This window comes from Homo sapiens, chromosome 10 (assembly GCF_000001405.40).
Source record: "Homo sapiens chromosome 10, GRCh38.p14 Primary Assembly".
Classification (NCBI taxonomy): Eukaryota; Metazoa; Chordata; class Mammalia; order Primates; family Hominidae; genus Homo; species Homo sapiens.
This window is the reverse complement of record NC_000010.11, coordinates 61,626,137-62,130,249: the sequence shown is the minus strand read 5'-3', so window position 1 is coordinate 62,130,249 and position 504,113 is coordinate 61,626,137. Positions and strand designations below refer to the sequence as shown.

Below are 504,113 nucleotides of genomic sequence, written 5' to 3'. Positions count from 1 at the left end.
ACCTTCTACTAGTTACTTTCCATTTTCTCCTACCACTAGCCTCTGGCAATCAGTTAAGTAGTTTTTTCTGTGTGGATTTGCCTATTCTGCACATTTCATATAAATGAAATCATTTGACAGACGGACTTTTGAGCCAGGTTTCTTTTAATTAGCATATTGTTTTTAAGGTTCTTAAATGTTGTAGCATGTACCCTCTTTATGGCTGAACAATATTCCATTGTATAGATATACATTATATTTACGTATTCATCAGTTAATGCAAATTTTGAGCTATTTCCACCTTTTGGCTATTATAAATAATGCTGCTATGAACATTATAAATAATGCTGCTATGAACATTTGTGTACAAGTTTTTGTTTGAACACCTGTTTTTAATGCTCTTGGATATATATCTAAGAGTGGAATTGCTGGGTTATATGGTAACTCTATGATTAAACTTTAGAGGAATTGGCAGACTGTTTTCCAAAGTGGCTGAACCATTAGACATTCCCACCAGCAATGTAAGAGGATTCTAATTTTTTCACACCTATGTCAACACTTGTTACTTTTTTTTTTTTTTTAGTTATAGCCATCCTGGGGAGGTTGAAGAGGTATCTCATTGTGGTTTTGATTTACATTTACTTAATGACTAATGGTGGTAAGCATTTTTCAAATAATTATTATATATTTGTACATCTTCTTTGAAGAAATGTCTGCTAAAATTCTTTGCCCTTTTAAAAATTGGGTTATTTTTCTGTTTTGTTGAATTGTCAGAGCTTTTTATATATTCTGGATCCTAGACCCTTATCAAATATTTTGGTTTGCCAATGTTTTTCCCCATTCTTGGAGTTGTTGTTTTACTTTATTGGTAGAATCTTATGTTTTCTTCTAAGAGTTTTATAGTTTTAGTTCTACATTTAAGTCTTTGATCTATTTTGTGTTAATTTTTGTATATGGTGTGAGGTAGGGCTTCAACTTTATTCTTTTGCATGTGTATATTCAGTTGTCCTAGCATCATTTGTTGAAAAGACTGTTGTTTTCCCCACTGAATAGTTTTGGTATCCTTGTCAAAAATCAGTTGAGCCTGGCGTGGTGGCTCGTACCTGTAATCCCAGCACTTTGGGAGGCTGAGACCTCAGGTGGGTCACTTGAGGTCAGGAGTTCAAGACTAGACTGATCAATATGGTGAAACTCCATCTCTACTAAAAATGCAAAAATTAGCCAGGCATGGTGGCAAGCGCCTGTAATCCCAGCTACTTGGGAGGCTGAAGCAAGAGAATTGCTTGAACTCAGGGGGTGGAGGTTGCAGTGAGCCAAGATCACACCACTGCACTCCAGCCTGAGCAACAGAGTGAGATTCTGTCTCAAGAAAAAAAAAATCAATTGACTGTAAATGTATGAGTTTATTTCTGGACTCTCAATTCTATTTCATCGATCTATTTGTCTATCCTTATGCCAGTACCATACTCTCTTGACACTGTAGCTTTGTAGTAAGTTTTGAAATTAGGAAGTGTGAGTCCTCCAACTTGGCTCTTTTTTTTTAAGATTGTTTTAGCTAGTCTGAGTCCCTTGCATTTTCGTCACAGCTGCAGTTCCTTAATGTCTCCTGAAGAACTCTCTAGCATGTACTGTTCTAGCTGAGAAAACCTGAGTCCATGTATTTTCTAAGAGTAGCTCTTGTAATTAGGTAGGAATTGTGTGGCTCCAAATATCTGCTTCACTGGCAGAAACTTAATTATTATACCTTTATTTCTTTAACTCAGAGACTTTTGAAGGACCACAGGAGCCAATCAGGCCAAGGCACAAAGGGAATTCAGGCAATAATCCTGCTGAAGGGTTCAGAGGCAGTCTTGTTAGGGTCACAGATTTCAGAGCTCTACCACTGCTTTCTGTGTGCCTTTGGGTTATATACTTATTTAAAGATCAGTGTCTTCATTTTAAAAAAAGAGATAATAATATCTACCTCACAGAATTATTAAGATGATAAATAGGATCATATATTTTAAGTGCTCAACAGAGTAGTAGACGGAAGACCTTGAATTATCTTTTTAAAACTGACTCTCTTGTTCCAAGCCAGATAAGCTCAAGGGTCAGGAAGTGGGACCTGTGTGTGTACCAGGAGCCCTCCTGAGCCAATGTCTAGACAGGCTTGTGTACCCTGAGAGGCTCCTGCAGTAGGGACTAGAGCCAGGGAAACTGGGCAGAAACAGAGGCAGAGGTGAGCAAAGGAAAAGGAAGAGAGCTTCCTTCTAGAAGTTTCAGAGTTAGGAAAGACGCAGGAAGGGAGAAAGCTGATGTGGCCTTACAAACCAGATTGGAAGAAAAAGAATTCAGTAGCACTAGAGAAGGAAGATCCATAAAGAGCCTTCTGCCTTGTGAGTTCTTCTAACCCAAGAAAAATGTTAGCAATGAAGGCTTACACCAACACACATCAGACACTTTGGGGTTTTGCTTGTCTTCCTCAAGTACTATATTATATAATCTTACATAAACTGTAGGAGGAAAATCAGGTTAATGTTGATTTTGGTTTACATCTTCATTTATTCACTGGAACTTGCCTGGGACCTGACACTTACTTAAAGATCTGGCTCATGGCTAAGCCTGGCTTTGGATTCTTGTGAGACCACACATCACCACTTACTTACTGACACAGCAGTCAGCACTCAGCTCTCCTTCTCCAGTAGGCCACATCTCCTGATACGAAATCTAGGTTTGAATGTGATGCCAGCTGCCTGGAAGCCTTGAGAGGTGTCCTAATGATAGAAAACTGCATTTTGGCTCATGCTAACACCCATTTACTTTTATTACAGTTACAGAGATCTATCAAGGAGTCTGAATCTGCATCTGGTCTCAATAGGAAGAATTAGTATTGATTAGCTTTGGGAATGGTAGTATACAGTTATAAGTATAGGGCATGATTGGCCATTCTGGGACCCTGCAAGAAAAATGCTTATTAAATTAATAATTAGGCTGGGTTCAGTGGCTCATGCCTCTAATCTCAGCACTTTGGGAGGCCAAGGTGGGTGGATCACTTGAGGCCAGGAGTTCAAGACCAGCCTGGGCAACATGGCAAAATGCTGTCTCTACAGAAAATACAAAAATTAACGAGACATAGTGGCATGCGCCTGTGGTCCCAGCTACTTGGGAGTTGCAGCGGGGGATGATCCTTTGAGCCCAGGAGGTCAAGGCTGCAGTGAGCCAAGATGGTGCCACTACACTGTAGCCTGGGTGACAAAGGACACCCTGTCTCAAAAAAATAAAAATAAAAATAAATTGATAATTAACATGCTGTTTATTCCATTAAAAATACAAAGAACACAAAGTTTAAAAGACGTACGTACCCTCAGGTTCCAAGGCAACAGCTGCTATGCCCACATTAGACCCAACGAATTCCTGAGGGAAAGAGGGTTTTGGAGATGAGAGTTTCCCTCAGCAAGGAGAGAAGTTACAGGTCTATGCTCTCTCACTTGGAAGCAAATTCCTCTCATCTTGTATTTCATTTCTGAAAAGATTCAGTGAAAAAAGAAGTTGTTTATATGCAATTAATTGAATTTTTAAAAGTTTATCACCTGCTTTTTTTTTTTTTTTTGAGATGGAGTCTTGCTGTGTCACCCAGCCTGGAGTGTAGTGATGCCATCTCTGCTCACTGCAACCTCCACCTCCCGGGCTCAAATGATCCTCCTGCCTCAGGCTCCCAAGTAGCTGGAATTACAGGAGCCCACAACCAGGCCTGGCTAATTTTTGTATTTTTATTTGTATTTTTGTATTTTACTTTTTTTTTTTTTTTTTTTTAGGGGTTTCACGATGTTGCCCAGGCTGGTCTCGAACTCCTGACCTCAGGTGATTCGCCCACTTCAGCCTCCCAAAGTGCTGGGATTACAGGTGTGAGCCAGCACGCCCAACTTCATTTTGTTTTGTTTTGTTGTGGCAAAATATATACTTTAAAAAATTACCATTTTAATCATTTTTACATCTGCACTTCAGTGACATTAACTGAACCATCACCACTGTCCATCTCCAGTACTTTTTCATCTTCCATCACCAACATTCATCTCTAGAAAACTGTCAGCTTCCCAAACTGAAACTCTGTAGCTACTAAACAATAATTCCCCATATCTCGCTTCTTCCATCTCCTGACAACCACCATTCTACTTCCTTTTGAATATCACACACACACACACACACACACAGAGATATGTGTATATATGAGAGTGTATATATATATAATATATATACCTTCATATAAGTGGAGTCATACAATATTTGTTCTTTTGTGTTTAGCTTATTTCACTTAGCATAATGTCCTCAAAATTAATCCATGTTGTAACATGTGTCAGAATTTCCTTAAGTTTTTAAGGTTGTATAATATTCCATTGTGTATATATACAACATTTTGTTTATCCATTCATCCATTGATGGATACTTGAGTTTCTTCCACCTTTGGTCGTTGTGAATAATGTGGTTATGAACAACGACTCAAGTTCTTGCTTTTTTTTTTTTTTTGAGACCGAGTCTCGCTCTGTCGCCCAGGCTGAGTGCGGTGGCGCGATCTTAGCTCACTGCAACTTCCGCCACCCGGGTTCACACCATTCTCCTGCCTCAGCCTCCCGAGTAGCTGGGACTACAGGAGCCCACCAGCACGCCCAGCTAATTCTTTGTATTTTTAGTAGAGACGGGGTTTCACCATGTTAGCCAGGATGGTCTCTATCTCATCTCGTGATCCACCTGCCTCGGCCTCCCAAAGTACTGGGATTACAGGTGTGAGCCACCACGCCCGGCTGCTTATACTTTTTTTTTTGGATTTATACTCAGAAATGAAATTACTGTATTATATGGTAATTCTATGTTTAATTTTTTTGAGAAACCAATATCCTGTTTTCTATAGCAGCAGCACCATTTCCCATTCCCACTAGCAATGCACACGGTTCCAGTTTTTTACAAGCACTTATCTTCTGATGTTGTTGTTTTTAATAATAGCCACTCTAATGGGTTTGTGGGGGATTAAATATCATAGTGCACAAGGGTTCAATTTTTCAGCAACACTCGCTATTTTCATATATGTTGTTGTTGTTAATTACAGCCATTCTAATGAGTTTGCTTGTGGGGTGGTAAAGTTCATAGTTGTTTTAAAAATATTGTGGAAAATCCAATGCAATAAGAGTTTTTGTATATAATTTTTCTTCTCCTTAATTTTTGAAATATCATGTTATCATTCTTTGGGTAAAATACTGGGTGAAGCATACCATATATATATAACTTTTTTGCTTAAATTTTATTTCCACACAGTACCATCTAAGCAGACCTTCTAACAGCTTTCAAGAACAGACACAAAGAATGAGCCTGAGATAATTCCATGTGTCTCCCAAGTTCCTCTGAAAGCCAAGAGAAAATGTATCTTTTCGGGGGGGTTTTCTAAATGCAGAGCTGGGAGTGTTGGCTCAGAGGTAGGTAGGCATTAACCTCCCTGCCAGAACAGGGAGCCCTGGTTTGATAATGAAACCTGTGTTTACGGGGCAACTTCTCATCTGAATTACTGAAGAACTGGCATTTGGACAAAGATGCATAAGACGTGGTCTCTGCCTTCTAGGAGAGCAGCCAGTTGGATTAGATTAAAAGAGGTAGGTGGAAAGTGTAGTCCAGGTTACTGGAGACAAAGTAAATGCTGTGGGGTTTCTGAGGGCTCTTCTCAGGACTATGATCATCTGGGAAGGCTACCTGCAGGTAGTGGGACATATTTGGGACCTTGAGGACTGAGTAGGTCTGAGAGGAGTGTGGTGTAATGAGGAGTGGGGAATATTCCTGAGAGGAAAAAGAGCCCAAGGAAAGGGAGGAGGAAATAAATCTGAGCTATTCACATGTGGTCAGTCCTTATTCACAGTTAAGGACTGACCTAACCAGTGTCCCAGACCCCAGCCAGGCTACACTGCAGCCTCCACAAACAACTGAAGCCCAGGCCACTGAGGGATTTGCAGAACTGTTGATTTTGCTTATAGTTGAAGAAATCGTATGGATACTACACTACTGTGCTCACCCAGAACCAAAGCCAAAGCACTCCACCCAATTGAAACCATAGGATGTATCTACAGGAAGAAGTTTTCCCCTATGAAAGCTACTCCACAGGCCAGGTGTGATGGCTCATGCCTGTAATCCCAGCACTTTGGGAGGCCGAGGCATGTGGAACACCTGAGGTCAAGAGTTTGAGGCCAACATGGCAAAACTCTGTCTGTACTGAAAATACAAATATTAGCCAGGCGTGGTAACACATGCCTGTAATCCCAGCTGCTCGGGAGGCTGAGGCAGGAGAATCGCTTGAACCCACGAGGCAGACGTTGCAGTGAACTGAGAGATCGTGCCACTGCACTCCAGCCTGGGTGGCAGAGCGAGACTCCGTCTCAAAAAAACAAACAAGCAAACAAACAAACAAACAAAAGCTACTCCATAAAATTGGAAGAAGCAACTGTTCCACCAGATCTGCAGTTATAGACATAAGGACACAAGAAACATGAAAAAGCAAAGAAATATTACCCTTCCAAAGAAACATAATAATTTTCCAGTAACAACATCTCTGCAAAGGAAACCCTTGAAATGCCCGAAAAGAAATTCAAAACAATGGTCTTAAGCAAACTCTGCAAGAAAACAGATAAGCAATTCAAGAAATTAGGAAACAAATTTTAATCTGAATGAGAAATTGAACAAAGAGATAGATATAAAAAAGAACCAAACAGAAATCCTGGAAATAAATAATTCAATTACTAAAATAAAAATACAATTGAGAACTTCAACAATAAATATCTACTATTTCTAATTTTAGAAATTAGAAATTAGAAAGACTTTCTAAACCTGAAGACAGGTCTTTTGAAATAATCCAGTCAGACAAAAAAAAATTAAAGAAAGCCAACACAATATGTGACACACCATTAAGCAATCAAATATTCATATTTTGGGAGTTCCAAAAGGAAAAGAGATGAGATAAGGCATAGAAAACCTATTTAATAAAATAATAGCTGAAAACTTTTCAAGTCTTGAGAATGATGTTGAACTTTACATCCAGATACAGAAAGTTCAACAATCCTCAAATATATTCAACCCAGAAAGTTTCTCTCTGAGGCACATTCTGCTTAAGCTGTCAAAAGTCAAAGAGAATTCTAAAAGCAGCAAGAGAAAAGCATCAAGTCTCATATAAGAGAATACCTACTAGACAATCAGTAGGTATCCCAGCAGAAACTTTACAAGCCAAGAGATAATGGGATTATATATTCAAAGAGATGAAAGGAAAAAAAAACAGTGGCCAAGAATACTATATCCACCAAAGTTAGCCTTCAGAAATGAAGGAGAAATAAAGTTTCTCCACAGACAAGCAAAAACTGAAAAAATTTGTCACCACTAGACCATATCTACAAGAAATGCTTAAGGCAGTCCTACATTTGGAAGTGAAAGGAGGATGTCTAGCATCTTGTAAATCCATGAAAATATAAAACTCACTGGTAGAACAGATACACAAATCTAAAAGAGAAAGAATCAATATTACAACTACAAAAAAACACTGAACATCAAAGATAAACAATGATAGAGAAATAAAGGAACAAAAGATATGCAAAACAACCAGAAAACAATTAACCAAATGACAAGAGTAAGTCCTCACCTGTCAGTAACAACTTTGAATGTAAATAGTTTGAATTTCCCAATTTGAAAATATAGACTGGACGAATGGATTTAAAAAAGATCCAACTATATGCTGCCTAGAAGACACTCACATCACTTAAAAAGGCACAAATAGACTGAAAGTAAAAAGGATTCCATGTGAAATGGAACCAAAAGAGAGCAGGAGTAGCTATGCCTATATAATACAAAAGAGACTTTAAGTCAAAAAACATAAAGAAAGACAAAGACAGTCATTATATAATGATAAAAGGATCAATTCATCAGGAAGATCTAACAATTGTAAATATATATGTATCCAGTTCTAGAGTACTCAGATATATAAAGGAAATATCATTCGAACTAAAAGAAGAGCTAGACCACAATACAGTAATGGCTGCGGACTTTAGCATCCCCCTCTTATCGTTAAACAGATCATCTTGACAGAAAATTAAAGAAGAAACATTGGAATTAAACTACACTACAGACCAAATGAACCTAACAGATATTTGTAGAACATTTCATCCAACAGCTGCAGGATACACATTCTTCTCATCAGTACATGGAACGTTCTCCAGGATTGCCCGTATATTAGGGCAAAAAAGAAGTCTCAACAAATATTTAGAAATATAAATTATATCAAGTACTTTCTCAAACTACAATGGAATAAAACTAAAATAAATAACAAGTGTAACTGAAAACTGTACAAATACTTGGAAATTAAACAAAATGTTCTTGAACAATGAATGAATCAATTAAGAAATTAAGCGAGAAATAAAAAAATTATTGAAACAAATGAAAATAGAAACACAACACACCAAAATTGATAGGACACAGCAAAAACAGTACTAAGAGAGAAATGTATAGCAATAAATGCCTACAACAAAAAAGTAGAAAGATTTTAAATAAGCAACCTAATGATACACCTAAAGGAACTAGAAAAGCAAGAACAAACCAAACTCAAAATTAATAGATGGAAATAAATAAACATCAGAGCAGAATTAAATGAAGTAGAGAAAAAAAAATGACAAAAGATCCAAGAAATGAAAAATTGGTTTTTTGAAAAGATAATCAAAATTGACAAATTATTAGTTAGACTAAGAAGAAAAGAGAGCTGATCCAAATAAATAAACTCAGAAATGAAGAAGCAGATATTATATCTGGCATTATCACAGAAATACAAAGGATCATCAGAGATTACTAAGAACAACTATACACCCACAAACCGGAAACCTAGAAGAAATGAGTAAGTTCCTGGACACATATAACCTACCAAGATTGAACCATGAAGAAATAGAAAACCTGAAGAGACTAAAAACAAGTAACAAGATCAAATTAGTAATAAAAAGTCTCACAACAAAGAAAAGCCCAGGATTGGATGGGCTTTTGTGCTGAATTCTATGAAACTTTCAAAGAAGAATTAGCACCAGTACTTTTCAAACTACTCCAAAAATTTGAAGAGGAGAGAATTCTTCCTAACTCATTCTACAAAGCCAGCATTACTATAATATCAAAACCAGACAAGAAGATCTTGTATTTGATAGCACAACAGGGTGACCACAGTCAACAAAAATTTACTGTTCATTTAAAAATTACTAACAGTATAACTGGAATGTTTGTAATACAAAGAAATGATAAATGCTTGAGGTGATGAATACACCACATACCCTCATGTGATTATTACATATTGTATGCCTGTATCAAAATATCTCATGTACCTCATAAATATATACACCTACTATATACCCATAAAAATTACAAATTAAAAAATAAAAATCATGCCGGGTGTGGTGGCTTATGCCTATCCAGCACTTTGGGAAGCTAAGGCAGGAGGATTGCTTGAGCCCAGGACTTTGAGACCAATCTGGATAAGATGGTGAAACCCTATCTCTACAAAAAAATTTTAAAAATTGGTTGGTCGTGGTGGCTTATGCCTGTAATCTCAGCACTTTGGGAGACCTAGGAGGGTGGATCACGAGGTCAGGATATCGAAACCATCGTGGCCAATATGGTGAAACCCCGTCTCTACTAAAAATACAAAAATTAGCTGGGCGTGGTGGCGTGCACCTGTAATCCCAGCTACTCGGGAGGCTGAGGCAGGAGAATTGCTTGAACCCAGGAGGCAGAGATTGCAGTGAGCCGAGATCACACCACTGAACTCCAGCCTGGTGACAGAGTGAGACTGTGTCTCAAAAAAAAAAAACAATCAGTTGTGCATGGCACTGTGGTGCATGCTTGTAGTCCCAGCTACTAGAGAGGTGGAGGTTGGAGGATCTTTTGAGCCCAGGAGTTTGAGGATACTGTGAGCTGTGATTGCACCACTGCATTCCAGCCCGGAAGAGAAAGTAAGACCCCCATCTCTAAAAACAAAACAAAATGAAAACACAGACAAACCAGACAAGAACACAACAATAACAACAACAACTATAGGCCGATATCCCTCAACAAAATACTAGCAAACCAAATCCAACAGAACATCAAAAAGATCATGGGGGATTTATTTCAGGGATGCAAAGATGGTTCAACATATACAAATCAAATCAGTACATGTGATACATCACATCAACAAAATGAAGAACAAAAACCATACAATCATCTCAATAGTCACAGCAAAAGCATTTGATAAAATTCAACATCCCTTCATGATAAGAACTCTCAGCAAATTAACTATACAAGGAACATAATACAATAAAGGTCATGTATGACAAACCCTCAGCTAACATCACACCAAACAGAGAAAAGCTGAAAGCTTTTCCTCCAAGAACTGGAACAACACAAGGATGCCCACTTTCACCACTCATATTACACACAGTATTGGAAGCCTAGCTAGAGCAATTAGGCAAGAGAGAAATGGAGGGCATCTACATTTGCAGACAACATAACCTTATATAGAGAAAATCTTAAAAACTCCACCAAAATATCTGAGAATAGATAAGCAAATTCAGTAAAGTTGCAGGATACAAAATCAACATAGAAAAATCAGTAGAATTGTTATATACCAATAATGAATTAGCTGAAAAAGAAATCAAGAAAGCAATCCCATTTATGATAGCTACAAAAACAAAATAAAATACCTAGGAATAAATTTAACAAAGAAGGTGAAACATCTCTACAATGAAAACTGCAAAACACAATGAAAGAAACTGAAGAGAACAGAAAAAATGAAAAGACATCCCATATTCATGAATTGAAAGAGTTAATATTGCTATAATGGCCATACTACTCAAAGCAATCTACACATTTAATGCAATCTGTATCAAAATACCAATGACATTCTTCAAAAAAATAGAAAAAAAAATCCTAAAATTTATATGGAACCACCAAAGACCTCAAATAGCCAAAAAAAAAAAAAAAAAAAGAGAGAGAGAAATAAAAGAAAAAGCTAGAGACATCACACTACCCTACTTCAAAATATACTACAAGCTATTGTAACCCAAACAGCATGGTATTGATATTAAAACAGACACAAAAACCAACGGGAGAATATAGGAACCCAGAAACAAATTCACATATTTATAGTCAACTGATTTTCAACAAAAAGTACCAAAAACATACATTAGGAAAGAACCACCTCATCAATAAATGGTATTGGGAAAACTGGATATCCACATGCAGAACAATGCAACTAGACCTATATCTCTCACCATATATATATTTTAAAAAACTACTAAAATGGATTAAATACTAAGTGTAGGACCTGAAACTATAAAACTACTTTAAGAAAACATTGGGAAAATGCTACAAAGCAGTGGTCTGGGCCATCATTTTATGGGTAAGACTTCAAAAGCACATGTAATCAAAGCAAAAATAGACAAATTGGGCTATTTCAAACTAAAATGTTTCTGCACAGCAAAAAAAAAAAAAAAAAAAAAGTCAACAGAGTGCAGCAAAACCCTGCAGAATTGGAGAAAATATTTGCAAACTGTTCATCTGACAATATCCTGAGTATATAAGAAATGCAAACAATAGCAAAAACAAGCAAACAAACAAAAACAAAAGCCCCACAAATAATCAGACTGGCAAAGGATCTGAATAGATTTTTCTCAATAGAAGACACACAAATGGCCAACATGTACATGAAAAAATGCTCACCATCACTAATTATCAGGGAAAAGCAAATTAAAACCACAATGAGATATCCTGTCACCCCAGTTAGAACAGCTATTATCGAAAAGACAAAAAATAACAAATGCTGGTGAGGATGCAGAGAAAAGGGAACTATTATACTTTGTTGGTGGGAATGTAAATTAGCATAGCCATTATGGAAAAGAGTATGGACAGTCCTCAAAGACCTAAAATAGAACTACCATATGATTCAACGATCCCACTGTTGGATATTTATCTTAAGGAAGGGAAATCAGTATATTGAAGAGATATCTGCCCCACTATTTATTTATTTATTTATTTATTTGTTTGTTTTTTGAGAGATGGAGTTTCGCTCTTGTTTCCCAAGAGTGCAGTGGTGCGATCTCAGCTCCCTGAAACCTCTGCCTCCCAGGTTCAATTGATTCTCCTGCCTCAGCCTCCTGAGTAGCTGGGATTACAGGCACGTGCCACCGTGCCCAGCTAAATTTTTTTGTATTTTTAGTAGAAACAGGGTTTCACCATGTTAGCCATGCTGGTCTCGAACTCCTGAGCTCAGGTGATCCACACGCCTCGGCCTCCCAAAGTGCTGGGATTACAGGCGTGAGCCACTGTGCCTGGCCATGCACCCCTATTTTTATTGCAGCACTATTCACAATAGCCAAGATATGGAATCTACCGAAGTGTATGTCAATACTGGATATAGACATGGAATGGATAAAGAAATTTATACACACACACACACACACACACACACACACACACAGAGAGAGAGAGAGAGAGAGAGACAATGGATTATTCAGCCATTAAAAATGATGGGATCCTGTCATATGCATCAAAGTCAGGCCCAAAGAAATAAATACCACATGTTCTCTCTCATATGTGGGAGCGACAAAACTTGAGCACATTGAAGTAGAGAGTAGAACTGTGGTTATTAGAGGCTGGGAAAGATAGTGGGGAGGAGAGGATAGGGAAGCGTTTGTTAATGGATACAAAATTATAGCTAGATAGGAGGAATGAATTCTAGTATTATATAGCACTGTAGGGTGACTATAGATAAGAATAATCTATTGTATATTTTTCAATAGCTAGAAGAGAGAATTTCTTTTTTTTTTTTTTTTGCTTTTTGAGACAGAGTCTCACTCACTCTGTCACCCAGCTTGGAGTGCAGTGGCACAATCTTGCCTCATGGCAGCCTCCACCTCCCGGGTTCAAGTGATTCTCCTGCCTCAGCCTTCTGAGTAGCCTGGGATTACAGGCATGCACCACCACACCTGGCTAATTATTTGTGTGTGTTTTTTTGTTTGTATTTTTAGTAGAGACAGGGTTTCACCATGTTGGCCAGGCTTGCTCAAACTCTTGACCTCAAGTGATCCACCTGCCTCAGCCTCCCAAAGTGCTGGGATTACAAGCGTGAGACACCGCCACCCAGACAGGTGTGAGACACCGCGCCTGCCTCTCGCCTGGCCTGGAAGAGAGAATTTTGAATGTTGCCAACACAAACAAATGATAAAAGGTGACACATATGCTAAGTACCCTGATTTAATCGTTACACATTGTATACATGTATTGAGATATCATTCTATCCCATAATGTCTACAATTATTACATGCCAACTAAAAATAATGTTTTTTTAAAATCTGAGCTATTTAGAGACTCTTTATAAGGTTGTTTAAAAATCAATCAATAAGAGGACCATTGACATTACCTTTTTTCAAGAGGGAGATTTTTGAGCAGAGGAGTAATACCATCAATCTATTGTTTAAAAGGAATGTTCTAGTAGCAGGCTATGGATCTGACAGAAAGTAGAGAGAAGAAATAAGAGAGCCTTAGTATTCTGAGGCCGGGCACGGTGGCTCACACTTGTAATCCCAGCACTTTGGGAGGGTAAGGCAGGCAGATCACTTGAGGTCAGGAGTTCGAGACCAGCCTGGCCAACAATGGTGAAACCCTGTCTCTACTAAAAATACAAAAATTAGCCGAGCATGGTGGCAGGCACCTGTAATCTCAGCTACTCAGGAGGCTGAGGCAGGAGATTCACTTGAACCCAGGAGGCAGAGGTTGCAGTGAGCTGAGATTGTGCCACTGCACTCCAGCGTGGGTGACAGAGTGAGACTCTACCTCAAAAAAAAAAAGAGAGAGAGAGAGAGCCTTGGTATTCTGTGATGAGAGGCTCTAAACTTCAGACTAGGCTGTCAGTAACACTAAGCATTTCTGATAAACATGCCCCGACCCCAATTTTCATATATTTATTAGGTTGGTACAAAAGTAATTGCGGTTTTTGCTATTGAAAGTAATGGAAAAAACCGCGATTACTTTTGCACTAACCTAACACTTCGCGTTCCTGACACCTGGCATTTAGGCCGCTAGCCTCACATCCTAGGCCTGGCCTCTGATGAGCCAGGGCTGCCAATGTGCAATTTGCTCTGCCTTCTGGCTCCTCACACTACTTTTCTCCTCATGTCTCCCCAACAAACCACCCACTGTGTCAGGGGACAGGCCCATGGCCAGTCTGGATGAGAAGTCAAACTAGTTCTTCTAGTCTAGACATCCCCTTAACAAGACTTTCAGAATGACCCATAAGTCCTGCCCTACTTTGTGCTTCGCCAGAGGGAAAGAATCAGAAATTGCAATAACTAAAGTAAAAGAAGAAAATAAAAATCAGCCATAATCCCTATCATCAGAAGTACAGATTAGGTTTTGCTGAAATAACAGACAATTCCCAATATCAGTGGCTTAATCCCATTGATATTTTGTTCCTCAAGCTATGATAATCATGTCAGAAGGCTGGCTGGGACCTCTGCTCCAATGTCATCATCTTTCCTACTCTGGGACTCAGGTAGTCAGAGCTACTACCTAGCATTTGGAACACCACTGGTTGCTGTGGCAAAGGGAAAAGAAGAGAGCTATGAAAAGTCACACACCAACAATTAAATTTTGACGCAGAAGTGACATATGTTACCAGCACTCTCATATGGTCCAGCCCAACTACAAAGGGGCTAGGAAGTGTAACTTCTACTCTATGCCTCAAAGGCATAGCCAGAAATACTTAGAAGCACAGATGCCTATCATACCTGGGGCAGTTACAGCTATACAGATGCTTTTTGACTTAGAATGGAGTTATGTCCTGATAAACCCACCAAAAATTAGAAATACTGTAAGTAAATTCCGGGCACAGTGGCTCACGGATGTAATTCCAGCGCTTTGGGAGGCTAAGGTGGGTGGATCACTTGAGTCCAGGAGTTCAAGACCAGCCTGACCAACATGGTGAAACCCCATCTCTACTAAAAATACAAAAATTAGCCAGACATGGTGGTACACGCCTGTAGTCCCAGGTACTCGGGAGGCTGAGGCACGAGAATCACTTGAACCAGGAGGCAGAGGTTGCAGTGAGCTGAGCTCCTACCACTGTACTCCAGCCTGGGCAACAGATTGAGGCTCTGTCTCACAAAAAAAAAAAAAAAAAAAAAGACAGAAATATTGTAAGTAAAGGCCGGGTGCGGTGGCTTAAGCCTGTAATCCCATCACTTTGGAGGCTGAGGTGGGTGAATCATCTGAAGTCAGGAGTTCAAGACCAGCCTGACCAACATGGTGAAACTCTGTCTCTACTAAAAAGACAAAAAATTATCTGGGCGTGGTGGTGCACGCCTGCAATCCCAGCTACTCAGGAGGCTGAGACATGAGAATCGTATGAACCTGGGAAGCAGAAGTTGCAGTGAGCCAACACGCCATTGCACTCCAGCCTAGGCAACAAGAGCAAAACTCCGTCTCAAAAAAAAAAAAAAAAAAAAAAAAAAAAAAGAAATATTGTAAGTATGAGTAAAAATACAGGTGGATCCTGGTGTTTGGTCATGGGGCAGGGTCGGGGACAGATCCCTCATGAATAGATGAATGCCCTCCTATGGGGGTGAGTGAGTTCTCCCTCTGGGGGAATGGATTAGTTCCCATAGAGCAAAAGCAGGTTGTTAAGAGTCTGGCTTCCTTGATTTTTGTCTTTCACTTCCTCGCTTGTTCTGTGATCTCTTTGCACATCCCTGCTCCACTTCTTCTTCCCACCATAAGTTGAAGCAGCCTGAGGCCCTCACCAGATGCAGCTGCCTAGTGTTGAACCTTCCAGCCACCAAAATTATGAACTAAATTGTGAACTAAAATTGTGAACTCTTTTTATTTTTTTATTTTATTTATTTTTCATTTGTGTTGAGACGGAGTTTCACTTTTGTGCCCAGGCTGGGGTGCAATGGTGCAATCTCAGCTCACTGCAACCTCTGCCTCTCAGGTTCAAGCGATTCTCATACCTCAGCCTCTCGAGTAGCTGGGATTATAGGTGCCTGCCACCATGCCCAGCTAATTTTTAAATTTTTAGTAGAGATTGGGTTTCACCATGTTGGCCAGGCTTGTCTTGAACTCCTGGCCTCACGTGATCCAGCCCGCCTTGGCCTCCCAAAGTGCTGAGATTAACAGGCATGAGCCATGGCACCCGGCCATAAACCTCTTTTTAAATAAAATTACCCAGCCTCAGTTATTTTGTTGCAGCAACACAAAATGAGCTGAAACACACGCCTAACCTGCCAAACATCATAGCTTAGCCTGGCCTACCCTAAGGGTGCTCAGAACACTTGCCTTAGCCTATAGTCAGGCAAAATCATCAAACACAAAGCCTATTGTATAATAAAGTGGTGAATATTCCATGTCATGTATTGAATACTGACTGAAAGTGAAAAACAGAATAGTTATATGGGTACTTGAAGTATGATTTCTACTGAATGTATATCACTTTCGCAGCATCGTAAAGTAAAAACAATCCTGTATGAAATCATTGTAAGTGAGGGACTATCTGTGCTGGTAACATTTTGGTGTTTATCTTTATGTTCATATGCCTATACATAAAACACAGACATTTTGTATTAATTACATTTATTGTTTATTCTGTTTTTACAAAATGGGAACATATTACTTGTATTATTAGGCTGATGCAAAAGTAATTGTGGTAATTACTTTTAATGGCAAGAACCACAGTTGCTTTTACTTTTGCACTAACCTAATATTTTGTAACCTTCTTTTTGCACTTAATATATTTTTGTTGTACTGACTTATCATTGAATATATTTTATGAATACCATCATGTATTTAACCAATCTCCTACTGCTGGACATTTAGGTTATCTTCCAAGTTTTTTATATTAAATAATGATGCACTGGAAATCCTCAGACACATGTCTTTGTGCCCTTGTGCTATTATTTCCTCAGATACATTTCCAGAAAGAAATTGTTGAATCCAGAGACTCAGTGCCACGTTTTATGTTTTGATAGATACCACAAAACTGCACGGAAGTAATGCTGTGTCAACTTGTACTCTTACCAGTGGCATTTAAGAGTTTCAAGTGCTCGGTTTCATCAGGAATGACTTGATTCCCTGGCAAGAGCTTTCACATTAACAGTGATATTGGTAATGCTTACTAGATCAGACCATGTGCTAAGTACAGGTTGAGTATCCCATATCTGAAATGTTTGGGACCAGAAATGTTTCAGATTTTGGAATATTTACATTACATATACGTTCTGATTCTGCATCCCAAATCCAAAGAATTCGAAATCTGAAATACTTCAACGAGCATTTCCTTTGAGTATCATGTCAGTGTTCAAAAGGTTTCGGAGTTTGGAGTATTTTGGATTTTAGGTTTTTTGATTAGAGACATTCAACCTGTAGTTATTGAGCATTATTTCATTTAGTCCTTACAATGTGTAGGGGAGATAGTATAATATCTACTTTCAAGATGAGAAATCTGAAGCTCAGAGAGGTTAGTTAACCCACTCAAGTTTACACAGCTAGGAGGCAACAATGTTGGGGATAACCAAGATTCTCTCCTTAACCAAACTTTAATCAGGCTCCTCTGAGTCATCTTTTTGATGAGGCCTCACCCTGAAGGCTTTGTCCTTGGCCTATTTAGTCCAGTTTTAGTAAGAATCCTGTTGGGTCAGTTTAGCAAATATCCCCCACCCTTGATATCTGATGAAATTCCTCATCCCCATCTCTGGATATTTTTTCACCCTGGCCTTCCTTCAGCAAGAAGCTTGTCAAGTAGGTTTAGCCAGAATCTGCCTTACCCCTTGTTTACCCTTATAAAATGTTTACTGTTAGTAATTTTCCATCCACTGACCCTACCCTGCCCCTTGGCTATAAATCTCTACTTTTCATTGTTGTATTCAGAGTTGAGGCCAATCTCTCCCCCCTGGCAAAATTCCATTGTAGTAGTCTCCCTTGAATAGTCTGGCTTACTGTCTTTAACAAATGTCATGAATATATATATATATATATATATTTTTTTGAGATGGAGTCTCGCTCTGTCGCCCAGGCTGGAGTGCAGTGGCGCAATCTCGGCTCACTGCAACCTCCACCTCCCAGGTTCCCGCCATTCTCCTGCCTCAGCCTGCCGAGTAGCTGGGACTACAGGCGACCGCCACCACGCCCGGCTAATTTTTTGTATTTTTAGTAGAGATGGGGTTTCACCGTGTTAGCCAGGATGGTCTCGATCTCCTGACCTCATGATCTGCCCGCCTCGACCTCCCAAAGTGCTGGGATTACAGGTGTGAGCCACTGCGCCTGGCCAATATTTTTTTTTTAATAGGGATTGAAACCTGGGTCTGTCTGACTTTGTGGACACTGTCACACTCACCAGTATTTTTGAAAAAAGAGTTCTAAAAATTTTGGACTTGAATCTCCAGTAAACTACAGATATCCTTTAAAACAAACACATTTCATACATGAAGGTGCACAGCATAATTGGTTAAAAGAAGTTACTGTGGTATCAGACTACCTAGCTCCAAGTCCCAGCTCTGCAACTCACAAGCTGGGCAAATCACTTACTTGGCAGTGCCTCTGTTCCTTCGTCTGTAAAATGGGGAAAATATCAGTATGTACCTCATAAAGTTGTCATGAAAATTAAATGAGTTCATACATGTGAGCACTTTGAACAATGTCTAAGTACCAGCAAGCACTGTTACGTATACACTATTATTGTTATGCACGCAATATATCATATTCATTGTAAAGAAAACCCTATCCCCACTTAAAAAAATCAAAAAGATGAGATAAAAAGTAGATTAAACAGAAATGCATTATATTCTGCCTGTCTTCCTGGACTGGCTTGCACAGCTCCTGGCTTCCTTATTTTCTCCTTTGGCCACTGTGGGGATTGACTGTACCCACTTTGAATATTCCAATGGGCCATGTAGACCCATAGTGTGAGCCCATTAAGATCATAGACTGGGGATATTGTTCAGGAACCAAGAGGCTCAAAGAAACAAGTTTGCACTGAGAATGAGTCTGAGTACCCAAAGATCAGGCCGGAGTCCTGCCAGGAGAGGGGCAAGGCTGGCACTTCATTTCAGCTAAGCACAAAGTTTACATCGCATTGAGGACTTTCCCTGACCCATCTCTTTTCAAGTAGCTCCCTCATTCCCAGTCAGTCTATTCCATCACTTAGTTGTATTTTCTTCTTCACTGCTTCTCTGAAATTGTCCAATTTCTTTGTTTGTGTGTTTATTTTCTGTCTCCTTCATCAAGATATAGGATGCCATCTATTTCTTTCATAGTAGTATTTCCGGTGGTTAAACCAGTTCCTGGTACAGGGTTGGTGCTCCATAGATATTTATAGGATTAATGAGAAATTTAACCTTCTCTTATCGCCCCAGGGACTGCAAGAAGCTAATAAATAGAAGTTAAGGAACTTGAGAGCTTACCTAGGTAGCTCCTCCCCTATTGCCCGCCCCCTTCCTCATACTCCCAATTGATAAATGAGAAAATTGAAATTTGGAGGTTAGGAGACCATCCAAGAACATACACAGAGCAGGACCGAGGGCTCCTGACTCTTTATTTGACATCCAGGGGCTACATTGTGATGCCTTTTCTTTGCGGGAGGGAATAGGAGAATGCAGAAATTTTCTTTGTGTCTAAAATAGATTAGAAGGTGTAAAATCCAGGCCCTATCTTCTATCCACTGTGAGTCAGAACAAACTGTGTCTGCCTTCCATGGTTTTGAAATAATTTTGATCTAGGAAAGAAGGAAAAAGGAAAAAAGGAAGGGAGGGAGGAAAAGCAGAAAAAGGAACAAGGAAGACGAGAAGGGAAATGTTAATGAGGATATTTCTTTCCTTTTTGGTGTTGGGAATTCTCTGGAGGGTTTCCAGCCCTGGGCTAAAGGATACCTTCTTCTCTCATTCTTCTGGGCCACAGTTGCATTCGGCCTGAGGTTTCTATGGGAGACTAGATTTCAGGTCTATTTAAAGAGACAAGATGATTTGCCTACTACACCTTTTTGTTGAAATTTCTCAATCTTTTCCCATACTCTACTTCTTCTGAATTACATTTTGCCTCCTCTTGCTTTATTTGTATTCCAGCTAAGCCTCACTTCCTCAATGTCCTTCCACATTCTCAACAAAGTTGTATCAGATATTTATTGAGCTGGAACTTATTATATACAGTTACTTTCACTTCCCCTTTCTATGGATACTGCAGACATCTGTTTGAGTAGCTTTATTAGCCCTATTTTTTTACTTATGGAGACAAGGACCCAGAAAAGTTAAGTGATAACTTACCCTGGTATATAAGTCACAGTACTAGAATTTGAAGCCAAATCATGCAATTCCAAAGCCCATGCACTTTCTGTTATATCAGAGCCACTTCCTCTTAACACCATGTTAACCATTTAATAGCAGATTTGGCTGCAAATGACAGAACATCCCATTAATAGCACCTTAAACAAATGGGAAGCTTATTTTTCTCACATAATGAAACATGTAGATGAGCATCATCAGGCCTAGTGTAGTGGCCCAGGGATGTCAGGGGAGACTCAGCTTTGCTCTGTTCCACTGTGCCCTCCTTAGCATGTTACTTTCACCCTCAGACATGTTGCCACTGGTTGTAAGATGGCGACTCCACCTGCAGCCTCATGGCCACATTCCCAAAAGAAGAAAAACAGGGAAGGAGCAAAAGGCCAAAAGAACATGCCAGTTGGATTTGTCCTTTTTAAAGGTCTTTTTTAGGAGTCTCACAGATACTTCTGCTTTTATTTCTTTGCCCAAATGGTGTTGTGGGGGAGCCCCTTGCTGTATGGATAAAGAAGAGATGAGTTGGAGATTGGGTCAGCCAACCAACAACACCTGCTTCATCTTACTTGGCTGAAATTCTTTACCTCTTTACTTTCACATGGCTGCCTAATTGTTTTCTGAGACTCTTCAGAAGCATCCAGCAGTTCTGTAAGTGTAGAAACTGGTTTTACCATCTCTTGCACCCTGCCTGAGGCTAAGCTGGCCTCAAGGAATGACCAGTAAAGATTGACTGGAAAGAACTTCCCAAGAAGGCCATGGGAGAGGAAGAGCTTAGGAGATGGGTGACAGATGGGAGAAAACTCAGCCAGGATCATAGGACACATTCCTGGGGTCCTGCAGGTCCTGGAGTCATGCAGCTGAAGGCTGCTGCATGGTTAGGCCCCTGGGACATGCAGGGTTCATAAGAAGGTAGGAGGGATATAAGCCATCTCAGTCTGCCCAACTAAGCAGAGGGGAGGAAAAGCATGAGGTGAGCCTGTATCTGTTTTTGCCATCTCACTCCACTTTATCTATAGAGAGGAAATGCTTGCACAAATCATAATGACATTCTCTTTTAAGCCTGATTTCCTTTCATTCATTTTAACTCTCTTGATGCTGAAGCCAAGCTCTCTGATGGCTACATATGGGGGAACCATTATTATGGGTGGCAAGTGGGGGGATCTGTGAGCTGATGGAAAGTCTCCTGCTCTAGAAATAGCTCTTCCTGGGACCCTAGCAGTGTTGGACAGGCCACCATTTGAACTTAAATCTTTTTGGTCAAAACATTATCTGGTATCTTTTTCTTTATTGCTGCCTCTTCCACACTTTTTTTTTCTCTAGAGGCAGGATCTTGCTATGTTGCCCAGGCTGGAGTGCAGTGGCTATTCACAGGCATGTACTACAGTCTTAAACTCCTGGCCACAAGCCTTAGCCTCCTCTGTAGCTGGAACTACAGGTATGCGCAACCACGCCTGGCTCTCCCACTTTTTATTTTATTTTATTTTTTATTTTTATTTTTTACTTTTATTTTTTATAAACTATAGACATTTAAAGAAGAAAAAGTCTGGGTGCAGTGGCTCACGCCTGTAATCCCAACACTTTGGGATGCTGAGGCAGGTGAATCACTTGAGCTCAGAAATTTGAGACCAGACTGGGCAACATGGTGAAACCCCCGCTCTAAAAAAAAAATACAAAAAATTAGCCAGGCGTGGTGGTATGCACCTGTAGTTCTCAGCTGGAGGCTGAGGTGGGAAGATCCCTTGAGCCTGGGAAGTTGAGGCTGCAGTGAGCCATGATCGTGCCACTGCACTCCAGCCTGGGTGACAGAGTGAGACCCTGTCTCAAAATAAATTAATTAAATAAAAATAAAAAATAATGGCTGGGTATGGTGGCTCACGGCTCTAATCCCAACACTTTGGGAGGCCAAGGCGGGTGGATTACTTGAGGTCAGGAGTTTGAGACCAGACCAGCCTGGCCAACATGGTGAAACCCCCGTCTCTTCTAAAAATATAAAAATTAGCTAGGTGTGGTGGCACACACCTGTAATCCCAGCTACTCGGGAGGCTGAGGCAGGACAATCTCTTGAACCCAGGAGGTGGAGGTTGCAGTGAGCTGAGATTGTGCCACCGCACTCCAGTGGGACCCTGTCTCAAAATAGTAATAATAATAATAATAATAATAATACTATTAATAATAATAATAAGAAGAAAAAAAGTTCATCATCTCACTACTCAGGTAATCCATGTCCATATTTTAACGAATGAAAGTAATTCACCTATGTATTTTTAAAACTTCCAATAGTAAAGTATGAAATGAAACATAAAAGTCTTCATGCATCAGCTCTTTGTCTCTGCCCAAAAGTAGCCACTTGTAAAATATTTTTTATTGCTTTTAGAAAATGTGTTTATTTCTAGACCAGTGTGCATGTCTGTCTGTCCATCTATTCCTATAAAATTGACATAAAAAGAATGATTCAGTACACACAGTCCTCTACCTCTTTTTTCCCTGTCTCTGATATACAGAAAGCTACTTCATTCTTTTTCACAGCTGATAATAATCTATCAGATAGGAGGAGCCCCATAGGCTATGTAACTATCCCTTACTGATGGGTTACTTTTCCTTGTTGCTGTTACAAACAATGCCACAGGGAACACACCTGTACATATCTCTTGACCAACATGTGCAGGGATAATTATATAGGTAAATTCTTAGCAAGCAAATATTACTGAGTAAAATAATATGTACCTTTAAAAGTAGATGGACTTTGTCAAGCTTCCTTCCAGAAATGAACCAGTCCACCACCCCTGCCCCACATCAGTGTCTGACAGTGCTTGCCTGTCAATAGCCTTCTCAGAACAGGACTCATCACTGTAGGTTCTCATAACATGAGTTAAGAAACAATCTGTTGCTGCTGTTTAATTTTCATTATTTTACTTACAAATAATATTGAGCATATTTTCATACTTACTATGTCTTATTTTCACTTTTTGGTAATTAACTACTGATAAGCTTTGTCAATTTTTTTTTCCTATTGGATTGTTCGTTTTCTATTTTATTTACAAAAGCTTTTTGAAAATGAAAGCAATTAGCTCTTTTCCTGTCACATCCATTATAAATATTTTCCCAACTTGTCACTCGTTTCTTCTCTTAGTTGAGGGTATATTTTTACCCACCCCTCCAAAAAAAAATCACAATTTTTATATAGTCAAATTTAACTTTATGGTCTCTGGGTTTTGAATCCTTCCTAGAAAGGCCTTTCCTATTCCAGGAGCTTAAACACAGTCATTTATTTTCCTAGAACCATTATAGCTCATTTTCTATATTTAATTTTTTTTTTTTTTGAGACGGAGTCTCGCTCTGTCACCCAGGCTGGAGGGCAGTGGTGCAATATCGGCTCACTGCAACCTCTGCCTCCGGAGTTCAAGCAATTCTCCTGCCTCAGCCTCCTGAGTAGCTGGGACTAACAGGCACCTGCCACCATGCCCGGCTAATTTTTTTGTATTTTTGGTAGAGACGGGATTTCACCGTGTTAGCAGGATGATCTCGATCTCCTGACCTTGTGATCTGCCCGCCTCGGCCTCCCAAAGTGTTGGGATTACAGGCATGAGCCACTGCTCCCGGCCCTACATTTAAATTTTTGATCCATCTGGAATTGATGTTACTAAAATAACTGAAGTAAGGATCCAGCTTTATTTTTTTTCTCCAGTCAATTGATCTAGCACTGTTTACTGATTAATTGCCTTTTCCTCACTGTTTTAAAGTGTTGCCATTTCATATCTTAGTTCCCGTATGATTTTGGTTTCATTTATGAACTCTTCATTCTTATTCATTGATCTATTTTTCCCTAATGCCAAACCATTTTAATTATTAGAGCTTTAAAATAGTTTTAGTATCAGTCATCTAGTTCTTACTGTTTTTCATTTTCAACACTTTTTCTGACTCATCTTCATAATTAGTTTTACAAACAAACATTAATATTATTTTGTTAAGTTAAAAATTGCTATTTCAGTTGGGATTTCATTAAATGTACAAATTAACTTAGGAGGAAATGATATTTTTCTATCAAAGACCATAGTGTGTCTTTCCATTTGTTAAGTCATTTTTAGGTCTGCCAATAGGTTATCAAAGAGTTTTTAATAAAAGTCCTGCAAATTACTTGTTATATTGATCTTTAGGATTCTTTTCAGTTGCTGTATTTTAAATGAGATCTTTTCTTTTACCATAACCTCTAACAAGTTACGGTTTAGGAAAGCCTACTGGTTTTAAATAGTTACTTAGCAACTCATCTCTTCTCTGAATTCTCTTCTTGTTTTTTATTGTTTTCCAGTTGGTTCTCCCAGGTTTTCTGGGCCTGGTATCCTCTTTCAGAATGTAAATTATCCCATAAGGTGTAATATTTGTCAGATCATTTATTGATTAATATTTGACTAGGCCTGTGTTATGCGAGGTTGTGCTCCAGTTGTAAATGAGCCTGTACATTCCTACTTGGGTACTTCCCCTACAAGTCCTGCTTCCCCACCTCAACCACTGCCTTTCCTCTCTCTCAGTTCCTACAACACCCGGTGCTCCTTCTTGTTTGTGAGATTTCATGTATCTTATTTCTCTATTCATCACTTCTCAGACCTTCACTTAAAGGTTACTTCCTTCAGCCAGGCGCGATGGCTCATGCCTGTAATCCCAGCACTTTGGGAGGCCGAGGCAGGCCACTCACGAGGTTAGGAGTTCAAGACCAGCCTGGCCAAGATGGTGAAACCTGTCTCTACTAAAAATACAAAAATTAGCCTGGCGTGGTGGTGGGTGCCTGTAATCCCGGCAGGGAATTGCTTGAACCTGGGAGGCGGAAGTTGCAGTGAGGCGAGATCACACCACGGCACTCCAGCCTGGGCGACAGAGCGAGACTCTGTCTCAAAAAAAATAGTCACTTCCTTCAAGAGACCTTCCCTGAGCCTTGGTTGATGGTACCATTTCCTTTGCTCTCCTCCCTAAAGGTCTTTGACTGTCGTCTTTTGTAACACCCAACATACTTAGAAGTGCTGCTGTCATACCTGCCTTCCTTGCTAGACTTCCAGCTCCAGGAGAAAGAGAGGCACAGCCTTCCTTGGTGCTGTAACTGGAGCTCCCAGACCGCCTGGCACGTATAGATGACCAAGGGGTATTTGTTGGATTATAGCCTAAAACAGCCTGCTGCAAACCTGACATTTTTTTATGTCTTTGGTTTTACCTTAAAACTCAGAAGAATTTTGCCTTCTATTACATACTATGTTTGTATTATTTTAAATCTAAAATGAATTTTTTTTAATGGTGGAGTAGATTAACAAACACAGCAGGGTTTCCATGCCTTTGTGAATGGCTAGAGATTTAAACTCTTCATCTTTAACTTAAAAGATGAATTAGCTTCTTAATGACCTTATATTATTATTATGGGCTGAATGTCTGTATTCCCCCAAAATTCCTACGTTGAAATCTAATTCCCAATATAATGGTGTTTGGAAGAGGGGCCTTTGGGAGGTGATGGGGTCAGGGATAGAGCCCTCGTGAGTGGGATGAGTGCCTTACAAGGAGAGACTAAAGAGATGAGCTGTCTTATTTGTCATGTGAGGATACAAGGAAAAGATGGGCATCTGCAAACCAGTAAGCAGACACTCACCAAACACTGAATCTGCCGGCACCTGCATCTTGAGCTTTCCAACAAACTGACAAGGCAATTAAGAACGAGGTTTTACTTTTCCCCCAAATATTTGTTGTGGGAATTAGCAGACCCTAGTTTGCGATGGGTGAAAGAATCTCGTCATTCACACTTGTCTGTGGGCTCCTCCACGCCACCTGCATGAGCCAAGGTCCTGATGAACAGTTAGGAATAGCTGGGTAGGCTACGGGCCGGCAGAAGGAACAGCCCAGCACAAACACGCCGCAGACTCTGTGTGGCAATATGACAAGAATGTTTGATGAATAAAAAATGCACTTCACAAAGATGAACTTCCCAAGCTTGGATGACAGACCTAGAGATGCTGAAAAAGAGCAGTCACCAAGAGGGATGGAGAGAGCCCAAGGGGACTGTGTGCAGACCTCCCCTCAACTCACACCAGGAGCGTGGTGGGAAAGGTGCAATTCCAAGGGGGGAATTCTGTCTGCTTCAGTTCAGGGTAGAGGCTGGGCACCTGAATGCCGAAGCCAGATGCCCCGTGTTCATAATCACAGCGCAGACACTTGCTAGTGGAGTAATTATAGGCAAGTTAATTACTTTGCCTAAGCCCCAATTTCCTCATCTGTGAAGGGTTTTAATAGAAACATGAAATAAAGGGTATGAAGAACTCAGTGCCTTGCTTGTATTGCAATAAAAGATGAACAGATATTACTATTACAGATCACTAAATCAGAGCATTCAAAAAAGCCCATTTTTTCAATCCCAGATATTGATTCTCCAGATCTGAGCTAGTCACTGATTTAAGAAGATGCCCAATCTAGTGAAGACGATTGCCCACAAACATAATTTGCCTTTTGGTTTCCTTGCAGAATTTTCCAAATTAAAGCGAGCTTGACTTCATGAATATGACTTAGTTTACACACATGGGTAGAGCACGTTCCAGGAATTTGACATTATGTTAAAGTGGGAGAGCAGCAGAAGGATCCCAGTGCCCAAGGATCAAGGAGTCAACAGGACATTTTTCTTCTACACAGCAAATCATCCTCCCTATTTGGGGCCTCTATGAAATAGAAGAGATGATGTATTAAAACCTGTTCTTAGAGTCTAGGCTTGAATTCTGGCTTTGCCATGAATGTTCTAGGTGATGTTTGGTGGGTTATCTAACCTGTCTAAGCTTCAGTGTCTACATTTGTAAGGAAGGTATAATAACATAACCCCAGAGAGTTGTTATAAAGAGAAACACTTAGCACAGAACCTGTGTGTGTGTGTGTGTTTGTGTATGCCACACCTATATACAATGCAACAGGGAATATATCTGTACATATATATGTGTACACACACATACACACACACACACACACACACATATACACACATGCATGCACAAATATTTGGGAAAGGAATTGAAAGTAAATATTTCGGGCCTAAGCAAACCAGTTCTATTACTATGCAGCCTCAGTTTCTCAGGAGAAATGTTGCAGACTCCCACCTCCCCTGTCCTGAGCTTCCACTCTGGGCAGGCCTATTTGCTCCTCCAAGCACAGCAGCATCCTGCCCACACATGGATTAGAAGCCCTGCTTGGAAATCATTCCCATGATGTTCTTGAAATCTGCACAATTTTGCCATAAAAAATGCAGAAAGGTACTCACCTTCAATCCATGTGCACAGCTGTAAGAACTGCTTCTAGCCTCATGTCCTTTGAGGCAAGGGGCCATATATTTTTCATTTATTTACGTATCTATTCTTCACTGGCTAACTTTTATGTTGTTTTTTTGTCTGTGTATTTCCCTGGGTGTGATGAGAATCAACGCTGCAATGAACATCCCCATACTTTGGCCTTCTAACGCAAGTGTGAGGGTTCTCAGGAAATATCTAAAAGTGTTCTTGCTAAGTTTATAGTACACAGTAAGTGCATTTGCCACTACACTGGATTTTGCCAAGTTGCTTTCCAAATGTTTTGCTAGATTTCTTCCTAGGTACCTTTTCTTTTCATTGGTATGGACATTTCAAAAATTGTCATTTCAATTGTCACTGGTAGATAAAAATGTTATGGACTTCTTTGATTTTTTTAGAACTCATATATAACAAGTTTGCTGAGCTCTCTCACTCACTGTAATAATTTACCTACAAATTCTGAGATTTTCCAGATGAACAGTCTTATTGTTTATGAAAAATATCAACTGATTTTCTTCCACTCCAAACCTTATGCATTTCATTTCCTATTATGGTCATATAATACGGCAAAAAATCTACCGCACTATGTTAAATAAAAGCAAAACTGTGATAGTAAATACCTTTGTGTTTTAAAAGCACGCTAAATGCTTTTAAATGCTTTGAATGTTTTAAAAGCATGCTAAAAAAAAAAGCCAAACAAATCTTTGCTGATAGAAATCAGAATAGTGATTGCCTTCTAGGTCAGAGTGGGCCAACTGACCAGAAAGTGTCATGAGAAAATGTTCTGCCAAAATGGAATTGTACGATAGTTTCTTCTTGGTCATGGTTACATTTGTCAAAATTCACCGAACTGTACACTTAAGAGCTGTACATTTTACTGCCCATTTTCTTCTTGATTTCTAAGGGCTATTTATATATTAGAGATATGAGCCTTTTGGGATATAAGTTGCAGAAGTTTATTCCCAAAGTAAAATTTGTATTTTAAATTTGCTTATTTTTGGCATATAGAAATTTTATGTTTATTCAGATAAATTTTCAATCTTTTATAGTTATAGCTCAATCTTTTATAGTTTTATAGTTTCTGAATTTTGAATCATAGGATGGCTTTTCCCATGCCAAGTTTATAAAACAATTACCCCGTGTTCTCCTCAAGTCTTTCATTATAATTTTATTTTGTACATTTAAATCTTTAATTCATTTGTAATTCATCTGTGTATTGTTTGAGGTTTGGATCCAACTTTTCTTCCTACATGACTTCATATATTATTTCACGAATGAAATTTCTAATATTTCACCATCTTTATCTTTTCAGAATAAATTTCTTTGTTATAATGTAATATTTCAATAACTTTCAAATTTTATTTTTATATTTTTGTATTTGTATGTGCACACACACACATATACACATGCACTGTATGTGTGCAAATAGATGTAAATAGGTATAAGCATAAACTTTTATAATTTGCTGAAATTTTTCTTAGGATTTCTGCATCTGGTTTATAAGTGCAGTGGGTCTGTATTTTCTCTTTCTTTCACTATCCTTTTTGAATTTTGATAATAAGGTCAAAATAAACTCATAAAAAGAATTGTGTAGATTTTCCTCTTTTTCAATTCTCTGAAACAGTTCTTAAAGCCATCTGGACCTGGTGTTTTTTGTGGGGAAATATTTGACTACTGAACAAGCTCTTAGTTATGACTTTTATGTTCCTCCTTGAGAAAATTTTGTTAATTTCTATTTTTCTATGAAACAGTTTTTCATCTAACTTTTCCAGTTTTTAAACTTAACACCATCCTCTAATAATTTTAAAAGTCTCTATTGTTTTCGTTTTACTTTCCTAGTACTGTTTATTGATGTCTTCTCTTTTTTTGCCCTCATTAATTTATTTAAAAACCTTAGGGCACTCTGACTCAGTGGTTGTGCTGATTTCTTGGATTTCAGGGTTGGAGTGGGGTATAAAGAAAGAGAGAAATTGCACAGTAAGAACAAACTTCAGGAAAGAGTCTTCTAATGCCATGGGCAGGTACTGCCTATTTTGATTGGTCATCAAAAGCTCAGTTACTCCTTATCTTCCTCAACTGTAAGGTGGGAATATATTATAGTATCTGCATGATGGAATGTTACGAGGATCAAATAAATTAATACCAAACAAACATTTAAAATATTGTTTGTCACATATAGAGCTGTCATTGATATCATTAGTTGTTGTTATTATGTGTAAAGGAGAAATAAATGAACAAACCCAGGTTTGAAGAACTAGGACCAAAACACTAAAAATATGTTGGTTAAGTGTTCTTCCACACTTGGTCCCTAGGTCCCCCTCTACCTACCTGGCCATCATGTTCCTCACACTGAATTCCCTCCCAGTCTCCATGGATAAATGTTGAATTACCATGGAGTGAAGAAGGAGGGCTTGAACATGACCACATCGAATATTTCACAGACTTTCGGGAAGTTGCATTCAAGCCTCACACAATCAGATTTAACATAAACAGCAGGGCTGGGTTAAAAGATACCATAAATGTAGACTTATCTTAGTGCTTTCTAAATGATTAGTTTATTGAGCATTTAACTGGTTAAATATTTTCATAAGATGTATAAATTTATATGATGTATAAATTTTGAATGAAAAATATTAAAGCCATCGTCACCCCAATAGATAAAGTTTTGCTAAAAAGAGGAACAATGTTGTTTGCTTTAGTGTTTAGGTTAAAGTTTATGTGCAGATATTGGCTTATCTGTCATTGGGTCTATCCACATACGCATATTGACCAATTGGCCTTTCTAGAGCTGTGCTGTCCAATAGAGTAACAACTAGCCACATGTGGCTATTGAAATTTAAATGAATAAAAAATAAGTAGAATTATAGAGTCAGTGTTTTCATCACACTGGGCACATTGCAAGGGTTCAGTCGCCACATTGGCTATTAGCTACAATATTGGACAACTCTAAATTATAGCAGTTCCACCATCCCAGGAAATTCTAATGAACACCTCTGTTCTAGAGGGAGTTTCACCGATAATTAAAGTATTAGTAGTTCCACCACGAAAGTACTAGTAGTTCTTGTACAGGTGCTTCAGGGAACAGAACACCTAGTTCTTACTAAAGCAGGCTGAATGCCTGTGGCTATGGCTAGCATGAATAAAAATAATATGTTTTTCTGAGCAGGTTAAACAAGTGCTTTGGAATGTTATTTACCCTGAGAATTACCATGGAGAGTCCAAAATTCAGGAATTCTGAATTAGTGAAGCTCAAATTAATGTGATTTATTATATTCCCTAGGTCAATCTTGAAGGCTGCACTTCCTTTTTTTTTTTTTTTTTTTTTTTTTTTTTGAGATGAAGTTTCGCTGGTAGCCCAGGCTGGAGTGCAATGGTGTAATCTCGGCTCACTGCAACCTCCGCCTCCCTGATTCAAGCGATTCTCCTGCCTCAGCCTCCCGAGTAGCTGGGATTACATCGTTCCTGGCCAGAGGTCACTTCTGACCCCATTCCCACCTTCTGCCACTTACATACTTGTTGATATAAATATCACCTATTTCCTGGTCACTATCAGCCCTAAAACATTTGTCAACTTTGGCCACTTTCCTAGAATAGACATTGGGCTTGTCATTGCTTTTGCCCTATGAGTGACATCTTTAGCAAAAGCACCTCTTCTCCAAATAGTATCCGCCAGCCAGCGCCTGGCAAGAATGGATAACTTACAATGTTTCCTATCGCGTAGGAATCAAGTATCAGATCTACAAATGCTGAATGTGTCACAGGTGGAAGAACGTTCTTCTGATGTACTCACAGCAAGTCACATGATATGGTGAAATACACATGACTCAGAATGAGGGCCAGGGGACCATGGGGCTGGGGGTTCCTCCTGTGTTTGTTTGTCGGGTGCGGGATTAGCTAAAGAATGACAGCCAGCAAGAAGAGGGTGAGGCTCCTAACATGTTGCTGCAACTCCTGCTGACCCCGATGTGAATGGGCAGGGTCCTTTGGAGAGTCAATAACGATGAGGAAAAGGATCCCGTGGCTTTTACCAAAATACATGTTTCTTTTCTCCTCTGAGTTGTGGTGACATGCTTGCTAGCAGCTTACTCTTTCCTGTCTATCAAAGCCATCCTGACCATAAGTCCTGTTCCCCACACCTCTCCTCCCTCTCTAGGACTCATAAGAAGGGAACAAATAGGGTGTTACTTTGTAAATGCCTCATTTCAACTCACGATAAGCTGAGCAAAGCCAAGGGAAGCCGGGGCAGAGGTCAAGGGAACAAAAGATCAGAAATCTTTGTCCATCACCACCAGGTCTACGATTAAAAGATGCAGACCTCAGAATACGCAGTGTTTCCCCAGATTTTCAACCCTTCCTGAGTATCTTTCCATCAATTGCCCTATTTAATTAATCACCATGTTTGCTCATTCCTCCTTCTAAGTACCTCTGAAATGTGTCCACTCTCACCTTCCATCACCCCATTGAAATGACCACCACCTCACTCATGTTAGATTGCTCTTAAGTTCCCCTCACACAACAGCCACAGGATGATATTGAAAAAGACAAATCTTTCTTGCTTAGGATAAAGAGAAAATTGATCAAATCAATCTGGTCTATTGGGACCTACCCGCCTGGCCCCTGCTACGCTCTCTAACCTCACTCCTTCAACAATGCAATCAAGCCCCACAGGCTTTTCTCAATTCCTCTAATAAGCCAAACTCGTTCCTGCTTCAGGGCCTTTGCACATGTGGTACCCTGTGCTTGACCTACCCTCCTCCCAATTCCTTCCCTCCCATACTCAGCCAGTCACTTTAGTCACCACCTCCTCTTTGTGTGTCATTATACTCCTCAAACTCCTCTCCTGGAACTCAGTCACACTGAAGTTTTGAATTTATAGGAATGACTATTTGATGAACTCTCTTTCCCATAAGATTTATAAGCTCCCAGAGACAATATTTTATATTTTATTTACCATTGTATTCCCAGCTCCTAATACTATGCCTGGCAATTGGGGCATGAGTAAATCTTTGTTGACTGAATAAAAAACAATAACTTGGCCTGGTACAGTGGCTCATGCCTGTAATCCCAGCACTTTGGGAGGCTGAGGCGGGTGGATCCTGAGGTCAGTAGTTCAAGACTAGCGTGACCAACATGGTGAAACCCCGTCTCTACTAAAAATTAAAAAATTAGCTGGGCGTGGTGGCACGCACCTGTAATCCCAGCTACTCAGGAGGCTGAGGCAGGAGAATCGCTTGAACCTGGGAGGCGGAGGTTGCAGTGAGTTGAGGTCGCACCACTGCACTCAGCCTGGGCGACCGAGTGAGACTCTGTCTCAAAATAAATAAACAAACAAACAAACAAATAAATAAATAAATAACTTTTCTGATTATCCTACCAGCGGAGGAGGATGGTATACAAAGGAAGTACATAGATGAGAGCCCTGGCTTCAAATCCTGACTCTGCCATCTGTTGGGTGATCTTGGACCAGTTGATTTACCTCTCTAAGCTTTAGTTTTCTCATAAGTAAAATAGGTATAACCATATTTACATAAGGTTGTGAAGATAAGAGGTATTTGCCAAATGGGCACCCACTAGGTCCTTAGTGAATTACAGACATTGCCATCATTACTGTTATCATTCAATTTGGACAGATGGGGTGGAAAGTCTTCTGGGGAGGCCACAGGCTCCTCAGGAAGAGTGACAGATTACTCACACCCAAAAGGAAACAGATAGTAACATTTTTTATTAAATATTACAGTGGATCAAAAAGTACAAAATATCTCTTGCCTGCTATGTGATTGGGAAACTATTGGCACGTAATACAGTATCAAAAGCAGTAATAAGTACAATTTGGAAAACATACAAAATTGAGTGTTTATAGTTGGCTCAGCATTCTTCTGGTAGTGTTTAAACTAATGCAAAGGTTACTCAATAACCTCTCCATTGGGAAACTATATAATATCACTGGGCCATGTTGCTATATACAAATAATCACCTTACAGAGCATAGAGGTTACATAGCTGGAATCACCAAAAGTATACAATATTTACAACACAGGAAAGTTTAAAAAAGTATAAACAGCCAAGAGATTATGCTGCTATTCTTCAGACATATTTCAACCATGAGGAGACAGGCAGAATATCAAATACACTAACAGCCAACACTGGACTTTAAGTGCTCAAGATAATCATTGCAATGGTATGGGTCTCACCAGGGCAAACTCATTCCCATTTCTCTTTAAAATTGGGACAAGAGTAAAACTAGACCAGATGCGACTTGGCTGACCACCACCAAATGTGACTTTGTGGGACGATAAGTGAAGAGAAATAAATGGTTCTCTTTGAAGGCACACTACATAAAATATTTTTGTGGGACCACCTCGAAATTTCCATCAGACACACCAACACAGTGAAATACAGTACTTGAGAATTCATGCACCAGGTCAGAAAGTTGTAAAGTTAACATCGAGTTTTAACAAACCCTTCTGTATATGCCCTGATAAACAAGTGAACTTAAGAGCTTCTAGCTAGTAAATAAATAAGTCAGTCCTGTGGCAAATATTACAAGTTTGAATCACTTACTAGAAGAATACTTAATTCCGAAACTCGGTTGGGCTGTTTTTATTTTTTTATCATGTGGAGTTGCCAAACATTAAACCAGAAGTTGCATGGAAGTTTTTTAAAAATATTATTTAGAATCTCCAAATCTCCAATAAATCACAGACTTAGTGCATTTTGAATTGCAACATTTCTTGGAAGCCACACTCAGTAAATAGATTTATGACTCCACTGCCAATTCGATTCCACAGTTTCCTTTACAGAACTACCAATAACAATGGTTTGATTGCACAAAGAAAGGCTTGTGCAATTCCATTCAATAATAAGGCCCCTTGAACTCAAACAATGCAAACAAAGCCTTATTTAAGACATTTTAAAACGTCGTTCTCAGCCAATGAAGAATTCAATGGTCTTTTTGAAAGATTTCCAAGATCTCTGTTCAGAGTTTTAAAACAAATAACACACTGCTTCTGTTGGGAATGCGTACCCCCATTTCTCTTTATTTGTCCTGATGTTTTGCCGAGGGTATGAGCTTCCTCAGACAGAAACAGTGAGTCTCCTCTCAGAAGAGATGAGAAAAACAAAAGCTGGACTATGTTAACATTGTTTGAAAATGGTGTGATCGAATTCCAACATGATGAAACCAGACTGAAATCATTGCAGTGGAAAAAACAAATGCCCCATATTCCAAATAGGTGAGCTCCACCGGGGACAGATGCCCCCCCTCCTTTTTTTTTTGAGACACGAACTCATAGAAACCACATATGACCTAGCCCATGTCTGCTGCAGAACCACCGAAGTTTCCTTTTTCTTCCATGTCCTCCGATTCTGTGACCATTCAATCTAGTGCAACTTTCTTATATGTGTCCTGGCTAGCATCTTGCCAGCTGGAATTGAGATTTTTCCCCCCTCTAGCTTGTGCAATAGCAGGATAATCTGCACTCACACATTTATAATCTAAATTCTACTAGTCTATCTATGGTTCTATTAAATATATATATATATATTATTCCACAGGAAGGTAAATAATTAATTGAAGCAAATGGAACTCTTAACACTGGATCTCTACATTCTTTTGTTTCCACCTTTGGATATTAAGTATGTTACATTGAATATTTGGCTTCATATCATGGAGACATTTCAATACAAATGCACGGCATGCATGGCTTTGTTTAAGAGCCGCAGTTTCATTGTTATCAGTTTTGATTATTTTGCAGTCGAGTTACCTATTTAGAAGTTGAAAATTGTCACCAATTTTCCCAGAATTAAGTATCTCAGAGGTAAAAGACTTAGTTAACTATGGTTCTAAAGTCTACTGGTAGTGTTGCGGGAGGGGCACAGTGGGTTGGGGAGTTCATCCAAGCGGTCTTCAGCAGGGATGGGACTTGGGGAGAAAATCCACTCTCTGTATCCATTGACTTTTAATTAATACAGTTAGAAAATGTGTCCACCTTAATGTTATATCTCGGTAGCAAATGGAATACAGTGGCAAGAATGACAACGGACATTCTCCACATCTTTTCACTGCCTGAGCAGCTTGACCATTTACTTCCCACAATAAAAGAAACCAGAAAGTGGACTGTATTGCCAGGTGGTTAAAAACATGACCCAAACCACCTTACATGTTTCTGTGTGTGTACACACAAAACTCACACCCCATAAAACCAAATAGGATGACTTTTCTTTTGAAAAGGCTAATCCAGTATGTCAGTTATCCCCAAAGATGTGGCCTGGGAGATTCTTCTTGGGAATGACAAGAAACCAACTGGATGAAAACAACATGACTACTTATCACTCAAAAGACCGAGGCTAGAGAAGCTATCAGGACTGCAGCTGCTCCTCTTCTGGCCAGTTGAGCTCCATCCTCTTCCCAACCCCCTTTCCCAGACCATTTAAAGGAATCAGTGCCAACGCCAATGTAAATCATTTTGGCTCCTGTTCTAATTTCTGAAATTCCTAAAATATCTGTGCAGCCCACAAATATGTCCTCTAGACTCTGTTGTTATTCGGCAGCTTGCTGCCAGTGAGGTTTTTGTTTTTATGATTCTCTGGTATGTAGGACAGTTTCACAGCCTAGATAAGGTAAGTACAATGCTCAATATTTTCACAGAACCCAATACTTCAAAGCAAAGCATTTGGCTGGGTAAGCAGTGTATAAGCTCTTTCAACTATGCCATTTATGAGGAACAAAATCCTTAAGTTGCGGATCTACAAAGGAACGTTCTTTGCACTATTGTGTGCTTGACTGTTTCTTTTTCATTTGTTCCACTAGAATCAGTTGCTTCAATTTGTAAACAATAACTTTACCACCCAAAGCTGCTCAAAATAAGATGTGGAAAAATTACAAACACACAACAACTAGGACAGTCAGTCAGCCTCAAAAACAAAACAAAAACAAAAAGACCTGCAAACAAAAGCAATACCATTTAATAAAAAAAAAAAAAAAAAAAAAAAAAAAGACGAGAAGGAACTGGGAGAAAATGGAACTACCTGTATATAAATTAGGTGAGCAAACAGTGATACAGGTAGTTTTAAGAAGCAAATATATACAGTCAATTTAACAGTGTTTACTTCTCTGGATTGTTTAATAGTGTCAAAATGAAAGATCTATTGAAGTTTCACTATACATTGCATTGATTGAACCTTGGAGAGTTTTATGAAAAAGAGGGGCATCCCTTGCCATCTGTTTGCCAGTCTTCCTTGCCCCTTCCTTTGAAATGCCTGCCTCTTTTTTGCCCAGATTGTTTCCTGACCATCCGAACTCAGATGGGGTCCTCTAAGTTCTTCCTGGATATTCACAAATCCCTTCACAAGGCCCACGTGCGAAGTGAATGATCTGGAGGTGCCTGGGCATCTGTGTTGGAAGGGAGTCAAGACTCACCAGCCAGTCAGTTTGTGGGCTAGAGTTGTCCCACAAAAATCAGGCATGTTCACCTCCCCTCTGGGCCCCTACAGCTGGGACTGATCATAGCCTCAGATTAGAAGAAATACTGACTTCTAACTCTATAAGCCAGCACTCCTGGGTAAGGAGTGAAGCTCTGTTGGCCATGCCGCTTTGGACTGCTGGGCAGAGCTGAGCCTACAGTTTTGTACTGGGGTGCACGGATGACAGCTGGGAAGATGGAAAGGCAGCTTGAGGATTTATAGCAGCTAAAGGGTAAATGCTGTTATGCAAAAGGTCCCCATATGAACTTCCTACAGGTGTAGCCGCAGCCAAGTGTCTGTACAGCTGCTGAGAATTTGTCGGTGATGTAAAAATTCCTCTTTGCATCACAAGCGAGTGGAAAGCCAGGGGCTGCATGAGTGGAGAAAGCACAGTCTGGTTTTTCAAGTACTGCAGAGAATGAGAATACCCAGCCGGGAGCCTGGAGTTGAGGCCCGAGTTACACAGGCTCCCGGAATACAGACCTGGGAAGATAGGGGAGGAGAGGGGAAGCTTGTGGCCTTCTGATCCGCCCCCGGAATGCCCACCGTGCGCTGCTTTGCTGCCTTCACTCTCCTGCTCAGAGGCCTTCTCCTTCCCAGAGACCTCCTTGGATGGGTCTAAGGGAGACACTGCCCGGGCCTTTTTCCCTGCAATCACAAGGTCCAAATCCTCCAGGCTGCGCTTGATCGGCCGCGCCGCCCCAATGTTCTGCGGGCTCATTTTCCGGTGCAGGATTGGGTGGACCATGCCTTCCATCTTCCTGAAATTCTCCAGTCTCACATGGTGAGGTTTTCCTGATCTTGAAAGCGATTCAGGGTATTTTTTAGGGCCTGACATGGTCATGGGTGATACCCGACAGGCTTTGGGGTGACAGTCTCGACTCTGGCTGCCTAAGACCTGGAACTGGGAGATGCCTTTGCTCTCCTGGGGCCCTGTGGTGGAATGAGCCAGGCCCAGGACCTTGCCGGTAGGTTTGTGCGGGTTCTTGGGAAGGCTCAGATCTGTAGGCTGATCATCCGTAGGGGCTTCTGCTGCCGCCGACTTTTTGTCTTGCAGGTGCAGGGACGTGAGATAATTTACATGGAGCTTTTCTTGGTGTCTGTGGGAAGGAAAAGAACTGTTTTCCGATTCCCTGTACATGTCCCTGGAAGGGTATTTGGATGTCTGTTCATTATGAAGATGGTGCTCGGTGTGTCTGTAGAGGCTATGGAGATGAGGGGACGAGTAGAAGTCAGCCAGGAAGCTAGGCATGTGGGAATGGGGGAGGGCCCTTTTCTCTAAGAGTTTATCCTTGCCCTCCTGAATTTCTTGCTTCAGGACGTAGGAGTCAGCAAGGGGGTTAAGGTGATGCTTGGAGAAGCTGCAGCGGTGGGGATCTGATCGACTCAGTTTCTCATGCTTAAAGATGTCATTGATGGTCTTTCTCTCTTCCGAGGGCTTGCTTCTGAAACTCTGGACGTGCTGAATCACTGATGGCCGGCTGACCGCCATATGGTCAGTGCTTTGGCCATGGTGGGTCTGGGACAAACTGGAACACAAGTCATCCCTAGCAATCAGTTTCTTTTTGCTGATCAAAGGGGGTGGGGAGCCATAAGGGTAGCTGCTGGAGAGGCTGGCCCCACTCACTTGGGACAAAAGCTTTTTCTTGGCCAGTGGGGACATGATGCCTGGGTTGCCCCTAGAGTAGAGCAGGGGCGTGTAATTAAGTCCATGGTTCTCGTTCATGGGCCCAGTCAGGTCTTTGTCTTTGAACATGTCAAACGACTGGACCACAAGGACCTTTGGGGTCTGCTTGAGCGCATTGTGGATGTCGTCACTGCCCAGCTGGTCCACCTTCACGGTGCAGTTGGCAATGTAATCTGCCATGGCGGGCAGTTTGTCATCCTCCGTCTCATTCTGGTTTGCCAGCGGTGGCTGTGTGGTGGGGAAGCTGGGGAAGGATGCTTCTTGGGGTTCACTTTCAGGGCTCTCTGTAAAACAGCACAGTTTGGATTCTTGTTTTGAGTCCACCAGGGCACTAGGAGAGGTGAGTGGCTGTTTGCTGGCCCCAGGGACCAAGGCTGAATCTTTTTCTGGGGCCAGAGGAGCACTTGGGAGTGGAGGTGTGGGCCCCTTCTCTCCCGCCTCCTCTGCCACCTTCTCACTGTTGGAACCTTGGTCTGTTTCGTTGTCCTTCTCTGGGTCTACTCTGGATGCCAGGGGCTTCGCTGAAAATTCCTGATACCCTTCTATTTTTTTCTTCATGTCTGCTGCTGGGAGAGGCTCAGGGATGCTTTTCTGGCTTATTAAAGTCTCTTGTTCTTTTTCTTGCTCTGATGAAACCTGGTAACATATTTCAAAAGACAGTCAGAAGAAAACCAAATACACAGACATGTTTTGCTATGAAATAAAATATTCCACACAGCAGTTTTACTTGAAAACAGGCTTGTCAATCAGCTCGTGAAGTTTCTGTAAAGCTTTATTACTCCCCAATCATGGCTCTAAACAAAGAAATCTAAATTACAGAAACATTAGGGGAAATATGCATATTCGCTTCAGTCCCTTATGAGATACCTATCAAAATAGCAAAGTATTATGTACTGATGGTATACAATCATATCACTCCTTGATTCTAATATATAGTTTAATTCTAAGGTTGTCTTCTTGTCAAATCAGTCAATTATCCAAATGGGTTTTAAATTACATGTTGTGTTTTATGATACTCCTGAGAAAGATTTTTTTAAAGCATTTCTCTTTCAAAAATCCAACCAACCCCATGTTAACGACAAACAACAAACCTATTGCAACTCCCTGCTTTCCTTAACAGGGCAAATCCCTTCCCAATGTATTCAATATGATGCACTGAAGATTAGCAATGCATAAGTGTTAATAATTTCTACTCAGGGCCAGATGATATGCAGATAATGCTAAAATATTGACAAAGTATGAAGATTTCTTGGCAGCCTGTCTACCAGAGGGACAGAGGAGACTAAGTCCTTCTAGGTTGCAGCAAACTACATTTCTATTAAAGCCCAAAATGAAGTTGTCAAAATTCAGACAGTCAGTGCCACCGCAAATATAGCTTTGCTGTTGAATGAAATAAATTATAGTCAATGAGACAGACACACTCCTTATGTGACCCTACTGACAGAAGTTGTGGGTACCAATTCGACTCATTTACTGCATTATGCAGCCATATAAACTTTGACCTTAGGAGGTCATTTTAACTTTCCATCTATGACCCAGCTGACTGACAAGCCCTTTCAAAACTGCTGTCATTCTGCCCTGACATGTCTTAGCAGAGCAGTCACAAAACAGTTGTACTGAGCTGGTATTCTTCCCCTCCTTTTTCCATCTCATCCCTTGAACTTTGTTCTTCTCTGTTAAGAAAAGATGTGCCTGTAATCTCAGCACTTAGGGAGGCCGAGGCAGGCAGATCACCTGAGGTCAGGAGTTCAAGACCAGCCTGGTCAACATGGCAAAACCTCATCTCTAGTAAAAAAACAAAAATTAGCCAGGTGTGGTGGTGGGTGCCTGTAATCCCAGCTACTCAGGAGGCTGAGGCAGGAGAATCGCTTGAACCCCAGAGGTGGAGGATGCGGTGAGCCGAGATCATGCCATTGCACTATAGCTTGGGCAACAAGAGTGTAACTTTCACAAAAAAAAAAAAAAAAAAGAAAAAGAAGGAAGGAGGGAGGGAAGGAAGGAAGGAAGAAAGGAAGGAAGGAAGGCAGGCAGGCAGGAAGGAAGGAAGGGTGGGTCTGCCAATTAGCATCTTTGGGTAAGATTGAGGATGCTGGTTTAGGAATACGTGGGAACAAAAGTTTTAAGAAATCACACCTATTTCACAGGTATTTTTCCTTAAATCCCTTTAAAAAAAAAACCCTGAATTTTAGGGACATGTTATACCTAAGAGACTTTGCTTATCATCATTATTTCTTTTTATTTTTTGTACTAGTAGCTGCCTTTTCCAGTACAAATATCATTACTTCTTCTACATTAATAATCATCACATTGGTCTCTTGAGCTTATACATGACACAAAAATAAAGACAAATGAGTATGGCAAGGGAAAAAGGCAAATTGCATCTAATTGTTAGTTTCTTATGGGGCTATAGTTTGACGCAGGGCAATGAGGGATACTCAGTCTCATTGAAGTTTCTATGATGTAGAACTGCAGTTATATCAGAGTCCCATGCTTCGGGTTGTAAAACAGGTTTAGGAAGTCTTTGAAAGCTAGGCAGAAAAAAGTAAAGGACTTTTTTTCTAGTAAGACATTTTATGATCTGCTTAGTATGTTAAATGTTAGCTTCCCACCATGCAACTTGCAATCCCATTACTTGAATATAGTGGATTCAACTAGAGGGAATTTCTCACCCTTTGTATCTCCATTGAGTTCACCGCTTCATATTGAAAACACCAAAAACTAAAAGCGATGAAAACAATAAAATCCAAACCAAAAACCCCAAATAGAGTTAATGAGAAAAAATACACCTGGCTAATAACATGGTTCTATGTTGGAGGTGAGAAGTGATTCGTATTATAAGGTCAACCTTGGAGAGGGTGGAAGATTCCATGAGGTTTAGATAACCTCATCATGACAACTTTCAAAACCTGAGACACTTACAGCTCCCTGAAGGGAACAGTTGCAGCCTACAGGAAACACAAAGCCTAACAGCTTTCAGGGTTTCTATGGACTCCAGGGAGTAAGGCTCCACTCTTGGGCATGGTCATCATCCAAGCTGACAGGCTCAGTGCATAGGCTAAAGATTCCTCCTACCATTCACAAACCAACCATTTCAAACTTAATCCCCAAATTGGAGATATTCAACGGTCAGCTGTCCCCTTGGTCCTCAGTTTGTCCCCTGGTGTTTTGTGTACATATGGCAGCTAATAGAACACACTCATCTGAAACCCTATAATAAATCACCAGGCCAAAAGTATCAAGGAAAAATGGAATGTAAGCATGCACTTGGAATTTCCTTGCTTTTGGCCATTTATGTTGCAAGCTTGCAGATGTTGAGAAATCTGCATCATCTGGCCAGGGACGGTGGCTCACACCTGTAATCTCAGCACGTTGGGAGGCCAAGGCAGGAGGATCATTTGAGGTCAGGAGTTCAAGACCAGCCTGACCAACATGGTGAAACCCTGTCTCTACTAAAGATACAAAAATATTAACCGGGTGTGGTGGTGCATGCCTGTAGTCCTAGCTACTCGGGAGGCTGAGGCAGGAGAATTGCTTGAACCTGGGAGGCGGAGGTTGCAATGAACCGAGATTGCACCACTGCACTCTAGCCTGGGAGACAGAGAGAGACTCTGTCTCAAAAAAAAAAAAAATCTGCATCATCTTCTTCCTCCTCCCCCTTTTTAGTTACTAGAGCTTAAAATAATTATGAAACCTAATAAAAACAAAAAACCCACAAATTTCTAATCTTGGTATCAATACTATTTTCTTATGTAAGAGTCAGCTGGGTAAGTTGATGTCTAGATGGGAGGTTGGTGCGTGTTGTACATGTGCAATTTAAACCAGTGTTTAATTATGGAGCCTCTTATGTGTTCATTATAAACCTGATTTTTTAGGGGGTATTTAATATCAGCATCAAAATTCCCTCTGGGGTTGAATCCTAGAACATGCTGTCTCCAAATGTGGCTGCTCAGTTTTTTTTTTTTTTTAATGGGCAGCAGCGTTTTTTATTATTCATGTTGAAATGGAGCCCAGATCAGCCTACATGACTGGCTACATGCTGGGGGTAATGGCTTCTACCAAAAGGCTGTTGGGGGCTTAAAAAGTGCAGAAACTACCTGTTAATATGAAAAATAATAATGGTTTCATAGGAACCATTTCAAAATTCCCCTATAAATAATATGCACTTAAGATCTTTTTTCCTTTTTTTTTTTTTTTTTTTTGAGATAGAGTCTCTCTCTGTCACCCAGGCTGGAGTGCAGTGGCCTGATCTCGGCTCACTGCAAGCTCCGCCTCCTGGGTTCACGCCATTCTCCTGCCTCAGCCTCCTGAGTAGCTGGGACTACAGGTGCCCACCACCACGCCTGGCTAATTTTTTGTATTTTTAGTAGAGACGGGGTTTTACCGTATTAGCCAGGATGCTCTCGATCTCCTGACCTCGTGATCCACCGCCTCGGCCTCCCAAAATGCTGGGATTACAGGCGTGAGCCACCGCGCCCGGCCACACTTAAGATTTTCTTAAATTGGTCTCAACCCATGGCTGTTGCACAGAAATCAATTATGGGAGACAAACACTTCTCTAAAGTTTTCAGGAGAGTCTTGCAGGATACAGCACCACAGTTCCAAGGTCCCCTTTCCTGGACCTCCAAAGCATTTTTTTTGAGACACGGCTTCACTCTGTCACCCAGGCAGGAGTGCAGTGGTATAATCACAGCTCACTGCAGACTTTACCTCCCAGGGCTCTGGTTATCCTCCCACCTCAGCCTCTTGAGTAGCTGGGACCACAGCGGGGCACCACCATGCCTGATATTTTTTTTTTTTTTTTTTTTTTGAGATGGAGTCTTGCTCTGTCACCCAGGCTGTCGTGATCTCAGCTCACTGCAAGCTCTGCCTCCCAGGTTCATGCCATTCTCCTGCCTTGGCCTCCCAAGTAGCCGGGACTACAGGCGCCCACCACCACACCTGGCTAATTTTTTGTATTTTTAGTAGAGACGGGGTTTCACCGTGTTAGCCAGGATGGTCTCCATCTCCTGACCTTGTGATCCGCCCGCCTCAGCCTCCCAAAGTGCTGGGATTACAGGTGTGAGCTTTGTTTGTAGAGACTGGGTCTCACCATGTTGCCCACGCTCTTCTTGAATTCCTGGGCTCAAGCAATCCACCTGCCTTGGCCTCCCAGAGTGCTAGGATTACAGGCGCGAGCCACCATGTCCAGCCCCAAAATATGTTTTAAAGTCGCACCAGCACCTCAGATAGACGGGCTGTGGAGCGGCCAAGAAGCCATGTTTTCACAGTAAAATTCTTTGATGTTAGTGTGGCTCTGGACCCTTTTCTCTTGAAGCCTGAGCATTTGCTATCAGTTTTCTACAGGATGTTTGTATCTTTCTAGATTCTATTCCTGGGCTATCTCATTCAATACTAGGCATTGGATTTCATCTCATGAGCAAGCTGAAAGGCTTTCAGGAACTGGGGAACTATGTGGGGAACTGTGAAGCTTAGATTTCTTGGTTTCTTCATCAAGCCATCCAACTGTGCAGGGACACAGCTGTGGATTCAGGGCTCCAGAAGGACCTCGAGGCAGCACATGTCTTCCAGAGGTATTTCTATGGAGCAAAGCAACTCACCTCTGCTGCATCCTGGGGCTTTGGGGCATTTTCTTTTTCTTTCTTGCTTTTAGGTATTTCATGTTTGATGCGTTTGGTTCCAGATACTTTTGTTTTGTTCTCATTTTCCTGTGAACTGTTCTCCTGTTTCCGAGGTTTGATTGGAGGCAGGGGCTTATCTTCTTCTCCTTTAATAAATCTTTCATATGGTAGGATTAATCTAAAAGGTTAACAGAAGAGATGATCGGTCAGTTGAGTAATTCCAGTAGCATCAATGCTATGGGGGTTTACTTTCTTTTCTCAATATAAGCAAATTATTAAATGACTTCATCTCCAGTGACAGTGCTATACTTCTATAAACTTACTCTACACTTTAGTGTTCTGCTTCCTTGGTCAAAATCAGTACCTGGTAACTTAATACTTCTCAGCAAGACCTCTTTTTGGTTTTGTGGGTCTATAGACCAAGATACCAATGGAAGCATCCAACATTAACAATATCACCATCACTCCCCATGGCACCTGGCTAAGTGCTAACAAAACTGCAACAATAATGCTAGCTGCTTTACCAGTCCATCAACAACTATTTATTGAGCACATACTATAGGCAGTGTTCTAGGCACTGAGACACAGCCATGAACCAAACATTCAAAGCCTCTGAGCTCATGAAGCTTATATTCTAGTAGGTACTAGCATGTGCCAGGTACATTTAAAGATTATTTTATGTAAACTCCACAATATCCCTATGGAGTATTATTATTATTCTCTTTTTTAACATATGAGGCAATTGAGGCCTATAAAGGTTAAACAATTTGCCTGAGTCATACCATTTGTTAGAGGTGAGATCTGAACCTAGTGCTGCCCATCTGAAAACATTTTATTTTCATTCATGTCAAGATAGAGATGAAACATCTAAGATAAAAAGGTCAATGAGAGGCAAGCACAGCGTGGCCAAGAGACAGTTTAGTCTTATCCCACAGCTCTGAGTGGGGTAGGGGACTCCACTAGGAGTTCTGTTTTAGTGTGCTAAGTAAAAGACCGCCCCAGCGAGAAGGAAGGCAGACAGACTATGCAAGCCACAAAAACCAGAGGCCTGAAAATTTCAAGCATTTAAATTATATAACTTTTTAAACAAACTGCATAAAATTGCTCTAAAAAGAGAAACATCAAACAGCTCTAGTTTTAATCTGTTTTCCCTTTGCGACGTAGCTCTTTATCTGAAAGGGAAAAATAGCTGATGTAATTAAAAGGGATGGATTGCATTACAATCTCAGTTTCAACTTCAGTGATTAAAGTTTTTATAATGCATTTGGTATGATTAATGACTCACTGTGGGATTAATATAAGACTCAGCCTTAAAAATATGAACTTTAATACAGCAAACATAATTTGTTTTAAATAAGACAAGTTGACTCAATGAAGAAAATGTACTTGGCTTATAAACATCATAAGTCTGTTCAAATATTGGGGATCCTGATTATTTTTAAACTAAGATTCCCAGGCAAAAACTTCCTTGGTCTGGATATTGGTTTGCTATCCTAAAATTGGTTTCTATCTATGTTATTTGGATCTCAACTGCTTAACCATACACGATTGTTCAGGTTTGACAGTACGGATGTGGGGACATTTGTGATCCTAATATTTTGCTCTTTAATAAAATACCAATAAAACTATGGGAAAATCAGATCCCAATTTATAGCATATTAGAAACAAAATTCATTTACTGAGCATGCTTGGACAAGGTATGAGCAAGGAGGCGTGAATAATACTTTGGAGCCCTACATCTGGCAGTTGGCCAGCCATGAAGATCAACAGAGCCCATGGGGAATAGTTATCTTCAGATCCCATTACAAACTGAGTTTAAACATGTTACAGCTGCTAAAACTGGAAACTGCCCTCCCTATGTAGACTTACTAAAATAATATATGGCTGCCAAATACCTGCTTCCCACTGTAATATTACAGTTAATGTTTATATAATAAAAAGCATAACTAAGCACAAAGAGAAAAAAGCAATCCTGTTCATACTTGAATTTATTCTGTCTCATCTGTAAAGTCCCCAACATTCCCCCCAATTCCTTTTTTCTGCCTGGTTCTGCCAGGGACTTTATCCTCTTCAATATTGGCAGGTTGTGGATTTTTGTCTGGGAGCAAAATGCATTGAATATTTTAAACTGGAAAGATATTTTAAATTGACTTTAATGGAAACATATTTTATTGTTGGGACAGATAGGTTTGTTTTACTTTTGTTTTGTTGCCATGGGAACTCAAGGAACACTGTAGTCTGGGTATTCCAATGATAGCAATTTGCTGGTACCACCCTTCCCCCAGCTTCATTTTCTGATGGAGATGGTGACACCACGAGGGACCCTCTTTACTGAGAAGAATGACAGCATTACCTCTGAGTGTGGGAAGGAGGAGGAGGGAAAGCAGAGAATTGGGTGGGAGAGACACCCCATGGACGCCCAAGGACCCCTCACTCTGGGTTCTGAGAGCCCTGGGCCAACCTGGCTCTCTAGATGGGTGCTAAGGAGACTTTAATTTCCTTTTCTAATTTTGCAAGTTCACAAAGTAGGGCACCATTCTCATTTCGGTTCCTTTTTTTTTTTTTTCATTTTTTCTTTCATTTTTTTTTTTTTTTCTCCCCTTCACTCAACTCAGCAGCTGGCTGGCTGACAGCAGTAAAAAATACATTTCACTTTGCTGGTCAAAGGCCTAAAGCCAGAAGCAGGAAATCTGGAATTAAATGTTTCTTGTATCTGGAAAGAGGCATGACTAAGGTAAAACTGAATCCAAACACAAGCCCTACTTGTTCAAGGCTTCCAGAGAGAGTATATGAGAGTGTGTGAGTGTGTGAGAGAGTGTGTGTGTGTGTGTAAAGGTCAACCGAGTGTTTTTTCCCCCCCTTCTAAATCATTGAAAGATAATTATAGTGGCTTGGGGAAAAAAGCCTCCTAAAATAAAACAAGCAAGGCAGAAGCTAAAAGGAAGCAAGTAGAAATATGACCAGCTAAGCTTTGAAGAACAGGGCACGGTCTCGCACGGCACACAATCGCTGCTTCATATAGTGATTTCCGTTTGGTGCAATTTTCACTGAATGTTTTTTCAGTTATCCTGTCATGGTACAACACAATTACCCCACAGGATATGATCTTATCATATGATTATTAGAAGTTTTTACAGTACAAGAGGACAAAAGCTATTATAGGTTTCTGAACATTTAAACGTTCAACGTACATGTGGTACCATTAAAAACAGGTTAGCCTTAGATTAGGTCAACATTGCCCTATGTAGAAAGCTGAGTAGGTTTGTATTATATAAAGAATTTAGTAAAATGCACCATGCCTGCGCCTTGAGGTTGATTATTTCTCAAATATTTGTAGCACAGCAAAGATTTTATCAGTTTCTAAACTGTACAGATAAAAGCAAACATGCACTCCAGCCCCCAAGAATTCATTACACAGGAGAAATATTTTCAATGGACTGCAACTCTAAGAATGGGGGCTGGCTTTTAGGTGGGTGGAAGTAATGGGGAAGAGAAGCAATATATTCATTAGAAAATCCAGAGATTTTCCCCTTCCTGATCTACATCTAGTCTGGGGATTGAAAGCTGGACAGATAAATGGGCCTTTATTATTATCCAGATTTCACATTTCAGATTAGCAAAATGCTTATTTACGATGCGATTAATGGATCTGAAATAGGTAAGCCATTATGTATTAAAAAATAACATCTTTCCATAGGCATAAGATTTGTAGCAGCATGAGATTTTATTTTTCCCTAGGAATAATACAAGAATAACATTTTCCACCCCAAAGCAGAAACAGTAGGGGGGCCTTTTGCTATCACGGAGATTCTTATTAAATTCAGTCACTGTGAAAAGCAAGATTTTTTCCCCTCCTCATTCTTCTTTCTTAAAAAAAAAAAGACTTAAAATCAACCCAAGTTAAAATTAACAAGTCAATAGCATTATAACCTTGATTTGTTAGCATCTGAGCCACTAAATTATCATCATACATGAAATTGCTGGTTTGAAAAGATTTCGGCTTTGCTAAATCTCAAGTTAAATAATGGTGCTTAGTACACTAGGTTTTTAGATCTGCCTCATCTGATATTATGAAAAATTCAATACATTTCTCTACAGCAGAAGTCAGGGGTCAGCAAATCTATTACTGTAATGTAAGTAATCTGGCAACCTGCCAACTCTTTCTCCCTTTTATTATTTTTTTAAACACTAAGGCAGATAATTTTATATTTACAAAGTCTAAAATCCTCCAGGGCCTTGCCTCTCTTTCTCAACAAAAACCAGCAGCCTTGCATTAGAGAAGTGTGTATCACACATGTCCTCATCATTTGCATTTTGTACAAAAGAAGAAAAGACCCTTCATCTTTATTACACAACATTCCCCTCCCTTCCTCAGAAGCAGAGGAAAAATAATGTCAAATCTCATCTGAACCAGTAACCACTAATGTCTCCTGTATTGATTAATGCTTGCATGGAATGACTGAACTTTTGGGCCAAAATATTTAGCAAACAGTGCTTAATAGGAAAAACGAGAATCCATCTATTTACAGAGCTTGAAAAATGGTATTACAATAATGTCTGGAACTGATTGAATCCAGAGAGTGGGGGCAAGAAGTGGTGAACTTTTAGGGTTGTATTTGAATCCCAAAGTCACCCCAGTTACTGCATAGGCACTTTATGGTATCAAATCAGTGAGAAATTCCAGACCTAAAGGTTTGCTGGTGTCCTTGGAGCAGAATATTTTCTAGGGGCAGAGGGAAATAACATTGGTGCATGTCAGGTCAAAGATGCCACTACTGGCCAAGTGTGGTAGCTCACGCCTGTAATCCCAGCACTTTGGCAGGCGGAGGCAGTCGGATCACTTGGGGTCAGGAGTTCGAGACCAGCCCATCTCTACTAAAAATACAATAATTAGCCAGGCATGGTGGTACGTGCCTGTAATCCCAGCCACTTGGGAAACTGAGGCAGGAGAATTGCTTGAACCCCAGTGGCAGAAGCTGAAGTGAGCCGAGATCATGCCACTGCACTCCAGCCTGGGTGACAGAGTGAGACTCTGTCTCAAAAAAAGAAAAAAAAAAGGCACTACTATTCTAATACTATTAGGCTTTTTTTTTGTAGTAACAACGAAATGACATATTGGTTCAACTGGGACTTCAGACCTGATCTCACCCCAAATGGAGTCATTACACCTCTGAGTTGATTCCAGCCTTGATAAATTTCTACAGCTTGGCCAGACATTTCCCTTTGCAGCCAGAAATTAAAATATAACTTTACTGTGAAGTATGGGAAGGAATCTTTCACCAAATATGGAGCCAATAGAAGGTATATTTTTCCTTTCTGAAGATGAGGTACACATGCTTGTTACAGTTCCAATAAGCATAGAGAGTTTTTCTAATCTCACATACTGTTCACCTCTCAGGTGCTAGACCATGACCATAAAAGTGGAAGAAGAGCTTTTGGGGGTAGGGAACCAAATCAACAGCCAAATACACAAATGTGCTATGTAAATGAGCAGAGAAATGAGAATGTTTCCTCAGCGGGCACAACCCTGGTTGAGCACAGTAAAAGCTAAGCTCCATCTGAGAGAGATGTGAGCCACAGAAGATCTCCATTTTATGGTGTGAACTTGAGTGGAGCAGAAAAAATAGTGTGCCGAGTGTGACAAGCTCTCCCCATAACCAAGACAGGTGAGAAAGAGGCCTCCAGTGTCACCTCCCAACAGGCAAGGATGTGAACTGAAAGTCTGGGGCACCAAACCACGGAGTAAGAAGCCACGCTGACATGAAGAACGAGCCTATAGCGGGGCCCATCTGAGCCAACAAAATGGCGGCAGAGTGCAACACAGAGTCTGTGTGAAAGACTCAGTTTGCCCAAGAGCTACCAAAGCCAAACTGCCTTACATACTTTAAAAATGAGGTAGGTATAACTAGCATCACCTGTATTCTATGCTAAGACACCTAAAAGGTATGGAGTCCACTATTAACAACGATGAAATATAACCATTTGTCACCACAAAAGGTCTCTTTTCTGGGAAAATGATCTGCTCACAGGGGCTTCATTACCTACTCAATGGGCAGCAGATGGACAAGAAAACTTTTTGAAGGCTTTAATGCTCTCTCCATTTGCCCCTGGAAGTGGGTGGGAGAGTTGTTTCTTAGGCCCACTGATAATTCTGATACCTCCCTCCATGGTCCCGGAGTGTGTGTGACCCTAAATGAAGAGAAGAAAGAAAGGTACGTGGTACTGGACACAGCAAGGTGGTGGCTCGGCTCCCATAAAGATGTGTCAGTGTGAGAGAGTTAGCTCAAGGATGACAGCTTTCCTGAACTGGAGTTACATGGATTTCAGGGGACTGTGTTAGAAGCAAGGTGGGAAGGTAGAGAAACCTCATTCAGGTCATTCATATATATTGATTAGGCATTACAATATTAACAGCCACCACCACGCATTACATTCTTATTAATACCAGGCACTCTGCATGCTTTAATTTCAACCATTACAGAAAGAAATATCTACAGATATATTATTTTATCTCATTTTATGGATGACAAAACTGAGGTTCAGAGCTAAACGATTAAGTGACTAGTCAATGGCACACAGCTATTTAGTGTCAAAATTTTGAGTTCGACCACCAAACTGCCTGCCTCTGCTAGTCCAGCTATCTTCATCTCAAAAAGGTGGCTGTGCATCTTCATACACAGATGTATCAACACGGAGACATACCAACACGGAGGAGATACTGAAAGATCACTCCTGCCTGGGTTAAGTGAATTCCTAGCTCCTAAGGAGTTACCTGAGAAACTGGAGTGAGCATTCTCCTTTTCTCAGAGGCAACAGGCCTATAAAATACATATGTAGCCATTCCACAAAGGGTCAACCTCCTACATCAGAAGAAGCCCTATGGCTTGGGCACTGGGCAACTACTCTTACAATATGCTACAATAACCATGCCATAGCTCTTCAAAAGGTAGTGATACTAGTTGGATCATGCCCAACTTAATATCGGATGGTAAGAGAAACTTGAGAATCATATCCTCCATGAATTCCAGCCTCTAGGACTTAATCTTACCAAGCCCAAGCTTCCCATGGTCTCCCTAATAAAGCTCCTTTGGGGCTTTCTATGATGTCTCCATGCCACATGTAAGAGCATCTAGACTAATGTTGTTCCTATGCCTTTCAAATGACAACCACATTGAAGAAAGTTGGAATGGACTTAAGGAAGGCTGATGTTATGTCCCAGGGATTAAAATGCATGCTTATTACAGTGAACACAGACCATGCATGGTGCCTAGCCCTCTACAATGCCAGCCAGCAACAACTGCAGCAATGACTCTTCTCAATGAAAAAAGCCCAATGACTTCAGAATTGAGTTGTATGGATCCATTTCAAGGGCAGATGAACATTATTTCAAGAATAATAAACCCAATACTGTTTTGTTTTGAGACAGGGTCTCATGCAATCACGGCTTACTGCAGCCTTAACTTCCTGGACTCAGATGATCTTCCCACCTCAACTCCCTGAATAGATGGGACTACAGGTATGCGTCACTGCACGTGGCTATTTTTTTTATTTTTAGTAGAGATAGGGTATCACCATGTTGCCCAGGGTGGTCTCAAACTCCTGGGTACAAGCAATCCACCCACCTCGGCCTCCCAAAGTGCTGGGATTACAGGGTAAGCCACTATGCCCAGCCAACATGGCAGTGTTTTCAATGTGATGTGTACCCCACAAATGATGGAAGCCAGTGTCAAAATATAAAAATAGGCAAACAACTATTGCATTTAAGCCCCATGCATGTTAGATCCTACTGGTTCCAGAACTTCTGAAATGTTCAACAGTTCTCCCACAACATTTATTATTTTGGTCAAACTTTGTAGTAACTTACACAAAAACAAAATGTTCCAAGAGGTTTTCAGTGGAAGAGTTAAGAATATACTTTAATGGTAAACAATTACATTCTTCTGTCATATGATACTTTTTTTCCCTTTTCTTTTTTGGAAACATGCTTTCTGAATTTTCAATAGTTCCTTTGTGAAGGCATCTGTTACTCACATAACTGAAAAGATGTTTGTGCAGTGGCATGCTTGAGAGTACAGTTATTTAATCTTAATGATAAAACCCTGAGGACAGAAAATCACAAGTAGAAACCTTTTGTTATTTATCAAAAAGAAAAGGGCTAAGACACCTAATCTATTCTCAAATTTAAATTCATGCTTGATGAAAACTATCAATAAAACATGGGACCTGCAAGGTTTCTTAAATACTATAGTTAGGTTCAAAGGATGGGACAGAGGAAGTAGGATAAAAACAAAAATGAGACAATAAAGGAGCTCGACAAAGAAAAACTGCTGTTTGGCAAGCTTTTTTTTTGGGGGGGGTCAAACAAAGAACTCGCTGTAGTTTACAGCATGACATACACACTTGATTAGTTTGTGCCTGAGGGTGTTTTTACACTCAACAGTGTAAACTCTAACTTCTATTAATTACAACTTGCATTTAGAGGCAAATTTAAGAATTTTTAAATAGAGATTTTTTTCAAAGGCTGTTGTTTATTTTTTTAAAATAGAAACCAGTTTTTCTACTCCAGGGTCTGGCTAGAGTTTTGTTTTCCTTTCTAAAAGTTTCTTGAAATATCCAGGCATTGGAAAGTTATCAGAGCATTTTAGGCATGCTGAGTGATACAGACTATGCGGCTCTTGTGTATGAAATTACCTGACTGTCCTTTGGAGAGAAATTCTTTACAGATGACAAGATGAAGCTACTCTGGGTGTAGGGTGTTTGCATTGAACTGACTCAGAGCCCTGTAAGAACAAGCTTGGTGGAGTGTAGATGGAAGAGAAGCTGTACAACCTCAGTCAGCCTAACTCTGGGCAACTTGTTTTCAGTTTCCTGGGCTTCTGGTTGTTGATAGGGCTAGGATGCCCTCTGTGGGTTTAGGGAGATGAGAGTGGCAGGGTGGCCGTGTTGCAGAGGTAAGCCCAATAGGGGCCACAGGTCAGGACTGCCATGAGAAAGACAGTGTTGGGAAAGGAAATGCAAGTCCATTGACTGGGTAACCTTACCATGGATGAGGATGGGCAGAGTCTACCCACCGCACCTTAGGATAATAGTTCATAGACATGAGAGGATAAACTACACTACCTGCCTTTGGGGTATGTGACTTGGAAATTCAGCCTTAGGACTTTCCTGACAGCCCCTACCTTTTTATACACATTTTCCAGAGGGGACTTTGCTCATTTCAGTTGAAATTTCTCTCTTCCTTCTTTGATCCCTGTTGAACTTATTTTTTTTAATTACATAAAACTAGTTTTTATAGATGTAGTTTTTTTTTTTTTTTTTGAGACAGAGTCTCGCTCTGTAGCCCAGACCGGAGTGCGGTGGCGTGATCTCGGCTCACTGCAACCCTCCACTTCCCATATTCAGCCATCCCGTGATTCATCCCGTGATTCTCGTGCCTCAGACATCTGAGTAGTCAGGATTACAGGTGTGTGCCACCAGCCCCAGCTAATTGTTGTATTTTTTAGTAGAGGCAGGGTTTTACCATGTTGGCCAGGCTGGTTTCGAACTCCTGGGTCTCAAGTCATCTGCCCGCCTCGGCCTCCCAAAGTGCTGGGATTATAGGCGTGAGCCACCATGCCCACCACAGACATAGATATAACTCTCTTCCATGTGTGTACGGCCTTTGACTCAGATCTTGTGATGGGTTAGATAAACCAAGGATCATGGCATCTTCCAGTTCTAATGAGTCGTGGTGGCTCCCTGGGGATGCCATACTGAGAAGAATTCTGAGGCTGAACCCGGGCTCACCGGAAGCAGCATCCTGTTCCTTTAGCAATCTCAGCTATGAATGTGGTGGCAAGGGTACCTCCTCATTGTTTGCCAGCCAATTCTCAACTCTTTGCTTTATATGTTCTCATTACCCCTGAGAGTGCTCTCTGCACATGGCAGATGTCCAAAAAACACCGATTGGGTTTTGAGGGCAGCAGTAAATAAAAAAGACAGTTAATCAAATGGCAAATCTATCCTATCCAAGAAAATGCAACAGGCCAGTAGGAGAGGGCTTCTTGCCCATTCCAAATGTAATCTTAGGCTGTGTTGATAGACTGACACTGCCCGCATCCTGAGAAATACTACATGCCACATCTGGAGTAGCTTTGGGTATTCTGAGTGACACAAACTGGAGGCGCCTGCATGAGAGCAAGCCGAGCTGGTGAAGGTCCATTACTGACGCTCTGAGGCTTGGTTGAATGGAACAGGAAGACCTGAAGTGAAAGAGGAGCTTTGACAAGCTCCTGGACGCTGATCAGAGCAAAGGGAGCAGACATGTGGCGAGTCGTCCTCCGAAGGCAAGGCAAGGTCAATGGGAAGCCACAGAGGGTGTTTTGCTCAGCACACGGAAGAGTGTGTAGAGCAGAGTAAGAGCGCCTGGAACCCTGAAGCTTCCTCTAGGCCCTCCCACTGCAGGGCGCTGTATCAGAGGCTGGAGAGCCTAGTGTCAAGCATATTTCAGTCTTTGTGGAACTTGGCATCCTGTAGGCTATATTTTGCCCCTGGGCATGTTTGATTTAGCTTATATAAAATATTTTTTTAAATATTGGAGCCAGTGTTTGTAAGTTAGGTTATTTCACATTAAAAAAATATCTTGAAAACATAGAAGGTCAGGAAGCGCACAGACGGCATCTACCTACAGCAACAGTGTGGGCTGGTCCCTTTGGGCTCTCTGGCCCGGGCTGTGCGTGCCAGTTTCACACTTTCCAGCCGTGGCCCCTGCACTCATCTTTGCTACCTGCCTCCATAAATATCTGAGTTTGTGGCCAAGATGTAGGAGCGGACCTTCTCCACTGACCTGGGTGAAAGACGAGTTTTCTAAATTTCCCATCTGATGCTGACTGATGCTTTTGTAAACAACCATAAAAATGAATTACTAGAAAAATGGAATTCAAAAGGAGGCATACAAAACACAAGCCCCAAGTTTTTATTAGCTTCAACAGACATAATGTTATTCTGGCAAATTTCAGCGTAAGTGTATCAATGCTTATTCGCAATTGCTGTGCTTATTAGCTTGTTATGGGCTAGTAGAAAACAGTTCATGGACAAGTCAGAAAATCTCATTTGAGTAGCACTGGTCTAGGGAGTTGCTAGGGGTCCTCTTAAATATACAATTCTGAGATGTGGCCTGTGACTTTCTGAATTGCGTATCTATTAACTCCAAGGGTGTCCAAATGAGCAAGAATACATGGAATCATGTCCTTGATGTGCACAGAACTGTAACTCACCTTTCCTTCCCCAGCCTTTATCCATGGTATGATTAGGTGGGTTCCTTAGAACCTGATATATTTTTGGTCCTTAACTTAAAGCACATGCTTATCTTATTCAAAACATGAAGCCTCCCACACTCTACCTTATACCTTCAGAGAAAAAAGGCAGAAGCTCCAGCTATCACCCAGTATCTGCCCAAGTACATCTGGCTTGGGTACAGCTCACCTTAAGTCCCTGCAAAGAAAGCTGCCTCAGCCATGCAGGGTGACAATCTTGTCCAAGGAATGCTTATGGTAAAAGCAAAAGGTTGGATTTGAAATTAGGCATTATGTGTGCAAGAAGATGAAGAATAGTTGCTAATTTCCCTCACAAACAAATACATTTGTTTATGATTTTGATTTTCTAAATACTCAAAAATGCACATCATAAAGTACTTTTGCTTTAATGCTCCTTTTAAAATCCCTAATAACAACTTCATGTGCTCCACAGAAACAGACCATGTAATTTATTCAGGAAAATTAAAACCAGTAATCTAGCATTCTGAGTAAAGATTTTTTTCCCCCTGCATGGACTTTAAAAACATTTTTTAAAAAGGGAAATCTGCATGTGAAAACAAAGCCTTTAAAGTGATTTACTATTCCAGAAAATCAAGCTAAGAGAATTCCATAAAAGTAGTCGTTTTCCTTTTTGTTCCTTTACTGATAAAAATAAAGTGAACTGGTTACTTTTAAGTAAAGAGTTAGACAAGAAAGAAAATGTTCCACTTAGAAAGAATGAGGTGGGTATTTTTCTTTGCATCAAAAGCTACAGTAACTTCATCTATAAATCCTGAGCAAGAAATGTCCAGAATAACCACATTTCATAAGCTTTGCTGAGTTTGAGACATCTACATAGCAACAGCCTTGCGATGGGAAAACATTAATGCTTTTTATATTGGTAATCATCTGTAACATGAGCAATTAAGTACAGTACTAATGGACTATGGCCAGGAGCCTGGTACTAATATTAAAAACTGACAGAGATGAATAGATTTGGAAGCAAAACCCGGCTGACAAAGACATTTTTATGAAGTGCTTGGACCTATTTGATTTAAACCAATCAGAGGCAAGTTTGTACGAGTCAGGCCTTCAGTGACAATGATGTATTCACAAGCATTGTACCATTTCTGCTTTGCCTTAAATAAAAACACCCATTGATTCTTTTCAACAACCCACACTTTCATTATTGCACTCATTAATAAACCAAAAGTGCTCAACTAATATACAAGTAACATTTTACTGAGGAACTGGCTACATTTTTCTTGTTGTAAAATGAAAACGTTTACTGGAAACATGAACCACAGTGCATGAAAAATAAATCAGTGGATAATGCATAGAGATCACTCACTTCTTCATCTTCTAGGAAAGCAAAGCTGGTGGCAGGGAAATAGGAAAAAGAGCAGTTCTCTTTATCGGAGTGAAAAGAATGAGAACAGAAGAACCCGCAGCCTAGTAGGAAGAGCTCTCATCATCCTGATTTGGTTTGGAAGGCTTTACAAAATTCCAAGGGCATTTCCAGACTAGATATTTGCCCACAAAGTCCTGACCATTCTCAACTCATTGACCCTTCTTGAAAACAGTGTTCCTTCACCAATCCAGTCATCTCTGTTTTATCTGTTCATGCAACCTGTGACTAGCAAGAATGAATGAAATCCACCATAATCATGAAGTTTTAGCCCAGAGCTTCAGTCTCTTCTTGGATATATGTGCATGTCCTCTGCCCTTCTTTGGTAGAACCAATTAAAAGGAAGACATCTAGAACGGTAATCCTAGCTTTTTCTCCCCACCACAACACATAGGATTATGGGTGATTCCTCTTGGAGAATGATTGATTGAACATTGAGAGAGGCACTGTTGTAAATAAAATCAATGATCTTCAAATTTTGGTAGTTAGCGGTTGCATCTGATCACAAGGATGTGAGAGGAGTCTAGATGGCAAAAAGGAAATACCAAGGAAAGGTAAAGGACCTTGCTAATCACCCTGGGACAGCTATGCTCCAACAACACAGTTGGAGGCTCCACACTGCCAATTTTTGGTGTTGCCACACATAAAATGGGCTCTGCATATGGGGTTCCCACTTGGCGGATGGCCTATTGTCTTTCAACTCCAAATCCACCCTTCTGTACTCTGCTTGCTGATGCTAGGACTGGAATTCTGTAAATTACACATCCCTTTTGTCAGCTATCTTCCTGTTACTATTCTGCAAACAGTGTGTCCTGGGAGGCAGGGAGAGAAAAGGAATCTCCTTTCCATTTCACTTGTTCACATAAGTGTCAACTCCACAATGCATTAACAGCAGCAGTGGGTTGCAGCCTCTAGTTTCAACAGTCCCCCAGCAGTTTCAGCGCGTGTCCTCTGAGGTCTGGCAGCAGCCAGGGAGCACCGCCTCCTCAGGTTTCAGCCCAGCTCTGCAGTGCTCCACCTCTGAGCTCCCGAAGCATCAGTGCTGGTTGGGTGACTCCTTCTTACCAGGGACCTGAACCCCAGCTCTGAGGCACATTCTCCAAACTTCTGGGTGGTGACAACCAACCTCTCTTCTCTGTTCTGTCACCCTAGGGAACTTACAGTTGTTGCCCCCGTGTTAACTTAGTGCCTCACACCAACCCCTGTTTAAGCAACTGCCTATGGTGAAGTCTCTTTGTTGAATACCCAGTGTGGTTTCCATTTTCCTTACTGCACCCTGACTCATACACTGACCAAATTCTGGATTTGGAAAAGTGACACCACTCTTCAAAAAGTTTAATCGAGTGAGAAAGCAAACCTTTATGGAATATCCAATCTGGTCCCAAGAATAGGGAGAGAAGAGAAAAATTTTAAGACATCTTTAATCATGTTTCTTAATTGCTAAAGTTTGTGGTATATCTACTAAAATTTTCTAATGTGATTGAAAGCTTTCAGGAATCTCCTGAAAGAAGTAAATAATCAAAAGTACACAATCTTCAGAAGAATCCTACTTTTATTCACAGACCTGCTCAATCACACACACACACACTACTATGGGTTGAGTCCTTCTCTCCATGCCAAACCTTCTCTCTTTTTTTTTTTTTTACCATGTGATACTTTGTAATTAATTTGATTGATGTTTTCATTCTTTAACTAGATGAGCTAACAGCTGAGATACACTCCTTTTTCAAGCTTTAATTGCTATCTGCTCCTTTATGTTTGATGGTTCAGGTGTTGAGGGCATTTGCATATAAAGGACAGGGATGTCCACTCTCAAAACAGAATCTATTTGAAAACAGGGACAGAGTTTCTAGTAAAAATGTTCTGGCTGGGTGTGGTGGCTCACGCCTGTAATCCCAGCACTTTGGGAGGCCGAAGTGGGTGGATCATGAGGTCAAGAGATCGAGACCATCCTGGCCAACATGGTGAAACCCCGTCTCTACTAAAAATACAAAAATTAGCTGGGCGTGGTAGCACGTGCCTGTAGTCCCAGTTACTTGGGAGACTGAGTCAGGAGAATCGCTTGAACCTGGGAGGCAGAGGTTGCAGTGGGCCGAGATCATGCCACTGCACTGTAGCCTGGTGACAGAGGAAGACTCCGTCTCAAAAAAAAAAAAAAAAAAAAAAAAGTTCTGAATGAAGCCTTGACTCATAAGTCAAAAACAAGTAGCCTGTGGTTCCTTAGACATTATTTTCGGAACACTCACCTGAGATATCAGTGCTACTTTGTACTAGGACATCAGTGGTGTACCTTATACATACAGTGAGAATGGGTGAGTTTTTGTATTAAACACTGACAGAAATAACATATTTTAAAAATTGATGTGTTGTATTGAAAAACAATGCTATAAAGAGTAATAATTTGAACATCTATTATCAATTTTTAAAAATCCTTCTGAATTACAACCCTGCCAAGTAAGGCAATCCTTTGGGAATACTTTGTAGCAATTTTTCATGGTGTACTAAACCCAATTCAATTTATTATTACAAAAACATTCTTGTTGAACGGCCATACTAAAGCTGAGTTAAATGCAATACAGATAAAAGTAAAATTGAACTTGGAAAAAAAGGACTAAGAATTGATGAGTTAAATGGTATTGCCTGAGGATGTACGTATAAGACCCAAAGGGAAATGCCAGTTATAAGGAAGTTGGTAATGACCTAAACAAATTAAGTATGGGCTTGAAGCATAGAGGGATAATGCATTAATCTGCTAACTGGTCTTTAACGGTGTGAATAATGGAGTCCTAATGCAAACGGGAAATCCACTCCTGTGGATGCAACATAGTAGGCTAATTTTGCATTACTTCTTGTTTGCATCCTCATCATCTTTCTGAAATAGGCTGAAATTGTTAGAAAACCAAGCCACACAGAGCTTGGTAAGAAGATTCCGTAGAAGAAAAATACCAGGATGAAATAAAACAACAGATTTGATCTGGGGCCATTTCTCTTACTATGAGAAATCCTTACTTTTCAATGCTAATATTATGAGAAGTGCTTACTTTTCAATGTCAACCTCAGAGTAGCATTGCAGATTTTTCAGAAGCTAAAGGTTCTCATGTTAAGAGAGCCTAAAGAGAACATCCTGAGTAATCTATGCTTGTGGGGAAAAAAAAAAAAGGCATTGTCAGGCAGGTGGTCACATGACAGAACCAAACTAAAAGAACATCTAATTTTAGCCCCTGTAACAAGAGAAAGCCATGTTCCCTAAAAATCACAAGGCGGTATGCAAAGTAAAATGCCAGAGGGAAATTTTCAGTTTCCCAAAAGGTCATTTAGACTTCCTCTGTCTTATCCTTGACCAGAAGCTCCTTTCAATTAACACACTTTTAACTAAGCAATTCCATGAAATGGTTTCTTACCTTTCATAATGTCTGCGGGTACAAGTGGCAGCGCTGGTGCTCCCAGGATTACCGCCTAATTCATCATAAATATGTTTCCACTGACGGCGGGCTGTTATCTGAAAAAATGGCAATGGGAAATTCAATCTTACATCATAAGAGATTCATAGTGCCAGGCTTCAATACATATGCAACAGTCAGAAGAGAACAGTCTGTTCTGGAAACCCAGAAACAGAGAAGTCCAAAAGAGTATATGGGGTGATTTATGGTTTCATAGTGAGATCTCGCTTTCAGCACTCTTCTTTACAATAAAAATGGAATTCTACTTTTGGATGTGTATTTTGTCATCCTAAGTGCGTTTCATTTAAGACACCTCCCTGGATATTCATGTAGGTTTGTCAAGGACTCATACTCATACCCTGTTCCTTTAAGTCATTTGATAAAGCATCAAAATAAAATCAGGTTTTAGCTGAAATATATCTTAGTTCAACAGTTTAGATGAATCAACATTAACATTGCCTGAGGCATGTGGAAATGGGGAACCGGGTATAGAGGTAAAAAAGAGTCTTTTACCAAACATGCTTTTGTATCTTCTGATTTTCCATCCATGAGATGTGTTGCCAATTTAAAAAATAAATAAAATTACTACACAGATTAAGTTAAATGATCAAATTGGTTGTGGAATTTATAGTCATTTCAGGCTATATTTTTATGCCAGCTTCTCTAACCACCAAAACAAAACCAAAATCTGAAACTGTATATGTTGCAAGCTGTTTATTTTTATTCACTTAGGTCAAGAAAATGGGATATTGATCAAATCATATGAAAACTAACATATTCCACAGTTAAAATGCTAGCTACGTACATTATTGAGTTGAGTGAATAAAAACAAACAGCTTGTAATATACTGAGCTGCACACTATGGTCTTGTTTAATTTTTTCCTTTAATTTTATTTTTGTACAAAAATTAAGATTTTACAAAATAACAGATGCAAGATCTGGCAAATGATTAATTTGGGGAAACCATGTCATTTACTACATCCAAGTAAGTCTAGTATTTCCTTGAAATTTGGAAGACAGAACAAGTTCTGCGGCCCTCGTGAACATTTCTCAACAGGGTTACGGGAAAACTCTGTTATTTGAATGTGTAGGGGACAGGGCGTGGCAAAGGTGCCAGTGGAATTTAATACAGTCAAGCAGGAGGCTTCTTTTGAAAAATACCCACGAGGCTGCCAGCGGAGTTCACCAAGGGGCTAAAGGCAGCAATCAAATGAAAAAAAAAAAAATTAAAAAACCTCAACTTGCAACCGGGGCTCTGTAATTGTAAATCTGAGGAGGAGGAGGTGGCTGGTTAAATATTATGGGGTAAATGGTACCTTTTCTATTTCAAATAGAAAGAACCCCTTCATTTTCATAAACCCTTCTCAACAGGCCCAAATAGGACCTCGAGACAATGTTAGCTGTGCATCATTCAATTTCCCATGAAGCATTCTTGCACCAATCGGTTTCAATAGTTCTCACTAGACAGAACCACCTCTTACATCTACTAGCAGGTGTAACTGAAAATAAAATCCTCCTTATTTACAGTTTGTTTTAGATTACAAGAAATGGTTTCAACGCCCTTTCAAAACACTCAAAATATGTATTTTGATAATTATTTTATATTTAGTTACAATCTGCCTCCAACCTTTAAATGATATAATCTTGGGCTAATCTGAGGCCCACATATCAAGGGAGAAGAAACAGGATACCTCCAAGTGCCTACACGATTCCTCAAAGACCCTAGAATACCCCTTGAAACACACCTCCAGATTCCCCTCACTCAGATGAGACCTGTGGGCCCTGGGGGTGACAACAGGGTTAGAAAACAGCCTGTGTGTGGCCCTGTAATCACTTAAGAAACCATCACTCTGATCATCCTTGTGTCTCCTGTGTACACTGTCTATTTTATAAAGGATTTTCGCATCCATGACATCATATAATCCTCCCATAGCCTGTGAGGCAGGTTATAGGAAATCTCATTCACAGAAGAAGGGAGATTCAGAGAGGCTGCACACTTGCCCAATGACACACAGCAGCAGAGTACCAAAACTAGGATCCATATGGTTGTCTTCTGGTCTCAAGAGTGGACTTCTTTTCACTGCATAAAGCAGCTTCCACATCAGAATGACCTGAGAATAGCCCATGCTTGTAACAAGTTGGTAACACAGAACTCTGGGAGCCTTTTCCTTCAAATGAGGCAGGTAACTGTGGGAATCACTGTTTCTGCTGTGAGTTCTCAACCTTTAGCTTTGAGTCTTTCCCAATGGGGAAATCTAGCTAAGAGGACAGCATCAATTTAAGGTAGTGGGTTGAATTAACAGTGCTCTGAGGTTTTACTCTCAAAGCATAAAGTCCACCCTAACCACTTGTATCTCTAGTTAGAACAGAAGTTCTGGCCGGGCATGGTGGCTCACGCCTATAACCCCAGCACTTTGGGAGGCCGAGGCGGGCGGATCACCTGAGGTTGGGAGTTCAAGACCAGCCTGACCAACATGGAGAAACCCCGTCTCTACTAAAAATACAAAATCAGCCGGGGTGGTGGCGCATGCCTGTAATCCCAGCTACTCGGGATGCTGAGGCAGGAGAATTGCTTGAACCGGGAGGCAGAGGTTGCGGTGAGCTGAGATCGCGCCATTGCACTCCAGCCTGGGCAACAAGAGCAAAACTCCGTCTCAAAAAAAAAAAAGAAGTTCTATATTAAGTTCACCACCGAGTCACAAATAAGTCTCAATTATATCAGAATCCATCCAGTCACTCATCCGTTAATTCACCAAAAATTTATTGGACATCGCCCATTTATTAGGCACTGTGCTAACAAATGTTACAGCTGGGATGCAACAATGAAAAGCAGACCAGCATGCAAGACCACTGTATTCTAGTAGGGGATACCCACAATCAACGAGTGAACACATATATCAATAAAATAATATAAATTGTGAAAACTGATGAGCAAGAAAGCCGGGGATATTTAGGGTGTGAAACTGACCACGCCTCCCTCCCCATCCTACCATCTAAACGAGGGAATGCCCTATGATACACTTGTCTATCAGAGAAAAGAAAAGACCCTTTAGGAATAAATAATGCATTATCACAGGAGGGAAAAATAATCTATCTCATACTAGGTTTGAAACGGTAGCCACAGGAAGCCAACATCAAGCACCGCTGGGCATTAATAAGCTGTGTGCAGTAGGCCAGGGGTCTGTGTCAGCCCCCTAGCACTTAGTAAGTTCTGGTGTTTAAATACAGTTTTTACCAGTGAGGATCATCTGGAGTGAAGACAGGTCTGGCCCTTCGAGGAAGTGGTTCCTCTATTTACTGAGCTTCCACTGAATGGCCTGGATGAATTGGGCCATTTTGAGATATTTTCTTTCCATGGGAAAGTCATAAAATGTGCCCTTCACAACTGTTAAATGCTGTTAAGTACACAGGTCTCCTAGGCACACATCTCTGTTTTTTTGGTCTCTAGATGTAATTCAAACACTAGCCATGGACTCTAGAGGAAGAAATGTCTAAATTCTCCCATTGTCCAAACACATGATGGGTCTCAGAGCCCAATAAGGAGAGAGAACAGGGCAGGGAAACATCTCCCGGCTTCATGTAAATCCGCCTTCTGTATTAACATGCTTTAATTGTGCCTAATTATGTACTTGCTTATAGTTTTTATTCTGTTGTCCAATGTCCTCTCTCGATGTGGGTAAGCTTTAAAATTCCATCTGGAATAAAACCAACGTCTGCCTCCTAGTGTCTAGTACCCAGCCTCAATCAGCTGGAAAATTTGATCTAATCAAGGGGCTAGTTTGATCAACTCTCTCACTAAGCCTCAGGCCTCCTGGTTATAATTTGTGTTTCAACCTGACCTTCTATTATATTAGCTTTTTAGGGGAACAGAGAACTTCTGGCTCTTTGTTTCCTTTTTTTTTTTTTTTTTTTTGAGACAGAGTCTCACTCTGTCGCCCAGGCTGGAGTGCAGTGGCGCGATCTCGGCTCACTACAAGCTCCGCCTTCCAGGTTCACGCTATCCTCCTGCCTCAGCCTCCTGAGTAGCTGGGACCACAGGTGACTGCCACCATGCCTGGCTAATTTTTTTGTATTTTTAGTAGAGACGGGATTTCACCGTGTTAGCCAGGATGGTCTCGATCTCCTGACCTCGTGATCCGCCCATCTTGGCCTCCCAAAGTGCTGGGATTACAGGCGTGAGCCACCGTGCCTGGCCTGGCTCTTTGTTTCCTAAAGAAAATAGCCAAATTCATCCACACAGTTATTTCTTTTGAGCTGTGCCTCCTCTTCAAGGTCCGCAATTAGATGACAGATTCACATCACCATCCACCAATGCTTACCATTTTCGGGCACTATGCCTGTGCAGAGATATGGAAGTGAAAGGAAGGAAGGGAGGGAGGGTAGAGTGTGAGATGGTGTCACGAAAAGAAAGAGATGTTACTGCTTTCAAGGTTCATAATTTAGTGGGAAGCATAACTTCACACAATTAACCATAACGCAAGATGAAAAACTGAGCAGACTACACCCAGGTAAAACAAACCAATCTAGGTGCATGTGAGATTTAATCTCACTTTGAAGACATTTGAAAGTTATTTCTCCCTAGTGTAGGTAAGACCCAAGAGACTCTGTGAAAAGCACTCCACACCTACTATGTTCATAAAATTTTCATTGCTTACAAATATAGTGGGTTTCAAACCGTCTTTAGAGGACGGGCATGGTGACTCACGCCTGTAATCCCAGCACTTTGGGAGGCTGAGACGGGTGGATCATCTGAGGTCAGGAGTTCGAGACCAGCCTGGCCAACATGGTGAAACTTTGTCTCTACTAAAAACACAAAAACTAGCCAGGCGTGGCAGTGGGTGCCTGTAATCCCAGCTACTCAGGAGGCTGAGGCAGAAGAATCACTGGAATATGGGAGGCGGAGGATGCAGTGAGCCAAGATCATGCCACTGCACTCCAGCCTGGGTAACACAGAGAGGGACTCCGCCTCAAACAAAACAAAACAAAAACAAACAAAAAACCAACAAAAAAAATAAATTGTCTTTAGAACCCAGGTAGCGTTTTAAAGGTAGCCTGAAAGTAACTCTCCACACTGCCCACCTGGTCAAGAAGACTGGTCTGGTGAGTGGAAAAATAATCTGTCCCTTCCACAGTTTTATTGGATGAAAATATCCTGTCACTTAAAAAAAGTGGAAAATCACTATTTTAGCTCAAGACATGCTCTTGGAGCCTTGATTTCTCTATCTTTGAGGCTGCAGGAATGAAATAATTCTGGTATTTTTGCAGCCTGGTGAGGAAATAGGTATCAGAAATCTTTCAGACTTAAACTCTTTCAGTGGCTTAAGAATGTGTAGGAAATACGAAGTCAACAGAAGAGTTTGCCTGAAAGCAATGTTGCCTGGGCTGTTCTGAGAAACAGCTTCTTTCTCAGGACACCTTGAGGGTGGACTGAATTCAAGGAAGATGACTTTCTTTTCCTGGTAGTACTCCAGGAACTGGAGCCTTTCAAAACTACATGACATCATCTTTGGCCTGGAGAATTTTGAATTTAAGCGAGAGGCTTTGCCTGTTCAGAAAACTAGGGTTAGATTCAGAGGATGTCTTAAAAATGATGTCAAAGCCAGAATTTGATGTCAAAGCCTAATCCTTTCAGCAAGGAAAGAGGCTTCTTCCAGATGAAGAACAATGGCCCTGTCTCACTGGTGGCAGGAGAAAGGGTTGCTAACTGACATTCTTAGAAGGCACCACTGTGTATCACCCTGTGCCTTGAGGACAAGATGTACTCAAGACCCATTTCCCAACTCTACCTTCTCTCCAGATACTGCCTCTGGCTTGCCATCAAGTGGTTAGCCAAATGGAAATCACTTTAGCAAACCACCGCCATATGCTGCATCCTGGTAATACCCCAAGCTACTCTTCCAGCATTAATTGCTTCACCAGACACTGAAGTGAAAGCCTTTTTAGTTCATCAGCAAAGATTTATCCAGCTCTACCTCTTCAAATGTAGGTGATCCACATTCTAATGTTTGGAAGGAAAAGTTGGGTACATTGCAAAGGAAGGGTCCTCGTCAATTAATCAAAATGCCAGAATATTGTTTTGTAGGAAATCAAATCCATTCAATATATTTATGCTCTCTCAACCTAAGGATGAAGAAACACTCTATACATTTCCAGCAAAGGCAGAAGAGACTGAGAGAACTGCATATAGCCATTAGTCAAATGCTATAAAGGCTTACAATGAAACTTCTGCTCCTCTTTTTTTTTTTTTTAATTCAATTTGATGGTTGTAGAGGACTGAAATGAAATAATCCATAATCCGCAATTCAAACCAGAAGGTTTGGAATAGTTTATAACCACAAACAAAAACAAGCCAATTAAGATGGCCTCTTTTTATAACCAGAAGGGATTCCAGAGAGATGTCTTTATCCAATCACAAGTTAACCGCAGAAGCAATACATCTACAGCTTTTATACTTGCAGTTTTTTACTATTATTGAATATTTACATTATCCATACTTCTTGACTCATCTCCTGAATTCACACATTTTGTTCTCAAGAGTCAGATAAAAATCTCAGCTAGTAATTAGTACATCTGGTAAAGCTCATGTTAGATACAAAAAACAGACTAAAAGAAGCTACAAATGTTAAATACAAAGAAGAGACTAAAAGATGCTACAAAACAGACTAAAAGATGCTACAAAAGGCAGGTTATCAGATCCTTTCCCCAAAACATTGCCCCAAATATGTAGGAGGCATTTTAGATTAGTGATTGCTAGGAATGGAAAGCCACAAAGAATAATCATTTATAAATCTCTTTCAGCAACGCTACAGAGGGTGAGACAATTGTGTACCAAATTCTCAGTGAGTCAGAATTTGAAGAAAGCCATGATGATCCCATGCAACTCATTTCATCTCCCAGTGCCTCAGTTTTCTCGCTTGTAAAATGAGGCTATGAACTGGGGCACAGCAGGCATACTTTTTTTTTTTTTTTTTTTTTTTTTGCACAAAGGCCAATTTGAGAAAAAATAATTTGAGAGTACTACAGTTCTACACTTCCCCTCATTGAAAACAAAAATAGTTTACTGAGTTCCAACTTAGACTACCATTTTACCAAATGCAAAAATACTTGTCAGAAACTCTCTGCTGCTCTTGAGCCGAAGGAATATGAGTATTCTACCCTGTTTCTGTAGTAATGGCATGAAGAAAAATCTTTGATACTTGACTTAGATAGGGGTCACACTCTGAAGCTAAGAGCCATGGGAAACACTTGGCTAAGTGTTACTTATCACTGTTATCACTGGATTTGAATTAACATCACCTGGGCAGCTTAAAAGAAAAGGATTCTCTGCTTCTCAGGCCCATGCCCCACCACAGTTTATATCTTGGGGTGGGGGTCTAAACAACCACTTAAAGTTCCCCATTAAAAACATGAGCCCTATTCTTGAGTAGCTTTTAGGAGCCACTGATCTAGAAGACTCTAAGATCTCTTTTGAGTTCTAAATGACTACAAGTCTACACTCGTTTCTGATATCAGATCATGTCAAAGATAAGTGTCCTCTAGTAACTCTGTGATGACAGCTTAAGCCTTCAGACTTTGGATATTATTTGTACATCTCCTGGACTGACTTCAAAATTCAATGCCCATTGAACATCTCACAGTTTTATTAGTCAAAATATGCCAAGAGAAAAATGTATTCTGTACTTATAGGAGGTTCAGAAGCTTAAATGTAGAATAGTGGTGGCAAACTGAAGTATCTGCAGGGCCAATCTATAGCATGAAACATTTAAAAAGAAAGAAAGAAAAAGGAAGAAGGAAGGAAGGAAATGAGGAAGGGATGAAGCAGAAATGCCTTTTAAAATTCTGTTCATGACCAGATGGAGAGCAGATGCCAATTTGATCCTCCATATTCCCCAGCCCCAGTGAAGGGGATCAGAATATGTCACCCCTAAATTATGCCACGTTGGCATAAAGATTATTTTGAGATGAGGGCAACAGAGAACCAACAGATGCAGGAAGAGTTCTCTGCCCTCCCCTTATCTGCCTATCTGCCTAAAAGGAGGGCATAAATTTCCCATTGAGAAGGCGCCCACACAGTACCAGAAAGAGGGGCGACTCTTATCACCAGAGATGGGGAACTGGCAACTTTCCATAGTTCCCACAGCCTAATGAATAACTTTGGGGCATGGCATGGGAGGGCATAGCATCTGGAGGCTCAGCATGAAAGGGCCTAGCATCTGAAGGCCTAACATCAGGGAGCTAGCATCGGAGGACTTTCCTCACTTGGTTCCATCTTCTCTCCATCCTTCTCTCTAGAAACTTCCCTTCAGGGCCACTTGTCCCAGCCACCTCATCACTCTATTTTATGTTTTTCAAACTCTCCATGCCCAACCTTATTCTACCTCCATATATTTTCCCTTATTTGATTCATTCTCTCTTTCTGGAAGGCATAATCCATCATTCATGTCTAAATTTTATCCATTCCCCAGAATTCTTCCCAAATGGCCTCAGAGCCATCAAGCCTTCCTTCTCTCATCTCTACGTGAGTAAGTACTTTACCTGTGTAGGGCACTGACCTTTTTCCACCTTGTTTGATCATTATTGGCTCTCTTGGATGGTAAGCAACTTAAGGACTGAAATTACTGGCCTGACTGAAACCTTGCATCTAACAGTGTCTAAAACAATGCCTCATACACATAAGGTACTCAGTAAATATGTGGTCAGGTGTTTTGCTGATTGTGTGGTCATTCATTCATCCAACAAAAGGATAAATACTATTTGTTCAAAGAGTACTGCAAATGCCCTGAAATTTATTAAACTTTCTTCTGTACATTCTACATCAACTTGCTGTTGCATGGAAAAAAAATCTTTGTGAAGATACAGAAGACACAAAAGCAGGAAAAACTGATTCTGTGAAATTGTTGGCACTCTCCCTATCAGTGAATAACAAAAAGTTCCAGAGTGTGAAAAGACGTTTCATAATATTGTTCAATATCATATAACTATCTGCAGTCATGGTTCATATAAAAACGTATATTCCTATTCTAAACATTAAAAGCTAGACTTGAAAGTCTAGCCTATTGGGTTGACTTCTACGTTTATGAGACTAACCCTGAATAAGTTACCATTTTTTTTTACATGAATGAGGGCTATAATTAGCTCAAGATTTTGCCATAAACTATGAGCTACAGTGGCAAGGAGTTCATATCCTGATCCTATCAAAAGACTCCACTAAGTGAAAAATTACTATTTTTACATAGGTCACTTGATAAAATAAATATTTCAAGTAAATTTATGAATATGAAATGCACATTTTATATGTAGTCCATGTGACTATATTTCTTTATAAACATGTGTACATACGCCATATATGAAACATATTACAAGCACATATTATTCATATGAAAGAATTTTTAGTCGGAATTCATAGCAGATAGCTCAACAGAAAATACCAGATTATCTGAACCACATAATGCTTGTCCTCTTTCCCCATCCCAAGACCCGCACATCAAACCATTATATTAGTTTGTGGAACAATGTGCTTTATCTGGCAAGAAGCACTGGTTATTACGTTTGGGCTAAAATGAATTTCATTTTCTTGACTTTGTGTGTCTTACTGTCATTTTACTATGGTACAGAGATATCCCAGATTACTTCTCAGGGAATGAAAAAATAAGTTCTTATTCAATTGCAAGAAGAAACTACACAACTTAATCTGATCATTGTGTGGAGGAGAAAGTATTCCCAATGACAACATCTTCCTATGTCAATTGATTATATTACAGATGTCATCTCTGTGGGTTATATTTATGCAGCTCTTTCTTATTTAAAGATTTTAATCTCAGTTTGTTGCTGTAATGTTTCATTGGTTCAAAATACATGCTGTAAAAATCCGTGGCCATCAAATTTTCCTGTGGGCTAAAAATAACCCATTGCTGTCAGTTAGAATTAGCTGATAAAGAGTGTCAGAGCCTGTTCCGAATAAGTTTGATAACTTCCTGTTTATGCAGCACTGACCCTTGTCTAATAAAGCTTCTTTGCCCTAGAATGAGAGGAGATTCTGCTGCATTCTATTCCTTAATGGCCAATACTGATTACTTTTGAAAGCCTTTAATACATTTCCCATATTAGACATGAACAGATGTCAGGTATGTTGCCAAGGGAAATTTCTTTTATGCAATCTTGGCTTGTTGTACAATAATAGCCCTTTCTCAACATGGGAAAAAATTACAGACCCAACTAATTTCCCTGACAGGGGAGAGTTACATATGTTTTCCACTTGTAGTTTTTACGACAAGTTTACAATTTTGCCAAACCTGGAACTAATTGGGACTGTTTCCAAAGCGGCCCAATAAACCCCCAAAAGTGTAGAGCCATTTGAAAAGGCAGTCAGTGATGTTTTGCCCTTGCATGTTCTCCATTTTGGTCAAAGAGAGGGGAAAAGTTAGATTGCAAAATTATTTCATTTAAGTTGCTTAAACACTTACTGTTTCATATCCTCCCAGTTTTTGAGCAGCTTGAAACATAGTCCAAAGGTTAACTGTTAGAGGGACAATAAGTATTTAGATAAGCATTGCATTAACATACTTCCAAGAAATGTCAATTAAAACATTTTTTTTTTCAACGAGAAAGAGAAAAAAAGAAATACTAAAGTACCCCAGAGAGCTAAGTTCTTAGGAAACAATTTGCCCAAAGGGCATTTGACAACAGAATCTATTATTACCACTTAAAACATTTCTTAAGAAACAGTCATAAAGCTACAAAAATGGTTCTACTTTTAGGATAAAGGCAAGAGTTTTAGTCCTACTGTCATCAGCAGAGCAAGAGAAGCTAAATTAGATGTCTTTGGGAAAAAGCATGGGCTCTCAAAACTGGGGTTGGTCTTGTTCGACCCTTAGACGCCATTGATTAAACAGTAATATATAGAGCTTCTCTCATATAAGAACTCTCCATAATCAATAAATAACAGCCACTTTAATATACGATTACCTTCTTAATAGAATGTCTGATGGCAGCACTATATTAAAGGTTCATACAGTATTTCACCAACATGTGGTGGCTGGCAGTGAGTAGGAAAACAAATATTTCACGTGGAGGCCACAGTGATACAACAGATAAAAGGGAAGGAAGACATTCATTCAGAGAGGAATTGAATCATGAACCCACTTAGTCCCCTAACTGGCCTGTGTGATGTTGCAAATATATTTTTTTCAAACAGATTTCTCTTTGCAGAGTTTGTATATGTTTATGCTGTTAAACAACTATACCAAATTGCTAGCAACCCTGTTCATTTATACCAAACACCATGGAATGGGACTGCTATGGATTTGATTTTTTTACATGAGGGGAAAATTGAACTTCAAGTGATTCCTTGGTAAGGGAAATGAAGAATAAAATGATTTTTATTTTTAAAGGCTCTTTGACACAACATGTTCGCAAAGCCTCATTGAACCTTGCACTACTTCAGAGCTATCAAGAGCCCTGCCTCGGCCTTGATTTAATCTGAACCAATGCATAATGCAACAAAGCTGTTCATAATACATTAATTTTACTTCTATTTCAAGCAACCAGTTTTCAGACAAACATTGTAATCATTCGTAGTTATATAAGTTTATAATGGCTGCGAGTGTTCTCCTGCAATCAGTGCCAATTGCTATTAGGTATGTAAATTGTTATGTAAAACACACAGTTTTGACATTCTTCATCAAAATGACACATGGTTTTAATCTACGAAGATACATTTGGAGAAAATACTATTTCAAGCCAGAGGCTCATCGCTTTGTGCACCACTAAATCCAGACAGAGGCAAAATATATATTCGGTTGCAAAATCAAGGCAGGATCTGGATTTCTTCTCTTTTGATTTGGAATTCTGTTTGGCTATGAGTTTCCTGTTCTCCTTGCAAATATACAATGACACTTATATTTAAATGTACATGTCAAAGTAATTCAAAATTAGGCCCTCTGTTCCAATTTGTGTATTTCTTGTTTTCTCTGAAGTTGGATTTTTGTTATATTTTAACACATTTGGGGCTTAGGAAATGTGTTTTCCCTTTGTGGTTGTTTTGTCCATCTTTAAATGTCCTCCTTTTAAAAGCTGTTTTTTTCACAGGCAACATCTGTGCCTGATAAAGCTACGTCATATTATTATCTCACAAGAAAGGCGTCACAGACACTCAAGATTGACAAAACAGCAAATGAGAAACTTTCAACATGTCTATTTCCAGTCATAATCAGTGGATTCAAGCCTATAAATATCTCACTGCAACTGTCCCAGAAGGGAACAATGTAGCGGAAAAAGGCAGGGAAAAAATTCTTGGCCTGGAACATTTATGGATTTAGTATAAACAGAGAGCACTATCCCCAGATTAGGATTTCAACATAATCCTGAGTCAAAATTATTTTTTCCAATTCAAAGAATCTGAGCAGCTCTGATAATTCAGAAACGAAAACAAGTATACTCACTCTGTTTAAAACCTAAATAGGGTATTCGTTCTATCGGCGTTTTCCTTTCTTTCATGTATTTATAAAGTGCCACCAAGAAGGCTTGTTCATCTGCCCTGCACTCTTCACCAATGGCAACCTTTGGTTTTTCTTCATTTGAGACTTTTTTACAGTTATGGTTATTCTTCGGCTTGGTCAAGGCTGACCTGGCCTCACATTTCACCTGGAAAAGGGAAAATATACCACATCAGACGAGGCACAGCCCCAGGATGCTTACCAAGACATAGCTAGTGACAGAGCCAGCAACACTTTTCAGTGAGTGCTAAGGGTGAACCGGTAAATTATCCCTGCTTTTAATAGCTTTTCAGAGGCATCACTGAAGATGAATTGTCTGAGGCCAGGGGATGTCAAATTTCTGTAAAGGGCCACATCGTAAATATTGTAGGCTTCTGGGTCATACAGTCTCTGTTGCAACTATTCAACACTAGTAGGACAGCAGGCATCAGCAATATGTTAACAAATGGGTGTGGCTGTGTTCCAATAAAACTTTATTGACAGAAATTGCCAGCCAGTGGGTCATAGTTTGCCAAACTATGCCAGCTTCTTTTAGACTCCTGACAAGTATGTTGATGTGAAATGAGAGATAGCCTTTGCATCTGGTAGAAACATTCTTTTGTCTCTCTATATCAATACATTTTATTTTCTTAAGGAGAAGCATCAGTTAATGTCCTTGAACAAACCCTGCCTCCTTAACAAATAGAACCATATTTTATACTTTGTATCAAAATGAAAGGCAAGTCTATTTCTTTGTAGTAAACCACTCTTGTTGCTATTCTCTCCAGCAACCTTGAAAAACAAGTCAATACCAGCAGATGCTGGCATCAGCAATACCAGCAAGGCCTCTGCTGTTTGCCACCCAAGAGTGATGCGGGGGTACACCCTCAGTAGGAAACAAAAGATCTCACTGTTTAATGAGGGCTTCTTGCTTTATCAGTCAGCTCTAAGAATAAGATGTTAACTTGCCACAAAAGAAAGAGTAGAGGTCAGCTAAAAACCCAAGAAGAGTGAGTATAAAGCTCCATAATTAAAAAATAAAAGGCGGTAAAGTCTCCAGATGTTCTTCCTTCCACACTGTAGGCAGACAGGGAACTTGGCATATCGAGCGGCTAACCTAACTTTCCCTCCTCACTGCCATGTTCTACAAGAGGACTTTGATGGTCGTTAAATATAACACTAAGTTGCTGAGCTATTTTAATTGTAAAAGGGGGAAGTACAAAGGGTCAGACTCTGAGTTCAAGTGTGCCCATGGGGAATGTGTACATTCCAATATTCTTTACATCTCCGTAACTGACATCGGGAGAGAAGAGGGCAAGTGCTGGGGAAATGTTACGAATAAAAATGTCCCACATATTCTACAATGCTGTCCATTACAGGATTTCGAACCTTTTTCTTTCCCTGCAGCTCCTCCTTCCTAAGCATTAAGAACATAAAAGACTATGCTTATTTAGTAAAGGAAAGTACATTCTCTGCAGGAGTTCTTCATTGCTTATTCTCTCAAGTGAACACATACAGTTTAATATCTTTCGACTGGTCCTGCAAAGATAAAACTTCCTCTGAAACTGATTCAATGGGGCTTCTAGGTAGGATTTTAACTTTTAAGGGGCTATGGAAATGGGACTAAAACAATTTTCCCATGTAGATTTTGTACTCTCTAACATTATATGAAGGCGAACATCCCGTGAAACTTTATGTTGTCATCATTTTTCACTGCCAAATTTTAGGCTGTTGGATCTAAAGTTCTGATGAAATCTATAATTTAATGGCTTCTTGAAATCATAACATCACTCCAGTTTTAATTTGTATTGCCTCCCACCCCTTCCTGAGTGTTTCCTGGGCAGCCAGGCTCCATTCTCAACGCTGTTTATGTGTTATTTCAAACTTAAAACCCGAATGAGGTAGTTATTATTTTCGTATTAGAAATGAGGAAACGGAGGTAGACAGGATGAGCAGCATGTACAACATCACAAGATCATGCCCTAGTTAGTAAGTGGGGAATCTGGAATTTAAGCCCAGGCAGCCTTACTTTAGGGCTTATGGTTTTAAATGTTATACTTTTCTGACACTCTTAATACAAATATTAAATTGGTAATGAAAACAAACTTCTAATTAAAAAGCCTATCTTATTACCAGGCATTACGAAACCTACCACTTAGAAATGTGATTTATCAAATGAAAAGCAAAAGACAAATCTAGGGGGTTTCCAATGTGTCAAGGAGCTCCATTCCTCCTATTGTATATTGAGCAAAGGGGAAGGAAATCAGTTTTCAATTGAGCACCTACAATGAGCTAGATACAGTGCTGTGGGCTTCACATACTCTACCTTCATGTTCCTGAGAATTGTAAAAGGGAGATATTTAGCCACATTTTACAGTTGAGGAAACTAGAGCTTAGTGAGGTCATGTATGGTTTGGAAGGGGCAGACCTCTGGGTTTAGAACTCAGGTCTGCCCCACTCCAAACCCCAATTTTATAACATAAAGGAGTAGATCTCTCAGGTTTGTGTACAAAACTGACTGAGTCTTAAATTTGCAGTGATAATGGGCCAACTACCTATATTATTAGGTCAGAAGAACCACTGTTAAAAGGAGAATAAGGTTTGAGCTCCTTGGTGTGTAGAGAGCTGCTTAACCCTCTTCCTCATCTGTGTAGAAACACTCAGAAACAGAAAGAAGACACAGAGGGGTGCATGAACCAGGTCCAAAGTAACCCAGACTCCCTGCTACATAGCAAAGGCTCCAAATGAAGCCAGGCTGCTGCCTACTGAACTCTGTCCTGAATCTCAGTGGGCTTGCCAGCATGCTGCTCCTGGGGAGGCCAGGTACTTAGTAAGAAGTGAACAAGTAAACAGAAGCTTCTTTTCTTGTTCTAGCTTGATATTTTTTTTTTTCAGTTAAGATAAATGAGCTCTTTAGGGTATTATTCTGATTCTGGGTAGGACTAAATCAAGTTCCTTTCTGTATGTTTTTACATTTACCCAAAGCATTCTCAGCATTTCAATCTATTAAATTATTACAGTGCAGGTGGTAGTGGAAATGGGAGCTAGTCTTCATGTTGACCTAAGAAAGCCCAGCCTTTTGATGGTGACAGTTAATTACTAGATCTGTTTTTCCTGACCTGAACACCATACACCTGTTGAGTTCACTAAGTACTTTGGGGTTTCCAAAATGATTGAGGAGGTGCTAATTAAAGAATCAACATTTAACGTTTTCAATGATCCACCACCTATTTGATATTAACCACATCCTTCCACGGGATTGAGTTATAACTAATCCAGCCTTCAACTGGGGCAGTAAGATGTGCTGAACCAGCAATACAAAAAGCTAGAGTTCTAATCTTGGTTTGGTTGCTAACTTGCTAGGTGACCCTCAGTTTCTACCTTAGTAAAGCAAAAATGATAATCCCTGGGAATAGTTCTGAGGACCAAATGAGAGGAAAAATATTGAAAATAATGAAAGTATCACATTTGTGAAATATAGAAAGTATGTTTATGGTTTAAATGAACACACTTCCCACCACAGTTTCCTTTTTTGTGTTCCTTTTAGAATATAAACCACCTGTAATACACTTCTGCCCTTCAGAAAATGCATACGGGATATTAAAAATAATTTGCCTTCTATCAATGTAGGCCTTTTATTAGGGTCCTATGCCATGAAGATTTCTGTTATAGATCACTCTATGAAAGGCCTGGGCCTCAGGTTCACTGCTTTAAGATTATTCCAGAAAAAAATGGCAGGATTTGGGCTGAACACAGTCATGAGATCTTCAAAGAACTGGTAGTTTCCTCCCCACGTGACACTTGCTGTCTTTGGGGAGCCATGTAATTCTCTCTCCGTTGGAAAACATGGTCTTGCAAAGCTGGTTTTCATGTTCTCATTGAGGGAGTGCAACGTTTTGATGGCGACCGGCAAATCACTTGACTTATTTTTCCAGTCATGAACACAACAAACCCAGTGGGTCCCACTCTAAGAGCTTTGCTGTGTGGAGCTGCATGAAGTTGGTGCTTAGTTAGAAATGGTCTGTTTGAGGCACTTTTAAAAAGAAACAGTCACATGGGTCTTGGTCACAAAGTCAAACAGCTCACTGTCCTCTAAGATGCTGCTTTCAATTCAACAGATGATTAGATGGTCACAGACTCATAATCTCTACTGCAGTGTTTCATGAGAAAAGACCATGTTAAGACACACATGCTTTTTAATGACTGTCCTCATCCCAGATGTGGCTTGTTCATTCTGTAGGGATTTTACATCTGCCTGTTGGTGTCAACAGACAAGCTCGTCACACTTCATACCTACTGATCTTTTTGCTTAAGTGGTCTTGCCAGACCCACTGGAAGCAGCCAAGGCATGACTGTAATCCAAGACTCTGAAAAGAGCCAAGCCATTAGACCAGTCCCTAGGAGCTGACTGCAGCATGACATTCATCTGTTCACCATTGAACACCAACGGTGGAAGAATGATCCATCTCTTTGTAAAGATTCTGACGGGCAGCACTGTTGCGGGGATGGAGTAAAGGCGTCACTTAGAAAACCCAGGACTGACTTCTATCCTTCTTGTTAAGAAGTCAGTGAACATCAAATATGGCCCATCTGTATAGCAGGCTCTTGTTCTTCTCGGCTTTGTGAACCCAACAGTGAGTTCTGAGCTGCCTTCCATGGAAAGAAACATTGGAGGTCTGCTCTTTCAGATCAATTGTATGAGTTCTGTAAAATTCTCAGAAGCAGACCTTGGTGGTGATTCCAAGTGGCATGGGAAGGAGCTTTATCCTGCCGGGCTCAGGTACAGAATATGCTGGAGTAAACAAATGCTGTCAACCAAGAAGGATGGGCTGGGCACCAACAGAAGGCATGGGCAGTACAAGCTCTGCTGAATGTTATGGTCTTGAAACCTTCTTGCGCCATTCTGCAGGATCTTGCAAACTACATAGTAGGGAATGAACTGTTCCTGCTGACATCCTTCAAGACGATGGAAACCAAAGTCCTAGGTAGATAGTTCTAGGGCTGAGGTGTCCAACTTACAAGAAAATGTCATTCATGGCATCCATGTGGAGTTAATTCGCAGAAAGTTAAATGTGCAAAACAACAATAACTTTAGGGAAAGAGATTTGTTTTCAGCAAGAAACTGGAAAATACACATTTCTACTGGTTGATCTCTTCTTAACCCTTTGGAATCTTAGAAGTATGAAGAAATTCTAAGCAAAAAAGTCCTTAAAATTTCCTAATGAAACAATGATGCTTAAAGATAAGATTTTTTAGAATGTGAAAGTCTAAGATTTACTTCATTACACTGGGAAGGAGGTAGAGTACATGGCAGAGAAACAGTAGACTGTCAACACAGAACTTAACTCATGTTTTTTTTTTTCTACATCAGACTCTTCCAAATTCACCACTAATCAAAATGGTCCCATTTTCAGAAGTTTAGTTATTTGATCTGGAAACTGGTGTCAGTTGAAATCTGTTCGTCAACTAAAATCCTAAAGGGACGATTGCTGTCTTTAGCACAAAAATAACACCTAAATGCAGTAAACAGAACCATGGAAATCTGACCCAAGCCCACAAAAGTCAGAAAGGTAAGTCTAAAAATATAAAGTGATACTTTACCCTTTGTCGTGCAAAATACTTCAGGCATGCATGCACTTTCAAGATTCCAAAGAATGCTTAGGTAAAAAATTGACCTGGGTCTTGAACAACAGCGTAGAATTTACTTTCATTCTATGTTAACAGAGATCTTTAAAAGTATATAAATGCTTGTGGGCATATGTATACATCTAAATATTTTGCTATGTATCTTTAATTTTAGTCTAATGTAAATTAGAAGTGACTTTGAAAAATACATAACTAAAAAGATTAATTCTAGCTATTTCTAATTTCATCCTCTGTTAATCTCCAAAACACATTTAGATGAACACATTCAGAAAGAGGACGGTTCAGCTGGTCTATTTTTGACACAAGCAGAGTAAACTATGTCATTGTGTCACCCACTATGAAATCTCAGCCTCAATGACGTGGGTGCTTAATCATCTGTCCTTTACTCATAACAGGCCAAACTGGGAGGTAGGAAGTCTTTCTGTTGACTAATCAAAATGCCTACCTCCCCCAGCCCACGGCAACCAGGGGAAGGGAGGTGGCAGGAACAGGCACAGCATAGAGCTTCAAAAGCTCTGAATACCAAAGTCAGATGCTGAATTGAAAACTGCCTCCAAGACACAGGCACAGAGAGATAAAGAGAAAAAGCAAAAATAAAAAGATGCAACGAAATGAATACCGTGGAGTGAATGACCGTACCTTGGCAACGGCTTTGCCATCGGAATTGTTGTTGGAATCCTTAACACCACTGAATGAATCTCTTCTTTGTGGGCATGGTTTCTTTTTGCGTGGTCTGCCTTTAAGATTTGGCGCTGAAAACAAATGGAAAACAATTGATATACATTTTCACTTGCATGGGTTTCTTTATTAAAGACCCAGAATCTCACTACAGTGATCCCTTCTAATTGTTCAGAGAAATGTACAGATCTGTGGCAGGCAGCCCTCATTATTACATGCTTCTCTCTCTGAAGGCTTGCATATTGGTAGAGTATACATTTCTGTACACGTTTCCCAAAGCTAATCTATTTAGCTTTAACATGTCTAATTAATAGAAGTAACACGAAGCTCTTAGCTCTAAAGGATCATGATAAGAAAAATGTCCTTCCACGTTGTTAGACAAGAAGCATTTGGTGCTGAAAAACTGAGCCAGGCTTTGAGCTCAATCTTTGGTTTTTGTTTTGTATCTTGCTTTCCGAAACCTAAGTGACATGCCTGCCCTTATGGTATCATAGTAATGAAATGTTTGAAAACATCTCTTTTACAAAATATTCAGAGACAAGGGCATTCTCTCAAATTACCATACAGATAAGTAGAGAGATAGCTATAGAGAGAGGGGCATTCACAACAGCAAGCTGGAAAACATTATTACATATATTTACTAACAATACTGCAACCAGCAAGTTTCAAATCTCAACAAATCTGACAGATACATTTAAATCAGCATGCTGTCTTTTCCTTTTCAATATATTTTTATGAAGATCTTAAGGCTTATTTAATATAACATCCAAAGATTACACTGGGGTTAGCCTGATTCCATGGGGGTTACACTTTTGAAAAGACAAGATACAAATCAAAGTTCTATTTCATCCTTGATGCTGAGCTTGTTCCTTTTAAGATCTACACAGAAAGTAGGGGGAAAAGGCTGCTGTTTATTGAGAGCTATGACTATCCGGCATCAGCTTTCACATTTAACTTCATCAGTCACCCAAGTCAAGCAAAATTAAAAACAACCAACTAACCAACCACCCCTAGAATGACTCCAAGCTAATGAATTATACCCTAAACAATTTCCTTCAGACCTTTCAAGGCACCCACACTTTTTATTACTTAAGGAGTGATTATGACAATGTCAAATCTAAACAACATGAACCTTCTTGATTGTTGTTAATCTTACTTAGGCAGTTAACCAGTGGTTTTAGGACATTTTTACACTGTACTCATTTTACAAACACAATTAATCCTACTAATTTGATTTTCTCCTCCGGATAACAGTTTTACTGTTGGTGGAAGCTCAGTAAAGCAGAACTGCCTTTAAAATCAGAGAGGCAAAAGTTTAAAAAGAGGCTTTAGGGCTTAGGATCCCCTTCCCACACCCGCTCTCTCCTCTCATTCCCCTAAACGCTGGTCTGAAAGTCCATCCCAGAAAGCCAGCCTGGAATTACCAAAGGTAAACAAGCTCACAAACAAAAATCAAGCAAAGAGAAAGTAGCGATTACCCATTCCAGTCGACAAACATCTGCCTGACTGATGCCTGTGCTCATGAAAGCTACAGCATGTGACTGCTCCCCGGCCACATCCCTGGAAGTCTCGACTTGGTGTGGATGTCAGCTTCCCTCCGAATGCGAGCTGCGAGGCTCAGCGCTCTGCTTACAACTCCCCTCCCCCGGCAGCTCCATTACTCATGTAAACACACAGCAGTGACTAGCACCGAGTGTGTGGGATGAGCCTGAGGACTTTGCTGGAGTTGCCAGACTGGCAGGGAGGGCTCTGCTCTCTCCACCTCCCCGCACGGAGATGGTGATTTCATCCGGCCTGTTTTGTGGATCCTGACCTCTTGCTCTCCTTGTCAGAGCACGATGCCACGTTCCATGAATTTGACACGGTCCGCAGCCTGGAGCCAGGGCATGGACTATTTGTTTTGTTTAGAAGACTTTGTGTAGCACAGAAGTGTTTCCACAACTGACCCAAGTGCTAAGACTTTAATGACCGCGAGGGAAGGATGTACTTTCAAGTCCCTTATCAAAATAACAGCTGAGCAGAAAGCTGACAAACAAAACTTGGGGTAGCAGGTCGCAGGCATTTCATTAAAACAAACAAAACAATATCCCCTCTGTTCTAAGACTTGTTACTATGATCTTCCCTTCCTAGCATTTTGGTGAAAAGCACTTAGACCTAAAAGGCATTTATTTCTAGAAAAGCTTTCAAATCCCAAAGGCCTTTTCGACAGAACTTGCATCGAACATGCTGTTTTTAAATAAAGGCAAAGGTTCCGGGAACTGACAAGAAGTCATCCCCAAACTGGGTTTATTTTCTCCATTCTTTGAGCTGTTTTCAGAACCCAGAGAAGCACATGTACTCCCCCAGCAGATTCTGAGAATTACAAATTTAGAACAGACTAGCACCTAATATTCTGGTCACACAAACGTAAACTCTAAATGGGATTTGATCAAGAGAAAAAGCCCTTTGTTCTTAGTAAGGCAAGTACTTGCGTATTTCAGGTATGGTTAGGCAAATCCTACCAGTCATTCAGGACTCAAAATCAAATTCCTCTCCTACTCTCCCCTCTGAACTTTTTTTCCCTCCTTCTCTTATGGAACATATCACTGTACTCCTTGTACTTTAGCTGTGGTTTTTGGCATATTATTATACCAGACTGGAGAATCCTTAAGGGCAAGACCCTGTGGGATGTGTCTTTTATCTGCCCAGCACAACACCCAAAAGGCTGCATTGCATAACATGTATTTGTTGAATGAAAAAGTGACTAATGGAAATAAAGATGCCCACATACTGTTCTTTCCTGTCCTCATAGACTGGTCCCGCCAACCTCACACGTGGTATACTTGTCACACTGGGCACTTGTAAAACTGCATTCACCTTTACTACTTATGCTTATGCTCTGGAAACATAAACTGGTGACTTGAGTTTGCACTGGGAATGGAGACAGGAAACCAAAGGCCTTTGGTATCTCAGTAAGGCTATAATCTAGTCCCCACATGCAATGCACAAACACCCTGAAGAGCACAAATATTCAAAGTACGGGGTGGGGGGAATGGAACACAAAGGACTGGGTAGGTGCCTCTGCAATCGAATCAGAGACCTTTTGGATTCAGAAGACTCCAGGTAAAGTTTTGGTATTGAAGGACTGGCTTTGGGGACAGCAAAAATTCTGGTCCCCAGGCCACATCTTTGTCCCTCTAGAGTCATAATCTGTCATTTGCTAGGTCAGTGAGTGAAAACAGGTGCATTATGGTGTGCTGGTGGGCAGGAGTGGGATGGGTCTGCGGACTTTAATTCACTCATGTAAGAGACAGCCCCACCTCCTTCCAGCCACCCTGCAAGGACCTACACCTGCCCTCTCCTTGAAAGCTCAGTGCTATGTACTTACTGACAGAACCTAAATCCTAAGACTCCAGAATTAGACCAGCTCTTGTTCTTTAGGTGAGACTGATCTCTACCAAGAAAAAGCTCTGCTAGGGAGAGAGCAGTACCCTTACTGATAGCATATCTGGCTTCAGTCAGTTTTATTAGAAAAAAAACAGTGCAAAGCAATAGACGTACTGTTACTTTTACGTGTGTATATGATTCACTGGCCTGGCTTATCACAGAGTTCAGTAAATGCTCTTTGCATGAATGTTTTCAGTATTATACATGAATAATAAGAGTAGCTAAGTGAATAATAATAGTAGCTAACCATTTCTGAGCACTTTCTCTGTACAAGTCACTCTTCTGAGTGCTTTGCATACAATAATTCCACTAAAACTCACAGCAAGCCAAAGAGGAAGGCATGATCCTTATCCCCATCTTACAGACCAGGAAACTGAGACAGAGATGAAATTACTTGTCTCAGACCATACAAATGGTTACTGGCAGCAGAAGGATTTCAACACAGGCAACTGGACTTTATCCAGAGCCCCTGCTTTAAGCAACTTATCTCTAACAGACACACACACAGACACACACACACACACACACACACAGACACACACACATTGCCTCAAAATGAAGTATTCATACTAACTTGGGCTGGCAGTCACCAGGGAGCTCTCCGCAAATGAAAACACTCAAGTACTACATAGCACGAGGGTGCTGCAGCCCACCCCAGACAGGAAACACTGTCCGACAGAATTGACAGCGAGTGGGGTCCCCTTTAGTCTTGACCCAGCAGTAGGTGGCAAGACTCCCACTAAGGCCAATAAAACTTAGTCAGAGAGCCCTACATATTACCCTCCTTAACCAGTGGGCCACTGACTCTTCTGCCTAATCAGTGAAAGATCTCTGTGGTTTAAAAAAAAAATCTTTCCCCTCTGACTGCCCATCTGTTCCTCTTACTCAGTGCCAAGAAATTAACAACTATTCACCTTTGTGAAGTCACTGCTATTTCTATAGGTGTTAATCCTCAGAGAATCAAGCTACCTCCAGAGCTCCAGGCTACTCTGACAGCTAACCCATGTTTGTTTTTTCTTTTTAAACTCCTTCAAATATTAATGAATTATAGTCTATTTTCTCAACAATATAGCAAAACAAGTTTGTTTTTCTTAAAGGGTCTAGAAGCTGAGTTGCAGACAATTTGTTTATATATTTATTTCACTACGGGTTCACACAAGTTACATGGCAGGGCAGTGCAGGTGTGGGAAACTTTTATGTCAACCCCAACTCTTGCAATAATAATAATAAAACAAAGGGAAATGTAACCAGTTACTGGCAAAGTAAATTGCTTTTGGCTTAAATGTTCCTGTTTTTTTCTACTGTGTTCTTCCTGTCATGACCGTCTCTTTTTTTTAATAGCATTTATGCTCTTGGAAATACCACGAAGATAGATAAACTGCTATAAAAGCTGGATTGACTCATCAGTTAACAACTCTTCCTTCCCATTTTGCAGAGAGACTTGTTGCCAACACAGCTACATATTCTCTCGAGAAATTCTTTGTGAGCTTCCACTCAGAGATAGGATTTACTTGTTGGTAGGGACTGGAATCAGGGGAATGGAAAACCAGCACAATTTTCCTAAGAGTTTGACCCCCGAGGTCAATGTCTAGAGAAGTCGGCGGAGCGTTAACTCATTCGATTTGCAAGTTGCGTGTGTCTTTTAAACACGAGCCAGAAAACAAAACTCCACTGATCACAGTATTAGGGAAGACAAACATTGTTCTATGTATAGTATGCGTTACTGATAATACCCTGCATTTCTGTAATGCTTTTCCTCTGAGGATATCAATTCTCTGGCACATTTTCTTTTCAGACAATAATCTTAAAATACTGGCTGGGCACTTTGGGAGGCTGAGGCGGGTGGATCACGTGGTCAGGAGTTCGAGACCAGCCTGGTTAACATAGTGAAACCCTGTCTCTACCAAAAATACAAAAATTAGCCAGGCATGGTGGTGTGCACCTGTAGTCCCAGCTACTCGGGAGGCTGAGGCAGGAGAATCTCTTGAACCCGGGAGGCGGTGGTTGTGGTGAGCCAAGATCGCACCACTGCACTCCAGCCTGGGCAGGCAACAGAGCAAGACTTCGTCTAAAAAAAAAAAAAAAAAATACCCTGGCAAGTTTCAGCATGGAGCATTGCTCTTTCGGGGGGGAGGAGTAACCTACCCTAATTTAGTTATCATTTACTGTGTTCTATTTTCAATGTTTCCCTTTTAACTATTTGGAAACTTCCTCTTTCATTACAACAAAAATAGAACGAATGTTTTTAAAGTTATTAACGTATGAGTAAAAGACTTAGAAACCAAGAATGGCAGAAGGCTTGATCAAAGCCACTCCTAAAATTTATGGGTGTAATGAAAGAAAGGCATTTCACAGATAATCTCTTACAGAATTTCAGTTTTCAAATATGTGGGGGAACAAAAGAAAACTAGAAGCTCTCAGACCTCATTTTGGCTTTAACTTAAAGCCAATATTTAAAAATTCATAAATAAGTCCCTGAAATTTTTATTTCAAATCCACAGTTATATTTCATATAGTGACCATTGGTATTAAATTTCTATTCAATTGTTTGAATCTTTCTACAAATTCACAAAACACTGATCACATACGAATTTAGGAAATATTCAAGTTTATTTTCATTCTGTTTTCCCAAAATCAGTCTTCCACACCCAACAGAAATGCCTGAGAAGCAATTGCATTGTATGAGATATAAACACACTGGGCCATTGACAAGCACAACTTGATCCTGCGCGACGTTCTAACTCTGATGATGAATTTTGAACAATAGATATGGAAACACAATACTGCAAAAGTTTCATTATTTGGCAATTGTTCTGACAGTTTCCTCTTCAGAGTAATTATTTTTTCTCAGATAAAGGCATTAAAAAGATGAAGCCCTGGTGGTGGCTCATGACTGTAATCCCAGCACTTTGGGAGGTGGGAATATTGCTTGACCGGGAACTTGAGACCAGCTTGGGCAATGTAATGAGACCCCTGTTTCTACGAAAATTAGTTGGGTGTGGTGGCATGTGCCTGTAGTCCTAGCTAGTTGGGAGGCTGAGGTGAGATGATTATTTGAGTTCAGCAGTTTGAGGCTGCAGTGAGCCTAGACTGTGCCACTGCTCTCCAGCCTGGGTGACAGAGTGAGACCTTGTCTCTTAAAAAAAAAAAAAAAAAAAAAGAGCAAATGAACCCAGAGTCTGGAACCCAAATTCTAGAGCCAGATTTAAACACTTTTCATGTTCAAATGTCATCAAGAGCAGACAACCCCAATCACTAATGGATGGATGTGCCCTAGAGAAATTTTACACTCATCACACTGGATATCATGCGATATAAAGACCTGGACTTTGAGTTTCCAAGTGTGCTTTTGCCCAAGTCATACCCCTACACTGCTTGAACCACAAACTACAATTTAGCATTTCCAATGAACTCTGCTCTCACAGAATCCAAGTGCTTGTTCTTCCTCCTGGAAGGGTGAGCAGTTGTGGTGTTAGAAAGAACATTTAAAAAAAAAAAAAAAGAAGCTGGCTTCATATGAGGTCGTCACTTTGCCTCTTTGTCAAAATCATTGAGAGCCCCAAGAGTCAACAATGAGAGTAATGTATTACTGCCTTTGCTATACCTGGATTGCTTGGGCAGTTTAAGTCCAAAACAGCCATGGACTTCATTGACTGCTCAACAAACCATGTAAGTAAACACTTTTGTAATCCATTCCAATACATGCCCAGTCTTACTCACTCTGTTTCATACTTGTGAATGCTGGAGTAATTATTAATGCTCCTGATCAAGGTTTTAGTAATTTCTTAGGCATGTGATTTGCATAGCTATTTCCTGATCCGCCGTCTCTCTCTGCCCTGGAGGTCTTCATTTCTCAGAAACACTTAAAAACAGATTATTTTACTTCTACCCTTCCCCCAACCCATAAATGGAACAGGACTTCCTAGCTCATCTGTATTGCTAATTGGTTTGAAAGCATGTGACTCCATGCATTCTTGCCATTAAAACACAAGCAAGCCTTTTTTGAAGTCAGCTTTACCAGCAGTGATAGGCAGATTTCTATCTTTGTTCCCCCACTGTGTCTTGAGGCAAGGGAGAAATGTAAATGATCACGTTATTTAAATATTGTTCTGAAATCATGTAGTGAATTCCAACGTAATATAAAAATGTTCTAGAAGTCTGTATAATAGGGGTGTCCACAAACACACTGGCAAAGAAGAAAGGGATTATAGATGCTTTTCACTACTGCTTGAGAAACAAGGGGAAAATCTGGGAGCTGAATCTAGGAGTGAGGAGACAGTCTGGCTTTTCAGAGGATTGACTCTCTAAGGGGAGAATTCTGGAAATAGGAAAAGAGATTGAAATCTATGCCAGACCTTTCCAACTCTCACCTTCTCTCTGGTCTATTTGGCTGTCTGCAATATCCTCCAGGGGAAACCATTCTTGGTGGAGGGTCCCCTTGTAAGAAGTGGACGTGGTAGCTCATGGCTGCTGTGCAAGAGCCTATGCATCTTTGGGATAATGGGGTCTATATACCATAGCATGGACAAGACCACAGCCTAGGTTTTCCTGAGGATCAGGAGCCTATGGAAAGAATCCTTTGTCTTGGAATTCCATATATTCTTTTTTTTTTTTTTTTTTTGGGACAGACTCTCGCTCTTTCACCCAGGTTGGAATGCAGTGACGCGATCTTGGCTCACTGCATGCTCCACCTCCCAGGTTCACACCATCCTCCTGCCTCGGCCTCCCGAGTAGCTGGGACTACAGGCGCCCGCCACCAAGCCCAGCTAATTTTTTTTTTGTATTTTTAGTAGAGACGGGGTTTCACCGTGTTAGCCAGGATGGTTTCGATCTCCTGACCTCGTGATCCAACCGCCTCGTCCTCCCAAAGTGCTGGGACCACAGGCGTGAGCCACGACGCACAGCCAGAATTCCACATATTCTATAAAGAGACATCAGGGCAGAGCGGACATCTTAGGACTTAGCTCACACCTAAGGGTGTGGCGGTGGTGCTATCTAGGAGCTGATACTGCACGCAAAGGGTCTGTTTTCTCAGCCCATGCCACCCACCAGCTAGCTGCAAGGTCCTGTCAAGTCACAAATTCAGTAAAACCAAAAGTGGACTCTCAAAATGCCATCAAGGCTCAAACTCCCACTTTCACATTTACCTGGCAACTCCTTTCTCCTATTCATCTCTCCAGATGCCAGGTGTCCACGAGCCATTTCCAGGCCCCAGGCTCCTCTCTCAATGGAGATCATGCACAGAAGCTATTACAATGAGAATAAGCATGTTGTTTCAATGCTATACTATGTGTTTTTTTCTTATGACTTTGAAATAGCTCCTGTTTTCATTTTTTGAAAACTCTTCTATAAATACAGATTTAGTCTTTCTTGGTATGGTTCTATATAATACAAATATAATATTAACAAGATAATTGTCTTTTTTTCTTAAGGCTGTTTAAGGATCTGCTCTGGAAATGTGTTTTAAGGACATTTTGATTTCCACAATTTCTGAAGGTTGTACAGATAGAACCTCTTAAACAAAGAGAGTTAATTTTTTGTCTCTCTCTTTTTTCTTTTTGTTACAATCAATAAATCTGCTCGTTCTAGTCTATGATTGATATGTTCTTTGGTGTTACTATTGAACATGACAGCACAGAAGTGAAAGCAACATTTTTGTACTGAATAGCCTTGTAAGAGCAGTAAATATCAGAACAGTTTTTAAACTCATTTATAAACAGGACATTCTTGTTCAGCCATTTCTCCAGGTTTGGAAATGAGATATTCCATTTCATCATTGAGGATAACTGATTTGCTACCTCTCTACAGAAAACATTCCCCACTTGGAAATAAGTAAAAGAGATGGATTGTTTTTGTTTTTGTTTTGGTGTGTATGTGGATTAACATGGAGATATTTAACTTATGACATACTTGGATGAGTATGTCATGGGATACATTTTAATATTTAAAAGACATACACATAAGAAACAGTTATCAAGTGATAGGCTCCCAATTCTTTTAAAAAGATCCAAAAAGGAATTTGTACAGAAAGGGGGCTTTTCACTCACTTTGTGCTTTTATACCTTTCAGAAAGAATAATGTGAATAGTAGGATAGTCTTTTACTTAAAAGTAAAAAGATGACTATTTTTGGTTGTCTGAGATTCGGAGACATTTTTCTTTGTTCAGGCAAATCCCTCTCACCCTTCCTCCCTATGAGGGCACCAGCACCATCCCCAACTAAGTACCTCAGTGGTCTCTGAGCTTCATTTGTTTGTGCAGGTACCGGAGCCAAGATACTGGAAAATGACTTTAAAAACTCTTCTGTGGTACCAAGAACCTCATGCAAACTCACAGATTGTATAGAAGAGCGTGTGTCTTGGAGCAGGGTGGGGTGAGGGTACAGAATGAGAAGAGCTTTGGGGCCTGGAGTGGGCGTGGAGAGGCAGCAACAAGGTTGATAATACCTGGTGACATGTTAACTAAGGGCAGATTATAAGCCGTGGGGCAAGCTAGAGTGATCACTCAATTGGAGGGAGGGTTTGTTACACTATAGAGAAACAGCACACAGATACCATCAGAAACCCTAATGTAAAGCTAACAATGAACCCAGAAGAGGTTACAGCTTCTTTACATTTTTCACTGTAAGATAAAACATTTCTATGACTATTTAGAATTGCTGTGTCTGATACAGTCACCGCTAGCCACGTGTCCCTTGAGTATCTGAAATACTATATGTCAAGTCCAAATTGAGATGTGCCGCAGTGTAAAATACACACTGGATCTCCAAGACTTAATACAAAATAAAAGTAAAATATCTCATTAATAACATTTTATATTGATTGCATATTGAAATGATAATATTTTGAATATACTGGGTTAAATAAAATATATTATTAAAATTAACTCCACATGTTTCTTTTTACCTTTTAAAATGTGGTTACTAGAATATTTTAAATTACATGTGGCTCACATTATCTTTCTCTTGGGCGATGCTGGTTTAGTCAATAATTCAATGTTATGATTATAGATATGTTCTTGGAAATATGTGTTAAGGAGCAGACAGAACAAGATTAACATCTGAAGCTAGAATAATCAGCAAAAGTCACGATTCAATGTTTCAATACATTTAAGATTTTATTCACTGTTATGGAGGGTAGTCATGTAAAAACGTTATATATAGTTATATATACACATTACACACATATATATATATATAATGTTATAATAGTATCTAAAAATTTTTCTTAAGCTGAGGTCTCCCTTCTGTAAAATTCAAATCTGGTAATCATTGACTCAAGGCTACTAAATGGCCCTGATGAAGATGTTATTTCATTAACTTTCTTAACTAAGATGTCAAAGTAAATGTTAAGCTTTGACAACAGACTGGAGAAGAGACAGAAAGAGAGAGAGAGTGAGAATGGAGAGAGAGAGGGGAAGGAACTAGCTAATTATTTATTTCATGACTTGTTCTCTCCTGCTGTCAATATGGGTCGGGTATAATGTAAGCCATTTTCATCATCCAGTACAAACTGAATAGGAGAAAATGGAGCTGGAGTGATTTTAGTTGCTTGGAAGTAGACACTTCTTAATCTCCAACTATTGAGTAAGTTAATGGTCTGACTTTTTGGACATTTCATCTGAGAATAAATAGAGAGGTCAGTTACAGTCAGGCCTAAATGCAGGGGCATAGCCTCATTGGCTTTGCCAACCTGCTTCAGGTCCCATTTATGACAAAATATGAGATTATTCATTGAAGACTGGCATTCCAATAAGCCCAGAAAAGTTGAACAGAACAAAAAGGTTTGAACTCTGGGGGCAGGGAGGAGAAACATTCTTTCCGCAATCATTCTTAGCACCAAAAAACCATCAGGCATCACTGAGAAGGCGGCTGCCCGGTGCTCAGTTTGCCCTGTGTCCCATCCTCCCAAACAACTTGTTATAGTAGCCAAAATCAAAGCTGATTCCCTCCACCTCCTCACTTTTTGATTCCTGTGGCAGCAGCAACACAGAAACCTAACTAGACATTAACAGCCCTCCAAACACTACATGCCAATCAAAAGGCTGCACACACATGGTAAAATGGGTTCCTATGGTAAAAATAAAAGAGCAACAATGGTGGCTATAGAAAGAAGCTTAGGAAATATTTTCTTTTCTTAGAAGGCAGTAGTTGCTGTAGCATTTAAGGCAGTAACATGCAGAAAGGCTTAGACCAAAATTTCTGCAACATCAATGAAACATGCAATCAATATCATACATTCTACTGTATCATACTTATATTGTACTAATTTTGATGAAATGATTGGGCGGTTTCAACCTATGTACCACGAAGCAATCTGCACACCTCTGGTATGTTTCTGATATCTAACTATAGAAGTATTTGTCTTTGTCCTCCAAACTCTTTTATAGCACATGGTATGCATATTTCAGCATCCAACATTATTAACTCATGAGCAACTGTCAGTTGATGGTTATCTAACACATGGGGTCTGCACAAAAGGGATCCTTATTTGGGCAAAAGCTCTTGTCTGCACCAGTCTGTCTATATTTTCCCTCAGAATAACTTTATTTGGATCATTATTCGCTGTTAGTGGAAACTCGGAGGCTGCATGTATGGCAATCGGAAGGTGGAGAAATAAATCCTTAACAAGTTCAAACACTTAGCTGATATTAAAACCATTTCTAGCTTTGTTAGCTGAAAGCAAACGCTCCATTGCCCTCTCGTGGTGAGTCGATGGGATGCGGTGGGACGACCAAAAAAACCCGCAGAAACTAACAAAAGAGTTTACTCCAATACAGGTGACAACATTCATCTTGGATAGAAACAGCCACAAATGACAACCTTATGTTGTTTTATATGTTTTAGAATTTACATTTTCAGCCCTCTTATGTGGAGATTGGACAAGGTGGGGTAGGTGGGGTTTGTAATATGGAAATTAGAACTTTGTCTTTCTGCAATACAATGACTTCACTATATTTACAACCATAGCTGCTATATATGTGGCAAATTGATTTTTATGAGATTTAGAAACTTAAAAAAATCATGCTCACATTTTAAAAGCTCCTTTAAACCAAAAATAGACTGATGTTCCAACTGGTTTGGAATTATAGGAACCAAGGAAAGAAGTCTGAATAATTCCCTAATATGGAAGAAAAACTGGCTTTTTTTCTTTTCTTTTTTTTTTTTTAAATAAGGAACAGTTTGTTTCTGACAATAGGCAACATGTGGGACTTATAGAACCAAGTATAGGTACAGAATTTATCTTTCTATATTGTCTAAAAATAAAATTTTAAAAAATTCTGAACTCCAAATTTAATAGTCAGTTACCCAATTGGGTATTTATCTTTTAAAAACACCATTTAAAATTTCTGCTGTATGCCTTTCAACAATTTCCTGCCTAACAGGCCCATCCCCAGAAAGCAAACAAACCTGGTATTAAAACAGACTGAAGAGCTTAAGAGAAAGCTGGGGGAGAAGTCAGGGCAAAGTACATGAGAACATAAACTACTTTTTTAAATCTTACTACCAGTAAATGTACCATTTTTCTCTTTTATGTGTCTTCTCTTCAGATAAAAGCCACTCCTCCAACCAGCATTACAGAAATGCTCTGTATTTTTATAATATGATTTTAGGGGCAGATTAATCTCAAATTGGCTTTTCCACTCAAATGTGGAAGTTCAGTTTTGCAACAACAGTTGTTTGATTTTGTCTTTGAATTAGCAAAGTTCTTAAAGTAATTTTACTATAAAATTAAACAGCTGGGAGTTCTTTAGCAAAACATGACAACTCTTGTTCTTCTTTGTACTATTGTGCAAGCTGAAATACCCTTTCTTTCATGTCTTTATATTCCAAAATGAATTCCCTAGTTACCCTTGTTTAGCTTTAAGAAAAATAATAAAGAAGGGGGGCGGTTTTTGCTGACCTCTGAAATTCACAGGCTTTTAAGCACAGGGCGTTTACACAAGGTGCGTTCTCAAAGGGCTTTTGTTTAATTCCTATTATGGAATGAAAAATGATATTTTGCCCCAATACAATGCCAATCTTTGTGTACGGCAAAGCTGTTGACAAGTATTTCTGTGGAGCAAGGCATCTTATGCCGATTTCGCAGATGGGAAAACTGAAACATCTCTAAATGGTGAGGAAATATGGGACTAAGATGTTCATAGAGGCTGGAATTAAATTTAGAATTTGACTCTTAGCCCAGGACTCTAACCATGTGAGGGCCCTAACTCTCTGGAATCAACAGAAGGGCAATTTTAAAACATTCTTTTGACGTTATTAACCACAGCCTCGGGGCTCAGGGAAATGAGTGGGGGAGGGCCTGGAAACATAATACAGAGCTGCTAGGTGACAGCCTCTTGCAACATTGCTAATACTTTGGATTACTTGATCCATATTGCCGTATATTCTACTAATATTCTGGGGCTTAATGATTTCCTTTGTATCTTAAAAAATTAGAGTCTAGATTCAAGGGCTAGTGTAGACTGCTTCTTAAAATATGGAGCCGGAGAGTCATGACAAGACAAATTGTGGAAAGCGGTTCTTGGCTTTTCACATGAATCTGGAACCAAAGATCACTGCTAAGAGTTGGTGAAACCATAGATGTTATGCCAGTAGGATTCGTCATTGGAGTCATTTATAAAATGATGGAATTCCATAGCTTTAGGAAAACCTCGGGCACCAGCTAGTCATTCTCCACATCAGAAAAGACAGGACCAGAGAGCCTGCCACTCGCCCAGAGTCACCCAGTGAGTAGCAGAGCTGCGACAGACTCTGGTTTCTGTTGCATGAGATCAGCAGCAGAGCCTTGGCAGCAGATGGTTTTTCAATGGGCCCTGAATACCTCCATTTGGGTCTCTGCAGGGTGAGCCCTGTCATCCCAAGACCATGTTACTGAAACACACTTTCCAAGGAACTGTAATTAATAAAGTCAAATGGGAGCTGACAAGGACATTCCCACTGTGTTCATATGCCAAAACATACAAGCAAGAAAGCTCACTTGGAGTGCATGAAGCGCAGGTCCTTCTGGCAGGACTTCTGTGCACCATACTCCCAGCTGTTTGCTCAGACCCAAATGTGAGGTACTAGCAGCAAAACACTTGCAAAGCCATCAGGAAAGTGCTCTGGCATTGGGCGTCAACAACCGCCACCTGCTTGCTAGGCTGGGCTGAAAAAACAAAGGAGCCCTCCTGGGGGTGAGGAAGGGCTTTGGGAACTCAGGACCTCTGGGATCAAGAAGAAATGGACCACAGGCCACTGTGCTAGGGAGCATCGTCCTCACCTTCTAGCAGTAACTCATGCCTCAGAGGTCCCAAGCACATTACACAGCTTTATACCTGTGTGCCTTTGTTCCTGGGCTTCCTCTGACATCGATACCTTTTCTTTTTTAGCTTTTCTCCCTCCTGCCCTAACTCCTCGCTTAAAAGCTTCCTTGGCCAGGTGCAGTGGCTCGCGCCCGTAATCCCAGCACTTTGGGAGGCTGAGGTGGGTGGATCACCTCAGGTCAGGAGTTCAAGACCAGCCTGGCCAACACAGTGAAACCGCGTCTCTACTAAAAACACAAAAATTACATGGGCATGGTGGCGGGCGCCTGTAATCCCACCTACTTGGGAGGCTGAGGCAGGAGAATTGCTTGACCGTGGGAGGCAGAACATGAAGTGAGCCGAGATCGTGCCACTGCACTCCAGCCTGGGTGACAAGATCGAGACTCTGTCTCCACCCCCAGCCAAAACAAAACAAAACAAAACAAAAAGCTTCCTTACTCTCCCTCATCTCCAGCTGGGTGAGAAAACCCTTGTCAATACCTGTACAAAGTATGCTTTGGGTTGGTCGTGGTGGCTCACACTGAGACCAGCCTGGCCAACATGGTGAAACCCCGTCCCTACTAAAAAATACAAAAATTAGCTGGGCATGGTGGCAGACGCCTGTGATCGCAGCTACTCGGGAGGCTGGGACAGGAGAATCACTTAAACCCATGAGGTGGAGGTTGCAGTGAGCTAAGACTGTGCCACTGCACTCCAGCCTGGGCAATGAGTGAGACTCCGTCTTAAAATAATTAATAACAAATTTGAAAAAATGCAAAAAACAAGCATGCTTTGATCCTGGCACCTGGCACCCTGTACTGAAATCATCTGGTTAGTGTACCTTACCACAGTCTAAAGAGATTATGTTGGTCTTGATCACTGTAGCATCATTATAGTAGGTGTTCAATAAACGTTTACTAAACAAATGCCTCCCTCTGTGTCATGTTTTGAAATCAGTGTCTGGTACTACTTAGTAGAGTCTGGTAAATGTTTGTTAAACTGCACTGACTGCTCATCCCACTGGAGAACATAAATGCCGCTAAAGAGGGCCAGGTGGCTAGGCTATCCTTGATGGTTCACCTTCCTATCTCCAGCACCTTCCCTAGGTCACCATCACCATTAATAAGGGGAAGACATATACACCCACATTGTAATGCCCACTGTGTAACTCTGAGACCCAGCTATTGTCAAACACCTAAATACCTAACAGAAACCCACCTTGTCTGTGGACACACAGATCTCACCTGTTTTGCCAAGACTCTCAAGCCCACCGGGCTACTGGCTCTCCTAGAGAGCCCCTACAACAAGAAAAAGTCAGCAACACCTAGGAGAAAAAATTTCCCTGGGGAAGATGGCAGACTGCCTGGTGAGGATTCCTTTTTTAAGGAACCCCATCTCTGCAGAGCTGCCTAAAAAAATGTGCCTACCGATGAAAGTCTGAGCAAATCTGTAATGTAGAGATTACATTTAAATTCCAATAAAGATTTTTAACAAAGATCAATAAAATAGGAGATTGATCTGCAGTTCAAAGTTCCCAGTAATGGGATAGCCTAGAAATTTCATAAATAATGCTTTTATCTTGATTGCAAAATAATCCCCTGCCACAAAAACAAGGCAAATCAAGGTAGGAAATTGTTCAGCGGGAATTAAAATGTCACACTTTACACAGAATAAAGCGTTGCAATCACCAGGGAAACACACATGGCAAATGTGTTAACACAAAATTACATATATCACTTAATTATATAAGCGCATAGCTCCTGAGTAACCCATTAGCTAAACATGTCAGCTGCGGTTAAATATATACATGCAATATTTTTAGCACAGAGGGGATGTAACTATGTCAGGCCTGGCACCATAAAGCCTGAGATGGCAAGTGCTATTAAACTGAGATGCAATCATGTTGAAAAGGAAACATTAACAAACAGCAGACAATTGAGAAGAAAATACAGTGAGCTTGTGTTCTACTACATGTGCTTCCAAAACCTTATATAACTATTCATTGTCTATTTCATCTGGCTTGCATCCCAGGTTTGTTCTATGCTATACTAATTTTATAATAATAAACTGCTATACCAGTTTTATGAAATCATGCACACAGAGAGGTTGCAGATGACATTACGTCTGATTATCTTCACCAGAAAAGGACGACATCCCGAAATTAAACATAGCCTCATGCAAAACCATCCGCTCCATTTAAAATGGCCCCTTGAGTTTCCTTCTGAAAAAAGATATGTCATCTTTCCTTCCATCATCACAGCACTGGTGAAGTTGGCAAAATTGCTGTTGGAGACCCAAGTTTCATAAGAAAGTAGAGAGGGCACGGGCTTTGAGAGCAGGCAACTCTGTATTCACTTTATACATAAGGCAACTATATGACCTCGGGCAAGTCATCATCTCTCTCCGGGCTGAATTTAACCGTTCGTCAAGAGAATTATATGCCCATCTTGAAAGATTATGATGGGTAAGGAGTATCAATGAGGTAACATTAGACAACATGGCTTGCACATTATTTGGCACACTGAAGACACTAATAAATGGTGAATACCATTATTATCACTATTATATGCACGGACACGTGGAAGTAATATTAATACATCATTTCAAGCATTTCAAGAGACCAGCAGTTTGCTGGTTGGAGAGTTACTGACATTTTGGAAACACCTGGGCCCTTAGCACAGAGGTAAGCACCTTGTAGAGCCCAGGAAGAAAGATAAGTGCAGGAAAGCTACTTATTTGACAAAAGGCATCTGGTATACTTCCTTAGAGCCTGAACTGTTGTCTATGCTGACAAGTCTTCCAATATAGAGGCAATAACTGGGTTGTCAAAAGGAAGAACTTATCTTGGTGATAATTGATTCTGTGTTTCAGGCAACTTTAAATCTCAAGGCAAAAACTGAAGAAAGGAAATTACCACAAAGTAAAGTGTGCCTCAACAGGATGAGAGACAGTGCACGCGAGAGAGTGACAGACAGAGAGAGAGAGAGACTATGCCAAGTGTCCTTATTCTCTAAATTAATCATTAAATGTTTCTGAAATGTGCTTGGAGAATCCCCATTCAATGCTTAAGTCCCGAGGCTCATTGGAATCATTGGAATCCCCTGTATCTAGAAATCACCATACACAAGCCTCAGCACATTGCAGGAACTCAATAAATAGAAAACAAATTGAACAGAATTTAATCTGGTAGGCCAAGAAGAATGGCAACCTGTTGGTCGTAGGGTTCCCAGTATAGACAAACTTATCTTTCAGGAAGGTTGGGCCCCATAGAGGGTTGAAGGCTTTTGCTCTCGCGTTTTCAGTAGAACATTCCTATTAATCAAATCTCACTTTAAGCAAGCCCCTAGGTGGCAAAATAGGAGACCAAATTCTACCTATATAGAAGTTAGGGTAGGTCACTTAGGAGAAAAGGAAAGAAAGGAGTCATTTAAGATGAAACATTTAAGGTTCTGATTTGTCCTGGCCAAACCAAGTCCTGGTTTTGTTTCTAACATCCAATATTCACCGATCCAATATTTATTTATTATTTATTTATTTTCCGAGATGGAGTCTTGCTCTGTCACCCAGGCTGGAGTGCAGTGGCACGATCTTGGCTCACTGCAACCTCCACCTCCTGGGTTCAAGCGATTCTCCTGCCTCAGCCTCCCGAGCAGCTGGGATTACAGGCGCCCATCACCACGCCCGGCTAATTTTTGTATTCTTAGTAGAGACAGGGTTTCACCATGTTGGCCAGGCTGGTCTCAAACTCTTGACCTCGTGATCTGCCGCCTCAGCCTCCCAAAATGCTGGATTACAGGCGTGACTCACCACACCCGGCCTAAATATTAAACTGCCATCAGATGTCTGACACTGTGCTAGTCCAGTTGGGGTAGCACAGAGAAGACAATATAGTTCCTGACATTAAATAGTTCATGTTTTCATTGATTTATTTACAGAGTCAGGGTCTCACTTTATTGCTGAGGCTGGAGTGTGCAGTGGTGTGATCAAAACTTACTGTAACCTTGAACTCCTGGGCTCAAGCAATCCTCCGACCTCAGCCTTCCAAGTAACTGGGACTATAGGTGTGTGCCACCACACCTGACTACTTTTTTATTTTTATATTTTTAGAGACAGAGTCTTACACTTTGTTGCCCTGGCTGGCCACTAGCGATCTTACCACCTCAGCCTCCAGATTAGCTGGGGCTACAGGCACACACCACTGCGCCCGGCTACATTTTCACTGATTTTGAATAAGTATCCTTATTACCAGGCCTCAGTTCCCTCATCTGTAAAATGAGGGGCTCATTAGACAAGAGAGGAGGTCATAAACTGGCAGTCCCTGGACCAAATCTGTCCAGTGGTATAGCTTGTTTAGCTCGCATGATTTTTTCTTATCATCAATTGAAAATCATGAGGTTTTCACAGAAAAATAGGTATATCTAGCTTTTCTTAAGGAGTTGAGAGATCTGGCAACTCTGGGCTCATATTCCTACAACACAGTGAAGACTGGAGCTGAAAAGCAGCTGCTCCTTTAGACCGTGCATGGGTGTTTCCTGCTTCCTGATTTCTTACAGGCTTCAACTGCCCTTCTTCTGCTAGGGTCTTTGCTGACAACTCTGGGCACCTGAGCTTGTGACTTCTCATCTGAAAGATCTCTCAGGTCTTTTCATTTCAAATAAGCTGACTGTGAAAGCCAACCAATGGTATAAGTCAGTTACCTACAGTGAAGAGGTTAGTTCCTTGATTAACCCATGGTCTTTACCAAGTGGTCTCAGTCCAAAAGCTGCAAAATCCCAAAGAGAGTTACCAAAGAAGGTGTTATAATCCTCCTTCTTAAGAGTTTTTCAAAACTCCATTAGTTACACAACCATTTGGGATTAGCTGGAAAGCAGTCCTGCTGGAAGGCAGAAAAGTGGACCAATCTACACTTAAGAGGTCCTTCTTGTAGTTTAGACTTTTCTTCCTCTTTGTCTGTGTCCAAGACAAATAGGACATTTCAGTGGGTCTCTAAAGATGCCAGATCAGATTTACTCTCTTTTTTTGAGACGGAGTCTCGCTCTGTCATGCAGGCTGGAGTGCAATGGCATGGTCGTGGCTTACTGCAACCTCCGCCTCCTGGGTTCAAGTGACTCTCCTGCCACAGCCTCCCGAGTAACTCGGATTACAGGCATCCACCACCGTGACAGGCTAATTTTTGTATTTTTAGTAGAGATGGGGTTTCACCATGTTGGCCAGGATGGTCTCGATCTCCTGACCTCGTGATCCACCTGCCTTGGCCTCACAAAGTGCTGGGATTACAGGTGTGAGCCACCGCACCCAGCTCAAACCTCTTTACTCTTAAAGATGCATAGCCCTTGCCTGATTCCTGGGGGATGTACTTTGAAACTGATATCAGAAAATCGGTCATTTTCAGCTGCAAGTTGTACTGTATTTGTTCTTCATTCATTTTTAGACCCTTTGCGCTCCAAAAACACTTCTTCGTGGTTGCTAGGCAACTATTGTTGAATACATGCAAGAGGCATTAATTGTGTGATCATTTTCAAAAATGGGGAAAATTTGTTTAAAACTGAGGACATTGCCACACTTAAAATATTTCCCTCCTTAAGCAGCTATCCAGAAGAAGGCCACTACGGGTTGCTGGCTTCTGTTAAGGAGTAAGATGATTCACCAAAAATTGTTTACTTACAGTTATTTGTCTTAGATCTTCCATCTTCAGCCCCCCACTCATCCATGTAAGCAGCCCTGTCTTATGACAAATCCTCACTCTTAGGCTAACTGGGATTTGTCTTATTAAATATATTCTGCTTTTCCTGTTGTGCGGTTCCTTACTTAAAATACCTGCATTGGCCGGGCGTGGTGGCTCACGCCTGTAATCCCAGCACTTTGGGAGGCCGAGGCAGGTGGATCACCTGAGGTCAGGAGTTCCAGACCAGCCTGGCCAACATGGTGAAACCCCCATCTCTACTAAAAATACAAAAATTAGCTGGGCGTGATAGCAGGTGCCTATAATCCCAGCTACTCGGGAGGCTGAGACAGGAGAATCGCTTGAACCCAGGAGGCGGAAGTTGCCGTGAGCCGAGATCACGTGACTGTACTCCAGCCTGGGCAACAAAGAGTGAAATTCTGTCTCAAAAAAAAAAAGAAAAAGAAAAAGAAAAGAAAAACCCTGCATTTTTCCTGACATGTGTATTTCATACTTGCATATCCTCAGGGCAGGACAGCTTGTGGCTCGTCAATTATTACATCTAGCTTTAGAACCCAATAAACTTATCATAGGGCGATCATCTCTTTCTCTGACCCAAATGGAAACAACAAGAACTTTTCTATTTTCCACATCAAAGACTAAGATTTCTGCTAAAGCCAAACGCTCTGTGTACGTCTTACCCCCACATCGTTAAAGGAGACATAGATTTCACTTTACAGTGTGTTTTCCTCACACTTTGTTTTTGATATTTCAATGTCATGATTAATTGAGTCCATTAATATTGACTTTGATACATTGAGTCGAAAATCTGAACTAAATAAGGGCAGAATTTGTTACGAGGTGATCTCCCTCTTTTACTGGATATTAAGTGAAGCAACACAAATGTCCATGAGGATGGAGTCCTACAGGCAAAACTAGGCTGATTATATACTCTTTCCACTCTGTGGTTCCTACAGACAACCAGTTTCCTCATCTGTAAATTAGGGGAAATGATTCAGAGCTCAGATCAGTGCCTGGCACATAATAAGTAGTATATAAGCACTAGCTACTACAATTATTAATTCTTGGCCTTAGATCCAATATTGTCTTCCTACTCTTTCTTAGCTATATATTCTCATTTTGGTTAATTCCAATCAAAGACAATGTCTTCTCTATGCAATTAACTTGGAAAAATACTGAGCATAATTGCTCTGCCACAGGAAAAAAATAAGTTGTTATCAGAGAACAAAATATACTACATAGATAGATATAATTCTCAACTTCCAAGCTGACTTTTGGAGAGCAGTAGAGATAAAGAGAAGGCATGGCATACCCGGAACTGGAGCAGTCCCTATGACGTGGACATGGATAAGGGTTAGGGCTGCAGGACAGGAGGCGGAACATAAAAAAATGGAGGTGAGAATAGTGTGGCTCTGCAATATTCTGGATATTCTAAAGCCTAGGCCTCTCTGTGCACTCACTGCCACCTCAAAGTGTCCCACGAACAGTTTTGGAGAGCAGATGGAGGCGAGCAGATCTCCCTTGATTTAGGTTAGCTGTGGTGCGTATTGTAAATCTCTTGCAAATATTTTATGCCAGGTACTGTACTTCTATGAGCTTTTTTTTTTTTTTTTTTGAGACAGAGTCTTGCTCTGTTGCCCAGGCTGGAGCGCAGTGGCGTGATCTCAGCTCACTGCAACATCTCCTGGGTTCAAGTGATTCTCCTGCCTCAGCCTCCCAAGTAGCTGGGATTACAGGCATGCGCCACCATGCACGGCTAATTTTTGTATTTTTAGTAGAGACAGGATTTCGCCATGTTGGCCAGGCTGGTCTCAAACTCCTGACCTTAAGTGATCCATCCGCCTCGTCCTCCCAAAGTGCTAGGATTACAGGCATGAGTCACCATGCCCAGCCCCTTCTAAGAGCTTTATGTGCAGCACTTCATTTAATCCTCATATATATAATATATCCCCTTGAAGTGAGTAGTATCATGATTGTCAATTTAGAAATGAGGAAACTGAGGCTGAGAGAGGGTGAGTCATTGCCCAGGAGCACACAGGTGGTGAGTGACAATGAGTGCAGACTGAGATCCAGAGTTCATCTTCTTGTTGCTGCGTCCCCTGCCTCTACAAAGCAGTGGGCCTCAATACCCTACAGGGGAACAGACTTTGTTCCCTGAGACAAAGTGGCCTGGAAGGAGAGAGGCTGAAAAGCAGAATGCAGTGACAACAGGCCCACACTTAACACAGGATTGCTCACTCAATACTACAAACTAGTATTTTTGTACTTGCGTAACTGCTTCAAACTAAGAAAGCAAACAAGCCCAAGCTCGTTCATTCTTCTCCCTATCCCCCACATCATTAAAGGAAACTCTTCTCATTCCTAGCTGAGATAAATATCACAACAGATCTAAGAATTATTTTCAATAAATATTTCTTGGGCACCAAATAGCATTGTGACCAAAACCAAAGAAATATGAGATAGGATTCTTGTTTTCCAGGGACGCAGAATCAAGTGTGTTTTCTGTGACTTAGAGTTAACTCATCCATCCCTTCAACATTCACTGGCTACCTAGGATAAGCAGATGCACACCAGGGACAAGGCGTTTCCAGGATGCCCTTTCTCCTTCCTCCCATAAAGCTGAGGTTTTGGCATGGAAAAGAGAGATGCAGCAAGGTGAGCTGGATCAGTGTTATGAAAGGGTGAGAGTAAGAAACATCACAAGGGTGCTGAACTCACTGGAATGTCAGGGAAGACCTCTTTGAGGAAGTGATGTTTAAGGTGAGATCTCCAGAATAGAAGGAGAAATTGGCCAGACTGAGGGGTGAGGCAATGATAAGGGGGTTTCTTTTCTGGGAAGGACATACACAGGGTTTCATATTTAAGGGAGAAAGAAACGAGTGCAAGAAGTTAAAAAAGGTGCATACTGCCCGGCTGTACAAAGCACAAGGGAAGGACCATTTTATTCTTAAGAGATACTGTGAGGTGGCGATGGCTCACACCTGTAATCCCAGCACTTTGGGAGGCCGAAGTGGGCAGATCACCAGGTCAGGAGATTGAGATGATCCTGGCTAACATGGTGAAACCCCGTCTCTACTACAAAAAAATACAAAAAAATTAGCCAGGCATGGTGGTGGGCTCCTGCAGTCCCAGCTACTTGGGAGGCTGAGGCAGGAGAATCGCTTGAACCCGAGAGATGGAGCTTGCAGTGAGCCGAGATTGTGCCACTGCACTCCAGCCTGAGCGACAGAGCAAGACTCAGTCTCAAAAAAAAAAAAAAAAAAAAAAAAAAAAAAAAAAAAAAAAAGGAGATACTGTGAGGCTAATGCATCACTACAGTGAAGACTTTTCATGTTGCAGGCCTCCAGGAGTTGGACAGATTCAAGGAGGCTGGTGTGGAGCTGTGGCCAGATGGGGCTTGACAGATAGGAAGGACTAGGAGAGATGGAGGAAGAAAGAGAGGAAAACAAGACTGTTTCCTTTTGTATCATGGAGGTGGTGAAACTAACCCTGGCTGCCCGTCCTGTCAAGAGCCTTCTTACCCCAGGACCTTGTCACTGTGATACAACTTGTCATGCATATGTTTCATCTTTGGTGGAAAAGGCTCAAAATATTCCTTTCATTCCCCACTAGCTTTTATTTGGCTCCTTCTGCAGGCTGAAGTTGCCTATTTTAATATATGACTCTTCATTTATTCATTTTCAGCCAGCAAACAATTTTTAATTAGCCTGCTCTTTATTAAGGACATAGAGCATGTTATTAACTAGGTGCATCTTTGGGTCTTTAAAAGGAGTGAAAGAGACATAATCAATTTGCATGTGATGTTTAGGGGTTAAAGTGGTGTTAGTCAACATATTTAGAGCAAATCTCATCAAGCTCCATTTTTAAGCCCTGACTCAACTTGACGATCCCACAAGGCAGAAGGGAAGAGTGGGATTAATATATTAGTCACTTGTACAACTTGCCAGTCTGTCAGTTACATTAGTTCCAGTAAAATATTCAAGGAAATAAATATAATTTTTTTAAAAAAGTATTCCTTTATCTACGGAATCTGACAAGAAGGATTCATTTAGCTCTATTGGAGTACTTAAATACTGTTACAATTGCTTAAGTCAAGGGTCCCCCACCACTAGAATGTGAGTGCCTCAAAGGTTAGCACTGGATTGTGTTCTTTATTGTACTAGTCCTATATCCTCACATGGGGCTACACACAATTACATAGTTGGTAATCAATAAATGTCAGTTGGACACATAAATAAATGAGCACACTCATTGCCCACACCACACATATCTGCTAATAGGTAATACAGGAAACTGGGGGATCAAAATAACCACATGAGCTCTCAGGATGATGGAAGAGAAGGTTTTCAGCTCACTCCATTTGGCAGTTCTGCCCTGGTCAGTTGTTTCATATGGTTGTGTTTCTTGCAACAAGGCTTGGGTATAAGTACTCAGCATGCATCTAACTCCACTCATGGAAAAGGCACTTGGAATCTGAACCCGACTGAAAGAGTGAAAGAGGGTGGTAAATGAGTGGTATCACCACCTTATTAGAAAGCCAGCTAACAGCTGTAGCAGTTACTCAGCTATTTCTTTATTATCCATCCCAAGGCATGTGCCAGAATTTGCAAGGTCTTTGGTGTGTATTCACCAGATACGAACACCTTTTGAACTTCCACTCAGTGAAAGCCATTTTGGAATATATTTATCAAAATATTTTGGAAATCTTTCCAATTTGCCAGAGTTAAAAATGCAAATAAGCTTTTTTTTTTTTTTTTTTTCGCTTCCACTCCACCTCTGGCCTTGGTCAGCAGGCATGCTTGATTGTACACATAAAATGTGAAGAAACTACATAAATAAAGGAGCTATGATATGGTCACAAGTTATACCTATACTTCTCAACATGCAGTGACTTGATCAAGAGTGATTTGTATTTAGCATGTTTTTCTAATTACACCTCTTTTGTAACACCTAGCAGCTATCGCAGGAAGCACACAAACGTAGGTCATCTAGCTAATTTCCAGGCAACAGATGCCAACTGTGGATATAGTAGCATGACCACAAGTTAAGTACAAATAGCCAAGCTTGTGATAGGGAAATTTATAATAAGTAAAGGCAGACAGACACATCCAGATCACCTTTCCAGAAAGCCAATTAGAAATGACCCCACATCTCCCCGTCTCCAAACTCTCTTTAAAGATACCCATTATAAATCTGCCCAAAGTAATGTCACTGAATTCTATGGCCAAGATAAAGAGGTTTCTTTACTGTGAGATTTGTTGCAATAAAAATAAAGCACAAATGAATCACAAAGATGTAAGATAAGAACTGTGTGGAAAACACTGTGATAGATGACACATCTCATTAAATATAATTTTATGTGATCAGTTACTGTATTGCCCAGTTTAGTTGATTTATATACACTTTCGGAAGCTTTTTACTGTTCAGAATGCAATTATATACTTTATAATTGAGTACATAGTTGATTAATTACAATGTTTATGGCCATTCCAATTAAAAGCTGGCTATCAGGTCCATGGTGAGAAACCTACCCTCCCCACCTTTTAAAACATTGCTTCTACAAATAATGTTCTACGAAAACGAATTATACTTAACCTGCAAGACTTTTACTTATAGCACTGCTTCCAGTAGGGCACTTATATGTAGTAATCAAGTAGCTATCTTTTCTTAGATACTTGTCTATTCCTAAGTGTCTTTGGTACAGAGCCATTCTCGATATTTTAAAAGTTCTTTCCAAGCCATTTCAGAACCCGAAAAGAATAACAATACAGATGATCATTCGTCTCTAGTGGAAACTCAATCAATATCTACCCGTGAAAACTTTTCTAGATTTTCTTCAGTTCATTGGTTTGGTAACTTTGTACTTCTTAGTAAGAACAATGGGAAGTTAATCTGCCTCCCGAAAGAAAAAAAAATCAGAAAATATAATTTTGTCAAATCTCCTTCAAAGGAATTTCTTTCCTAGCTTCTTATCTGTTCAAAGCTGCTTAAGATATGGTAGTCAATATCAATCAGGAAACATTTGACCCAAAGAGATAAAGTCCCGAGGTATGATCCTTTGATGAATGGTTTGCCCTTATCAGCTTGTAATTGCTATTATAAACTCAACAGAAAGGTTCCCTTCCACTCTGGTTTCTGAAATAAGCCTCAAAGAAAAAGGAGTGGTTGTGTTACCATTAAACTCAAGAATTGAGCATGTGCAGTAATCACTGGCTGCTACAAAGACAACAGGTGTTGTATTAGTCAAAATTAGGAGTCTCTTAAGTTCTATATTTCTCTTTGTGTGTATGTGTACAAATATAAATGTATCTATTTACTTGCTTACTAGTCACATTCCCAGGCTCTAGAATTAGGGCAGATGAGTCATGTCGATTTAATTCCATAAGGTTTAATCAGGGCCTCATGGATTATCTGGTACATAATAAGTTATCCCTAAATATTTGTTGAATTGATGAACGATGGCCTTGACAGAAAGAAGTACAGATGGATGGATGAATAAGGCACTCTGTGCTGAGAGGATTATCATCCCCATTTTAAAACTAGGGAAATCAAGGCTTGAAAGTGAAGCTGCAGAGGGGGCAGGCACTTAAATCAGAGTTTTCCATATCTTTGTGTGGATACAGAAGCCTATCGGTATCCAAGACTCAAAGGGAACACCACTTTATCTACACGTATGTGACCCTGATCATAACGACTACTTTACTTAGTCTCCCAAACAGTCTGTGTCCTTCAATGTGCCTAGGGCACAGTTCAGGGCAGAACAGTCACTATTCAATAAATATTTGTGGCTTGATTTGGAGATCAGAAATAGCTCTCTTAAAAAGTGCCATTCTTACTCATTTTATAAGTAAGGCTTCCTTTTGCTTGATTAATATCACATCGCTACTTGTCTTTTAAATCAAGGTTGCAGCTATGTATTCCCCCACTTCCTTTTTTCTTTCCTAATCTCACCAAGAGTCTGTTGTTTCTGACTTGACAGTCTGCTTTAAATTCCTTATCCTCTTCCACTTTCCAAATCAACCTTTCACTGACCAAATCCTTCAGCTCTGCAGTACTTTATTCTTCTGGTACAAGAATATGACTCAAAATGTGGCAGTGACCTGCTCACATGTGCATAAATATAGGATTTGGTTCAGTTGGTGTGAGAAGACTCAAAAGGATTCTGTGTCATACATGCAAATACATGGAGCTCTCAAGATAACAATACTTCTTTCAGGCCCACTCAGTTAATATACTATGAATGATGATGGCCAAAGGAGGCAATATGGGGAAGAGTGCCTTGCCCTAAATCTAAGGAGCAAATGCACAAGAAGTCTGAGTTGATGAATATTCTAGTAAGCATTTTGTTACTTTCAGACATTCAGCTATTTGCTAACCAAGCACGTCCACAGAGAAGTGTTACTTTAATGAACAGATAAGAATTGTTCATAGTAAGGGGTGTGAAACAGTCTTCTCTGAATGACTGATCATCTGCCACATCCACTAGGTATTGGGAAAGGGGCTGGAGACTTGCTCCAGTGTGTGGAAAGTCCAAGCAGGGCAAAGAGACAAACACAGAGATATGTTTCTTTGACTTGTTTCCAGCATTGACTAAAGACCTTATCAAAACTCGTAAGAAAACAGATGGGAAGTTCGTTAACACGGGCACCACGGGTTCTGCTGCCCTGATCAATGAGCAAATTTAACCTTGTACTCCAGTTAAAGGAGAGCTCTGTGAATCGTTCACAATGAGGAGATTTTTTTTGGTTTGTTTTCAATTTACATTTTGCTTCCAGTTCTTTTCTGTCATTTCAGTTTTTTACAAGACAAGACCCAGGGAATATCTCAAGGAAAGCACATTAATTTTAATATTCCTTTGATGATCTCCCTCTAATGATAGGAAATCCACAGCCAGTGTCACAAATGAGGGATTGTTGTAGAAAAAAACTGGGTTCCTGTCACATGACCAGGAAGGACTAGGCTTGTGGACACATAGAAGGGTGAGTGGAATTTGTTGTGCAAAAAGGAAAAAGGAAAAGCAACACAGCAAAGTGAGATGGAGTCTTGTTAACAAGCTCTCTACCTCACCGACTGAATCCCAGGTTACCACCCAGGAACAGGAGAGGGCCAGCTCCTCTTTCCTGCGAAAGGTGTGAAATTCCCAAGGCTCCACCCCATCCTCCCAGTGCACAGGTCAGTGGGAGATTCTCCAGGGACCTTCCCCCTTATCTTCCTCCTGCTTCTATCAGGATCAAAAAGGAGGGCAGCTGTGAGACACAAGTAAATGGGTAAGGTTTTCCAAAGGATGGCATGGCCACAGTGGTTACAGTAAGAGTGCCCCTTAACTGGAAATCCGCACACCATCTAGAGAACCTCATTGCTCACATGGGTTTTGCAATCTCCAGAAAGTGGTGTTTGGAGGACGTTAGAGTTTATCCAGTCCAGCCCACTGGACTATATGGGCAAACTTCATTGTATGAGCTCCACTTATATGAATTGTAGTTCAGTAAAGAAGAGAACATGGGACAGGGGGACAGTGCCAGGGCTTAAAGCTACTAAAATGGTTACAAAATGTGAAATTTAGAAGAAGTAAAAACAGTTATGTGATATTCGGTATTACATTTACTTTTCCCAAAAGGAGAAAATTGATAAATCATTAACAAATTCTCCTCTCTGACTCCTTTCCATGTTGTGTCATCTCCCAGTTGCTATGATTGTGGTGATGGCACTGGTTTCTTAAAGACCCGGCTATAAAATATATGGACTAACTGTTGAACCAAACCAGGGAGCTATTAACACCACAGTGGTTGTACTCTAAGCAATTGGGTTTGCACAGCTCCAACTCATGCCTTGAAACGCTGAAATAAATTAACTTCTTTATTTAGACATAAACATTGTTGTAGAAAAAACCAAGTTATTGTCACACGACCACATTACACCCCAGAAAGGGCCAGAATGGATGTTTCTGGTTCACACATTCTGTCCAGGGCAAAAGGAGATACTTCTTGGTAAATATCGCTGACCATAATCTGGATTCTCTAATTTCAGAAACCCATTCCTCTGACAGAGTAATATTTATAGAAGATGAATTTAGGTTTTCAATTATGCCAACTTCCTCTTTCATATTCAAATGCTACATATATTCCAGAACATGTTTACAGAATTTTCCCATATTTCTAAATAAATACTCCAAAGAAGTTCTGAAATATACACATTTTAAAGATGCCTTTGCACACACCAAGTTATTCCCAGATGTTTTACATTCCAAATTTCTCAATAAATGAATAACATGCTAGGAAAGCAAACAAGAGCTGACAGTATTTAGTCTAAGTTTTTTAAATGGTATAGCATGTGCAGCTAAAAACAATTTTCGATAACTATGTATCAGCAGTTATTAAAGAATCCAGAGTGAGTATTTGTGGGACTTGGCACTGAGCTCTATGTAAATGCAGTCTTCAGGATGATTGTTTTGTGTTTCTCACAATCACACTGCAGCAACAACTTTTGTCTTCTATCTTCTGAGATATATATATATATATATATATATATATATATATATATATTCATGTGACAAACCCATGATCCCAGTGCACTGCCACAAATGCTCATTAACAAGCATCACAGTCCCACAGTCAGTTCTGTGAGCTTTGAACCAGTTCCAGAACGAGGGCTACAGCAAATGGCAGCTTGGCCTTTTCATTTTTTCCATTTTTTACACTTAACAAAATGTAGAAAACTCCCAATAACCGCTCCTTTCACACTTTTTATCTCCTTTATAAGTTCGTAATATTCACCCATTAAATCTCAAACTTTGCTATGTTCTTATGTAATGCTTAATTCTCTTCTCTGGCGTTGGCTTGTGAAATGTCTTTAATTAAAAAAGCTAAAAGCACTCTAAATCTGGATGGCAGACTCATTTCCAGGGCATTCAGGCATGTTGTCTAATTTTAAAACTCTGACAGGATACATGTAAATTTATGCAAGTTTCATAAAAGTCACAATTTCCTCCTTGAATTCAAGCTAAAGAAAATGCCCCTGAGCTCTTTTCAAAGCTGTTTGTTTTACTGGAGAGCTCATTTTGCCCATTGTGTTGGAGGTGATTATTCTGAAGAATATCCGATGTCAAAGTCCCATCAATCCACTAAGAATTAAGGAGTTAAATTTCCCGACTATTGATCAAACAGACTCTTTGATCATTATTTTATGCCTTTTAAACACAGATGGGGGAGGGGAGGAAAAATATTATCATGCAAATTATTTTGGTTGACAGTAATTAAGAAATTATATGTTAAGAAAATCAGTAATTGTTCACATGAGTCATTAATGTGTTTTCATTCTTTGTAAAACTTTCTGGCACGCCCTTCCTTTCTTGCTTTAAATAAGCAAGGACTGGAAAATATGCATAGTATTTGGAACCCAGGGGAGTGACATATTAATTCAAAGTTTGCTTGGAAGTGTAGCTTTGTGGAAACTCAAACATGTTCCCATCCTTTTTTGTTTCCACCTCCCTTCTACTCAAGACTCCTCGCCAGAAAGTTAGGGTAGCCTCTTTGAATGTAAGGCAGGGTCTTCTATGGGCTGAGACTCGCTTCTCTTCAGAGGGTCACAGTTAGGAGGGTCACAATTAGAAGACTCACTGCCTAGGAAATCTGTAAGAAAACCCACAAAATGTGGGAATCAGAACGAGCTCAGCCCTGGGCGATTAACCAGTCCTTGCTAATTCTGTGGCTCCCTAGGAGCAAATCTTCACTCTGAATTAAACCTTTGCCAAAGTTTGTTTTGGAAAGGTCTTAAATCCACAGGAAAGAGACTAAAAGTGTATGATGGAAGGCTGAAACAAGCTCCTAAATGGTTGGGACACCTTCGAATGAACTCAGGTTGGCTTATAAATGGCCAATCCCTAAAAGAGCACAAACTAAAATTACATTTGTTTTTATTGAAAGACAGCCTCAAGTGCTGACATGTAGTGTATGACATGGGATACATAATAATACTCTTAAACCAGTTCTGACATAATATCTCCGGCGGCCTAATAACCACAAATGATTGCTTTAGTTAAGAACTAGCCAGAAGCAAAATAGATCCATGTAAAAGTAGCTTGAATCATAAATGCCTCAACAATATTTTATGTCACTTTGTAAAAGTTAAAGGAGTCCTATAATAATTAACAACAAAAACGCCATGTTCTTCACTATTGTACGGTGGTTGTGAAAGGTTATTTCATAGTCCCGAGGCTGCCAGTGCCGTAAATTATGCAGGCACCAAGAAGCATTAAGGAGAAATAATAGCAATTTAAACGAAGGCTGACGTAATTCATGATAAACAGTCATTGGAAAATATTACAATGTTGTCTTTTTTGAGTGGGTTTAATCAGAAGAATGTGACCATATTCTAACATAAACCACTTCTCTTTTCCATTGTGCTAGCACTTGGAATGTTGGCACTCACCCTAGCTGCAAGGTTCTTATTCACAATAATTGCTGAATCCAGAGCTCCAACACCTCCAGGGAACCTAACAATGTAAATTTGGTATTCTGATTGATGGAAGGAGCTTCCAAGACAAAGCTCCAAACCTCTGGGCTGCATGGTGGTCTAAAAAAGGGACTGAAATTTGAGATTCATACAGCCAGGATACTTTCAAGAATACACATTAGAAAGATGGCTCAAGTAAAGCAAGCAGTAAAGAATTACTTTACTGTGATGTCTAACAGAACCTGGAGATGTGGTATGAATCTGGCAGCTGTCCTGATAAAAGCAGATCTTTGTCACAGATTGTTCTTGGTGAACTGTAAATATAGCAACACATTAAGAAGTAAATATGATGGGGAAGACCAAACCAGCCAACTTTCATTAATGCAAAATATCACCAGGTCAGGATCATAAGACATAATCACAAGACAGGGTGGTCAAGCAGATGTTTGTATCTGAACACCCACAAAAAATTACCTTCTGTGCATAAAAGACGACAGTGGTGGGGGCGGGGGAGGGGCAGGTTTGAAAAAAAAAAAAAAAGGTCAGGAACGCGTCTCATGCCAACATGGAGACCGGGCAATATTTACCTCTCTGGCACCCACCCAGTCTTTGGAAACGTAAAGATAATAATGATATTGGTATTACAACTACAAAGCCTTCCAATGTGCAGTTCATTTAAAAGTCTTTAAGCCAACTATTGATTATCTGTGGTGACGAAGGAAGGCAAGGATAAAAGAAAACACAGAAAATCCAATGGCTTATCTTTCCCACTGGTTTCTGTTTCATTCATGATCCATTCTTTCCAAGGGCCATTAAGAGCAGCAGAAGTGATTTCATTTTTTCTTCCTCTCCTTTTCTCTGCCAACCTTCGGATGGAGGTGCTAATGAGCTGGAATAAACTCAAACGAAGGGAGAGGAGGTCTGCCCAGGAAGTCAGGGACTTAGATAATCTACATAGTGGGGCCTCTGTCCCTGATAATAAAAAATTAATTGCCACCTTGCAGAGATCATTTAAAATATCTATTATATAGAAAACCCGATTATTTTTGACACTGGATCTTTTCTTCCAACTGAATCTATTTAAATCATCTCAGAGGTCAAATATCTGGCCACTTCTTTAAAAATATTCTTTCAAAGTAAGATAAATGGCTTTCTCTGGCATTTATACTATTGAATAATAAAAATGTATTTTATCTCCTCTACACACAAACCTTACTTTCTCTAAATAGCCCACTGTGAACATTATCAGTGAATTTTGCTCAGTGTACAAATATTTTATGTATTACAATGAGTAGCAGAACACAAAACTTGCAAATATTTATTTTTAGACATATGGGAAAAAAAGCAATTAGAGCTAAAAATGTGAAGAATGAAGAGCTCACTTAGAAGCAATTACATTGGACATGCAAACTGTTCTGCCATCAAACTTTTATTCAGATGCTGTAGAGCATATTAAGAAATATCACTTGCACACACAAAAAAGAAAATATTATTTCACAACCAAACATTTCCAATCACTATAAACAACATCTGGGGGTCATTAATAACTTACTCTGCAGCTGAATTAGCCAAATAATATGTGGCCTGACTCAGAATTCCTAAATTTCTATTTTTGAAGAAAAAAAAAAAAGCAGAACAAAACAAAATACCATGACTTATTTTTTTTTTCGAGACGGGGTCTCGCTCTGTTGCCCAGGCTGGAGTGCAATGACGTGATCTTGGCTCACTGCAGTCTCCGATGCCCAGATTCAAGCAATTCTCCCACCTCAGCCTCCTCAGTAGCTAGGATTACGGGGCATGTCACCACACCTGGCTAATTTTTGCATTTTTAGTAGAGACAGGGTTTCACCATGTTGGCCAGGCTGGTCTTCAACTCCTGACCTCAGGTGATCCACCCACCTTGGCCTCCCAAAGTCATGGCTTATTTTTTCAAATATGTTTGCTGTCTGGGCAGTTTATATGAATATACAAACGTATGTAGACATAAGGGACAATTTGTGTACACATACGAGGCACATACTGTTTATGCATTAATCACTACTTCCCCTTACGTGGTGTCCTGTTTTTGTTTTGAGGAAGTTTAAAATTGTAATATTGAGTTCACTCTCTCTGCTCAGAGGCTAGTATATAATTAGCATATTTTTCAGACTAGTAAGAATCTAACCATAAGCAACATCTGAGAAGCCTCCCATTCCAAACTACTACAAAGCCTTTTGTACATAGCCTCATAACACATTTTAAGAACAGGCATACTGTTCAAATATGCCAGCCCTAAGATAAAAGAACTAACAATTTTACTGCCACACAACCCACTGTACTGAAACACCCCAAATATTTATACTAACAGGAGTTGAAAATAGTATCAGAGGACAATGCCAAAATATTTCTTCCACTCATTATTAGCAACAGTCTTTGGGAAGACAGATGCCAAGAAGCCAGTGCTTTTCTAATTCACTGGGTCCTATCACATGGTCTGTTAGTATAGGTTTCGTGGGGAGCAACAGACTGGTTGACTTATGGGCAGGGTAAAATTGTCTTTAAGACAATCCGTATTTACAGGGTTTTATTTTAATGCCTCTCAATCTCAAACATCACTTTGAAAAGTATTAAATTTCAATTGTAAGATACACTGTTTGGTTCAAATTTCAATATCTCCAGAATTGGTGGCATCTCAATTGATGGCATTTTACAGTTGTTAATCAGCAGTGCTTTTTATTGTATATGCAATGTGGCACATATAAAAATGGTGTATCTTAGAAATGATGTCTTAAAATTTAATGAACCTCATTGGTCTATATCAGAGGTCAATACATTTTTCTGTACAGGGTCAGAGTGTTGGTATTTTCAGCTTTGTGAGCCATACTCAAGTCAGCTGTCATAGCACAAAAACAGCCATAGATAAGATGTAAGCGTATGAGTGTGGCAGTGTGCCAATAAAACTCTGTAACAGGCTGAGCGCTGCACATGGCCCGTGGGTTGTAGTTTGCCTTATGGACAGTAGGCTGCAAACAGCACACTGACCTATGAGAATAGAGCCAGCTACGTACAGTGATGGAACCTTAGCCGCAATGCTGAATCTCCTAAAGGCACAAACTCCACCATCCTCTGAGTCTTAGTCGAACAATTCACCTACGGCAAGTGCTCCACATATGCCAGATAAGGCTGAAGTGAATAACAGTGTTTAAATTCACACTGTTAGGCCAGGTACGGTGGCTCATGCCTGTAATCCCAGCACTTTGGGAGGCCAAGGTGGGCGGATCACCTGAGGTCGGAGTTCAAGACCAGCCTGGCCACTGTAGCGAAACCCCATCTCTATTGAAAATACAAAAATTAGCTGGGTATGGTGGTGGGCACCTGTAGTCCCAGCTACTCAGGAGGCTGAGGTGGGAGAATCTCTTGAACCCGGGAGGCGGAGGTTGCAGTGAGCCAAGATCGCGCCACTGCACTCCAGCCTGGGTGACAGAGCAAGACTCTGTCTCAAAAAAGAAAACAACAACAACAAAAAACCTCACACCGTTCAGAGGTGGAAAAGCAAAGACTACGCAGGTGAATTTGAAGAGTGTACTCGGTTTCCCCCATAGGAGCACTGCTGTATATATTTGACAAAAGTCCCATTGAGCTCAAGTCAGATTCTCATAATCATTATTTAAATGAATTAGAACAGTTGATAGGCTACTGAAAAGAAGCACAACACAACCCGTAAGAGCACTGCTTTGCAGCTTAAGAGCAGGGTTTGAATCCCAGCTCCACTAAAGCAGCTGTGTTGAAGGACTTCCTTAAACGGGTCTGAACTTCAGCTTTCTCATCTGTAAAACCAGAGAAGGTAACAATCCCTACCTAAGTATTATTGTGAAAATCGAGGAGATAATGAACATAGTAGGTGCTCAATAAATCCTAGAAAAATTTGGCTTCAATAAGCCTTTCGCTGAAGTATTTATCCTACTAACACTTCATTAAGTGGTTATCTCTTAGGAACACAAATTATAGGCACATAACAGTGCCTGATACATGGTATGCTCTCAATAAAAGGTATGATCTAATGTCATTATTTTCATATTTTCATGAATTAAAATTCTAAGGAAATGAGTTGTTCTAATTAATGAAGTGTAACGTTTACAGAGAATCATTGGAAACACCTTTTTTGTTTCATTGATGGAATGCAAGTATGTGAGAACAGAAAAGGTTCTTAAAGATCACCCAGTCCAGGAGTTCTTAATCTGAGGTTTCATATACCCTACAAATCCTGGAAAATAGATGCAGAATGTTCTGTATTTGCCTGACATGTCAATTTTTGCTAATGACATTGTTCAAAGCTATTATTATTTTTATTATGTTTGCATGCACTTTTTATGAGAAGATTCATAGCTTTCATCTGATTCTCAAAGGGACCTGAGATCCAAAAAAGTGCAAAAACCGGTCCGACATTCCATTTCATATATAAGACGTGGAGTCCCAGAGAGGTTAACTGAGTCATGGAAGCTCCCTATTTTGTATGAGGGTCATATTCAGAACATAGTTCTCCTGACTCCCAAATGCCCTTTCTAGTACACTGTGCTTTTTCTTAATTTCTTGGTAGTTAATAGCATACAGAGTATATACCTCCAAAATCAGGGCTTTGCACTTTTACCTAGCAAAGCCTTTTACCCATCTGCAACTACCCAAGGAACATACCCCCTACCTTCAGCCGCTACTTCTTACCACACGCTGCCTCCTGTCAGCACCAGCTCAACAGTTCCTCCATCACACCCGAACAGAAGCAATTATGGGAGGAGCTGGTGGTAACAATTACTTTGTCAACTTCCATTCTCCATTACCACTGCAACCAACTTCAACTTTAAGCATTCCTACAGTATTGAGTCTCAATCTTAAGTGTGCATAAAGTGTGATTAAAATATTGGTAACAAGGAAATGTAAATTAGTACAGCCATTATGGGAAACAGTATGGAAGTTCCTCAAAAAATTAAAAATAGAATTACCATATGATCCAGCAATCCCACTATTGGGTATATAGCCAAAAGAAAGGAAATCAATATGTCGAAGAGATATCTGCACTCCCATGTTCACTGCAGCACTATTCACAATAGCCAAGACTATGAGTCAACCTAAGTTTTCATCAAAGGATGAATAGATTTTAAAATAAAGTGTATCAAGGAAATGATAAATGCTTGATGTAATAGATACCGCAATTACCCTATTTCATCATTACATATTGTATCAAAGTATTACATTTTTATCAAAGTATCATATGAACCCCCATAAATATGTATTATTATATATCCATAAAAATTAAAAGAGAAAATGTGGTATATATATATATATATATATACCCAATGGAATACTATTTAGCCTTAAAAAAGAAGCAAATTCTGCCACCATTTGCAACAACATGAAAGAACCTGGAGGGCATTGTGTGGAGTGAAGTAAGGTAGTCACAGAAAGACAAATACTGCAAGATCTCACTTACATGTAGCATCTAAAAATGTTGAATTCCTAGGAGTAGAGAGTAGAATGGTGGTCACCAGGGGCTGGAGTTGGGGGAGTTGGGGAGATGTTGCTCAAGGGATACATAATTTCAGTTACATAAGAGACATAAGAGATCTCTTATTCAACATGGTGACTATAGTTAATAATGTATTCTTAAAAATTGCTAAGAGAATAGATTTTAAGTATTCTTATTACAAAAAAAGTTAAGTATGTGAGGTAATGCATGTGCTAATTACATCAATTTAGCCATTCCACAATGTATACATATTTCAAAACAACACATTGTACATGATAGACATGTACAATTTTTGTCTATTAAAAAAAGTGGGTTACATGATATTACCCATTCAAATTCTGAAGGTCTGAGGCAGACCCCAAGAATCAAATTTTTAGTAAGTGCTTCAGGAAATTGATGCACATGTGAAAATCACCGCCTGAGCTTACTTTCTTGCTTGTGCTCAGTATTCACTCAAGAAAATTTTTTCCTGTTGTGCTTTGGAGCCCAGGCGAAACTCTGGATCTTCATTCTGAGCACTGGTTCTCAGAAGATACCTAGGTCTACAGCAGGCTCTGATTATCTGATTTCTCTGCTATTGCTTGGAAGGAAAATAATCTTGGCAATAAGAGATTCCTAGAATCCATCAAGTGCTGATGCTTTTATGTATAAAGATGTTTGTTATAGTATTAATTATATATTATACATAACAGCAACAAAACAAAACTGTGGAGGAAACAATATAAACTTCTAATAAAAAGGGATTATGTAAACTGTGATCAATTCATTTTATGTAATATTAGGCAATCATTAAAATGGAGTTTATAAAATGTTTATAAGAATATGGGGAAATGTTTGCTTTATAATAACTAGAAATTTAACATATGAAATTGCATAAATAAAATGTTCTCAAGTAAATGAAAGTGCTTTTGAAAAAGACTGGAGGGAAATCGATAACACTGATGAGATGGCGGATGATGTTTAGGGAGGCAACAGAGTAGATAAGCATACCAGCTTTGAAGCCAGACAGACCTGAACTGGAATCCAGCTTGACCACTTACTAGTTTTGTGACTTTGGCTTATTTAACTTCTCTTTGTTTTTTAATAGAGACAGGGTCTCGCTCTGCCGCCCAGTTGCTTGGGAGGCTGGAGTGCAGTGGTGTGATCTTGGCTCACTGCAACCTTGGCATACCAGGCTCAAATGATCCTCCCACGTCAGCCTCCTGAGTAGCTGGGACTACAGGTGCGTGCCATCACTCTTGGCTAATTTTTGTTTTGTTTTGTTTTGTTTTGTAGAGAAGGGATGTTGCCCAGGCTGGTCTCAAACTCCTGGGATCAAGGGATCTGCCCACTTCGGCCTCTCAAAGTGCTGAGGTTACTTAACTTTTCTTAGCCGCTCTTTCCTCCCCTGTGAAGTGATGGTTAACGCGAGCTTCCTTATAGGGATGCTGTAATGATTAAGCAAGATAATGTATATAAAGGGCTTAACATAAGGCCTGACATATGGTACATGCTCACAGAAGAGTGGCAATTATTATTATTACTCTACTTGTACTTTTCGTAATAGAAATAACTTCATAATGAGAAAAATATTTTGAAAAACATATAAGCTGTTTTTACTATTTACTTTTTTTTTTCCCCTCCTTGAAATATGGTACTAAGGGGATGAAGGAGGGGGAGCATCTGGTTTATGGAAGATTCTGGTTAATTAGGGTTTGCTGTATATAATCACAGCTGTGATGCCGTGCCCTTCAGCACTGGGCCACATTTTGGGGGATGGCATTAAGAGCAAAGGCCGAGTAGCTGGTGCCCGAGTCTCACTGTGGTTTCCCCTTAGCTTCATTCACTACTCTGCTAACGTGTAGCCACAGACTCACCTGACCAGTTTCTTCAACTTCCTGGTGGGGTCAAGGACACTTGTTCTCCCAGTTCTACAGAGTTGTGCAGAGGCCAGAAGAGGTGGAGGTGCTCTGAAAAGTATGAGGCATCTTCTTGCATGTGCAAGACATTCCTCTTATGGCAAGACTGAGGGTGGGATGAGCAGTTACCAGGGTTGGGAGTGGCGGGGCCAAACTCTCCATGTCTCTGAGGCCACCTCCTCAGCTCCTATAGGTGACACTGGCACCAAGGGTCTGCAAGGCAACTTCCTGGGGCCTCCATAACAGTCCCTGGGTTTGTTCTAGTCCTGACACATTTCAATTTCCTCTCTTTCAACAGCTATGGGATAAAATGCATTCTCTAGAGCATGGTACTTGCAACTGTGCTGCAGAAAAGACAAATCTCAAAAGAACTAATTAGTACCAACATCCATTGTCTTTCTGAAGGGGTATGTCCTGGAAATGAAGCGGGACTCAGCTCCTTGATAAAGTCATGTTTCTGGTGTTGTGTGTAATACCCTTGTTAAAAGATTTGATCTCCTACTTCAAAGATATAATATTCATGCCTGGGACCGGACGAGGAAAGTGCCCTGCTGAATCCTGTGTGTTATGAACTTGCCTTTCTAGGATCTTCCATGCAACTCTCCCAAGAGAAGGCCTCAACTGTCAATCATATGCAGTAAGCCAGTGATCCATAAAGGATCCTTGGGGTATCAGTACCATCTACCAAGGAGTTTTCCATATGAGAATGTTATACTGGCTGAGCCTTTTTTACTTAACACTTTCCGATATGATTCCAGCCCAAACTGTGATCTATATTATATTCCTGACCCATAGAGCCACATTTAATTAGAAACCTGACAACGCCCTGTATGCTGTCAAGCAACCAGCCACTGTTTCTTGATTGGCCACGGCGAATTCTGGTATCTGTGTTACAAGTTGGAAAGGTTGTTAGTGACCTCTGGATACAGGCTACCATTTGTCCTGACTTAAGTACGCTCCTTGATTTTCTAAGGAAGACATCCTTCTAGGTTGTGCAGAACTACAAAGGTCTTTTAAGCATCCTAACAAATGAACAATCTTTAGCTAAAGACACTGACCAGATTACGAACAATGTCTCTTTGGTTTGAAAAGATAAATAAATATTGAGAAAAAACCCAGTTCTTTTGAGTTTGGCACTCTGCCTTGAGAATGAAATCAACTGGCAATGAGCTAAAGCTGAAAGACTGAGGTCACGAAATACTTATCCAGGAAAAGAGATAAGATGATGGAGATTTGAAGCCCTCTCGGATCTAGCAGAGTTTTCGTATCATTTCAACAAACATGTTGATTCTTACCCCCTCAAGGAGCTTAGAGTCTAGCGAAGAGAAATGCAACTGAAGCCATTAACTTTAATAACAGGCAGAGGGGGAAAAACATCTTTGAAAAAGTACTGAGTAACACATAAGGGACAAGAAGCAAAATGTTAAAGATGATTATTCTGAAGTGACTCTTTTAGCCTAGAAGCAGCCCATTAAGCAGCCAGGAAACCAAGCAGGCACCTCACTCCTTTACCACTGCTGCAAAATTGGTGCCTCTCTCCTTTTCTTTCTCATAGGCCCAAGGGAAGGATCCAATTTAATAAGAAACAAGTTGATTTTTCTTCCAAGAAACTTCCCCTGGGTTCTAACCATGATGGGGGTCTGTGAGAGGACTCACAAGTACTCACTCCCTCGGGGGAATATAACATCTTCTAGGAAAAGAAAAAGAGTTTTTGCTTGTGGAGGCTGCTTTTTGTCTGTGCAGAAAGCTAAAAATGGCAGAGGAAACAATCTCTTTGAGCTTCAAAGTCCAGAGTATTTTCCACCTCCTCACCTGAAATAACTTCCTCCTTTTTGTGTCCTTCAAGGTCCAGTTGAAGATCCATTTCCTCTAAGAGGCTTCCTCTGACATTAGGGCTCTCTTTTATGGATCTTTTAACTCCGGTGGCACCTACGGTTTGACCTCCTCACTTTGCCCTTAGCCAACTGCCTCGTAGTGTCTGTTATATGGCAAACTTTCCCATGGACAAAGCTTTGGCAGATATCCTCTCCTTTAAACTTCAAAATAACTCCTGACTCTTAGCTCTAGGCTTCTTGCATTTGTAGCAGAAAAGCATGCCCCTTGGGGTCAGTAGACCTGGGGGTGTGTGGGGTTTTGCTTTGCTAACCCCTACTTCAGCAACATGCCAGGTCTGTGACCCTTCAGAAGCTGTTTAACCTCTCTGAGGTCGCTCATGGGTAAAATGCAAGATTTTTAAGAGGATTACAAAGAACATTTGTAATGGCCTCTTGCTCCATGTCCTATCTCAGACAACTTGATTTTTCAGTTGTCTAGAGAGCAGACACTAGCATCCTAACAATGCCTGGAGTTCTGCCTTAAACATAGTTGGTGCCCAAGGAATGAATGTATAAGCACTCAAGGAGCATTAGAATGCACCAATCTTCTTCTGCTGAACACAGTGTGTTCCTTAGTCCTCCAAGATGGCACCTGGAGAGCCAAAACAGCCACTCTAAGGAGAGCTTTTAAGACACAGAATTTCTAGGCAACTTCCTAAGGGAACATAAAGCCCAGATGATGGAATCAAGGCCCACGCCAGCCAGCAATGAGAAGATTTCCTGAGCAGGCAGTACAGCTGGCTCTTGTGCCAAGAGCTTGGCTACTCTGCCTCCTTTGAAAACCCATTACCAAATCATGGCAAGCGAAATTTAATTTTAAAAAGGGAAATGATTTATGTGCTACAGAAATAAAAAAGTGACAGAAGCAGGAAAGCTTGCATACATTTCATTTTTTTGAAATTAGACCTATAATTTTTTCATTAAAGAATAATGCCAAGTTGGGAAAGCCAATGCATTCTAAGCAGAAAATCACGGAGAGGTGTATAATGAAAGTCCTGTCAGCATGGAAACCCCATGTCTCACAGAGTCCATGAGAACACAGAGCAGTTCACTATCTGCCCCCTTCAACTTCTAAATAGTTTGCACTCTTAAAGAGCCCTATCCTCATTTCTGTTTCTGTGATGAGATGGGAAGCCACCGGAGGTCTGAGCAGAGAAATGGCCGCTCTGGCTGGGGTGTTAAAAACAGACCAAAGGACAGCAAGGGCTGAGGCAAGGAGGCTGGCATAACAGAGATGAAGGGTATTGGTGGCTGGCACCAGGGTTTCTTGATTCCAGTCCAGTGGGTTTCAGATTTTGAATGCTTGTGATTATTCCTTTCCTAACCACTTCCCAACACGCCAATCTCTCTATTTAAATCCTACAAAATCTACTGTACATTCATCATCTAGAAAGCTAGCGATCAGTTATCTGTTTTCCATCAGCCTGATCTCAGGAAGTCTGAGAGCTCTTTCTGAGCAGGGTCTGGGCTGAGAGGCAGCCTAATGTAAAGGTGCAAAGAGCACGGACACTGAGCACGTATGCTGATTTTGCCAATTGCTGGCCATGAAATGTTGCTGTGCTTCAGTGTCCTTATCTGTGAAACAGGGGATAGCAATGATACTGACATACGCTATAAACGTATCCATCCATTCATGTAACCAATATTTACTACAGCTACTATGTGCTGGGTACTGCTCTGTTGCCTGCACACATGGCTGTGAATAAGACAGAAAATCCCTATATACATTTACAAAGAGCTTATGTGGCAGTGTGTGTGTGTGTGTGTGTGTGTGTGTGTGTGTGTGTTGTGGGGCGGGGGAGGTGGGTGGAGGGGGCGGGACAGACTGTAAACATGTAAAGAAACAAATATAGGAGTTAATTTCAGATAATGATGAGTTACAGAAAGATAATGACACACTGGGTGATGGGATAGAGCTGGGCTTGTGGAAGAGGGATGGTCAGAGAAGACTTCCCTGGGGAGGAGATATTTGAGCCAAGGCCCAAATGATCTGGGAAAGAGCCAGATCTGTGATATCTGGGGATATACATTCCATGCAGAGGGACAAACAAACAAGTATTTCTGGAATAAGCGATGTGGAATGATTTTTAATAGCAAATGACATACTTCATTTTCCCCAGCAGTCTGTATCAATATGAAATAATTTTGTGGGTGTTTTCTGAGGAACCACTACAGAACCAGTATGTGGTTAAGGTTGTGTTGGGTGCTGCAAGAGGCACAAGAAGGGTAGGTTAACAATGAGTACTTAAACAGCACTTACATGGACCATCTAAGTGCTTTTACTCATTAGCTCATTTAATCTTCACAATAGTCCTGTGAGGTCAATACCTGTGAGGTCAGGTCCACAGTTATCTCACATTTTGTCACTCCCCTTTCCACATACTATAAAAGTGGGAAATTTTCTGTCTCGTTCACAACTGTTGTCCTCATAGACCAGAACAGCACCTCACATATAATAGCTGTGGAATAAACCCTGGTTAAATGAATGAATGAATGAATGAATGAATGAGAGCCTATCATGTGTCAGGCACTGTAATAGGCTCTAAGCATCTCCACACAGCCTCACCTACAGTTCAAGGAACTTATATCCATCTAGTTCCCTGGCAGGACATAATAAAGGGGATTACAGAGAATCTTCATTTATCAAGGAGGCTGCTTAAGTCAAGCGAACATAGACTTATTCTGAATCTCTCTCCACCACCACTACCCCAGACCAGCACTTTTGCTTGTGATTTTTCAATGACCTGGTTCTTTCCTGCAGCATGTATGTTTTTTAATTGATAAAAATGTCAGTTTCACCCTAGAGAGAAATATGTTGATGTTGCTAATGTAATGGGATATAACTTTCTCGCTTTTCTAGATGAAATGCTAGGTGAAATATTAGTCAATATAGACACAAATCATTTCTTACGGCGTGAACAAAAGTTTATTGTACCCATGAGCCCAAATTGTTTTTAATAACCCATTGAGCCCACTCAGCTACAAAAGGTGTCCAGAGTTATTTTTAAATCTCCTTTCAAGTTCCAAAAACAGAAAAGAAATCCTCGAATCTTAGCCATTCCATATATTATGACTGTAAATTAATTTACAGTAGCAACACACAAAATTCTTTTCCCAAGAGAAATGATATTCTAGCTTCTGAGGCCTCTGCCCAAGGAGGTCTTCTCTCTTGCTCTACTTTTGTCTTACTCTCTTAGAAGCTGAGTCCATCTTTTAATCATTACATGTATCACGGAGCACATCCATTACACCTCTACCAGCACTGAGTTGGGTTTGGTTTACTATGCCATATGATGACCTTAAGGTTCTCCTTGTTTTCACTTTGGTAGCCCATGCAACAAGGAGAAAGTGCCAAGAGTGACTTGGTTAGACCATTATTTTGTTGTTGTTGTTTGTTTGTTTGTTTGAAACGGAGTTTTTGCTCTGTTTCCCAGGCTGGAGTACAATGGCGCGATCTTGGCTCACTGCAACCTCTGCCTCATGGGTTCAAGAGATTCTCCTGCCTCAGCCTCCCGAGTAGATGGGACTACAGGTGCTCGCCACCACGCCTGGCTAATTTTTGTATTTTTAGTAGAGAAGAGGTTTCACCACATTGGCCAGGCTGGTCTCAAACTCTTGAACTCTGGTGATCCACCTGCCTCAGTCTCCCAAAGTGCTAGGATTACAGGTGTGAACCACCACGCCCAGCCTGGTTAGACCATTCTTTAATGATAAACAAAACCTCTAGAAAATTTCCAAAACAAAGCAGTCCTCCAAGTAAGATCTCTGAAGGTTAAGGTCTTCTGCATAAACAGCAATATACAAGAAGCACAACTCCTTTTCTACTTAGCTTCAATGAAAGAAAAATGTCTGCCTTCTTATCATTTGGGAGATCAGTGGGCACCACAGGCAGGCAGAGAAAGTATGAATGTGGACAGGGGCCAGGAACAAAGCCATTTGGTCATCGAAATCCACTGTGACCATGAAACCTACTTCGGCAAGGAAAAAAATGTTTACTCACTTACAAATTCCCATGATCCTTAACAAAACAACTGCCTTTCATTTCCAGCAAAACATGTGATGTTCAGAAAGGAAGAGGCAGAGTCCAGCTCATCCTTTATGCTTCAAATTAATTTTATACGTCCTGAATTTCCTTTCATAAAAATTCAAGGTTTTGTCCCTTCATCTCTTCTGTTCTCCCCCTTTTCTTTTTCTTCTTTTGTCCATAATGTCATTATTTCACTCCACAGGAAAAACAGGACTGGAAAGTTCAGTACAGAGATAGAAAAGCCTCTTTAAAAACATACTGTAAAAAGTAGAAAACTCGTCTTTTCCATTAAAGTTCTATTATAGTAAGACCCCAGGAGCCTTAGGGAATTGGGTTCCTTCATGATTGAAAAACAAGATCATTTTGGATGAGTATGAGTTGTGCAAGACATATGACTAATAGAAACAGTAGAGAATCTTCATTTATCAAGAGGGTTTTTTAAAATCAAGTGAACACAGTCTTATTCTGTGTCCAGCAAGTTGGCTGTTATTACCCGATTTTACAGATGGGGCAAGTGAGGGACCTTATGTCACTTGCCCAGAGGCATAGAGAATCAGGTGGTTGAGCCCTGATTTTAAACCTGGGCTATTTGCCTGTAAGCTTAGCACTCTTTCACTATACCCTGCTGTCCCTCCTTTCTGGTCCCCAGCAGAATGTGTATTTTCATATTGACATAGCCAACCCCTTCTCCCTGAAGATCAGAGCTCATGGTGTCTACACATGGACCAAACAGCTGATGACAGGCCAACACACATCCCAATTGCCAAAAGACTCAGAAGCACAACTTCAACTTCTTATTCTTCTTTGCAATTCAAACCTCAGACCAAAATAAACTGTATCTCTTTTTTAAGTCAACCATTTCTTAAGCCATTTAGTACCACACACCTTGAATAATTGATTTCATCTCATTTATATATATTGAGCTGCCTTACATATCTTTGATGGAAGCCAGTACCTTAAAGTTATCCTTTTATCTACTGTACTGAGTGTGCCTCTGTTTGGATTTAGCTGTCAACACTTCACACATGTGAAATCAATCTGTGTGATATTAATGTAAACACTGTGCATTACAAAGTGGTGGACATTTTATTGTTCTAACAACAAAAATAGACAAAAATGTTTGTATGTGTTTGTTTTTTCTATTGCATAGGAAATAACACAATATAAATGACAGTATGCATTTTACAAAAGAGGAATCATTTAAAAAGGTAAAAGCAAGGTAGGGGTTGTTGGAGAATGCTTGATTCTCCAGGCTATTCTAACAGGACGGTGGAGGCAGGAATTATGCACAGAATAAAGATTCTTATGAAGAAAAAATTGCCATTCACATCACTTTCCCCACATTGGTCTTACAAGCTCATTTCCTAATTGCATGTGCAATACAATGAGTTTTCATAATGCTTTAATGGGGAGTCTGTTGCTTTCGTTTTAAAAATAGTCAATTCTCTTGTGCTAAGAAAAGAGCATATTGCCTTTAAGAGCAGTGTAACTGACAAGATGGAAGAATGCAAGCAGAATGTCGAGACTGAAGCTTTTCAATCACCTACCATTAATACGATTCAATTTATGCTTATGTCATAGGTTTAGACATTGCACAGCTCTGTAAGCAAGGAAGGGACCTGAATAAAATACAGTGAAGAAAGCAGATGGTATGCTATCAAAACCCTTCAAGCCTAAAATAACCTTTCCCAAGTAAGGAGGATAGTTAATTAAAACCAGGATATATTTACTCAATTCTGAATATCTCAATGTAAATAAAAATCAAAATGACACTACTGTAATGTTGGACTAAATGATGAAATTTCATCTATTCTATTTTTCTTTAATAGTTTCTAATCAAACTTTTCATTAAATAGCTTCATAAAATTCCACAGAGAATTTATTTACAGGGACTCATTGCAGATTTAAAAGCCTTACTTTCATTGTTCAATTAAACTTGTTATTCAGTGGACAACATTAAAACAGCAGTGGGGATTGGTGGGTGGGGAGCAGGGGTGTATGGGCAGTTGGGCAAGGTCATCCCATAATGCAAAGTCTATTTTCAGAGATGAATCCAGGGAATGCAGGTAAGCTCCACGGCACACAGAGAAAACTCAGACTCATTCCTATCCAAGATGGAAAGCCAGCCCCAGCTCCAAAGTCACAGCCTGGGTTCTTGCCAGGCTTGGTCACTGAGTCACATGTGTGTCCCACAGGTAGAGAGGACATCAGGCCATTTATGAAACCCACCCAAAGGATAGTGACTAGAGGCAGAACAAACCTAAGACAGATCAACAGTTGATCCAGGGTGAAGGCAGCCATTACCCAAAATGGGAGGTCAGAACATGAGTTTTAAACAATCTAGACATTTCCAATAGTTTTTTAAATTAGAAATGAGTAGTTATTAACCTGCTCCCTATCTTTTAAAACCAGATCAAACCCTGCCTTTTTCACGAGGCTTTCCCTGACCCCTCACCAAGATTTCCATCTCTATCCACCTCCCAGCCCACTGCTAAATTCCTACCACACTTGCTTTCTGCAACACTCATCAAATACTTAATCATTGACTTTCTTGTAACATTAGTTAACCTTTCAGGTGTGTTAATCCTGTCTTCCCCAATTAGATTTTAAATTCTCAAAACTAGCAAGAGCCAAGTTTTATTTACCTTTTGAACACCTCCTCCCACCCCCTACTCCATAATCGCATTTAATAGAAGAAAGCAAAAAGTATATTAGTTAATAAAATAAACATTATTCAATCATAGGAAAGCAAACAGTGTCCTTTTGAGAAGGGCCTTGGAGGTATTTTACAGCAATTTATGAATTTCATGTGTCAAAGGTGTAGCTGCTAAATGCTATAAACTCTTTGCCATCAGCTCTACCATTCATCCACCTGGTGATATGGCCAATAAAATTTGATTTTTACAGCCTAGGCATACTGTTACCTAAATTACATTTGACCAATTACTGAAGTCACCAAACGTGTGGTACAGAATATATACTGTGTAGAAAATTCATCTGTGGGCCCCCTGGCACTCTCGGTAATCTGACAGAAGTGTTTCAGTCATCTGGCAGTGTTTAATATTAGGAACATTTGTTTAATGCTAGTCACTAATTAAATTTATGTTCTTCCACCAACTGTTAGTTGGTTGGAGAAACTCAATGCCACATTTTAACAAACACTTTAACCCATGTCAATTTCAAATGCAACCAGTTGGAGATTTAAAAGGGTGCTCTTTGGAAATTTAGGTTGTGACCGAAAGTGGGACGGTGGGGAGGGATGTTAGTGAAGTTGCTCAAATCTGCTCAAAATAAGCTTTTTGGTCCACTTACTAACATGAAAGTCTGTAAGAAGTACAAACTATTTGAAGTACAAACAACTAAAAAATGTCTAATACTCTAATTATTAAACTAGCCATCTAGAAGGTCTCTAAAGGTACCTTTATTCCAAAAGAAAGCTTCCACTTTAAGAGGCTGGAGAAGAAAAACAGCATTAAAATTAGCTATACCAGAAGAAAGTTCAGGAAAACATTCAAAAGTCAGATGCTTGTTTTTGTGAGAACATTTAAAACTAATTTAGTAACTCTTAACAACCATTGTGATCGCTGTTAAATTGGAACTTCTTTCTATTACCAATTCTAGATCCAACAGCTTTGAAACTCAATGACTAATAATTCTTAAATTAACCAGAAAGGTTAAAACATTTTTTTCCTCATATTACGTTGTGAAACTCTAATTTTGAACACTCTTAAATGAGGGAACACATGCTTTCAGTTTTATTCTGTGTCAGGAATTTAGAGACCTCTTGAGCGGCAAGTAGGAAGCAACGTTTGGGAGCCGAGAATGTGGAAGAAAAACTCAAACACAGGTATTGAAAAGGGAAGATTTGTAAATGCTGATCTGAAAAGAGAGGGCATTGTAAAAAAATGTATTGCATACATTTATCTACTTGAAGTCAAAGGATATTTGAATACTAAAAATATGACAATAAATAAATTTCTTTGAAGAAGAAAAAATAAATACAAACAGTGTTGCCCTCTTACAGAATGACAGTCATTTGATAAGCCAGAGTTGTGAGAGATATCCAAAAACACAATTTAGAGGGAAAAAATGTCATGGCTCTTAGAATCTAATGGACTTAGATCATTTGGTTCCCCTTCCTCTCTCTGTCTTCCCTTCCTTCTTGATCATCATATGCCATCTCCTCATCCTCACCCCAACTCTGTTCACATAGCTACTTGCAAAATTTCTCTAGTAGCAGCACCAGGGCTGTTGGAATCATGAAGAATCAAATTTAAGAGGCCATAGTGGACTCCTGAAACCATACCAAGGTCTGCAAAGGATAAGCAGAGTAACCTGAATCTGGATAATCTGCCAACTAGTGATTCTCAGGAAAACATCAGCCAACAAAATCAAGGAATGTTTCAGTTCAAAGGGACCCTATGCTCTCTCCAGGCTAAGGGTCTCAACCTCTTCTTCACCCAGGTAGCCATGAGGGATTCAGCAGGGCTCAGCCATCCCAGCAGTCACTCTGTGGTAGTGATTCCAGAGAAGGGGTAGGGTGAGAGTGGTAGGGGTTCACGCCTCTAAGTATAGAAATTCCCAGGAACACAAGCAGTTTGATAAGGCTACCCCAGGGTATTCTGACATCCCTGCCCAGCCTGCTGAAAACCACTGATATGATCCAGTCTCCTCAACAAACAGATGAGAAAGTGATAATGTAAGAGAACGACTATCTTGGCTTGCATCTCGCCATCTACTGCACCGTGTAAGGCTTCCCAAACTGGTGATGTGATATCTTCTTCTCCTCCCCTTCTGTCTACATGTAGAGACACGTGACCAGTTAGCTAGGCAGAGATGCAGATTAAGATATGTATCCATCTTTGGTGGGCACAATGTGCGTGTACGTGTGCATGTGTGTGTATGAGTGTATGAAAAAATTCAGGACATGGATATCTATCACCTATCATCTATCTATCTATCTATCTATCTATCTATCTATCTATCTATCATCTCTCTACGTGTCTATCTACTGTACAGTACTAAAGTGGTTATCTATTTATCCACCATACAGTACTGAAGTTGTTTTCTTTCTATCTATTTATCTATTCACTGTTTACTACTGAAGTGGTTACCATTGGTGCATTTTTACAATACCTTATAACAATGAAAAGAGAGTGACTAGTTAAATAAAAAAGCATTTGAATAGACAAAGCCTTTTGAGAGAAAAGTAACATGAAAGCTTCCTGTCCTAAAGTCCAATTTCAAGGTCGACCAAGCAACTTCAGACTCTACATTGAACAACAAATTATAAATAATCATCTCTTACTCATAGTAAACAGAGGCTACGAAGGAGGCAATGACGCCTTATGCCGCAATAATTTGGGGGATGGGAGGGGTGGGGCAGCACATGGGGCTTGTGAAAGTGAGCCCCGTTCCCCATCACCGCTCTTCAGAAGAACTGAAAACAACTAGGCACACACGCACAAGAATCAGGTAGGAAAAAAAAAAAAAGACTCACCAAACTCATCGCATATACTCTCGTTTTCTATGAGAGTCGGGTGGTCAAAGGTGTCCCGACAGTACAGGATCTGAGGGTTCCTGCTGACCACTGCAATGCCCCCCAGGGCCAATGCAAACTGGTCCGTTAGAATGGAAGATGGCTTATCCTGGATGCGTTTCAGCATCGAGCGGTACCGGCAGTACTGGGGGTAGCTGAGAACTATCACGTTCGTTTCTTCCTCGTCCTCCCCTAGACAAACGAGAAAACACTTCCATTACCCTCTTCCCTCTGACAAAGAACTTTCATGGCCATGGTATAATTTCAATAATCACTTCTGGTTTGGGACTAAAAAGACTCTCATCCTTGTTACAGTCTGGGGGATGCCAGCATCCTCCCAGCCCCACTTCACCCATCCAGCCCCACAGAATACGCTTCAGGCTACCCGCACAGTGGACCTTCTTGCAGAGAAAAGAAAAGAGTAGGCTGGCCCTCTAGACACAGTAAGTAATGTTTGTGTCATCAGCAAGCAGTAGGACCCAAAAACTGTTTTGAAAGAATCTTCATTTTTTGAAGCATTAAAGTCATCCTCATCATAGGGAAAGGTAGAACTTTGCTGGGCTTCTTTACATTTATTTCTAGTTTGGAATTGCTCTTATATTGGATTATACAGATGATCCTCAACTGAACGATGGTTCCACGTACAAAAGCAACATGCATTCAGTAGAAAGCATACTTTGAATTTTGAATTTTCATCTTTTCCTGGGCTGGTGATATGCAGTAGGACACTCTCCTGTAAGGCTTGGCAGGGGCAGTGGGTGGCAGCTCCCAGTCAGCCACGAGACCAAGAGGGTGAACACCGGTACTCTACAGTGTACTGTGTTGCCAGATGATTTTGCCCAACTGTAGGCTATGGCAAATGTTACAAGCCCGTTTAAGGTAGGCTAGGAAAGCTATGTGTTCAGTAGGTTAGGTGTATTCAATGCCTTTTCGACTTGATATTTTCAGCTTACAATTGGTTTGTTGGGCTGTAACCCCATAGAAAGTCAACAAGCATCTGTATAATCTTTTCAGTGCTTGGAGCCTCTGAAAAGGTCATCTGGCCCCAAAGATGTCCATGGGTCTAAAATGCATCGCCATCTGCTCTGGGGTCATGAGTGCTGTTCAGCAACTATTTCCTGTTCTCCTTTTGGGCCTGTGGAAAGCCTGTGTGCCTCACTCTCTTGGAGGCCAGTGGCCTTGTGACTTTCCTTGGCCAATGAAATATGACAGAAGTGGATGGTTGCTTTAAGACCCAGTGTACCACTGACCACAATCTCTCTTTGTCTTTGCTGTGACCATCTATAATGTCCCAGGATAGTGGCAACTCTGCCAGTCTGGGTCTTGGAGTAAAATTAACATGAAGCAGAACCCCTGGTTGATCCAAAAGAGACATATAACATAAGCAGAAAATAAACCTTTGTTGTTCTAAAGCAGTGGTGATTTGGGGGTCATTTGTTATTGCAGCATGATCTAGCCCAACTTGATTGATACACCCACCTTCTCCACCCTCCCCATACCCATACTCCTCTCTTTTAACGTTCCTCAAATCCATCTGGTAACTTGGCACACCTCAGAGAACCATGCTGGGAGGACTCCCTAAGCATTCTTGTGAGAGAGTTCTATCAAAACCACCTTAACTCAGGGGAACATTTCAGCAAATTTAGCGAAGCTTCCTCTTATAATGATCTTAATGCTTATTTACACCTCACTTTATTTTGTGCTCATTTGTAAACACCAGATTCTGCATGGATGAAGCCTTCCTTCATCTTAAGCTTGAGAAATGGCAAACACCGTGCTTTGGTGGCCTCCACCTGTACAACATCAAGCTGAATTTAGGCTCCATGACCCAGTTTGCCATCACTCCGCAACCACCCCATCAGAGCGGTTGTAAGCAATTCCCAGACATGTCACTTGCTTCTCCAAAGGGAAAACACTCAATATTTCAAGCCCTTACCATGCTGCAGGGAATTGCACTAGACAGTTGTTAAGGATACCGACATTATCATGGCCATCTGGTAACCAGTGGGAGACGAATGAGCAAGGACGGAACATAATGATGGAACATAACCAGTACCAATGGAAGGTGTGCATGTGACCTTTTCAGATAGGAGGCCAATACCCAGATGTATTTCTAATTATGTTCACTTAGTTCCTCAGGCTGGCGGCTTTTCCACGGATGGAGATGTTTAGCTGCTTACAAGATGACATCTTTTAACAGTGTACACGTCTTCAACTCCTGCCTGGTCTGTGTATAGCTGCTTTGTCAGCTGGCACACTTAATTAAAAGGAAATATGTTTACCTTGAAGGCAAGTCCCCCAATGCAAACTAGTTTTGAGATGCTGATATATGTCCCAAGGCATGCCCATCTGAGATTTTTACAGCAGACCAAGACGCTAAGTTCAAACTTTGGGTTCAAAACCGTGCTTTTTATACAGCTAAAGCACAAAAAGTTTTAGTGAAAATATTCAAATGCGGTCGTTTCTCCAGAGTTTTTAAGTGCTATTTCAAGAAGCAGCCCCCAATGTGTCAATTGTATTATTACACTCGATTTGTATTATACTCGATTTGTCTAAGACATTGTTAATGAGAGAGAGGCATATAACCATTAAGTGCCAGGACTACCCCTCATAGCACTTAACACCATCTCCCATACATAGTAAATACTGTGCCTGTAAATACCTGTTGATTCTAAAATTCTATCTTGGTTGTGCAATTAGCTTTCTATGATAGGGGTAAAGGTGCATCAATTTCTCCAAGTATTCTTGAAATAAAATGGAGAAAAATGTGTGTGCTCTCAGGTTGAAGGAGTATAAATGAACAGTTGCTTCAGAGTAAGTTTCATGGAAGATGTCACCTGGACTCTTGGGACCACTTCACTTCCTTCATATCCCTTCATTCTCCTTTTTTTTTTCTCTAACCATTTTTCATGATGATGCCATCTCTAACTGCTTCCCAATTCTCTGTTCTGGATGGAGTCGGCTCCCTGGCAATCTTCTGTGCCTAGAAATGACCTCTTTTTTTTTTCTCTCCACCTCATCCTAGTTCAAAACATTTAGATCACGCAGTACCCAAAACACTAGCCAAGTCATGAATCCTTCTCTTTCTGTTGGAAGAAAAACAGCAAGTTCCCCCTACTCTCAACTCCTACAACTGTCCGTGCATCCTGGAGACAGTGTTGCTAATAGTGGTCCTGGGACTGTCTGCATCAGAATCAGATACTGTGCCATCGAGAACCAGTGACTCAGCATCTCTAAGGCTGGGGTCTAGGAATTTACCTTTTCAACAAGCATCCCAAATAGCTCATGCACACTAAACTTTGAAACCAGTAACTCTGAGTTTACTTTTTTGCGAAGACTTAAAGTAAGGTTGTTAGTTTGGATTTTGAAATATATATATATATATATTTTTTTTTTTCAGTTGTCAGACTTTTAAAAAATTCTTATTTCTCTCCTAACCCCCCAGTACATAGAACAAAGAAGCAAAATCTCTTCTCTCTGCCACTTTTGCAGGATTGTTACAGATATCACAGAAGACAGCAAATTTTAAAAGCCCTCTTAACTAAAAATACGAGAAACAGAGAGACTGTTTCCCCATTTAGAAAGCAAGTATTAATGCTATTTCCAGTACTGATAATAAAACACTAAAATTCACAAAGGTTTTTTATATAGTGTTTTCACGTCTCTTTTGTTCCTCACAACAACCTTATTAGTGGCATTACTAGTTGTTAATATTCCCCAATTTGAGACTATAACCACCCAATCCTTTTTTTTCTTTAAGAGATGGGCCTCTCTCTGTTCTTCAGGCTGGACCCAAAACTCCTGGGCCCAAGCAATCCTCCTACCTCTGCCTCCTGAGTAGCTGGGACTTATAACCCAATCTTTGAACTCCCAGTTTGGTGGACTTTTCATTAGGATAAAATGTCTCAAATAATAATAGTAATAATAATAACAGAGATTTAACTGGTTTACACTATTAGGGACGAGGATGGTGGCCTTTGATCAAGTCAAATATAAGACTTCTGTTTGATGTAAGACTGTAGAATTCAGCCAGTTGGAAGCCAGAATTCTACTCTCCTTAGGTTAGCTTGTTACTTATTATTTTGGAACACTGCAATTTCCACTGTAATGATTTAACATTATTGATACATCATTCATGTACATTAACTTTCTACTTTCTATGCATGTGATAGGAAATAGTCCCAACTCTATGTGTTGCCAGCCTAGAACCCCTACCTTTCATCAACCTCCTTCCACACACTAAGAGGCTACAGGCACAGCTGGGGCTTGGTCTATTGTGGCAATGCTTGGTGGGGCAAAACACAAATGATAACTTTGTTGCTTATGAACAGAACCTCCCGTTTGGACCAGAATTTTGGCATTGTTTGGACAGAGGCAGATTTCCAACCTTGCAATTAGACATCCCCAGAGGAGTTGCCTTTAATATTTACCAAACTGGAGAAAGCCCACGAGACCTTGAGGACTCCTAGGAAAGTTTACAAAGCATTCTAAGTGAAAAGTAAAAGGGAAAGATACAGAGTCAAAGTGGGACCTGGAAAAGCCAAGGTTGAAGCTAGGTTGAAGTTTCACTGAGTAAAACAGTCTGGGTCCAGGTCTCTTCTTTGCAGTTTATTTTATTGGTGAAAACATTTTTTTTTTTCCTCAAGACAAAATATGGTCAACTTTATATGAAAGGTGTGTATAACAGAGTATAAAATTTTGAGTTTGGGGAGAGATTTCCAGATCTAAAATTCTGTGATCCTAAAACTGCCTCCTAAGCCTTTGCATTAAATTAACTTCCTTCTGATACAGCTATAAAAATACTAAAGTGTTCAATGGTCGGCATATTTTATTTTGCCCTAGTACACCAGGAAACAAATAAAGCCAAATAGTCCTTTCAAGAATTATTTAAATTCCTCGGCTACTTCTTTCTTGCCCACGCATTTCATATACACATAAGTAAACACTCCTGTGCAAAGTTACCCATGAAACAAGGGCTGCCAATAAATGCTGTGTAAGATATTTTCACCCTTCCAATTCATAATAGGGAAAGCAGATAAATCTAAGAATGAATAAATTGCACATTTGTTTTGTAAAAGACAAACAAAGTGTTCCTGGAACACAGATTTTCTTTCAACCACACCCATAGAGAAAAAGAAATCAAAGTACCCCTAGGAGTATTCTTCTAACACACTCTAGTTGGTTGTAGCTGGTTGGGTTACATATACGTTACTTGACTTCAGTCAACAGAAAATGATCTGTAATAAATTGCTAGTAACCAAGACTGAAATTTTAAACCATAATTATGATATTCTATTAAAATGTCATCCCATTCCTGAATTTCTCCTATACCAAAAAAAAGTGAATGCCTATTTTAAAATGAAACATTCAAAGGGAATAAGAGACCCAACATTACTAAACCTCATTTCAACTTCAATAAAAAGAACTTTGCCTATTAAAAGTTAATACCTAAAGTACACTGCTTGTAATGCTCAACCAAAATGACTCTTAATTACACGTTTTGTTAACCTCTCTCAATGTCAATTTTTTACTTATTTATATATTTCAAAGTCCGAAACAGAATTCCATAGCGAAACTGTAATTATAACATGAGACTCCACCCAAGCTTTTCAAACAGTAACTGTATACCATTGCTTTAATCCTCAGAGTTGGGCTGGGGGTGGGGAAGGAGTCGGGGAGAAAGGGTAAGAGCAGGCCTTCATTCTGAATAGCAGGTTGCTCAAGTTGTCTTTGTACAAAGAGAGATGCATGAAATAGCAAACACAATGAATTAATGGAGCATTGACTTTCAAATATCCATAATGCTATTTTTTGAAAATAGATAATGGCGGCCAAATGCACGGAGGCTGAAAACATAAATTCCAGAGGAGAAATTTGCTTTTATCTCTTACACAACAATTTAGAAATGTAACTTTCTTTTTCATTCTTGGGGTGAGGGGAGGCTTGTTTCGGAAACATCACACTATTATGCTTACTGAAAACCACTATAATCTACTTCTAACATCAGTAAGTTTTTTAAAAAAAATCTTTTAAAAAAAAACCTTCGCCCCAGGATTTTATAGAGCCTAGTGGAAAAAATATGCATGTTCCTTCCTGCACCTAATTACCTCAACTGAAAAATCTGCCAAGTATTTTGCCCTTTAGTTCTCTTAATCGTATTAGGGCAAATGCATTTGGATGCCAATAGAAACAAACATTTAAAGATTTTCACTTAAAAGATTCCAAATATGTATGAAGGCTAAGTTTGAGACACAATGTCCCTTGTGCTTCAAAGACAACATACAGTTTTCTTTCTCCTTTTTTTTTTAAAGGAAATATGAATGTGCTCACGTTATAAAGCTTGATGTCTAGTTTTGAAACAATTTAAGCAAAATAATGTCAATATGTGAGGTTCTCACAATGATTTATGCTTCCTCCTGTTACTTTATTACATTAGACATTCTTTTCTCAAAGCTTTATACTTTTCACTGTGCTCCTAGCAACCAACCAACGGCAAAGCATCAACTTTATATACCTGGCGCTATTCCAATTCTTACTGCTATTGACAATTATATTGAAGTTTCCATTTAATTGCTGCTCTGTTGTGACACCGAATATTTGTCACAATTAGGCATTTCCTATTTTCTGTCCATGCATTTTTTATTATTACTGAAAATGAAATTTTTATTCCAGAAAACCTAAGCATGAAAATTCTACAGATAAGAGTAGCTACAGCTGTTACTATCATTACCAACATTGTAACATGAAGAAAAAAAAAGAGAATATAATTTCTCGGAAGGTAATTTTCCTTTCAGTCTAAGTGCTCTTATTCATCTTGCAGTTACTCAATGATTTCCTGTTCTAATTACAGGACATTATACAGAAAGACATTTGTAAAAGGAAAATGCAGCAGAGCATATGACTAAATAGCTTGAATTGGTTGAAAGTGTTTAAAATTCCAAAGTTGTACATCAACTTTATCAATTCGTGGTTATAGCTCTATGTAAATGTGTACTGTGTCCTGCCGTATTTTTCAATCTCTCTTAAGGTAGTAAACTTAGTACCCAAAGTTAGTACACATCAAAGGGGAAAACACATTTGCAGTTAAACTGATGTTGAAGAGTTGGAGTCAGGGAAGATCAGTTGTGTGTGCGTGTGTGTGTGTGTGTGTGTGTGTGTGTGTATCTCCCTTCCTCATCAAAGCTGTTAAATTGGAGGCATGCCAAAACAAGGAGTGGAAAATATTAATAATAAAAATAAATTAAATGCCTGATTAAAAGGGAAAGAGAACAAGATTCCATCCGGAATAGAAATGAAAATGCCACAAACTATTTCATAAAAACAAACTGTGACGTAAATTACACATCAGTATTGCACTGTTGTGGTTATTTTGAGAAATGGTTTGTACTGTAAGTCAGCTGGTGCTGCCCCACCCTTAATGATTTTGTAATTCTCGACACAGTAAGCAAGTGGGGCAGCCCTGAGATTGCTGAGACAGAAAACAGAACTAGCCATACAGAACTGGCAATAAAAAGATAATGTACTTTTAACATAACAGAACAAGGAGATTGGCTTGGCTTTATTAACTAAAAAAAAACTACTTTAAATGGTCCCCAGCTTGCCATTTGTTTTGCTAAATGGAAACACAGATCTTCCCAGGATAGGCAACGAAAACATCACTGGAGAACTTAAAAAAAAGTAAATGTGGGAAAAATATATCAGTACATGGATGCAAACAAAACAAAGAATATTTCAAACCCAAAACCAAGGGTTTGAACCAGCTGTTTTCAAAAGCAAACCACTTAAAATAGAGGCATAGACAAATACAAAAATATGTATCAAAATGTTACTATCAGCTTTTGCCCTCACTATTGCTTCATCACTCAAGAAAAAAAACATCACAAAACTAAACTATAACCAAACACTGCTACCACTCTGAGTAACAAATGAACGCAGTGGGAAGAAAGCCAACTCCACCTCCAAGGTTGTCCCAAAGGGTCACTGAATTCTAAGCCACGACCGGGAGCCACTTTTTATCTTGAGAATTTTGCAGCTTATTGCCATAGGGTTCATCTTAGCCACATTTAAATTTAAATGTCACACTAGACAGGGATTATGCAACAGGTGAGACTTCATGGCCAGATTGACATGTAGGTAAAGTTGTTACCACATATGAGGTGTTATTCTATGGGGCCTGACTTACCTTAACTTGCTTCCCCGTCACATGGGTTAAACTTTGGCTAGAGTCAGCCATTCACTTTTTTTTTTTTTGAGACAGAGTTTCGCTATTGTTGCCCAGGCTGGAGTGCCATAGCGTGATCTCAGCTCACCGCAACCTCCACCTCCTGGGTTCAAGCGATTCTCCTACCTCAGCCTCCCCAGTAGCTGGGATTACAGGTATGCGCCACCACACCCAGCTAATTTTTTTGTATTTTTAGTAGAGACAGGGTTTCTCCATGGTATTTAAGCTGGTCTCGAACTCCCGACTTCAGGTGATCCGCCCACCTCAGCCTCCCAAAGTGCTGGGATTACAGGCGTGAGCCACCGTGCCTGGCCTCCACAATGATTTTTTAACCATAATACCAAAAGCACATAAGAAAACAACAAACAATAGACAACTGGACTTCATCAAAATTAAAAGCTTTTGTGCATCAATGGACACTATCAATAAAGTGAAAAGACAGTCTTGGAGAGGGGGAAAATATTTGCAAAGCATATACCTGATAAGGGATTAATAACTAGAATACATAAAGAACTCCTGCAACTCAGTAACAAAAAGACAAACCAATTTAAAAATGGCAAAGGACTTTGATGATTCTCCAAAGAATATATATAAATGGCATCTTAAAAAATGCTCTTCATTAGGGAAATGTAAAGCAAAACCACAGTGAGATATTACTTCACACCCAGTAGGATGACTATTATAAAAATGAAAAGAAAAAAATCCCAAGTGTTGGCAAGGATGTGGAGAAATAGGAACCCCTGTGCATTGTTGGTGGGAATGTAAAATGGTGCAGCCATGATGAAAAAGTATGGGACTTCCTTAAAAATTTATATACAGAATTGCCATGTGATAATTCCACTCCTAGGTATATACTCCAAAGAATTAAAAACAAGGACTCAAAAACAGTTATTTACATACCAATGTTGATTGTAGCATTATCACAAAATAGCCAAAAGGTAGAAACAACCCAATAGTTCCTCAATAGATGAACAGATAACAAAATTTGGTGTGTGTGTGTGTGTGTGTGTGTGTGTGTGTACAGGATAAATATTGTGATTCCACTTATACGAGGTATTTAAAAGTGGAATCACAAAACAGGGTGACTCATAGAGACAGAAAATAGAATAGAAGTTGCTAGGTGCAGGGGGTCTAGGAGGGTTGGAAGGAATGGAGAGCTATTGCTTAATGCATACAAAGTTTTTGTTAGGAATGGTGAAAAAGTTCTAGAAATAGATAGTGGTGACAGTTACACAATATTGTGAATGTACTTAATGCCACTGAATTGTGCACTTAAAAATGGTTAAAATAATAAATTTTATGTTATGTCTATTTTACACAACAATGACAAAGAGGGGAACATCTGGGAAGGGTTATATTTTCTGTGTAGATGCATGCTTGGTTGCTCTGGGGAGGAAAAGTGGTGTCTCTCCAATCCACAACTAGAATATATCCTGGAGGGCACAGAATCGGTGTCCTAATTCTTTGGTATCCCTCCTAGACCTTTGAGAGTGCTGACAAATGTAATTGCCTACAGACAGTGTTGCAGTAAACATCTGAGCCTTCTTCCAAAGGATAAGAGCAGTCATTTCATTAGTTCACCACAGGCTCTGAACCAATGACACTTCCTAAAAGGCTGAAGGAATCTGGAGAAGGTTATCTGCCCAACATGACTGTAGCCACTGCCTGGCAGGCCTTTTTTAGACAAAGGGTCATGTGGTTAGGCAGTCATCTCATTTTAGTGACTTTAAAAAATAAAATAATCTCGCCACTTGAGGAGTTTGTCCACCATGCTCTAAGTGCTGAGCCACCTCTGCAACTGCACTGACTTCTGGGAGCTAACATCTGTGTCAAGAGCACTTTTATAGGTTGCATTGTTTTCCTTCACCTTACCGCAGGGCTTCTGGGGCAGCTCAACAAGGAAAGAAGGGAAAAGGCCTCTTGCCTCTGTCAGTGACTCATCTTAAATCAGTGGTCTTCAAAATGGTGAATCTCTCCTTTGAGGGTACGAGAAGACTTTTTAAAGGGAACCTACATAGGGATGGGGCAGATCTTCAACTTAGATACTACTCCACTCCCTAATGCATCTGCCCAAGAATGAGCCAGCAATCAGAACAGCCCATCTCCTTCTTCACCCATCCTCCATCCCTAGTCCTATTATGAGCACTAAAGAGTCAAATCAAAGTATTGGTTTTGGAGATGCTTCCTTATTGATCTATCAAGGAACCTCAAGCCATAGCCTTTTGATCTTTCCCTTTTTGCACATAGTTCTGTTCAAGAGGAAGCTTAGCATTAGAAATAGAGTACTTTGGCCTGTGTTATGATGCTCTAAATTCAGAAAAGCCAAACTAATAAAGGTTAACGATGCTGATCCATTAAAGTGTAGCTGGAATGCACGGCAAGGCTACCAGATTTTTTGACATAAACTGCATAAACCTATGCATAAAAATTTTAGATAATTTATTTTAGAACTGTTGTGCTTTATTAAACACAGATTTAAACTTCAGATTTTTATCAAATCATATGTAATATGTCTTCTAATTATAGTTAATCACCATCTTATTTCATTTCCTATCATGTTTAACATTTTTTACTTATTAACACAAAATTTATTCAAAACATGATTAAAAATGTAGATGTCCACTTAAAACTGGGCAAAGGAATACATGGATTATTTTTTTCAAAAATCTTTTAGAGCAGCATTATTCAATAGAAACACAATGTGAGCCAACTTGTAATTAACACATTGAAAATGTAAACAGAAAACAGGTGAAATTAACTTTAGTAAGCTATTTTATCTAACCCAGTATATCCAAAATATTATTTTAACATGTGATCAATAGAAGTGATTACTGGCCGCACACGGTGGCTCACGCCTGTAATCCCAGCACTTTGGGAGGCTGAGGTGGGCGGATCTTGAGATCAGGAGATCGAGACCATCCTGGCTAATACAGCGAAACCCCGTCTCTACTAAAAATACAAAAAATTAGCCAGGCATGGTGGCACATGCCTGTAGTCCCAGCTACTTGGGAGGCTGAGGCAGGAGAATCACTTAAACCCAGGAGGCAGAGGTTGCGGTGAGCCGAGATTGCACCATTGCACTCCAGCCTGGGCGACAGTGCAAGACTCAAAAAAAAAAAAAAAAAGTAAAAGAAAAAAAAAGATTACTAGTGACATATTTACATTATTTTTTCATAGTAAGCTCTCAAAATATAGTGTGTATTTTACATTTATAGCATCTCTTGAAGTGGACAAGACACATTGCAAGGGCTTAGTTGTCACAGGTGGCTAGTGGCTACCTTATTGAACAGCATAGCTCTCTTTAGAGCGTCTGCCTGAAAAGAAATTTTAAAATCATTGTGTCCTGGGTCCGAAGAGGCACTTGGGAAAAATGAGGTTGTTCTGTGTACAGGTTCCTTTTGGCCAACTATCTTGAGATAAGATGTTCTGAAATATAGCTAGGAGAGGAGAACAGAACAGGAGGAAAAGCCTCACAGTGCCTGTTATTTCATTGTTCTGATACCCCAAAGCCCCAACAAAGACCCAAAGTTAGCAAGTATAGTTATTTTAGTAGAGATTCTCGCTTGCCACCTTTGGTTTCTGGTGAATAACAAAAATCAATTCAAAGTAAAATAATAATCTCTTAAAAGCTTCAACTGTTAAGACCTGGTGAGAGCCCTCTCCTCTGGGTTAAACATATCCTTCTGCTGTAACCAGCTACAGGTTCACTTGGTGCCATGTCCACAAAACCATCTGCTCTGTTTTCTGTCATGACACCCAGTTGTTCAGAATGGATATTTCTTTCTTTCTTTTTCTAGTGTGCACATTACTAAAAGTAATTTAACAGCTGAAAGAGATACTTATGAAACCTACTGGAAACTGAAACCACTATTTAATCTCACGGCAAAGCAGTCATATAAAAACTCCGGCACCTTCTAATGTGCTGTCACAGTGCACCATGGAAGAACATCATTGAAAGCTGATGATACAGATGTGCTCTGTTTTACTTCCTTTTTGTACAGGGTTAGTACTGAGTAAGCTGATGTAAGACAGGAGGAGGATGGCTCTAGTTTAGCCACCTTTCCCAAAGTACCTACCATCTGCTGAAAATCATTTCCACAGCAAATATCCCCTTTTCCCCAATCTCTAACATCCAAACCTACCTCTCTTTTCTCATAAAAGACAATAAACAAATTGCTCGTGACTACTATATTAATTCCAGTGATAGTTCTGTGGTTTCATACCATGAGTTACCAGTGCTACAGATCCCTGTTTCTGGGTATCTCTCAGATATTTCTTTAAGGTTATTTCTGTTTGAAAGGGTTGGCAAACTATGGGCCAAATTCAGCCCAACACCTGTTTTTGTAAATAAAGTTTTATTACAACATAGTCATGCACATTCATTTACATATTGTCTTTGGCTGCTTTTACACTACGACGGCACAGTTGTGTGATTATAGAGTGGTGCATTTGCCTCAGAGACCTTATGGTGCACAAATCTAAAATATTTACTATCTGGCTCTGCTGACCCTTGATCTAGAGAATATAGTCTTGCTGCCAGAAATCTGCTATTTTGGATCACGAATATCAGCTTAATTTCTAAGATACAGTTACTCTGTAACACTTGGCTGCATTTACTTGTTCAAGCTGGACTCTCCTTTCCAGAATATGGGTTCTTTGAAGGGCAGGAGCTAGGTCTGTAGCATGTCTGAATTCCTAACACCCTGGAAACAAGCGAAGCACATGATAGATTTTTAATTAATGTTGGTTCTTTTTCTGGTTATTCACTGTCCCTCTGTTCTCATCCTACTCCCGGATCTATTACCCATTCTTTCTTCCTTGCTCTGTGACCCCTGAATGTTGTATCATTGGGCTCCCTCATGGGCTGGCTGGCTTCTGCTTGTTCAGCCAATGGGAGACACCTAACAGATCGCATGTGGGAAAGAGTGAGAAGTTGTCATATTTCTTCTCTGCCCCATCTCTGCTTTGGCCTGGCAGCTCTGGCCAAGGCCACAGCTCCACCCTGACGGCAGCTTTCACCAGGTAGCACTATGTCTTCCTCTTGCTTCTTACTAGTGCCCAGATGTCTTCATGGTTCTTTTCACCCTAACCCCATCTCTATAGTCTTCCTTTGGTTCCTTTTGTTAAGCCTTGGGTTCCCAAACTGTAAAATGGACTTAAGAACAGTGACTTCCTGGGGGGTCTTTAACAGTAGTTAAAAGATGCAAAGTAGTCAGGCTAATGTAGCACACAGTGAACGCCCCGTAGGTACTTGTCTGATTATTGCTTTGCAAGCTGTTTTCCAAAGTATGCCAAGGAACACTAGTTCCTTGAGAAAGAAGGGAGTATGTTACCAAGGGTTATGTGGAAAAGGGGCACCACAGCACGGGAAACACTGAGTTTAACAAAAAGTTACACAAACAGCTTGGAGCCTTTAACATGCTAATGGACATTTTAATGCACAGGGGGGAAGATGCTGCTTTTTCTGACTTTATTTTACCATGAAATCCTCTCCCATCCGCTTCCTCACCCTCCCCCACTTTTTTGTCATTCATGGCTCACCTCAACAAGTTAGTGTTTCCCTGATCACATTTTGGGGACATAACACACCCGAATGTTGATTACAGCAATTGCCCTGCTCCCTTCAGCTCTCCTTCTCAGCACACACAGCCAGCTTAACACTGTATAATTACAAATAGTTTATTATGCATGGTATAATCACTCATCTGTATAACACTCCCAAATTTATAAAGCCCTTTCATGTGCTTAGATTCATTCAATCCTCCTAGAATCTCTCTTAGGGTCTGTCAAGAATAGTCCCATTTTATACAGGAGGACACAGGCAGCTCAATGAGGTGAATGACTTGCCCAAGGTCATCCAGCTAATGGCAGGGGCAAGTTGCCTGGCACTATTTTAAATCTCACACTGTTCTCAACACACCCCAGCTGCCTTCTGCTTGACTCTGAACCTCTGAGAAGAGCCCTGTCAGATTCATGGTATTCCCAGGTACCTCTCAGAGACCCTCCAGTGGGCTGGTGGCTTTGAGAATTCTCGTGATTTTTATGAGACGCAAATTTCTGGTTTCAGATTGCAGTATTAAAGAATCTCTTCCAGTCTTGTGTTCAAAACAATCCCTAAGTGAAGCTTGGTGTTGCCTTATTTGGAAGATAATCTCAAAAACAGATGACCATTGCACAGAACACACCTCGCCAGCACAATTCTTTACTTTTAACCCCTTAGAAAGCACATTTCAGCCTAAGTGAAGACAATGGTATTATTATTTCTCTCTATTACTTCTCCTCTTTTGATCCCGGGACAAAGATCCACAACCACCTGATTCTCATCATACACACGTAGCTCACACAATTGCACCCATTGTATCCTCAAAAAGATAAGATTAAAAATGATACGATTACATATATGTAATTTAATGTTTTTTAGGACACTCACAATGCAACCATCACTCCAATCAATTTAGAACATTTTCATCACCCCAAAAGGAAACCTCATACCCATTAACACCCTGGCAACTACTCATCTACTTTCTGTCTGTATAGACTTGCCTATTCTGGACATTTCATATAAATGGATTAACATAATATGTGGTTAAAAAAAAAGGATTTAACATCAAAATGGTCTTCCATCTATTGGCTGGTCAGACACCAAGGGAATACCTTCTGTGGATTAAGAAGTAGCAGGTGGCAAGAGGATAAAGACCAAAAGCCACCATCCCTCTTTAAAGAGGGGTGTATAGCCTAGAAAAGGTGGTGGGCATGTGAACAGATGTATTAAGTTGGTGCAAAAAGTAATTGCGGTTTTTGTCATTAAACAGGATTGCAAAAACCGCAATTACTTTTGCACCAACCTAATACAAGTAAGTGTTCTGACAAGAGTCACAGCAGAGGCAGAATCTTGGTAGCAAAGAGAGTGAAGAAAGTCTTCGCAGGGAAGAGAAACCCCTCAAGCTAACTTTTGAAGGATACATAGAAACTCCCCAGGCAGATTAAAATACCATGACTCATTAATCTTTCCAGCCTGTCAGTCATGAACATTCTCTCTCCTCCTTTGGGCAGCCCTAAGGAAGTTATTATGAGCCCCATTTTTCAGATGGGCAAACTGATGCCAAAAAGAGATTAAGTAATTTAACAACAGTCACACAGCTAAGGAGGCCTGGAGAATAGATCTGGGCCCAATGTGTGGGTCTGCCTGCCCCTGCTGCCTCAAAAGGTCAGAAGGAGAGAGGAGAATCTCCTGTCCCCAGGGCTGTAACTGGTATGAACCAGTGAGGACTCTGGAATTTAGGTGCTGTGTCTGAAATACGGGTTTGGAACTCTGAGAGAACCTTGGTGGCAATGCTATGGGTTTTCTATTAAATCCTGAAGGCAGCGAGGCTGCGCTCATGCATGGTAGTGATGGGCCTACTCTCCATTCCAGCAAGAGTGGAGGATATATTGGAGGATTGTTGTACCTAAACCTTAGCCTTCATCTTCCTCCTTTCACTCAGCTGACTGAGGCCCCCCCCACCTGCTGCCTCCACATGAGCAAGCTCCACTGGCCCCAGTTCAAGGAAGACCACGTTCAATGTCCAGATGAAGTCTCTTCAAGGGAGAAAGAGACCATGCAAGCAGCATCTGAGGGCAAGATCCCAGGAAGAGTAACCTAAGTCTCCTTATGTAGATATGCAAGGATAATGTCTATGCTTTCCTCATGCAGTCAGCGAACCTTTATTTGGTTCCTACTCAGTGCCAAATGCTGTGTTCAGCAGTGGGTTTACATGGGTGAACATGACAGCACCTGCTCTCAGGGAGCTCCCAGTCCTATCCTCCATTGATGGAGAAAACAGATGAGACTCCAGACCAAGGAGGAGTTGGTGGCTCCCAAAGAAACAGTGGAGCCCAGGGGATGAATAATTAAAACGTAAAGCACATCCCAGAGCTCAGCACTTTGAAGGTGTTTATGTCCCAGCTCTGAAAAAGATGTTCTGTATTTCATCTCTGAGTCTGAGATTTTAAAAGCTATGGTTGGTACAACAGTAAGAACAAAAGGGGCGCCTGTAGTCCCAGCTACTCGGGAGGCTGAGGCAGGAGAATGGCGTGAACCCGGGAAGCGGAGCTTGCAGTGAGCCGAGATTGCGCCACTGCAGTCCGCAGTCCGGCCTGGGCGACAGAGCGAGACTCCGTCTCAAAAAAAAAAAAAAAAAAAAAAAAAAAAAAAGAACAAAAGGGGGTTTAAAAAATATAATTTGGATTATGACTGGGTTCATGCAGAAGAAAAATGGATACATCAAGTACATAGTCTACCATTTAAATATTTCCTTTTTCATTTTTTTTTTTTCTGGCACTTGGCTTGCCACAACTTCCATGGGGCAAGTGCTTCATACGCAGGTCAGCAGCCGAGATCTCTCTCAATAATGAACGATATTACTAATATAAAATTTGCCTCAACTGAACTTCAAACCTGATGTGATTTTTTTTTCCTCAGGTGGGATGTGGACAGAGAACATCTATATAATAGGTGTTATCATTCAGGAGGCCTAGACTGAACCAATACTTTGCAGCTAAATGTAATTTGCGAAGCACAATTTAACAGCTCCATTTAGCGACTTTTCACAATCAAGATGATTTCAACAGTCTCTGAACGCCAGCCAAGATACCACCAAAGTATACTTAAATACCAGCAAATATTACATTTTATAAAAATTCCATGTTTGTCTCCTCCGATTTAAGAAAATCACTACTCTTTCTTATCCTTTTAAGTCAAAGCCATTGCAATTCTTCAATTCTAAATGGGAGGAGGAGGAAAGGAAGGGCTTGGATGAGAAAACTGAGGTTTGTATTTCCTAAAATTAATATTCATCTTCCCCTAATTCTCTTTTTATTGGCTGCTAAGCTTTCAGGTCCTTACTTCAAGCCGAGTGAGACACCCAACACACCCTTTCCTTGCTCCAGTAACAAATTTTGAAACTTACAGGACTTCCAACAGCAGTTATTTTAAGGATTTAGTCAGAGGCTCACACAAGCAGCCTCTGAAGGAGCCTCAATATGAGGTTCTAGGCAGCCAAGAAAGAGTCTCTGAGATCCACCAGATCCCTCTACTTTGCCCCAACCTGCAAATCAATCTGGTTATTTAAAGTCATCCTTACTCTTTCTGATCGGAGGGCCAGTTTCTAAATTAAAAAGCAACATAATTCATCACCTTGGCGGGGGTTTATTTCTTATTGCAAGTTGGTCCGTGTTTTGAAATCTGGAAATAAAATCTCATCTTCTTATGTACAATAAGGAGAACAAAAGCAAGGGGCTTCCAGTGTTAGGTTACCATTTCCCAAGGCCAGCCAAATACCCTCCCACCTTTCTCTAACAGCTTCTAAGGCTTTGGAGCTGGAACAAATATTCTCATGCACAAGTTAGTGGAAGAGATTCTTCCAATCAAATTTCCCACCACATGATATCTTGGGCTAGGACGCTCTTTTATAAGTGTCAATGAGTTATTCCCTCATGGATAACGATGAAGAGACTACTTTTCTTTAGCTGTAAGAAATAATTTTTATCTTTGCTCACACCTTCTTTAAAAGCATTTTTTTTAACTCAGAATATATAAATACATCCTTGTTGTAAAAGACAAAGTAATGACTCCCTTGACCTCCTCGCAAACCCTTATACTTTAATGGAGGCTTATGTTTCCACTTCAACAGAGCCTTCTTGAAAACTGGAGAACAGTTGTTCTTGACAAGAAGGAGGCCAAGAAGAAAAGGGAAGAAAACTGGTCCAACAATTCTAGCTCGGTTCTGGGGTGTCTGACTTTTTTTAAAAAATCACCATGAAATAACAGCCCTCTTAATTCTTCTAGAATGTAATTTACTTAGCACAGAGGCAAAAACATCCCACCTATCTGATACACTGTGACAACTCAGAGCACACGGCAAGGATGCAAATCTGTGAAGACAGCCAGCTCTAATCTAACCCCAAGTCTCCAACTCTATACTGCTTCTTCCAACACGTGGAGAAGTGAGAATGATTACATTTTGTTCAAAGTGTCTCATTACATTGATTTAAATAAGATTTCCAAACCTGCAAAAAGAAAAACAGCTTAAAATGCCATTTGTCTTATACAAGACTCTATAAAAAGGCAGGTAGTGAAACCCTGCAGAAACCCAGGTTGGTGGGGACCAAAGTCTCTCCCACCATGGACGTCTGACAGGAGGATAATGGAATTTAGTAACACCTAGGTGAGGTGTTTCTTTTCTGCTTAATGCATCCTTGGATGACCAACATAATGTAACAGACAGGTGTTAAGAGACCTGCATTGAGGAACAGACATTGTGGGTTTTGAGATCATAAACTTGAGGAACTTGTTCCATCTCTGAGAAGATCTCACACACCTGAACAGGTAAGATAAGGTCCAGTTTGCAAACTGCCAAGCACACTTCCTGATGTTTATTAACACCACAGTCATTATGACATTTAATGCCAAACTACAGGGAAAAAAAAGATAAAAACCTCAGGCCAGGCATGGTGACTCATGCCTATAATCCCAGCACTTTGGGAGGCTGAGTCGGGTGGATCACTTGAGGTCAGGAGTTTGAGACCAGCCTGGCCAACATAGCAAAACCCTGTCTCTATTAAAAATATAAAAATTAATTGGGTGTGGTGGTATGCTCCTGTAATCCCAGCTACTTGGGAGGGTGAGGCAGGAGAATCGCTTGAACCCGGGAGGCAGAGATTGCGGTGAGTGGAAAGTGCGCCACTGCACTCCAGCCTGGGTGACAGAGCAAGACTCTGTCTCCAAACAAACAAACAAAACAAAACTCAGGCTACCCACCAAGAGTGTTCAGTTATTGCACTGTCCTGCTAGAATACAGCTGCCTTTGATTGAACATGCACTACAGACAGGCAAGCTCTAAGCCCTTGATGTGTATTTCATCACTGTAGCAATCCTATGAGGGATAAGTTTACTGCTTCCATTTTATAGATGAGGAAATTGAGGCTTAGAGAGATTAAGCAACCTGTTCAAGGTGACTCTGGAACCCAGGTCTGTCTGATTCCAAAGCCCACAGTCATAGCCACTGCTTATAAGTTCTGAGAGAGGCCTGTGCCCAGATGAACCGATGACACAAAGGCAGATGCCACGGAAGCAGCACTGAGAACAGACGCAAGGCAGTGGAGGTGCCCAGAGGAGCAACCTACTGGGTGAGTGATGATATTTGGGATACTGGCATCCTAGGAGACAGGACAGTAGTCACTGTCCTGGGAAGCCATGTTCCTCTCCATTCCTGTTCAGGGTCAGCACAAAACCTGTGATTTTGGAGGAGGCAGAAGGGGGGCCCATCTTGGGTTTGCCATTCTAGTTCCTTCACTACCAGCCAAGTGGAGGCAGATATTTACTGAGCACAGCAACACTTACTATTATTGTAAGAGAGGGCTTTGGAACCAGGAAGCTCGATGAATTTATGAGATCAGCAGCTATTTTTCCAAGATGGTTATAATACAATTCATTTCATTTGCAACTGGTTTAACGTGAAACATTGTTTAAGAGAGACAAATAAACAACAATTCACATTTGCTGGGCTTCTCTCCTCCCCACCCCTCCCAGTTGTTCCACAGGAAATTTTTTATTGATTAAAGTACAATTACATTAAGGTTGGGAAAAATCAGCCCCAGAATAAATCGTTTTAAGAAGAAATCAAGGCGATGCCTTATGAAGAGGCAGCATAAGGAGGAGAAATATGAAACAGGCACTGGATTTGTAACCATGGGCAAAGAAGGGCTTCATTCTCTGGCTCTGTAAAATGACAGAGTCACTGTCTTCTAGGGAGACTGTGACCAGGTAAAGACAGCACTGCCTGTGGCTTCCATTAGCCTCTAGGCACTTTGCCCTCCTGAGCCCCTTCCTCCATAGGAAAAGATTAAAAGTCACATTTTAGGACTACATTGGTACACAGATAAATATATAAATAATGTATTAAAACATATTTTTCTGTTTTATTTTTTTGAGACAGAGTCTCGCTCTTGTTGCCCATGCTGGAATGCAATGGCATGATCCTGGCTCACGGCAACCCCTGCCTCCCGGGTTCAAGTGATTCTCCTGCCTCAGCCTCCTGAGTAACTGGGATTACAGGCATGTGCCACCACGCTTGGCTAATTTTTTGTATTTTCAGTAGAAACGGGGTTTCACCATGTTAGCCAGGCTGATCTCGAACTCCTGACCTCAGGTGATACGCCTACCTTGGCCTCCCAAAGTGCTGGGATTACAGGCGTGAGCCACCACGCTCGGCCTAAAACATATTTTTCGACTGAAGAGGTCATCGTGTTTTCTTCTCGTTTTAAAAGGACTAAAGGCATTTTTGTGGGTCCTTAAAAGTACTATGGGCCCTAATCACTGTGGTTGCTGTGGCTACTGTTTGTGCCAGACCTGGATAGAGGGTAGACCCCTGGTTTGCTAAGGACTTGGAGCTGGGGAAGGACATTTGGAAGGGCAGTGGTCCTGGCAGTGGTGTTCTGCAAAAGGGGCCTCCACGTGGGAGACGCCTGGAGAAAAGACCTCCAATTGGGAACCAGTTGAAGAGTCATGGGGAGAAGTGTTGGCTGGGAGTGATGACGTTAGTGTTTGCATGGAGTGTGGATGTAAACCAAGCCCTCCTCCAGTTCTCCCATCGACTCTGTGAAATCCTTCCTACGATCTACATGGCTCACCAGGAACACGGAATTTAAAAAACAAAAACAAGATTGGATTCCATGATGTCTAAAGTCTCTGTTCCTGCTCTAATATTAGACTTTTCTTCTTTGCCACAAGTATTTAAATAACTGTTCCACAATGCCAAAAGTTGCTTCCTCTCCCAGAGGAAACTCACTAATGTAGGACCTAAGAAAGGACTTTGAGGAACTCAGATGGCTTGCAAAAATGCATCACTGTCCAGTGCTGCAGAGGTTTGGGTGCAGCACCTCCCACTGGCAGGCCATGTGTACTCGGGTCTCCCGTGGAATTCTCCCGATGAGCTCTGTGTCGTGGCTGGCTGCATCTCACACTCAGTACCTTTGGAAGTTTCTGTCCCACAGGTATCTCAAAATAATAAGAGATATTTATGACAAACCCACAGCCAATATCATACTGAACGGACAAAAACTGGAAGCATTCCTTTTGAAAACTGGCACAAGACAGGGATGCCCTCTCTCACCACTCCTATTCAACATAGTGTTGGAAGTTCTGGCCAGGGCAATCAGGCAGGAGAAAGAAATAAAGGGTTTTCAGTTAGGAAAAGAGGAAGTCAAATTGTCCCCGTTTGCAGATGACATGATTGTATATTTAGAAAACCCCATCGTCTCAGCCCAAAATCCCCTTAAGCTGATAAGCAACTTCAGCGAAGTCTCAGGATACAAAATCAATGTGCAAAAATCACAAGCATTCTTATATACCAATAACAGACAAACAGAGAGCCAAATCATGAGTGAACTCCCATTCACAATTGCTTCAAAGAGAATAAAATACCTAGGAATACAACTTACAAGGGATGTGAAGGACCTCTTCAAGGAGAACTACAAGCCACTGCTCAACGAAATAAAAGAGGACACAAACAAATGGAAGAACATTCCATGCTCATGGGTAGGAAGAATCAATATCGTGAAAATGGCCATACTGCCCAAGGTAATTTATAGATTCAATGCCATTCTCATCAAGCTACCAATGACCTTCTTCACAGAATTGGAAAAAACTACTTTAAAGTTCACATGGAACCAAAAAAGAGCCTGCATGGCCAAGTCAATTCAAAGCCAAAAGAACAAAGCTGGAGGCATCACGCTACCTGACTTCAAACTATACTACAAGGCTACAGTAACCAAAACAGCATGGTACTGGTACCAAAACAGAGATATAGACCAATGGAACCGAACAGAGCCCTCAGAAATAATACCACACATCTACAACCATCTGATCTTTGACAAACCTGACAAAAACAAGGAATGGGGAAAGGATTCCCTATTTAATAAATGGTGCTGGGAAAACTGGCCAGCCATATGTAGAAAGCTGAAACTGGATCCCTTCCTTACAGCTTATACAAAAATTAATTCAAGATGGATTAAAGACTTACATGTTAGACCTAAAACCATAAAAACCCTAGAAGAAAACCTAGGCAATACCATTCAGGACACAGGCATGGGCAAGGACTTCATGTCTAAAACACCAAAAGCAATGGCAACAAAAGCCTAAATTGACAAATGCGATCTAATTAAACTAAAGAGTTTCTGCACAGCAAAAGAAACTACCATCAGAGTGAACAGGCAACCTACAGAATGGGAGAGAATTTTTGCAACCTACTCATCTGACAAAGGGCTAATATCCAGAATCTACAAAGAACTCAAACAAATTTACAAGGAAAAAAACAAACAACCCCATCAAAAAGTGGGCAAAGGATATGAACAGACACTTCTCAAAAGAAGACATTTGTACAGCCAACAGACACATGAAAAAATGCTCAGCATCACTGGCCATCAGAGAAATGCAAATCAAAACCACAATGAGATACCATCTCACACCAGTTAGAATGGCAATCATTAAAAAGTCAGGAAACAACAGGTGCTGGAGAGGATGTGGAGAAATAGAAACACTTTTACACTGTTGGTGGGACTGTAAACTAGCTCAACCATTGTAGAAGACAGTGTGGTGATTCCTCAAGAATCTAGAACTAGAAATACCATTTGACCCAGCCATCCCATTACTGGGTACATACCCAAAGGATTATAAATCATGCTGCTGTAAAGACACATACACACGTATGTTTATTGCAGCACTATTCACAATAGCAAAGACTTGGAACCAACCCAAATGTCCATCAATGATAGACTGGATAAAGAAAAGGTGGCACATATACACCATGGAATACTATGCAGCCATAAAAAAGGATGAGTTCATGTCTTTGTAGGGACATAGATGAAGTTGGAAACCACCATTCTCAGCAAACTATTGCAAGGACAAAAACCAAACACCGCATGTTCTCACTCATAGGTGGGAATTGAACAATGAGAACACTTGGACACAGGAAGTGGAACATGACACACCGGGGCCTGTTGTGGGGTGAGGGGAGGGGAGAGGGATAGCATTAGGAGATACACCTAATGTAAATGATGAGTTAATGGGTGCAGCACACCAACATGGCACATGTATACATATGTAACAAACCTGCACATTGTGCACATGTACCCTAGAACTTAAAGTATAATAAAAAAAAAAAAAAGAAAGAAAGTTTCTCTCCCACAAACACAAATGAATTTGGATAACTCAAAATGGAACTGTGAAGTGCTACGTAATTTAAGATCCTGTGTGGCAGAGAGTCACTTATTCTGTAGTTCAACATTTGTAAATCTTGCAAATATGTCTATTGGGTGTTGATGCTCCAAACCACCTTCCACTGACTCAATGAACATTCTCCCGCTGGCAGAGTTTCAGCGGCACCACCATCTTTGCCCGCTCACCAAGGTTAGGCACTGTTTGAGAATTTTATTCATTTTCCCCATCAGTATGTACCACTTCGATGTTTCAACAGCATACACTCTAAAAAGCAATCCATCTGCTTTTTTCCATTGGTACTATCCAAACACCAATTTCCTGAGCCTTGGCATTGTGCTTCATTAGGGAGCAAATATACACAGTTATTTAGGCTTCCACGTGTCTATGAAATACCCCACTTTACCTTCCAAACTGGCAATTAAAGCCATTTACTCTGGAGCTGGATTATCCAATAGAATAGCTTCTGTTATGTAGTTGCAAAAGTAACTGCAGTTTTTGCCATTATAGCTGCATGCGGCAATATAAAGTTAAATTAATTAGAACAAAATAAATTTTATACACTAAAAATTCAGTTTCTCAGTCATATTAGCCACATTTCAAGTGGTCAACAGCCATGTGTAGCCAGTGGTACCTTACTGGACACAGAACAGAGATACAAAATATTTCCATCATTGAAGAGCATTCTATTGGCAAAGTATGCCTGAAGGCATGGACATTTATAAAGGCAAAGACTACATTCCTTCCACCACTGTATTCCTAGTGCTTAACCCAGGCCCTGTCTGACATGTATTAAAAGCTCTAATAAATGCTTAAGGAACTGAGATTCTTCCTCTCTAAACATGGAAACAAAATGTGATTCCCCCCAAAATGCTGAATTAGACAAGGAAGAAGTAATAAATACAAAGAAATAGCTATAATTGGAAAATTGTTTCCATACTCAAAAACTAGAATTCTATTATTAATATACAAAAATTATTTCTAGATCGCTCCCTATGAAAGCAAAGAGTGAATAAGACTATTGCTCAGAATTTACATCCATCAGCTATTCTCAATATTAATAGACAGGCAAAGTCACCAAAGACAGTGTAAGAGTAATGCAATGACAATAGTTCTAATAATAATGATGGTACTCATGCAATATAGACCATTTAATACTTATAAAACCCTTTTCAAATCTTTTAAATAATTTCAATCTCACAACAATTTTGCAGGGTTGGAATTCTTATACCCAGTTTACTGGTAGCCAAAAAAAAAAGAGGATCGGAGACTCAGTGACTTGTCTAGGATGACTCAGCTGGTAAATGAGAGAAAAAGACATCTGGCCTCAGGCTTTCTAACTCCAAGTCTTTCTCCTCTGTCACAACTGCTACACTTTGTGCAGACATTACCCACTGAGCTACTCCCACTTTCTATTTATGCTGTTAAGTGAACTGGGATCCTTTTAAAAAACGCAGACCTCTACTTCCAGTGTGTTGGAAGGCCAACTAATCGATTGTCCTCCTTAATAATAATTTTTGGCTTCTGCAATATTGAGGGGCTAATCTTTGGTAACCAGAGGCTCCAGAAACATTATTAATGTATCACCCAAGAAACCATTTGTTCTATGGATTATCCATCTCAAACAGTGGTTCTGAAGCATGATATACTATGCTCTGGGTTGCACAGCTGCTTTGCATTTTGAATTCTTTATTTATAGAACAAGTCAAATTAATAACTCAAAAATGTTGTTTCAGGCAAAGTAATGGACACACAATAAAACTATTCATTTCCTAAAAGGTCACTCCAGGAGATGCATACATTGTTTAAAAGCCTACCAACAATGCTATTATTCCTTCGAAAACTGAAAATGTGTAATAAGCAGTTAGAGCACATATCTGCCCCCGAGACCCCAGGCTAATTTAAAGTACAATCACAAGGCAATCAATCATACTCCAAAATTACTTCATTTTCCAAACTGTTTACACTTTTTAAGTTACAAATCCACTTTCTGCTATTTCAACTCACGATTTACAACTACAGATTTAGACCGCTTGGCAAGCAGCCAAGCACTAGTCATGAGGGAACTAATGATATGAACAGATCAGTGTTTTATAAAGGAGAAAAGCGCATGTAAATTTCCAGTGTGTCTGCAAGTAATCAAGGCACTGCTGACTATAAATGAGACCGTCTCAAATTTATTTTAGGAGAAATATCTTAAAGCTGTACTTTTTATCCAGGCCAAAAAAAGCCTTTAGGAGGAACTCTGAGATTACTCAAATTATTATAAATAAATGGTTATGTGAACAATATGGAAAAATAGTGAAATAAGTGACTTATTTCAACATTCCTGTCCCACATACCCTTATCATGATTTCTGGAATGCTAGAGTTAATGGGAAGAGGGGGAAAGATTTGTTCTCCTCTCTCTCTTTCTCTCTGTCCCCCACTTAAAATGTGATTGTTAACCATAGCAGCAAATCAAGTTTGTTTTAGTAGTCCAGAATACTCAGAACAAAAAAGACCCTAGAAGATATTGTTTTAAAATTAAATATGATCTTCATTGTCTCATTACAATGGCACAGCCAAATAATCACTTTGCGTTATTTGTACAAATAATGTAGAATGCTCATTGTCTTGCGGAAATAATTACTCTGGTGTATCATATCCTGCTTGTTGTCAAAACCTCTCCCTTTGCTGTCACCAAGCATGTGCATTGGACTCCAGAGGCTAAATTTAGCCAAAGTTTCATGTGTTCTTATATGTTAAAGAGTAAAGCCAAGTAAGCATATTCAGATGTGCGGGTGCCTTAAAGAGAGAAGCTCAAAATAGCCTCACAGTATATACATCGCAAAAGTCCATTCACTGTGATTGATATTTTAGTTAGAGAATCATTACATGACTAAACTCGATTTTATAATTGGATAAGGCCAGATACAATAAACCCGCACTGCACTGTAAAAGCATCTTACATCTTCAAACTATTTGTAATAATAAATCAACCTAATTATTTGAAATACTGTCTTGATGTGGAAAAGAAAAGAAATAAAATAAACTAGCTGCCTGAATATCTCATTTTATTTTCTAAGGATCAAGCAAAGCTTTTTATTGGCATTAAAGCCTAGCTCCACAATGGCTGGTAAACCATACTCTTTAGATAAAATTGTACACACAGAAAATCAATAATAAAGATTAAAAGCTTCCCCCCTCCCATTTTTTACACTGGCATCTGGTGTGTGTGTGTGTGTGTATGCATGTGTGTGTGAATTTAAGTATGACTAAAAATAATGATCTTCAGGAACCTGGAGCAACAAATGTAGCCCCAGTCTATTAAAACTTCAATTTATCCTTGTTTATCAAAAAAGCCACAAATAGTGGAATGAATGTTTCCAGTTCTGAGTGATTTCATAATGAACTCCCCAGAGCCCTGGAGCCCCTGATATCAGCATTGTGACATCATCAGGATAAATGCTCATTGGCTACAAAACCTTTTGGGTTAACCCTTTCACAGAGGGTCTCAGCCCATCACTTTGCTAGTTTTCTAATGAGGTTCCTCTATTCCCCTGTAAGAGCAGAGACTGGAAAAGAACGTCACCACCCTTTTTCCCCTCCCCCGCCACATACAAACAGCATAGACCCAGAACATTCTAAAGGGCACTGGGTATGTCTCTTCAACTGGAAGCCTTGATACAAATATAGGCCCTCAGAGGCTCATTGTGGATGGTTCTCATAGGTAGAGGAGGGAATGATCAGGAGCTCTCTTAGTGTTGGGTTGTCTTTCCTCATCATAGTCTGAGAGCTGGAGATAGAATTCTGGATATAGAAACATGTTCTGCACAGAAAGTACAAGTCTGTCCAAGATTGGCTATATCTAAGTTTGCCCAACTTCTCATGAAACTTGATAATAAATTTGTTCATTTCACACTGGCTGTAGCAAATGCAATCATTGAGGGATTTTCAATATACACAAGATCCTAATTCTACCGAAAATGTTTTTTACAGTTTGACCAGCACCTAGGAAAAGTCTGAGAATTCTGCTTTGAACTTTGATCTGACAAGCTCCACTTCTAGGAGTTTATCCTAAAGAAATAATAATATGACTTCAGGGATGTCTCTGAGAGCACTGTTTATTATATACAAAAGCTGGAGGAAAAAACCCAAAGTCCAGCAATAGGGGGATAGTCAGATAAGCTATGGCACTTCCATAATAGAATACAGTGGAGTTCATCACTAAAAATGATGCTACAGATGAATATTTACTGTGTGAAAGAGCATATTAAGTGTTTTTGAAAGCATGATACAGGCCGGGAGTGGTGGCTCATGGCTGTAATCCCAGCACTTTGGGAGGCCGAGGCAGGTGGATCACCTGAGGTCAGGAGTTTGAGACCAGCCTGGCCAACATGGTGAAACCCCATCTCTACTAAAAATACAAAAAATTAGCCGGATGTGGTGGTGGGCACCTGCAATCCCAGCTACTCAGGAGGCTGAGGCAGGAGAATCCCTTGAACCTGGGAGGCGGAGGTTGCAGTGAGCTGAGATGGCACCACTGCACTCCAGCCTGGATTACAAGAGCGAAACTCTGTCTCAAAAAAAAAAAAAAAAAAAGCATGATATAAGACTAGAGATACAGTATAATGTTAAAAATTAATATCCAACATATAAGCAGATAAAAAATATAGAATAACAGGCAAATATCAACACTAGTTATCTCAGTATGGTGGTATTCTGGATAATTTTTTTCTTTCTGTTTCTTTGTATTGTCTTATGATAAACATGGATTGTTTTTATTATAACAAAATAAGCACAATTAAAAGAGATTATGAAAAACGTGGACATAGAGAAAGAAAATAACCTCATATAAGTTCTTCAGCGTTGGATGGCTCAAATACTTGCTCATGCCTTTTTGAAATAAATATACCAAACTTTCATGTTTTTGTAACTCTGATAAATCCCCCTCAACACAACGAGCAAGAAGATGACAATCCAATATATATTCAATTAAAAATAATGATAAAATAGCTGCACCAAGTTAGGAAAAAATTCAATTTAGGTTTACATGCCACTGACATCTTTTTTTCCTGCTAGTATCTTCACACAAAACATTTAAAAATTTAATATATTAGTGTGGTACCTTTGTTAAAACTGGCGAAACAATATTGATGCATTATTATAATAATGACTACAGTTTACATGAAGGTTCATTTTCTGTATTGTGCAGTTCTACAGGCTTCGCCAAATGCAAAATGTCATGTATCCACCATGGCAATATCTAATAGAGTACTTTCACTGCCAATCTGTTTCCTTAACTGAGATCGAAAATTTCCATCGGATAACACATACTGACTTTGCATTATTAGAATAGACACAAACATATCAACAACCCTCAGCATAGTCAAGGAACAAAGACAGCTACAGAGTTTCAGCAAAATTAAACAATCATTTTTTTGGTGCCAGTTCAAAGGGTGGCTGTGAAAAAAGTTAAAACTTTGGGATCAGCTAGTCCTTTTCTCTGAAACATAAGGAGGGGAGGAGGACTGACTTAAATTTCTTTCTTCTCCACTCTAAATCCAGAATTACTATTCAATTACAAGACAGAATGTCAAGATATAATAAACTGAACTGAAAAAGGGAAAAGAAAACATGCACTTTTTTTCCTACAAATGAGGTTCAGAGCTTTTGCCCATTAAAGTAAACCAAATATGTTTCTCTCAAAAATTCCAGCCAAAAGGCAGGATGCCAAATACACTTAACAGATAAATCACTGTTTCAGGGTCTCTATTTTACTCTTTTTCCCTTTTCTTTCTTTTTTATTCTCTTTCTTTTGTTTTATACACACATACACACACACACACACACACTTTAAAAGCAAACTAATACCCCTCCTCCTTTTCTCAATCTACTTACAGAAAAATAAACCAAAGGAAACAATTACTTTTGTTGAGGAATCCATTGTTTAGGGGGAAAGTCACATAAAAATAAGTTCTACCTTCTTCATCAGAGATTAGTATTTCATATCTTGGGATCAAGCTATTGTCCTGCTCACTATGTATAACTTATTTTAGTTAATTTATCACTAAGGTCATTGTAAACTAGGAAGGAGTTTGTAAACAAAAATGAATCACAGGTTTCATTTTTGTATCCTTTTCAAACTGGAAGACCTAACAGTTTCCTGTTCCAACATACAAAATAGCATTGCTTCTATCAACCTCCTCGGCGCTCTTGCCAGCAGTTTCCATTTAATTAAACTGACAGCAAAACAGGGCCTTCGCTAATGGGATCCAGACCATTTTTCCTTCAATGTAAATTCTCAGGCATGAAATTACATCTGAAACAGACACAATAATCCTTCTATATCTTCTACATACATTTAATCTACAATAAGAATTCTTTTGTCTATGTTACAGTGTATTTTAGATTTTAGTCAACCTTGTTTTAACTGGAATTCTCCAGTGTTACCCAACTGGAATTCACCTTCGTGTTCCTCCAGTGCCCTGGCTATATCTACCCATAGATTATGGTCAAAGACCATATGCCAAAGGCTAATGTCCACAGCAGGGAAAAACAATTATACAATGAACGAATTATGTTTCTGTTCGCATTCTTGTTCTCAAAGTCAATTTATTTAAGTAAGAGCTTTTTCATCACTTGTTGACTCTAAATAAAAGCTATTGGCATTTATAAGTATGTCTGATTTTCATATTGTAGGTTATGTTTTCAAGTATTTCAATATGGCTAATCAAGGCAGAATATATTGATTAAATGCATCTTGGAGACCTGATCATATCAACATAATGAATGGATTGGCTAACTATTTTTCTTTATTTGGATGTTAAGTCACTTTTCTCGTACTGGCAAGCCATAACATATGCTAAAAACTTGACTCTTTCTAGTGTTTTAAGTGTAATTATATTTTTTAAATCCCTTTAATTGATGTTGGAGAGAGTGAGTTTTGTCAGGTAATTTAGTACGGAAATCAAGACTCTTAGGGCAAAAAACAAATCCAAAAGAATCAAAAGGCTATTTCTAAACACAATTAAAGCACCTAGTAGACTGAGTGAGGAAAATGCCAATTTATTCTGATTGTGAGACAATAGAATATGAAGATTCTTGAGTGAAAATTGGTTGGGTAAAGTGTCACTAAAAAACGAAGCCTCTTTCACACTCATGGCAGGTCTAGAGATCAGCGGCACAGGTATAAGAGAATGTCAATGACTTGAAAATGCTAAGCCGAAGGGTCAAGAAGGCTGATTTGGTAAACTCAACTCAGTCCTCCTCAGCACCTTCACAAAATGCCAGGTCCCTTGGTATGGCTGGTATGGTCTGTCCAGCTGTCGAGCAAAGACCTGTCTATTTCAATGAAGGAAGGGAATTTTGTTGTAGACACTTATTACCATGACTCTGAAAAAAAAAAGGATAACAGTGTGCATAATGCATATTATAGGTTCAATTCCTTTTCCATATGCAGAAGGCTACTATCCTGTTTGACCACCTCACAAAACTGGGAATTTTTGGTTGTAAGTGAATTAAATAAGATATTCCTATGAGGAACCTGATGAAACAAACTGCTAGCAAATAAGCATTTTAGGACTTGCTGAAAATCGTATCTTCCAATATGAGAAGTAATGCCATTGTTCTCTTGGAAAATACAAAACAAAGCACTTTATTTGGGGGGGAGGGTATTGCAGAGCAGCTAAGGAACTCTTTTCAGAATATCCTGACAGTCTCTTTGAAAATGAAACATTTCATTTATACAGCAGAAGACAGTTGTGGCAAGATTAGAAATCATTTTGAATCTCCCAGGCAATCAAAATACAGTCTTTTCATGTGGATGGAAGGCCTCTTGTTTTACAGAAAATGCTAAATAAACAATTCTATGGGCAGAAATGTGAAAGCAATTTATTATTGTTCTATTCACTTTGGTTAAAACTTTAGAAACCATATGGAGCCTATAAATAGAAGCTTTTCTTTGTCTTTGGGATTGTTGAAAGCAGTTTCTCTTAGGTCCTGGGCAAAAAGCAGGAATTATCACTCTTTCTCTATCAAGGAGTAATACGCTGATTCAGACAATGCCTAAAAGATGGATTCCTAAAACACACTGTATATGAGAAGAACAGCAAACCTATCCACATATTTTGAAAAATCAAGGGCACTGTATCATAAATGGACTTGTGCTGTGGGGTTCTTCTGTTTTAGACATGGGTAGTTTAGTAACATATGACAATATATTAGATTACCAAAAAGAGCACGGAACTGTACCAGTAATGGTGCCTTAGAAATAGGATACCTTGAAAGGGTTCATTTTTAGACTTTGGAAAAGAAATGCAAATTCTGCAGGGATTGTTACAGGGTTGGAAGAACCTAAGTATCAATTAGCCGAATTTGGATCCATAAACACTTAGTTAAGTTTGGAAATAGTGTGCTTAACCAGAAAGAGACATCAGGCAAAAACGATTATGTGTATGTTAGTATTTTCTAAACTGTAGGTTTGTAGCCCATTAATAGGATTATAAAACCAATCGGGTGGGTTTTTAAAAAAATGAAATAGGATATAATAGAAAAGAAAATGTCAGAGGGCATTGTCGGTAAGGGGTAAGTACTGCCTGGTGAAACTGTGTTTGTGTGTGTGTGTGTGTGTGTGTGTGTATAAATATGTGTGTGTGTGCTGACTTGCCATGTTAAATGTATTATTATTGTGGCACACTAGATTAGGTGTGTTTATAGACCTATAAATTCTTACTTAGGTAATTTTCATGAAATGAGCCACCCCCACCCACTTGCCGTACAATAAGAAAATGCGCATTTTCAATAATTTTTCTAAAAATCCAAGGCTTAATGGAGCCTGGGCATAATAGGCCCTTACGTGTTTACTGAATAAACCAAGAAAAATAAGAATGTACAAATAGATGGTTATCTACAAGAATGCGACAAGCATTTCCAAACCAAAAGGTTATATGAACTGTTCCATGGGCCTGGACAACTTACCTTTACAACATCGATCTGTACTTCCAACATTCTGTTGAAATAAAATGCCAGCATTATATTTTCTGTTGTAAATGGCACACACATAAGAGAGACATTAACATTCACAGGCCAGAAAGGTATTTTTGGAGGCTGTGTCTACATTCTAGCAAAACATCTGCTTGGAAAGGGAAAAATTGAATGTTTGGGCAGTTTGTCTACACAGTACAAATCATCTAGCTGAAAGATGCACATTTAGCCATCAACCAGCTCCACTTGTCATTCTACAACAAAGCATATGGATGCAAGAAAAGAACTTTTTTGCTGTAGGGTGCATGACACTGTGTGAACAAACCATCGCCAGCCAGGTTCGATGTGTTGTCTCATACCACATATTTCCCCTGTGTTCACACACAAAGAATTGTGGTGGTGGCTGAAGATAAGTAAGGTAGATATATGATTCACTAACGGCCAATGGATCAATTAAAAATTTACTTTGAACTAAGAGCTCTGGATAATACAAATATTGACCGGTAAGATAAGCTTCTTCCTGTAAGACACTAGGTTGGAGTCAAGTTAGGAAGATATATCTTAAAGTAGAAATATGGTAACATCCAAATAAGAGTGGTTCATATTTGTTTGGTGTTTGCTTGTTTTAATCAGCTGCTTGAGTAAAGTTATAGAAGCCTTCTCAAACTTGCAGATGACACCATTGGAAGATATAATCCAAATGTATGTGAGTGAAGAGCAAAATGCTCTTAAAGGGCTAAAAAATGGCCTAAAGATAGTATTAATGCTAAATCTAGTAACGGAAAATGCAATCTTACATACGTTCTGGGGGAAAAAAAGGCCCGGTTTTCTGAGCTAACCATTATTTCTATACGAGCCAATATACAGAGTACTGCTAGTGAGAAATAATAAAATGCGGGCAGAATTCATGGAAATATAGGTCCAGGATAAAAAATGTTATAGATCTTATAATATGCCACATTGGTTACACAACATATATGGTCTGCAGGCAGTATTTTTAAATGGGCATTGATTAACTGAAGCACATGACAAAGGTGCACTTTAAGGAATACTCCAGGTTGAAAGCACCAGGGATGTTTCACCTAGAAATTAGGAGATGTCAGAAGAACCAGGAAGATTTCAGGAGCTCTTGAAAGCAACAGATTACTGCTTTTAAAGTATCTGAAGGACTTTCATGTGGGATAAGAGTTTATACCCTCATCTTATGGGGTGCCTTAAGGGAACTAGTCTCAACGGGAAAATGTGGTAAAGCCAGGGTATTTGGTCCATGTAAAAACAAAGAATTTTCTAAAATTCAGAGCATGTGAAAAAAAAAATCTACAGTTGTGTAAGGCAAGTAATCTCAATATCACTGAGAGAACGATGGGAAAATTACTGTGATGGATGCAAATAAAATTAGATTGAATTTTTGCAATTCCTTACAATTCTAGGAGTCTTGGACTAGGGAGAGCATTCACTGTGAGCTGGAAACACAGGGAGAAAGATGACTTCTTGGGGGAGGAGGGCCAGAGCTGGCTTTTAAAAACTAATTTTAAAACGTGCTCCCTGCCTCTCCTCACCACTTTTTAACTTTCTGAAATCAGTATATATCTTAAAATCATGCATATATTTAGGATGAAATGGTTTCCTGTTCCCCAAAAGCTGTTGTGAAATCAATGACGCATTGTATACAACCAGTGACATCTTAGTAAAAAGAAAATATAGTAAATTGGAATTAAACCATTAACAGTGGTAAGCCTCTGCATAGTGGGACTATGGCTGATTTTTATCTCTTCTTTTTGCATATCTTTACTTTCTGCAACACAAACATATTACATTTGTAATGGGGAAAAACATTTTAAAAGGATGATTTAGAACAGGATTAGATTTTCATCTAGAAAAGTCCCACTGGTGAAAAATGAAAGTGATGTCTAAATTAAGACATTTCATTGTTTCCCAGATAATGCACATAACTTTAGTTCAACCAAAGCATTTATTTTCGTAGACCATGAAAAACAACCCCTGGCCTACCTCTTTGAGATTATGGCCTCAAATCTAATTTTAACATCAATGACTGAAAAGTTGCCTTTATGTTACTACTCCTCAAATATACCCATATGTTAACATTTTAGTGGCCAGTGTTCTACTGACATTCTTTTATTTACTAAAGTAGTTCTTGCAAGTTGTAAAAATAGAACCCTTGGGAACTCAAAAAAGCCATTTTTATTTTAAATAGAAAAAAATTTTTTTTCTGAATTGACGTATATGCACAAAAACCATTCACTTCAGAGAGGGACATATCATAACTATACTGTGGTAGTAATGTACCGAATACTAACTCATCTACATGACAGAGTAATCATACTGCCCTACATTCACTCATTTTCAGGATGGCTGGGGTGGGTGGAGGGTAAAGGTATATTATTATATCTTACTCTGTGGGTTCATGAATGGGATGTTTAAAAATAACCGTTCCTCCTCTTTAATACAGAGTTAAAACTAGTATACATTTAAAATCCTCCTCTCTCTACAAATAAAAATGAACATGGAAAAATTTCCTATTATCTTTAAAGAGGGATATTCAAAGGAGATGTACGTTTGAAATATATAACTCTGAACATACAATGTTCTTTCAATAAAGGCTGGGCCAAGGGTCATAAAACTATAAAAAAAATACCCTGCCCCTTTGGACTGTAACAGCTAATCATTAGCCATCCATTCGCAATGTTTACCTTTTTGTGTGTTATTTTCACATTTTTCTTCATGGGGACTAACCATTAGTATCCCCCTAAGACTAACAAAAGTACATTCATTGCATGCTGGCAAATGATTTCCGGCCCCAAAGCATTTGCTGGTAGAAAAAGTTAAAGTATATCTAGGCTTATATTTCTATTATTGTTGGGCATTAGCGGCAGCATAAATTTTTCTTCCCAAGAACTTCATTCTAACTGGCTTCACATGTGATGGTAAAGAAGGAATTCCGAATTCACACGTACAATTAATGTGTTCTTGAATCAAATTTAGGAAAATGAAAAATTTAAAACATAATAGGCATCTCAGAAATCTTTTACTAAGTAGACATTTAAAAAATTCATTCTCTACTTAACCCCTTTACTTTCACTCACCAAAAAACTACCCCAAAGCACCATTGCCTCACAAATTAATATTCTTCTGCATTTTAAAAAGGGAGCTTGTTTGCATTTAAGCATGCCTATGTAAACAAGGTGTTTGATTGGGGGAGATTTTCTTCTCAGAGTATTCCAGAGCTGGAGTGAAGCTATTTAAAGAATGGAGTATTCAATTCCTTAGGCCAGATGCTAGTATAAATATGAAACTATGTTCACACTGCAGATGAAACTATTTTTAGTTGGTGCATTTTGAAGAGCACTATTCAGTTAAGCATTATAGGGTGGGATTTCAGTAAGCTACAAACAGAAACTAGACAGATTCCTGCCCCTGGGTTAACACACTGACACCAGGACTGCAGCAAGGGCTAGAACGCACTAGAATGGCCTCATCAGTTTAAAATACTGAGAGACGTCCCTGCAGGTTAATAAATAGCTGCTGCCCCATCTCCTCTCCCTAGTGCTCCCTGACTCTTCCTCCCTATCTCTGGTCTTCCCTTGGGAGTTCCTGGACACCCTATAGTCCAGACACTGAAGGGTTAACTCCTGACACACACAAGAGGTCCCTGGCTGCTATCGTGGCCCTGAGGTTTGTGTCCATTTAGACTGATGCCTGCCTATTCCCTACAGTTGCTAATGTGTTGATTCTCTCCCCACTACATCTGATTATCCAGCAAGTTGATCTCTATATTTGACCCCAGACTTCAAAATCAAGAAAGGTGCAAATCTAAAAGGGATTTGAGGACCACAGAAACCTGCAAAAATAAAATCACTCTGGGGCAGATCCTGGCAATGTTTTTCACACCAGGCACATCTGTCTCTGTGTTAAGCTCCTTTAACTGAGAGTTGCTAATGATGCCAAGGCTGTAGGTACACTGGGGGCACAGGTCATTTCTTCCCCGGTGCCTTGAACACACTAGGTACAACTATAGTAACTGCACACAGAAGGGGCTAGAGTAATGACAGTAATCAAAGATGACCGAAGTCTCCTGAAATCAGGACACAGGCACAGAAATCAAGAATGCACCAAGCAGTTCTCAACCTCCCACTAACACCCTCATGTATCATTTTCCATGGAGCTTTCTGTGGGGCCAATGGCTTTACAAAGAATTGTGTTGCTCTTTACTCAAATCTAGGATGCTCTGCCGAGCTGGTCCAGTCAGGGAGAGACATATAGGTCAGCTGTCCATCTGGATCTTCAATTGAGATGTGGGGTGGTGTCATGAGACAGTGGTTCTGGGTGCAGTCTCGCTCTCACTGCCCCAGGGACATGCCGCTCTTCCTGTGGCTATGAGCTAGGTCAGTTGGCTGGTGTGGGTCTGTGCCCCTTTCAGTATCTCTGCCATTAGACCAGGAGGTAACAGGTAGGGAAACAAAGTCCAGGGCTAAGCATGATTAATGTTTTCCTTTTTAGAATCTAAAACAGGAGATAAACCAGGCAAACTGGGGTTAAGAAGCTGAGAGGAACAGGGCCTTTCACTGTTGTCTTTTTTAACTTACAGAAAACTCATTCAGAAGAAAGGAATCAGAAATTAGGGAACTAAAAAAGAGAGACATGCGGGAATATCTTATTTTTCTTTAAGAATATTTTCTATTTGTTGAGACACATGTCATACAAATTGAGGACTAATCTCAGTCGGACACTCTCATTGGCCCTAATTTACATTAGTTGAGTTGAGTCCATTGGTAGAGTTGCACATTTTGACAAAACACCAATCACACACTCCCAGAAAAAAGAAAAAAAACAACTGTAGGGCTGCGAACACGGCTCTAAATATTTCTTAAGTTTCTACTAACATTAAAAACCACTGCAGTTTCTTTCGTGGTTTATTATGATATCACCAAATCCCCTCCATGTATTTATAGCCTTGTAAGTCATAATTACCAATCATTTACTCTAAGACCATAAATGCTTTTTGGTGACTTAACGGATAACTAACACTGTTAGTCGATGGATGAAGGTACTGCTCATATATGGGAAAATTTATTCTAGTCCAAACTTTAGGAGTTCATCTGTCAGATATTTTATGCCTCTATTCTTTTAATGATTCATTTACCTGCATAATATTTGTATTCAGAACTGCGGTGTTTCTAGCCAACGGCAGAATGCTCAGCTGAATTATCTTTTTCTTTCACAGCATAACAGAGTGGAGCACAGTCAAATTGAAGATGGCCTTCACTACACTGTCAGAATTAGATTGTCTGGCAAATGATCCAGGCCTATTTCTCAAACCCACATGTAATGTTCTGACTACCAACGTGCCCGTAGAGTCATTAACAAGCATCCTAAAACATGCTGTACATATTTAAATGATTAGGAGAGGAGTATGGATGATGAGGCTGTTTCTAATGGTGCTTCAGCTTTTATCAATTATGCAATGCAACACAGATGTGAGCCTTCACCTTTGTTTTTTGTGTGCTGCTAAAGTGCACTCCCTTTTAAAGCAGTGTTTATTTCCTTTTATCTAGCTTAAGCTCAGTGCTTGGGCAAGGGGGTTGTTCCAATGCAGACAATCCGAAGGATTCAACCTTGGCAAATCACCTTTGGCGAGGCAATTTCTGAAGAAGCTCATTTTACCCAGGACTCAGTTGTGCAACGTTATGCAATAACTGTTTGGGGCCAGTTGGTAGTAATAACAATTACCGTTTCCCTCACCCTGCTAAGATCTGTATTCAGAAATTGCCGAGAAGGCCGGGTGCGATGGCTCACGCCTGTAATCCCAGCACTTTGGGAGGCCTAGGCTGGCGGATCACCTGAGGTCAGGAGTTTGACACCAGCCTGGCTAACACGGTGAAACCCTGTTTCTACTAAAAATACAAAAAATTATTCAGGTGTGGTGGTGAGTGCCTGTAATCCCAGCTACTTGGGAGGCTGAGGCAGGAGAATCACTTGAACCGGGGAGGCAGAGGTTGCAGTGAGCCGAGATTGCACCATTGCACTCCAGCTTGAGCAACAAGAGTGAAACTCCATCTCAGAAAAAAAAGAAAGAAAGAAAGAAAGAAATTGCCCAGAATTGAGACACTGAGGTCCCCAAGCCCAATCAAGGGGCTAGGTATCAAACCACTGATAAGAGTCTGAGCATCTGGAAGGTAAGATTCATGCCTTTACTGTTCCTACAGCATTTCATCCTCTGGTGCTCAGTTAACACTGTAACTGACACGCGAAAAGGGCAGGTGCACGGTGGGTTATTTTCAGACTTCACATCTGTGTGGCAGTTACACTTCTGAGCCTATAGATTAATTCAGCGCAACCGGTTCCAACCCTTTCTAGCTTGTTGTTGACACGAGGCTTGCATGGTCTCAGAAGGTCTCAAAGCTATCGATAACCTAGGTTAGGCTGTTGCCCAAGAGAAAAGCCTCAAAGGAAATGACTTAACTGTGGTATACACTAGCGGTACCCAAGTCAATGTTAGGTGGTACATGGATAAACATATTTTTTATTTTAAGGATTATATATTTACCTTCACCATTAATTATAGCAAGTGATACAGGTTTTCCATTTACAGTGATGATATAAAATTTCCTACTTAAAGTTCTTTAAATTAAAAAGCAATTAATTTAAAGAAAAATTAAGTAAATAATAAAACAGTGTTATTGGTATGGCAAGAACTATAAAGTTGCTTTATAAATGACTAAAGTCTAGGATATCCTGATTTAAGGCTTAAGAGTTTAATAATGCTACCATGTATCAAGTGCTTTATGGCACCAGAAAAATGTCCATAAGCACCTGGGATTCTATATGTTATTAAATCCTACAGTATCCCTATCAGATAGATTTATTATACCCATTTTACAGATGAGAAAACTGATACTCTACAACTTGCCGAAGGGCATAAAGCTAGAGATTGGGGATCCAGAGTGCTAGTCTATGTCTGCCAGACTTTTAGTCCCTTACCACTACATTATGTTGCTGCCAAGTACAAGATTTAAGGTCTAATCATCCATCCATTCATCCAACATACCTACGGAGCACCTATGATATACCTAACAATGTCCTGGATTAAAAGAAGGGGGCCCTCATTTCCTTCCCTTCAAGTAGCCTAATCTAGTAAATGGCAGATGAGATCTTGGTCAGAGGGGAAAAAAAAGGGCTTCTCATCTTGGGCTTCAACTCATGCTCAAGGAGGCAGGCTACATTTTGGCCAAAAACAATATGCAGAACTCCCTACTTAAAAGACAAAACTCATAATCTTATAAATATTTAGAATATTTATAAGTGAATATTTAGAATATTTTATAAGTGAGCAGGAGACTGATTCCTATAATAAACACATTGCTGTTAAAAGAGGCAAAAGGCTTCCAAAAGAATCCTTAGGCAAGTCTCATTTTATGAAAACCCTATATATAAAAATTAAGCCATAGAAAATGTGTTTCCATTACAAAACGTGCTCCACTTTACCAAAAGGAGTTTCAGTAGGACTTCCTACTGTTGTGAGCTTCCTTGGAGCTTTCTAAAGAGAAAGTAACTACTGAAGACATTACTGTACGTAGTATTTCCATGCTGTCCAGACAGTAGAGAATGAATATTACCTATTGTCTCCTGTTGTCAAAATTTATAATTTGAAAATATAAAAGAAAAATATATGAAATAAGACAGTCATGCCCTTCCTTCCTACACATTCATGAAAAAAGAAACCCTCCAATCTGAAAGAGGAAACCCACCAACCAAGCGGGTAGACACACATCATCCTTGTTTTCCTTCTTCACAGCATAATGGTTCTGTGTTCTTAAAGGAAATCATCCAGCAGTCCTTAACAAGGAGTTCATGGACCAACTTCAGGAGGGGGCTGTTCATGAGTGTCCTCAAATGTCATTCAAATTTTGTGGATGTAAACGTTTTCTGGGTAGACAGTCCATAGGGTTCTTTGGATTCTCAAAGTCATCCATGCTGCCCTCCCAAGTTATAGCCCCACTAGACTAGGTGACCAACCACCTGTCCTCCCTATCACACGTGCATGAACTATTAGGAAAATACAGTAAATAAAACTTAGCTGAGATGCCTGAGTGGCTTCTTGGGGAGAACAGTAACTGGTAATTGGGCATTTAAAAGGGTATATCATAACCTTTAAAATCATCATCAATACCTTTCAGAATCAGATGAATGCTATGAATGGTCTCCCAAGAAAATGTGTGTTTACATATAAAATTCTGCATGCAGATTTTGGCAGGGGGTAGCATCTCCACAAAAATTATCCATCAGTTCTTAATTAAGATCCTATTACTCAGGTTATTTCCCAGCAGAACATTTAGGCACTTGACATGTAGCCCAATTTATAGGTTTTTTTGAAGGTGGGGTGGGGGAATAATGATTATCAGTATATCTCCTGCCAAACACTGAACCTATTAGGTGTAGTACAGATTCTAGATAAAATTGCCCTACCTTCACTCCCCAGACAGAGATGTGACAGAAGTTTTATTCAGCCACAAAGTTCTCCCAAGGTGAATTCTGTGATTTTGTGAAATCCACCACTAACATTGCCTTCAGGAGAAATTGTTTTATATGAAACAATTTGATTAACCACACTAGCCCCATTTGCAACCATGAATATAACTAGGCAAAAAGTTGACATTTTCATGGAAAGGTTCTATCATTTGCAATCTAAAATTGCTAATGTTTTCCCCTAGCTTGTAGGTTGTACCCTAAGAATATAATATGAAAATATTGCAGTGATGAATCATGGATAGTGAATGAGAGGATAAATTATTAACATTCTGAGCTTCAACTGACAGCCTTTCATTGCCAATGCAGCCATTTGTAGGCCTGGACAGTCTTCATAATTATGAAGCAAATGAAACTGAATAAATCAAAATAAGAAAGAGCCTTCAACTCCTCAGAACACTTTCTGGATGGAAGTGCTAGAGCTTTGGTGGAATATTAGGAATTTTGACAAGGAATATACAATATACATATTTCTTCTGTTAACCAGACAACCTCAAAATGAACCACTATGCACTTATCGGAGACAACAAAAAGGTCAGTATTTAACATCAAGCACAGGGTTTCTATTTGGAAAGCTGGGTTTGAACTAAGTATAAGTTCCTAGTGGGATGACTAGGCCTTTCAAAAAGAAAATCTAAGTCAGAGCTGACCACAAGATTCTTTATTTCTAGTAATATCCTGGTAGAATAGGAAGAGTAGTACATGGGATGGGAGTCTCCTCATTCATTCAACAATCATGTGTATGAGACTACTACCAATGAAAAAGAGGTCACGGCCGGGCGCGGCGGCTCACACCTCTAATCCCAGCACTTTGGAAGGCTGAGGCAGGTGGATCACAAGGTCAGGAGATCTAGACCAGCCTGGCCAAGATGGTGAAACCCGTCTCTACTAAAAATACAAAAATTAGCCGGGCGCGGTGGCGGGCACCTGTAATCACAGCTATTTGCGAGGCTGAGGATAAAAATTGCTTGAACCTGGGAGGCGGAGGTTGCAGTGGGCTGAGATCACACCAATCCACAAGAATCCGTCTCAAAAAGAAAGAAAGAAAGAAAAAGAGGTCACAATGCCTACTCTTTTAAGTTTTTACAATGTTGTTCACAGGCAAGACGTACTCATGCAACCTTCATCCAAGCTCCTGGAACACTGCTTACGCCTTCATCCATGCACTGGCTAGACTCTACCTTATAACATAGTTGTAGCTGTTTGCCCTGCTACCTGTGAGTTCCTTCCTTCCTACACATGCATGAAAACCAGAAACCCTCCAATCTAAAAGAGGAAACCCACCAACCAACCAGGTGGACAACCTCAAAATGAAGGCCGTAGTTGAGGGCAGTGACTGGGTCCCTTTCGTCTTCATATTCTTTCTACAGCAAATATAGTGCCCTGGCCTTATGAAGCATGAAATGGTGATTCTACTTCAAAATAACAGATTGGGCTAAACACTGCATTTGTCCAAATCTCTCTAGATCAGCACTGTCCAATATAAATATAAAGTGAGACACATACATTATTTTAAATTTTCATTAAAATTTCTTAAAAGGTCAAATTACAATAATATATTTTATTTAATCCAACATATCAAAAATATTATTTCAACATGCCATCTATATAAAAATCATTAGAGAGATATATATTCTTTTTCATACTAAGTTTTTTAAATCCAGTGTATTTTGCACTTCCAGTACATCCAGTCTGCATGCTAAATATATGACAGTTAAAATGCCAAGACAGGCCGGGCGCAGTGGCTTGCGCCTGTAATCCCAGCAATGTGGGAGGCTAAGGCAGGTGGATCACCTGAGGCCACGAGTTCGAGACCAGCCTGGCCAAAATGGTGAAACCCTGTCTCTACTAAATATACAAAAATCAGCCAGGCATAGTGGTTTGCACCTGTAGTCTCAGCTACTCAATAGGCTGAGGCAGGAGAATTGTTTGAACCTGGGAGGCGGAGGTTGCAGTGAGCCGAGATCGCACCACTGCACTCCAGCCTGGGCGACAGAGAGAAACTCCGTCTCAACAACAACAACAAAAAAACAAGACAATAAAGTTATGTTTAACAAAAAAAAATTTATACTGCTTCAGTTTTTTATTTTAAACTGAAATTAGTTAAAATTAAATATAAAACCCAAATTGTCAACTGTAGTAGCCACATTTCAGATGCCCAATAGCTATTTGTGGCTAGTAGCTATCATACTGGACAGCAGAGCTCTGCACTACTGTTAAACACTAAAATGCACATAGTAAGTTCCTGTCTTTTCAGAAAAACAATTTAAAAGGCTGAGGTGGGAGGATCACTTGAGCCTGGAAGCGGTTGAGGCTGCAATGAGCCATGATCCCAACAGAGTGAGATCCTATTTCAAAAAAACAAAAACCAATTTACACACAAACACACACAGATAACTGGAGGAATACCCGCAAATTGTTAGCAATTTATTATTTCTGGGAGGAGGAGTAGGACTGGAAAGGAGGTGAAGAAGGATTTTTTACTTACATTTTTATGTGTGTTATATAAAAAGTAAAATTAAGGAGAGAAAGATTGAGATGTCACCTTTTCTTTAAATACAGACAAATGTAGTTACAGTTTGAGAGTGATAGGGACAACTTAGATTTCTTTAGATAAGGGCCACCAGAAAGGTGAAGGAACTAGAAATCACACTGTATAAGGAATGTGAGATTGAGGTTATTAGTGTTTGACCTGGAGAAGGGAAAATTGGGAGTGGGGACAGAGAGTGCTGAGGAGGCCTGGAAACTGAAATGAAAATATTTGAAATGCTATCAAGAAAAAGAAAAATGTGATTTGTGCCATGTTGTTATAAGAATAGAACTGGAAACAACAGTATACAGTTAATACAATTGTTTATGCTATAAACCAGTGGTCCCCAAACTTTTTGGCACTAGGGACCAGTTTTGGCGAAGGCAGTTTTTCCATGGACTGTGTGGGATGGTTTCAGGATGAAACTGTTCCACCTCAGATCATCAGGCATTAGTTACATTCTCACAAGGAGTACACAACCTAGATCACGTGCATGCACAGTTCACAATAGGGTTTGTGCTCCTATGATAATCTAATGCCACTACTGATTTGATGGGAGGTGAAGCTCAGGCAGTAATGTTCAGGCAGGCTACTCACTTTCTGCTGTGCGGCCCAGTTTCTAACAGGCCAGGGGCTAGTACCAGTCCACAGCCCGGGGATTGGGGACCCCTGTTATAAACCATATAGTCAAATTTATTTTTCAGAAGTAAGAATGTCTAACAAAGAGATGGATAAAAGATGTAATGGGACTATCTCACAAAGTAATAAAAATTCCCACTCATTGAAAATATTAAAAAGTCAACTAATCAAGATTTCTGGGCCTGGTGCAGTGGCTCAGGCCTATAATCCCAGCACTTTGGGAGGCTGAGGCGGGTGGATCACTTGAGCTCAGGAGTTCGAGACCAGCCTGGCCAGCATGACGAAACCCCGTCTCTACTAAAAATACAAAAACTAGCTGGGCGTGGTGGCAGGTGCTTGTAATCCCAGCTACTCAAGAGGCTGAGGCAGGAGAATCACTTGAACCCAGGAGCCGGAGGTTGCAGTGAGCTGAGATTGGGCCACTGCACTCCAGCCTGGGTGACAGAGTGACAGCTTGTCTCAAAAAACAACAACAAAACAAAAAAAGATTTCTGCAAAGGGCATTGAAGAGATAGTAAGTATAGTAAAGATGACATTACTAAAATCTTGTAACTAGATTATCTGTAGTTCCTTTCATCCCTGAGATTTTATTATCCTATGATATACATCATTATCCTAAATGCATGTGTGAAATATCACTAATGTTCACATTCAATTCCCCTCTCCTTCTAAGAATGCTATAAGATCATATATCCATCCCCACCTCCTTTAAGTCAAGACATGGTCATGAAATTAATCACTTCATTGATTAATGAAATGTGAGAAGTGATGCATGTTACTGCATGTTATTAATGTATGTATTAATAAACACTTAATTGCCAGTACTCCACTTGTGCCTGTTTTTTCCCTTTCTGCGTGAGCATAGAAGCATGTGTTGGTATGGAGGTCCAAAGCAGGGCCACTGTAGAGGGGAAAACTGCTCTTAGAGTCCTATGTACCCCACACTGAACAGTATATAAACAAGAAGTCAGTCTTTGTTGTGTTCAGCTATTGAGGTTTTAGAAATGTTGCTACTACAGCATCCTTTAGGCTATTCTAAACTTGAAAATTCTTACTCATAACCTCCAAGAGAAAATAACACACACAAAACCATGGCACATCATAGATTGCTTTTTTTTTTTTTGAGATGGAGTTTCGCTCTTGTTGCCCAGGCTGGAGTGCAATGGCGCGATCTTGGCTCACCATGACCTCCGCCTCCCAGGTTCAAGCGATTCTCCTGCCTCAGCCTCCCAAGTAGCTGGGATTACAGGCATGCACCACCATGCCAAGCTAATTTTATATATTTAGTAGAGATGGGTTTTCTCCATGTTGGTCAGGCTGGTCTCCAACTCCTGACCTCAGGTGATCCACCTGCCTTGAAGTGCTGGGATTACAGGCCACTGCTCATGGCCCATAGTTTGCTTTCTTATGGAATAAATAGATACCACAAGGACAAAAGAGATTTCCAGTTGGGATGATTTCACAAACACACAAGCGTATTCACACACCTACTCATGCACATCCAATAAACCACAAGAACACCAGTTCACAGCCAGAGAAACATCAGAGGAGCTCAGCAATACACATGTTTTACATGTGATCATCCAGAGTACATTCTGAATTCCTGGCACGAAATTTTCTAGCCAACTAGCATCAGCTGTTAATCATGATCTAAGAGTGATCAGAGGAAGTAAAAAGCAGGTCTGTAGGACAATACACACAGGTAAATTTTAGCATCGAAATTTATATATATAATTTTATTTTATTTTTATTTATTTATTTATTTATTTTTTGAGATGCAGTTTCCCTCTTGTTGCCCAGGCTAGAGTGCAATGGCGCAATCTTGGCTCACTGCAACCCCCACCCCCCAGGTTCAAGTGATTCTCCTGCCTCAGCCTCCCGAGTAGCTGGGATTACAGGCACGCGCCACCATGCCTGGCTAATTTTGTATTTTTAGTGGATACGGGGTTTCTCCATGTTGGTCAGGCTGGTCTAGAACTCCCAACCTCAGGTGATCCACCACCTCAGCCTTCCAAATTGCTGGGATTACAGGCATGAGCCACCGTGCCCGGCTGAAATTTATATTTTTTAAAAATCACATTAAAAACTTCAAAATTCCTACAGAACTGGGATCATGGCTCACTTAACCCTCAATCAATTTCAATGTCTTATAATAGATAACTCAAGTGTTTGTGAATTAAATAAAATGAAATAACATACTACTGTAATCTCTGTCTTGGTATTCTTTTTATGTTGCATCTACTCACTTTGCTTTCTTGAGTAAGGGTTTACCTTTCTAAAGGAAAGGGGAAAGGAAACTAATATTGTTGACCAAGTGCTCCCACTGTGTGTTGGGTACCCCTATAGATGATCTAACGTAATCTTCCCAAGTCCTGGGAGACAAAACTGTGAGATGGGTATTGTTAACGCTGATTTATAGATAAGCAATCAAAGCAGAGTGAAAGCTTTTAAGGCCATACAGTTTATGGAGCAAGGACTTCAATCCAGGTCCATCTTACTTTGTAAAGTTCATGCTCTTTCCGCTACAACATAACTGACTACTGAGGTTTAGTACAGTGGTCAAAAAGAAGCTACCCTAAAATGGCAGCTTCTGTGTTTGCTCATTCTTCTAAATCTTTGATGGAAAACATTAATACAAATCAATGGGAACTAAATGAGCATTCTCAATTAAAAAAAAAAGAAAAGAAACCCAGATACAGGCCGCACATGTGAAAAGCCTGTATCTTTATACACACAGCCATCACGTGATAGTTAATTAGCCAGGTAACTATAGGTTTTTCTCTGCTAGAAAAGTATATGTTTCATCATGCTTTGAACTCTGCCTTATTATCAGCTCTGCTATGAAAACAATGTTTTATTTCCTATTGAGAGAATAGGCCAGGCATGAAGCATTGTTTTTGTAAGGCCTAACAGAATACTTTCTTTGTGAACAAAAGTTGTAGAATGAGTAGTTGGAAGATGGAGAATATCTTCCACCATAATTAGCAAGCAACCATTTTAAGGGAGGCGAAGATTAAAACGGTGTGATTGCCTAGAATAAGCAGCACTAGATGTCGTGCTACAATCATCTTCTTAATAACCTGTCATCTTAAAAAAAGATTACAAACAAGCCGATAATAATAAAAAAAAAGGTAAGGTGGAACAAGTCCAATCTGGATTTATTCCCTGCATATTTTTGTCACTACTATGACCCTGAAACACGAAGAAGATTCCCTTGAGAAAGGCATTAATATGTACCACTATTAAGATGTAAAATGTCCACACACACACACACACACACACACACCTATAACACCACCTACAATCCTCAGGCTAGCAGGATAGCTTCAAGCATGTTCACGTGATCTCTCAATGTGTTTTCTAGAATGAGTGATGAATAGATGACTACTAATTAGACCAAGAATAGTTAGCAAACTAATACCCCAAGTAGCTGCTGCTTCTACAGGGTACCAATGAAACAGCCTCTCCACTAGAGAGTGTCTTAGGAAGTGCTCTAAAAGAACTCAAATCAACCTTCAAATGCACATAGGTGTCTCAAGTAGACTAAGAACAGAGAACTCCAGAGATTTCAGGAAAGTCTGATCATAAAAGCCGCATGTTTACTTAACCTACTAGGTATAGCTTTGATGTCTGAGTGCTAACACTATAGAGTTAAGACTTTTTGGGAAGATAAGATAAACACATGAAAAAAGATACTGCATTATATTGGTAGGTATAGAGTAAGGTGATCAATAAGGTGGTAGAGACACTAAATGTGATAAGATAAGAGCTCAATAAAGCAGGGCAATTCCTCTGAGCTGGAAGGCTGAGAAGGGCTTCAGAGGCTTAAACAAGTCTTAAACGAAAGGCAGAATTCCCACAGGTAGGACTCCTAGAAAGGCTATTCCACGAGTAGAGAGGCATGAGCCACTTAAAACACACTGGAGAGTTTGGAAGGCAGGGGACTGAGTACATGTGGTTAAAGAGAAAGAAAACCAGGCAGTTAGACTAGTTAGGCTAGGGCAAAGAAGGTTTAGGAGAGGAGATAAGGTAGGGGATAGGTGTCTTAACGTTCTGTGTGCACTTTGAACCAGCGATCCCCCCCTACAAATGTATAAAGAAATAGTCATGGCTATGTGCATAACTACAAGAGTTTTATAAAGTTTGTGGGAATCAGAAAGAGCTGAAATGCCCAACGATAATTAAAGTATGAAACACCTCTGTAATGAAATATTCAGCAGCTGAAAAAAAAACCCAGTATAGGATATTTTACAATATGGGGGCATATTTATAATACCTCTGTACAAAATTAAGTATGGGAAGGTAGATTCCCAAACAGTAGATTTTATTTTTATGAGGAAAAATAATATCCATATAAATTCTCACTGATACATGCATTCATATGCATTGGTACATATACAAATACTAACAGCACTTCTGAGTGGGAGGAAAATAGGCAACATTAATTTTTCTGCTTTTTGTTTGTCAGTAGTGCCTATATTTTCTAAAACAAACATGGATAACATTGGTAGTAACAAAAAATAACAATAATGAAAGTTACTTAATGAAAAAGAGAAGAAAATGGAGCCTGGAAGTTCACTGGATACTCCTGTAACATTTGTATTTTATCCCGTAGGCATGAAGTTTGCAAAGAAACAGGGATCCTAAGCGGAATGCCAATATTTAAGGTCAGAAGTAAAAGATAATAGAAATAGTTAAAAATTCAAAAAGCAAGTGGGGCTGCCCAACGGAAGAGAGTTCTAGGCAAGGCACAGGCTCTGGGGTTTTAGGGAAGAAAGAAGCAATACCACTTCATCCAAGCACACCAAATGAAAACACACAGTGAGGCAACTAGGAAAAGCCTGAAATCATCAGCACTATTTGCTCAGCCCCTACTGTGCATGAAGCACTTCACGAAGTCTTTGAAAACCCACTATTATTCCAGTCTGTCCTAAATAAATACATTTATTAAAATAAGCTAAAAGTCCAAACCTCAGCTTTCCTCTGCAGTGACCTGCATAAACTACAGACTTAAACACATAATGTTACAGGAGAGGAGTGAATCTGACATTTAGGAAAGTTAATGTGTTGCAACAGAACTTCAGACTTAAAAGTACTCTAACAGATTAAACAAACTGTTCAAAAGAATCAGTGTCAATACCACCGAGTATTAAGAGTAAATGCACAAATCAGATACCTGCTCACAGAACCCACTGGAAAAACCACATCAATTCACATGTAGGATATATCTGCTTTGTGTTCCAAGGTGATGCTATCATGATAGCAGCTGTAATAATGGCTCACTGTCAGTAATCATACAGTGGCTAATGAGGTGAGAGGTAGAAGGCAAACAAAAACATTTTAGAGTTATGACAAAATAAAAGCATCATGCACCTCCAACTGAAAGGGGAACTGCTGAATCAAGCCTCATTTTTATTTTATTTATTTATTTTTGGAGACAGGGTCTCACTGTGTTGGCCAGGCTGGAATGCAGTGTGGGTTGCCCAGGCTGGAGTGTAGTGGTATCATCTTAGCTCACTGCAACCTTGAATTCCTGGGCATAAGTGATTGTCCTGCCTCAGCCTCCTGAGTAGCTGGGGCTACAGTTGGGCGTCACCAAACTCAGCTAATTTTTAAAATTTTTTTGCAGAGACAGGTCTCACTATGTTGCCCAGGTTCCTCTTGAACTCCTGGCCTCAAGCAATCCTCCCACCTCGGCCTTCCGGAGTGTTGGGGTTATAGGCGTGAGCCACTGTGCCCAGACAGACCTCACTTTAAAAGCACATCTGAGGTACAGAGTCAGTGTTGCATTCTCAAAAGATATTTAAAAGACCATGATGGTCCGGGCCAGGCATGGTGGCTCACGCCTATAATCCAAGCACTTTGGGAAGCTGAGGCGGGCAGATCACGAGGTCAGGAGTTCAAGATCACCCTGGCCAACATGGTGAAACCCCGTCTCTACTAAAAATACAAAAATTAGCTGGGCGTGGTGGCACATGTCTGTAATCCCAGCTACTTGGGAGGCTGAGGCAGGAGAATCACTTGAACCCGGAAGGCAGAGGTTGCAGTCTGCAGAGATCGCACCACTGCACTCCTGCCTGGGTGACAGAGCAAACCTCCATCTCAAAAAAAAAGAACAAAACATGGTGGATCAGTTGGGTTTGTCCTTCACAATAGACCCACTTTTATCACCAAATGCAAACAGAATTACTGGTCTAAGTTTGGCAATCTATCAGTGATAATGAAAATTTATGAGCTTGTATGAAGCCAAGGCCGCATAAGACTTGTTCCAGTCAATCCAAGGTACACAGCAAGAAACTAAAGGCATAGCAAGGAATAGGACCATAAATGAATTTATTCTTTCATCTTTTGATTATCTTCTCATCAGATGGCAATCTCTACAGACAGTTCTTTGGGAAATTAACATTTCAAATTAATGAAGCTAAAACAAAATTATGAATTCACTGTCTTATCCATCACGGTCTTTTTTTGTGGGGGCGTGGGGGGGTGGTGTGGACAAAGTTTCGCTCTTGTTGCCAAGGCTGGAGTGCAATGGTACAATCTTGACTCACTGCAACCTCCGCCTCCCGGGTTCAAGTGATTCTCCTGCCTCAGCCTCCCAAGTAGCTGGGATTATGGATGTGTGCTACCATACCCGTCTAATTTTGTATTTTTAGTAGGAAACGGGGTTTTACCATGTTGATCAGGCTGGTCTCAAACTCCTGACCTCAAGTGATCCACCTGCCTTGGCCTCCCAAAGTGTTGGGATTATAGGCGTGAGCCACCGTGCCCAGCCTCCATCATGGTCTTTTATCATAGATATGGCTGTAAAAAAACAAACTGCTAGAAAAAATAGACAAAACAAAACAAAAACAAGAACAGCTTAAGTCCAAGAGAACAACATGATTAAACTATCACATATGAAAATTTAGGAAAGACTTGCAGTTTTTATATTATTTGGTTGGAATAGCTTAAACAGACTCTCAGACACCAAGCTGGTCTTCAACTGTAGACCGTTACTGAGGCAAAAATCAGTTTGGGCAAGCCCTATCCTAAATGCTAGAGTAAAAAACTACAGGAACTACAGAAGCTCAAAAGGCACAACATTGATATTGAGCCACAGTAGCTGCCATATTAACAACGATGTTCATTAGATACTAGTCTACACTTAATATTACTGTGTATAAAAACAAACAAAAAAATAGGTACCTAAACTTCAGGGAGTGTAGTGGCAGAATATTTTCCCCCTTTTTGCTCTTACTTATAAAAAGGCCAAGGCCATACAGCTCTAGAGAAGAGTCCAGTAGTTTTGCTAATGTCATGTTGTATCTGGAGGATGCCAAGCCAGCTCCTTAGAGTTCTGGCCATGCGTAATGGATCACTGGGGCCTTTCTCTAGAATCTACTCCTATTCTGGCTCTAGGATTCTTAGTAAAAATGAGCTCCTGCAATATAAATGAGTTAAATGGTATAAAAAAATCACCTCAGCTGGGCATGGTGGCTCACACCTGTAATCCCAGCACTTTGGTAGGCCAAGGTGGGCAGATCACGAGGTCAGGAGATCGAGGCCATCCTGGCCAACACGATGAAGCCCCGTCTCTACTAAAATACAAAAAAATTAGCCGGATGTGGTGGCGCGCACCTGTAGTCCCAGCTACTCGGGAGGCTGAGGCAGGGAAATTGCTTGAACCCAGGAGGCAGAGGTTGCAGGGATCCGAATCCAGCCTGGTGACAGAGCAAAACTCCATCTCAAAAAAAAAAAAAAAAAAAATTACCTAAAGTGTATCCTAAGATAAGTAACCGTGATGGTGAGGGATTCTGAAAGCACATCTTAGGGAAGAACTGAAAAGAGAGGCCTGACGACTGTTAGAAGGAAAAAGAGGAGAAAACAATGTTCATGAAGGCCCCTTCCAGCCTGACAATTCTATAAAGAGTTTCAGAAAAGCATGATGCAGATTCTTGTACTCCATTACTCCTTTTGCATACATTGTATCCTAGAGGTAAATACTGGTAGCCTGGATACTAAAAATAGCACAGAAAGTTCCAATTTCACTTTTTTTCTACTTCTGCCCTGACATCTCCAAATGGAAAAGTAGGAATAAATTCCAAAATTCTACAAACTTCTTTTCAGCTGATGGTCCATCTTCAGTCCGTCATCAGAAGAAGAAATGAACCTGGAATTCTAAGAAGCTTTCGTGGCTGCAGGAAACACTAGAAAATCCTCAGGTCAACAGTAATTCCAAATGAAAGGGTCTTAACTTGGATTGTGCCTTCATGAGTGATGGCAGTACAAGTACCTGGGCAGCATTATCAACGACCAGCTGTTGATTGGCTCAGACTTGGTCAGATTTCACAAAGACCTCTTTTCTAGCAGGAATAGCCAAGATGGCTGAGTGTAGACAGCATAAATGAATATTACTTATTTGAGCCACTTTTACTCACTCATTCTACCACTATTACAAGGCAATATTCAACTATTTAATTAGATGGTCAAGCCAAAATTTAAATTTCAAATGAAATGAATAATCTTATTCCTATGTGTTATAACCATATGTATTCCTAGTTTCTTAGAAAACATACTGGGTTGGACACAGTGGCTCACACCTGTAATCCCAGCACTTTGGGAGGCCAAGGCGGGTGATCACTTGAGTTTAGGAGTCTGTGACCAGCCTGGCCAACATCGTGAAACCCCGTCTCTACTGAAAAAATACAAAAATTAGCTGGGCATGGTGGCGGGCACCTGTAATCCCAGCTACTTGGGAGGCTGAGGCAGGAGAATTGCTTGAACCCAGGAAGCAGACGTTACAGTGAGCCAAGATCGCACCACTGCACTCCAGCCTGGGCAATGCAGTGAGACCCTGTCTCAAAAAAAAAAAAAAAAAAAAAAAAAGAAAGTAAGTGAGAAGATATACTGGTAATAAGCTGTTCTAAAACTCTGAATATCTTGGATGCAGATTCTTGTACTCCATCAAAAGTCCTTTGGGTTGTCACATTATAACGGCATGAGGCAATCTCTTGAAGAGTCATGTGGGTACTTGGAGAGTATCTCCTCCAATGTTAATTGGGCTATGATAAAATTCTTTAACGAATGCATGGTTAACACAACAATATTGTCAGAGAGAAAATCCTTTGGAAAGTATCTTTACAAGTCTTTGATAAGTCTCGTATGTAATTAGTTTCCATGTTGAACTTAAGGATACTATAAAGGCCAAATTATTATTATTTTTTTTTGAGACAGAGTCTCACTCTGTTGCCCAGGCTGGGGTGCAGTGATGTGATCTCTGCTCACTACAACCTCCTCCTCCTGGGTTCAAGCAGTTCTCCTGCCTCAGCCTCCTGAGTAGCTCGGACTACAGGCGCATGCCACCATGCCCGGATAATTTTTATATTTTTAGTAGAGATGGGGCTTCACTATGTTGTCCAGGCTGATCTTGAACTCCTGACCTTGTGATCCACCCGCCTTGGCCTCCCAAAGTTTTGGGATTACAGGTGTGAGCCACTGCGCCTGGCCCAAATTCGTTTTAGTTAGAAGGTTGCTCTGTAATGATTCTTCATGATATTCATGAATAGTATAGTGCAACAATATATTATTTAAGAAACTTCTCAAGTTGCAGTGTTAAGAAAAATAGTAGACTTAGGCCAGCAATCCAAGCAACAAATACCTTCAAAAGACTCTTTAATATACATACAAAATTTAAATCTAGAAAGGAAGGAAGGATTGTCCCAGTAAGAAGGATGTCTTCCAATCCTAGTAAATTCATTAGCAGTGAAAAGTCTCTATGACAAGATGTCTGCATTTAGCATGCTTCTTACAGACATTTATATTGTTTTCTTCAACAAAAAGTGAGAATCCTTCCCATGTCCACATCTCAGGAAGCTGCCTGACATATCAAACTCAAAAGTGATCTGAAACAACCATTTGCAATACGAGGCCTCCAGAATCTCCAAGCAAAAACTACAGCTAATTTTTAACCAAGAGTATTTGAGATATCCTATACAACTGGCCACTTATGGCTCAGTTTATTTTGACAGAATTTTCAGGAGGATAAAAGTTTATAAAATATAAATATATATTAATATATAAATATATAAAATGTTTATGTTATATGGTATATATTACATACATTTATTATTTGAAATAAATATATATTAAAATAATAGTCATATATAATATGTATTTATATATATACATATAAACAAGCAAAAACCTAAAGGACTTTTATAATAGTTTTCTATCGAGGGAGACAGTAATGAGAGTAAACCCTGTTCTAAATTACTAGAATGTGTGTGTGATTAGGGAAATTCAAAAGGGACAAATAAGCTAACCTTGTACCACATGGCTCCCTATCATACAGAACCTGCTTCTGATAATAATAATGTACTAATAATACCACTTTAGACTTCAGTATCACAAATGTTTCCATAGATATTAACTAATTTGTTCTCAGGTGGTCTTCTCAAAAATCCAATGAGAAACAGCCAGGTACATATTATTGCCCATTTTAGACAAAACAAAGCTGAATGTATAAACAATATATCATTTAAGAAACTTCTCAAGTTGCAGTGTTATGGAAAATGGCAGAGTGAAACCAGCAATCCAAAGTAAAATATAAACAACAAATACCTTCCAAAGACTCTTTAATATACACATAAAATTTAAACCTACTTTGAGCCATTTGGTTGAACAGTTGTGTTCTTTTCATGTCACCTTAGAGCTGTATAATAATATTTCACTTTATCTCTGCAGCAATGAAGTGAGTACAGATATTTTATTTTACATTTGAAAATCTCATTGTATTTTATCTTTTTTTGTGGCTGAGAATTAAGAATTCATTGCTCTCATTAATAAAAGTTATTTCTCTTCACTGAAAAAAATAAAAAACAAAAAATATATACACATAAAATTTAAGTCTAGAAAGGAAGGAAGGATTGTTCCAATAAGAGGCATGTCTTCAAATCCTAATAAATTCATGAGAGCACTCAGGTAAAAAATCATACAGTGTCTTCCAGTGACTTTTCCAGTGGTGACAGATCTACATGTAGAGCCAAGATTCTCCTGACAGCCCACCCTCTGCTCTTTTAACCCCACCATGCTGTTGACTCCCAAAAAGTACAGTGAAAGTCCCAGCAACAGAAGAAAGGGGGAAGCTACTCTTTCTCAATTTGATGGGACAGATTTAGAAACAGAAATTGAACTGAGGGAACCCCCATCATTAAATTCAGCCAGACCCCCACACATAATCTTTGGGTCTTTTTTCTCAGTTTCAGCTCAGACTCCTCTATCTTTTCTTTCTTTTTCTAAAGACACATTTGGAGATGAAACCATTCATAACTGCCCATCCACAGACAGTTTGTGGCAGCATAATTGACAATGAGTCTGCTGCAAAAAAATGAAAATGCTGTTTTAATAACCTTGGCCTAAAATACATTCTGTTGTATGCCTCAAAGGGCTTCAATAAAAAGTCAACCTGTAGAGACATATTTTCTTGGCTTAAACAACAATCCAAAGCATATAAATGTAGTCCAACTATAATGACATATTTATAGGCCAATAAAGCTTACACTGCAGCTTTCATACTTCGCTTAAAGGAACTCTGTAAGAATCAGTGTTACATAAAATAATTTGATTTTTTTTTCAAACTATAGCCCAAGGAATAAAAAAATGCAAGTTTGCTATGTTTAACTGATAGTGTTTATATTCCTTACTTACTAAAAATTTTGTAAAATGAAATAATTCTTCATTTGACTACTTTCAACTGCCATACCAAATATGGGTATCAAGTCCACTTTATTATAAAAGCTAAGTACTGTAATTCTAAAGACAAAAATAAATAACTAGAGGCTTGTGTGGTGAATGATTTAATCAACCCAATTCTTCTGGAAAAACAGGTTCTTGTGTTCATTATGCTTATGAATAATACATTCCTTAACCCTCCTATTTTAACATAGTTATTTTTCTTTTTTTTTTATAAACTTCAGTATGAAACAGTCTGAAAGAAGGTAAAATATCTCACTGAGTAAAGTCATAATTTGCATTGGTTTCATATTGAACTTTCTTTCTTTGAAAAGGACAAAGAGGAGGGAAGAGAATGAATGCACTTTACCACATTTCAGAAGTGTTTTTTAAGATTATTAGTTTTTCCACTATCCAGATCTGTAGTTTTAGTCATCAACCATTAAGAGTCTTAAATGAAAACTCTAGAGAGTTTTAAAAAGCAGAAAGATGACATCCTCAAATATTGTCTAAATGTGCTCCCTCAAGGGGGAAGGGGATAAAAAAAAAATGAAAGAGTTGTGATTTGAATCAGAGCATTTATTGGAAGCTGCCATGTGGGGCAGAGTTTCTCTTTGTGGAGTATTAATTTGTTGGCAGACACACATTTGTGAGAACATTCTTGTTTTTTTTTTTTACTATTCAGAGAGAGACAGGAAGTGACACAAACTGGAATTAAAGCGAACTTATTCTACCTAAACACTAAGCAAGAAAAGTGCTTTAATGAGCTTTTATATTTTAAAATCCCTTCTCTAAGAACCAATCTAATTATTTTGTTATTATTCATGTTTCAACATTATGAAATAACTCAGTTAAAAAACGATAACATGTTGGAGTTTTACTTTATCCATAGAAAGGTGAGATCTTTCCGTTCTTTGCTTACTTCCACCAGAAAAAAAGGGGGGGGGCCTCAAATAATCTCACAGTTCATCTTCTTTCTTTGGTAAGAACAATGAGGAGTTGGAAGGGTTCTACAGAAGGAAAAACCTAATAAGTGTGTGAATTTCCATTAACAATGTGGTATTGGAGGTGGTTTCAGTGTGACCAACAGAAAAGGAGATAAGAAAACCACTGCGGAGAAAGAAAAGTACAGACAACAAATATTTTGATGTTATAGAAGAGGCTGAAGAGAAAGTTGTGGGGACAGGAATGTGTACAGAAAATGACACCCCCTATCTCCTCAATATAAATCCTGACAATGTAGACTTACAAACCTTAGATTAGGCAGATAATGGAAACTCATTACATTAAGGAAAGTTTTTGTTTCTCTTTCCACATTATTACAACACAGTGTGCATTCCAATTACAAAAGCTATTTGTCTCAAATTCCCCACAGTTCATAGCAACTGAGTAGAATTTCAAGGCCCTAAATTCTATCCTTAAAGGGGTATTTTACATTAAAAATTTTTTAAGTACATGGTGTTTCTTGTGCCCCAGGAGAGAGCCTCCCAATCAACTCTCCTGTTGATCATTTTCCCTTCTTCAGCACTAATCATAAAGCTGTCTCCAAAATGAGACCAAAACAAACAAACAAAATCAGACTCAACCTAAAAGCCTTTTTTGTTTTGTTTTGTTTTGTTTTTGAGACAGAGCCTCGCTGTTGTCGCCCAGGCTGGAGTGCAAAGGTGTGATGATTTCGGCTCACTGCAACCTCTGCCTCCCAGGTTCCAGCAATTCTCTTGCCTCAGCCTCCCAAGTAGCTGAGATTACAGGCCCCTGCCACCACACGTGACTAATTTTTCTATTTTTAGTAGAGATGGGGTTTCACCATGTTGGCCAGGCTGGTCTTGAACTCCTGACCTCAGGTGATCCACCTGCCTCGGCCTCCCAAAGTGCTGGGATTACAGGCGTGAGCCACCGCACCCGGCCAGGAACCTTTTTATCAATACACATTCATTGGCCTTTCCTTACTCCTACTGAATGAAGAATCTAGAAAAGCTGGTCTCAGTAATCAGTATTGTTTTTTAAATTTCTTTCTTGAGTCTAATAAGCAACTAAATTTAAAAACCACTCATCTAGATTTTCCAGGCCAAACCACCTGCAAGTACTGTGAATATTCACTATAAACCAATTTCTTCTGGAATCAACTGCAAAAAGGTAGAATATGGACCTTCTTTTTTTTTAGAATCCAAGAGGATCAACCTTTTATTTCTTTGGGTGGAATTAAGAAATTAGACTTATTTTCCTGTTCATTAATAAATTATCCATTTTAAACACAATTTTAAACATAAACCTTGCTATAAATACTCTTGTTTATATGTGTGACATCAAGCTTAACCATCTACACATCCTTTTGTCCCCTGTGGGTTTCCTGTTTAATTTTTTATTAGTAACAGTATATTCCATAACACACACACACAAAATTAAACAAACAAAAGAAAGGTTTTAATGTTAAGGAAAACATAAGACAATGGTAATACAACTTAGATCATACATTAGGAAAGTAACACAACAGATGTATTATTCAGCATTACCGCAAGTCATAAGACTAGTTATTGTGTGTTCACAAAACTGGGGGGTGTAACAGTATATATAGGAAGATTATCAAAAAACTCTTTGGCTTTAGAAGGAAAACCACTAGTCTAATAATTGTCTCTAAATGTGCAGGTGACAATCAGGCTGCCATATCTAAAATGTTACTGTCTGACATCAACCAAAAGATGCCAGGAAACCGTTGATAGTTAAACTCAAACTGCAAGAAAATATTAATGCTATTCCCAAAACACAGCACAGCTCATCACAAACCAGGGTCACATGAAAGCCACAGTCAGTTACTGGTGTTATTCAGTCTCTTTATGCCAATTAAAATAAATTGCCTAGGTTTGTTGTAATAGTTAAGTTCTGGGTTTAAAAAAAAAAAAACCAGGAAGTTGTCACATTAAGGCGTAAAATAGGACTGCAAAAATCAGCATTGTGCGCAAATGAAAGAAAAAGATGCCTTAATATGTTAAAGTGCAGTTCCTCTTTGCCTAAAGAGGAAATAACTAGTCTAAATCAGAGGACAACAATTTTCGTCTTGGGCAATGCTAGGAGAATAAATCAGTGAATGACACGGGAATACAAACAGAAGAAAAAAAAAAAGCAATGAAAGGACACAAAATGTCACTGGAGAAGAAAGTGTTAAGAAAAAGCAATAGAACTAATTATGAAGCCCCTCCTTTATGCCAGTCAATGTGCTCTACCCCTTCTATCTCACATCTCACAATAACCCTGTAAAGTTCCCCTATTTTTTAGATGGGGAAACTGAGGCTTAGAAGTTAAATTATTTGCCTAAGGCCATACAGCTAAGAAGCAGCAGAGTTAGTATGTAAACACCAATCAGCACAACTACTCCAAAGCCCAAGTTCTCCTTTAAACTTACAGTGGAAGAGGGAAGCAAAAAAAAAAAAAAAAAAAAAAAAAAAAAAAAAAAATATATATATATATATATATATATATATATATATATATATATAGTTGATGGTACCACTGAACACTAAAAGATCAAGCAAACCTATGCCATTGGTTGCCAACCAGTGGATCCCCTGGCTTGACATTGTTCTCTTGCTCCACATTGAGGAACTCATCCCTTTTCCTCAGTTTGTTTTCCACTCAATGTAAAACATGAAATTGGGACATGGTGTTAATAGATGTCATACTACATACTTATAGCAAGTATTTAAACTCTTCATTAATTCAATTTTAGGTGCTCTAATTAAATTGTATGCCTTGACATCACACTGAAAATTGTTTAGAACCACTGTATCACCCCAGCACAAGGGTCCATACATAAAAGGTCCTTTGATCCAACAGGTAACACTCATCCCTTACCCATCCAGTCATCTCTCCATCCATATTCTTAGGACCCTTTGAGGTTAAAGAAATTTGAAATACATTTATATATAAATGATAGTGTTTCCAGAAAAATCTTCAACCGAAAAGTTACTATATACGCCCACACATTAGATTTAAAATTACAAGTCATATTTACCCAGGTCTGCCTTCTCCTTGAGAACGTCTTTGAAGTTGAGTCCACTGTTTAGGGTTGACTGCCTGTACTTCAGCAGAGCTTCCTTCTGTCCATTCCTTCCCAAGGCCTCAGTTTTCACTGGTCCAGCGTGGAAGCCACATCTCCACTTGGAGAAATCAGAATGTACCCACTTGACCAGGTCTTCAAGCTTCACAATCACCTTTTCGGAAACAGCAATGACTTCATCCTACAAGAGGTGGTTGGGGAAGAACAAAAAACGTTATTTATAGGTTTGAGGGAAATGATCCACTCTCCACAAGGCCCATCTGAAATGCCATGTGAGTGGTTTAACCTAATGCAAGGAGACTGTGTGCATTCTGGTGACACAGAATCTTTAGTAACTCACTTCATTTCAATGGTTTTTCACTGCTAGTTGTTTAGTTAAGGAATAATTTTTATGTTTGTTATACAATTAGAAAGTATCCAAAAATAGGACAGTAATTCTAATAAGCCATTTTTAATGTTGGTTGCCCAAGTTCACACTCTACCTAGCTGACCACTTGGGTGAAAGCTAGTTTTTAGGTGTAATTAATTGCAAATGTAAAAAGTGAAAGCTAGATGACTAATGGTGAGCCTGTCTCTACATAAATGGTCTAAGTAAATCTAGGATTCTTGGAACTCTGACTCACCCCCAAATTCCTATGTTTATGGTACATTTTCCCTTGGCTTATACACAAATATTGAATTTAACTTTTGTCCTAAAAATTAAATAAAACTGTGATGTAATCCCAAAAGAAATACTTCATAAATGTTATGTGCTTCCCACTGAAAGAAACTTACACATTCTCATGTTTCTCAAAAACTTTGTAAGCTGAGAAATGAACTGATTTTTTCTTTTAATACAGATGGGGTAGAGGGTGAGAGGGTGAGTGAGGAAAAAGTCTTTGAATTTAAGAAAAGTAGTTGAAATGCAAGTTTCTCCTCTGGATCATAAATTTGAATGTTAAGCATCTCTAATTGCTTCTAGGAAACAACCAACTTTTCTGACTCAGAATTAATTCAGCAAGATCTTTAATAGACATCCATACATGGAACAAAGGGAGGCCCCTTCACCCAAAGATTCTTTGGAAAAGGCTCAAGAAGATCATCTCACTGGGTTTTAAGTTAAGTTATTTAAGCATCTGACATTTCAACTTGAACTGACTTCTTTCATTTCTTTTATTTCACATTTCTGAAGAAAGCTTGGCTGTGAAAACCCCTAAGATTACAAAATCTTAGAAATATTTTTGACAAACAACAACAGGAAGATGTCTCAAAGCTATTAAACAAAAGGAATTCACAACTGATTTTGGCTAATTTTGCTGTTAAACATGACTTTTTCCTCCTCCCCAAACATGACTTTTTCCTCCTCCCCCTGCCCCACCGACACACACACACACACACACACACACACACACACACACACTTCTCCAATTCGAACAAAAAAAGGTTATTAGGGTAAGCTTCACATAATAAGAAGCCCTGGGTTGAGGGTTTTTTTTTTTTTCTGATGTTTTAAGGTAGGATCTAAAATTTCAATTTTCCTCATTGAGTTCCAAGCTGCTTCTGAGAAGAAAGTCTATTAGGCAGCAGCAGAGTAACAAATACTCTATCAAAAATGAAAAGTAAAACTTTAGTAATGGAATCCTTTCCCTTATCATGATTAAATATGAACTACCACTAAATGGGAGACAAAGTGGAAACTGTGTTTCTATCGTGCGCTCAAGAAAAAATTTGAGTACTTTATAAACAATGGGGCCCATTACAAAGTACCATTTCAACGGATGATTTCCCTCAGATTCACCACACCATCCTCTTGAAATAAAAGATCTGTAGTTGTCATGCATTTTATAGCTATTTCATGGTGATTATTAAATGTCAGAATAAAGTCAGGCTAGATATTGTTTCAAAGCATATGGGAACAGCTTCTGGACAGGTGACACCAGAAATCAAGTTTAGAATGTACTGGAAAATAATTAGGTGTATCAGTCTCAACATTAGTAAAGAGAGAATTTGGCAACATTTTGACTAAATACAGTTTCCCAGAAGAGACAAGTTTGTAGATGAGTGTTATTTTCAAATAGCTCTCTGATCAAATGATTATCATTTCAATTACTAGTTGCTTCAGATCTTTTCCAAGAAATGGCATGACTATCTCTGGATGGCTTACAACACCCTCCAAACAAATAGTATATTAACCAAGAGAAAATACTATCCTTATGATGTCATTAATGAATAAACCCATCTTTTATGATTCAGTCTATAGGTTTTGTCCTCCCTTTTTCTCCCTCTCTCAAACAGATCTTTCATGAATACACACACACACATAAAAACAAATGCAGGAATTCACATAAACATGCATAAGCCATAAACCCAAGTTTGGCTTAATTGTGAAACCACCAGTATGTTTTACTGTGGATTCACAGAGAAACTGGCCCTGCAACATTGTCAAATGCCATAGAAGGAAATCTGATAAGGAGAGGAGGGGGAAACAGCAAGCCAACACCCCCCTCCCACCACAAGAAAACAAAAAGTAGCCAACATATATATAGAAAATGTCTCAGGAAACATTACTTTGTGCACACAATGGCATAAATCACATGTTCGCATTTACTATTCTGAGCAAGTGCTGACTAAAGTTCCTAATACTCACCATTCTTGGGCAAGTCTCTATGTCTAAGAAAAGAATTTCAATAAGCTCATCTCATGATTACATTAGCTCTCTGCAAACTGAGAATTAGCACTGGATAAATATTGCTGATTTACTCTAATACAACACAAAAGGAACACAAAGAAATACACTTTGTTATTCTATTAATGTACCTTGGCTTTTCAATTAACCCAGCTCTTAATCAATATTTATGTAAGCTGTGTTGAGCCACGTTCTAAGTCCTTATCCCCTTTCGTCATTGTTTTAAACTGCCTATTTCTGTAATTTGGATTTAGTTTCTACCATTGTCCAAAAACAGCTCATTTAATCATAAATCCTCTAAGTCAAGAGGAGCTCATCCAGTCAAGAAGTCACAAACCAGTCAGCCCATGTGCATGGCGGGCCCTTCCAAGTGTTCTAAAACTTGGGAAACTTTAGGCAAAAATACCCAGACCTCAATCTTCTCTCATAAAATAAAATAAAGGCCAAAAAATAAAAATAAAAAACAGTTGAAACTGATAGAAGCTGCCTTCTTCAGACAAGATGTAAAATCCCCACCACTCCCTATTGCATTGTATTCAGTCCAGTTTTCCCTTAACTATCTGGCCCCCGTGGGCACCAGACATTTAAACTTGTAACATTGATTTAGTTCACCTTTCTCATTTTACTGATGAGGACAGTGAGGTTCAGTGACATGTCCAAGAACCAACTGACGGCAGGACTTGAACAAAGATCCAGGTTTCCTATCTGCCAAGACAGCATCTTGGACTCTGCAGCCAGATTGCTTGGGTTCAAATTCCAGCCCCGGAATTTACTTGCTGTGGAACACTGAGCAACTTCTTCAGCCTCCTTGTACTTCAAAGTTTTTTTTTCTTTCTTTTTTTTTTTTTTTTGGGGAAGAAAAAAAGGGAAACCCAGGTTTTATAATAATTCTGTCTGCCTTGTCCAGCAGTAATTGCCAGGACTCAATGGGTTGATACAAATGAAGTAGCATGTCAGAATTAGCTATCATGATCATTGTTATTTCTTCTCTAAATTGGTGTTTTCCAAACCGTGGCATGCAGAGATGATTTTAGATGGTTCACAGGTAGACTTTTAATTTAATTAAATTAATTTATTTATTTGAGACGGAGTCTCACTCTGTAGCCCAGGCTGAAGTGCAGTGGCACGATCTCAGCTCCTGCAACCTCTGCCTCTCAGGTTCAAGCGATTCTCCTGCCTCAGCCTCCTTAGTAACTGGGATTACAGGTGCCTGCCATCACGCCTGGCTAATCTTTGTACTTTTAGTAGAGACAGGGTTTCACCATGTTGGCCAGGATGGTCTCGAACTCCTGACCTCTGGTGATCTGCCTGCCTTGGCCTCCCAGGGCGCTGGGATTACAGGCGTGAGCCACCGCACCCGGCCCAGAAATAAACTTTTAAAATGTATATTAAGTTTTTCATTGCTTATTTGTTTTGTATTTACTATTTATGGGAAGGTGGTACTGGTTTTCTATTTATAGGAGATATAGCAAGTTTTAAAAAAGGGCCAATTTGAACATAGGCATTAAGTAAACACAGGGAACATGTGGATATAGCCAGAAAAATAAAAGTCAAGATGCTATGAAAATAAAATTTGGAACAATGTGTTATATCATTGGTTTTCAAAGTGGGTTCAGAAACCCTCGGGAATCTCTGAGACCATTTCAGATGGTCCACAGGGTCAAAACAATGATCCTAAAACTACTAAGACATTACTGGCTTTTTTCACTCTCATCCTCTTTCAAGTGTATATATAGTAGGGTTTTCCAGAAACGATGTGACATGTGATATCACAACAGAGTGAATGCAGAAGGAGATATGAGAACTCCGCTCTCTATATAAAGCTAGACAGTAAAGAGATTTACAAAAAATGTAAAACAATGCCACTGTTCTTACTAATTTTTTGTTGTTTTTGAAAATATGGTTAACTTTCATAAAAAGTGCGTTACATTTACATAATGAGTTTATATTGCTATTTTATTTTATTTTTAAATTAACTTACAGTAAAATTTCCTTTTTTGGTGTACAGTTCTGCGAATTTTAACACATGGATAGATTCATATAACTACCACGACTATATTGTCAGGATACAGACTAGTCCCTCACCCTCAAAACCCCTCATATTAATTCTTAGTAGTCACCCTCTCCCTCCACTCCCCACCAGCTCCTGGCAACTACTGATTTGTTCTTGGTATAGTTTTTTCTTTCCTAAAATGTCATATAAATTGAATCATACAGTACAAAATCTTTGAGGCTGCTTCTTAAAGCAGCCTCAAAGAATAATGCCTTTGAGATCCATCCATCCATGACCCTGCTTGTATCGATAGCTTATTCCTTTCTGCAGAGTTCTTATGTATCCATGGTATGTTTGTGTCCCAAAGTTTGTTTATCCACGCACTGACTGAGGGACATCTGGTTTGTTTCAATTTTGGTGATTACAAACAGAGCTGCTATAAATTTCCATGTACGGGCATACCTCTTTTTATTGTGCTTCACTTTACTGCACTTCACAGATATTGCATTTTTTACAAATTGAAAGTCTGTGGGAAGCAAGTTGTGCCAAGAAAGTCTATCGGCCCCATTTTTCCAACAGGAGGTGCTCGCTTTGTGTCTCCAGGTCACATTTTGGTAATTCTTGTGATATTTCAAAACTTGTCATTATTGTTATATCCAGTATGTTGATCTGTAATCTTTTTTTTTTTTTTTTTAATCAGAGTCTTGCTCTGTTGCCCAGGCTGGAGTGCAATGGTGCAATCTCGGCTCACTGCAACCTCCGCCTCCGGGATTCAGACAATTCTCTTGCCTCAGCCTCCCGAGTAGCTGGGATTACAGGCATGTGCCACCATGCCCAGCTAATTTTTGTATTTTTAGTAGAGACGGGGTTTCACCATGTTGGTCAGGCTGGCCTCGAACTCCTGACCTCATGATCCACCCGCCTCAGACTCCCAAAGTGCTGGGATTACAGGTGTGAGCCACCGCACCCAGCCGATCAGTGATCTTTAATATTACTATTGTAATTGTTTGGAGATGCCACAAACCATGCAGATATAAGGTGGCAAACTTCACTGACAACTGTTTTGTGTTCTGACTGCTCCACTGACCTGCCTTTTTCCCCAGTCTATCTCCCTCTCCTCCTGCCTACCTATTCCATAAGACTTAACAATAATGGGCTAATTAATAACCCTACAATGGCCTCTAAGTGTTCAAGTGAAAGTAGGAGTCCCATGCCTCTCCCTTTAAATCAAAAGCTAGAAATAATTAAGCTTAGTGAGGAAGGCATGTCAAAACCCAAGAGAGGCTGAAAGCTAGGCCTCTTGCGCCAGTTAACCATGTTGTGAATGCAAAGGAAAAGCTCTTAAAGGAAATTCAAAGCACTACTCCAGTGAGCATACAAATGATAAGAAGGCAAAACAGACTTACTGCTGATATGGAGAAAGTTTTAGTGGTCTGGGTAGAAAGATCAAACAGGCCACAATATTCCCTTAAACCAAAGCCTAATCCAGAGCAGGGCCCTAACTCTCTTCAATTCTACGAAAGCTAAAAGTGGTGAGGAAGCTGCAAAATAAAGGTTGGAAGCTAACAGAGGTTGATTCATGAGGTTTAAGGAAAGAAGCTGCCTCTGTAACTTTCAAGTACACGGTAAAGCAGGAAATGCTGATGTAGAAATTGCAGCAAGTTTACCAGAAGATCTAGCTAAGATAATTGAAGGTAGCTACACTAAACAACAGATTTTCAATAGAAGATGAAACAGCCTTATATTGGGCAAAAAAGACCATCTAGGACTTTCATAGATAGTGAGATGTCAATGCCAGCTTCAAAGCTTCAGAGGACAGGCTGATTCTTCTGTTAGGGGCTAATGCAGCTGGTGATTTTAAGTTGAAGCCAATGCTCATTTACCATTCTGAAAATCCTAGGGCCTTTCAGGATTATGCTAAATCTATGCTCTCTGTGCTCTATAAATGAAAAAATGAAGCTGGATTGAGAGCACATCTGTTTACAGCAGGGTTTACTGAAAATTTTAAGCCTGCTGTTGAGACCTATTGCTCAGAATAAGAGATTTCTTTACAAATATGACTGCTTATTGACATCCAAGGTTCTGATGGAGATGTACAAAGAGATGAATGTTGTTTTTATGCCTGCTAACACAACATCTATTCTGCAGTCCATGGATCAAGGAGTAACTTTGACTTACGAGTATCATTATATAAGAAATATACTTTATGAAGCTATAGCTGCCACAGTGATTCCTCTGATAGATCTAGGCAAAGTAAACGGAAAACCTTCTAGAAAGCATTCACTATTCTAGATGCCATTAAGTACATTCAGATTCATGAAAGTGGGTCAAAACATCAATATTAACAGAAGTTTGGAAGGCATTGATTCAACCCTCATAGGTGACGACTTTCAGGAATTTAAGACTTCAGTGGAAGAAGTAACTGCAGAGGTGGTGGAAACAATAAGATAACTAGAATTAGAAGTGGAGCCCAAAGATGTGAATGAATTGCTGCAATCTCATGACTAAACTTGAACAGATGAAGAGGAGCTACTTCTTATGAATGAGTAAAGAAAGGGGTTTCTTGACATAAAATCTACTGTTGGTGAAGATGCTGTCAACAATGTTTTTTTGTTTTGTTTTGTTTTTGTTCTTTTGAGTTGGGTCTGGCTCTGTTGGCCAGGTTGGAGTGCATTGGCACCATATGGCCTGAACTCCTGGCCTCAAGCTATCTTCTCACTTCAGCCTCCCGAATAGGTGGGACTACAGGCCTGGCTAAATTTTTAAATTTATTTTTAGAGAGGAGTTTCACTGTGTTGCTTAGGTTGCTCTCAAACTCCTAGCCTCAAGCAATCCTCTTTCCTCATCCTCCCGAAGTGCTGGGATTTGTGAACATTGCTGAAATGACCACAAAAAGTTCAGAATATTACGTCAAGTTAGTTGATAAAGGCAGTGGCAGGGTTTGAGAGGGTTGACTCCAATTTTGAAAGAAATTCTACCTGTGGGTAAAATCCAATCAAGCAGCACTGCATACTACAGAGTAATCTTTCGTGAAATGAAGTGTCAACCAATGCATGGCATTTTAAGAAATTGTGATTTTGAGACCAGCCTGGGCAACATGGCGAAACTGCATCTCAACAGCAACAAAAATTAGCCAGGTGTGGTGGCACACACCCATAGTTCCAGCTACTCAGGGGCTGAGGTGGAAGGATCACTTGAGCCTGGGAAGTCGAGGCTGCAGTGAACCATTAATGCACCACTGCACTCCAGCCTGGGTGACAGAGTGAGATTCTGTCTCAAAAAAAAAAAAAAAGAAAAAGAAAAAGAAAAAGAAAAAAGGAATTGCCACAGTCACCCTAACCTTCAGCAACCACGACCCTGATCAGTCAGCTGCCATCAACATCAAGCCCAGATCTTCCACAAGCAAAAAAAATTACAACTTGCGGAAGACTCAGATGATCTTCAGCATTTATTGGCAATAAGGTATTTTTAAATTATGGTATGTACTTTTTTTTTAGACATATTGCTAACGCACATTTAGCAGACTACAGTATGGTGTAAATGTAACTTTTATACGCGCTAGGAAACCAAAACAGTCATGTGACTAGCTTTATTGCGATATTCATTTTCTTGCAGTGGTCTGAAACCAAACCTGCATTATCTCTAAGGTATGCCCGCACAGGTTTTTGTGTGAACCCATATTTTCAATTCTCTAGAGTAAACACCTTGGAGACAGATTGCTGAGTCATATGGTAAGTATGGATGTAATTTTTCTACAGACTGCCCAACTGTTTTCCAGAGTGGCTGTACCATTTTACATTCCCAACAGCAATGCATGAGAGTTCCAGTTGCTCCCCATCCTTGCCAGTACTTGACACTATCACTGTTAATTAATTGATTATTAATAATTAATAATTATTATCCTAATATGTATGTGGTAGTTTCTCATTGTGTTTTAAATGGTCATCTCTCTAATGACTAATGATGTCAAACATCTTCTTCAGGTGCTAACTCACCAACTGCATGTCCTTTTTGGTGAAATGTGTGTTTAAGTCTTCTGCCCATTTGGTTATTTGTTTTCTTACACTTGAGTTTTGAGAGTTCTTTTAACTTTTTGTCAGATATGTGGTTTGAAACCACTTTCTCCTATTTTGTAGCTTGTTTTAAAATTCTCGTAATAGTGTCTTTCACAAAGCAAAGGTTTTATATTTTGATTAAGTCCAGTTAGATTTTTTTTCTTTTATGGATTGTGGCTTGCCATTATATCTATGAACTCTTTGCCTATCCCAGGTCATAATGAGTTTCTCCTATGTTCTGTTCTAAAAGTTTTATAGGTTTACATTTTACTTTTAGAAATATGATCTGTTTTCACTTAATTGTGTATAAGTTATGAGGTTCAGCTTGATGTATTTTTGTGCATGTGGATGTCATAATTTTTAAATGAATTAATAGATATTTTAAAATTATTTCTCAGTTTTAATTCCTACTGTAGTAAATATCAGTAGGTATAACCTACATAAACAAAAGCTCCTTGGGGCCCTCAATAAGTTGAGTGTAAAGGGTCCTGAGTCCGAAACTTTGAGAGCCATGGTATTATGTCACTAACCCAAGGCGTTTTCTTATTCTTCAATTTCTTTAACTTCTTTGTAGCATTTGGTAATGAACAACCCTAATTTTGACTTGAAACTCTCCTTCCTGTTAAGAACTGTGAAGGGTCTGAGATTTTTACCCTTTTTTCAGACTTCCAAGTTCACCTGCCAGTTTCATGGATGTTGGCAGAAGCCATGAGACTCCTGGCCAGAGACAAAAAATGGTTTATTACTCACAGTAATAGCAATAGTCAATGTACCAGCGTTTGTGGTGGTTCTTTAATACTCAGTTCCCAAAAGGAGATGTGAAGAGGGATAGATGATACCTTTTCACACAATGGGGTGCACTACTGGAGAAGAGTCCTGAGCATAGAGAACCTGTATCTTATTTATTTATTTATTTATTTATTTATTTTTTGAGGCGGAGTCTCGCTCTGTCGCCCAGGCTGGAGTGCAGTGGTGCCATCTCGGTTCACTGCAAGCTCTGCCTCCCGGGTTCACGCCATTCTCCTGCCTCAGCCTCCCGAGTAGCTGGGACTACAGGTGCCCGCCATCACACCCGGCTAATTTTTTGTATTTTTAGTAGAGACGGAGTTTCACCGTGTTAGCCAGGATGGTCTCGATCTCCTGACCTCATGATCCGCCCGCCTCGCCCTCCCAAAGTGCTAGGATTACAGGTGTGAGCCACCGCACCTGGCCGAGAACCTGTATCTTTAATACTGGACAGTAAGCATGCCTGCTCTTGTTCTAAGGAAAAACACTACCTTTGTCTTCCAATGCTATTCACTATATAAAGATCTTTGAAAAGACAGTCCAGAACACAGACAGTCAGTGGCTTTGCTCACAAGATGTGTACATATGCAAGAGACCCTTGGAGAACACCTACCCAACATCTATCACCTCTACATTTCTTTGCTTTATTCAATTTCTCTTCTTCCTCATTCCATCTCCCAACTGGGAAAATGTATGAAACATATACTTAGATGCAATCTGGGATGTGGTCTTCTTTCTCTGCATATCACTCCTTAAAGAAATCATTCTCTATGGGGATTCCAGTGCTCACCCCTAAAGCCCATGACTACATTGTACTGTTTGGTCCCAAAAATTCATCCACACTCTAGTCCCTTGTTATCAATTTGGATGCCTCAGAGTCAACTCAAGCTCAGCGGAACTGCACAGCCTTCCCTTTGACTTACTTGTAAGAAAATATCTTGCCTGGTACAAGGAGACTTTAACACTTCCCAACTGTGGCTAACCTCTCCATAATATCTATTCTTCCTTTCTAATAATAAACTGCTAAATTGCTGGGTGGAGAATAAAGGCGTCCTTTTTCTGCTTCCTTTTACAGCCAGGTGCAGTCACGTGACCAAATTATGACTACAGGATATGAGTATTAGTGATGTCCTTCCCGGATGTAATTCCCTCAAAGGGAATAAGTGTAGCTTTGGACCATAAGAATGAGGGCAAATTGCTCAGGAGAAAAAGGAGCCCAGTCCCTAGACAACCTCACAGAGCAAAGCCACCACACTAGCCCTGTGAGCCATCTACGTCTGTACCATGATAAGAGATTTTGAACTCCCAATGTATCTAAGCAACTATAATATACGAGTCTCTGTTACACACAGCTGAACCTATATCCTTACTAATATGGCATCCCTCCAGAGAAAGAACATGAACTTTTCTTATCATACTGTGTTGTACCCAGTAACAGATCATTGGTAAGGAGAGCTATAATCACCTAGCATCCCAAGGACAATAAATGCACAAGTGTAATATCAGACGGGTTGGCAGGGAGGGGATGGAACAAGAACAGGAAAGCATGGCATACTCACCTCAGTCTTCCCTGAACATCCCAGGCTTTCAAAATGTACTTTGTAGCATTTGAAACATGATAAATGTTGGGAACACAAAAACAACAATATGAGGTATTAGCTAAATAAATTGTGACACCGAAATACTAGTCCAACTAGTTGCATGAGGGTGGCAAACTTTAATTAAGATAGAAATTAAAAATGAAGGAACTCTGTTAAGAGTCAACTTTTAGACAGACTAACTACAACCACTTCAGCTTGTGTCCTGACGGAACCATTCCTGGCAGGTGCATGTGCCTCTGGTGTGCACCAATGGAGACGGGTAGGGGGAAGAATGTACCACCTCGAAGCCTGGGTGGTTTGGCCACTCCCTTGCTTTCAAGCCTCCCTCAGACACACTGCAATTTGAGGTACCTACCAGTTTGCCCAACTGTTCTCCCCATTACACATTAGTGTATTCTGCTAATGGGATATCTACAGAGGGAGTAAAAAGGTTTCACACTACAGATAAGTAGTTGCCACTCGGAATCCAAGAAAGTCAGAAAAGACAGGATGGTAATATGGATCAAACAAGATGAAGCTTTCACTGGTCAGCGGTGAAATGAGAAAAATGGGGACAATGCAGTCAAGCTTCATTAAGCTAAACTTGCTAGATTTCAAGGACTCTCCTTGTATCAGTCAGAATCCCAACAGGAAACCAATGGAATACTTGAGTAATAATAATTCAAGTTGGGGGGCAGGTACGGTGGCTCATGCCTGTAATCCCAGCACTTTGGGAGGCCAAGGTGGGTGGATTGCTTGAGCCCAGGAGTTCAAGATCAGCCTGTACAAAACCCAATCTCTACAAAAAATACAAAAATGAGCCAGGCATGGTGGCAGGTGCCTGTAGTCTCAGCTACTCAGGAGGCTGAGATGGGAGGATCACCTGAGCCCAGGAAGTTGAGGCTGCGGTGAGCCATGATTGTGCTACTGCACTCCAGCCTAGGTGACAGAGTTGAGACCCTGTCTCAATAATAATAATGATAGTAATAATAATTCAAGGGGAGGTTTTACACTGGAACAAGTGACAGAGGTGTTGGGATGTAAAGGAATCGTAAGAGATACACAGTACAGGAACCTGGGCTGGAGCAGCTCAGCCATCACCACTCCTGGGCTAAAGGGCCGCAGAGGGGTGGGAGTGATTACCAGAATAGAGAAGACCCTTCTACCAAACACAATGACTCTTCCTTAAAGGGATGCCACCAGCCTGAAGGGACCAGCCTGAAGGGAAGCAACAGGGAATAAATACCTGCCTCCACACTTCTCCCTTCCTCCCGCTCCCAGCACCTCTATGAGTAAACCCCACCGGAAACCACAGTGCCCAGGGCCTCTGTTAATGGAGCCCGCATAGGTCAGCCTCCCAGGGCAGAAAGCAGAGAAAAGAAAGGAGTGGCCCTGATATGGAGGGACTCCACACACTCTCCGCTGGAGACTTTTATCCCTTCTCGTTTCTTTCATGCGGTATTATAATATCCTTTATTTTCTCTGAAATGATGATATCAAAAGATGCTGGTAGTTGTTTTTGAATGTCCTTATTAGGCAAAATAAAAAGCTATCTCATCTAAGTTGGTCCCTGAACTGGGACTTACTGTTCTTATTACCTGTGACATAATGTTAAATCTTTATTAGGCACTAGTATTTGATGCTGAATTGCATAATTCTGTCTTCTACAGTAAACACCTCAATTGCAAATATTTTTTAGAGGCAGGTTTCCTTGCCTAACTTCCACTTCTCTTGTACTTCCCAAAGAGCCAAGGCCTGTGTTGGGCCCAAAGCACCAAGTGCTTATTTTAATGGTACATCATCTCTGAATGTACCATGTTGGAAGAAACTAAGGGAGAGCTGAGAAAACCCTGGCTTTTGAGTCTGATGGACTGAGGTTCAAGTGCAGCTCTACTGTGTTATTTTAGCCTATTTTCCTCATTTTTTAGATGAGACCCTGGCAAGTCTATGTTATTCTTGGACTTGTCAAGGTCTCATATAAAAAAAATGGGGAAAATAGGATAAAGTAACCAACTACATAGGGTAGTTAGGATGCTGTAGTTGTTACAATACAATGGTCAACACAGAGTAGGCATCCATGAAATAATGGTGATTACTATTATATATTATCTCTTGAGCAGAAAATGAAGGGAGGGCAAGTGGGATTCAAATGTCCCTTGTGGGTAACTGTGCATGTTCCTAACTCTTCTTAATTCTTTGTCTAGGAACAATAATGGTCCTGTAACTCCTGCTGGTATCTCCAAGGGAAGGTTGGACCAGAAGACAATTATTAGATTGCTGTAAAAGTCATTGTGGTTTTTGCCATTACTTTCAATGGCAAAAACCGCAATTACTTTTGCACCAACCTAATAATAGGCTTGAGGCCAGGCACGGTGGCTCACGCCTGTAATCCCAGCACTTTGGGAGGCCGAGGCGGGCAGATCACGAGGTCAGGAGATCAAGACCATCCTGGCCAACACGATGAAACCCCATCTCTATTAAAAATACAAAATACAAAAAAACCCAAAAACTAGCTGGGTGTGGTGGTGCACGCCTGTAGTCCCAGCTACTTGGGAGGCTGAGGCAGGAGAATCACCTGAACCAGGGAGGAGAAGGTTGCAGCGAGCTGAGATCGTGCCACTGCACTCCAGCCTGGTGACAGAGCGAGACTCTGTCTCAAAAAAATAAATAAATAAATAAAATATAACAATAATAATAATAAAATTAAATACCTGGGTTTCTCATCCTCCCCAGCTCTCAAGGACACAGCTGCAGAAAACTCAGAGATGCTTTACTTGACACAGACACTAGTCTACGAATTTAATAGACATTATCCCATCTAATCCCTATAAGGACTTTCTGAGATAGGTGGTCTTAACTCATTTTAGAGATGAAAAAACTGAAGTGGAACCAGAAACCAGCATGGTAGCATCATCTTCTTTCTGGAAAACTGGTCATTTAAACCTTGACAGTAGTCACATCCCAACCTACTCCCTCCCTGGGACAAATGCACCTTTCCCCACCTCCTGCCAATTCCCTGGGGTGAATGGGATTTCAAGTCACTTCACAAAAAGGATTTTAATTTTTAATTTTTATCGTGTTTTTGTTCCCAAAGAAAGACGGCAGAAATCACCACTCATGTGCTAGTTAAAAATGTAAAGAATTTTCTGTTGTCAGAGCAATGAAGATAGACTCTGAAGTATGTGCTAAGATTTAATTTGACTCCCTTAACATGATGAAATGATTTGCCACGGAGGCTCTTTAGTGTATTGGGTTCTAATTTCCCAAGCTAGCCCCTCCTCTTCCAACCTTTTCCATCCTGCTCACCAGATCTTTGACGCCTGTGGCTCGATGAATTTTGGAAATCCATCCGGGCACAAGAGGAGGGAGTAAACAAACAGAAGATTGCTCTGAGGCACGCTTTGTTAAATGTAACGCGACCATCCTTCATGGTTATAGCCAACGGCATTTGCGTATCAAACAAGTAATTCAAAAATCCTAAATATTTTATGTTCCTAAATACATTTTTAATACACACTAATCTAAAACCTGGTCGGCTGCAGCCTGCTCCCCTGACCATCTCCAGAGAAAGTCCTAGAAACACCCTCTCATAATTCCCTGTTCCATTTCTTTCCTCTTGGGCTTACCATGCATGTACCTTTTTCCTCCCTAAAATAAAAGACAACTTACACAGAGAGCAGAAAATTGCATCCCAGTGTCCTACATACTTTCTCTCTAAACAGTCAAGCATTTGATATGCAAAGAAGAGGCTTTACTTATATCAGTGTTAGTTAAGCCTGCCTACTTTTTCTCTGGCCAAATTAATAGGGTGTAAACTCCATGGTCTATTTTTTTTTTAACTCCTTTCAGGTTGCCATAATAAAAGCTAGCTTGGCACCCAGTTAGCTCTGGCCATTAAAACATTAACAAAGAAGATAAATGAGCCCAATTCCAGTGTTATGCTCAGTTAAGCCATATGTAAGAACACCCAATAAAAGCAAAAACCGTAACAATAAAGCCCAAACCCAACCACCACCCAATCCGGAATGACTCGACCATTACTTTAACATCTGATTTTTTTGACCATTTAATTTTTTTTTTCTTGGAGACAGAGTCTCTGTCGCCCAGGCTAGAGTGCAGTGGTGCGATCTCTGCTCACTACAACCTCTGCCTCCCGGGTTCAAGTGATTATCCTGCCTCAGCCTCCCGAGTAGCTGGGATTACAGGTATGTGCCACCATGACCAGCCATTTTTTGTATTTTCAGTAGGAACAGGGTTTCACAATGTTGGCCAGGCTGGTCTCAAACTCCTGACCTTTAAGTGATCCACCCGCCTCAGCTTCCTAGAGTGCTGGGATACAAGCATGAGCCACTATGCCCAGCCTTTTTCATCCACTTTTGCAGGCACATGACCTTCTGCCCAGGTACATCATCCAGCAGAGTCTATCCCATAAAGACCCTCAAAGGAAGAAGAAAACCCTTGGCCCCTGTTGGTGTATGAAAATCTGAATTATTAAAGCTTACTGGTCATCTGGCACAGAGTCTCAATATACCGTTGCCATTAATTAGAAGAGCAGTCTTCCAAGAATCACTGACAGCCTTATGCCTATTTAGGACACTTTAATGTACAAACCGAGTAAATCTTCCTGTTTTCTGTAGCCTCTGTTTAAACATAAACATATGATTTAGACACACTCCATTCTTGTTAAATTTTTTTACTCTGTTCACTTAGCACAGTTCACATTATTATCCTCACATGTACAAAGGCAGTGGGATAATTTGAGACCCATAGCTTTATTTAATAATGTAATTATCCTATATTGGATTACTTAAACGGACTTTGTATTTATAAGTTCTAGTTTTTCCTAGACTAGTGATATGCTCTGCTGCAGTAAATGATTCAGGCTTCAGTCAAAAGCCCTAAATTCAGTTTGGAAAAATATTGAGTGTTTTTCAATAAGCCAGGATTAATGCAAAAGCCAATTTGCAACCACAGTTGGTGCTTTTTCTACTCCTGTTCAACGACTGTGGTGTGGAGGCCAACACAAAGGACAGACTCAAGCAACTACAACCGCCTGAGTCCAACTCTTTTGCCTCCTCGGGGAGGTTGTACAAGCCAGAGAATACAGCCTAACTTTTCCTCAAGACATGCTTTCTAAAGGTGGGGCTGAAAACTTGTGCAGCTTTCCATGCCCTGTGCTCTGCATCCTTGCAGGTGGAGCTTAAAGAAAGAATGAATAAATGAATGAATAGATGCATACTACTAGGCATCCTGACAAAACAATCACAGGAGGGAATCCAGGAGGAGTCATCTCTGCCACCTTTAAGAGAGCATTCACAAGCTGAGCTTCATCCAGTGTTGTTGTCAGGAGAGATTTTGTTCTAGCTTTTCCCAAACTCAATTCAATCTGATCCAATTACCTTGTATTGACTCTCTGCTCTGTGCCAAGCACTGGGCTGAGTATCAGCTACAGAGATAAGGATGGATAAGACATGGTGCTGCCCTTCAGAAACACACAGCGCCCAGGCAGAGTCTCCTGCTCCTTTCCTGGGAAGTGCAGCTCACACTCCTTCTAGTCCTTTGTCAGAGAGTTCACTCACTCTTTCATCTTCAGTGTTGCAAGCATCTATTCTGAGCTGTGCTAGGCACTAGGAACAGCTGGGGAACAAGCCTCTCTGAGTCATACAGCAGCCAAGGTGGGGGAGATGGACAGTAAACGTAAGCCCTTAGCTAAATGTGGTTTATATAATGAAAAATGGTCATAAGTGATTTTATCAGTTCAACAAATATTTATTGAACACCGACTCTATGCCAGGCACTGGGGTTACAGCCAGGAATAAAACAGACAAAACCCCTACTCCTCTAGAGCGGATAGTCATGTATGTGTGGACTGGGTAGAAGAGCCAGATAGTAAACAAAATCTGATGCAAAAGGACGAGAAGAGGCATTGATGGGGCAAGGGGTGGAAGCGGGGATGACTGAAATTGAGTGGTCAGGAAAGGTCTCTCTGCTCAGACCCTGAGAAAGAAAAGGAAGCAGCCAAGTTAAGAGGTGAGGGAAGATGGGGAAGAACACAGGACACTGTGGGCAGAGGAACAGCACACGTGAAGCCACTGGGAGAAACGTGGTACATGGTTACATTTAAGGCTAAAAAAAGAAAAACATACAACATGCCCCATGTGTATGTCTTACTGCTGATGCATGCTCCTCAATTTGAATCCAGACCCCTTTTCTTTAAGTTCCCACTAGGTTTAACATGGAAGCCACCCCATAAATCAATTTCCATTATTAAAAATTAACCAGTATCACTGAACATCATTATGCATTAAAAAAACATTGGCCAGAATCTGTTTAATACTACCTTTTTCTCAAAGCTCTAATGCCTACATATGTATGTTGTGAGCACTTTGCTGAAGACCAAACTGCACACTTCCAGAAAGAAAGATCAATGAGTCTTCTCACAAAACAGTTAACTTGCACAGAATTTAAAAGATGGCAGACCAGCTGCTCTCCTGACGTATACACAACATGGAAGGAGGGCCAGGAGATGCTCACCTCTTGTAGATACACTCATGAGAAACACACCTGGGACAAGAATCCCTCTCATGTGGATTTTTAGGTCTTCTTTCCATGGCCGTATGCCAACATGATTTAAAGCCTCTCCTCAACCACTGTGCATGAAACATACCTATTTTCTTTTTTTGAGACGGAGTCTCACTCTGTCACCCAGGCTGGAGTGCAGTGGCATGATCTCGGCTCACTGCAACCTCCACCTCCCGGGTTCAAGCGATTCTCCTGCCTCAGCCTCCCAAGTAGCTGGGACTACAAGCATGTGCCACCACGCCCAGCTAATTTTTGTATTTTTAATACAGACAGGGTTTCATCATGTTGGCCAGGCTAGTCTTGAACTCCTGACCTCAGGTGATCCACCCGCCTTGGCCTCCCAAAGTGCTGGGATTACAGGCGTGAGCCACCATGCCCGGCCCAAACATGCCTATTTTCTTATGCATTAAGGAGCCTGTTTATATCAGCTACAGGATCCTCCTTCCTCATTTCTCTCTGCCGATTTCTCATCTAACCAGACACAATGCCCTTTCCAGCAAAACTCTCCAAATGCAATGATCAAGACATTAGATGTAAAAAAGACCCGATATGGCTTGTTGACATGCTGTAAGACTAACAAATCTTCAAAAGATTAGGCAATCTGCAGTCTACTGTGTATGTCATCTATAGTTATATGCCCTGAAGAGCGGGGAGATATTTGGGAGGAACCATCCAAGGAGACTGTATCAAAAAATTAGCCGGGCACAGTGGTGCACGCCTGTGGTCCCAGCTATTTGGAAGGCTGAGGTGGGAGGATCGCTTGAGCCAGGGAGGTCGAGGCTGCAGTGAGCCGTGGTCACACTACTGCACTCCGACCCAGGTGACAGAGTGAGACTCTGTCTCAAAAATAAATAAATAGATAAACAACTAATAAAAGGGAAAAAAGGAAAAAAGTAAAACAGAGTAAGAAGAATACCTTTCAACCCTCATCAGATGAGCTGTACACTGAAGTGATTGGCTCTGTTGCCAGCTGTAATAGGTGGCCTCGAAGATGGTCCCCTGAGATTATATGCAACCTCCTAATAATCTCCTGCTCTTGGGTGTGGGCTAGACAATAATGCCTCACTTCTAACAAACAGAATTAGGCAAAAGTGATGGGATGTCACTTCCAGCATCAGGTTATAAAAGGACTATGGCTTGTGTCTCATTCCTACACCTTACACTCTGAGGGGAGTCCGTTGCCATGTTTGAGTTGCCCTATGGAGAGGCCCATGTGGCCCAGCAAGGAAGCCAGGGAGACCCAGACCCACTGCCTGAGAGGAACTGAGGGCCTCAGTCCAACAGCCTGAGAGATCTGAGACCTGTCAACAGGCAAGTGAGTGGGTCTGAAGTATTAATAGATCCTCCCTCTACAGAGCTTTCAGATGGCCACAGCTGGGGAGGACACCTTGACTGGAGCTTTGAGAGTCCCTTAGCAAGAGGCACCCAGCTAAGCCTTACTCAGACTTGCCACCCACAGAAACTGTGGATAGTAAGTGTTGTTTTAACAAGACACCAAATCTGGGGTAATCTGTTACACAACAATAGATAACCGATACAACCATCTTTAACACAGGACACATTTACACACCATTGTATGACAATAAAATAAAGTTTGTAAAATGAGGTGCTAAATATGTTTCAAGTATTCCTAGAAATTAGATAATTTTCTGCAGAGTTGACGACAAACCAATAGTAAAATACTTCATGCAACTGCCTAAATCCTAAATCAACTGCCTGTATGAGAGATCTTTCATTTTGGAGGGGTATCCATAGAAATTTCTAAGAATACTATCTAACAATGTGAGTGTATTTTTCAGTATGAAAGAGGCCATATAATCTTGCCAAGTATGGCTAACTTGAACATGTTTGATCTCCTCTAACTAGAGAGAAAGAAGCTGATTTTATTCATCCCCTTATCACCCCCCATAGTACCCTGGTACATCCTAATAAATATTGATTGAATTTAATTGAATAAAAGGTTATAGTCAAAGGCCCATATTTAAAAATATAAATGTTATATTTTTTCAAGAGCAATATTATGTTATGCCCTTAACTACCATATGAGAATTCCAAGCCCCATCTTCCTTTTTTTTCCATCTACTCATTTAAGAGTCATCTTTTATTTGGGAGGCCAAGGCAGGCGGATAACCTGAGGTCAGGAGTTCGAGACCAGCCTGGCCAACATGGCGAAACCTGTCTCTACTAAAAATACAAAAAAAAATTAGTCAGGCATGGTGGCACACGCCTGTAATCCCAGCTACTCAGGAGGCTGAGGCCTGAGGAGCATCGCTTGAACCCAGGAGGCGGAGGTTGTAGTGAGCCGAGATTGCGCCATTGCACTCCTGCCTGGGCAACAAAAGTGAAACTTCTCAGGAAAAAAAAAAAAAAAAACAAAGATTCATCTTTTAAAGACCAATTAGAAAAGTCAGCTGGCACAGCTGAGCAGTTAGAACTGTATTAACTGTAAGTACAATCTGCAGACCCTGTCCTCCTGTCCCTCAATCTTCATGGCCAAGACTGAAGCAAGATTCCTCTTGGCTTAAGCAGAGAGAAAAAAGGACACACAAAAAGCCTGTAAAGATTAAGGCAAAAAGAAAAAAAAATTAAGACAACTGAGATATCTCAATATTCTGACATGCTGAGAATGTTTTTACTCCACTGCCTCAAGGGGTCATTTAAGGAATTCTGGGGGTCAGGAGAGATGTGAACACCTGCTTGGCTGTCTCTTGAATTACTGATCTAGTAATATCAAAAATGTGGAGTGAGAAAGAGGACCTATAATGTAAAGAAATAAAAACAAACCCAGAGCTTGTTGATAATTTTTAGACACCACCATTTATGTGATTCATACGATCTGCATTTAAAAAAAAAAACTTCAGTCTTTTTACTAGAGCCCTCTTTCTTGTCTGTCCAGATAGTTAGGGATGCATATTTTACAACCAATGCATTGTTGCTAAAAACACACTCAGCCCCCAGGAGCACAAAATACTATTAGACTATTACAGAGAATATTCACAAGGAACAGATTATTTCACTTAAGAAATATCGAATTCAGTTATTTTTTCTGTATTTATAACCTATATATTTTGGAATCATTTGGCGAGGAGACTGAGTACTACAGCAGTGTTTTCATCTGAATTCTAGTGATCTGATATACACTGTGGGATTAATCCAAAGCAAAAGGATTTAATGGCCCAGAAGGCTACCTCTATTTGGAAGATCCTTCTGAGATTCCCCCCAGCCATTTTGGCTGGGACCTTTCCCTTTACATGGTCTGGCTGATGCTTTTTGCATCTTTCAGAGTTGGATTGGAATACACCCTCTACCATGAGCATCCCCAAATGAGGAAGACGGTGGGGTGGAAGGGGACAAAGGGATGAAGCAAATTTTCAAGTTAGGGGTGTTTTTAAGAAAAGAAAATACAGGAAACTTTTTTGAAATGGAGGAATAGTGGGTATATTTAAAATGAATTCAATGTTTTGCACATTTTGCAGATCAATACCAGGTTTCCTGATGGTTGCATCATGAAAGGGCAGGGTGGAGGGTGGGGCACTTAGATCAAACATCTGGGAAGCCAGTTTTGTCTCTTGACTCCATCTACTCCTATCTCAGTTAATTTTGACATGGCCAATGGAAGAGATGTCCCCTAACGCACCTTTTATTTTTTTGGGGGGGGGGGGGGGGACGGAGTCAGGCTCTGTCACGCAGACTGGAGTTGCAGTGCAGTGGCACAATCTCGTCTCACTGCAATCTCCGCCTCCCAGGTTCAAGAGATTCTCCTGCCTCAGCCTCCTGAGTAGCTGGGATTACAGGTGCATGCCACCACACCCAGTTAATCTTTGTGTTTTTGGTACAGACAGGGTTTCACCATGTTGGCCAGGCTGGTCACAAACTCCTAACCTCAAGTGATCTGCCCACCTCAGCCTCCCAAAAGTGCTGGGATTACAGGCATGAGTCACCGTGCCTGGCCCCTAATGTACCTTTAACATCTACATGGAACAGAATAGAATGGATTTGAACATGTCTCCTTCAAAGTGACTGGAAATCACAGATATAGATAAAAAATGTTGAACCTAAACACAAGAGAAGTCTTTTGGGGTAAATGAAAAACCAGGAAGTTTAACTCTATTTAATATGATAGTTTCCTTAGTTCCTGTTTTTCAAATAATAGTCCAATATCTCAACCCATAAATTAGTTATTAAGGAGTTATTAACAGCCTAGCACTAAGACTTCAAAACTTAGGATGTGGTCCCTGACCAGGGAGGGCAGGGTCAATAACCAACATCTGCTGCAGACCTAGGATAAGCCAGGTCATGGTTTTGTGCTCTATGCCCATAAGCATCTCACTTGACATTCTTAGCCCAGCAAGATCAAGCCATTTCACAGATAAGAAACTGAGATGCCAGAGAGATTAAGCAAGTTGGTCAAGATGACACACAGCTACTAACTGGCAGAGTAAATATTCACACTCCATTTAACTACTCTTCAAGGCTAAGGGTTTATATTTTAACTAGAAAGAGAAAACAGACATGTGAATTTATTCAGCAGCACCGCCTTCAGATTCAAGTCCACATGACATGCTAGGCTCCCCTGCAGTCTGGCCTCAGTCTACCTCATTTCCCACTAGACCTGTGCTCTCTTACCAAATCCAGACCATATCCGGTATTGGTATGTCCTTCCTTCCTACTTGCCTGTGGCTTTGCTTCTGCCTAGGATTTTCTCATCTCTTACCCTCATCCATCCCTAGGTGTTTTCAAGGGCCCCTTCTCCAGGACACCTTCCAGGATGGCTACAGGTCACCTTCACACTCATGCACTTCTTTCCACAGCTGGTCCCTGCCTCCCTCCTCAAGCCTAAATGTAGACTCCAGGGCAGAGCCAAGCTCTTCTTCTTGCACATCTCTTCCTGCCATCCCTCCAGACTCCAGAGCCCTGGCTTTATCCACGTGGCTCTCCCCACCCCATTTTTAACAGCCCCTTTGGGACCAACGGTTCTTTTTGCTTTAGTTACAGAAAATGGGCCAAATATGAGAAAGTTTTAAAAACTGTAATAGTCCAAAGCTTTGCTCTAGAGATGGCAAGGTGGCAGCCTGTGGGCCACATCTGGACAGAAGACACATTTTGTTTGGCCCACAAAGAGTGTTTTAAAAATTGGATTGGGCCAGGTGCAGTGAGACCAGCCTGACCAACATGGCAAAACCTCATCTCTACTAACAATACAAAAATTAGCCGGGCGTGGTGGTGCTTTCCTGTAATCCCAGCTACTCAGCGGGGCTGACGTAGAGAGAATCACTTGAACCCAGGAGGTGGAGGTTGCAGTGAGCCGAGATGGCATCACTGCACTCCAGCCTGGGCGACAGAGCGAGACTCTGTCTTAAATAAATAATAAATAAATAAATAGAATGGTCAACTAAAATCACATGAAAATCTAGGTTTCTGGCTTCTCTTGAAAAATGGAAAGATTTGTCAATATCTCAGACTGACATTCCTGCCCAGCAATGCTAGGTAGAAACTGAAGAGCATTTTATTTTTTTAATTAATTTTTTTTTTTTTTTTTACTAGAAACAGGATCTTACTCTGTTGCCCATGCTGGAGTGCAGTGGTGCAATCATGGTTCACCCTGAACTCCTGGGTTCAAGTGATCCTCCCCGCTTAGCCTCCCAAGTAGCTGGGATTACAGGCATGTGCCATGGCACCTGGCTCAAGAGGAACATTTTAGAGGCATGCCTCAAACCAGTCGTGCGCTCCCCAGTTCCCCTGAATATCATATTGTCTCCCAGACCTGGCCCAGTCACTCATTGATCTTATCTGCCTGACCCAGAGGGCACTTACACCTGTGCCTCTGTGGCTTCCTTGTTCCTAGACAGTCAATGGAAGACCTCAAGGAGGAGGTGGCTTTTAAATGGGACCTTGAAAGACGGATACAGCTGTTGCGCAGTTTTATTTCACAGAGTAAAACCTCAGCTAACTTTACCACCCTTTTCTTATACTTCCCGTTTCCTCTACTTGTAAACAGGACAGCACAATGTTTCTGTCACCTGCATTTTGGAATTAAAACAGCTTGAGTTCCCATTCAGTCTCTGTCATTCACCAGGTGAGTGAATTTGGAAACCCGGACAAGTTACCTAACCTTTCAAATTACCCTCCCGCAAAATGGAGATGATACTAGAATCTACCTCACAGTATTACTGTTATGAAGAGTAAATAAAATGTCACATATTAATCTGTCAGGACCTAGTTTTACTATTACTTTTATTAATATTATTTTAAATGAGGGGTTGGCATTTTATATAAGGGCCAGATAGTAAATGTTTTAAGCTCTGTGTGGTATATAGTCTCTGCTGCAACCACCCAACTCTGCCACTATAGTGCGAAAGCTGCCAGAGACCATTTGTAAACGTGGGCATGGCTCTGTGCTAATAAAACTTTATTTACAGAAACAGGTAGTCCAGCCTGGCCAACATGGCAAAACCCCATCTCTACTAAAAAAAATATAAAAATTAGCTGGGTGGGGTGGCACCTGCCTGCAATCCCAGCTACTCGGCAGGCTGAGGCACAAGAATCACTTGAACCTGGGCAACAGAGGTTGCGATGAGGCAAGACCACGCCTTTGCACTCCAGCCTGGGTGACAGAGCAAGACCCTATCTCAAAAACAAACAAACAAGGCTAGACACGGTGGCTCACGCCTGTAATCCTAGCACTTTGGGAGGCTGAGGTGGGTGGACTGCTTGAGGTCAGGAGTTCAAGACCTGCCTGACCAACATGGTGAAACCCAGTCTCTACTAGAAATACAAAAATTAGCCAGGCATGGTGGTGGGCACCTGTAATCCCAGCTATTCCAGAGGCTGAGGCAGGAGAATCACTTGAATCTGGGAGGTGAAGGTTGCAGTGAGCTGAGATCGTGCCATTGCACTCTAGCCTGGGCGACAGAGCGAGACTCTGTCTCAAACAAACAAACAAACAAAAAACAAACAAACAAAGACAGATAGTAGACCAGAGTTGGCCTATGGGCCTTAGTTTGCCTTAGCTTGCCGTGTTTTCAACCATCTCCATAGCCAAATGATGTACATTAGCTCTAAATATGCACCCCAGGTGTCTAGATGATACCTAGACCAACTGGTCCCTCCAGTGGGCAAACGGACATCTCTAACCTGGCTACGAATTCACCAAGGCCAAGCCCAGCCCAGAAACCATTCTGCAGGGAGGTAGTGCTCACCATACAGCTTGCCTAGAAACTTCCCAATCTTCACCCCCAGATCCCTTTAGACCTCAACTCAAATGATATTTCTTCTAAAATGCCTCCTGAGACCTTTCCGACAAAATCATGTACCCCTGACATAGGCACTTGTATTTGCCCTTCATCCCCTTGACCACATCACAGAATCACCCTTTGTTTGTGATAAGTTTATATACTATGCGTGGTCCCCACCTGATGGTAAGCTCCATGGCGGCAGGATCTGCCTGGTTTTCCACCTCTCTCTCTCCAGTGCGCAGTGCTGGGCTGCACACAAAGTCACGCTGGAGGTACTGAGTCTGAGACTTCTCTCCTGTGAAATGTGAGAAAGGCGCTATGTGGAGTGTAAAGTGCCCTTTCAAAGTGTATTACCTGTGTGCATGGCATTACTATTATCTGGGTATCAGTCAACTGTGCAAGTCCCTAAAGAGCAGGAAAGAAGCTTTCATAAAGACTCAATTAAAGAATACATCAGTATATAGTGAAAACCCCAGTGCTGATATTGAGAGTTCTCAATATATTCTAAAGTTATAATGAGAAACTAAGCTCGCCCACTGGTCTTCGCAGCATCGGGAGAACATGGGTTTCAATCCCGACTCTTGAGTCTCACCTATGTGTGACCTTGGGCAAGTTCCTTTAACCTCTGTTGGCCTCAGCTGCATCACCTACAAAGTATGGAAATGTCAAAATACTACGGACATAATAGAGTATCCATGAGAATTAAATGAGATATTTTATTTATATTTAATTTATATGTTAATGTATTTGCAATGCCTGACATATAAGTGGTCACTGAATTAATGGAAAATGTTGTGACTTTGACTTCATTGAAAACACAGTGGGTGAAAATTTTGCAGATGGTTTCGGGAAAGAGAAATATGGGGCATTTTCTCTGGGCTGTGAATACACAGAGAAAGCACTCTAGAAGGAAGCGTGAATTCGGTTTTAAGACTACAATGTATGGAGATGGTTTTCCCTCCATTTGGGACAAATTAATCAAGTTGCTTCTTCCTTCTTACTATAGGAGAGAAAATGTGCTCTCTGAGAACAGAAATCTTTGTGTACTAGTCACTCATTGTTCACTATTATATCCCCAGCACAGAGAACTGATACATAGTAGGCACTCACTTTAACTGCTCCTTTAACAGCACAGAGAACTGACACATAGTAGGCATATAGTAGATACACACTTCTGAATGATGAAACCATCCATGAGTATCAGATGTTCGCATAAGTACCAATTCCATTTATTACCAACATTGCCAACTTTTGGCGAAGCTTTTCTTCAGCCAACATAAATAGCATCCCATTAGAGGGCCCTCCTGGCTTCAGGAAAAATTATAGAAATGAAGGTGATGTCCAGTCTGGGATCCTGGATATCAATCCTGGCTTCTGTGTAATCACTAACTCTCTGCTAAGTATCCTGTCATTCCAGGGCTGGGCGCGGTAGCTCACGCCTGTAATCCCAGCACTTTGGGAGGCTGAGGCGGGTGGATCACCTGAGGTCGGGAGTTCAAGACCAGCCTCGCCAACATGGAGAAACCCCGTCTCTATTAAAAATACAAAATTAGCCGGACATGGTGGTGCATGCCTGTAATCCCAGCTACTCAGGAGGCTGAGGCAGGAGAATCGCTTGAATCTGGGAGGCGGAGGTTGCGGTGAGCTGAGATTGCGCCATTGTACTCCAGCCTGGGCAAAAAGAGCGAAACTCCATCTCAAAAACAAACAAACAAACAAAACAAGGTATCTTGCCATTCCAGTAAAGTCCATACTCTCCATGAGTTGTTTTATAAAAGTGATGTCCCCCATGGCACCATGCACTGGTATAAGACAGGGCACTGGAATGACCTACCAAGAACACAGCCACGGGAAGCACTTGCCTACTTTCCTCAGCACATGACCTCAAGAGAGCAGCCCCTTCCCCACAAAACAGCCGACCAGACTGTGGTGCCTGAGAACACTGAATCCTAGTTCCACTTCTGTCACTCTCTAGTTCTGAGGACATGCCCAAGATTTTTCTGGGCCTTAGGTTCTGCATCTATTAAATAAAGAGGGCTGGATTTGTTCTTCTCAGTCTCTTTTATCTGTTATCTTGTGAGTCTACAGAATTGTCCATGGCAAATTAGACATGAGCCTTTCTCTTAAATAACCATGGCAATTCTTCTTGACCATCGTTATCAACAATACCAAGGGACTTTAAGCTAGCCATGCCTAAAACCAAACATGTTGGCAGACAGCACAGCCAGAGAGACCAGCTTTACCAATGGATACACCAAAGTTCCAGCCAGGAAAAGGTCTCTGAGAACATTATCAATGACCTTTTCTGCATCTGACCTTCACTGGTCTGCCTTTTGCCTTGTATCACCAGCGTCTTTTCCACAGTGCAAATTTCCAACCAGAACACTGCCAAAACAGAAGAAAAACAACTAAACCTGAGCCTATCACATTCAGGAAAGTCTGAGGACAAAGGAATGGGTGAGAACATTTTTATTCTCTGATACTGTATCTGGCTAATTTGCCTTATTTCTAGTGATACTCTGAGCTGAGCTCAAACTAGATAATGGCAAGCAAAAACCAAAGGGAAAATAGCATTCTGTCAAAACTGTTTCCATCTCATCTTCCGTTGGAGAGCTTAGGGCAAGCTTAGTGACAAGCAACTGGGGGGTAACTTGGCTTGCTATCTCTGTAGCATGCGAGACTTCCCTTGGAAGGGTTAAAAAAAAAGTATGTATATATGTGTAATGTATACAGAGATAACAGGACAAGTTATCTGTATGTGTGTGTGTGTATGTGTGTATACATATATATATATATATATAAACATGCATATATATACACACATAATTATATATATGCCTATATATATACTTTTATTTTCTCCAGCTTTATTGAAGTATAATTGACTAACAAAAATAGTATACATTAAAGTATACAATATGATGGTTGTATATATTTAAGGTATACAATGTGATGATTTGATGTACATATATATCATGAAGATTACCACAATCAAGTTATTAACATTCATCACCTCAGTTATCCTTTTTTGATGTGGTAACAACACTTAAGATCTACTCTGTTAGCAATTTTCAAGTATACAATACAGTACTATTAACTATAGTCACTATACTATACATTAGATCTCCAGATAGAAGATGAACACATATATATGATGAATATCTTATAACTAAAAGTTTGTACCTTTTGACCAACACCCTATATATACACATTTTAAAAACATATTCCTCCCTTAAGAAGAATACACAGTATTAGTGAATTTAAATTATTTGCACTTAGTTCTTTGTCTCCAGTTATACTGCGATCCTTTGTGCTTGTGAAACAACATATGCTTTAATTAGCAAATATCTGTAAATAATTTACTTGCTTTTCAAATACAATAGAACAATGGAGTCGATTTTCACATACATTTACCAAGCAAGTATCCTGGGTCATAATCCAGACTCTCTCATTGTTCAATAACTATATCAAGCTGTCTAACTCCTGCTGCCCTCCTTGGTGGAGGGTTGGGGTAGGCGGTTAGAAACCCAACTTCCAGTAGCAACATTTCATTTTGCAAGACCCCAGCAGGCAAGCACAGATAGTTGTCCAGCTCATGCTAAAAAAACTCTTACACTCTCTAACCCTAGAACCTTCCTTAAGGAGCATGGAAGTGAGCCAAGGGCGAAGGGCATTGGAATAATGACGGCAAGACAAAGGCACCCTTCTGCCCGCTGCCCCCCAAGCCCCAAGAGCATGAGCCAAAAAACATAAGGCACAATGTATGGCCTATGAATCACAGAACTTCATCTAGGCTCTGCAGGGTTAAAACTGGGTGCCGCTCGTGCAGTGCAAAGAAAGATGTTAAATCAAATGAGAATGACTACTCCAGGACTGGAAGCACTATTATTTTGAATAAGATTGAAAAGGCCAGAAAAAGCAATTCAAAAACATTTCAATTATGTATTTCCCAGAACTACATCTTTGAGCAACTAATGCAAATGTTACCACCACAATAAAACTTCTTCCCACATATAAAACAGGTTGAACAGCATATACTTTATATATCATATGCATATTTTTGACTATTAATAAAAAATTCAAAATCTATGTATGCTTTACTCTCCTAAGCAATACAGTAATTATGATTAAGGGACAAGCAGCACAAAAAGAGCCAATTTATCTTACTCGTGCTCAGGAATACTATTGTGTAACTAAGCAACTAAAGACAAAATATGGTCTAATTAATTCACTCCTATGCTTATTTAAAAGACACAATTAGAACATTTTTATTTTCCAGCTTGCACAGTAGCTCAACATGCTTGAGGGTGTAGAAAGCAAAGCCCATTATTCTCAAAGACAAGAGTTTAATGTTTAGTGCCACTGATGAGGCTTGGAACTCAACTATGGGGTGGAAGGGGTGTTTCATAGCCCGGGTGTGCTTGGAGTCATGAGAAAAGAAAGGTGGGGGAAAAGATGTTTATGGGGTCACTAGATTGACTAGCAACATTTGGCCTTTGCCGCCTGGGGTTCTTACTGGGGCACAGGAATGGAGATGTGACTGTGAACCTGATGGTCATATGCCAAGGACACACGCCACTGTGCGTCTATTTATACAGCCACAAAGATCCTACAGAAAATTCGCGTAATTAAACCACCCATCCTAGTCTGCGTGATAAATGTCAAATATCCATCTTTAACGCTGCTAACAGTGCATCTGATTTTAAAAGCAGAATTAATTTACCCAAGTGTGTGCGAGAGATTGATGCCATTAGCATGATTCTAAAGCACCCTTTCAATAATCATCATCATCTGCATGTTTGAAATGTGTTGTCGATACTGATGCTCATAGTCCAGGGCATGAGGGATGTATGCTGGAGGGCTAAGACCAAGGTTCTCATCTCCAGCAAGTCAGTGAGGAACACAGCGTGGCCAGAAAAATGCATCCTTGGATTTGTGCAGTGTAGATTCTTCAAGAAATGAGGGAATCCATGACCACATCTCTGAGAGGTGAATGAATCCTTAAGCCAACAATCGATAAATTTGTTTTAAATTTCCTTAAAAGCCAAGGCAACGGGTAGTCACTAGCTACAGTATTATTCTGAGTAGAAGATGGCAAATATCCAACTACACTGGCTATAAAAAATGACAAGTGAATGCATTTGGTTCAAGCAATTATATTCTGGATATTGGTTAAAACTAGACTTTGATAAATGAGCTTGAGTCATATATCACTAGATGCCACTATGAACAATGGCATGCTTTATTAATAATTAATAATGAAGTATTTACATGTATGGACTCTTGTATTTCATAAAAATAACATTTCCTTAGTATGTGTCTGACAGTCTAATTGTCGAGAGGTTTTAATTGCTTACAATTGTGAGGCACTATCAAACATGTGGCTTAGTTAAGACCATCAGCCTGAAAAACATGCTGGCTCGTATGAACTGCCAACCAACACCAGGCGAGGAGTGAATCTTCTTTCCTGAAGTCTAGTCTTTTCATAGGTTGCCACCCCAAAGCCCTGACTTTTTATGGGTTGACTGCTGAGACTGGAAAATTAACAACGAAACAGAGATGCTGCCTCCAGTCTAATCTTTCAAATATTTGCTTGTTTCTTTGGTGAGTGCCCCTGTGAAAAAACCACTTCCCATGTTTTCACATTCTACAGTGCAAAATGACTACAGACTTTGGAAGAGAAAGAAGAAGTGTGAGATGGGGTCGTGGATCTGGCCCACATGTGAATGACTGGTCACTGGTCATCTGCCAGAAAGAAACTGGGTAAAGCTTAAAAAAGGTAGACTGTGTGCAAGAAGGCATTTTAATTATGTCGTTCAGTCACTCAGAAAATACTCACTGAAGGCCAGGCGCGGTGGCTGACGCCTGTAATCCCAGCACTTTGGGAGGCCAAGGCGGGTGGATCACGAGGTCAGGAGATCGGGACCATCCTGGCCAACATGGTGAAACCCCGTCTTTACTAAAAATACAAAAAATTAGCCGGCCGCGGTGGCTGGCGCCTGTAGTCCCAGCTACTCTGGAGGCTGAGGCAGGAGAATGGCGTGAACCCGGGAGGCGGAGCTGGCAGTGAGCCGAGATCGCGCCACTGCACTCCAGCCTGGGCGACAGAGCGAGACTCCGTCTCAAAAAAAAAAAAAAAAAAAAAAAAACTCACTGAATAGCACTAAATATTGCAGAGGACCCAGAGGTGAATAAGGCACAACTGCCTGCTCCTGAGAACAGCACTATGGTGGGGGGAGCATAGGGTCAGGTGACAAGGTAAAGGAAAAGAACACAGATAACTATAAGGCACAAGGTATAAAGTGCACGACAGGTTACAACCAACCACTGGACTATAAGCTCCCTGGGAGCAGTGATTTTTGTCTGTCTTGTTCATGCTGCATCCCCAGGGCCTAGAATAGGATCTGGCACATAATAGGTGCTCTACAAATATGTGTCCAGGAAGTAATAATTCAAAGATGAAGACAGTACTTTCTAATTTCCGGAAAGATTAAGAAATGCTACAAATAAATAGTGATCTCAGTTCGTCTCAACTTAAACTAAGGAACACAGATGGAAAGAGTCTGATGGCCTTTTCTGTGATCACTGTCTGTCTACAAAGGCAGTTTGGGAACTCCTTGAGGGCAGAGGCCATTCTTCTTCTTCTTTTTTTTTTTTTTTTTTTTTTTGAGATGGAGTCTTGCTCTGTTGCCCAGGCTGGAGTGCAGTGGTGCAATCTTGGCTCACTGCAAGCTCTGCCTCCCGGGTTCACGCCATTCTCCTGCCTCAGCCTCCCAAGTAGCTGGGACTACAGGTGCCCACCACCACGCCCAGCTAATTTTTTTGTATTTTTAGTAGAGACGGGGTTTCACCATGTTAGCCAGGATGTTCTCAATCTCGTGATCTGCCTGCCTCGGCCTCTCAAAGTGCTGGGATTACAGGCGTGAGCCACTATGCCTGGCCGAGGCCATTCTCCTTAATCTCTTGTATCCAAGTGCCAGCACACAGTAGGTTTTCAATCAACATCTGAGAAATTTAATGAATTCTTTTTCCAAAAAACATGATGGTTGGGAGCCTTCCTTTGGATGCCTATGACATGTATTATCAGCACAATTTACTGATGTGTTGTGACTCATATTGCTTTTACATTTTTAGACATGTTGATCTCATCTCCTTATCAAGACTGATAAATTTATTCAGAAAAAGGGTCACATCGCAAACTATTTTGCATCTGTCTCTTCACCTAGCAGAGTACTGAGCACATAGAACTTCACGAGTAGTTTTTTATTAACTCAAAATAGACAATACTAATATTGGCTAAAGTTTCGCTCTTAACCATACAAAATATAATTTAATATTATTTCACTCATTCTCAAATTTTAATGTCCTAGAACCAATGGTGAAATTGGATTGGATATGTAAACGTTAATGATATAATATTGAAGTACAATTTCTTATATTACTTAAGTTTCTTATATTTCTGCTATTACTGGTTAATGGCCAAAACTCAAGAAAGAAAAATAGGTACACAATCATCTACCTTATTGCAGATCAACCGCATAGGCCAGGGGTCAGCAACGTTTTTCTTAACAAAGCCAGATAATAAATATTTCTACTTTGTCAGCGATCTGGTAACTGTCAAAACAACTCAACTCTGCTGTTGGAGCCTGAGAGCAGCCATAAACAAATTAGCATGGCCACATTCCAATAAAACTTTATTCACAAAAACAGACAGTGGGCCAGATTTGGCCTTCAGGCCTTACTTGGCTGACTCTTGTCACAGTCCAGTAATTTCTCTCCATGTAATTCTTTACATTCTTATCTTTGTTCTAAAAGGCCTGCTTGGTAGAGAGTAAAGATAAATCCTTTTCTTAGCTTAAGATGATTACTAAAAATAAATAATAACTATTATAAGTGCAACCACTATTCATTGAACTCTCATGTGTAGGTACTATACTATGCTAGATTCCAGACCCTTTTCATTATTATCTCTGATTCCCAGCACAGTTGAGGCCATTAAATCCATTTTACAGAGGAAGAAACAGAGGCTTAAAAAAGTTAAAACAATTGTCTAAGGCCAGTGTGGTCATTTAAGAGGTCTCAGAAATCTCTAAAAAATTACCTTATGGATATAGACCAAGACTGAGGAGCTATCCAAAGAGAAGAGCAAGACTAATCCAGCACCTTCTAAATTCCAGAATGTGTCTGTCTAACTCCAGATATGACCAAATCAGGCAATCTTTTGAAAAAAAAAATCCTGCTGATCCAGTTGACAGTTTACTTCTGCACTAAAATGTAAATCCTTAAGACACTTTTTATTTTGGTGACACAGCTAAAGCCAACATGGAGATGAAAGATAGCCTGATTCGGTAGGATTTGGAAGCCCACATGTCCTAGCAAACTCACCTAGGTGCCATTCCCTCACACGGAAAAACTTTTCAGTAAGCTCCATGGTAGTGGTTTCAAACCTCAGTGAGATTAATGCTAATATTAATGATAATAACAACAGTCAACCATTATTGAAGTATCTACTATGTGTCAACTTTGGGCATATGCATTTTACATATATTAACTTATTTAATCCTTAAAATAATCCTAGGAAATAAGGACCGTATTTCCACTTTACAGATGAGAAAACGGAGGCACAGAGAGTTTAGAACTTGCCCAAGATAACACAGCTAGACTGAGACTGTTTAAATATTTAAAATTCAGACTCCTGGACCCAACTCTAGAGATTCTATTTGAGGAGACTTCAATAGGGGCCCCAGAACATGGATTTTTAGCATTTTTTAATTCAGTAGTGAGGCTGGTGATAACTGAATCACTTTTAGAAATCTGGAATGCATGCTAGAATCTGTAACATCCAGGTATGCCTGATCTTGACTCCTGGACATCATTAGCTTAGCCATCCACAAGCACAGTTGGAGGTGACCAGCAAACCTTCTTATAAAATCCCAGCGATGGCTGGTCAGGCTGAAATCCAAGCTTGCATATCCACCCATTTTAAGAGGGTATACTGCCAATAGATTAAGCACTTGGCAATTGGAAAATGAATGTAATCAGAAGTTATCCAGTAACAGAACCAATTACCCGCCTACTTTGCCATTTTCCTCCTCTGAAGAGCTAGTGGCTGAATGTGGCAATTCTAAGTAATTACTAAAGACACTTAACTCCTTGCACATGGCCCTGCTATTCATTTTCATGGTAATTTAAGATGGTATCATTTTTAGGTCCAAGAACCTCCACACAGACACAAGTTTTTTTTTTATTGTTTATAAAATTAAGAATATCTAGAACAAAGGTCACTATAATCATAATTATTTTCTATTTATTTAAGTACTTTATAGTATATAAAGCTCTTTTGCCTATAAATCCTCTTGATCTTCACCAACAATCTATAGTCATCCCTACTTTGTTCCCATTTTGCAGCTGAAGAAACTGAGGTTCCAAGTACTTATGGTTGTTCAAGATTAAGCAAATAGCAAGCTGCAGAATCAAAATGTGACTTTCTTGAATGCTTTTCCTCAACACCAGTTGCGAACACTGGAAGTATTATATATGAAGGCATTGGTGTATATAAGCATATAAATCATCACCATCATCATTAAAATGAATAGTAAGTTGTTAATGCTCATTAATAACTATTAAAATATAACTGTTATCATTATATACCACTGATTAGAATTAGCTTAACTTTACAGGATAAGGATAGTTTTGCTACCTAGACATCTGGTGACCTTTGGCAAAACTGATTAACTAGTTACAATTCTAAAATGTCTGAGGGACTGTTCACATTAGTACACACTTCTAGAATGTAATATGATGAATTCAAGCTCTGCTTTCAAGGGTAGGTTTCACTGGGGAGAAAAGATAACCTTGAATTTCAAGGAGGCCTGGGTTCTAGCCTGGTGACCTTTGACAAACCACATAACCTTTCCGAGTCTATGTCCCCATCTGTAAAATGGGTGTACAAAGTCCTGCCTTATCCAGCCTCCCACAATTTATTACAAAAATCATGAGAAAATATTCCAAAAAAAAAAAAACCCTCTGCAAATCACAGCAAACCACACAGGGACGCTATTTCTAATCTTGCACAATGATCATTTTTCTGCTTTTAGAACTGACGTCTTTACATTTCAAGAAATCATAAAAAGGCAGAATGATTCTCTTAAACCAAAAAAAGCATACTGAGTCCTGGCTGTCCTTTCGAAATGGATGCTGATGTCAGCTCAATCAAGAAATTATTAATCTCCATTTGGTTACTTAAAATAAACTGTACTGGCTGATTAAATGTGCTGAACATTTTCTCCAAGTAACAGTGCATATCACCAAGAAACCTTTCTCTTTCAGTTACACATTGCAAATGGCAAATGCATCATTCAAAACTATTTAAAATCAATAATAAAAATCATTTAAATGTATATAAACAAGTTAATGGAATAAGTGAAAACAAAGCAAATTTCTTAATGAGAGGGCCCTGTTGCCCCCTCTAGGTGCCAGCAGTAAATGCTGGTTTCTGTAAGGCTCTCCTCCAGAGAAGACTGCTGCTGCTATTCTGCTAATGAATGACTAACTTAGGCCAGGGGGGAAATGACATCACCAGGGTGGAAAACCGATCTGCATTGGGAAACTTTCTACCTGCTTTACATTTGTCATAATTATTTTGCACAATGCAGTCTGCATTTGCATAATTTTGAGGCGTGTCATTATCTCAATTGAAAATTGTTTTAATATGGCTGAATAATTCACAATGACATCAGCCAAAGTCCTAATGAAATATACAAGTATAATCATACAGCTAATTACCAGCCGTGTTAGCATTAAAAAACAAATCATGCATAATATTAGACGATGTATATGCAGCTGAGGATTATAAATAGAGCCATCTCCCTCCGCAAACCCCCTAGAGTTTACTTTTAAATGGCAAGATTAATTTTCTCAGGTATGGCTCATATAGCAGTGACGAAATGCACAGATCATTACAATGGTTCCCTTTCAATTCCCCATAATGAACAATTAAAAAGAAATCGTGTATTTAAAAATATATCTATTCACTGTCAACACTTCTAGCAGATGCAACGTTTGGCAAATATAGCCTTTATTCTTAAATCAGAATTCACCATTTAATTACACCAACAAAAATTAAAACTGTACCAAGTGGGGTCAACTCAGGGTCTTTAAAAAACATCCCAATTTCAATTCCCCGCCCCCCAAAAAAGAGTGACCACAAAATATCCCATAAAACACTGAATAATTTCCTCCTGGACTTAGTCAGAAGTCTGTTAAGCACCAGTTCTTTTCTGGATATTTAATCCTTCCCTTTTCCAGATCACAGGCCATGTTGAAGTAATAAATTTGAAAAGCAAATAATAAGAAATCAGGAGGGGGAGAGGGAGGGGGAGGAAGACAGCTGCGCAGGAAAGTTGGGTCGGGGGAGGGGGCCGAGCCAGACCTTGGGAGGGGGAAAGAGCTCAACCTGTTGGTAGGTTGCAGGATTTTTCACAGTATTTCCAAACAACACCTTTTTAAAATTGCAGGCGGACGTCGGGAAATATGAACATTTAAAAACCAAAGCTGGCCGGGGAGGGTGGAGGGGGGAGGTGAGCGGGGAGGTGGGAGGGGCTTATTTCCGAAAAGGCAGATTCGAGGGCGAACGTTTCGACGAACTCCAGTAATTAACCGGCATAGACCACTGACGAGTAATTCGATCCTGGGGAGAGGGAGTGAACTAGCAATGCCAAAAGTACTATCAACTCGATCAAACCGAGGAATTCTGGAAGGACTGGCAGCTCCGAGCCCCGGGATGAGTTAAACGGGAAACCATTCATTTAACAAAAAGATCCTTAGATCCTTACACCTACCTCGAAAGCTCGAGAGCCTGGCACAGCACTAGCTGCCCTCAAAAGTCTGTTTGATTACCCTGCTCTCGCTTTGGCAACACAAAGCCTCGCCAGGCGGCAGTGCGCCCTCCCTCCCCGCTGCGCCGTGGGCACAGACTCCCCAAAATAGTTCCCCTCGGTAGGTACCACGGCGCTGAGGTCGGTCAGCTGAGGAGGGGAGCCCGCAGAACTGCGGTCACACATGAAATGACAGAGCCGAAGGGAGGCGGCCGCCCCGGCGCCCAGTGACAGCGGGCTCACCTCCGGCGTCCTCCCGGGAGCGCGGCGAGCGCCCCCGCGGCCGCCCAGAAACGTGCCGGGGAGGCTCTGTCCCCTCCCCGCCCTCCCCGGGAGCGCCGTCTGGGCACGGAGAACGCTGGACCCGCAGGGCCAGTGGGCGAGCACACACCCCTCTGCCCTCCCCTCCCCCGCCCCCGTCCCACACACCCCCAAAGATCGCGCAGGAGGACGTCCACTTTGCGTGGAGTAATTGCAAACTAGAACATCAAATGGCTTGTCCGGGGGGAGGGGGAGTGGGCGAGAGATAGTTGTTAATGCTTAACGTGTTTGTGCCTGTTACACCACCGCTTTGAAATCCGCCCGGGCAGATCTGCAAGTTATTTGAATGTATTATTCCAGTACCTGTCATTTATCACTTTATTCAACACGTCTTTGCCAACTCAATAGCTTTTGATCTCATTCTGCCTCCATTTCGTAATTTCCGCCCTCTTAAACATATCAAATACTTACTTTGAAAAAAGAACAATATCGAAACCCACCGAAAGAAATCCACCCAGACACGACCGAGCCAGACACGAAGGTAAATTTTCAAAAGGCAAAAAATATAAAAAGCATGTGATGTTCAAGAGGCAATAGCAGGAGAGCAAATGAACACACACACACACATACACACACACACACACACACACACACACATCCTTGAACAAAACCCTTCTCGAACAAGTTATTTGATCTTGACTAAAATCAGCAGTTGGATCCTCTTTGTAAAGCTGACAGCCAAACTCTGACAATGGCAAAATACTCGAGCCCCAGCTAGTGGCGCTACCCCTTTAAAAAAGGAGTCGATCCTGCTTGCCTGCAGAAGTGAATACAGTATTTTCAAGCTTGCCCTGTAATAAGCATTACTAGGGGGAAAAATAATAAAGAAAGAAGAGGGGGACAGACAGGTTTACCACCTCGCCATGGTCGCTATTTCTGCCCTGGGGAGTGTCTTCTGGGAGGAAATAAAGTTTAGAGCTGGATAAAAGTTGCCGGCTGGTCCTCTCTTCCCACAACAGCTGGAGCTCCGCTATGCAAATCGGATCCTTTGGCGTACATCTTACAAAGAAAAAGTCGCCAAGGGACAAAATTCTTGGTTTGCCTTCAAGGTGGAATTGAAAAGCCTTGTAGAAAATGTAAGGTCCGTGCAAGCCACACGGTGAGCCGACCCACTGCAGGGGGGGAAAAAAACACCAAATAAATAATGTAGCCATCAGAGCACAAACATCTATTCCCAGACACATTTACACACAGACATCCACTCTCTTAATACAGACGACCCAACAGATATAACGCTGGGTGGAAAAATAATAGCACCCACAAATTTTCTGCTTCCCTAAAAAAAAAAAAAAAAAAACTCAGGGCCCCCCACCGCCACTTCTACCCACCTCCCCATTTGAGGCGGTAAAATTACATTATGTATGTATGATCAGTGCAGGGATTTTTTTAAACAATAAAAATGATTTTGGGGGATGCAGAGGGTAAAAGTTTGGTGAAAAGTTTGTGGGGGGTGTGGGTGGGTGCAGAGGTGTGGGTGAGCTGGGGGGTTGGGGGGTGCCGGGGGGTGCCGGGATCGGAGGAGCGGAGGAGAGCGAAATACCTGGAGTGAGTTGGGCTCCATCTCGACGTTCTGAATTGATTGAACTCAACATTCTCTCCAAACTTGTTGGCTTGAATGGATTGCATCAGGTCCTGGCAGGGAAACGCATTCTCTGCCTTCAGCCGGCGTAATGTCTCAATATAAAACTGAGCTCTTGCCTCCCTTCGGGCACCGAAATGATTGAAAATATGTCCTAATATTTCTATAACGACTCAATTTTCAGCTCCTGAAAAAACTATGTGGGTTTTCTTCCAAAGATGGATTGATCAAATTCATAATCGAGAGAAAGGCGCCATACGATCTCGGCGGGAAGAGGATGGATCAAGGCAAAAAACACACAAGAAGATTTGTAAAAATAAAAAGCACCCTAAAACTGTGTGGAGATGTGATTCCTCTCTCTCTAACCGCTCCTGTCTGGGATATCGTCTGATGAGATTTTTGGAGGAGAGGAGGGGTAGCGAGCTCCACTGTGCATCTGACAGGACCTGCTTGTATATGTCTAATATAAAGAACATTTCCTGCAGAGATTCCGGGGCGCTGCTCCTCTTTCTAATGCTTCTTAGCAGATTTGCTGTTATTAGACATGTAGATTTGTTTGATAGTTAAATTACGCTTCCTCACTGCCATGTTTTCGAGAACTAATCTGTTAAATTATCTTTTGATGCCTATTTACATGGAAGGGAAAAGTGGGTTATCGATTATATAAACATATAAATATTAATGCATTTGTTCGCTTCGCAAAAAAATACTCAGCAAAAAAAAAAGAGACAAGTGAGCAGTGCACACACATCTTAGGATTTCGCAAACAATATTGAACGGACAGCGACTGCATTTAGGGACTGGAACAATAAACGATGCATGATAAATCAATAAATGCGAGAAGCGAGTCTGCTCAGAATATGAATTCAGGCTCCCGGTTCTGCGTGTGCATTCTTTAATTTTGAAGTATATACACTAGTACGTGTTTACAATGCTGATGGACGCCAAGGGCGCTCTCAAATGATAATGTGTTTATATAACCCAGCGCTACAGGAATAATATACCGACTCCTACCCCACCCCCATCCCCTCCCCCGCCAAAAAAGGGAGGGGAGCTTCCTCAATAATAGTTTGAAACTGAAAAAATCCATTTGCAAACTAGTTAAATACAACCAGAAATTAAGCTGTTGAAAACCGGGGGCATGAACCGTAAGACAATAAAGGCTTTAAATGTGTATATTTATTGTTCTGGAGCCCTGGAGCATTGCGAGGTTTGCATGCACGGCTATTATGCAAACACAGAGAAACTTAAGAGCGACAGAACAAGGAACAGGCAGAGACTGCAAAGCCCTCGCAAGCTCCGACCCAGCTGCCGGTCCTCCGCCAGGCTAGATTGCATTTTCGCAGTGTTGATTTAAAATGGTGTACTCGCTTCCCCCACGTTCCCCCACCCCCTTCCCCGCTCTCCTCCCACTCCTTCCAGCACACCCCCCCTCCAGCTTTTATTATATTGGCACCAATCTTTCCAAAGTGGGTCTGGCATGCTAAAAAAGTAAACATGTACTATATGGGGAATAAGGTCTGTATAGTATGACAGTTGAAACTTGATCTGTGATAAAATTACAGGATGTTGAAATTACTAGTAAGCTATTTTTAACGCTTTCGCAACGTTTCACCTCTAGTCACAGCATCTAGTTGAAACAGGATTACTTTAATGAAAATTATATTCACATGGCTGAAGTTAATACACCCGGCAGAGCACAAATGCCTCATATTCAGTGACTTGAGGTGGAAAGACCCTCTGTGTGTATTTTTATGCCTTTTCATAACGTCTGCGTCCGCTGCAGTAAGAATTAGGGCACTTAACATTATCTAAACCACATTTTTGATTCAGAATATGGGGAAGTAATAAAAGGCAAAATCTATCTCGTTTCTATACACACAGAGATAAACGAAAGAAAATGGCAGATCCTCTAATTACAATAAATAATAAAAGCCCATGCCAAAGAGCCGGTATTCTGAAAGCTGTCGAAAACTATTTTAATAATTTAAAGTAATATCACAACTCTGCACCATGGAGGACTACAATTCGCAGTCTCCCATCTTTAACATTAGCCAAATTATGACTTGCACATCACTCTTTAATTATCTCTTGAAATTTCATCTGATCTTTCTATTTTATAAACATGGGTTACAAAGAGAAATTATAGCTCTCCTGCGCTTTCTCTCTCTCTTTTTAACTTTATAATGCATACTGCAGACGTTTGATTAGAATCGCCCATTTTGTTCATTTTTAACATATGAATGGACTTGACTGAGGGGCATTTTACATGTCTTTTTTAAAAATAGATATGCCTAAAGCTTCTGTTAGTCTCTGTCGTGTTAGCGTAAATATATACATCCAGTTCAAGAAATCCTATATTAAAAAAACTTGAGTTGCAGTATTTTGACAAGATCGTATTTGAGATCGACTCTGAGTCAGTTTCCTGTATGACCAATGCAGCAGCATTTATGCAGGAAACCTCAACAGAATGCCTGAGGGTATCCCTCAATTGTATATTAAATCTCTTTCTTAAAAAATTATACAGCTCTTTACAGCATCTAAGCTACTTCTACTGTCTTTGGTGCTGTAAGTCTTTAAGTGTGTAACGAACTTCATCTAATTAGAAACCCTGTTTCTTCAGCTCTTCAAGGTAGGCACTGAACTAGGATGCATGCTGCCTTATCTCTCCGATAAGGTTTCTGAGATGTTAACAATTGCAGGGATCTGGGTCTGAATATTTTTGAATATCCGCAGCCTTGTAATCAGATGAATGCTAAATTTCAAAACCGAATCACAGGGGTATCTTTCCCCCTCTTTTTACAGCACTGCCCCCACCCCCCGTGAACATAATAAATCTAATAAATCAAACCAATACTGTGAATGCCTTTTAAAATTACAGATCACAATAGTGTTTACCCCTCCCCCCCAAAAATCCCTCAATTTTACCTCTTCTTTAATGTGATGTTTGATAGGCACCTGTAAATTATCTGTGTAGCAAATATCCATACAAAGAAAGTTTCAATTAAGATAAGGAGATTGTATTGAAACAGTTCTTTGAAGTAATGTAGTTAATAGCCTGTTTGATTTCTGCTTGTGAGAGAGTAATAACGTGGATTCAAGGCTCCATCAATCACAGAGCAGATGTAAGACTTGAGACACCGACACCCAGGGGAATAGAGGCAAACTCCTGCAGTGCAGGGTCCCTGGGCTAATGTAAAGTAAATACTCATAAACAGATTGAATGTTGTAAGAAGACAATCCATTCAGGACAGTTATAATCATGAAAGCAACTGCTTTATTTATCTATAAAAAAGCTTGTAGCTGGAACTTGCTGTGTATAAAAGGTGGGAGGGAGAGTAGTATATGTTTATATGACCCACTACTTCTGGGCTCTTTCTTGTACTGAAACACAGAATCCGGTACCCACACACCTATATTCTTGCTGCTTTACTAGCCAAAAATCCAACTCTCTAAGTTAATCTCGTGTATTTACACGGTAAAAAATTAAAAATCATTCTTGCCCCTCAAGGGGATGGGAGAGCAGTAGACATTATTCAGTGTCTGTGAATCGCTTCATAAAGGATCAGGAGGATTAAGTTAGTTGCAAAAACCAGCAGTGACATAATTAGGCAGCTTGGACTATAATAAACAGGATCATAAAAAAAGAAAAAAAAGGAAAAGTACAGTTTGAAGAAAGAAGGCGACCATTTCGAAAATGCAAACCTCTCTGCGTACCCCTGGGCCTCCCCTCCCCCAAATTGCAAAAGACAACTGAAGCATTTTTGACCTTGGCTACAATAATACTTCATGTTTTAGCACTTTAGTCAGCATTTTATCTACTAATTGCTACACACTACCGCATGTGGCTCGAATCTGCCACTGCAGCTTTCTCTCATTGGTGAGCGAATTGCTTGATAAAGACTGGGAATTCAACCTGGCTGTTTCCTTTCTTGCTCCCCCTCAGCCATCCACCCCCCCACCCCTTTTCTTTCCTCTTCCAGCTAGAAGCCACTAATTTTCCCAGAAAATACCACATGGATGAGAATAGGGACAGTGAATTGTTCCCTGATCTCTCTCCACTGGTTAAAGCTCGGGTCACTTTTGCGATCCGGAGGCAAAACGGAGGCGGTGAAGGGGGGTAATGGGGACGAGGAATTAGGGGGACGAAGCGAGGGGCGAGTGGATTCTGGCCTGTTGGCGGACCTGATGCTAGGTGATTCTGAACGTGGGTCCCTTGCCCAGTCCATCGCTGGTTGGAAGTCTGTGGGGCTCCACGCTGCCCACCTGGGGACCTCGAGTTAGGCACGCTCTCCTGCTCTTGCTTGGTCAGTAAGTGGGGTTCGAAGGGGTAGCCCTGGAGTCTGCAGACTGATTCGTAAAGAACCAGCACTGTCTGAGGGTCAGCCACCGCCTGGTCCCATCCCCCTCTATGCCTGGCGCCATCGTGAGCGGCGGGGGCGGGTGGCGTTATTAATAAGGAGGCCTTGAGCAGAGCAGGCTCGCCAAGCCTTAGTGCAACAAGTCTATTGGTTTGAAGGAGGATCAACCGGGTTATACGGGTCATTGCTTTCCAGGAGACCTCTAGTGGTCAAAGGTTGAGCTACATCTCAAATTTGGGTCTATTCGTCGCCTGTCTCAAGAGCTGTGGTGGGGGTGGGACTCCAGCCCAGGTCCAGGTGGTAAAGGCTGGAAGCTTCAGAAGGATGGGTATGGGGACAGATTTCTCATGAACTTGGAGCCGGAGCCAAGAGAGACACAGGGAACTCGGAGCAAGTGATCCCCTGGGAAGGGTCATGTGATGCCCTTTGTGGGCACTGGAAGCCCCAAGTTCCCCTGCCCTCGATACAGATGGAGACTTCCTATCTCATCTTGATTTTCCTCCCGAGTCTGAGATTAATCAAATATTATGCAGGAAGTTGGATTAAATTTGCTCAAGCCTTTCCAGTTACAATAGCAATGCTGAGTCTGTTTATTTTTTCTAATTTGTTTGTAAATTAAAGCCAAGTCCCATTCCCTCACCCCAATCACAAATACACCCTAACACCCCTTAATTTTAACAATTTCATTGCCTTCAAGTGCCCTTGACATTTATGGGTTACTTAGTATAGAAATAACTAAGCTTTTTTTTTTTTTAATTGCCTGCACTGCGGGGTACATATATGACGTTTGGCTAAATTGTAATCTTGCCCCTCTATTCAGAATGCCACGGCATTCCATCTCAAATGGCAGGGTGCTGGAGGAAAGGGTAGTGGTGACTCAGGCTTTCAGACTCATTTGTGATCCACATATTAATAAATAATTTGATCAAATTTCCCCCCAGCATGGTATTAAAGAAATTCCTGGGAACACCTATCATAGGTCATACTCAAAACAGAGGTCCCAACCATCTGAGGTTATGAAAACATCTTGCCATACCTGATTTTTTTTTAAAGGAGACAAGAAAAAATGTACAGACATGGAGTCTTGGCTCCAATGGGGCACTCATATATTGCCTACTAAAATTTCTCTGTGCAGTTTCAAACGGACATTAATGATGCCTTGTATTTGGTGATTTACAACTTATAATTACTTGACAAGCATTAAGTAACTCATTACCTAGAAGCAGAGTGGGTACGGTAGGTAAATCACTAGACTGAAAGTCAAGGGGATCATTCTTCTCTGATTTGCTGTGTCTCCATGTCCATGACTATAATTATCTGCAGGACTCAAACCCTAATTCTGGCTTTGTCGGAATTTCTCAGTTATTGTGGCAGAATTATCCAGGCTGGTCATCTGTATAGAGGCAGCTGCCCTTGCTGGGGAGTCATTCAGACCCATGGAAGTGCCGGCAAGTCCCTTGACCGCCTCCACCTACATTTTGCCATGTCACAGACTGATAATTTTATGACTTGTTATTGCAGGTTGAAATATGTAAACGTGGTAATTCACTAAGGGTATAAGGAGATCTGTGTACTTCAGAAGAAAAATAATACCAAGAAAAACAGTGAGGTTGGTTCTGTTTTCATTTCCAATAAGCTTTGGCCAAAATAAAATTGGGTGGGCTTTCAACAAAGATAGTAGGGGACCAGATGAATTTCCCTCAGGGCTTAAACAACGCCCTTCTAGAGATGTGCTGGCACTAGTTCCCGCAGACTCCCTAGAGCTGATGATTACATTTTCAGAAATTTTGCAAGTCAGATGTCAAACACATCCACTATTGAACATTAAATTATATAAGCTCTCAAATAAATTATATTAGAAAACAATGGTAATATACCCTCAACACTCTAATTGTTTTACTATATTTAACTGTTATCTATACTCTGGAGGTTATTTATGTCTTTTGTATTTTTGTGGCCGCAATACAGTATCCTCAGAGGACTGGTTCCAGGACTCCTGGCAGATACCAAAATCTGTGGATGCTCAAGTCCCTTATATAAGATGGCATAGTATTTGAATATCACCTACTCACATCCCCCTTATACTTTAAATCATCATATTGTAATAACTAATATGATGTAAATGCTATGTAAACAGTTGTTATATTGTTTTATTTTTCACTTATTTTTATTTTTCACTTATTTCACTTATTTATATTTTTCACTTATTTTTATATTTATTTATTTATTTGTATTTTTTTGAGACAGTCTCATTGTGTTGCTCAGGCTGGAGGGTAGTGGTGAAATCTCTGGTCATTGCAACCTCCGCCTCCTGGGTTGCAGCGGTTCTCCCACCTCAGCATCCCGAGTAGTTGGGACTACAGGCGTGCGCCACCACACCTGGCTAATTTTTGTATTTTTTTGGTAGAGGCAGGGTTCCAACATGTCAGTCAGGCTGGTCTCAAACTCCCGACCTCAAGTGATCCACCTGCCTCGGCCTCCCAAATTGCTGGGGTTATAGGCGTGAGGCACCATGCCTGGCCTTTCTGAATATTTTAAATCTGCAGTTGGTTGAATCCTCAGATGCAGAACTTGTGGATATGGAGGGCCAACTCTACTATATAAGGGTGTGCTACTCCCCATCTCTTCCCAATTCACATCCATTGACATCCCATTGGTAGCTTGAAATAGGCCATGGTGGGGTATTTATACCGTGGAATTCAGCAAACATTACAAATCAGAGCTTGATTCATTGTTTTGTTGATTGGACTTGAGAAAGTGATGAAGACAATGTTAATACTGCAGATTGTGATGATTAATTTTATGTGTGAACTTGAGTGGGCCATGGGGTGCCCACATATTTGGTCAAACATTTTTCTAGGTATATCTGGGGGAGTGTTTTTGGATGAGATTAACGTTTGAATCACTAGACTGAGTAATGCAGACAAATGATATGCAAAGTAAACCCCCTCGTGGGTGGGCATCATCCAATCAGTTGAAGGCCTGACTAGAACAAAAAGGCTGAGTAAGAGGGAACTCCTCTCGACTGTCTGCTTGACCTGGGATATTGGTCTTTTCCGGCCTTCAGATTTGAACTGAAACATCTGTTTTCCTGGTTTTCAGACCTTTGGACTCAGATTGGAAGTACACATCAGCTCTCCTGGGTCTCCAGCTTGGTGATTACAGATCTTGGGACTTCTTAGCCTCCATAATCAATCATGTGAGCCAATTCTTCATAATAAATTAATCTGTCCCTGTCTTTCTCTCTCTTTCTCTACACATACTCCACACAACACACACACACACACACACACACACACACACCTTATTCTGTTTTTCTGGAGAACTCTGACTTAGGTTTAACTTAAAAGTGTGTCAAGCCTGTAGCCAATCATATTGTGAAAGCACAATTGAGGAAATATTTTGAAAACTATTATTTGATACCAGCAAAGAAGGTGTTCATGTCATTGATGAAAGAGGGAAGTTCTGGGATACATCTCTGTTTTTTCTCTTTTATTGTACTCCTTAATATAAGTGAAAATATCAATCAACATTAAAGTTAGAGCTACACTTATTTATTAATTGCAACCATAGATTAGGTATGGATAGCAGAGTTCAGCAAACAGGAACAGAAGCATTCTATGAGAATAAATTAGCTATCTGGAATTCACAATGAAGAGTGTGTATAATTATTATTTGCACATTTCTGCTATACTTCCTGTATATCTGCAAAATATATAATAAAATTGCACACATATATGTGCATAACTTGACCTACATATATACATATATAGATCTATATATCTAGATCTAGATCTTTGTATATATTTAAATAAAACATACATACCTTTTTGGGGGTGAGGAACTAATTGTTAAAGATTTGAAAGCACACCACATTGTATAGGTATCTTTGAACATGATATACAATTCAGACTTCTAGAGCAGGGGCCAGCAAACTACAGCCTACCACCTGCTTTTCTATAGCACCCAGGCCAAGAACATGTTTTACATTTTTAAATGGCTCAGAAAAATCAGTAGAAGAATAATATTTTGTGACATATAAAAATTATATGCAATTCAAATTTCAGTGTCCGTAAATAAATGTTATTGGAACACAGCCATGCTTTTTCATTTATGTATTGTCTATGGCTGCTTTCGCGCTAAAACAGCAGAATTGAGTAGTTGTGACAGAGACCGTATGGCCCTCAAAGCCTAAAATATTTAACTGTCTTGCCCTTTGTAGTAGAAATTTGCTGACTCCTGTTCTAGAATATGGAGATACATCCCTTGGTTGGGAGTAGTCAACTCAACCAAATGACCTTTTGAAGTCTTTTCTTGCCTTTGGTCCTAGAAATACTTCCTTGGTAAACAGATAGAAAAAAAAAAGGAATACTCAGAGTTTTTGTGAGGCAGTCAAATCATTGACAAGGTCACGGGGAGAGCCCATGCCATCATAAAAGTAAGAGTGGAGCATGAGAATTCTCACTCCTTGGTTTGTATTCTGACCACTGCATGACAGTGCCTTTCTTCCTTACTGCTTGTCCTAAAGCACTGTATGATTTTGTTGGGCGCTGTTAAATATTTATTGAGTTTTCTTGTCCAGAGTGGTTCGGTTACTGTGTGTCTGTGTGTGTGATGGGACCCTTCAGGATTAAAGGTGCTATATAAATAGAGGATTATTTTATGACTTGTTATTGCAGGTTGAAATATGTAAATGTGGTAATTCACTAATGCTATATCAGTGCATGTATCTGGGAAGCTAGAATGCATTATCCTGCTATTTGAATCTAACATCATTTACATCCTTTTTTAAAAAAGGTGCCCAATCAATTTTTTTTTAAATGAGGAAACGCAGTAGAGGAAAAAAAACCTCCTTTAATGCAATACTTCAGCTGAAAGTTTAATGACACAAAAGGCAGGCAATTCAAAGTTACAGTTCCCACAGCAACTGTAACTCTGCTATATAGCACATTTAGGCATAGATTTCACAGCATGTACTGCAATACAAAATACTCCACACTGGGCATGCAAGGGGGCAGAGTTATGGTTGCTATGGGTACCATGACTTTGAATTTCCAGATTTTTTGAGAGTTTAAATTTTCAACCAGAACATCACATTAATAGTTCATTTTTTTTGCATTGAAAATAATAAAGGTTGTATCACTGTTTCCACTGTCAAACCCATCTCCAGCTCAGTCCACTGCTTAGTATAAATACCTACCCAAACGTATTCACCCTACTTGCTAAAATTAAACACATGACCTCAGCCCAGGGAGTATTTTAGTTTGCAAATTTGTATGCGATGACTTTCACTGGATTAACTAAATCTGCTCCCTCGTCCTTTCTCAAAATCACGCATACATTCAGATTAACCCTCTCAGCATTCTGGTATATTTTATCTGTTATTCATAGGCTGAGAGGATATGATAATCACATTCATTGTGTATGAATGTGTGATGTATATATTTATAATTTATACTCTGTCTACTTCCAAAAAGAACTGGAGGTAGCTAACTACACTTATTCATTTATTCCTTGAACATGTCATGCAATTTTATGCCTTTACACCAGTGGTCACAGGTCCCCTTTTCACTTAAAAATTATTGAGGACTGCAAAGAGCTTTTGTTTGTGGTGGATATATATACATTTAATATTAGAAAGTCAGATTTTGTATATGTAAAATATTATACATTATAGTAGAAATATTTAAAAATATTTATAACTGATTTTAAAATAATAAATCCATTCTGATAAAACACTTTTTAATAAAAAATAACTATATTTTCCAAAACAATGAAACATAGTGAGAAGACAGGCATTGTTTTACATTTTTAGAAGTCTCTTTAATGGAAGATAGCTAGATTCTCATAGCTGCTTCTGCATTCAGTGTGTTTCATATCGCAAGTCATATAGTTTCTGGAAAACTCCACTGTACCTTTCTCAAAAAATGAAAGCGAGAAAAGCAAATAATGTCTTAATATTATTATAATCATTGTTTCGACCCTGTGGGCCACCTGAAATTGTCTCAAACATTCCCACGGATCCCCAGACCATACTTTGAGAACTAGTGCTCTATGCATTTGTTTATGCTGTTCTTCCAAGCATATGCTCTTCCTTATCTACGGGAAAACTCCTATTCATCCTTCAAGGCACTGGGAAGAATTAATTGCCCCCTTTAGCTGTATTCTCATAGCATTTTACATATATGCCAATCAGACCATTTATTATATTATGTGGTATTATGACTATATGTTCAAATATCTGTTTGCTGTTGTTAGACTGAATTCCTTACAGAGGAGTCATGTCTTATATATGTTTTCCGTATTTCTTAGGATCATACCTGACATTCTGTATGTATGGATTGTAAGAATTCAATTCAACCAGTGATAAAAAAGCTTTCATTCTTTGAGTACATAATATATTTTAGGAACTGTGTTTAAACTGTCTCAAATTTAATCTTCATAATAATGCTATGAAGTTGGTACTATTATTAATATTTTTTGATTGAGATTAAGGCTTGCCCATAGTTCAACAGCTAGAAAGTGGGCAGACCCTGATGGGTTTAACATATTGACAAGAAATATGAGAGAGGGTATAAAGCAGGAAACAGAGTCTTTGCCTTAAAGGCATTTACAATCTACTTTGGGAGACAAGACATATTGCACAAATGAAAGGCAAATATCAATACAGAAGTTAGCTAACAGCAGACCACAAATGCCATAATTAAAGGAATGCCTATTTAGTAGAAATGGCTACTTACCCAGTGAATCATTCAGATTCAAACTTTTGGAGAATATACTTCTATCAGAAAACCTTTGTTTTAGAATGCACACCAGATAAATATGTATTTATTTATAAATTATATATTTACTCTTGCACCAATCTGTTACAAATGTATCAATATATATTAATATGCTCAAAGATGTAAATCATAAAAAATTTAAAAGAATGAGATAAAAATATATAAAGACATTCTACAATATTTTTCAGCATGCTGATGAATTATGCGCTCTGCTTTGGAAGCAATTTATCTGGACTAGTGGTACTCAACTTTGGCTGAAAATTAGCTTTTCTGGAGAGTTTAAAAATTGACACTGCGGTCCCAACCCCAGGTCAAATCAATCAGGATCTCTGGGGGGTGGTACACAGATCATGGGAATATTTCACCTTCCCCCTCCACCCCATCCACCAGGGAATTCTGTGCAACCAAGGGTGAGAATCACTGGCCTAGCCACTAAGGACAGTGGCACCCTATAGAGAGATCAGTGCACTGCAGACAAAGCAGGAAGATACTACAGGTCACTTTAATATTTTTACATGGAAGTATTGAAAAGTTGCATTCGTAAAGTTAGTCAAGCTGAATTTTAAAATCTCCCGTTGCCTAAGTTAGTGTCCATGTTTTGGTTTTTTGAAACAGTACCCCTTTAGGGTGTGCCTAACTTTTCAAGGTCTGGGAATGAGGAGATCTGAGTTGTATCCTGGGCCTGCCGCAGAACTTGGGCTGAGACCTTTGGCTAGTTTTCAACAATGGTAATTATGGGGGTGGCGATTTTCTGTAGTCATAAAGTACTTTGTCTCAGAAAAGTATATTCTTGGAATCAATATGTAAGCCTGCAAATGGAACCCCGAAATATTTGTTCTGGAAGGCATCTTTTAGAACAGCACCCTCGGCCGGGCGCGGTGGCTCACGCCTGTAATCCCAGCACTTTGGGAGGCCGAGGCGGGCGGATCACGAGGTCAGGAGATCGAGACCATTCTGGCTAACATGATGAAACCCCGTCTCTACTAAAAAATACAAAAAATTAGTCGGGCGCGGTGGCGGGCGCCTGTAGTCCCAGCTACTCGGGAGGCTGAGGCAGGAGAATGGCATGAACCAGGGAGGCGGAACTTGCAGTGAGCCGAGATCGCGCCACTGCACCCCAGCCTGTGCGACAGAGCGAGACTCCGTCTCAAAAAAAATAAAAAAATAAATAAATAATAAAAAATAAAAAAAAGAATAGCACCCTCATTACACATGAGGAAACTGAGACCCAGAGATGCTAAGTAGAGGTAGTTGGCTTACCTAAGACAAAGCCGTAAGAAGAAAGGGTTAGGACACTAGTTGGAGGAGGAGGAGGAGGCTGATCCTCATCAGACAAATGGTTCTCAAATGTGGAATTCCACTTTCATAAAGGACTCAGGATATATGGACAGAATAGGGTAGAGTAATTGTGGCTCCTTCATCTTTAGCTGATCCCACCAACACAAGGGTTAGGTTTAAAAATTCTGCAATAAGTTGTATAGAAGGCTCCCATGTTCCCAAAGTTAGAAAGCCCCTGTGGTCAATGTTTCCTCATTCTTGGATCTGTTTTGAATGTAGTCATCCAGAATTTTCTCTATGAATGAGGAGGTTAAACTAGATGAGCTCTGAGGTTCCTTCTGACTCACCATGAAACTTCTAGGGCTGTGTGCATTGCTAGTGTCATCCAAACACAAGGACATGATTGGAGCACAAAGTTGGGTTCGAATAATTCTCTGTTGTACTGCATAATGGGGAGGAGAGATATTCTTGTCTAATTTGCATTTGGAAATACAGAAGCTTGCATATAATTCTGTGAGCAAATATAATTATGCTTTCCCTTGCCTGCTCAACATGGGTCATTATAGGTGAAAGACAGCACAACTGGGAACTGCTGGACCTGGAGGGACAGTGTCATGCATAGACCAAGAAAAGTTCATGTTGACAACATGTCAAGGCTTGTTTCGTATGGTTTAAATTGGGTTTCATGAAGTGGAAAACAATGCATGAAACCATTCTTGTTCTTTGTTCTTCAAAACACATGAAAATATTGGGAAGATTTAAATGTAGGAGTTAACATGACACTTAATGTCTCTTTGTGCCTTTGTTTATGTCATTACTTCTTCTGGATGTCCCTCAATTTGCCTTCTCACCATACCCACCCAGAGAAGTCCAACATGCCAACTGAAAAATGGACAAACAATAAGAGTAGTCCATTGCCTTAAGTGCTTACATGCATGCATCTAACTCTATACGGCAATCACTAATATTGTTCTCATTCTAGATGAAGACACTGAGGCACAGAGAGGATATGTAACTGGCTTGAAATCATTAAATTCAGAGGCAGAGACTGAATTCAGACTCGAGTAGTCAGTCTCCAGGGTCTGTGCTCTCAAGAACACACTTTACCAAGTTTTTGATGGCATTGTAAAGGATTTTAGAGAAGAAAAAATTAAAATGTTTGCTGAATGTATTAAAATTAAAAAATAAAATTATGTTTATGACCCACCAACTTGGCAAATATTTTAAATAGTGGCTGGTGGTGGGGAGGAAGTGAGAAAATGGAATTTGCCCTGCTGGTGGGAGTGCCAGTTTGTACAGTCCTTCTGAAAGACAAATTGGCAGTACAGTATGTAATAAGTCCCTTGGAACATACTGCTAGACCCAGAAATTTTACTCCCATGAATTTATCCTAAGGACAATTTTGGAGAAGTTCACAAAAAATGAATGCATAAAATTTATGTAAGAACATTGTTTAAAATAGCAAAAAGTTGGAAACAACATAAATAATTTACAATGGTGGATTGGTTAAATAAATTATGGTACAACTCTAATAAAAAATATGCAGATATTAAGAATGTAATAGAACCATGTTTACTGACATGGAAAGATGTTCAAAATAATGTTAAGTTTAAAAAGAAAATAGTTTTTAACTTAAAACATAAGTTTATGTCAATAGTAGAATTAAGACAGTTACAGATTTCTTTGTGGTGTTTGGTAGTTTCCAATGTATTACTTATATAAAAAATAAAAATAGACCAGGTGAGGTGGCTCACACCTGTAATCCCAACATTTTGGGAGGCCGAGGCGGTTGGATCGCTTGAGCCTAGGAGTTCAAGACGAGCCTAGGCAACATGGTGAAAGCCCCTCTCCACAAAAAATGAAAAAATTAACTGGGCAGGGTGGTGTGTGCCTGTGGTCCCAGCTATTCAGGAGGCAGAGCTGGGAGAATCACCTGAAGCTGGAAGGTCAAGATTGCAGTGAGCCGGGAATGCACCCCTGCATTCCAGCCTGGGTGACAGAAAGAGACTCTGTCACAAAAAGAAACAAACAAACAAACAAAACCACACACACAAAAACCCCTAGATCTTCCTTGCCTTAGCCATTGGAAAACTTTTTTCATATGTGCAAAACAGGCAGTGACTCTAACCAGAGTGAGTTTAAAGTAAAATTAATTGTTAACGTTCATTGAGCACTTATTATGGGCTAGGAGCTCTGTTAAATACTTTAAATGATTTCTTTTCATCCTTACAACTCTTCTGATGTGAGCACTCTGTCTTTTTACAGTTCAGAAAACTGAAGCACAAAAAGATTTAAATAACTTGCTCCAAGTTCACTGAGAAGGCAGCTTCTAAGGGGATGTAAATAATTTGTAGGATTCAGAAATGAAAGAATAAAGTTGGCCTTTGGGCATTAAAGCACCATCTCCTATGGATAGGAACGTTAGCTAGTTAGCCCAACACAGAAGATCAGTTTAGATCTTCTGGTTAAAAATAAAACCATTCATTGAGATCGAGCCCTGAGGGAACTCGGGATGGGTAAACAGCTATATTGTGTGACTTTTTACCTTGCAGTTAACTTCTCTGCCAGATAGAAAGTGCTTTACTAGTAGATTTCTTTTTCCTTTGTATCTCACACAAAGCCTATCCCACCCGAGGAGGAGCCTGAGAGAAAGTCACTTCAATTCAATTTTGGTAATTTAGAGATTTTGCTTGGCACGCAGTCTCCTTCCAATACTTGTCTCTATAAACATTGATCTTCTCTACCTCTCTGAGGGTCTCTACCCTTGGTATGTCGCTGTTCCTCATCATTTAGTAGCTGGGAAATATAAAGGCAGAAGTCCTAAATCTGTGGCAACTTTAGAACTTCTAAATAGTAGAGCCCTGGAGGTAGTAGCACAGTTGGAGGGAGGTGGCTGGACACTCTAAGTTGTGTCTACATAGTACTTAACACAAGAGTGAGAAGGTGTCAGGTGTGTGAATCAAAGAATGGGCTACTGATAAGTGACTTAGCCCTGAGGAAGGGTAATGAATAGTGACCAGGCTCCAAAGAAAATGTGCCCAGTGCCCTAATCCTTGGGTCTCTGCTTAACCTCAGCATGCCTTCAGACACAGAGGAATTGCTTTCAGTGATTGAGTTATCATCAATATTCTATCTCAGATGGAGGGAACCAGGATCTTGAAAAGACAGAAAACTTTTATGACTATTATTCTTTTGTTCATGACATTTATGTTTCTGAAATGCCTCTACTTATTCTCTCTCTCATGATCCATTGCAACCCAACTCAAGTGCCCCCACCTCCTTCTATAAAGAATTCTCTGTTGCTACCAGACATATTGAGAATGATCTCAATATACCTGGAACTGCATAGAAAGCTTGGACTGCTTTCCTTGGCTGTGTCTTTTTAAATAAGTCGTATAGCTATATTCTTCTGGCCTTGAGGGACAGGAACCCTATTACATAACAAAAATGACAAAACAATGCCAACAACTAGCATGGCACAAGCCTATTTATTTCAATAGAGAGAAGCCTAGTGGTTTAAGGTATACATCATCTAGCAAACTAAGCTTTCAGTACTGAAGCTTTGAGGCTTCAAGTGGTTTGAAAAGTCCAGTGTACCTAGAAACTATTCTGTGCTTGGGATTAATTGGCTTCTAGCTCAAGACCAAAAGGTAGGAGACACTGGTTGTAGGACTGGTTCGCTCATCATCAAGACATATTCTCAGTTACTTCTTGCAGTCTTGGTTCTCTCATCTGTCAGTTGACACAGAGCCAATCATACCTAAAAGAATTATTGTGAAAACAAAATAAAATAATGGATATGAAAAGCCTTTAAAAGTTGAAAGCACTAGGCAAACCCAAGGCATTATTTGGCATTATTGTAAATATGACAAACCAAATCTTACGCGGCAGAGGAGATTGCAATTATAAGGATGGGTGGTCAATACTTAAGATTCATGTATGATCAATGAAACCAACTATCTGTGGAAATGACATCCACCAAGGAAAAGCCTGAGTAGTTGAGGAGGTCACAGGGAGATGAGGACAGCTCATATTCAATCAAGGGAGAATATTCATATTGCTGAAAAATAGAACTCTGGGAGTTTTTTTCATAAAGTGTTGGCTAAAGTTTGATCTGTGAAACAGGTTTTTCAGGGACAAAAATGGGTAAAATAGATTTGAGTTAGACAAAGTCAAATAGAATTTTCACTCACTGTCTTTAGAATGCCAAGTTGACTCTTCAAAAGGGAGAGAGGCAGGGATCTTTAATCTTTTCAAGGGCAGTCACCTGGCAAAAGCTGAAGCTCAACCCATTGTATTAGATCTAACTGCAGGGAGTATGTGTTTATGATCTGCTTGGAGTTTCTGAGATGAGAACCAAAAGACGAAGACTTGAATGATGTTTCTCCAGCACTATGAAAATGAAAGAGTCAGGTACAGTGGCATGCACCTGCATTCCCTACTACTTGAGAGACTGAGGTGGGAGGATTTTGAGCCCAGGAGTTTGACACCAGCACGGGCAACATAGTGAGATGCAGTCTCAGAAGAAGAAGAAGAAAAGAAAAGAAAAGAAAAGAAAAAAGGAACTTCGGTTTTGGCAGTCATGGGAATTTTGGTCCTAGGAAAGCTGGAGAAAGCTGGACTCTATTATGACAGAGGGGATTGATTAGGCACACTTTGGTATGGGAGAATTCTCCTTCCAGACAACTGTTGCCCTTGTCCCAATCCTTGGCTCTCCCACCAACCTTCTGTTACCTGCTCAGCTTCCAGGCACTGTCATCATGGAGAGCAGTCTAAATGATGGACAGCACCATTCAAGAAAAAAAAATTAAAAATTATTAAATTCATGTTCATTTCTCTTAATTACTAATCATAAAATTAGAACATTTACTCAAAATTTCAAACGGAAGAAATATAGAGTAAGAAGTGGATACTCTTTCCCCATCTATCACCATGCCATGACACATAGTATAAAATTGCTACATTAAAAAACAAAATGGGCCAGGCATGGTGGCTCACACCTGTAATCCCAGTCAGTGCTCAGGAAGACTGAGGGGGCAGGATCACTTGAATGCAGGAGTTCAAGACAAGATAGAGAGATTCTGTCTCTACAAAAAAATTAAAAAATAGCCAGGCATGGTGGCGTGCACCTGTAGTCCCAGCTACTTGGGAGGCTGGGGCGGGAGAATCACTTCAGCCCAAGGAGGATACAGTGAGCTATGATCGCCGCTGCACTCCAGCCTGGACAACAGAGCAGGACCCCGTCTCTAAAACACCAACCAACTAACCAAACAAACCAAAAAACCCATGAAATGACTAGAAGCCAATTCACAATATTTCATAACTATTTATTTAACCAGTTCTCTATGGCTGGGCATTTAGGTAGTTTCCAAATTATCATCGTGACAATAGGTGTTGCAATAAACTTGGACATTTATTTTTGTGCATTTTCTATGAGAATAGATACACAGAAGTGAAACTGCCATCACAATGCATAACTAAATGGACAATTTGGCTATGTACTGCTAAATTGGCCCCCTCAAAATGGCACCAATTTCCACTTCCACCGGGAGTATATGAGGGTTGCCCATGAATTTGGTCAGTTGGGTGAGTTGCTTGGGACAGACCATGTCTGAAGCAATGACAGAACTGATGATCTGGACTGCAAAGTCTCGGGAACTTGATGACACAAGAGCTACTCCTGTGTCGGGCCTTGTATAGGTCGTTGGCATGCCACCCCAAACAACACTGACCTCACACATCTCTCGTTAACTGTAAATCAGACCACATTATGGCTCCTGAAGTGTACTAGACTGTACATCAATTTCCTGTGAGCGCCCTAATCAATTGCTTCTGTGAGGGGTTTTAAGGGACCCTGAAACATCACCCTTCTTTTTGGCCCAAGGCTTGAATCAATTAGAGCTAGGCAAAAGAGTAAGACAGAAAGAGTCAAAACATCACCTTTGTTGTTGTTAAAGTTGCTACTGAGGAATGTGGTTATATCTGCTGTGCCAGTGAGCGTCCCCATTCTTAACTGTGATATTGCAGGGACCACACCCAGCCTCCAGCAGCATTGGACCACTGCTGATCTTCCTACAGGTTGAGGAGTAAGTTCACTGATAAATTTATTAGCTGGTAGAGAAATATCAGGAGCACATGCTCTGTGTGAGTGTGCATACTGCCAGAGGAAGGGGCTTGGCAACCCATGACTAGTGTTTCTTTTAAAGCTTACCAATCAGATTATGTCTCTTTTTCTTCTCTGGAGGAAAGTAGGAGTGTTACATTAGTGGTGCTCTTTTTACAAGAAGGAAGTATCAGGAATAGGGGAGATTCTTGCTCTTTCTGCCCCAACCTTCCCCCTGCCACACTATCCCAACCGCGGTGTCCACCTAGAATGTTTAGTGGGAAAGAGTTTCATAGTTGATTAGCAATGTCTGCCATGAGAGTGGGCGGGGGGAGTTATGGCACATTTGTCATACATTTTCAATCCTGCAATAATTATGCAATGAGTAATATGTGGTTAGTATAAAGGTTCGGTACAATTGTGTCTTCTAAATTATAAAAGAGTTTCACTACAGATCAGCCACCCCCACAGACTTTTCGTCTCTATTTTTCTGAGTGTTCTCTCTCCTATAGTAGGGTGGAGAGATACTCTGGTCCCAAATAATTCATAACAGTCTAGGTCTTTATACCATTTGGTGCTATTCCCAATACAGAGCTGATATTTTCATTGTAATGGTTCATAATTAAGAACTCACATATCCAGATCTCCAGCTTTTACTACTGGGGTAACAGAGGCAGAAAAGAAAAAAAAAAGCCAGTATCAGTATTTGCCAAGTGGCCAAGGATAAAATTGGTAGTGGAAAAATTAGATTTTCAAGCTATTAAAAATTTATTACAAACAATGGAGCATTTAAATAAAATGAAGCTGATGTTGTCTTTCTAAACACTTGGCATGTTCTACTTTGTGCTCTTGTTGATATTCTTTCTTACAGAAGGAATTTTTATTTATATTTTATTTTTTTGCATGCAGATACTTTCCATTTGCAGTACTGAGGAGAAAATAAATTTTTTACTTGATTGGGTGGCTTTGGTGCTAAAGAGAGGAGCCAAATATGTCAATGTCCAATTAAGCTGGATTTAAAAATGCATGAGCAGCCTAATAGGAGAGTAATAGATGCTGGGTGGGATCGAGTTAGGAGACAGGAAGGGGTGTATTGAAGAGGAAACCACTGGGAAGACAAAAAGAGAAAAGATCTTTTCTTCTATTAACGTCTTTCCTTGTAGATACTTTATTATTTCTGGCCCTTTCCCATATTCAGCCAATAAGATGGCTGTTCCCTGAGATGGGACTCTAATTAACCCCAGATGAAGTTAGCCTCTCCCAAGATCCCTGACCAAATACCTTCCCCTTCAGACTAATTTTTCCTGAAGTTTAAACATTGGTGCATTTTCTTTCTGATTTTTTCTTTATCAATTTGCCACTTGTGCTGTTTCCTCTCCTCATTTTATATAAATAAATATATATATTTAGAGACAGGGTCTTGCCCTGCCACCCAGGTTGGAGCATAGTGACACGATCATAACTCACTGCAGCCTTAAACTCCAGAGCTCACGGTATCATCCTGCCTCAGCCTCTGCATAGCTGGCATTACAGGCCTGAGCCACCATGCCTGGCTATTTAATTAATTAACTTAACGTATTCATTATTTTGAGACAGAGTCTCACTCTGTCACCGAGGCTGCAGTGCAAAGACATGATCTCGGCCCACTGCAACCTCTGCCTCCCAGGTTCAAGCAATCCTCCCACCTCAGCCTCCCAAGTAGCTGGGATTACAGGCACGCACCACCACGCCCAGCTATTTTTTGTATTTTTAGTAGAGCCAGGATTTCATTACGTTGGCCAGGCTGGTCTTGAACTTCTGACCTCAGGTGATCCACCCACCTTGCCCTCCTGAAGTGCTGGGATTACAGGTGTGAGCCACTGCATCTGGCCTGGCTATTTGTTTTATTGCCTCACTTTTAAAACTGTTTATAAATGAAAGAAAAGTCAGTATCCACCTGCAGTAAATACAAGGAAATCATACAAGTAAGTACAACGGAAGCAAAAATGCTACTTAAAAGTTTTTTAAGAATAAAATTCACCAATGAAAAACAATTAATGATAAATCAGATAAATTTAAAAATTTCCACACCTAAAATAAATTTCTCAATGACAAAAATAGATCTATTTATTTGTAGTCACTAATGGAGGGATATTTAACTAATCAGTGCTTAGTTCCACCTAAAAATCAAGTCATTGTCTGCAGTTTGGGAAACAGACTTTTCAAGGGGGCAGTGAAGTAAAGTAGGAAAAGCTGGGATTTCAAATCAGACCACTCTGAGTTTGACTTCTAGTTCCAGGTGTTACTGGTCCCTCACAGTAAAAGTAGGATGACAATATCTACTTCACAGGACTGCTGTAAGGCTAAAATGTAATTGTATTGAAAAGCATTTAGGACATACTTAGGCAATTTTAGTTTTATTCTTTTCTACCAATATAATATTAGTAGAATATCCCCAGTTTTGGAGTATTTTTGTCTTGGTGGAGAAAGGCATTAACAAAACATGGAATCATAGAATTTGAGAAATAGAAGACATTTCTCAGAAAAAATAAATAACGTTTACAGGCTGTATTTATTTTCCATTCAAAATAAAAATAGTTTTACTGAGTCCCATGGGAAAAATGTACCGTCTTACCACTTGCATGATCTACTTCATTGACTAGAAGAATGTCAATGAAAAAATTCTCATGGTTTGTCATCATTTAGTGTAAATATCTGGGTTATTTGAGAAGCAGCAACAGAGGTAGCATCCTAATCATTTAGCCTTATATTCAAAGCGAGGCCAGTGGGCTGCATGGCATCCGTGGGCCTCAGTAGCTCTTCACTGAGTAGCCCATTTTTTTCAGCACTGATGAACAAATGGAGATGCAGAGCATTGAGTGTCCCTGTGACATTAACAAATAAATAAATCACATTGAGTGGCAACACAGAGATTTACCCAATATATACCCTATCAAATGCTTATTAGTGACCCAATACCAATTGACAGTATTTCATACAGTTTTGGAATAACAGAATGCTTGATATAGAAGGAAATTCAGGGCTTGCTTAGCTCAGGGGTCAGGTAGCTAACATTAAGGAGTGACGTGGGGCTGGAGGCACTGGGGAATCAGAGAGATCAAGCTATCCTAAAAGGGGGCACTTCCTAAACTGTTTCCCTGCAAGCCTTTGAACCCAGTATTGCCAGATATGACTTCTAAAGACAAGCTAGGGGCCGAGTGCGGTAGCTCACTCCTGTTATCCCAGCACTTTGGGAGGCCGAGGCAAGTGGATCACCTGAGGTCAGGAGTTCAAGACCAGCCTGGCCAACATAGTGAAACCCCACCTTTACTAAAAATACAAAAAATCAGCCGGGTGTGGTGGTGCATGCCTGTAATCCCAGCTACTTGGGAGGATGAGGCAGGAGAGTTGCCTGAACCTGGGAGGCAGAGGTTGCAGTGAGCCGAGATCATGCCATTGCACTCCAGCCTGGGCAACAGAGTGAGTCTCCATCTCAAATAAATAAATAAATAAATAAAATAAAGAAAGAAAATAAAGAAAACCTAGGAATTTGGATATTGCCATTTTTATGTGAAAATTTCTTTACATATTGGCAACAAAACACCTCCCACCACCGCCCCTCAATCCCACACCTAGTGCTCCCCACCCCACTCAGAAATCTCCATGCAGGTCAAATAAAACATGTCTGTGGTTTCCATGTACTCTGAGTGTTGAATGTCGGTGCCTCTGGTCTGGTCCAACTGCCTTCTATGTTGGATGGGAAATGGAAGTCCAGAAAGGAGAAATGACTTAACTACGGTCATATCAGAAGCCTCTCTTCTAAAACCTCCTAGGAAAAGCTGACAGTTCATTCATTTAAGAAAAAGTGTGATGGAATAAAACTGGAATCTGATAATCTAGAGAGCAATAATTCTGAATACAGCTCTTTAATTGTCTGTAACGTATATTATCCAAGCTGATGAACACAAGAAGTTAAGAAAGTAGATCGCTGCAATAATAAGTTGGTAAGGGAGGGTTTGAAAATTAAGCAGAAGTATTCGTTGGTGCAAGATTTTCCCAGAGATTAACTCTTGTCCCAAAATCATTCACCTGCACTTAAAGTAATATGGAAGTATGTCAGTGATTTACCCATGGCCCCAGAGATAAAATTGAATGAGATAATGAGTATAATTTGCAATTCCATGGGAGGAAAACCTATGAATATTTGGCAGTGATCTTTGAGGATGAATGAATGGATGGATGGTTCATTCATTCATGAGTGCCACAAATAATGATTGACTTCTTACTGCAAGTGAGTCACAGTTCAGGCACTGGGGACAGAGCATGAACAAGAAAAAAAAAATCCCTGCCCTAATGTGGCTTATATCTCAGTGGGTAGAATGAGTGGCTTAGGCAACTCTCAACTGGCTAAATAATGGATCAGCTCCTCCATCTCTTTTAGTCATGCCAACATGAAGAAGAAAGTTGATGGTGGCATTGGGAAGAGAAAGTTGGCTCTTTTGCTCCTAGGCCAATATTCTATTGCCATGGCAATGATATGCTCATTGGTCTGGAGCATGACATAGACTTTCCTATTTTGAATCAAAGCTCTAAAAATACCAGAAGGCAAAAGATGCTATTAACAGGACAAAGTAGGGGTACTGATATCAATTTACTTCTTTGTTGTCCTTGCCTCTCTTAAAACAATATCTGAAATCCAGCACAAACAGGGCGTGCACCTAAATTAAGCCCGTGGTCAGCTTTGCTGGGGAGAGACGCATTTCTGTGAGTGATTTGTCTTCAGTCCTGTTGGCTCTGGCAGATTTATAGGAATTTATATTTCCACACACAAATTGTCCTTGAACAATTTCTCCAATACCTGAAACACTGCTCCCTCCTCCCAGCCCCTTGTCAGATGTACCCATCTGCTGTCTCCCGCCCAGATTTTTTCTTTAATAACAAAGTAATTGTTGACGTTGTAAGAAAAATCCAATTCTTGGTTGAAGTTTACGTTCCAAAGGGTCTCTCTTCGGGAAGAAAATCAGCAGTGGATAGAGTTGCACATTCCTGACGTTGGAGCCAGCTCCCTCGAAAGCCTGCATTACTGTGAAACAACTGCACTGCCCTTCCCAGCTGGTCCTCTTTTCTTTCTTGGGAGGGATCAAGAAAGACTAATGCTTTTTGTCCTTTATCCTCCCTATAAAAGCCAGGGCTGGTGCCCGGAGCAATGTCAGTAGAGGGTCAAAGGGAAGATGGAAGATGAGCCTAATAGCCCCCTGAGTTAACCTTCCCGTGACCACTTCCCACTTGCTGGTGATTTTGTTACCTCAACACAGATTGTTTCTCAAGCTTATCAGTTGTCTGACAATGAGAGGAACTTGGAAGTCATTGTGAGTATCAAACTTCCCTGTGGCATCCACACATGATGACACCTAGTCAGGCTGAATGGACTTAATAAAGATTTGGTCAAAGGTGGCTATTGCTTTCTAGAGCATGCCAGCTGATGGTGTGGAGTCTAACCTTTTTATTATATTTCATTGTACCAAAGTTCCTACTAAGTTGGGCTAACTAGATAAAAGGTAAATCTTAAGAGGCAAAGTAGAAAAATGGCAGGAGAAAGGGCTTTGGAATCAGATAATTCTTGGTTTGTATAATATCTCTGCTGTATCACTTTCTAGCTTCAGGGCACTGGACAAGTCACTTAAAATCTCTGAGCCTGGCTTTCCTGTGGGTAAAAAGGAAATAATCATGCCCACAGTACATCACAGGGTCATCATAAGGGTTAAGTGAAATGATGTGTGTGAACATGCTTAAAACAATGGCCTGACATCAGTGAGCACTCAATGAAAGGTGATTTTTATTTATAGTACAAAGTTAAATTATAGAGTATTTTAAGCAAATGCATTTTTAATTAAGAAAACTCAGTTAACAAAATCTTCATGAATAGGCCCTTATGGGACTTGACATAACAAAGAGGTAAGAACATTTCAGAATAGCTTTATCACTTATTTATAGGAAGAGGTTGCTTTGAAAATATTTTTGAAAGTTCTGAGCAAAAGGCTTTGAAGACTTACTCACAAGTAGGGTCAATACTCCCCTTGAAGCTTTGTTTATACATTAAGTTCTTATCTTATAATTGGTGCAAAGGTTCATTTCAGTTTAGCTCTCTCTATAGAGTGATAAATTTTGAATTTGCAGAGTCTGGATTCCTGAGACTTTATTACTATTCAAGGCTTTAATTTTGAAGAGATCCTGCATATTTAAAATCTAAAATAAAGTAGTCTTATTTTCAGTATGATTGACCTAGAATATGCCCTGTCAATGACATGACTTTGAGCTCTAGGTCTTGGTGCTGGCCTTCAGTAAGATAGCAATTAAGATATAATGATAAAACCTCCTAGATTTGTCCATGGTAGAAATAATTTCATTTATGCTTCACAACAATCCTCACGTGGCAGAAAAAACCAACATATTATTACTCACATTTTACAGTTGAGAAAATTGAAGTTTGAAGCAAGTCACTTGCCTCATGGCACTTGTTTCAGAGGTTTACAAACCTTTATGTAAGTGTTTAGCTGCAGAGCTCTTTCTGAAACTGAAATGTACTCTGGAAGAGAAAAAAAATGAACCAGATAATAGCCTGACAGCTTTGCCTTCCTGTCCTATCCTGTCCTGTCCTGATAGCCACTGATCCCAGGTCTGAGGTAAGAGGGCGGCCTTCTTGGACAATGACTGTGGTAGCAGTGACAGGTGGTCATGAGAGAGTGGGGCTCTTTGGTTTCTGGTTTTTACATGGCCTCCAAATCTAGTGAGAGTTGGAAGGTTGAGATCTCCCCCGCAAATGCTGGTGGAGCTTCCTTGGTGAGTGAAATGCTGACTTTGAAGGCAATTCTGCACAGCAATGCAGAATGATGTCCTCTGCTCTCTGCCCACTGTTAGCTGGTGTTCTGAATTTTGCCTATTTGGCACACCTGGGGAGTGGTAGACTTTGTAAAAGAGAAAGGTATCTAGTGTTGGTGATGCTGGTACACATGGTGGGGGTGGAGAATCAAACCTGGAGTTTCTAAATTGGGGAAAAGGCAAAGTGGCCAATGGGACATACAGCCAATTTTATAAAACCCCTTTTTGCAGTCTCCAAGATAGAAAATTGGAATCCTTTGGATAAAATAGTATTGCATATTTATACCTCTTTTACTAGTTTCAAGCACTGGCCCGCATTATCAGGAACCTAGCTAGCTAAAGAGATATGTAAACGTAATCATCAACCACTGTTGGCTTACAAAGAACCTCCAGATATACATTCTTTGGCAATGCAACCTAATTGGTACATCATTAATGGCCATTGAGTGAATAACCAACACCTTCTGCAAAGTAGGTATTTTTATCCTTATTTTACAAGTGAGGAAACTGGAAGATTAGGTGATGTGCCTGAGGTTGTCTGACTCTGAATCTGGTAACTTTTCCAGTATACCAATGCATGCTGTCATTGACAACTTTGTCACTGCATCGTAGAAGCAGACTTTTCGTGATAGGAAGAGGCTTTGCCCATGTCTATTCCATGCTCTTCTTTATCTATAAAGAAAATGGCATCCAGAGGAGTTTCAAACACCTATGTGGAAACATGGTCTCTTCCTTTGAAGAGACTTGGATTATATCTTATTAATAGCTATTCTCTTGAGATTACATAATTAATAATGTACAAAAGCTTAGCGATGTACAAAAACACACCTGAGAAAAATGCAAATATATGCAAGAAAGGGAAAGATGAGCTGGCTGTAATAGAGAAAGATATCTGTATTAGTTAGGGTGGCAACAGCTGCTGTAACAAATCCTAAAATATCAGGAGGTTTAGTGTCATGAAATTTTATTTCTCCCTCATGTAACAGTCCAATGCAGATATTGCTGACTAGTAATGGTCATGGTGGGGGCGTTGCTCCATGCAGTCTTTCAGGGATCCAGGTTAATGGAGGCTTTGCCATCCTCCGTGTGTCACTTCTCAGCTCATGCCATGCTGGGCATCAATATATAGCAAGAAAAAGAGAGGAGAATGAGGGATTGCATGGAGGAATTTGTTTTATCGGCTAGGACTGGAACGCATCATTTCTTTCCATATATCATTTTAGAATTCAGTCACATGGCCATATCTGATGCTGGGAAGCTGGGAAGTGTAATTGTGTTCACAAGATGAGGAAAGACTTTTTGTTACCAGCCAGCAATCTCTGCCACAGGATCCAAAGGATGGACAATTATGGGAAAGTGACCATCTCCTCAGGTTGATGAAATTCCCGTGTGCCTGTCCGTTCGATGAGTTTGTAGAAGACCATGATTCTAACCTGTATCTTTGATAAGGAAGGGCAAGTCAGTGGAGGAAACAATGTCCAAATTCTGTTGATCTTTTAGTACCAACATCATGAAGTTTTTCCTGGTCAGCTTAGACAGAAATAATCATTTTCTCCTTTGGATTTCCACATTACTCCACTTTCTCATCTCTCATGGACTCTTCGGCTTTGGACAATCATGTACCTACCTTTTTTTCTTCCCTCTATAATCTTTGACCAAGTTATACTAGTGAAATACTTGTAAAACCTAGTTTATATATTAGAGTTCTACATATGATTTCATTAACAAAATATTTAAAGTTTGAAAGCTGTTGGATAGGATAATCTCTAAAATTCCTTTAAGCTCCATCAAATCTACAATTCTGTTGACCTAACAACATAACCTGGATTTATAGGATAATTGCCAGCTTCCCACTTCACTTTGTATTGGGACCAAGCTTTTAAGCATGAAGAAGATAGAAAAAATTGTTGAGTGTGGAGGAGGGAAAATTCAACTGAACTTACTGAAACTGATACAGCCCTTCCAGAAAATACACTAAAGAACCAAGTGGCTAGCTTTAAATTACTGTTTCCCATAGTGAATTAGGAAATGGATTCCCCTTAGTGGGCCATATCTGTCTCTTGTATATGACTCTAATTCAGTTGGTCACATGAGTATAAAACGGCACCCAGGGGCTGTTTTGAACTATGTACCAAACTGAATTCTGCAGTTGTCTAACCCAACCTCTAATTTTCAATCTATCAGTGTGTAAGTCTATGCTTTTTGCTTTCTCAGAATTCGCATAAACTCCAGCAATCTTTCTTTTTCCTTCTTCTTTATTTTTGGTTGATAATAGTGTTTGTGTTAAAAATCACACCTTCTTTTGATTTCTTGCATGCCTATAGACTTTTCTCGTGTTTGTGTATGTAAGTGCTTTTATCTCACTCTGTAATCAGTCACAACTCAGGGTGGAAGCAGGGAATGTTTGGTACAATATTTCCTATATAAACAGTTTCACTGTAAAAGAAACAATATGGCTCTAATTTTGATGTATGATCAGTTTAGAAATATGCAAACACATTTGAATATACATCCTGTACATGACAACAGCAATATGAAATTGGATACACAAAAGGGCTTTTTTTTCCCTCTGGTGATTTCCCCAGCCCTCCCCCAACCAGACGATATCAGCTTTATTTCCAAGCTTTTAAGTGAAAATGCCTGCTTTGATAGCTTTCCCAAATTGCTAAAAATATATGTAGTCAAATAGAATTTTTTTAATGGTCAAGTTGTCCCCTGGTACACACTCTGTCTTCGTCTGAATACAAATAAAAGCTGCCTAAATTGAAGAGAGTTTAACATTTTCCAATGCAGCTGTGAAGTAAAATTGGAAGTGGCAGTAGTAGACACACAGCCCAGGGATATTGAAGATATATTTGTTCTGTGTGAGAAGAAAGCACTTGGATCATTAGGTCTGATTTGACTCTGCCAGGTGGGAGGTGAGTCTTTGTCCCGCTGGTTTGGTCACAGACTGCCCAGGTGTAAGGTTGGGCATTGACGGGGCAGTCTAGTGGTGGAGGTAGCTTTGTTTTTCTATCTCTTTCTCACAGCACAACTTTGCAGTTGAGCAGTAGATATTCAGTAACATGTAGTTGTAATTTGGCTACTTGCAGTTTTTAAAGAACAAAGAAAGATCACTTCTTAAAGTTAAAAGTATCATCCTTAATCCTACCACCTTAATTCCTGTACTATGTATTGGGAATTTACTAAAAACCAGAGACAGCTAAGCCAACCTATGAGGTTAATACTATTATTAATATTCCCATTTTTGTGGAAAGGAATTGAGGCTTAGAGAGAGATAATGCAATTAGCTAAGAGAATACAATTAGGAAGTGGCGCAGCTTGCATTAAATCCCAGCCCAGTGGGCTCCAGAGCAAATGCTCCTAATTTCTACTCCAAACTGCCTCTTAGCCCTAACACACTAAATTTTATTTTTCCATGTTTCTAACCTGCCTCCTATAAACATGAGTAACTTTTCTTACTTGAAATCAGAGTGAATACACATACACAGAGGAATGTATTAAAATTGAAATATTGGATATTTAGAATATTTTAAAATTATTTTAAGGATTGTTCGATATTACTTTCATAGTATTCATTAATATAATTTTGTCATTTCTAATGCTGCATAGCTCATATTAAAAATATACTTACTGTGTGATTTCAAATTATGTGCTAACATTATACTTTTACATACACTAAGCATTTTGTCCTCTCTTCCAAAAGAAAATTGCTAGAAGCATGCATCTTCATTTTATCTCCATTATCTCCATTTTATAAATGTGGAAGTTGAGAGTTACAGGACTTAAGTAACTTACCCAAAATCTGACATCTGGCCTGTGGCTGGGCAGAAATAACAAAAGAGACTTTTTGACTCTACATCCTGGGCTCTTTCCACTAACAGCTGCCTTTTGGAAAATTAGCAAACCAAAATGTCCAGTGCTTAGGGCATAAGTAGGTACTGCATCCTTCCTGGGAGCCATGATCTCAATGTTTGTGTCCTCTCAAAAACTCATTAGTTGAAATCCTAATCCCAAAAGTGATGGTATTAGGAGGTGGGGGCTTTTGGGAGGCAATTAGATCATGGGATTAGCGCTTATATAAAATGGGCCCTAGGGAGCTTCTTGTCCCTTTCCCCATGTGAGGATACAGTGAGAGGGCACTATCTATGAACCAGAACATGGGTCTTTACTGATGCCTCAATCTTGGACTTCCCAGCCTCCAGAACTGTGAGAAATAAATGTCTGCTGTTTATAAGCTACTCATTCTATGGTGTTTCGTTGTAGCAGCCCAAACAGCCTAAGGGAGTGGGCAATAAATTTACTATGTGGATGGCAGCTGAAGGTAACAATAAGCACTGATTTACTTTCTGTTGAAAGCATATGACATGGCTCCAGTGTTAAGATGTGTGCTTAGATGGATGTTCTCGTGAGCATTATGGATCTGGGCAGACCTATCCAGACCCAGCAACCTGTTGACAAACAGTGCCCGTTGCCAAGTCTGGACCTTAGGTCTTCTGGGGATCTGCTCTGGGGACGGAAAGACATCAAATGAGAATCGAGGCATCTTCAGCATCCGACTTCAGTGCTTCATTTGGTGTGCGTGTGTGTATGGAGACTGTTTTTCGACAAATGCTAAATCCTAACTGTCTTTTCTTCCTCCCTTCCTCTTTTTTGGTTTCTTCTACTTTATCTTAAGGCAGGTTTTCCCTAAGTGTGTTGTGGGGTGACTGGTGGTATACCTGAGATAATTTTTAGCAGTACCTACATGAACATTTCCTTATTTTAATCATTGTGTACTTATTTTAATAAGTATTAGAGAAAATATATATTAATATGTGTTTTAATATTAGAGGAAAAATACATACTAAAATAAGTACACAACAGTTAAAATCAAGAAACAGTGACTTGCACCCATATTATTGCTTAGGATGAATCAAAATTGAGGTTAAAAAAAAGTAAATCATTTGAAGAAAAATATTAAGTAAATACAATTACAGGTGGTTTTAGGACGTGTAAAAAGCCTGAAGGTGGCTTGTGAGTGAGGGAAGTTTGGGCAACATTGCTTAAAAGATGTATTATGGCTGGGCGTGGTGGCTCAAACCTGTAATCCCAGCACTGTGGGAGGCAGAAGCAAGCAGATGACCTGAGGTCAGGAGTTCAAGACCGGCCTGGCCAACATGGTGAAACCCCGTCTCTACAAAAATTACAAAAAATTAGTTGGGCGTGGTGGCACGCCCAACTAATGACTGTAATCTCAGCTACTTGGGAGGCTGAGGCAGGAGAATCACTTGAACCTGGGAGATGGAGGTTGCAGTGAGCTGAGATCACTCCACTGCACTCCAGCCTGGACAACAGAGCAAGACCCTGTCTTAAAAAAAAAAAAAAAGTATTGCTTTGCCTTTCCTCTCTTTCTGCACCAACAGCCCGATCTCTTACTGCAGCTCAATGCCATTCTGATCTTTCTGGCAGGAATGCTGCCTTGCTTGACCTTTTAATTCACTGCTTCTTTACCCCAGCGCTTGACACAGTGCTCAGCACGTAGTAGGAAGTTAATCTGGGCTCTTGAGTTTCACTGCTTTTAAAGTAGCAAAGCAAGCCAGCTTGCTGCCTGCCTCCGGGCCCTGCCTCTCAGCAGCATGCCTAGAGATCCAGGGCTCCCAAAGTCTGATCCTCAGCTAAGAGAAGGAAACAAGGGACAGAAATAGAACAAAAAATCTTGAACACAGATAAAAGGCTTTTTGATATTTGCATGAAATATGCTTCTTAAAGAGGAACTATTTTTATAGTATTATCTATAAGAGATTATAGGCAAAAATTAATTTTCTAAGTCTTTATAGTTAAAACAGTCTGTGCACAGAAGGAATTTAAATTCCTCTTTTAATAAAAAACCTTGCATTGTCCTGCAGGCAAAGGGTTAGGTTTCTTTGTGTGATTATTTTGTGATTTCTGAGGCCAAGAGAAATTTGTAAAATGCTATAAAGACTGCTATGCTTACTTCACTGCATTCCAAACTTCATCTATGCTTCCTCATAAAAGATTATTTGGGGGTAGGGGAAGGGCAGAAATATTATAATATAGCAATGCAATAAAGTATTGTAAAACTGTAAAATACAGAAAGGATAGGAACTAAAGCTTTCTAGGTGAAGAGAGATGAGGCAGCACTAACTATCTAAAGTTAATGAATAGGAAGCCAAGAATTGAACTTAGAACAAACTGAGAGTTGAACCAAAGGCATTTGAAGTGTTAATTTATTAAATAACCCTTCGCTTTCAAGGCTTACAATAAAAAATATTTGTGGTCAGGAAAGTTAGGAGACAGGAAACTGAAGTCTTCTAAAGCCATTTTTATGCTTGGAATGAAACCAAACCTTTATCCAATCATAAACCTCGTGTGTTTATCTGCAAGGGAGTGGAGAGGGAGAAAGAAAGGGTAGCAGTATTTGATTTCTATTTAAAGTTCCTCTCTTCGCCCTGGATTTCGGTACTAACGGGGTGTCTCCATGTGGCGTAGAGGAGACTGCTGTCTCCCCTGCCTCTCCCTGCCTTTATCCACAGCACCCACCCTCTGAGTTGATGTGCATGCATTGGCTCAGTTTCCCCGCTTTAGTAAAAATTCACAGGGAAGTGTGAAACGGTTTAATGATTAAAGCTGAACTTGATCTGTATCAAAGAGTTCTTTTCCATCCTGGAAATCTGAGCCTCTTGAAAATTGTTTAGATCCAAGAGAGAGACTACCCAAGTGTCCACACAGGCCAGCTTGAAAGGAGAATGGGGCAGATCTCCAAACATGACCTGTCTTTAATGTGATAGCCCGGAACAGTGCATCTGAGAGCAAGCCGCTGTCTTTATGCTCCTTTCCAATGGTGCTGCATCCTGGTCTAGTGAAATTCTTCTCAGTGAAGAATTTAATGGGGAAGACTCCCAAGGACTAGGAGAAAAATATGAATGTCTTAAATGGCTGACTATTTCAGATATCTCTCTCTGATGGATGAAGAAACTAAGACCACAGAAGGTAAAGTGACTTGTAGTGGAGTGTATTCACTGAGGAATGAGACTATTGAGTTCTGGATGAAGAGTAATCTTGAATAAGTGACTTAACAGCTCTGAACCTCAGTTGCCCCAACATCCGTGGGTTGTTTGGAAATGTCTACATTCTTGATTCCAGGTCAAAGGTGTTTTCTGTTACGCCACATCCAGTAGTATTGTGCCCGGAATTGGTGGGTTCTTGGTCTCACTGACTTCAAGAATGAAGCCGGGGACCCTCGCGGTGACTGTTACAGTTCTTGAAGGCGGCGTGTCCGCAGTTTGTTCCTTCTGATGTTCAGATGTATTCGGAGTTTCTTCCTTCTGGTGGGTTTGTGGTCTCGCTAGCTCAGGAGTGAAGCTGCAGACCTTCGCAGTGAGTGTTACAGTTCTTAAGGCGGGGCGTCTGGAGTTGTTTGTTTCTCCCGGTAGGTTCCTGGTCTCGCTAGCTCAGGAGTGAAGCTGCAGACCTTCGCGGTGAGTGTTACAGCTCATAAAAGCAGTGTGGACCCAAAGAGTGAGCAGTAGCAAGATTTATTGCAAAGAGCAAAAGAAAAAACCTTCCACAGTGTGGAAGGGGACCCCAGCGGGTTGCCACTGCTGGCTCGAGCAGCCTGCTTTTATTCTCTTATCTGGCCCCACCCACATCCTGCTGATTGGTAGGGCCCAGTGGCCGGTTTTGTCAGGGCACTAATTGGTGCGTTTACAATCCCTGAGCTAGATACAAAGGTTCTCCATGTCCCCATCAGATTAGTTAGATACAGAGTTTGGACACACAGGTTCTCCAAGGCTCCACCAGAGCAGCTACATACAGAGTGTGGATTGGTGCATTCACAAACCTTGAGCTAAACACAAGGTGCTGTTTGGTGTGTTTAAAAACCTTGAGCTAGATACAGAGTGCCGATTGGTGTATTTACAATCCCTAAGCTAGACATAAAGGTTCTCCAAGGCCCCACGAGAGCAGCTAGATACAGAGTGTGTATTAGTGCACTCACAAACTTTGAGCTAGACACAGGGTGCTGATTGGTGTGTTTACAAACCTTGAGCTAGACATAAAAGTTCTCCAAGGCCCCACCAGAGCAGCTAGATACAGTGTTGATTGGTGCACTCACAAACCCGGAGCTAGACACAGGGTGCTGATTGGTGTGTTTACAATCCCTGAGCCAGCCATAAAGACTCTCCACCTCCCCACCAGACTCAGGAGCCCAGCTGGCTTCACCCAGTGGGTCCTGCACCGGGCTGCAGGTGGAGCTGCCTGCCCGTCCTGCGCCGTGCGCTCGCACTCCTCAGCCCTTGGGCGGTCGATGGGACTGGGCGCCGTGGAGCAGGGGGCGGTGCTCGTCGGGGAGGCTCGGGCTGCACAGGAACCCACGGAGGCGGGGGAAGGCTCAGGCATGGCGGGCTGCAGTCCTGAGGCCTGCCCCGCGGGAAGGCAGCTAAGGCCCGGTGAGAAATCGAGCGCAGCGTCGGTGGGCTGGCACTGCTGGGGGACCCAGTACACCCTCCGCAGCCGCTGGCCCGGGTGCTAAGTCCCTCATTGCCCCGGGCCAGCAGGGCCGGCCGGCTGCTCCGAGTTTGGGGCCCGCCAAGCCCACGCCCACCCGGAACTCCAGCTGGCCCGCAAGCGCCGCACGCAGCCCCAGTTCCCGCTCGCGCCTCTCCCTCCACACCTCCCTGCAAGCTGAGGGAGTGGGCTCTGGCCTTGGCCACCCGAGAAAGGGGCTCCCACAGTGCAGCGGTGGGCTGAAGGGCTCTTCAAGTGCCGCCAAAGTAGGAGCCCAGGCAGAGGAGGCGCCTAAAGAAAGCGAGGGCTGTGAGGACTGCCAGCACGCTGTCACCTCTCAGTATCGTTTTGCCTTTTTTAAAGCTTGGAGAAGGAATGTTCGTAGATTTGGTATACTCTGCTCACTTTTACCCAGTAGCATTCTGGGACAAAGTTGGCAGACTTGTTGTAGGAATAAAAATGGGGCTTAAGGAACTTAAATTTATAAAGTGCCTACTATGTGTCAGGCACTTTACATACATCTCGCTTAATTCCTGCAAAACCCAAAAGAAAATGTAGGAGATAGGGGTTATTATTCTCATTCTCAATTGGAGAAATTGAACCTCTGATAGGTTAAGCAATATAACTGAGGTGGCTCAGCCAGATGCCAACCAAGTCCCAAACCAGGTGGTTCTTGTCTCCAAAGTCTAGGTGTTTATGAAACTGGAAATGGCTATTTTGTGACCTTTGGCATTGCCCAAGTCCCATTAGATTTCTCCTTGATTAGCTACCAAGAAGGATACATTATGGATCAGATCTCCTTTGGTGTTCAGAGCCAAGATTCAAACTGGGCTGACTTGAGCCCAAAGCTGGTGCTTTCAGTCATCTCATTTCATTACCCTCAAACAGTATCAGGGCAGAACCTGTTTCAGGAATGAGACAGCACAGTGCTTAGGAGGTGCCTGTCATAAGTTTGAGCTTCTGGACCAGTTGGATTTGACTAGAGGGAAACTTGTTTCAATGGCTATTGGCACTTCCTCCCTTTTGTTGGATGTAGGGTAGCCACGGACAGGGGACATTTGAAAGACTTGGGAGATTTGGGCCAGACTTGGTGATAGTCGCCAGTGCTGTGTAGTGGGTGGGCTTTGGAATCAGTCATTCCTGGCTTAAGTTCTAGTTCCATCTCTACCTAGCTCTATATACAGAGAGTGATTTATGAGATGGTTCTAAGCCAATTTCCTTTATGGTAAAAAGATAATCACAATAACACCTAACTCACGGGTTGTTTTGGAGATTAAATGAAAACATTTGTAAAGAAGAAGCAAACTGGAGGCATAACCCAGTCCATAGGTTGCCTACAAGGTGTTTTTTTTTTTTTTTTTGAGACAGAGTCTCGCCCTCTCGCCCAAGCTGGAGTGCAGCGCTGTGATCTCGGCTCACTGCAACCTCTGCCTCTCGGGCTCAAGTGATTGTCATGCCTCAGCCTCCTGAGTAGCTGGAACTGTAGGTGTGCACTACCACGCCTGGCTAATTTTTGTATTTTTAGTAGAGACGGGTTTCACCATGTTGGCCAGGCTAGTCTCGAATTCCTGGCCTCAAGTGATCCATCCACCTTGGCCTCCCAAACTACTGGGAATACAGGCCTGAGGCACCGTGCCTGGCCCACCTACAAGTTGTTTTAAAATATTTTCAGTAGTTTCCAACTTTTAAAAACTATGAGATAACAGGCCAGGCGTGGTGGCCCATGCCTGTAATCCCAGCACTTTGGGAGGCTGAAGTGGGCGGATCATCTGAGATCAGGAGTTTGAGACCAGCCTGGCCAACATGGCGAAACCCTGTCTCTACAAATACAAAATTAGCTGGGCGTTGTGGTGGGTGCCTGTAATCCCAGCTACTTGGGAGGCTGAGGCAGGAGAATCGCTTGAACCAGGGAGGTGGAGGTTGCAGTGAGCCAAGATCATGCCACTGCACTCCAACGCTCCAACCTGGGCCACAGAGTGAGACTCCATCTCAAAAAAAAAAAAAAAAAAAAAAAGATAATTGTCTGTTTATCTCTCTATCTTTATCTCTTCCTTCCCCAAACATAAAATCCATGATGTAAAGATTTTCTTTTGAATATTCAGAAAATCTGGCAGGATCCTCATGGGATCTTCTCATGAGGTAATAATAAAATAAAAACAAACAGCAGCTACTGCCTTAGATAGGGCATGTATGCTCCTGTCTGCCCCAGCTCCCTGCACACCTTACTGCCTGCTTTCTTTCTCTGGTCCCTATAGACTCCATAGTGTTGTGCTTGGCATGTGGCAATATGCAGAAAGTAGCCGAGTCAGGATTTGAATGCTATCATTCTGACTCCAGAGCCAGAGGGATCAATCACTCTGTTCTCTGTCCTGGCTACTCAAAGTGTGGTCCATGGACCAGCATCCCTGGCATTCCCTCAAGCTTGTTAGACGTGCAGATTCCCAGACCCCAACCCAGACCTACTAAATCACAATCTGCATTTTAACAAGCCCCATAGGAGATTCACGTGCATATTAGAATTTGAGAAGCACTGCTCTACAGTTCTTATTATTAACAAATGTTTGGACCCTGAGCTTACAGATAAGGCCAGTGTGGTGGATGGAAGACTAGCCTGGGAATTGAGAATAGGATTCGAGTATATTTGCTTTGGGGTCAAGTCTTCTCTGGGCCTCATCATTTTTCTCTGCAAAAGGAGAGGACTGAGCAATATTTATACTTAGTATTCCACAAAAATATTTAATAGTAGTGTGAATTCTGGGTGAGAACTTCTAACTCTATGCTTGGTGCTGGGGCTACACATTCCTAGCATAGGCAATCCATGCCAGTCCTCTGGGACCTCTCAGGTTAGTACGCCAGAGAGTCAAACGAATGAACAATTACAGCACTTATAACAAACACATGCCTAGACTGCACCCGGTGCTAATACTCTGATCCCCAAATCACACCTAAGATGTACTAAATCATCTTCAGCATCCTGATCCAGGTAAAAGAGCCTCCACATGTGCCTGAGCAACTCCCCAGTACAAAACCCACCCCAATGAAGAAATGGATATGCCTTGTATATAGTCTGGCAGCCCCAGGGGAAACGGTATGTTGGACTGAGACACGGTAAAGAATGTAGATCTCACAGACCTTTATTTATTGACATTTATCCTAGGGGAGAATACCTTTTCATTTCATTTTCTTAAAAAATAAAATAATGCCTTTAAGCTAGCACTGAATTATAGATAGTGCTAATTTGGTTCAATTATTTTGCTCATTATGGGCAGAAACACAAGTGACATAACAGACCCAGGACTGAGAAATCAAGTCCCAGATTACTTGTGTGAAAATACAAGTGGGATTTAAAAAAATGTATCAAATAACTAGCTGTCACTCCTGATTAATAGCACCTCATCTAAGAGAAGCGGCTATTCTATCTTCTAAAGTGTCATTAAAATATAAAAAATAAAGAGTTCACGTAATTAAAGAAACATTATTTTGTTCATACAGCCTGAAAAAATGTGATTAGGCCGCAGTTCTAAAATGGTGATAGTCAATCAGGTAGGCGTTTGTATACCAGCACGGAGCAGATACTGCGGGTTATGTAAAATGTTGCCTCATTACTGTACCGTGTTAGGGCAGATGCCAAGGAAAGAGAAAGTTGGAGGTGAGGGCACATGGTTCATTCGCTCCGAAGTCACAAGAGTGGAGTTTTTTGTTTGTTTGTTTCAAAGCCAAAATAGCCGTTTTAGCAAATAAGCTATCTGGGTTACATTTCCTGTCAGCAAAGCAACAGGATCCACGTTGATGCTTGGATTCCAAATAAGACTGATTTAGTTATTCTGTCACTAAACACAACCTAAATTCCCATTCAACAAAAACAAGAATAATTGGTTTCGTTTTAGAAAGACAAGCAATCATTTTTCATTAGCGCATGCGGGAATGAAGCATGCTGTTGGATGCTAATGTACGCTCACAATGATGCCTGGGGATGGGGCAAGTAAACGCCACTTAGCAATCATTTTTTGTGAAATAATTTTCTTAAAGTAGGAGCTCTGTATGTAACTGAGTCTCTTAACCCATATGTGTGTGTATGAATCCATATAAATATATATGTTAGTTCAGGTCATTGGGCAAAAATAAATTCCTATTGGTTGTATCTTGTTCATAGTAGGCACTGATAAACGTTGGTTGAATTAATTTGCAGGAATATGAGTAGAAATTTGGTTTAAGGAAACACCACTTTTTTTTTTTGTAGTTCATGGGCTGCACAATTTAGCCTTGGAAATAGAGGATGACAAGAATACTGATGCTTCATAATTGAAGGCCTGGTTGGAGTATGCGGCCAGCCTTATCCAGGTAATGTGTTTCTGAGTAGAATGCACGGGAGATTTTTCTTCATCCCTGGGTTTTCCAGCATTGGTCAATGAACCAGCCATTCTTGGTGCATAAGTAAGATATTTTGTGACAAATATTCACTCAAGCAGTGTGTCTACCCAATGCCAAAGCAAATGCTTGAAAAGTGAAAACTCAATCAGTCAAACAGCTGGTTTGATCGTGGTTGCCCTGAATTCAAGAGTGGTTTAGTGATGGCGGCCAGGCATTGATAGGTGGCTTCCAGACAGGAATAAGATATTCTCAGGCCCTTGCCCTAGTGTGTAGGTTAATCCTTGACTCTGTCTGAAAGGATTAGTTTAGGCCAATGCTTGGACATTGGAAACTTAGCTCAGTAGACCAGTGGTCTCTAAAGGGGTGTAGAGGAAAATATTTGAACTCTTTTTGTTAAATTTTGGTTTCTTTTTACTGTCTAGTTGTGTGTGTGTTTGTGTGCTGTGTATACTTTATACTATATATATCTGAAAGTAGCACAAGTATAAAATTTATGAACAAGAAAATATATATTTATTAGGGATTGTGCTCAAAAGTTTTTCTAATAATGGAGTGCAACAATACAAAATTTAGAGATATTATACTTGGTCATGCTCTGTGAGGGCAGGGATGATATCAGCTTTATTTACCTCTGTCTACCCAGTTTCTAGCACAGTACACAGGAGTCGTTTTTTGATACTATAAACTCCAAGACAGCAGGCTTTCTTGTTTTTGCTTAATATCATATCTCAACTCCCTAGCACAGTTCCCAGAATTTAGTAGGTGCCACACATAATTTTTTTTTAAAATGAATGCCTGCTAGACAAATCAATTGTTCTAACAGAAGGTTTTACCAAGTTTTCCGGACACAGCTGAGGATCTCTACCTTATGAGATCTTTGGAAGCATTTTGGACGTTTTGGATAACCTATTCATGTAAACATTTGAAACAAAAAGTAGCCTTTTACACATGACCTGCACCCTGCTAGGATTCCCTCTCCTTTAAATTGTAAGCCAGACTTATTTTGAAGCAATCCTGATCAACAAATGTTCAGATTTAAATGAGGGCACTACGTTGCTTTTCAAATTTAAGATTCTTCACTTTGCCAAAGGATCACCATAGAGTCTCTTTAAAGAAAAAATAACCTTGTGCAATAAAATTTGACTAGTAAAAAGTAATGTGTACTCACATTTTTAGGAATACTTTTCTGCATTGTGTGAGGCAGACTTTTAACACTGTCTAGTGTAATAGTATGTCTTGACTGAAGAGAGGAGGAGATTGACCCACAGAGGTCATTTAAAATCACCTGGTAATTTATAGTGTGTGTGTGTGTGTGTGTGTGTGTGTGTGTGTGTGTGTGCGCGTGCATGTGTGTTTTCCCTTATCCACATTTTGCAAGGTTTTCAATCTCATGATGGAAAACAGCAAAGTATAAAGTTAGGAAATCTCAAAATCAAATCTTAGCTATGCTGTTTATTAGCTATAATTTGCCTAAAGTGATGTTTTGAAGCTTTAATTTACAATAATTATTTCCAATAATACCTCCTTTATAGGCATATGGATAGGACTCTTTTGGTTTCCAGTTTACAGAAAACCTAATTCCAACTGACTTCAGCTAAAGAAAAAAAAGAAAGGAAGTTGATTTGCTCATGTAAATGACAAGTCCAGGTTATAGAAGGGGCTTTAAGCCCAGTTTGTTATCCAACATCATCACAACTTGCTGTCTCTTCCCCTCTTACCCCTACCTACTTCTCTCCTGGCCTCAATCTGAGGCTCAGGTGGGGTAAGATGGCTGTAGCAGTACCGGCAGTACATTTTCTTTGGGGAAGAGAATGTGCATCTGTCTTAGCAGCCCAAGCACAAGTCTCTTTGCATCTCATTGGCTCATTTGGTCATGTGCCCGTCTTGAAGCAATTATTGTCGCCGGGAGAATGTGATGCACTCTTTGGCTTTAGTTTTGGTCATATGCCCAGCCCACTGCTGGGTGTGTCAGCATCTTTCCCCCAACCAAAATCACTTGGTCCTAGAGTAGGGGATAGATGATTCTGCAGAGAAAAGTTGGAGCAAAGTTATGAGACAAGGAAGAGTGACTGCTAGAAGGAAGCAAAAATATCAGCTGTCTTCTTCAGCCAGTTTGTGGGAAGATTAAATGAGTTCATATATATAAAAAAAGCACAGAACATAAACAATCAGTAAATGATTGAAAGTAGGTGATCAGGTTAAGTAAATCTCAAGAAATGAAACTCAGAAGCAATTTAGGGCAAGTTTGAGATTACACATACAAGGAACCTTATCTACTTGGAATTAGTTGAGTTCACTAAACAATTTCTTCAGCATCTGTGATGTGCCAAGTGTTGTATAAAGGGCTGAGGGTATTGAGATAAAAAAAGGAGTTGATCTCGGCCAGGTGTGGTGGCTCACGCCTGTAAATCCAACACTTTGGGAGGCTGAGGCAGGTGGATCACAAGGTCAGGCGTTCGAGACCAGCCTGGCCAACATAGTGAAGCCCCATCTCTACTAAAAGTATAAAAAATTAGCCAGGTGTGGTGGTGGATGCCTGTAATCTCAGCTACTCCAGAGGCTGAGGCAGGAGAATCGCTTGCAGCCGTGAGGTGGAGGTTGCAGTGAGCCGAGATTGCACCACTGACTCCAGCCTGGGCGACAGTGCAAGACTCGGTCTCAAAAGAAAAAATAAATAAATAAATAAATAAAAAAGAAGTTGGTCTCTGCCTTAGGCTTTCTTATAGTCCAGCACAGGATGCAGGTGTGTATGTCATTTCAACACAATGTGAAAGGCGTTGATGGAGGTATGCTCAGGGGCCTGTGGGAACACCAAAGATGAGCTTCAAATATAGCCTTGGGGGTAGGCAAAGAGTTGAGGGGAGATGTCCTCCACGGAGAAGCTCCTGATGAGTTTTAACAATTAATAAGAGCTATTGTGATGAAGAAATGAGGTGGATGAAGGCATTCTTCTGGGCAGCAGAACAGCATGGAAAGAGGTAGGACAGCTAGAAAATGCACAGTGCTACTAGAGCGGGGAGGCCACCATTTACTACCTATGCTGTGTAAAGTTGGAGGACAAGAGTGGCAGGGGATGAGGTTAAAAACATGTTCGTGGGGCTCCAACATCAAGGGCCTCATATTCCATGTCATGAAGACTGGACATTATCCTTAGGTTATAGGAGACCACCGAATGGCTTAAAAGCAAGGGAGTGACATGGTCCAGTTGAAGTTTTTGAAAGATGACTCTGGCTGGTGTTGGCAAATGGATGGGAGTTGGCCCAGATAGACTTTAGGTGAACTGGGGAAGATGCTGTTGCACTGGTCCGAGAGAGAGGTGGGAGGGCCTGGACTTGGGCACTGATGGTAGGTGTGGGGGGAAAGAGATTGGTGCTGGAAGGGAATAGCTCAGGCAGCAGGACTCAGTGATGGGTCAGATGAATGAGTCAAGTCAGGCCCATGACACATAAGAGGCACTTACACATCCATTCTTTTCTGATAAAAGGTAAAAAGAAAAGCAAACAACTGAAATTGGACAGGTCTGTCAGTAAGGAAATGGTTGAATATATGATGGTGCTTTCACATAGTAAAGAAACCTTACTCTGAAGAAGTAAAAAATAATCAGATGTTTAGTGTTTTGAAATATGCTTATGATATATAAAGTAAAAAAGCAGGCTATAAAATGAAATAGCGGTATGATCCCAATGTATGTAGTTAGTTGTAGAAACATCTGTACCATATCATTTTAGATGACTTATACCACAATGTTAATGAATTTTATCGCTGAAATAAGGGAGCATTTTTATATTCGCCATTTGTAAAAACAATGACCTTGTCATACTTCTAAAAATTGGAAGAAAACAAATGGTATATTTTATAAGAAAATAAAAGGGGCTATTTATTTTTTAAAAATTTGAATAGGTTTTGGGGTACAGGTAGGTTTTAGTTACCTGGATAAATTCTTTAGTGGTGATTTATGAGATTTTAGTGCATCCATTATCTGAGCAGTGCACACTTTACCCAATATGTCGTCTTTTATCCCTCACCACCCTCTCAAGTTTCCCCAAGTCCCCAAACTCCATTGTATCACTCTTATGCCTTTGCATTCTCATAACTCAGCACGGACTTTAAGTGAGAACATATGATATTTGGTTTTCCATTACTGAATTACTTCACTTAAAACAATGGTCTTCAGCTCTATCCAAGTTGCTGCAAAAGACATTATTTTGTTTCTTTCTATGGCTGAGTAGTATTCCATGATGTATATTTACCACATTTTCAAAGGGCCATTTCTGATTGATGTCAGCCTTCCAGAAAAGATGTTCCCAGGGAATACAAGGCAATAGCTTTGGGCTTACATTGGCATATTTCACTGGTAGTAATGGTTGCTCACACCACCACTTTTGAAGAGGGATATTGAGAAAGACTAATGTCTGAAGTATCTACCCCACTGAAGCTGAAGTCCACCACTCACTATTGGTTAAGCAAGAAGCTCACTCCCACCTGTAGGCCCTGGGGTCAGAAGACATGGATATGCCACTTCACTCTGTGACTTATAAGCAGTGGGATTGTGAGGAAATCACTTTTCCTCTTCAAACTTTCTCATTTCTGAAATGAGGTTCACACTCCCTGCCCTGCCTAACTCATAAAGTAGCTGCAGGATTCAAGAGATGAAGGGAAAAGGCTTCATTGACAGTAAAATGTCATCTGCCTCTGAACTGCTATTATCTTTCCCTTGTGATATTTTATAGCTCAGTACCACTTCTTCTCCCGAAGACTGCCTCTCATTCCATGGTGGGGCGCTTGCAGGCTCATCAGTATAAATCAGCTTACAAATAAATCTATGAATGCACTCACCCACATCACTCCTTCACTCTCCATAGTAACAAACAGTGTATCATATTTTCTGGCTGAGAAGCATGGAGCAGTGTGTTTGCTTTTTCTCCTTCTCCCAGTGATATCTGCTGGCCCACCCCTACCAGAGATGGTAAAATTCAAAAAGTCACATGACATCAAACAAAAGTGGGAAGGGAAGATCACCTTTAGAGGAGCTCTAGATGAAGACATTTTTTCAGTTTATGAATATAGGAGTAATGGCATTTTGTGTTTAAAAAGGATGCCCACAACAGAATAATTAAAGTAAGATGTTTCAGGAGAGTCATTTTTCAGGAAGAGGAGTTGCTCAGGGCTTCTCTGGCTGTGTAGACAGCAGCCACCACCTACACCTAGATGAGTTGCCTTTCACTTTCTCCTTCAGGATTTTCCTGGAGAGGTGAGACTTCAATGGGAAGGACTATCACAGACCACAATGGGAATGGTGTTTCCTAGAGTCATAACTGCACAACCTTCTAAGGTGGACCCGGAAAGGAAATCACATCAACAGGGAGAAGAGTGGCTGCTCTTGGCTGTCATCAAATGTTAGTTTAGTCTCTAGATGACATTGATTTGTGGTAACAGCTTTGAGTGCTTTACACAGAGTGTGAATGTGGTGTTTGTAAAAATTTGGACTTGATGTCTCACCCTCATGATGCATTCATGAGTTCCGGAAGCCACAGCTCTGACAAATGGCCTTGGTGATAGGCTGGAAAAAGAGTATCCTCCAAGTATTTAGAAGAGTTAACTTGTTTGATACTGGGAACACAAATTTAAAAATAAAAAAAAGACTCATATTTTCAGTGGTCTGGGCATCTCTTGAGTTTTAGATCAAGATCCTCTAGAATAGTTGCACATCTTTTCTTACAACTCAGGCAATTTTGTTTCACTTTATTATATGCTATCTCTTCTAAGCCCAAACCTGTTTCTTCTCACATTCTCCCCATCCCAGCAAATGTCACCCTCACCTACTCAGTTACTCAGAACCTTGGGGTCATCCTTATCTCTTCTCTTTCCTTAGCACCCCATACCTAACCTCTCAGCATTGACTCTCCATCCCATATCTGACCATGTTTTCTCAACTCCACTGCTCCCACCCTAGTTCAAGACATTCTTGTCTCTCTTCTAGAACACAGCCTCTCTACCATTCTCTTGATCCTATTTGTAACTCCCTAATAGCTGCTGTTCTCACAAGAGTCAGAGTGATGTTTAGAAAAACATCTAGAGACATTGTTTGCCATTCACCTCTCAGAACCTTCTAAGGACTATGTCTCAGGGTAACCAAGAGAGAAAAAGTTTCTCTTTATGTAAGTATTTCTGTTAATAAAGAAAGAAGCAGGTGTAGAATTAGAAAACTACTACTTAAACATGTCTAGGTAACAATCCCAATGGCTGCCAAGATCACACATGAAAAGAGACAACTTGAAATAGTGTGTGTATGTACACATACTATGACCCAAGAAGGTTGCTTTTTGTGTGTGAGAATATTAAACCTGAATGTGATCTAGCTTCTAGACCTAATAACCAATTTTGAGGATATACAAGGGATAAAGGTACATAAGAAATGACACAATGGGAATGTACTTAGCAAAATCCAGACTGTGGGAAGTGCTGCAGGACAAATAATTTGGCAAGGGGTGGGGAAAAGAGTAGAGCCAGCTCGTACCTGGTTTTCCAAGACTTTCCTGGTTGTAGCACTGTAAGTATGGAATCTTGAAACCCACCCAGTCCCAGGCAAATTGAAATGGTTCGTCCCAGTCAGGGAGGTGGGAAGGAGAACTCTATAGATTAACAGAGGCTTCAGAGATGCAGAGTTGGATCCTACTTAAATAAAAATTGTGTGCATATAGGGGGCACTGACTAATGGTGATATTAAATAATTAGTTTTACTTATTTATTTTTAAGGTATGATTATAGTATTATGGTCATGCTTTCTTAAAAAAAGCCTTCTTATATTTTAGAGATACAAGCTGAAGTATTTAAACATAAAACATGATGTCTAGAATTTGTTTCTAAATAACCCAAGGTTTGGGGACTTGGGTTTAGATACTGTTAGGTCATTTGAGTTGACATTTGTTGGGTAATAAGAATATGGGGATTTGTTTTACTAGTCTTTCTAGTTTTGTAGATGTTTAAGGTTTTGTTTTTTTTTTTTGAGAGGAGTCTCTCTCTGTCGCCCAGGCTGGAGTGCAGTGGCACAATCTCGGCTCACTGCAAGCTCCACCTCCTGGGTTCATGCCATTCTCCTGCCTCAGCCTCCCGAGTAGCTGGGACTACAGGTGCCCACCACCATGCCCGGTTAATTTTTTGTGTTTTTAGTAGAGATGGGGTTTCACCGTGTTAGCCGGGATGGTCTCGATCTTCTGACCTCGTGATCCGCCCGCCTCGGCCTCCTGAAGTGCTGGGATTACAGGCGTTAAGTTTTTTAAAATAAGAAGTAAATGTGCAAACAAACTAAAATTTCCTTCAGTGGCTTCAGAATACAGCTCTAGCTCTCTAGCGTGGCCTACAGAGCCCTGTGCAGTCTGGCTCCAGCTCCCTCTCTCCTGTTGTTTCTGTTTTTCCCACATTGGCCTTCTTGCTGCTCTTCATGCAGCATGCTTGCTCCCGGGGGGGTTCTGTGGTTTGCTGTTCTCTTTGTCTAAGTCTCCTCCCCAGGCCTCACCTCTGCAGACCTTTGCTTAGTTTCCATTTCTTCCCTGACCAGTCTACAGAGTCCTGTGCCTTCCTTAGTCTCCTACTGTATTCATTCTGCTTTTTATTTTCTATATTTTAAGATGCTTCAGTATCTTGGGGCCTTGCAAACCCAAGGAGTGACTATCTTTCCCAAGATAGCAAACTAGCTTGGCTTTAACTATGCCTTTGATATGGAAACCAACCACTCCAGAGTCCATACCCCTACCCACCTCCTTTCCTCAGGCTCCAGCAGTCTGGGAGGACTATCCGCCTGCCCTAAATCACCCTGGGGCCAGGTATCAGACAGCTGGACACCTCCCCTATAGCCCAGAGCCTGCCAAAATTATTCAAACTGTCTGATCCTAAAGCTGCTCAGCTACTGATCCTGTCTCACTTATTTCAAGTAAAAACCACACTAAAAGCCTTTGCCCATGCTTTCCTCACTCCTTCACCTCCTGATCACCTGCTATTGCCCCATATGGCACTGTGGTGTGTTGCGCCCCTCCTCTAAGGAACTGCGAGTACCAAACTGTCTTTTCAATGGCAGTCCTCTCCTGGTCTTTTGGCTTCACCATACCCAAATAAAAAGGAAATCTCCAGGTACATTCTAAAACATCAATTCTTATTCTCTCTCTCCTTACTCTGCTTTCTTTTTCTCTAGAGCAGTGGTCCCCAACTTGTTCGGCACCAGGGACTGGTTTCATGGAAGATAATTTTTCCACAGACGTAGGTGGGGAGGGGGAAGTTTTTGGGGTGAAACTGTTGCATCTCAGATCACTAGGCATTAGATTCGCATATGGAGTGCGCAATCTAGATCCCCCACATGGGCACTTCACAATAGGGTTCACAATCCTATGAGAATCTAACGCCAATGCTGATCTGACAGGAGGCAGAGCTCAGGTGGTTATGCTCACTCTCCCACTGTTCACCTGCTGCTGTGTGACCTGGTTCCTAACAGGCCACAGACCAGTACCAGTGCACAGCCCGGGGTTTGGGCACCCCTGCTCTAGAGCACATATCACTAACCCAAAGCATCAGTATATATGTATTTGTTTACCTATTTATTATCTACCTTGTGTAGGTCCTTAGAGAAGAAATCTAGTCTGTCCTGTTCATCACTAGACACACCCTTCCATTCCTAGAATGATACTTGCTCCATAATACCCACTCAGTATTTGTGAAACAAACAAGTTAGAGAATAGGCCCCATTTGTGCCTGGGTAAGTGGAGGTTTGGGAAGGGGAAGGGTGTGTGGCAGCAAGTCCAAGGCACTGCTCCCTTTAACAGTTATCATGGAAGTTTTCCTTTTTCCAAATGTTGGCACAAAGAAGATGTGGTCTGTGATTGATGGCATGTGTGCAAGGATAAAGATCTTGACCCAGAACCTCAGAACCTCAGTTTCTTTATGTTTAAAGTGGAAAAAATAATTGAGAATAAGTGAGTTAATGCAAGGAAAATTCTTAACAGTTCCTTGCAAATGGTACGTACTTAATAGATAGTAGCTCTCATTTTGAAGATAGTGCCTGCTATCTTGCCTGTTCTTTTCCTGGGTCAATAAAAACCTAGGAAATTGAGTGAGGGAGAGGCAGGAGTAGGGTGTGCTTTATTGGTTAAAACATAATGGGGATAAGGTGGTCCTAAATTCGTTTGTTAACAAGAACCAGGAAGAGTGTCCAAGACAGGGCGTCCTGGATAGCAAGCCGGACAGATCTTGCCACGAGAGATGATTGACACACGGGGTGCTTAGATGCCAAAAATAAGGCCTGAAGGAGATATGATAGATGGCTTCAAGTATATGACATGGTAGATATATTCTGGGGCTCTTCAGAGGGAAGGGTTATAACTTTCCTGGAAGAGAACTTCCCCATCCTTGGAGCTGTCCTGGTATGGAATAAGCTGCTTCCAGAAGACTAAAGCTTTCTAGGGCAGGGTAAGTCCTTTCTGGACCTCTATTGTATCCTCAAGGCCCAACATGAAACCCAGCCATAATAGCCCTTGAAGAAGGATTTGTCTCATAAAGGAGAGAAATAGAAGCTGGACAACCACTTAATAACTCGAAGGTCCTTCCCAACCGACCTGTAAATTTCTACCACAACCCTGCCAACCCTGAGAGACTATCTTGCTCTCAGTTTGTTACCTCTTTTAACTCAAATTTCTCTGGTAAAAGAATTCAGTAAATAATGGCTTCTGTTAGAGAGATGTCTTTAATAATGTCTTCCTGCATACTTTCCTAAAACCATAAACACACAGAAACCTCTGAAATGGTTGACTGACATTTGAGATTCATGAGACTTTGCATATAAGTAAATCTATTTTCAAGGAATGAATGGAAAGATAAGGCTGTCAGAATTGCAAAGATTTAAATGGTCCTTGGTTTACCTTCATATGATAATTAAATCCCTTCTATATCCCTGCTAAGAGGTGTTCAGTCTGTTTGAGCTCCAGTGACTGGAGACTCACCTCCCTGTAAAACAGGTATAGCACAAGATTTGAGACCATGGACTTTAAAGTAGGCCAGATCCAAGGTTTGAATCCGAGTGTCACCACTTCCTAGCTCAGTGCCCTTTGGAAGTCACATGTCTTCTCTGAGCCTTAGTTTCTTCATCTGTAAACTGGGGGACATAGTGTTGCTTATGTCACAGGATGATTATGAACTTAAATGAGATATAAAAGGGTTGTGACATTGCCTGGCACATGGCAAACATCTAATAAATGGTAGTTCTTTTGCTTTGAAGGCAGAACTTCTTACTAGATTGACTATGAAACATTTTTCCCTCCTATGTTGAAGGTCATCTTCCTGAAGTGTAGTCCTTGTTCTGGAAGATCCTATAGTTGACTCTTTAATGCCATCGTTAGCTGATTGATAGTGGCTTTCTGGAGACTGGTACCCAACAGGATTGTAAGGAAACTGGGAAAGAAAGATAAGATGACTTAGTGATATGTGCCGTGGTATGAGAAATGGGGAATGAAGAAGAGGTAGGAACGTAGTAAGTGAAAACATTTGTGCATTTCATTTGCTAGTTCTGCCTGATTTTTCCCCTTGGAATCCTATAGAATGTGCTTGTTTTCTTATACTCCTCCCTAATTGTTTTTATCTTATGAGCCCCGCAGCCAATACTTATATGATATTTCCCCGGGTTTTTGCCGACTGGCTGTTCTTACATCGATAATGTCCCTTTTAGTTGGAGAGCAGGAACAGGCTCTGAGTAGCTGTCAAAAAGCCCCTGCTTTTTAACCAATTCATCAAATTCAACAATGACTTATTGAAAGCACAATATGAATAAGGAGAGGCAAGGCTCACTTTATGACGCTAACAGAGTGACAATTAAATTTTCAATGAGGAAGCATAAAGCTCCGAAACAAGACCCAAGCATTAAAAACACACAAAAAATCTTAGAGTCTTTTGGTGTTGAGGCCAACAACTCTACTTGCCTTAATAGCCCCCATGGGCTTCATTATATGATATCAGAGTACAATAATTGGTGTGCATAAAACTGCCTAACTCATCAGGAAGACAATATGTTACAATGCTGTGCTCTGTTAAAGAAAGCAGGAAAGTCTGTAATGCTCTTTATAAAGATGATCAACAATTAATTACAATAAGGAAATATTGCTGAAAACTGAAAATTTCATTATGGAGAATAGCCCACTCTTTGATGATATTTCATAATTATAAATGCTTTTAATTTTAACCAGGTTTAGGTGGCATGTGAAATTTAAGGCAGAAAATATTCAGTGCTTAGAGAAAAATATAAATAAAATAGATAAGAAAATAAATATACAGGCTGGGCATGGCGGCTCACACCTGTAATCCCAGCACTTTGGGAGGCCAAAATGGGCGGATGGCTTGAGGTCAGGAGTTCGAGACCATCCTGGCCAACATGGTGAGACCCCGTCTCTTCTAAAAATACAAAAATTAGCCAGGTGTGGTGGTGGGCCCCTGTAGTCCCAGCTACTCAGGAGGTTGAGGCAGGAGAATCACTTGAGGTAAGGCAAAGGTTGCAGTGAGCCTAGATTATGCCTTGCACTCCAGCATGAGTGACAGAGTGAGACTCTGTGTCAAAAAAAAAAAAAAAAAAAAAAAAGAGAAAGAAAGAAGAAAATAAATATAGGGAAAAATAAAGAGTTCTTTAGGAGAGATGGTTGATATTGATTTTATTTTATTTCTATAAGCATTTATCAAGCATTTATTCTATGCCAGACACCATACTGGGCTACAGGGGTGCTAAAAAAGAGTGAGATGAGATCTCTTGCTTGATGAGTTCATACTCTAGCAGAAGAGGCCAACATGGTGAAAATATAGCACAAAGGAAAGAAAAAGGTCTGAAGAGCAAAGGGCATGGCAGGGAAAACTAAGAGGAGATTAATTGAGTAGGGAATTGAAGCATATGTAGGAATTTGCTATTTTCCAGATATGCAAAAGGAAAAGCATTCCAAGAAGTCATAACTTTTTTCTGTTCCTCAGGTATCACCCTCAGCTATATCATCATAAAAGGAAAGGGAGGCTCACAAAGGGTTTTGCCGGTAGGGAGGGGAATGAATTTTGACAATGCTTATTGGTAGAAAGGACATATTGAAAGTGAGCCAGGCCAGGTGCTGTGGCTCATGCCTGTAATCCCAGAAGGCCAGCCTGGCCAACATGGTGAAATCCTGTCTCTACTAAACATACAAACTTTAGCTGGGTATGGTGGTGCATGCCTGTAATCCCAGCTACTTGGGAGGCTGGGGATAAACATTGCTTGAACCCAGGGGGCGGAGGTTGCAGTGAGCCGAGATCACACCAGTCCACTCCAGCCTGGGCAACAGAGTGATACTCTGTCTTAAAAAAAAAAAAAAAAAAAAGTGGGTCTGGAAATTTGCTTTAGTTGTAAGAGACAATGTGGAGGTGTACTGAGGGTCAAAAGAACTGAAAATGAACCAAATGGGTGAAAGAAATATAAAAACGTTTAAACAAAAGGAAAGACTAGAGATGGAGTTGAATTTACATGGTGGAGTGAAATACGTGCTTAGACCACATCTAGAAAACCACATTTTAGTGGGTTAATAACCCTCGCTACAGTATGATATTTTGCAAGTCATGGACACCTAATTACTTCTTCAGGTGTTTAATAAGAGGCTGAACCAGCTTGTAATCTACAGTTTCCTTCTAGATCCAAAATGCCCCAATGTTCTATGAGATGAAAAGTTAGGAGCTTGGACAGAGACAGCACCTGGAACTGTCTATAGCAGGTGCTCCAACCATTCAAGGGAATGGCTTCATCACCTCTTCCACAAGGGCTGGAGGCAAGTTGAGAAAAAGGTGATGAAAAGGGCTGGGGTCTTGTGAAAGGAATTGGAACAGCATTGGGCAAGTTGCTGATCTTATCTGGTCTTTTGTAAATAGATGGGGGATTGGGACTCAAAGAGAAGTGCACAGCAAGGAGATAATGCTACTGATCCTAAGTCAAAGGGGAAATATCTGAGAAGTTATTGCCCTTGGAATGGCAAGAAGGAAGAGATCAAATATTGTTAGGAGTGTCAACATTCAGGAATGCTGCTCTGGCTCACCCTGCAATATAGCATTTAGGTCCCTATCCTGGGGGTAAGACCCTGATCCCTGGTGTGTGGGACCAGGCTAAGCTCATGTGTGATGATCAAGGCTCTGTAAATGCTCAAGGAGAATGATAGGCCACACATGCACATTGTCCAGCAATAAATGTATGGGACTTGGAGGGGAAGCCAGGACAGGCCATTACGTACCTAATGGAGAGCACTTAATGCCAGTCACTAGCTTTTCTCGTGCTTCTGATTACATTTTATATTCTTTTTAACAATTTTCTCAAAGCCTTGGTAAAGATTTCATTTGATTTGCCCGTGGAGATCAGTGACTGTGTGCCTTGGGGAGAAGCCCAGGAAGCCAGGAATGGGGTACAGATTTACAGGTTAGCAGCAGCACTCAGCATCCAATCCTCTGAAACTTCCTTAGTTGTCAAAGACAACATTTTTTGGGGGAACAGTTTCCCAGAGACCTAAACAGAAAGGCACCTCAGCCCAAGCGAAAAAGGGGCTTGTGGAAAATCTTACTGTGATCATAGAGGCTTTGAGGGCCAAGAAGCTAAGAAATAATGGAGCAAATACCAAGGTGGAAGTGAGTAGCAATTACTCTTGAGCACAAATGCTCTCCCATATGTACCTGTGATGGGTTTAGGAAGAAGGGATTTGATTGATCCATATCAAGCTCTTTGATAAATGTCTCAACCAGTGCTGATATTGTGGGCTTTCTTTTTCTTCTGTTTTTAGGGGTGGATATTATATTGAAAACAGAAAAAGAGTTAAAACTTCTCATATTGGGCTGAGCGCGGTGGCTCATGCCTGTAATCCCAGCACTTTGGGAGGCTGAGACGGGTGGATCATGAGGTCAGGAGATCGAGACCATCCTGGCTAACACGGTGAAACCCCGTCTCTACTAAAAATACAAAAAATTAGCCGGGCGTGGTGGCGGGCGCCTGTAGTCCCAGCTACTCAGGAGGCTGAGGCAGGAGAGTGGCGTGAACCTGGGAGGCGGAACTTGCAGTGAGCTGAGATCACGCCACTGCACTCCAGCCTGGGGGACAGAGTGAGACTCCGTCTTAAAAAACAAACAAACAAACAAACAAACAAACAAACAAAAAACCAAAAAACTCCTCATATGGCCATCACTTTTTATTAATTATATGGAATTAAACATTAAATTTAAAAATGATGTTCCCATCTCAGCTACCAAAGCTACCCACTTTGAACATTTTGCCATGCATCTTTTCTGAGTTATTTTTAAGCCTGTTTGTCTGCCTTGCTGTCTACCTATCATGTGTATACATGAATATATACATATAGATGTTATCTTTCTATATGTAATATTCTGAAGCTATGGCTATATGGTGGGTATTTTTACATACTGATAGATATAAATTTGTAACATTTAAAAAATAGCTGCATAAAATTTTATAATGTGGGCTGGGCACAGTGGCTCATGCCTGTAATCCCAGCACTTTGTGAGGCCAAGGCGGGCGGATCACGCGAGATCGGGAGTTTAAGACCAGCCTGACCAACATGGAGAAACCCTGTCTATACTAAAAATACAAAATTAACCGGGCGTGGTGGCCCATGCCTGTAATCCCAGCTACTTGGGAGGCTGAGGCAGGAGAATCGCTTGAACCCAGGAGGCAGAGGTTGTGGTGAGCCAAGATTGCGCCATTGCACTCCAGCCTGGGCAACAAGAGCGAAACTCTGTCGCAAAAAAAAAAAAAAAAAAAAATTGTATTGTGTATTATAATTTATTCAACCAGTGCCTTAATAATGGTTTTTAAAATTTTGTTGTAAACAATGCTGCAACAAAATCCATATATATATATGTAAAATATTTTTGTTTTCATTTCTGTAAGCTGGATTCCTAGAATTGGGATTACAAGGTCAAAGGGTATATATTAAAAATTTTATTTTCCAAAAAGATGGGTTAATTAACATTCTCAATATCAGTGTTTGATCCCCATTTTTGTTAGCTCTGGTACCTCTTAAAATGTAACTCTCAAATTTAAATATTTTTGCCAGACCGAAGGCTGAAAATTCGTATCTCATTAGTGATTTAATTTGTAATTACATGACAGCTAGAAGGTTGAACATTTTTCTATGTTTATTGTACACTTGTATTTACTTTTCTCTCAATTGCCTATTCAAATATCTTGCCTATTTTTTATCATTATTTGTGTTTTTTAATTAATTTGTAGGAACTCCTAATATATTCAAATTAACCCTTTATTAATTTTTTCTTCCAAAGACAAATGACTTTCAAAGAAATGTTTAAGTAGCAAAACCTTTTATTCAATGGGACTCTCATGTCAAACCTCAATAACTACAATAGATAAAAGTGGGACTGCAGAATGTGGTCTTTAAATACCATTGCTGACTAAAAATAAGCCAGGGCCCTTTGGAAAAATGGCTAATTCCAGATCTGGGGCAGGAAAGGTACAAGAAGCACCGAGAACATCTTGACATACTAGCAAGAAAGATATCAAAGACTAGAAGGGTCATATTTCAAGGATCCAGGAGCCAGTCTGAGTCAGTTCCCACTGGACAAAGACAGGCTATATATGTAAGAGACTCAAAGAAGGATGTCAGTTGTGAGCTGCTTAAAAAGTTGCGAGCTGCTTAAGTTCATGGGTTCATAATGACACTTAACAAAAATCTTTGGATGATGCTAAGGAACCAACTTATTTTGAAAACTGACAAATAAAGAAATAAATCATTTATTTTGCTTTTCCTATACCTCAGGGTAACCAGAGAGCTGATGAGAAGTTTTCATCATAGCAGTATTTTAGCTGATAAAGCTATTAAAATTAGAATATCACCAATTGAAATAGGGATCTCACCTAATGATCCTAATGAATCTTCCTAGTGGTTTACAATTGTTTCATGAGCTCCTAATGAAGTAAAGGATCTAGAAAATGATCATACATGGCTGCCAACATCACAAAGAGATCAACATCCAGTAGACATGAAAAGCCTGATAGACCTTTGAAATACTTTTGCCAAAAAAATCAAAACCAACTCTGAGCAAACCTCTGGCTATAACTACCATATGACAGGAAATACACTGAACAAAAGTGAAATATGTTAAGTGATACCACGGGGATGCAGTCAGCAAAATCCAGACTCTACAGAACAAAGGACATGATTGAAGCAGGGGTGGGGGCAGCTTTAGATTAAGAGAGACTTAAGAGATGTATCAACTAATTTCAACGTATGGACCTTATTTGATCTTCATTTGAAAATACATACTTTAAACTGTGAGACAGTTGGGAAAATGTTAACACTGACTAAATTGAAGATTATGAAATTAGTGTTAACATTTTAAGTGGGATAAGGGTATGTGGTGATTATTTTTTTTTAAAGATTATCCATGTCTTAGAGATACATACTGACAGTATTCGCAGATAAAACAATATGATGTCTGGGTTTTTCTTCAAAATAATCTGGGTAATGAGGGTGAAGGTGGGTATGAAAGGAGATTGGCCATGAATTGGTAACTGTGGGCACTAGGTGAGAGGTACGTGGTGGGGATTCATTATACCACTCTCTACTTTCACATGTGCTTAAAATTTCTATAACAAAAACATGCTGTCTTGTTGCAGTGCAGTTCGAGTGTGCAAACCTCTACTGGCTCAGTCCCAATCCTCTTGTGCCCTGAGACACCCAGAAAACTCTGGGGTCCCATTGGAATGAAGCTCCTTCTGAGGAGAGAGTTTTGTTTTCATTCTTGATGAATCCCCTGTGTTTAAAAGAGTGCCTGCACATAGTAGGCCCTCAGTATTTTGAGGATGGAATGAATGCTTCTCAACATGACTGGTATTGGGCTAGTTTTCTCTGACTCCCTTGGGGAACATGTTAGCGCACTGAAACCTGGGCACAAGCCTTGATCAGGTGCACCATGGGCGCCTCTTCTGAGTCTAGTGACTACTGGTATAAACAAACTCATGGTGCATTTACAAATCTGGACTGCCTAAGATCTGTTTCAAGTGTCAAGCTGAGGATCTTGACAGCAGCCTCGTGGCCACACATGGCAAGGCTGGCCCAGCTGGCTAGGTCTATAGGGGTCCTCCATTATTGTCACCAAACCAGAGGTTCTCCACATTGGCTGTGCAGTGGAACCACCTGGGGAGCTCGTTAGAAATACAGGTTCCTGGGCCCTGCCTCCAGAGATTTGGGTTTGTGAGATCCAGGCAAGCTATTGTTAAGAATAAAAAGCTCCACAGGTGATTCTGAGGGCTCTAAGCATAGTCACCCAGCCCTGTGCTGGTGTTGGCCTACAGAGCCGTGGTCTAATAACAACATTCCTATACTTCTCGGTGGGAGGCTGAATAAGCACTCCTCCCAGACAGCATCGTATCTGCAGAAGTTTCCCTCAGACTCATGGATGGAGTTCCAGGTCCATCCTGATTCTCCTTTGCTCTTCAGCTCAGCTGCAAGTATTTGTTCTCTGAAGTCAGAACATTTTGCTTTTATAGGCCCTTTACTCCATATTCTCAGTAGGCAGCCCTCCTGCCTCAGCCAGATCATCCTGTTTCTTTGTTTTTAACTAGTTTCTGGAGGTGGGACTTCCTGCTGCTTCAGTTACTCTCTGGGTTAATGCTTCCAATTGATAGCCTCCCTGCAGGTTACCTCAGAGATAAGACTTCTTCATGGCTTGGAAGTCTGGTTGATTCTTGCCCAAGCCTTGACTGACTTTTGCTTTGCTATTATATAACCTTACTGATTAATCAAAAGTATTGCTCACAGCTCTGGTTAATGGATGATGGCTCTGGAGTTTGCCTGAATACAATTATTTATTGCTTTATTGATGTGCTACTTATTACTCTGTTAAGTACCATAGGGTGTTTAATTATGTGAAAGGGAAGTGCAAAGGCAGCTGCTGAAAGCTGGAGTTAAAGAGGTCCAGTACCTGAGTTCCCGACAATGTGTCATAAAACAGCTTTAAAACACATGCACACCCAAAGGACAAAACCCATTCCAAAGTTTAACAAGCTTGGAAGCAGAACGGGCTTGGGGAACTGCCCTGCCACTTTGTGACTTGATGTTAGCCACAGCACAAGCAATGAAATCTGAATGTTTTAAATGAAAAGGGGACCTTTATTTTGGGGCTTTTGGGTATTTTCTATTTATTGCTAATGATTGAAGTGGAGCCCATGATAAAAGTCATAGCTAGAAGAGAAGGAGCTGATGGGACTGAAAAGTGGCTCCTGTTGCAACAGATGTGGCCCGCAGGCTTGGTGGAATCAGGGCTTCTTTCTGGTTGGTGGTCAACTCTTGCCATTCTAAAGGGCAGCTGTACTGCGCCAGGAAAAGCTTCTGAAAGAAACCCCACCAGGTCACTGTTGGAGTACTTGCTACATTTTGCATCCCATTCTGTCCCTGCCAATGGGGATCAATTCTCTAGCATGGGACCAAAGATTTCAATGCCTCAAGGCAGAAGTTGTACCTGTGTCTGAGCAAACTCCGTATTGCCAAGTCTGAGTCCTGACCTGATAAAAGGTCATTATTTTAATTCTTTCGATTAGAGATTTTTCAAGTTATGCTCTGAATAATCTTAGGGTACCTTATTTCAGAGGTGGGCCGCCTCACTCACCATGTGCTAAGCTGAGGCAGCAGGATCTTTGGGCTAGATGCCTGGGGTGGCGGCTTCCCTGGGAGCCCAGTATCCACACCCACTTCCTGCAAACTCAGGTCTTCCCCACTTGTAAAGGATCACCTCCACCCTACGAATCTCTCCTGTCTCAGGCATGTACCCCTCCACAGTTTTGATTTAGGGAGGGGAAAATACCTTTCTTCTAGTCTCATTTGGAATCAGGAAACAATTATAAATCAATATCTCAGTAAATAATCTTGTCACAGAGGCATATATGGATGCCAACATAAATAATTTGTATGACAGGTTGTGTTGTAGTGCAAAGACCTCTCAGCTGAGAGTAAAACAGAACTGAAATCCTACTTTTGCTGCTGTTTAGTTGTATGACCCTGGGACAGTCCCTTAATTTCTCTAAAACTTGCTTCCTTATTTATAAATAGGACAAGATAATAGCTACATCTAAAGCTTGTTGTGGGCGTTAGTTGGGAAAATAGATGTAAAAAGCCAGCCTGACTCATGATGAATGGACAAATATTAATGTTCATTTTTTTTCCTGATAACCATGTAACACTTGCACTTTTTAGATAAGAAAAGGTAGCAATCACATTTTGACTTTTAATGCATTCCTTTCTGGAATTTTCTTCATGCTGAATATTATAGAGATTGTATATTTGTAAAGTAATGGTAAGTTTTTAAAAAGCGTCAGGGTTGTAAACTTGCATATATAATATGTTTTTTGAAAATGTATTTTTACAAGCATAGGCTTACTAAAAGTTTAAAAGGTATTTACAAAATTCGAATCAAATACTGTAGGCAATTACATGCCCTCCTTTTTAATTCTTTATATTAAACAGGCTTGTTCTGGGGAGATTTGTTTTGGAACTTCAACTCTGTTCTGAAGAATTCCTAGGAACTAAGCTTTCTCAAGTACATTTAAAAAAAAAGTTGTTTATAGTATTTAAGAGCCCATATTTGTCTCATTTAATAGGGAATGTCTAAATGAAAATAAAGACTTCTCCAACACTAGGATTCAAGACTTGGGCAGTGTAGAGCCGAGGATGAATGCATTGTTCCCGGAATTAGGCAGTCGAGATTTGAATTTCAGTTCTCCCACTTATTAGCTTTAACTTGACCTTGGAAAAGTTCTTCAACCTCTCTGAACCTCAGTTTCATATCTATAAAAGAGGAAGCTAATAGCACCTAACCTGGAAGGCTGTTGTGAGGAATAAATGCAGTAACTCAGGTAAGGCATTTAGCCCAGTGCCCAACACAGAGTAAGTGCACAGTAAGTGAATAGTAAGTTAGCAATTATTTTTTGGTTCCTAGAGTCCCCTAAATTAAAGTGAGTTCATTGAGATGCAATGAAGGGAAGCCATCACAAATTAGACTAATTACTTACATTTATTCTTGTTGACTTGGCTGAATTCTTATGGAAGGCTTAGGAATACCTTAGGATGAGAGCATTTGGAAAGCAGTGACCACAACTTTGCATTGTCTTGTAAAGTGTAATTCATGACTCACATGGTTAGTCTAGTGACTATCAATGCTTTGTTATAAAATATTTTTCCCTTGCAATGCTTAAAGTTAAAAAATTATCAAAAATACTTATTTTATCTATTGTAGTTATATTTTGAGTGGCATCAAATGTTATGATATTGTAGAAAGTCAGTATTACACTGTGGTTTAAAAGCCTCTCTTTGGCAACAAGCAGGCCTGGGCTTTGGTTTTGTGAAGTCTGGGCAAATGACACATCTTTTCTAAGCCTCAGCTTTATCAGCAGTGGAATAGAGATAATAAAAGGGCATTCACTTTGTATCCTCCACTCTTCCTGGCATGTAATTAGTGCTCAGACATTCTGGTGGGATCACCTTCTGGCTAAGTTTTAGGCTTCTATCTCCCGGGTTGATGTATAAGAGGCGCTGCTTGCCGGCCACTCCAGTCAGCCCCACTCGGATGACTTCATTGGTTCAAGGGCTCCTGCTATAAGTTATACTCTTGGTTCATTTTGAATCTATAAACACTGTGTTCTGAGCATGAGCCTGCAGTGCCCACTTGGGCAGGTCTCTGCCAGACCCTGACTCTCACACCCACCCTCATTTCCTAACCAACTATCAGTGATTCGAACCCCATTCTCTTTGGGCACCTATGTGCAGCCCTTATAGGTCATCTCACAGTCTATAACCTAATCCAAACACAAATCAGACTCGGGGGTACTTGGAGAACTGGAGAAATGCTTCCCTACATTGACAGAATGATTTGCAAGTTCACAACCCTATCTTGCTCAGAAATGAGATGACATATATAAAAGGACTGTGTAAACTGTAAAGTGCTCCATAAGTGTGACTTACCCTCTCATGATATCTGTTTAGGACTTCATTCTCAGGGGAAGGAGTAACAGGCAATTTTGTGTCCATTTTAGAGATGAGGAGACCTTGCACCACAGAGGCTAAATGAGTTGTTCAAAGATATGTAGATAGTTGGTGATATGAGTGGGATTTCAAGTCAGGGAACTGATTCTTGAGCCATTATGATAGCACTGAACACTTACCAAGCTCAGTTACTGTACCAAGCTCAATATCATTTACTTTTTCAGTCTTATATTATTAAATACTATGGAACAGGTATTGTAATAGGCCACTGTACTGTGGAATAGGCATTGTAAAATAGGCATTCTCTGAGGCTCAGAGAAGTAAAGTAACTTACTTAAGGTCTCACAACTAGAAGTGATAGAAATGGGGCTGAAACTTTGATCTGTCTGACACCAAGCCTGAGCTGATATTATATAGTTTACTGAGAAAAGTTTGAACTGTTTCAACATTAAACAGAGAGTAAACCGTATCTGTGAAGCATCAACAAAATTTTATTAATTGATGTCTTATTCTGTCTTTCCTTCCTTCATTCAACAACTATTGAATAGGATCTGACAATGTGTTAGCCACTGTGCTAGACAAAAAAAGAACTGCATTTAAACCTCCCTCCACCCAAGGGACCTGTCTGGGTCCTGCCCATAGCTCCTCACCCTCATGGCTTCAGAGCATACCAGCCTGCTTTTCTACTGCCAGCTCCTGCATTTGTCTGCTTGAGAGTTTCCTTCAGCCACCAAAACCTGATTTTCCTGCCTGTGTGGACAGCTGCTAGTACCAGGGAGTTAATGCCTCAAAGGAACAACCTCATCCAAAGGCTGATGGCAGCTGGTGTATAAATATCCCAGCTCCCACCCCTCTGGTGGGGTAATTCTGAGGTGTATGTTCTACAAGGCCTCCCTGAGTTTCCTCATTAGGGTTAAACAGTTGCCCACAGTGGTAGCTAGCTAGACAACACACTTTGCATTGACTGGCTTCCCTATCCTGTCTCACTTTCCTACTCCCCACCTGGGGTTTCCTTTGCTTCTCAGATCAACTTCTTGCACTCAAATCCTACTCAAGGGCTGGACATGGTGGCTCATACCTGTAATCCTAGCACTTTGGGAGGCCGAGGCAGGAGCATCACAGGAGACCAGCCCAGGAAACATAGCGAGACCCGGCCTCTATAAAAAAAATGGAAAAACGTATCCAGGCATATGTCTGCAGTCCCAGCTACTTGGCAGGCTGAGATCGGAGTATTGGGTGAGCCTAGGAGGTTGAGGCCAAGATCCTACCACTGCACGCTAACCTGGGCAAAGAACAAAAAAGAAAAAAAAATCACTGTTTAAAGGTCTATTTCTGGGGGAACTCACCTTATGTCAGGGCCCCTAGGGGTTCCTCTATTCTATCATTAGTGGATATTTTGTATCTTAAGACAAGTAGCCACACTTAAATTGTCTTAGGAGTTAACTCCTGGTCCAGTAGCGGTTTAACTTATGTTTAACTCCGCCTCTCCATGAGTTATGTAGAGTTATTGAGTGCTGTCACCTACTACATCCTGGAACGTTACTAGATATTAAAAAAATAATGTACCAAACATTCTCCTGAGAGAAAACTGCTATTACTTTCAAGAGATTTACTTTGTGAGGCCTACTAGGGCAAAAGATAGTTAGAGAATAAGGACTAGAATATGATATTATTTTCCTTTTCCTGAATCTAACTATTTTGAAGGAAGCACTTATTGCTGTTGCTGAGAAGGGAAGTATACACCAGTTTTTGTCAGGTAAAGAGGAAGTCCGAATGAGTGAGCCTGGAAGCCATCCTTATCTCCTCAGAGGACATTTTCATTCTGCTGTTCAACAAAAGTTGATTGAACTTTAACAGGGTTTGAGCCCCAGGCTAAGCAGTATGCAATACACATAAACACGAAAAATGGAAAAAAGGCCAGACTCCATTTAAGTGTTCGTGGATCTGGGAATGGCAACCGAAATCCCCCTTTTCAGGGTTCATTTGGGTGGTAATACATTTCATTCTGGAGAACAACAGAAAATCAAATTGACTTTAGTATGTTTGCTTGATTTTAAAAATATAATCCTAGGGGGAAAGTGGCCTGTCTGTGGAGACAAATGGTTACCAATCTCAAAATAGTTTTCACTTTATTTTTATTCAGCCAACAAACATTCGCTTTTGGAGTCTTAACCTAATTTCCCAGAGTTGCCTGGCCTATCTTTCTCCTCTAATTTTAATGTTCTGCCCAAGTCTTTAAGGTCTCTGTTGGTTAATGTTTAATGCTCTCCACGACCAGTGTTTGATGTTCACACTTTATTGGGCTAACCAAATTTGTAGAGCAAATTAAATGTGTGCAGGTCTCTGGCAAGCCACGTTTAGATATGTGTTGCTCAGAAACCATCTCCTTGTTCAATACTGCATGCCCCAAATAGTTTCAATTAACTGTTCTTCTTTTCTGGCAATATCTGAGCTATCTACATTGCTTTTGGGGAGCTATTACTTCCTAAATTTACGAATGTTACAGCCTCATACCCTTATGTTTCCAGAAAACATGTCACGGCAGAGAACTCCACTACTCTGTGAAATGAGAGCGTCAGCAAGAGGTAACCTATTAAACCAGATTGACCAAAGACCAGAAAAATACACTAGGGTTGGAGCAGGGGAGGCTGGAGAAAGGAGGGAGTAATAATTTGAGTTGGTATTTTTGTTTAGAAAAATACACATACTCTAAGAAAACGTACAGGTGGAATAACACAACAGTTTAGGTAAAGAGCCATTAATATAATTACCTGAAGACACATGTTGTTTTTCTTATACCCATGAATTTAATTTCAGTCTTCTTTTTTGAACAAACTGAAAAGGCAGATGGTACCATATCATAGTCATGGCTGGGGAAACCAAGGCCTGAGTTCCGTGTTCAGCTAGATGGGGCCTCCCCCTGGTCTGACCTTGGCCAAGCCCTCTCTTTAACCTCATGGAAAGTCATCCAGGAAAGAAGAGAGTTGGCTATGATCTCGAAGTGCCTTCCAGTTTGGGCATTTTTTTTCTTTTTTTTTTTTTTTAAGACAGAGTCTCACTTTGTCGCCTAGCCTGGAGTGCAGTGGCCCGATCTCGGCTCACTGCAAACTTCTGGGTTCAAGTGATTCTCCTGCCTCAGCCTCCTGAGTAGCTGAGATTGCAGGTGCCTGCCGCCATGCCTAGCTAATTTTTGTATTTTTAGTAGAGATGGGGTTTCACCATGTTGGCCAGGCTGGTCTTGAACTCATGACCTTAAGTGATCTGCCTGCTTTGGCCTCCCAAAATGCTGGGATTACAGGCTTGAGCCACGGTACCGGTTTGGGCATTTTGGAATTCAATTATGTCTTTAACTCCATTTATAACGTTTCTAGGGAGAGGCAGACATGGCTTACAATAATCTTCTTAAACGATACAAGTTTTACAAATATTTGCCCAATAAACTACAACTTAATTTCTTCAAAGATTGCCTTGATTGTGGCTATCAGCAATTCTTCATTTTTTCCCTTAAATTTTATATTTTTTTAATTACTGAGACAGGGTCTCACTCTGTCATCCAGGTTGGAGTGCAGAGGCACAATAATGCCTCACTGCAGCCTCAACTTCCCTGAATCGAACGGTCCTCCCACCTCAGCCTCTTGAGTAGCTGGGACTAGTAGCGCTAGCACGTGCCACCATGCCTGGCTAATTTTATTTTTTTCAATTTTTTGTAGAGACAGAGTCTCCTTATGTTGCCCAGGCTGGTTTTGAACTCCTGAACTCAAATGATCCTCCTACCTCAGCCTTCCAAAGTGCTGGGATTACAGGTGTGAGCCACCGTGCCCAGCCATAATTCTTTCTCCATCTTTCCAAACTGGTATTGTCTTTTAGCCTTGCTGAGAGACACCCAGTTTTGACTGGGTATAAGAAAATATTAAGAAGGTTCTGGGGTTTAATCAGTAGACGAAAATAAGGAATCCCCAAGTTTCGGGGTCACTGATGGACTTTGGGGTTCAGGTTTCTTGGGGGTCAGATTTCCTGTCTCAAGGCTACCAGAAAGAATCCGGCCAGGTCTGGAGTGATAGCTGCTTTTCTGGCACATCAGCAGGGGCTGAACCCTAATGTGTTTAACAGTTGGACTTATTTTTAATCTACTGTATTAGGAGCACAAATTTAATCAAGAACAAATTGTTACCAATGTTGTTTTTTGTTCTTGCATATGCATATATCCTTAACACTGTTCTGTATTCCCTTGTGCTAGAAAGCTTTCCATCTGACATCTGACTTATTTCATAACATTAGTTTTTTTTTTAAGTACAAATATATGTGGAGAAAAAAAGAAACGAGGAGCTGAATTTCCACTCAATGCAGCCCCCTTACTTAAAGAACTAGCTGCAGTACAGATTTTAACAATTAACATTCCTGCCGTGAATGTCGTTATGGATGGAGCTAATAAATGTTTTCAAACACTCTTCGGCTCAAATACACGTTCAGCTTATTTTCTGTCATTTGATGGCATTGGTGGGTTGAGACATTCCTCTAAGCCTTTTTTTTTCTCCTTTCTAGTAAAAGAAAGAGATCTTATCTCCCTACCCACCCTAACCCACCCCTTTCTCTGCCCTACCCGCTCTGTGCCTACTAAACCTTACTTTCAGGTCAGCAGGCTGGTAACAGATTAATTTCACTCTGTGAGGAACACCAAGTGTTTTGGCCAGGACACATGAGAATCCTGTTATAATATTACCGTTTTTCTAAATTAAATATTAGGAAAAATTAAACTAAATTGTGGCACACAGTGCAATGGAAAATATTTCTCTTCCAAACACTTCTCTGTGATAAATGTGTGTGTAGCTGAAAGCACAATAAATATGCACTACTTAAAAAACCCAGATTATTCAGGTTTTAAGACTTATAGCTAAAAGTGGTTTAATGTTTCATGCCTAATAATAGATTACTCCTATCACATTTCTAACCTTTATTTCTCCTCGCTTTGAAGTCCAGCCATATAAAGGTTGTTTGTAGAACCACACGAAAGTTAAAGCAAATATTACTTAGAGTGATTCATACCACCAAGAATTTGCAATGAAGGCAGAGGTTTTTTTTTTTTTTTTTTTTGGTGTGTATGTGTGTCTGAATCAAAGGAAATGAAATGTTTGTAATATTTTTTGGTTGATAAATTTATTAAAACATTTTAGAGGCTTGTAGTAGAAGCACAGCTGAAATAAACAGACTGACTGGAAACAGATTATATTCTGCTCTGTGGGGGAGGCAGAATTTAAAGGGGGAAAAATTCCCTGGATTTCAAAAATTGCCACCAGGTCACAGCAATACTTAATTAACTGAATACATTATGGGAGGGTTATAACATAGATGCTAAAAAAAGAGGGCGGGGTGGGGGGGAGTAGTCAAATTCATTTAATCCTGTGTTCTTTGCTTACAGATTAGCCTTTCAGAATGAGCAACCTGATTTTTTTTTTTTTTAAAAGGATCCATTTACCTTCCAGAGCTTTTCATAGCAAAACATTTTGCATGGTTGCAAAAGAAATTAATTTGTTGCCAGTTGCTCCACACTGGCAGGAATTCTGAATAAAGAATGTAAGCAATCTATCTTTGTTTGCAAGATATAATTAATCTGGCAGTTAAAATTCTTTGGAAACATTCTGATGACTTATGTGGAAAAGTAGCGCAGCATTTTCAAAGAAAACTCAGAACTGTATGCCGGGGAAGATAAAAGATATATGAAGTGTTTGTTCTAAGCGATACTATTCATTTAAAGATCATAATGTAACCCCACCCTAGCAATTATTGTGAAAAACAAGACAAATCTCCATCTATAGCTTTCTGACACAGTCTTGATTTGAGAAACAAAATAAGCACATTACTGTTATAGTCTAATAGACTGCAAGCTGTTTTATTAGAGTCAGCTGAATCCTGTTTTGCATAAAAAAGAACTCTGTTTGCTATCAAGAACACATTTACATTAATATGACTTTGACAAAGTAAAATAAAATCGCATTAAGATGATGTAAGTAGATAAGACAATGAAATCTCTGTGAGAGAGTTTTGGCACACACTAATTACAGTCAAGTCCCTGCAGAAAAAGAACATATTTTTACACCAACTATCCATGTGTTTGAAAATGTAGAGAGCCCAAAATGCAATCCTTGGTTTAGGTATTTCCTGAATACATTGTATTTCTGTGCTTCTGAGATAGGGTTTTTTTTTTTTCTTTAAAGGAGGCTGCCCGATAAATAATACTTTCATTTACAATAATACAAGCAAGTTTCTTTCTGAATACTAGCCTGTAATCATCCTGATTATTTTAAGGGACTTTCCAATACAGGGCAGCTGAAAACAACGTTTTAGATTACATGGTAATTTAGGAATGCATGAAAAGCTAAGCAGTTACCATAATAGGGTTCTGGATAAACTTCATGCTTTTTAGAGCAAAACATAACAACATATGTTTTGTGATTTGTTTCAATGATTTTTCTATATTTTTTTTGTTCAGGTTCTATCAAAATATTTGGAGGCCTCATCTGCGTACAGCATTTTTATAACCTTATTTTGAAAACTTTGATGTCTCTCTTTTTAGTTCAGTCATTAAAAGAAAGGCAATGATGGATGATGATAATGCCTCGGATTTTATGACTAATCAGTTCTTGGCAGTGGCCATATTTCTTCCGTAGTGAAACTTTAATACTCCTTTGGCCTTGCATAGGCTTAACAACAACAAAAAAATTTTTTGGAACTGTGTTACACCGGCTACTTATTAAGTATTAGCAAACAGTTATTATACAAAAGTTAGCACTCTGATTTAACACCTGACAAAATGGAGCAACCAGGAAAGATGATTTCTTCTCTTTTCTGGATTCTCACAAATTTTAGGTGCCTTGCTATTGTGTTTTTTTTCCCCCATGTTTTACATACAGGAATACGGAGAAAAGCTATTCAGATGGTAGAAATATTGAGGGGGAAAAAGTCTTGTAGGGGTGAGTTGGGCTGCCATTTGCATTTTTTCTTCCTGAACCGTCTTTTTGATGACACAATTTTTATGAAAAGCCTGATTTTCTGCCCCGAGTCTTAATGTATTGTTCTTGAAGTTGCAACAACAAACACCAGGTGTCTCCACTTAGCTGAGCTACAGGTTCTGAAAAGGAAGGCCACTTTGCCAGGAAAAGTTGAAGCTACCTTCCTTTTCCCTCCCTAGTGCTCCTGGCCGTGGCCTAGACAAGGCCAGAGGGCTGGCTGTGAGTAGGGGAGTGGAGTTTATTCTTTCATGAGTGCTCAGTTTAAAGCCTATTGACTCAGATTTGTAAGGGAACCTGATTTTTGTGTGGAAGTCATGAAGACTGGCATCCGTGGAAATACTGATACCAGTGAATTAGGCAGCTGTGGCCTGTATTGCATGCCTGTTCTACTCTGGTGGGGACCTGCCATCTTGGTTGGCAAGAAGCCCTTCCTGGGTGGATGGGGGCCTTCTTCTTTTAGGATAGCCAACTCCATGGGGACCTTCTGGCTGAGAACAACCAGATCAGAGACCCACAACCTAATGTGCTGGCTTCTTCTCTACCAGGGGCTGATGTCCCAAATCCCAAGTTGCTATTTCCATGAGCATATATTCTTCAACAAATAATCAGTTAATCTCTACTGTGTGCCAGGTACTGTCCTAAGCAGTGAAAAAACTAGAAAAACCTGCTCTCATAGAGCTTGCGTTAACATATGTCCCTTCCATTTGATGCCTGGGGTAAAAATCAATTCTGGTGTTTCTTAAAATGTGTTTTGTGGCATTCCAAGGATGGTAATAAGTATTGTGCTGAGAAATGTTTTCATATTTCATTATGCTCTGGAACTGCTGGGTTAAAAAGTGTCTAGATGCAAAACTCCTTAGTAACCTCTATATGCTAATTTGCATAGTCCCTTTCTAAGAGATGTCTTATTTCTCAAATATATTTGGCTAAGGAATAATTTTTTAAAAAATAAAAACATTCTCCAAGCCAATTTTTAAAAAACAAAATATGTCATTATTATCCTAGAGAAATATTCCAAACATTTTATTCTGTTACTCAAACACTACCTTCATAATTCTTATCCTGTCAGTTGGTCATCCTCATTATTTTTAAACCTAGAAATTACGCTGGATGTTTAAGTGAATGTTCTGAGGAATATACTTTGGGAAAAATTGCTTTGAGTAGTAGACATTCAAAGATTGGAAGATTTGGAAGCTAGAAGGAGGTAAAGAGGTTGGGGCTTAGAGGCCACCTGTAAGAGGAAAGAGATGTTTGCCCCTAAAAACGTGACTGTTGAAGCTGTGCTGGTATCCTTGCAGAAGAAAACTCTGTTCTCCATCAGTTTCTGAGCAGCCATCAAACAACTATTTTGGAAGACGGGAAAGCTAAGACATATGGGTTCCAGTCCCAGCTCTGTTTTTAACTAGCTGGGCAATCTTGGGGGTAATTTACTTACCTTTCGGTCTTAAATCTAATGCCCAATAAGTGTCGAATATACATTAAGCCACTTAATCATCAAACAGTTCTCTGAGGTAGATCATGCATCTACAATATTCCTTATAGGGAAGGAATTAGAGTAACAGATTAAGGAACTTGCCCAAGTTACACAGCTAGGAAATGATGGGCCCAATAATATTGGATGATGATCTTGAATCAGATCACTTCAAAATCTAACATTGTATGATTATAGAAGGGTGACTTTTGCTATGTTTCATATCTATTGTGATTGGCAGTCAATCCTCTAAGCAGAAATCGTTCATTAGTCAACAGAAGTACTGAGCATGTATTCTGTGTCAGACACTAGCCAAGGCCCTGACACTAGCCAAGGCCCTGGGGAATTTACGGGGAAGAAGGCAAAGTCCCTGCCCTCAGGACTTTACAGTCTAGTAGAGGGTGGAGCACAAGTAAACATGCATTCTACCTTTATAGCTAAAACATTATTATTACTAATATTTCTATAGTGAATCATTGAAATATTATGGTAGACTATTCACAAAAGCCAAAATGTGGGAACAACCCAAATGCCCATCAACTGAGGAATGGACAAACAAAATGTGGTATAGCCATATACAATGGAATATTATTCAGCCATAAAAAGTAATGAAGTACTGATGTATGGTACAACATGGATTAACCTGAAAAACGTTATGCTGAGTGAAAGAAGCCAGATACAAAGGGCCACATATTGCATAATTCCATCTATATGAAATATTCAGAGTAGGCATATTTATAGAGACAGAGGACAGATTAGTGGTAGCCAAGATCTGGGGGACGGGGAGAATGGGGAGGGACAGCTTAATGGGTACAGTGTTTCCTTTTGGAATGATGAAATGTTCTGCAATGCTTGCACAACATTGTGAATGTACTAAATGTTACTAATAGCAACTTTTATATTATGTGTATTTTACCACAGTAAAAAATGCAAAAAATGAAAGCCACGATGGTAGATAAGGCCAGGCTTATTGTTGTCATTTCAAGTGAAATCACTATTCAGCACCTGCATTATGAAAAAGTGGGCTCAGCAGTGTTTGGATATAAAGGTGAATAAGATGTAATCCCTGTCCTTACAGATCTTAAAATATACTTATAGGAGTAATAGAAGATCAGCAATGAATTACAATAAAGCATGATTAGATTAGCATTATACTGGAAGAATAGGCAAAATGCTGAGGGATATTTAGAAGAAAGAAACAATTCACTTCTAACTGAAGTTATTGGAAAATCCTCATGGAGGAGGTGGTGGTTTGCCACATTCAGCCTGTTTCAACCTTTCTCTTGAAGGCTAAATAGAAATTCAGCAGACAAAGAAGGGAAAACCAACACACAGGGAGGATAAAAAACTTGCTGGATGTCACACAGCAGTGACAGAAATGGAATCCTAGGCTCCTCATCCTAGTTGAATTTCATTTGATTCTCATTATTTGTGGATTCTGTATTTGTGAATTCACCTACTTGCTAAAATATATTTCTAACTCCAAACTAATACCTGGGGCACTTTCATGGCCACTGATGGATGCCACGCAAAGTGACAAAACATTTGAGTCACCTGAAATGCATGTGCCCAGCTGAGGTTGTACACCACCGCATTCGGCCTTCTTGTTTCATCTCTGATACTGTCAACAAATCTGTTGCATGCCATGTTTTTCACATGTTTGTGCTTTTTGATGGCGATTTCACGTTTCAATGGTCCCCAAGTAAGTGCAAAGTGCTGTCTAGTGTTCCTAAATGCAATTACGGAGAAAATGTGTGTGTTAGATAAGCTTTGTTCAGACATGAGTTATAGTGAGGTTGGCAGGGGGCTCAATGTTAATGAATCAAATAGTATATATATAATATAGTACATATATGATATTATACACACTATAATACATATATTATACTATGTATACTTTACTATCATACGTATATTATTTATATTGTATACTATATATTATATATACTATGTCACATAGTAATCCTGTATATATACTAAATATAGTACATAATATATAGTATTTAATATATTTAATATAGTATTGGTTATATACTATATATGCTATGTAATATATACTATGTAATGTATATATAGTATATAATATAAATAATATATAGTATTAATTATATACTATACATACAGTATATAATACTACAATACTAATTATATATAGAATAATTATATACTATATTGTAACAGTATCTATAGAATATATAAATAATGTATAGTAAATAATATATAAACAATACATAAAATGATATAAATATATGTATTATAGTATATAATATAATACATATTGTATATCATATATTTTATAAATAATGTCTTTAAACAGAAACACTTATAAAGGAAGGTTATATATTGATAGATTGATGAGATGAAATTGTGACTAGAAGCTCACAGGAACTGAGCCTAGTATTTCCACTAGGAGCCATGGCTCAGTATTCCCTAACTCAGTGTGTGTGGCAACTTTGTAGAAGCTAACTACTGCAAGTAACGGGAATCAGCTACTTCTCTATCCTCTACTCACAGGTTTGAAATTGAGCTATTCCTTCTCTGCTCATCACTCATTAGCAATCCACCCCCTGGATGAACACACACACACACACACACACACACACACACACACACACACACACACCCCTACCCAGAGATGGTTACAAAGTTTTCAGGATTCAAAGCAAAATGAAAATGCAAGACCCCTTGTTCAATAGTTCCTAAGAATTTCAGATGGCAGGAGCAGAGGATTAAACCAGGTATTGGGCTTCGTGTTCAGGTCGCATGCCCCAGAAGCCAGCCCAGTTTTTCCCTCCACCTAATCAGTCGTGTCTTCACTTCAGCACTTGTGCCTCTTTTTTCCCTGGGATCAAGAAATACGATCATTGTTTACCTTGCCTCATTTGAGATAAGGAGTTTACCAAACCATTCGTATCTCTGGGGAAGAGGATAATGAGCTCACAGACGCACATTCTGTGACCTGGTGGCGGAAGGGTTGGTTTGGCCTTTGGCCTCCTGGAGTCCAGTGACTTGGAGGGGTTTCATTTTCTCACTGACAACCAGCCAGAGACACATGGGCTTGCATGTCAGAGCCAAACAGAGCTGCAGAGCTCTCCTCGGCCTCTCATGAGTCTCCTGGGCCACATTCTCTGAAAGAAGTCTCCTGCCTGATTTGGTAGGTCCCAGTTTAGCCTCCTTGAAGTTCCTGGACAATGCACAGGTCTTGGCAGCCTCTCGCAAGCAGCCTTTGTTCAGGGACTGTGGACTCTCCAGCCGGAAGGTGAGACTTCCAGGACAGAAGCAAAGGGAGGGCATGGCAACAGAGTCCTGAAGAGGATTCACTTGGCTCATGCCTTTTACAAAAGTTGGGGCTCAAGTTTTCAGCAAGGAAAGGACAGGAAGGGAAGAGTAGACATCAAAAAGCAACTCACTGAAGACAGATCCTGGAGTCAATTTCCTTATCTCAGCTTCCCTCACTCCTGCTCTTTCTCTGACCAACTAGGAGTGGTACAAAGCGGGGAAATGCCTTGCAGGCTTTCGAGGAAGCAGTCTTGGCTTCCTTTTGGAAGGGAGGATGCAGGCCAGCTTGCTGGGCTTATTAATTGTTCCCTTGCTGTTTGCAGCTGTCTTCGTCTCTTTCTCTGCACAGGCACATCTCACACAGCCTTCAGAGCTACCTTTCCTCTAGAAAGCCTTCTGAGCCTTGGTCAGGTCAGGGGCTGCATTTGTTTCCCAGGGCTGCTGTTATGAAGCCCCGCATACTGGGTGCCCTAGAAAACAGGCATTTATTGTCTCACAGTTCTGGAGGCCAGAATTCTGAGATCAAGGTGTCAGTGGGGTTGATTCCTTCTGCAGGCTGTGAGGGAGGATCTGTTCCACGTCTCTGGTGATTTGCTGGCCATCTTTGGCCATCTTGAGTTTTCCTTGGCTTGTAGATCTATCACTCAGATCTTTGCTTTGAGGACCATGTGGTAGTCACCTTGTGTCTCTGGTTTCAACTTTCCCCTTTTTATGAGGACACTTGTAAGGCCCACCCTACTCCCAAATGACCTCATCTTAGCTTCACTAATAACATCTGCAATGAACCTATTTCCAAATAAGGCCATATTCCAAGGTATTGGGGGTTCAGACTTCAACATATGAATTTTGGGGAGGGGACAAAATTCAACCTGTAACAGAAGCCATGGTGGAAGTGAACAACACAGGTAAGATTTAGCAAGGTCGGTGCTAATGGAGATGGGCCAGACGAGAGTGCCCAGAGTAGATCTGGAAGGGATGGGACCTGGAGTTTGACAGAAACTATGGAGGCAGACTGTGATTATTTTTAAAGCCAAGCACAGCAAATTCAGACTTGGTGTGGAAGGCAAGTCAGAGCCACCATAGGTTTTTGAATTGCATTGTAAAACTGTAAAAATGGCATTTTGGGACAATGACACAGACAGTATCATAGAAGTTGGATTGAAAGAAGATGTCAGTAGAGTCAGGGAAAGTAATTGGAATCTGGGCTATAGTGAGAGTGGAATAGAAAGGTTGGGAGAGTTTTTAAAGGAAAAGAAGACGGTAGGATTTGATGACAACTGGATTCAGAAGATGACAGCATTAACAGTGGGAACCCGGATTGACAGTAAAGTTCAGAAGGGAAAGGTGGGGATCGAGGGGTCTGTGTGTGCATGTGCATGTACACACATGAGGAGGTGGAAGTCTTAGTTTGGGATGTGCTGAGTTTAAAATGATGTATATAGCATATAAGAGGACATGTGCTCTATGGTCAGCAAATTCTTTCTATAAGGCGCCAGTTGGTAAATATTTTAGGCTTTGCAGGCCATGTCAGCTCTTTTGTAACTATCCAAGCTTGCTGTTATATTAGGAACGCAGCCACAGACAATGTGTAAGTGAGTGAGCATGGTTGTACTCCAATAAAACTTTATTTACAAAAACAGGCAGCACTCTGGAATTGGCTCAAGGGCTGTAGTTTGCTTATTCCTACACTACATAATGGGAAATGTGATATAATCATAGGTTATAAGGAGGGAGAACATAAGTCCTTTAATGGCTGGTTTTGTGAGTTTTTTTTTTTTTTTTTTTTTTTTTTGAGACAGAATCTTACTCTGTCAACCAGGCTGGAGTGCAGTGGCATGATCTCGGCTCAGTGCAGCCCCACTTCCTGGGTTCAAGTGAGTCTTCTGCCTCAGCCTCCCAAGTAGCTGGGAGTACAGGTGCATGCCACCACGCCCGGCTAATTTTTGTATTTTTAGTAGAGACGGGATTTTACCATATTGGCCAGGCTGGTCTCGAACTCCTGACCTTGTGATCCATCCGCCTCGGCCTCCCAAAGTGCTGGGATTACAGGCGTGAGCCACCGTGCCTGGCCTGTGAGGTTTTTAGAATGATGAATATTCAACCTTCAGTGGGAATCTATAATACCAATGGGAACTTATTCATGCTTGTAACAAACATGTTATTGAGAATGAAGGAGGGGCCAAGAGTGCTCAAATGTTATCACAGTCACTCTCCACTGACCACTTTGTGAGTGGGTAATTCTTATTCCCTTTTGACAGATGAGATGATGGAGTAAACCCTCAGTAAGGTAACTTGAGGCTGTTAAACTTTCCTCCTGACTCGGAAGTTTAGTAAATCTCTAAGTGGAGGACTTCCACTCAGGCAGGAAGGCTTTAATAGTTTGCATGAGTCAATGTCAAATTTAATATCTGCTTATATGTTGTCAAAGTTTTAACTCTGCACTCAACAGTTTTCAGGATAACTGCCCTCTGTGTTCTTGCTAGAGAGTAAGGTCTTGAAATTGTGTAATAGCTACAACCTGTCAAGTACCTGGAAGAGAGGAAAATTGAGAGAAGATAATTTAAGGCTCATGTAATCTCCTCATTTCTCTAGATTACCTATTTTTTTAAATTGATCAAGTTGATTGCTGGGTCCCCCACAGAATAATCATCATGTAATTTAAGACAAAGCATTGATCTCTTTGTTATAATTGAAAATGCTTTATAGATTTTGCTGTTTTAGCTGAGAATTATTATTGAAAATATTGTTTATTACATCCCCCTATATATTGTTTCTTATGAGAAAATTATCTCAGAATTTGACAGAAGAATAATTCTTTTCTCCTGAGAAGATATGATTCTGTTCTTCAGCTAGACAGAACTGTGCAACTAATTGTGTTTCCCTTTTTGATTGGATTTCCAGGAAGCTCAGAGCTAGGTTTAAGGCGCAAAGATAATAGCTATCGTCACTTAACATCAAAGTACTTATGTTTTCCAGGCTGCATCACCTTTTTAGTTCCAATTTTATTAATTTTTTCTTTTCCTCCCATAAGCTGCTTCAAATACTTCTTGGAGAGAGATGAGTATTTTTTTTTTTTTTTTTTGAGATGGAGTCTCACTCTTGTAACCCAGGCTGGAGCACAATGGTGTGATCTCGGCTCACTGCAACCTCCGCCTCCTGGGTTCAAAGGATTCTCCTGCCTCAGCCTCCTGAGTAGCTGGGATTACAGACACCCACTACCTGGCTAATTTTTGTACTTTTAATAGTGACAGGGTTTCACCTTGTTGGCCAGGCGGTTCTCAAACTCCTGACCTCAGATAATCCGCCCATCTTGGCCCCCCAAAGCGCTGAGAGTACAGGCGTGAGCTATTGTGCCTGGCCAGAGATGAGTATTTTTTAAAATTAAATTTAATTGAGTCAGAATCAAGATAGAGAGTATTTCAGTCAATCAAGATTGTTACTTAAGTTTCTTTAGACTTGGGGAAAAATGTTGAAAAAGAGTTTATGATTAAGAGCAGATATTTGCTTGGGTGACCGTTAGAGGACATTGACATTTGCTCAATAATGACCAATTATTTCATATCTGTTGAGGGATCTTCCTCAATGGACTATTATACACATTTGCCTTACTATTTGGCAAGCATTGAGGAGCTGAGGGCATCAAGCAAGCATAAGGTTTGGAGTTAGAAGATGAGGACTTGTTTTGATTCTGCCACTAAGTACTCAGGTGACTCCGCATAGGACACACAACCTCCGCTGGATAATTTTGAATGTCCCTTCAAATGTAGCTTTCTATAGGAATCTGTTGTCTACCTTCCTGCAACTGTCTGCCAATCACTCCCTTGCATATTTCCTCAAGTAAGTAAGTCTTATTTTTCTAGGAAGACTCTAAGCATCAGGGGGGCAGGAGCTATATGAATATGAATATAAGGCATATGAATTTATTTTTATATTCATTGAATCGTAATACCACCTTATTCCAAATAGATTCAAGGTGGCTTACAAAGATAAATGCAATAAAATAAGATAAAAATTTAAACTAAAGAAAAAGTGTTCATGTGGAAGGAAAACAGATTAAGACTACAAAGATGAGCAGGTAGGTAGGTAGTAGGCAGGCACCTGTAGAAAAAACCAGTCTCCATCTGTCTCCAGAGAGCACATTTGGTTTCTGCACAAACACAAATTGCCTTGGAAACTGAAGCAAAATGGAATGAGTGTGAAGAAATCTCTTTGTTTTAAATTAAATTTAACCATCACATGATGGAAACATAGCGCATCTTGATTGAGTGTTAAAAATCAGGTGCCGAGTCACTGATCACTAAAGGTATTTACTGGATGTGGTAAATGGAAATTCCTTCAGACAAAAAGGGCACTGCAGAAGTTCGGGAGAGATTTGCTACAGTGGGACAATGGACAAGAAAGATTTTGCTTTAGAAGGAAAGTGTTTGATGAGGAAAAAGTCTTGGTTCATTGTTGCCTCCCTGTGGTTTCCAAAGTATGAGGGGCTGCTTTGGGAGCAAAGCAGATAGCAGTGAAAGTGCAAAACAAGGCAAAAGCAGGGTGGAGGAATTTAGCAAACAGCACTTCTTATGAAATTAGTGAGTAATAAGGTAATATAGGGGGCTGTTCCTTTTTATGGGAAATATTCTCTGCTGAGTTCTTCAAATGAAATATTCTCAAATACTGTAATGCACTGATATGAAAGATTTATGTAGCAAGAGGCCTTAACCGATAGCAGAAGAAATTTGAGGCTATGAAAGTTGGCAGTACTGTCATTAATACTTCATTCATTTAACAAATATTTATAGAGCCCTTACCACGTACTGGATACTGTGCCAATCACTTTAGGGAGTGAGGGCAAAGGAGCAAATAATGAGTAATTCACCATATTTGTCTTAGAGAAGCTCACATCCTAAGAGGGAGATGACATCAAATGCATCCGATTAATTCATTAAAAGCACTTATTGAGCACCTATGCTATACCAAAACTAGTTCCAAGTGCTAGGTATGTAATGCGGAAGTAACAGAAACAGGATCTGTTTTGAAGTATTATGTTAGAAATCAGCAGGGTTTTTTTTTCTTTTCCTGCTCAACAGAGAATTAACACAAAGATTTTGACTGCTGAGAACTGCAGAGATTAAACAGAATTAGAGAGAGTGCAAATAGTATATAATAAAGCAATAGAAAAAGAAACAGGCCACAACTTACAGGTTCCCTTTCACTCCTGAGCAATTTCTTGGTAGACTTATTACTAATACATATTTATCTACATTTAAATACATAGTAAGATTTTCTTGCTTCTGAAGATTGAGGTCATTGGTTACCTAAAATAATGATCTTGTACCTTATCTAGTGGCGGAGCCTGGAAAAATGATCTGAGATCCAGAAGAGAATCCAGAGATAGCTGTTATATAGTAAATGTCACTAGACCCTGTGCTGCATGTCTGTGGCAGACATTACTAATAGATCACAGCACTTCTTCCTGCTACGCCTGGATGTAGCCTCAACATTCTCCCTTTGAGAGAGTACCAGGTGGCCAGAACTCGTCTTGGCACGTAAGACGAAACCTTCATGCCCTCTGAAGGCCCTTCACTCCTTTAAATATGTTCCAACCCTTTTTAATGTAAGAAACAACTGAATACTTTGGGTTTCTTTGGGGCTTCTTCCTTAACTCTCTGTTACATTCTTGTTTCAAAGTTTGGTTGAGATTACTGTCTGACAGTTGTTAAAAGGTGATGGCAATATATTATTACTCAGGACTTTCATAGCTTTAGGAAATAATAACAATTTTTATTTTTTATAATATGGAGTAATTTAAATAATTTTATGTAATTATAACATTTATTATTGTCATAATCCGTGGCATGAATTAAACATATATAACCTCCCATGCACTATATTATGTGCTTTACCTGCACATTTTATTTGATCCTCATAGTAACCCTGTGAGGTAGGTGCTGGTAGTGTCTTCTGAAAAGAACTTGCCCGAGGTCCCACCAATAGTAAGTAGTGGAACCTGAATTCCAGTCCCCGGTATTTGATGTCAGAGCTGAAGATTGTTCCCGCCTGCAGTCAAGACTGTGAGGTTCTCTCTCCCAGGAAGTATGGCTGTTCTTCTCCATGAAAAAAATGATCCTCTTCTTTATAAAATCGAAGGCATCATCTGAATTTTCAGGAGAAAGAATAGAACCAAGTATGCCCTTAAACTTACGTTCCATCTTCTTAATCTGACAGAAGGAAGAGGAAGCAGGTGAAGTGTCTGTCCTCAAGAGTTAGTGGCTAGTCCAGGACCATCATTGCACACCCGTGTCCCCATGGTCTCCACTGCCCACGGTCATGGCCATTATGGGGAGTCAACAGCTGACACAGAACAGCGGGTCTTGGGGAAGGGGAGTAAGTGGTTGGACTGCTAATATATTTTTCTTCGTCCAGGGCTGTTGATGAACTGATTTGAATTTCAATTTTTGTCCTGTCCTATACTCATTCTGGGATAAAATGGACAAGAAGTCAAGGTAGGCATTAGAAAAGAGAAACAATAGACATGGACTCAAAGAATAATAATTCCCAGATAATCAAGGGTTGACCTTAAAGAGGAAACATCTTATTTTCTGAACAAATATTCACAGGGTTAAGATGTGGATTGAATGAGATAGTGTAGGAAATAGCAAAAATAATACTATTTATTGAACTCTTACCATATGCTGGGTACCTCTTAAAGTGCATTACATGGATTTTTAAGAAAATTGCATGACTAGGTAAGGGAGATATTATTTTTTCTCTTTATAGTTGGGGAAACTGAGGATCAGAGAGTTTACGACACTTGCCTAAGGTAATACAGCTATAAAGCGTCCACCCAGGTCAAACCAGGGTTCTGCTATAACTTAGGTTCTTAATTAATCTGTTAAATTTGACCTATGTGAAAATGGTCTACAAACTATCAAGCATCAAAGAGTGAATTCATCATGCAGTTATTAAGTTTAAGCTTCAGGGTCCCTGGCCGGGCATGGTGGCTCACTCTTGTAATCCCAGCACTTTGGGAGGCCAAGTGGGTGTATCACCTGAGGTCAGGAGTTTGAGACAAGCCTGGGGCCAACATAGTGAAACCAATCTCTACTAAAAATACAAAAAGTAGCCAGGCGTGGTGGCAGTTGCCTGTAATCCCAGCTACTAGGGAGGCTGAGGCAGGAGAATTGCTTGAACCCAGGAAGTGGAAGTTGTGGTGAGCCGAGATTGCACCATTGCACTCCAGCCTAGGCAACAAGAGTGAAACCTTGTCTCAGAAAAAAAAAAAACCTTCAGGGACCCCTCACTTGCTAGGGCCTTTTCTAAGACCTCGGGAGGGGCCTCATTCATATTTATAATTTTGCATTTTTTTTAACTTAAAGAGCCCCCAACCCCACCAATTATGTAAACTTTGGGCCCACAAAACTTGCATCTGGCCCTGAAAATACCATATTATTCTAGACTAGATGGTCACATGGTCCTTCTATTCTTATCACCTACCACCCCGTGGAGAATGTGGTATGAGTAGAGCCTTCTCTTTTCTTTAGTATTATTCATCATTCAAATTCCTGGTATTTCCCTTCTCTGGAACCTCAATTTATTTAGACAGCAAGCTGTGTTGGGGACCAATAGCTTCAAGCCACTCAGCAGAAAAGTATTAATCTTTTCTCTGGCATCTCACATATGACATCGCCAATGGTGTGTTTGCAACCCCTTGTGAGAATGTCCACTCTTCTAATTATAGTAAATGCAGTCAAGGAAAAAGGGCCTTGATTTTAAATAAAGAGCCGTGAATTCTGCATTTGCATGTCATGCTCTGAAGTAATCTTTTTCTGAGTCATGGATTATAAATTATCAATTTAGATCAAGCCACAAAAAGCACTGTGTTTTGTTAATTTGGGGCCTTTGGAAAGGGCAAAAAAATTCTAGTCAAATATCCTAAGAGATTCTGCACTCTCCAAAGTAAAACATCTTGGTAAGTCACTAATAGTTCTTGAGCGACTACACATTTAGGACGAGAATGTATTTATGCTAAGTGAACTAAGTTTCTGGAGCTGTGACAACGTAGAATATGTGATTACTAGAAGATTCAATAAACACTTGAAAATGTAGAATTAATGTAAAACTTGATTTGGAAACTAATTTGGACCATATGATTATTGGGACAAGACATATTTTTTGTTTTCTATAAAAATAAACCCAGATATGTGTAAGGGAGTATTTGTTTGAGCAAAAGTAATGTCACTAATAATCCATGTAACTTTAGATTGCAATGATGATAATAATAATGATAAAAGTTAGCACATTGTTTACTAGGTCAGGTACTGTGCTAAGCACCTTATGTCCATTATCTCACTATTCCTTACAAGTCTATCATTGTCCCCATTTTTCAGATGAGGACACTGAGGTAAAAAAAAGTCGAGTGACTTGCCAAGGTAGTTTGGTACATCATGGACCTGAAATTTGAGTATAGTCTGTCTGATAGCAGAACACAAGCTCTTAACCACTCTGCAAGCATTTTGCCTCTTTGGGGTTCAGCTTTCCTATCTGCAAAATGAAGGGCTTGGCCTTCCTGATCTCTGCCATTTCTTTCAGCTCTAAAGCTCTAGGGTGTTATGATTTCAAGTTACAATCCTCTGGCAGCAAAAGAGCTCTTGGTATTTCACTAATATGTTTGTTTTTCTAATTGATCTCTACCAGCTCAGGGTAATTAAAACCCCACAGCTCTTACATTCCCCAAACAAACAGAAGCGTGCATATTCACCACTCCTCACAGCAGTGCACATGGCATTGTTTATGCATGGCACCTAAGATAAAAACCAAATATATGGTGGAAAGTAGCAAGCTTTGTGAGAACAGAGGAGTAAGTGTGTGTACCTTCCAGTCTAATGTTCTGTAAGTTTCTGCATATTTACCAACAGTAGTAAGTGTTGACTTGATCCAAGGCTCCCATCAACAACCTCAGATGTTCTATTAGTGAATCATACTTCACATTCATGGTAAATATATGATAGAATGATGGGTTTAGAAATTTAGAATACCGTTCAGCAGCTTGTGATCCAGATAACCATTTATTATGGCCATAATAACAGAATTATCAATATGAGAAAAAACACTCAGCCTTTCTGGATTAAGATACTCTCATGGCCGATTCCTTTGTGCACAGCCTTAGTTACCATGGGGATCACGATGTAGAGTGTTCTAAGTTCTTGGCATTGCTGCCTGGTGAGTGCGTCCTTACCTTTGGGGTAAAGTTATGTGCCTGAATGAAGACAGAAACAACAGGATTTCCTACAAGGAGTGTGGATGACGCATCTCTCTATGTAGCCAGAGCTCTTCAAGTGCAGTCTGTCAGGACAAGAAGAGGATTCTTTGTTCATTTCATGAAGTTACTGATTACTTCCTTTCCTGGCTTCGTGTTAGGTGGCATTGTAACCATTACAATGCAGTATTTGAGGCCATGCCCTCAGGAACTTATAGTAAGGGTGAGAAGATGTATGTAAAACTCTATCTGTAGGCTTACCACTGCACAAACTTCTTTCTCTAACTTGTCTTAACTTCATGATAAGGTAATATTGGAAATAGGCCTTAAGGGATAAGAATTTGGACATACAGAAATTGGGGTAAGGATGTAGCGGATGGAAAGGCAGGAGGAGAGGTTAGGTGAGGCAAGAAAAGGAACAATTTGGGCCTAGGACAAGACTGTCTGTATTTTTCCTTTGTAGCGTCACTATAGTTGTCATTTTTTTGCGTTATTATTTGCTTATTGACTGTCTCCTAGATTGGAAGATAAGCCCTTTGAGTCAAGGACTAGGGACGAGGTCTGTCCTACTCATTGATGTATGCCAAGTGCCTGTGACCACATATAGGTACATAAAGGGGCTCAGAAAATACGTATCATAAAAAGGGAGGAGGGAAAGTTTGGAAAGGGACTGGCCAATGGTGAACACATAGCTAGAATCTCAAGATCAGAGACATAATAGTAGTTTAATTGCCCAGAAAGTTAGAAAACTTTTTTTTTTTTTGAAGTCAGAGTCTTATAGTGGTCATAATGCTAGCTAGGCAGCTAGCAAGAATTTTAAAAAAAATGGAAGAGCAGGCATTAAGACTAGGCAACAGGGGAGAGAATGAGGGCATTTAATTCAGCTCAGCAAGCAGGTACCACCTACGAGCCAGGCATTATGAAGTGGCAAGGGTATGAGTGTGTACAAGAGAGGTCAAGATCAGCTTAAATTGAAGTTTGAAGGAGGGAAGATTGTGTCTTTGGGATAAATAGTAGCTTCACGGAAGAGGCAGTGTTTCAAGTAAAATTTAAATAACCAAATTTTATAATTTTTTCAAGAATGCAATCCAAAGTCCAATCTTGGATTTTTCTAGAATGGAAGTGGAGAGGGCATTCTAATAAAAAAATAGAGGTGGGAAGATAAATAGCTTTTATAATGAACCTGTGTGCCAGATACTTTGGTATGTGCTTTACTTAAATCATCTTACTTATTCTTTGCAGATCCAATGGAGCAAGATTATAGGTGAGCAAACTGACCTTTTTAATGGGTCTGTGACTTGAATCCAGGTCTGTCTGACTCTAATCTGGCAAGAGTGATTATAATAATAGTTAATCACTATTGAGCTACCTACTTTCTTATCTGCTTGGGAATCTCTTTTCTTCATGAATCAACTCAAGCATGACTACCCTGATACTTTCCCTGTAAACCTCTGCATGGGGTGCTCTATATGTGCTCTAATTAGAATATTTATCTCACCATATTGCAATTGTCTAAAAACACCCATTTGGAGCACAGTGGATTGTGAACTTGATGAAGAAATGGACTGAATATATCTACTGCCTTCTAAAGATGAACTCCAGGTGGCCCTTCTTTGTGTAACCAACAATTGAATTCAAAATCTCATGTGGGATCATCAGATGAACAGAGTCTGGATTAAACGGCTGTGCCCTAGCTGAAAGAGAGGCTGGAAAAGTGAATTCCTGATATCAATTTTGTGATAAGGGACTAATAACGTGGGGAGTCTCCTGTCATAGGTGTGGATGTTCAGATGAGGTAAACATCCAAAAAAGAAATACAGAGAAGGCAGAGCTGTTAAATTATTTCCCGAAGCAGCTCTGAGTAAAAATTAGACACTGGTTTGAGTGTGGGTTATGGAAAAAGGAAGAATGGGAGAAATGATAAAGGAATTAGCATCATTAAAATGATGCAGGTGAGCCACACTCTGTGGGGGCAGCAGGTGGCAGAATTTACCATCTTGAGCTCAATATGGGCATCAGTGGTGGGACATCAGTGATCTTAAGGGTATATGAACATATTTAAAAATATTTTAATAGTTATTTTAATGGATAACAGCAAAATAATTAGCACATCAAACTTGTGAATTCACAGTGTTATTGCTTAGGAGAAGGTTAAGGTTAAGTTCAGTTTAAAAAGAGTTATTCAATATTAAAATGATGAAATAAATAATACAGCAGGTGGCATATAGCTATGGCATGATTTCTGAAGGTAGCATGGGAATGGCTGAAGTTTGGGGAAGTTTATACATGGACACAGGAGGCCAGAGCTTCACTCATCACCTATGTGTGTTTTATCTCACTGGGCCTCGTTTTTTTTTGGGTTATCTATCTATCTATATTATTTATTTGTTTATTTATAATTCAACTTTTAAGTTCAGGGGTATATATGCAGGTTTATTATATAGGTAAACTCATGTCACGGGGCTTTGTTGTACAGATTTTTTCGTCTCCCAGGTATTAAGCCTAGTACCCATTCATTTTTTTTCCTGATCCTCTCCCTCCTCCCACCCTTCACCCTCTGTTAGGCCTCTGTGTGTGTTGTTCCCCTCTGTGTCCATGTGTTCTCACCATTTAGCTCCCACTTATAAGTGAGAACAGGTGGTATTTGGTTTTTCAGTTCCTGCATTAGTTTACTAAAGATAATGGCTTCCAGCTCCATTTGTTTTCCTGCAAATGACATGATCTTGTTCCTTCTTATGTCTGCATAGTATTCTATGGTGTATATGTACCAGATTTTCTTTATCCAGTCTACCATTGATGGTCATTTAGGTTGATTCCATGTCTTCACTATTATGAGTAGTGCTGCAATGAAAGTATGCCTGCATGTGGCTTTATGATAGAATGATTTATATTCCTTTGGGAATATACCCAGTAATGCGACTGTTAGGTGGAATGGTATTTCTGTGTTTAGGTCTTTGGAGAATTGCCATACTGTCTTCCACAATGGTTGAACTAATTTACACTCCCACCAACAGTATAAAAACGTTCCTTTTCTGTGCAACCTTGCCAGCATCTGTTATTTTTTGACTTTTTAGTGATGGCCACTGTGACTGGTGTGAGATGGTATCTCATTGTGGTTTTGATTTGCATTTCTGTAATGATCAGTGATGTTGAGCTTGTTTTCATATGATTGTTAGCCACATGTATGTCTTCTTTTGAAAAGTGTCTACTCATGTCCTTTGACTGGTTCTCAATTTTATACTTTATGTTTTATAATCTATCTGGGCCTCAATTTTATACTTTATGTTTTATCTCACTCAGCCTCAATTTTATACTTTCAAGGGGGTCAGCACTATCTTGGCTTCCTGAAGGTAGGGTCAAGACTAGACTAGACTTAGAGTGTCCAAGTGACACTTACTTGGTTTGCCAAGACTAGTTGTGAATTCTTAGGAATTTGATCTATTTATTCTCGTTATTCAGCCAAGCCTGCAAAATGTCAGAGCTCTGAGTTATCACTCTTTAAATGCGAGACTTCACCTGAGTGGCCTTTGGGGAAAGTGGGTCATCATGGGTGGGTGTGTTTCTCCATTTGATAAGTGATTTAAGCTCAAATTTTTATTTGCACTAGACATGGGTCCGTTCCCTGGCTCAATGTGGCCTCTTACAGCTTTTCCATTCACACATCCTCCTGCTGGGTTACTGGCCACTGTCTTTCCCACTGTGAATTACTGAAAAGTATGCATTCTCTTCTCAGTGTCTAGCTGCCAGTCTGGTTCACTGTAGGTCCCTGGTGAACGTAAAAATAAAACCCTTGAAAGTGGACATTATTCTATCATGTCAATTTAGCTCTCGGGAAATTGTATGGACTTTAAAAATGTCTCTCCCAAGAATCATTTAGTTACTTATTCCTTAGGAACCACTGTGGTTCAGCAAGACCTGGTGCTTCAGGAAGCAAGGTTAGAAAGAAAGGGGGCTGGGAAGAGCAGCATGGGATGGGTGCTGTGGAGCATGTTGTCATTGTTAAGATGTTGGAGCAGCTTTGGCATGGGGAGAATATGGCTGAAAATGAAGTCGTAGCAATGAGGACAACCTGGACTCACTGCTCTGAGTACTTGTGCAATGGTAGCTGGAGCTGTCTCTTACTGGGATTTGTATATAAGAGAAACATGGATAGTTACCTTGAATGTAGAATCTACTTAGAGATTATTCTTAAATATAGCTTAGATTGCATTGGCAGGGTTTTTTTTTTTTTTTTTTTTTTTTTTTTTTGAGACGGAGTCTCGCTCTGTCGCCCAGGCCGGACTGCGGACTGCAGTGGCGCAATCTCGGCTCACTGCAAGCTCCGCTTCCCGGGTTCACGCCATTCTCCTGCCTCAGCCTCCCGAGTAGCTGGGACTACAGGCGCCCGCCACCGCGCCCGGCTAATTTTTTGTATTTTTAGTAGAGACGGGGTTTCACCTTGTTAGCCAGGATGGTCTCGATCTCCTGACCTCATGATCCACCCGCCTCGGCCTCCCAAAGTGCTGGGATTACAGGCGTGAGCCACCGCGCCCGGCCGGCAGGGGTTTTTTGACTCTACTAGTTAAGCTAGGTCAGCCACTACACTAAATAAAATAAGGCTAAAGATTATACCTTCAGTTAGCGACCTCAAACATAAACCTTTCCATTCATGAATAAACCTAGGATGAACCATTTGGTAGGTTACCTGCCTCATTTTATCTTTGAGTTAGTAACAGCAATGTTGATAGTATTACCGCTCACCAAATATTCCATTTTTCTTATGGTACCTTTTCTGCAGGGCAGTTATACATTTCCACCTTGTTAAACTCACAAGCAGCAATATGATTTGCCTTAGCCATTGAAGAATGGGCCAAAGCAATGTATAACTCCCTGTGCTGAGAATTTTATATGTTCTGTCTCATTTAATATGGTAGCAACCTTGTGAGATAGATACATTTCTTCAATGTCTAGATGAGGATGCTGAAACTCAAAGAAGCTGAAAAGGTTTTGGTAGTCACATCACCTGCACATGTGTTCAGGATTTGACCTGGCCCTTGCTCTTAACTGCTTCACTTTATTGTACATCCCTATCCCAACAACTTTTGTTAAGATGTCATCTAACACAAGTGCCAAAGACTCTGATTCTCAGATCCCTCAGGTACCAATCCTTGCAGGGAACAAACCTAGAAAAGTAAGGTGTAGCCTTTCATAATCTGGGGAACAAAAGAAGAAAATGTAGCTGATCTATTGGTGACAACCTACTATTTATTTTGTAAGAAAAGACTAGAGCCACATACACATAAAACAATGCTCTATACCTGTAAAAATAATCTAGTAATTTTATTACACTAACTTGATGACGTGTTGGAAATTATATAAAGAACACAAATTTATCACCAATAAAATGTCATTGTACAAGCAAACTTGGGGGAATATAAATATATAGCATATATGTTCACACAATAGGTTTATATTATAAATGTATACAAAATTTGCTTTGGAATAATGGTCTGGACGATGCATATTTAAGTATCAATATATACATGTCTTAAAGTTTAGTGAAAAATACTGTTGGTGCCAATATGCACCATTCACACAGCAGGGTTCCCCAAACAATGACAACAAACTAAATTAATAATGTTGTAACTAAACCACAGTAATGTGTAATTGAAAAACAAGGACAGCAGCAATTTAAAAACCACAACCAACCAACCCAAGATAACACTGATAATATGCTGACAACAAAGGATTCATGCTGTGACTTGGAAATTCCAGCTGTTTGTTTGTGAGCTTGTGTTGGAACTGGCAATGTTGCCAAGCATTGTGTAGGAATCAGAATTGTTAGCAGAAGCAATGAATTTGTGTGCTCAATAAACTAGTAATGTGCTAACTTGAATTTATGAAGACTGAAATTTAGTGACCTAATTGCCCACTTACTGCTAGTCCTCATGTCTATGAATTAAAGCAGGATCAGTTTCCATTAGGTCAAATGGCAGCCAATCAACGGTCTCGCTGGTGCAGTTTGATAATCATTCTTCTAGAAGTCAGCTTACCCAGGTTTTCACACTTAGACCCTTATTTTGATAAATCTTCTGGCAAAATGCAAAAAGCTTCCCAACTGAGGCTCCAGGCATGGGGCATCCACTTCCCATACACTTTCAAAAAAGTCATTGAGGATCTATTGCTCACCTTGTAGAATGCACTTGGTTTGCCAGGTGCTTCGGGTCTGAGAGAGAAGTGTCTTGTGTTGAAGGTTTGCACAGTTTGCCATGGTCCAGTGGTTACCATCGTGTTTCGTGAAGTTGGGAGAATTCGAGTCCTATTGTTTCATGACCGATAGGACCATCCTCTTGGTATGACCAGCTTCTTTCATACAGTGCCAAGTACACGGTGTTTCAGGCCCTGGTGGAGAAGTTTTTTGGTTCCTGGCTGGGAGAGCCTGGCTAAAGGTCTTTAGGTGGCTTTTCCCCAGGGCTCCTGTCTGGACCACTATGCAGGTAACTTTATTAGCTTCCTCTCACTTCTCAGTCTTGCACCCCTACCTACTAATTGCCCTCAAGTAATGAAGGGTAATGAATGACTTGGAGACTTTTCCAATGAACATCACCTTCTCAACTGAAAGCTTTTTTTTTTTTTTTTTTTTAAGTTCAAGTTTGGTCACTCTCAATTTAAGGTACTCTGCTAGTACAATTTTCCTGTGGGTTTTCTCAGCATGTATTTATAACTTATGATACTCTGTGTTATGGGTTGAACTGTGTGCCTCAAAACAGACATGTTGAAGACTAAGCTCCCAGCACCTCAGAATGTGATCTTATTTGGATATAGAGCCTTTACAGAGTTAACCAAGTTAAAATGAGGTTATTAGGGTGGGCCCTAACCTGTCATGACTGCTCTCCTTATAAAAAGGAGAAATTTGGACACAGAGACAAACATGCATAGAGGGAAGACTGTGAAGACATGGGGAGAATGCCATCCACAAGTCATGGATGTCCGAGGCTACCAGAAGCTGAGAGGGAAGCCTGGAACAGATTCTCTTAAAATGGTCAGAAGGAATCAACCCTGTCAGCATTTTCATTCAAGACTTTTAGCCTCCAGAACTCAAACAATAAATTTCTGTTGTTTCAGCCACCCAGCTATGGCAGTGCCAGGAAACTAGCATACAATGTTACTTTGCCGGCAGTATTAATCCATTAAAATTGAATCCAGTTTTTGCAGTGGCATGCATCTATAGTCCCAGCCACTTGGGAGGCTGAGGCAGGAGGATAACTTGAGCCCAGGGGTTTGAGACCAGCCTGGAAAACATGATGAGAGCCTGTCTCTAAAAAAATATTTAATTCAATGTAACAAATGCCTGTAAATGAATTCAGGCAGAGGTGGTAATAGTTGATAATGATGTAATGTGCTCCTCCCTCCTCAAGCTCTCTGCATCTCTTCCCCACCGAGACCCACACTTTCCTATCATCTTTTCACTGTCCCTCCTCTCCTCAAGGTTCTTGGTTTACTCTCTACCCAGCCTAGACTCCTTGGACCATCATTATCATCACTTTATTGCATTCCATCAACTAGTTCACCCTCTCTCTCTTCATTATTTTCCTCTGGAAGACCCCAACCTGGATTAAATTACACTCTCTGCTTGTTCCTGTGCAGTTCAATGTGGCGGGAGAAAACACGCATGCTGAACATCACACCTTAATTAATAACCCCTAGGGCTGCCAGAACTGCCCGGTCTAGTTTTTCCCTTCCTTTACTATGAACAAATCCTCCTCGAAATTCTAGTATCCCTTTCCCTCCTCTTCTGCTCTCCACTCTCAGCTAATGATTTTGCTTCCTGTTTCACACAGAAGTAATCAAAAGATGTCTACATGTTCCAATTTCCACACCTTCCCGAATCTGTGCTGTTGGGCTCACTGGCCTCTTCCACATGCCTGTCTAAGGCCAGCCCCTCCTACTGGCCACCAGACCTCAGCTCTTCTCCCTATTCAAGATTTGGTTCTTGGGCTGTTTCCTTCTTTCTGGTATCGTTAATCTCCCTGTTTATTTGTTTCCTAGATATTTCCCATTAGCATACGAACATGCTGTGATTTTTCACATCTCAAAGAAAAAGAACCTCTCCTGACACACACCTCTTCCAGCTGCCACTCCGTTTCTCAGATCTTCTTTACAAGAAAACGAGTAGAACAAATTGTCTTTATGTTTTTATCCAATCTCTCTCCTTTCATTCTCTCTTGAAGTCACTTGAATCAGTCTTCTGCCCCCAACACTCCACTAAGACTGATACTGTGAATGTCACACAATGGTCTCCAAACTACTAAGTCCATTGGAGTATTCTCAGTCCTCATCTTACTTGACATATTAGAAGCACTTGACACAAATGATTACTTCCTCATCATTGAAACATTTTTTTTCCTTTGGTGCTAAGACTCTATACTTACCCATTTTCCCCCCATCTCAATAGCCACTCCGTTTGCAACTCCTTTAATGGTTTCTCTTCATTTCCCAAACACCTAAATGTTACCATATTCCTAGACTCAGTCCCTGGAATTCTTATCTTTTATACCTACCCTCACTTGGTAGGTGAGTGTGGCACCTTTCTCAGGGTTCAAAGTACCTACCTGCTGATCATACCTGTTTTTATCTTTCAGTTTTCATCTTTCCCTTGAATGCCAGATTGAGGTGCCCGCTTGACAACTCCACTTAGGTGGTGAACAGGGTCTTCGGTTTAACACAGCCAAGATGAAACTCCAGGTCTCCTGTCCCACCAGTAATTTTTTTCTTCCAGCAATGTCCTTTTTCTGTTTTATATGTATTCTTTTAGAGACAGGGTCTTGCTCTGTCACTCAGGCTGCGGTGCAGTGGCTTGATTATAGCTCACTGCAACTTCAAACTCCTGGGCTTAGTGATCTTCCCACCTCAGCCTCCTGAGTAGCTAGGACTATAGGCACATGCCACCATGCCTGGCTAATTTTTCTATTTTTCGCAGAGGCGGGGTCTCTCTATGTTGCCCAGGCTGGTCTTGCACTCCTGGGCTCAAGCAGTCTTCCCATCTCAACCTCCCAAAGTGCTGGGATTACAAGTATGGGCCGCTGAACCCAGCCAGCAATGTCCTTTTCACAGTACATGGGAACTTTCACTATCAATTGCTCAGACCTCAAACCTGACATTTACCTCTAACTCATATTTTTATGGTCAGTTTCTGAGAAAGGAAAGATGTTGACTCATCCTTCAAAAGGAACACAAAACTCAATGACACTTTCCACCTTCACCACTCACTTTTTGGTCCAAGTCACCATCACCTCACACTTGGTTTTTGCAACAGCCTCCTAGTTGGTTTTCATGCTTCTGACCTTGAAACTCTATAGTTTTACCAAAGCAGCCCAAATGATAGACTGATTTTTAAAAATAACACTTTATTGGTGTATCATTCACCTACCATATAATTCACCATGTAAAGTGTTCAATTCTCTGATTTTTTTTTTTTTTTTGAGATGGAGTTTCACTCTTGGTGCCCAGGCGGGAATGCAATGGCATGATCTCGGCTCACCACAACTTCTGCCTCCCAGGTTCAAGCAATTCTCTTACCTCAGCCCCCTGAGTAGCTGGGATTACAGGCATGCGCCACCACGCCCAGCTAATTTCATATTTTTAGTAGGGATGGGGTTTTTCCATGTTGGTCAGACTGGTCTCAAACTCCTGACCTCAGGTGATCCGCCTGCCTCGGCCTCCCAAAGTGCTGGGATTACAGGCGTGAGCCACTGCGCCTGGCCCGATTTTTAATATGTTTATAGATTTGTGCAACTGTCACCACAATAAATTTTATAGTATTTTCATCACTTCTAAAAAGAAACTCCATTACCATTGGCAGTCATGTCTTATTTCTCCCTAACCTTCCCTGCCCCCTTAGTCCTAGGCAACTGCTAATCTACTTTCTGTTTCTATGAATGTGCTTACTTTGGACATTTTATATGAATGAAATCTTATAATATTTATCCCTTGTGAGGCTGGGGCTGGTGGCTCATGCCTGTAATCCCAGCACTTTGGGAGGCTGAGGCAGGCAGATCACTTGAGGTCAGGAGTTCGAGACCAGCCTGGCCAACATGGTGAAACCTTGTCTCTACCAAAAATATAAAAAATTAGCTGGGTGTGGTGGTGTGCGCCTGTAATCCCAGCTACTGGGGAGGCTGAAGCAGGAGAATCGCTTGAACTTGGGAGGCAGAGGTTGCAGTGAGCTGAGATCATGCCACTTCACTCTAACCTAAGTCATAAGAGCGAGACTCTGTCTCAAAAAAAAAAAAAAAATTATCCCTGTGACTGGCTTCTTTCACTTAGCATAATGTTTTCAATGTTTATCCATGTTATAGCATGTATCAGTATTTCTTTAAATTGTCTAACAATATTCTGTAGTATAGATATGTTATATTTTATTTATCCATTATCAGCTGATGAACATTAGGTTGTTTCCATTTATTGGGTATTATGAGTAAAGCTGCTATGAACATTTGTGTACAAGTTTTTGCAAGGGCATATGTTTTCATTTCTCTTGGGTATATACCTAGAAGTGAAATTCACTTCACGAGGCAGCAGGAAGGAGAAGTGCCAAGTGAAGGGGGAAGAGCCCCTAATCAAACTATCAGATCTCCTGAGATCACCATTATCATGAGAACAGCATGGGAGAACCTCCCCCATGATCCAATGACCTCCACCTGGTCTCTTCCTTGACTCACGGGGATTATGGGGATTACAATTCAAGATGAGGTTTGGGTGCGGGCACAAAGTCTAACCATATCTCCAGAGGAGAGGTAGTGTTAGAAATTTGGCTCCATTTGTCCCTTAGATTCCCCAAAAGATGGTGCCTCATAACTATCTGGAATAACAAAAGATGATGGGCATGTGTCTATATGTGTGTGTGGGTGCCCATAAGGCAAGGGTTCTAATTTCTGCCATGTCACTAATTTGCTGTGTGACCCTGAGTAAGTCACTTAGCCTTCCTGAGCATAGTTTCCCTGTTTGTAAAACAAGGAGGTTGGACTACATGATTTTTGAGCTCTTCCCATCCCTGAAAGTCCATATCCTGTCATACTTTTTACCTAATGAGATATTAACTCCGGCTTCATTTTAGGACTTAGGGTCCTGGGAACTGGCAGCTATCAGCAAATAATCTCCAAATGAAATTTGAACACAGTGGAGCTTAATGTATTTTTGTATTTGGGCTTTGGGAGATCAAATTTTGAATTGGCAATATAGGGAATTCAGTTACTATTTTTGACAAGCGGTTGGACTTATTGAATGATACATTGGATCTGGCAGCATTACTAATGAATCAAGGAACAAGGACAGAGTTAACATTTTCAAAATAGTTGAAGGGCCTTAAAAAATTGACCCTAATGAGGACACTAGATTCTTTTTAGAAACCACAGAATTTGCCTTGCAAAGACCCTCATTATGCAGAATGAGCTACTTAAAGACAGAGGAGAGAAGTGGTATGAGGGGAGGAGGGTTAGGAGGAGAAATAAAGCTTTGGGGATGATGGGAGCTCAAATTGTCTAAGCAAGAGGACTATTATTTTGCTCACAATAGATCAGTTAGATTCTTACTTGTGTTTGTTTGTTGGGAGAGGAGGAAAGTGGCCCTCATGAAATTGTGAGGGTAGGAAGGTAGGGTTCGTGGGTCTTTGTGATGCTTGTGGAAATAAAAGGTTTTCTTTCTGTACAGCAAAATTGTTATTAATGACACAGAAAAATCAGAGCTAATTTGCACTAATGTGATGACACATCCTAAGATCAGCTTTTTGGGTGATAGTCTGATCCTGTGTGATTGTTTGACGTGCCCTAGGGTTACCTCAATCTAGAGGTTCCCTACTGGGTCAAGTTAGGGATGGATGGGGCTGGAACCTAAGCTATGGATGAACTCCCTGGCCATAGCCTACCAAGAGGCAGAGAGGATGAAGGGCATTGGAGAAAGTGGAAATACGGTCTAGAACTTCTGCCTCAGCTGCTGAGTGTCTCCGTGATCTTACTGCTGACAAGGGGTCCTAGGGTGTGTATACACAAGAGTTGCTGGAGCTACCCTGGCTTGTGAGTCTTCATGCATGGCTCTGCGCATGGAATTGTAGCCTGTGGATGCGAGAAGGGAACTTTCATTCCAGATCATGGTGTAGGTTTCATGGCATTGTCAACACGGATTAGTCAGTAGTGATTTCCTGGAGCACTTTGTTGAGAGGATTCTAAGTTTCATATCTAGGTTTAGCCTAAAAGAGTACCTTCATGCATTAGCAATGTCTGCCACAAGTGAGAAGGGTAAGAAGTATGTCATAGCCATGTATTTTCAATATCTGACCCAATTTTGGAGACAAATTGAGGCCAAAAGAGGGCAAGTGACCTATCTGAGGTTACACTGCTAGTTAGACAGCTGGGGAATAAACCCAGGTCTCCTTTCTCTGATGCCAAAGTATTTTTCATTTTGCCATGCTGGGAGCTACTTTCATAAAGTCTTCTGTTCCATAAGGATAGTCACTAAGTATGTAGGAAAACATAAAGCCAGGAATGACTGGGCATGTGATAACATATAAACAACCCACTTTGAGCCATATAGTGAACTCTGCTTTTGTTCTTGGTACAACCGGTCCCAAAATAGCACGTGTCTGCTTGCATTGTCTGTGAAAGCTGCAGTACTGTGGAAGCCACAGAAACACTGTTCTTTGAGCAATTAACCTTTTTAAAGGAAAGTTCATTATTTTATAGAGACACATGAAGTATTTACAATTCTTTCCAATATTTTACCCTCATAACTTAAAATTTGGGGTCTTTGCCCTTTGGAATTCTTAGTATCTGCTTTTCTCCTAAAGGTGAAGTTGCTAACTTAGGCTTTGGAAGGTTTTCATTTTATTACAAAGGTTTGTGTCTAATGGGCTCTCTAATGCTGATTCCCTCTTCATGCCTCCAGCTGCTGGGAGTGTAACCTGTTCTTCAGGAATTGCCTTGGTGGAAGGGAATTGCCTTGTTCATGGTGTGCCCTTTGTCCAGGGGCAGTCTCCATTTAGGAACTGTCAGCAAAGGGGTTCAAAAGCAGCTCTGAAGAGCCATTCTGGCTCCAGTCCTCCCCATGGAGTCAGCTGAAGTTTCTGTTGCAAGTACATCAGTTAAACTTTTTCCTGTGCTGAATCCTGCTTGCCTTACCTTCTTACAGGCATTGTTCCTGAGAGCGCACACCAATAAACATTTTGTATGTATATCACCATCTCAGAGTCTATTTGATAGAATAGTTACCCAAGCTATTCTGGCTTCTGAAGGTGCTGAACCAAGGGACAGAAATATAAAGTTGGATAATGGAGAATTTACCCAATATGAGAGCATTTTTCCCTGGACACACAATTTTAGCACTTTGGCAAAGACCCCAGGAGACAGTGCTAGAATGGCTCTTGGAAACTTGGAGAATGCAATGACCCACACCAAATGAAGTAGAACTATCAGAACTGCCCAGGTAGATGGTGAAGCCATCAGAAGGCTCAGAGAAGGAGCCCTGCTGGAATATTTATATAAGATAAGGCCAGAAAAATGTTTAGTTGACCATTTTCCATAGACGGGCCAGGAGAACGTTCTCACCAAAGTAATAAGGAATATGCTAGTGAAGTGAGCACTGATGTGGCCTTGGATACATACACCAGTGTGTGGTCATTGATCTGGTTAGTGCATTTATTTCATCTCCAATTGTATTAGTCAGGGTGATCCAGAGAAACAGAACCAATGGAGCCAATGGTATCAGTCCCTGTCTGAGTCCATAGGCCTGGGCGTTAGGAGCACTGATGTCTGAGAGCAGGAGAAGATGGATGTCTCAGCTTAAGCAGAGAGCAAATTTGCTCTTCCTCTGCCTTTTGTCCTATTGAGGCCCTCAATGTATTGGATGATGTCTACTCGGAGAAGGGGATCTTCTTTGCTCAGCCTGCCAATTCAAATACTAGTCTCTTCCAGAAGCACTCTCATAGACATACCCAGAAATAATATTTTACCAGCTATCTGGGCATCTTTTAGCTCAGTCAAGTTGACACATAAAAATTAACCATCACAAATTCACCTTTTATCAACTTGGCACCCATATACATTGCCTTAAACAACACTTCATCTCCCCACAGAGACAATAACAAGGTCATAATTCTGTTTAATGTGATAAAACTAACTCTGTGTACAACTGAAAACCTACTAATCCCTTCCCTAGAAGATGAGGTAAAGTCCTTGAATAGTGTTTACTCTTCTGCTGATATTCCATAACTTAAATACTGTGATGTAAAATTAACAATACTTATATACTGACATAAAGTCAACATAACTTATATTACATGATAACATAAGAGGAAAGAAAGCAAGGATACTTGCTTAATGTATGTATATATACACATAAATGTGTATGAATAAAAATTCCTCATAATGAATAAAGAAGAAATCTTTATGACAATTACAGTCCTTGCCCCTGTAACTGGTCATATATATGGTCATAGCTACTATTTATAACTGACTTCTGTCACTCATTCGGTATTCTCTTTGCTTTCAGCAAGCATCTCTGCTGATTGTGGTTCTTTACCTGGGATACTTAGGGAAGAGTTACACAAACTTTCATTCCTGAAGGGTCTGGACCATTAGTAGTCTTGCCTGGATTGGTTTGTTGTGGTTTTCCATTGACCTTAATTAATCACAGGACATGATAATACTAAGAGATGCCCTAAGGGAAATCCTGCATTTCAGACAAACTCTTCCTCACCTGCATTGTGGAATAATATCCCAATTTACCCTTGGTAATCAGGATCAATCACCCCTGCCAACAGTGTAACTCCCTTCTTTCCCTGTTGATTCAGAGGCACAAGGAACCCAAAGTGGCCGGGTGGCAATCTTAACTTCTAGTTTAATGGAATCATTATTGTGTCTCCTGCTAGAGGCATTCCTCTGACCTCTGGGCCAGTGGAGGTCAGCGACTAAGACCTCTGAACCAGCAGGGCATAAAGTTATGGGAATAGGAAGCAACAATTTTGTTAGTGAGTCCTTAGGGTAGTGGTGACTGGTACCACCCCACCTTCACCGTTTGATTCCTGGACCCATTAATCCTGGATATGGGAGACACAGAACCATATACTGGATACTTATTCAGAGAATCTATCAAGCCAACTGCTTCAGGCTGGTGGAGAACATGAAAAAAGCAGTGAATTCCATGAGCATAGGGCCATTGCCACACTCCTTTTGCAGTGAAGTGAGTTCCTTGATCAGAGGCAATGTTGTGTGGAATATCATGATGGCGTATAAGGAATTCTGTAAGCTTATGGATAGTAGTTTTGTCAGAAGCGTTGCATTCAGGGAAGGCAAATCCATATTCAAAGTAAATATCTATTCTAATAAGAACAAAACATAGCCCCCTTCATAATGGAAGCAAGTCAGTGTAATCAACCTGCTACCAGGTAGCTGGCTGATCACCCTGGGGAATGGTGCCATATCAGGGACTCGCTGTTGGTCTTTGCTGTTGGCAGATTAGGTACTCGGTGGTGGCCACAGGCAAGTTAGCTTTGCTGAGTGGAAGTTCCTGTTTCTGAGCCCGGCCATAAAGTCCATCCTTGCTACTGTGGCCACCTTATTCATGAACCTACTGGGTGATGACAAGAGAGGCTGACCAGTATTTTATCCACTTTTGTTGAATATTAACATGGAACACAAATATCTTCACTTTTCTGCTCATTCAGAGTCATTTATCCACATACCCTTTCTCCATATTTCTTTGTTACCAATTTTGCAGTCATGTTTCTTCCAGGTCCCTGACCATCCAGCCAAAACACTGGCTACAGCCCATGGATTGGTATAGAATCATGTCTTTGGCCATTTCTCCTTCTAAGCAAAGTGCACAACCAGATGCACTGCCTACAGTTCTGTCTACTGAGAGCATTTTCTTTCAACACTGTGTTCAGGTATGTTCCAGAAAGGGACTGCAGTGGTATAGTAGTGTACTTTTGAATGGTTCCTGCATTTCATGCAGAACCATCTGTAAGTCTGGCTTGAGTGTTCTCTTCCTCTGTCAGCTGACTACAGAAAACTCCTCATGTGACCATCTCAGTGCAGGCTAAGAAACAGAGGGCAGTGTAGCTGTAGCAGCAGTGGGGACCATGGGCGTTTGGGCCGCTTCTTCATGTAACTCATTTGTGTGTTCGGGCCTGCTGGGGCCCTGATCACATATGTACCACTGCCATTTGATGATGGAATGTTTCTGGGCACACTCATCTTTATGGCTGGGTGGATGTAGGTTTGATAATCTCCATCATAGCATTTTTTTAATTCACCAGTCTGACTCCCACCAAAAATCTGATGGATTCTGGTGGTTGACAGTAGACCACTGTAGCTTCAGACAAGTAGTGATCCCAATTGTGGTTGCTATGCTGGATATTGTATCTTTGCTAGAGTAGGTTAACATAGTTTCAGATATGTAGACCAGTGTGTGGCTATTGAGCTGATGAGTGCATTTTTCCCATCTCTATCAATAAGAAATATCAGAAGCATTCTCATTTATGTGGAATGGACATTTTTTCCCTAGGGATTTGTTGTTTTTTCTTTTTATTGTCATCTAATAGTCTGAAGGGATCTACATCCTAGGGACATTGCACAGAGCATCACCTTGGTCCTTTACATTGAGGACATCATATTCTTTGGATCAGATAAGCAAGAGATAGCAATTAACTGGAGGTTTTGGTAAGATACATGTGCTTCAGAGGGTGGAAGTTAAACACTAGGAGTACATAGATGAAAGCTGGTGACACTGATGAAAGTTTTAGAGTTCATGTTGTCTAGATTATGCTGAGTCATCCCCTCCAAAGAAAAGGAAATCTGTTTAATCACTTCCCTCTACGACTAAGAAATAACAACAGATTTTAGTTAGGCTTTTTTGGGCTCTGGGGCAGAATATTTCACCTTTGACAATACTGCCTCAATCCATTTATATATGACATGAAATACTGCCAGTTCTGAGTAGCATCAAGACCAGGAAAGAGCTCTATGGCAGATCCAATCTGTAGTGCAACCAGCCCTGCCACTTGGACCATTAGACCTGGTAGGTCTTATGGTACTATAAGTCTGTATGGTGGAAAGGACTCTATGTGGGGTTTATGTCAAGCCCCAATAGGAAGATGACAATGTAGACCTCTAGGATTCTAGGGTAATGCCATACCATCTGCAAAAGAGAGCTATATTAGCTTTCCAAAAGTGGCTCTTGGCATGCTATTATTCCCTGAGTGGACAGGCCGTCTGACTTTGTACCATCAAACAGCTTTGTGGCCAGAGTTGCTTATTATGATCTAGATTCTTTCAGATCTACTAAGAATGGGTAGACCCATCATGGTCATCACCACCATCATCACTATCATCATCACCTGGCATTGGCCATGAACAGAGTCAGAAGACACAAGTAAGCTGCACAAAGGGTGTCCAGACCCTTATGCCATCCTCCACTTTGGCTCTAGGCCCTCTTTCTCAGCACACACTTATAGCCACATGAAGGGTTCCTTATAATCAGTTGACAGAGGAGGAAACTGTGGAGAAGAAAAGCCAGATTGGTCAGCTCAGTATGTGAGTGGAAGCCTAGAATGGACTGCTGATGCTGTACAGTCCTACCCTGTGAAAGGGAATAGTGAGGTGAGATCATCTCAATGGGCAGAGCTTCATGGGCTACACTTGCTCTTCCACTTCGTGTAAGAAAAGAAGTGGCCCAAGGTAAGAATACACGCAGACACATTATCAGCAGCAGATGCTTGGATTGGTTGGACAGAGGCCTCGGAGCAGGAAGATTAGAGGCTGGAGGACAAGATCTGGGGAAGAAGTATGTCAGCGGACTTGTAGAAAGGGACAGTATGCCTGAAGACCTTTGCATCACATGTTAACCCTCACCTACAAGCATTCTCCGTAAAAATGGCACTAGCAACCAAGTGTCTTCTTATTGTGAAATCTTGGCCTTTGGCCAATAGGTTGGCTGGCTTATCATTTGATTTTAAGGTTATTTGCTATGACTCCAGAGAGAACTTTTTTGACCACCTTAACAAAGGGCTTTCCCTCACTGCTCTATCACATCACCTTTATTTTTATTGTTCTTACATAAAATAATTTTGTTTATAGCATGTTATCTATGGCTTTGATTAGTCTCCAACCATGGAAAAGGGGTATCTTTGTCCCATTCATCACTTTATCTCCTATGCTGAGAACAATTCCTAACACAGAGTCTGCATTCATTATATACTTGTTGAATGAAGGCATAGAAGCAAACAAGGTCAGGTAAAGCCATACAGCTAATAAGTGTTAGAAATGAGGTTTGAATCCAGGTCCAGAGTGCTAGCTTTGTGACTTTGGACAAGAGACTAAACATCTGTCTTTGTGCCTTAGTGTCTTCATTCCTGTATGCAGGAATGATAATAGTATCTATCTATAGGTTATTGTGAGGATTAAAGGAGTTTGTATACAGAAGTATTTAGAATAGTGTCTGGCACATATTTGGCATGGTAGAAGTGTTTGCTGTTATCAGGTAGTGGAAATGTGATTGAACTTGGGTCTGATTGGCTCGTCAGCTTTGGTAGACCCTCGAAGTGGCATTTTTGAGGGTACTGGGAACTTGTAGGAAAAGGAACAGTGACTGATAAAAGGAAAGGATAGATAATTGTAAAGTTACCTTTATAATCCCACCATTCCTGTGTGTTGAGTATGTAATCTACACAAAGCAAAGTGTTGGGCACTATGGGAAACTCAAAGACAGCTACAATATGAGCTCTGTCTTCAAACAGGTCTTGCCCTAGGTCACAATTCCTTATAGCCACATCATTGAGTCTCAGGTCACTGGGGCAGTGCTGAGGCAGGAAGTGTCCTTCTCCAGGGCCGAGGATAAATAGCTATTGACACCTGCTGCCATCTCACCTGGTGTATATACTTTCCCAGTCCAGTTGTATGAGAACATCTGTAGAAAACCTGTGAAGCCTTCCTCTGACATTGACTCCAACTTCATTTTGACTTGTGTCACTGAACTTGTTCTCTAGCCCACCATAGGTCTTGTCTGAGAAAGAAGGGTAGCCTTCCTGAGAACCTTAACCTGACCACTTTGGGCTTGACTTCTGGACTTCTGAGCACAAAGGACTTTGAGTACTGGTTTAGGAGGAATTGGTGGGCCAGGACCGCTTGGGTTTATACCACTGGCTGATGGAAGCCTGTGGCCACGTTTTCACTCTTAACACTGAAAACTTTACCCGAGTTACTCTTCGGTGAATTGTATTTAACTTTGCCTAGTAGTTTGTGCCAGCATAGTTTACTGCATACTATAGTGAGTGCTGAGCTTATATTTATTGCATAATTTAACTGTTAAGTTTTATCATTTGGGTTGAACTTCATGCATCAAGGTAAATAACAAGGTCCATTATGTCTTAATTTTGTAGATTCGTTCATTGCTACAGGCACAGTGGATTCTGTGTGTCTGACAGTGGCGGCTGATTTTAACATAGGATGCTAGGAGAGTCCTTGCTTTGCTAATATTAGAAATAGGGTCTTTTCTAATGTGAATATGTGTGAAAAATTCTGATTCAACAACTTACATTGCTCTTCTTTTTGCTGCTGGCAATGTATTGTTGGCGTCTCCTTTGCTCTTGGTCTCAGGAAAGTTTATATGTTGTTTTAATAGCATGTGTATATAATGCCCATTAGTACTAATGGGATGTATTCTTTCATCAGGACATAATCGCCGACAGCATGCAAATCAGCACATTTGTTCTTCTTCAACGTTTGCTGAAGGCTCTGTTCTTGGGCAACATATGGTCTCCAGTCACCTCCTCACTTTGCTCTGAAAATTTTCCATTACACATCTTAATCACCAATTTTTCCTCTCTGTTTGAGAAATGAATTAAGGCAATACAAATTGGAATGACGACCACTTTTAGATTGAAAAGAACCTTTCTTTTGGCTGCCAAAACCTAGTGTTACATTTTTATTTTTCATTTTTTTCATTTATTTTTTTACATCACTAATTAGCTCCTCAAAATGGTTTTTATGTCTGGCATGCACGGGGTGTGAACTATAAAAATTATAGTTTCTAAGCTTTTTTTGCTCTGTTCTCTGGAAAAAATTTCCTTTATCAAGCAATTTCATAGGCACAGGGGATAGTAGTTTAAGATGCATCATGGACAGCATTTATTCAGACAGTCAAAGTAATTTTAGAAAATGATAACAGCTAATCTGATGAATACCCAGAAAGAAGAAATTAATATTGAAAGAGCACCTACTATGTGTCAGACACTATATATCACTTATTTTTTTTAATAGAGAAGGCATCTAAAATAACTGGCCCAGATTTATTCATTCATTTGAACATGACTCTTTTACACACACACACACACACACACACAATTACAGATTTCTACTTTATTCTAGGTGTTGTGCTAGGCACTGAGAATAGCATAATGAGCGTAATAGGCTTGGTTCCTGCTCTTATGGGGTTTACAATCTAATTGTGAGGACAGATAAAATATAGTGAAACAAAGAAATAAATCAACAAAAAACAAATGATTGGTAAACACTCCAAAAGGCTATAAATAGGATGTGGAAATAGAGGATAACTGGGGTTCAGTGTAGAAGGCCCTCCTTTGATCTTGAATGCCATACTGCAAGTAGGGACAAGAGGCTTGATACAAATCCAAGTTTGTCTGCTCACCTGCACCGGCTGAGCAGCTCCCTTCTGAGTTTTGATCATCTCTATGATTGCTAAAAGTTCCTGAGTCCCTACTATGTGACAGGCCTTATTCAATTTTGTGTGTTGCTTTAGCTACCTTATGAAGTGGGAATAATTTTTTCCCTTATTTTGCAGATGAGAAAACTGAGACTTAAGAAAAATCTGCAACTTGCTCAAAGTGACAGTGCCATTTTCTTGTCAGTTCCAATGCTCATGTTCTTAATAGAGAGATTTTGCAGCCACTCTTTTTTCCCAGGGCCCAAGGGTTTTTACTGTGCTCCTTGGGAACAGACACTTAGGCAATGCGGACTGGCTTATGCGACATTCTCTCTCTCTCTCTTGCTCTAAAATAAAATAATAAAATAAAATAAAATAAACCACCCTCAACCCCCAGCAAAAAAAAAAAAGAAAAAAAAAAAAGCAACAAAAACCCCCAAACCATTCATGCCTAGATGCTGTGAGTGAAGAATAAAATATATTTTGAATGGTGCTTTACTTCTTTAAAAGCAGCATATATTTTTTAGATTAAAAAAGTGATATGTGTTTATTATAAGCAATTTGAAAAATAAGAAAGAATAAAAAAAATGTAAAGGCAAGAATAAAAATCACTTAAAGTTCTACCACCTGGAAAGGGCAGTATTTTGGTTCTTTGAAGTATTTTTTGAATGTATAGTAGCAAAGATGACTGACCCTTATGTAGCACTTACTATTTGCCAGGTGTAATTCCACACACTGTACATATATTAACTCATATCCATGGTAGCCTTACATAGAGGGTATTATTATTATCCCAATTTAATTGATGAGAAATGTGAAGTAAAGAGTGATTAAAGTAACTTTCCCAAGACCACAAGGTCAAACCTACTTAAACCACACAGCTTGGTTCTGGAGCCCATGCTACTCTTCTCCTATCTCACTTCTCTCTATAAAATGTATATTCACATTATCTATCTATCTATCTATCTATCTATCTTAAAAACCTGAAATCAAATTTTACTTACAATTTTATTATTTTTATTTTTATTTATATTTTTTTGAAACAGGGTCCTGCTCTGTCCCCCAGGCTGGAGTGCAGTGGCGCGATCTCAGTTCACTGCAGTTTCAACCTCCCTAGGCTCAAGGGTTCCTCCCATCTCAGCCTCCTGAGTAGCTGGGATTACAGGTGTGGGCCACACCCAGCTAATTTTTGTATTTTTTATAGAGACAGAATTTCACAATGTTGCCCAGTCTGGTCTTGAACTCCATGGGCTGAAGTGATCCTCCCTCCTCAGCTTCCCAAAGTGCTGGGATTACGGGCATCAGCCACTGCGCCTGGCTATATTTTACATACAATTTTATATTCTTTTTTTTTAACATAACATTATTCAGTGGGCATTCTTTCAATATCCTTAAACGTTCTTTAAAATATTTCTAATGACCATATAGACATATTTTATGTAGGAATCCCCACCATTGCACAGTTAAGTTGTTTCTGATTTTTGTTATTATAAAAAATGATGTGGCCAGGCCAGGTGGCCCATGCCTGCAATTCCAGTGTTTGGGAGGCCAAGACAGAAAGACTGCTTGAGGCCAGGAGTTCAAGACCAACCTAGGCAACATAGCTAGACCCCATCTCTAAAAAAATAAAAAATTAGCTGGGTGTGGTGGTGCACTCCTGTAGTCCTAGCTACTTGGCAGGCTGAGGACCTGTCTTTTAAAAAAATTCAGTGAATGTCCATGTTTGTAAATCTTTGATCAGCTTTTTGATTATTTACTCAGGACAGATTCCTGGAAGAGGATGACTTGCTCAGTATTTTGGCATTTGTTCAAATCTTTGGTGGAGTGGAAAAAGGGTTCAGATGTGTGGCACAGATTTATATAACATAGAAACTCAGGAAAGTTAGAGATCTGAGCAAGCAGAGGAAAAAAAAATCATGGAAGCCTTCTTTGAGGAGGTGGGGCAGAGCATGAGCTGACCTTGGACAATGGGAGCCTGCTAGGGAAGGGCAATTCTCCAAGACTCTTGATGCCCTTTTTCTATAAGTCAGTTGACACAGGCACTGAGCTGGTAAGACAAGACTTCATTGAGCAGAGTCTTAAAGGACAGAAAGGAATTTCCAAGGCTGACAAGGATGTGAGGGGAAGAGGTAAGTGGGCCTCTTAGGTGGTGGGAACCACGTAGGCAGGCCCAGATGTAGAGATGTGAGAGAACCTGGAGGGCTTTGAGTTGATGCGGGGAGGGTTTGAGAGATGCTTAGTAGAAGCAGGCGGGGGCTAGATGGAACCTCATAAGGCCCAGCACATCATTTTAAGGATGATGGATTTTTAAATGTAGGCAATGGATAGTTGCTGAAGACTTTGAGCTCAAAGAGAGATGTGATGACATTTGCATTTCTGATAGACCACTGTGGGGCCAGGGAGTAGACAAAGACAGAGGAAGACCCTTGTGGGAGGATGTTTTGGGGACCTGGAGGAGAACGCTGCCCCGACACAGGCCTGCTTCCAGTTGCTGTGCCCACAGCAGGGCCCACAGCCATCTTCATCATTCCTCATGCCTGGAGGAGTACAGACCGAATATTTATAAAATACCGACATGGAAATGAAAGAGCTGCAGAAACAAAGAGCACAAACATTTCCTCTATTTTGTTGAGAGTTAACATCCATGAGGAATATGCGTGTATGTCAGAGCAGAAAATAATGAGGCAATATACTTCCTTAAACAGATTCAGTTCATCATCGCTGGGGCCTGCGCAGGGGAGGATGGTTGGGGGCACCTTCCGTTGTCGGTGTGGCGGCTCCTTTCCGAGCAGACAGGTCACTCAGTGCTTTCTTCCGGGCAATTATTTTCGAGATGACTGGAGATTTCGATCAACCAATCAAGCTTTTATAGAAGCCACTTTCCTTGATTATGTTCCTGATCTTTAACTCAGGGAGAGATTTTCCTCAGTATGGCTTGACAGCCTCAAGTTTTCAATTAATTTCTCTCTCCTGCATCTTGCTTTTGCTTTCAGCTGGGCAGCTGGCATGTTCACAGGCTCATGTGAGCTCCTGACATGGGGTGTGTGTGTGTGTGTGTGTGTGCACGCAAGTGCATGTGTGTGCACGCGAGTGCATGTGCGTGCTTTGAAGGCATCAGAAATCTCTTTCTGGCCTTCGATGAAAAATGTCCTGTCAAAGAGCAGAGGGACTTGTGAGCAGGAAGCTGGATGAACAAGGGGAGTAGAAAAGAGGCACTGTGGATGTGGAGGATCCTGATGCCTGGGGTGGCTGCATTCAGGACCAGCCCAGGGATATGTAGAATAAGGCAGCATGGATCAGTGCTTTCAAATGCAGGAGCCATATCCCTGCTTCCAAATATACTGACAAATATTTTGAATCATAATCAACACATATGTATTCTAGTGTGATTTATTCCACATAAATGGTTGCTTTTCTTTCAAAATAAAATAATTTGAATAATATATAAATGACTTAAAGGTAGGTATAGTTATACTTAAGGTATATATAATCTATAATAACTTGCATAATATTTAAATGACTTAAAGTTTTGGCAAATACTAATTCAGATGTTATGTGAAAGTTGGTGAAACTCTTGAAGGTGGCACATGTATTTCTTAAGATGAGGAGACCCTGGTGTTATGGAAAGAATTTTAGAGTCAGAGAGACATGGATAAAATCCAAGATCTGCCTGTTACTAAATGTGTGCCTGTGGGAAAATTACTTAATTGCTAGACCTCAGTTTGTTAGTCTGTAGAATGGGCATTTAAAACCCACCTTTCAATGTTGCTGCGGGGTCTGGAGATTCATTCATGTATTCATGCAACCTTGAGATATTAACTGTCTGTTATGTGCCATTCACTGCTCTGGGCACAGGGAATACAGCAGTGAATCAAAGTTCCTGTCCTCATGGAGCTCTCATTCTAATGGGGGAGACAGACAATAAATATATAGATAGTTACATAAGAAACTACGAAGTACTGTGAAAAATACATCAGAGTAAGGGAGAGGTTATAGGAAAGCCTCTGAGACAGGAGTGTGGTAGAGATGTTTGAGGAAAACCAAGGTGGTTACAGTGTGGTAAGAATGAACAGGGAAAGGGAGAAAGGAAGAAATGAGGTGAAACAGGTAGTCAGGTGCCAGGGCAGAGAGTGCCTGGTAGACTAAGGTGAACCTTGGGTTTTACTTTAACTGTTGATAGAAGAAGATGATCAAAAGGTGGTATCTATTAAAAATGACATATTCAATTAATATTAGAATAGTTTTATACCTTGTGCCCAAGCTGTGCAGAGCACCACATTAGGCTCCTAGGTTTGGGGCATACCAAGATAACCTGGACAGAGGAGCTCAAATTCTCGTTGGGGGAACAGTAGACTCTAATGAATTAGTATCTGACATTCATTAAGTACTTGCTATGTGCCAGGCACAGTTCCAAGTTTTCCTTTAATGGAGTAGCTTGTGTAGTCCTTATGAAACAAAAGTACAGTATATAGTCAGTTATTATCCCTATTTTACAGTTGAGGAAACTGAGGCACAGAGAGACTTACCATTATACATACTGCCTCTCAACTTCCAAAGAAAGCAGAGTGGTCTAACGGTGCTTCCCTTGAGGTTGGAAGTGCAGTGGGAGCACAGAACAAACATTACCCCGAAGAGGGATGCCGTAGCCATGGGACTGCAGATGCTCTGGAGGGAAGCCGCCCCTCCTAACTGTGACAAACATTTTGCCTCTCCTCTCTGTGCTTCAGTTTCCTCATCCATAAAATGGGATCAGCAGAGGGTATCCATTCTATAGGCTAGGCATGATGATGAGATGAGACAGTGGATAGGAAATGCTTTTGCACAGAGCCTGCCACATGGCAAGTGTCATTTAAGTCTTAGCAATACACCTACAAGAGATTAGGGAGCACTTTATGAACTGGCTCTCCTGGGCCTGGCCTTGAGGCATGAGGAAGACTTTAACAGAAAGCAAAGGTAGAGAAGTAATTTTAAGTTGATGGGGAATATTTCTGGAAATTAATAGAGTGTTGAAAGTGCATGGTGTGGCTGGAGCATGCGACTTGTGGTGGGTGAGGGTATAGCAGATAATTCTATCAGCCTGTGACATTGAGGAGACCTGAACTGCCATCGGAAGAGCAGTGGAGCAGTCTGTGAGGGGTGCCGTAACAAGATACCACAGACTGGGTGCTTAAGAAACAGACATTTATTCTTACAGTTCTGGAGGCTGGAAGTCCAAGACCAAGGTCTTAGCAGGGTTGGTTTTCTCTGAGGCCTCTCTCCTGGGCTTGCAAGTGGCCACCTTCTCACTGTGTCTTCCTGTGGTCATTCCCTGGGTCAGCGTGTTTTCTGTGTCTTAATCTTTTCTCCTTATAGAGACACCAGTCCTATTGGACTAGGGCCCATCCGTATGACCTCATTTTATTTTGATTACCTCTTTGAAGGCCCTATCTCCAAGTCCAGTCATATTTTGAGGTACTGGGGGCTAGAACTTCAGCATATGGATTTGGGGGGGTGCATAATTCAGCCCACAAGAGACAATTCAGCATGGTGGGGGTGGGGGCTGTGATGTGCCCCATGCTGTCATAGACATGTCCAGCAAGAGCAGGAGCAGAAGAGAACACTTTCCCAGGTGGCAGGTCCTCCAAGTCTGACTTGCACAATGGAGAGAGGGTGGAGAAGAAGGTGAGGGATGAGACATTTCAGGGGTGGAACCTACAGGGCTTGGATGCTGATTTCTCTGACTCCTTGGAGCTATACAGAAATAAACACAAAAGCAAGAAAATCCAGATTTGCCTTACCCTGGCCTCTTTCTCTGTCCCCCAGGGATGAGTCTACTTATAGCTCCTTAGTTTTCCCATCTGTTAAGTGGGAAAAATAAAACCAGGATCTCATGGCTCCCAATGGGATATAGTCATATGTTACCGTAGCACTGAGACTTTGTACAAATGCAGACTGGTTTCGTTCTCCCTGCTAATAAACTGTCTTTCTACCAGAATACAGTACCAACAAACTTATATTTTCTGGGTATCAGAAAGCAATGGTTTGGGTTTGAGCTATTCACTCACTTATGATCTGAGCTTATTCTAAAAAGACTTTGCAGCTTAGTCTAATTGGGTAATTGGGATGTTTCCAGATGAAATTCAACTTGTAGTTTTAAAAAAATGCTTTGAAGAACTGGTTGCCATGGCGCTTTTCTGCTGACAAGATCCTTCACTGGCTCCCACTAAGCAGCAATAATGGGCTTCTGTTTATTCTGTTTCAGGTTACCCCACCTGAACATCCTCCTGGGAGGAAGCAGGGCATGAATCCGAAGGAATTAGTGAAGTCCTTCCATAGCCATCCTTGATGGTGGAGCGGGGGTGTGTCTCAGCAAAAAGGTTTGTCATTGCAGGGGCTGGAGGGCTTAGACCTAGTAGTGGCCCAGCTGTCGTGCTGGGGCTTCCCAGACCACTTCACTCCTGGGCAGCTGGGAGTTGAGGAAGAAACCACTGTGCATTTGTCACTGTATAAACCAGATGGCTGCTTCAGGATATGAACACTAATCCCCTCATATTTGTGGGCAAATGAGTGTCTGGCAGAGAGAATTGCCCTTATTTTAAGAAATAACATGGTCTTAAAAATTAATATTCATGTTTTTATAGTATCACTGTTTTAAATTTGAGAAGGTCTTTGTTCAAAGTCAATTTTTCAACCTATTGGACACCATTCTTACCCCTCATCCTTAGAGTTCTTGTACCCGAGTGTTTATTGTTAGAATGTGAAACATCTGCCCCAGATGCAGTATTTTTGGCCTCATTAAGAGTTTTTCTAGTTCCTCTTCAGTTATGTCAATATTTACCTTGGACAATGCTTTGTATCCTTTTGTTTATAATTCCAGAATTCTCCAAGACAAACTGATTATTCATGACTCTCTGGCCTGGGTTACAATTTAAACATACCTTATGTTGATGTTTTAAGAATATAAGTCCCCCAAACTATTTCTACTACTTCTCCTAGATTCATACTTCATAATCTTTCATTCTCACTTCATACCCTATATTTTTCCTCCTTCCAGGTATCTTCCAAACATATCCTTTTTTTTTTGTGGATTATATTCTTAGAACGTGAGATGCAAAATTTTCCTCCTTTCCCTTTAAAATCCCACAATCCCGGCTGGGCGTTGTGGCTCACACCTGTAATCCCAGCACTTTGGGAGGCCATGGCAGGTGGATCATCTGAGGTCAGGAGTTCAAGACCAGCCTGGCCAACATGATGAAACCCTGTCTCTACTAAAAATACAAAAAATTAGCTGGGTGTGGTGGCATCACCTGTAATCCCAGCTACTTAGGAGGCTGAAGCAGGAGAGTCACTTGAACTCAGTAGGTGGAGGTTGCAGTGAGCCGAGATCACGCCATTGCACTCCAGCCTGGGCAACAAGAGTAAAATTCCATCTCAAAAAAAAAAAAAAAAAAAAATCCCAGGATCCCTCTCTCCTGCCAAGGATGTTTTTATAACAGTGCATTGTACCCACATTCTTTGAACACTTCCATTGTTTTCCTAGAGAGCACACTTTTCCACACTGCCTGCTCCCTCTTATTACATTTCTGATCACTGATATAAAAGACACATGACTCCTGTGTGTGTTTAACCTCACACAATGAGTATAAGGAAGCTTAGTGGGTAAATAGACATCAGAAAGCTCAAGCATGTTTTTCTCAAGTGACCCAATTATACAGAGCCAGTCATCTTTCCTTAATCATGCAGGATTTATGAATCTACATAATAGTTTTAGTTCTTGACGTGTGCCTTGGAGTTGTAGATGACTTTAAATTTACTATTTTACCTATATTATTACATTTGATCCTTATAACAACATTATGAGAGACCCCCAGAGGATTCAAGTAACCTGTTTAAGATTACATTGTAAGTGGAATAAGAATAGTTTTTGCCCTTAAGAATGTTTATATTAATAAACTATTTGAGTTTATACAAGTCTTTCTGTTCCTCTAAAATACTATACTGTTTCTTGATTTGGGAGACATTGCTTGTGCTGTTTCCTTTGCTTGAACTACCTAACTTCTCTCTTTGATTAGACAAACTCTTACCCATTTTTCAAACCTCAACTTCAAGTTCATTTCCTCTAGAAGCATTTCCTGATCTCCCAAGGCTGGGCTAGGATTCCTTTCTCTGTGTTTGGTAACACCCTTAAAATTATGTAAATAAATTCATCACAGTGTCTGCCACCTAATGATAAATATTAGTTGTGATGTCATTCCTTATCCTATCTTTTATCATACTTTATACATCTTGCTTGCCATTGTATCCCCAGTAACTAGGTCTGGGGAGGTGCACAATAGTTGTTGAATGAATGAGCAATGCACTATGAGTCTTCTAGTTGATGTAGTCTTGGGTCTTTGAACTGAAGAGCAAATGCCGGAGATGGCACTGAGATTGTCTAGAGAATTTTAGGCATTTCCAAGTCTAATCCACAGACTGCCATCTGAGTGTTGGTAGCTAAAATGGTTATCTGTTGTTTGTCTGCCCAACACCCTTTTCCCTTATTTTGCCATCACTCTCTCACTTTTCCTTTGGGGACTGTCCCCTTCCTCTCTTTTGATCAGTGCTGTTCAGGTGGGGCTTCCAACACCTCTTGAACAGGAATAGGTCTAATAAGCACATTCCATCCCCTAGGTGCAGTGTAAAACTTATGGATGGCATTCAACCCAAACTGGGCTGATGCGCGTAACCCTTGGACTTCTGCTGAAACTTTTAGAGGAGAGGATCTGTTTTTTTTCTTTCTAAGATTGCAAGCAACAGAAACAAGCCTGGAACTACAGGTTCTTTGGGAATTTGTGAAGAGATCAGTGAATCCAACACAGAACATCCAGAGCCAGGAGATGGTGATAGAGTGAAGGCATAATGAAGACATCATTTGAGTATCTGGGATTCAGTAGTACCTGAAGCAAGATTGAATTTCCAAGTTTATGAACTGATAGGTTCCCTTTCTGGTTGCAACTAGTTTGAGTTGCATTTTTGTCAGTCACCAATAGCTGATAGTGTTCTGACTAACTCAGTTGGAAACAAAATATCATGGTATTTTTATTATTGTCATTAGGGCTTTTTGTCCCTTTGTGGATTTGCCTTATGCTTTCACTTTTTCATATGTGTTTTGCATCCATGCAACTTGTCTTAAATAGTTAATCATGAACCAAGTAAGCAAGCATATTTTTGACTTACTTTTCCCAAGTCCAGTGTCATGTGACAGGCTCATTGGATGTCCCCCAGTTCATATTTGAGCTGAGTACATGCTTGGGATTCTTTTTCTGGGAATGGTTATGACTTTACCCAGATTCATCTTTCACCCTCTCACACTCTGCCTGTTGGACTCCTGGGGTAAACTGTGGGAGAGTGAATTCGCTGGGATCTCGGAGGGTGACCTGTGATCTCAGAGTAATGTAAGCAAACTCCTGAGCCTGTGGTGTCAGAGCCTCAGAGCTGAACCTAACTGAGCTTTGCATCCAGATCTGGGCAGACAAGGCCTTCAAACTCTCTTTGGAGAAACTTCATGCCCCCTTAGGGAGGTGCAGAATCAAAAGGAATTGCAGCCTATTTGGTTTTCATGGTTGGTGGACACTGGTCTCTAAGTGCTATGGTGACTTCATGCATGGGCTTCTTTGTCCTATGAACTGAAGGATGGATACATCCCTTTTTGCCACAAGCCCTCTATGAAATGGCAATGAAGCTCCCTATGGTGCTTGTTTACCATAATCAATAGATGAATCAATTGCTTTCTATACCTGATTCAAGGAAGTAATTAAAGCAGGGAGGCAGAGGTATCATTAATAGAAGTTCAGTCCTCGCTATTTGCCAAAATCTATTTCTGGAAACTAGATCATTGAATGCATCAGAGTATAATGGATAATATATTCCCATTCAAACAGTGTTATATTTGGGAATTGTGTTCCCAAACAAGGCCACAGCTTCACATAACTCAGAGGTGACCTTTCATTGTCCTGAAATCCAAGATACAAACTGCAAAGTCTTAAGATAATGAGATTAGGATCTAATTACTATTAAATTGCAAAAATGTAAAATGACAAGTTTAAAATGGAATTATATGTTCCATACCTATTGTTTATATAAGGGCCTGTATTATCCATGAACTATTCATATATCATTAAAAAATGTATTTGACTATCACAATTTAAACAAAAGGGCAAGGTACTAATTATAAAAAGTATCCTTACTTTAAAAGTAAATTAATATTACTTGTCTTCTTAGGATTTTGAAGGGTTTTTAGGAGGATAATTTAGATGGCTTAGATCTCTTTAAATGACCGCTGCGCTGGCCTTCTCTTTTACATTTCCCTACAGTAAGCACCGGTATGCTAGTCTATTGTGGAACCAACTGTGCTAGAAAATATGTGTTTGTAATGATGGCAATGATAGTAATTTAGTGGTGTTATATTCTCTGAATCTGGTAAAGACATGGAGGAGTAATATTCAAGTCATCATCTATATAATAGAGTAAAATTTCATTTAAAAAGGCATAAAATTATCCATGAGGTGAAACCCATTTTTGCCGTGAACCACATTTATTATTAAGGGTAAAATCTGCTTCTCTTCTTCAGGAGGCTGAAGTAGGCAGTTTAGCACTCACTTCCATGTGGCATATTAAGCAAGGATATTTTGCACTTTCTTCTCATTGTAAACATTCTTTATTTGCTCTTTTCCTGTGATGTCCTAATAATAAGATTTGACTTTAGGCACATGGGCAGGGTGAGGACCTAAAAGTCCTGAGCTAAGGCATAGGCTCCAGCTAACTCTATCAGAGAGCTCTACCTAAAGGCCTGGGACACAAACACAGCTGACAATGACGTATTATTTGCCTTCTTTTTGTCAGGATTTCTTTTGCATATGACTTCCCAAGAAATTTCCTAGGAACCTAGGTCCCTGGGTCTCCAGGACACCATCATTTCCATTCCATCAGTACTTTATAGGATTCCTACTAGAAACAAAAAAGAAAAAAAGTTTTCTGCTTAGCCCCAGTTAACCTGAAAATTCAATTAAACAGCATCCTCCAAACACTACAGTTCATTGACGATTAACTATGCACGTTCTTGGAAAGGCCAAACTAGATGAAACTGACATTTTGAGAACTGTATTTTGCACTGAAATAGAAATTGAAGTAGGAATATGTTTTTCCTTGCTTGTTTTGATAGCATTTTACTGATGGGAAGTTTGGGGAGGCCTGAGGGGGCAAATATTGAGCTTTTGATTTATTATCAGTGAACATTTGCTCCAAATTGTACCCCATTGCTTCATTTACAAGTGATGTTTATCTTTTTGCTTTGGAATTTTATTGGTGCTTTCTCTCTTGCTTCCCTAGAAGATCGTTGGATATATAAGGGCTACAGTCACTGAGGTTAGTGTTGTGTTCTGCATTGGAGGAATTTTCTTGACTTTATCCCAGAATTAGTGGATCCATTCTACTTGGTGACACACTCCTGCCAGAGCAACTGGCAGATGGTCTAGTGTGGAGGATTGCATTGGAATGGGGAAGATGCTGGTAGGAGAGTGAGTCCCATTTATTTAAAGCCATAATCCTCCATTTTTCTCCTGATATTAAGCATTCCTGCTTCATAACTTTGTTCCACCACTCTAATTAGGCAGGCAGCCTTCCTCTGCCATTTTATTTTTTTATTTTATTTTATTTTTGAGACAGGGTCTCATTCTGTCATCCAGGCTGGAGTACAGTGGTGCAATCTGGGCTCACTGCAGCCTCAGCCTCCTGTGCTGGAGTGTTCCTCCTGTCTCAGTCACCCAAGAAGCAGGGACTACAGGCGTGTGCCACCACGCCCAGCTAACTTTTGTCTTTTTTGTAAAGACAAGGTTTCTCTGTGTTGCCCAGGCTGCTCTTGAACTCCTGAGCTCAAGTGATTTGCCTGTCTCAGCCTCCCAAAGTGCTGGGATTATAGGTGCGAACCATCACATCTGGCCCTCCTCTGCCATTTTATATTTCCACTTGGTTGTACTTCATTTTCAAATTCAACATTTTTATTCCTGACACAGAAAACTTTGCCTAAACTACTCTTGGGTGAATGTCTGGGGGCGTTATTCCATAAGTCTACAGCTTGATTCAATCTCCTGCTGAAATTATAAACGGGAAACAGCAGAGTCAATGAAAGGTGACAAGTGGTGCTAACTGAGTGACAAAGGTAATCTCATTCCACTAGAGTTTTTCAAACCAGTGATAGACTAGACACAGAGCACATGCCCTGTAAGATGTGTGTGGTGCTGTTTTGTCTTTGGATTGTATTACTGTGCCTTGAATGACATTAGTTCTTTTATATCTTACGTTCCTCTCAGAACATTATTCTTAGAACATGCTACCTTATGTTCTAGGCCCGGAAGTGTAAGAAACCTATGAATAACATATTTCTGAGTGTCTAGAAATCCAGATATTGTTTTTTGTTTGTTTGTTTGTTTGTTTTAAAGTGTTCTTGATGGAAGGAAAAGGAAGCCTCCATTTGCTTCTAAGGAAATAATAATTTCTTTCCTCCAATGTCTCTTGGATAGCTAATGGCTCTAGAGACAGGCACGGACATGTCTATGGATATAGTCATATGAGCTCAGAATTTTACCTTTGATTTGCTGGGAATCTTTTCTTTAGAGCCCTTTCATGGACATTAATTATCAATTTTTATTTTTAAGCTGTGGATAGTTTACTCACCCTTGAGAGAAACTTTCTTATGTAAAAGTTGTTTTCCACGGTCCCAAGATGGAAAACGACAACTCTTTAATCAAAAGGCTCTGAGGTATTGGTGCCATCTTTGTCTCTGGTTCCCAAAGAATGTTCTTGGAATGCTGACACCATAAGGAAAGTGTGGGGCAGCAGGCCTTAAGGGAGATTGTTAAAGCAAGACCGACATCTTCTGTGCATAGCCAATGCCTGCTTTTTCTCCACCATCTTCTTCCAAGTGGTTATCATTCCTCCTCCATGGAGATCCTGCTTTTGCTGCCCTTTCCAGCCTTTAGCTGATACAGGGAGTATGGAAAACGTAGTGTTCCTTTAATGGTTTATAAAATCAGACCTTCTTAGGAGGTCACACCGAGGGGAATGTTGCTAAAAACAACTGGCTCTTTGGCAATGCTAATCTGCATTTTCCTAAAACACATATCCAAGAGGGAAAAAGTGCATGTGTTAAGATGAAGATGGAGAATGAAGTTATCGATCTTCTTAAAGTTCATAATGTTGGAAGGGTCATGAGAGAAACACACTCTCAAACTGAGTAATAATCTACAAAGAGTTAAAACAAAAGTTCCTCCAGCCATAGCTGCACCAAGAGAAGTGGGACAGAAGTTCTGATTGAGAACTTTGATTTGCCACAGATTGTTTGAGTCTTACATGAAATTTGGAAAGGTTCCCTGACATCAAAGGCTGTTTCTTTTGGCTAATCTATTGAGTATGTTGTACCTGTCCTCCCATGAGCCCCCCCACGACTGGGAACATATGTCAGATTCTTCTTGTGCCAGTAATTTAGAGGCTCGTGACAAGAAAATATCCTTTTTCTAAGAAAAAAAGAGAGGGTGGTCCTGGGGAATGTTAATGCAGCAGAGAATAGCAATGATTTACTCCTCCCTGAAAAAAATATGCCAAGTCTGATAGACCCATATCTGAATATTATCTGCATAATTTGAAAATAACACATAGAAGGAAATAGGCCCAATCTCAGTATCCTGTTCACATTTACATCTGGAACAGCTGCCAGGGCCTCTCAGAGTTGATTTTGTTCAGTTCTGCAGGGCCGATCTGAAACCCAGGCAGAAAATGAAAGTGAGCAAATTTACCTCTGGCATTCAAAGAAATGCTTTTGGTCAAAGTGAGTATTTCTGACCATGACTCATTTTCAAAAGAAGCATTGAATTCGCTTTGTCATCTTTGCCTGGATCGGGCTCAATCAGCCCTTTTATGATTTTTAAAATATCCTATATAGGCGGGATGGCATTTATTAGGCTTCAGTTATTCAATATTGCATTTCAATGTATAAAAGTCACTGTTCAATTGAATATTGAGTTTTCTGAGGAAGTAAACCTACAGAAAAGAAATTTGCAAGAATCTAAAATAAATGAGTTTGAGAAAGATCAAACTGCCCTATGGCTGTTTCAAAGATCAAAAGATCTCTCTTTTATAGAAATCAGGAGCAGTTTGAATAGCCTCTTTCCTCTATCGCAAAGCCCCATTTTTTCACTATCATTGATAGCTTGGGACTGCACCATAATGGTATGAAAGGCCCTGGGGAGGAGGGAAGACGATTTTATTCCCAAAAAGGACGCAGGACTTTTTCGTCTGAAATAGCTGGCTTTTAATTTAATTTGATCTGGAGCCCAGTAGAGTGAGCAAATGAAAACCTGTCCTTAGCTCCTTCAGGAGGAGCAGTGGCCTTGAGGGGCATGAGAGGGTCTCCTGATAATTGTTTTTAAAGGCTGCCGTGTATCTTTGTTTCTGCTTCTAGGAGAGGCTGGATTATATGGTAGATCGCTATCTTTGAGTTTATGTGTTATGCATAACCTTAGGAAGTTACTTAATCTTTGTAGATCTCAGCTACTTCATGTGTAAAATGGGGATAATAATATGTACCTTATTCTTGGAGTAAGCTCCTTCCAACTCAGGGCCTTTGCTGGTGCTGTTCCTTCCACTGGACTAATTCATGCTTGGCCCCAGAACCCAGCTGGAACAGCTTTTTTCTGGGAGGGCTTCCATGGACCCTCAGACCAAGTCATGCTAACTCCTCCTCCTCCTCCATTAGACCATGTGCTATGATTTTCCTTGTAGTACTTGCCTCAGTTATAATTGAAAACGTTTTGTGTAAGTACTGATGTCATGTCTGGCTCCCTCTATAAGGGATTAGGAAACCTAACTTATTCATCTGTCTCATAAACTAGAACAAAAACAAAATATTTATTGTATGAATGAAATCAACAAAGTCTACTAGCAAACGATAAGTGATTAAGAAATGGCAATTTCCCTTGTTCCCCTACACTGTGAGATCCTGGAAGCCAGGACAAGCCTTACCTCTTTACCAGAAGCACCTAGGGTGGGGTCTTGACAAAGTAGCTGATTCAGGAACATCTGTGGATGTGCACGTGGACATTGTCAATCATCTCTGTCTACCTATTTGCCTTCTTCCTCAGCCTGTTCTCTGTCTTCTATCTAAAAGTGCACTATCAATTTTCAGAGAGATGCTAGAACCCTTGTTCATTTTCTTATATGGCAACTTTTCTCTGTATAGTTTCATGAAACCTCCATACATGAAGTTTGCAGTGAGAGGCAAAAAACTGAGTCGTGATCATGGTGTTTTTAGCCCCAGTTAGAGGGTTAGGTGAGTTGAAGTTGTCAGCCCAGGGAACTTTACAAGTGAGGACAGCTTTTAAACATCACTGCCGACATTATCATCATCAGCAACAACTAATAACAACTTCTTTAAATTTAAAAAAACCTTTGCCTTCTTGCCTAGGAAAAAAAATCTCCATCAACATCATAGACCATTCATGGTTGTCTACCATTAGAATCTTTTGCTTTGATTAAGGCCATTATTCATAAGAAGTTGCTATATTAGTCACTGACTATTTATTGTGAATTAGTTTATCAACCGTTTCATCTGAGAAGATGAAGGGCCAAGTATTAAGTCACTTGATTGCCTATGTGGGAAGGAAGTATTTCTGTCAGAGTTTAGTTGTACATAACATAATTCAGTATAGTCATTTTTAGCAGAAATGAGTTTCATACAAGGAATAAGAGCTTACAAAGATCACTAGAAAGGCTAGAGTTCTTTAAGCAGAGCTTCCAGGAATCACACCTCAGAACAACACCTCAGGGCTGGCCCACGGAGGCAGTTGCTGCCTCTGCCATGATCAAGTTTGTGAATAAGGAGGTCGCCTCTACAACTGCTGGCTCTGCACCTCACCACGTCTATCCAACCTGCACTTGCCTCTCAATAGCCACAGTGATAGGATCTGGACCCTGGGGGCTCTGTTATAGTTCCCACATGTCTCCACACTGTGCTGGTTAGCAGAAGTAGTGGGGTGCAGCCTCAGCCTTGATGTCTGCTTCTATAGTCCAGCTCTCATGAGGGAGCGTGTTTGGCTCACGCTGGGTTTCACATGGAACCTAAGCAGCAGGGGACTCTGGGAAATGAGGTCTTTAGCTTTTCTGACTCTTGAGGGCCATACAGTAGCTATAAGGAGGGATCTTGCAATGGAGTGAAGTAGTCTGCAGATCTTATCGCAGGGGTTACATAGTGGGCGGGGTGGGGGAGGGGCGTGGGGGCAGGGGAACATTTTTGAGAGAGACATAAATGGAGAGGGGGCTGAAAAGAATCTTGACTGGCCTCACAACTTTGCCTAGAGCTTGTCCTGGTTATTAAAATGAGGCATTTTGGGAATGCCACATCAGGGAGACATTATTGTTTTCCTTGGGTAAGTGGTTTTGAGGTCTGTATGTAAAGTTTCTTGCGTAAATAGGCTCCTTCTTCTATGCTCCTGACATTTATGGTGGGGTGTTTTAGTTTCCTTCTTAGCAGAGACGGAAAAGTGTTCCTATGCCCTGTTCAGACACATCTACTACTGGGTAATCTTTCTTCATGCTAGTGTCTATCTTTAAAAACGTCCCCATGACATCGAGTGAAGAGAGAAGCTTTAGATGCTATCCAGGAATGTCTGACACTTTTATCTACTGGGTAAATTGCTATTTCCCTGATGAAGAGACCCAAATGAGGGCTGGAACTCAGTTATTTTGGATGGATCATGGGAGCCCCTCTGGGTTTTGGAAGCAGGCAGTCAGTGGCGCTATCCTGCCATCTTCTTTTTAACATTCCATCTAGCAAACACCTTAAGCTTTAATAAACATCTTCTCCTTTAATAGTGTTGACTCCAAGCTAATAAGGCAACTAGCAAATCCAGTGAAGGTAAATTTCTCATTAACAATTTATTTAACTTTGTTGAAGAGAGCAATTCCAACTTCTGCTAATTGAGTTTGTAATAAAAACATGGATCCATTTTACTGCCACCCTCAGGACCTTAATCAAACTCCAGGAAAGGTAAAGTCACTCTCATTAGCAGACTAAGAGGCAAAATCCAGGATGGAATGGAAGGTATCAGAACTCTGTTAAATTCCAGAAACTTCAACAGGATTATAAAGCAGCGGCACAGACTGGCATTTCACAGTGTTTTGAATTTTATTTGCCAGAGGAAGAGCCCTTTTGACATGAAGCTAAAGCTGTGTGTAAGACTTTGAAGATACTGGCTTTAGTATGTGGGTGATGTGTTCAGTTTCTCCCCCTTTATTTAAGATCTCTCTGTGGAATATGGGAAAGTCTGCTGGCTAGACCTGTAAGAGGACTTGCCCTTTTTTCAGTCAATCCAAAGCCTTTTTCTGTGGCTCCAGGAGGTGGCTGTAATTTAGGAGTTTTATAAGGAAACACTGAGGAAGACCGCCTAAAGTGACGGCCCTGTGGGCAGAGGGACATGTGGCATGTCTGTGATCGGCCAGCGATTGAATTTGAAGGGATTTAATAATTCTTCATGAAATTCTCTTCTTTTTCTTCAGACTTTCCTCTGGAAGGCTGATTAAATGCGTATTATTTCTTCTTAAGTGATTTTACAGGTCGTTTATTTTGGATTTATGAGCATCAACACGTTTTAAAAGGTATTAGCAAGCTGTACTGCTTTATACTTGTTCTGTAAATCAGTGCCTCTACTCTCTATCAGCATCAGATAATAAGAAATCCTTCAAATTATTACTTTTTTTTCTTCTTATATATTCATTCAGGCAACAAATATTTTAAAACACCTACTGGGTGCCAGACATTGTGCTAGGTTCTAGAAATACTCCAGTGAACAAGATAGACATGGCCCTTGCTCTCAGTACATTGTAAAAAAATTTTTAAGTTTGGTGTCCATATTATTGTGAAATTATAGGGAATGAATTTGAGTTAAAGTTCTGTTCCCATTCAGCACTCTTCGTCTACTGAGTCAACATCTATATGGAGAGGCATGAGCAGAAGATGGTTCCTCTGTGTTTTTGACATATGCTAGTATGTGGTTCCATTTAAGATAGGAATAAAAGATGAGTGGGGGGAAAACTTCCCCTTCTCCCCATCACCTTTTCCCAAGGTACCTGTTCCGTAGAGTTTGAAATTGTTCAATTGGTCCAAGTTTTTGCCCCAAAAGAGAAAATGCCCGAAGTGCTGGTAGAAGTCCTTAAACAGCCTATTTTTGGGGGAGACATCTCAGTTCCTACATCTGCATATAAAACTTTCTGTTTGTCTGTGTCCCATTCACAGGGCTGAAGTATAAGGTGCTGGGACCAGTTGTCAGTAAAGGCAGTATGATTCAATGAATCAATTAAATCAGGATGGAGAAGGGAAGCAAAAAGTCCAAGCCAGATAAGTGGAACTACCCATGAAACTGGAGGGTGTGGTGAACAAAAGCAAAATGATTAGTCACAAGGTCAGGAGCAAGGTGAGTCAAGGGGAGTGGTTCAGAAAGTAGACTGTGAGGAACCTTGGGAAGTGGTGAATGGGGGTGGCTGTGTTTTATCTCAAGCCCCACTTCTTAGTGTAATGGGTATGGGGCTGTCAGCTGAACAGCTCTTATTAGGCCACATGCATGGAGCCCACTGGAGGCAGTTGGCTGTGCAGCAGCTGGAAGTCTCCCCTAGGACAACTTGTTCATTTCACCCACAGCATTGGGAAACCTGGATGAAGAAGAAGGTGGGAGAAGACAAGGAGGCTACCATTTTCTCTGCAGGAAATGGTGGTTAGCTCAAAGCAGAGGAGAATTCAGCAGTGTAGATGAAGCTTGAGTCTTTACAAAGTACTTTCCCATCCTTTTCTTTTGTCCTTCTCAGTGGCCCCAGGATGAAGAAAGGTAGCTAGATGGAGGATGGTTCTCCTCATTCCGCAGATGATGAACTTGAAACCAGTGACAGTGAGTGAGTTTCAGGTCACATAACTATGTAGGGCCAGGGCTTGATTGTAAATCTCATTCTAGCTGTAACTCTTTCCATTACAATTTACTAGTATTCAAACGATATGTAAAAAATAAGCAAATAATGAAACACAGCATTTTGCAAGACATAAGGGTAAGATTGTAACCACGTCTCTGCAATTCTCGTGGAGACTTTGGTATTTGCCCTTGGCCACCTCCTTTCCTACCCTTCTGGCCCTGATTGGGCACTGGTGAAAAGGTGTCTGTGAGCATCTACCACACTTGCCTCCCCCATTACACAGACTGGCATTCTCTCTATGGCCACAGTCCTCAGGGTAATTAAGGTTGTGGAGTAACAGGAAATATTTTATTCAGTAAGATTGTACTCATTTGCTTATTCAGTTGCTGAACTATCTTCCAGGAATACATCAGAAGGTTTTACCATTCTATTTGCCTGCCTTAGTTGGGAGATCTGAAGGAAATGAGTTTAATTCACCCTTCACATTTCTAATTAAAACTTTTTACATTTCAAGCTTTTTGACAGGAAAAAAAAAAGAAAAATTCTGTGGAAGGCAGCTTCGAGAAGACATAATCCATGTGTGATTGTTTGAGAGCAAGAAGGGTTAAAAAAGGCAACAACAAAAAACCTGCTCATTTTTGCTGCTTGCTTAAGAAAAAAACAACTCAAGCCATCTCCAAATGTAGTTTAATCCATTTTCAGACTTTATACATTATGCATCAAGATTTTGTACAAAAGGAATTTGAGAGGAGTGTTTGCATGAAACCACTTCAGTGGATTAAATTTGCAGTTCAGCACATTAGACTCAAAAAGTATACAAGACATTTTGAGAGTCCCTGACTCCTTCCTTTATATGCATAGTTCCTACTTCAGGTAAATAAGTTTTTAAGAATGAGTGGATTCCAGCAGCTGTCTTTAAGGGAAAAATTAAGAAAGGATTTGGTCTACCTTCCACTTAGCTTCACAATGATTGCAAATGTTTGAAGAACAGAAAGCCTAGTTGAGAAGGTGGATCTAAGCTGTTCTATGGACCTCGAGATTCTTTTAGGCAAAGCTGCCCTATCCAAGGTGGAAAAGCTAATGTGAAAAGACATTCTCAATAGAAGGAGTTCACACAGCGATGTCATAACTGCAAACCCCACCCACCTTCAGTTCAGAGTTGAGATGCCACTTGCGTAGGCCACCCAGATGGTAAGCTCAGACAGTCATCCAGATGTCTTTATCTAGTGGAGGCCAAACATCACTGAGACCACATCTGGATGTTTAGTGGGCCAACGACATTTTTATTTCCTGCTGTTTAAATAATAGATTTGGGGGATCTTGGAAACGTAGTCTTTATTTCCTCTTACCCCAGAGTTGCTCTGCTGCAGGAACACACTTTATGACAATCGGGTCAAATCAGAAGCAGCCAGAGAGCCACCCGTTTCTGGGCTGTTAATGATGGGAGGTCCTAAACTGACAGGCGGAGTCTGACGTCTAAACATCATGACTGTTATAAACCAGGAGGTGTCCAAACAACCTATGGAGCACCTGAAAGTTTCTATAATAACTTGTATTTTTTTTTTTCAAGTGTTGAAAACTTCCTAGCAGTGTGGCTGGTTGCCTGGGCTACAGTGTTGTGTTGACAGCTCTGGTCCTTTTCCTGGCAGCCGAGGATCTGCACAGTGACCAATGAGAGGGGAGCATTCTGCTCTGAACTTTCCATTAGGCTGATGATTCACTTTGAAATCCACACTTTATGAATGCTGTGAATTCAATGTAATGTAGCTGTTGAGGTGTCTACATTCAAATTTGATTCCATTAACTTTACGGTGTGATTAAGTGTCTGAATCATCAGGACTTGGGATTGAATTTATGTGCCTTCTGCGAGCCCTTTTGTAGACTGGTAGTTTTGATGAGTGTAATTTGATGTATGGGATTGGGAGAAGAAACCTAAAAAGATATCACCTCAAATATAACAAGGATCTGAGAACCCAAATTTGAGCGTTGAGGTGGGTGGTCACTCTCAGATGTGCAGAGTGGAGCTACTCTTCAGCATGCACACTTTTTTCTTTAAAGAACTTGATTTTTGGTGTTAGAAGGGACTTAGAGGTCCCTTCTAAGGGACCTCTAAATTTGGCTTTCAAATTTTAAAGTACTTAACTATTAATTAGGGTGCTTCTTAAAAAAAAAACGCCGATTTCAGATCGTGCCTTCTGATTCTGAAGGGCTGGAATGGGATGCAGGAATGGAATTATAGACCTCCCTGGGAGAAATGCTGACTTAGTTGTTTTGCATTTGGGAGAGTGATGGGCCTCATCCATGGCCTTCCTCACAGCTAGTGGTAAGAGAGTCAAGCCCAGAACTGGATCTCTATATGTTTCCTCAGGGGTCATTCATCACGTACTTAGTTCATGCTCATGCGAATTGACATTTATGACATGGAAATTATCGGTAGTAAGAAAGTGAAAAGAACATGGAGTGGCAGAGAGTGTGGCATATTGCAGTTTAGCAAAAATGAGTTCTGAAATCTCATTTGAAAATTTTAAGTTCTCCTTAACACATAGGGGTTAAATGGGAGATGCACAATGCTTCACATATTTGAGTCAATTTTAGGCAGTTGCTAAGATAGCAGTGTACAAAATATTTTTACTTTTGCATTTCCCTTTATAGATTTCTTTGGACTTAAATACACTGAAATTTTAATTTAAATTCTCCATGTATTTAAATTCTCCATGTATTTAAATTCCAGAATTGATGAAATTAAACACTTTTTCATTATTGCTGACAATTTGTACTTATTCTTTAATTCTTTGTGAATCATTTTTCAGATCCTTTGTGAACTTCTCTACTGAGTTGCTGGCTTTTTTTTTCTGGTATTGTTTTTAAATAGATGTTTTTTATTAAAGTTATTAACTCCATGTCTGTCATACAATTCCCTGAAAGTGTTTTTCTGTTTTTTGTTTTATGTTTATTTATGGTTACTTTTCTTTTATATGGAGCAGTTTAAAATTTTTCTACAGAAACATTAAAATCCTTTTTTCTGTTCTCTGTGATGATGTTTCATCAGTTTTATTTGTTAAAGCTCTCCCTATTACAAGATCAGGAAAATAATTACTTATACTTTTTTATAGCTATTTTGTAGTTCTAATATTTACTGCTTTCACTTGTTGGTATGCTTTATAAAATATAACATACAAAATATAAATATATAACATATAAACATTATTCCTCAAATAGTTGTCCTAGCATCATTTCCTGTATATTACTTTCTAATTGGTTTGTAAAATACATGATAACTACCATTTATTATATACTTAGGTACAGTGCTAAATATATTTAATGAATTGTTCATTTTAATGCATATATATTTTATTTGCTTCTTACAACAACATTCTAGCAGTTATTTTAAATCCCCTTTTACAGATGAGCAAACAGAGGCTTAGATAGCTCAAGTTGCTTATCTATTAAGAGGCAGAGCTGAGGGGTAACCTCAGGATAGAGTGACTCCAAAACCCACAGACTCAGTCACCCAAATCAGTTTTACCATAAAACAAATTCTTAGTGTTAAGGTCATTTTAGGGTTTTGTATTCTGTTTCATTAACTGGGTTTCTATTTTTTGCACTAATATCATACTTTTAAGTATTTTAGCTTTATAATGTTTTTAAAACTGAAAGTGTCACACCTTATTACTCTTCAGCTTTTCAAATATTGAGCTCTCACTGGTTCAATATTCATGTTCACCTCAGTCTAACATCAGCAAATACAAAAATACTTCCTGAGATTTTCAATGGAGTTACTTTTAAAACTTGACATCTTTCCTATATTTAAACTTTGCATCTAGCAAAATGTCCTTTAGAAGAGTTTTATAATTTTCTTCAAACAAGTCCTTTACCTCTAACTGCCACTTTAAGTATTCTGTATGTTTGTTACTCTTGTAAGAGATTTTTTTCCATTATATTTTCTAACCATTGTTAATTTATAGATAATCTATTTTTTTTTTGAGATGGAGTCTCACTTTGTTGCCCAGGCTGGAGTGCAATGGAGCGATCTCAGCTCACTGCAACCTCCATCCACTGGGTTCAAGTGATTCTCCTGCCTCGGCCTCCTGGGTAGCTGGAATTACGGGTGTGCGCCACCATGCCTGGCTAATTTTTGTATTTTGGGTAGAGACAGGGTTTTGCCATGTTGGCCAGGCTGGTTGCGAACTCCTGACCTCAAGCAATCTGCCCATCTTGGCCTCCCAAAGTGTTGGGATTACAGGCGTGAGCCACCGACCAAGCCCAGCCAGATAATCTGTGTTTTAATATTTATTTTCTCATTTGACTTCTTACTGAAATTTTTAGAATGATTTTCTCATGGTTTTTCATTGTAGATAGTTTTACAGTCTACAAACAATAATGATTTCGGCTTTGTGTTAATTATGCTTTTAAGTCCTACATGCTGTCTTAAGGCAGTGGTAGAAAAATCAAAATACTAGTGGTGAAAACAGCCAACCAACCAGCGTATCAGTCTGCCTTCTGCACTTTCTTTCACGAGAGATTTACAAAGTACCTATTCTGCACCAGACGCTGTGCTCAACCTTGGAGATAGAGCACCAAACCAGATAGAAACAGTTTCTGTCCTTCTAGAGCTACAGCCTGGGCTGGAGACAGACATTAAACATGGAATAATACAATTACTTCAAATCACAACCCTTATCTCATTCTTGATTTTAATGAGAATGCATCTGGTGTTTCAATTTTTAGTCAATTTGAGATATTCTTTAAGATGTGTTCTTCTAAGACTAGTTTTCTAGTTTTTTAAAATAAAGTCAGTATGTCTCTTGAGTTTTAGGAAAAGGTTTCTCAATGTTGCCTCCTTTCACCTGTTTTCAACTTCATGCATTGTATAAACAATAAACCTGAAGCTTAGTTGGGGAGATGTGACAGGCCCACCATCATGACATTTATTTCGACCGAATCGTTGCTGGAATCCATCTCTAGAATTTATCTCAGTACTGCAAGGGCAATGTGTCTATTTACCAGATGTCACGAACCTGTCAATGTATTTAACTTAGATTGGAGGCTTTTCCAGAACAAGAACTGTTTCTGGGATGCTCTTTGGGCTTCCCTGGGTCAAAATAGTACCTGCTGCATTCCAATGATTGCTACTGGAAAAGGAGAATCTCCATGCTTCCAGTGGGTTGATCTGGAGGCTGGCAAATGACACTGAAGGCTGGGATGCAGCATACAACCAGTCAGAAGCAGTGTTTAATTCTTCTTCTTCGTAAAAAAGTCAATATAGAATGTATGAAAAACACAGAAAGATTTTTTTAAAATCACCTGTAGTTTCACCACTAAGAGATAACCCTCCAATTTGTTTGAATTCTTTTTCTTTGCCTATCAATGTTCCCGCACAAACACAAGTCATACTAAATGATAGATTTCACCCTTTTATCAGTTGATAGTATATTATAAGCAATTTCCCAAATCTGTAATTGTCTTATTATTTTGTTTGTTTTGTTTCCTCCGTTTAGTGCTGTGCAGTGCTCTGGTGATTCATCTGTCTATTCATTTTGAAATAGTTCTAACAAATAAAGGAGCCTATGAGGACACCTTGAATAAAGACACTTAACTAAATCTGAAATAGCCACACTTGGTTGAATGAGTGATGACCATGTCATCAATATTTCAGCAGAAAGGAAATGGCAATAATAATTCAATATGAGGCCAGCACCCAAGAGCTGAATAGACTTGGTTTCAAAAATTTCTAGCTATTTTTCACAGACATGTTAGAATGCAGTAGCTTTTTCTATGACAATTATTTTTAAACCACACCCACACATAGAGATAATAATTAGCACCAGTAGCATAATCTTTGAAAAAGAAGAAAATTTCTATCTATTTGTCTGTCTATCTACCTATCTATTATCTATATCTAAATTTGGAAATGAAGAATGAAGTGAATGTTAGGTCATTCCAAGATATAAAATATTACAGAGGAAAGATCGCTTTGTGGAGTAGAAATGGCAATTACCTGCCCAATAGCTGTTCTTTTTTTTCTCTCTAACAGAATCCCAATTTTGTTCAAGTATTGGCTGACTGTGTTTTTCAGGGCCATCCTCTAGCCTTGGTTAGTAAATCTTAACTCACCTAAATCTATCATGACAATTCTACTTCACTTATCAATATCTGGTTTAGGGTTCACCATGCGACACAATTCTGGCCAAAGGGACACAGAAAATTATCTTGGCAGGCTTTAGGAAGTTTTTCTTGTTCTTAAGAAGATATATAAAAGAGGAAAAAAATGTTTCTTAAAAAAATTTTTTTTTGAGTATTTAGTCTTTTTGTGAGGATATTGCCGCCATTTTGGGACTATAAAGGAACAATACTGGGGACAAAAGCCAAGGTGCTGGTGAGGGCACCACAGATAAATGATCTGGGTCCTCCATGACGTCATGAAGGGTCTCTACATTTTTTTTTGTTGTTATTTTTTGAGCCATTTTGAGTTTAGCATTTTGCTTACTTGCAGCCAAGAACATGCCAACTGATTCAGGTTGCACCCATCACAAGTGAACAACTGGTGACTGAGCATGTTTGCAGGAGGGAAAAACAAAGTTCTGTTTCTCTTTCCAACTCTGTGTATGATCTGACTGTGCCTTTTATTTTAACCTATGGAACTGTCTACTATCTAAGCCAGATTAATACTTCAGAAATACATACTAGTGTTTAGAATTGGATATAGTTAATATCCATAGCAGCCAACACATCAATATTGGCTCTGCTAAGGGACTTAGCCATGTTCTTGCAGTAGGTATTTAGTAAATAATTTTTAGTGAATTAAAGACTATAACAGCTGAAGAAATGACCTTGGCCTAAGGGGAAAATTACTAGAAAATTAATAATTTTGGGTCTTGTTTTTTACATTTCTTATTAGAGAAATCCCAAGCCAATCATAGACATTTTAAAAATTACTAGCCTCACTTAAAGGAGAAAGTAGTTAAGGTGTGGACCCTGGTCGAAAATTCCTAAGCGTGCAATTCATCATACTTGTGAGGCTCAGTGAATTATTTCATAGAATGTCAGTTCAGGAGGGACTGTGGGCTTATATAAACTAAGAAGTAATTACCTTATATAATAAAACTATAAGCAGGTCCCTAGTTAATGAATTTGCTAGTTGCTTTTTCCAGTTTATAGACATTGACCCATATGAGACATATTATGTATGCTAAACGTAGAAAGACATATCGATTGAGTTAATTAGAACAGGCTAAGTTGTTGTAAAGAATGGACCTAAGAATGAAGTGGCTCTAAGAAGTGGAAGTTCATATTTATTGCTCATCAGACAGTCTGGATGTGTGCTCCAGGTTGGTGAGTTTCTCCTGTCAACGTGTTTATTCAGGAACCCAGGCTGATAAGTGCACTGTTACCTTCAAATTCTCATTGTCCTCACTGCTATGCAGCCAGCGGAAGAAGAGAGGAGAGAACATGGAGGAGGTGTTGCCTGGTCTTGAGCAAAGCCCTTAACATAGCCAATTTCACTTCTGCCCACATTCCACTGGGTAGAACTTCATCACATGGCCATACCTAACTGCAAAGGGATCTGGGAAATGGAGTCCAACCACATGGTTAGGGAGAATGGGAAAATGGATTTTGGTGGGCAGATTCTGACGCATATGTAGGGTAATAGAAAGAGCACTGGGTTGGAAAATATCCTAACTGGGGTGACCCCATCCTCCCAGGTCTCTTCTTCATTCTCCCTGCTGCAGCTAGAGTAATCTTTGCATAGTGCAAAATGCCTGTCCTTCACCAACCACCTCCAAGTTCTGCTTAAAATCTTTTAATAACCTCTGATGATATTTAGGACAAAGACAAAACTCTTTATTCTGACTTACAAGGTTTTGCATTATCTAATCTCCACTTATATTCATCCTCAACTTTGAAAAATGCTCTTTCTCACTTAGAGACTTCAGCCACACAGGCCTCCTTTCACACCCTCTGCCTTCCATATTTTATTTCCACAGGGATTTGCACTTGCTGTTCCCTTTGCTTAACAACTTTCTCCTCTCCTTGCTTAACGAGTGCCCAATTCATCCTCGACATGTGACTCTTCAGTAGAACCTTCCTTGATTAGGTCAAATTTATCTATGTAAGCTCTCGTTGCAGGGTATACCTTTTTTCATAGAATGCGTTATAGCTTTTTTAAAAAATAATTGTTTATGTGATTGATTAAAATCTACCTCTCCCAGTAGACTATAAACTCCATGACGCAGTGGTTTTATCTGTTTTTGCTGATGTATGCTTAGCATAGCTTCTGACACACAGAAGATACCCAATAAACATTTGTTGAATATAACCATGTTTGAATGAATGAATCATAATGTGGATGCTAGTTTGGACTTTGTCATAAATTACTTGTGTTATTACAGTGTCTTTTCACTTTCCTGGCCCTCAGGAAAAGTGAGGGTTATTGTGAAAGGGTTAAACTAGAAGATGTTTAGGACTTTTACCACCATGGTCTTGTGGTAATACTATTTTTAAATCGAATCTTGTTGGTCATTGCTTTTGTTCGATCATTCAGTTATGCATACTAAGCAAATGCAACAATTCTGGTTCTGGCAAGATGGAGTGAGAACACTTTTTATTTGGAATTTTTGACTATTACAAATTCAATGCAAATTTTAAATTTATTCTAATCCATAAAGTCCAATAACAATGCAAAAAGGGACTGGATAGAGTTAATGAAAAATAATAATATCAATTTTTATACTAAAAAAGGAAAGAAAAATCTATATTTTGTTGGTCATTGTAACAGTTTAACTCACGCGTGAGGTTGGAAGATGAGTACTGTTACTTTTATTCTGGTTGAATTTGGGCCTTGGTTTTATGAAAGCTATCCATGTATTGACAATGCATTAATATAAAATGTCACTCGTATTAAAAACGTGTTACTTTTTCCTCTTTTTGATTTTGAGATGAATATTCAATGAAAATATTAATAACCAGGCTATTTTGATCTCTTTTTTTGGTGATAGGATGGCAGGTGATATGATTATTACCAAGCTTGATTTTAAGTAGCTGGATAGCATTTCTTTATTTGTTTATGTATTTATTGTGTTTTCCATGTTATATAAAACAAGGACTGCTCATTTAGAGAAGTCTTAGCAGAATCTAAAGAAGCCTTACCTCATTGTGAGCTACTTGAGAGACTGGGGCCATTCTATAGATGTTTGATCTCTCTCTCTCTCTCTCTCTCTCTTTTTGTTTGAGAGATGGGGGTCTCACTCTGTCCCCCAGGCTGGAATGCAGTGGTGCAATCATAGCTTACTGCAGCCTCAAATTCCTAGGCTCAAATGATCCTCCTACTTCAGCCTCCCAAGTAGCTGGGACTACAGGCATGTGCCACCAGGCATCACTAATTTTTAAGTTTCTTTTGTAGAGACGAAGGTCTCTCTATGTTGCCCAGGCTGGTCTTGAATTCCTGGCCTAAAGCAATTCTCCTGCCTTGGCCTCCCAAAGTCTTGGGATTACAGGTGAGCCACTGTACCCAGCCTGGTTGATCTCTCTATTTAAGATTAGCTGATAGAACATATTATGATGTTGTGTTATACAATTGAGTTTGGTACTAAAAGAAATCAATGTACTCTGCTTTTATAAAGTATGCATATTTTTGGAAAGTTTCGAATTCTACTATGGAAGTAAGAAGGTATGAAGAGGCCCAGAACAGATGAAAATTACAATTACCCTTTTAAAATGGGATATATTACTTTCTGTTTTTTCTGAGTATATTTTTTCTAATTTGCAAGTTGACTATATTTGATTTTTCATGTGACATTTACAAGGGGGTATCATTTTATTAATAGTGACATCTGACTGTGGGCATTTTTTCTTCTAATTAATTTTGTTTTGACTAATATTCTTTTTTAAAAATTAATAGATTTTATTCTTTTAAAACAGTTTTAGATTTTTTTAGAAAAGTTGTAGATTTGTAGAATAATTGAGCAGATAGTACAGAATTCCCCTATACAGTCCCCACTCCACCACTGCACACAGTTTCCTGTTAGTATTATTATTAATCTTACATTAGTATAGTACATTTGGTGCAACTGATGAACTACTATTGACACATTTTTATTAATTGAGTTTCATAGTTTATTCATATTTTTTAAGATTTCCCTTTTCTGTTCCAGAATCCCATCCAGGATACCTTACTACAATTGTTGTCATTCTCTTTACGCTCCTCTTTGCTGTGACATTTTCTTACACTTTCCTTGTTTTGATGATTTTGGCAGTTTTGAGGAGTACTAATCAGGTATAGACTGTTCCTTCACTGGAATTTGCCTGATGTTTTCATCACGATTAGACTGGGGTTTTAAGTTTTTGGCATGAAGATCGCAGAGATCTTCACCATTTTCACCTCATATCAAGGGTACATGCATTAACATGATTTATTGACTGTTGATGTTGACCTTGATCACCTGGCTGAAGCAGTGTTTGTCAGGTTTCTCAACTATGAAAGCATTACTTTTTCCATACTATATTCTTTGGAAGTCTGTATGTACAGCCCATACATCAGTGGAGTTATACTCCTCCTCCTTTGAGTGGAGTATCCATATAATTTATTTGGAATTCTGCAAAGAAGATTTGGACCAAAATTATTTCAATAGGTGGGTTTATCTGGGTTTGAGGATTATCCTTCTAAGCATTTTGTGGTTATAATTCTGCATGTTCTTTTGAAAAAGAATATTCACTTGTGTGTCATCTGTCTCTAGATTATAAACGTCATTAATTCCATGGACTCCCTCAAGTCAAGGACCTTAATTGTCTTCTTTCATTCTGGTACTTAGAACGCCCAGAATAAATTACAAGCTAGATTAAAAGGAAGAAACAAACACCAAAATGACCATCGAAGACATTTTCAATGAACATTCTCTGAAGCTAAAAATTATATTAACATAAAACACTTTGGCAGCTCTGACAAATAAAATACGATAAACCAATCTTCTTCACTGCAGGTTCTTCTGTGAAAAGGAAAGTCATCCTGAAAGCGAAAGGAATTTTTAGTATTCTCTCTTTGGTTTGGAATTACTTTGATCTGGATGGAATTATTTTGATCTGGATTCATCTTTCTTTGGAAACTTAAATTAATAGGTATTATGGCTGTCATGAGGGGGTCTTGACTTCTCTTATTTAACAGATGAATGTCCAGGAAACAAATGACTTTCATGTCCAGAAGAGGGACGTCTTCCAGAGGCTGAAATTTGAGATGTCAGAAGTATTTCTCCTCTACAATTGTTGGGAAAAGGAGCACATTTATTTTCTAGGGGAACGGAAGCATAATGAAATGCAATCTAAGAACATGCAAACTTATTATCTACCAGGATGATTGAATGGTTCCAATCAAATGAAGGATAGAAATAGAGGCTTTATATTCAGATTTTGGAAAAATGACTCCACAGTTATATTAAGGCACAATAGTGCCTGCAAATACCTGAAATAGTGGTAGTCTGTGGCTTGTTTATAACATAATGAATATATTTGCTCTTTGAAACTTATCATGGGATCTATGCAAAAAGTTTTCCAAATTATTCCTGCAAATGGAAGAAACATACTTTATTGTGGATGATGACAGTAAAGCTTCTCCTAAGTGATAGGTTGGTATTATTTTTAAATTGGCTCTTCAGAGGGCAACCGTTATGCCAAAGACTACTTAGAGTAGGTGGACTCTGTCACTTTAAAAAAGTCAAACATTTTCTTTATTTCTCCCTCTCTTAGAAACTGCTATGAAGTGGTGCTATGACATCATTAGCAGTAGGACTCTTTTTATAAGAATATTCCCTTTTCCAGGTCTCCATAGATAGAAGTCTTGGTACTAGAGAGATGACCTTTTTAAAAACATAAATCTGATGTCACTTGCTACGTAACGTTTGTCAACAATGAGTCATTGTTTTTAAGTTAAAAATAAAAATCTGTGCCCAGGTGCGGTGGCTCACGCCTGTAATCCCAGCACTTTGGGAGGCTGAGGCGGGCGGATCACGAGGTCAGGAGATCGAGACCATCCTGGCTAACACCGTGAAACCCCGTCTCTACTAAAAATACAAAAAAATTAGCTGGGCATGGTGGCGGGCGCCTGTAGTCCCAGCTACTCAGGATGCTGAGGCAGGAGAATGACGTGAACCAGGGAGGCAGAGCTTGCAGTGAGCCGAGATGGCGCCACTGCACTCCAGCCTGGGCGACAGCGAGACTCCGTCTCGAAATAAATAAATAAATAAATAAAATAAAAATAAAAATAAAAAATAAAAATAAAAATCTGTAATATGGTCCACAACCCCACAACAACGTTGGCTCTGGACAATTGTTCAGCTTCAGCTTGTGTCCCAAGGACTTGGCACATGCCTCCTTCTGTCAGAAACACATCTTCCTTCACCTTCCCTCTGGTTAAATTTTACTTCTTGGGCCCAGCCCTGAAGTTACCCATAGGAAGCTTCTCTGACCTCTTAGATGCCACCAAGCTCCTTTGCCTTATATTCTCCTAACTCCCTGAGCTTGTCTTTACCACAGTTACTATTAACTGCCCCCACTAAATTATTAGGGCAGATACCATGTCTATTTGGCTCACCACTAAATGCCCAGGCACATAGAAGGTGCTCAACAAATACATAATACATGAATAGATGAATGGAAATGAGTTATGTATTCTATCCTTGGATACATTTTCCAAAAACTTAATACACTCATTAGCATAAGCAAGTTTGTTCCCTTACTATAGTAATAAGGGAACAACAACAAACTTGCTTATTCTAATAATATTATTATATAATAAGGAAAAGGAAAGGTTAGCTTTCCCTTGATTTCATGTCAACTATGAGATGGCCAGATGAAGATAAAGGTTAAGCACGTGGGTTTTGTGATCGTACAGGCCCAAGTTCCAAAGTTAATTCTACCACCTACTGGCAGTACGATCATGGAGAGTTACCTAAACTTTCTCTGTATTCCAGTTTCGTCATCTGTAAAATAGGTCAGACTTGGTTTGGAAGCCCCGTCCCACCAATTATTAAATGTGTAACTTGGTTTAGGTTAATAATCCCTCTAAGCTTCAGGCTCCATAACTATAAAATGAGGCTAACTATTAAAGGCTAATAGTATCTACCTATCATCTCTCTCTCTCTCTCTGTCTCTCTCTCTCTCTCGGTTATTAGGAAGACTAAATGAATATAGTCTTCCTAATAACCATAATATATATATTATCATCACACATTATATATGTTACATGAATATATATATATATTTTCTTATAAACATATGAAAAGGTGTTCAACCCATGTGGAGTAAAACAATAAAAGCAAATTAAAGCAGTAGCATGACATTATTTTCTATCAGAATATCAAAGACAAAAAATTGACTAATGTACGTTGTTGGTAAAATGTAGAGAAAGAGGTATTCTTATACACTGTTGGTGGGCATACAAAATGGTGAAATATCTTTGACAATATCTAAGAATATTGGAACGCACATACAACTGGACCTAGGAATTCCGCTTCTAGAGTTTTGACCTACAGGTATAATTATACACATTCACAAAGATGTGTGCGCAAGGGTGGCGATACAGCATGGTGATAACAAACTGCTGGAAACAAAAAAGTTCAGCAGGAGGACCCATCAAAAAATCGTGAAACTGATAAATATTACATGGTTGTTAAAATGTACTGATAGGGAATTATCTCTCAGATATATTACTTGATGAAAAAGGAATGTAAACAGCAATATTAATTGTGTAAAAAAAGACCACTTATGCATGTATCCAATTGTTCGAATGGGCAAAAAATACTTTTGAAAGTTGTGGTTGCTCTTGCTCCTATTATCATATCTGAAAGTTGGGTTGCCAGAGAGATCCCTGGGCTCCTCCACCATGGAAAATATAGGAGATCAGAGTGGCAGGGTGGCTACCATGGGATGACTTCAACAGAGGGAGAGGACATGCTGCCCCACAGGTGCCAGTGGAGAGACAGAGAAGGCTCGGAATTCTGGCAGACAGCCTAATCAAGCAACTGGGCAATGGGTATTAGGGATGGGCAGTGGCATATTGAGTCCTCATAACCACTTCAAAAATAAGTGTCACTTCCATTGAATAGATGAGCAAATAGAAGTTGAGTAGCCTGTCCAAGGTCACACACTCACCAGTGTGAAGCCAATATCACACTGTGGGAGTCTCAGTCTAGAGACCACAGCTTTAAGCACACTTACATATATTGTCTCTATATAGTGTTTAGGCATCCTAGTGCTATTTTGATTCAGTCTTAGAGTCCTGATACTTCTGACTGATACCCTTGCTCAAGTAAGCACTCTTTATTAGAAATTCAGGTCTACTCTGTGCCAACAATTGCACTTGAAGCTGTTTTTGGTGACTTTTGGAAGCTCCTTTATTCCACATTTGCAGTCTCCCCCGTTTCAGTTTGCTCTGGAGAAAACACTGCTTGATGGAATCCAGACTACATGAGCCCTCCTACTGATCTGCAGCCATCAACGTTTTCATTCAGGAAGGACAGCTCAGAGAAGAAACACATCTCCAGACCTTTTAGTTGTGGAACTACAGGAACAATAAACATTGTTTTACCTCAAGGGGTACTCTTACTTTGCTGATCAGTGTAGTTAGAAAATTACCAAATGCTGTCAGATCTGCCTGTGCCCCCAGTGAATATAGTTTGGGCAGTTTCTTTGAACTGATGGAGAAAGTAGGGTTAAAGCTGATATCCAATCAAGTGTCACCCAGATCCAAGTACTGTATAGCCTGGAAAATTTTTGAAGAAACTGCTACCTCCTAGCAATGCTCTCCATTCCAGTAAACTCTGAAGTATAAGAACTTTGGAAAAGAGTTCGGTAGTAATTAATTAATTTGTCCAACTGGGGACAATCAGCTGGCAAATTGATATTTTTCTTTTGAAATTATATTTTAATAAAGGTATTTAAAGACTTGAGATTTTTAAAAATCATTCCACTTCAATATAATGGCTAATTCTGGGAACTCTATGAGTTTGATTTGTATTTAAGATTTTTACAATCTATATATAGGTTGGTCTTTAATAACCATTTATACATTGCTTCTTTTTATATAGGTCATGTATTCTCCTGGGAGAGTAACAAGATTAGAAATAACAAATACAGTACAGAATAAATTAAAGTGCTTCAAACTGCATTATATAATTTCAGAAAATTGGTTTCACACTGAAACGTTTAAATAAGAAAACCAAATGATTTCAGTAAAAAAAAAAAAAACCTCATATATGCATTTGAATTGCTATTGTTTAACAAATTTTATCCTCAATAGTGTGGTACTGGTATGTTTTCACAGTGTTCCAGTAACGTGGCAGTCCGTTTGGGTCAAAATGGATGAAGTTATTATCATCTTTCTTTATTTCTGGTTATTTAAAAAGTTGACTTCATTCTCCTTGAAGATGAATAGGATTTATTAGTCAAAACGTCAAAGGACTATCATAAAAGTAATTGTATTTTTATATATAATTTTTCAAACTCTTGTATACAAAATGTTCTCATTACACTTGGTGCAATAAATTCAGAGGCTGTTATGGGATGGGAGATAGCAAAATTGGGACCAATACTTTTCTAATTACTTAGGAAAATAAAAAGTGGGGCTTGGTTTTCCTTTCACAACTAAGTGATGGAGACACGACGCTCCAGAGAGTCTGTTATTCTGGCTGGTTTTGTTTGTTTCTGTGAAGTTTAGCATCACTCTCCTTGTACCAAGTCCTTAGGCCTTTTTCAATTTTTCTATTCGTGCATTAAAGGCCTCTTCCTGTATTTGCAGTTTTTCGTTTATCTCGGTCTGTGAAGACAATCATAAAAAACGTGGTTATGATGGAGCTATCTTTTGCTGCACATTGTCTTTGTGGTTTTGACATACTATAGTGCCTAAAGACAGATATTATCCCTCACACACCTTCCTGTTTTGCAGACATAGCTGTGTTTCAGCCTGTAGTGATGTGATAACACTTTATCATATTTCTCTGCACATTTCCAATGTATAGCATGTCTGCTATGAACAGGAAGTGGTATTTGGACAGCCATTTTTCACAAAGCCTTGTGTTGGAAGATAGGATAATTTATCTGTATTTTCAGACAGACTTTACCAATAAGCACTGAATCAGAATAACTGCTTTGGGCTCAGTTATTGCAGTGCTGTGGGTCCCTCCACCATCTGCAATGGATGTCTGTGTCTCCCGTGTAATACATTCTAAATGAGATCCCAGGAAGCTTCTGTTGTGAAATAACAACACAAATAACCTTACAATTAGAACAACTCCCATAATTAAGAGTATTCATCATACATTAGAACTCTTGGAATGATGCCACTTTCTGATATATTTTTGGTAAAAAAAGTAAGCAATTGCTCTCAGGTTTTGTGATTGCCGAGGTGGTGATAGCATTTTGCCTCTGGCAGCGATCTTCTGTGGACTCACATTGCTACCTGCACAATTCCATAAATACGTTCACATTAACTGAACATTAGTAGCCCTGGAAATGTCTTCCCTTTTTCACAAGGGATAATAAAATTACATACAGAAAAAGCAGTGGTGGTTGACGTGGCAAAATTGATGTTTTTGTTGTTGTTTAGGTGATTTTTAAAATGTCTACCGCTGTATAAGGAGTAGCTTATACACATATGTGTTAATAAATTCAAAGTTTGGATTTCTAATAGCTATAACATTATTTGAGGGCTTCAGGGTAACTGTACTTTGCAAACCTTTTATTATTTTAATTTAGATAGAAGACATTTAAAAAAATCAAATACTGTTTTAAGCCCAGATATAATTTTTCATATTTATTTACAAGAGTGTAACTATAACAGATAGTTGTGACATGTCCATGCTGCCTTATCTGATGAGATTTGATTTCACCTCACAGTAAGATTTGATATTTCTGGAAAGATCGTATGTGTGCCAACAATTCTGGGTTCAGAACTCACATAAGTATCAGTCTTTTCTGGTTCAAGCTTTAGTAAACCTTGGGATCAAGCTCCGGCCTCTGGTTTCTTATCTTTTCCTTTCTTGGTGGTTGGGTGGAGGAGGCAAGGAGGGATGGAGCGGTCCTCCAGGTCACAGAGGAACTCTTCCTTTAGGATGCACTGACTCTAAAGAAATCATCATCTATGCATGATTTTAGGTAGGGTCGAAAGAAGCACTGATCTTGGACTGGGAAGATCTAGGTACTAGTTCAGCTACGTCACCTTAGGTAAGTCATTTCACCACCTGGATTTTAGCTCTTACCTTAAAAATTAAGTAGGGGAATAGGATTATGTTAATATCAAACTTTAGTTTTTGAATTCATAATTCCAACTTCCAATTTTGTGATATACTTCACCAATGTTATCTTTCATTGTTATGATGTCATGAAATACTTAAAAATCTGTTACTCCTGCCTTATTAAAATAAATTTATGGGATACAACATATTGGACCACATAGGGATTAAAATGGTTTGAAATAATTTTACCACAATTTCAAAGGATTGGGAAGAATTGCGCCACTCAAACAATCGATTCTTCCCACTTTCAATTAATGTCCCTCTATGCCCACCAGTAATCTCATTTCTTTTCAGCTAAGGATTGATGTGCTTATCATCTACCAGTTTCTGTTTCACTACCACATAGGGATTTTACATTCACTTGGAGGCCTTTCTGGTATTTTACCGAGACAGAATTTATCAAAACAAGTGTAGGCCTTGGGAAAAGGTTCATGAAGGGGCAGCTAAGAGAGTGGCATACTGACAGAGGTGAGTAATGTCTCAGATCTCCAGACCTTAGGCTTAGTACTTTAGTTCAGTCACAACCAGCAGAGTTTGGATCTAAAGGCTCCACGTCTAGTCAATAACAGGCTGTCATTAGCCGTGTTTCCTTGTCATTCTTCAGAACTTTGCTGAACAGACAAGCAATCCTGCAAATACTATGGTTGGGTCTGGTTCTTTTTTTTTTTTTTAAGGAAAAAAAATATGTTCAGTAGTCTCTCATTGACCACTTCTTTGAGATGATTTCATGCTCAGCTTTTCTAACCTGGAAAATTCAAGTTGACCTAAAAACATCTAGGGTCCCAAGATGGCAAACTTCCCTCAAAGTTTTTATATTATATTACCCTATTGCTTCCACAGGGCCAACAGCCAACATGTAATGTAAGAATTTAGTGTTAGCATTCATATTTCTCTGAAATGTAATTCTTTAAATATATTTAAGTTTGCTCCCTTGGGTATAATTTTTATTACACAACTCAGGGCCAAAATAATTTCATTTTGAATGTATCTTTAAAATTAAAATACCTAAACTATACAGGCTTAAAATGTTTGCTCTATTCAGTATAATTTTAATTAACATCTCAGGGCCAAGATAACTTCATTCTTAATAAATCTCTAAAACCATAAAGTGAGTCAATGGGAAAATAAGTGAATTAACATAAAAAACTTATGGATTCATACTACATTTTCAGAAATTTCTGTATTAGAGAAGGTAAAATATGCCTGAAACCACATAGAAAAGGAATTTTGAAAACAACTGTACTTAAAACATGAATTATTTACTGCCTTTTTTTTGCAAAAATTGTAATAACAGTATGACTTTTAAACAAAGTAGGAGAAAAAAATCTGTGAGAAAATTTAAAACATCTTACGAGTAGTGATTCATTAAATATTCCTACAGCAGGTCGGTGTGTTCAAATAGCATATATACACTGACCACTGACACATAGCTACCTTTGAAAAGGGATATGGCAGTTCTTAGAGCCAGGAACACTGGAAGGCAGGTTTTAGAAGTGGAAAATAACCTACACATCTAAAATAGGAGGAGGAATTTAGGTAAGCAGAGAGTAATTACCCAACTTGGAATTTGACCAAGACACAAGGGTAAACGTGGAAAAAGTGCCACACCACGGGAGTATTAAAATCCAGAGTAGTCTGGTTGTGATATTAGAAGTTATGTGGTTTTTGTGGATAACGCTGGAATTAGAACTAGAACCCAGGTCACAGCTCCCATTCAGGGTCTTTTATCAGTTGTCAACCCTGGGAACTCTGGACAAATAACTTAAGTCTTTCTGTGTCCCATTTTTCAATTTATCAGGGGAAGTGCCTGCCTAACTCACATGGAGTTTACTAGGATTACTGATAGAAAATACATAAAGGGGTTTGCCATCTTGAGCCATTGTATAAATCCACATCATCATGCTATTTCATTGAAAAATTGGCAGTAATTTGGCCCAGGCTGATGTCTACAAATCCACTTACTATGGAAATGATTGTGGCACCTAGCGGTTCTGCATCCCTGTCCTCTGGTCCACATCCTCTCCATGCCTAATTACATTTAGGTGAGCAAGCTATTGAACTTCCAGGATGGCTTCAGGCCAATGGGAAGATAACATACAGACACATAGCTATCATATAGAATAGGGGTATAAATGCTGCAGACTGTAATATTTAAAATAATTTCAATGAATAGTTAAAACATACTGTTCACTGCATGGAACACAGCTTTGGTAAAGACGTTTTCAATTTTTTGGGCCTGCAAACAATTCAGTTACTGTCTGGTAGTTCCTCGGCAATAATTTCAGAGCTGTAGGATTGCAAAGGAGCCCAGAGCCATGATTATACATAAACTATATTTAGATGAAATGTTATCAGATCTAAAAAGGAGATATGTTCTGAACTCAGCTTAATTCAACTGCTCTCTGCCCTTCTACACAATAACCAGTTATTACATTCATGGAGTTGTTAACAATAAAGCTTTGTGTAAAACGTGTTCTTCCACTATTTCTGGTAAACACTAAACACCCCTTATTAAGCTGAGGACTTTGGCTGAGTCTGTTGGCACCAAATCATTAAATGTTCGTGTAAATAGTGCAATAACATTTGATGATTAAACAAGTAACAAGGTATGCTTATGCCAAGCTAATCTTTTGCTCTTTTTAAATTAGTTGTTAATACAGTGGGCTTTTAATATATGGTCTCATGTTCAGATGACAACTAAATCTTCTCCTGAGATGCATTAATATTTTAAATATGCACTAGGTTGCCCTCCTGATTTATAGCCATTTCTAAATAAATTGCAAATGTACTCAAAATATACATTTTACTTATTTAATCATTTGGCCTGAAAAATTATGTGAATTCCTGTAAGTCTTTGAGTTGAGGTAGAAATGGCTGTTTGTTTTTTGAACAGAATGAGATGAGAAAGAATTAAGCATAAACCTAAGCCAGTTAATAAATCATTGGCAGCTGCTATTCATACGGCTGCTGCCATCACCATGTTCATGTAATTATTGGTGTAAACTGCTTAGCCATTACTGATAGGTCAAAAGGAACAAACTGTCTGAGAGGCAGTTCAAAGATCTGAAAGCCTGTTAGAAATTTGGTGAGAAGACTTAGCTGAGGATTAAGGTTTGATCTTCAGTGTTTACCATTCAGAAATGCATTCCAATTCCTTTTGCATAAGCAACATTTACAGTTTGACAAGATATGAAGCCTTTACCATGTTATTTTTTGGGTTTTGTTGTTGATTTTTTTAACTGATAACATGCACCACACTAGATGCTGTTGGAAAATCTATTTTGTGATCTTACTGAATCTCTGATGACTCAACTGAGAATTATGTGAAGCTGTTAAATTGAACTTCGTCATAAGCATCGCTCATGCTGGCAGTGTGGGGAGTGTTTATAGACATTAAAGTTAAGGTTGGCTAATTAACCAGTAATAAAGTAAGTGAGCATACTATCAATACTGAGTACCTGAATGCCGATTAAAATGTCATCTGTGACTTGATCCAGCACTGATTTTACATCTTCAATGGTAAAACCAACTAAAGGATCCATGTCTGAGGTGTCAGTTTCTGGCTGAGACTCCTCAGGGCCTTGTTCTTGATCCAACCTCTAGAATATTGAAAGTAAATAGCACTCGGGTGATTTCTAGAGCATTCGGTGATTTATATGGAACCTAAAACTTCTTGTTTTAAATATATTTTATTTTACTTTAAGTTCCAGGATACAAGTGCAAAGTGTGTAGGTTTGTTACATAGGTATACGTGTGCCATGGTGGTTTTCTGCACCTATCAACCTGTCATCTAGGTTTTAAGGCCCGCATGCATTAGCTATTTGTCCTGATGTTCTCCCTTCCCTTCCTTGCCCACCCTCCAAATGGCCCAGATGTGTGTTGTTCTCCTCCCTGTGTCCATGTGTTCTCATTGGAACCTCAAATTTCTATTGGATACTTTTCTAGCAGAAACAATGTCAATCTGGGGGGAGATTTTGATATGATGTTACTCTGTATTTATATTCCTGTTCATGAGGGTTATGACAGATCAACTCATGGTACCAATGTGGTGCCCAGGGGAAAGTGAAGGTGGAGATTAGGAAGGGTAGGGTGGAAAAGATTAAAATTGCTGAACTACCATCAGCGGACTCATCTTTGAATCAACACTTAGAGAAATATTTGTATTTGGTTGGGAAAAATCAGAGGCAAAGAAAATGAAGAAAACATTTAGTTCGTTTCCTCCCACCCCAAGAGAATATAATGATGAGGTAGGGTGAATGGAAAGACAAAAAGAAATATACCTTCATTTCCGTATCCAATATTGTGGGGGGCTCTATGAATGTTGAATAAATATCAAATGAGATTCCTTCTTCCAGAGGATTTGGGAAAGGGCCACATGCAGACTTGACAACCTCTATCACTTGCTGATGGGAAGAAAAAAGTTGAATTATGACAGAGCCTTTGGTGAGCAACCACAGTTTCGGTCAGTTCCGTTATATATGTACCATAGTTCCAAGTCTGTTATCTTTCAAGTGCCACCTCCTTTGAATTTTTGATGCCATTGCCCTTTTTGTCCTCTAGTGCTTTTTGAGCTCCATTTCTCAAAATTAACACTTTGTTTTCCCACTGTCTCATTTCCTTTCGATACTCTGTGGTTTAGGATTTCATGTAGTATCTCCTCGTTCTTAACTGTTTTGTGCTTCAGTATCCCCCTTCTCCTGACTACAAGCCCTCTGTAGGTGGAGAACCAAGTTTTAGATGCTCTGTGTATCTTCTCTAGTTCTGGCAGAGGATTAGGTGTTTAATACACTTAATGTCATCCTGATGGGGACTGCTATTACTCAGCAGAATGTAGCTGCTGAAGTGGCCATCAAGAACTTGGTGATGAAGACAATAAGGGCTGCAAAGATTAATATATGAAGCCAGTAGATCAGGAAGGAGATTTGTCAAAAACACACAGGGCAAGGCAAGACTTCACTATGAGTATTTAACAATTCTTTAGCAACAGCGTGCCACTCAGAAGGAGGCTGACGGTTGGTTAACACTGGAAATGAAGGAAAAGGAGAGTCAAGGAAGCCAACTTTGGCAGTGCTCATCTCACTCTGACTTGGGGGAGGGAAAGGGGAGATGAGGGTATTAATAACATTAAACATTTGATTCATTTAATTAGTTGTTCTAATTCCATGTTTAATAAGCAACATTTGATTTTAATTTCAATTCCCATCCCAATTGATCTGTAGAGACGTGCCCACTTGAGGGTTCTCGTTTTCATGCCTACTACATGCCTCATTGTAAACTGGTAAATTGTTTTGCTTTATAGGAGCTTGTTATTGTGGCCCAGGGATGAAGCCACCCACAGTATGCTGACAAAGTCAGGCCCTGAGATTAGAGCTTCAAACATAAGTTTGAAGACAAAATTTTGAAAATGCATAAATTCACGAAATAATTATCATCCTGTGAAGCCTGAAAAAAAACCCAATGAAATAATAATGCATTCATTTTTAATGTCTCTACAATATTTCAAATAAATATGTTACATGTCATCATTTAAATATTAATGTTTTTGATTTAGATAAGTTTTGAAATGCGCTGGAAGCTAAGGTTTGTTTTTGGTCTTACAAATGCTTATGTGTTTTGCATTGAATTAATATTATTAATTTTAACTTGATTTTATACAAAGTTGTTGCTTAGTGTAAATATATAGAAGCCCCAACGTGTCCTAACTTTATAGGCAAAAAGATTTGGAAACCAAGAGGTTAAATGATTGGCCTAAGGTCAAATAATTACTTCTTGACAGGGCTGGGAATTAAACCCTGGTGTGCTGACTTCTTGTCCTTTGTGGTTTTCAGTAAACTGTAATACGTCATTAAGTTGCCATATTTGGAAATTATTGCTATTATCAAGCACTTAATTTTTATTCTGTTAGGTGACATCATTCCAGATTGTTTATCTTAAGTCAACTAAATGTTAATCAAAATAGAATATTGAGAAAACATATCAGAACAGTTCTTTTCTCTTATGCACTTCCACGAGCCATTGCATTTTTCCTAAATGGGGCAAACAAGAATTTCACCTTCCCACGAAATGATTTGTACCTTTTTTCAGCACTCTTGTTTTTCATCCTTCCTTTACCTTCTATTGCTCTTTATTTTACCAAGCTAGGAAAAGGAGACAGCTAAACATATTTTAGCGGCCTCTGAAACATTATAGGTAAAATAAATAAGCTGCACATGGGAATCAGAGACAAGGGAAGATGATGAGGTATTTACTTAGTGGTATAGACTTTAATATACACCAAGGAACAGGAAGTTTGGAGTGGGGGTGGTGGGGATGAGTGAGACGTTGAAAAGAAGAGAGAAAGGAATTGAATGGAGTCTACTGAATTTACTGCAGGCACTGAGATAATCTGCAAGGTAAAAGTGTTGTTTTTAATGCAGTAGAATTTTTTCTGGTCTACTGTCACCATATTTGTCTTGTTGCTAAGCTTGGCCATACACAGGCTAGGCCTTCCTGCTCACTTGCCCTCACCCCCTGTGGAAGTTCTCAATAGGTTGCCTCTCTAGCCTGGTAGTAGCAGATTCTACCACTGGCCCTTTTCTACTTGTACCCATTTCCCCATCACATTATACACTTAAATGTAAGCAGGTATTTGTGTCCAATTCTCTCATTTCTTTCCCTCACATCCCTGTCCTCTGGATTTCTTTATAAGGCTCATCTGAATGACTCACCAACTACCCAGTTTCCTGGTCTTTGGCACTGTGTGTGTGTGTGTGTGTGTGTGTCTGTGTGTGTGTGTGTACTGGGCACACACTTGGAAACTTGGAACTTCCCAGCTTCCACATCATCATTTCTTTGGTGGAGTGAAACTCCCAAGAACCTGAAGTTCTGACTGAGAGTTGAGCTTTTCTTTGCCTTGATTTTTATGAGTGTAGCCCATATAACTATTAATTTGATTTAATTGGTGCACAAAAACTGGGGGGTGAGAATTTCTTTTCTTCAGGGTGTTTTGCATACTATTAGTGAACCAAACCCTAGCTCAGTTTTTCTCCTTTATGAAGAATTACACTTAGCTGTGTTAGTGAGATACTGCAAGGGAAAGAAATGTCCCAATTTCAGATGAGGGTAAATATAAAGTCTTTTCATTAATAATAATAAAGTACATTATCAAATATATGGTTTGAAATAAACATAATGCCCAGAAGCATCACAGTGATTTTTTTCACATTAAAAATGGTAGCCTTTTTAAAAAGCAAGTTTAAGGAAAATTAGAATCAATAATTGTGGTGAGAGCCCAGAGCCAGAAAATACGTTTAAATGAAACCGTCTGATGCAATAGTTTCTTTAAAAAATACAATTAGGCCTTTGTATTTTTTTTTTTAACAAAACCTCATGTTTTACAACATCACTGGTTCTGTAATAAAATCTATTTAAAAACAGAGAGACATGGTCAGCTTTATTAAGTTAGATTTTCTGAAAGAACGTTATAATTTCCTCAAGTCTATGAATAGTTGAAACAAATTAAATAAAGCTAGTTTTATAACTATTTTTATACATTCCTGTAGAATTGTAATTGTCTCATTTTTTTTTCCTCAAAAGTCTAATATGTTACCTCTTAAATCTGGAAAAATAAAAACAGAAAAGGATCAAGAATGTTTATTAAAAAAACACTCCTATTTGGTACCCTGATTTAGCAACCTCCCTTCTTCTATATGAGAATAGCACCCATAATCTTCAGATCAGGAAACAAAGGGAAGGCCTTTAGGTGAGTTGCCTGAGGCCTAATGCTGAGATTAAAAATCAGGAGTTTCTGATTATACACATACATCCATTTTGCCAAATGATTGGTTTTGCTTGACTTTCAAATACCCCCTAAATAGTACTTTGAATGTAAAGCAATAAATGTGTTTCTCTTGCCATTTTTGAATGCTTGAACACAAATGGATATAATAAAAACAATCATGTTGTTCCATGTGAATGCCATTTATATTTTTTCTGATAATGAGCAGACCATTTGAACTAAGGTGAGTACATTAAAAGCTCTAATAAAGAAGAGAATAGATTTCTAAACAGAATAATGGACTGTTAAGTGAACATACAATAAATAACATCTACAGATGTGGTTGCTAGAAAATTAGTTTTGCATAACTTGCCAATATACATTTCCCCCAGATGTTATCTGTTACATGAAAATTAAGTTAGTTATATTGTTCATTACGTGCACATTGCATTAGTGTTATTTAAGATGGTTTACATCTTTACTTGACTTGTGCTACGGTATTTAAAGTTGAATTGTGCTTTAAGTTGAATTGTGCTATGGTATTTGAAGAATATCAAGTAAATGGCTTTTTGGCATAATTTAATACTCGTCAGTATGAAATTTCATTGCCAAACGTTATGTATCTTAAAAAATCAAGGTCGTTATTTACATGGCAAATAAAATCGTAAGAAATCTTTTAAAAATTTGCATATTCAAGATGAAATGGACATCCGCCATGGGAATAAACACTAAGAATTTTGAACTCTCTTGGAACAAAGTACAGAGTCAGTTTGGATCTAAAAACATGCTTATAGGAATTAGACTCTGCTTCTAGATCTTACTATGTCTGAGAAGTGGTATAAAGATTTTATCTGAAAATTTTATCACTTTATGCTTTCTTTTTTCTATTTTCCGTGTTAACATTATCAATAGTATGAGCTCTGATGTATTGTTTTACTTTAGTAATGCTTGTTTGGAGAAAGTATAGTGATTTGTGTGTAGTGTTTGTGCCACTAAAATCTATGACTAAGGGGATAATTATTAAATTATTAAAATCTATTATTACATTTTTTGAGATATTAAATATGCAGTTGAGATTACAACTTTCCACTATTTTGAACAGCAGAAAGCAAGATAAATCTGCTCAAGCTTTTTTGAGCCATAGGCACATAGACAAAATACCGGTTTGCTTTGTAAAGACATTTGTTTGGAATTGTCAGATGATGACTTCATATGTAAATCAGAACTTAGTATAAAATGTCAAAGTTTCAAGAAGTAAACTTGATTGCAAACTTTCCTGACTATTAACTAAGGGAAAAAAGGCACAGAAATTCCTGTAATGTTTTAACTATTTTCCCCCCCTTGAAGAAAGGCATTACTCATTTGCAAGTCTAATTAAGAAGTACTTGTGTGGCTCTGGAAATTTTTAACAAAAACTTGCAACCCATTGCCCACAATATATGGCACATAAAGTAGCAACATATGAATGCCACCTGCAAAATGCAATAAACTCTAGTAATGTCATACTGAGGCCATAAATTTTAAATGAAAAGAGGAAATTCAAAAGCCAACATTATCAGAGAAACTAATTAATCCATTTTTAAAGTATTTTTCTTTTGTGATAGGGCCATTACAAACTTCTTAATATACTCTGTAAATGTAGAATATCAATTCTGCTAACAAGAGTCCTCCTCCTCCTTTGCATTTTTGACTTGGAAATAAATTTGCAAATGCAGCACATTAATTTTCTTTCCTATGCTTAATATGCAGTATTTACATTTTGAAAAGGTTCAAAATGTTGCCAGGCTTCTGCAGAGTATGAATAGACATCTAATAGCAAGTTCTATTTTTATCCACAGCATACTGGTAGTTTGAACATTTATAACTTAATAGAGCTTCGAGACCATTAGATCCACACATGCTAATCACCTAAACAGTGAACGGTAACACAGTACAACAAGTTAGGACAGGAAATGAAGATTACCCATTCCAGCTGAAGCTGCAAGGAGAAATTTAAGTTGGCAGGCCACAGTAAACCAATTTGCAATCTGGCTAGGACACTCCAGTTAACACCTTGTGCCCATTTTTATTTATCTCTTGATTTGATCTTGTTTCGCTTGGGCTTCAAATAATCATTTTTTAAAAAGTTAGATGATTAAAGTAACTGATTCCAGAGTATTTTAGATATCTTTTGACTTTTTAAGTGTACTCCTGCTTAAGGCCAATACTACAATTTGGAAAGAAATCTGAGTATTCCTATTTTAATGACCTCAGACAATAAAATCCTCTCTAATGAATCAGAAAAGGAGCACCTTCTTGTAGTGTAAATGCAATTTAAAAGGAAAAGATGTTTTGATCTGGCCGTGGTGCAAACATTTCCTGAGGGATAGAGCAGTCCTTCAGATACCCAGATATTTTCTAAAGATGCAATAATCTGGAAGATAGATCACTGAATTATAGGCTTTAGACTTGGCTCTATTCCTAACTGTGGGATGCTAAGAAAATCCCTAGGCCTCAGTTTATTTATCTGTAAAAGGAGGATAATGATAATTGCTACCTGGCTACTTCATCGAATTGTTTCAAGCACAAACTAGATAATGTGGATGAAAATGCTGGGAGTTCTTCAAAGGGAAAGTATTATTAAACCTCAAGGTGTATTACTATTATTACTTATAATTACTGTTATTATTGAAAGGATCATCTTTCTAATGCCATCATTGAAAGACAGACTAGAATAGCCATATTGAGGATGCTGGTCCATGCTATTTTTATATGTAATTGTTAACACTGCTCAAGCAGCCCAATTAACTGGGAAGAATTTGTTAATGAGGACATGCTATCACTCTGTTTCCATATAGTGACAGTCTTTAAAGTATCAAACATATATTCAATACCACGTTATTTGAAGAGTTCCTTGGTCCCAAACAACTTCTCTTTTGAGACCTAGATAGAATGACATAATGAGGTAGATATGTAGCATGATCAGGATTAGGGCAAGCCACCTATTTAGAAAAGGAGAGTGTTTACACCTAACTTTCCAATTAGAAAATCTGCCTCTCCCCTTCCCCCACCCAATTTATCACTCTCTTTATCTTTTGTTTTCCAGTTTCAAATATGGCCTGTGGTTGCCCTGATTACATTCATTTTTAAAAGATTCCCTTAACAAATTTTGTCAAAAGTAAAGAGTCAGGGCTTACAGGGCAAACTTTCAACACGTCTCTCTTGTGAAAATGAAATACCGGAGCTCTTCAACTACTAAATTCAGCATTGTACTTTTGATTCTTAGATTGACCTTACCTTGCAACTTCCTCAGGGTGAGAGATGGAAAAGTATGGTTCCATTATAAATAGTTAAAAAAATTGAATGCTTTTCAAAATATTTTTTACAAGCCACTCAGAGTATATTTGTTTAGCTTACTAGGTTCAAGGCATACCCTTGAACTCAGTATAAAATATTTCAAACAATTCTAATCATAGATTTTTGGTTAGTTTCTTCTAGAGCGTTCTATTTAAAATTGAGGTGTTTAATATTTAAAAATTTTATTTTATGGACATTGCATTTTCATTACATATTATGACAGCTTATATGAAGATGAAGCTATTTCATGACTCTCATATTAGAGAATACTCTTTTTGAATAAGTACCGATAATTTGCAGAAATCATATGAGATAATAAATTATAATGGTTAGAACAGAAAGAAACTACAATGGAAGAACTCTAGGTCCTTGGTTCGAGTCTTTCTTTTTTCATGCACTTCCTGTTGACAGTTGAAACTACCTGAATAGGAGGAGGCTGAAACTATTTAGATAAAGCTATCATGTAATTTACTTAACTTCAAAGCATACTGATTGAACTGCACTTCAGTCCCGAAGTCCACAACTGAAAGTGGGGGCTAAGCTTCTTAAAACCATATTCGTTTAGAAATAAAAAGCTTTGGTGCTAAATTAGAATACTTGTAAAGTGCTATGAAATCTTTAGAGAAGTCAACCTAATATTATTATTTCTGACCTCTTAGAGCCAAGATGTCTATTTTAAGTAATCTGACATTAAAAATGTGCTGACAAATATAGATTTAAAAAACAACACAGGAAGTTGTAAATCAGTTGGTAACCCTTAGCATCAAGGAAATAAGAGACCACGAAAATGCAGTCATTTACTTTAGTCAACCTCAGCCTTAATTTTTAACTAAAGAAATTTGCAGAAAGCATGATGTTTACGTTTAGATATTTTATTCATAGTTTGTGTGTTTCCCTTTTCTCCAGTAGGCTCATAAATTATTACCAGGAAACATGTTGTTACAGTTATAAATATTTCCCTCTCTGCTTAGCTCTCCCTAGCCCCTACCCTTTTTTTTTTTTCCTTTTTTATAAAAAAGTCTCACTTAGTGATTCTTTAACCGTATTAGGCACTTTTCTCTGGTCAGCAGGCAGGATTTTCTTGCTTTGGAGGAAACTACTGCCAATTAGTCATATGTGCTTGGCATTCTAGAAACAGGACACTTTCAGTGAGCACCCAAGCCCTTCCTCCTAGGCAAGGCAGCCTTTTATTCCATATATGGCAGATGTCATTATTTCAATGACCTAAAGAAGCATGTCTTCCCTTATACAGAATGGGTCTAGGTACTCTAAGTTTCCCTGGCTTTTCTTGAAATCTGAAATCTTAGAAATTAACTACAAAACTGATTTTGTGGACAACGGTGTACATAGCAATACATGTTCTCAAAAGAGACCTTTCACCTACAGTCTGCGAATCATACTAGTTTAGTTAAAAATAAACAAACTGAAATAGCAGCAGCTCTGAAAAATCTAGGTGGTATCTTGATTCCAGATTTGAATGTTCTAAAAATGTAGATTTTTTTCCCCTTAAATGTGTAGTCAGAGTTCTGGATTGGCTCTGCTGCTCAGTTGAGAGTAGGTCTGAGATGTGGTTTCTTTGTTTGTAAAATTAGGGAGTTGGACTAGGTCGTCTCTAGTCCAGCTACAGATGTTGTATCTTATGTTACTAAATTTCAAGTGGCTTTTTCTCTATTTATACAAAACTCAAAGTTGCTTGCCTGTGTAGATCCCCAGATTCAGTATTTTTCAGTCACGATGTAGAAGAATATTTGGAGTACACATTTAGTGCTTACTGGAATCATTGACAGGCTGAAGCTTGTCCATTTATTTTTCCTTAATTACCTTCCCCAAACCTGCTCCTCCTCCAATTCCTTTATCGTTTGGTGGCATCACCAGCTTCTCAGTTACTGGACTCAAAGCCTTGCAGCTGTCTTCAGTTATTCCCTCTCCCTTGTCCCTAACATTAAGTCAGCCATAAAACTCATTGGGGGCACCTGCTGATGCCTGTCCCACCTGTGCCCTTCTATTTTTTGAAGGATTCAACTCCATGTTCTTGCCTTCACAGATCTCGAGCTCCAGCTGTACTAGACCACTCACTCTTTCCCTGCTTGCCCAGTGCTTGCAGCAGAGTGGGTGCTCCATAATTGTTATATGAAAAAAAAAAAAAAAAAAAAAAAGAGCAAGGCAAAGCAAAGCAGAGCGAAGCAAAGCAAGGGGTGGAGGAAGCTGTGGTCTCAGCCCTGTATTGCCTGTGCTGCTCCCTCTGCTGGGGGAGCTTTTCCCTGCATCCTGCCAGGCCATCTCATCCACCTGGACTTTCCACCCAGCTCAATCAACTCTGTGAAGTTTCTCGTCATCGCCCTTGTGCTCGCAGAGTATCTTGCTTATTCAACTTCATAGTATTTGTCACATTGGCCTTGAGTGACAGCCAGGTAGAGTGATTTCTCGCCATTGTGTGGAAACAACTCGAGGACGTGGGGCACGTCATATTCATCTTAAGGACCCCTAGCTCAGGCCTTTATACACGGGGGGCATTCATTGGATGTTGAGTATTTCATCAGAGTATCTATCCATTCATCTAAAAATCTTCAGGGCTGCCTAGTTTGTTAGACCAGCTACAAGTCAGTTTAAATATTTTTCTTGAAAAACGGTAACACTTGGAGAAGCAAACCTAGTCATTGTATTGTTGCATCAGTGCAACTATCTGTATTTCATATCAATGGAGCCCTAGAGTATTTGTTTGATTAGCAGAATGCCAAACAACCAGACAGATTCTCACTGATTTGACTTCATTGATAGTTACTATTAGTTTTTGGAGACACAGTCTTGCTCTGTTGCCCAGGCTGGAGTCCAGTGGCACGATCTCGGCTCACTGCAAACTCCGCCTCCCAGGTTCAAGCAATTCTCCTGCCTCAGCCTCCCAAGTAGCTGGGATTACAGGTACCCGCCACCACGCTAGGCTAATTTTTGTATTTTTAGTAGAGACAGTGCTTCACCATGTTGGCCAGGCTGGTCTTGAACTCCTGACCTCAGGTGATCCACCTGCCTCGGCCTCCAAAGTGCTGGGATGACAGGCATGAGCCACTGCACCCCTGGCCCAGTAGTTATTTTTAACTGACTTATCATTAAACTGTTTTTTAGACACAGTGTAGTTTAAAGCCATAAAGAGTTCCTCAGAGATACCATACCCCTCACCTAGCTCCTAATGAAAGTAACATCATGAAGCAAATTTCTAGGAGGGCTGATAAGTTGCCTGACTCTAGGGGCCATGATTCACATTGCTTTCCGTGAGCCTCCTCTGGTCCCCCACTCACAATACAATGTGAAAGGTACCCACTGGAGTTGTTCAATGGGGAGGCCCTAAGGTCAGTGCTGGCCACCATTTGGGAATATAAACTGTGATGATGAAAAAAAAAAAAAGCAGCTCTCATTTATTGAGAACTTACTCTGTGTTTGGCATTGGGCTAGTTAGAAAGCACGTTATAAATAGTAGGTCCTTCAAATCATACTGCATTGGGAGGAAAGGTTTTATTGACTTCATGTTTTGAGAAAGAGCCAAAAGCTTAAAGAGGTTAAATAACTCAGCCAATGCCCCACAACTAGAAAATGGAGAATTCTATCAGAAATAGAACCCGGATCTATCTGACTCTGAAACCCACGCACCTAACTTTAGGGGGAAGGGGAACCCTAGTAGTTCATTATGGATTCCAAAAAATGTTTATCTCTAGTTTATATGTGAGGAAATACAGGTTCAGAAAAGTAAAATGACATGTGTATACTAGAGTTGTGAAAGCAGGCATTCTCTGATAAATTCAGAAAGAGAATTTGTTCACTGGCTCTACATAGTGTTGGCACTAACTACAGTGCATTGTTCCAAAATAAGTCAATGAAAGTCAAGAATGAAAGGTTGAATAGTTTTTAAAGATGGCAAGATATAAAAAGCATTGCGTGCATAAAGAAATCTGAGAACACGCTTATTTCATTTGTGTAAACAGGAAAGCGTAGGGGCATCAGTTTGCTTTTGGCCACTGTTTTCATTGGAATCACAGTTTTCTCTAGGAACAGGCATGCAGAAAAACAACCAATAACCTAGACAGTTAAAAAATACATAGAGGAATGAGGATGGTCGTGTGACCAAAGCTCCTGTGATTATTCTTCCACTGTGCACTGTAATGTGCTTTAAATCCATTTCCATATTTTTAATTAACACTTACTTGCAAAAAACTTTCTGGAGGCCATTTAAATCACAAATGGGGAAAAAATAAATTTACTTTTATCAGAAAATTGACTATAGACTATTTTGGTGGCTTTTATTATTTTTACATATTAATGATTAAAATTAAATATAGCCCGATTGTTCACCACAGAAGGCAGTGAAATAATTTTCATGGCTGATATAATTTTAAAGTCAAACCTGGGTGAATAAGATATTAGTTCTGTTGTGGATGAGTCTCATTGTCCATCCCGAGGCTCTGATTCCTGATCAGACCCATCCATTTCATAAAAGGAATTATACAGCTGTACCAAGTTACTCTTCTAACAGAGGCCCAGGGGTGCATTGGCTTTTTCTCAACAGTGGTCCCACAGGGCCTAGAGTGCTGCTTCTGCCCTGTGGATTTTAGGCACCTATTTTCGTGGTTTGAATAATTTATTTTTTTGAGTGGGAAACAGAGAATGCGATCTTACTGCACAAATACTATTTTAAAACTCTAACACCAAAAAAGCTGTATCATCTGCTAGGTCAAAACACTGTCATTGTCACTAGTCAAAGGCATAACTGCAGCTCTCTGAGGATTCACATTCATTCACAGTTCTGCAGCAAGGGTCACAGTTTCCTTGTCTAGAAAACGGCCATAACAGTGGTCACCCACTGCGTGTTTTCTTCAGAGGACTAAATCAGTATGTGGAAGGTACTCACACAGTGCCTGGCATGTAGAAAAAGCTTAAAAGTGTGAGGCTTTTTGTTTTTTAAATTTCCATGTGACATATTTATGTCTACAACAATGCTAAACAAAACTCTCTGAGGGTAAGGACTTGGTCTGTTTTGTTCCCAACTTCACTGCCTGGCAGGTAGCTAAGAAATAGTGGGAAAATAATAAATATTTACTAAAGAATTAAATGTAGGAAATAATTGTAGTTTTATATGGTCAGTAAGTCACTATCTATTGCTATTTTCCCCTGTTATATAGTCTCTTAATTAATAGTGCCAAATTTTAGGGTTTTTTTTTTCCCCCGTATCTCCCTGCTCTTCACCTCCCCAATACAACCTATACATCAGGCTGCTCCTCATCTGGGTGTCCAGTCCTGCTCCTTGGCTTTTCCATATTCATCCTATGCTAATGGTCTTCCAAAAAGTGTCCATGCTAGGTGAAGTTATGTAGAATGAATTGATTGTGGTGATAAAACTGGAATATTAGGATGAGTATAGCCTATTATCTGATGAGAGAGTTATTCTGGCCAGGAAAACTTTTGAAGGGTCGTTCTGGTTTTCACACTTGCATGAAGACAGCCTTGATGTGAGGGTTTGCTAAGGAAGCTGGTGAATCTGGCCCAGTATGTTAATTTACTTGATTCAGGGAACTTCCCAGTATTTATAAATTAACTCTGTACATTAGGCAACTAATATTTAGATAAGAAAATCAGAAAACAGCACATTCTGCAACATATCACTTCAGCAGATCGAAGTATCAATCGACTCTGGCAAAGCTAACATTGTTTAAGTAATCAAAACCAAGCAAGGACAATGAGCTACTGTTGGGAAATTCTGCTAGAAACAAGAAACCAGGGCTAAAAGCATTCAAATAATAAAGGAACATTGCAAAACCAAGCCACAGCATTAATTGGCTTAATCTAATTATACAATCTACAATTAAGCCTTAACATATTTCAGATTGCTAGTATCATTGGAAATACCAACCAAATGATTATCGTCATTGCCCCAGGAAAAGATGAAGGTTGTAACTTTGAAAGATCTGGTATGCAAGGTATGTTTTGAAGAACAGATAGACTATCAAAATGTTATGAAATGACACATTCTATTTCTTCAGCTTCTGTTTGTGTTAGAAGCTTTTTATTCTCATTCTGCTCAACAATGCTGTGTAAATGCTATGAAATGACTGGGAAGGTAATATTACCACACCAATTCTTTATCTAAAAAATACCAGTTTCCTTGCAGTGTATTTTGTTATAATTGGTATATTTATCTACTTATTGGTGAATAATTTCATTTTGGTTTTAGACACAGAAATACAACATTATAACTAATTTATTCTTTTGTCAGATCGATTTTTCTATTGGTAGATCATAAGACATTTTATTATTTTAACAAGATTTTTTTAAAGTGTTTGCTGTTATATATCTGAACTTCACCATCTTACTAGCATCTGTCAGATTTAATCACCTACAGAACTACCTTATAAAGATTACCTTATCAGAAAAAGTGTCATCTTGTGAGCTTAGGTGTGAGAATTGCAAAATAAAGCTGAGCTACACTAACAACTGCTGTGCTAATTTATTGTAAATTATGGTTTTTTTTTGTTTGCAGAGATAAGACATGAGAAGTGTTTCTATTTAAATTCATTTCCTATTATTCCAACATATACAAAACAGCTTTACAAAAAACAGTGAGAACATAGAATATTCCTTAAATAGGCTCTAGTGACAGTGAAATTTATTTTCTAAGCTATTAGTACCAGTCCTGTCACACCATTCTAGGTGCAGAATCAGACAGAGCCATTAAGACAAAACATGGATGCTTAGAACACAAGATGGAAATTACTGATTGTCGTGTGAAGAGTGATGATTTATATGATATGAACTGGAAATAATTGTGTAGCAAGCTGATATACAACAAAGCTTTAATTCACTGGGTTGACACTGTACACTCATAATCTGCAGACCAAGCACCAGCCATGATAGATTACAGCCATTCAGAATATATAAGCATGTTTTTTTCATAAACATTCTGGGAACCATAGTTCAGATGACCCCAGTAAAAACAACTGCGAAGTTTTTTACCAAGCTGGTTCTCTAAGAAATGTAAAAATCATAATGAGTCATTATATTATTAAAGTTCAGAACTAGGTGGCAATGAATCACATGAAGTTATCACCTTTAAATTACCAAGGAGAGCATAAATTGTGTCCTATAAAGCACCATGATTCTCAGTGCATTTTAAACAAGATGAACCTCTTATATAAACATGATTTTATTAATATATTTATTGTGATTATTATTAAAACTAGAGTAAAATTTAGTGCATATAAAAGTGAAGGGCTAAGGTTGCTGGCCAGAGCCAGAAAGAGCATAGGCCTATATTTTGTAGACTCCTTTGTGTAACTCAGCCAATATATGTTGACCTATTCTGGTTCTTATGAGTACATGACAAACATGGTAATTGGTGTGATCCTTAAAAAAATGCATTAGCAGATAGGCTTTGTGGTAAGAGTCCTTCAAATCCATCTTGGTTTTTAATTCAAACTAAGATTTGAACTCTAGTCTCAGAGAACCAGTTGTAGGTCAACCCAACTGTTACATCTCCTCCTTTTTAAAGAACACTGTGGGTCTTTCAAAGAAAATGGAGTTGAAATACATTTGAGAAAAAAGTGAAAAGCCATCTTGCTGGATATGCTGTGACCCTCTGCCAGTAAGCTTTATGCTGCAGCACATCACACGTTTAAAAGAAGAGTCTCTTGTGTTTTGCGTAAGATTCAGATTTTGGTTCAATTCAACTGATCTGTGTGCGTTCCATGTGCAAAACATGGCATAGGCAGGATTTCTGCCTCAAAAGAGTTACAGTCTGAAGGTGGAGTAAGAAGGCAGGGATACAAATGCCTGCACAATTCATTTGTAACACTACATAAAAACGGCTACAGTTGGGCCATAGGGGTAGAGAACTGTTGGGTGAGTCCCTGATTTTAGCTGACAACAAAACAATGTACCTGTTAGGGATAGGCCAGACAAAGAGAAGAGCAAGGACAGGGAGGCCATAGTGGGGTTTGTAAGTGGACCTTGTCAACCTTGTCAACTAGCCTCATAATAGTTACCCAAAGCCAGAGGAATAAGTGGTATTAAGTGACCTGGAATATAAAAACATGTCAAAATAAACTTGGCTCTGGAAGAATTTGAGCGTAATTGCTAACTTCTGATAAATATTACTTTGATTATAAAGAAGAACAGAAGAAATACTGTTGTTGGTCAGTGGTTATTTTTACTTAAAACATTTATAGTTAGATGGATACAAATAGACCTCTGGTCATAGACTATGAAAAACACATTTGATAGCTAGATATAAAAATCCCAGTATTAATAACTACTGACATTTATGTAGTCCTTTCCTTCCAAAGCTCTTGACAAACATTACTGACTGTATACACAGAGGAATAGCACTGAAATGCTGCTATCCTTTCAAAAGACTAGACATTAATTCAAGGAAAAAGTAGCAAATGGAAATATAGGGCTGCAGAATATAGCGCACATTTGGAAACGAACTCATACATTTCACCTTGCTTGCAAAGTGTTTGCCATATTTTATTTTAATTTTATTGAATTGCTGGTGTTATTTAACTTAATTCTCTTACTTAGACCTCTATGGTGTTTGCCATTTTTCTTAGGTAGCGCCTAAGCTGATTTATGATACAGTAGGGCAATAAGTACCAGGGCTGATGTTCTCTCCTTTTGAGGACAATAGGTCTGACTCTCTAGCACCTCCTAGTGTGAGGAGGGCTGATATGCCAGCCAACATAGGTGTGCCATGTACTGGAAGACTAGTTTTATTTCATCACAAACTGAGATTGTATGTGGTTATTTGAGAACTACCACCTGGCTCAAACAAGTTTAATGATATATTAGGTCAAATGGGTTGCTGCTGAGCTGCTTGATGACCCTGATTAAAATGATGCTATGTTTGTTCATTTGCTTAAACAAAGTGTAAATTACAGGGTAGTAATCATTTTTAAAAGCCAGGAAACACAAAATGTTTAATGTACACGTTTAGAGCCCTCACTATAAAATATGAACAATTTCACTGCATTCTCAAAATATGACTGCAATGATAGAAATATAAATTAAGGTTATTTACATTTCCTGTAATAATGTTATACTTTGGAAATTTCAATTCAATTCAGGATTTATTTCCAATCACTTGTTTTAGATTTTAACATTCCTCCTGCCCTCTTCTATAAATCCTGTGTATCGTCAAAAGTTAAGTTAAACTCTTAGCAATTACTTAAAGCTTTCATATTTTTTCAGAAAACAAGGAACTTTATATTTTATAAACTCTCATTTATATTATCATTTTCACCTTCACTGAACATGCACTCCAAGCCAAGTACGGTACTAGGTCATGGAGATTCAGAGACAAACAACACAAAGGCTCTGACTTTTGAGGAGGTCTCAGTCTATTGTGTGGGTGGTGGGGGCACTTGGTAGGAATAACATAATTTGAAGAATGAAACAATTATTAGAAGTATATGTAGAGTGTTCTAGAAATATAGAAGAAGGATTGCCAATTGATTTTTGGTGGGAGGGAAGAGAAGAAGGGATTCAGAGAAAGCTTAAAAAGAGAGATGGTGCTTGAGTTGAATCTCAAAGGAGAAATAGGAGTTAGCATGCAGATGGGGTTGGATAGGGAGGGAAAATACCAGATAGACAGACAGACAGAGGAAGTGGCATATACAAATGAACAGATACATACGGAGAACATTCTAGAACAAAAGATGTGTGTGACACTGGTGAAAAGCTAGGGTCAAACAGGCCTGGGTTCAGCCCCAGCTTTGGTATTTTGTAACTACAAGACCTCTGGGAAAATCATCTAATCTCCTACAAGCCTTGGGTTTTCCATCCATTAAATGGGACAAATGACCGGCTGATTGATAGTAAACCAATTGGTAGAGTCAATTTTCTTAGAAACATATATAAAAATGCAAAAAATTAGAAAAATGGAAAGGGAAATTAAAGTGAAATTTAGTCGAGTGCTAATGTTTTAAATATTGAAATGTAAATGTTTTAAATTTAAAATGTGATTTACAATCTTTCACAGAGTAAGTCATGTCTAGAAGTAAGTATATGTTTGTCTTTTGCTATGGCTACATTGAAAGATGGAGAAAAATATAAAAAAGAAATCAAGGGATTTATTTTCCATATGTCCAAGTAATATCCAGCAACTTAAAAAACAAGTTTAGCAAAAGTTAGGACAATATATTTCCCTTCATTTGTTGAGAGGAAGCCTGCTTGATTAATGTAATTAAAGGGTTGCTTGTAACTCAAGACTCAATGAAAAAAATAAATTTGGCCTTATTACTTTACTTGCAACTGGTGGTTTTCCTAGTGTGATTTTTGAGCTAAAATCTGCGGCTGCTTTGTTCATGACACATGAATTGTTTTAGCACATCCTTTCCCCTGCTGTGCATATGATTAAGAAAGCAGAGGTTAAATAGTGCAGTAAAGAATTGGGTAAATTCATTCTATTTTTGCTCACAGTGCCTTTTAGTCCCCCTCCTTTTCAGGACTAGAAGAGTACAGAAACCTATTATCTTCTCCTGAAATTATTTAAGATATGTTCTTATGCTGAAAAAAATAACTTCTCTCTCAACATTTTCTAGTACACTGATTTTGTGATGTCTGTGCTATAGATATTGTCTGTATTGGCAGGAAAACCAAATGCAAGTACATCCTACCATTTATTGAGTGCTAATGTATGCTGGGCACTGTAATAAGCATTTTGCACACATTGTTTTATTTTTACTTTGTGATAATCCTATAAGACAGGGATAATCATTCTCATTTTTAGACGAGGAACAAGAAGCTCTGAGAGGTGATGTTACTGTTCCAAGGCCCCACAATTAGCAGGTGACAGAACTAAGGTGCTAAGTCTGGTCTATCTCATTCCAAATCTGGGCTCTTATCCACTTGCCTTTTTTTTTCTTTGTAGTTTGAGTTTGAGTCAAAGGATTTGAATCTAGTTTCTGGTGGAGCATCTTGCATATAGTTCGTGCAACACATGTTAAATTCAATTGAATAGAAATCTTATGTCATGAGAGTAAAAAGCAGTCAGTTCTTGCCCTCTTTGAGTTTATAGTCTAATGTGGGTGGCACTATAAAGTACAATACAATAGGCAGCATGGAGAAAACATGACAAGCTTAATGTCCCCGGCAAAGAAGCTTTTTTTCTTCACTCAGCCCTGTCTCCCCCCGAGTCTTGCAGCTACTCAAACTGAATCCTGGAAGGCATTCTTAATTCCTCCCTTTCGCTCACTCTTTGCACCCAATTTTTCAGCAAGTCCTGTCATATATATTCTGAAATAAAACTGAAATCGACTTCTCTCTACCTTCCACGCCACTATCCTGTTCCATGTGACTCAGACCACAGCCATTACCTTCTACCTGGTCTCCCTGCTTCCCCACATTTGGTAAGAACCATGTACAAACAGCAGCCAGAGAAGATTTTGTGAAGCCTGAAGCTAAATCAGTACATAAAATTAGGTACAGAAGTGAATCCATAGAATTCACAAATGTGGGTATACAGAATAATAAAAGAACAACAAATTACTTTTATTAAAAAGCTGACAAATTCCAAAAATAGCACAAAATTAAAAATTAAATTTAAAAATTAAGTGCTTAACCTATCTCAACAATACACTTAACCCTACTTTTTTGGGCTTCATATTCTAATCAGCCCTTCAGGTACAACAACATTAGAATATTATTTTCCGTAGAAAAAATAGAAAAATTAGTCAGTCTTTTTTCTAGCTTGGTTAACGGATATGTTTTTAAATTATTAATAGTTTAGGAAAGCTTCAGCCTCACAACTTATTATTGGTAACATCATATAGATTTTAGCATTAATGTCCAATTTCAGAAAACATTTAGCAAGTTTTCTTCATACATTAGCTAAAAGATTTAAGCTTCTTTTCAGGTTATTTTATGCAGGAAACAATTTAAAATACTCTTTACTCCTTAAATAGGTGGCACTCATTCACCAAGTTGTGTTGATGCCCTCCTTGGAAAGGCATATTATACAATTTATGCTACCTTCATCAATATTAGTTATTTTTTTGTAAAAATGCAAGAAGCTTAAATCTATTTTTAATGTTGTCATATGATTCACTTCTATTAATTGGGTTAGCAATTAATAATAAGCAATGCAGAAACTTATTCATTGCTTCCATTTAAAATGTATTTCTTCCTTTTATTGGATTTTAAAATTTATTTATTTATTTTTATTTTATTATTTTATTTTTTTTCTTTGAGATAGAGTCTCACTCTTGTCATCCAGGCTGGAGTGCAATGGTGCGATCTTGGCTCACTGCAACCTCTGCCTCCTGGGTTCAAGCGATTCTCTTGCCTCAGCCTCCCGAGTAGCTGGGATTACATGTGCACACCACACTCAGCTAATTTTTGTATTTTTAGTAGAGATGGGGTTTCACCATGTTGGTCAGGCTGGTCTCGAACTGCTGACCTCAAATGATCCTCCCACCTCAGCCTCCCAAAGTGTTGGGATTACAGGCATGAGCCACTGCACCCGGCCCTCTTATTGGATTCCTACTTTAGTTATGACCTCAATTTTGGGGAGTTATGATTTACTTCTTGATGTTAAATTAATTTCTATTGATTTCATTGCTCATTTATATTGTTCGTTTCATATTCCACTATATTTTAATTTTTTTCTCAGTTCTCAGTAAATAAGTCAATTTAAAGATGACAAAAGAAGGTACCCTGCATATAATCCCAAATCAGAAGTTGTAATTTCTCACTTGTTGAACTAAAACATTCCAGAAGTCTGCCCAAATTGCAGTTAAAATGGTATATTCAAAATTTACTGAATAAAATGTTTGCATTTCATTTGCACTTTGGTTTTTATTCCAAGTCTTCAAAAATATATTTTAGAGTTCTTAAAATGTCACTTAAATCATGGCAAGACTTGAATAGCTTTCTACACAGCTGATGTTTAGATGAATATCCCGTAGGCTTGCTGCTAGCTCCATACATTTCAAACCTGGTTTCTCCTCCTCCATTACTCACACATGTCCAGAGCCTGCCCACAAAGGACACACAGACAGGATCTGGCATCTTTCTATCATGATGTCACAGTGGATGGTACGAGAAGCTGTATCTATACAAAGATGGCGATAGATTATTATACAAGAGTTCCCTCTCCCAGTTGAGGTAATGACCTTTCTAATGTACATATCCAGTCCTATCTGTTTGTTGGAAGTTTATATTTTGTCATTCCAATATCACATTAAACTTAATGTATTTAAAACTAAACTTATATTCACATCTCATTATTATTATGAAAAATTGGCTTCGAATTATACTAATGGCACAACTTCTCTTTTAGATCCTCTTGTTCAAATGTGTGCAAATTTTGGTTTGTCTTAGCTTCTCAAGTCGTTTATATCCAAGTAGTTACCAACTTCTATGTTAAATTTCCTTTATAATTTTTTTTTTGAGACGGAGTCTCGCTCTGTCGCCCAGGCTGGAGCGCAGTGGTGCGATCTCTGCTCACTGCAGCCTCCGCCTTCTGGGTTCAAGCGATTCTCCTGCCTCAGCCTCCCGTGTAGCTGGGACTACAGGCACGTGCCACCATGCCTGGCTAAATTTTCGTATTTTTAGTAGAGACAGGGTTTCACTGTGTTAGCAAGGATGGTCTCGATCTCCTGACCTCGTGCCTCAGCCTCCCAAAGTGCTGGGATTACAGGCATGAGCCACTGCACCCAGCCAATATTTTTTACATAAGTCCATTCCTTTCCATTACCGTTGCTATATGCTAGCATTAAAAAAAAAAACTTAGCAATTTCCTAATTTTCCAATTAATCTCTCTGTCCCTAATCACTTTTCATTTCAAAATGTTGTTATAACATTGCCAAGTTACTTTGCTCAAAATACTGCTGTTATCATACCAGTCTCATGCTTAAAACTTGCAATCTAAATTGCTGTTTATAACATTTACATGAGAACTTTTACCAAAGATAGAATTTAAAAAATGAACTCAAATTTCTGAAGAATTAAAGCTACTTCCATATCTAGTAAATACTTTCAATTTGGATGAATTTGGTGGAAAGCTAGTCTAAATTTGAGAGCAGTCTGAATTATAGAATATTTCTAAATAAAACTTCACTTTCAAGTGGTAGCAATTCTCAACCTCTCGAGCAAGATTCCTAGAGAATTTATCCCTCATGGCCGAGGCATCCACTTTTGTAATGAGTTAATTTCTCTCCAATGCATCTAGAATCTTACTAGCTATGCAACTATCCTTGAGAAAATTCAGAAAATAGTCATTTAATCGTTTTCCGTAGAATGTAGTTCTCTTGCAGATCCCTATTAAAAAAGACTGGTATAGTAACTGACAGTGCTAATAAAAGGTTACAAGTTGAGATTCTGGATATACCTAAATGACTTAAGAAAAAAAAAACTCACTTGTAATTAGCAATGTCCATTTGCATATAAACAACAAATGCTGCCAAATTCAAACTGTTCTGCTTAAGAGAGCAAGAGCTGGTTTATAAACAGCCTCCATGTAATAGTCTCTAAATTATGAGTGTCTTTGTTTTTTTATAGACCAAAATTTACTATTAGTGCAGGCCAAGTTGATATATTTGAAATTCAAAGTTATTTGGGCTTGATTTAATATAGTTTTTACTGTGCATAATTTGCAAGAAGGTTCAAGCCACTACAACATTTATTGTACAATTGTTAAGACATAATGTAGACTACAATAATATTTAGTTACAATTATAAGACAACATATTTTTTTGAGAAGACAAAATATGTTATAATAGAGGTGATTCTGGACTTATCATTAAGATGTTTTGAATTTAAATATGTAAAAATTAAAGGTGGCTAATTTTTGTTTACTAGCAATATAATATTTGTTTACTAGCAAAAATATATTTGTTTACAAGCAATATAAAGTAGTGATATTGGTATATTTAGATGGTATTATATTTAGCTGTTAAAGTGACAGAAAATTCAAATTCCAGCAGCTTTGACCTGACAGTATTTTATCTTGCCTTCACATAAAAATCCAGAAATAGACAGTACCAAGCTGTATGGTGGCTCTGCTTTTCACAAAATCTTATGGGATCTAGGCTCCTGCTACCTTTCTGCTCCTGTAACTGGCCTCCATTCCTGTCTCTTTTGGGAGAGTAGATGGTAGATGAACGTATGCTGGCAAATTATACACAGTTGCAGCAAAATTTAATTTGCTGGTTTTCAGCCACTGGTTGTGCATCAGAATCACCATGGGGCATTTAAAAACTAGAGATGCCAAGCCCTACCCCAGACCTATTGAATTAGAATAGTGGTGGGGGAGGTGTCTTTGTTTTTTTTTTTTTTAAATAAGATATTTTATTTATTGTTTTTTTGTATACGCTTTAATTGGTAAGTGAAGATATTTCCCACATTTTCCCCAGATATCATTTAAAAAAATTTTTATTTTAGTTTGGGGGTACATGTGGAGGTTTGTTACATAGGTAAACATGTGTCACAGGGGTTTGTTGTACATATTATTACATCACCCAGGTACTTAACTCAGTACCCAATAGTTATCTTTTCTGCTCCTCTCCCTCCTCCCACCCTCCTGCTTCAAGTAGACCCCAGTGTCTGTTGTTTCCTCCTTCGTGTTCATAAATTCTTATCATTTAGCTCTCGCTTATAAGTGAGAACATGTGGTATTTGGTTTCCTGTTCCTGTGTTAGTTTGCTAAAGATGATAGCCTTTGGCTCCGACCACGTTCCTGCAAAAGGCATGATCTTGTGCTTTTTTATGGCTGCATAATATTCCATGGTGTATATGTACCACATTTCCTTTATCCAGTCTGTCATTGATGAGCATTTAGGTTGATTCCATGTCTTTGCTATTGTGAATAGTGCTGCAACAAAAATTCGCGTGAATGTGTCTTTATGGTAGAATGCTTTATATTCCTCTGGGTATATACCCAGTAATGGGATTGCTGGGTCAAATGGTTACCAGTTCTGCTTTTAGCTTTTTGAGAAATCACCACACTGCTTTCCACAATGATTGAACTAATTTACACTCCCACCAACAGTGTAGAGGGGTTCCCTTTTCTCTGCAACCTCACCAGCATCTGTTATTTTTTGACCTTGTAATAATAGCCATTCTGACTGGTGTGAGACGCTATCTCATTGTGGTTTTGATTTGCATTTCTCTAATAATCAGTGATATTGAGCTTTTTTCATATGCTTGTTGGTCGCATGTATGTCTTCTTTGGAGCAATCAGGCAAGAGAAAGAAATTAAGGGCATCCAAATAGGAAGAGAGGAAGCCAAACTAGCTCTGTTTGCATATGACAAGATAATTCTCTATCTATAAAACCCCATAGTCTTGGTCCAAAAGCTCCTTCAGCTGATAATCAACTTCAGCAAAGTTGCAGAATACAAAATCAGTGTACAAAAATCACTAGTATTCCTACACATCAGCAGCAACCAAACTGAGAGCCAAATCAGAAAGGCGATCCCATTCACAACAGCCACAAAAAAACAATAAAATACCTAGGCAAACAGCTAATGAGGGAGGTGAAAGATCTCTGCAATGAGAATTACAAAACACTGCTCAAAGAAATCAGAGAAGACACAAATAAATGGAAAAACATCCCATGCTCATGGATAAGAAGAATCAATATCATTAAAATGGCTATATTGCCCAAAGTAATGTACAGATTTAATTCTATTCCTATCAAACTACCAATGACATTCTTCACAGAACTAGAGAAAATTATTTTGAAATTTACATGGACCCATGAAAGAGCCCAAATAGCCAAGGCAATCCTAAGCAAAAAGAACAAATCTGGAGGAATCATGTTACCCAACTTGAAACTATACTACATAGCTACAGCAACCAAAACAGCATGGTATTGATACAAAAACAGGCACGTAGACCAAAGGAACAGAATAGGGAGCCCAGAAATAAGGCTGCACATCTATGACCATCTGATCTTTCATGAAGCTGATAAAAACAAGCAATGAGGAAAAGATCCCCTATTAAATAAATGGTGCTGAGGTAACTGGCTAGCCATATGCAGAAGATTGAGGCTGGAACCCTTTCTTACACCATATATAAAAGTCAACTCAAGATGAATTGAAGACTTAAATGTAAAACCCAAAACTATAGGAATCTTGGAAGACAACCTAGGCAATACCATCCTGGACCTAGGAATGACAAAGACACCAAAAACAATCTCAACAAAAGCAAAAATTGAAAATGGGATCTAATTAAACTTAAGAGCTTCTGCACAGTAAAAGAAACTATCAGAGTAAACATACAATCTACAGAATGTGAGAAAATATTTGCCGACTATGCATCTGACAAATGTCTAATATTCAGCATCTATAAGGAACTTAAACACATTTCCAAGAGAAAAATAAATAACCCCATTAACAAGTGGGCAAAGGACATGAACAGATACCTCTCAAAAGAAGGCATACTTTCGGCCAACAAGCATGTGAAAAAAAGTTCAATATCACTGATAATTAGAGAAGCGTAGTTTGTTTTTAAAGCGCTTCAGGTGATTCAGCTACATGGTCGGGGTTCTGAACCACATTACTTCAGAACTGCTATGGGAAGGAATTATAGGAAAGACTGAGTGAGAATTGTGAGCACTTCTTCAAACCTCCCTTTCTTCCCCTCACTCATCTGACTTGGTTACATATTCTTCTCTTCTCCAACTCTCATCAAGCCTTTGGAGCAATTTTTGCCATGGCTCATGTGACAGAAGAAATACAGAGGGAAATGTAATTTAGGATTAAAACAAAAACATTTCTAAAATAAACTTAGGTGATAGATAAAAGCTAACATTCACATCTATAAGGTGAACTCTTTGAAGGCAAGGCCCTCGTCTTTTTCAGCAAGACCTCCATAGGACAACAGAAGCTCCAGAGGGGTTGGTGGGGGAATAAGCTATATTGGTACCAGACTGTAGCTCTCCGTCTAACTTTGGTTGCTCCAGGGTGGGAAACTAGGACTAAAGATTTAAGGGTTATAGCTACCTCTTCTTAGTTGATTTCACCTCAATGACTTTATCTGATTTTATTGATAGAAAACTGCTCTCAGACTTGTGTGGAGTCTAGGAAGAGAGCAAACCAAGTTCTTGATGATACTAAATTAGATTTCTGGAGAGGATGTGTTCTGAGCCCCACACATTCTCTTTTGACTTTGAGCCCTGTGATGCTTACTTACTTTATAAATGGCTTTTGGGGGTTCATCCTGGATTGTTTTGAGGGAAATTTTCTAGCTGGCTCCCAATTTTATTCTCTTGAGACTATTCTAAAGAGGCATCTTAGATATCACCTTCGCTCATTAATGGAACTTTATGTATTCCTGGCCTTGGAAAAATCTCATTCTTCTAAATTCTCTTTTGAACACAGGACAACAAGAATGCGCAGTACTAAGCAAATTTTATTTAACATTTTAAGGTTACTTTTAGGTTAGGTTGAATTTCTCAGTTATGTTTCTTATCTAATCTGGTCTCACAAATTAAGCCATTTTTTACTAAAGGAAATGAACACCATCTTCCACCCTGTTCTGCATTTTCTCATCCTATTTTTGTTCTTGTTTTAAAATTTTATCTAACACTTCTAGTTTGGATGAGCTCACTCACAATCTCTTTGATAATGGCCATTCCTACAGAGAGCGCTCCACTTACTTCTTTAGTTATGAACGTTGCCAGTTAGCTAATGGTCTGTAATTACAGACATTTAAACTTTGAAAAACCAATGTTTTCTCCTTCCCATTTTCAGGAGACAGATTTAAAAAGATTTATGTGAAGAGATAAAAATCCATTGTGTTTCTTGTTGACATAAAATGCTGCGTAAAACTTCCTGGTTTTTCTCTTAAGTCTTTTTAGTGTTTTTTTTTTCCCCCTTCCTACTTCTTGAATAAAGTCTTAATTAGGTTCTATGATTCTTAACACTTGTTTAATATCCCATTGAAGAGTGAAGGTGGGCTTCAGGTTTTCAATAGTTAACAGGCATCCCTGGCAGTCGCAAATTAGAAAAGCTTGGGTGGTGGAGCATTGGGCTGGGGAGGAAAAGAGGAAATGCAAAAGGAAATACCTAATCCATCGATCTGAGAATTTTGTATACACTGAAACTTAATTTTAAAGGTGTACAAATGACAACTGTGTAAAGAAGTCTCAGGGCATATATGAGTGTGCACGTGCCACATATGATAAAATTCACATTTTCATACCCTTGAAACTAAGTGTAAAAAGAGGTTTAGGGCAGAGAGAAAAAACAAATGAACCAAATTATTTTGAAATAAATACGTAATAAGTAGCATTAATTTATCTTCAGAAAAAAAGGTTAACTCTTCAACTGGGGGTAAGCGGGGGGAAGTATAACAGTTTGAAAAAGAATCACTGTTTGCACATTTTTTGATGAATATAAATGAGTGTATAGTCTAAACTTTTGTTGTTATTTTTTCTTTTGGGATTCTACAATATTATAATCTTTATGCTTTTAACAAGAAAACTCTTTTTATTACATAAATCTGTAAATATGTTAGCTGAAGAATTTATCTTCCTAGTTCAGGAACTGATTATGCTCTCTCCTCTTTAACATTCAACTATTTAAGTAAAAATTGAGGTAAAATCCACTAAAATAAAATAAGAAATGTAGATAAAATGCTGACAAGTCTCGGTTTGTATTTTGAACTGCAAATCTTCTGAACTGTGAATGTTTCTTATATTTTGAAAGTAATTTAATGTCTAGTTGCAAAGGAAAAAAATGACAAAACTATATTGAACTTTGGCAATTTTGAATGTGATGACTTTGTCACTTAGTTTGAAAATCATTCTCATGGGCACAAAAATGAAGTTTTAACCAAACCTCCACAGGAGGGCACTATAGTGTGACTCTGGTGTAAGTTGCAGCCACAGCAATTCATTCTGTCCTTCTCCAGCTCTTGATTAAACACCTTAAATAGTGAGTCCTTCTCCTGGATTAGAAAATTCTGGATTTCAAAACTCAAGCTAGGTAGACTTCACATATGGTAAATATTTTTTCTTTGCTAAATTAGGTAGGTAATTTAATCTTTCTTTTGAGGCATGTATTTAACATAAAATCTTATCTCAAAATACAGCAAAAAATGGCAGGATGCATGTTCTGAATGAAATAAACTATAAATAGGTTAAAATTATATAATGCTTTAAAATAACAGAAATAGTTTAGAACATTTGGTTAAGCAATCAAACCCAAAAGACATTACAACAGATAAACGCATGTATTACCTATAAGTGATACTATTTATAAAAAGCATATGTAAATGGTATTAGTTAAACACGGTATATACTACTTGCAATGGTACATCTAGCTAAGTAGATGGTAGATAGTTACATAAATCTTAGTAAATGTAGAAACAGAATCCAAACATAAATATCAAAGCATTTCCAAACTGGTTCACTTGATCCCAATAAAAGCTCTAAAAACATTCACTGTAATGATAAAGATCAAGATTTGGCCAAGATTAAGATTTAATAAGCGTTTCTCATCCTAACTTTCAATTTCACTAGTTTATTTTCAAGTTGTTCTCCAGGAGATAACATATTTTGATATTTTACTAGAGTTTTTAAAATCAATATAAAAGTACTTGTAATCTTGGCAATTGCCATCTGTCTTTGTGAGCCTTGCCTTATTATTTTGAGGACTAACAGAGCCTTGCAAATCCAAGAAAGCTGTACTGAATAGACAGTTTTATTAAATTTGAAAAGTCGCAGGAGCAGTAGTTATAGATACAGATTATATGGTTCTAATAACTGTTTACATAGCAAATCTATTTCCAGTAAGGAAACTTTTCATTTTTCAGTTTTGCCAAAAGGATTTAGGTAATTCCAAGACTGGTAAAAAGTTAAAGTGGGCTATATCAGCAGGGCTTAACTTTTGGGTGGTAGTTGTTGTCTTTACAGTCAACTATTGATAGATTTAATGTTCTGGGAATTTACAATTGAAACAAAATAATGTAACCACATTACAAATCTGACAGCTTTTTGAACCTGCATTCTAGATTAGACATTGATGGCATCATATTTTCCTAGAAATGAAAAGTACTTGCTTAAAGCAAAGGAGTTCTCTAAATTTTTGATGGTTCACACCTGGATTGAATAATTAAATTTGTTAGTAATTAAAATGCTAGTTCATCACTCCCCTGGGGAATCCAGGCAGACTGTATTAATTTAAATATCTTTTCTTTCAGCTCATACAGATCTTTATGCCAATAAAGAATTCAAAAAGTAGATTTAAAGAAAGACTTGGGTAATCTGCTTTCACATAATAAAATTACTTTTAAATATTGTTATATAAAACTGGCAAATTTTATACAGTCTGACAAACAATAGAACCATATATATTCAAAATTCTTTTGCTTTAAAATCTGGAATCTAGTTAATCAGAACATTTTAATTATGAGATTCTTCATTGTTTAGAAATTTTAGAACAGGTAAATTGTAATCAAATGGCTTGATATCAATCACTCAAAATAATGTAACTTCTGGCATCTATATTAAGGGTGAAGCAATTTCTGCTGGATTTTATATGACTTTGAGGTACTAAAAGATCTCCCTTTAAAAAAGAAACTTTCCCCCCCTTCCCTCCCTCCCTCCCTCCTTCCCTTCCTCCCTCTGTCCTCCCTCCCTTCCTCCCTCCCTCCCTTCCATTTTTAATGTTTTTCCAGTCAGAAAATTGTGCCAACAGATTTTTCATAAAATATCACGTCAAAAGCAAATTTAGTTAAGCAAAATGCTCCATTAAGCACTAATCAAAATTTTGCTGCAAAAATCTGTTTAATTTCCAAGTTTGACTCCTTAGAAGTATTTTGAGGGGCAACTGCTGTATTAATCTTAATACAAAAAAAAATGAGAAGGTGAAATATGAGATTTGGTAAATACTGAAAACTTCTACAATGCAAGGGAGATAAAAGGAAGATCCTGGATTTTATGTGGGTTTCATCTTCAGGTGAAGGACTGAAAGAACCATGCCTCCTCAGAGGATTATGTAACAAAACCCAACGAAAACAAGAGCCAGTATGTGTGGAAGCAGCTTCTCCTGATAGCTCAGATGACCATTCCTAGAATTCTCATGACCTCGGGAATTCTGTTTGTTTTACTTTTTTTTGGAAATAACTTCAAATTTACATATAGTTAGAGAAATAATACATAGTGCTCCCATATAACTATTGAAAATAAATTGCAGACTAATGCTGCATCCCTTGTCATACTTCAATGTGCATTTCTTAAGTACAATGACACTCTCCTACATAACCAGAAAACAGCTATTAAAATTAACTTTGATCTAGTATTGCCATATGATCGATCCCTCTACTCCAATAAAATTTGCCAATTATCCCAAGAATGTTATTTATAAGTCCAATATCCAATTTAGGAGCATATGTTTTATTTAAATATTCCTTTAGTCTCTTTCGATTTACAAGAGTTCCTCAGCCTTTCCTTATTTTTCTTGACCTTGACATTTTTAAAGAGCCTACAACAGTTACCTTTTAGAATCTCCCTCTTTGGGGCTGTCTGACGTTTCTTAATGATTTATGCATTTTTGACAGTAATATCACAGAATTCATGTTGTTTTTCTTAATGCAGTATATGAGGAGGAAACAATAATAATTTGCACTATTACTTGTATTATGAATGTTTATTACTTAGATCAAATGATATCTGCCAAGTTTCTCAACTGTGAAATTAATTATTCAGTACATTATATTTATTACTTAATAAACAGTTAATAATAATTTTATGGGAAGATACATTGGCACGCTTTAAATATTTGATTCCTTACCAAACTTACACCTACCAAGTTCAGCACTCTTTGATCATTCATTCCTAAATCAATTATTGGGATGGTTACTAAATGACAATATTCAAACTCTATTGTTTCTTGTGGATTTATTAGTTGTCATTCTACTGATGTATTTTCCTTCCTCTTCATATGTCTATTTTTTTCATTTACCTATTCATAACTGTAGTGCTTTATGGATATGTATTTTGCTCAAATAGTTACAATTTGTTCCTATCATAATTTACTTGGATGTTCACATTGGCTAGGAGGAGTCCCTTCAAGCTGGATCTGTGTCTTTTGGGCAAGATCCCATCATTCTTCTTTACTTTTTGTCATGATAACATATTCCAGCCCCATCTAATTTTTTCCTTTCCCAAACCCAAAGTCAGGCATTTCTTAAGAAGCTCTAGTTTTTTTTTTTTTATTGGACAATGGTATTTAGAAACCAAGAGCTGGGTGCTAAGAGTGCTCATTGTTTTGTTTTGGGTGGCATATTTTACTTTTAGTGGTGAGAACGCAACATGAGATCTATCATCTTAACAAATTTTTAAGTCTACAATACATCATTATTGACTGTAGGTACAATGTTGCGCAGGAGATCTCTAGAGCTTATTCATTTTACTTGACTGAAACCCTATGTCCATTGATCAGTAACTCCCCATTTTCCTCTCCCCGCTGGCCTCTATTTTAGATAACTGATATAAGTGAAATCATACAGAATTTGCCTTTCTGTAACTGACTTATTTCACTTAGCACGATGTCCTCAAGGTTTATCCATGCTGTCCATATTGCACAATTGCCTTCTTTTTAAAGGCTGAGTAATATTCCATTGTATGTATACACCACATTCTAAAATCCATTATCTGTTGATGGGCATTTAGGGTTTTCCACATCTTGGCTATTGGGAATAGTGCTGTGGTGAACACAGGAGTGCTAAAATCTCTTTGGGATCTTGATTTAAATTCTTTTTGATAAATACTAAGAAGTGGGATTGCTGGATCATATATGGCAGTTATATTTTTAATTTCTGAGGAACCTCCATACTGTTTTCCACAGTGGCTGGAAATTTTGCATTCCCACCAACAGTGTACAAGGGTACCAATTTCTCCACATCTTCACCTTGTCTTTTGTTTGTTTTTGATAATAGCCATCCTGACGAGTGTGAGGTGTTTATCTCATTGTGGTTTTAATTTGCATTTCCCTGATGATTGGTGACATTGAACATTTTTTTTTCCCATATACCTGTTGGCTATTTGTCTGTCTTCATTGTAGAAATGTCTTAAACTGGGTTTATAATTCAATGAAAGCACAACAACAATTACTAGAAAATGAAATAGTCCATCATGTACAATCATAGATTATAGTAATCAGAATCTCAAAGTGAATCATAATCCTTAAGTTTGCTCATTGTTAATGAGGTATTGTTCTGGCCCTCTTAGAAGTCAAAGTTAGAAAAAATATTATATTATGTCTTATACTTATCTATTTGTCTTAAAACCCTTAGTTCACACTGATATGTGTAACACCACATGGTTTATTCTAGTCTTCCCCCTTACCACAAATATAACTCCCTTCTACAGTCACAAAGCTCACTTTTTTGATATATTTACTTTTTTGCCCAGTTCCCCCCACATGTAACCATATTTCAAAGCTGTGCTATGAAAATCTTGACTGTAGACATGCGCTGGCATTCCCCTCTCTCCAGTGCCCCAGCCATGACTTCAAGAAGGAGAATAGAAATGGGATGAAGAAAGGAGGAAGAAGGAAAGGCTTAGGAATCTTGGCTCTGGCTATAGTAGTCCCCTACACTGCTGCCAGTTGTGTTGACTCAAAGGTGGCTCGTGGATGGATAAGCTCCATCTCGCTAGTCTCCTTCTGGTTGTGCTGGCAGAAGCTTAGCTTGGTCAAAATTTCTGAAAATTCAAATTCTGAAGTAATCCTTTGGGATCTATTTAATATTAATTGAAACAAATTGCTTATATATGTGTATTTTAAAAACTAGTAATTCCTCTTAATCTCAAGGGTTCAATACATTTTTCACTTTTAAGGAAGATATAAATGTGAAGAGATAATACAAATTATTATTTCTTTGTAGTTGTCAAGAAGAATTCTATTGAATTCACTTATGAGGACTGATATGTTTTTGCCCAGAGATCTGCAGGGGCTGGGTGATATTTGGTGCTGCTTTGCAAAGACTGACAGGCCAACTGTAATGCTGGCAGCTCTGTCTCCACAATTCCATACTTCAGGAAAGGTATTTTATTACCAAATGTCGCAGAACTGACATGTCAAGTGTTAAAGGCCTTGTACATAAACATAGGTAAGAACTAACTTTATATATTTAAGGGAAAACAAACAAAAAAATAGAAAAACCAACAATGCACAAGAAGACTTACAGATCTAAAAGAAGCTAAAGAAATCAGAAAGAAAGATACAAAAAATCAGAAAGATAAAACACCCATGTCTTTGTATGCTTTCAAAAGCATGTTGAAACAAAGGTTCAAAAATGGGTTTAGTCCTTTGAAATTATATCTAAAAATACTGATGTGTGTAACCCACAGGTTTTAAGCGTCTAGAAATAAAATTTAAAACCAATTCTGTAACAGATGCTAATGTAAATGATGCTTACAGGCATTGATAAAACACTTTGCCTTCCTTCTACTAACATATTCCATAATTATACTGTGACTTAAATAGTTTATATATAGAGGGATGAATGTGGAACAGGAGAAAAGTATTCATACATTAGCATTCAGAGTAAGTAATTCAAACATCTAATTGTTCCAGCTCAAGGAACATTTAAAAATATTACCAGTTAGGTGTTCAAAATTATTTTGGTTTATTTTTTATTGAGTCATGCCGATAATTTGCAAAATTATAAAATGTTCCCAATCAATGTAAATACACGCTACAGAAAATACAGAAAAGGAATAGAATGACAATTATCAGGAAAATATTTCTGCTTTTCTTTTATCCCAGAAACATGCAAAAATCTTTGCTTTTTTCTTAACCAAGTTTCTGCTATTTGAAGAGAGTTATGGATGAAAACAGACATTTCTAGTTTTTTCTTCTTTTACAGGAGAGAAATTCTGTGTATAAGGGGTTTGATTATACATTCTTTGAACTCTAGAGCTCTTTCAGATGCATTTTAATTAACTTAAAACAATTCAAATCTTTCTTCAATATTCTATCAGTGAAAATCTTATTAATGTAAAACTATTCTTGAGATTTATGAAATGAACAATTTATACATCTTTCTCTTTGTAACTAGATAAATTTGAAATTTTAAGATAATTGAAAATTCCAGTTTTATTAGTGTAGGTATAGAGATTATGATTTTTTTTTGTTGGTTGTAGAAGTATAATTGGTTCAATTCAATAAATATTTACTGAGTACTTCCCTGTGTTAAGATCTATGGGAGTCTAAAATATAAGAAATAATCCTGCCTTCAAGAAGTTTATAATCTAATAGAAGGTGATAGCTCTAAGATCACATTTTATCTCTTATTATTATAACATTTTTTTTGTGTATGTGGCAGGGTCTCACTGTGTTGCCCAGGCTGGAGTGCAGTGGCACAGTCTTGGCTCACTGCAACGTATGCCTCTCAGGCTCAAGCAATTCTTGTGCCTCAGTCTCCCTAGAGCTGGAATTACAGGTGTGTGCCACCATACTTGGTACTTTTTTTTTTTTTTTTTTCTGTAGAGACGGGGTTTTGCCATATTGGCCAGGCTGGTCTCGAACTCCTGACCTCAGGTGATCCACCCCCGCTCGCCTCCCAAAGTGCTGGGATTACAGGAGTGAGCCACTGTGCCTGGCCTTATTATAATTTATACAAGTGCCATAAATGAAGGCTGTAGGAGTAAAAAGGAGGTCATCCAGTTCTGGGCCATCATATATGATTCCATGAATAATAATATTTTCTAACTATTATGAACGCACAAAGTAACCCCTCTTACAATATTTTCCCCACCAGATAAAGGGATTTTATTGCTTTTTATTCATAAAAATAAACAGAATCATTGTAAAAGAGTTCAAGCAATACAAGTAGTAAAAATATTTAAAAAAAAACTAAAAATCACTCCACGTCCCATTGTAAATAATTAGATAAATATTTTTTCCAGATAGTTTGCTCTGTAATCAAGTAAAAATATAGCCCACATTTTTATATTGTGACACTTAATATTATATATGTATTTATTTTAATAAATAAGATAGTATGATACAGGTATTTTGTAATTTTGTTATGTCAATATCCTGTGAATATGCACAAGTTTATAATTTTTAATTGGTACGTAGCCTTATATTGGATGTATGTACAAATGTGTACTTAATCGATTTCTTATTGAGAAACACTATTTTCCAAATTTTCGTGATTGTAATAAATAACACTAGAGCAGAAATCTTCATGGACATATTGTTACACATATTGAATTAACTTCTTGGAACAAATCTTTGAAATTAAAATTGCTATGTCAAGGGGTATGCCTGCCTAAAATTTTGATAGATTTTAAAAAATCGCACTGTAGTGGAATCCCAATTTAAGATTCCACAAACAGTATGAGAGTTTCTCTCACACAGGGATCACATACAAAGTTGCTGATCTGATAAAGGAGGAACAGTGTCATATTATCTTGTTTGTATCCCTTTTGTCATTAGCAAGACTGAATATCTTTTTCTTTCTTTTTTTTTCTTGGTATAAGTGTTTATTTTTATAAAAACTAACCACATTATCCATAGTGTTTCATGACTCACTTCATCCACTCGACATTGTAGATATCTACCCATGTCAATACATGCAGAAGTATATTTTTATTTTTTATTTATTTTATTTTTTATTATACTTTAAGTTCTAAGGTACATGTTCACAATGTGCAGGTTTGTTACATATGTATACATGTGCCATGTTGGTGTGCTGCACCCATTAACTCATCATTTACATTAGGTATATCTCCTAATGCTATCCCTCCCCCCTCCCCCTACCCCACAACAGGCCCCATTGTGTGATGTTCCCCACCCTATGTCCAAGTGTTCTCATTGTTCAGTTCCCACCTATGAGTGAGAACATGTGGTGTTTGGTTTTCTGTCCTTCTGATAGTTTGCTCAGAATGATGGTTTCTAGCTTCATCCATGTACCTGAAAAGGAAATGAACTCATCCTTTTTTATGGCTGCATAGTATTCCTTGGTGTATATGCGCCACATTTTCTTAATCCAGTCTATCATTGATGGACATTTGGGTTGGTTCCAAGTTTTTGCTACTGTGAATAGTGCTGCAGTAAACGTATGTGTGCATGTGTCTTTATAGCAGCATGATTTATAATCCTTTGGGTATGTACCCAGTAATGGGATGGCTGGGTAAAATGGTATTTCTGGTTCTAGATCCTTGAGGAATTGCCACACTGTCTTCCACAATGGTTGAACTAGTTTACAGTCCCACCAACAGTGTAAAAGCGTTCCTATTTCTCCACATCCTCTCCAGCACCTGTTGTTTCCTGACTTTTTAATGATCGCCAATAAGAGAAAGGAAAACACTACAACAGTAAAATAAACAACATCAACAGGCATTTCCTAAAAGAAGAAAGAAAATGTCCACTAATATAAGAAAAAGATATTCGGTAAGATGAACCTGTTTTATTATACTTTAAGTTCTAGGGTATATGTGCACAACATGCAGGTTTGTTACATATGTATACATGTGCCATGTTGGTGTGCTGCACCTGTTAACTCGTCATTTACATTAGGTATATCTCCTAATGCTATCCCTCCCCCCTACTGTTGTGGTGTTTTCCTTTCTCTTATTGATGTATGAGATGCTGAAGATATTAACCCTTTAACATGTGTTACAAATAATATTTCTTTTTTAAAAAAGTTCAAGCTTGTTTTTGGTGCCTGATTCAATTAAAAATATAATTTTGATGTTTTACAATTATCCATCTTTTCCTTTGTGGCTGATGAGACATTTTCAAAGGCCTTCCCATCTAAAACTATAAACAAATTATGAATGTTCACTCATATAAAATCTACTTCTGGTATCTAAGTTTTAGATATGGGAGTGTTTTCCCATTTTCCATATTTCAATCATTAATTTGAATGCCATGTTTATCAGATATTAAGATAAAGAAAAGGCTCACAGCTATTTCTAAACTCTTTATTGTGCTACAATGATCTGTTGGTCTTTTCCATATCCTGTATCATTGTATATGGTATAGTCAGTTTTTCTTTATTACATCATGTTTATTTCTCCAGATGAAAGAATAATTTTGCAATATTCTCTATTCTCAGTCTACATATCCTGAATGGAGATACTCCAGTCACAAATTTTGTTAGGGTTTTGATTGGCATCACATTGGATTTAAACATTAAGAAAGGGCTTGAATTTGTACAATATTGAGTATTTCTATCAATGAAGAAAGTATGCTTCTTTTGTTAAAGTCTTCCTTTATTTTTTTCAGGAAAGTATATAGTTTGATCATTTGGGTCATTCTTTTGGGATTTTCATAGCTATCTAAAACTTTTCTTACTTTCGTGAATGGACTTTTTATTCTGCTATATTTTCTAATTATATTGCTTAAACATAAAAATGCTACTGACTTTTGTGTTTTGGTTTTTAAAGCCAGCATACTGAATGCTACTTTTTTGCACAGAATTTTCAACCGATTCTCTGGGCTTTTTCAGATAGTTATACAGTTTAAAAGTCATCATAATTTTACCTTCTTTCCAGTATTAATACTTTTTGCCATGATCGGTTGTGTTCCCTCCAGCCTCAATTTATATGTTGAAGCCTTAACCTCCAATGTTACTGCATTTAGTGTAAGGAAGTAATCAAGAGTAAATGAGTCCTAAGGGTGGGGTCCTGGATCTGATAGAATTAGTGTCCTTATTAAAAGAGACACTAGAGAGCTAGCTCTTCCTCTATGCCCTGTGAGGACCCAGTGAGAAGGTGGCCATCTGCAAACCTAAAAGAGACCCCTTACCAAAAGCTAAGCATGCTGGCCCCTGGTCTTGGGCTTCCAGACTCCAGAACTGTGAGGAAACAAATTTCTATTGTTTCCATCATCTAGCCTGTGGTGCTTGGCTATGGCAATCTGAGCACACTAATACACTGCCTGTTTCATTCTCTTATTACATTGACTAGCAAAAGCCAGTCACGTAAATGTTAAATAATGTAGGACCTTGTCTTAGCATCATTTTTAATGGGAATGCTTCTAGTATTTCATATTTTTGCTTTTGATTTGGGGAATGTATACTATAAAAATGTTAAATATTCTTATATTCGTATTTTAGTAAAAGCCCCTATCAGTAATGTGTGAGAATATTAAATTGTATCAAGTCTTTTTTAGTGTTTATCAAGAAGATATCAAAATTGTAACAGTTTTTTCTTCTTGTCTACTAAGTGGTGACTTATGTCAATGAGCCATCCTTGCTGTCCTGCAATAACTCCACTTGATCATGACGTGTTATTCTTTTAAAGTGTTGCTGAATTCTACTTGCCAACATTTTATTTAGGTCATTTGTACCAATATTCAGAAGTGAATTGATTGTAATTTTCCCTTTTAGCGTACTTTTGACAGGATTTGAATCATTATTTTTCATTTATAAAAAATGTGAACAGCTTTTCTACTTTATCTAGCCTTGTTAAATACGGGTCAATTATCAATTATTTGAAGCTTTAAAAATTCCCCTCTGAAGACTTCTTTGTTTTCAGTTTTTCTTCCATAGGTATTGGTTGATTTAGGCTTTCAATATAATCTAGTGTCTATTTTGATAATTTTTACTTCTCCTTCAACCACATTTCTCTGCGGTGATCTATGGCCATTGCTGCTTTCTAATTTACGTATTTTTTTGTATTGGTGCTTATCCTTTAATTTTCTTTTTAAAATTTAGGCTAGCTAGTATTTTACCAGTTTTTTTTTTAGAAGAAGCAATTCTTGAATTTATGAGTTCTACCACTTTTCTTTAAAATATTCATTTATTTAAAAAATTCATTTATTTCTACTGTGATCGTTAATGACTTTCTTCTGATTTCTTTGCTGTTAATTTTTTAAATAAACTCTTGAGTAAATGCTTTATTCTTTTTTTATTGTTTCACATTAAAACAATTTTAAGGACCTGAGTACAGCTCTGGTTATGTGTCATAGGTTTGGCAATTAATTTGTAGATTATTATTTTTCTAGAAATTTTCATTTAGATTTACTTTTTGGCTAAAGAGTTGTTCCAGTAAATTAAAAAATTTGCAACAGCTGTTGTATTGTTTCTTTATATATATGGTTTGCATTCCTAACTTTAATGCATCATTGTCAGACAGTTTATTATGTACTATTTCTAATATAGGAATTTATTGAGGTTTATTTTGTGGACAAAATATTACATTTAAAAATTTGTGATGGCTGCTTAAAAATAATGTTTTCTCTGTAGGTAAAAAGAGGAAATATAGATATAGTTTGTGTGTATGTATGTGTCACATGTTAACGCCCACCAGAGACCATTCACCACAGAAGAACTAAACAAACAAGTAGACAAAGAGACTCATCCAATTGACAACAAATATCTTTGGCCATCAGCCTTTTTCAGGGCTGTCATGATGGGCACATGGCTGAGCATTTTGGCCTTCTGTGGAAGATTTTTATAGATAATCCTTACGTCAGAGCTCCCCAGTGGACTGGCTGAGGTTCTGTAGTTCATTGTCTGCATAATTACGTTCAACATCTTTCTCTGTCCAATCCTGCTTCTTCCCCCTTCTCTTCACAGGTGTTGATTCCTAATAAAGATTTTGCACCCAAAATCTGTCGTAGCATTTGATAATGGGAAACCTGGCTTGTGACACTGAATTCTATGGAATGCATCACTCCTCAGTCTTCTGCTTCCAGCCGGATTTGGTGAAAGGGAGCCACAAGCAGGAAGTAAAATGGTGGGAGGAAAGAGAAGTCAGGGTTTTATTGCCCCACGTCCCACTGCTTCATCATGGCTGTGGCCTGTGCTGTACTCTGTGACTTCAGTTCCTCTTTTGTGGCTCCTCTTCCATGATTCCATCCCTTACTAGACTCTACTAATACTTTGCCCTTCCCTTTCCTCTTCAGGCTTAGGAGTAGTATACTAGTGAGGAAAGGTTAGATTTGCTGCTATAAAATTACTCCCAAATATCAATGACTTACAACTATTGTTCGTGGTACATATCCACCACGGGTTGGTTGTGGTGCTTCTTCCTGATGTCTAGCTGGGGATTACGTGATGGAGAAGCACAAACGGGCTTCAGAAGCTTCTTCCCATCTGTTTCATGACATTTCAGCTCACATTTTATTCAGGTAAATGGGCAAGTTTAACTTTAAGTGGGGCAGGGAAGTATAAGACTCCTCTAGAAAAAGCAGAGGTGGGGCCGGGCACAGTGCCTCACGCCTGTAATCCCAGCACTTTGGGAGGCTGAGACGGGTGGATCATGAGGTCAGGAGATCGAGACCATCCTGGCTAACACGGTGAAACCCCGTCTCTACTAAAAATACAAAAAATTAGCCGGGCGTGGTGGCGGGCGCGTGTAGTCCCAGCTACTCAGGAGGCTGAGGCGGGAGAATGGCGTGAACCCGGGAGGCGGAGTTTGCAGTTAACCGAGATCGCGCCACCGCACTCCAGCCTGGGCGACGGAGTGAGACTCTGTCGCAAAAAAAAAAAAAAAAAAAAAAAAAGAATGAAAAGAAAAGAAGAAAAAGCAGAGGTGGGTGACCAGCAATACAATCTAACAAAAATATTATACTTTCCTACTACTGTTTGTACACGGGTGCTTACCAGCCCATGGAGGTTCACCGCTATATAGACTGTTCTTTAAGTCTTTTTGAAGATGTTGTTTCATGCCCAGAATCCTGATAGATACTGTGGTATTCTCTGAAGGTTTTGTCCTCATTACCTGCCCCCCCACCACATGATGTAGTGTTTCTTTCAAGAATTAGAAACATTATACCGTTTTACACCAATTAGTTGTTTGGCCTTAATTTTATGTTCAACTGAATTTAATAATCCTCTACCATTTCTCATCCTGGGACTTTCCCATTCCTGTCGTTTTTATTTGGATTAATCTGTATATTGGCTAGATTGTGACAAGTAGATTTTTTAAAAACATTACCTGGATATGTGGGAGATATACTTCCTCAGACTTTGTACATTTGAGATCATTTCCTATCATCTGGACATTTAAATGCCAGTTTGACTGAGTATGTAATTCAAATCTCTTTTCTTCCAAAATCCTGTTGACAATGTTCCACAGTTTTTTTTGCATGTAAAGCTGCTAAAATTTGTAAGTCAGTGTTTTTTTTTATTTTTATTTTTTATTTTTTACCTCTTCCTTTGTTGGTGATGCATTTTTATTGCTTGCATACTTAAAAAAAATTGAAGTTCAATAACTTTGTAAGACCACATCTCAGAGTGTGTCATTCTTCATCTTTTTCTTTTAGAACAGTGGTTCCTTTTGTTCTTCAGATCCTGCGTTTCTTCCTTGCCCAAATGTTATTTCAATGATGTCTTTGAATGATTTTTTATTCCATTCGTTCTACTGTTTCCTTCAGAGACGGCAGTCCTATGCATGTTGAATCTTTCTTGGCTCTCTGGCAATCCTTGTTTCTATGTCCATTCCCTCACAGTTTTTGTGTGATTTTATTTTCTTTTTTGCCTTTTTTTTTTTTTTTTTTTGAGATGGAGTCTCACTCTGCTGCCCAGGCTGGAGTGCAGTGGTGTGATCTCAGCTCACTGAAACCTCTGACTCCTGAGTTCAAGTGATTCTCCTACCTCAGCCTCCAGAGTAGCTGGGATTACAGGTGCCTGTCACCACACCCAGCTAATTTTTTGTATTTCTGTTAGAGACGGGGTTTCACCATGTTGGCCAGGTTGGTCTTGAACTCCTGACCTCGGGTGATCCACCTCTCGGCCTCCCAAAGTGGTGGGATTACAGGCATGAGCCACTGCGCCGGCCCGATGACACCACTCTTAATTAAGAGAACAGGTCAAACATAACAAGATGCTGTTTTGAAAAGTCATTTCCCATCTTGCTCATCAGCAGTGCAAGTGTATACCCTATGCTGAGTATTTTCTGTGTTTTTCAAAGCTAACCAAAAAAATGTGTGTGTGTGGAGGGTGTGGGGGTGAGAATCTAGATTTTTTTTTTTAATCATGTGTAACCTGTAACTATATTGTGTTCATTAACTGGAGAGGTTAAGTTAAACCAGCAACTCAGTGTGTACTCTCAATATTGTCTAAATAATATTGCACCTAATAATTGCTCTTTGGAGTTTATAAAGTAGGCCTAACTTTTCTTAGTTTAAGTTGGAAATCAAACAAAGCAGTTTTGTAACCATGCCCTTATGTCATTACCGTTCCAAGAAGTCCATTATAACTTTCATAATTTGTTTTTCTAAGACTCAAGAAAGCAATGATCAAACTAAATGTTTGGTTTAAGATACAGGAAGCGGGGCCTTATTAATACCTTCCTGAAACTCTGAGGCATTCAGAAGCAAATGATATATTGGAATTATTTTATTCCATTAGTAAATATACCCAAAAAGTGATTTATGCAACCTAATGACTTTCTGTAAAATTAACAAGGTGTTTTCAAAGCATGTTTATAAAATGAAAAGTAATTGATGAAAGCTTTTCATTTGACAATTTTACTGGACTTTTTATTATGAATTGGAAATCAATTTCTAAGCACCTAGAAGATGTACGTATTGGGTAGAAATGAACACCTTTTTGTGAGAAATATGTCCCCTCAGTTTAATCAAATTTATTTATATAATACAGTGACAAGCTGTTAGATGTGGTAAAATAATATATATATTAATACCTTTCATTAGATAAACTTAAGGTGACTTTTCATAATGAATTGGTAAATATTTTATTTTAAACTTAATTGCTTGAACTTTTTCCAGTGAACTGTCTACTTTGTAGACAAGGACAAAGACCAAAATGACAACTTGATTGGTTGCCTTGGCCCCTTGCAGTCCTAATCTGCCTCCTAACCCCCACTTAGGAAATTAAAACACAAATACACCTGCATATAAACACTCAAATTCTGACCTTTGCTTCATATTTAAAGAATAATATCTTTAGGGAAAATTATGCATATGCAAAATTATTCATACCTTTTTAAAACAAACTGTGGTTGCTTTTTACAAACAATTCATAACTATTTTAATTTACACTTAGTTGATTGAGCATTTTCCAGTGAATTGACTACTTTTTGGACTGAAACAAACAACTTGATTGGTTGTCATGACACTGTAGCCCTAATCTGCCTCCTGACCCTGACTTTGGAAATTAAAACACCTACATACATCATAATGTTCATGGACACAAATACACACCCAAAATCTGACCTTTGCTTCATGTCAAAAATAATAATCTCTTTATGGAAAATCATACTGATTTTATGGAAAACAAGTAGGAAGATTTCATTCCAACTACGCTTTGGGAGGAACTTTCCTATGTTAAAACTCAGTAAAGGTTCCGTTAGTACATTAAATACTCTCGCAGACAGGGATGAAAATGGCCTCAGGTTGTTTTTATTGTACCAAGCCTGAACCACGCGGACCAGCATCCATTCAGAGCTTGTCATAATCTACCTTACCCATTAGATTCTATTTTCCAGTAATCTCAAATACATAACCCTGCTCAAGATGAGTCGTCTCTTCCCTGCTATTGGGTTAAAATATTACAATCATTCTTGTCTCTATGCCCTTGCTTGTGCAGTTACTTATTTTCACCTTCTCAAATCTGGAATATTCTTTGCTAACCTTTCTAAATTCTGCCCTTCTCTGAAGGCCCACCTCAATTCCCAACACTTCCAACAAAAGTTTATTTTGCTGTTATATTCCGAAGTGATTCCTCCCTTTCCTGACCTCTATCTTGTGTTTTAAACTAAAGCTTTCCTGTTAATTTCCTAAATATTTAATTTTATCTTTTCAAATAGATCGCATAATTCTCTGATGTCTGGTACCATATTACCCTCCTTTTTTGTTTTTCCACCATTATAAAGCATAGTACTGAACATGCAATACTTTTTGGTTGTTAAATAAAAGTATCAGAAATTTGTTTAATTTTGTCTCATTGTAGTTGTGGATCTCTAGGTACAGCACAATTTTTAAAAACTAAGTCATTATTAGGCTTTTCTTTTCCTGGCAGTTAAAGATGTTAATATTATATTAAAAATGAAGGTAATTTAAAGAACTTAAAGTTCCATTCGCCAGAAAATTGATGTATTTATTTTCAAAAATAAGAATTCATAAAATAGTACTCCATTAAATATGAAATGAATAGATTAAGTCAGAGGAAAAGTGCCCTTTATTCCAAAGTTCTTTCCTGTGTATGTTCTTAGAAGCTGGCTTCCCTCACCATGTAGCCAACTTATGTCAGAATTTCAGATGTTTTGGAGCTCTTCAGGTCTATAGGATAATTTTTTTTTGCCTCTTTTGTTTCCTTTGTTTTGCATTCCTTGGTAATTTTTTCCTTTTCTTCAAAACCTTGCAGGATGTTAGGAGGATGAAGTTTTTAGAATTGTGCCTGACACATAGTTAAGAATTCGGTAGTGTTCGCCATTATACTATTTTCTTTTTCTTTTCTTTTTTTCTCCCCAATGTGAGTCTGGTAAAATACACACAACTATTATTTAGTTTCATTTTTGCCTATCTGTATTTAAATATATATGATTAGTATACAGAAGAAAGTCACAAGCCAAACAATCTCAGAAATATCTAGTATTGACCTATTAGAAAGTTTGGATTTTATTACAATCTTCACTTATTAAATGTTTATCAAGCATCTCATATTTGCAAGGCAGTTTGAGAGAGGTATTATTCAGAAATGAATCTTGACAATTTTCTATAATATGAATTTCTTATTTCAGTAACTAGAAATAAATGTTATTTAAAATGTAGAGGAGATAAGACTTACATAAATAATTCAAGATTGAAAGTTAAAAGTGCCCCAAGAAAGGTAGAGATAAAAATGAGAGTTCACAGGGGAAAATGGAAGAGCTATTTTCAGTTTAGGGGTTAATAATTCATACAAGAGAGAGGATTTGAAATGAACTTTGGTGATAGAGCTGGTTTTGGACAAGCATAAATTTGAAAGAGGTGGGAAGATGTGATGAATTGTGGGTGCCTGCAAATTCCCTGTCACTCCCCCCATTGAAAGGTGGGGTTTATTTCTGCTCCCCTTGCATCCTAGCTGACTCTGTGACTGCTTTAACCAATGCAACAAGACTGAAGTGACACTGTGCCAGTTCTGAGCCTGACTTCTAAGAGGACTGGCAGCTTCTGCTTCCTCCCTGTTGCAACCCTCACATTTAGGATATCCTAAAATTTACTTTGTGTGTTAATAACAAAGATATGTCAGTAATTTTCCTTTCTTACAATGAATGTCCTTGTCATGTTTTGGCATTATAGGAAATACAGAAAAAAATATATTGAATATTAAAAAATTATAGGAAAACTTCTTATAATTTTATATCATCTTAAATATGAAGCAATTTAGGCTGGGAAGTTGGCTTGTGGAAAATATTTTAAAATATTATAATTTAATTCCATTTATTTTAATTCCACAGAGATACTCCTCAGGAAAAGCAACCCCAAGAAACATAATTGTCAGATTCACCAAGGTTGAAATGAAGGAAAAAATGTTAAGGGCAGCCAGAGAGAAAGGTTGAGTTACCCACAAAGGGAAGTCCATCAGACTAACAGTGGATCTCCTGGCAGAAACCCTACAAGCCAGAAGAGAGTGGGGGCCAATATTCAACATTCTTAAAGAAAAGAATTTTCAACCCAGAATGTCATATCCAGCCAAACTAAGCTTCATAAGTGAAGGAGAAATAAAATCCTTTACAGACAAGCAAATGCTGAGATTTTGTCACCACTAGGCCTGCCTTAGAAGAGCTCCTGAAGGAAGCACTAAACATGGAAAGAAACAACCGGTACGAGCCACTGCAAAAACATGCCAAATTGTAAAGACCATCGATGCTATGAAGAAACTGCATCAATTAACGGGCAAAATAACCAACTAATATCACAATGACAGGATCAAATTCACACACAACAATATTAACCTTAAATGTAAATGGGCTAAATGCCCCAATTAAAGGACACAGACTGGCAGATTGGATAAAGAGTCAAGACCCATCAGTGTGCTGTATTCAGGAGATGCCTCTCACATGCAAAGATGCACATAAGCTCAAAATAAAGAGATGGAGGAAGATCTGCCAAGCAAATGGGAAGCAAAAAAAAAGCAGGGTTGCAAGCCTAATCTCTGATAAAACAGATTTTAAACCAACAAAGATTAAAAGAGACAAAGAAGGCCATTACATAATGGTAAAGGGATCAATTCAACAAGAAGAGCTAACTATCCTAAATATATATGCACCCAATACAGGAGCACCCAGATTCATAAAGCAAGTCCTTAGAGACCTACAAAGAGACTTGGACTCCCACACAATAATAATGGGACACTTTAACACCCCACTGTCAATATTAGACAGATCAACGAGATAGAAGGTTTACAAGGATATCCAGGACTTCAACTCAGCTCTGCACCAAGCAGACCTAATAAACATCTGCAGAACTCTCCACCCCAAATCAACAGAATATACATTCTTCTCAGCACCACATCACACTTATTCTAAAACTGACCACATAATTGGAAGTAAAGCACTCCTCAGCAAATGTAAAAGAACAGAAATCACAACAAACTGTCTCTCAGACCACAGTGCAATCAAATTAGAACTTAGGATTAGGAAACTCACTCAAAAGTGCACAACTACATGGAAACTGAACAACTTGCTCCTGAATGATTACAGGGTAAATAACGAAATGAAGGCAGAAATAAAGATGTTCTTTGACACCAATAAGAACAAAGACACAACGTACCAGAATCTCTAGGACACATTTAAAGCAGTATATAGAGGGAAATTTATAGCACTAAATGCCCACAAAAGAAAGCAGGAAAGATCTAAAATTGACACCCTAACATCACAATTGAAATAACTAGAGAAGCAAGAACAAACAAATTCAAAAGCTAGCAGAAGGCAAGAAATAACTAAGATCAGAGCAGGACTGAAAGAGATAGAGACACAAAAAAACCCTTCAAAAAATCAATGAATCCAGGAGCTGGTTTTTTGAAAAGATCAACAAAATTGATAGACCACTAGCAAGACTAATAAAGAAGAAAAGAGAGAAGAATCAAATAGACACAATAAAAAATGACAAAGGGGATATCACCACCAATCCCACAGAAATACAAACTACCATCAGAGAATACTATAAACACCTCTACGCAAATAAACTAGAAAATCTACAAGAAATGGATATATTCCTGGACACATAGACCCTCCCAAGACTAAACCAGGAAGAAGTTGAATCTCCGAATAGACCAATAATAGACTCTGAAATTGAGGCAATAATTAGTAGCCTACCAACCAAAAAAAGTCCAGGACAAGATGGATTCACAGCCAAATTCTACCAAAGGTACTAAGAGGAGCTGGTACCATTCCTTCTGAAACTATTCCAATCAATAGAAAAAGAGGGAATCCTCCCTAACTCATTTTATGAGGCCAACATCATCGTGATACCAAAGCCTGGCAGAGACACAACAAAAAAAAGAGAATTGTAGACCAATATCCCTGATGAACATCGATGCAAAATCCTCAATAAAATACTGGCAAACCGAATCCAGCAGCACATCAAAAAGCTTATCCACCACGATCAGGTTGGCTTCATCCCTGGGATGCAAGGCTGGTTCCACATATGCAAATCAATAAACGTAATCCATCACATAAACAGAACCAATGACAAAAACCACATGATTATCTCAATAGATGCAGAAAAGGCCTTCGACAAAATTCAAAAGCCCTCATGCTAAATACTCTCAATAAACTAGGTATTGATGGAACGTATCTCAAAATAATAAGAGCTATTTATGACAAACCCACAGCCAATATCATACGGAATGGGCAACAACTGGAAGCATTCCCTTTGAAAACCAGCACAAGACAAGGATGCCCTCTCTCACCATTCCTATTCAACGTAGTGTTGGAAGTTCTGGCCAGGGCAATCAGGCAAGAGAAAGAAATAAAGCGTATTCAATTAGGAAAAGAGGAAGTCAAATTGTCCCTGTTTGCAGTTGACATGCTTGTTATTTAGAAAACCCCATCGTTTCAGCCCAAAATCTCCCTAAGGTGATTAGCAACTTCAGCAAAGTCTCAGGATACAAAATCAATGTGCAAAAATCAATCACAAGGCATTCTTATACACGAATAACAGACAAACAGAGAGCCAAATCATGAGTGAACTCCCATTCACAATTGCTACAAAGAGGATAAAATACCTAGGAATCCAACTTACAAGGGATGTGAAGGACCTCTTCAAGGAGAACTACAAACCACTGCTCAACAAAATAAAAGAGGATACAAACAAATGGAAGAACATTCCATGCCCATGGATAAGAGGAATCAATATCGTGAAAATGGCCATAGTGCCCAAGGTAATTTATAGATTCAATGCCATCCCCATCAAACTACCAATGACTTTCGTCACAGAATTGGAAAAAGCTACTTTAAAGTTCATATAGAACCAAAAAAGAGCCCGCATTGCCAAGGCAATCCTAAGCAAAAAGAACAAAGCTGAAAGCATCATGCTACCTGACTTCAAACTATACTACAAGGGCTACAGTAACCAAAACAGCATGGTACTGGTACGAAAACAGAGATATAGACCAGTGGAACAGAACAGAGGCTTCAGAAATAACACCACACATCTACAACCATCGGATCTTTGACAAACCTGACAAAAACAAGAAATGGGGAAAGGATTCCCTATTTAATAAATGGTGCTGGGAAAACTGGCTAGCCATATGTAGAAAGCTGAAACTAAATCCCTTAATTACACCTTATACATAAATTATTTCAAGATGGATTAAAGACTTAAATGTTAGATCTAAAACCATAAAAACCCTAGAACAAAACCTAGGCAGTACCATTCAGGACATAGGCATGGGCAAGGACTTCATGACTAAAACACCAAAAGCAATGGCAACAAAAGCCAAAATAGACAAATGGGATCTAATTAAACTAAAGTGCTTCTGCATGGCAAAAGAAACTACTGTCAGAGTGAACAGGCAACCTACAGAATGGAAGAAAATTTTTGTAATCTACCCATCTGCCAAAGGGCTAATATCCAGAATTTACAAAGAACTCAAACAAATTTACAAGAAAAAAACAACCCCATCAAAAACTGGGCAAAGGATATGAACAGACACTTCTCAGAAGAAGACATCTATGCAGCCAACAGACACGTGAAAAAATGCTCATCATCACTGGTCATCAGAGAAATGCAAATCAAAACCACGATGAGAAACCATCTGACACCAGTTAGAATGGTAATCATTAAAAAGTCAGGAAACAACAGATGCTGTGGAGGATGTGGAGAAATAGGGCTGTGGAGGATGTGGAGAAATAGGAATGCTTTTACACTGTTGATGGGAGTGTAAATTAGTTCAACCATTGTGGAAGACAGTGTGGCGATTCCTCAAGGATCTAGAACCAGAAATATCATTTGACCCAGCAATCCCATTACTAGGTATATAACCAAAGGATTATAAATCATGCACATGTATGTTTTTTGCAGCACTATTCACAATAGCACAAATTTTGGTATTTGGTGCTTTCATTTTCATCCCATTCAAAATGCTTTTTAAATTCCTTTTTTATTTCTTCTTTTATCCATGGGTTATGGAGAACTGTGTATTTAGTCTGTACATATTTGGGATTTTCTGTTACTGACTTCTAAAATTCAATTTTGATCAGAAAGCATACTTTGTATGATTTGAATCTTTTGAAATTAATTTAGACTTGTTTTATGGTCTAGAATATGAACTAACTTGTAAATATTTTTTGTGCACTTAAAATGAATGTTTTCTGTTGTTCTCCTTATATAAATGTCAATGATGTCAAATTATTTGATAGTCTTGTTCAAATTGTCTATATTTTTACTAACTTTGTCTTTATCAATTGTTAAAAGAGAGTGTTGACATTTACCATTGTAAGAGTAAATGTGTCTATTTTCCTTGCAGGTCTATTGGCCTTTGCTTCATATATTTTCAATCTCTGTTAAGTATATAAACATTTAGGATTTTTATGTCCTCTTGATGATTTGGTGCCTTTTTTTATTAGGAAATCACCTTCTTTCTCACTGGTCATATTTGCCCTGACAGCTACTGAGTCTGATACTTATAAAACCAATCCTGCTTTTTATGATTGCTGTTAACGTGGTATACATATTTTCCATAATTTCCCCACTTGCAAACTGTTTATGTCCTTATTCTTGTAGGAATTATATAGTGGGTGAAATAGTTGGCAATCTGATCATCTTTACCTTTTTTCTTTTCACAAGGGGTGTTATGTTTAATGTGATAATTTATATGGTTAGGCATACATTTCTTTTTAGTGTGATAACTGATTTAGTTCGGTTTAAATCTACCATCTTGACTATTTATTTCTATTTATCCCATAACTCCTTTGTTCTCTTTTTCTGCCTTCTTTTGTATTGAGTACTTTTGTATTTAATGTTATCCCTTCTGCTTGATTTTTAGCTATAAGTTTTTGTTTGTTTTTGGTGATTGATTTGGGGTTTGTAGTATACATTTGGGTCATTTGACCACCATGGCTTAAGAATCAGCAAATGCCTGGAGTGAAAAGCTGTCACAGAGTATCAGATTCACTTCTGTGTACCCATCTTCTTCCTGTAATCTTGTCCTCTTGATCCTGGCCACCTTGACATGCTCATATTCAGAGTTTTGATTCCCCTAGAGGAAGAGCAACACAAATATTGGGTCCACCTCAAAAATCTTTGCTTCTCTCTAGGATTGTGACCTCTTAAATCCTGACTACCTTGGAAAACCTCCAATGCCTTCAAACTTACTTTAAAAAAAGTATCCACTTTTCTATGTATTCTTGATTAGAGCATGGTTTTTTACAAGATAGTCCATCAGAGCTGAAACCAGGTGGACCAGGATCATTAGTTTTTGGATGAAGCATTTTTCATATTTGAAAGATAAAATTATTTGTAAATTTTATGCCTTATTAACATATTTCCACTATTTTAAAAAGTGGAATATTTTTGTGTTTACAGTATATTCGGAGAATATAAATAGCATCACAACTACTTTAGGATTCAAACTGTGTTCAATGAAACTTAGGGTTTCTCCAGTTAACTCTAAGAGCTCCCTAAAGAAGCTATTATAATGATGTCTCTATCATTATCTCTATATTTATATCTCTACACACACACACACACACACACACACACACACACACACACACTCACACACACAAACATTAATTCAGCATGTCAAGTCTCCGGTCACAAAACTGTATGTGGAAATGAGAATCTGTGGCACAGAATAAAAAGTTTCCATCAGTGATATACACACAAAAAACTCACTGGAAAAATCATTTAAAATAATTTTTATTAGTAATCAGGCAAATTTCTTCTTGTTTTTGGCAAATAAATGCATTATGTTTATAAATCATTCTGCCTACATTTTGAGGTAACAAAAATTTAAATTTACAAATTATGTAAAGTGTTTATTTTTATGAAGTCACTCATGCTTTAATTCAAGTCGTTCTCCCTCTTAATTCATTTTATAGTTTTGGAATGGCAAGTAGAGCTAATGTTACCACAAACATTTCCATTAATCTGAAAAATGTGTTTTTTGAAAAGCTGCTCAGCACAAATAAGGCTATAAATAAAGCTTCTTTTTCTAAATAAGTTTAAATTAGTTACATTTCCAATAGTGATACAGTGCTGGAACCCTACGAAAAATGAGAGAAATGAGGGGAAGCAGCATTGAGTTGTTGTCTCTATACATTTTTTTTTTTTTAAATTTGAGGGGGACAAGTAAGTCAGGCAAACAGCGATTTAAATGACTTTAAAAAAATTTCCACTTCTTTGCCTTTTAGTTTTAGTGATTTAGTGGTTATTGGCATTTCTTTTAGTATGAAAAATGAATTTATTTAAAGGCACTGATTTTGTGAATTTGTGTGAAGGCACTAGGCACTTACTGTGAAATTTTAACTGAGTTTTTATGGCTATGGCATAAAGCTAAAAAAAAATCCAAACATGGTAGCCATAATTTAATGAAAGGTGACTCTCTTAAACTGACTTAGTTCCAAATGTCTGGCCTTATTTTAATTTGATGGCTCTGTTTCTAAGCAATAATCTAATTTTAAGCTTTTTGTTTATTCCAAGCAAAGTCAAACAATATGTACATTTGTTAGGAATAATCTTTGGGTGACACTTGAGTTGATGTATCCCATTAAAAAGGATTTGGGGAGCCTCTTTTGAGGAACCTGTCCAAACTGTTTCTTCTTATGGTTTGTAGAAATAAAAGGGATAAAATCAACTACGTATCTCTCTTATTCAAAATTAACTGTTGAATGTTAAATATTTTCCACATCTATTCATTTTGGATTTATTGAAATAACTTTCAGAAGTGGGACTTCTTCCAAATTCTTAGAGCATTTTAACCATAAAAGGCATAAAAATATTTTGCAATCCCATGGGCAGTAATCTGATATTTGGGAGGTTTTTTAAAGAAATGAACAGTGTATAAAGTTTCCAGATTAGAAGTTTATGCGTAGTCCATCATGGACAACATTTATTTCAGTGTCTATAATGTGTTGAGTCCTTGAAATACAAATTGGACAAAAGAAAGGAAAATAAAATTTATGGAGTACGCCCTATTTTGTAGGTATTTAAACTGTTATCTAATTTATTTCACAGCACTGCTACTAGGGTAGTAGGTTGCTATGGTCTGAATGTTCCCATCTCCCCAACATTGATATGTTGAAACTTAGTCCCCAACGTATGGTATGAAGAGGGGTGGCCTTTGAGAGGCAATTAGGTCACGATGGCTCCACCCTCATAAAGGGGATTAATGCCCTATGAAAGAAGCCAAAGGGAGTTTGTTCATCCCTTCCACCAAGTGAGGACACAGTAAGAAGGCACTCCTTATAAAGCAGAGAGCAAGTCTTCTCTAGACACTAGAAATCTGCTGGTGCCTTATCTTGGATTTACCAGTCTCTAGAACTGTAAGAAATAAATTCTTGTTGCTTATGAGCCATCCAGTTTATGATATTTTTGTTATAGCAGCCCGAATGGAAAAGAGAGAGATGTCATCTCAATTTTAATGAGGAGGAACCTACTGCAAACCTGCAGTTAAGTAAATTGTCCTTGACTATAAAGGCAACAAATGAAGACGTGAAATGTAAACACCAATAGAGGGAAGGAAAGAAAGGTACACCTTAAAGTAACCACTTCCATTGCATCCTCACAACAACACATTCATGAATTCATTGAATCACTCTCACTAGTTAGGATCTGGTATGCGTCTGTCTATGTGCTGGGCATGAGGGATGTAAAATAAGTAGTTGTGGAGCCTGATCCCAAGGTTATAGTATAAGATGTAGTAATAGATTGCAAATGCCAATGAGAGAGGAATGCCCAAGGCAAACTTACTTTGCCCTGTTAGTTGAGATGCTGTCCTATGCCAGGCCCTGTCTTGTTTATCTGCACAACAATGGGAGACAGATATTAGTCCCCTTATTTTGTAGATGAAGAATCGAACTTCATAGAGATTAAGAAAATCGTTAATGGTAATCCAACTACCTGTGGTGGGGGGCTTACCTTTGAACCAAGCTCATGTATCAGCTTCTGTTTTTACCTTGTGCAAAACTTGAAATAATTCTCCACACTTTTTTGTGTCAATTATGCAGAGTACATTCATTCAAGGTTAGTGAGCAGTGTATATTTTCAGGAGATTTCTTTAAAAAAAAGTTCCATTGCAACACGTTTTTCTCACTAATACTGAAGATTCATTTAGTGATTAAAAACACATAAGCTTGTCATTAGAATGGTGATTGTGGACTGTTCCCTTTAGCACACTCTTCATCCCAAACATTGTTCAAAGCATCTCACGCCTCTGATTAGAAGTCAGCCTACTGAGAATAGCCACTACTAGGGTGGTCAGTGATGATGAAAACCTCCCCAATAAGGGATTCCTGAATGCCCAGATAAGAGGAGTGTATCCTCTGGACATCCACAGGTGATAAGTAGAAAATGGCTAAACAGATAGTACATTATTTCATCTCCCTGAACTATCAGAATCCTTTCTTTTCTTTGCATCCTGCCAGGGAGGTTCTGCCACAACAACCTAATTGACTGTATGGCAAGCCTAGCAGCCTAGCAGACTCTTAATGACACTCCTGAGTGCTGGACCCACATTCTCAAGTCCCGTATCCTGAGTGCACTCACATCAACACATTCGCCTGCCTAACTTGCTATTTAATTATCTTCTGTTGGCTATTCTTACAGTCAATGCTCGGTCATGTTCCTCAGTGTTGCATCCCAATTTCTCCCTACACCTACTCCTGCCCAGTAAGTTTTCTGGACACCACGCACATACATGAACAACCCAATTCGAATCTCATTTGAGGATCAGTTTCCTGAGGCCACTCCTGGTATCAATTACTATAGAGTTAGGGTTCTAAGAGAAAATAGTGCACCGAAAATGGGTCATTGAGGAGGGTTTAATAAAAGGACTTTATACAAAGGTGCAGGCTGGTTTGAGGGAAAGTAACGGGGATGGCACAGCATCCTATCTGTTATTATCCCTCGGGTGATTGGGAAAGGGGAAGGAACAGTTTCCAGAATACAGGGAGAAGAGCTGCATAGACAGGACAGAAACTATAACCTGTGAAGGATGCACCCAACATGTAGTGATTCAATGGAGAGGGAGCTGGGAATGAAACCTCCCCAGCCTCAAGCTTTCTCCCACCCAGGCACCCTGCCAGCATAGGTAGAAGACCAGGAAGCAAAGGAGCCTCTGGATGGGTTCCATAACATTAGCATTCTGAGGCACAATGTAGGGTAGAAAAAGGGGTCTGGAGAGGCAAATACAAGATATCCAAGCAGCGGGCCAAATATTTAACATAGGACTGTTTATGTTATTTAAAACGCATTTGGGAAGCAGCTATGTTCAATTATAATTGTTTTTCCCTAGATAACTAATTATGTTGAATAGGTGACTGCATTCATTTTGTGAAAGCGGAACAATTAAATATTCAGAATTCAGCCAAAGAGTTTATCTTAAGGAACATTTCAAGTTTTGAAAAATTTACATTTATATCAGAGTTATGCTCATTTGCATTTAATGATCATATTATTTCAAAAACATTCATTATTTAACAAAGAATAATGAACTGCGTTCCCTTCTCTTTTCTCAATTTCGGCTGTAATTTAATACACGGTATGGTGTTCGTTTTCATAAACTGCACATAAACTGAAACATATATATTTGGTTAGCAGTATTTATTACATAAAAAGAACATCATGGGGTTCTTGGGTAGAAAGTATAAAGAAATGGAAAGGGTTGTAAAAGAATAAAGTAACTTCGTTACACTATTATTTATATCATCCTTTATTCTTTTAGAGTGCATGTTTGGAAGGTAATAATTCAAACTGTGTTCTATTTTGTTTGGGTTTTAATTGTTGAAACTTCTGTAGATAATCAATATCACATGCTGCTTAACTGAAAAATAATCTAGACAGTCTCTTTCATTCATGGTTGTCTTTGATACTTTTAAGGATTAACTCAAGTCTGCAGAGGAAGCTTCGGACAGTGGTTAAGCTTGTGGACATTAGTAATAGATTTCATGTTTTAAAAGTATGGTTGAAGAGGTGCTCACCCTCTATGGTTGTTGTGAAGATTATGTGTGTGTAATATTTAAAGTGCTTAGTGCCTAGCATACAGTAAATGCTCAACTAACTCCACTTCCCTTTGCACTACATGTTTGCCTAGTTAACATGTTATGCCTAGATCTCTTCACAAAGATAACTAACTCACAGGAGCCTTCCTTGATCCACTGATTATAAGAAGCTCTCTAATATACCTCTTTAGGGTAACCTCTATTTTTCCTTTATAGTACTTGGTTTGTAATTATGTGCCTGTGGGTTTACTAAATTAATGTCTGTTTCTCTTGCTAGGCTCTGAGCATTTTGAAACTGTGTTTGTTTTACTAGCCAGTGTCACATGATAGCAATAAAAGTAATATGTGTACAGGAACTTACTGACTGACAGAAAGTCTCCAGAGTACTGGGAATGCTGGTAGGCATACTGCATTTGTTCAATAAATACCTTGATAATCAGGTTGCAACAGACACTGACCTGGAAATGCATTTAGAAGACAATGATCTTCAACCCAGAATTGTTCCTGAGTGGAAAGTACTTGCTGAGCTTTAACTGTACAGTAGCTTTGATCATGTGAAATTAAAATGTATGCTTCTTCCTGTTCCAGAAGCCAAAGAGTACAGGGAGTCCAATGTCTGTCTCGCTCAGGTACCAGATAAGGTTTTAGAGTTATCAGTAGCAAGTCTTGCTCACAAAAGACTTAGCTTCAAACACTGAAGCACCTCTCTCCATAACTTTAGTCTCAATTGTTAAGAAAATATTTTTCAAATGAATAAATTTTGTTTGCACAAGTCAAAAGAATTTGAAGTTTGCTTATACTATGAACAGATATTTATTAAGCACCTATTATGTACAATGGTTTGGGAGACAAGCCATTCATGGAGGAGAACTGTTTTGTTTTTTTTTTTAACCAGAAATCCAAGGGGGCTTTTCTGAGATTGAAGAGCAACAACAGGAGGCTAGAGTGGGTTGTGCAAGAAGCAGCCAGACACAGGGGAGGAGAAAATGAAAAAAAAAAAAATGGAGTAAGCATTTTGGGGATGATTGAAATATGGGGCAAAAGAGAGAGATTTCGGCTGCTGTTATGAATGGGAAATGTATTAGTTATCTATTGCTATGTAACAAATTACCCCAAGCCTGGGCGCTTAAAACAGCAAATACTTAGAAATACACAATTCTGTGGGTCAGGGATCTGAGCGCAGTTTAGCTATGTGGTACTTGCTCAGGGTCTTTCATGATATTTCACTCAAGCTGTCAGTCAGGCCTGCATTCATCTCAGGGATCAATTAGAGGAGGATCTACTTCCAAGCTCACTCAGGCATCTGTAGGTGGGCCTCAGGCTCTGGCCTTGTGGGCCTCTCCAGATGCTGCCAAGTGTCCTTATAGCATAGCAACCAGCATCACCAGTGCAAGAGAGAGATCAAGAGAGGAACTGAGATGGAAGCCACAGGTTTTTTATAGCCTCATCTTAGAAGTGGTATTCTGCCATTTCTGCCATATTGTATTCACTAGAAGAAAGGCACTAAGCCCAGCCCACTTTCAAGGGGAAAGAAATTAAGTTCTAGAATATTTGGAAGAATTTGGGCATATATATATATATTTTTAGACAGGGTTTCACTCTGTCACCCAGGCTGGAAGGCAGTGGCACTATCTCGGCTCCCTGCAACCTCCACCTCCCAGGTTCAAGCGATTCTCCTGACTCAGCCTCCTGAGTAGCTGGGATTGCAGGTGCCTGCCACCACGCCCAGCTAATTTTTTTTTTTTGTATTTTTAATAGAGACGGGGGTTTCACCATGTTGGCCAGGCTGGTCTCGAACTACTGGCCTCAAGTGTTCTATCTGCCCACCTTGGCCTCCCAAAGTGCTGGGATTACAGGCGTGAGCCACTGCGCCTGACCTTTGCACATATTTTTAAAACCAACAGAAAACTTAGGAGACTATCCAGGTCTCTGTGTGATGCCCTATGTATCATCTTTGGGCTGAGCTTTTAAAGAAAGCTAAAGATATGTAGTAAGAAGTCACCATTTCCCTCAAGCTCCTAGGAATCAACTGTGTGTAGGGGGCAGCAGGAGTTTATGTGCGTGCATATGTGTGTGTGTGTGTGAGAGAGAGAGAAAGAGTAAGTAGAGGCAGGCCTGAAGGCAGCCCAGCTAAAGTCAGATTACATATAAACTGATACCAAAAAGCACAGTGCCTTAGTTCACATCAATGGTGGTCTACAGGAGGGAGGATTCAGCATGGTCTACAGAAGTCAGAAAAGTCTTCATAGAAGAAACATGAGTTGCTCCAGGTCATGAATATTAGTATGTTATATTTATTTAATGTATTTTGCTTATTATTGAGGAAAAGATCATTCAAGTCAGATTTCCGCTCTTTAAATGAAGCAAAATAACTGGGTTCATTTGTTAGCTTATATTATGTCTTTTTTTCCCATCTAAAATACTTTATCTTTTTATATGAAAGTCCCTTATTATTTAAGTTACTGTGTATTGAATAGGGGCGAAAAAAATTCCTTGAATAATGGATGATCTACCTCTTTGGTGCTCCTGCTGTTTAGAGTGTGTGTGTGTGTGTGTGTGTGTGTGTGTGTGTGTGTGTGTCTCCTCACAAGCCTTTGTACATTTATATGATACTGTATGTACCAGGCATGCAAATCTTGAAATAAGGGAAAGTAGGTTGCATCTCCCATCTAAATTCTTCTTAGTCCAAAGTCAGTGCTCTGGGAGCTATGAAACTCCATATTCATCAGTTAAACTTGCTACTTCTGCTGTGGTCATTAGTGGTTCAGGCAAATAGAAGAAAAAGTAACTTCCCTCTACCACATCCCCCTTTATATTATTTCCTTGATCGGGCACAAAACTATTTTGCCACAGAGAACTCTGTTGTTGTTTTTTTTTTCCTGTTTTTTTTTTCTCCTCTTCACTCCTATAATGTCAATGGTGCTGATGCAGCTGCATAATTTGCATAGAAAGTTTCTCAATTCTGTAGTCAGAATACCAATCAGGTGGCCTCTTTCTAAGCATGTTTATTCTTTCTTAATTGACTCTTCACTTGCATGCTTTCATGCACAGTGCATATCTGCTTGTATATTCTCAGCCATCTGTCAAACACTCACCAAGCCTAAAGAGTGGCCTCATAAGCCAACTTGAACACTATGAAAACATTGGTATGTGGCCCAATATTATAGAACTGTGATCAAAATCTTCTTTTTTAAAAAAAGCGATCAATAAAAATATATAACCCTAGAGTCTTGGTTGACTTACATTGATTATATTTATTAACATGTAAGTCTGCATTCACCAAGATAGAGCCAGCTATATATTTATGGTAAGTGACCTTTTAGTTATAAACAACTGCATTTATCCACTCCAACTGTAAGCAATCCTATATGATTTCCAGCCCATAGAAAGGAATCCACTTTGTCATTCTATTAGTAATTGCTACCCAGAGTAAGACTAGCTGATCATAAATTTTGGACTTTACTAATGAGAAGAACATTTGGAAATATACCCATGGGAAGAATAGGACAAAATAGTTTAAATTGAAAGTCCTAAAAAATCCTAGAAAAATCTGGGTTTGATGGTCACATACTCATAGATCATCTAGTTCAATTTCCCTTCTAGTGCTTTAAACAACTTCAGAAAATATCATTCAACAAAAGCCATATTGCTAAACTTGAAATATATTCAATGAAGATGTAACCTATTATCTCTCAATTCATTCCATAAAACTTAAAGTGCCGTCTCTCTGCCAGGACCTGTGCTGAGAGTTGGTAGTATAAAACTGAGGAAGGCTTGAGCCTCTGCCCTCCCACATCTCATCCCTTCCATTTCTGGCTACTTCTATATTTAGAAAGTGATTGCATTTATTTAGTAAAAATCCTCCCTAGAAGATCCAACGATCTTTGGTTTGCCATCTGGGAGTTATGCAGACAAGACAAATCTCTTCTTTATCTTGCTAGTCCTTTAGATTTGAAGACAGTTATATCCACTCTGAATCTTTTCTTTTTCAGAGGCCTCTGGTCTTGGAAAATCCAGGTTATTTTCCTTTGACAACATTTTGATTTGAAAATGTCCACTTTCAAATGTGGGTTGCTGAACCTGATACAGTTTACTTTAGGCATGCATATCTGGACACCCTAGAAAAGACTGAAAAGAACACTTTAAGCCAGAAGTGTGGATTATTAATGGATTCTGCGGGTTTGTAATCAGAGAATGGAAACATGATGATTTTTCTTAGACTGCATTCATTCCCCCAAGTCCTGCCATCTATTGGCCAGATAATATCATAAATAGCAGAGTAAATCCCCTTAGCTAAAGTCCTTGTTTTCTAGGTCGTATTGTTATCACCCTGGACATTTTTTATGACTTATATAACTCATGAATAATAACATACTCATCCTCAAGTAATAATTAAATCTTCATTTGCAATAGAACCTTTTGCTTTAGGGAAAAAGAACACTGCCTAATCACATAAACATGAAATGCATCTGTTCAAAATAAAACAGACATTTTTATAATGTTATGCATTTTTTAAAAGTTAAATAAGCAAGGAAAAAAGAAATAATGCTGAGTAAGGAAAATAAAAGGGAACAGAGTAAAACTTTGGTAATTTAAGCTGTTACTTTTTAAAAATGAGAACATGTATATATGCTATAATACATGCTGATTGCAAAACATAATTTCAGAAAAATAATTTCATAAAGACAAGCATAAAGGAAAGAGAAAGTGAAGATGATCTGGTATACCATTAACATCAAATGCTTTTCATCATTTTCTTGACAACCCAGGACTACTGCTAACAATTTGATGTATGTCCTTCAGGACCCGTTCTCTCTCTCTCTGTGTATGTATATGTATACATGTATGTATATGTATACATGTATGTATATGTATACATATACATACACAGATGTGGGTGTAAAACTATAAACTGCAGTCACAATGGACACATTTAGTAGCTTGTTATCAAATAATTAACATAGTGTGAATAACTTTCCATCGTAAGTACAACACTATATGAATACTCTTGATGATAGAATTATATAGAGGCACCATAAGAATTTTAAACTTCTTCTAATAACAGACATTTGGCTACTCTACAGTTTTTTCCCATTATAATCAAATATATGCACCCATATTTCTGCCCATTGTCTGATTATCTACTTGGGATAAATCCAGTGAAGGACAATCCTTGGCTCAAAAGGTAAATACAAATAAAAAATTTGATATATCTTGCCAAACCACTCTCTGGAAAGTTTAACAATGTACATTCTTCCCAGCAATATATGAGAATGCCATTCATCACATTCTCACAAGCCAATGGTTTCATTTTAATTTTCGAGAATTTGATTTTTGTTGAATCTACATTGCTTTGAGTACTGTAAAGGGTGAAAATCTTTGCATAAGTTTATTGGCTATTTATATTTTCTCTTGTAAATATGCTTTGTTAATTTTCCCATTAGTGTGGTAACCTTTTTCTTATTGATTATATAGAATATTAAGACTATTATGCCTTTTCTGTCATTTATACTGGAAATTTTATTTTTAGAGTTTGATTTTTAAATTTGTTTATGATGTTTCCCTCCCCTAGAATAGAAATTTTAAATTTTGATATAGTCAATAATATTAGTGGCCTCTGGTATCTTACAGTCTTGACAATAGTTAGACATTTCCCAAGGTGGTCCATATAAGGCAGTTTCTCTATAACAGAAAACATGACTAATATAGACATGTGTTATTCCATTACCAGCTTTTAATTTCCTGGTCATGGGCTTAATGATTAATAATTTAAGATATTGATTTAGGTTTTTCAGTCCACACACCAAAATAATATTTTCCAAATATAACTTTGTGTAATTAATCAATAAAATAAAACTTTTCTCCTTTACATTAATTGATTTAGTGAACAATTATTGAACACTAGGTGAATGTATGTAACTCCTATACTCAGAAAAACAGGAGAAACAATAATGTCAGTTACCCAGATCTCATGGAATTACAGATAGTAATAGGTTGCTTGAGATATCACTTTATAATTAGAAGTCAATTTCTAGGAGAGTGGATGCTGACAGTATTTTTGAACAAGACATTTAATGTTGGGGAAATAACAAGTAAAAGGTAATGTAAGAGAAAGCACTTTTTATTCCTTCCTTCTTCTCTCGCTTTTTTTTTTCTGTAAGAAAAGTGTCTCTCAGACGAAGCTATGAGGGGATAGTAGGCATGGGTTGGTAGCAAAATGTTAGAGAACTTTTCAGGCAGTAAGAACAGCCTCATACTGCAAGGCAGAGGGAAATGAGCAAGCTGTAATTACGAAAAGGCCAACCTAGCTCAATCAGAGAACTGGTCACAGAGGAGCTGAGATTGATGCTCGTGGGCCAACAGATGGGAAGACTTGGGTGACAGTCTCAAGAGTTGAGATGTCATGTGATCTGTGATGGAAATCATCTTTAAATTATGCTTCTGCCATTTATCAGTTATTTTGCTGGAGACAGATTCCTTGAATTTCTCTTAAAAGATTTATATTTAGAGAGGGATGATTATTTTTCTGTGCTTCGGAGAAAAAGGACTGGAGTGAAGTTTGATAAATTGTATATCCAAGCATCAACCATTTTCTTTAAATGATAGATTCTAAAGTCAGTTAGTCACACATGCCAGGTAGAGCAGATAGAGTTATTTTAACACAACAATTTCTGATTGATTTTCTTTAGCAACACCCAATGTGAGTAGGTCAAACTACAAATTATGGCCTGTATGATCTTCTCTTCCAGCAGTTTGCTAATAGGATCATCCAACAAGAAAAAAGCCTTTTTCAAGATTAAAAACATCATCTGGATAAGTTTAGATTATTTTGATAGGTACATCTCAAGGGTAAACTGAAGAGAAAAAAAGATATCTTTATAGCTGTGCTTCAGTTGCCTTCCTCGTTTCCAAAATATGATCTAATGTGCAATGCTGTTTTGGTCTTTTTTTTCTTAAAAGGGTGAATGTTTACGTAAGTCTCATATTTTGTTTATTCAGGACACTATAACTTTATAGTTTAAAGAAAGAAAATAAAATTTATGTTTTTATATGGTTATTTTCTGCCACAAAGCTAACAATGTTTAAGTATAGTGTCATTAACACCCACAATCTGTGTGGGTTTTGAAATAAGGAAGGAAAAAGTGTTTTATTTTGTTTTTGCTATAGGAATAAGTGCTCAGAACATGAAATTATATACAGTTGACATTCACTGACTTTAGAGAGGTCCTGCATTTATTGACCTTAAGTGGTATTATTTCGGGTTATGAAAGGCTGCCAAAATGTGACTCTAGTCAAGGTAAGCACTTAGGCATATTTATGATTTTCTTTAAATATCTTTCTAAGTATATCATATTTATTATAATCAGATTCTGCTACAGAACCGCTTTCAAAAACAGGGCCTCCACCAATGGCTGCACAATCTGTACAATGCACAACTCCATTAAACACATGGACTGCAATGTGAATGGTGCCCCTGGAGCTGTGCAATGGGGCTTATGTGAAAATGCCCATGCTGCAAAATAAAATATTGAAACAGATTGAGTGAGTTGGCTTAAATGATTACAAATAAAGCTATACCTATCTAACACATTTTGTAAGTTAGAAAAATTATTAAAGCAGACTTAATCTTATGTTTTTATATCCAAACACAAATGTGTATATATGTGTGTGTGTATTGAAATGCATACATAGGATATAACCTTTGAAAATACAAATGATCTAAGATTTGATGTGTTGCCACTTTGGTGAAATTAAGCTGAATAAATATTTTTACAATATGATAAAAATGCATAATTCATGATAGAAATTTTATTTTCTTGGGGAAAATTTGGGATGTTATAGCACCACACTAGATTTTTACTCTATAAATGACTTTTTAGTAAACCTAGTTTATATTGAAATTTTAAATATGGTAGCAACACACTTGTAAAGCACTTAATTTTATGGATTGAGAGTTCACGTATTTTTTCCTATGCAGCCTTTCGTCTTGTAAAAACCCAGATGAAGTCACTCTGTCTATCAATATGTTAATAAGTTTGTTTATATGCTGCACTTAATTTACAAAATGTGCCTTAGCATTATACTTCTTGGGAATGAACTAAGGAACAATTTTATTATTGTACAAAAATATGTGAAGACATTCACATTGTAAAAGACTAACATTAAATCTGAAATATACAGAATAAAATGTCCCTTTTCACATCCTATTCCATTCCTATTTCCACCCAACTACCCAAAAGTAAGCCATATTAATTGTTAGTATAAATTCTTTTGGTTTTTATACAATCACTTACATGCATATACATGTCTACATATTTTCATGTTTATTTACTTTTAAAAATAAATGGGAACACTATTCATATTGTTCTACTTCTACACTTTTTAAATTAAGAATATATTTTAGAGATATTAACATAACCATACATAGGAATCTACTACATTCATTCTAAAGACTTGATAGTTTTTTATAGTGTGACTATACTTCATTTTATTTAAATGAATGTACACAACAAGTATTTATTGAGTACTTCCTTTAAATAAAGTATTTCCCTTCTGATTTACCTTCTGCAATTTTTAGCTGTAATAAACCATGCTTTGATGAATATTCAGGTAGGAAAAGCTTTATATAATATGAGTACATATGTCTACAGAGAAGATATTTAGGGAAGAAAGATATTCACATTCACAAAAACTTTATAGATTTTGCCAATCTGCTCTCCACAGTGGCTTTACAAATTTAACCTTGCACCAACTAAATACAGCTATGTTTTCTTGCATCCTCATTAACAAGGTATTAATCCATCTTTTTACTATTAGCTAATCTTATATTTAAGAAATACATATTTTTTGCAGGTCCTTGATAACTATTAAGGTTGGATATCTTTATATCTGTTTATTGGTAAAGTATGTTATCTGTTCATATTCTTTGCCCATGTTTCCGTTGCCTTGTTTGCCTTTTTCTTATTTTATCAAAGAAACTATTTGTGTATAAAATATTTTTGGGCTGGAATCAGTGGCTCACACCTGTAATCCCAGCACTTTAGGGGGCTGCAACTGAAGGATCACTTGAGGCCAGGACTTCAAGATCAGCCTGGGCAACAAAGTGAGACCCCCATCTCAACCAAAAAAATAAAAATAAAAAATTAGCCGGGTATGAGGGTGTGTGTCTGTAGTCCCAGCTACATGGGAGGCTGAGGTGGAAGGATCACTTGAGCCCAGGAGTTCAAAGCTGCAGTGAGCTATAATCACATGACTGCATTCCGGCCTGAGCAACAGAATGAGACCCTATCTCTAAAATGATGAAAAAAAGAATTGACCTTCATATGTTAATTTGCAAATGTTTTCTCCCAGTGACTTAAAAAATTTTATTCACAGTATTTTTCATCACATCTTAAAAAATGTATATGGCCAATTCCACATTTAAAAATATTTTCCTTCATATTTTTCTCATATTTATTACTATAGTTTTGCATTTTAAATTTAGTACTTCAGCTGATTTTATTGTTCCATCTTCCTCCTCTCTTAGCTTAGCATTATCATTTATTCAATGCTTCCCCCAAGGATATAATAGGCATCCTTGACTTATTAAATATTTATAAGTGAGTACTTTTACTTTCCTCAAAAACAATGGGAAGGGCTTAGAAAACTAACCCACTTACCTTGCTGTCAACTTATATGCTATTGTCATCGTGTATTTTAAACCTCACAAAACATTTTGTGCAACACATTTGATATTTATTTAGATTCATCGATAGATCTATCCATCCATCCATCCATCCATCTTAATCTGTCCCGTTTCACTTGCTCTTCATTCCTTTCTATTTCTCTCACTTTCTGTTTGGAATCATTTTCTTTATGCCTGGAGAGCACCCATTAGTATTTCCTTTAGTGTGTTTCTGTTTGTAATAAATGTACTTATTTTTTTGATCTAAAAATCCCTCTATTAAAATCCTCATATTGTCTGTTCATATTCTTTGCCCATGTTTCTGTTGCCTTCTTTGCCTTTTTCTTATTTTATCACAGAAAGGGTTTTTTTCTCGGAATGAAGTTCTAGATTGACAGTTATTTTCTTAGGACAATTTGAAATTACTTCATGGTCCTCTGGCTCTCATTATTACTGTTGAGAAGTTGACTGTCAGTCTTATTGCTACTTCTTTAAAGGACATATGTCTTTTGTTTTCTATGGCTGGTTTTAAGATTGTCTTCATCTTTCATTTTTAGAAATTTTACTATAATATGCTTAGGTATGGATTTACATGTATTTTGGGTTCAAGTAATATGTTTGGTGTAGATTTACATGTATTTGGGGTTCAAGTAAATCCTAAATCTATGTCCTACTGGTGTTGGTTAGTTCTGGAAAATTAATGCTTCACATGTGACTTCTATCTTCTCATTCTAGAATTGACTTTTGTACTCTCATTATACCTTTTACTATATCCATACTCTCTTACCCAGTTTCTGTGTTTATCATGCTTTTGCATCCCCATGCTTTATTTTAGATTTTTTTTTTTTGATTTATCTTCCACTTTATCAATTTTTCTCTTCAGTTATGGACTAACTTGTTAAACACATCCATTTGGTTTTTAATTTTTATTGTATTTTTCTATTACAGAACATCCATTTAATATTGTAATCTTTTTTTATCTGCTAAAATTTATATATTTTATATTTTTTTATTTCTTAAGGATAATTATTTTCAAGCACATGACTAATTACTCCATCATCTGGAGCACTTGTGGTCTATTTTTGTTTTCTGTGTGATTTTTATTATATGACAAACACTGGTTATGAAAAACTGTTGATACAATCTGGAGTGTAACATGATTTTATTTTACAGAGGAAGTTAACAACACTATACACATCCAACCTAAATCCACCAGAAATGGAGAACATTTGGAATTGAAGTTCAGTCCATGGTAGCTAGGGCTGATCTCCTAAAACGTGGTCTTGTGCAGACCCAACATGCTACCTGCAAAATTTGCTATATTCTCTTCCCCCTCCAATTTTTGTTCTCCTAGCTCCACGTGTCTACCAAAGCTTCACTTCTCAGCTTTTAAGTCTCTTAGCCACCTTTTCCAAACTTGTAGATGCCCATAGATAGAAAGCATTTCTGAGTGTCAGGCTCATAATCTTTTTTGAGCTTTGCTAGCTGAGCTTTCAAACATTTAAGTCTTAAAAAAATCTTGTCCAATTTTTCTAGTTGTTCTCAGTGGAAGTGTTGACCAAATTATAGTTTGCCATTATGGAATATGTCTTCCATTATGGGAAATGAATCTGTTAATAAATTGGATTCATTTTTAAGTTCGGTATAAGGTAAAAATCTAATTTCTTTTTAACAAACACATAGCCAATTATCCCAAGTAATTGTACATGCCAATTTACTAAATCTTTGTATATGCCACACACTAAAAATCCACGTATGCACAGGTTTATTTCTAAATTTCATATTTAAGAAAAATAAACAATAATAATTAAGTATTAAAACGAACTATGAGAAGGTATTGCCATACTAGATAACAAGACAGTTGATAAAGTTGTGGCCTCTTCCTCCATCTTCCAGGCCAACAGTGTGACATTTTCAAATCTCCCTTTTTCTGACTCTGATCCTCCTGCTTTCCTCTTTCTCTTATATGGAGATTACATTGATCCCACTTCAGTAATCTAGAATAATCGCTCCATCTCAAATTCATTAACTTAATCAAATCCTCGAAGTCCCTTTTACCATGTAAAGTAATACACTAACAAGTTCCAGAAATTAGTAACAGTAATCATCAACTATGTGGCCAATATTCATATGCCTCGATTATCTCATAACTGTTTTGTGTTTGTGGTTTGGTTTTTCTATCTGTCTGTCTGCAGTAGGATCCAAATAAGATACCTACATTGAATTTGATTCAGTCATTTTTTAATCTATAGGTTCACCTGTTATTTTTTTTTATTTCTTTGCAATTTATTTCTTGAATATTCCATGTCTTCTGCCCTATAGAATCTCCTACACCCTGGTTTGCTAATTGCCTTTTTGTGATATCCTTAAAATATTCCTTTATCTTCCGTATTTCCAGCAAATGAGAAGTTAGGGTTAGAAGACTGACCAAAAGACCAGCCAGTTCAAATTGCAAGAGCAATATATATGGGGTTTTGTATAATTTTATTAAAAAGCAGTGATGTCTGGTTTTCTTTTTGTGATGTCAGGAGCCACTCATCATCATTGCCTAGATCTATTATTTTATTAAAGGTTGACACATGGTGATATTCTATTTCATCATTCTTTCCTCACTTATGAAATGGACACTTCTTTGATTAGAGGGGATTTATGTTTTTTTCTCATCTATCCACAATTAAAGAAACTAAATTTCATCAGTGTTATCTAACTTGAATGCTTGCCTAAGAGTTAAATTTCAAACATTCATGTTTGTCTTGTGGCCATTATTTGGTCCCAGAGCCCTGAGATCAGCATGAATAATCATATTGCTGGGGCAGGCCCCTACCTCCTCCATGAAAGGTTGTTAATTTAAAAACAGGTATTTGTACCAAGGGTTAGCAAACACTTCTAAAATGTCATAAAATACTTTCACTAATCCTTTAAAATGCCATGAGTGGCCTAATTCTTGAAGCCCCAGTATCATTCTCTTAAAGATTTTTTTTTATTGCTCTGGTCAGCTTGGGGAAAATACAAATGACAATGGAAAATAAAGCAGCCAAGCCTGTCTACTTTCTCCACTTTATCTTTCCATAGCATAAATGTCACCTAAATATATCCTTACAATATAGAAGAAAGGCATGATTGTGTAATTAACAAAGGAAAAGGGAGTTCTTTCTGAAATTTTTTCTTGATCACTCTCAATATCAACTTATGCTGTTATTGAAGCCACTATCATTTTCCCAAAGTTTTGCTTGAATAGATGAGATAGGATTATATTCCAAACTGATAATTATTGCAAGGGCTGTCACGCGATATGAGGTAATTCTGAAATGGAAACGTTTTTCAGTGAAACTTTGTCAAGTGACACCTAATTTAAGCTACAGTATGAGGAGACTGCAAAGAAGTAATTTTTATGAAAGTCAGAAGCAAAAAGGGTTCCTTGTTTTCTGGCAGTTCACTTTTAAAAGTCTAGCATTAGAACAAGTACCCAAATGAAGAGTGAGTAATGGTGACTGAGGTGTTTATGAAGCAAGTAATTTATAAATCCCAGAATAACAATACCCAGGAAGTCAGAATAGCTGGCATGTTCCATGTGGTTCTTAATATCAGGAAAATTACAAAGATAATGTGAATATCCTGTTACTCACTGTTTATTTCTGATTATGGCCACTCCTGTCCCTGGTACTTCTAGGAGGCAACAAAGCCCCTTAAAGTAATTGTGGACCTACAGAAGCACTATTTCTTTAATGGCATCTTTAGTCTTCTTAAAATGATTTCCTGGAATCTACAAGGAACTTAAACAAATTTACAAGAAAAAAACAAGCAACCCCATCCAGAAGCGGGTGAAGGATATGAACAGACACTTCTCAAAAGAAGACATTTATGTGGCCAACGAACATATGAAAAGAAGCCCATCATCACTGGTCATTAGAGGAATGCAAATCAAACCCACAATGAGATACAATCTCACACTAGTTAAAATGGTGATCATTAAAAAGTCAGGAAACAACAGATGCTGGAGAGGATGTGGAGAAACAGGAACGCTTTTACAGTGTTGGTGGGAGTGTAAATTAGTTCAACCATTGTGGAAGACAGTATAGTGATTCCTCAAGGATCTAGAACCAGAAATACTATTTGACCCAGCAATCCCATTACTAGGTATATACCCAAAGGATTATAAATCATTCTACTATAAAGATACATGTACACATATGTTTATTGAAGCAGTATTCACAATAGCAAAGACTTGAAACCAACCCAAATGCCCATCAATGATAGACTGGATAAAGAAAATGTGGCACATATACACCATGGAATACTATGCAGCCATAAAAAAGGATGAGTTCATGTCCTTTGCAGGGACATGGATGAAGCTGGAAACCATCATTCTCAGCAAACTAACACAGGAACAGAGAACCGAACACCGCATGTTCTCACTCATAAGTGGGAGTTGAACAATGAGAACACATGGGCACAGGGAGGGGAACATCACACACTGGGGCCTGTTGGGGAGTGGGGGGCAAGGGGAGGGATAGTATTAGGAGAAATACCTAATGTAAATGACGGGTTGATGGGTGCAGCAAACCACCATGGCATGTGTATACCTATGTAACAAACCTGCACGTTCTGCACATGTATCCCAGAACTTAAAGTATAATAAAAAATAAAATAAAACAAAATAAAGTAAAAACATGTTTTCCTACTCAGAATTCATTTCTAGGAATTACAAATATGTGATTATAAGTAAGTTTGTTTGAAAGTGTCTCCAGATAGACCTTTCATTGTAGAACTGCTGTCCTATGCACTAAATTGTTTATGTAGTATTAATTGAGGGGTTACTGTATCCTACATTATACTATATGCTGTAGTAGAAAAGCAGCAGATATCCTTGTCTTCAAGAAAATTACTGTTGAGTTGTAGTAACTACATCAACCCACAGGAAACAATTAGGAAACCATATAACACAGTGAATATTGATATGCTTATTGGTGCAACAGTAGCCCAAATTCAGCAATAAGAGATCATTTGGCACACAATAACAGGATTGATTAGAGAGTTTGTCTAAACCTTTTGTTTGAGATTATGATGCAATTAAGGTAGGTTTGATCCACTGAGGAAGTGGGATCTAAATTAGGTCTTAAACAATGAGTAGAATGAAAAAAAATGTGAAATTAGAAGGGATTTCACTGAGTTACCATTACCTTTACTTTATATAATTATTCTTTTTTGCAAATTACTAGTTGTTTTTTTCTGATTTTATTTGTATGAAGACATATGTACCTTATCCAATTGAACTTTGTCAAATAATCCATAAATACACAAAGTATAAATGATTAACAATGCTTTTAATGCCAAAAGACCACTTATTTTCCTAATGCAACGATCACTTTATATAATTATTCTTTTTGCAAACTACGAGTTGATTATATTAACACTTGAATAATCTTGACAAGAAGTTGCTTTAAGCAGTTAAAGATCCAGATGCTGATCAGCATGCATTAAGTGATTCTGCTTAACTTGTTCCATCTAGATAAATTACTTACCTCAGTTCCTATCACAATTTCTTCCCTGGCAGAGTAGAACATAAACTCGTATAGCTTGTAGTGTTGAAATAAGCTGAAATATAAAATAAATGTGCACTCTGATAAGTTGATTTCAGGAAAAAAAACACAATATGTAAAGACATTTATTAAAGGAAACTTCATATTGACCAAACTAATGCTATCAGACACTAAAACAGACTTAGCATCCTCCTTTATTCCAAAAGAAATTGTCGGGAAATACTAAGAAATTAAGAGTTTTATTCTTTAAGGAAAGGACAATATAACATAGTACCTAGAATAATATCAGTAAATCCATCTGTAATGAGTGGGTAAGTTAGGAATAAGGGAGAAATTAGATGGCATCTTGACTTTTCCTAGCTTAAAAGCAAATAATGCACCATTACTAAATAACATGAAACTTTACATTATTTGCTCTTTTGCTGCAAACAGGAGTCAATTTCCTCTGGTACAAATGGCACTGAATTATATAATCTACCTCTATGTCAATTACTTCTCACATTCTCAAACTGTTTCAAGATTAAATTAATCTATAATAATACCTGAAAAATGGCGCATGAACTAAAATCCATTTAGAAAATGTCTGAGTTTTCTGCAGAATATTCGGTCATACATGAAAGGGAAAAATTAATTTAAGAAAGATCATTTCTTCAGTTCTTACCCTAAAGACTAGGTGGTCAGCATACAAAAACTATAAAGAACCAAAGGATAGGAGGTCCTTAAAACAAGTATTCTAGTAAGTTTAAGGAGCAATGCATTATTAAGAGTTAAAAATTTACTGAAGGGCTGACTTCTAATATCCTGTTTGTGATAATATTTGAATTTTTCTAGTTCTCTTCCTGCTGGTTGAGAAAATTAATAGACTCATAATACAGCAAAATGCCCAAGAACAAAAAATTGTCTTAGTGGTTTCTCTTTCACTCTGGTGCCTTTTGCTATTTAAGGAAATTGATTTTAATATAACTGAGAAATTAACATTTGCAAAATGTAGCTACAGAGCATGTATAATAATGGCTTCTCCTGGATGTTGTAATGGATCAAAGTTTCAATTCATTTGAAATCAATGAAGAAATCCTCCGGCAGCTGAGTCTCTCTGAGTTATATTAGCAGTTGATCTCACTACTAACACAATCCATTAAAAAGTGATGGGTGTGCAGAGTCTGTCATGGTATTTTGGGGGAAAAAAACCTCTTGTACATTCAAATTACTCATCAACATTCAGAAAAGTAACTTAGCTTTTGACAGTACTTTGATTTGTTGGCTAGAAAAATACATCAAGATTAGTGAAGTCTGATAATTCAATGATGCAAAATAAATTCAAACTCTCCCTAACTTACGCTGGTTACCTAGAGAAAGCCTTAAGATAAAAAATATTAGACTGGCAATAACTGATTTTAAGTAGAAAAATTAAAGACTATAGAGTATTTTGGAAACAGCTTGGCTTCCTCTCAGTGAACCGGCATAAAATTTCCCTTTCTCCATCTTGCATCACACAAAGAACTTAGTTCATAAATCTTCTTTCCTGAAATTTCATAATCTTTCAGCCTTATTCTTTTAATTGCATATAGGAATTAGGTTGTCCCATGCCAAGAGGGAAATTCACTTCTTAACACTGAAAACGAAATGCATGATTTGTATGCGGTGGTCAAAGCTGCAGGCTTGGGGGCAAGGCCAGGACTAGGGCCTTGTCCAGCTTTACCAGGAGCGATTAGGTGGTGCTACATGGGAACAAAGTGACACTTCAGCTGCGATAATGCATTTTCTTCTGCTTCTGACTGACTCAACTTCCTAGATTATTTTGTCAAACATTTAGTCTTAGTCCTAAATTGAAGAGAGATGAAGTGAAAATAATTCAAGATGTCTGGCTTGATGCCTGGAAGTGCAATACCCTGTGGTTTACAGAGCGGCAGGGTTGATTTTCTTATTTTGGGTATATGCCTCTTATATTGAGTGTACACCTGAGATTACTATCGCCTAATTCCCAAAAATAGGTAGAATCCACAACGGCAGACGTGTATTTGGGCCGTATATATGTAAATGATGTTTTATACTAAAAAGCTGCAGAAGTATTTATATTTGTATACATGATACAATACACTGTAAAAATGTACAACTAGATTTGCCAGTACTTACAGTCATGTGGGGGAGGAAATTTGGTATTAGTTTTTTTCAAATCACAGACACATGACAGAGTGTGTTAAGGGCATCAAATGAAATTTCCATTTTATTGTCAGTTAAGTTTCATGTGGTATGGGTCATGTTCTAAAAACTGCTCTCCCAAAATTGACTAGGGCTTTTAGTGGTTGGGTAAACTTAATATCGGGTTAAATTCAAACACTTATACTTTTGATAACTGGGTTACCTTCATATTTATAAAACTGCTTTGTAGTCATCAAAATGAAAAATATTATGTGATTTCATTGTCATTAAACTGTTTTTTTTCCTTCAACTTTTAACTTTAAGGGTACATGTGCAGGATGGGTAGGTTTAAACGGGTGCCATGGTGGTTTGCTGCAGAGATCAACCTATCATTTAGGTATTTAGCCCAGCATCTATTAGGTATTCTTCTTGATGCTGCCCCTCCTCTCAGTCCCCGCTAAACTTTCATTTGTGGACCTTTGAGGGGTTCTGAACAGGTGTTGTAGGAAAGCATATTTTCTTTTATACAACTGCAGACTCAATTCCAGATATCCTACTAACTGATATTTTATAGTTCTGTAATAGGGATATTTAAATTGCATAATTTCTTTGAAATAACAATATGACGACTTAACAGCATCAACAATTGCTGTGATTTACTTTGACTAATTTCTTAAATACTACTTTTTGTTTTATTTTTAGTGAAGTAATAATATTAGGGATTTATAATATGTGAAATTACCCTGGTTAGAATCTAAAGGTGACTAACATGGACAGCCCCTCTTAACTTAATTGTTTTCTGAAGGACAATGTCAAGAAATATGTAGATGAACATTTGCCCAGAGAGACGAGATGAAGGGGAAAAGAGCTGTCATCCTTCTCCTTCCAGAAGGGGTCATTATGGCACCTGCATGGGTTTTGTGGCCCTTGTCAACTATCAGTCCCTGTGCCCATTAGAAACCTCCTGGGCTTAGAGCTCAGTTGTAAAAATGTGTTCTGCAAGAGAAACTGGGACTGTTCAAATAGAGAAGGAAAATAAGGATGCTAATACAATGTGCAAAGTAGAATTCCTCTGCCCAGTGATTCTCAAACCCTGATGGGTAGAAAGACCTTGAGGAATAGGCTCTCCTCCAATTTTGGATTACCGTCGTCTCCCCCAACACAAGGACCTTGCTTTGCTTTAATTGATATGAAAACTACTCTGGCTTTTATTGAGAGATACCCCTTAGGAGCTACGTTTTAATATTAAGAAACCACATTGTTTTAAATGTTATTACGTAAAAACCATAGTATATCATATGACATTATTAATTCATACCACAAACCAATATATAAACTTTATCATATTAAACCTACTAGGATTTAAAAAGCTTTCTAGATTTCAGCTAGAATCCTTGCCAAGCAAATCATGAGCATGTCTAAGATATCAGTCAGCACTCTTATTTTAGAATTTTAAATTTTAAAGTTGAAAAACACTGGAGTATATAGTACAAGAGGAACAAAAATATTATGCAGAAGCTTTCAGCTTGACAAAAGATTTTAACCTACTCTTGTTTGAATATTTGCAAACCCTAAAAATGTCCCTTTAGAGAGATGCATGACTCTACTGCAGACCTTGTGACAGATTATATAAAAAGACAAATTTCTTAGTTCACCAATGAAGAATCACTGTAATAAAAATACTTTACTTCCACACACCATTATTTTCTAAGTAGTAAGAAAGACTTAATGAGTTTAATTGGTCAATACTACAAGATATTTCAGGGGATGTAATAAATTTGAGGAAGTATATTCATAAATCTCTTCAATTTCTAATACGAAGCATTCAAAACAAATATTTAAATAGCAATGAATGTTGCTCTTCAAAATGTAGAATTAGGTAGTTGGAAAGATCAACTACCTAAAACATAGAGTCTATTATAATTGCAGCTGATTAATGTGAATCATCCTATTAATAAATATTAATTAAAGATGCAAAGAAAAATGAAATTCTTAATTTATTTCAATTCTAGATAAAATTATATTTATCAAACGCAAACCTTTTTTTTTGGGAATGCAAAGTTAGCCAAACTGTTCACTGTTCTGACTTTTAGTTATTAGGTGAAAGATTTGAACACTTAATTTAAAGAAGATTTAAGTACCTAATTATTGATTGGGCTAATTATGGCATAAATTCTGTAAATATCTGAATCTGCTAAAAACTGAATTACTTTTTACTTAACAGACATTTTCCAGAAGATGTGAAATGAAAAATAAATGTTACTGAAAATAATCCATACCTGATTTTTAAGTAATCAATGATAGCATTGGCTTGTTTTACATCAAAGATATTCCAGTCCTCACTCTTTTGCGAATGTGTTGGTCCTATTTCAGCCATAACTTCTCCAAGCCATTTTATGCTTTCCTCTAAGGACATATGTAGTGCTGAAATAAAATCCAGAGAAATCTTAATTATTATTTTGATAGATGTTTTCAGAATAAGATAATCCAAGATGTTTTCAATGTGCCAAAATTTACTTTGTTAAGTATTTGTGAGGATAAATGGTAAAACTCTTGTTTCTTCATAATAAATTAATACGTTTTATGCAAAAGAATAGAAGCTGGCTGGGCACGGTGGCTCAAGCCTGTAATCCCAGCACTTTGGGAGGCCAAGGTGGGTGGATCACTTGAGCCCATGAGTTAGAGTACCAGCCAAGGCAACATGGCGAAACCCTGTCTCTACAAAAAAATCCAAAAATTAGCCAGGCATGGTGACACATGCCCGTGGTCCCAGCTACTTGGGGGGCTGAGTTGGGAGGATGGCTTGAGCCTGGGAGGCAGAGGTTGCAGTGAACTGGGATGGTGCCACTGCACTCCAGCCTGGGTGACACAGTGAGACTCTGTCTCAGGAATAGCGCTGACCCTGCGCCAACATTTGTAAATTACTACAATGCTACACAATTGTCTGCAGAGTTTATGTTTCCATTTTAGGATGAAAAAAAAGAAAAAAAATTCAAAATGTACTTTAAAATCTTTCTTTAAAATGAAAAGCATTTGTTTTTTCTTTTTTCTACAGTCTCAGAATAAAAGCATGAAAACTGCAAAAAAAGATGTTTGACAGCTGGTGAGGAATGGAAGACTTAGATGGGAGGTTCAGTTACTAGACAGCAGAGCTGAACTTAGAGCTGAAAATGTAAATGAATGGAGTCAATCAACACTGGGCTTTAGCCAATTGTTTCCATGTGTAAATCTGGGTCTGAAGATTTTCAATGGAAGTCAGAAATATGGATTTTTATGTAAAACATCAAGTTTTTTTTTCTTTTCCACAGCCACAGACTTATAACTCATGTAAGCTGTTTCTCAAATATCTGCCCAGTGGTGCTGGTGAGAGCCCGATGAAAATGCACAAAGAGTGACACAACCTGGCCACCACTAAGAAGTAAAGAGCTCAGTGATTTCTCATCTATTCTTTCACAGCTACACACCAATGAAAACAAACACCCGAAACCGTCTTCTGTGGCATTTGTCAGTTGAAAAAGAACACCTTAGACTTAACTTTTAAAATGTCTGTAATAAAAATATAATTCCATTTTCTTTTCTCGTTTGGTTCTGTTATGCTCAGTGTTACTTGTGACAGATAAAACATTATTTACAACCCACACACACACTATCCACCCTTCCCCTGGAAGATGGAGTCAGGTAAGTGGACTGGCCAGGGTGTCCTATGTTTGCAGAAAAGCGATGGGTGTGTGGACATAAGACAGAGGATACTGGAGGTGGAGAGTAGAAAGATACTAAAGCCAGGCTGGACAGGCCGCCTGGGGGAGATGAATGTCAGTGGGGGGCCTGAATGTGGGATCTGGGGGAATTGTGCTGCTCAATGTGGACCCCACCATCCAAATCTCTGTCTCTCTCTGAAACCATCAGTCAACATTACACTTGTTGTAATGTTGATTTGGAAGGGAATGGGTGGAGATTTAAAACAGTTATGAGAACACAGGCTGATTGCTGGACCAGGTATTTCTGGATTACACAGCTACTCTTTCCCACTGGGGTGTAAGTGCTCTACCCTAAATACCAAAATTACTAATAAGGTGAAAGTAAAGTAATTTAAAATGTTAGGAAGACACTATAAACACTAACTTGTAATTTGTTTAGTATAGCTTCTTATCTACTTATAGGAATTAGAAAGAAGCATAAAACTACATAAAACAATTAAAATCTGGTTTAATGAATTACAATTGGTTCGTTTCCCATTGCCTCCCTCCAGATCATCTTTTATGTATGTCAGATACACTGAATTATTTCTGGATAACTAGGTTTTCCTATATCATTCTAAGTGGAATTCAATTATTATTGTACATTTCTCTCTCCATGATAAACTTCTTTTGATAATAGTGGAAGTAGCTTCAGAAATGAAAAATCTGTTGGATAAAAGCAATTCATAAATGAATGGAAAATCTGAATTATTTTATTAATAAAATGATATTAATTAGAGATGCAGAGAAAAGAGAAATTCTTAGATAATTGATTATAATTCCAGATGAAATTATACTTATCAAACAAAAATACATTTATATGACTATTTCCTTCTGAAAATAGTTGAATCTTTAAAACTGTTTTTCTATGTCTAATGTCTTTCTGTAGATAATTGCTTTAAAAATTAGGGAAGTAATAATTTCATTTATCTAACTGAAATATTTGCTTTTTTAAAAATCACATTTAGTGATGTGATTAAAATATAAAAGATTAAGCCACTCAAATAGTAAAAGCTTCTAGAAATAAAATGTATTCTTGAAAACTTAGAGTAATGAAAGAACATACTAGACTTATAATTAATTGGAAAATGTAGGATGATACCTCATAACTGACCTTTATTATTAGTAGTTAGGTGACCTGAGTCTCTTTTTATTTATTTATTTTTGGAGACAGCATCTTGCTGTGTTGCCCAGGCTGGAATGCAGTGATGCAATCATGGGTCACTGCAGCCTCAGCCTCCTGGGCTCAAGCGATTCTCCCACTTCAGCATCCCAAGTAGCTGAGACCACAGATGTGGGCCACCATACCCAGTTAATTTTTCAATTTTTTTTTAGATATGGGGTTTCTCCATGTTGCCCAGGCTAGTCTTGGACTCCTGGCCTCAAATGCTCCTCTTGCCTTGGCCTCCTAAAGTGCTGGGATTACAGGTATGAGCCACTACACCTGGCCTCACTTTCTTTCTATGTAAAATGAGAATACTGCAATACCTATTTTCAAAATTATAGTGCTGTTGGGAGGATTAAATAAGGAATTCATGGCCGGGCACAGTGGCTAATGCCTGTAATCCTAGCACTTTGGGAAGCTGAGGCGGGCAGATCACCTGAGCTGAGGAGTTCAAGACCAGCCAGGCCAACATGGCGAAACCCCGTCTGTACTAAAAATACAAAAATTAGCTGGGCGTGGTAGCGCATGCCTGTAGTCCCAGCTACTTGGAAGGCTGAGGCAGGAGAATCGCTTGAATCCAGGAGGCGGAGGTTGCAGTGAGCAAAGATCACACCACTGCACTCCAGCGTGGCCAAGTGGCAGAGTGACAATCTGTCTTAAAAAAAAAAAAAAAGAAATTCATGTGAAACTAACTCCTGGTACTATTACATGTGTATAGTGCTTTCTAGATTTAGCCCAAAGCCAGCACATTTGATGTCGTATTCAAGAAGATGGGCCCTCACTTGCTAGTGTAGACCCTGTGTGTCCTTAAGGAGTCACTGAACTCCTCTGACTCTTATCAATTTCTCTCATAAGCTGGCATGTGAATTAAACATGACAATATTTTTAATGCAAATAGCACTATGACTGGCATAAGTTAATCTACATAAATGTTACCTGAATTTGCTATTCCTATTGAGGGGAAAACCAATTTAGCATCATAAGAAATAAAAAATATTCTACAGTTACTTGCTAACATTCACATCATACACCAGGGGGATCCATCTAGGTCTATGGACCTGGCTACGTGCTCAGGAGTCTACTGCTACCTAGTTGAAGTGTAAACATACTTCACCTTTTTCCTTGGCACATTTGGTTAAAATTACATTCTTTCCTAATGATGACTATAAGTTTGTTCAGTTTAAAAGTGTGGAGGGATTTTTAAAAAAAATTTTTTCTGCCAGGAGGAAAAACTAGATTCCTTGCTTTTTTTCTGGTTAGGTTCTACATATGTACTTTCTCTCTCATAGTTTATGAGGAGTTGGATGGATCCTGCTCAGGTTTTAGAAATTCATTTTTGCAATAATATCAACAATATAAAGTTTCACATAGAAGAAATGTTACTGAGTCAGTTATAAGTTACAGGAAAAGTTTAAAAAAGAAATATCTTCTCAAATTTGGGATGTGAGGTCCATGAAAATTTTTACTTTCCTTTATTCTATTTCTAGTGTGTGAATACTCAGCTCAGAAGTCGCCAAAGCTTAGGACTGTCCATGTTACATATTCTCTTTTAAAATTTAATTTTTGCATAAGTGATGTATTCATATTTCAAAAATACGTACGAAGAAATCTTGTGAAAAGACTTCCTCCAATATCTGTTGCCCACATGCCCAGTTCTTACTACCATTCACCCCAGGGAATTTTGATTATTATTTTTTTTCTGTATCTTCCAGCATTTCTTTGTGTATACACAAATGAAAATATGGATAGATTCTTATTTTTGCTTCTTTTATAAATAAAAGCATGTAGTTCTGCACCTTGCTTTACTTGATAACTATATATTGTTTCCCATACAGTACACAGAAAGTTTCTTCATTTTCTCCTTGTTATAGCTGCCTAATATTCTATTTTAGAGATAGCTAATAGTTACTGATAAACTTTTAATTTTAGTGTAGTTTTAAATTTACAAAAATTTCACAAGAATACCACAGAGTCCTCAGATATTTAGAGGGTGGATGCCACTGATACAACTTTAAAATGAAATTAACATATATTTGGCAAATTGGCTATTATGAAAACTGTAGCCTTTGTTAAGTATTACTTGAGGTTTTATAACTCAATGGAGATAGGAACTATGTATTTGTTATACTCAGGAAAAACCCGTATTTTTCATTAAAGGAATTACAATAAAATCTGTAACTTTTGCTTAAGAACCTCAATTTATATGGTAAATTAAATTTGTTTTACTTCAAAGGAAAATAGTGTACTTACTTTTAAGATTTTGAAGTGACATAGCTAGTAAAGTCATAAATTTTGAATACTGAATAATAGAGAAATCCATTCCTCTAGCCCACAAAAATCCAGATACATAATAATCTAGTAGAATGGCATCCTTTAAACAAGTTTCAAGGTTTTTGAAATTCAAAAATATTCTCAGTTTTCTGTAAAATAAAACAAAAATCCACATATTAATTCAGATTAGATATTGAACCATTTCTTTCCTAAGTTTTGAAAACAGGTCTTTTTCTTTAATGCCCATAATCTGAAAATATTCAGTTACATCAAGCTTCATAAGACCAAAATGACATTCAAAAAAGAAACAGAGAGAGAGAGAACGAGGATGGGGGAGCAAACTCTATTTCTGGTCTCCTTCCTCCTCTTCCTCTTTATTTTCTGTTTCTCCTCCTTCTCTCCCCTTCCCCTTCTTTCTTCCCTGTTTATGTATAGCAATTTTACTAGTATATTTTTCTGTGAAATTCAACGTCTTTTTTCATTTATAAAATTAAGTTTCTTTTATTTCTGAAAATATTCTGGAACTAAATTGTTAAATATTCTGAGATATATATATTATATATATAATATATATGTTATACATGTATAACATATATATGTTATACATGTATAACATATATGTTATACATGTATAACATAATATATATTATATATGTATAACATGTATATGTTATGTATAACATGTTATACATGTATAACATATGTTATATATAACATAATATATACAAATATATATTATATGTTATATATAACATAATATAACATATAATATGTTATATATAACATAATATAACATATAATATGTTATATATATAAATATATATTATATATGTTATATATAAAATATATTATATATGTTAATATATAAATATATATTATATATGTTATATATAAAAATATATATATTATATGTTATATGTATATAAATATATATATTATATATGTTATATGTATATAAATATATATATATATATTTTTTTTGAGACAGGGCCTTGCTTCATCGGCCAGGCTGAGTGCAGTTGTGTGATCTTGGCTCACTGCAACCGCTGCCTCTCCAGTTCAAGCGATTCTTCTTCCTCAGCCTCCAGAGTAACTGGAATTACAGGTACCCGCCACCATGCCAGACTAATTTTTTGTATTTTTAGTAGAGACGGGGTTTCACCATGTTGGCAAGGCTGGTCTCGAACTCCTGATCTCAAGTGATCTGCCCGCCTTGGCCTCTCAAAGTGCTGGGATTACAGGCGTGAACACCGCACCCAGTTCATTCTGCTATATTTTAAAAAGCATTCCAATTATGTACATTTTAGTCATTTTTTCTAGAGTTATAATTTTCTCTTCAACCTTAAAATTTTTTCAAGTCTATTTTCTTTTCATTTTGGATACTGTTTTATAATCTTTTATTTCTTTATCTCTTCCTTGAGCTTTTATATCTCTGTTGTATGCTTTCTGTAGTTGCTTCATATGTTTTAAAATTCATGATAAAATAGTTGATTATATTTTTTGTCTTCTCATGGTTATATCTTTCTGATGTGTTTGATTTGCTATTTCTCTTTCCTGTTCCTCTCCTATTTTTTCTTGCAGTGTCCTGGAATGCATATTCTTTGTTTACCACCTTATCTTTGGATGAAGGGAGTTTTTGTCCTTGAATACCTACTTTCGGGAAATACACTGGAGGTGGAGACCTGGCCAAGTTACAAACTAGCAGGCATTTTCTGTATGAAGTAACTTTGTGTCAATTATTCTAGCATTTATTTATTTTTTTTAATTGGTAAGGAAAAAGAAAGAAAAGAATGAATAGACTCTCTTTATTATCATATAAACAGTCAATTTCCTGTGCTACAGAAAGGATCTGCTCCAAGCCTGCACACCCTGGTCCTGCTATTGCAGACAAGGGTTCCTGGAATGGTACTTTAAGGTTTCCCCTCCTGGGAGATTAAGCAGATAGATAGATAGATATAGATAGATATAGATATAGATATAGATATAGATATAGATATAGATATAGATATAAGCTCATTCTAAGCTCTGTGACTATGAGCATCCTTCCTTATATTTTCTCCTGCCCTTCTGGTTGATCTATAATGACAGTGGCCATCATCTTTATATTTTGTGGTTTGGACCATTAGCATTCTCTTGGTTTTGACAAAGATGAAGGTGGTATTTCCTTGTTGGTTTTATGTGATTTTGAGAGGGGTAATATGTGTGTGACAACTTTTTACTGCTGTCTTCAAAAATGGAAGTCCTTATTATTCTTAACATCAAAATAAGTGATATAATCAGATTAATAAATACAGCAAGATTGAACAAGTTTGGGAACAAATAAAGCTGAGGTCGAGATAGGTCTATTTCTTCAACATGCATTTCATCTACAGTGGTGTCAGGGTAGACCTGAAACCCAAAAGTGAGTTCTGATTATTCTAAGCTAATCATACTAATTTCACCCCCTTGCCATAATGCCATTTGGTATATGGTATGTCTCAATAATAATTATTGTTCTATGATGGGCCTGCTCCTAAATTATTATAAATAATTCATAACAGAGGATGCAGTTTCTTTTTTTCTGTTGAATAAAAATAAGAAAGAGTGAATAAGTGGCTTTAGTTGCTACCGCCAGTTATCTTGTAACCCTAAGAAAAATGGGTTCTAAGATTAAGCCTTATTTTTTGATGATACTATTTAGACCTTGACTCCATTAACTTTGAAGTTAATCTATCTCTGAATTTCCTGTTATGTCATATATATATATATGTGAACATTGTGTATTTTTAATTTTTAGGTCAATATGGTCAGTTTTTTATGTTGCATGTCACTATACATTTTGACACATTTTTTCAGGCATTCACCTCAACTGGCAGATATAGACATCCTGATGATGGTGGTGGTAGGATTTTACTCTATTAGCCAGGGATCTTTAATTTGCACTGGACATCATTTGGCAAGATATATTTCTCAATGTTTAATCTACAGTATCATTCACTCTTAAGTGAAAGTCAGTAAGAAAACTGCCACAATAATGAAAACTTGTGGTATTGTTATGGGATAAATAAGTAGGCCAGTGGAATACGCAGAAAGTCCAGAAACAGACCCAATATATGAGGGAGCCTGGTATATGGCAGAGGTATTATTCCAAATCAGTAGAGGAAGTATAAATTCTTCAAAAATGGTGCTGGGAGAATTGGTTATCCAAATGGAAAATAAAATAAAATACCATCCCACATAATACATTAAAATAAAATCCAGGGTTAAAGATTTAAATGGCAATAGCAAACATTACAAACTTTAATTAAAAAAATATACTTCTGACATTTGGATAGCCCAAAGTTTCTTAAAAGTGACACCAAAAAGATACAAACCATAAAGAAAAAGACTAATAAATTGGTCCTTGTTAAACAGACGAAACACTTCTGGAGAACCAGAGACAATCTAACTACATTGAAAAGACAAGCTGCAAGGACAAAAAAAAAAAAAAAAAAAAAAAAACACCCAAAAAACCAAACACCGCATGTTCTCACTCACAGGTGGGAATTGAACAAAGAGAACACATGGACACGGGAAGGAGAACATCACACACTGGGGCCTGTTGTGGGGTTGGGGGAGTGGGGAGGGATAGCATTAGGAGGTAGACCTAACGTTAAATGATGAGTTAATGGGTGCAGCACACCAACATGGCACATGTATACATATGTAACAATCCTGCACGTTGTGCACATGTACCCTAAAACTTAAAGTATAATAAAAAAAAAGAAAAAGAAAAGACAAGCTGCAGACTGGGAAAAAAAATGGTAATGAACATAACTGAAAAAGGATTAGTATTCGGTAAAGAAGGAGAAATAGGAAGCCTTCATACATTCTTAAGTCTTATCAATAGGAGAGAGGTCTAAATACAGTTAATAATAGATCAGAAATATGTATTCCCACATGGGCTTTGATGTCCTCCATTGGTTAAGAATCTAAAGTAAAGAGAAATGATCAATTAAGATCTTTCCAAAACTCCAATTATCTTTTGCAATAAATTCCTAAAATTGGGACTGCTGGGTTATATTGGCCATGGTGAGATATGCTGCTAAACTTCCCTCCAGAAAGGCAGTGCCAAGTAAGTCTTTCATCAAGACCACACAGAAAGGTCCACTTCTCTATACTCCAATCTACGTTGGATTTTGTCCATAATCTTAACATCTACTAATCTAACAGAAAAATTTATTATTATTATTATTATTATTATTTTTTGAGACAGAGTCTCACTCTTTTTGCCCAGGCTGGAGTGCAGTGGCTCCATCCCGGCTCACTGCAAGCTCTGCCTCCCGGGTTCATGCCATTCTCCTGTCTCAGCCTCCTGAATAGCTGGGACTACAGGCACCTGCCACCACGCTCGGCTAAATTTTTTTTGTATTTTTAGTAGAGATGGGGTTTCACCGTGTTAGCCAGGATGGTCTCGATCTCCTGACCTCATGATCCGCCTGCCTCAGCCTCCCAAAGTGCTGGGTTTAAAGGCATGAGCCACCACGCCCGGCTGAAAATTACTATCTTATATATTTCTTTGCTTATTCATTAGATTGGATTTCTTTTTAATGTCCTCTATAGGTTACTTTTTCTTTTAAGTTTATAAAAGTTTTTCACATACTTAGGGATATTAACCCTTTACATTTATGATACAAGTTTTTAAAAGCATTTTGTTATGAGCCATTTCTTAAAGCAATTTTCTTGTGATTATATGATTTTTGTAACACTAATCCTAAAGTATTTGCAATCACTCACTTTCAATTTTAAATAGCATTACTATAAATAGGGGTCATCTGCTTCAATTCAATTTTATTTTGGTGAGAAAAGGAAATTCAATTACTTTTTTTCTCATGTGCTTGCCTATTTTTGTTGATGTTCTAGAATAATTGTTTCAGTCTATTATTACCATATTGGATTTAATTTTAATTTTAAATGATCCATACTTACTGCCAGGCTTCTTATATCACAATTTCTCATTGGCAGTTTTTTGTTGTTTAAAATTCACCAATGAACTGATTTATTTTTCAGCTGGGTTATGAAATAAATTTTTCAATAAGACCACATGAATACTGTATTTTCTGAGTTGTTCTCTATATTGCAATGTCTTGTTGCCACTATAACTGAACATCAGACAAAATTAGTATTTTATTTTGCAATCATATACTTTTGACTTCCTACATTTTGGTTACTTGTTGCACCACTGATTTTTGCAGACTAACCTTGCTAAGGAAAAGTCTGAGGCCTGTTATTTTCCTGTTTAGGTGACTTGCTTTAAATTTATCCCACAAAAATTTAGCAGGTTTTATTCTATTAAAATATTAAAATCAAAGTTTTATGAAGTGTAGACTATTTTTTCTGATTCACTATGTTGAATGTATATTCTAACTTTTTTGAATAATTGCTTTAATCTACACTTTATGTAAGTTTTCTTAAATTTGTCTTCCACATTACTGACTTGATTTTCAGCAATGTAAGTTCTACACTGGTTTTACTCTTAGCCTTAGTTTCTTGCCTTAGTTCTAAAAGCTTCTTCTTTATATATTTTACCATGTTTTTTTTTTGGTCTCTTGTTTTGTGAAATTGATGCCCTCTTTAATTATTAGCTTTAATCTAACATTTTCTTCTGTTTCTAGCAGTTAGTTTTCCTTCTAATTGTACTCATCATCTGCCATCTGCACACTACGTATTTTTAATTAAATATTTGCCCTGAATATTTGCATATGTTCTTTGCTTTTTATTTTTACTTTTCAATGTTTAGTTGTGTTTGAATGACAGTAACTACTTGCCAAAAAATATTTTGGTGAAATCTCTTTGACCTTTTTCATCTTTGCTGTCCCCCACACTTCCTCCACCACTTTCCCTAATACCATTTGTCTCTTCCCTTTTAACTTGAACCACAGGGCTAAGGATTTATCATTTCCATTCTTTGCTCGGTCATTGTACTCCAAAGGAGATTATGTAGGGAGGCATCTGAAGGAAGATATTGCTATGGTTTGAATGCAAAGTTTCCAGTATTTTACTGGCAAATACGTAAACTTTTTCTCTGGGAATAACGGGAGCTGGAACAGGGGAGAGGGGAGAGATGGCTATGGCGGTAGCATGAAAGAACGTAGGGAAAGAGAAAGATGATTCACTGTGTTTTAGGAAGTTTGGTATAGTGATGATAGGTGATATACCTATCTATTTTGTCTCACCAAGAATTTGGGTAAAAATATTACATTACTCTTGCATGTTCTTGACAATGGGGTGCATTTTAATTCTTAAATATGACATGCAGAAATAAACCTCAAGGCAAGAGCTAAATAGCTCATGGAGGCCCAGTTACCGAAAGGTTATTAAAAATGTCTCAGTGTTATTTTTGTGTTTATATAGTTACTTTCATTTTAGTCCTTATTCTTTTTTAAAAAAAATTGAGATGGATCTATAAATAAAGTCAAGGTTACATTAAAATATTTATGATTGATAGCAGCTAAGTGATCATGAGAAATGTACCCAGACATTTAACTGCTTAAAGTGAATTTCAGAAATATGTTTTAATGATACTTTAATGTTTCATTTTGTTGGCTGCTTTCATGGAGAGAAATTTTTAATTTTAAGAGGTAGGGAAATGTGCTGATTTCTTCTAACTTATTTAAATAGGCTTATAACTTTGTAGACTCTATGATTTTCTGTCACTTGGTGATAGGATACTTAAACTATATTTCTGTCATTTTGAAAGCATATAACCCCCATTTATAATAATGCTATTTTAAATTGAAAGTGAGTGACCGATTGCAAATATTTCAGGATTACCATTACGAAAATCATGTAAAGAATCTCAAGAAAATTGTTTTACAAAGAAATGGCTCCTAACATAATACTGATGTTATTTATCCAAAGATGATGTCTTAAAATTTGAGGTCACTTCAGGTGATTTCTACATTAATGAGACAGTCTAAAAAGGTCAACCTGCTATTGAGCCTGGCTGTTTTTATATTGCTAACTTCTGCATCACCTTCTGTATCACTTACTGTATCCTAGGCCTTACCACCTAAAGATTAAAAATATGTTCAGAATTTAGATATTCAACAACAAAGAGAGCCAATAATTTTAAAAAATCATCACACAAAGTATGATACACAGCACAATTTACAACGTGGGAAGAAATAATTCTGAAAAGCACTTATTTGCAACACCTTTTATTTAATATTAATTGTATTTAATATAATATCTTTTACTTGGCATTTAATATAAATAAATTAAGAACTGTATAAAATGTCTGCTATTCGCATTGTGCTATTTTGCCTAGTATCAAATACCTATTGTTTTGCATTGCAATGATCAATAACATTTGGGGTTACCTGGAAATGGAAAATAACATTTTACATAAAGACATGATCAGTGGTATTGCAGATCAATTCTTACATTAAGAATCAGAATTCCTAACGAACCTTAATTTCTATAAAAATGGTAAAATCATCAGGAGATACTTGCTTAAAAATCTCTGAAATTTTAAATTCACTCATACTTGTAGAGATGCAGATAGTAAGTGGTATGGCTGATCACAGATAATCAATTTCCAGCAGAGGTTGCCAGCGCTAGAGCTGAGCAGCTCAGGAAAAGGCCTGTCAGTGTTATTCACCTGTTCTTGATAAACCTTCCCTTCTCGGATTTTTCTTCCAGCCAGGACATCTGTCATATTCCCTTCTCAGTAGTGAGTCATCTTTATGCTATAACATTTGTAAGATTTGTCAGTGATAACCACTGACAGAGTCATTTTCTATTTGTCTGTTATGGTCCACGACACCCTGTTTGTGTCCCAAGGACTGGCCTGCAGAGAACTGACACCAAGATGCTAGTGCATGACATCATCCCCACTCTCTACACACGATGGCCAATTAGGCTTCCATTCTAAGTGGGATGATTTTTTAAATGGGTGATTACTAAAAACACCTTTTAGGATATTATGTTGTTGGATGTATCTGACAAAAATTCTAAATAGATGATCTACTATAGAAATAAATGGCCTAAAGAGTGAGATGTACATATATTGGAATTACTGCCTATAAATTCCATTGTATTCACATTTTTAAGTAACATGTACACAATCAGAGTACTTAGTATAGCATTATTTCTGATGAGAATCACAGGTGGATGGCAAATACTCAAGATTTCCAAAATAATAAAATGCATTGCCCATTATAATTACAGAAAACACAACTTACTCTTCTTACAACGAGGGAGAACATTCTTTAAGTTAATGTGCATATTGACAGTTTTATGAATGAAAGAGAAAAGAAGACAGCATATGCTATAGCCTGCTTTTATCAACAAACCTCTGCTCTTGGTAAATATTAGTAAGTTGGTTTGCAATGTATTTTCTTTATAAAGGAGACTGTTGAGTAGTGCCAAAAGTCAGTTACTTGAGAATTTTTGTGTTTTGAAGTCTAGATATTTTTCAGTGCATAATATCATAACAAATATTGTGAAAAAAGCTTATACATGTAATCACAATCATTTACAGATGCAGAACTCGAACTGTTCTTCTACATGTGATTGTAATAGTGAAGTGCTTACTCTTGAACTCCATCGATGTCCTCCATTAACAAATCAGTGATTTGGGCAACTGAAAGAAAATCCGGAGACAGAATCTTTTCATGCTCCTGGAATTCAGTGTCTCTCTACCAAAACACAATGTGGAGTGAGTTACTTTAATTGTACGTTTCATATATTAAACCCAATAGTAACAAAGTTGGCTCTTCTTATAGTCTAGTTGCTGTCAGGAAAAACATTTAAAAACAACAATCTTCGAGATGGTATCTTTTCTTTTCCATATTATGCAACGGTACCTTTCACCTGAAAAGTCAAATGGCTAGTCAATCCGTCTTTTGGGCATATGTACAACTGGGTGATGGTTTTCAATTCAACAAATATTTATTATCTAAACATTCCTCATTGAATCTGGGGCTTATGAGGAGGCAAATACAAACAAGAAAGACGTGCTAACCTCAAGAAGCTTAACATCTAGTGAGAGGAGCAAGCCTAGGTTGATGTTAAAAGAAGAAAAGAACACAAGTAAGCCATAATACATGCGGCATTCAGTCTAAAAGAAAGGACAAGCATAGGCACAAGACAAGGAAACTCTATAGACAGGAGTTCCAGGAATAGGCTTTGGAAGGTTAGGTGTGGCCAATGCCCCATGTGAATGAACCAGCAACACCAAGGTTATGAAGATAGGATAATTAGGAAGGAGTTCTGTAAATATCAGCAGTTCACAATGTTACCTAGGTTACATGAGGGTGACTAGTTGGACTTAGGTGGAAGTTAGCATTGGAAAGGTATGGTGGGCAATCTTAAATTTAATGATTCAACAAATATGTACTGAGTGTTCACAAGGTACAGCAAGGCATCATAAATATTTTAGACCCTGGCTGGTTGAAGAATGGTAGTCTGAGAAGTTTGTTTCTAGTAATACAGACAGCACTCAGAACCATGAAGTTTCTGGGCAGGTAAATGACAAGACAAAACTGTGCTTTAAGGAAGGGTAATCTACTGGAGGGTGAAGGAAAGACAGGAGCAGAGGAAGAGTTAAACAAAGAGGCCATTTAAACAGTGCAGGGATGAAGCGTTGGGCTGCTCCGGTCTCCTTGGCAGTGTGGATGAAAAGAAAGTGGTGAATGTAGTCATGTTATGGGGGCCTAAAAGAGGGGAGAAAGAATGGAGATTCTGAGTTTCTGAAATAGGTGAGTTGGAGGAAATGGTGGTGATACTAATAATACATATGCCACCTTTGTGTGAGTTAGACAAAGATATCCTCTTTGGGTGGAGGAAGTGCTGAAAAGATTTCCCTAATGCTGACACAGCTCTGTGTCCAAGTGTACTGCCTGTGAATAGAGTCTAGTTTTAGCCCCCACTCACCCCTCAGCCAAGTGCTTTTGCTCAGAGCACAACCTGCATAACTGTACATGTCAAACCTTTTTTTTTTTTTGAGACGGAGCCTCACTCTGTCACCCAGGCTGAAGTGCAGTGGCTGATCTCGGCTCACTGCAAGCTCCGCCTCCCAGGTTCACACCATTCTCCTGTCTCAGCCTCCCAAGTAGCTGGGACTACAGGGGCCTGCCACCATGTCAGGCTAAATTTTTGTATTTTTAGTAGAGACGTGGTTTCACTGTGTTTGCCAGGATGATCTCGACCTCCTGACCTCGTGACCTGCCCGCCTCAGCCTCCCAAAGTGATGGGATTACAGGCGTGGGCCACGGTGCCCAGCCAACCCTTTTTATACTGATAGAAATAGAGTGTTGGAAGACTATGCTAGTTTTTAAAGAGCAAGATGTTGAGTTGATTTCAGTGGCTGAGTTTAAGGTGGAATACTAATAGCGAGAAAGAAATGTTTAGAGTTTAGTTAGAAATGCTGGAGTCACAAAGGTCAAGTTTACAGACGTTGGTTTAGGAGTCAACTGCAACTGTGACAATGGGTGAGACTGCTCAAAGCCAGGGCATGAAGAGAAGAGCTGTGAAGGGGAGATGGAAGAGGAGACTGGGAAATAGAGGCAAGACAGCAGCAGCTACACAAAAATAAAAAATTATGAGACTTTGTGGGGAAAGAGGGCAAATGTTTTTCAGTGCAACAAATAGTTATTGAGCCTTCCATGCGATTGAGTTCCAAAAGATAAGGGCAGCAAAAAAACTGCCTTGCGGTAGTTTACCAGATAACATACCAAATTCTTTTTCTTTTTCAAAAGTGGAAAAATCTCAAACCTACCACTTATTGGTAATGGTAATTGGCTTAATGTTTGTAATTTAATATTAGGTTATTGTGCTACATTTTTATCTTTGAAAATCTAATTTAGAAATAAAATATGCTACATTATTAACCACTTTTTTTGTAAGCTACGGTGGGCCAATTAATCTAAACTAGGTCATATAATTAGATTATAAACTCATTAAGAAAAAAGTATTTTAGTATGCTGCATCTAGTAGGTACTCAGATATTTACAAATTGAATTAAATGCACCCAGTTTTTGTTTAAGGTACTGTTTTGATCTATAATATATGGTTATATATTTGTTTAAATGATTTTCATTATATATATTTTTATGAGTGGTAAAGTATAATTATTCCTATAGGGTCAATCCCATTAGATTGTAAATTCCTCAGGGACAGTCATTCAATCTTTTATTTCTTTTTAGGATTCTGCAGTTCTTGATATGTCAACATAGGTTGCTAACTGACTGTCTAAATTCATCTTCATCATCTGATGACATTGTTAGATAGTGGAGCATGATGAAAAGCAGGACTTAGAGGAACTCCAGATCTCATGATAGTTTGACTACTGATTAATTTTATGACTTAAGGCAAGTCATTTGAACCTAAATTTTAATTCATATTAAATATCATTTTTATGTGTTTTAATACACACAAGATTACTGTCATATTAATAATGAATAAATATATACATGAAAAGTGAATTATACAGACATTCAGATCAATTTATCTGATTTGAAAAATCTCTGGGTAGGAGAAAAGTAGGTCACACAAGAACTATATGAAAGAGAATCCAATAATCTTAACCTTTTGGACAGTACTAATTCTAGCTAAGATGCCTAATATTAGAGCCTCATTCTTTTACTAAAATTTGCAGGCTTAATATAATCATCTTTTAGGGGAGTTTGCCTCTGGATTTTTTCTTCTGTTTTAAATTATATTCCTGGACCTATTTTAAACCAGACTGCTTTTTTTGTTTGTTTATACAGTGACTTGCATGAGAAGGCTATCAGATGGCTAAAAATGTTTAATCTTTCAACACATACATTCTGCTTTGTAAAAATTAAAGATATAATAGAAAATTCATAAATAAGCTAAAATATGTGGATATGTAATTGTGGCTTTCTCTGTAAAATTACATCTCCAACTAGGAAAATATGTAAGCTAAATGGCACTGTTAATTCATTTTACTCCACCACCTGGTGGATTTTAAGAGTTATTCCAAGAGCAATAAAACTGTAAGCCTGATATTATCTGCCAGATAATGTTTTTCTCTAATTTTTTTCCCTCTCTAATGTCAACTAAACTTTTCACATTTGTATATATTTTTTCTTTCTAGAATGTAAACTTTTAGGGACATCTTTGTATCCATCACTGGTAGTGCTTTATATAAAAAAAATTTTTAATAAGTATTCACCAAAAGAAAGATAACAGATTTCACCAAAGTTTACTAAAGAGAAGTTTCCTAGTCACAGAGGACATAGACTGGTCTGCAAATTCTAGACTTGGAAGGTGTTTTTTTTTTTTTCCCCAACCCTTAAAATAAATGAACCAAGGAGCAGGAGCAGTGCTGTGCTAAGCCATATTGGAGCTGAAGCAAAAGGAAAAAACAGTAATACAGATCTGATCTTTACTGAAAATTTTAATCCATCAGGGTTTTTTGGGGGCTTTAGGTTTGATTTTTTTAAAGTATTGCATTAAAATAGAAATTATCTTGATTACTGAGTTTTTTGGCACTTCCTTCAATTCTGTGCCCAAGGAGAGTGCCTCGTTCACCTTACCATAGTCTTGCTATGAAGCTAAAAAGCCAGTATTTTAAAAAACAATAAAAAAAGTGAAAGAAAAATAAGTAAAAGCAAGAGGTAATTCCTTAGAATAGTTAATAAAATAGTCAAATATTTGGCAAATGTGACTGAAACATAAAGAAAACAAATTTGTGTCACATTCAGGGGCAATACATTAGAAAATTTTAAGAAAATGGGTGATTTCCTGGGAAAATGTAAGTTCTCAAAATTGATCACGGTTGGACGAGAAAATTGATCTGATCAAAGATGAACTAAACCGGAAGTCTGCTTTCTAAAAAGTCACCATGCCCAGATGGTTTTACACTTGTAGTTTTACTTATTAATCATATAACAAATAAATTCTATGTTAGTCTAATATTTACAGACTATAGAGAGTTCATTTTTAAGAGGCCAGCATAGTCTACACACAAAACCCTGAACTAACAAAAAAGGAAATTATAAACCAAAATCACAAATCAATGCAGATGTAAAAATTATAATTAAAATACCTCTTAGAAAATTAAATTTTAAAATGTACTAAAACAATTACAAGCTATACCTATGACCAAATAAGATTAATTTTAGAGATCCAAGGTTGGATCATCATTAGCAGGTCTAATATAATTTTTATGTCAAATTAAATGGTACAAATTATATGATTATTTAAATATATAATAAACAGGCACTTACTAAGATTCAGCAGCAAAACTCCCAGTAAAATATGAAAAGAAAAAAATGCTAAACACGAAAAAGACTATTTGCCAAAATCATATTGCAAGCATCATATGGAATAGTGAAATCCTAAGTCATTCTTATGAAAACAAGGAACTACAAAAAGGTGATGGATGGCAACATTATTGTAATTCAACACACTATAGAGGTTCTAACTAATACAATAAGAAAACTAAATATGTAACTTAAATAGCAGAAATGAGGAAATTTGAAAATTCTTATTTGAGGATTACAAGGCTGCATACCTAAGAAAGTGGACATTGTACTAACAAAAAAGTTATTACTAATAAAAAATTTGGCAAGATGGTTCTATATAACATAAATATGTAAAAGCCAGTTTTTTCCTATACAAGAAGCTAATTAGAAACAGAAAAGGTAAAAACTTGATTGAATTATACTTGGTTATAAATATGATGAGAAAGGTATAGTATCTATATAAATTATAAAACTATAAAAATTTCAAGAACAAGACTTGATAAAAGAGATTTATTGAAAACTTTCAAATTCAAAGAACTAAGTCCTTCCTACATTATAAATGTAATGTAATGACAGTCTCAAACCCCAATGAGATGATTCTGGAACTTTACAAAATAACTTTTTAGTTCCTATGGAAGAAGACATACTTGTCAAGAAAAAAAAATAGAGTGAACTTTCCAAAATAGATTTTAAAGATGAATGTAAAACGACATGATATTGACACAGTAATGGACAAACTAGTGCGTGGAAAAGCATAAAGAATCCAAAGACTTATTTTGTAGAGATAAATATGTGTATATGTATGCATATACAAAATTTTTAAAATAAAAATGTATATAATAAACATATAATTTATAATTATATTTATATATAATATGTAAAATGTTTATATAACATATAATTATATTTATATATACATATGAAATGTATATATAATATATAATTATATTTATATATACTATATGAAATTTATATATAATATATACTTATATTTATATATAATATATGAAATTTATATATAATATAATTATATTTATATATACTATATGAAATTTATATATAATATATAATTATATTTATATATAATATATAATTATATTTATACATAATATATAATTATATTTATATATAATATATGAAATTTATATATAATATATAATATACACACATAGTTTTGGATTTGCTATTCTCTTCTGCTGCCTATTTTGTCCATTCATGTATACATATAATGGGATAGCAACAGTCAGTCTGTTCTCAATGGGAAGAGACAAAATAGTTTATTTAGTAAATGAAGCTGACATAATCAGTAATTCACTTCTAGAAGGAAATAAAATCAGATCCTCATTTCAAATATAAAAAAATTCTAGACTTGCTAAAGACCAAACTATAGTAAAATAAAACTTTAAATATTAGAAAAATTTTGAAGACTATTTGTGCCATCTAGGGAGGAAGACAGAAGGGAGAGGAGGAGCAGGACTTCTTAAATAAGACAGTAAACCCAAAGACCGACAGTAAGAATGACAAGCCTAAGTGTTTGTCAATATCTCCATGCTACAGCCAGAATTTGCTACAAGTTTTAAGTGTCTGATAAATACAGCTACCATGTACTCACATGTTGAGGTCCATTAGTACTGTTTTCTCAACAATATTTTAAGTGACTTTTTTGGCATTGTCCCCATAGCCTGCATAGGTTGATCTGTACTATGTGATTACAATGTGTTCACTTACATTGAATTATTCATAATTTCGAGAAATACTTCTTGAATGACACTGATGTTGCAGGAAACTGACAATTTTGCTGCTCAATTGAGCCCCGAGTTTTCTCTGTAACGATGGAGTGGGGTCTGTTTTCTAAAGGCTTTAGGGACGACCCAATGTAGAGAGAGTTGTCTATGGCCTGCTCCAGGATATGTTGATGATCTCCTAGACAGGTTACATCATCTTACCCCTCAAAATTATGTAAGCATCCTGTCCTGATAAAGCCGTGAATGCATTGAGTAATTGTCACCTACTGGGTGATGTGATAACACTTTAAGAGACATTACTCAGAAGAAGCAATTGGGAAATAATCATTTGTGTTTTCTTTTAGGTCTCTGATGTAAGTTGAAGTATATTCCTTGTAAGTGTACTACTTATGATTCAATTCCCTAGATATTTTTTTTTTTTTTTTGAGACGGAGTCTCGCTCTGTCGCCCAGGCTGGAGTGCAGTGGCGCGATCTCGGCTCACTGCAAGCTCCGCCTCCCGGGTTCACGCCATTCTCCTGCCTCAGCCTCCCGAGTAGCTGGGACTACAGGCGCCCGCTACCACGCCCGGCTAATTTTTTGTATTTTTAGTAAAGACGGGGTTTCACCGTGTTAGCCAGGATGGTCTCGATCTCCTGACCTCGTGATCCGCCCGCCTCGGCCTCCCAAAGTGCTGGGATTACAGGCGTGAGCCACCGCGCCCGGCCTTCCCTAGATATTTTTGAAGATATTAAAAAAAGTCACTATATGAAAAAAATTATTGATACAAAATCGATCACTGAATTCCAAGTACACATTTATAAACTCCTTTCACTTACAGGTCTATGCGTAACAAATATTTATTTTCAGATTTTTGTCATTTTTTCTGTTATGCATTCATACAGATATCTGCCAAAAGTTTAGTTTTACCATGTAAAGGGAGGCATTTCCTCCAATATTACTAAAGAACTCGGGATGTTGAATTCAGAAGGTTGGCAAGCAGGACTTATTCAATGTCACAGAAAAAATAATTTCTCTAGATCTGCATCTCATATCTGCTTGTTCACAGTAACTCATAGAGTAATTCATAGAGTAGATAACTACCTTTCCTGGCATGCCTCAGACCATCCATGATTTTAATTAGTCATCATAATTTATTGAGTGCCTACTATGTTATTGGGATAATTACTTCTATTCTAGGTATTGGCCACAAACAACAAATGGGAAACGTCAGACTACTGAAAGCTTATGATTTATTTCTGACAGACTTGGCAAGAAAGGAAATAATTCAGAACTGCTTGGCTCAGTTGACTACATGGGCTACTGGCTAAGTCATTTTGGATACAGAATTTATTAGAAATGACACCATAAGCGATTAGCTGTTGGGGGATCAACATTGTAAAGAATTTGATCTGAGAAGAACCTTTCAGTATTTACCTAAAAAGTGGTGGCCTTGGGAACAGACCACAAGAGAGAATCTTGCCATTTTTCTATCTAACATACGACACCCCCAATCAGCACAAATGGGTGGCAGGCAGGACTTGTTTTAATGAATGACACAGCTCTATGCATCAACTATATTCCCCATGAACTACAGAAACTCTGCTTTCATTAAAACGGAAAATGGAGTTTCCACCAAGCAGCGAATTAGCGTGTCATCTTAGTAAATGAACACTGCTAATTAAGTCCCTGTTACAACTTGATTTCTTCTGTTTGTTACTAAGTGATTGAGCACATCCTGAATTGCATGTCATGAGAATACCTGGCCCTCCAAGAAGTTGAAAAATGTGCAAGCTGACAATCCTAAGAGGGTAGATAATAATCTAAGATCTATAACTAGCTCATTCATCTGACTCAACCATTATAAAATGATTTTTTTTCCTGAAGCATAGCACTTCTTTACATCTTTTAAAAAATTTTGTATTTTTTTAAAGTCCAGATTCATTAAAACCCCCAAATGATCAGTCTTTTTGGAAAGGACATGGTCTACGTGGGTGAGCATATGTATGTGTACACTGATAATTGTGCATAGTCTTAAGCTTGGTATATATTTAAATAACACAATTTAATTGGAAAATTTCCTGTGCTACTTTTGAAATTGTATTACTTACATTAGAGATCACAAGGGAATAATAGGCTTAGTACCAGTTTATCACATTAAAATGTACTTTTAATGTCTGCTAATTTCAAAAGGCTCATATGAGAGTCCGCATGCCTTAGTGGTCTGCATTTTGTATTGGTAGGAATCTCGACTGGGAACAGCTTATATATCTCTGAGCAAGGCATGGAATTATTGGCTCCTTGTGTTTCCTCATTTATAAAATTGCAGCTAACACTTATCTTCTGCACAAAGAATGTCGTTTAGACCAACGAATAAGGAAGTCAAGCAAAGCAATGTTAATTAAGACATGATTATTCACCTTGAGAGCCTTAACAAAACGGAGGAAAAAAAACTTCCTAGGAACAATCGTAACAGACTCCGTGTGCAAAGATTTAAACTTTTTTTTTTATAATATCTGGCACAGCAGATGTGTTCTTAAAATCTCAGGATATTAAGTTTATGAGTAAAGTTACTTAAAACCCATTTATTATGGAGAGCTGGTGATGGGAGGGGCCTAAAGATCAACCTTTTGTCACACAGGAAGCCACTGGTGTCCAAGGAGATTAAATAACTTTCCTAAAGTCAAGCTGATGAGCAACTAAAGCCATAACCAGAGAAGATTTTCCAGCCAGTGTCCTTTCACCTGTATTTATTTGTTTAGGAAAATGGCAAAATAATGGAAACACCAATCTTCTAATATTAATCAGTCCATCACCAGTAAACAGTTATTATTTCATGACACCTTTTGAGCAATCGCAACACTGTAATCATTACAAAATTAGTAGCAATTTCAAAAAGAGACTGGCTCATTTAAAAATCTGAGATTACTTATTTTACCTAGAATTAAAAAAAAAAAAAACATGAAAAACCAAAAAACAAAACCTGCGGTAGAAGCGCGTGGTTATGAGGGCGTTTGGGCACGGAGCCGTCCAATGGAAGAATTCATACATTTAGACCCGCTGGCACCGTGCACGGCGCGCCGGGGCCGGCTGGGGGGCGCCGGGCTGCAGAGGGTGTCGGGGACCCCAGCGCAGCTCCCAGCCCTGCCGCCCTCCCAGGCCGCTCACCAGCCGGGGCCAGACGTGCGGCGCCTCTTCGGAGACCGGATTTGGCTTGGCCGCAGACTCCGCGGACTGGGAATGAGCGCTCGGAGGTCTCTGGTACCGGCACCGGTACCGGGAAGGGAAAGGGGCGGTGTACCTCCGATTCGGGCGTGGTTCCCGCCGGGGTCGGCCCCCAGGGAGTCGTCCCCTGCGACATCGCCGCAATCTCGGCCGAGAGAAGCGGCCCCTCGTCACCTAGGCAACTGGGGTGGGGCCGGCGTCCCTGGGCCTGGGAACAGATCCCAGCGGAAGGCGGCGCTGGGCCCGAGCCTCTGCCCGCCGGGTAGAGGGCTGGGGACCGCGCAGAGGAGCAGGAGGCCGGGAGGGAGGCCGACAGCAGCCCGCTACGGAGGCCCTGAATCCTCTGGGAGAGACCGAGTCTTTCCTGTTAGTAGGAGTGAAAGTGGGGAAAAGGCAATTCAAGTAGTAGTAATTTAAATGAAATATGTCAAAGTACCTAATGCTAGCACATTGCAAGTTTCAACAAATATTAAAGTAAGATATATTATTAGAACTTCAACCACTGATTGATGTTTGATACTAAGCAATCATTGTAAATTTTAAAGTATCATGATGGTATTGTGGTCATGTTTAGAAGGAAAAATATGTCTTTATCTTTTAGAGATACATGCCGAACAATTTAGTGATGATGAAATGATATAAAATATGTGATTTATTCCAAAATAATGAGGGAGGGGCACAGGAAATGAGTGGTGGTATAGCACATGCATCTAGATTAGGCATGTGAATGGAAGGGGTTCGATCTTTAATAGTGCACTTAATAGTACACTAGAAAGAAAGTGTACTATTCTCCTTTTGTATATGTTTGAAGTGTTCCACAACAAAAACATTTACAAACAATAAGAAATGTCACATAGCAGCATGAGTATTCTTGACTTCTTTGGATGATCAACGCCTCCTTTGAAAACGAAATGTACTTGGCTTGTATTTACCTGCATGTAGGTTGCTATGCAGGACACTTCCTGTGAAAATCAGACATCATTTAAGTGCTTCGGTTTCCTCATCTGTTAAATGAAATAACAGTATTGGCCTCAAAACATGACTGTGAAGATTGAACAGATTAATATATATATGAAAATGTTTATATCAGCCTTGACACCTAGTAGTGGTCTGTGTTTGATATTATTAGTGTTAGTATTAATATTGTGCTTCTCCTGATGTTAGTCCATATTGTAGACAGCTGCCAGGATAATATAATATTTCATCATGAACCTCTCCTTTATATTAGCCCATTGTCTTTTAGACCAAATATAACACATTAGCTTTATATAACCTCATGATAATTGTGCCTTTCCTTCAAATTGTCTCATAGTTCAAAGTATACAGTTTGTACTGTCAACCTGTGTTTATGAGTTGTCTCTAGTCTTGTAAATGTATGGCCCATCTTTTCAAGTGGGTTTTACTGTTTCCCTTGTTATTTTCACTTCTGAAGGAGCTAGTTTAGTTCTCAGTACAAAGAATGCATGCAACAATACATTTATGAATTACAACCCCATTTCAATAGGACCGTATTAAAATTTCTTCAATTGGTGAAAATATAGTCACTTTTTAGTGATTGCTAGAGTTAGTACAAAAGCCACCACTCACTACAGTGCTTAATCTTTTTCATTCCTTCCTTCTGATCGCCACTCCAAAGAAATTGAAAATAGCTGGTCACCTTCTTCAAGGTAAGGACTCTACCATATTCCTTGAATTTAGTGTTTGATAAAATGATAAAGCATTTATTTCTCTAACGTGGAGTTCCAGTTTTCTCAAAGATTTGGTTTACTTTTCAGGCGTTTAATTTTGCTGCCATTTCTTTGACAGTTTTTAGGTTTTCTTCTCCTGTTTTTGGTTTTGGACCCCAGAACTAGATGCAAAACTCCATTAAAGATGGAATCAATTCTAACAGTAATAGGATGGTTATCTCAGGGAGAGGGGAATTGTTTTGTAGGAATTACAATTTTACTTTAAAAAATTTAATGTTGTAATTTGTTAGAGAAGTCAGTTTTGAGGGGGTAATTTAATTTTTTGGGACACAAATGTTTTGCTCAGTAAGAAGTGATGTTTAAAACCCATTAGCCTGAAGGTTACTTTTAATTTGCACAAGTTGAAGCTGATTTTAGCCTCCCATTTCTTTTGTAGGTAGGTGCCAACAAGAAAGACAAATCTCAGTAGGTGATATACTTTCTTACATGGAAAGGTCAGTTAAGTCTTCCCTCCTAGGTCTCTTTTGAAGATAAAGGCCTCTAACCAAAGCCTGCAAAATTCCATTTGTTATCTTAGTCTATTGTTTTAGGACTGGAAGAGAAGAGGAAGCATATGGGTCTAGTTTACAGTTATTTTTTTAAAAGACCACTGACTTTTACCACATCACATTGAAATGTGGGATAGCTTGATATTACTTGATCAATTGAATTCAGGTTCCTGTTCTAAAGAAAGTTTTCCAATCAACATATCCATAAACCTGTGAGTGGCACAACACTTTATAAATAAAATCATGTTCTCTTGAAGAGGGGCATTTTCACAATTTTACCAGTTTAACCAAGTATTGAATGTTTAAAATAAAGCATACTTTTAAATGCCAGGAAAACACTCAAGAGGGGCCTAGATAATTTTATAATGGATATTGACAGTCCGGTGTGGCAATATTTGGCAATGAATACTGACAGATTTTAACTGTGTTCTTAGGGTGGGTAAACATTTCTACTGCATTCTTCATGGTTCCTGTGTCTCTAGCTCATTTTAAATATGATGAGGTTCTTCAACAATAAACAAAATAATGCCATTAGTGAGATTAATGACATGTTAGTAGTTCCAACACTGTGATTCCTGAGGTCTTCAATCTATTAAGTGATAGATAATGATAATCTTAAGAAGATCAGGCAGGAAACAATTCAGTATGCCCCTAAATGGTAATGAGAGATCTCATCATTCTAGAGATCGAATTTAGACAGCACATTGTTTCTTGCCTTGAGATCCATGAAACTTGATAGATGTAGAATGAAAAAAGACTAAAAGCAATTTAATTTGTAAGTAATTGCATTCACTTTTAGTTACATATTTTATTTTTAGCAAAGAAAGTATTCCAATAGTTAACCAATTTTGAAATGTATTTAAAGTTTTCTTAACCTTTATCTAATCCTTAAATCTGATCTTCTCATTTCAACGAAGTACTGTAGTCTGTTCAGGTCATATGTGAGAACATTGTGAAGTCTTACCTTCATAAAACACACTTAGGACATGATATAGTAAACATACCATAGTTTACATTCTAAGAGTGAGTAATTATTGTGGGGTGGGATAATGATTTCCAGAAAACAGTTGGTATAATACTATTTTGAGAATATTTATGTAACACTAATTCTTGTCTTCAAAACCGTCCGTTCCCATTTTGGGTCCATATGTTTGTCCCTCTTTCTCTAGTCACTCCCTTTAAAATGGATCCTTCTGCTCTTCAGATGAAACTTAAGTCCTTTTCCCAAACCAGACAATACTATCTTTTCCTACTACAGAGATCTCTTTAAGATAGTTTTGTGACATTTTCCTTTCCTTCCTGATCAAAATATTGAAAAAGTAGTCCCTCTCTTATCATCTCTCCTTACCCACGCCAGCTCTGTAATCAGTCTCTCATCTCCTTAGCTCTCCTAAGCCGACCTCCCCAAAATTGCCACTGGTTCCTGTCTTTCTTAGTACGTGGACACTTTTCGCTTGCTCCTCATATCCACTCTCTCCCCGTCTCCGCTTGGTCTCGTGCCAACCTTTATGGGTCCCATCAGCTGATTCTGCCACATTCCTTGCCCTCTGACTTGTGGTTGGGTTTTGCCAATGGGAGCATCACCACGGGGTTGGAAGGTGGAAGAGTGAGATCAGGGTATTTATTCTCCCAGTCCCCTCTCTGCAGGATTACAGATTAGAAGTAGCTGGATACCTGCACCAAAAGCCCTGAAGGCCACCTTCTGTCCTTCAGCCCCTTCCACAGCTAGAGCCGTCTTGGGATTTTGGTAACCATCCCTCCCCTCGCCTCTTCAGGCCTAGAGGTGGTAATGGCTTCCTCTTGCTGCTGTTGATTTTACTTATGGCTGCCTACCTGTTTGTGAACAGTTCCTTTAACAAGCTCTCCTCAGTTACCATATTTGTGCTGTTTCCTGCTCGGACTTTGACTGATTTTAGCAAAAACTAACTCCAAAACATTTAGTAAGGAAGATGTCTGGCTTGTTCAACACCGTTGTTATTGCCCACTGCTTAGTTGCTGTGCAGCGAGCAGTATTGTCTGTAAGTGACCCTGGGTATTTATTGTGGATTTCTTGCACAATTGTCTAGGTAGGGCTGCACCCCAGCCCACCGTTTTCTCCAGCTGGAGGGGCTGCACCCAATTACCCTCAGGACTGATGGCAGACAGTGGGGACTGTAACTACCCATGGGACCTGTGTTATGCCTGTCTTAGACAGCTGGCTGTCTCAGACAACTTGTGTAGATTGGTGGTTCCCCAAATCTTAACTTTCCAATGTCAAGCAGACTGTGTAGTATAGTCCCCCTGTTGACAAGACTCATTTAAAATTTGTGCTATAAAAAGTCAAAAGAACAGCTCCTGGGCCCTGGCAAGCCTTTCCATAGACGCTGGGGTGTGTTTGGGAAACAACAGTGCCTTCCTTTTTTGTTCTTTCTGATCCTGGCCTTGAAGCTTTGACCTTTCACAATAAAACCTATCCCATGTCATAGGATGTTGTGAATTTGGAAACTACGAGGAGTATACATGGCAGGGGCTGCTGCTTGTGAGAATGCGTGTCGTTCATACATTAACTTGTCCCAGCACATTTAGATTCATAATCTATATTTGCACATGAGTCTTATTAATTATTTCCATTTACAGATTGTTCTTTATGGTAGTATTTACATTAGTATTTTCATCACTCCTTTTATGCTTCGGTGAACCACTTTTAGGTCACTGATCCATGTTTGTGAACTGGTAGTTTAATGCAAAAAACAAGGTAACAATCCTAAGCAGGGACATACGTATTATGTGAAAATACTTCAGCTGAGAAAACACTGCACCCTGTTTCCAGAATGTTAGCCAAGGTAGACTGACCCAAATTCCTAAAGCAAAGGCAGGATTTTTAAACAGATGATTTGAGCTAGCCATAAAGAATTTTATCCTGCACTTTAAATTTGCAAAATATCTATGATCAAACGGTTTCACAGACTTTTTCTTTTTTCCTTCTGAAACTGCCTAAAAGTCACTGGGTGCCACTTAATTAATGGCAGGGGACTCCGTTGCTCTTTGAAGACGTTTTTGAAGAAACCTCTTCTAGGAGATTCTGGGAAGTGCCTCAACTGACCAACTATTGCCTTCTTCTCTGCACCACTTTCCACCCACCAACTTTGAAAAATAGCAATTCTAGTTTTACCTGTTTTACATAACAGCTTCTTATAAATTTTGTTAGAAGGAAGGATTTTGAGCTTTAAGAAGTTTAAAAGCCACTAGATAATCTCTAAGGAAGCTTCATCTCTGAAAATTCTGTTGTGATATAATTTCCCAAAGAATTCATTGCCTGAGACATTCACCTTAGCAAATACAAAGCATTACTGTTATTAAACATTTCTGGTGTATTTGCACATTTATAATTCCAGGGAAATGAAATAACATGCATTATTTCATCTAATCAGCTTACTTGCACTAAGAGGTAGATAGTATTATTTTTGTTTTGCAGACGAGGACACTGAGGTTCAGAGGGCCAAGGTAACTGACCTAATGTCTCATGGCTAAGTATGTGGCAGGCAGGCACAGGTATTAACTAGTTTCTATGATTCTGCAGCCCGTCCACTCTGCTCGCTATGCCATGCTACTTCAGCTGTGTGGCGTGCTCAAGACCCTGGCTGGGTTGATGAAATTTATCTCTGGAGTCTTTCCATTTCTCCTTCAATGCCTCTCCTCTCACCCCCTACTCCCCACTTCCCCAAGGCCTTCACAATAATTGCTAATCCATTTAGTGTGTTTCTCTTGTAGGTTATCAACCCAGGTATATAGTCATAACTAAAGTATGAGATGATATGTCTTATCATTTACCAGGAGGCATTCGTTTTGTTTTGTACTAGGAGACTCTTGAAGATGGAAAATTCTTTTGCAGCTCAAATGAACGAGGTTTTAATAGAGGATTGCCAACTTGTGGGGCTTATATTTTCAAAACAGAAGGTCTTTTCTGGTGCCTTCAAAGACTTCACCTGAGAGACAGCTTTATTCCCCTTACTAGTGTCAGAAGCTGTTATGATGATTTCTTCTACCCTCCACAAAATCTGTTACAGTGCTTTGCTAAGCATCCAATAAATGGTAGAGCATGATGATGGAAAAAGTAAATTAATCAGTAGAAAATATTCTTGTAGCTATGGTTAATCTTGATTCTAGTACACTACATGGATTTTTTTTTTTTTTGAGACAGGGTCTCACTCTGTTGCCCAAGCTGGAGTACAGTGGTTCAATCTTGGCTCACTGCAGCCTCCACCTCCTAGGTTCAAGTGATTCTCCCACCTCAGCCTCCTGAATAGCTATGACTACAGGTGCACACCACCTGTTAGCTTGGCTAACTTTTGTCATTTTTAATAGAGAAAGGGTTTCACCATATTGGTCAGGCTAGTCTCAAACTCCTGACCTCAAGTAATCTGCCCACCTTGGCCTCCCAAAGTGCTGGAATTATAGGCATGAGCCACTGCGACCAGTAGGAAAAATTGAAATATTATTTTTCTACATAGCTAAAAGGTCCATGTGCCTTCTTTTTGAATGAAATGCATTTCATGTGCCTCAAAGCTAGGTTAAGCATTTACATGAGAGAAATTCAGGGTGCCATTGTGCAGCTTTCAGAAGATTGTAACAAATGATCACAGGATTTACTAGTCATTTTCTATTTTATTTTATTTTATAATAATAGAAGTCATTAATTTTGGAAGGAAATAGACCATTTGCCTATGTGTGCTGGAAATGTAGGTCTGTAAAGAGCATGAGAAGATTATATATGATATTTCTGAAACTAGAAATCATAGTCTCTTGGTGGTTAATGGTTGGTCTCCAGCCTGTTATTTTGATGATAGTCTCATCATGCCCCTTATGGTGCCACTCATGGTCACTGGTACACAGATAGGCGTAGCTTTGGTGCAATTTAGAATAGTGAAGGTTGAGGAATATTTTTGACCTGCTGAGAAACCTTAGGAAAAATTACTCTATCTCCATGTAACATTGATGATTCTTCTCAGAAAATTTTTAAACAGTTCCTTATGCTAAGGAATACAAACTTAGAATGTTTGCACAGAAAAACAAAAGTAGACAATTGGAAAAGAGAACAGAAGGGAAGCTGGATGGCAGAACAGAAGTGATGTTCAGACTTTGGACAGAGAAAATGGAGTCAAATGGAACATCTGAGTCAAAACCACCATGACATGAGATCACACAGCTGTCATCAGGAATCATATGAGATTAGGCCACAGAATTCCAGTAGATTCTGCTTTGCTCAGGAATTACCCTTGTAATTACTAGGAAGGTCACTAGGAAAATGCCTTTTTTGGGACCTGCATCCTCTAGACAAATGACACTCTGAAATGAGACTTTTTTTCCCTTTTGAGCATTAGACTTAACTTGATGCCATGGCCATAAATGCAAAGCTGACTGATGCAACTTGATTGCAATTCAGCAGATGAATTAGGTAGTGGAGATATGTTTAAAGTATACATTCTTAAAGGCTTGGTGGGTTGCTCTTGCCTGGGCAGTCTTCTCCTGAATGTCTGGCCATTCTTGATGTGGCAGCCTTCCCATCAAATCTTGGGCCATACTCAAGAAGAGTCAGACTACTCGATGGACTCCATAAGTGGGAGACTCCAGTGGTCACTGGTACAGGGTCCAAGGACAGCTTGAGACAGCAGAGCAGAATATGCTTCTGATTTCGTGTTGCTGTTGCATCCTCTAAAAACCATTGGCAAAATTGCTGTTCCTTCCTTGACTGGACAAAGAAGGGCCCGTTTTTCTTGTGGACACATAATGTTGCAATAATTTTTCTCTGGCAGCAGCATATGCTAGATGAAACATTGTAGACTTTAGCTTCTGTCTTTGCCCAGAGAGCTGTCCCTTTCTTCCTTATGCAAACCCTAAATCCTGGGGGACACCAATGAAGCTGGCTTGGGTTGTATCCATACATGGAGAGTCAAACTCCTTATTAAGTCCTGGTTTCTAACTCCAACTTTAGTGATTAGTGCTTAATTATACTATTACATTGAGAATCAGGAACAAAAAAATGGAGTAAAGAATTTTTTTCCACAATTTAAGACCAGGTAAAATTGCTGAAAATGCACACTGAGACATTTTCCTATTATCATGCATTCATCCAACAAATATTTATGGACTACTGTATAGGTATCAGGTACTATTCTAAGCATTGTCAACAAAAGAGGCAAAAACTCTGTCCTCTCAGAAATTCTATTCTGATGAGTTGAAAAATCTATATTCTATCTGAAGATTTACGAACTTGCTAATTATTATTTTGGAAGGCATCCTGTCTTTGTGACTCTGAGGAGTTAAGATCTACAAAAAGCCTAATTATATGTGATTTTTTAAAAACTGGAAATCCTATGGGCTGATGGTTAATAGTTTGTTTAGCAAGTGGGAAAAATTGGGCAGATTGAGGAGATTAGAAGTGTGGGGTTAAGAAAATCAAGGTATGTTGCAGTCTTGAATAGGACAATCAGGATAGGCCTTAGACAAAAGATGAGAATTGAGCAAAGTGTATCATCGCTATTATCATAACTAGCATTCTGGCTAAGTGCCTTTTGTGTGTTTCTTTCTTAAACCTTGCAACAGATATGGACACCGAGGCTTAAAGAAGTTAATTATCTACCCAGTATTACACAGCTATTTAGTAGAGACAATAGAATTTTAACTCAGGACTATCTGATTAAGAACCCAAGTTACATACACTGTACTGTCTCAAAGCAGTAGCTTACAAACTGTATTTGTATTTATAAATACAGATCACCAGGATATTATTTATTAGCTTTTAAAACATCTATTATTAACCATATTTTCATACTATACTTAAAAGCACATACTTAAATATATTATAGTCCACATATTAACATATTGGAGGGACCCAGCTTACTAAACTGTGTTAGGTAGGTACTTTTTGCAGATGTGCAAATGTTTTTTCGTCTTTATGCATTTGAACAGTATGTAAATGTTTCCTTGGCTAAGGGTGTTTTAATTTTTCATGATGTAAAAAAAAATCAAGCCTTAGCATGCCTGTTTACATAAAATTGCTTAACAGCTCAAGTATAGCATGGAGTAGAATCAAGTATGTCTGGTGGTTATATGTTCACATCGTAGTGGAATCATTGGCAACTCATTAACAAGGGAACCTATAACATATTTATATAGTGTGATACTAAAGGTATTTCTAGTGTTACTAGGTTTAGGTGCTTTTTGCCTGCCTTATTTTGAGAAAAGCTGGGATACAATTAGTGATTACACCTTGATTTTATTTTAAGGTCTGAATTACCTAATTGAAGTGTATCCTGAGACAACTAGGGAAGGTTTTCGGTTTTTTTTTTTCAAACTATCATTTGTAATTACTTATGTAGTTCAAAAATTCATTTTAGTACTATGAAACCAAGTCAGAATATTGAAATAAATTTGATGTTGAGACTGATGTGGCTGGAAGAGTCTCATTACACTAGCTTTTATAATGATAAACAAATGTATGTTACAATAAGTAAATGTATGTTTATAGTTATAATAAATACATTAAAATATACTGTGGACAATAATTTATATAAATAATATAACACATTCATTTATTTACCTTTGAAGTTTAATTTTTTAAACATTAGCAAGGGAGATGAATGGGGTAAAATCCAGTGATGTAAACATGAACATGGATTTCTAAAATGGCAACTACAGTAATCACCCCTTTTCCATGTTTTTGCTCTTCATACATGTGGTGCAGTGCAATAAGATATTTGGTGTGGGGCGAGGGGAAAGAGAGAGAGACTACTTTTATGTAACTTTTATTACAGTATATTGTCATAGTTGTTCTATTTTGTAGTCATTGTTACTTTCTTATTGTGATTAATTTTTAAATTAAACTTCATCATAGGGGTATGTATATGTAGGAAAAAGCAGTATTTATAGAGTTCAATACTACTTGCAATTTCAGGCATCCACTGGGAGTCTTGGAATGTATCCCTGAAAATGAGGGGTGTCTACTGTTCAAAAGGAAATAGAAAACATAGATTGTGCACATACTTGTTTTAACTGAAGCTAAGGAATATTGCACGTTTTGTGAAAATAAATAGTCCAATGACCAAAATAATCTGTTTTCTCGGCCGGGCGCAGTGGCTCACATCTGTAATCCCAGCACTTTGAGAGGCTGAGGTGGGCAGATCACCTGAGGTTGGAAGTTCGAGACCAGCCTGACCAACATGGATAAAACCTGGCTCTACTAAAAACACAAAATTAGCCAGGCATGTTGGCGCATGCCTGTAATCCCAGCTACTCCGGAGGCTGAGGCAGGAGAATCACTTGAACCTGGGAGTTGGAGGTTGCGGTGAGCCGAGATTGCCCATTGCACTCCAGCCTGGGCAACAAGAGTAAACTCCGTCTCAAAAAAAAAAAAAAAAAAAAAAAAAAGAAAAAAATTGTTTTCTCTCACCTATCTTAATCTGTATAATTGTACCATTAAAGGAAGTAAAATAATATGAAAACCTTCACAATTTCATTTCTCAGATAGATGACTAAACTTGGATAGGGATAATTGCTGGAATGGTGGGGGTAAAGGAAAATTCACTTGAGTTTAAGATTGCCTCTTCTATGTACACAGACCCTGTCCTTCCATTCACTTGCACACCTACAACTAAGTTCTTTCTGTAGAGTTTTTATTAGTTTTCTTTGCTTGCTTGTTAGTTTCTCGTTTTTTTTTTTCAATCAGTGTTAAGTTGTCATAAGTTTAAAATAATAGGTTACAAGATGTTACTTGCAAGCCTCATGGTAACCTCAAATCAAAAAGCCTAGAACAGATACACAAGAAATAAAAAGCAAGAAATTAAAACATACAACCCGAGAAAATCACCTTCACAAAAAGGAAGACAAGAAAGAAAGAATGAAGAAAGAGAAGACCACAGAACAACCAGAAAACAAATACAATGGCAAGAATAAGTCCTTATTTATCAATAACAACATTGAATGTAAATGGACTAAATTCTCCAATCAAAAAATGTAGAGTTGTTGAATGGATTAAAAAAAAAAGACCCAATGATCTGTTCTTGCAAAAAATATACTTCATCTATAAAGATACAAATATACTGAAAATAAAGGGATGGAAAAAGATGTTCCATGCAAATGGAAACCAAAAAAGAGCAGGAATTGCTATACTTATGTCAGACAAAATGGATTTCAAGACAAAAAAATATAACAAGAGACAAATAAGATCATTATATAATGAGTTAAGGGATCAATTTGTCAAAAGAGTATAACAGTTGTAAATATATATGCACCCAACACTGGAGCACCCAGAAGTATAAAGCAAATATTAGAACTAAAGGACAGATGATTGTATAGACCCCAATACAATAATAGCTGGAGGCCTCAACACCCACTTTCAGCATTGAACAGATCATCCAGACACAAAATCAACAAAGAAACACTGGACTTAATCTGCACTATAGACCGAGTGGACCTCATACATTTTGACAGGACATTTCATTTGATGGCTGCAGACTACATATTATTCTCCTCAGAACACGAGTCATTCTCAGGGTTAGCTCATATGTTAGGCCACAAAACAAGTCTTAAAAATTTCAGAAACATTAAAATTATATTAAAGATCTTCTCTGACTACAGTGGAGAGAAATCCATAAAACTGGAAATCAATTACAAGAGGAATTTTGGAAACTATACAAACACATGTAAATTAAACAATATGCTTCCTAATGACTAGTGGGCAAATGAAGAAATTAAGAAGAAAATGTAAACATTTCTTGAAACAAATGAAAATGAAAACACAACATACCAAAACTTACGGAATATAGGAAAAGCAGTACTAAAAGGAAAGTTATAGTAGTAAGCACCTACATCAAAAAAGGAGAAAAACTTCAAATAAATAACCTGCTATGCATCTTAAAGAACTAGAAAAGCAAGAACAAACCATAATAAAATTACCAGAAGAAAAGAAATAGCAAATATTAGAGCAGAAATAAATGAAATTGAAACAAAGAAAACAATAAAAATCATGAACAAACAAAAGTTGGTTTTTTTATTAGATAAAAAAATTGACAAATCTTTAGCCAGACTAAGAAAAAATAGGGAAGACCCAAATAAATAAAACCAGAGATGACAAAAGAGACATTACAATTGATACCGCAGAAATTCAAAGGATCTTTAGAGCCTACTATGAGCCAGTATATGCCAATAAGTTGGAAAACCTAGAAGAAATGAATAAATTCCTAGACACGTGCAATCTATCAAGATTAAACCACGAAGAAACCCAAAACCTGAAGACCAGTAACAAGTAATTAGATTGAAACTGTAATAAAAAGTCTACCAGCAAAAAAAGCCTGAGACCCTATGACTTAACTGCTGAATATGACCAAACATTCAAAGAACTAATACAGATCCTAATGAAACTATTCCAAAAAACAGAGGAGGAGGGAACTCTTCCAAACTCATTCTATGAGGCCAGTATTACCCTGATATAAAAGCCAGACAATGACATCAAAAAAAGAAAACTACAGGCCAACATTCCTGATGAACATTGATGCAAAATCCTCAACAAAATACGAGCAAACCAAATTCAACAACATATTAAAAAGATAATTAATCATGACCAAGTTGGATTTACCCCAGGGATGCAAAGATGGTTCAACATATACAAATCAATAAGATACATCATATCAAAAGAATGAAGGACAAAAACCATATGATCATTTCAATTGATCATATGAAAAAGGATGGGATAAAATTCAACATCCCTTCATGATAAAAACCCTAAAAAAACTGGGTATAAAAGAAACATACCACCAGACCATGAAAGCCATATATGACAGACCCACAGCTAGCATCATACTGAAAACTGAGAAAAACCGAGAGCATTTTCTCTAAGATCTGGAACAAGAAAAAGATGCCCATGTTCACTATTGTTATTCAGCATAGAATGTGAATCCTAACTACAGCAACAAGAGAAAGAAATACAGGGCATACAAGTTGGAAAGGAAGAAGTCAAATTATCCTTGTTTGCACGATATGATCTTATATTTAGAAAAACCTAACTTTCCATCAAAAGAGTATTAGAGCTGATGAAAAAATTCAGTAAAGTTGCAGGATACAAAATCAACATAGAAAAATCAGTGGTATTTCTATATGCCAACAGGGAACAAACTGAAAAAGAAATCACGAAAGTAATCCCATTTGCGATAGGTACAAATAAAACAAGATGCCTAGGCATAAAAGTAACCAAAGAAATGAAAGTTTTGTATAATGAAAACTATAAAACATTGATGCAAGAATTGAAAAGGACACAAAGGAAAAGATATTCCATGTTCCTAGATTCAAAGAATCAATATTGTTAGAATGTCCATACTACCCAAAGCAATCTACAGATTCAATGCAATCCCTGTCAAAACACCAATCACATTCTTCACAGAAATAGAAATAATAATTCTAAAATTTATATGAAATCGCAAAAGACCCAGGATAGCTACAGCCATCCTGAACAAAAGGAACAAAACTGGGGGAATCACATTACCTGACTTCAAATACAGAGCTGTAGTAACCAAAACAGCATGCTACTGACATAAAAATAGACACATGGACAAATGGAACAGAATAGAGAACCCAGAAATAAATCCATACATCTACAGTGAACTCATTTCAACAAAGGTGCCAAGAACACACGGGGAAAGGACAGTCTCTTCAAGAAATGGTACTGGAGAAAACTAAGTATCCATTTGCAGAAGAATGAAACTAGACCCCCATCTCTCACCGTATACAAAAATCAAATCAAAATGGATTAAATATTTAAGCCTAAGACCTCAAACTATGAAACTACTAAAATAAAACATTAGGGAAGCTCTCCAGGACATTGGTCTAGGCAAAGATTTCTTGAGTAATACCCCACAAGCATAGACATCCAAAGTAGACAAATGGGATCACGTCCAGTTAAAAAGCTTCTGCAAGCAAAGGAAACAATCAACAATGTGAAGACAACCCACAGAATGGGGAAAATATTTGCAAATTGTCCATCTGACAAGGGTTTAATAACCAGGATATATAAGGAGCTCAATTAACTTAAGAGGAAAAAAAATCTAATAATCCAACTTAAAAATGGACAAAAGTTCAGCTGGGTGTGGTGGCTCATGCCTGTAATCCCAGCACTTTGGGAGGCCAAGATGGGTGGATCACGAGGTCAGGAGATGGAGACCATCCTGGCTAACATGGTGAAACCTGTCTCTACTAAAAGTACAAAAAAAAAAAAAAAAAAAAAAAAAAGCCGGGTGTGGTGGCAAGCGCCTGTAGTCCCAGCTACTTGGGAGGCTGAGGCAGGAGAATGGCATGAACCCAGGAGGCAGAGCTTGCAGTGAGCTGAGATCATGCCACTGCACTCCAGCCTGGGTGACAGAGTGAGACTGTGTCTCAAAAAAAAAAGACAAAAGTTCTGAGTAGACATTTCTCAAAAGAAGACATACAAATGGCTACAGGTGTATAAAAAAATGCTCAACATCATTGATTGTCAGAGAAATGCATATCAAAACTACAATGAGCTGTCATCATATTCTAGTTAGAAAGGCTTTTATCCAAAAGACAGACAATAACAAATGCTGGTAAGAATGTCGAGAAAAGGGAACCCTTTACACTGTTGGTGGGAATGTAAATTAGTATAACCACTATGGAGAACAGTATGTAGGCTCCTCAAAAAACTAAAAATAGAACTACCATATGATCCAGCAATCCCATTGCTAGGTATATACCCAAAAAGAAAGGAAATTAATATATCAAAGAGATATCTGCCCTCCCATGTTTATTGCAGCACTGTTCACAATAGCCAAGATTGGAAGCAACCTAAGTGTCCATTAGCAGATGAATGTATAAAGAAGATGTGGTATATACACGTAATGGAACATTGTTCTGCCATAAAAAGAATGAAATTCCGTCATTTGTAACAACATGGATGGAACTGGAGGTCATTATGTTGAGTGAAATAAACCAGGCACAGAAAGACAGACTTCACATGTTCTCACTCATTTGTGGGAGTTTAAAAATTAAAACAATTGAACTCATGGAGATACAGAGTGGAATGATAATTACCAGAGGCTGGGAAGGGTGGGGAACAGCGGGGAGGGGGAAAGTGAGGATTGTAATTGGGTGCAAAAATATAGTTAAATAGATTACATAAGATACAGTATTTGATAGCACAATAAGGTGATTACAGTTAATAATTTACAGTACATTTTAGAATAACTAAAGGAATGCAGTTGGAATGTTTTTCACACAAAGAAATGATAAATGCTTGAGGTGATGGATATTCCATTTACCTAGATGTGATTATTAGACATTGTATGCCTGTATCAAGATATCTCATATAACCCATAAATACATACGCCTGCCATGTACCCATACAAATTAAAAATTGTAAAAAGTCCAATTACTTACATAGGTGGAAAGTAGTTGTTTTTTGTCAGTGATACAAGGGGTGAGCATTCATAATATTATTTCCATAATTAGTACTTTGGCCACTAGAGAGAATTGTCTTCAGTGGCCAATTAATATATTGAGCATGGTTTCACTTGTATGGAAATCATGTCTTTTTATTTTTTTAATTGAGACAGGGTCTTGCTGTGTTGCTCAGGCTGAAGGACAGTGGCATGATCATGACTCACTGAAGCCTTGAACACCTGGGCTCAAGTGATCCTCCTGCCTCAGCATCCCAAGTAGCAGGGACTACAGGCACATGCCACCACACTTGGCTAATTTTTAAGTATTTTGTGGAGACAGGGTCTTACTATGTTAACCATGCTGGTCTCAAACTTCTGGCCTCAAGTGATCTTCCTTCTTTGGCTTCCCAAAGTGCTGGGATTATAGGGATAAGCCACTGCACCTGTCTGGAAATCATGTCTTGATATGGGGCAATTAAGGCATAAAAATTTAACCAATTTTTATATTGCATTAGTGGAATTATTGAAATAAGTATGAGGTAATAAGAAAAAGACAAATCTCCCACCCCCATAGAAAAATAAATAAGAAGGTAAGTGAGTGTATCTCAAAAGAAAAAAATAATGAAAAGAAAAACATGAAAAGTGTTCAACTTCACGAATGTTGAAAGAAATGCAAGCTAAAACAATCATAGCTCCTCTTGCCCTTCAACAGTAGCAAGCATGGGGGCAGGACAGTCTCATGCACTTTTTGTGGGCATGTGCATTTGTAATATTTCTAGATGTTCATATGACAATATGCATAAAAATTTATGAATACTCCTTGACAATATGCATAAATTTTTGCATACTCCTTGACTTGGAAATTATATTGCTAGAAATGTGTCTTAAGGACATAATCATAAATGTCTGCAAATACACCTATAATTTTTAGTCTAACATTGTTTATAATTGTAGGGGAAAAGGGAGAAATAAGGTAATGTCCAGTAATGGGATAATGATAAAGTAAATCAAGTCAGACTCATAAAATGAAATTTTAGATGGTTACAAAGTATCACGTTTTAGAAGTTGTTAATGATAAATTAAGAGAATACATGACAAAGTAAGATATATACAACATGATACTCATTTGTGTATCTATCTGTATAATTATAATATATATTTATTTAATGGAAGAACTAGAGGCATGTCTAAAATATTAAATGTCTTTGGGTGATTTTTTTCTTGTTTATTTGTACTTTGCAAGTTTTCTACAATATATATGCAATGTTATTTTTTACTTCTTAAGAGAAATTTACAAACTCACACAAGAATAGAGAGAGTAGCATAATGAACTTCTGTGTAGCTATTCCTCCCATTTCAACAATTACCTACTACACTTCTTTAAAAAGAAAAAGGAAAATTTTTTTTACCAGTTCAATTACCCAGAAACCATTGTGCTCAAACCTCCTGGAGCAACTTATTAATTGTAATTCTTCATAAAGAATTTGTTATATTTTCCCTTGAAAAATGTTGTGCTTCCACTGCCCAAGTCCTGGTTTTCAAAGCTTTGGCCTACTCACCAACAATGTTTGTATGAGAAAGCTAAAAGCATTTCAGTGTTGTTAATGAAAATAGTAAATCAATAATGTGATTTCTTATTTTTTATGCCAGTAAAAAACACATAGGTTTTCTGGCAGTTTATTACTGTTTCTTTGAACACATAAACAAGAAACTTAAGAATAATAAGATCTAAAAGGTGATGTAGCCAGTCGTGTGTATGTGTTTGCCATCTCTTTTCATCTAATTTAGGGATCAGAGCAGAACTTGGTAAAACACATTTCAGTAAAAGGGCTGTCTCTCTGTGCTCTGCAATCAGTTTTGGGAGCACTTTCATTCTTGAGTTCAGAATTTGAAATATAGTCTGTGCTATGCAAGCAGATGTTTATAAAGAGCTTCTCGAAGAAGGCAAGAACCGTGGGTGCTCCAAAGGATTATGTGCCTGCATGCCAAAAACAGACTCCTGTGAGTTTAAGTATTTTCCCCATTGAAGCATAAAAGATACAAAGAGGTGCAACAACCACCATTTAGTGTATTTCCAACTAAAAACCTCACCTCTAGACTAGTGTGTTTCTACTGAGCTTTAAAGGCGCATTTTTCATAGTGTGTGTTAGTAGGAGTGTGTGCATATTGATGGACTAACTCCTCTGGTGAACTTTAATGTGTGCTATTTAAAAAAATCCTGGATAACTTACTTTTGGAAAGTGGAAATTGTTTATTTCTTTAATTTCTGCAAGGCCCAATGCTGTGGTTCCAATACACTGGGTATAACTGGACCATAAAATAATAAATGCATGACAACATGAGTATAAACATAATAAATGTCATGCATTCACATGGCAAATTGTCAATATCTATTGACATTTGTTCTTATGGCATCTATTAAGGCCACACCATATTTATTAACTTTGGTTTGATTACACTGCTCCATTAACTTGGTAATTTCATTATAGTTTAAGAGGGATTTTAGCTGCCAGATTTAGTTTAAATTTTATGCAAAAGCCCAGAAGTCCTTGGGCAGTGAACACATTTTCTATAAATCAAATAAATAATTAATGAATGAGAGCTATTTCAGAGAAGCAGAAAACAACAGAATCAGGATCAGATAACTTTTTAATAACACATACTGAGAAACTGTTCATAGAGATTAGAGTCCTAAAGCTGTGTCAGGTATATTCATATACTTGTTAGTCAAATATTGTCATGTAGAAATATCCACGTCAGAGGGAAACATCATTTCAGTCACAGAATTGGTCTTAAGCTCACATAGACAGTGCGAACAACAAAGAGAGATGCTTACATGGGGCAATAGGATGAGGAAATTTGCTTGTTTCTGAACTAATTTTAAACATGATATGGCAGATATTTGATGAGGAAAATGCTTCCCTGATTAAAAAGAAAATCCTATAAAAGTTGCCAAAAGAACTGGTTAAGAGTGAAAATATTGGGTAAGGGCCTCTTTAGCATGTAGTCAGTCTCATCTGTAAAATATAAAGATGTCATTCTTTGTGATTTTAGTTACCATCTATTGACAAATCATAGATTACACCTAGGTTTGACCTTTCTGTTCTCAGCCCACTTATTTGTTTAATTTATTGTTCTCTTTGAAAGCCCTTAGAACCAAAAAAAAAAAAAAAAATGTTTTCAAAGGCTTGAAAACAAATGAGTAAACACATGTTCTACTTATCATTTGTCAGACTGAACAAAGCTCTTTGGATGTGCTCAACAGCTTTTGGAGGAAGACAAACACTATCAGTGAAATAAATGAACAATTTCATTGGGATCAGAAAGTTTCAACAGAAGCTATTAATTTTTATGAGCATTAAGTCTGACAAAAATCTATGTATCTGTAGGCTCCCCCCACCATATTAACATCAAGAATAAAGAATCAGGCAATTCAGATGAAAATTGTAGCATATGGTAGGGTCTTTACAATGGTGGGAAGATAGGCCAAAAATTATGTTTGTAAATTTCTGAAATGATTTCCAGAAACGCATTACAGGCTAAGTGCTTTATACAGTATGTATTGTTAGCAGGTGTTGTGAGCACTTTATTTCTTACACACAATGCTGACATTTTACTCCTTTATACTCTTTAAGGGAACAAGCAGCATAATTGGAATTCCTTTGAGAATGATTTGTTAGTTATTTTGGACCTTTACAGGGAGTAAATGGTAAATAAAAGCTGAGTTTTTGGACATTAGTATCTATTGGTTGAGCAGATTATACTGTAAATTTTAAAAAGGAAGGGCAATTTAGGCAATGATACTAACAGCTGCACGGTTATTGTGTAATAGTGGCCCACCTGGGCTGAATTGTGAATTGCAAAACAAAGCTGAATGCTTTCAATTCCATGATGTATTATGCTACAAGGGAAGCTCTCAGCTAAGCAAAATGTAGAGCTACTGTCAGACCATTCCTCTGCCAAATTACTACTGCACTGAAAAATGACTACAGTGATATCACTTGGTGAGATCATCACAGTCTACTTCTCTTAATGTTTCCATCATTTCTGATCCCAATTTTACATCTCAGTAATTTACTTTCAGTAATGAAGTGTTTTCTCCTCCTTCACTTTAGTAGAGCATATACTACATTAAAAAAAAAAACTTATTCAGTTCTTTGAGAATGAAAACACATGCAGTTTCCTCCCTCCATCATGAGCAGTGTAATAAGTGAACAATATCTAGGTAATGAGTTACTTGTTATGATTTATATGTGTAATGTGCAATTATTTTAAACATAGAGGAATGTTCTTATAAGTGGGTTAAACGCAGTGAACATAAGCCTTCTTGTACTTAAGTATTTACTACCTAATGATGTGACTGATTAGCTTTGTTCAAGTTTACTTACAAGGAAAAAGAAAAAAAGATTCCTACATCTCCATCAAGATTGTAACTTTGCATTTCTCTAATTTTCCTCCATACTCTATATTGTTGAAGAGAGTAATGGAGGCTTTTCGAAACATGAATTCGTAGAAAAGGAAGGAGTTGAGACATAGGGAAACCATGTGGTCTTGCTGTGAATCATTACAGATATGAGCCAAAGAAAAGTTGGGCATGATATCAAGCATTGTTTTCTTTCCAGGTTTTGCTAAATCTGGCCAAGTTTTACAAACACTTCAGGGGAAGTTCAGAGTTATGCTTTTTATTCCTAGATCTTTCATATGACCCTGAGAAGTCACTTAAGCTTACAGATGTGCGTGAGATGGATTTTAAGCCACCTTTCAAAATCGATCTGTAATAAAAGATATTCATTTGGATGCTTTCTCTTCGTACACACTCAGACGAATGCATGGAAACAGTGATATTGTATTTTGATGCAAAGAATAATTCAATTTTTAATAAAGCAAACGGCTGCCTGCATAAATCTGTTAATCAGTTTTCTCTTTACTTGTTTTCTTCCAGTAATGTGGTTTCCATTATACATTTCAATTCTGCTTCATTGCTGGTAAGCATCTGTTTTAAAATACAGTTAAAAATTGGTACTCTTGGTCCAATTCCAAGGGGCAAAATCAGCAGGAATAAGTAATCCCACAGCCTTAAGAAGAACCTTCTTAACCATTGAAAGAAAAGCAATAAGTACTAAACTTTGAATAAAAGAGCCATAAATGAGTCTGAAAGCCTCATTTACATTGTAATGTGCATACCAGCATGATGTCATTATCAATTAGTGTGAGTATTTTCTAACAGCCATCTATTCGGAGTATGTAGTCATTTAGTTTATGGTTATGATTGTGGTGTGTGTGTGTTGGTATCAGAGAGAGAACACTAAAGCAGCAATGTCCATGGAAAGTAGCAATACTGAAAAAATTTATGCCGGTCATGAATCAGTCTTCCTTCATTTAATATTATTTATTGATACGGGGTAGGTAGAGTACCTCAATAATCCATGTGTGTTGAATAGAATAAAAAAATCTAGATGTAATTTAATCTTTCTACTGTATGAGTTAAAGCAATAAATAAATATATGTATATTCTTTTTTTGTCAGTCCTATCACAGTGTAATTTTTTTTCTTTGGGATTTTGGAATGCTATAGTTATTGTTGAGACTAATATTTCATTCTCTGTGTTTTGTCTTGCTCAATCAATTTCATTATGTTTCAAGACTACTGGTGCATGGATTAGTGTAGTCTGAGGTGTGAGGTGAGACTGTTCTCTTGAGTTTCGGGTTTATTCTTTATAACTCTGTGAGAATAAAGGGCATGTGCATGGACATTCATGTAGAGGTGTGCAGCGATTTTGATGAAGCAGCTATGGATCCTAGGCCTGGTTTCTTGCTTTTAGACTGTCTTTTAAAATTAAATTTCCTTTATTTCTACTTCCTTCTGTACATACGCTCTGAAATATTCCATAGATTTTTTTAAAAACCTGTTCTTTGTTGCATTTCCACATATAAACTCATCCCAATGATTATGAAATATTTTCTGATTTATGAATTCAGAATACAAATATGATGGCTGACACGAGTGAAAGGTATCCAGGTCATTCATATATTTGTGGATAGTATTTCTCAGTGATATTATTGAAAAATATAATGGGGTTATTTGAGAAATGTACATGTTGCTTAAGAAAAAAAAACGCTAGAAAATGGTGCTTGGTTTACCTGTACAGTAAAGGACAAAATAGTAAACAAACAAAACAAAGCAAAACAAAAAAGCAGCAACACCATGTTTCTGGACTCTGCTGTAACCAGGCTTTTTTACCTGAAAGGCTGTATTTTTTTCTGGACAGCGGTATCTATTGGTCTCTGGGCTGTCAGGCTGGGGCTGTGGTGCTTTGCTGTGAGCACGCTGCAGTTTGGTGATCTGTGTAATGTTCTGTGTCTCTGTTAATCACACAATGGAAGGATTGAACTTACTGAATCATTTGCTTTATTACAACTCCAGAAGAGCACTGTAACCGCCTCATGGGAACTTTCTTGGAGGGAGTTATTCTGGTTGCAGTCACTATATAAATACATCTCTTCAATTCCTGTAAAATGGCACCAAGACATTCTGCTACAACTGAGTTAAAAAGCAAAATAACCCTTTTGATAAGCTTTCCTAGTGGAGGTTTTTTATGCTGCATTTAATACTTCATGGTGTTAGCATGCTAAATTGCTAGGGCGGTAATTGAATGAGATAATGTATGTAAGTTCGCCCTGGTACGGTGCCTGGGAGATGGTGAGCGCTCAACACATGCTAAATATCCCACAATGATGCTGGCGATCTACTGTCTTCACAGTGCATATTGGGTTTCAAATGGGCATCCACCTAACTGCTTTGTTCGAAAATTTAGATGTGCTCCAGTTTTTCCCAGCACACGAATGTGTATTTTTAAAAAAGCTTATAAACTGTTCCACCTGATTGCATTCTCGCTCTTTCCTATACTTTACCCATCAGAATCCTAACTTGTGTCCTAGCCATCTCTCTTGCTCCACCGTCCTCTTTTCTGCATCTTATTATAAACACTCTCATGTTTCCCTCCAAGCCCTGCTCATAAAATCCTTCTTGATCCAGCCTTCTCTTTAAGCAATTAACTTAGGTTTATTCATTCTTTCCTAGCCAAACTTCTCAAAAGAGCTGATTCCTTGATGTCACCTCCCAACTCCCGTATAATTGGAAAATAACCAGTGATATGGCAGAGTGAATATAAAGATACAAAGTAGTCTGTGTAGCATTTAGTGATCAATTGCAAATTGAGTGTGAATGAGGAAAAAGAAGATGCTGCCTAAGTCATCCTCCCAGTATTTACATTGTGAGCCTGGATGGTTAGTCATTGTCTTACATACTGTGGAGGATGCCGAGAGAGGCAAGGCACGGTGTCTATCTCCAAGCTGCTTATGAACTGCTTGCAGAGAGGACCCCATACATAGCAAGAAAATTGAGAATGAAAAGGAGTGTCAGGTGGGGGGTCTAGGCAATGTACGTTATGGAGTCAAGTGAAACAGGCTCCTTAGTGCTTATTGGAGGCACATTTGAAACTGAGGCGAGTGAGGCTCACGAAGACAATGACTCCCGAGGTTAAAAGGCAAACAGACACCCCTTGTTTCGGAGGGGGATAGTGGCAATATTGGAGCTAGGTTTAAAGGTTGGGTCCTTTAAATGTGACAAGGTTGAGGATACAGTTCCAGGTGAGGGAATAGTATGTAAATATGGTGAATGATTTGATACGGTAAAATGTTTTCAGTAGTCAGAGAGGAACAATCTGGTTAAGAAAGAAAATTCTCACGGGAGGGTAGGCAAGTCAACACAAAAGTAGTACCTAATGCTCACGTGTTCAATAAATACGTTCCTGGAAAGTGAAATAAAATAAGAATTAATGTATTTTGTTCTTTTAGAAATAATGACAACTGGCTTTCTTGCCAATGAGTGAATGCTAAATCACTAGGTTGTCATTGTGGCCAGTCTTACTTTTACATAAATTAAACAATTGCTTTAACTCTTTCAGCTTTTGTGGGACTCTTATCATTTGCTATGTGAATAATTAACAAATACCAGTTAATACACTTACTGTATTAATAATGGATGCTACCTACAATAGAGAGTGTTATTGACTTCCTGGATGTTATTTCAATAAATATTTGAATGTGATTAATGTCAGTCCATTTTTTACTATTAAGTATCTCTAGAAAGTATTGAGTTATATGGTACTCTGTGGGGCAAATTTAGGAAGGAATTATATTATGCTTATTAATTACCAGATATTTCACAGGTCCTAAGTCATTTTTAAATTCCACTAAGTTCATTATATTTGTAAGAATAGGGCTGAAAGGACTCAATTAGCCCCACCTTTCCCAGAATGTGACTTACTCCTCAAAGCCACTCATCAGATTTTACATGGCCAGAGGTTCAATTAATAAAAAACTTTTTCTGTTAATTAGAAATGACCCAAGATACCTGACATTGTTCTTGTGGCTTCCAGTCACCCACAGACTTACTGTGCTTATTTATTGCTTAGTGGCAATATTTTATTGGCAATGTGTCAGTTTGTTAGATTGGGTTATTCTGTGTAATGTTGCAAAACATTCCTTATTTTCTTTTCCTTCTGAAAGTTTGTGTTCCTCTAAAGAGGTTCTGTAGAATAACGTTCCATTAGTAATTTTGAGAGGTGCCACCGGTGGGGTCTAGAGCTATGGGAAGTAGAAGGTGTAAACAGAATGCATTTGCTTGTTTATATACAACCTGGTAGATGTCTAAAGAAAATTGAGTATTATTATGATTGAAAACATTAAATCAAGTCATCAAAGGAATTAAATCAGGTCACAAAAGGAATATCTACTTAATTATCACATACAGTAGATGATTTTAGTCTCCTATTCAAGGACTACACCTGTAACCTCACATAGGGTTGCTGTGAAATCTTCCTTCAACAAGGCTCACTGGACACTAAGAGCTGAAAGGGAAGTTAAGTATTGTTCAGTTCAAATGCTCAACATGACTAATCATCAGGGTTTTAGTCTAATTAAAACCACAGTGAGGCCGGACGCGGTGGCTCACGACTGTAATCCCAGCACTTTGGGAGGCCGAGGCGGGCAGATCACGAGGTCAGGAGATCGAGACCATCCTGGCTAACACGATGAAACCCCGTCTCTACTAAAAATACAAAAAATTAGCCGGGCATGGTGGCGGGTGCCTGTAGTCCCAGCTACTTGGGAGGCTGAGGCAGGAGTATGTCATGAACCCGGGAGGCGGAGCTTGCAGTGAGCCGAGATAGCGCCACTGCACTCCAGCCTGGGGGACAGAGAGAGACTCCGTCTCAAAAAAAAAAAAAAAAAAAAAAACCACAGTGAGATATCAACTCATACCTGTTAGAATGGCTTTTATCAGAATGACGAAAGATAACCAGTGTTGGTGAGGATGTGGAGAAAAGAGGCCCCTTGCACACTGTTGGGGGGAATGTAGTACAGACATTGTGGAAAACACCATGAAGGTTGCTCAAAAAATTAAAGATAGGACTACCATATGATCCAGCAGTCCCTCTACTGGATACATATCCAAAGAAAATGAAATCAGTATCTCAAAAAGATACCTGCACTCCTGTGTTCATTGCAGCATTATTCATAATAGTCAAGATATGGAATTAACCTAAGTGTCCATCAATGAATGAATGGATAAAGAAAATGTGGTATACACACACAGTGGAATACTATTTGTCCTTTCAAACAATGAAATTCAGTCATTTGTGAAACATGGATAAACCTGGAGGACATTATGTTAACTGAAATAAGCCAGGCATGGAAAGATAAATATCACATGATCTCACTTATATGTAAAATCTAAAAAAATTAAACTCATAGAAACAATGAGTAGAATGGTGGTGGGTGGTGGAGAATTGGGGAGACATTGGTCAAAGGATACCAGCTTTCAGTTAGACAAGAAAAATAACTTCAAGAGCTCTATTGTACAACACAGTGACTGTAGTCAATAACAATGTATTGCATGCTTGAAAATAGCTAAGAGAGTAGATTTTAAGTGTTCTTACCATAAAATAAATTTTTGGTAAGAAAGTGTGGTATGTGAAGTGAGGCATATGGCAATTAGTTTGATTTAGCCATTCTACAATGTATATATATTTTGAAACATCACATTATACAACATAAATATATACAACTTCTATTTATCAATTAAAAGATAAATTAGCAAAAAAAAATTATTATTTAGTTTGCCAGGCTATTTGCCAAGTGAGGAGCCTGAGGCCCAGAAGGTAGCTGAATTACCCAGCTTCTTGCATCTAGACCACATCTCTTCCTTGTACCACTCTGCCACTTACATGAGGGCCCTGGATTCTGAAAGTTCTCTGAGATTCTATGGTTCATTATTTTGTTGTGCTTTGGAATCATGTGGTTCTTTATTTTTCTTGTGAGTGCAGGATATATTTCCATAGTAATACAAACTACTTTTTGTAGTTTAGTAAATGAAAAGTGTTTACATGCCTGGGGGCGGTGGCTCACGCCTGTAATCCTAGCACTTTGGGAGGCCAAGGCAGGTGGATCACCTGAGGTCAGGAGTTCGAGACCAGCCCGGCCAACATGGTGAAACCCTATCTTTACTAAAAATAAAAAATTAGCCAGGCATGGTGGCACATGCCTGTAATCCCAGCTACTTGGGAAGCTGAGGAAGGAGAATCTCTTGAACTCCAGAGATGGAGGTTGCAGTGAGCCAAGATTGCGCCACTGCACTCCAGCCTGTGTGATGGGAGCGAGACTCCATCTCAAAAAAAAGAAAAAAGAAAAAAAGAAAAGTATTGACATACATGGAGGATGTAGTAAAATTTCTTTTCATTTACTAATGTTTGGATACATGGTGGATTCAGAGGCTGAGCTTTGCTGTCTGACCGGCATGGATCCAAGTACTGACCCTGCCACTTCTTCAGTGACATTTGGTAAGTTACTTAACCTAAACCTTAGTTTCTTCATGAGCAAAATAGCATTTGTTTAGTTGTATGAGCATAGTGAGTAGTCAATAAATATTGCCCTCATTATCATTCAATAAATACTTATTAGATTAGTTGAATCTGGAAACAAAATTCAAGGGCTTCACTACCTTTAAAAATGTTTCTCATTCCATATTTTTTAAAAAAGTGATAGTGATAGTATTTAGAGACAAAATTTGTGAATTTGTTCAAGTATGTTCCTTATTGGTGATATTTCTAGATTTATGGACTTCATGACCTATGTGTGCTGAACTTGTCTGAATGACACAGAACAAAAACAACCCAAAAGGTAATTTATTGACTTACTGGTGAGTCAGAGGTAGGTCAGAATTCAGGCCAGGTTTGATCCAGAAATTGAAACCATGTTACCAAAGATCCCATTTACTTTCTGACTATCCTCTTTGCCTGCCAAAGTGTCTACTTCATCCAAGAAAGGCTCAGTTTCTGGGAACTGAATGCTTCCTAATTCAAATTAAGTAGTGAAAGAAAATCTCTTTTGGTAGCTCTCAAAGAAGAGTATAGAAATTTATTTTTTAAAGAAACTCTCAGCAAAGATCTTCTTGTGTTTCATTGACCCCCACTAGGATCTGGTTGTTATGTCAGAGATTGAATGTGTTAATTGGTTAGCCAGAATCCATTTCTGGTGTGGAGAATAGAGTCAGCTTTTCCTGTGCTAAATACTATGTTGGAGAAGCAAGGACACACAAAAGGAGATTAGGGAATGCTTACTCAGAGAGAAGGACAATGGATAAAAGTAGGCCAAAATATGCACTACATATTCCCAAAGCTACTGGTGTGTTCCAAATTTGAGGTCTCGTGTTAGATGTGACCTCAGCTCTCTATTTTATATAACATCGAATTATTTTCCTGTACACTGATTAAAAGTCATTATGAACATAGTATATTAGCATGGAGGTATTTAAAGAATTACATCTATTTGTACTCAAACTTTCTCAATCTCTTCCCAAAGCAGTGACCCACAGAAGAGTTTGCTATTCTTGGACAGGAGGTCTAGATTAATTATAATAAATATAGCACATTCTGAGCAATTCTGAATCTGGAGTGTGGTATTTGAAGCTTTGAAACCAAAGACAAATTACTGGCATTATTTTGTATTATCATGTAACTGAATTTTCATCTTCAGAAAAAAGTCTTATTAAGCAAGATAGAAATGAGACTGTAATGGATTCATTGGAATCATTTTGGCCAAAACCACATTTTCTACTTTTAGCAAATTACAGCATTATCAACATGTAATCCTTCTTATTTTCCCACATATTATTTAACAAAATATTAGTCAAGTTGGAAATTATTTTTTTGTTGCTATCAAGGAAATGTATGCTCTCAATTCTGGCATCCTTCAAGCATTTACAGATGATACTTCACAAATGTCTGAGGATACAGTGTTTATCCAAGCTGCAGTAGACTAAAAATAATTATGGCTCCAAAGTGGTTTGCATCCCCATGGAGAATATATACCTCACTGACAGGAAAATAATCACAGAACCAAATGATACCAAGTACAACAAAGTGATGCAACCGTAAACTCTCAGAGAACTTTCAGAATACAAAATTATTTTGGACTTTGTGGTTTTTGAGTGCACCAATGAGTCTCATGATAGTGACTGAGTTCCCTAGAAGAATGCAGTATTTTGGACAGTCTGTTAGTACTTGGAGCCATGGATTTTTTTGAGTCAGATGAAAGACACAAATACTCATACCAGAAAACTGCTTTTCCACCCCAAATTTTGTATAGCGTTTTGGGGGTTCATGTACTCCCTACAGCTCATTTTTAGACCTAAGTAAATATAAACCATTTTTTATCAGAATGCAAAATGCAGCCCGCCTTCCTTGAATTTTAAAATTTAATATCTGGCTTCTTACTGGCAAAGATGTGATTTGAAAGACCTGAGTTCAATGTTCCCCAAAATATATTTCTAGTAGTTTAATCTAACAGGAATAAGAACCTAAGAAGGAGTAAGAAAAATGTAGCATCAATGGATTCTTCTAATGCCTTACACATAGTAGGTACAATGAGTCTTATATAAATTAATGAAAAGTCAGTCTTAAAATTATGCAGAGCTAGCAGCTCAATTCCAATGTTATAAAAGCAATAATGGGCAAGTACTTATTAAATGATTCCCGGTTATTTTTGTCATACACAAACTACTTCATTATTGTACAATTTTTAGGCTTCTAAATAAAGTTTTCTTAATATGTGAATTCACTGGAATACACAAAGTAGTTAAAGTGCCTGGCTAGTTTCCTTCCATTTTTTTGCCTTTATAACTTCAGTGAAGTGTTATTTTTTAAAAATACATAATATATCATGTTTATGCTGGTACACAAATAATTCCATGAAGATGTTTCTTACATTCTAGATTTTAGAGTTGATTTTACATCTGTCTTTTGATTTTTATAATTGCTAATAAGCTGAGTGTTTTCTAAAATCAGTGTTCTCACTGGAGAGATCTGAAACATCGACTCAAATGACTGAAAAAACACGACTGGTCCTAACGCTGAGCAAAACTATGTGGAAAATTTGTAATGATTTGTAAACATTTCACACTTATTATGATTCAGATATGGACTGTGGCCCAGAAAAGATTTGGATTTATTTTGATTGTCCCTGTAATTAGCTCAGCAATGTTTTTCTAAGTTATGATTTCATGCTGACTATTAGAAGTTGCACATTGTTGAGATGCCACATGCAAAGAAGTTATGGGATTATATGGCAATAATTAAACACACTATAAGGTAAATTAATCAGGACTGCAAACCAAGAAAACATGAAGTAAATGTAACATAAATAGACTTAAGAAGGCAAACTGATATCTTGTCTTATGTTTTAGATAAAATTCTAAGCACATAGCCCAATTCAATTTTGTACAAGCAGAGAAAAACTACAGTACTAATGAGAAATATGGACTTTGCTACTATATTGTTACCATCAGTGTGGAGATCAAGGGAACATGTGTTGGCCCACATGCTATACTACTGATATCTTTTATTCTGGGATGAGTGACAGCAGGACTGGCTACTAATTTGTGGGGCCCAGTGAAAAATGGAAATGCAGGAGTCCTTGATCACCATTCATTAAGGATTTCAAGATGGCGACCAAAAGTTTTAGACCCAGCATGGGGTTCCACATGATGACCTGTCCTGGTAATAAGAGAAGAAGGGAGTCAGAGAGGTGCTTCTGAATTCCATCTGTCCCTCTCTCCCACTCCTCCTGGGCTCTGCAGAGATGTTCAGACCAAGACCAAGGAAAGAACCAGCTCTCTGTTTGGTACAAGTTTTGAAGGCAAGTAAGATGACAAGGGCTGTTCCTTTCTAAAATCTATCCTCAAGATAGGTTGTGAGGATTAATGAGTTAATATCAGAAATTGCTACAGGGTAAATCTTCACTTGCCTAAAAGAGCATAAAATTTTTATTTTGTCTTTTATGCTTTCTGACAATCCCTTCAGTCTGCCACTAGGCTTTTAGTGGAGCGTGTGGAGAATTTAGGACAAGATGATGAATCTTACTCAAGGGCATCTTGATAGCTTTGCAAACTTAATGCAATAATGTAGGTCTTGGGCCCTGTGTCATGAAGTAAACAAAGACAGCTGAAATTTCAGACAAAAGAGGCTATAGCTCATCTATTGTCATTATTTAGGAGACAAATTACAGCAATGAGTATTTTTTTCCCTTAAAATCCCTTTTATTTTTGCATGTCTACTTAATTTTATTTTGAACAACTAGAAAGCTACAGAGATACTCCGTTGAATGTTTAAAGCTGTAATTTATTTTAAACAGTGCGTACAGAATATATTTTGGCCTTGAAAAGTTAAAAAAAAAAAGGTAGGTTGTACAACTTGGAAGCTGGGTAAAGCCCCAAATGAAGGCTTTTGGAAGAGCTAGGACAGAAGGAAAGTGGCAGTCTTCTTGGGTTTTGCACAAATGTGAGAGTCCAGAGTCCACATAGGCTCCTGCTCTATTGCCACAGCCTGAGCTGTGCCTTTGGTCTTAGGAGCCACCTGAGGGCATCTACTGTTCTGAGTCACTAAAAAAAAAAAAAAAAAGTGCTAATGAGGCATTTAACACTTGTACTGCACTGAGCTAAGAAAGAGGCTGCCTATAAGCAGGGAAAATAGCCAGAGGCAGCCAAAGGTAAGAAAGGAAGGGCAGGGATGCCAGCATACATCTAACAGTTTAGGACAGTAACTGGTTCAACTTTATTTATTTATTTATTTATTTATTTATTTATTTATTTATTTATTTATTTCTGAGATGGACTCTCTCTCTGTCGCCCAGGCTGGAGTGCAGTGGCTCGATCTCAGCTCACTGCAACCTCTGCCTCCTGGGTTCAAGAGATTCTCCTGCCTCAGCCTCCCTAGTAGCTGGGACTACAGGCACATGCCACCACGCCCGCTAATTTTTGTATTTATTTTTATTTTTATTTTTTTAGTAGAGACAGGGTTTCATCATGTTGGCCAGGCTGGTCTCAAACTCCTGACCTCAAGTGATCTCCCTGCCTTGGCCTTCCAAAATGCTGGGATTACAGGTGTGAGCCATCGCGCCTGGCCTGGTTCAACATTTAGACTTGGAGGCTTCTTTTTCTTTGTCCAGTGCCTGCAAACCAGTTCCTTCCTTCAAGGAGCTTTCAGACTTGCAGTGGAGATCAGGATATCAGTAAGTGTGGAAAATAATGATAACTTTGTGAAGGATTTGAAGAAGATAAGGGAAAGAGAGAGAAAAAGAAAACTTTACTAAGGAAGGTGCTTTCAGGAGTCAAACCTTGAGGGCTATTGGTGGGGAAAATGGGCAGAAATGGGAAGGCAACAGGGACTGTACTCTGAAGAGAATATTATGGAATACCTACTGTGCCTGGATGGAGCAGAACACTTTTCATATATCTGTCTCCTGCAGTCTTCACAATAGCACCATGAGACCAACTGCTAATTAGCTTGTTTTTGAGACAAAAAAGGCCTTTATTTCATTAGAGACCCACCCCTGCCTCCCAAAATGGAGCATGATGAAGATCCTTAGAATAGCTAAACACCAAAAAGATTATGGTAACCCCCCTATATAATTCAAAATAAGAATAATTCATAACACGAAACATTCATGTGTATGCTAGAATTAAAACATTAGCTTATGTTCTGAGTTTTTCTTATGGCTAAGTCCTGGGTAAGTTAATTGAGTATGGGCCTGCATCAGGTTTGAGTAGCTCTTCAGCTGCTGCACCTTGGTGAGGTGCTCCAAGCTAGCTTACTGTCTGAAACAATACTGCACCCAAGGGTGACAGAGCCAGTAAGTGGCAGAGGAAGGATTCAAACTTAGGTCGATCTGACTTTTAATAACATGGCTTTTAATAACATGGCTTTCCCAGTGAGCCATGCCTGGGGTGAGTCTAACTCCTGTGTGTCTGCTCACCTCAGGGGGACCTGCTCATCAGTTAGGAGCAGACAAAGAGGTCTTAACAGAACATCTATGAAGAGGTAAAAGGCTTCCTGGGACTCTCTGTAAAACTTTGTCAAAGGGTTTTTCAGTGACATAAACTTCCTCTTATCTATGTTGTATTGTTACATGAGAAAAGCATGCTGCAGAGAAGTATATATATATATATATATATATATAGCAGGACCCCATTTTCTCCTAACAAAATGCTCCTATATCTACATTTATAGATGCATAGATGCTGTCATGTTTGTGGGGTTACCTTAGGTACTTTGGGGAGAAAAGGATAAAAAAGCTGTGGAAAATGATAGGTTCCTAGTGTGATGTAAACGGAACATATGCAATATATCACAGTCAGGCCTCCGACATTGCCACAAATAGGTCATCTTTGAATGTTCCTATGAACATGGTTTCAAGGTAACGTGGTTAAAAGAGAGCACTGGGCTGGGTGCAGTAGCTCACACCTATAATCCCAGCACTTTGGAAGGCTGATGTGGGTGGATCACCTGAGGTCAGGGGTTCGAGACCAGCCTGACCAGCGTGGTGAAACCCCCATCTCTACTAAAAATACAAAAATTAGCCAGGTGTGGTGGCGCACACTTGTAATCCCAGCTACTCAGGAGGCTGAGGCAGGAGAATTGCTTGAATCTGGGAGGTGGAGGTTGCATTTGTGCTATTGCACTCCAGCCTGGGTGACAAGAGTGAAACTCCTTCTCAAAAAAAAAAAAAAAACAACAACAACACAAAAACCAGCACTGCTTTGTTTAGATGATGGGGATATGGGCAGTTTTGGTCTTGGATTTCTTTGGTTATTTGAGTTTAGTTTTTTCTCTATGATAAAACAACAAAACAAACAAAAAAAGAACTCCCCCAATCTGTGGACACTTAGTTGTGCCTATAGGTGTACAGCCAGCAGTGACACACCTTGCAGCATGAGAGGCAACTTCACCAGGCCTCTCGACTCCTCTCTGTGCTTCTGTATAACCTTTTTTTTCTTTATTTTTATATATAACTTTTTTTAAAGACTGGGTCTCACTATGTTGTCCGACTGGCCTTGAACTCCTGTGTTCAAATGATCCTCCGGCCTCAGTCTCCCTCCCAGCAAGTGACTAGAGCTACATGTGCACATTACTGCACCCCGCTCCCCTCTGTGCTTCTAAAGGGGGGCCACCCTCTCTGTTCTCATGGGCCACATGCTGGCATTGACTGAAAGTCCCTAACCACGCACCCCTCCCTGCAGTCAACAGTAACAAACATAGAGGGAGCCCTCTGGGAAGTTGGTAAACAGCAATGCGCATGACCTGTCTAAAGGGGCAGGAGAGACTCCTCTCTTGGAGGCTGTTGCCTTTCAGGATGGTGAGCCCAGTATCTTCAGATCTTCCAGTTCTTCTCAAAAAGTACAAAATTCAGATTAGAGGTGAGCACTCTTTGTTTTTAATGAGTGGCACTGAATCGGATCTGACAAGATGCTATGCAAGCCAAATTGGATACATTTGCAATCACATGCCATTGTGCCTTGAAGGGGAAAGGGCCTAGTTCAATCCTTTAACAAGAGCTCAGGAAAGTTCAAGTTTATGGTTTTTGGATGGGGTGCCATTTAATGTGGGTGAAGTGGTGGAGTGTGGTCGTTAGGTTGGGGAAAACAGAGCATATATAAGAGATTTCACAAAGTCACACACTGGGGAAGAAGGGTACCTGTGGTCCCATAAAAAGACATTGTTGATTCTTTTTGCTGATTTTTCAGTTTTGCTAAGTATCTATCTTTTTCCAGTTATCTTTTCTGTCTTAGACCAATTGTGAAAGTTGAACTCTGAAGCTCAAACTCTAAGAGTGTCATGCTACTTCCATAAGGAGGGAAGACATTCTCTCTCCAATACACACACACACACACACACACACACACACACAGAGCCCACACAGCCCACACAGCCCACACAGCCCAAGCATGAAGAAACGTGAAATGTTGTTTTTCTCTTTTGATTACTTAAGAGTCAGGGGTAGGAAAGAACTGAAGTAAATACTATAGTGCGTCATCGCATGTTCTGAATTCCAGCATAATTCAAACACCTCCCACTAAGATGTGTCATTCTGCCTCTAGGCAGGACTGTTCTTAAATTGTGCTTGACATATTTAAATTGTCCTTGACCTGTGGTGTTCATTAAGCCCTCCTGGGAATTAAGTGTCCTTAGAAATTCTCAGAAAGTATCTCTCTAGAAAATGAAATTCTCTATCTCCATCAAAAAGATAAAGGTATTGCCTTCACTCTGCTGTATCTTAAAGGGGAAAAAAATGTAGGTTATCATGTAGACAGTAGAATTAAGTCAGTGCCAGCAAGTATTCAAGAGGTATGCCTTATATAGCTCATGACTTAATATCGGCAAAAGCCTCCTCCCCAGTCTGTCTTCAGAAAGGAGGCACAAGAATTCTGGAACATCATAGTTATTAATTTTTAAACAGTGCTGGAAAACTACTGCTTTTAAAACATGGAAATATTAAGAATTGTTCTGTGCCCAAAACAGATATTCTTATTTTAGAAAGTGCTTCTTCACCAACTATCATAACATTCTTTTGCAAAGAGCTAGTTAAAAAGGAGTAAAATATTTTCTGCATTGCAAGTCTGTCTTCTCTGTTCTGTTTCAAGCCAATAACTCATTTTATGCAGGCACAAACCAAGAATTTTGAAATTTCTGAGTCATCATCAGAATAGCATATTCTCCATGATCCTGAAGACACGTTTCTTGATAACACTTTGATTACTATATCCCTAGATGGATATCTCTGGTACATTGTCTGTCTAGCAGTCATATATTCCCACCTATTTGTCTTGGTAATTTCAGGCTCCAGAAGAACATATGGGCCATATTCACAACTTCTACCATTTTCAGTGTTTATCTTTATTCCGTCAAATTTCCTAAGAGTTCTTTCCATTTCCCTTCTGTCTCTCTGTTCTCTTCATTTTTTTTTTCTGAGTGTGCTGATCAGTAATTCATTTTTGTAGAGCTCCAGTTTAAAAGTTTGTGGGATAGGGAAGTTCAGTGTTAAGAAAATGGCAGATCCATAGGCTAAGGTTTTAGTCCTTGCTCTGTCATTGTTTAACATTAATAATTCTTATAGGTCATTTAGCATTCATATGTCTTAGATTCACCATTTACCAAATGCAGTGACAGCAGTTTCCTCCTACCAGCTTAGCAGGACTATAGTGGCAATGAATAAAGTACATGAATTACTTTGAGATTCTTTAGAAAAATCTTGAGTTCTTGACCTTACTCTGCCAACAACTCTGTTTGCAGCCTGTGGAAGTTGCTTTGACTGTTCTTTGCTTTGGCTTCTCCATCTGAACAATCTGAGGGATAATTACTTAATCTACTTTACAGAGATGCCTGAGTCTCCATAGGCAATTGTGATACTTTGAAAATAATTTAAGGCAGTATGGTCCAGCTTCTGGAATAGAAAGAATAGTGCACTATGGCTATCAATGGCCTGTTATGTGTAGACACTTGCGCTTTATGTTAATTACATGATCTCTCATAACCTTTTACCATCTCTGCCACGTGTTTATAATAACCTCTATTTTTCATGCAGATGAGAAAACAGGCTTGGTATGTGAAAAACTAGTCCAAAGCCACAAAACCTAGTAAGAGGCAAAACCAGAATTTGAATCTAGTTTGTTTCATTTTTGAGTGTTTTTCAACTTAAATAAGTTATGGCTGGTATATTTTTATTAATTTTTGTTTTTTGAGACGGAGTTTCGCTCTTGTTGCCCAGGCTGGAGTGCAATGGTGCGATCTTGGCTCACTGCAACCTCTGCCTCCCGGGTTCAAGCAATTCTCCTGCCTCAGCCTCCTGAATAGCTGGGACTATAGGCATGCACCACCACACCTGGCTAATTTTGTATTTTTAGTAGAGATGGGGTTTCTCCATGTTGGTCAGGCTGGTCTTGAACTCCCAACTTCAGGTGATCCGTCCACCTTGGCCTCCCAAAGTGCAGGGATTACAGGCGTGAGCCACTGCACTTGGCCTATTTTTATTAATTTATATACACGTTGGCATAATTAGCCTTTATTATAAAAATTTTGGAATATATAGAATTTTGATCTAAACTTCTGAATGTCACCTGTTCCTGCATCAAAGACAATGGCAACTTTAGAAATGACTTTCGGGACAAAGTAGCCAAGTATTGTTTCTAATAAGAGTTTAACTACAGATGTCACAAGGAAGTACATACTGTATTAAATCTATAATGACAGAAAGCAGATCATTTATTGCCAGAGACCAGGGTTGGTGGGAGGCAACTTTGGAAACGGAAGAAGGGAACCCTCTGGGTTGATGAAAATAGTCTATATTTTAATTGTGTTTACACAGGTGCATAGATTTGTCAAAACCTGTTTGTCTTCACACTTACAATGGGAACATCTTACTGTCAATAAATTATACCTCAATAGACTTGGTTTATAAATTACAGACATTATCATTCAATTGCCATCTGATCAGGCAAGTGACTTAACTGTTCTGTTTCATATTCCCTCTGTGTACACAGGGATACTGACTTTACCCACCTCAAAAATTGGGGGAAGTATTCAATAAGGTAATCCATCTAGAGAGCTTACCCTCATATTTGTCCATAGCAGGCACTCAACACATGCTTATTCAGCAAAAATATGCTTCAGACACTATTCTCAGCAGTAAATAAGACAAAATTCCTGCCCTCACTGGGCTTATATTCTAGACTGGGGGAGGCAGACAGTAAGCAGCAGGGAGACAAAGAAATGACCGAGATACCATCAAACAGCAGTGAGGGCTGTGAAGCCAGGCAAGCGGGGATGCAATAATGCCTGAGGATGGTGACCATTTCTCTGAGTGGTCCTTGTGAGGAAGTGTCTTTTCCAATGAGACCCAGATAGTATCAAGGAGACAACCACAG

General features: G+C 39.0%; 2 protein-coding genes and 2 long non-coding RNA genes across 19 annotated transcripts, besides 31 other annotated features; 2 read left to right on the top strand and 2 right to left on the bottom strand.

The window, feature by feature from the left end:
• Positions 20,349–20,418: an enhancer, noted in NCBI's record as "active region_3414". NCBI's record gives its function as "activates an Ori minimal core promoter by ATAC-STARR-seq in GM12878 lymphoblastoid cells {active_cell/tissue: GM12878}" and the evidence as "EXISTENCE:reporter gene assay evidence [ECO:0000049][PMID:35858748]".
• Positions 20,449–20,498: an enhancer, noted in NCBI's record as "active region_3413". NCBI's record gives its function as "activates an Ori minimal core promoter by ATAC-STARR-seq in GM12878 lymphoblastoid cells {active_cell/tissue: GM12878}" and the evidence as "EXISTENCE:reporter gene assay evidence [ECO:0000049][PMID:35858748]".
• Positions 33,306–228,551, bottom strand: ARID5B (AT-rich interaction domain 5B). 2 transcript variants are annotated; one of them, NM_032199.3, is made up of 10 exons: positions 228,520–228,551; positions 227,837–228,091; positions 189,842–190,067; positions 129,929–130,159; positions 79,250–79,362; positions 72,932–73,133; positions 70,955–71,007; positions 60,453–60,550; positions 44,350–44,548; positions 33,306–39,388 (listed from the first exon to the last, which is right to left on the bottom strand). In NM_032199.3, exons 1-10 carry the CDS (start codon positions 228,538–228,540, stop codon positions 37,220–37,222), a joined length of 3,567 nt encoding a protein of 1,188 aa, NP_115575.1. In that variant the 5' UTR covers positions 228,541–228,551; the 3' UTR covers positions 33,306–37,219. The 2 variants fall into 2 exon arrangements, with proteins under 2 accessions (NP_115575.1, NP_001231567.1); NM_001244638.2 differs by lacking the exons at positions 129,929–130,159; positions 189,842–190,067; positions 227,837–228,091; positions 228,520–228,551 and adding an exon at positions 80,767–80,893.
• Positions 47,492–47,551: a silencer, noted in NCBI's record as "silent region_2395". NCBI's record gives its function as "represses an Ori minimal core promoter by ATAC-STARR-seq in GM12878 lymphoblastoid cells {active_cell/tissue: GM12878}" and the evidence as "EXISTENCE:reporter gene assay evidence [ECO:0000049][PMID:35858748]".
• Positions 49,937–49,986: an enhancer, noted in NCBI's record as "active region_3412". NCBI's record gives its function as "activates an Ori minimal core promoter by ATAC-STARR-seq in GM12878 lymphoblastoid cells {active_cell/tissue: GM12878}" and the evidence as "EXISTENCE:reporter gene assay evidence [ECO:0000049][PMID:35858748]".
• Positions 58,134–58,273: an enhancer, noted in NCBI's record as "active region_3411". NCBI's record gives its function as "activates an Ori minimal core promoter by ATAC-STARR-seq in GM12878 lymphoblastoid cells {active_cell/tissue: GM12878}" and the evidence as "EXISTENCE:reporter gene assay evidence [ECO:0000049][PMID:35858748]".
• Positions 75,446–75,565: an enhancer, noted in NCBI's record as "active region_3410". NCBI's record gives its function as "activates an Ori minimal core promoter by ATAC-STARR-seq in GM12878 lymphoblastoid cells {active_cell/tissue: GM12878}" and the evidence as "EXISTENCE:reporter gene assay evidence [ECO:0000049][PMID:35858748]".
• Positions 78,568–79,767: an enhancer, noted in NCBI's record as "BRD4-independent group 4 enhancer chr10:63810242-63811441 (GRCh37/hg19 assembly coordinates)". NCBI's record gives its function as "activates an origin of replication core promoter dependent on BRD2, P300/CBP, MED14 and CDK7 cofactors, and independent of BRD4, by STARR-seq in HCT116 cells {active_cell/tissue: HCT116}" and the evidence as "EXISTENCE:reporter gene assay evidence [ECO:0000049][PMID:35650434]".
• Positions 80,806–81,100: an enhancer, noted in NCBI's record as "tiled region #11943; K562 Activating DNase matched - State 4:PromP". NCBI's record gives its function as "activates a minimal TATA promoter and a strong SV40 promoter by Sharpr-MPRA in K562 cells {active_cell/tissue: K562}" and the evidence as "EXISTENCE:reporter gene assay evidence [ECO:0000049][PMID:27701403]".
• Positions 80,806–81,111: a biological region, named in NCBI's record as "Sharpr-MPRA regulatory region 11943".
• Positions 80,942–81,111: an enhancer, noted in NCBI's record as "active region_3409". NCBI's record gives its function as "activates an Ori minimal core promoter by ATAC-STARR-seq in GM12878 lymphoblastoid cells {active_cell/tissue: GM12878}" and the evidence as "EXISTENCE:reporter gene assay evidence [ECO:0000049][PMID:35858748]".
• Positions 81,292–81,381: an enhancer, noted in NCBI's record as "active region_3408". NCBI's record gives its function as "activates an Ori minimal core promoter by ATAC-STARR-seq in GM12878 lymphoblastoid cells {active_cell/tissue: GM12878}" and the evidence as "EXISTENCE:reporter gene assay evidence [ECO:0000049][PMID:35858748]".
• Positions 82,002–82,071: an enhancer, noted in NCBI's record as "active region_3407". NCBI's record gives its function as "activates an Ori minimal core promoter by ATAC-STARR-seq in GM12878 lymphoblastoid cells {active_cell/tissue: GM12878}" and the evidence as "EXISTENCE:reporter gene assay evidence [ECO:0000049][PMID:35858748]".
• Positions 82,652–82,711: an enhancer, noted in NCBI's record as "active region_3406". NCBI's record gives its function as "activates an Ori minimal core promoter by ATAC-STARR-seq in GM12878 lymphoblastoid cells {active_cell/tissue: GM12878}" and the evidence as "EXISTENCE:reporter gene assay evidence [ECO:0000049][PMID:35858748]".
• Positions 83,502–83,641: an enhancer, noted in NCBI's record as "active region_3405". NCBI's record gives its function as "activates an Ori minimal core promoter by ATAC-STARR-seq in GM12878 lymphoblastoid cells {active_cell/tissue: GM12878}" and the evidence as "EXISTENCE:reporter gene assay evidence [ECO:0000049][PMID:35858748]".
• Positions 83,772–83,821: an enhancer, noted in NCBI's record as "active region_3404". NCBI's record gives its function as "activates an Ori minimal core promoter by ATAC-STARR-seq in GM12878 lymphoblastoid cells {active_cell/tissue: GM12878}" and the evidence as "EXISTENCE:reporter gene assay evidence [ECO:0000049][PMID:35858748]".
• Positions 89,012–89,071: an enhancer, noted in NCBI's record as "active region_3403". NCBI's record gives its function as "activates an Ori minimal core promoter by ATAC-STARR-seq in GM12878 lymphoblastoid cells {active_cell/tissue: GM12878}" and the evidence as "EXISTENCE:reporter gene assay evidence [ECO:0000049][PMID:35858748]".
• LOC124902435 (uncharacterized) lies at positions 129,800–132,183 on the top strand. Its single transcript, XR_007062155.1, has 3 exons — positions 129,800–129,903; positions 130,283–130,410; positions 132,099–132,183. It is a non-coding gene; the product is annotated as an uncharacterized LOC124902435 (long non-coding RNA).
• Positions 141,838–142,087: an enhancer, noted in NCBI's record as "active region_3402". NCBI's record gives its function as "activates an Ori minimal core promoter by ATAC-STARR-seq in GM12878 lymphoblastoid cells {active_cell/tissue: GM12878}" and the evidence as "EXISTENCE:reporter gene assay evidence [ECO:0000049][PMID:35858748]".
• Positions 143,188–143,327: an enhancer, noted in NCBI's record as "active region_3401". NCBI's record gives its function as "activates an Ori minimal core promoter by ATAC-STARR-seq in GM12878 lymphoblastoid cells {active_cell/tissue: GM12878}" and the evidence as "EXISTENCE:reporter gene assay evidence [ECO:0000049][PMID:35858748]".
• Positions 143,327–143,989: an enhancer, noted in NCBI's record as "NANOG hESC enhancer chr10:63746020-63746682 (GRCh37/hg19 assembly coordinates)". NCBI's record gives its function as "activates a minimal SCP1, AML or CMV promoter by ChIP-STARR-seq in primed H9 embryonic stem cells {active_cell/tissue: H9 hESC(primed)}" and the evidence as "EXISTENCE:reporter gene assay evidence [ECO:0000049][PMID:30033119]".
• Positions 189,992–190,121: an enhancer, noted in NCBI's record as "active region_3400". NCBI's record gives its function as "activates an Ori minimal core promoter by ATAC-STARR-seq in GM12878 lymphoblastoid cells {active_cell/tissue: GM12878}" and the evidence as "EXISTENCE:reporter gene assay evidence [ECO:0000049][PMID:35858748]".
• Positions 208,795–208,974: an enhancer, noted in NCBI's record as "active region_3399". NCBI's record gives its function as "activates an Ori minimal core promoter by ATAC-STARR-seq in GM12878 lymphoblastoid cells {active_cell/tissue: GM12878}" and the evidence as "EXISTENCE:reporter gene assay evidence [ECO:0000049][PMID:35858748]".
• Positions 226,800–227,119: a silencer, noted in NCBI's record as "silent region_2394". NCBI's record gives its function as "represses an Ori minimal core promoter by ATAC-STARR-seq in GM12878 lymphoblastoid cells {active_cell/tissue: GM12878}" and the evidence as "EXISTENCE:reporter gene assay evidence [ECO:0000049][PMID:35858748]".
• Positions 228,359–228,861: an enhancer, noted in NCBI's record as "H3K27ac hESC enhancer chr10:63661148-63661650 (GRCh37/hg19 assembly coordinates)". NCBI's record gives its function as "activates a minimal SCP1, AML or CMV promoter by ChIP-STARR-seq in naive H9 embryonic stem cells {active_cell/tissue: H9 hESC(naive)}" and the evidence as "EXISTENCE:reporter gene assay evidence [ECO:0000049][PMID:30033119]".
• Positions 229,860–230,029: a silencer, noted in NCBI's record as "silent region_2393". NCBI's record gives its function as "represses an Ori minimal core promoter by ATAC-STARR-seq in GM12878 lymphoblastoid cells {active_cell/tissue: GM12878}" and the evidence as "EXISTENCE:reporter gene assay evidence [ECO:0000049][PMID:35858748]".
• Positions 233,243–233,412: an enhancer, noted in NCBI's record as "active region_3398". NCBI's record gives its function as "activates an Ori minimal core promoter by ATAC-STARR-seq in GM12878 lymphoblastoid cells {active_cell/tissue: GM12878}" and the evidence as "EXISTENCE:reporter gene assay evidence [ECO:0000049][PMID:35858748]".
• Positions 261,785–261,944: an enhancer, noted in NCBI's record as "active region_3397". NCBI's record gives its function as "activates an Ori minimal core promoter by ATAC-STARR-seq in GM12878 lymphoblastoid cells {active_cell/tissue: GM12878}" and the evidence as "EXISTENCE:reporter gene assay evidence [ECO:0000049][PMID:35858748]".
• Positions 262,026–262,320: a silencer, noted in NCBI's record as "tiled region #13978; HepG2 Repressive non-DNase unmatched - State 18:Pol2, and K562 Repressive non-DNase unmatched - State 23:Low". NCBI's record gives its function as "represses a minimal TATA promoter and a strong SV40 promoter by Sharpr-MPRA in HepG2 and K562 cells {active_cell/tissue: HepG2 | K562}" and the evidence as "EXISTENCE:reporter gene assay evidence [ECO:0000049][PMID:27701403]".
• Positions 262,165–262,254: a silencer, noted in NCBI's record as "silent region_2392". NCBI's record gives its function as "represses an Ori minimal core promoter by ATAC-STARR-seq in GM12878 lymphoblastoid cells {active_cell/tissue: GM12878}" and the evidence as "EXISTENCE:reporter gene assay evidence [ECO:0000049][PMID:35858748]".
• LINC02625 (long intergenic non-protein coding RNA 2625) lies at positions 262,305–351,544 on the top strand. 8 transcript variants are annotated; one of them, XR_001747458.2, is made up of 6 exons: positions 262,308–262,390; positions 266,689–266,789; positions 335,785–335,899; positions 347,845–348,022; positions 348,411–348,490; positions 349,024–351,544. It is a non-coding gene; the product is annotated as a long intergenic non-protein coding RNA 2625 (long non-coding RNA). The 8 variants fall into 8 exon arrangements; XR_001747460.2 differs by lacking the exon at positions 262,308–262,390 and adding an exon at positions 265,335–265,536; XR_001747459.2 differs by lacking the exons at positions 262,308–262,390; positions 266,689–266,789 and adding exons at positions 308,833–309,075; positions 310,095–310,116.
• Positions 347,663–348,862: an enhancer, noted in NCBI's record as "CDK7 strongly-dependent group 2 enhancer chr10:63541146-63542345 (GRCh37/hg19 assembly coordinates)". NCBI's record gives its function as "activates an origin of replication core promoter dependent on BRD2, BRD4, P300/CBP, MED14 and CDK7 cofactors, with strong dependence on CDK7, by STARR-seq in HCT116 cells {active_cell/tissue: HCT116}" and the evidence as "EXISTENCE:reporter gene assay evidence [ECO:0000049][PMID:35650434]".
• Positions 349,542–350,254: a transcriptional cis regulatory region, noted in NCBI's record as "candidate enhancer chr10.1925 targeted for multiplex CRISPR interference". NCBI's record gives its function as "positively regulates ARID5B gene expression with high confidence in K562 cells {active_cell/tissue: K562}" and the evidence as "EXISTENCE:mutant phenotype evidence [ECO:0000015][PMID:30612741]".
• An 11,939-nt stretch (positions 351,545–363,483) lies between the features above and the next one.
• CABCOCO1 (ciliary associated calcium binding coiled-coil 1) lies at positions 363,484–467,321 on the bottom strand. Of its 8 annotated transcripts, none has more exons than NM_001366908.2 (8): positions 467,085–467,321; positions 457,515–457,618; positions 448,938–449,107; positions 444,065–444,209; positions 439,629–439,701; positions 370,069–370,191; positions 369,247–369,387; positions 363,484–364,311 (listed from the first exon to the last, which is right to left on the bottom strand). In NM_001366908.2, the coding sequence occupies exons 2-8, from the start codon at positions 457,538–457,540 to the stop codon at positions 364,237–364,239; spliced, it is 753 nt and encodes a 250-aa protein (NP_001353837.1). In that variant the 5' UTR covers positions 457,541–457,618; positions 467,085–467,321; the 3' UTR covers positions 363,484–364,236. The 8 variants fall into 8 exon arrangements, with proteins under 8 accessions (NP_001353837.1, NP_001353835.1, XP_005269655.1 ...); NM_001366906.2 differs by having other exon boundaries at positions 467,218–467,321; XM_005269598.4 differs by lacking the exon at positions 467,085–467,321 and adding an exon at positions 466,900–466,992.
• Positions 486,311–486,929: an enhancer, noted in NCBI's record as "NANOG hESC enhancer chr10:63403079-63403697 (GRCh37/hg19 assembly coordinates)". NCBI's record gives its function as "activates a minimal SCP1, AML or CMV promoter by ChIP-STARR-seq in primed H9 embryonic stem cells {active_cell/tissue: H9 hESC(primed)}" and the evidence as "EXISTENCE:reporter gene assay evidence [ECO:0000049][PMID:30033119]".

Bases quoted from the DNA above. Each gene is read 5' to 3' on its own strand.
- ARID5B (NM_032199.3), bottom strand. From the start codon at position 228,540: ATGGAGCCCAACTCACTCCAG. The intron at 228,092-228,519 runs GTATTTCGCTCT...CCCCCCCTGCAG, and splicing joins TGGAGCCCAACTCACTCCAG to TGGGTCGGCTCACCGTGTGG. The intron at 130,160-189,841 runs GTAAATATGACT...TCGTTTGTCTAG, and splicing joins CAAGGAGAAGGCAGACCTGG to GGGAGGACGAGGAAGAAACG.
- CABCOCO1 (NM_001366906.2), bottom strand. From the start codon at position 467,277: ATGTCGCAGGGGACGACTCCCTGGGGGCCGACCCCGGCGGGAACCACG. The intron at 457,619-467,217 runs GTACACCGCCCC...GTGTTTTGGTAG, and splicing joins GAACCACGCCCGAATCGGAG to AGAGACACTGAATTCCAGGA. The intron at 370,192-439,628 runs GTAAGTAATTTA...TCTTCCCATCAG, and splicing joins AAATTGTGATAGGAACTGAG to CAAGTGATAGAGGTTGTCAA.